At 48.8% G+C, this 573,207-nt stretch overlaps 9 protein-coding genes across 11 annotated transcripts; 5 read left to right on the forward strand and 4 right to left on the reverse strand.

Annotated features, from left to right (window-relative positions):
* The first annotated feature begins 8,920 nt into the window (after window positions 1-8,920).
* LOC134411468 (transcription factor HES-2-like) lies at window positions 8,921-12,569 on the forward strand. Its single transcript, XM_063145291.1, has 4 exons — window positions 8,921-9,017; window positions 9,140-9,235; window positions 11,053-11,146; window positions 12,295-12,569. Exons 1-4 carry the CDS (start codon window positions 8,937-8,939, stop codon window positions 12,567-12,569), a joined length of 546 nt encoding a protein of 181 aa, XP_063001361.1. The 5' UTR covers window positions 8,921-8,936.
* An 18,786-nt stretch (window positions 12,570-31,355) lies between these two features.
* On the forward strand, window positions 31,356-56,959 carry RNF207 (ring finger protein 207). Its single transcript, XM_063145414.1, has 17 exons — window positions 31,356-31,546; window positions 35,943-36,072; window positions 36,889-37,033; window positions 38,110-38,191; window positions 39,445-39,520; window positions 39,987-40,112; window positions 41,904-41,950; window positions 45,643-45,715; window positions 46,284-46,352; window positions 46,647-46,715; window positions 47,414-47,535; window positions 51,809-52,001; window positions 53,800-53,985; window positions 54,996-55,047; window positions 55,276-55,393; window positions 56,072-56,164; window positions 56,773-56,959. The coding sequence occupies exons 1-17, from the start codon at window positions 31,356-31,358 to the stop codon at window positions 56,957-56,959; spliced, it is 1,959 nt and encodes a 652-aa protein (XP_063001484.1).
* A 2,069-nt stretch (window positions 56,960-59,028) lies between these two features.
* Window positions 59,029-68,023, reverse strand: ICMT (isoprenylcysteine carboxyl methyltransferase). Its single transcript, XM_063145093.1, has 5 exons — window positions 67,730-68,023; window positions 65,953-66,041; window positions 63,449-63,618; window positions 63,040-63,257; window positions 59,029-62,675 (listed from the first exon to the last, which is right to left on the reverse strand). The coding sequence occupies exons 1-5, from the start codon at window positions 67,985-67,987 to the stop codon at window positions 62,493-62,495; spliced, it is 918 nt and encodes a 305-aa protein (XP_063001163.1). The 5' UTR covers window positions 67,988-68,023; the 3' UTR covers window positions 59,029-62,492.
* A 50,874-nt stretch (window positions 68,024-118,897) lies between these two features.
* On the reverse strand, window positions 118,898-127,800 carry GPR153 (G protein-coupled receptor 153). Its single transcript, XM_063145164.1, has 5 exons — window positions 127,423-127,800; window positions 125,477-125,906; window positions 121,411-121,600; window positions 119,883-120,067; window positions 118,898-119,671 (listed from the first exon to the last, which is right to left on the reverse strand). The coding sequence occupies exons 1-5, from the start codon at window positions 127,776-127,778 to the stop codon at window positions 118,898-118,900; spliced, it is 1,935 nt and encodes a 644-aa protein (XP_063001234.1). The 5' UTR covers window positions 127,779-127,800.
* Window positions 127,801-156,969: 29,169 nt separating this feature from the next.
* On the reverse strand, window positions 156,970-251,626 carry ACOT7 (acyl-CoA thioesterase 7). The gene is made up of 9 exons (XM_063145357.1): window positions 251,530-251,626; window positions 234,133-234,250; window positions 229,958-230,114; window positions 213,870-213,961; window positions 211,788-211,902; window positions 202,216-202,302; window positions 181,639-181,755; window positions 167,846-168,030; window positions 156,970-157,662 (listed from the first exon to the last, which is right to left on the reverse strand). The coding sequence occupies exons 1-9, from the start codon at window positions 251,595-251,597 to the stop codon at window positions 157,558-157,560; spliced, it is 1,044 nt and encodes a 347-aa protein (XP_063001427.1). The 5' UTR covers window positions 251,598-251,626; the 3' UTR covers window positions 156,970-157,557.
* A 3,236-nt stretch (window positions 251,627-254,862) lies between these two features.
* RPL22 (ribosomal protein L22) lies at window positions 254,863-260,897 on the forward strand. The gene is made up of 4 exons (XM_063145288.1): window positions 254,863-254,970; window positions 257,575-257,679; window positions 258,858-258,982; window positions 260,678-260,897. Exons 1-4 carry the CDS (start codon window positions 254,959-254,961, stop codon window positions 260,820-260,822), a joined length of 387 nt encoding a protein of 128 aa, XP_063001358.1. The 5' UTR covers window positions 254,863-254,958; the 3' UTR covers window positions 260,823-260,897.
* A 6,817-nt stretch (window positions 260,898-267,714) lies between these two features.
* CHD5 (chromodomain helicase DNA binding protein 5) lies at window positions 267,715-347,395 on the forward strand. The gene is made up of 41 exons (XM_063145371.1): window positions 267,715-267,784; window positions 271,809-271,945; window positions 288,266-288,448; window positions 289,397-289,515; window positions 290,690-290,934; window positions 293,707-293,825; window positions 294,672-294,795; window positions 295,474-295,640; window positions 296,729-296,944; window positions 298,845-299,051; window positions 299,150-299,361; window positions 299,901-300,032; window positions 301,607-301,718; window positions 302,427-302,618; window positions 302,728-302,928; window positions 303,955-304,092; window positions 307,308-307,429; window positions 308,747-308,920; window positions 309,577-309,718; window positions 310,915-311,046; window positions 312,814-312,931; window positions 314,700-314,824; window positions 315,587-315,818; window positions 316,103-316,228; window positions 316,511-316,683; window positions 318,906-319,080; window positions 319,958-320,050; window positions 321,438-321,526; window positions 321,709-321,842; window positions 322,537-322,681; window positions 324,820-324,973; window positions 325,759-325,841; window positions 328,945-329,074; window positions 331,002-331,091; window positions 332,829-332,966; window positions 334,727-334,835; window positions 335,425-335,557; window positions 336,704-336,899; window positions 339,414-339,577; window positions 340,006-340,120; window positions 347,270-347,395. The coding sequence occupies exons 1-41, from the start codon at window positions 267,742-267,744 to the stop codon at window positions 347,386-347,388; spliced, it is 5,958 nt and encodes a 1,985-aa protein (XP_063001441.1). The 5' UTR covers window positions 267,715-267,741; the 3' UTR covers window positions 347,389-347,395.
* A 12,286-nt stretch (window positions 347,396-359,681) lies between these two features.
* Window positions 359,682-396,028, reverse strand: KCNAB2 (potassium voltage-gated channel subfamily A regulatory beta subunit 2). Of its 3 annotated transcripts, XM_063145354.1 has the most exons (15): window positions 395,792-396,028; window positions 380,039-380,082; window positions 378,590-378,627; window positions 377,808-377,887; window positions 376,077-376,121; window positions 375,398-375,442; window positions 374,528-374,571; window positions 371,571-371,657; window positions 370,276-370,320; window positions 367,444-367,529; window positions 365,585-365,705; window positions 362,853-362,947; window positions 362,606-362,726; window positions 361,697-361,785; window positions 359,682-360,205 (listed from the first exon to the last, which is right to left on the reverse strand). In XM_063145354.1, exons 1-15 carry the CDS (start codon window positions 396,010-396,012, stop codon window positions 360,116-360,118), a joined length of 1,251 nt encoding a protein of 416 aa, XP_063001424.1. In that variant the 5' UTR covers window positions 396,013-396,028; the 3' UTR covers window positions 359,682-360,115. The 3 variants fall into 3 exon arrangements, with proteins under 3 accessions (XP_063001424.1, XP_063001425.1, XP_063001426.1); XM_063145355.1 differs by lacking the exon at window positions 370,276-370,320; XM_063145356.1 differs by lacking the exons at window positions 370,276-370,320; window positions 395,792-396,028 and adding an exon at window positions 384,077-384,282.
* Window positions 396,029-443,320: 47,292 nt separating this feature from the next.
* On the forward strand, window positions 443,321-571,558 carry NPHP4 (nephrocystin 4). Its single transcript, XM_063145353.1, has 30 exons — window positions 443,321-443,383; window positions 444,789-444,978; window positions 450,877-451,029; window positions 463,636-463,808; window positions 464,890-464,954; window positions 468,300-468,449; window positions 478,722-478,849; window positions 484,271-484,452; window positions 486,693-486,819; window positions 500,511-500,693; window positions 503,280-503,424; window positions 521,183-521,241; window positions 523,501-523,617; window positions 524,864-525,015; window positions 531,638-531,829; window positions 533,031-533,221; window positions 536,208-536,368; window positions 537,451-537,631; window positions 545,279-545,407; window positions 548,111-548,322; window positions 550,645-550,871; window positions 551,715-551,901; window positions 554,939-555,028; window positions 556,259-556,415; window positions 557,306-557,391; window positions 558,440-558,525; window positions 560,728-560,899; window positions 568,015-568,194; window positions 570,373-570,516; window positions 571,399-571,558. The coding sequence occupies exons 2-30, from the start codon at window positions 444,838-444,840 to the stop codon at window positions 571,537-571,539; spliced, it is 4,311 nt and encodes a 1,436-aa protein (XP_063001423.1). The 5' UTR covers window positions 443,321-443,383; window positions 444,789-444,837; the 3' UTR covers window positions 571,540-571,558.
* Window positions 571,559-573,207: the final 1,649 nt, after the last annotated feature.

Below are 573,207 nucleotides of genomic sequence, written 5' to 3' on the forward strand. Positions count from 1 at the left end.
CAGTCAGAATTCTAAAGGACCTGTCCAAGGTGCTTCCCTCCTTTAGAGTTCTGACTGAAACCTGGAGCAGACTCACCACCCCACAGACATTGGAGCCACCAGCCTCAACTAGTCACAAGGATATCTCGTGTGCTGCCAAATGGGCACTGAGTCTCCAGCTCTGAGCCCACCACTGCCTTTAGTCCTGGGGGTGATCCCTGTCCCCCTGACATGGGGGATCATATCCATGAAGGTGCTTCAGTGCCATCGTATTTCTGAGCAGGGCATTGGTCTTGGAGTAGTTCTTGGCATCCTCTGAGTTCCCCTGACCCACCTTTCTCGCAACTTTCCCCACCACCACGATTCTCATTCAATTTGATAGAAAAGAAATTGGTTTTGAAAAGACATTCAAAGGAGAAGAAAATTTCAGAGATGTTCTCATGGGTTGATAGTGCTTACGCTACTCATGCACAAGTGTCTTGTCCTTTATATACAATCATCTCTCCAGAAACCTGTAGCCTCTCAGCTTCCTGCACTTCAGTGAAAGCCCAGAGGAAGATGCCATGAGGTGATTCCTCCCCGGGGGCTTTTTCAGAGCAGGCAGGGAGGGCACCCTGGGAGGCAGCGCGGCCAAGGAGAGGAAACACAGAAACCGCACCCTGGCCACCCTGCAGTGATTGAGTGGGCTCAAAAATATCACAAAAGGAAATGATAAAACTCCCCTGGATGCCAGGTGTTATAATCCGATGCATCTGGAAGGTACAAAGGATGCTGGGGTTTGTAGTCCAAAACATCCAGAATGCTCCTGCTTAGGGAAGCAGCTGTAAGCAAAGAAACATACACACAGAAGCAGCAGCAATGACCTTCTTTCTGGAAAAACTCGCCTCGCGTCCTCCACGTGCCGCCTCCTAGGGTCCCCGTAGCTCGGCCTTAAGCCCCCGAGGCACGTGCCGCCTGCTGCCCCCCTCCGTTCCTCACTCGCTCCCTTCGGGCTTTCTCCTTGCCTCGCTCCGTGCCCGCGGCTTCAGCCTCTGTCTCTTTTCACCACCTGCAGCCAAGGCTCGGCCCGACTTGGTCCGGGGCTGGCAAGGACTGTCCCTTCCTGGGGACGGGGGGGGGGGGGGAACAGAGAAGAAAGGACCATCTGATCACGGACCTACCTGCTGAGGGAGGTGTAGCAGTCTGGGGGGGCGGGGGTGCAGCACACATGGGGAGCCGCTTCAGCTGTCTCCTAGGCACCTGCAAACGTTTCTGGTTGTGGGGATGGTTGCCAGCTCTTGCATGTAGGGCTTCAGTGTGCCTGGAATGGAGAAGCTGAAAATCCCTCTCTCTAAGAATATAAGTAGAGCCTTTCTGGATCAGACCCAGGGTCCATCTAGTCCAGCACTCTGTTCATACCATGCCCAAACAGCTCTTGACTAGGAACCCACAAGCAAGACAGGAATGCAACAGCACCCTCCCACCCATGTTCCCCAGCAACTGGTGCATATAGGCTTACTGCCCCTGATACTGGAGGTAGCACGTAGCCATCAGGGCTAGTAGCCCTCGATAGCCTCCTCCTCCTCCTCCAGGAATTTATCCAACCCCCTTTTAAAGCCATCCAAACGGGTGGCCATCGCCACATCCTGCGGTAGTGAATTCCATAGTACTTATTTTTATCTGTTCTGGATCTCCCACCATTCAGCTTCATGGGATAATGACCCCTTTGGGTTCTAGTATTTTGAGAGAGGGAGAGAAATGTCTCCCTCTCCACATTCTCCACACTGTGCATAAGTTTGCCCACTTCTTTCCTGCCTCCCCTCAGCCTGCTTTTCTCCTAGCTCAACAATCCCAGCTGTTGTGACCTTCCCTCCTAGGGAAGATGCTGCAGCCCCTGGGTCATTTGAGTTGCCCCTTTCCGCACTTCCCCCCCCCACCTCTACAATATCCTTTTTTAGATGCGGTGACCAGAACTACGCAGTGTGGTCGCACCATGGATTTGTATAAGGGCCGTATGATCTTTGCAGTTTTATCTTCAAGTCCTTTCCTAATTATGCCTAACTTGGAGTTTGCCTTTTTCACAGGAGCTGCACCCTGGGTCAACATTTCCACTGAGCTGTCCGCCACAACCCCAAGGTGTCTGTCTTGGCTGGCCACCGCTGACCCAGCAAAATCCCCTGGAATTGGGATTTTTTGCCCCAACCTGCAAAAGATATCTCTCTCTGTGTCTCTCTGTCTTGAGTCAGGAACTGGGGGAACTAGGGAACCAGTCCCCCCCCCTTGTGCACCTGTGTCTAAGAATAGTCTTATTTAATCTATGGAAGGGTGTTTTTTGTGTGGGGAGGGAGTATATATTTTATTCCCCCTCCCCAAGGCATCCAGCATCTGTTCCTGAAGACTTTGCTTGGCTTGGGAAGCTGCTGAACCTAAGCACACGGGGAGGGGGGGGGGTGGCGATTTGGGGAGTGGGTAATCTCTTTCCCCTCCTCCTCCAACGGTCTGGAACAGGGACAATTCAGGGTAGAGGGCTATGGGCTGTTCTCTTTCCGGGGGGGTCGAGTCCTAGATCTTGGTGGGGACAAAGAGCAGATTTGTTTCAAAACAGATTTGGGGTCGGGGGGGGGGGCAGAGTCCGATCCATTCCCAGATGGGTCAAGGACGCGCTGGATGCTTTGAATGGTCCAATCTCGTTGAGGGATGGTCCTGATGCGATACGGGAGGGGGGGATGCCAGATCCACTCCGCCCCCTAACAGACACCTACTTCCATGGGCGGGGAAAGGGTGGGAGTGCTGGCACGGGCTGGATGGGGTGTTCAGCACCCTGGAGAGGGGGGAAAGCGCCGCTCTGGCTTCTAAACACCCCCTCCCCCAAATCTGGGCTCATACAGGCGGAAACACATAATGCCCCCCCCCCCAGCAAGGGGAGAGAGCGCGTGGCTTTCGGCTTGGGGGCACTGGGGGCTCAAAGATGCCATGGGGGGGGAGAAGACAGCAAGCGAACACAAAACGCAAAGCCAGGGAAAGAGGGGGTGGGGTGGGGTGGGGGTCACTTGCTATAAGACTAAAATGGTTTTTAATCGGGATGACATCACCCTTCCCCAACCAGTTGGCCAGGCTGGCTGGGGATGATGGGAGTTGTAATCCAATGCGGTTGGAGAGTGACAGGCCGGGGAAGGCTGGATTACGCAAATTCGTAGAGGAGCAAGAGGAGGAAGGGTCTGTGGGCAGCTGTCGGCCACAATAGCTCAATGGGACCGTCCACCCTGAGAGGCACGGTCTACCTCTGGACACCATAAGACGAAGAGAAGAAGAGCCCTGAGGCTGGATCAGACCAGGGGCCCATCTAGTCCAGCATTCTGTTCCCACAGTGGCCAAACAGCTGTCAGCCAGGGACCCACAAGCGGGACACGGGTGCAACAGCACCCAACCACCCATGTTCCCCAGCAACTGGGGTTTCTTCCCCTGATACTGGAGGTAGCACATAGACTAGTAGCCATGGATAGCCGCCTCCTCCTCCTCCTCCTCCAGGAATTCATTCAACCCCCCTTTTAAAGCCATCCAAATTGGGGACCATCATCACATCTTGTGGCAGTGAATTCCATAGTTTAACGCTGCGCTGTGTGAAGAAGTCCTTCCTTTGATCTGTCCGGAACCTCCCACCCATCAGCTTCATGGGATAATGACCCCGTTGGGTTCTAGTGTTATAGGAGAGGGAGAAAAGATCTCTCCCTGTCCACATCCTCCACAACAGGCATCATTCTGTACACCTCTTTCTTGCCTTCTTCTCTCATTTTCTTTCTACACTAAACAGTCCAGGAGGTGCAAACTTTCCTCGCAGGGGAGCTGCTCCCGCCCCTGGATCAATTTAGTTGCTCTTTTCTGCCCCTTTTTCAGCTCTACAACGTCCCTTTTTTTACATGAGGTGACCAGAACTTTTCACAGCGTTCCAAGTGTTGCCGCTCCATAGATTTGTGTAAGGGCAGGTTGATCCTGGCAGCTTTATCCTCAGCTCCTTCCCTAATATGCCTAAGGAGTGGTGTCCCTCAGCAAACCTCACTCCCAGAGAAAATGTGGGGCACCCTGAGAAGTTCCACCGCAGGCAGAACCCCTCGGACCAGGTGGGATGCTCACAGCCACCGTCATGGTGCCCACCTGGCTGCCAGGAGACTCTTTCTCCCAAGGTTTAGTTGTGAGCAAGGATCTACTTGTGAGGCAGAAGACCCAGCTGCAGCCCACGAGGAAGGACTCAGGGGTGGCAGGTCTACATGCCCTCAGAGGGTCTCCTCCCAGGCTTTTACCGGGTGAACAGCTCTTGAGCAACGTTGCTCCAGCGGCTTTCTCAGGGGACAGGACCAGTCACCTTCTGAACACTCAGGCAACACCACAGGGTTGTTGTGATGATAAAGTAGAGGGAGTAGGTAAGAGAACTGTTTACAGTGCTCATCAAAGGCGAACAAAAATAAAAAATAAGGAATAAATGAATTAAATGGATAGATCCCTCACAAGAGGAAGCCACTCCCTGCACGTGCTTGCTCACACACACACCTTGCTTTTGTGTGTCTGCGGGATTTTGTGCGTTTTACAGCGTCTGCCTGCCTGCCTGCCTGCCTGCCTGCCTGCCTGCCTGCCTGCCTGCGCCTTTTTCATTTTCCTGCCTCAATGTCGGCCGCCTTGCCAGCTTCGACAACCGCCCAAAGCAAAGGGCACTAAACCTCAGCCCGAGGTGTGCAGCAGCCTTCCCCAACCAGGCGATCTCCAGATGTGTTGCACCACAGCCTCCATCATCCCAATGATGGGCGTTGTAGTTCAAGACTTCTGGAGGGCATCGCATGGAGGGAGACGAAATGGAAAGCCTGGACAAGCGGAAAGGCAGGACCATGGAAACATTCTGCACGCGGCGCGTGGAAGAACAATCAAAAGGATTAGGCCTGCTGCGATTATGGCTCAATGCTCCCGGAGCGCAAGGACACCACGACCCGAGTCTCGGGCATCTGGAGGCCGCCTGAAAGACTGGTGGTCGGGCGCGTGCCGGGCTGTGGCAGCGCTGGAGGGGGGGTCGGTCTTGCCCTCCGGGGCAGCCGCCTGGCGCGTGCCGCTTCCCCGAAGGGTCCCCTGCCTGGGCCACGAACCGCTCTTTCCCAGGCTTTGGCGCGTGCAAAGGACTCCACCCCCCCCCCCCCCCGCCGCACACACACACAACCAGCCTCTCCTTCCGCACACGTTCCGCACGCGTGGAGAATCTCTGGCTCCTGCTCCTGTCTTTTGCGGGCTGTTCTCTGAGCATCCCGTGCTACAATCAAGGAGAAGGAGGAACGCCAGCGCTGCGCATATCGGGATTTAGTTAGGAATAAATACCCGTTCAGCATTCTGCTCCATGCATCCTTCAGGCTTTTCTAGGCAACACCCGAACAAGCAAAGCACCTTTACATTAAGGGCACAACGCTATGCATGTTTAGACAGGGGAGGAAAAGGTCCTATGATTCTATGCATGTTTAGACAGAAACAGGTCCTACAATCCTATGTATGTTTAGACGGGAAAAGGTCCTATGATTCTATGCATGTTTAGACAGAAACAGGTCCTACAATCCTATGCATGTTCAGACAGGAAAAAAGTGCTATGATTCTATGCATGTTTAGACAGAAACAGGTCCTACAATCCTATGCATGGTTAGACAGGAAAAATGAAGACCTTTCCTGTCTAAACATGCATAGGGTTATGCCCTAAATGTGCTTTCATTCAGGGGTTGAGTTTAGCCGTGCCTCGGCTCTGGCTCGTGCCTGAAAACGGCTTACCTCGGGCGGGAGACATACAATCCGATTATCTGCAGTGGTATTTTCCCAGAAGTAAGACGCGGTGAGTTCAGCAGATGTTGATGCACCAAACCGGTTTTCCTGAGGCTGCAGCCCTCCTCACCTTTCCTTGGGAGTAAGAGCGGTTGAACTGAGTCAGGGCAGCTTTCTTCTGAGTAAACCTGCTTCGGTGTGGCTGGGATTCTATCCCCCCCTCCCCTCCCTTAGGGTTGCAGCCAACCCTAAAAGTGGACCCATTTGAAATGAATGGTATTCAAGTTCGACATGACTAACCTATGCACCATTCATTTCAATGAGTCTACTCTAAGTAGGACTAACCCCGGAGACAACCCTTAGAGTTTCCGGCTGTTGAGGGGGAGGTCTAAGTTCAACACCCCACCCCCCACTTAGCCATCAATGTAGTCACGGGCCAGCTCCTCTGTCTCATCTACCTCAGGGGGTGAGTTTGACTCCGCTGCCCGGAGCCTCCATGAATGTGCAGAGCACGTCCCAGGTACTCTGCCCCGAGGAACTTACAATATGAGATACTGAGGAAGGATCAACCTGCGGGTTTCATATCTTTCTATATTATTATTATTATTATTATTATTATTATTATTATTATTATTATTATTATTATTATTTTATCTACCGCCCCCATAGCCAAGCTCGCTGGGCGGCTTACAAATATGACAAAGAAACGTGCCTGCCCCGATCCAGCCACCTCCGGACTCACCTCGGGGATCCCGCGCCTGGCTCACCCCTGCCTTCTTGGGAGGATGGCTGCAGAGAAATGCCCCCGTCTCCTGGTGCCACGGCGGCTCTTGGGGCGTGCGTGTCCTTCCTCTCCACCCCCCTTCTCCCTTTGGGGTCTCCCCCGCTCTCTGCCAAGGCTCCAGGTCCCCCTGAAGACCTTTTGGCGCTGGGCAGCCTCACTCCCGGCCCCCAAAGCCGACCAAGGTCTCAGCTCCCCGCTGGGGAGAAAAGGGGAGTCACCCGCTCAGAGGGACCCCCCCTTGGCACATACCCTCTCCTCAGCCACGTAAAGGAGAGGACGCCCCCTCCCAACCCAGACAACTCGCATCGGCACTGCAATCGGAGGGGGAGGGGGGTTGGGGTGATTTATGCGCGGGGGTGTGTGAAGCGTTGTTGTAGTTAAGCCCCCACGCGCCAACCCCCCCCCCCACGCGGCTTGGGAAGCGCAAGTGGCTCAAAGCCAGATAATATACCCCACCCACCCCACCCCCAAACCCAACGGTTTTGCGGGGTCGGGAAAACAAACGGGGGGGGGGGGTGAGAGAGATGGCAATTGTTTACATTAATTGTTTACATTAAGGGGGAGTTTGGAGGAAGCGTCGAGGATAAAGAACGACACACCGGAGCCAAGCGGATGATTGGGGAGGGGGCGCAGATAAAGGGGGGGGCAAGTCCCCCCCTTGGGTCAAGGACGCTGCAGAGGTTTTTAAAAATTTAATCCCAATGGGAGGGGCAGGAGGAGACGTCCCCCACCCCGCCCTCCCGCTTTCTTGGAAGGGGGGAATTGAGGGGTCCCAGTTGCGAGACTGTGGGGGGGGTCTCTTGACACGCGCCCGCCGCGCCCTGGACAGCGCTTGGAAGCGAGGCAGACGCGCGACTCGGCTCAAAAGGCGTTTCCGCCCGCGGGAGGCTTAAACACCGCAGAAGTGGAGAGAGATGGGCCGTGGCGGGGGTGGGGGGCGTTTAAAGGGCATTTATTATTCCTGGTTATCCGAATTTGAACAGATGTTCTGAGACGTTGGCTTGGGGTGGGGGGTGGGGGTTGGAGTGGCAGGAAGGGAGGGAGAAGACCCCCCTTAAATCGGTTGAAGAGAATTTAAAATCTTTGTTTGCTGTGCCTCCCCGCCCCGCGCATAGCCCCCCCCCCCGTCCCACACAAGTCCGCACTGGCTGTCCTGTCTCAAGAAGAAGAAGAAGAAGAAGAAGAAGAAGAAGAAGAAGAAGAAGAAGAAGAAGAAGAAGAAGAAGAAGAAGAAGAAGAAGAAGAAGAAGAAGAAGAAGAAGAAGAAGAAGAAGAAGAAGAAAAGCCACCTCGATTTATGTCATTGAACAAAGCCCATTGCATACCCCGGCACTTACTCCTGAGTAAAATTTCATGGGGGACACACACACATACACACACCCCGCTGAAGTCTCGCGCACAGTCCCTGGGGAGCTCAGGACTGCAAATGTGTCCGTACCCGAGGTCGGAAGGAACCGAAATGCAAAAAGTACAGACAGTGATAATAATAACTAAGTCGTTGGGTGAGAAACGCAGAGGGAGCGGATGACTCCGTGCTCCGGGGCTTATCCAAGGAAACCAAATTGGCAATAATAGACTCAGGAGAGCGAGAGAGAGACAAGGACTTCTGTTCCAATTTCTTTGGGGAAAGTTTAACCAAACTCTCTTGGGGGGGGGGGGGTGTTGCTCATTGGAGAGAATGTGTTCTGCATGCAGAAAGTTCCAGGTTCTGTGAGCGGCATCCCCAGGTAGGGATGGGAAAGACACACACCCCTCTCCTGAAACCCTGTCCCTGTTCGAGCCAAAGGGGATAGAGTCGAATTTCTTAAATAACTGTTTGCTATACTAAGTACCCTGACTGTTCACAAAAAACCCTGCCTTTGCCCCCATTGAGGCCTTGAATGGCTGGGCTGGATCCCCCTCCTTGAAACTTTGGAGAGCCAGGAAAAAAAAGTGGGGGGGAGGAAAGCCTTTGTCTCCGTTCAAGCCACATGAGAGAGAGTCGAATTTCTTGAAGATCTGTATTGTAAATAAAATCAACAACGATGAACGAAATATACCCCTGACTGTTCACAACCCCCCCTGCCTTCGCCCCCATTGAAACCTTGAATGGCTGGGCTGTCCACAGCATCCCAAGGTGGCCCTGGCGACCGACGGGACTTGCCTAAGCCAGCTGGGGGCAGCGGGGGGGGGGGGCGGCGGGAGGAAGAAGGAGGGGCGCCTGGGGGAGGCGTGTGTTGGGGGGGCAGATTAGCTCGCTTGGGCGCCCCCGGGAGCAGATGGGGCTGGCGGCTGGGTGCGGGGCCCGGGACGCTCCCCTGCCACGCGGCGACACCAGCCCGGGGGCTGGACGGGGCGGGGCGGCGCGGCATAAAAGCAGCCCCGGCGGGCGGAGGCAGCGGAGTCCGCCTCCTCGCTCTTCCCCAGCTCCATGTCTCCGCTGAGCTCCGCCGCGCCGTCGAGGCCCGCTCCCGAGATGAGCGCCGCCCGGAAACCCAGCGAGCTGCGCAAGGTGAGCGCCCGGGGTGGGTGGGTCCCGGCCCTTCCACGCCCGCTCCCCACGGCCCCGCGGGGTCCCCGACCTCGCCTCCCCTGCCTTTGACTGACCCCCGTGTCTCTCCCCGTCCTCCGCAGAGCCTCAAGCCGCTGATGGAGAAGCGCCGCCGGGCGCGCATCAACGACAGCCTCAACCAGCTCAAGACCCTGATTCTACCGCTCATCGGCAAAGACGTAAGTCGCTGGCTGGGGCGCCCCGGGACCTCTCTGTCCCGGCGAGCCCCTGGAGGATGGCGGGGCGGAGGAAGGCCGGGCGGGGAGGCCTTTTGCAGGGCAGCAGCACGCGCGCGCGCGCCCGCGTGTGTACAGACAGCCCTCCCCAACCTGTCGCCCTGTAGGTGTCTTGGACTGCAAATCCCATTATCCCCATCTAGCATGGCCCTGCTGGCTGGGAACGACAGGACTCCCAAGTCCAAGGCAGGTGACGGGCCCCGGTGGAGGGGGAGGGGTGCATATGCACAGAGCAGCAGCCCAGACCATAATAACTGGTTGATTAGGATCTGCCGCGCCGCAGGCCTCTGGGTGAAACTGTGGCGTTCACTTCAAGGGAGGGTCGTGGTGGCCACCACTATGGATGGCTGTGAAAGGGGCTTGGAGAAGGCTGTCGGTGGAGGAGGGGGCTACCCATAGCCCTGGTGGCTCTGTGCCCCCCTCCAGGACCAGAGGCCAGCCCTGCACCTGTTGGGCGGGAGGGGGCCGTGGCGCTCCTGCCCTGCTGGCGGCCTTCCCGTGGGAACAGAGTGTTGGGTTAGATGGATCCTTGGTCGGATCCGGCATCAGGGCGCTTCTGGTGTTCTTACCTGAGAGTAAACTCCCTGGAACTCGGAAGCCCTGGTAAACTACTCCACAGGCTGCACTCCGGAAATGCTTTGAGCCAGCTTGAAGAAAAGATCTTTCAGCCGGCTGAAATGCAGCCTTTTAGTTTTTAGTAAGAAACTTCAAGAAAGAGGTGGAAATGTTACCTTTGACAGTGCTTAGTGTAAATTAGGGTGGGTGGGAGAAACCCCACCTCTCAAAGAACAGAGAAGAGGCGGCAGGTCTCTGGGCAGCGTGATTCTCCTCCTCCGTCAGCTAGTCTGTCTCAAAGAATCATCAAACTTGAAAGCCTCATTATTGCCCCAAGGGTTTGTTGCTTGTTTGTTTATAATACATTTATGCTGCTTAATAATGATATACTGAAATCCTCATGCAGTTGGCCATTGGCCATGCCAGATGGGGACGATGTGACTTGCAGTCCCACCGCTTGACGCACGAGGTTGGGAAGGGCTGTGTTGGTGTTTTTAAAGTATAAGCCATTCTGTGGGTGTCGCTCCCCAGAAAATTTACATAAACTTATTAAAACAAAGCGCATCCAGAAAGGGGAGAGAGGCAGTACAATATATTCAGAGGAAAACCTGCCTCTGTGCATTTAGTTATTTATTACATTTATGTCCCGCCTTTTTTCCTCTTTAAGGGACCCAAGGCGGCGTACATAATCCTCCTCCTCTCCAGTTTATCCTCACAACAACAACCCTGTGAGGTAGGCTGGGATGAGAGTCTGTGACTGGCCCAAAGTCACTCAGTGGGTTTCCATGGCTGAGTGGGGACTAGAACCCAGACTCCCAGTCCAACACTTTAGCCACTACACCACACTGCCTTCATGATGTAGAAGCCCTCCATGAGCCTGCCCTGTCCTCTGGCCGCCACCATAGAATGGGGTTGTCTGAAGATGTGCGTCCTTCCTTTGAGCAAACAGTGACCTCCATGTCTCTCTGGCCACAGCCCACCCAATGGCCCCTCCACCCCCAGCTCCCTTGCTGTGAGACCACTTGGGACCCTTTGTCCCCAGCCATCCTGTGATCTCAACTCCGTCCCCACAGCTCTTTGCTTGCCTCTGTTGCCTGTCTTCCCAGGGTGCTGTTCTTTAACTGTACGTAACCCTTAGATCTTGCAATGCAGATCGATCCGCGGCTTCTTTTGAGAATCTGGACATTTCTTTTCTTGCTTTCCAGAGTTCCCGCTTTTCCAAGCTGGAGAAGGCCGACATCTTAGAGATGACCGTCCACTTCCTCAAGGAGCTTCCAGACCCCCGTGCCTCAGTCCCAGGTGAGTGACCTTCCTTTGGCCCAGGCGCGTGAGCATCTTTTGCATCAGGGAGTTGTTCTTCACTCGAGGGCTGGAGGATCATCAGGGTGGCAGAGAAGAGGAGTTGGACGGAGCCTCCTCTCCAAAGGACGGGGGGGGGGGAGATCTTGGCCGAGAGGCCGAGCGTAGGTGGCTTCGAGCTTTGGACCTTGGAATTTTAGAAGCAGGCTTGTAAGATCACCCCTGGCAGAGCATTTGAACCTGCGCTGCACTCCAGCTGTTCGTCTTGGCTGTCCCCCTAGACAGAATTTAGGGTCTGGGTAAGAAGAGCTTAAGGGTGCAATCCTGTGCATGTTTAGACAGAACAAAGTCCTGCAAGTCTGATCATTCCCCAGCCAGCCATGCTGGAAGATGTAGGAAACATGCATAGGATGGTAGGGCTTTTTTCTCTCTAGACATGCATAGGATTGTAAGATTGTAAGCATGTACAGGGTTGTGCTCTAAGTGGCTCCTTTGAAAAGCATCCGTTGCTTGGCCTGGGACCTGGGCAGCATTTGGCCTCCTGCCTTATCACCGTCTGTCTTCCGCCAACAGCTTGCCTCTAGATGCTTTGGACTGCAACTCCCAGCATCCCTGACCATTGTCTATGCTTTGCAGGGGCTAATGGGAGGTGTAGTCCAACACATCAGGAAGACACCTGGTTGGGGGCGGCTGGTGTACATCCCTGGTGCTTTGTGCAGTCCCTTGAGCCAAAAATGAGTCAGTTCCCAAGGACCACACAGCCTAGCGCTGACAGTGGTGAAGGTAACCGAAGGAGAGGCGGAACCCACCAAGGACTCTAAAGGGGCGATCCAAGGGGCCAGACCTACTTGAGGGTCAGGGCGCTGCACTTTGGATAGCTCTGTAGCGTTCTGGCTGTTTCTGATTAAAGCACCCCCAAGCCACTGACCTCGAAGCCACCAGCCTCCACCATGGAGGGCTGTGATATGTAGTACCACGCACCTTTCCCAGCCTGCTTCACCTGAGCGGCAGGTGAGTCCGCACTCAGCCTCCTCGGGGGTGTGTGTGTGTTAGTGGTCTAGATTTCTGTTCCTATGCCATGGGTCCAGAGGGACGGGGTGGAGGGAGACGCCCTGAGCCGACTCATGACCCGGGTCTCTTTCCTGCAGACTCTGCCGACAGTTACTGTGAAGGCTACCACGCCTGCCTGTCCCGGCTCACGACGCTCCTGCCCAAATACAACCTCTTGAGCCCAGATGCCTGCAGCAGCCTCCTCGGGCATCTCCAGGGTCTCAGCGAAGAGCGTGCCTGGCCCTGCGACCGCCCAAAGGACTGGGCCCAAGCAGGGTGGGCGTCCTTGCGCCCGGCCAGGGTGGACCAGGAAGAAGCCTTTTCTGCACACTCCCCCGAGCTGCCTCCTCCATCCCTCTGGAGGCCCTGGTAGAACGGTGGACACCCTGGCAGAGAGAGAGAGAGCTTGCCAGCGTGTGACTTTATTTCGACTTGGCGAACATTTCCAAGCGGGGTACTGGGGCGCGGTGGTCCCTATGCCGCAAGAAGATTGCTGATGCGCCCCAGAGAAGCCCCCACCTGCAGAAGAGGCTACGCCCTCCATCTCTGCGTGATTCACTGCTCCGGCTTTCCAACCAGCCTCAGCTGAAAAAGCCCGTAACTTCTGCCTAGCCTCTGCATTTTAGTGTGATTTGGATCTTTCAGCTACTCCTGACACGGTCGAATGACCTGCCCTCTGAGGAGGCTGCTTGTTGTGTCTCTGCATGGCAGCTGCCTGTATTCCTTTTTATTTTTAGACAAGGCTTGTAGATCAGTGACAGGGCATCCAGAAGGCCTCAAGTTCAAGCCGCAGGTAGGGCTGGGGAAAGTCTCCTGTATAGGTCGTTTTACTAAGCAAGACAGACAGGTGGTCTGTTTTAGGATAAGGCGGCTTCTGGTAGGCCTAGACTCAGGGGGATCACCTCCTTCCAATCAAGGGGGCATACCTAGAACAGTGACTCATGCAGAAACACACAGGATGGACTCCTCTGGGGGTGGGTATTTTTTTACAGATGCAACAAATTCAAAAGGGTGTGTGTGTGGCAGAGAAAGAGAGACAGACAGAGAGAGAGAAGCAGAACTGCTATTTAAGCTGCACTCCTATGCAAGTTTTAACAGAACTGGCTGTGGAATGCTGGGAGTTGTAGTATTTTTGCCTGTCTAAACATGCACAGGATTGCACCCTTCATTTTGTAACAGGGCAGTATCAAGTCTTTAAGGCACTTTCTGGACCGCGTTTTTTTTTTTTTTGCTAGAAATCTCCTTTGCACCTCCTCAAAGGTTTTATGGCCTCAGCAGAAACCCAGGATAGTAAGGCAGTAAACCCCACACGGGTCGTTGAATTGTCTTTCTCATCTGGCCTGTGACTTGCACAAATCCAGCATAGCCTGAGCCAAAGATTAGGCAGCACTTTAATCTTGTACATATTAGTAAATACAATAAAATGCAATAAAGTAATGATTTGTTTAACATATGTGTAATTCCATCTATATTTTTGACAATGCAGATTCCTTTGTGTGGGACACATCCCTTATATTTTTAATCTTTATATTTTAAAGATAATATTTTAATCTGTTTCAGTCTGGGGAATCCTTGTAGTATAGATTGCTCTTCTTATTAACGTGGTGGTTATTTGCAATAGATTGCTTCCCCAGGAATTTCTCCATAGCACATTTTTGGATATCTAAAAATGTGTCCGACGTTAAGAACGCAATCCTCTCCATGCTGGTTGAGGGCTGCAGGGAATGCAGGACTTTTTCCTGTTTAAACATGCATAGGATTTCACCCTAAACTGCATCAAAGACAGGAAACCCACACATGAACAGTCAGGGAAAGGGGGCCTGGGACCCCCACGGGGACAGATTTTAGGACCCAGGTCACCCCTGAATTTCAGCAGCCCTGCACTAAAGAATGAATTATCCCAGCAGTTGTAATTTGGGTGCAGAAAAAGATAATATTATTATGACTGGTACTGGTGGCAATATGAGCAAAAGAGTCTCTCTCTCTGCTCTTAGAGTTCGGGCATAATTTATCTCTGTCCTACTTATACCACCATTAGGACAGGTGAAGGAATATAGTGCCTCTGAGTGTATGCAGAGTACCTTTCAAGATGAGGTCCTAGGTGACAGGGTCTAGTTTTCAGGCACTTGAAAGCTACTTAGAAGCACAGAGACCACATCGCCCCTGATGCGGAGTGTCACGTTCGCTTTCCCTGTTTTTCATTTATAAAGCAGAATGCAGCTCTGAATGCTGAAATCTGTTGTGTTCCTTTCTTGAAAATCAGGGCCAACACACACCATCATCACCATCATCATCATCATCATCATTTTATTACATGCATGGAATTTGCACCTGCTGATGAGGTGTGTGGGTGGGGGGGGGAAGGTGCTGGTAACGGTATCTTTTCCCCAGCTGGGAAATTTGGCAAAGGGTGCTTTTTGGAAGGGGGAAAAAAAATGAGACGAAGACATAATTATCTATCTACCTGTCCAATCACATTTCTATGCCACCCAGCAGCTGACGCTCTCATCATCAACGTCTATCTATCTATCTTGATCAGACTAAAGTTTTATTTAATTCAGTATCCTGGGAACCCATAAGCAGCAGGCCTGAAAAACAGCACGCACGCACGCACGCAGAGTTCCAGCAACTGGTGTTCAGAAATAGACTGACTCAAGGTGTCTGTGGTGCGATCATGACTAAAAACTGCTGCTCCTCATAGGGATTTCTCAAACCCTTTTAAAAACACAAACACAGAGTTAACTCTGCCTAGGGGAACTCTGGTACTTCTCTTGTGCCATTTGCTGTCCTTACGTCAGCCCTGTCATGCGGGCCAGTATTAACTCAGTACGCCTTACCTTAAGCCCGACCAGCTTCTGTCTTCCATATATTGTGTGTGTGTGGGGGGGTGAGTTCATGCCTGCCACCCTTGAACCCACGCTTTGCGCTGGCTGCCCAGACATGCCCCCGTCAACGGCATCTAGGATCTTCCGGGAGTTCCGGTAGCCCGGAGCTGTGCCCTGTCTTGCAAGTTCCTGATACTGAGCTCCATTGCTAACCGCATATTAATGTGGGCGTGGGGAGGGGGGTGACTGAAAAGCCCTGCGAGGGCTGCCTCCCAGCACCGCCACTCCCTGAGCAAGCATCCTGCAGCAGCCTTCCCAGGGAGCGAGGAGGGCCCGGCATCGCGACTTCCTCCTCCTCCTCCTGAGGGTGCTTCCTTACGGCTGGCATTTCCAAACTGTGCAGACTTGTGTGCCTTTTAATTTATCAAATTAAACAGCCAGCTCCTGTTCAGAGTTCGGCATGCTGATACCCTTGGGATTTAGCGGAGCTGCAACCTTCTTCTCTCTGGCCTTCCTTCGTCTCACATCAGTCCGCTGGTCTCTGTCCACCACTCTGCCGCTAAGATCATCTTCTTGGCCCGCCGCTTTGACCATGTCACTCCACTTCTGAAATCTCTTCATTGGCTCCCAATTCACTTCAGAATCCAATATAAACTTCTCCTACTGACCTTCAAAGCTCTTCACTGCCTAGCTCCTGCCTATCTCTCCTCTCTCATCTCACACTATCGCCCCGCTCGGGCTCTCCGCTCCTCAGATGCCATGCTTCTCGCCTGCCCAAGGACCTCCACTTCCCTTACTCGGCTTCGTCCTTTTTCTTCTGCTGCCCCTTACGCCTGGAACGCTCTTCCAGAACACTTGAGAACTACAAACTCAATCACTGCTTTTAAGACTCAGCTCAAAACTTTTCTTTTCCCTATAGCCTTCAAATATTGAGTTTGTTCTGACTTTACACTGTTGGTTTTGCCCTACCCTGTGCCTGTTTACACTTCCCTGTGCCTGTTTGCATTCTCCTTCCCTCTTTATTGTTTACTACAACTTATTAGATTGTAAGCCTATGCGGCAGGGTCTTGCTATTTACTGTGTTATCTGTACAGCACCATGTACATTGATGGTGCTATATAAATAAATAATAATAATAATAATAATAATAAGCTGCTCATGCCCAATTCTGGGGCCTAATTCCCATGAACGCACCATATCTGCTCGGAGGCTGTCTGCCACATCTCTGCCTGAAACTCCGTTCTGGCCTGGCTCCCTCTGAAACTGCCAGATAATTCTGCCCCAACTCTGCAGTGTGTGTGTGTGTGTGTGTCAATCCGTTTGTTTCAGAAACGCAGTAGAAAGCACTCTCCTCTTGCGTCTCTGCATGAGTCACTGATCTCGGCTGCCATCCTTCCAGTCATGACTAGGGACATGCACAATTACACAGAGGAGCATAGGGGGGTTGCTTCTGGGTGTAGTGTCAGCTCTAAGTTTTGGAGGGCCCTCGGTCAAGACCCCCTCCACAGAGCCCCTCCCTCGGTGAGTCCTCAGCTGCTCTTCCGCCTCAACTCCTTCCTTAATGTTACTCTTCCTTGCTTGCTTGACCGGCACAGAGTCCAGGGGAGAGTCGGCTGTGGGGCGTCTCCTGCTCCTCCTCCTCCTCTTCCTTCTCATCACCACCGTTGTCTGGGCCAGAGCGAGAGGCACAGGTGAACAAACTGGTTGCAAAGCTGAAGATCAGGTGGGCCTCGTCGGGGAGATCATTCCATAATTGGTGCAGCACAGAGAAGGCCCTCTCCCTTGTTGCTGTCTTCTGAGCCTCCCTCTGAGTAGGCACCCAGAGGAGGACCTTAGAAGCTGAGCATAGTGTATGGGCAGGTTCATGTCAAGAAAGTAGGTTAAACGACTCAACTAACAGGAGCAGTCATTGGCTGAAGAAACGGAGCAGCTGATGATCTGATGGTGGTTATTGAAGATAATGGTGGTGGAAGGAGACTCAAAAACCTGAGAGCAGAGGGGAATTCAGGATCAAAGACATACGTTGCACATTTACAATTAAAACATGCAGATTTGAAGCCAATTCAACATCACCAAGGCACAAACGATCACACTGGATTCCTCTCTGCCCCAGAACAGTAGGGATGGTTCTGGGCAGCGGGTCAGCCCCGCTGTTGGACAGCGTCGCTCACCTTTGAATTGTCACCTTGATGCCGGTGTTGTCAAGAGCGGAGAATGCGCACGTGTGAAATAGTCCAGAGTCTCTGGTTGATGCAACGCGGCCCTGGCTGGTTTTCAAATTCATCAATTGAAGGCTTTCGCGAGACATCTGTGCACGGAGAAAGAAGGCAAAGGGTTCGTCCGTTCACCTCCTGGCACTGTGAAAGCGCTGGATCAGCAGTCAGTCAGGAGATCTGGGAACAGCTGCTTGGTGGCAGAGACTGACAAGCATCTGCCCTCGTGGCAGGGAACTGCAGCCAGGCACTGCCAACACCCAAAGCGCTTTTATGGTTAACTAAAACGTGGAGATGATTGGCCATAAAATTCCAAAAGGAACAGAGAATTCCCGTCAAGTCTCAGGCCGGGGGGCAGAGCGGGGGAAGCACAGCGGTCTAACAGACAAATGCACAGAGGATGGACTCTGTCACAGGGCATTAGCCAACCACAGCCCCACCCCTCAGTAGCCATTTTGTGAGAGCACCCACAACACTCTCAACATTTCAAAGGTGCACGCTGATCCAAAAAGACCGGGCTGTCATCGAACATGCTTTGGTAATGTAGCGATGTCCACCAATTTGGATGGATTTAAAAGGGGGTTGGATAAATTCCTGGAGGAGGAGGCGGTTATCATCACAGGTTGCTGTTGCACTCATGTCCTGCTTGTGGCCCCCTGGCTGACAGCCGGTTGGCCACTGTGTGAACAGAATGGTGGGATAGCTGGACCCTTGGTCTGATCCAGCAGGGATCTTCTTCTGCTCTTAATTTGTGGCTCTCAGTCAATAGGCAGGTTGATAGGGAGTTCTCTAGCCCCGGCACCATCTCAGGTCCATGGGACGTTCTTGGAAAAGAAGGCTATCAATGGCTACTAGCCCTGATGGCTGTGTACTACCTCTAATAGCAGAGACAATAAGCCTGTGTACGCCAGTTGCTGGGGAACATGGGTGGTTGGGTTCTGCTGCACCGGTGTCCTGCTTGTGGCCCCCTGGTTGACAGCTGGTTGGCCCCTGTGTGAACAGAATGCAGGACTAGATGGACCCTTGGTCTGATCCAGTAGGGATCTTCCTATGTTCTTAAACTCTGTGATGGATTTCAACAGTTGGTATCCTCCAGATATATTGGACTGCCAGCATCTCACCGGCTTTGCAAGAGATGAAAAATACTTTGCACCTTGGAGAGCTCTTTCAGGGCTCTGGCCAGTCCTGACTTCACCACCCCACTGACATCGGAGCCACCAGCCTCCACTGGGCCTTGCTCTTTGCACCCTCTTTTGTGAATGGTACCGTTGTATTTCTAACCTCAGCATGCTCTCAACCTTGTTTTCCAGGGGCTGAGATTTGATTCAGATGGGAACCACTAGGCCAAAAGCCACCGTCTCAGTTCTTGGACACTTGCACCAGTTCTGTAAGGCTTTCTGGGTGTGATCCAAGGTGCTGGTTCTGTTCTCTAAAACCCCGGAAGGCCCTCGACAGCACCTCTGCCCAAGGAACACTGCCATTCATTTAGATCTGAATGGGAAGGTCATCTCTACCTGCCCAGTTTCCAATGTATCTCTACTGCAGGAGGACATTATTATATACATTGGCCCAAGATCAGCCCAATTTGGTGCCCTTCTGATGTTTTGGACTACAACTCCCATAACCCTCAACCATTGCCCATGCTGGCTGGGCCTGATGGGAGTTGAAGGAAGCCCGTTGGGCAAGGCTGCCCTAATTTTTCTGGATACCAAAACATGAACCACAAGCTTATGCGCCATCCCAAATTTTACAAGGCACAAGATTGCAGAGTCTCGTTTAGCAGAAACGATGGATGCCCAGCAGCAGAGAAAGAGAGAGGTTGAAACATCAGGCCGACCTTATCGCCTATGTCATCGCGGGACTGGGCTCCAGGACTCAGCCCTAAGCTGGAGCAGGGCTGGCTTGATGTAATTGCTTAATTACCAGTTGTTCACCTCTTCTTGCTTCCTTTCCTGAAAACCTTGGGCTATAGCAAAGCTATTTCCCAACCAGAGGGAGAGAGAGAGGGAGGGAGAAGGAGAGAGAGAGAGGGAGAGAGAGAGGGAGGGGAGGGGACCAGCCCTCTGGAAGACACTTGTAAAATTAGATATGGTGTGGAAAAGGAGGGAGATTCACTCACACACACTCCTTCCTAATAGTAGAACTTGGGGTCAGCCAAAGAAATTGCCAGAAGATGTTTAGGACAGCCGAAACACAAGATCAGGGTAAACAAACTGAAGCTTAACCCACACAAGATGGAGGCGCTCCTGGTTAGTGAAAAGGCAGATCAGGGAACGGCAACTTAACCTGTCCTGGAGGGGGCTACACCCCACCCACCCCGGAAAGACTGCAGGCATTTCTACATAGGGTATTAACTCCAGCTTGGCTGCGAATTTGTGCACCTTGGTTTACATGATGCAGTGGTTTCTGTCCCGAAACTTCGCATTTTCATGGTGCCATTTTACCGCATATTTTAACTTTGCTCCATCTGTCTCCATGGTTCTCTGGGAACGTGTCATTGGTGGGGTGAATGTGAAACGGGGGTGGGGGTGTCCATTTTGGAACGTTGGGAAATGGACGGCTCACCTGAGCAGAGCCCTGTGCATGTGAGAAGCCTTGTGAGAGCACAGCTTCGGGGGCGGGACTCAGGTGAGTGTTTACAAATGGTAGGCATGGCAACAGTAAAGGGCCATTGGTGAAGCCAAGTAATTCAGGTAATTATGTTAAATGCCAAGACTATGCAGCGTTACAGAAGGGGGGGAGTTACTTTGAGAGCCCCGCCAGTCATTATTTGCTGCACATTATGGCCATGTCACCTGATGCTGCAAAGTTTCGAGACAGGAAGTTCCATGTTCAGTCCTGCCTGCCCATGTCTCACGTTGCTTGTCGTTTCGCCACTGCGATGCTGTGGGTTTTGTGGGGGATCAGCAGTGAAAGCAGCACAGTGTTCAGGGCCCCTGAGTTTCACAGCCTAGGGGAACTCCTGGACTCAACCCTCGGTCTAGATGCTCCGGTTTCGGTGGTGGTGGCCAGGAGTGCATTTCCCCAGCTGGGGCTACTGCGTCATCTGCGTCTGATCTGGCCATGGTGGTGGGTCTGAACAGTCAGGCTGAGAGGCCAGAGAGCAAGTGTGTGTGTGTGTGTGTGTGTGTGTGTGTGTGTGTGTGTGTGTGTGTGTGTATTCCCATCATAGAATCATAGAATGATAGAGTTGGAAGGGGCCTACAAGGCCATCGAGTCCAACCCCCTGCTCAATGCAGGAATCCACCGTAAAGCATCCCTGACAGATGGCTGTCCAGCTGCCTCTTGAAGGCCTCAAGTGTGGGAGAGCCCACAACCTTCCTAGGTAACTGGTTCCATTGTCGTACTGCTCTAACAGTCAGGAAGTTTTTCCTGATGTCCAGCCGGAATCTGGCTTCCTTTAACTTGAGCCCGTTGTTCTGTGTCCTGCACTCTGGGAGGATCGAGAAGAGATCCTGGCCCTCCTCTGTGTGACAACCTTTTAAGCATTTGAAGAGTGCTCTCATGTCTCCCCTCAGACTTCTCTTCTCCAGGCTCAACATGCCCAGTTCCTTCAGTCTCTCCTCATAGGGCTTTGTTTCCAGACCCCTGATCATCCCTGTTGCCCTCCTCTGAACATGCTCCAGCATGTCCTGCTTGCATCCTGTTTGTGGATCCAGCTGGCCTCTGATGACCAAGAGCCTCCATTTGCCTCGGAAAGCATGAAATGGATCTAGTACCAGTAACCTCCCATTGGTGTGCATACTTGCAGACAGTCCCAGGAGTGGCAGCTCTGCCTTTCACAGCGGTGTGAGAGATGGAATTTCTCCTCTGAACCCAGATGGAACAAGTTGCCAGCGGCATTTAAGGGAGAAAGAGAGAGAGAGAGAGAAGAGTTGTGCCTTCCAACCCTGCAGAGTAGGAACACGCAGCCTCAGATGTTCTCAAAGCGGGAGAAAAGCAGCCCAGAACGGCAGGCCCATGCAGCCTCCCCCAGCCTGGTGCCCTACAGAAGTGTTGGACTACAGCACACACTGTCCCCAGCCACAGTGGTTGTAGACCAGCAAACAGCAAACAGGGAGGGCACTTACATGTCCCCCTCCCCCCAAAGAGAGAGAAAATATCCTCAGGTGCCTGAAAAAACCTTACATGCATTTTAAGACAGAAGCAGCATCTGAAACGCTCTTCACAATACATCGGGAGAAAAACAGCCCATGAGGAAGGAAAGCCCTTTCAGGAACACCTCGGGCATAATAAAAGCTTTTTTCAAGCATCTGAGCTGCAGTCTAACACCTCTGCCAGGGTCCAGCGGTTCCAGAGTTTGGAACTCAACTAGGGGAAGGCGATCAGGCTCCCTCTGGATTTCCGAACTACAGATCCCATCAGTCCCAGCCAGCATAGCCAAAGGTCAGAACCATGGGAGTAGTAGTCCAAACAACAACAACATTTTTCTGGTTCACTGGGGTGCTGGACCTAAGTAATTTCAGTCCAGGCTTCCCCAACCTCCAGGTGGGGATGCTGGGAGTTGGAGTCCCACACATCTGGAAGCCACCAGACTGGAAAGGCTGCCCGAGAAGGTTTGGCCAATTAGCTCCCGCGTAATTAGTTGCTGGGTCGTCACTCTGGCCTGTTGAGGTGGTGCTTGTGATCCCTAACGCCTCCCTTCCTGATTCACCGGCTGCGTCTGCAACCCTGTTGCAGGCTGCCTGGGCATGTTCTTGGGAGACGAGCCACCCCGCCACCCACATGGCTTGCGGTGAGTGAATCAGCAGTTTCGCTCAGCGGTTCCAGGGAGCCGGGCGAGGCCTCCAGCACCCGAGGGAGCCTGGGATCCAACTGTCAACTTGTGCATTGAGCAGCGTGGGAAAGCAGCGCCCTGCCTTGGCCCTGCCGGGCCCACGTGGCTGGGGGTGCGTCCGTCTCTCCGTCTCGCTGCCCCAGGCGGCCCTTGCTCTCTGCGTGGCTGCTGCTGGGGCAAAGCCCAGGCGGGGGATCCGGGCACTCTGTGCTGCAGCGCTTGGGCTGGGCTTTGGAGCCCCCAAACCACCGCTCAGCAGCAAGGGGAGAGGGCGGCAGGCGCAAACGCCATTTCACTCCTGGAGTCACGATGGGGCGATGGCCTGAGCGAGCTTGAAATGCGCAGAGTTTGTTTGTTTTTAAAAATCAGGCTTGGCGAACAATGTTGTTGCCCTGACATATCAGGAACGCCGAAGCAGCTGGGAACACAGAATCCTGGTTGGGGGCGAGAAACGTTATCCGTGTCCTTCATGAGGCCCTTCTAAAGGGCCTGAATGAGACCATTAAGTCCAAGGTCAAAAATTACCTGGCTCACCACTGACCTTGCCTAGGGTTCGCAGAACGAATCCCAACTAGCCCAGGCTTTTTCTGCATGGGGCTTTGAACCCGCAGCTTTACCGAGGCTTCTGGTTCCGGATCCTTTGCAGGATTAAGATCGGCTCATTTACAATTGCTTCTCCCCCCACCCCCCAGTGTTGTTCTTTCTCTGCCTTTCTGTACATTTCATTCCACAACCACTAGAGGGCATGATGTATAGCGGAGTTGTGCAATTGCAGCAGGGTCTCATTCTGCCATTTCTGAATAATACCACACTTTCTCGATCTAAAGAAAGGCCAGGGAAATGTTTGCAAAGAGCAGGGGAGGCCCTGGACCCATAAACTACAATGAGTGAGCAATCGTGAGTGCACATTAAAAAGCCTCGTGTAGAAATACTCTCATAATACGTGGCAACTCTTCTAACTTAACAGCAGGAAGCTTTTCCTAAGCTGGTGTCCTCTGGATGTCTTGGACTTCAATACCCATCAGCCCCAAACCAGCGTGGCCAATGGTCAGGAATGCTGGGAGGACTCCAGGTTGCAGTAGCTGTTCTAGAAGTTCCGTTTCAAGAGGTGCGATGGGGGTAGCGGGTACTCTAGATGAGACCTAACCAGGGATGAATAGAGAGGAACCAGGACCTCACGCGATTTGGAAGCTATACTTCTATAAATGCAGCCCAAAATAGCATTTGCCTTTCTTGCAGCCATATCGCACTGTTGGCTCATATTCAGCTTGTGATCTACAACAATTCCAAGATCCTTCTCGTTTGTAGTATTGCTGAGCCAATATCCCCCATCTTGTAACTGTGCCTTTGGTTTCTATTCCCTAAATGTAGAACTTGGCATTTATCCCTATTAAATTTCATTCTGTTGTTTTCAGCCCAGCACTCCAGCCTATCAAGATCACTTTGAAGTTTATTTCTGTCTCCCAGGGTATTAGCTATCCCACCCAATTTTGTGTCATCTGCAAACTTGATCAGCGTTCCCTGCACCTCCTCATCCAAATCATTAATAAAAATGTTGAAGAGCACTGGGCCCAGGACTGAGCCCTGCGGTACCCCACTCGTTGCCTCTCCCCAGTTTGAGAAGGTTCCATTGATAAGTACTCTTTGAGTCCGATTCTGTAGCCAACTGTGAATCCACGTAATAGTTGTTCCATCTAGCCCACTTTTAGCTAGTTTGTTAATCAGAATGTCATGGGGCACCTTGTCAAAAGCTTTGCTGAAGTCAAGATATATGATGTCCACAGCATCCCCACAGTCCACAAGGGAGGTTACCCGCTCAAAAAATGAGATCAAATTAGTCTGACAGGATTTGTTGCAACTCTCCTTCCACAACTCCAGAGTGTGGGAACGGGCCCTCCATCCTGACCTCCTCCTGCCCCCTCCTCTGACATGCCATGGATGTGTGGGGAAGCATGTTGCAAGGAGCCCAGCGGTGGGTACATCTCCTCCTCCCACATCTGGCCTCTGTGGAAGGCAGATCCAGAGGGAGCAACAGGTCTGAGCCCTGCAGGCTGAGAACGCCTCCCTGTGCCTGCAGGCGGAGGCAGGAGACGGGTTTCGATCTGGCTGCAGCCCAGGAGGCGCTGTGAGTCACAGGGACTCTGAACCACAGCAGCCTGGTGCATGAAGCATGCGCCGGCCCTCTCCCTCCCGATGCTCCGGGGCGCTCCTGAGAACTCTGCAATTACACCTCGCCTCCCTTCCTGAGAAGAGGTGAGGCATAGGGGAGGCTGCAGCAAGAGCCAGGTCTGGGGAAGGGAGGTGAACTCAGTGTAAGGATGAAAGTGTCACGCGCCACAAGCCGGCGGCCTCCGGAGACGCCAGCCTGCAACTCCCATCATCCCCAGCCAGGTGGCCAGGGATGATGGGAGCTGTAGTCTGGCATCTCCAGAGGCCGCCAGCTTGAGGGAAAGTGCTGCCGAGAACAGAATATGCCCCAGCCAATACTGACGTGGAGACAGTTAGTGCACAATTATTGTACGTTCGTCTGGGCCCTGAAAAGGAGCCAAATTGGCACCTCAGCTGGAACTGTGCAAGGAGGGTGGCTGGGTACAAATCAGAAATCAGAAGCAGCAATATTCGGAAACCAGGGACTGAAAGGGGCAACTGAAATGATCCAGGGGCTGGAGCATCTGCCCTGGGAGGGAAGGTGACAGCAGCTGGGATTGTTCAGGAAAGAGGTGGACAAAATGATAGAGAATGTAGACAGGGAGGCATCTCTCTCTCTCTCTCTCTCTCTCTCCCATAATACTAGAACCCAACAGGGTCATTATCCCATGAAGCTGATGGGTGGGAGGTTCAGGACAGATCAAAGAAAGGACTTCTTCACACAGCGCAGAGTTAAACTATGGAACTCGCTACCGCAAGATGTAGTGATGGCCGCCAATTTGGATGGCTTTAAAAGGGGTGTGTGTGGATGAATTTCTGGAGGAGGAGGAGGAGGCTATCAAGGGCTACTAGCCCTGATGGCTCTGTGCTATCTCCAGTAGCAGAGGCAGTAAGCCTGTATACACCAGTTGCTGGGGAACATGGGCAGGAGGGTGCTGTTGGTCTGATCCAGCCGGGCTCTTCTTATGAACCATCTTCGCTTCCAAGGATGCTCATCCCGAAGCGGCCACTTCGGAGCCAAGGAACATCATCTGGAAATTAAGGCAAGAGACAGCTGAGCTAGAATTCCCCTGCAGGTTTTATTCCTTGGAGAACTGCCAAGCTTTGGCGGGGAAATCCTCAGTAGATGCAATTGCTACTGGCTGAAATCGCTCCACGGGTGTGCCACGCTCGCCTTTCTCGGAAGAAATCACGACAAGAATGGGAGGCCTCCTGGCCCTGGCCCCTGTGGGCTAGCTTGGCCTTGGAACCTCCGGGCCAAATTGAGCTGCAGGTGCTGCCGCCTACTGGCTTGAATCTATATTGCAAGGCACCCAATTCACCCCTGTTGCAGCCTGCCCCCACCTAATGCTCTCCAGATGTGTCTGACTGCAATTCCCATCACTCCTAACTGGATTCAGTCCAACACGTCTGGAGGGCACTAGGCTGGGGCATACTGGTCTGTATCTTTGGGGATCCCCTCCTCATTGGCTGCTTCCTGTCCCCATGGCAGGGGCTTCTGGGAGTTGAAGTCCCAAACATCTGTAAAACTACAATCTGCTCATCCCTGCTCACCTCTGAGAGATGTTATTACATGAAGTGCTACAGACATAGCACAAATAAATCAATAATAATAATAATAATAATAATAATAATAATAATAATAATATCTCTGTGGGTAAAGCCAAGGGAGACCCATTGGCACATCTGGACCTTGGGAAGAGGTTGGGAAGTTTTGGACCTAGGGATCTCTTTTGTTCTGTAGATTAATGTAATCCCCACAGACTGGCTGGGTCTGCCCTTTAGGGGTGGCGTCACGGCTCAGGACAGAGAGACGTGTAGTTGGCAGGGGAAGGAACAGAGAGAGCCTGAAGGAAAGAGTCAGCCTGTTTTGCTGGGGAAACAAATCATAATTATGAGCTCTTATCAAACAGAATGTCGCATGGTTGCTGTGTAAGATCAGGGAATCTGTTTTTGCATTTCTGACATTGCGTTCATTTCATTGTTATTCCAGGGCTAGGCCCTTCGTGCTGCCATTTTCCTAGAACTGTGGAGTTGGAAGGGACCACAAGCATCCTCTAGTCCATCCCTGTTCCACTCTTGTACAGAACTTACCATCAGGAAGCTTTTCTTTACATTCTGTTGAAATCTAGGTAGCTGTAACTTTTACCCATTATTTCAGGTCCTAATTTCTGTGGTCATGCAAAGTAGTTCTTGACTATCCTCCCTGTGGCATCCTTTTATGTACCTGAATGCTGCTCACCTGTCTCCCCTCATTCTCCTTTTCCCCAGAATGAACATCCCCCAGTTCCTTCAGCCTGTCCTCATAGGGCCTGTCCTCAAGTCCCCGTATCATCTTTGTTGCCCTCCTTTGAACCTGTTCTTCTAACCTGTCACTGTCCTTCTAGAAACGTGGTGCCCAGAATCGTACACCAGACTCCAGGTGTGCTCTCACCAGTGCCGACGAGTAGAGAGGAATAAGGACTTCATGCGACTTTGCTACAATGCTTCTTCGAATGCAGCCCAGAACTGCGTTAGCTACAGACAAACAAGAAAGGAAGATGGTTGTCTTTGTGCCCCACTTGTGGGCTTCACGTGGCATGTGGTTGCCCACTGTGGGAAAACAGGTGCTTGGGTAGATGGTCCGAGCTACTTGGGCTCTTCTGATGTCCTTACAGATTAAGTCATCCCAACCCATAGTCGGCCTGAACTCACATGGAAAAAACAACACCCAGTGACTGTAGAGTCCATAGCTGCCGTGTCTCTTTAAAATTGTGGCTCAACTTACTACTAAGCCTTGCGGCCTTTCAAATATGGAAGGAGTCCCCCCCTTCCCCACATCACATGGGCCGGGCACTTGTTCCGACCTTGTATGAACCTTGACAGTGTTGGCGAATGAGACAGAACAGATGTCGACGTGCTCGAGGAGGAAGGCGGACAATCCGATGGCATCCCGGCTCGCCTCTTTGTTATCCTGCCATTCTGTTTCCATCCCAGAGTCCAATCCCAAAGGTGGCTGGAGCAGCCCTCTCTCTAGCGTGTGGTAGGGAGCGGATAGCCGGATCTGGTGGGTGCCTCTTGGGATTTGGAGACGGCCCCTTCCCCAAGGGGCAACTATTCCAATTAATTCCTCTCCGTTGCAGCAAACGTGTTTGTTTCCCAACTTCCTGAGCGTCTGTAAAAGAACATATGGATTCCGTATTCTTTTTCATTCCATGGATTCCAAGTCAAATGACTTGCCGCCTTCCAGAAAAACTCTTTTACCATCGTATCAGCCAGAATCTTTCTCCAGGTCTCACATTTTCTCCATCTTACCATGGTTCGAACGGGTGCTAATTCATCCTCTCACTGCAACACCCCAGCCGGCTGAAAAGGACAGCAGTGTTGCTTGAAGTCAGTGAAGAGCGGACAAAGAGGTCAAAACAAAGCGACCCATTTCGGGGACAAAGTGCAGAAGAAGACGGCGGGAAGTCTGATCAAAAAGGTAAGGTACAAAAGGCCGACATGCAAAAGGTGGGACCCTCTGCTGCCCAGAAATTCACAACTGCTTCATGTGAATCAATGCCAAAAGTAACGGGAGGGCTACACCTTTTTTTAGGATGAACTAAAGGATCAAAAAAGAAAAAGTAATGAGCAAGCTTTTGAATTCCACAGAGTGCTTCTCCTGGTTAGATCTTAAACAAAACTAAAAACCAAAGAGGGGAATGGAGTTTGGCATTATTTGGGAAGTTCCCAAAGATCTGTTGTTTATTTATTTATTTATTTATTTATTTATTTATTACATTTCTATACCACCCAATAGCTGGAGCTCTCTGGGCGGTTCACAAAAATTGTTGTTGTTTTAGCAGTCTTACAACGGAGTGCAGGAGGCGTTTTGCCGACTGGATTCAGTTAGGCCACGCTGGGTGCTAAATAGATTGCAGATTGCGCTGAGATGGCTCACCATTTAGAAATATACGAGCAACCATTAACTTGGATCTGTCTCTAGCACTAAGTGTAATGCTTTTATAAGGCAAAGAGAAGAAGCAAAGGGATATGTGGCCATCCTAACATTAGCAAACTTCAAGATTGGAAGAGTCAATAGAAGCCAAAGTGGTTAGTTTTACCTAGTGCCATAGCCACCCTAAGCAAAGGCATATCTTTAGGCAGTAGAATTTCCTCCGGTTTTGGGGGGTCCCCTTTCTGTATGGCTAAATTTGATAATCACCAAAACATTTAAAAAATTGTAGGTGAGTCAAATTCACGGTCTCTGAGAGGGGGTTCATGTTGGGTTTCCAGGAGCCTCTAGGTCAGCGTTTCTCAAACTGTGGGTCAGGATCCACCAGTGGGGCTCAGCCAACCTTCAGGTGGGTCTCAATGCTTACGTCTGCCCAGCCCCTCTTTGCTTGACCACTCTGCCCCATGGCTGTGCCGTGCACGCTGCAGAGGCTGGTGTGTGAGCAGGAGTTGGTTAGAGAACAAATCTAATGTTATTGTTTTTTAATAATTATAATATTTTTTAAAAAACCTGGGAACCTAACCTTGTTTGGGTCCTGGGCACGCTTTGAAATTTTGAGTGTCGTGGGCGCTCTCACAAAATGGCTGCCATGGAGGGGCTTGCTGACATATAAAATGGCTGCCGTGGTAGGCCTAGCCGGTCAGAAAACACCCATTTCCCAGAGGCAAACTGGTGTGGCTAATAGAAATGTAACTAGCCCGAGGGCCTAACCTGAGGCAGACCTGAGCTCCAAAATACCCCCTTTTTTGAACCCAAATAAAGGGCAGCATTTTGCAGCATGCCTGTCTCCCAATTAAAAAATAATTTAAAATGGTCTTAAAACCATCCTCTCACAGGGCACATGCTGACTTGCTACGACAGGAGCTGCTTCAAAGAAAGCAGTTTGTGTAAAAGCAAATGATACACAGCAACAGCAGAAATGAGCATAAAAGGCTATTTTCAATTTGCTTAATAGCAAAGCATCCGGAACATGAGAAATCACTCATCACAAAACCCACCAGAGCTTTCACAAAAGCAGCTGCTTCAGAGTGAACCAAGAAAAATGAGTGTTAGCTCTTGAAAACAGCAGTTTCTGCTGTATTCCCTACAGTATCTCTTAATCCATCATAAATCCATATCAACCCTAAAACAAAGAAGAATCCCATTAGGAAATATAGATATTTTTTAAAAAAGAATTAAATACATCCATGCTACAAAATGAACTATGCAATTGTACATTTGAAAACGTGCTCAATTTGCATTTGTAAATGCACATTTAAAAATGTATTTACACATTTACAGTCTTGTTTATGATAAAACGATTACATTTTATACAAAGCCTGAAATTATTAAGGGGTTTTATGTAATATTTGGTATGCTTTCAGAATCATGTCTGGGGGGTAAGGTAGTGACACCCATTCACACCCACGTACTATAATGGAACCAGTTACCAATGGAACCAGTGACCTAGGGAGGTGGTGGGGTCTCCCACACTAGAGGCCTTCAAAGAGGTAGCTGGACAACCATCTGTCAGGGATGCTTTAGGGTGGATTCCTGCATTGAGCAGGGGGTTGGACTGGATGGCCTTAGAGGACCCTTCCAACTCTACTAGTCTATGATTCTATGATAATGTGTGAAAACTGCACATCAGTGTCTATTCTGTCATGTGTAAATGTCTGGAGGCTCCGGTACATCCTGGCTTTTCTAAACACATGTACCTGTGCCTGGAAGTAATGTTGACACATCATTTGGGCACTATGTTTTCTACACCCATGAAGGAGAAGGTTCATGTGAACAGAACAAACCTGGTTCCTCCAACCAGAAGGTGTTTCTGGAATCTGTCAGCAGAGGCTGCTGTGGAACCATAAAAAAGTGCCCACCTTTTAAATATGCCCTCTCCTCTCTCAATCCTTTTCTGAATACTTTCTTCAGAAACTAAAAGAGGTTTTCGATTGCCTCATCTTTGAAGTTTTCAGCCATCAAAAAGGGGTAAACCACAAAGAGCTTTGGTGCGGGGCAGAGGGCACAGCAGACTATTTTAAATCGCTTTTACAGCACAACCCTATACATGTTGACGTGGAACAAAGTCCCACTGAGCTTACTAGGGCTTTCCCCCAGGTAGGAAAGGTTGTAGGAGTGCAACCTTGTAGGGCTGGAATTATACATTGCTCGAGGATGGAACTGCTGCATTTGCACCAATACAAGGTCATCCATTGTAGTCCATACAAACCCTAACTAGCACAGAGAGGGGGTGGGGGCATAAATGTGTCTGTACTTTGTATCTTGCTATAAATAGGCCTTGTTGTGTCTGTGGTGGTGAAGAGGAGATTCCGACAAGCAAAGGTAATTGTTCAGTGCCTGCGTGCTGCAAAAGCAGTGGTTAGTGCGCTGTGAGAAAGCACTACGTTGAGTTGAATAAAAGCTCTTGTGAGCCCAAGGGAACCCAACAGCGCAGGAGGCCGCCTGACGCATCTCTGCGTGAGTCACTGCTCTGGGATTGCTTCCTTCCAAACGGAAGGGTGGTCCTGAGGGGCTCCACTGTGGACATGGAATTCTTACTCTTACACACCTTCAAAGTAGACCTTCTAGGGTGCATGAGTACCATGTGTCTTACCGTGTGTCTGGAAACAAGGCCCTATGAGGAGAGACTGAAAGAACTGGGCATGTTTAGCCTGGAGAAGAGAAGACTGAGGGGAGACATGAGAGCACTCTTCCAAGACTTAAAAGGTTGTCACACAGAGGAGGGCCAGGATCTGTTCTCAATCCTCCCATAGTGCAGGACACGGAATAACAGGCTCAAGGTACAGGAAGTCAGATTCCGGATGGACATCAGGAAAAACTTCCTGACTGTTAGAGCAGTACAACAATGGAATCAGTTACCTAGGGAGGTTGTGGCCTCTCCCACACTAGAGGCCTTCAAGAGGCAGCTGGACAACCATCTGTCAGGGATGCTTTAGGGTGGGTTCCTGCATTGAGCAGGGGGTTGGACTCGATGGCCTTGTAGGCCCCTTCCAACTCTACTATTCTATGATTCTATGGTTTCAAACTGGAAATGAAATGTGCCTCATGCTAGTCTGGGGAACGGGCCAGCTTTTGGTAGGGCAGAGGAATATGCAGGCTTTCAGCTCACACAGAATTCTTTCGTTGCTTTATCCAAACATTTGGATTATTGTTCCACAGCTAATCACGCTCTGATCTACTTCTCTGGTCACGTTCTCCTCTATTGTCGCCTCCCCTGCAGATGTCTGGCGGGATTTTCTCCCCCTTGGAGAACCTTTGTGACCTGGACAACGCAAACTGCCACCCGCTGGTGTGTTTTCTGTGTCACGAGCAGTACGAGCACCCGTGCCTCCTGGACTGCTACCACAACTTCTGTGCCAGCTGCCTGCGGGGCCGCGCCATTGACAGCCGCCTGACATGTCCTCTGTGTGGGTAAGGACCGCTGGGCCCCCTCAGCCCAAGGATGCTAGCAGACGCTCCGTGATGGGGTGGACTTCTGCCCTAACCAGCATCGTGGCTGGAGCAGAAGCGTTGCCACAAGAGGCTCCAAATCCCCAAGTCCTGCTTCCTGGCAGGATCTGGAAACACAACGTCTGGAAACACACGGGCGTACCGGGTACCAAGACATCCCAGGCCATGCTGTACTCACCTCCCACTGCCAAAGCAGTGCAGTGGGGATATTGCTCTCCAAAGTCTTTCTACATCACACTTTTATAGTGCGCTCCTGATTTGTGGACGCTTTGCACAATGTTGTCATCCTCCAGAGTCTTTCCTGTGCTTTCCAACCATTGTTGCATTCATTTTCCTAATGAGGAAAGTCTGGTATTATTTAAAAATGACAGAATGAGAGTCTGGTGCAATTGCGCAATTCAATTCTACCACAGCACCATCTAGTGTTTGTATAATGAAACATAAGGAAAGGTGGAGAAAGAAAAACCCGGGGGGGGGGGAGGGGAAGCATGTGTAAAGGTGCTGATCTAAATCCCACAAAGAATCCAGAAGCAGAAGCCTCGGTAAAGATGTGGGATAAAAGCTTCATGTAGAAACGCTCCCGTTCTACACACTGGAGAGCTGGTAGCCAATAGGGCAAGGACTAGCCTGAGCTATCTGCACTGGGTCCAAATCATGCTTCAATCAGGGTCCTAATCATGGAATGAGGTGTGAATGCCAAGATTTTTAATCTTTCTGCTTCAGAGATCACATCCAGAGGGGGTGTTTAAAATGCCAAACACCCCACCCCTGGTCTCATTTATGGAGGGGGAGGGCAACCAGACTTCTACTCACAATTCAAGAAGGACACAGACAAGCTGGAGCGTGTTCAGAGGAGGGCAACTAGGATGATCAGGGGTCTGGAAACAAAGCCCTATGAAGAGAGACTGAAAGAACTGGGCATGTTTAGCCTGGAGAAGAGAAGTCTGAGGGGAGACATGAGAGCACTCTTCAAATGCTTAAAAGGTTGTCACACAGAGGAGGGCCAGGATCTCTTCTCGATCCTGCAGGACACGGAATAATGGGCTCAAGATTCCAGCTGGACATCAGGAAAAACTTCCTATTAGAGCAGTATGACAATGGAATCAGTTACCTAGGGAGGTTGTGAGCTCTCCCACACTAGAGGCCTTCAAGAGGCAGCTGGACAACCATCTGTCAGGGATGCTTTAGGGTGGATTCCTGCACTGAGCAGGGGGTTGGACTCGATGGCCTTGTAGGCCCCTTCCAACTCTGCTATTCTATGATTCTATGATTCCCACCCCCCAGCTGCAGCTGGAATACTGTGTAGGCAGATGGACCCATCTCAGAAGGGACAGCAAGGAACAGGAAAAGGCACAGGAAGGAGCAACCCAAACCCATCAGGGGCTTGGAGCACCCTGCAAATGAGGAAAGGCTAAGCCTAGTAGATCCTGGGAACACCATGGGCATAGTATATCTTGATTTCAGAAAAGTGTTTGACAGGTTTTCTCGTGATATCCTTGTAGTTAAGATGGTCAAATGTGGGCTGGCTGCTAATACTGGTCACTGTTTGAGTGAGCGCCCTCCTCTGTGCCACATTTGTATGAATGACCTGGAGGAGTGGTTTATCAGATTTGCAGAGGACACAAAGCTAGCAAAGATAGGCAATGCCCCAGAAGACAGGATCGTGATTCAAAAGGACCTTGATAGGCTGGAACACTGGGCCAAAACTAACAAGATGGCACTAAGTAGAGATAAAGGCAAAGCCTTGCATTTAGATTCCAAAATAAAATAAAAAAGCAGAAGTATAGGATGGGGGAAACCAGGCTTACTAACGGTATGTGTGAAAAAGACCTAGGTACCTTGGCAATGTGAATTTCAGCCAGCGGTGTGACGCAGCTGCTAAAGAAGCGAACATGATCGTAGGCTGCATTAAGACGTAAGTGTCCTGATCACGGGAAGTGATTATTCAGCTCTATTCTATGCTGGTCCGGCCACATCTGGAGTACCAGGTCCAGGTCCAGGTGCCACTTTTTAAGAAGGACAATGGCAAACTGGAGCACATCCAGAGAAATGTAAACAGGATGGGGAGGAGGGGCTCTGGAAACCCCCTCCCCTGAAGAACGGTTGAAAGAGCAGTTTACATGCCCCCCCTCCATTTCCATCCTCACAGCAACCCTGTCAGCAACTAGCCCACAGATATCCCAGTCCAACACTCTAACCACTTCACCACACTGTTTGTCTCCCACCATACACTTGATCACTATTTTTACTGGCAAGGTGGGATATAAATAAAATAAAATGTACCAGCGATGCTTCGCATGACACACTGGCGTGCTCCACCCCCCGGAACAGAGCTTGGAAATTGCCGGAACAGACGGTAGAGGGGGCATTGACTCCCTAAAAAGGAAAGCAATGAGCAGGCAGGTCTCGGTCCTTTGTCCTGTCTTTAAGACCCCCATATCAGGTTTGTTTGTAGCCGGCCAAAGGCATCCATGGCTTTGTGATGAGGCAGAGTTAAGTCCGAGAGTGGTTCAGGGGAAGACGCCGGGGCAGAAATGTTTGCTAAAGCCAGGGAAATTAGAGCCGATTCCTTTTCCTTGGCATGAATCCCGTTTTCCCACATAGGGAAATGTCCTTATTTATTTATTTTTTAAAACACATTTGGTTTTCATGGGTTGTGGCCCAAGAAGAATGACGAACGAGAGACGTCCCCCTCTCTGCCAGGCCCGTCTCTGGGCTGCTGAAACCTGAAGCTTCAATTGCAAAATGGGCTTTGAAGGCCAACAGCTGCCAAGCAGAAATCCTCCGCTTTTAGCCCCAGCAGAACCTGATTCAGAGAGGAGTGGGCTGGACGGGGTGGGGGGGTGGGATGCTCTGCCCAGACTGAATTCCCACAACTCCCAGCATGAACCAGCCAACGACAACTCTTCAAGCAGCAAACCAAATAGCAATCAATTCAATTTAAATTTATACACACACTAAAGTAATCAAATGTCAAAACGCCCAGGCAAAGAGAAATGTTTTCAGATGGCATAAAAAGAAAACAAAGTTGGCATCATAGAATCATAGAATAGCAGAGTTGGAAGGGGCCAAAAAGGCCATCGAGTCCAACCCCCTGCTCAAGGCAGGAATCCACCAAAAAGCCTCCCTGACAGATGGTTCTCCAGCTGCCTCTTGAAGGCCTCTAGTGTGGGAGGGCCCACAACCTCCCCAGGTCACTGGTTCCATTGTCGTACTGCTCTAACATTCAGGAAGTTTTTCCTGATGTCCAGCTGGAATCTGGCTTCCTTTACCTTGAGCCCGTTATTCCGTATCCTGCACTCTAGGAGGATCGAGAAGAAATCCCAGCCCTCCTGTGTGACAACCTTTTAAGTATTTGAAGAGTGCCATCATGTCTCCCCTCAACCTTCTCTTCTCCAGGCTCAACATGTCCAGTTCTTTCAGTCTCTCCTCATAGGGCTTTGTTTCCAGACCCTCCTCTGAATACGCTCCAGCTTGTCTGCATCCTTCTTGAATTGTGGAGCCCAGAACTGGACGCAATACTCTAGATGAGGCCAAATAGAGAGGAACCAGTACCTCACGTGATTTGGAAGCTATACTTCTATTAATGCAGCCCAAAATAGCATTTGCCTTTCTTGCAGCCACATCACACTGTTGGCTCAGATTCAGCTTGTGATCTACAACAATTCCAAGATCCTTCTCATTTGTAGTATTGCTGAGATCAATTGGATCTCCTTTGGAAGGGCATTCTGGAGTTGGGGTGCCAGCACAGAGAAGGCCCTAAGAGGCTGTAGCTCAGTTGTAAACACATGCTTTGAATGTAGAAAGCCCCAGATTAGATTACTGGTGGCATCTCTGGGTAGAGCAAGGAAATGAACGCTGCCTGAAACCCTGGAGAGCCGCTGCTGCCAGCCCGTGTCAACAATACTGGGCTAAATGGGCCCAGGGTCTGACTCAGTAGAAGGCAGCTTTCAATTTTCTGAGATGGAGTTGAAGTCCCTTGGGGCTTATTTTTCTCAAACAAACCACCTTGAGAACCTATGGTTAGTTGCTGGGTTGGTCAAGATGGTTAAGAAGCCACCCTGCGGAAAACATCCTGGCTACAGACAACACGCTAACCCACGGTTCAACACTCAACCCACACTCAACCAATGAGTGTAGGTTTGCATGTTGTGTGAACAGTCCAAGTTCTTGGAGGGGGGAGAATTGTACACAAATACCAAGGCTGCTGAGATCTGTGTACGCTCAGCTGAGAGTAATCCCCACAGAACCCAGTGGAACTTACCTCTGAGTAAACCTACGTAGGATTGGCCTTCCGGGATTATTTTCAGAAAGTCATCTGTTGAGAGCAATCTCTTCCCCGCCATGTCTTTTGCAGCCACCAGTCCATTGTGAAAGGAAATGGCCTCCCTCCGGAGGACCGACTTCTGAAGTTCTTGGTGGACAGCTCCGGGGACTGCGAGGAGGAGGCCCACTGTGCAAACTGCGACCTGCAAAGCACGAAGCAGGTAGGCGAGCCAAGGTGCCCGTCAGTCTTCGGCTCCCAAGCAGACGCCTGGCGCTGGGTGATGGCATCAAAGCCGGTTGAGAGCCCTTTGGGCTTGGGTGCATTTTATTTCTTCATGACATGTCTCTGCTGCCTTTTTCCTCCGAGGAGACCAAGGTGGCAGACATGACCCTCCTCTCCATTTATCCTCACAGCAACCCTGTGAGGTAGGTTAGGCCGAGAGTCAACGACTGGCCCAAAGCCACCCAGTGGGTAGCCAAGGCTGGCAGAGGATTCGAATCCAGGACTCTCCATTCCTGGGCCAACACTAACCACTGCTCCACACTGCTTCCACAGGGATCCGGCTAGCCACTGCACAGGCCGCTGTGGTAAACTGATCTCTCCCCCACCCTTAATCCAGCAAGGCTGTTCTTATGTCCTAGAGCAGCCTTCCTCAACATGGGGCGCTCCAGATGTGTTGGACTGCATCTCCCAGAATGCGGCTGGGGCATTCTGGGAGTTGTAGTCCAACACATCTGGAGCGCCCCAGGTTGAGGAAGGCTGTCCTAGAGTCTGGCTTTTATTCCCCCACCCCGAAAACATGTCTAACGTTTCCAGTGAGAAAAGAAAAATGTGTCAGATGGGTGTTTGGTTTTTTGATAGTTTATTATGCCTTATCTCTTGCAGTCCTTTCCCAGGTGCGCATGGTGTGCCACAGAGGAAGTGTTCTGCCTGCGTGTGGCAGCTGTCCCATACACACACACACACACCTCGCCGCCATCTTCAGCCATGCCAAGAAGAGTTTTGCCTTCTAACCTCCCCCCCCCCCCTCTCTTAGGACTTGGATGCCATGTATTTCTGCAACACCTGCAACCAGCCCCTCTGTGCCAAGTGCCGTGAGGAGACCCATAAGGCCAGGATGTTCTCCTGCCACGAGATTGTCTCACTGACCAAGCGCACCAAAGACATCCACAAGAAATGCCGTACGTGTCGCTGCCGCTCCCGCTCCGACTCCATTCCGTTCCTTTGCCGTGAACTGTTGCCTCTTCCATCACCACCAAACCATTTTTTGTCCCCCTTAGCACAGGGGCAATTTCCCCATTTTAGTGGGAGGAGTTATCCCTTCAAGAGGATGCGCACGTGCTGAATTCCTGAGGGGCAGTGTTGATTCCGGGCACAATAAAATAACACAACGTTCGACAGCCTGGCAGATTCTGCACCATCAAGTGGAATTCTGCAGCCAGCATCAGGGGCTTCTGAATAAGGCTTCATGCTTGGAATTTTACAGATGTGGGAACAAACAACCTTGTTTTCTAATGGGTAACCCTCCCGAGTTTTCCCACCACTTCTTCCGTCTTTTTTCTTATCACAGAAAATATGTTAATGAAAAAAAAGGCTCAGTGATTTCTGGTCGTTAGTGCTGGAAACCCCCTCTGCCTTATTTCATTTCATTTATTTATTTCATTTATATTGAGCCTTTTTTCTCTAAGGAACCCAAGGCAGCATACATCATAATCCTCCTCTTCTCCATTTTATCCTCACAACAACAACCTTGTGAGGTAGGTTGGGCTGAGAGTCTGTGACTGGCCCAAAGTCACCCAGTGAGCTTCCATGACCATGTAGAGACAAAAACCCAGATCTCCCAACTCTCAGTCCAACACTCTAACCACTACACCACACTGCCTTGAAGCATTTATTACACAAACTGGCATCATTTCTCTCATTGAGTATAATCCATTCATCTTTTTTTCCCCTTTTTGGGTTGGGGGGATAATTCTTTGCACAGAACTTGGCCTTGCAGCATCTATTCCATGTCACAGCATCAAGGTATGAATCATCCTGCAACGCACATGATCCTTCTCATGTTTTTAAGCTGGAATAATGAACCCGGACAGGATCAACAAATACAGATTAGTTATGGCGTTACTCTGGAGAGATTCTGAGCTCTTGCCTTGCAAATTTAAAAATATGGTAATTGGGAAGAAGGATTCTAGATTTAAAAGAAAAAGATATAAAAACAACCCTTGCTCTGAGGATTGATTGGTTGATTCTCTTCCAGCTCTTCATGAAGAACTCTACATCATGTTCTCCACGGAAAAGAAGTCCATGCTGTGTATTAACTGCTTCCGGGATATGCCAGTGTAAGTTCTTAGTTCTTATTGCTATCAAGCACTACCAGTAGCCAGGGCGCTTTGCAATACAAACCAAAGTACAAAAAGTCAGAGAGAGAGAGAGGTCCCTGCCCCAAGGTGCTTACAGACTAAACTTTTACAGGTGGTAGAGAACAAAGCAAAGGGAAAATCAAAACAGGAAGGAGAAGCGTGTTTGCAAATGCTTCCTGGAGACATCTGATCTGGTCACACGTGCCTTATTTCCATCCCATTTCGACTACTGTAACCCACTCTACGTGAGGTTGTCTTTGGAAACTTCAACTGGTCCAGATTGCTGTGGCCAAATTGTTGACCAGGGCTGGTTACAGGGAGCATTGCAGCTCCCCTGTTAAAACAGCTTCACTGGCTACCTGCCTAGTTTCTAGGCAGAATTCAAAGGTTATTACCTATAAAGCCCTAAACGGCTTGGGACTGGGCTATCTGAAAGCCCACATGCTCCCATACAAACCTGCCCAGATCTTAAGATCTTCCAGGGAAGCCCTTCCTTCAATGTCGCCACCTTCAGAGACACATTTGGTGGTGACAGGAGACAGGGACTCCTCGGTGGCTGCTCCAGGCTGTGGAACTCCCTGCCCAGAGAGATTGGGCTCCCTCCCTCTCTGCTGTCCTTTCACCGGCATGCACAGACTGCTTTCTTCAAGCAAGCACTTGGCATGTCTGTTGCTGAAGGGGATTTTAATTGCATGGCTTCTGTTTATTTTTTTTATTGTTGAGGTTCATGGATTTTAATTTATCTGTCTTCATCTTATGTTTTCATTAAGATTTTGCATTTCATCGGGATTTCAGTTTTAGCTGCATTGAGTGCATTTTGGGGCCGACAGACAGGATATAAATTAAATCAATAGATGCATTTTAGGCTTGGCTGGGGCTGGTAATGAAGGCGGGGCAGAGTGGGGCTAAGATCAAGTCTTCATGGACAAGGTGAGTTTTGCGATGGGCTCTGAAGGCAGCCGAAACACCAGTGAAGGCTGGTGGCACTGATACCAGTGGAGTGAAGAATCCGCTCTGGGTTTCAGTCATAACTCTAAAGGAGTTAGTGCAAACCACTTTTCACGCTTGCAAAAGTACCTTGGAGATTTATGACTAAATCTTACCATGTATGATTTTGCCACAGTCTATTTATTTTGAAAAACACAACACGGACAAATTGTGGAAGAAAAAAACTGACTTGCTAGCAGCAGAAATGATCTTAATAACTCATTCTCTGGTCTTCACTTCTTTAGGGAGAGCCGGGCGCACTGCATAGACATTGAATCTGCATACATGCAAGGCTGTGAAAAGCTGGACCAGGCAGTGATGGTGGGTATAAAATCCAAGAGGTTCACTTGGGACTGTAAGAGCGTGGGTGGAAAGAGATTTTACCTTGATGGCTATGCCCTGCGCTTTGGTTGTTCACTCCCAGCATTAAGGCAACTGAGGGGCAAATCCGTGGTATATGGAATGCGCCATGTGCCCCAGCAATTCTCAGCGCACTTCAATATTGCTATAAAGCCGTGGTGTAGATCTAGCTGAAGATACTGAAACTGACCGGAAGTTCAGCGATGGCCTTATAGGCCCCTTCCAACCCTACTATTCTATGATTCTATGAAGATGAAGAGACCAGGAAGCGTGTTAGGAAAGCAGATGCAGCAGATGGGTGAAAAGGTGTAGATTTGGGGAGGTTTTCCTTCACTCACCGTTGCTCCTGGGGTCTGTTCATCCTCTTGTCGGGGCTGCAATTTTTAATGTGCAACCGCCCGTCTCTTGCCTCACTCGCCCTGCCCAGGCGGTGAAAGAGCTGCAGACGTCCACGAGGGAGGCGATTGTGCTACTCAAAGCCTTGATCGAGGAGGTCCGCAACAGTGCTGACGAAGAGGAGACATCCATCAACTCACTCTTCAGCAACATGCAGGTGGGTGCCAGGGGCTCATCGTGGCAGTGAGGTTTGCCGGCAAACTTTGCCCTCTGAGGCGGGCAGGCAGCCCGTCCCGTATAAGTCCAGTTGCAGGGGAAAGGGCCCTAGTAGATTAGTGGTAAGAGGAAAGCACTCTGGGTAAGGCCAGAAACACCTGTTCCGTTATTATTCGACAGCCAGTGTGGTGGACTCCAACATGGTTCCCATGTACGGCACATCGCTCTTGGCTCCCAACGCTTTCCCTGCCGCCCCCCCCCCCAGTTTTTATTTTATTTCTTCTAATTAAATGAAAATTAACTGGGAGGCTGCAAAGCAAAGTGCCGCCCTCCTGCGTCACCTTCGGTTCTTGGGCAAGACGTTTGGTCTCCCCAGGTTGTCTTCTGGGAAATGAGTGTTCCGTGACCAGCCATAACCACCATGGCAGCCATTTTATGAACGGGCAAGTCCTCTTCACTGTGGAGGCCATTTTGTGAGAGCACCCACAACGCTCTCAAAATTCCAGGTGTGTCCACGGACCCAAAAAGGTTGGGAAGCCGCTGTTCTATGCAGCCAATAGGGTGGCCATGCCTTCTATTTTGCAGAGTATAGTCCTTTGTTTGAACAGCTGTCCACTTCCAAGTCCTGTTTAAAGATGGAAGAACCATACGAAGGGAATGCAAGGCTGTGAAACGACCCGTCCATAGTTATCACCTGGAAAGAAGGCTGAGCAGGCCCGAAGGTCACCTGCCACGGTCTCTCCCATTACGGAGCGATGCCTTGCATTTCTCTTTAAATTATAGTTTTTTTTCCATCATTAATTTGGAGGGCTCCTAATGCCACGACTCGGAAGACCCCTTGTGCAGTGATTCCATCTTTCCTTCCTTAACAGATTTTCAGTGGTAGGGAAAAAAAGATAGAAGACGTTGTGGGAAAACACAGGAGGGTTACGAGTAGAAGATGCTACCATTTGAACCCCCTGTAAAAGTCTGTGAAGGAGGCAAGGTGATCGCGCAGTAAAAAGCCTAACCTGGAAGCACCCTTTGTCATAGTGAGAGATAATCCATTGAAATCGATGGGACTTGTTTATTTATTTAAAACATTTATATCCCACCCTATATCATTACGATCTCAGAGCAGTGTACAGATAAAAACATACAGTATAAAATAATAAATATGCACAGTTAAAAACAAATTAAACCATGATCCAAGTTAAAACAATATATAATTTAAAAGCTGTAAAAACAGTTACAACAATGTGCCAGTGAGTTTAACCATCAAAGGCTTTGTTAAAAATAGGGTGACCATATGAAAAGGAGGACAGGGCTCCTGTATCTTTAACACTTGTATTGAAAAGTAAATTTCAGCAGGTGTCATTTGTGTATATGGGGAACCTGGGGAAATTTCCTCTTCATCATACCAGTTAAAGCTGCAGGTGCCCTGCCCTCTTTTAAATCTGGTCACTCTAGTATAGCTCCTGCAGCCTTAACTGTTGTGATGAAGAGGGAATTTCACCAGGTTCTCCATATATACAAATGACACCTGCAGAAATTCCCTTTTCTGTGCAACTGTTAAAGATACAGGAGCCCTGTCCTCCTTTTCATAGGGTCACCTTAGTTAAAAAGCCATGTTTTTACTTGGTATCGAAAATAAGTCCGTCAAGATTCATTTAAGGCCCATCGAGTTCAAGAAGAAAAAATCACCTGCCTTTTGAATATGGTATCTTGTTCTTTGAAAGCAGAATGTGACTTACCTTGCTTGAGGGCGGATTGTATTTGTGTATATATATATATATATAATTATATTTTGCAGGAGAAACTGGCAGAGCAGAAGAAGATGCTGCTAAAAGTTGTGCAGAGGTAAAGGTGGGCCGGCGGTCTCCCCCTCCTTTCCAAACGGGCTCTCTGGCCTCTGGTCTGATGCAGCGTGGCTCTCCTGGCGTTCTTATGACATCGGTTGCTTCCAGAGGAAGGTTTTTATTGTGCAATCACTCTGCCCCATTAATTGAATTTTACAGGCTGCTGGCTGGGGCATTCTGGGAGGTGCAGTCCAACACATCTGGAGTGCTCCAGGTTGAGGAAGGCTGCCTTAAAGGATGAAAAGATGTAAAGGCACAACTGAGGGTTGGTACTAGGAGCCTGCCCAACTGGAAATGCCAGTCCACATCTGGACCCCCATAAATTCTGTGAATGAGGCTGGGCATTTGCACAACGAAAGTTTCATCTGGAAACACACCCAGCGGGAGAAGGGGTGGGGAAAGAACTGGCTGCATTTCCTGAGGGAGATGGGATTCTTTCAGATGGATTCTTTCAGATGCTCATCTCTTTCCGGATTTGGCTGCTTCAAGGCAGTGCTTTGGAGCCAGCCGCTACTTGAATGAAGTGGGAAGGCGTTTTTGGGAAACTACACAGCGCCCTCAAGTGTTGACATTAATTCTGCTGAACTGAAGTGGCTGTGGGTTGTTGTTGTTTTGACAAATTCTGATTGCTCATTTCCCCATCTTCTGGTGTGCTTCACGCTTCCATGAAGACTGTGACAGAGTAAGAACTATTAGAGGAATTTACTTCCTACATTCTTCCTGAACAGGGACCCATGCAGAGATGTAATGGGCAGCCTCCTCTGAGAGCAGGCTTCTGCCGTCTCATTGCATTAAGAATGAGCCAAACAAACCCAATCTCCAGGCAAGCGCAAGGATTTCCCACTTTTATGAGTCTTTTATTGTGCACATATGTAGTTTCCAGGTCCTTTACAAGACATTGTCATCCTTCAGGGCCTCTCCTGTGCTTTGCAACCATTATCACATTTTTATTTTTATTTTAGATTGTGGAAAGTGCCGTATTTTTCTGAAAGGCTTTATATTTATACCATCTAATTGTGCAATTCCACTATACCGCAGCACCATCTAGTGGCTGTATAATGAAACAGATAGAAAGGCAGAGAAAGAAACCCCCCAGAAAAAAAAAAGGACCTGTAAAGGAGCCAGTCTTAATGCCACAAAGAATCCAGAAACAGAAGCCCTGGTAAAGATTTCTACTCTCATGTAGAAATTGTGATGGAATCGCTCCATTTGACTCAGCGATTCCCCGGCCGGAGAAGGGGGGTCTGACTCAGCCAGCCCAGACTTACACCCCTTCACTGCCACTTGTTAACCCTTTGTAGTCTAGGTTCTCAAGGAAACTACGCCACACTCCAGAAATAGGGACCAAACACTTTTATTCTTGACACTACACACTCCCACAGGGGTCCACACATAAAGGTAAACACGTAAGAGGTTTGGGGGGGAAAACACGGACAAAGGAATGACACACATAGGACACCAGGGACTAATACCTCATCCTCCCCCTTTACATGCTCAAGCCTAATAAAATTCACACTCACTCCCCACTTAACCACCCCCACCAGCCGTAACTCTGGCAAGGTCCCTTGCCCAATTGTACCCAAACCTGGACTTAAAACAAAACAAACATATAACTCTTTGTCAACCTTTGTTGCTCACCCCGACTTGGCTTCACACCACTCGGGCTAAACTCCTCCCCTCAGCAGCCGCGTGGGGCCTCCGCCATCCAGCCTGTCCGGCCTGGATGCTCCGACTCACCACACACATGCTGGACTCCTAACACCCACAGGAAAGAGACCAGACCCTTAGGTGCTTAAGCCTTTTATCCCTTTCTGGGACCCCCTTGTCATCACCAGACCCACCCTGACCAATAGAAACCCCATAGCAACCCACACCTCTCCCGAAGGGAGGGGGGAATGCTCCCAGACCTTGCACAGCTGCAACGTTACTCCCCCCCCCTGGTACCAGCCCGGGGAGGCGTTATCAGATGCCAGGTGCTTCTCATGAAAGTGCGGCCTTGGCATTTTGCTTGCTACTCCCTTTTCAGACACACAGAAACCCCTCTCCCTCTCCCTGGGATGAAGCAAAAAGATGTTCTCTTAAAGGGACCATGGGCTCAGCCCATGACAGAAATGTCCAGTGAGTCAAGCAGAGATGCAGCAGGCAGCCTTTTCTGCAGATTACTTCTTTGAGGATTGAATTCAGGACTGGGGAACTGTTATTGGGTGAGGAGCTAGATTTCACCTTACAAGCCTTCCACAAACCAGATGGCATCAGGGGCAGTTCCTCCAGCAAATGGTTCAGTCAGAGGCCCAGCTGGAGAAAGCCCATGTGCAGTGATACCACCCTGGGAGTTTTAGGACTTTTTTTTCCCTATCTAAACATGCTCTTTATTTTGAAGTTTAGTTGGTGAGCTAATTTTCCCACTTAGCTCACCAACCAAACTCCAAAATAAAGAGCATGTTTAGATAGAAAAAAAAAGTAAGGTGCATAATCTGCCATGCGCTGTCTTGGCAAAAGATCCCAAAATTTCCGCATTGGTTGAGTACGTGTATATAAATTTGAGTTCGCTTCTTCATAGGAAACTAAATCACTAGGAATTCAAAACATAGAGATGTCATTCTAAATTTGGCTTTAAAAAGCGACGTGTCTTTGGTCCCTGATCGTATAAAGGGACTAGGCTCTGACACACTTAAGTTGCAGGGTATCTTCATGGAGCAGGCCATTTCAACATGTTAAGGGATAGCTCCAGCCTCATGACCTCTGGAGCAACTCCAACCCAGCCACATTTCTTTAATGCTCGTTCTTCCTGATGCTTCCATAGAGTGAAGATTTTGGGTTGCCCAGGTGCCAAAGGTCAATACACATAGAACTGGCTGCTTCCAAGGGAATACCTGGCCTCTCCTTCTCCTTCCCCATTTCATTTCCCCTTCTCCTCCTCCTTCTCCGTGTCTCTCTGAATCCATCTCCTCCTCTTCCTTGTCTGTCTCCATCTCTCCTCCTTCTCCATCTCCTACTTCCCCATGTCCTCCTCTTCCTTCTCTGTCTCCATCTCTCCTCCTTCTCCATCTCCTCTTTCTTTTCTATCTCCATCTCTCCTTCTCTCCTTCTTCTCCATCTCCTACTTCACCATCTCCTCTTCTTTCTTCTCTATCTCCATCTCTCCTTCTCCTCCATCTCCTACTTCTCCATGACCTCCTCTTCCTTCTCTGTCTCCATCTCTCCTCCTTCTCCATCTCCTCTTTCTTCTCTATCTCCATCTCTCCTTCTTCTCCATCTCCTACTTCCCCATGTCCTCCTCTTCCTTCTCTGTCTCCATCTCTCCTCCTTCTCCATCTCCTCTTTCTTTTCTATCTCCATCTCTCCTTCTCTCCTTCTTCTCCATCTCCTACTTCACCATCTCCTCTTCTTTCTTCTCTATCTCCATCTCTCCTTCTCCTCCATCTCCTACTTCTCCATGTCCTCCTCGTCCTTGTCTGTCTCCATCTCTATCTCTATCTCTTTCTCCATCTCCATGAAGTTGTCTTATCCCCTTTTAAAGCCACATCAAACACTGGGCATGATTGCCTGCCTCTTCTTGCATCAGCAAATGCCACTTCATTACGAATGGAAAACCGGCCAAACCTTAAACTTCATGGTGGGTGTGAGTCAGGGTCGAGTTCTCCCGTCCTGTGAGAAACCAGCCTTGTGACGTGTTCTTTTGGTCCTTTCCAGTCAGTATGAAGAGAAGGAGAAGGCCTTTAAGGAGCAGCTGGCACACCTGGCCTCTTTGCTGCCCACCTTGCAGGTAAGCACCTGTTGCTTGGGATATTGCTGTACGCCCCCCCCCCATCTCAGAGGGAGGTTCTGTGTACAGGTGCATGGCTGGCAGAACTTCAGCAGATACGGCTTTTCCTTTCAATTAATTTTCCACACTGGGAGATCCAGTGTGATGCAGTGATTAGATCAATGGGAGCTGTCTCAAATCTACCCTCACCCTCAAAGTGACATTGGGTCACCCTTTCTTAGGCATGCCTACCTCACAGGGTTCTTGTGAGGATAAGGGAGAGAACTATGTATGCTGCTCTGAGCTATTTAGAGGAAGGCAGGTTAAAATATATACATTTTTTCTGTGTATTTCACAAACGAAAGCACCCAGAGACGCTGAACAGTTGTGGTGTTTGGAGGCTGTGTGTGTGTGTGTGTGGCAATTCCAGTTGGAATATTTTGATTTATAGTGTACACTCTTCTCCAAGGCTCATGTATGCTCAGAGGCACTATCAGCTACATTATTTTGCATGGGTAAGTTTGGCTGAAACAAGGCCTTCACAGAACAGTCTACTCTGAGTATTATTTCTTTTTTCTCTCCTTTTTAGGTCCATCTGGTGACCTGCTCTGCTTTTCTCAGTTCTGCCAACAAGGCCGAATTCCTGGATTTAGGCTACGTAAGTCACTGGATTCCTGCACTGAGCAGGGGGTTGGACTCTATGGCCTTGTAGGCCCCTTCCAACTCTGCTATTCTATGATTAGCACAACACCGCTGCTTCTCTTGGGAGATTTGGGCAGGAACAGCTTACTTTGAGAGACAAACTCTAATCTGTAGAGGATCTTTCCAGAAAGGATCAAAGCATTCTTGGTTGGAAACAGTCTTGAGGAAGGGGCAAACGGGTTTTGTTTTTCACACAATGGGTGGTAGCATTTCACAAAACTGACCAAGTAATCCACACCTCTGATTCCAGCAATTGATGGAGAGGTTGCAGAAAATTGTCAAGCTGCCCCATCGGCTGAGACCTTCCCAAACGAGCAAGGTGAGCTAAGCCCATTTCACTGCCCTTTAAGACGAACTTACCCCCAAAATGCTTTCCATTGCAACAGGGAATAATATATTGTTCCCTGTTGCAAGTGGTCAACTCAATGAAAATGTCCACCCATTGTGCGGCCGCTTTAAAGAAGGCAAACTCCATGCTAGGCATTATAAGAAAAGGAACCAAGAATAAAATGGCCAGTATCATCCTGCCTTTATACAAATTTATGGTGCAACCACACTTAAGAATACTGTGTACAGTTCTGGTCACCACACCTTTAAAAAGATATCACAGAGCTGAAAAAAGTGCAGGAAAGGGCAACTCAAATGATTAAGGGGCTGGAGCAAAGGGAGGGGGCAGGCATATAACTTCATCACTCAGCCTCCTAATTTCCCCAGACTTCAAATGTTAAGGACTGCAAAGCTATGCGCTGTCTGCCATCTAGTGACTAAAGACGCTTCAGCCACACAATTTAAATTAATAAAAGTTCATTAATGCATTTTTAAAATGTAATAACCCTGATTTGCACATCCCTCAGGCCCAGTCATCATGTGTGCCAAGTTTCAGGCGTCTAGATTTCACAGTATTGGCAGTGTGGCGGACAGACAGACCCACATCTTCTGTTGTTGTTATGATAGATGATGTGTTGTGTGGGTGGGTGCTTTTGGAATGAGCCATCATCCTCACGGGTTTCCTTCCAGATCAACACCGAATACAGAGCAGAGTTTGCGCACTGCTTGGAGCCGTTGCTGCTGCTGGCGCCACGCCGTTCCGTCGTGGTGAATGGGGGGAGCATCGGACCGGCGCTGAACAACAGTAACCTGTAAGTCGCTCCTGCTTCTTCTACGGCAGCTTCCCCAAAGATGGCCTGCTCCAGATATGTTGGACTACAAATTCCATTCTCCCCATTTTAGCCAGCATGGCCAAGGGAGGGAAAGGCAGCCACTGCGCCGCCCTCTGTTCTGAACCGAGATGGGGAACGAAAATGCAGGATGGGGAGTAGAGAAATGTCGGAGTCCAGTTACTGACCGCAGCGTCTCCTCTGACCCGTCCCTGAGCCAGGCCAATTTCAGCTGCCCTTGACAAGAGCTCCCCTGATTAGCAAGCGGATCAGATGGGCTGGCAAAGTCAGTTCCTGGAACCAAATCAGAGGGGTGGGGGGCGCGTTGCAGCAGCGTTTCCAGGTACTGCTGGATCCTGACCAAACGCAGGCAAATGAGAAAGCCGGTTTCTGGTCCTTGGGGGTGTGGAGCCAGGATTGGAGCCCGAGCCAATCTCGCAGAACGATCCTCCAGATTTTACGTGTTATATTTTTGTGGGTGTACGGACAGCTAGGATTTCTCAGAGTCGACTGAAGAACGCAATGTGCAAATTGCACTGTGGAAGAGTACATTAACGTTTGGATGCTGGGGAATAAAGGAGTGAGATCAGATTGGGAAAGAGGCGGGTGCCGGACATTGCGTCAATCAGAAACAGTTAAAATGAACAAAATCTTTTAAAGAGCACGTCTGGCCACGCCTTTTTTGCTGAATTAAAGTGTCTGGGGACTTCACTTTTTCACACATACACACAAATTACTTTTAGCGCAGTCTTCCCATTCCTGGTGCCCTCCATGTGTTTTGGACTTCACCTTCCATCAGCCCCAGCCTGATGGTCAGGATGCTGGGTGTGGTAGTCCAGAACACCTGAAGAGCACAGGGTTGGGGGAGGCTATTATATGGTGACTAACATAAGAATCTTTAACCTCAAAGGAGCCTACACATAGTGTTCCTGGATGAGTCACTCTTCTGGGAATACAGCCTGATTGAAAGGATGCATGTTCATGGCAAGGACTCATGCAGAGAGATAATGTGCAACCTCCTCTGAGGGACAGCTATTGTGCTGTGTCCCTTCCTATACCAGGAGCAATGGGATGCTCCCATCACACCTGATGTAGATATTGAATAGAAAGACCAACACCCAGCAGACGTAAATGGGAAGGCCAGAGCAGCACATCATGCAGAGACAGAACAGGCAACATCCTCAGCCGGCAGGTATCTTGGCTGTGCAACCAGCTTGAATGTGGGTGTTTATTATATTCTCATTGCACATTCGCAGTGCTCTGGTGGCACCCAAATCTACAGTGACAGATTGGGAGATCTGTCCAGGGAGGTCTGTGTGGCTGTAGGCATCAATGCAAACTATTATAATCTCGATTGAGGAAATTGTTTTTATTGCATTTGTTTGATTGCTTGTGGTTCTATGACAGTCGTTTGCTGCCTTAAGCATTCCTTACTGAGGACACAAAAGCAGGGTAGAAATATTTTAAATATAGAAATACTTTTCTTGTTGAGAGACTAAAGACGTTGTATCCAAACACCCTGAGCGTTGCAACACTTAATCATATTTGGAGTAAAGCCACTGAAATCAATGGCACAACTTAGTCATAACTATATTAAGTCCCATTGATCTATACTAACCAACTAGATATACGCTAAACATTAAAAGTGCTTTAAGGGAGGCCTCAATTAAAGTAGATCCTGGATCTGCAATTGTGTGGGGTGAAAGAGGCAGCTGTCCCGGGCACAGTCAGGACAGGGGCGAGGGGAAATCGGATCCAAACATCATGTAATATTGGCAGGTATTAAAGTTACTTTATGTATAGCTTTCTTTGCACCAAGGGATGCTTTTGGGAGTGCAGCTGATGAAAAGACAGATATCCATTTGCCCAGAGGTTTGGTGAGGGCAGCAGGCCAGGCAGAGTGGAATAGTAGTTGCAGTTCACGTGCGCACTGTGATTTTTTTTTGTTGGTGGCGGCGGCGGTGTCTAAATGGAGGATTCTGGGAGCTGTAGTCCACCACACCTGGAAGCAACCGGGTTGGGCACCCCGCTCCTTCGTGCTGTTTGCCACTGCGTCTTCTTGGGGTGGGTGTGCTCCTTTTGCCCCAGCCAGTGAGCCTCCCCCTTCAGACACCCAACTTACCTGAGAAGCATCCTGCAAGAAAAGCATGTCCGCCGCATCCCGCCCTGCTCCGGCTGGCAGTTTGTCTGCCCCTATTTTTATCAGAATTTCAGAGAACTCTCCAGGGCAGAGTTCCCCGACACTGGATATATTTAGGACTCTTGACATCACGGGCTCCTCAGCTCTGGGGCAGCTGCTGGTTTAGGAACGGACCGCCTGCGAAGGAGACCTGGGTGTGCTGGGGAGGGATGGGTTGCTCTGGAGCTCGCTTCTCCCCAGAGGGAAACTGAGGCATTGGGCTGGGTGTGACACATCACCAGCTGGGAAAGGAGAAGCCAGCAGGAAGACACCAGCTCCAGCTCCGGATTAATCTTCTCATCTGTAAGTGGGGTTCTTAGCTGGGCTGTGGGGCTGTTAGGCTGCATCCCAGCTTTCTCCCACCTGGCTGGCTGGGGGATGCTGGGAGTTGTAGTCCAACACATCTGGAGGATGGGGAAGGCTCTGCTGAAGACGTCGCTTTGTTTGGGAGCACCCAGAGGGATTGCAGGGCATCAGTGGAGGCTGGGGTCTTTGATGTCACTGGGGTGGCAAATCCGTTCCGGGTTTCAGTCAGGACTCTTAACGCTCCACACCTTGGAGAGCTCCCTTAGAGTTCCGATGGAAACCTGGAGCGGATTCACCACCTTTCTGGGATCGGAGCTGCCAGCCTCCACTGCAAAGCATTACACTAACTCACCGGGTCGTTCTTTGCATTCGCAACGGAACTCATCTCCCCAGCAACTCTGAGCACTCGGTCTTTGGTTGGAAGCAGGGTAAGGGGTCCTGTGCAGGCATCCCCCTGCGAACAGCCTCAGCTAATTTCACTGAAGGTGTAGCAGGGGGCGGGAGGGGGGCGGAGTGTTCCTTTGAGATGCCACACGTAAAAGCAGCGACACGTCTCCGTGTGCGATTCAAGCCAAGTGACTTCTGTTGCTTTCTTCAGCACCTTCAGAGCTGGTTGAGACTTAAGCCAGGAAGGCCCTGGGTTCAAATTGCTGCTCGGTCATGGGTCTTTAGCTTAAAACTACCTCACAGGGTAGTTGTGAGGATAAAATGGGATAGCTGCACAGATGCGTTGCAAATGTGGTTATTGGCAAATGGTTTTGGAAAGGGGCATTCCTTTCTCAGTGTGTGTCCCTCCCTTCGCTGGGCTGCTTTTTAAAGAAGTATTTGTGAACATGTGCAAAGTGTTTTAAGGGGCGGACCACAGCTCAGCGATAAGAGCACATGCTTTGTGTGCAGAAAGTAGCAGATTCAATCTCAGGCATCTTCATATGGTTCGGGGAAAAGACCCCAGCCTGAGGCCCTGGGAAACCGTTGCCAGTCAGTATAAAACGGGGAATTTCTGGACCAGAGGTGGTCCATAGCTTCTGCATCCAGCCCACAAGTTTCTTCTGCTGATACCACGATCAGTGATTAGAGATAAGCAGGGGTTTAAAGATCCGAGCTGGCTTCTTCTGTTGTTATCTCTGATCCACGTCCAGAGAGAAGAGAGTCTTTAAAGGTGTTTCACTGTCCTTTGAGGGCCTGAAAGCCGTTGCACGGCAGACAACACTGTGCTGCATGAACCCACACTCTGAGAAGGGCCTTTTCAACATGAGGCTTTAAACCCGTCAATTTACCGCAGCGTCTTTCCAGATTCTTTGCAGGATTGCGTTGGGCTCCTTTACACGTGTCTGTGTAATGTTCCATTATACAAGCACTAGGTGGCAGTGTGGTATAGGGGAACTGCATAATTACATTAGGCTTTATTCCAGTATTCACAAATAATACCAGATTTTCCTGGTTAGAATTTTTTAAAAATGGCTCAAATGGAGGCAAAGCACGGGAGAGGGCCAGAAGATGACAATGTACAGTAAAGGACCCACAAATTACTGTTAAGTTAATCACGAGCACACAATAAAGGCTTTATGTAGAAACATTCTTGGAATATGGAGGCTTCCTTACTCACTCTCCTCTGAGCAGCACACCTGGGATTAAGAGACAGGATGAACCTTGTTTCTTTGGTTCAGTCATTCCTTTCTAGAACTTCTGTATGTCAGAATCAAGCCTGCCACCACCACCACTCTGCCACACCCCTTTCACGTGTCCCCCGTCTCCCTCTTCTCACTTTAGGATGTCTGGAGGTCCATGTTCGAAGACCCTGCTGGTGCCTGGCTGCCCCTCCGCTTGCGAGAAGATGTCCCTGACGGGTTCCCTGGTCCGGAAGCCAACCATGCACCGATACATCAGCACCAAGGTCCTTCTGGCCGAAGGCAGAGAGACACCGTTTGCAGAACATTGCCGCAATTATGAGAATATGTATCGGGTAAGGATGGGGTAGGGGGCAGGCCAAAATGGCTCCGCTCCTGTGGGGGACCAGGGGGTGTCCTCTTAATGTTGCACACAGAGAACACAAAGACAAGTCTGGGTGTGCTCAGCCACTCCACAAGTGTGAGAAATACAAAACCAGCATGGTGCCAGCATCTGGCCACACCTCTCAATATCTCTGGTTCTTAAAATGAGGGACAGGAGCCTCCAGAATCAGGAATAAGACCTTGAAATGCTAGAGCACGCGGAGTGTGTGGAAAAGGTCCCAGGTTCAATCTTCAGCATCTCCAGGTAGGGCTGGGGAAAAATCCTGTCTGCAACCCTGGAGAGCCGCTGCTGCCAGTCAGTGTCAGCAATACTAGGCTACATGGACCAAGGCTCTGTCATGGTATAAGGCAGCTTCTGGTTTGGGGAAAGACTAGAGCACTAGGTTTGGTTCCTGAAGGCCTCAGGTGCCATCCCAGGCATCTCCAGGTAGGGCTGGGAGGGACACCTGGCTAAAACCTTGGAGACATGCTGCCAGTCAGTGCTGACAATACTGATGTAGATGAACCAAGGTTCTGATTAACAGATAGATGTCTGTCCGTCCACCCATCCATCCCTGTCTCCAGGCTTTTTAGGGCCCTTGAGCAACATATCCTCAGTCAGTGTAACAGCACCCTCCCACCCATGTTCCCCAGTAATTGGTGCACAGAGGCTTACTGCCCCTGAACCTGGAGGTAACATGACTGGTAGCCATTGATAGCCTTCTCCTCCTCCAGGAATTTGTCCCATCTCCTTTTAAAGCCATCCAAATTGGTGGCTGTCATTCCATCTTGCCATAGTGAATTCCATCGTTTGATTAGGTGGTGTAGGAAGTAGTCCTTAGAATCATAGAATAGTAGAGTTGGAAGAGGCCTATAAGGCCATCGAGTCTAACTCCCAGCTCGATGTCCAACCCTCCTTTTATCTATTTCGAATCATTCACCAAACCAGTACATGGGATGACCCCTTCAACTACAGTATTAAGAGAGGGAGAAAAATAGTAGAATAGTAGAGTTGGAAGGGGCCTCTTAAGGCCATCGGGTCCAACCCCCTGCTCAATGCAGGAATCCACCCTAAAGCATCCCTGACAGGTGGTTGTCCAGCTGCCTCTCAAAGGCCTCTAGTGTGGAGAGCCCACAACCTCCCTTGGGTAGCTGGTTCCATTGCCGTACTGCTCTAACAGCCAGGAAGTTTTTCCTGATGTCCAGCCGGAATCTGGCTCTTCCTGTCACTTGAGCCCATTATTCCGTGTCCTGCACTCTGGGAGGATCGAGAAGAGATCCTGGCCCTCCTCTGTGAGACAACCTTTCAAGTATTTTGAGAGTGCTATCATGTCTCCCCTCAATCTTCTCTTCTCCAGGCTAAACAGGCCCAGTTCTTTCAGTCTCTCTTCACAGGGCTTTGCTTCCAGACCCCTGATCATCCTGGTTGCCCTCCTCTGAACTCGCTCCAGCTTGTCTGCGTCCTTCTTGAATTGTGGAGCCCAGAACTAGATGAGGCGTAACCAGGGCTGAATAGAGAGGAACCAGGACCTCACACGATTTGGAAGCTGTAGTTCTATTAATGCAGCCCAACAAAGTCCTCATAGGGCTTTGTTCCCCTATTCACTTTCTCGACACCAGGCATCGCTTTGTATACCATCTGAAGCTTTACTCCCAGCCAAACTGACCTTCTGCATCCCTCACAGTGCCACCACGGAGTATGTTTTCAGCATTCCGTGACTGGTCCCCTGTCCCCCTCGGATCTCACCTCCTCTCTCCGTGTTGCTGCAGACCCTTCAAACGGAGATTCAGAACTTGAAAGATCAGATGCAAGAGTTGCACCGTGACCTCACCAAGCATCACTCCCTCATAAAGACAGAGATCATGAGTGAGATCTTGCAGAAATCTCTCCAGATGGATGTGCAAATTGCCTCCGAGTATTCGTCGGTGGAGATGATGAGGAGTGCGTTTGAAGAGGTACGGGGAGAGGTGCGTTGCCGGCGGAGCACAGGCCCAGGGGTGTGCTTATTGGCAGGATGCAAGCATAGTTCCCAAGACTCAACTTTTCTGTTTCAATAGCGAAAAAGCAAGTTCCTAGCCCTTATGACAACAGAGTTGTTGCTTGAAGGTGACCGCCCCTTGCCTGTTTAGGGCACGATCCTATGCATGTTGAGACAGGGGGAAAGTCCTACAACTCCCATCATTCCCCAGCCAACCGTGCTTCAGCTCCCTGGATACCTCCTTTGTGACCCCCATGATCAACAGGCCCACACCAAATTATGCAAATGTGCTGATGTTGCAAATTACGTCAGGTTAAAGGTCCTTGGACAAAGAATTAACTGCTCCCTCCCCTGTTCATCACCCCCGCCCAGAGAGTATGAGTGCTGTCCAGGCTGGCTTGAGCTGGCCCATCTCTCTCTTTAGAAGTCCAGCGCAGCGGGTGCTTTTTCCAAATGGGGAGGGGCCGTCGCTCAGTGACAGAACCCCTACTCTGCATGCAGAAGGCCCTAGGTTCGAGCCCCAGGTAGGGCTAAGAAGGAACCTTGCCTGAAACCCAGGAGAGCCGCTGCTGCCAGTCAGAGTCAACAGTACTGGGCAAAGACAGGCCCTTGGCCTGACTTGGTAGCAGCAGCTTCTGATGTTCCTCGGTGGAACTGCACGGTGGGAACAACTGCACCATGCACTCTGTCCTGCGCCACGCATTTCCCCAATTTGCACCAGGTTGCAGGGCCGGGGGCTGAGGCCCACGTTCTCCTGTTCCTCTGCACAGCCGTAAGGGCTAGAAACTTGCTCTTTGAAAAAAAGAAAATAAACCGAGTTTCTCCGGAAGTGGAGTCCTGCAGCAAAGACCACGCTTGGTGGCTTTTCTCTTCTCCTGTGGAATCAGGTGTGTGCGTGTGCGTGTGCATGTGCGCGCTCTGCGCACAGACGTCCCTGTAGCCCTAGCCTGAGGAACCCGAGTAGATGACGCCCGCTTTGTGTTGCAGACCTGGGAGGAGACCTATCAGCGAGTGGCCAACGAGCAAGAGATTTACGAAGGTAAGCGCAACGTTTGCCGCCCGCCTGCATCCTCTCGCGATGGCCGGACCCTCGCGGTCTCCATCTGGCTGGGCGAAGACTATGACCTCCCCTCCTCCTAACACTCCAGCCAAGAACCAGGAAGATCATTCATTGGGCCGCTCCGTTCCCTGCGCTGGTGGGGCAGATGGTTTGGGTTTGACTGACCCCATGTCATTCGTCCCTTCCTTCCTTCCTTCCTTCGTGCAGCACAACTCCACGATCTGCTGCAGCTGAAGCAGGAGAACAGCTACTTGACGACCATCACCAAGCAGATTGCCCCTTACGTCCGCTCCATTGCCAAAGTGAAGGAACGGCTGGAGCCCAGGTCAGGACACCAGGGCCCCATGGGCCACTCCCCTTTCCCCTTCCAAGCCCTCGGGGGTCTTTGTCCCTGGTTTCTCTCTCCGCTTCTATATCCCGATCGGGGTTGGCGCTACCATTAGGCACAGTGAGGCGGCTGCTTCAGGCAGTTGGCTTTGCTATCATGGAAGGCATCAAATGGCTAGTTATTAATTCGTTATTATTTGCTCTGCTCCAGTCCTAACTGAAGTCTCATTGATTTCAACAGGTCTGCGCTAAGTAGTTTTACAGCCAGGGAAGAGAGGCTCTTGCAGAACTTTCTGCCACCGGTTCCACGTTAACTTGGTTGGGCTGGGTGACTCTTCATTTTGTGGGGGTGGGTGAATTTACTGCTCCTCCTCAGGCAGCAAATGACCTGGTTCACACAACATGACAATCCAGAGTACGGGTTGAGTGTGGGTTGCCATTGAACCGTGGGTTGTTGTGTTGTGTGAACCCAGCCGTGCTAACAAACCATGGTTTGTTAACCACAATCTACTACAAGGATGCTCCAGAAGTCTATTTTGCCATAGACCTCAACCCCTTCCGTTGGAAAAGGATAGGATGGAATTAGTTAGTAGTTGAAAGACTTTGTGGGGCTGGAGAACGGTGGTTTCTCTAGTGTCAGCTGCCCCAGCTCATGTGTCCTTCCCCTGGTGTTCAGGTTACAGGAAGCAAAAGAGAAGGATGAACACCCTCCAGAGAGCCTGCTCAAAATCTATGATGACAGCAAGACAACGGTTGAGATCCAGAACAGGTATCGAGTCCATTTTGGGTAATCGAGGGTTTGGGTTTTGTCCTGGTGCGCATTGATGCCAGAACACCGCAGAGCGGGAGGTCATTTTCCAAGCAGAACACACATGACTACTTAATGGACCGCTTCACACGTAATGCTAGCCCATGGTTTATTTAAATCGTGGTTGTTGCCATACTCGGGAGACAATTGAACAAACCATGGGTTTTCTCAGTCCTTGGGTTGTTTCTTGCCTTCCTGCTTCACCTGGTCTCCCCCTATATCCCAACAGCCTTCATGGCACTGCAGCATTGGCGTGTAAACAGGCTAGGATCTTTTACCGTTCTTGACTGCTGCCTCTGTAGCCTGGCAAAACAACCCACGATTCTACCAGGAGACGCTGGGCACTGAACTTCAGACCTTCTGCTTGCAAAGAGGGCCTCGACCCCTGAGCAACGGCCTTTCCCTTCCGCAGTAACAAGGGGCAGAAGCCCTTTAGCGCTCAGAGCCAGCAGGGATTTGTCTAACCCTGTAAGAATGTAACATTTCTTTAACGCCAGAAAGGCCAGGCCTTTCCACAGGTTCCAGAACTTCCCACCCATTATTACAAGATGCTATTTTCTCTTGTGCAGCGGCGGCAGCAGCAAAGACCGGGAGCAGTCCTCAGAACCCAAGGCAGAAAGCCAAATTCTCAGCCCCGCGGCCGAGGACCCCCTGTTGAAAAGCAAAGACTATTTCAAGAGCAAACAGAAAAGCACGGCTGACAGCCCTCCTCAGCAGGCAGGGCCTCGAGGACAGGAAGAACAGCTCCCGTGTTGAACGTAGACAAAACGGCTTTCTTTCAGAACGAGAACCGTAACGTAGGATCCTGTTTTCAGAGTGGTGTGTGCTCTGCACTGGGATAACCCTGATGCAAATTACACACATTTGCAGGGTTTCTTTTGCATCGTTCTGCAGCTTTTACCCTCCCACATCATTTATTCTACTAGTCTAGCAAGGTGTGGCTCTTTGTGTGCCTTCTGGCTCAATGCAGGGTGCTCCGGTCCCAATCTCTAGTGAGTAGGAACATTACCCAGCAATTCCTCTGCTTCTAAGATGTTACTATTTCCCACCTTTGAGTTCCGTTGTTTCTAGCATCCTAATAAAGGCTAGAAACTTGCCTTCTTTAAGACAGAGAGAAAACTGGGCTGTGCTTCCCAAGAATGTGTTCTTTTTCGATCTACCACCAGACTTGTGTATTTTCTGCATGGATTTTGTTCATTTTGCCTTGCATTTGGGATGCATCAAAGGTAAATATGGGAAGTGGCCGTTTTATATAGATTCAGCCATTCCCAGTATTATCTTCGATGCAATATCAGCCGCCAGTTGGTCTTACTCTCTACGGCTGCAAATGGTGAGCTGTGGGCTGGGCACGCTTGCATGCCGTGAAGAATGCCTACACATGATTCTTCTGCCACATCCATTTGTAGAAGCTGCCTGCTGTTTTTGGAACAAACAGAAGAGCCCTGATGCGGGATGAGACTAAAGGCCTCTCTGGCCCAGCATTCTGTTCGCACAGCAGCCAGGCAGAAGCCCATGGCGGGGCAGGAATGCAAGAACACGCCCGCCCACCCCATCTCTCTGCTTTAGCCTTGCTCTTGCTTCATTCCAGCCAACCTCTGCTGGAGCCCAGTAATTTTGCTGTATCTCTAGGCGAGCAGTGAGATGGGATTATCCAGTCACACCTAATGCAACAAAATTATCCTCCAAGGAGTGTCCCCTTGCATCTCTGCAGGAGCCCCTGATCTGCATTCCTCCAAGCATACCCTTTGAGAAGGGGTAAGGGAAATGCCTCCCCCATTAGTTGTTGTTGTATTACAATTCCCATTATCCCTGACCACTGGCAGTTCTGGCTGGAGCTTGCAGGGACTGGAGTCCAACCCCTGAAGGACTTTTGCTTCCTGGCCTGTGCTGTACAGTAAACCCTTTCAGTTATGAAAGTTCAAGCATGCTTCAAATGTAAATTTAGGAGGGGAAATACGCCTCCTATTGGAAGCCGAGGAAACACACACTTAGATGCATTTTGGGGCTGGTTTTTTCCCTCCTTTTTTATGCTTATCAATTTTGTTGCGATCTTCATGGGCACTCAAACGGCGATTATGGCATATTATAGTGTGTGGTTATATACCGCAGGAAGTTGGAGAGGGAGAACAACGCACCTCTTCAAGAGACAAACAGCCTCCCTGCACCCGAAGGGAGACTGTTCACAAAAGCCAGGACTTTCGTTGCAACGTTATGTTAAAATGCCATATTTAATTCCCCTCTTGCCAGCTGCAAGTGAACGGCAGCCCCTCACAGGTTGTGCGTTTTTAAAAGCAAAGGAATGTGCTCAAGATCATGGTATGTGGGGTGGCTGGAGGGCCCAGTTCCCCCCCCCCTCAAGTGGGTCCCAGATTGCAAAGACAACTATGAGAAGACACAGTGGAAGGACACACAAGGTCTCAGGAGGCATCCTCCTCTCCGGACGGGAATGTTGGGCCGTCCAAAACTACTAGGACTTTCCTGGCTGTTAGAAGAGTACGGCAATGGAACCAATGACCTAGGGAGGCTGTGGGCTCTCCCACACTAGAGGCCTTCAAGAAGCAGCTGGACAACCATCTGTCAGGGATGCTTTAGGGTGGATTCCTGCCTGGAGCAGGGGGTTGGGCTCGATGGCCTTATAGGCCCCTTCCAACTCTACGATTCTGTGATCCGCATCAGCACTCTTCAAGGACTTGAAAGGTTGTCACACAGAGGGCCAGGATCTCGTCTCGATCATCCCAGAGTGCAGGACACAGAATAATGGGCTCAAGTTACTGGAAATTTGCAAAAGGAGGGGGGAAGTATTGCCAAGTATTGCCAGAGAGAAAAAAGAATTGAAAATATTTTTATTACTCTTTAGAAAATAAAAGAGAACAGAACCTGTCTTCCACTTAGTTGGTCTCGTAACCCTCCCTCTCAGCTTTCGAGGTATCAAAGAAGAACATCCCAACAATTTGCAGGGTGAAGTTCTGGATGTTCTCCAGGCAACAGGAAGTGGCTAGCGACAGGCAGGCATGGAGGTATGTCCTGCTTTGAGAAAATTAAAACTAGAATTCTGCATCCAAATTACGCTCCAGGAAAAGCTGCATCCCACACCCCATACAACTTATACTAAATGGTTAGATTTGCATAAATTTCTCCTTTTTTAAAAATATTTCCTTTCATTTAATTTGCATGCGCTAATCCTGGGGAACTGTCACTCTACCTTTGAAATCTAGAGATGGTTCTGGAGATCAAAGCAGCTGCTGCTACTGCAGAATAACTTGCAGCATTGCAGATACAGGGGTGGATTTTGATTGGGAGTGGAAGCTTTGCATGCAGACCTTCCTGGGTTCGATCCAAATTACAAGCTCCCAGAGAGCAGGACTTGGAAATCCCTCTCTCTGCCCCAAACCCTGGAAGAGCCGGTAGCCGGTAGCCATCAAGTAGGCAAAGCGTGGCTAGTTGAACCAATGGAATTGACAAGGTAATTTCATACATCCTACTTGCAATAGGTCAAACTCTGTGTGTTTTAGTGGAAGTTTTTCCACCACTTCAGGGACATCATTCAGGCTGAAGTACGAACCCACTGAAACTTCAGCTCACTCCAAACACAGGGCCGACCAGACAGCCTATCTTGCAGTTCACAAGAAGCCAAGCACAGCTTACCAGAGCTGCTAAAACCCTGATTTGCCCAGAAGATCCAGGTCATGAGCTGCCGTTCCAACTACACCACCCACCCATACTGCTAAAGTTAACTTAGACCTGCAGAGGATTAAAGAATTAAGGTCATGGCAAGTCTTGATCTCTCCAGCCTAAGTAAGTGCAAGGTCTGAACTTGTCGTTTCTGCAGACTTAATCGATGGGGAGAACGTGACTTTTCAAGGATGTTTTCCAGCTCCTACAGCTGCAGTTGGAAACAAACACTAGAAGAGCCCTGATGCTGGATCAGGCCAAGGGTCCATCTAGTCCAGCATTCTGTTCGCACAGGGGCCAACCAGTTGCCGGCCTTTAAGGTGCCACAAAACTCTTTTGGTTTAGGGAAATTGAAACCTCTTCAAAAGAACTTTGGTGGCATCTAAACAGAGAACAAAATGCAAACAAAACAAAACCAGAACCGAGAGCAATGGAGAGGATAAAGCCCTAATGCCCTGGCCCAGAAGAAGCCTCTCTGGAAGGCTACCCGGTAGAAACCCTTTGCCCGAGACCACTGTGTAAGCAGAGGCGGATCTGAGGGAGGGGAAACACTGGTTCACCATTTCCCAGGCATCAGGAGTCCTTTGCCAGGAACCCCAAAGGATCAGGTTTCCAGTTGGTGTTTATGTACCGCACAACAAAAGCAAGTATTTTTAAAAAAAGAAGGCAGGGTCTACCGTCTGGCCTGCACGCATGCCATGAAATATGGTCTTGGCCATAGAATTCTGCATCCTAGGAACCTCACGTTTTTGTTTGTTTTTAAATCATGTTTCTAGTCCTTATGGTTGCAAAAATATCTGTCTCTCGGGGTGGGGACTGGTGAAATCTCAAAGTCCAGAATAATCTGCTGAATAAGCTCTACAAAGACCAGGGACAAAAGCTTCAGTTCCTTGCGTAAGTTCCAGCCCTCGCCCCTCCGCAGGATCAATTATGCAAAGAATATATTTTTAAAATGTAGCATTATGGGAAATGGGAGAAATTATGCAAACTAATACATAGAAAGATGCAGATTCCAGCTTTTCATAGTATGGAATGTTTTTTTGTTTTTTCCTTTCTTTTCTTTTTTAAAGTACACTCAGCCCATTCAGATGGCCTCGTTTTCTTCACCAAGAAGCATTTTAATGGATATTCAAGAGCGCATGATCAAATAATTAATTAGGGGGGAAATTCCATAGAGTAAAGAGAAATAAAAGTGGCTTGACTCTGGAATTTTAGCGTTTTGAATTCACAAAACCTAAACCCACTCGGTGTTTACACGGTTACATTTTAATACGGTCCTCAGTCTTCATGCTAACTTGTACTAAATTGTGACTGGTCTCCAAATAGGTGCAACTTTACAAAAACGGCTATTGCAAGCCTTGGCCGTGACTTCTAAGTGTCTTAATTTCCCTTTCTAATTGTAACTAGAGCACTAGAGTCAGAAAACAGTAAACTTCTCTTTGGTATAACATGAATACAAGTGTTTACACTATCGAATCTCAAAGGGGGGTGTCTCTCTCTCTCTCTCCCAGCCATGTAGATCCTGCTAACGAAATATTGCCAAAATAGCTCAGTTATTCTCAACTACAAAAATGTGCAAAGTCAGAGACTCTTCTCCTCTTGCACTTTGTACAAACACTTTTTGAACTCTAAAATTAAAACGCACAAAATAAAGATGTGGGTGTGGGGAGAGGAAGAGTCATTCTCAAAAAATGTGGAACAAGAAGGAGGTGACGAGGGCCAGATTGGGGCCTGGCCAGACAAGGGCCTCTCAAGCAAGGAAACACCGTCAAGGTGGAAATGGAAAAATAATAATAATAGGAGGACAACATTGCACTGAGACACAAAGCTTGCTTTTTTTCATTCGTTCGTGAGGTGTAGCACAAGCCTGGTTTTGCGTCATTTAGAAAAAGGGTTGAGTGTTTCCTGAAAAACCTCTCTTCTGCTGAAGGGAATTTTCTGTGCCTACATTGCTGATCTCAACGGCGAGCAGCATTCGTTCGGGAAGGTCAAAAAAGTTCATGCATTTTTAAGACAGAAACAGAGGGCTTTGTCGCTGCCACCCCGCCGCTACCCTGTCTAGCCTTGTGAGAACGCTGCGCCCCCAAAGGACTTATGGGATCAGGCCCAGAGCTTAAACCTGTGCTGCGTTTGCCCTTTGGAGAACGACAAAAAAGAAGATCAGGAAGTCTGGTTTTTTTTTAAAAAAAGAAAGTTTTGCCCGAGAGCTTCCATCCACCACCACCCCCTTTTGCGAGGAGCGGGTGGGCAGAGGGTCGTTACTCAAAGTGCAAGCTTGTTTTTGGACGAAACCTGTTGCGGTCCATGCCAGCCCATCGGACCTGCAAGAGGCAGAGTGACCCCCCCCCTATTATTTTAAATCAGCCTTATTTGAGAATTCAGTGCAGCCTCCATAACACGGGTCTCCTCTTGCATCAAGAGAGAGATTCTATTTTTAACTAAGGAGAAACGGAGTTCTGCCTAGCCCTTCACAAACCTCCACAGATTTCACCGCTAAGTATTAAAACGGACCGCTACTGTACCAGCGCGGCCCGTAACGCCCACGACTCTGCAGTCCGGCCCAGATGGCACCCGGAGCCACGGACTCCCCTGTTGTGCTCAAGCCAGTGCCAGGGCCTCACAGTTCCGCTTTAATCCCTCTGATGAACGGCAGACCCGTGGGCACCCTCTTCTTGTATGCCAGGTACTCTTCCCCAAAGAAATGGATCAACGTCATCTCCTCTTCTTCGACCCTCTCTCGAAAAAAACGCCAGGAGGCCAGGGTGTAGCCCACCAGGCAGACTGGATTACACAGTAATATCTGGAAGAAGCAGGGCAGGAAGACGGCTTGATTAATACGCGGCTGAAATGCCTTCTCCCACGGCTCAATTGCCGGCCATAAAGGGCTTCAAGCTAAAATATGCTGGAATTTTGGGCTCTGTTGCCTTTTGCCCTGAGCACCGCTGGAATGTGTCCCTGGCAAACCTCTCCAAAATGAAATTTGGCCCTGAAGCCAAAAGAGGTTCTGCAGCAGAGTTGGGTAGATGGCGTTTGTGTGCGTTATGTTATAAGCTACCACACCTTTATCTCAGGATCTCATAGCAATTAAGATTAGCCCCTCCCCCTCCCCCCCCCGGCAAAAGGAGCCCCAATATTAACAAATGCTGACATAGATTCCACAGTACCTGGGTCCCAATACTCCAGTAAAACCATCCCACGTACGACGGATGACGGAACCACCCGTACACTCCTCTCGTCACCAGGGTGTGCGTCTCTGACTTCTCATTCTGCACGATGTGGTTGAAGTTGGAGCCAGCGGTGAGCATGGCTGCTTTCCTCAGGCAGTCTCCAAACACCACCATCAGCAGCCCTGTGGAACTCAGCCAAGTGATCTGCTTCATCTCTACAAATGGAGAGTAGGTTAAAGCACGCCTCGCACCTTGCTTCATTTTAACACTCCTGACCACTTTGCGGGGAGAAACTACGCCACTTCCACACATGCCTCACTGCATGCGTTCCTGGCATCCCCGTTAGAATGACAGGATATTCCTTTTTTTTCCCTCGAGGGCAAAGACTTCGAGGAGAGCTACTGACCTGGGAAAATGAATTTTTCCACCGTAAACTCCACCCAGGAAGAGAGTGCAGCCATGTTGTATTCAAAACTGTGGTTGAGCAGGAAGGAGTCCAAGGACAGGCTCCGCGGGTTGTTAACGGCTGTCACCAAGTATTCCGAATAATGGAAGAGAGACAAGGAGCACATATACCTGCAAAGAGGTGAACCAAGAACTGAGGCCGTTTCTACACCTGCCTTTTGTCCTGGGATTTATTTATTTATTTAATTTATTGCACTTAAATACTGCTCCCATAGCCAGGGCTATCTGGGCGGTTTACAGAAATTCTACATTTAAGATAAAAACAAGTATACGAAATTTAAAATTCTAAAACACAGAACATACACACATAAAGCATTAAAAACCCTTAAAAAACTAAACATGTGGATGATTAAGATGTGCTACCATTTGCCTGGGCAACGAGGAAAGTCTTAACCTGGCGCCGGAAAGATAGCAGCGTTGGTGCCAGGCAAGCCTCGTCAGGGAGATTGTTCCATAGTCTGGAGGCCACCACCAAAAAGGCCCTGTCCCTCGTTGCCACACTCCGAGCCTCTCTCGGAGTAGGCACCCGGAGGAGGACCTTAGATGTTGAACGTAGTGACCGGGTATATTCACGTCGAGAGAGGCGTTCCATCAGGTATTGTGGTCCCAAGCCATATAAGGTTTTATAGGTCAAAACCAGCACCTTGAATTGGGCTCAGAAACATACAGGCAGCCAGTGCAAGCGGACCAGAGCAGGTGTTATATGGTTGAACCTTCTGGTTCCCGAAATCAATCTGGCCGCTGCATTTTGCACGAGCTGCAGCTTCTGAACCGTCTTCAAAGGCAGCCCTATGTAGAGTGCATTGCAGTAATCTAACTTGGAGGTTACCAGAGCATGGACAACTGAAGCCAGGTTATCCCTGTCCAGATAGGGGCGTAGCTGGGCCACCAACCGGAGTTTGTAGAAGGCACTCCGTGCCACTGAGGTCACCTGAGCCTCAAGTGACAATGATGGATGTAAAAGAACCCCCAAGCTACGAACCTGCTCCTGGGATCATCCCTGTACATCCAAATGACACACAGGGGATCCTGGGATCAGGCAGGGACAACCCCTCCATTTTCCTGGGATAATACTTAGGTGTAGAAAGGGCCTAGGTCAAACCTTCTAGTTACAACATGCCGTGTTCTTGCAGTAGACTTAGGGCATAATCCTCTGCATGTTTAGACAGAAAAAAGTCCTACACCCCCCTGCATGTTCCAACCAGGCATGCTGGCTGGGGAATGCTGGGAACTGTAGGACTTTTTCTGTCTAAACATGCAGAGGATTATGCCTTTACCTGCTCACTGGAGCTTCAGTCTTAGATCCTTGCAGGGTTGTTGTTGTTGTTGTTTTAAAAAAAGCCTATTACCAAAGCAGATGAAAGGCCAAGTAGGAAACACTGGTAAATCTCTGGGTGATTGTGGCGTCCTAAAGACCGGCAGACACTTTCAGTGACTAGAGACCACTTCATAGATGGCAGGTAACACTTGTCGGAGGGCGGTAGAAAGAGGGGCGCCCCATGGGAAAGGAATGCACCATCTCTGAGCATTGCATGGAGGTTGAAACATTTAAGGCTGGATCCAAATTTAGGTGCATGCAACTGGGCCAGCAGAGCGGGAACAGGGCCCTTCCATGGAGCGAGCCCTGAAATTCATGAATGGCAGATCCTAGATCCAACTCATGACGTCCAAACGCTACAAGCAGAGAGACCATTCAGAGCAGCAGTTCAGGGTGATTACAGAATCATCCCAGCACGGCTTCGCAAGGGTTTCCGACTCCCAAATGCTTAACTGTAGGAACAACAAAAAATACCTCCCCTCCTCCACCCCCATATGCAGACATAAAATTAGGCTGCTGAAGTGAAGAAACCTTGGAGGAGAGCATGTGTGGGTTTTCGCGAGAAAACGCTGAGCTCAGTTCTGAGACTGAAAACAAACTCTCGGGCTGAGAATGTGATCAGAGGCACTTTGTTCCTTAATTCAAAGCGTGGGTCTTTTGCACTTGGCTCCGGCTGGGTCAGAAAGCAAGCCAGAGGCTAGGCGCGCAGTCTGTCCCAGAGTGCCTCAGACCTACACCTCAGGAGTGAGCCCTTCTGCGCATCCTACGTGGCCACCCAGGACCAAAGCTGCACTGCTAAGCATAGTACCCGGGGAAGCGGATCTCCCTGAACAAGAGAAGACTTATTTCCAAATAAACATGCATCAGATCATGCTGCATAAAGCTCAGCCAATCTAGTCCCGGGGGAGGAGATGGCCAGCAAGAGAACCAACTGCTAGGCCTATTTTTAAACGTTTATGTCACTACTGTACAAAGAGGTGGAAGTGTGTGTAGAGCCCATGTTGGCCCCAGGTCATAAACAGCGTCCAGGAACAAAGGGAAAACCGTGTCCACCAAAACTCACACACACACCCTTTTTATTGTCATTATTATTTGGCAGCTTATACTAAGAAGTGCCGCACTCTTACCAGCCGAAATGCTTCCACGTAGATTGTCCGAAGCTGAGCAGCAGTCCACACCCGAAAGCAAAGCCCAAGAAGCAGGCCCGGATGGCGATCTGAGAGGCAAAGAAGCACCGTCAGGGGCTCGGCCGCCCAGAGGCATCCCTCCCCACCAGCCACTGGGACCGAAGCGGAATCCCCCAAACAGCGTTTGGCAGGCGCCTCTCGCCCTATAAGCGCGCCGTGGAAAGGGCCACGAATGGGCAGCTCCTCGCTGGGAAGGGGTCTAGTCCGAGCGCCAACCCAGAACGAAAGGCAAGAAGGATGCTGGGGTGGGAGGCCAGCTGCCCTCAATCATCTGACCGGGGCTCTAGAGCTTATTGCTGAGAAGGAAGCGGTAGGCAGGGTGCTGATTGATAGGGCCTTTGAGCCCTATAATAGGGCTTTGAGGGTGGATTCCTGCCTTGAGCAGGGGGTTGGACTCCATGGCCTTGCAGGCCCCTTCCAACACTACTTTTCTATGATTTCTATGAGCGGGACCTGGCTTGGTACAGAGCAGGAGCTTAGCAGTGTTGGCTCTAGCCTCTGACTGGCTGCCAGGTGAGCTAAGAAAGAGGCAAGGGGCTCGTTAGCCAATGACCAGGATGGCAGGGAATGATGGGAATTGCAGTCCAACACATCTGGAGGGAATCGGGTTGGGTTACGCCACGAATCTTCTGAGCGGTGAAGGCGGGCAAAGGGAAAAGCACTCTGCGCTTGCTCAGAGGGACGTCTCCACCCCACGGGTCACGCATGAGTCCCAGCAGGAGAAGCAGCACCTGTTTTGCTCCCCAAATGCCCTCCCCATCGGCCCAGCATGGAGAAGGTGCCCAGGGCGGGCCACGCCCCACACGTGGCACGCTTCCCAGGTGTTTCTGGACTTCAGCTCCCAGCAGTCCTGATCGCTGGCCCTGCTGGCAAGAGCTGCTGGGAACTGAAGTCCACAACACCTGGACATTTCTGTGAACCGCCCAGAGAGCTCCGGCTATTGGGCGGCATAGAAATGTAATAAATAAATAAATAAATAAACAAACAAACACCTGCAAATCTCTCTTCTCCCCTCTAAATCAGACCATCGCGCCCAGGGCCTGAAGCAGCAGGCCCAAATCTGGGTCCTTCCAGGTGTCCTGGGACTACGAGCCCCATAACCCCCAGCTGGGGGACGGTGGTCACTGTAGTTGGACTACGAGCCCCATAACCCCCAGCTGGGGGACGGTGGTCACTGTAGTTGGACTACGAGCCCCATACCCTCCAGCTGGGGGATGGTGGTCACTGTAGTTGGACTACGAGCCCCATAACCCCCAGCTGGGGGACGGTGGTCACTGTAGTTGGACTACGAGCCCCATAACCCCCAGCTGGGGGATGGTGGTCACTGTAGTTGGTCTACAAGGCCCATAACCCCCAGCTGGGGGACGGTGGTCACTGTAGTTGGACTACGAGCCCCATACCCTCCAGCTGGGGGATGGTGGTCACTGTAGTTGGGGAGCCTGCAACCACACTGAAGGAGACCTTTACCTCCTGCCTTCCCCCCTCCAGAGGGCTGGGACTGCAACACCCATCATCCCCAAGCACTGCCAGGCGGGGCTGGTGAGAGCTGCAGTGCTGTATCTCTGGGTGGGGGGGGCGACAGGTGGGGGCAGAGCAGGGCAGGGCAGGGCCCTGCAGCGGCCCCGCCCACCCGGCGAAGCCCCGCCCCTTCGGCGAGGGAGGCGGGGCGCCAGCTGGCCCCGCCCCGGGGAGCCCCGCCCCCTGGAGCCCCCCTCACCTGGTACATGCCCCCCGGCGAGCGCCCCCAGGCCAGCAGGAGGGCGGCGTTGATGCCGGCGACGTGGAGGGCGAGCGCGGCGCGGCCCTGGAAGCCCGGCCCGGCCAGCAGCGCCGGCGGAGGCGCCGAGAGCAGCAGCGGCACGGCGGCCACGGAGCCGCCCAGCACGAAGGCCGTCAGGCTGGTGCGCGCCTCGGGGCCGCGCCTGGCCCTCGCGCCGCCGCCGCCGCCGCCCGCCTTCCCCTCAGCGCCCGCCATGACGGAGCGCAGGCCGCAGGCAGGCAGCCAGGCCGGCTCGCCTGCTCTCGCGAGAGCCGCCCTCCAAGTCTCGCGAGAGCAGGCCCGGCGGCCATAGAGCGCCCCGCCCGGCGCCCAGGCCTCGCGAGACTCTGCGCAAACCCCGGAGAAAAGAAAAGCGGAGAGGGGCCACGTGGAGGCGGCTTCCGGCTCCAACCAAGACGCGGAGCGGGGGACCGGAGCGGGGCGGCGGGAGGGGAGCTGCTACGACAGCCCTGCAGTGCAGGACACGGCGGGGCTGTTAGCTGATACCGTTGTTTTTATACTGTTGCTTTCATTATTTCATTTATTTATTTATTTATTTCGTTTATATACCGTCCCATAGCTGAAGCTCTCTTTTATGTTTTTGATGGTTTTAAATTCTGTAATACTTTTTAATGTTCACGGTTTTAAACTTTTGTAAACCGCCCAGAGAGCTTCCTCTATGGGGCGGTATATAAATGTAATAAATAAAAATAAGTAAATATAAATAAATGAGCAAAAACTTCCCCAGCCGAGTGAGTGCTCGCCTGATGTATTGGGAATTTATTTATTTATTTAGAATGATTTATTTATTTAGAATATTTATCCCATTGAAAAATTTTGGAGCGGTGTACAAGGTAAAATGAAAATAAAAACAGAATAAAACAGTTAAAACAAAATTTAAAAGAAACAAAAACAGAGATTCAAGGCTGCAGATTAAGGAAAAGCTTCTTGCAATCCCCGTCATCCCCAGACAGTTATTATTTATTATTATTATTTACATTTGAATACCACCCCATCGCCAAGGGTCTCTGAGCGGTTTACACAGGGGATGATCGAGGTTGCAGTGCAACATATCTGGGTGGGGCTTATGGGAGTTGTAGTCCAACAAATCTAAAGGGCACGAGGCTTGTTTAGAACCACAGGAAGCCTCAACCCCACCTCTGGGCTGCACTGCAGGGTTGTCGTAACTCCCCCACCCACAGGCCCTCCCTGCAGAGACCCAGTTGCCTATGTTGCAGGTCTGTTGTGTAAAACCACCGCTCACTCCCTACACCCCAGGGCGGTCCTGACGATGTGTGGATATAGCCTTTGCTCTGGGCCGGGCTGTCTTGTAAATATTTTAAAAGGTTTAAAAACTTCTGTGAAATGCACATATCCCACAAAATAAAAGCAATACCTGTGATTCTCTGAAAACTAACGAGAAGGCTACTTACTCCATAAATAGGTCCAAATGGCACTCTAGACATGGGCAAGAGAACTGGTGCACCTCGAAATACAGTGGTCTTCCGCAGTTCCACTACACCACGTTGAGTAAGGCTTGGACATCCCTTTATTATCCCAGCTTGGGCAGCAGAGGGGGCCTGCAGGCCGCTTCTGGGAGGACGAGGAAAGCTCCCGTGTCTCCCTCGCTTTATTCCTCCCTTCAGGGGCCTTTCGGTCCTTCGCTTCTCTCTTTCCAGGCATGCATCTGATGAAGGCCTCTGATGTCCACAGGTGGTAGGCTGACCCCACATCCTTCAGGCAGCCACTCAACGGCTGACGCTCTCCCCCACCCCATGCAAAGACAGGCAAGAATTCTCCATTTAGATTCCTGTTTCTCCAGAAGCAGCGAAAAGCCCTGTAGAAGGGACAGTGAGACCGTAGGCCTTCCCAAAAAGAACCTTGCTTCTTTCTTTCGGGGGACCAAGCAGGAACAGTCCAAGCAAGCCACCGTAGTTTGTTCCCAAAAGCCCAAATTGGATCGGGGATGACTGATCAGGGAGCTAGAGCTGTCTTGGAAAATTGGGACCATCGCAGCATTTCGATACGTTGCTGCCTTGGCAGAACGGAAATGCAATTAAATAGAAACACACAAATAGGGAATTCTGTTCCCTAAGAACATAAGAAGAGCCCGGATGCTGGATCAGACCGAGGGTCCATCTAGTCCAGGGCTCTGTTCACACAGTGGGCAACCAGCTGTCGGCCAGGGACCCACAAAGCAGGACATGGTGCAACAGCACCCTCCAGCCCATGTTCCCCAGCAACTTGTGCACACAGGCTTACTGCCTCGAATACCGGAGGTAGCACACAACCATTAGGGCTAGTAGCCATTGATAGCCTTCTCCTCTGCCAGGAATTTATCCAACCCCCTTTTAAAGCCATCCAGATTGGTGGCCATCACTACGTCTTGTGGTAGTGAGTTCCATAATTTAACTATGTGCTGTGTGAAGAAGTCCTTCCTCTTATTTGTCCCATCTCTTTGCTTGCCAGCCAGCAGTTTAAAAAACTCATGTGAAATAGACTTTTGGCGTTAACAGCAATATTACTATTGCCACAAAAGCTTGTGTGTTGGTCTCTAAGCTGCCATGTGGGTCGCCGCACAATTCATGTTTATAAATACTAATTATCACTGCATAAATATGATACATTCTTCAGCAGGAATGGAACAGGGAATTGGAATGTCCTATTTTAGCTAATCAATGGACTGCCATTTTGGCGACGGTTTCTGATGTTCTATGACCCTCCAGTTGCGTCTTATTCAGCAAAAACATTTGTTTCAGGTCTATTGGACACCACAACCTCTCTTTAACAAATGTTTATCTAAGTTGGCTAATTGTTGGAGCTGTCATACAGCTAATGTAATGCTTCTTTTGTTCATATGTTTTGGAAATGTCCAAGCATTGCCTCCTTCTGGGAAGAAATCATTAGAAGCATAAACTTTGCATTGGAAAGCTCTTTAATATTTTCAGATGGACGTGTTACCTTAAATTATGGACCTGGTTCTTGGAAAGTAACATATGGTCAGTGGAAATGGATTTTTCATGCTCTCTCGACTGCTAAAAGTCTGATACTACCACATTGGAAAGGTAAAAGCTCACCACTTATAATGCAATGGATTGAAGAACTAACCACACTAGCAGCATTTGAAAGAGTGGTATATAGGCGCTGTTTATGAATGGGCTTATATTTGGATATTTGGACTGTCTTTACTGAAGTTTATGTGTAATTTACTCCTGTTTTTCCTTTTTCCATTTAGAACATTGCAATATTTGAAACTGAGGCCTTTGAAGCATGTAGTTACACTTGCATTTTTGTTTTGTTTTGTTAAAACATATAATTTAAAAAATGCTACTAAAAGTCTTTAAGCTGCCAAAAGGCTGTTATTTTTGCTGCAACACACTAACACAACTTCCCCATCACCAATAGCCATATTATTGCTGCTATCGATATAGATGACTCAACCACTGCTACATATTTATCATTTTCAGGTGATGATGTGGCGTGGTGTGTGTGTGTGTGTGTGGTTTTTTAAAGTATTAATTTTATGACTCACTTCTGAAAAGACAAACATGGGATTGCATTGTTAGTTCATGTTTGGGTGTTTGGATTTTGTTAGCCAACCCACCACTGTTTTATAGAGAAAGGGCTGGTTACTGAACATGCATGTTTATTCAGAAGTAAATGCCACTTTGTTCAATGGGATTTACTTCCAGGTAAATGTGTATGGGATTGCAGCCCAAAGTTTTGGAAGTTCCAAAAAGCCAGCAATCAGCAGCAGAATATTTTTTGAAAAACAAGCAGAGGTGGATTCTTTGTTGACTACCTTTTGCACAGTTCACATTCCCAGCACCGCTGCATGTGCAAGTGGCTTTTGAACAACAGAGCAGGGTAAATATTGAAAGATTACATCCAGCTGGCTCGAGCCACAAAAGAGCCAGACAATCAAGTCTTTCTGAATTCACTTTTAACTCACACTTTGCACACCGTAGTTGAGTGTTGATTCACTTCCCTTGCTCCATTGTGTACATGGAGTGGGCCTCCTCCACCCCCAGTTCAGATGACTAAATTCCCGGCCCTTTCACTAAGGAGACTTGAAAAACCTCTCCGGGATGCATCTCCAGAGAAAAGCGTGGTCATTGTCTGCCAAAGAACAACAGAAGCTGAAATTCACTCAGTTTTCCTGGGAGCAAAGAATTCCAGCCTTTGCAAGCTCAGAGATGCCCAGTGTGCTTTTATTTTTTCCAAGGCTTTAATTCGAAAGCGTGACTTCTTTTCAGAGGCTGCCTGCCTGGCCTTCTGAGACTTTTGCCCTGGAGTTTCCTCTCATGCAATTCACAAATGGGTCTGAATGCCTCACAAAATAAGATCCGTGGTCAGCACAGAAGGATTAGATGTTATGTTCTAAGATTCTGAGTGCATTTGCACATTAGCTAGGATTCCAAATCTAAACTAAAAGCAGTGCCATCCTATACACTGTTTACTGTACTAATCACTTAGCATATGTAATTACCTAGGAGAATTACTTACGAGCAGGCATCCTAGGGGTATATGGTAAATAATATTGATTGCGATTAATCACAATTAATCAAAATAGCAAAGGGTGTGAAGTTGATCTGTGAGCTTTTAGGCCACAATCCTGTGCTCACTTACTTGGAAGTAAGCACCATTGAACTCAAAGGAACTTACTTCTGAGTAGTCACGAGTTAATGATATAATCAGAGGATTAATCAACAGTGCAATCCTATGCATGGTTTCTCAAAAGTAAGTCCCATTGTGTTCAGTGGGTTTATACCCAGGAAACTGCATAGAATTGCAGCCAAAAGTTACCACTGAACACAATGGGACATATTTCTGAATAACCCATGTACTGTTGGACTGCACAATTGCTTATCTTTTGAAGTTCTTTTAGTGCTGGTGATACAGTAATAAGGGATGAAAAAAGTAAATAGTAGAGATGGACTTTTGTTCTGACAGTTGTGCGAAAGCTTAAAAAAGAGAGAGGCAAATTTATATAGAGTCGGTCAATGAATTAATTGATTCTCGAGTTTAAAAACAGATAATCAACTCACTTTTTAATCAGTTAGCTGTTTTGGTCCATAACATAGGGAGCGAACTGGAAGAGCCATAGTATTTTGATCAACAAAAGGACCATTCAAAAACAAAAGTAAGACTTTTTTTTTTAAAAGCCCTTTATGGTTCTCCACCTCCACTTCCAGAATATCATTCCTGAGAAGTGGCCGTGGTTTTGGAATGGAGGTTTTTTGGTTCCCTCCTGGGTCAGGTTTTTAAGCCAAGCCCACCATCCTATGTGGGTGGGGGAGTTTCTTTCAGAAAAGAAAAAAAAGTTGCCTTTAACAATTGTCTCGGTGGGATTAGCATGAAAGGCGCTTAGAAAACATAAAGCTGGAAGAATTCTCATGCAGAAATGCCTGCGGCCATCCAACAGAGCTCAAGAAGGCTCGGAGCGGGTCTCCCTGCATGGTCCTGTCATAATTGTCACTTGTTCATCCTATCAGTTCCACAATTCAGTTACAAATTGGCCAGATGTCCGTCTGTTGTGGCTACAACCTGGACAAAATGGGGATCAAGGACCCTATAAGACAGCCTTCCTCAACCTGGGGTGCTCCAGATGTGTTGGACTGCACCTCCCAGAATGCATTCTGGGAGTTGTAGTCCAACACATCTGGAGCGCTCCAGGTTGAGGAAGGCTGCTATAAGATATTGAGAGTTAAGATTCCGTTGGATTATGGCACATGCTCTTTCCAGCAGGGGATAGAATTTAGCCTGTTTCCAAGCTCAAAGCAGAACGGTAACATTGTTGCAGCTTCTCTGTGGTGCCCTGCCTGCAGCCTAACACAGTGCAGCACATTCCACCATCGAATACTACAGCGCAGAGAAACTGGGAGGCGTTACGTCAGAGGACAGCAGCCTGCAGGGTTTGGACGGGTTTGCTTGTTTGTGTCTTTCATTGTTTTGTGAAACAAACTTTCTGAGCTGCAGCAATCTACCTGAGCTAAGAGAAAATGCTGTTTCAGCAGCAGAAGCTCAGAGGAGAAGCTGGCCCACGTATCGATAAATCTGACTCTGGCGTGCCAGGAGTCAGGGCTAACTTAGTGCCGGGGCCTCATTTATAACCATTAGTGGAGGCACAGCCATCGCCGGAGTAGCAAAGGACAAACATTTTGACGGGGTAATCTCTGCGTGAGGCTGTGTTCTGGGGTGGGAAGAAGCACAGGCCCCATTTTATACGGTGCAGCCTCCCACCGCCGAGCGTGACCGTGTGTGAATGGCAGCGCAGAGCTTAACTCCGGAGATGGCCATCCCACAGCAAGAAGCAGAACATTGCGAATTAGCACCATTTTTCGGTCAATTTTCCACTGCTTAGAGGGCCCTCGTCACCACACAAGTGGTTCAAAACCAGCTTGATGCAGCGTGCCGAATAGGGCGGCCGGGCGAGGGGTTTGGGGGACACGCTGGAGGCCTTTCAGCCAGTCACTCATTAAAAACAGCCTGCTGTGTAGGAAATATCCATGTAATTAAAATAATAGGGGAGCAAATTGGCGCACGGTTCGTCATGGCAGGGAGGTGGAGAGCGCACGGCATGAGCAACAAGCGGAGAAGGCCTCATGGAGCTCACGGTCCGTTTCCCCAGGGGGCCCCTCACTGATCTCCACAAGTGTTTCCCTCTTGATCTCATTCCCCCCCCCCCCGCAAGAGTCAGACCAGAGATCAAAAATAAGGCCGGGGAGTTTGCACAAAATCACATCATGCTTCAAAAGGTGGGCTTTGGCGTGGCGTGTTCGAATCTCACCTCAGCCACAGAATCACAGCCCACGCCTAGAAAGGCTTCCTTGTGTGTCAATTCCACCAGGTTGAAGGGAGCTTACTCCTAAGTAATTGTGCACACGCGGTCTGATCCTGTGCATGTTTGCTCAGAAACAAGGCCCTTTGAGTTCCGTGGGCTTACTCCCAAGGAAGCGAGTGCATGTTTGATTGCAGCCTTCCGGTGCCAGCCCAGAGCATATTTATTCAAAATAATGGGGCGTCCTAAAAATTCAATGGTTTGTAACCCTACTGGGCAATTTCAAAAGCTAGTCCCACTTTATTCAACCTAATTGCAGCCTTGGCATTTTTAATTCAACCTCTGTTTCTCTCAGCCTTTAATCCACTCATTCACAACACCCATGGTGCCCTACCTTAAAGGGTTAAGTGTATAGTTTACTGAGATAACGCAGGTGATGTAGTTTGCACATTTCAAATGTGCTGTAGAAATGCCAAAAATTTTTTTTTAAAGAATTCCTGTTATTTATATTATCATCATCAAGTTAGGGTGACCCTATGAAAAGGAGGACAGGGCTCCTGTATCTTTAACAGTTGCATTGAAGAGGAAATTTCAGCAGGTGTCGTTCGTATATATGGGGAATGTGGTGAAATTTCCTCTTCATCACAACAGTTAAAGCTGCAGGTGCCCTGCCCTCTTTTAAATCTGGTCACTTTAGTATAGCTCCTGCACCAGGTTCTCCATATATACAAATGACACCTGCTGAAATTTCCCTTTCTATGCAACTGTTAAAGATACAGGAGACCTGTCCTCCTTTTCATATGGTCACCCTAATAAAGTAGTACAAATCATTCCCTCTAACCTAGAAGGTTTGTGGGGAGGAGAAAAGACTATTTATTTATTTATTGCATTTTTATACTGCCCAATAGCTGAAGTTCTCTGGGCGGTTTACAAAAATTAAAACCATGGAAACCATTCAAAATATAAAACAAAGAGTATAAAAGCATAATGTAAAATACAATATAGAAACACAATCAGGATAAAATCGAGCAGCAATGCATAAACGAATACAGATTAAAAATACAAATTTAAAACAGCAAAGTTAAAATCAAGTTGCTAAGTTGTTAAAATGCTGGGAAAATAAAAAGGTCTTCACCTGGCGTCTAAAAGCATATAATGCAGGTGCCAGGCGAACCTCCATAGGGAGCTCATTCCACAGCCGGGGTGCCACAGCAGAGAAGGCCCTGCTCCTGGTAGCCACCTGCCTCACTTCCTTTGGCAGGGGCTCGCGGAGAAGGACCCCTGAGGATGACCTTAGGGTCCAGGTACATTGTTGCTATTTTGCCACAAAAATGCCCCACCCCATGTCCAGTGGAGGCTGGGGGCTCTGAGGTCAGTGGGACGGTGAATTTGTTCCACTTTTCAATCAGAACTCTAAAGGAGCCCCTTGGAGAGCCCTGACAGGTTTTGACCAAAACCCCGGAGCGGATTCACCGCCCCACGGACATTGGAGCCCCCAGCCTCCCCTGACCCTGTCTCTGTTCACCCCGGAATCAACAGCCCATTGAATGCGGGGGGGGGGAGGAGGCCCGGGCTGGTTAATACCAGACCGGCTTGGCCGTGTGCGCCGTTTCATTGCCCCGCGCGTTCCACCAACTGGGCTTTGGTCCCGCTTGAGGGACATCAACATAACAAGGCGTTATTGGCTTGCTAATAGCAGGGTCCTTTTGAGACGGCTTCAGAGGAGGCCCATTGGGGGCTTTATGGCATGGAAACGTATCATTAGCTAACAAATTGCTCCTGGAGAGGCCGGGAGCTGCCCTAACAATGGCCGAGGGGACCCTGCTGTCCCATTCAGCAGCGCGGCCCACCGCCCAGGTGGCTTCCAAAAATGCCTCGGCAGCGCTCATAAACCCGCCCAACGCCCACGGGCATCCTGCCTCCTCTGGGGTCGCCCCGAAGCCCGCTCACACGGGGCGCGCCGGCCATCAGCCAGGGGCCTAACTTGGCTCGTGTCCCCACAGCGGCCAGCAGCACCATGGTTCCAGGAAGCTCATACACCAGCCAGGCAGAGTTGGCCCAGAAATCATGGACCCTTCCGCTTCCAAGCAAGTGGTGGTTTGTCCCCATCACCTAAGATGCAGAAGTCGCCGGTCTGCATACGGAGTTCTCATGGAGCCATATTGAGTATTAGACGTTGCTAAATGTCTCCTCCGTCTCCTCCTCCTCCATTCCTTGTCTTTTCTTCCTTCTCTTTCTCTGTCTCCTTCTTCTCCTCCTTCCACCCCTATTCCTTGTTTTTCCTCCCTCCTCCTCCTCCTCCTGAAATTTAATGACATATCAAAGCTGCCCCCCTGCCCTTCCTCAAATCTGACAAATCCCCTTTCAAAGACACCTAGGACCATCGATGCACCTTGTGGCAGAAAATTCCAGACATTAATTGTGCATTGCGTGTAGAAGGACAGGACACCCCCCCACACACACCCCATTTAGGGAGAAGGGGGGGGGAGACAGGGTCTGCCCAGAATCTAGGGCCATTCAGTTTCACCGGACTATCCTGAGTTCTAGTAAAATGAAAACATCTTCCTATCCACTTCCGCCATGCTGTGCATGGTTTTATAACACATCTCCCGGTCATGACAGCCCTACCGCCCAGCATATGACAAGGAGAATCTTGTCCACAGAACTGGAGCCAGGCTGGTACAAGGCATGGTGTCCGTCCGTCCCCGCTCCATGTACAAAAGCCAACTGGACTTGTTTAGCCTGGAAAAAGGGAGGCTCAGGGGAGACATGATAGAAGTGTATAAAACTATGCATGGTATGGAGAATGTGGACAGGGAGACATTTTTTCCCCTCTCTCAAAATACTAGAACCCAAAGGGGTCATCCCATGAAACTGATTGGTGGGAGATCCAGGACAAATAAAAGGAAGGACTTCTTCACACAGCGCAGAGTTAAACTATGGAACTCACTACCACAAGATGTAGTGATGGCCACCAATCTGGATGGCTTCAAAAGGGGGTTGGATAAATTCCTGGAGGCAAAGGCTATCAATGGCTACTAGCCCTGATGGTTGTGTGCTATCTCCAGTATTCAAGGCAATAAGCCTGTGTGCACCAGTTGCTGGGGAACATGGGTGGGAGGGTGCTGTTGCACCATGTCCTGATCGTTCATCCCTGGCCGATGGCTGGTTGGCCACTGTGTGAACAGAATGCTGGACTAGATGGACCCTTGGTCTGATCCAGCCTCAGGCCTCTTCTGATGTTCTTATGACTGTCAGTTGAATCTTTCTTCTATCACACCAGAAGGCATCAGGCTTGCTTAAAGGGTGCAGAACAAAGTGCCGGGTACACAGCTCTCCCCTCCAACACCTGGCTGCTGCCGCCACCTCCTAGCCTGTGCCGCCTGAGGCAACTGCTTCACTCTGGCTCATGGGATGGCCAGCCCTGAACTGTGCAGCTCTTTAAGAGAATAAGGAGAACAGGAGGAGCATCAGCCTTGAGCTGAGACTTATTGGGAACTCAGGACTGAAAGGTAGAGAGAGAACTTCACAATGCAGAGATCCTGAAAAGGGAAATGATGAGGTTTCTGGCACCTCCAGTCCTAGATTATGTGGCTTAGGCTGCAATCCTACATTATGCAGAAAAGGAAGTCCTACAACTCACAGCCTGCCCCAGCCAGCCTCCCTCCTCCATCTTAAGGTCCCAGAGGATCCTTGGGGTATCTCTAGTCACATGGATTTTAATTGGGAGGGGAGTCCAGGGACAAAGAACCAAATATAACTAAATGCTGGGTTTCAAATGGGTGGTGTGTTTGGTTTGGGTGGTTGTTCTGGTATTGCCTTAATTTTGTGTGCGCCCCTCTTGCTATTTCCAAGTAGAAAGCGATGGGGTTTGAGTTTTGAATTTTTTTTGGGGGGGGAGCTCCTCATTTTGGGCAAACCATCACCAGATGTACCATCTCAAAGGAAACTTGAATGAAAAGTACGGGGGTGTTGGACTCGATGGCCTTATAGGCCCCTTTCAACTCTACTATTCTATGATTCTATGAAATGTTCGCTCAGAAAGCCAGCTTGGGGCACACCCCAGTACCCCTCAAATTTGGGGTAGGGGGTTGCAACGTGTATTCTGAGCTATTTCAGCCTCTCCCAGCAATTCAGCAGTTGGGGAGGGGGGGACACAAAGTGGTGGCATCTGGCATAACCCCCATCCCCCCCTACACACACACAAACGTTACCCCACAAATGCTTTCTGGTTCAGAGCCCTTTTATACAATGCCAACTGCCCCCTCCCACACAACCCCCTACTTTTCAATTGAGACTCTCCAAGAGGAGGCCAAAATGAAGAGAAGGATTCAACTATCTCCCCATACACACAGACACACACACAGCCCAGCTAAAGAGGGGTGGGGTGGGGGTTTCCCAGCTCACAACACTGAAAGACGGGGGCGGAACACAATTTTCCACGCTGCAAGACGCCATCCTTCTCAAGAATGCATCAATATCCAGCATGAAAGGTGCAGACAGTTTCTTGGGGGTGGGGGAGGTGGGAGGGGAAGAGAAGGACCCCCCCTCATCCATTGGAGTGTAGGGGACACACGTACAAGCATCGTCTAACACACACCCCGTCTCTGGAGCAAAGGAAGGCTCAGGTTGGCACTCCTGAGTGGGGTGCCAACACACCCCACCCCACCCAAGTCTTCCATTCTGCTTCAAGGTTCAGAAAGGGGGGCTCCCTGACTTTATAGGACCCCCTCTTGGGCATGCAGGACACAAAATTAGTTCCTGGGTTCCCCACCAAAGCCACAAAAGGGGATAGAGAGACCCTAAAGGCACGGAAAGCACAACTTTATGCAGCGGGCTTCTGGTTATGGAGCAAAAGAAGACGACACACACACACACACACACACACACACACACACACACACAGAGAGAGAGAGAGTCCTTCTTTCTCTCTGTCCCCATCCACACACACACCCAGCCCCTCCTGGGATAGATTCCCAGTGTCAATGGCAGTTTATCATAGAATCATGGAGTTGGGATGGACCTTGAGGTCATCTAGTCCACACACTTCCCTTACAGGAGTTTTGCAACTCCAGCACCCTTCACAGGTGGCCATTCAGCGAAGGAGAGCCCCACCACCTTTAGGAAGGTTATTTATTTATTTATTTATTTATTTATTTATTTCACTTATATACCACTCCCATAGCCGGGGCTCTCTGGGCAGTTTACAGAAAGCTTCTCCTAACTGGACCAGTTTCTCTTGCTGGAAGGGGGTCTCTACCGGTGGATGAATCTGTCAGCTTCCAAGTAACATAGAACACTTTGGCAGGCAAAGGTCAATGCTGTACAGGGCTCCTGTAGGGATTACCAAGGGGAAATCACTGAACACGTCTATGACCTTCCTGTGTTGCAGATGGTGACTCCGATGTCAGTGGGCCGGTGAATCCTGAATCTCCCACCACTCAGCTTCATGGGAGAATGACCTCACTGGGTTCTAGCACTATGGGAGAGGCAAAGCAATGCCTCCCTGTCCACTTTCTCCACACCAGGCATCCTTTTGGCCACCTCTCTCATATCCCCCCTTCCTCACCTTTTTGCTAAGCTAAACCATCCCAGCTGTTGTCCCCTTCCCTCAGAGGGGAGATTCTCCCAGGCCCCCAGGTAATTTCAGCTGCACTTTCTCCAACTCTGCAATATCCTATTTTAGGTTAGTTGACCACAACTGGACGCAGTTCCCAGAGTGGTCGCATACTAGAAGGGGAGCGTGATCAATTTTTGTTTTCAGTTCCTTCGAGAGACGCTTCAGAGCTCTGCTTGGTTCTCAGCGAAACCTGGAGCAGATTCACCGGCCTGCTGACATCGGAGTCACCAGCCTGCCCTGGGCACACCGTGGGGCACCCCAAAACTCGCCTTGAGGCGCAGGCGTGCCTGTGCCCCCCCCCCCGTCTAGGGCTGGTGAGCCCCGCTCGCTCCATTGCACAGATTGCTGGCAAAGCGCCCCCCCTCCAAGAAAGGCTCTCTCTTGTCTCTTCCGACCCCCCCCCCCTTCAAACTGCAAAGTGTGTGTGTGGTTAGCAGACGGCACCCTTAAGAAACCAGGGAGGACAAATTACTGGCTGGGTTTTATTTTTTATAAGGGGGGGGGAAGCTGTCGCTTTTGGCCTGGCTGTGCCCCCCCGCCCCCCTCCGACGGCGCGGAGATGTTCCCACCTGCAGCAGCCGAGCTGGTCTCCTCGTAAAACCGCAGAGGCTGAGGTTGACTGTTCATTGGCATGCCTCCCCCCCCCCCAACCACCCAGCCCGGCTCCCACCGCCAGGCCGAGCAACATCTGGGGGCTTTGTCTGCGCCACCAAAGCGAATCGCCTATTATGGAGGCGGCGGCGCTGAATGGGCCGCCTCGACGGGAGGTTCGAGCCTGGCGGGGCAACGCCCGGAGCGAGGAGAATCGGGGCCACGCCCCCGCCCCCCGACCCGCCCCCGAGGCTCATTTCCCACGTGCATTCAGGAGGCAACAGGGAAGCCGCCCAGCCCTCGATAGGAGGGACAAAAGGGAGGGCAGGGCATCTTGAGCGCATCTAGACCAACCTGGAAAGCGTGTGCATTGGGCTGGAGCCAGCCAGCTTGAGTCCTGCTTAGGGGAGACCCATTGAAAGCAATGGGAGCTTGCTTGCTATTGATTTGCTTATTTGATTCGTGGCCCCGCCTTTCTGCCAATAAAAATGGCACTCAAGGTGGCTTTACAAATATACATTTTATCATTATCATCACAAGAACATCAGAAGAGCCCTGATGCTGGATCAGACCAAGGGTCCATCTAGTCCAGCACTCTCTTCACACAGTGGCCAAACAGCCATCGGCCAGGGACCAACAAGGCAGGACGTGGTGCAACAGCACCCTCCCACCCATGTTCCCCAGCAGCTGGTGCAGCAGCATCTTTTCTCGCTCGTGGTGGTTTTTCTAGAGTCTTTTCTAGAGTCCGTCTAGACCAGCCTTCCTCAACCTGGGGCGCTCCAGTCCAACACATCTGGAGCGCCCCAGGTTGAGGAAGGCTGTTCTGGACGGACATGACGGGCTTTGCCAAGTCATGCTGCATTTTACTGATTCAGGAATTTCCTGACTATTGAACATGTAACAATACAGAAAGTTTTAAAATAAATCAAACGGCGCGCCGTTTTCTCCCCCCCCCCCCCCCAATCCGCCCCTTCAATTCCTGCGATCGAATTTGGTACCAAGTGGTGCAGGAGGTCACTCTAGGTTAACTGATCCCAGGTAAGTGTGTCTAGGCTGCGATCCTCTATCCACTGACCCGGGAGTAAAGTCCATTGAGCTCAATGGGACTTACTTTTGAATAGCAGTTTTAAGACGTCACCGTGAGCTGCAGAGTAACTTTTCCATCTTCACCTGGTCCAGACATGGATTTGGACCCAAGAGCCCCAATCAGCTCAGGAACTTCTGCTGTTTTTTGTTTTTGTTTTAAATAGCGGATGAAATAATTCCTGGAAGGAGCCCTTAAAACAGAAGAGCCACAGGAAGTGGGTGACTCCGATGCCGGTGGGGCGGTGAACCCGCTCCGGGGATGGAGCCGAGCCTTGGGGTGAGCAGGGATGCCCTGAAGATAAATCCTTAATTTCTTAGGTCTTAGTGACCAGCCTGCCTTGGTGCAATGGAGTTAAGCATTATTACTTCATGGTGTTTCTGGGCTCTTTAGAAGGCGCCGATTACAAAACGTGGCCAGCCCTGCTGCATTGGGGGGCTTCTGTAGTGCCCCCCATATCTGCCCCAAACCCCTGTCCTGAGACGACCCTCCCCCCCCCACTGTCTGGCCCTTCCTCTAGGTCCTAGTTTGCTGTAGCCTGTGTGGTTCCTCATCTGGAAAGGAAAGGCACTTTGTACATGCTTAAAGGGCATTACCCTGGCTGGATTTCGGCCGTTCAAAGCAGCTCGCTGTGGGGACGGCTGTTTCCCATCGGGGCCCCTCACCGCTCCTCCTCTCCCCAAAAGCCTGGGTGTTTCCAAGCAGGAAAACTCTGTTGGATCCTGCAAAATGGGACGGCAGGAAAATTAAGAGCACTCTGTAAGGCCAATCGAGAGCCTCTGTTTTCCAAGTGCCCCCCCTCTCCCTGCAGAACCCGACCCCCCACCTCTCCATGCCCCCCATTCCCTCCCCTTTGGGGGGAGGTGCTCCAGCCTGAATGCAGGCATTCAAATGGAAAGCAACCCCCCTGGTTATATGCCAGCGCGCCTTGGCGCAGGACGGACAGTGGAAAACGCCATGGGTACAGACGCCGGACCGCAGGAGAGGCGGGCGCTGAGTTCCTTCCGCAAGGTTGGTGGCTCTGGACCTCCAGAAGGGAGCAAAGGGACAGGGGCCCACCCCACCCTCCACCCCAGGCCAAAGGTGGGGGGAAGCACCCCCTGGGCCCAAGGCCTGCCAGAGATTGGCACCAGGGCTCTCCAGCTTGGAGCATATGAGAAATAGATACAGGTGTCCCTGAGCATATGCAGAGTGCATTTCCCTCCCTGCTGCGAGGTGATAAGACTGTTTTGAACTGAAACCTCCCCCTCCCCCTCCCCATATCTGCCAATGTATTCTGTGATGGCAGGAAAATGCACTCTGCATGTGCTCAGGGGCCCTTCCACCTGTTCCTACTTCATCTTCTCCTGGTTAAGCCCTGACACTGGAAAGACAGGGCCGGGATGGAACACTGCTACAAGCTGAAGCATCCTTTCCTGGGAATTAAATCCTGCTTCCGTTTCTCCAGGTCTCCAAACCCCTCATGGAGAAGAAGCGGCGAGCGAGGATCAACCTGTCTCTGGAGCAGCTGAAAGCCCTGCTGGAAAAGCACTATTCCCACCAGGTGAGATTTCCTCCCCCTCCCCCGTTTCCCCAAGGGGCGTGTGTGTGGGGGTAAAGTCTCCATAAACTTCGCCTTGAAAATTGCAGAGGCAAAACTACAAAGACTTTTGATCACATAGCAAGGATTTGGAGGGGGGTGATGACTCATTAAGACAAGGGAGAGAGGGGGAGAACCCACTGTCCGTCCCCCCTGAAATAGGGGGTCTTTCTCAGCCCCAGGAGACCCCACTGTCTGTCCCCCTGAAATAGGGGGTCCTTCTCAGCCCCGCACCAATTTCAAAAGTCATACATTTACTCATACATTTACATGGGTGTGTGTGTGGAGGGGGTGGTCTGATCTCCTAGTACATCTCTCTGGGTGTCTTGCAGAAGATTTGCAAGGATTTCTGAGTCCCACCACTACTATCAACTAACCCTTTGGCTTGCTTTGAAAATATATATTTATATATTTCAGATCCGAAAGCGCAAACTGGAGAAGGCTGACATTCTGGAGCTGAGCGTAAAGTACATGAAAAGCCTACAGCACTCTGCCCAAGGTAAAGAAATACTCCATGGAGCCTTCATCCAGTTATGGAAAAGTTGGCTGATTAATCACAAATGTTTTTGGTCGATCTGTTGATCAAATCTGTATAAATCTGCAAGTGAGAAGGTTCCTTGTTTTTCCAGGAGAATGTTTCATAGCATCATCTTAAAAGAGGCACCATGCCTCACCCCACATCACACAGAGTACTGTATTAATTTACTTTAAAAAAAAAAAATAAACCTGGGGGCTGGTTAATGAGGAGGACCATTTTTAATCAATGAAAATATTTATTTTAATTGAGACGACCTATTAATCGACTACACATTATTGCCCTATAACATGGCAATGGATCACCCTGCCATCACAGCTCGATGACTCTTCCAAGCAATACAACAACCAGTAGAACAAGAGAGTTTGGATCTTAGCAAGAATTTCTCCTCCGCTCTCTCTGTCCCTCCCTCAGTCAAGAGGTTATGGAAAGGAGAGCTGTGCCTTGCCCGGACTAATTACCTTAATTACTTTAGAATAAGATGGGCGGAAAGTAGATAAGGGACTCCTTGTAGATCACTCTGTGTGACTTGCAGAAGATCAGGAAGGATTTCTGACTCCTGCCACTACGAACAGCTAAAATGCTTTCTCTCCCCTAACCTGCAAATTAGGTTTCTGAAAAACCTAATTTACTCTTGTTCCTTAATAGCATGTCCACCTACCTGAGCCGATGAAAAATGTCATCATCATCTGCTGGGACATTTTGCCCACTCCAACTTTAAAACATGCTTCAAAACATCATTTCATTTATTACATTTCTATACTGACCAATAGCCGAAGCTCTCTGGGCATTTCACTCAAAAAATAAAACCCTAAAATACAATTGTTGCCCCCTCCACACACCCCAAATGGCTTAAAGAGAGAGGCCAGGGGGTGTAGTGGTTAGAGAATTGGACTGGGAGTTTGGAGATCCGGGTTCTAGTCCCCACTTGGACAATGAAGTGGGCTGGGTGACTTTGAGCCAGTCCCTGACTCTTAGGGTTGTTGGGAGGATAAAATGGGTTGAAGGAGGAGGAAAAAAGGTGGGATATAAATGTAATAATACTGAAAGTTTTAAAATAAATCAAAGGAAGGGCAGTATTCTCTCTCCCCACCCACCCCTTCTATTATTATTATTATTATTATTATTATTATTATTATTATTATATTTATTTGTATCCCGCCTTTTGCCCAATACTGGGCCTTACAAAGTTTAAAACATACATTAAAAAAGAAAAAAATACGTTTAAAATACAATTCCTGTGATCAAACATGGTACCAAGTGGTGCAAGAGGTTACTTTAGATCAGCCTTCCTCAACCTGGGGCGCTCCAGATGTGTTGGACTGCATGGCTGGGGCATTCTGGGAGTTGTAGTCCAACACATCTGGAGCGCCCCAGGTTGAGGAAGGCTGACCTAGAGTAACTGATGCAGAGCAATTTAAAACAAACAAGCAAACACGCTGTCTTGACAGACGAAGACCAAGCAATTGATTCTTCCCACTTTAAGCGATTGTAGTTATTAAGGTTTTCAAAGCTTGTTTTAATGCTTTGCTGTGTGTTATTATCATCTCTCCTCACCCATAGCAGTTTTTCTAGATGGACATGACAGGCTTTGCCAAGTTATGCTGTCTTTTACTGATTCAGGAATTTCCTGGCTGCCGCCTCCTCCTCCTCCTCCTCTGTTTTAAATGTTCTGAAATTTTTGTAAACCGCCATGGTTGATGGTGCTATATAAATAAATAAATAATAATAATAATGGTTGATTTCAGAAAGGCAGTATAGAAATGCAATAAATAAATAGCACTGCCACCCCACACTAGCCCAAGAGGGACATTTTCAGGGCCTGGAGCGGGACCTGGGCTGGGTGAGGTTGGTCCTGAGGTCCGTGTAGCCTCACAGGCTTTCTCTCCTCCTCCAGGGCCTCCGACAACCCTGAAGAACGCGGACTACCAGGCCGGCTTCCGGAGCTGCCTCCAAGGCGTGCGCCAGTTTCTGCTGAGCTCCGAAGTGGCCAGCGAGGCCTCGGCCTCCTCCTTCCAGCTGCTGCACCAACTCGCCCGGGCTCTGCCCGTGGGGAATGCCTTCAGCACCATGGACAGCGGCCCCCAGCCTGCACTGCCGGGCCGCAAGAAGGCACGGCCTGTTCCGCCCCAGGGCGTGGACCCCGGGAGCAGCCAGGACTCCGTCCCCTTGTGGGGAGGCTGGAGCCAGGCCGGAAGCGAGCGGGGGCCCAGCGGACAGCCCCCCCGCGAGCGGAGCCAGCAGCTGTGGCGACCGTGGTAAGAAGAAGAAGAGCACCCCGGTTGTGCACCCTCGTTCCCACGCATGTGCCCCGCCAATGCTCTCGCTTTGGGCTGCGCTCCTATGCACATTTACCCGAGGGTAAACACATGGGCAGCGATCACCACTGCAGCACTTACTTAAGAGTAAACATGCATAGGAGCAGAGAGTGATCCGTCCTAGAACGTTTGGGGCCACCGTTTGCTCAGGGGCAACTTCCTAAGATCATAAGAATACAAGAAGAGCCCTGATACTGGATCAGGCCAAGGGTCCATCTAGTCCAGCACTCCGTTCACACAGGGGCCAACCAGCCATCGGCCAGGGGCCAACAAAGCAGGACATGGTGCAACAGTACCCTCCCACCCATGTTCCCCAGCAACTGCCTCTGATACTGTGGGTAGCACATAACCATCAAGACCAGTAGCCATTGATAGCTACGCCATGAATTTATCCAACCCCATTTTAAAGCCATCCAAATTGGTGGCCATGGCCACGTCTTGTGGCAGCGAATTCCAGAGTTTAATAATACACTGGAAAAAGTCCTTCCTTTGATCTGTCCTGAATCTCCCACCCATCAGCTTCATGGGATAATGACCCCGTTGGGTTCTAGTAATATGAGAGGGAGAAAAATGTCTCCTCTCCACATTCTCTGTGCCAGGCTCTTTCCTGCAGCTCTCCCATCAATGGTGAGTGAGTGTGTGTGTGTGTGTGTGTGTGTACATATGTACGTACGTGTAAGTGTACGTGTACACTCACAGGGCATCTTCGGTCTTTCCTCGAACTGATAACCCAAAGGCTGCTGGCTCAATGTTTTGGACACCACCACCCACGAGCAAATCTATCTTCTCACTGCCCTTGTCACCATCTGTTCTTGCTCTTCTTCCTCCTCCTCCTCCTCGTCATGGCTTCCACTTGCTTGCTTGGCAGGCAGAGCGCCAGGGAGCCAAGGCGTCTCCTGCTCCTCCTCATCACACCACTGTCTGCGTCAGAGCGAGAGGCGGGAGAAGAAGAAGAAGAAGAAGAAGAAGAAGAAGAAGAAGAAGAAGAAGAAGAAGAAGAAGAAGAAGGCGGCAATGGAGAAGAGGAGGAGTGAGTCCAGGGGATCCCGTCAGTATGCCCCTACTGGGCCCCTGGCCAGTGTCCGACCACACCTATTTTCGACACTGGCCCTGGTTCCGGTGAAGCCCAAAATCCCAGAGTTACAGGTCCTTAAACCTAATACAGATAAGAAAAATGGCAGAATTATCCTGTCTGAGTTGGCCCTATGTAGGCTGCAGAGCCCACAATTTTCTAATGCTTCCCAACCTGTTCCCTTTATTTTTCATTATTGTTGGAGTTCTCCAACCCACCCACCCCAGAAGTCTCTTTGCCTTCTCAGATGCAGGGAAGCAATAATAACTATCAGGGAAGCCTTTTCAGCACAGAGAGGCAGTGATGGGGAAAGCTGCACCTGTTGGATTGATGCCATTGCAAAGTTGTTAAAGGTGCATTGCCTCTAGTTTGGGAGTGTGTGTGTGTGTGTGTGTGTGTGTGAGAGAGAGAATCCTTTTTTTTAATTGAGTCTTTTAAACAAATAACTGTCCTTCCTTCTCTATCCCAATGACCTAATTCTCATTTCACATACCATAGATTACTACCAGCATTAGCTGAATATTCCCATTTTTTAAAAACTATCTATCAACTATGGGGAAACCAAAGATATGGTCTTTGGACACAGATCTCCATTACACAAATGGAGAATAAATACCCATGCTATAGAGCAAGTATCATCGTATCACTGAGAAAATGTGTATGTATAGGGCACAGTGAGGGGAGGTGATCCAGGGTGCAGGATAAGGTTGCCAACTGACCAGGAAAAGAGAAAGAAAGACCCAATCTGTTCATATGCCTTTTTGCAGCAACCTGATGTGTAGAAATCAGCTGGTGACGCTTTTCACATCTTTGGGACTAGCATGACCACCAGGTAACAACGGCTGATCCAGCTTGTGTTAAAGACACAGGACAGAACCTGGTAAAAAAAAAAGTTGGCAACCCTCCTGCAGGATCAGTGCCCCTCCTTTTTCTTTTCTTTTTTTGTAAGTCGGTGCATTTCCCCTCCGTGGAAGTAAAAGGTAGCTTGTATTGAAGCCTAATTTTGTACTGATAGAGATCGGTCTGGTTTAAAAACTGTTCCTTAAAAGAATAAAAACAGGGTGCAGTGTTTGTTTCTAACAAAAAACAGGGACTTAAAATAAAAATCAAAGATCCCTCCTCTTCCATCTCGGTGTGGGTCTTTTGCTTCTTTGTTGTGGGTTTTTCAAGGGTTCTCTTGCCAGATTCATCACTGAGCAAGTGCTGTAACAGAAAGCGGCCGGAACATGGGTAGCCAGCAACCAGAACTATTTTTCCCCTTAAAAAAGAGTCATGCAATTCAGTATTTTTAGGCCCTGGACCTAATGATCTTCTGGGGAGTCCCAAAACACGGGGCTGAAGGCGCATGAGGCATGAGCCACCTTGGTGAAGCTAAGCAGGTCTGGTCCTGGTTAGTGTTTAGAGAGGAGACCACCTGGGAATCCCATGTGGAAGTCCATGAGTTCCACAATGGGCAAAAGGTGGGATAGACGTGAAATAAATTAGATGGCCACATGTGTAACTTCAGTAGAAAGCACACAACCCCCATTTCTCTTCTCCACCCTAAATCCTGCTTTCCAACTGCTTCTGCATCCCTGATATGGTATAGAAAAACAACAAAACTGATTATTATTTTAAACACACACACACACACACACTTTAAGAACCTTCTGTGCATGGGCAGTTTTGCATTTCAAACTCATCAAAATCATAGCAGCGTCATGATTACAGGAATGAAACTTCTGCCTTGATTTTCGCTGGCTCTCTGGGTGGACATTTTGGCCTCCCCCCCCCCCAAGTTGTGGGGTTCTAGGCTTTGACTCCAAGCCCCTCGCTGCACCACTGCTTCGAAACAACCACAGAGTATGACCACACACTTGAAAATATGGGTCAGGGGTCCGAGCTCAGTGAAAATGGCTTCTAGCCCCAGCCCAGTGACCTCACATCTCCGTATTCACTCCATCTGGGCATTAAAAAAGCTGGTTATTTCCCTAAAACTGGTTTTTTTAAAGCTTGTGCAAGGAAGAGAGGTTTCAACAGGAGTAGGCCCCAACTTTAACCTCATCACTGCCATGCCATATAATATTAGGGTGACCCTATGCAAAGGAGGACCGGGCTCCTGTATCTTTAACAGTTGCATAGAAAAGGGAATTTCAGCAGGTGTCATTTGTATATATGGAGAACCTGGTGGAATTCCCTCTTCATCACCACAGTTAAAGCTGCAGGAGCTATACTAGAGTAACCAGATTCTAAAGAGGGCAGGGCACCTGCAGCTTTAACTGCTGTGATGAAGAGGAAATTTCACCAGGTTCTCCATATATACAAATGACACCTGCTGAAATTTCCTTTTCAATACGACTGTTAAAGATACAGGAGCCCTGTCCTCCTTCTCATATGGTCACTCTAGAGTATCTGTTTATGGGGTCCCTGGAGAGTTCTATGGGGTTCCTACAGAGAGGTCATATGGCAGTGTTTGTCAGAAACAGGCCATAAACTGGGTGGTGCGGTCTGAGACTATGGATTCTGGTAAACCAGTGTTGGCAGGAAATGTCCTGAATGGACAACTGAGCAGTTTCTCTTGCTGAGGGACCTTCCAACTGGAGGATGAAATGAGCCATCGTGGAGAATAGATATTACTACTACAACAACTATGGTGTTGTACCGTTCATTCAGTAATAAAATCTATGGATATTATCTTCCAGGGAGCAGCAGGGGTTTGGAGTGGGAGCAAAAGTCCTGTGGGCTTTCCTGGTTGGTTCTTGGCCTGATGGCAGGTATAATAGGCAGCAACATATTGTTCTGTATCAGAATGTATTGTTCTGTATTTTAGGCCACCAAAACACCATAGTGACTAAGTGGAGGGTCTTGAAAAGGCCAAAATGTCCTGCTGGTTGGCTCTCATGGCAAAGCTGAAATACTTCAGCCTGGAGACACCCTGGTGAGATATAAAGATGCCCCCGGTGGTACAAGTCTCTATTGTGGACTGAAAACAAGGAATTTCCTGAGGTACCTGGATCTTGACATTCATGGAGTGAGCCTGTGCATATTGACCTTGCTGCTGCTGAACATGGACCCATTCTGCCATAGATAGCAGAATCTGGGTGGCTGCAAAAATTTCCAGCCATATAAACGGTGTTCACAGAGCTGTTGGAGCACTGCTCGGATATGTTGATCATGGTTCTGAGGTTTCTGGGAAAATTCAAGATTTCAACTAAATAAATGATGACAAACTGATTCAGTAAAAAATGAGAAATACCATTCATAAAATGTTGAAAAACTGCGAAGGCATCACATAGTCTGAAAAGCATCACGGTGTATTCATAATAATCAAACTGTGTCTATAATGTCGTCTTCCACTGATCTCCCACCCAAATTTGGACCAAGTTGTAGGTCCTCTGGAGATCTTGATGTAGATTACAGTGTTTCAGAGAAGCTCCAGAAATTTTGGAATCAGGGGAAGAGGGAACTGGTTATGGAACATTATTTTATTTAATGCCCAGTAGTCATTGCAAAGACTGTCTCCACACTTCTTTTTAACGAAAAGGACTCATGCATCTGTAGGAGAGGTTGAAGGATGAAAAAACCCTCTCTTTAGATTCTTGTCAATGAACTCCCATAAGGTGGCGAGTTCTGGTTCCAATAAAAAGTATATCTGGCCAATTGGAATCTGTGCCCAGGCACTAGGTCTATGGGGCAATCATAGGACCAGTGGGGTGGCAGCTGCTCTGCTTCCCTTTTCCCCCAGACACATCTCCATATTGCTAGTATTTAGCAGGAAAATCCTTGAGGTCAGGCAGTGGCATCTCCTCCAATGTGGAGCTCCCTCTCTCAGGTAAGCAGTGTTCCTGACAATACAGGGAGGAAAAAGTCAGGTCACTCTGGGACCAGGATATCTGCGGGTCATGGAGGGTCAGCCAAGTCATTCCCAATACCAGGGGAAAATGTGGTGCCGCTGCCGGATAGAACTGAAGTTCCTATTTATGTCCCTGGATCTCCAGGGTGAGGGACACATTTTGACGAATTACAGGTCCTGAAGTCACAGGCCTGCCATCAATTGTCTCTACCGCCACTGGGTGGCTTGTGGGCTGAGTTAGGATCTGTGAGCAGCAGCAAAGGCAATGTCCATAAAATTGCTCAAGGCTTCCAAATCCATCACAGCAATACTATGCATCATGGTGTGCCCTGGGCACTGAAGAGTCACTTCTACAAGGAAGTGTTTTTGAGGAACTGTACAGAGGGACAAGGCTCTGGAGCCATATCCACTTTTTGAGTTATTGCAGCATCTCTCAGAACTGCAGGCCATGGAGGTTTGGGAGGGCAGGTGACCACAAGGTACCCCATGGTCCCACAGCAAAAGCAGAGACCATCTTGTCTCCAATGGTCCTTCTCCTCATGAGTCAATTTCAGCCGGGTTTCTCCTGAAGGCCTGGATTTCCAGGTGTGGGTCTAATGATGCACAAACTGCCGGTTTTCTGGCCATCCATCTACTCTTTGGCATAAGTGAATCAAGGCCTGGAGGGCTGATGGTCTTCCTACTCACGCCAGTTCATCAAGGATGTCATCAGACAGGCCTTCCTGAAATTGGTTAGTTAAGTCTGCTTCATTCTTCTCCAAGTCTCAGGACAACAGATGGAAATCATTGTATGTTCAGTGTGTTCCCTTCCTTGAAGTCACCTGATGTTATACTAAGTGGTTTCGACTTCCTGTGGGTCCTCGTAGACCTGGCACGTCTCAGTTAGAAAGACTTTGAAATCAGAGGAGCGGACTGGCCTGTAGCAGGTACGGGGTTGCCCATTTGGCAGCAGACCCAATCAGCAGACTGATCAGGAATGCAACCCTGGTCTTGTCCTTTCAGAAGTCCTCAGGGCGCAATTCCATATACAGCACACACTGTGCCAGGAAAGCTGGGAACTGCTCAGGTGAGTCATCAAGTTTTCCAGGAACTGCTACAGGGCACTTCCGCCTGGGAGGTGCAGCTACAGGCAGCTGCACAGGCATCTGAGCCTGGAGCCTACTGATATCCGCTGTCAGCTGGGCCATCTGCTTCTTTAACAGGATGGTTTCCTGCGCTAAAGCCTCCATCTCCACAAAGGCTCGATTCAAACTATCCTGCGTTGGCTGTAGCAGTCTTAGATGTAGGGCTGACCACAAGGCCAAGCATCAACCAAGCCGATGTTCCTGACAGGGAAGGACTGAAGCCGTCTCCTCTGATGGTCCAGGGTCCTCCTGGTCTGGTGCCAGGGAATGTGGTGGTGTCCCCCTGGTTTCTGGAGGCTCTGCTTCATCCTCTGAGGAGGATTCCTCTGGTGAGGGCATGGCCACAGGTGATTTAGAGCTCTGTAATGTCAAGATACTCCACCAGCACATCACCTGGGTGGGAGAGAAGAGAAAGGGGATATAATTCTATGAGATTCAGGACGTGGTAAGGAAGGAAAGGTCAGCAGAGCAATAGTAAAAGCAGTCGCAGATGATATCCTCTTATCCCTCCCTTCCTCCAAGAAGCTCAGAGCTGTACATGGTTCTGTCCACACCCATTTTATCTTCCCAACAACCCTGTTAGGTTAGGCTGAGAAATAGTAACTGGTTTAAGGCTAACACAAAGTGAGCTTTGTGACTGAGTGGGAATTTGAACCTGGGCCTTTGGGAGTTGAACCACTTCACAGTCCACCACTCTGACCAGTACACTAGATAGGATGTATTAAAAAGTGGCAACATGGTTTATGGCTTGGTGCTAGCATTAAAGCTCCCAAAGTAGGTGGGAACTACTGCTTCCAAACCTGGGGTTTGGGTGTAGGGACTTTCTCAGCAAGAATGGTGTTTGCCAGCTGGCATGGCCAGTGGTTCATCTAGTGTCGCCTTGGGAGAGTAATGAGCTACAGAATACAAAAACTGCAGCTAGAGGAGAGTACCTGGGCCAGAAGCTCATCAGAGATGGGTATCCGCCCAAACTCTTCTGGAGGCATTTTCCAGATAGACACCCAGAAAGTTCATTCAAACTGGATTGTCCAGCTTGGATGTCTAGGCCCTTAAAGGAGGAGGAAGAGGAAGAGGAGAAGGCTGGGATGGATACAGCAGGGTCCGAGGCCTCTGGATTCTGGCACATGTCCATGGCACACCTGCAATGGCTTGGAACCATGGGAGCTGATCTGCCGTGGTTCCCCATGTTCTTGATGTGCATGGGATCAAGAAAGGCACAAACATGCTTCTGACCAATCTAGACATGACCACTAGGATATTAGGGTGCACACACACTACAACAGGGATGGGCAGAAGGTAGGTTTGTATCTATTATTAGATCTCTGGGCAATCTGCAAGGTAGACTGGCAATGACATCTCACAACTGCAAAATATCTCCCCTTGACCCTAAATTCATCCTTCTGAAATGAAGAAGGGTTTGGTTAATCTGGACAAGACTGTGAGCTCTGTTCAGTGGATTCTTGGCCTCAGATTGCTTTAATTCTAAGGATGTGTCTTCTGTACCTGTGTGTAATTGGTAGATTTCAAGGTTAATCGTTTTTTAAAAAGTAGATACCTTTGCACGCAGAGAGGCTCTGGATGGCTATGGGCAACTCTTTATAGAACCGTATTTTCAGGAGCTGGTGTTTGATCTTATCCTTCACTTCCCATGCCTGGAGAGGTGGGGGGAAAATCCCCCAATGTCAGAAACCATTTTTAATCCCAGAAATTAAAATTTAATCCTTCAACATGGAGCCCATGGGCTCTGATTTGTTCACGGACACCTGTCTCTCTTTGGGCCCTCCAGGATCCCTCCTGATTTTTGTTTTATTTCTTAAGATCTTTATTTCCCCCCCCCCCCCAAGTGGGACGCTGGCAACTGCAAAGCCAGGTGCTTCCCTCCAGCACCTCCTTTATTTGGTTTCAAAGTGTTTTGGTGTTTTAAACCTCAGACCCCACCTCTGACCTGTACAGAGGTTCTGGGGCACTTTTCTGTGAGTCTCACCACTTTGCCTTCTGAGCAATGAGTATTTCGTAACCATCCCCACCCACCATTTGATGATCAGTAAACAACACCAGGGTGGCCATGTTGTGAGAGCACCCACAACACTTTCAAACTCCCAGCTGTGCCCAGTGACCCAAAGGGGTTGGGGAGCCCTGCGTTGAGGCCTGCCCCCTCCCTGCCCCAGCAAGCCAGACCCTGCAGCTCACCTCGTTCCCCAGCAGCTGTTCTCCACTGCCTAGAAGGGCGTAGACAAGGAGGAGTCCAGCTTCACACACCCTTAGCAGGGGATGGTACAGGGCAAGCAAAGCTGCCTTTAGAAAAGATCTTCGTTGCTCTTCTGTGAAGATCTTTCCAAACACCTAAAAATAGACAATGAACATCTCTTTGGCCCTGTTCAGAAGGCACCTTAAACCACAGCTTTAACCATGGTGAGTAAGGCTTTTTGCCTTATTCGTCGTGGCTAAAGCCATGATTTAAGATGTCTTCTGAACAGGGCCACAGTCTTCTTCTCCCACCAAAACGAAGTCAAAAGTTGTCTAATTGGACTTGCATATATAGTCACCTTTCCTCCTCTCTTTCAATAATTTCTTGCACACTCACAATTTAAATTGTACGTCCCAACCTGTCTCTTCTGCTCATGTTACTCTGTAAAGGGCCGTGTACTTTGGTTGTACTAGGTAAAAAAATAACAAGTAATATCCTCATCACGGGGGCGGGGGAGCCTTCTCAGAGGGACATTCTTACCTCTCCAACTCTCACGATGTTTATGTAAGAGAGCAGCTTTGGTGCATTCTGGTTTTCTCTGCTCCAGAGCTCCTCTGCGTTGTCCATGTTCATCCCTGACAGAGACACCGAGAGATAAAGCTTTATTGCTCTGAACATTATGATCTACGGCAGGGAAGGAGAACGTGTGGCCCTCCAGATGTTTTGGGACTGCAAATCCATCATCCCCAGCTAGCCTAGCCAGTGGTGAGGGATGATGAGAGTTGAAATCCAGCATCCTCTGGAGGCCCCCAGGTTGCCCACTCATGATGATTCTGGATCTTTCTCACATAGCGGCTCCTGGGTTTGTGAGGGCTGCCTCCAGACTTACCTCTAAGAGGATTTCTCTGATGCTTCTTCTGACTAATTGTCGCAGTGGTCTGAGGCAAGACTGCAGTAAAGAAGGTTCAAGTCTGCCTCACAAGAGGGAATCTCACTCACATGCTCTTGCATGCCTATTTCCCACCACTGGACTTACTTCTGGGGTGGGGCCTATTAATCAGATACGTATTGTACGTTTCAAAGGCCTGGGCAAAGGGAATACCACACCAAAGAAACAAAACACTAGAAAATAAACAAAAAAACTAGAAAATAAACAAAATAAAGAAGAGAAACATACATGAAGTACTCAGTGTGGACCCTAGGTCTCAGGATCCTCCAACATACCAATAATGTTTGCTCTGGTTTTCTTTCCTGATGGTGTAAACATTGGTACTCTATCTATAGGTAGCTGCCTTGTTCAGGTATGACAGCAAATAACAGATTGTTTCTACAGCTGAAGTAAACTTATGGGATTCTAGGATATCAGCTATAAATATAGCTGATATATGTATAGGGGGACAGTTCACAAGGCGGGGGCCTATGGTAGTGTGGGCCTTCCCATCAGGCAGAGCAAAGGTGGCTTCCTCAGGCAGTACACTTTGAGGGCAGCAAATTTTTAGTTATGCAGTTTGTTATCATTGTATTTTTCTACTGGGAGCAGGTGTAAGGTTTTCTGCCTCAACTGCCTAAATAAACTGGCTGGGTTTGGGTTGTGGCTTTGGATGGTGGAGTGGGGTGGGGTGCGATGGGATGGGGAGGGGAGGGCACAGACAGCCAAATGTCTTGGTCCTGCCCTCAGGAAGGGAGAAGGGTATCAGGAAATTACAGCTGAATGAGGTGGTAGTCTCTTGTGTGAAGAACTGAGACAAGAAGCTTGTCTTCAGTTTCTCTTGGTATGTGAAACCAAGGCATTTGGTAGAGCACATTATGTTCCAGCAAGTAGCTGCTGTCACTAACTTACCTTTCTGGTGGACCAGCAGTTCATACAGATGGAACACGCTCTCCCTGGCCTGGTGACCGATGTCATTTTGGGGGTCGTTAATGAAAATGGAGAGCTCGGCTACATAGCGGCCCAGCTGTGGGAGCTCACAGGTGTTCTACGGGGAAGGAGAGAACGTGGGATTTTAATCTCCATCGATCTGTATACTGCCAGAAGAGCAACTCCCTCACAAAGCAAGCTGAACGAGGAAGCTCAGAACGATGGCACTTTGCTATAAGGAACCCCAATGCACTCTGCACAGCAAAGGGAAAGAGCAATGGGAATTTTGGCCCACTTCTCCAGGTTTTGTGCTTTCCAGCCCAGAACTCTGCAGCTCTTTTGAGCCAAAGCAGGTCGTCAGCATCTGTGGGCTACTTACGTCAAAGTCCACTATTGTGGTTGCTTTGCGAAGGACGGAAGTACAGTTCATGGTGGCCCTGGCTCTCTCCTTCACAACTCTGGATTGCAACCAAAAGTGGATGTGCTGTAAGGGGAAACAACACCTCAGAAACATTGTGCTGGGCGAACATCTTCCACAGTCTTGATGACATGCTCCTGGCAGTTGTGCACCCCCAAATAATTTTCTCCTCAGTCTACAGATAGTCATCTTATTAATCCACCTTGTCCTTCACCTCCAGCACCAAAAGGACTTTGCCAACCTTGCTTCAATGTACTTACATCTAAGATCCGGAGGAGGTGTGCTGTTGTTGGGTCCTCCTCTAGCAAGGACCACAGCATTATTTCCATGGCTGCTGCAGATCTCCTGTATGCTGCCTGGAAGTAAAGAGAAAGCCACGCTGTGCTTGCTGGAGTCTCTCCTTCACAAGGCCTTTCTGCATGCAGGCGACACAAAGCTATGTTGCTCTGCCTGTCGAGCAGAGACTTTTGTACTAGAAGTGGTCCTGTGGATTCTGGACAAGAAGGTGGAGCTTATGAACAATAACTCTTCCCCCCCTCCCGCCCCTTCCTGCCTTTTCTAGACACACAGTTTTGCCCGCTGCGCCCCAAACGCAGAAACTGTCCCGGAGATTCAAGTAAGGAATCAAGCACCGCTGGCTCTGAAGTAGGAGCATTTGCCACAGTGCTGATGAGCTCAACATGAACTTACCTGGTCGCTGGCATCGCTGCTGGCCACATCCATGGAGATAACGGCTTGCAGAACCAAGCGTAGGAGGCTCGACTCCAGCTCCGGCTCAAGGGGAGGCCTGAATTTGCTGGCAGGGCAGAGGGGAAAGTATTAGAGGGAGGGGCGGCCATCCAGATTGACTCCATCACAAAGTAACTGATGCCCAAACCGAAGCTTGCCTGGCATTTGCCCATTCCAAATCATGTTTATTATGCCAATTACGTATTGTGTTCAATAAGGAAATTTCCCGACAAACAAATCAAACATATACAATACCTAGATCATACACAAGAGGTGAAGTCCTTCGACAAAAGCATTAGCCTTATAGGCTTGCCTAAATTGGGAAGTTTTCCTTGCAAATTTGCCTGTGTTAAACATAATAGGCTTAGCTGTGCTAGAGAGCTGATATTTGATTTTATCCCTCTCAGGATGATTGGCTACCAGCTCTAAACTTCCCTTTGCAAATCTCCTACATGGAGGCTCCACTTGGGCCTGGAGAAGCACAGACCTTCAGACTCTAAACACCAAGAGGTGCAGAGATGAGGATTGAGGGAATCCCCACCAGCGGTGGAAGGGGAAGGAGGGCTAGATCCTTGGGCACTGAGGTCAGGTCCCCCAAGGTAACACGAGGCAAACACCTATACTTGGGCATACCGTGAGTGTACTGCCCACCCTGCTGCCCAGTGGATTCCCTGACTGAGGTGGTCTAAGATGTGATGTTGGGTGTTATTCTGGTTCCAGGAGACTTCAACATCTATGCTTTAATAGGCCCAAATTGGGACATCATGTCTTTCATGACAACCATCAAGCTGTCCCAGGTTGTCACTGGCCCAACACAGGGCTGGGGGACCTATTAAAATGGTCCACCAGTGAAGACTTTGTTGGATCCTGGAATGGATCAGTTTTTCTTTATTCCTCAGCTTTAGCATGCCCTCTGACTGAAGACATATTTGAAAATGTCAAGGCCACCATCTGGACACTGTAATAATTCAATTACTAGTGGAGTGAGTCGAAGTGGTATGGGTCGAATTGCCAATTATTGGCTGGGCTGATTGTACAGTTTTGTCATGTATGTATAGCTCATAATTATGTGTATATCTCATCATCCTATCTCTCTCCTGTGACCAATGTGAGTATGTGTATGTGCTGTGTAAAATCTGATGCTACGTGTGTGCTGTAAATATATTTTATTAAACCAACCTATATGTCAGTAAAGCTCTGTTTGAAACTTAAACAGTTTGTGAGCTTTCTTGGTCTCTGCTGTTTCTACTGAGAAGCTTCTAAAAACTCTGCTTGCTCTTGAGAGGAGTACTTCCAACAGACTTATGGAATCCAAGCAATTCCTGAATGCATTGGGGCATTTTTCAGTAACTGGAGCTGGCGATTCTGTTGAGTCCCTTGTCGCACTGTGGAACGGGGAAGTGCTACAGGCCGCTGATACAATCGCTCCTGAGTGCCCTTTTCTGCATTGTGGAGCTCGGAGGGCTCGCTGGTGTTTTGATAGCATTGAGGGCTGCTGGGACAGACTGTGGTTTTTTAATGGGTTGGTTGCTTTCCGGCTTCCTCTTGTGCCTCTACTGTTTAGTTTTTGCTGTTTTGTTTGCTTTTCTGAAAAATGTTCCGTTCCCTGCCCTTATCTGTCCCTTATAGATCTCCCCTCCCTGACCCTCCTCCCCCAAAAAGACATACCTCAAATGATGGATTGCGTCCATGGCGCTCAAGAGCACTGGCGACAGTGCAGAAGGAATTGGGAGCTTTTCCATCACCTCCTAGGAGAAAACCAAGTGGGCAGAACAGAGCAAGTGAGGGCCGGTTCCCCATGGACTCCAGGAGGGCTGCTCCAGCCCCAGTCCTACACTTCCATCCCAACCTCACCCTCCGACTGGTTTTGTCTGAGCCCTCGGGCACCTTGGAGCCCTCCGCATAACCCTCAGAACAGGAGTTACAATTCTATACTATCATGGCTAGAATTAGTGACCCTATTCTAAATGGTTGCATAGTCTTTCTTTCTACGACCTCCACAAAACCTCCCCCAAATTCGAACCCTGGGCTCTCCACCCACCGCCTCGCTGACACTTCCCCATTAGGTTTCTGGTGCTGCCTCTCACTCACCACTATGGCCCATGACAATTCCGCCTTGGAGCATGGAAGCTCCAGTTGTTCCTGGTGGTTCGTATTGATAGCCGTACATAAAGCGGAGATGCTGTCGAGGAAGCGGATGTCCTGTTTGTCATCCCGATTGATCTGGAGGTAGGAAGAGAGTCAGGCTGTTAATCAGGGGCATGGTTCATTCATATTCTTTTCTTCTCATCCTAATTGCTCCATTGTAATTATTCAAGATTTTAATTTAAAGAGGAATTCTTTGGGCTGCAAATAAAAAACTATTAATTAAAGCCCGCTTTTCTACAGGGAACAGGATCTGAGTCATTCTGGGCTGATTCATGATCACATGAGTGAATAAGAAGCCACCACCCAAAGGGGCAGAAGCCAGGAAGCGGAAGCGACTTTAAAAGAAAGGAGGAAGAAAAGACTGAATAAAGACACAGCTGCTGAATGGGCGTTACTTCTGAGTAAACGTACAGTAGTGTAGGCTCTTGTCCATGGGGATTTTTATGGGGAACATAGCGGTGGATTTAGCACCACTGGCTGAATTGCACAGTTTTAATGCAGCTTCCGCCTGAGTGCTGAAAGGCAATGGCTGGGCAGCCCTAAAGGTCTCTTACATGTGAGGGGAATAGCTCTGCGGAAGTGCTTGTTTTTGTTTTTACCTTCTCTCCATCATGGATATGCTCCAGAATGACGCTGCATGGGTCCTCATCTTTGCTCGAGGAGCAGATGTTGTCCCTTTTGGTCTGTGATGCAGATTCTTGGTGGGGGGAGGGAACACACAGATCATGTAGACATAAAGCTCCATCACACCGGGGTTAACACACTCTCCCTACCGTGGCTTCTCCACCTGTGTTTTCGTTCCTCAGTTACTTCCTCTTTTCAAAAGAGGAAGTACAGAATGAGCCCGAGGCCCATTGAGTCTGCTGCTCTAATGGTGCTGCTTCTCCTGCCCACAGCAGGAGAGAGAGCAGCAATTCTGAGTTTAAAAAAACATCGGACTTAGTGAGGGTTTTTTTGTCACGCAAGGAAAGCTAGAAGGGGCAGACGACGTCATGTGAGCTTGTTGGATGGAGCTTATAGTCATATCCCCTTCCTTCACCAAGGCAGAACCAGATCCTTCTCAAGGAAGCCCACTTTACCTTACTACCCTATAGTGCCTTTGTTTGAGGCCCTTGGGGGGTTGTTTCAGGAGTGGGGAAGAGATATGCGTGGACACCTTCATTCCTGCCTTTCCTGGGGCGGATCCACACATCGGCCCCAGAGCGCATTTATGCGACTCTAGGGCACCCCAGAAACGATAGTCTGTACTTGCCTGTAAAAAGAAACTAGGAAGAGACGGAGACGCTGACGCCGACACTGCCCAGCTCTCCCCGGCCGGCTCCTCGACCGGGACGGAGAGCTCGGCGGAAGAAGGTTGGGTGGACAGCGGAAGAAGCTCTCTACCTCCGCCTTCTTCAAAAAGAGCTCTCCGAGCCAGCCGGAGAGAGCTGGGTGGCGGCGTCGGCGTCTCCGTCTCTTCCTAGTTTCTTTTTACAGGCAAGTACAGACTATCGTTTCTGGGGTGCCCTAGAGTCGTATAAATGCGCTCTGGGGCTGACGTGCGGATCCGCCCCTGGCTTGCCCTTCCTATTCTTTTTATCCCTAGTGGAGTGGGGGGGGCAGTTCTATTTCCTTTCCTCTCTTACTCATAGATCCCTGGAGGAATCCTTTCCATTTCCCTCCACCCAACCTGTCTCTCCAAAATCCCATGTTACCTCAACTTCCTATGCCCCAACCTTTCTCAGTTATAGGTGCAATTGATCAAAGACTATTCAGAAACTGCAGCTAGCGTGGAATTAAGGTGACCATATGGAAAGGAGGACAGGGCTCCTGTATCTTTAACAATTGTATAGAAAAGGGCATTTCATCAGGTGTCCTTTGTACGCATGTAGCACTTGGTGAAATTCCGTCTTCCTCACTACAGTTAAAGCTGCAGGAGCCCTGCCCTCTTTTGTATCTGGTCACTCTAGTATAGCTCCTGCACCTTTAACTGTGGTGATGAAGAGGGCATTTCACCAGGTTCTCCATATATACCAATGACACCTGCTGAAATTCCCTTTTCTATGCAACTGTTAAAGATACAGGAGCCCTGTCCTCCTTTTCATAGGGTCACCATAGCTTCCCCTTCCCCTCCCAAGTCCCGGGCTTCTCCTCACCTGCACTCAGGCATCTCTGTGGGTTGCAGCCTTTTTCGTTGCCTTGCGCAGATGCATCTCCCTGGGCCACGATGTTGGGGGCTCCGGGGCATTGTCCCCCATTGTCCACCAAGATGGATTTTTTACAAGGACAAATGGGGAACCATTTTGCCTTTGGGCTCAGCCCACCATCTTTCGGCAGGGGCCTGATCTTGTTCCTTTTCAGGAAAGAGGTGAACTGCCAGCCCCTGCGATTTCCGCCAGATGCGGCTGCAGCGGCTCCCCGTTCTTTGCCGCTTCCTCCTTGACTGGGGTTCACCTTAGATTGATGGAGGCGAAACAAGCGCTGCAGCTTGGACAGCCTGGAAGGAAGTGAGGAGAACATGAGGAACGGGCTTGCTGAAGTCTCCTGATCTGCATGACTAAACTGAGTTTGGAGCTTACTGTGGCTGATGCTATATTGGATTGTGGGATTTTGCCGTGGTTTAGTGAGGACATTCAGACGGGGGGCGGGGTCACATCTCCTTGCCATCACTCTGCTTCCTGCTTCACTTCCATATTTGAAACAATGTGAAATTACATGAGGAAGAGAGCTGTGATCCTGTGGCCCATACAGTTCAATAGGACAGCACCCTCTAGTGGGCGTTTTGTAGGAAATTGTGAAACTTATTTTATAATGCTAAAAATGGGAAATGGAGCGAGAGTAGCCATTACAGGGGGCTCGTGGCGGCATCAACATGAGCCACGAACATCCATGAGCGGCCATTCATGAGGGTGCTATAAATCGCTCATTTACAAGAGCCCAGTGAGTTGATGTCAAATTATTTTGATTGACTTGTACCCTACCCAGAGATGTTTTACATAGGGAAGAGGGTGGTCAGAAATATTCAAAGAATAAATTGCTGACCTTCCCCATCCCTGCTCAATGAGATGGAGGGTGGGGGGGGTTATGTGTGTTTTTCTCTGAATATCTGGGTCTTTTAAAGACAACCCCACCAGAGGAAGGAGCCCATTAGGAAGCATGGTGAACAATGTTCAGACAAGAATGCAGAAGCTGCTAAGAAATTCCACTTACATGTCTCACACTCTTTCTCTCTGTTAATGGACTGAAAACTGATTAGCCAACCAACTGTGGTCCGGAAGCATTCAGCCTCTTCTCACACTGAGCAGCTCTGCCCTCCTGGCTCATGAAGCAGTGGAGGACATGTCACAATTACCTTAGCAACGTAGTAACCATGGGCATTATTGCTGTTCAGTGGCACTAGTCTTGGCTTGGCCTTTCTTTCATCCATGTTGAGCCTTTCACTCTTACACATGTGTTGGCTTTTCATTCAAGCTAGATTTGCACATGTGCTTCCTTGGAATAGTCCACTTCAGAAACCAACATTCCCATTTAACCCAAAGACCCCATCATTAAATTTTCATAACGCTAATAAAAGTCAAACATTTTTTACTTTTTTCTTAGGGCCGACACAAGGGCTACAGCTGTGTGTGTTTTGTGATACAGAATTGGAAAGTGTACTTTGGGGCCTATGGGACGCAGGCCAGGCAGAGTTGTTTTGACAGTGGAACTACAGTGCAACCCAAGGCATGCTGGGTTTTACTGGTCAAAAGAAAAAAAGAGAGTAGTTTTGGGTTGTTTTAGACGCCTCAGAAAAGAACGGTTGTGTGAAGGTGAAGGTGTAAACCTTTTGATAAAAGACTATTTGAATAATTTTATGTGAAGCTGTGCCCTTCCAGCCCCCTTCGAAACTATTATTTTTAAGGAAAATCTTGAAAAATGTTAGGACCATCTTCTTTTTCTGCCTTTCTGGCCTCTAGCCTTGCTCTTCTGCCTCCCTCTTTAGCTCTCTTTTGAGAGCTAGGCCTCCATGGCAGCTAGGGTGACAAATCCGGGAGGGAGAGGGGAAATCCTGATTCCCCCCTCCAAAGGGCAGTTCTAATGGGAATTAACAAAAATCCTTATAACTCTGTCATTTTTTAAGATAAAGACATGAAACTTGGCACAATGGTAGCTCTTAGGAAGGGCTTTAGTCATACCAAATTTGAAACAGATCTGTTCATCCATTGATTTTTTAGGAATTTTTTAGAAATTGAGGTTTTAAAATTATTATTTTTAAAAGCATCATTTTTAAAGATGAAGAGATGAAACTTTGCACCATGAAAGGATTTAGGTAGAGCTTTAGCCACACCAAATTTGAAACAGATACATTCATCCATTGATTTTTTAGGATTTTTTTTAAAATTGAGGTTTTAACATTATTATTTTTAAAATCGTCATTTTTAAAGATAAAGAGATGAAACTTTGTACCATGATAGGATTTAGGTAGAGCTTTAGCCACACCAAATTTGAAACAGATCTGTTCATCCATTGATTTTTTAGGGATTTTTTTTAAAAATGAGGTTTTAAAATTATTATTTTTAAAACTGTCATTTTTAAAGATAAAGAGCTGAAAGTTGGCACCATTATAGCTTTTAGGTAGAGCTTTAGCGATACCAAATTTGAAACAGATCTGGGGCCAGTAACAAAACCTGTTAACAACAACAGCAGCTTGCAATGAGTGAAGATACAGTCAGAAATGATATTTGAGGGAAGGGGAGAATCAGCAAAACCTAAAAAAGTAGGAGTGAGTGAAGTTAATTTCAGATACATTGAATCTCTCACTTGTTCTTTATTTCAGTGATTTTAACATTAAGATGTTATGTAGAACAGATTTGTCTTAAATGTGTGCTGTAAAATCAGACGTGACCAAGGCTATGTTTGGGTGGGCACGCCCCCTTGGTACTGGACACCCCCCCTGCGGGCGACCATGTTGTCCTCCTTTTTGGTTTCCAAAATATGGTCACCCTACCCTTGTGGAGGAGGGCACTGTGGGGGATCGGCCAGAAACAGATAACACCATTTTAAAAAAAACTTTTAACTCTGTGTTGGAGAGCCGGTGCAGTGTAGTGGTTAGAATGTCAGGCTAGGACTGCTTTGTTCATAGAATAGTAGAGTTGGGAGGGGCCTACAAGGCCATCAAGTCCACCCCCCTGCTCAATGCAGGAATCCACCTTAAAGTATACCTGAGGGATGGTTGTTTCCAGACCCAGGATCATCCTCATTGCCCTCCTCTGAACACGCTCCAGCTTGTCTGCATCCTTCTTGAATTGTGGAGCCCAGAACTGGACGCAATACTCCAGATGAGTCCTAACCAGGGCCGAATAGAGAGGAACCAGCACCTCACGTGATTTGGAAGCTCTACTTCTATTAATGCAGCCCAAAATAGCATTTGCTTTTTTTGCAGCTGCAACACACTGTTGGCTCACATTCAGCTTGTGATCTACAACAATTCCAAGATCCTTCTCGCTTGTAGTATTGCTGAACCAAGTGTCCCTTATCTTGTAACTGTGCCTTTGGTTTCTTTTTCCTAGGTGCAGAACTTGCCATTTACCCCGATTAAATTTCATTCTGGGTTCAAATGCCTACTCGGCTACGGAGCGCTTTCTGTGATCTAACGCCAGTCATACATTATGGTGGGACATGGGAGAGGGCTTCCTCTGTTGTGGCACCCCAGTTGTAAAATACCTTTCCCTTGGAGGCCTGACTGGCGTCAACCCTGGCCTCATTTCAGCGCCAGGTTGAAACATGGCTGTTATCAAAGGCTTTGAGGCCCAAATTCTCCATGGTTACACATAGTTTTAATAGTTTTAAATTGCTTGTATTGTATTGCTTTTTTTAAAAAAATCTACTGGCTTTAATTAGGGTGACCATATGAAAAGGAGGACAGGGCTCCTATATCTTTAACACTTGCACAGAAAAGGGAATTTCAGCAGGGGCCATTTGTATATATGGGGAACCTGGTGAAATTATTATTATTATTATTATTATTATTATTATTTGTCATACTTATACCCCGCTCCTCCGCCAAAAAAGGCTCTCAGAGTGGCTTACAAATTCCCTCTCCCGCACAACAGTTAAAGCTGCAGGAGCTATACTAGAGTGACCAGATTTAAAAGAGGGCAGGGCACCGGCAGCTTTAATGGTTGTGATGAAGAGGAAATTTCACCAGGTTCCCCATATATACAAATGACACCTGCTGAAATTTCCTTTTCTATGCAACTGTTAAAGATACAGGAGCCCTGTCCTCCTTTTCATAGGGTTGCCCTACTTTAATTTGTTAATGATTTAATATATTTTTAGCTGTGTATATTATTTTTGTTTACATTGTTCTGATTTTATCTGTTCGCTGCCCTGAGATCTCAGTGACATAGGGCGGGATGCAAATGTTTTTATAAATAAATAAAGTGCACATTTTCTCTCACGCTGACTAAAGTTTGAAAATTGGTTAAATTTGGGGATTTGAAAACATTTCTTGAAATAAAGATCTCTTGCTCGAGTTTGCATTCAAGATTTTGAATGGGATGTGTTTGCATGATCTGCAAAGAAAAACGATATTTTTGTACATCCCCATTTTCAGTAGGGATGGGCAAATGAGCCATGTTTGAAGTTGCTAGGACTTTCTGAATATCATCTCCCTGCTTGGCATAACACACATCACCTTTGGCTGTGTTGGCCAGGGCTGATGGGAGTTGTAGTCCAAACCACCTGGAGGGCGCAAATCTCCCAAAATTCGCACACATTTCCTCTATAAGCAAATTAAAGGTTATTTCTTGGGGTAGAGATGCGATTTATTCATTTTAAAAACATGTAAGAAGCTGAGTTGCCATTATCTCCATAAAGGTTGTGTGCCTGAAAGAGAGTGCCTCATGACAGCCCTGCAGTGTAGAGCACTCTGACGATTTCTAGTTGTGGGGTGGGGGTGTCAAGCTGATACTGAAAGAGTAGGTGTTCAACAACCCTGAGATGTAGCCCAGTGGCATTGCACCTCTATTGCAAGTGGGGGGGGGAGTTGAAGTGGAGTGAATGGCTTACAACAACCCAGCAGTGTTGTCGGGTGATGTTATCCCCACATTGTGGGGGGTGGGGGTGGCTGGGTGTCGGACTGAGAGAGAGGGAGAGCATACGACAGCAGCCCTGCAGTGTTGTCTACGGTTATTATACCACACTTGAGGTTAGGTGTGTGTGTGAGAGAGGAAAATGAACGACAGCCCTGCAAAGTAGTCTAGCTATTTCTCAGGACAAAGGTGAGGCTGCTGCAGGTTTTGAAACCCAGCCACCCTCCACCCCATATATGAGAGCAGACTTAGGCTGAAGCAAAGCTCGGTCTTTCTAAGTTGCCCTCTTCTACTTTTTCTTTTATCTAGCTGGGGTAGGGTGACCCTATGAAAAGGAGGGCAGGGCTCCTGTATCTTTAACAGTTGCATAGAAAAGGGAATTTCAGCAGGTGTCATTTGTATACATGGAGAACCTGGTGAAATTCCCTCTTCATCACCACAGTTAAAGCTGCATGAGCTATACTAGAGTGACCAGATTTAAAAGAGGGCAGCTTTAACTGCTGTGATGAAGAGGGAATTTCACCAGGTTCCCCATATACACAAATGACACCTGCAGAAATTCCCTTTTCAATACAACTGTTAAGGACACAGGAGCCCTGTCCTCCTTCTCATAGGGTCACCCTAGAGTATCTGTTTATGGGGTCCCTGGAGAGTTCTATGGGGTTCCTTCAGAGAGGTCATGTGGCAGCCTGCCCGAGGGGGAGAGCAGGGTTTTACCAGTAGGAAGGCAGTGGCGTTGCCAACTGCTGGGAGGGAACGACCCTGCCATGCTCCCATGGCCATAACAGTGGTTCCGTCTGCAGCAGAAATCAGCAGGGTCATAATGTCACAGCACCCCTCGAATAGCAAACTCAGTAAGCCGACACTGAGAAGCACAGGCTCTGGGAATCCCAAGTTTCCAGCAATACGTCTTAAATAACTCCAACAACACAGATAGTGGAGGGACAATAGCCTCGAGAACAGCTTAACAGCAGCCACGGAGTGTTGGAACAAGAGAAATGGAAATGGGGACGGGTGGTGGAAGTAGGGGTGCGGCTGAGATTGAGCAGAATGCCCTGTTTGGAGGACATGGCTGGCTGGCTGGTATAAAATGTAATAAATAAAGAAATCCCTGACATCTCAGTGGATTCATCAAATTCGTTTCAGTTCATCGGAACATGCTGGGAGTTTTACGACTATGTTCTGTCTAAACAGGCATACCGAAATCTGCACAAATACACCGTAAACTGAACTCATCATTTTGAAGGGAAACATACATTATTATTTTTATATTAGGCAGGACCTGTCGATGTTGCAGCCGTCACCATCTTAGCAGGAATCTCCAAAGGGTAGCATCTTAAAGGCTTCATTTATTTATTCGAGACTTATTTCCACAAAAGCTTATGCCCAAATTTGTTTGACTCTTTGTTGTTTCATCTTACTAGTAGCATCCCGTTCCGAGTGAGAGGAACACGTCTTTTAAGATGCTGTCTGCCACGGGCAATTTTCTAGAAGTACTTTTCTAGGGAACGTTGGTGTTTTTTTAATGTGCTGCTCAATTAACCAGGGATGTCTTGTTACTCTACCGGGTGGTTTTCAGCAGATTAATTTAACCAGACAATTGATTACACGTCACAGTCCGAAAGAACAAGAGTGACAACAACAGAAGTTGGCAAGGTGGTTGGATGCATTCCTGGAGGAGAAGGCCATCAATGGCTACTAGCCCTGATGGCTATGTGCTATCTCCAGAGGTAATAAGCCTATATACACCAGTTGCTGGGGAACATGGGTGGGAGGGTGCTGGTCCCTGGTCAACAGCTGGTTGGCCACTGTGTGAACAGAGTGCTGGACTAGATGGACCCTTGGTCTGATCCAGCATCAGGGCCCTTCTGATGTTCTTAACCACAGGTCAGGTTTTATTAATTCTGCATGCCCCCATTAAAAACGACAGCTCCCTCCACAGAAATAATAAAAACCATCAAACTCCCTTCTAAAACATTGAAAGATGGGATTATTCCCCCCCACCACCACCACCACCCTGAGGATCACAGGAAGCATAAGACTAAACTCATCGACTCCTAGGAAATACTTCCAAATTTGGTTACAAGATGGCACATTTCCTTTGCTTCCGAGACCCAGTAGGGTAGACAGCCTTTCAGACGCGCAGGGCTGGATTCCTACAAAACTGGGATGACGGTCTGTGTTTTTCTAAATGGGCCTGCAGCTCTGCCTTCACAGCTGCCCAGTTTCCCCCGGAGAGTGAAGATAATTGACTCGACAGCCTTTTGCAAATTGAACATCCTTTATGAAGCATTGACGGCTCTCTTGAGTATAATCTTATCAACCCCCTCTGCCCCCTATTGCATCCACAAGGAAGGGCGCAGTTTGAGTCTGAACTCTTGTTCTGGGGCCGGGGTGGGGGGTGGGGTGGAGGAGGAGGAAGCCATCCATGGCAGCTCCCTGAACCAGCTGTGAGGGTGAAGCCCTGCTGTGTCAGGTGCAGAAACGAGCCCCTCCAAAGCTGCTGAAGGAGCAGTTTCCTGGATGTGCCCCACAGAGATCCAACCGGTCAAGCTCCTTCCTGGCCTGGAGACAAAAGCAAAGGGAACCTCCTCCCCCTTCCGGCTGAAGTCTTGCAGGCCTGGCTGCTGTTCCACAGCCCCAGTATAAAGCTAGCCTGCTTTTTTTGTTTCTTTAAAGTGCTGATTAGGGTAAAACCGAAACGGGCCCCTGGAAGATGGTTGTTGATTAACAGAGCCATTTCCAACCCTTCCAGGGAGAGGCAGAGAAAAGACCGGGCTGAAGAAGAGGACTCTTCAATTAGAGGCGCCCCTTTCATTGTTTCATTGCTGAGGCAAGAACAGGCTGGCTTTAAAAGTTGGGTCAAAGCCTCAAGCCACCGTCCAGTAAGTCTCCCGGAGAGAGTGTCTGGATGGTGATCCACAGGAAGAGAGAGGAGGAGAGATTAGAGAGTCCAGAGGTCATCAAGTCCAACCCCTTGTTCAAGGCAAGCTCTGCACTGCAGAAGGCAATTAGAACAGCATCCCTGACAGGTGTCCGACCTTCCATCTTCTGCTGAAATACCGCCAGTGAAGGAGGTGCACCACATTCAGAGGCGGAGGCCCTGCAATTTCCACGTCTCATTTCCGCTCCTGCCCTCGGGAGCAAAAACAACTACAACCATGTTTCCTCCTTCTCCTGCAAGACGACCTTTCCAATATTTCAAACAGCAGGGAACGAATTGGCTGGCAGAAGGACGGGGTAGTCAAAAAAGTTCTTCATTGATGCAGTTGGCTCAGTTTTTACAGCAGGTTAGTTCTGCCTTGTAATGGCAAGAGAGCAATCTCTGTGCCTGTTGGATACACGTGTTGCATTTCCCAGCCACCAGGTGGCAGTGTCCCCATGCACAAGTCCAAAACAGCCAGGTGTTGACACCATTCGCTGGACCCAAGTAGGGAACTTTGCCACAGTTCCCTCACCTTTGAAGCCTTAAACCACTCTTCCCCAACCTGGCACCCTGGAACCAATAAACACGCTGGCTGGGGCATGCTGGGAGTTGGAACACAGCTGGAAGGCACCAAGTTGTGTGTGTGTGGGGGGGTGAGGTCTGCCGAACTCCAAGTGCCTTGGCGCATCCTCTGTAATCCCGAAGGAGACGGCCTTCTCCGCAGGGGTTGTCTTGGCTTTGGAACAGTCTCTTTTCAGAGGTGTGCTTGACACCTGCTTTGCAAGCCTTTCAGCCCCAGGGTCAAGGCATTTTTCTTTAATCAAGCATTTTAATTTGCAGAATCCAATGCCCTCCGGGTTGTTTGGACGATGACTCCTAGAATCTATGGCGATTGGCCATGCTGGCTGGGGCTAATGGGATTTGTAGTCCAAACATACAGAGGTATACACCCTCCGTTTGACTTGCAAATTTTAATCTGCTCTTTTATTTTTCCATGGTTGGTAATGTCTGTGCTGTTGCATTCCTCTAGGTTTTAAATCATTTATGATCTATCATTTTACACCACCCGAAAATCTGATTTGATGAAGGATGCAAAAGAAATGTTTTAACTGAAAAGCAACTGAAGCCCAGACTGGAAAAAAATGCTCTGTCTCTTTTGCTCGCTGCAATGCAGGCTTCCCTAGCCTGGTACTCTTGAGATACCTTGGACTATAGCTCCCATCATCCCCACTCAGCATGGCCAATGTTCTAGTCCAGTGTATCCAGAGGGCTGCTATAGTCTGCCTTTCCTTGCAAGATGTCAAAATGCTCCACTTTCAGCCCCCAAACATGCAGTAAGACTGAATATACTAGTTGCTGGGGAACATGGGTGGGAGGGTGCTGTTGCACCATGTCCTGCTTGTGGGTCCCTGGTCAATAGCTGGTTGGCCACTGTGTGAATAGATTGCTGGAGTAGATGGGCCATCAGTCTGATCCAGCATCAGGGCTCTTCTGATGTTGTTATCTGAAGGAACGCCTCCTCCCATACGTACCTGCCTGGATCCTAAGGTCATCCTCAGGGGTCCTTCTCCACGAGCCCCTGACAAAGGAAGTGAGGCAGGTGGCTACCAGGACGAGGGCCTTCTCTGCTGTGCCACCCCAGCTGTGGAATGAGCTCCCTAAAGAGGTTCACCTGGCACCTGCACTAGACTCTTTTTAGAAGCCAGTATTTTTCTCAGCATTTTAACAGTTCTATCAACTTCATTTTAACTTTGCAGTTTTAAATCTTTATTAATCTCTGCATTGCTGCTCAGTTTTATCCTGGTTGTGTTTTTATATTATACTTTTATATTGTGTTTTAATACTGTTGTTTGTTTTATACTTTGATTTGTGTCTGATGGTTTTAATTTTTGTGAACTGCCCAGAGAGCTTCGGCTATTGCAATAAATAAATAACTAAATAAAATTTTAAAAATAATGCTATCATGTCATCTTCTGCCTCAGCCTTCTCCCCTCCAGGTTAAATGGACCAGATGTTGGATGACACAGACCCACCTCAGTCCAGCAGGGCAATTTTTATGTTTTTGCATCAAAAGAGAAGCAAGGGAAATTATAAGAAAGCACTTACACAGATGGGTTTTTGTTTTCATTTTTAATTCAGTCTTTTACAGAAAGAAACCCTCGACAAACGAGCGAAAAAAGAGCAAACTACAAACGGTTTGGAAAAGATTCCGTGAGTAAAATGTTTTCCGGTTTTAAGACAAAGCCACTCAGACGCATATTAGAAAGTTGTCTTAAATTGCGTGGCGTGAAACGTCACTGAGACGGGGTTGGGGGTGCGTTCCAGAGAGAGCACAAATGTAAAAGGAACAGCGAAAAAGAGTTCTTTGAAGAAGCCCAACAGGACGTCTCGCCCTGGAGTTAACAAAACACCACTATCAAGGTGTAGAAAGGTATTTTAACAGCCTTTATAGTATTCCTTATTCATGGCAATAAAGTGAGTTAAAAAAAAAAGTTCCCCCAAAGTCAGTAAAAACCAGGGATCAGATATCTGAGAGACGGAGACCCCCCCCCCCATGCATTTGGAAAAAGTATTGCCTTGTGACACTAAGAAAGAGATAAAAAGTTACAGTACAACAAAGGGTCAAGCATCTGCTCTGTCTCCTTTTGAAAAGTGAGAGTCCAGGCGCTCACGGGCTGGATCTCCAATATTTATTGTAAATGACCAGCGTAGTTACCTTTAAACCCTTAAAAGGCACGACATCTTTATACATGTTCATTTTTGCGAGGAGGTGGGATTGTGAGGGGTTGGAATAAAAGCAGGGACCGAGAAACCGGGTCACACTGCAACGGGCCCATTCTGGTTCTCTGGTCAGCGTCCCCCCTCTTTCATGTGGGATTTTGAACCAAAGATGGCATTTCTACGGTCAACCTACACATGTTGTAGCTTTGCTGCCTTCCTGGTGACCTTTCTGCACTGGAGGCAGACGTCTGAACAACGCCCGTCTTCCCTGGCCTGAAAGGTTTTCAGAACGACACACTACGACGGAGACAGGGAAACGGTATCCTCTCTAGAATCTGTGGCCTGAAGCAACAGCTTCAAGCTGCTTCACACTAAGGACTGCCCTTCTCGATCCTATCTGCAAGGCCTCCGCGAAGCACTGTTCAGTGGCCAAAGCCACATTCAGATGCCTAAGGGGTGCGTTTCTTTAAATGAATCGGGGAACTTCACACCTCTCCAGGCGACTATTTCAGACAGTGCATCAGTTTATAAGCATGTAAGCGTGACAAAAAGATATTGGGGAGGTTGGTTTTAAGAAAAGGTGGAAAAAACAGAAAGCACAGAGCGCTTCTTTACTCCTCTGGAACCTGTTTTGCTTCTCCTTAATTTTGTTTTCTTTCTCCTTCTGTGGTTTTCTAGTGATTTGGCCACAATTGTGAATGAATGAGCTACGATGGTTCATGTAAATCATAGCAAAGCCAAAATGTGACACCCGCCACCTGCCCACTAAACATCAGTACCCTCCGCGTTCCACACCACGAAGACTGGCATGCGCAACGGCCCCTTTCCCCTCTGAGGTTTTTCCTTTTCAGCACCTGAAAATAAAGTCGGTATTGAAGAGGCAAGAATGTCCTCGTGGCTATTAAGATTGATCAGGCAAGGGGGAAACCTCAGGCTGTGGGCCAAATCCGCTCTGCCGGTGGCCCTGATCCAGGGTTCCCCAAATGGCACCCTCACCCCCACAATCATTTGGTTGTCCCCCAGCTTTTGCATGACTTGCTTCCTCTTCTAAAACATTTGATATGCTCCTCCAGAGGCTTAGCTGAATGCTTTACGCTAAAATATACTGTTGGTAGTTTTGGTAAGTTACACACACACACACACACACACCCTGTTTGGCCCACCCCTGCAATGGGACCTCCGCAAAGCTTCTCCAAAATGGATGTGGAAGAGCTTGAACACCCCTGGGCTAAGGCGATTACCCAAGTCACATCTGGAGCACCAGTTTGGTATCTCGGCCATCTTAAGCCACTAGGGAAAACGGCACACAAGTTTGAAGGAAACCATGGGGCTCCCAGCCAGGATGTGAGGTCGGTGCCATTTTAAATCTGCAAGCGGCGTTATGATCAATAGCAAGCATTGCCTGGAAGCAAATGCTATGCTAAGTGGCTGAGTGCATTTGCCGGGCAGGCTTTAATCAATTTCTTCTGAATCGAGGCAGAGGGAAAGTATTTCTTGTTTACTACACATGCCTGGCTGTTGCTTTTAATCATCTGTGCTTACAATGGGGGGAATTGCAAGCCCCATCTTTAATTAGACAGATAATTCAGGATGTAGGTAGACAAAACCTGTTGGCACAAGCTACCCGCGTTCGTTCACATTTTCGATCTCCCTGCCGGAGTGCTAAAAATAATCTCTGGGGGCCCTTCTCTGGGTGTCGCCAGCCACAATGGTGCGATGGGTGGCTACCATTAAAAGACCCTTCTTAATGGTGGCCCCTGACTGTGGAAGACCCTCCCCCAGAAGACCCACCTGGTGTCTTCACTGTAAACATTTAGACGCCAGGTTAAGATCTTCCAACATGCATTTATTAATTCTACTGCTTGCTCACTGTTCTTAATTTAAAAAAAATGTTTTTATCATTTAATGTTGTATTATTTTGATACTTGTATTGTATTATTATTATTGGTTATTTTGTTGTTATTGTTTGGTTTTCTGACTGTAAGCTGCCCTGTACACAAATCTAATAAATGCTAGAATGATGATATGTTGCAGAGGGCTCAATATTTACAGAATTTGAATAGCCCGAAAGTACGGTGTGGCTTTCATATTAACAAGGTTTAATGTGTTGGCAGCTCCGATTGTGAGGTGGCTGATATGGATGAATAGCCATTGCTTTAAGACTTTGCCCGTGTGATTCTGGGGATACTGAAACAGCGATACATAAGATTTTTTATTGCAATTCTAATGAGGGGCAATTCGCTAAAGCAAAACCGATTCAGCCAATTTCGCCATCCTATCCTGGCCCTTCTAATAGTACCAGAGAGGCCCAATGACATTACCCAGAATGCTGCAGTGTATTTAAACACAACCTTAAAAATTAAAGATGCTTGCAAATAATGAGCCTTGACTTTGCTCATTCAGTGTGTGCAATTGCTGTCCCTATACTGTTATTATGAGCATGTTTTTTTGTTTGCATTTTCCTTTTATTTGTAAAGAAATGGCCTGTGGATTAATTTTAAGTAAGTTTTTGGTCTAAAATGGATCCTCCTTCTTCAGAGGCAGTATATCTGATTAGGAGATGCGAGGACCCCACGAATTTAATAGGCTATTTTGTCTTTACTGACCGGCATGCTAAATTGCCTTCCAATATTAACAGTCTTTGGAAATTATTTAGAGTTATAAACTGTTCTGAGTTATGTCTACCTGAATACCTGAGGAAGACTTCCCATAGTCTGAAAAGAAATTTCACCGGGAGCCCATAGTAAATTGCAACAATATATATTTTTTGTAGACTGCAATTATATCCCTTTTTGTAAAAAAGCCAGATCTAACGGTAAACTGCCAGATCTAACTTTTTGGCGTAATTGATTGCTAGACATTTACTGACATCGCTGTGTTTGAAAACTCATTGATTGTCCGTTATTGGTATGACTGTTCTGAGTAATAACTCAGTTTAATTATACCATCCAATATTTTATATTTAGCAACAACAATGAAAAGCCATTTACTGGTGAAGTGTTGTCTGGGTTTTCCGCCCACCTGGAGTGTTTGTTCATTGGCAACCTTGTCTTTTCTGCTTTATATAGTTGATTTCCAAATTTACCACCCAAGACAGAGAGCTTCAGGTTGGGACCTGGGACGCCCTGGCCTGGAACGCAACGCAAGACAAGGCCCCATGATGGGAAAATTTGCCTGCTCTTTCGCCCTAATAAGGCACAAAAATCAGTTCCATTTCACGAGGGAAACTTCTCCGGAGACGCTTGTTTCTTATTAGACTGTTCTGGAAGAACAATCACGCTCTGGATTGAACGAGAACAGCGGGTCCTCAGCCGGTCACGATCTGAAGGGAAAAGTGGACGGCTGTTTTATAGCCAAAGCAGGCAAGGAAATAGTCCAAGCTTCCATCAAAGAAAAGGCATCTCATGTTTGCAACAACCCAGATAAAAAACAGGCTCCGGTCCGTTCAGGGAAGGGCCGCAGCTCAGTGGTACAGCACTTGCCTTGCATGCAAAAGGCCTCAAATTTGACCCCCCCCCCCCACCAGCATCTCCAAGTAAGGCTGTCAAAAGTCCAGCCTGAAACCCTGGAAAATCGTTGCTACCAGTCAGTGTTGACAATACTGGGCCAGATGGAGCCAGGGTCTGACTCAGGATAAAGCAGCCTCCTCTGTTCCTCACGATGTTCCAGTGTAATGAGAGAGGCGATCAAATCTCTCCACCGTGATCCCACACGGTTTTGCACTACCTCATTTGCACTCTGCCGTAGCCCCTAAATAGGCTTTTTCAGGTCCGTTTTGCATAGTACAGGGTTTGGCTATTTGTAGCCCTCTGGATGTTTTGGCCTACAACTCCCATCATCCCTTGCTAGCGTAGGCAATGAGAAGGGATGCTGAGCGTTGTAGGGCAAAACATCTGGAGGGCCAGGAGTTGCCCACCCCACCCCTGGCCTAGAACGTCTTTTTGTTGCAGCGCGCCTTCTGCGGGCAAGAGCGTTCCTTGAGGCGGCTCCTCTTGGTTTGCAAGGGAGGAGGGGAATTAAATTAAAGGGAGCCAAATGAAGTGGTACAGTCCTGAGAGAGAAGAGCTACCTTCCCACTTTTATCCTTCTCCCTTAGGTTAAAAGCAAAACCTTGCTTGAAAGTGGACAAACAGCACGGCCCAGAGGCCTTCGACTTCGCTCACCCGCCTGCTAGCTTTATGCTTGCAGGGAGGAATTTCGATTGGAAAGAATATTCAGCTACGGCATTCCCACCTGCAGCCTGAAGTGGTACAGCCTGTGCTCTGGCTTCTACCACCTCAGCCTGCTGCCTGCTGCCTGCGTAGACCTGGCCAATGAAGGAGGTACGCATTATTGGTCTCCTAACACGGAGTGAGGAACAAGAATGTCTGAAGATGACTTTTGAAAGAGGGATTTGAAGAGAATGGTGGAAAGCCGGACATGGCATTTCTGCCTGTTACGCAACTGCGCAAGCAGCTTTCCCCAACCGAGAGCCTTGCAGATGTGTTGGACTACAACTCCCATCATTCCAACGGCCATGCCGGCGGGGGATGATGGGGGTTGCAATCCAACACCTCGGGAGGGCCCCAGGTGGGGAGAACTGTGCTCAAGGCACAAAACCTCTGTCCATAAAAGGGGCTCAAATCCAACCCTTGGTGAAACGTAAGGAAGGATGGGAGAGTGCCATCAAGGAAGCTGCTCCGTCGATGACCCGGTTGGGAGAAATTCGCACTCCAGGCAAACAGGGCTGGTTGATTTGATAAAAGTGTAAAAGGAAACCAAAATATTTAGGACTCGCACACATATTAACCCTCCACCCTCCCCTTTCCACAACCCTCATTCCTTTCCTGGGCATCTATCCGCCTGAAGCGATCCTTTCCCCTTCGATCAAGACAATAACTCATGCATGCATGCAAGACGGAGCTGGACTGGGGAATGCCGGGCCGACTCGAAGGGCCATTCACTTGCCACCAGCTCAACTGGCAGAGCAAGCCTTAAAGACAAGCCCAGCGAGGCAGGGATTCTGTGGGGGCCCAGAGCCCAGAAAGCGGTGCATTGGGGGAAAGACCTCTCTGAGCAACTGCAGAGGGAACTTTGCTTTGACCAAACTATGACCAACGTAAGAAGGAACCAGGCAGGAATCTTTCACCAAACCTGTCCTGGTCCCTTCTTACACAACCCCACGTTACAGGGATATCACTCCAAATACAGAAATATCAGAGAAAGCGGAGGATTCCCCAAACCCCACTTTTTGGATCACACAGGTCAAAAACCGCAGCCCTGGTTGCAGTGATGCGAAAGGGTGAGACCCAACGATACCGTGAGTTTTCCTGCAACCCACGTGCAGCCTTCCCCCCATGGGCCGGTGGCAGCCCAGCGGCCTCATGACCTGCCGCTTGTAACTCTCGACCAGGCCTGGGCAACTGTGGAGGGTCCGGGGTCACCCACCGGGAGCTGCACCGTGGCCCTCCCACGGCTGCGACCATTGCGGCATTTCACCAGCGATATGGCGGCCAGAAAGAGCCGTGCTTTCACTTGGAAACAAGGTGCATGGGAGATCCGCTTTGTTTCCACGCCAAATCCCGCAAAGCCCCGGGGTGTGCACCGCCCAAATTCGTTGGCAGTTTGGCCACACGGCAGCATCAATGTGGGGTCGACAGCGCCCACGCGAGACAGCTCTTCGTTGCCAGGACGTCCTGCTTCGGCCACCCAAGGACCAGCCCTGTGGGGGTTGTGGAGGTGAATCGCTGTACCTGGGGAGCGACAGGGGCTTTGGCACAGGGAGGTGGCAGCACGGATTTCTCTGCCTTGTGGGCCAGGCAGTGGGGGTGAGGAGCTGCCAGCCGAATCTCTGAAAAGTGGAGAAAGGATCCCATACTGCCCACTAAGACGCCCACCCCCTGTTCCTCTTTTCCGTTCCATCCTGGGCTGGATCCCCACAGGGCTCCCTCCTCGAAAGCAGCCGGGGTCTTTCATGGCACTGTCGCGGGCGAATGGAACGTGTGCGCCCCGGCTGGTTTAGAAAAGGGCGCCTGGAAGCGCTTTGCCCTCTGAGAAATCTACCCTCCCCTTCCCATTTGTCAAAAGGGATCCCCAGCACTTGGCTTTTGGCCCCCACAGCCTCATCCGGAGGACGCATCGCAGGCTCGTTTTGACACACACACAAAAATCATGCACGGTTTTACATCGACTCATAAAGGACCGGGAGAGGATGCGGCGGGGGGGGGGGGCTTACAAAAAGAGGAAGGGACGTTTCTGAGGACGAAAGGAGAGCCCACGCCCTTCTTCCGCTGGGGGTCTTGCCCAGAGGGGGAGGCGGAGAGCTGAGCTGGTCTTCAGCCCGGCAAGACACGCTGCTCAAGACAGCCCTTTGCTTCCTGGCTCTTCCTCGGCTGGTGTCTCTCACCCTGCCTTCTGTTTTTCCTTTAAAAAAATGCACGGGAGTCCAGGGTGAGGTTTCTTTGGTGCGTGGGCCAGCCCCCCCTTACAAAATCCAAAGCACAAGAAGAAGGAAAGCCCCCTCCCACTGCGATGAGGGAGAACCAGGCGGAAGAGCGAGGACGGAGCGTCCCTAAGAGGCCGAGCCGCTGGAATCGGAGTGGAACGTCACGTACCCGGAGGAGGCCGACGGCGAACTCAGGAAGCTGCTGGTGCTGCCGCCTTTGCTCAGGGCCTCTTGGCCGCCCCAGGAGGGGCTGAGACCTGTCCGAAAGCCCTCCGACTCGGAGCAGCTGCTGCTCGGCCGGCAGTCCTCCGGCGTGGGGGCCTCGCTCAGCTCAATGTGGATCCGCTCGAGGCGGGGGGGGCCCTCGCTCCCTTGGGGGAAAAGGTTCTTGGCATCCTCGTGGGCCAGGGCGGGGCCGGGCACCCTCAAGGAGCACCTCTGCCCCTGGGCCGCGAAGCTCCGCAGCGCCTGGGGCTCCCGCTCAAAGTGGGTCAAGGGGAAGTGGAGGTTGTCCGGGAGCAGGGAGACGGAGGCCGCGCGCAGGGGGGCCTTCCTGGGGCTGGGTGCGGGGCTGGCGTCGGCGAAGTTCAGCCCCTCCTCCTTGCTGAAGCACCAGTGGCCTCCCTCCTTGCAGACGTCCTCGCAGGAGAAGGGCCGCAGGGACAAGGTGCTCTCGGCCGACTTGCGCCGCTTGCGGGACAGGCGCCCGTCCTCCTGGTAGGCGAGGAGGCCGCTGCTGCTCCTCCTCGGCCGGTGGCTGTAGCCGGGCCGCGGGAGGAGGAGCTGGGCCAGCCCGGCCGCCATGTCCTCACCCGCGCCCCAGTGCTGGAGGTAGGCCGAGATCTGCCCCGTCGTCCAGACGTCTGTCTCATCGTGGGAGAAGCGCCGGGTGGGGGGGACCTGTGGTGGAACGGAGAAGCGACAGAACCGTTACGCCCGGCGTAAAAATGGCTGTTTGCTCCTGCGAGAATGAATAACCTTCAACAGAAGTAGAACTGCCAAGGCCAGGAGCAGCACGCTAGCCATCTTTGCTGCTGGTGTTACCTGGACCGTCCCTCTTGACCGAGTGTTTCCCACCTGGGCTGCCCAGCCCTGTGCAGAAACCCCTTACCTGGAGGTACTGCATTTTGTCCTCTGGCGGGGGCTTCACGGGGTAAGCCTGGGGGAGGCCCCGCTCCAGCACTGACAGGTCATATTTGGCAATGTGGTCCAAGGTCAACACATCCCCGGCAAAGTTGTAATCATAGCTCTGATCGTACATCAGGTCGGTGTGGATTGCGCCAGCCAGGTTGTTTTCTACGGTCCCAGGGGAAGCAAAAAGACATGGGAAGGACTTAAAGGGAAGGATCTGGGGCAAAGCAGTCAGAGCTGTGGGCTGAACAGGAAGGGCTGGTGAAGTCTGCCCCTCTTAGATCATAGAATCATAGAACAGTAGAGTTGGAAGGGGCCCACAAGGTCATCAAGTCCAACCCCCTGCTCAAGGCAGGAATCCACCCAAATGGTTGTCCAGCTGCCTCTTGAAGGCCTCTAGGGTGGGAGAGCCCACCACCTCCCAAGGTCACTGGTTCCACTGTCGTACTGTCGTATCCAAACCCCCTTCCTCAATTTGTACCTGCATGCTCTTACGTCCTGCAAAAGGCTGCCTAGCCTGGGTGTGGAAAGTCACGGCCTCGCTGCTCCATCCCAGAACGCTTTCACTGGGGCTCAACTTGACCGTGGGGCAGGGGATCAGAGGGCGAGATCCAGGCTTAGCCAGGCTCAGAGTAGGCCCATTGAAATCAACGGGGCTTGAGTCCGTGAAGACTAACTCAAATCCTAGCAATTTCAGTGGGTTGACTCTAAGCGTGACGAAGTCTGGGTCTAACCGCAAATTTCCTGCAGATTTTTTTTAAAACCCAAAGCACCACGATGAGACGGCGGATTTGACTGGGAAGCATTTCTAGCAGGGGTTGGTCTTTTGCCTTCCATCCATCCATCCCTCCATCCACCCACCCACCTCACCGACTGCTGTTTTCTCCAGCTAGGGGGAAAGTGGTGCATGCGCAGAGGGCGAAGAGGGCGATTCCTCTTTTGTGAAGGTCTTCTGTGCTTTTAAGAGCCAAGGAACAGGCAGACATTCATATGGTGAAGCATTCTCATAAGAACAGCAGAAGAGCCCTGATGCTGGATCAGACCAAGGGTCCATCGAGTCCACACAGGGGCCAACTCGCTGTCCACCAGGAACCCACAAGCAGGACATGGGTGCAACAGCACCCCCCTAGCCCATGTTCCCCAGCAACTGGTGTACATACGCTAAGTGCCCTGGATACTGGAGGTAACACACTAGTAACCATTGATGGCCTTCTCCTCCTCCAAGAATTTATCACAGAATCATAGAATAGCAGAGTTGGAAGGGGCCTACAAGGCCATTGAGTCCAACCCCCTGCTCAATGCAGGAATCCACCCTAAAGCATCCCTGACAGAGGCTTGTCCAGCTGCCTCTTGAAGGCCTTGAGTGTGGGAGCTGCAGCCCCCTTTTAAAGCCATCCAAATTCTCGTGCCGTGAGCGAATTCCCAAGACGCGGGCGGTGCCCACGGGGCTTGGGAGGGCGGCATCCCCACTCCCGCGCCATTGCGGGGGAAGGGGCTCCTGCACTCACCTTCTCCCGTGTCGTCATTGGACATCACGGCCATGCACTTCTCCCAGACGGCTCTGATGTCAGCCCGGTAGCGATCGCAGGCCCAGAGGAAGAACGGGAGCAGGAGGGACTGCACGACCGAGCACCACAGCACGCACAGGACCATCCAGTTGTAGGCCGTGTCCGATTTCAGACTGGCAACGCTCACCACCTGCAAGGCGACGCACGGCGGACGTCAGCAGGCAGAGAGAGGCACGCAGAAATGGAAGGAAGCAACCCAATGCCGCCGCGAAGCGAAGCCGGTCTGGGCTTGGACGGGAGACCGCCCTCTGCAGCGCGCCTTGGCTCTCAACGAAGGGGAGGGGGTGGGCTGGGCCCCCCTGTTACTAATCCCACCTCCCTGTGCATGTCATGAAATGCATTGCATCTGTCAGCCATGCAAGTTCTCTCTGTGTATTATTTATTTATATGTTTTTGCATTTATATCCCGCCTTTTTTCCTGCAAGGAACCCAAGGCAGCATACATAATCCTCCTTCTCCTCTCCACTTTATCCCCACCACAACAACCCTGTGAGGTGGGCTGGGCTGAGAGCCTGTGACTGGTCCAAAGTCACCCAGTAGGTTTCCATGGCTGAGTAGGGACTAGAACCCAGATCTCCTGACTCCCAGTCCGACACTCTAGCTACTGCACCACACTGGATCTTACGTGAGAAAGGAAGGCGGAAGAGCCAGGACTCCTGGGTTCCTTGCAGATATACATGTGATTAGAACAGTCTTGCAAATACAGCCAAGTTAAGTTACTAGTCCACAACAATGCCCGTGTAGTGTGTAGGGGGTTAAAGCGTTAGACTGGGACTCAGGAGATCCGGGTTCTAGTCCCCGCTCAGCCATGAAGCTCGCTGAGTGACTTTGGGTTGGCTCTTAGCCTAACCTACCTCACAGGGTTGTTGTGAGATAAAGTGGCGAGGAAGATGAGGATCATGAGTGCCACCTTCGTTTCCTTGCAAGAGGGGGAAAGGCAGGGTATAAATGTAACACTAAATAAACAATAAACACATTCTAAGAAATAGCGCTTGATGGTTTTCCCCACGGAAGAAATTGTGTGTTGGTCAAGGAAGAGCACGTTACATCATTTTATTATTATTTTTAGCAAAAAGAAAGGAACCGGCCCCACCCCTAGGAATCAAATCATTTGTGAAAAAAGCCTATTTTCGCCTGTGCTTCCCTGCTGCCAGTCTCAGCCCTGTCTGGAGTGTCCGATCCTTGCACGGATGGCCGGCACTCCTAATGCAAAACCATCCAATTATTAACGTCTTTGAATTTAAATTGGGGTCTAGATGGGTGAGGCTGGGGGGGTGGGGAGGGGGGAAGGAAGACGCGAACCTGCCGATGTTTCTCTTAATCGAGGCCAGCGACAGCCGCTTCCCTCCTGTTAATCAGTGTTTCATTAACGCCCCCAGTGCAGGCCAAATCCCAAACTAACTGAATTTGATCTTTATTAATTGAGTGTGCCGTGTCACTCAGCTCCGTCGGGCTCAGAGAACAAGTTGCAAAAGGCTGAGAGGCTGCGGCCGGGTCGGGTGCATGGAAAGTTTGACTTGGGATCTTACTTGCAGTCTTACATATTCAAAGAAAGCAGCATAAAATGATGCTCTTGGAGAAAGCAGCCACATAAGGACATCAGAAGAGGCTGGATCAGAGTGAGGGTCCATCGAATCCAGCACTCTTTTCTCACAGTGGCCGGCCAGCTGCCCCCAATGGGAAACCCAGAAGGAGGATACGGATGCAGCAGTACCTTCCCGCCCATATTCCTCAGCAAGTGGAGTGCAGAGGCACACTGCGACTGATACTGGAGGCAGCATAGAGCCATCCGGACTAGTAGCCATTGATAGCCGCCGCTTCAGGAATTTATCCAACCCCTTTTTGAAGCCATCCAGATTGGTGGCCATCACCACTCCAGGCTAAACTGGGCATGTTTAGCCTGGAGAAGAGAAGATTGAGGGGAGACATGGGAGCACTCTTCAAATACTTAAAAGGTTGTCACACAGAGGAGGGCCAGGATCTCTTCTCGATCCTCCCAGAGTGCAGGACACGGAATAACGGGCTCAAGTGACAGGAAGCTAGATTACGGCTGGACATCAGGAAAAACTTCCTGTTAGAGCAGTACGACAATGGAACCAGTGACCTAGGGAGGTTGTGGGCTCTCCCACCCTAGAGGCCTTCAAGAGATAACCGTCTGTCAGGGGTGCTTTAAGGTGGATTCCTGCATTGAGCAGGGGGTTGGACTCGATGGCCTTATAGTAGGGTGACCCTATGAAAAGGAGGTCAGGTCTCCTGTATCTTTAACAGTTGCATAGAAAAGGGACTTTCAGCAGGTGTCATTTGTATATATGGAGAACCTGGTGAAATTCCCTCTTCCTCACCACAGTTAAAGCTGCAGGAGCTAAACTAGAGTGACCAGATTCAAAAGAGGGCTGGGCACCTGCAGCTTTAACTGTTGTAATGAAGAGGGAATTTCACCAGGTTCCCCATATATACAAATGACACCTGCAGAAATTTCCTTTTCAATACAACTGTTAAAGATACAGGAGTCCTGGCCTCCTTTTCATAGGGTCACCCTACTTATAGGCCCCTTCCAACTCTACTATTCTATGATTCTTGTGGTAGTGAGTTCCATAGTTCAACTCTGTGTTGTGTGAAGAAGTCCTTCCTTTGATCTGTCCTGAATCTCCCACCATTCAGCTTGATGGGATAATGACCCCATTGGGTTCTGGTATTATGGGAGAGGGAGAAAGATGCCTTCCTCTCCACTTTCTCCATACCAGGCGTCATTTTGGCCACCTCTATCATGTCTCCCCTGATTCATCTTTTTCCTAAGCTGAACACTACCCAGTTGTTGCAACCTTCCCTCAAAGGGGAGATGCTCCAGGCACATTCTGGAATCGTGCTCCTTTCTGTCTCGTACATGTCATACCATTTTGCATTCCTGACGGCAGCGAATTGCATAGTATGGTTTGAGCCTCTGCACTGGCAGGTCGCGCAGCCTGGCTGCATTAAGGCCAGGCTTTTGGTTTGGCCCGGTCACACAGGGAAGAAACCCGACGGTTCCTGAAGCAGCCGTGGCAGAAGGCTAGCTCTCCTCGCTGGGCTACGGGATCCTAGATGCCGTTATTTCCAGCCCATCCGGAAACGGCTATCTTTAGAACGGGCCATCTCAGCGGGTTGCAGGAAGGTCCTGGGAAGTGACACTGTGGGTGGTTTGGAAACTAGTTTTGGCGAGCGCTCTGTTTTCCAAGGGGGTCGGAGAGAGAGGTTTTCTGAAAAACAATGAGCCATAAAAGGCGGCGCACTCCCTGTACTTAAAACAAATCTTCTAGTAATCAGAGTGTCTTGGAATCGGGGATGTGCAGGCCATGTTAAATCCATTCTGTCTGTGTGTTTCTCGTCAATTGTCGGGTGTCTTTCGTTCCATTGTGTGCCTGCGCCTGTCCGTGTCAGCACTAATCCGCATTAGACAACACACATTACTGCTCATGCACATTAGTTAATGTCAATTCGGGCAAACCTCTCCAAAAGTGGGGGAGAAAAATGAAAATGCACAAATCTGCTTTTTCAAATCTGCTTTTTCATGCTTTAGCTTGGGGGGGGGTGGAATTGCACATTTTGGGTTGATGCATGTTCTTTTCTTTGTAGTTTTGAATGACTAAATATGCACACAATTCCTGGAAAGTTAAAAAGAATAAGAAGAAATGGAACAGTCCAGCAGTCGCACGACTTGAAAAAAGCCTGCCTGCTCTGAAATCCGTGGGTCGGATTCATCAAAATCCAAAATTTGAATCTGTTGTAGATTTATCCGAAATCCCTACTTGGAAGACAGAGGTATCAAATTCCATCTTTCTAGCTAGCAAGGAGGCGCCTTGTTCTGTCGGGGGGGGGGGGGCTTCCAATCTCAAGAGAGGGGCACACAAAATGTCCACGTTCTAGCACTTGGGGTGACACTTCCTATTTTTTACATACACTTGAAAAAACCCCGGACAGTATCACCCACTGGGCCGCACCATCCCCCAGTAATCCCAACTGGACTCACCAGTATGGGGAATCCCATTAGGAAGTCATAGATGAAAACGATTCCGGCGATCAAGTAGGTGATCTGCAGGGAAGTCTTAACGGGTTCGGATCCGTCGATGGAGGAGCGCCGCTTGCCCTGGGCGTCTTCCACCACGATGGTTGGTACATTGAACTTGTTTTTGTCGGCGTTGTGGCCCGCTTGGATGGAGAGCGTCTGGAAGAGGGTGATGCCCACGCACACGGCGCCCATGACGATGCTGCCGCTGATTAAGAGCAGGAAGCAGACGCCGAAGCCCAGGCCGATCTCGGTGACGATGAAGCGGCAGCCGGTGGTGTAGAAGCGCTCAGTGGTGTCGTGCCAGCCCACGGCTGGCAGCGTGGAGAGGATGAAGGACACCATCCAGATGCCCATGACGCTGTGGACGGCTTGCTTCTTGGTATTGCTTAGCCTGCAAGGATGGGGTGGGAACAAGAGCTCATGAGGCTGCAGTCACAGCCAGCCTCTCCTCCGTAGTAGAACTCAACCCCTCCACAAGCCCCTTGGGGCTTCCTTGAAGACCCCGACGCGCCTGGAAAGGGACGCTTGGCTTGACGGCTCGGCCTGGTTTGGGTGGTTGCTGGGAAAGGGGACGGGTCCCTTCCTCCATGGGCAGCTGTGGCACCAGCTCTTCCCTCTGCCATGGGGCCCTGCCATGCTGCCGGGAGCTAGCTGGGGCCGAAGACCTCAAGATGGCTTTGGGCGGTGGCACAAGCATGGCAGAGAAGGCAGAGGCCTCGTTCCTCAGGACAAGATCTCCGTGGTTCTCTGCCTGGTCCCGCCTGTGGCTTTGTACAGCTACCTGGCTGGCACTGGCCTGATCCAGCATGGCTCGTCTTATCTTCTTATGAATGGGACTTCCAGGCTGGACATCAGGAAAAACGTCCTGACTGTTAGAGCAGTACGACAATGGAACCAGTTACCTAGGGAGGTTGTGGGCTCTCCCACACTAGAGGCCTTCAAGAGACAGCTGGACAACCATCTGTCAGGGATGCTTTAGGGTGGATTCCTGCCTTGAGCAGGGGGTTGGACTCAATGGCCTTGTAGGCCCCTTCCAACTCTACAATTCTGCGATTCTGTGATTCTATCCCATGTGGATGAGGCATACGTGCACATTGATTACCAGCACCACCCAAAATCCATATTAAAAACGGAAGCAACGCTTTAGCCTTTTGATCTATTCTAACGATTCTTATTCTAGAATAAGATCAAGTTGATGCTTTGCGTTAAGTCACTCATGTGGTATAGCCCTTAACAGGAGGGGGCAGGCCCAGGACAGTAACTCCTGCAAAGACTCGACAGGCAGCATCCTCTGAGGGAGCGATAATTCTAGTGTATCCCGGCATCAGGAGTGACTGATCCAATCACATGGCAGGGAGAGACGTGGCCAAATTAGCCACTTCCATGAGGCTTATTGGAAGGAGAACAGGGCAGAGAAAAGAACCATGCAGAGACACAACGAGAAGCCTCTTCTGCGGAGGTACTTTGGTCTCACCGGAGCCTTCAACTTCCTGGCATATCTTTTCTTGCCGTGGCACCCTAGCGTGTCCTGGCACCCATGGTTGGAGTGATCAAAATATACCTAGGAAGTAGATTTTGCAACCCTGTCCAGGGATCAAACATGGGACCTTCTGCACGCACTGAGACACGGCCCGGACTCACTTCTTTTCTAGACCTCTTTAGATATCTGATGCCACAGTGGGCTCGAGGCCGTGAAAATGCATGGCACAATAAACCTGTCTTTGCTAATTTGGGGGAGACCTTGGGAAGGCGGGTTCCCACACCCACCCCACCCCTGTGCCCCTTTCCTGGAGGGCCTGCGCCTTTAGGGAGCCCCCTGCTAGGGCCCAGGCAGGGACAAAGACCTCAAGATCTTAGGAAAGAAGAAAGCGGCCCTCCAGGACTCTTCCCGGGGAAAAGAAACTTGCCTGTAGTTCACCGGCCAGCGGACCATCCACATCCGGTGGTAGGACAGCGAGGTGACCGAGAAGCAGGTGACCAAGGTCAAGGTGTAGAAGGTCGAGACGAAGACCTTGCACAGACCCTCGTTCCACTCGTAGTCGGAGCGCTGCCGGCGGAGCTGGATGACCGAGTACATGGTGATGGGGACAGCGATGTTAAGGATGTGCGTGCCGGCCAGCGTGCAGAGCAGGAACTCCAGGGGCTTCCATTTCTTCTGCTTGGCGCTCACGCTGAGGATGCTCCAGGCGTTGGCCAGGACCGAGAGGGCCGAGCAGACCAGCCAAGCCACCGCGTTCCTGTTCAGGGTCTGTTCATCATTCATGATGGAAGGTGGGGGTGGCAGCGGCCGGCGAGGCCAGGTGAGGGTGGCGTACCAGGAAGAACGAGGGGAGGAAAGGCATCCTCCAAGAGACGTGGCGCCGTCAGGGGTGCGTCAGGGGAGTGGGAGGGCCCCACCGAGGACCCGGAGGGCCGGAGGAGCACGGGGGGCCATGGTTCTGGAAGACAAGAATGGGCAGGCGGGTCAAGCGGCAGCGACTCCCTGAAAGGCAAAGGAGCGATGCCACCCTCTGTCTTGAAGGGTGGCATCACTCCTTCAAGGGTGGGGGGCAGCACGAGGGACCCCCTCCCACCTCCAATCTCAATTGAAATAATCAGCTTCAAATTTATTATGAAGCTGCCCAATGCAAGATTAGGCCATTGTCCCATCGCAGCCCCCTGGGTTTCAGATCCCAAGTGTGTTGGATGGGGGAGGTAGCTCCCATCCAGTGGTGATGCGAGGAAGGGCCTTCTCGGGGGCCACTCCCAGGCTCTGGAACTCCCTGCTGAGGGAGGCTGGCTTGGACCCCTCTGTTCCCCTTCTGCTGGTAGGCAAAGACATTTTTATTCATGCGAGCCTTTGGTGTGGAAGTCAGAGGGCCCCGTCTCTTTTCTCGTAGTGCTTTTAAGGAATTTATTTTTATGTTGTGTTACGATCGAGGCTGCGTTTTCACCTATATCTTACTGTCGCTAGCTGCCCTCTGCATCATTTCTTTTCTCTTTTGGGCAGAAAGGCAGGGTAGAAATCAGATAAATAGATAAAATAATAAACAGCTTCCAACTGAACGAGAATTGGGCTGGGTCTGGAGCAGAACAAATCTGGTTCCTAATTGGAACGCGGTGAAGGAACGTGTGTGGATGGAATGTTGCAATCCACACTCTAGGGAGTCCCAAGAGGCCTGATCTAGCCTCTCATGGCCTGGTGCCCGCCAGATGCTTTGGACTACAACTCCTAGCATTCCTGACTATTGCCCACAAAGGTTGTGGCTGATGGGAGTTGAAGTCCCAAGCATCTGGCGTGCACCAGGTTGGGGAAGGCTGGTCTAATCTCGCAGGTGCTGGTCTTCGACAGGTGTCCTTTCTAGCCCTGCTTGCTAGGATCTTAGCAGCTGGACGTACCAGGTTTCGAACCTGCTGCCTTCTGCATCTGAGAGGGGGATCCTTGCCTTTCTCCACGTCCTTTTTAACCCTCCCCATGTTCAGCATGTGAAACTGCTGCTGCACCCATCAGGGACACGCGCCCGCCGGGAACCACGTCTTCTTTACTTGCTGCAGCCGAGCCGTGGGGGCCCACGCGTTGGAGGCGCAAAACAGAGGCCACCTCTCCGCCTTCTGCGGCAAGGAGTTGGCATTCGGCAGGGAAGCACGACGGAGCATATGTTTGGAGCCTGCGGGTAGGAAGGTGCCCCTGGCACCCACTGAATTGATGAGGAAGCCCAGCTAGGCAGAGGAGGGAGGCGGAGAAGGCATGGAACCACCGCCAGCCAGCCAAAAGAGTATCTAGGAAGCAGCAGTTCCAATGACGCAAGACTAAAAAAGATCAGATGCTGCCCTAGGAGTCTGACAGGGCAGCTTTTCCCCAAAATTAGTACCCTCCAAATGGGTTGGGCTGCAATGCCCATCCTAATCCCAGGCAGATCCGATCCTGTTGTAACTGATCCATTGACCCAAACCGATTTTAACGGGGTGGGGTGGGGGGCAGGGGCTGGATGCAAACACATTGCAGTCAAATGATTTGGCTGAATGCAAACAAACCAACGCTTAATCCAGACAGGATAAGAGGTGCTCCTGGTCAGTCGAAAGGCAGATCAAGGAATAGGGATTCAGGGGTGCTGGACGATGTCACGCTCCCCAAAAGACTCAGGGCACGCCTACACCAGCCCTATATTATCCCAGGATTGTCCCTGTGCATCCAAATGCCACACAGGGGATCCCGGGAGCAGGCAGGGATGATCCCTCCATTTCCCTGGGATAACCCTGAGGTGTAGAAAGGGCCTCTGGCTCACAGTTTGGGTGTAGCCTTGGATCCGGCCATGAACCTGGATGTCCAGGTCTCTGCGGCAGCCAGAAGTGCGTTTGCCCTGCTGTGGCTAGTGCACCAACTGCGAGACATCTGATCTGGCCACAGTCACGCATGCCTTCATTGCATCCGTTTGGACTGCTGTAACATGCTCTACGTGGGGCTGCCTTCGAAAACGGTGCAGAAACTTCAGCTGTCCCAGAAGGCTGCAGCCAGACAGTTGACTAGAGCTGGTTATAGAAGCACGAGGCTCCCTTGCTACAGCTGCTTGGCTGGCTACCGGTCTGTTCAAAAGCCCAATACAGCTTGGGACCGGGCTACCTAAAAGGCCTCCTTCTCCCACACCATCTTGCCTGATCCTTAAGGTCTTCTGGAGATGCCCCTTTTCGAGCCTGTAGCCTTCAGAGGCACGTTGGGTGACAACCTGAGAGAGGGCCTTTTTGGTGGCTGCTCCCTAGCTGTGGAACTCACGGCCCAGGGAGGCAAAGACCGCTTTCTTCAAGTGGTCCTTGGGTGTTTAAGCAGATCTGTTGGGATGGAGGCTCTTTTTTTTTTTACTCTGTTTATGCTGTGAACTTAATTGTTTTAAAATATGTTGTAACGTATTTGTTTGTTGTTGTTTTCATCAGTTTTCAAACCGTACTGCCGGCTCTTTTGGGTAGAGAAGCCGGGTGCAAAACCAATCTCATCCACACATAAATCTGGGACCTCCCGCAGGCCAAGTGGGTGTTCTGCCTCTGAGCTTTTGCTGCCTTTTCGATACCTGGTGGGTGAATGCTAGAGAATTAAAAGACCTGTTCTTGCCGGGGAGAGATTGCTTTCGAAAGGAATACGGAAGACACCTCCGTATTCCTTTCGAAAGAAACGCATCGGAACGTTCCCATCCCATTGGGGAGATGCCACAGCCCCATTATCCACACATCTGCACCAGGGGTGTTGAACCCAGGCCCGTGGGCTAAACCCGGCCTGCTTCAGGCCCCAGGTTCTGCCCCCTTTCTCCTGACCACTGATGGTTTAGGAGTTTTAACGTCTTTGTGCAATTATCACGCCAGTCCTTTTCCAGCTTCATTGGCTGCCAGTCCAGTTCCGATCCCGATTCAAAGTGCTGGTATTAACATTCAAAGCCCTAAACGGCTTGGGGCCAGGCTATCTGAAGGAACGCCTCCTCCCATATGTACCTGCCCGGACCCTAAGGTCATCCTCAGGGGTCCTTCTCCGCGAGCCCCTGCCGAAGGAAGTGAGGCAGGTGGCTACCAGGAGCAGGGCTTTCTCTGCTGTGGCACCTCGGCTGTGGAATGAGCTCCCTAAGGAGGTTTGCTTGGCACCTACATTATATGTCTTTAGACGCCAGGTGAAGACCTTTTTATTCTCCCAGCATTTTAACAGTTCTATCAACTTAATTTTAACTTTGCTGTTTTAAATTTGCATTTTAAATCTGTATTAAATTCTGCATTGTTAAGGAAGGAGCAGCGTAAAAAACACGAAATCTGACAGATACATTTAGAAGCTTTTCGTAAATAAAGGAGGTGGGCAGGACACATCTCCCCGCTCTCGCCCTCAACATCTGGGGCAGGACAAGGCTGACAGACGAACTTCCTCTGGCTGCCGGCTGTGCCCTAAAGCAAGACAACTGTCCGGGGACGTGGGCCTCGAAAGGGCGCTGCAGCTCCTCTGTGGGCTTCTGGCAATGCTCGCCGCCCACAATATCCAGCCCCATCGTGCCCCTGCCCTCCTGGCCACCTCGTCTGCCATTGGGCTGACTTCATCTCTCTCCGCCCTTGGCCTCAGCCTCCAATCTCCACCCTCCCCGCAGCCTCCGTGACACAGTTTGGCAGCCAAACGTGCTTGGCGCTGATCCGCCTGCCTCCACGCCTCTCCTCCTGGGCCCGGCCATTCGAAGTCTGGCTGAGACAAAGGCACCTTCGCTCAACAAATATTCTCCGACCATGACCAGGCATGAATAATTGGAAGAGCCCCAAATCATCCCAAAGGTATGTTGCAAGCCAGTAAATACGACAGGGAAAACGGCCATCGTTACAATGAAGGGGGGAGGGAGGAGAGGTGGGCAGAAAGATCTCCAGTTGTTTTGGACATCAACTCCCAGCATCCCTCGCCATTGGCCATGCTGGCAGGAGCTTCTGGGAGTTGACGTTCCAAACACCTTCTGCCCACCCCTGTATCACACTCCCCTTGGGATCCATGGTAGTTGGGAACAGAGTTCAGGGCCTGCAGCCGAATGAAAGCACAGCAGAATGCACAGCAGAAAGCACAGCAGAATGCAACCAAACGTGCCAAAGTCCTGGCATGGTTCAGGTTGCAGGCAAGGGAACACGATTCTGAATGCGCCTTTTGCGTAAAGAACTCCCTGCAAGTAGAAAGCTAGCAAAGCAAGACAAAGGGCTGGGCTAGAGCATTTCTTCCAGATGTGCTGGTTTTCTACCTGCAGGGAGATTTTTAGATTGTTGTTGTGTTTTACACAGGGGTGTGGGAAAGCATTCAGAAGTGGTGTTACTGTATCCTAAAGTAATACACTCCATTTTGCCAGTGCCAGAGTTCCCCCCGCCCCCCGCAAGGTGATCTCCAAATGCAACACTCAGTTTTCCTCCAAAATACGAGACGAGACGTCCGGGAACAGGGAACAGCTCAAAGGGGGCTGCACGTGCGTTTGGCTGAACAAGCTGCCTGCAAACCTGCCTGATGCGATCGAGGATCCTGATAAGCCAAACACATGTATGGATCTTGTTCAGATCTTTCTGCTAGAAGCGTGGCAATCTTTAAGAATAGCCACTCACATGGGGAGGTCGGGGTGGGGGAATCCTGTGCGCACATCCCCTCTGCAGTTTTAACTCTCCCATGATAAAAGGCGAACACCTGCATAGGGCCAGAGTCATTCACTTCTACGAGAGGAAGGAACGGAGGGGAGGGGGACACAAGCCAGGGCTGGGTCTAAACTTGGCCATCCCTTGGCCATCTTAGTGCCTGGAGCAAGCAGAAGGGATTCGCCAGCTCCCAAACCCGACTCCGCTCACAGCCCGTAGAACAGAAGAAAAGCCATGAAGAGCTCAGTTACCCCCCATCTATACAGTGCAGAGGAGGGCAGCCTTTTTGGACACATGCAGTGCAGGGGGGTGGGGCGGGAGCTGCATGCACTTTATACACACACACACACACACACACTCACACTCACTCACACACACACTCACACTCATCTCCCATCCAACACACAACTCAGCACACAGAGATGGGAGATTTAAATCCTCCCCCCACCCCACCCCCAGGTATAAGAAAAGAATTGAAGTTGAAGATCAGGCTGCTTTTTCAGGGGAAGGAAAGTCAGTGCCATAATACAGGTGGGGGGGGCGGGGGGGGGGCGGGGGGGGGACAGAAGACCCGCCCTTGCTGTCATCCTCTGAGTCAGAGGAGAATCCCCGCCAGAGCCTCCATCTCCCCAGTCTGAGATGGGGAGGACTGAGATGGGGAGGACCCACTCTGGAAGAACTGGCTGGACGATTAACCCTCACCTGATGTTATAATCGTCCAGCCAGTTCTTCCAGAGTGGGTGGAGCACACCACTCTACAGATCATGGCTGTGTGCATGAGGCTTCCGGTGTGCATGAGGCTCCCTTGTTTTGGGAGAAGGTGTTTCAGGTAATCAATCAGAATCAGATTCAGAACTAGAGGCGGAGGCACCAGACACCAGCCAGCCTGTACCAGTAGGGGAGGAAGCTCTCACGGGCGATTCACCAGCTGGGAGTGAGCCCTCTCCAGAGGTTACCTCCTCAAGGCCAAATCCTACACACTCAGTGGGAAGTGAGCTTTCTTCCAGAGGAGAGCGACCCAATAAGCTAGCTGATGCTAGGGTCCACCAGAAGCTCAAATGCATGGGGTGGAAGGAAAGCGTAAAAAAGTCAGTTCAGTTATGCCAGAACCTGCCTCCGCACCAGGCTCTCTGAAGTTACGGGCGTTTGGGAAGTGGCTTCCTATTCTTCTTGAGCGGACAATTGTCTTGCTTAGTTTGCATAGTTTTGCCTAGGGGGAAGTTTCCAAGAGATTAGACTCTCTTCAGGTAGAAGAGATGTTTGTTGCTTAATAAAAGCTTTGTGGATTACTTAGCAAGCCCTGTCATTTGCCTCCCATCGAAAGCAGGAGTGTTCTGAGAAACACGACACAGTGGCTTCAGCTTGCTGCTGAGACAACCACCTCCTATGGTTCTAGGAAGAGAGCGCTCCAGCCAACTAAGTTCATATTGAGCTCTCCATGGTCCTGTTTCAGCTGCTCGTTACATATGATGGATTTCTGCCATTACTTGGCTGGCTATACCTGCTGTCCTGAACTTGAATGGATTCTATTTACCTGACACAACCTCACCTACCTAGACTTGACTGTTCTACCTGGACTGGGCTCTCCTTGCTCATGCTTGGCCCTGTCAGATGCCATTGGGTAACTGCAGAACTAGACACTGGTGCTCCTGAACCAGACTGCTCTGAGGACACACTGGGATTGCTGCATCAGGAGGGGGCGAGGTTAAAGCTTCTCTTCTCCATCCCCAGTGATCCAGACCCAGGGATGAAGATCCAGAGATCCAGACCCAGAGATCTGTTCTCCACTCCCCAGCTGATGGCTGTACAGCTGGGTGGTGGGAAAAAGTGGCCCAGACACTCCAGGGCTGCACAGGACACAGCGAGCCATGCGCTACATGCCGGCCATCCGCTGGCCACGTGAGATAGCACCAAACGAATCTGCATAGCTCCACCTTTCTTGGTCACACTGCAGCGTGACAGAATGCGAGAAGATGAACATAACATGGAGAGAGGTTGCTGAGAACTGGGCTCTCACAGAGACAGATAGATGGATCTAATTTCCACATCCTCCAAATAAATGCACACCGAATTATTCGCAATTTTTGCATCCTTTTCTTTTCCCTATCTGCTCGAAAAACCACATTCGACCTTCAGGACATGACATTCTCCGTCAAAATGTGATTTAATGTTTAATCTGCAAAGCTTCCTGCAGCTTTAACCCAGACTTAATGAAAAAATATATATCTTCTATTATTTTTTTTAACTGTGTGCTTCCCGAGGAGCCAGGCTGGGTGGGGGAAACAGAGTCGCGTCTTCTCCGCACAGGGGGGATTTGGCCGCCTGCTTGCCCTCGGGGCTTCGCTCAGCCAGCCACACATGCCGCCGGCCAGAAGACAGGCGCTGTTCCCAGGGGAATGTGTCACGTCGGCCCTTGTGAGGGACTGAATCGTGAGTTCTCCTGGCACGCCGCCGCGGAGCCTGAAGCTGGCCAAAAAAAGAAAGAAAAAGGGAACCACCCCTGAACACATTCTTCCAGACTCCATTTTCCTTGAGCCCTGTCTCAAGGTTTAAACGCCCCCATTTCTCTGCCCACGGAATTGGAACGGGTTCCTCACTAGTCAAGTTCATGCAGTGGGGTGACGGTGAGTTTGGAAGTCCGGACGCTCATCACGCCCCTAGCCATGCTCCCAAGGGAAGCACCCCAAATGCCGGCAGCCGTCTTGATCCCGGTCAACAAACCAAATCTAGCAGTTTCATCTCCCCTGGGAGCAAGGCCTTGCACAAAGCGAATGGGTTGCCCATTCAGGACCAAGCCACCCTGAGATCATGACTCGGTTTGCACGTAACGGCAGCAAATCATGGGTTCATTTATTTTTGTATTGGATTTATATCCCGTCGTTTCCCCCCAAGAAACCCAAGGCAGAGTTCATAAATCCGCCTCCGCTCCATTTCACCCCCACAACAACAACCCTGCAGTGCAGGCCAGGCTGAAAGTCTGTGACTGTCCCAGAGCCAGCCAGTGAGCTTCCATGGCTGAGTGGGGACTAGATCCCAGAACTCCCAGCCCCAGTCCAACGCTCTAACCCTACAGCACACTGGCATCCTGAGGACTAGTAACTTACCTGGGCTGTGTTTGCAAGACTGCTCTAATCACACACACCTTTAGCTTCTCATAAGCAAAACAGTCCCAGATGTTGGAACTTCTGCTCATAGCAGAGTTGCTCCAACCCCATGGCCATTTTAGTTGCCCTTCGCTACACTTTCCCCAACTCTACAAGATCCTTTTCGAAGCGTGGGGACCAGAACTGTGTCTGGTATTCCAAGGGAGGTCACACCGTAAACATGCAACAAAACAGATTTGCTGGTGGCCCAGCGCACACCCTTCCCCGGGGAAATTCCAGCAGGCCGTTCTGTTGCACTCTCTCTACTCCTTTTCTGCCCCTAGCGTGACAATTCTGCATCTTTCAAAGGGCTGCATTGGCCCAGCATCTCCGGTTGCTAACCCTAAATGTAGACGCCTCTCTCCCTATATATATATGTGTATATCTGGTTGCTGACAAACTTGACCCACACCAGCATCCACTTCCCCTCCATCATGCCACCTGTACAGCAGCGTTTCAACCCTGGCTGGAAAGATAAAACTTAGCTGGAAACGCCTTTGGGCGCTGTGGCATCCCAGCTCTGATGTTCTACCGGGAAAGAAGCATGACGAAAACATCGAGGGGACGGCGACACGTGAGATACCAGTGCAGCTTGCTAAATATAAACCAGTCTTCAGGGGACGGGCGAGCAGCGGGTGGGAGGCACTGGGTATTTCTGCAAAGGAATTCAGCGTCTCCGTTCCTCATTCTCTGCCCCCCCCCCAAATTACCACCTCTCTGTTCTTCGACTGCCATGGCAACCCATCCAACACCAAGAGGATAAATATAGTCCTACCGTTTTCTGGGGCTGGAATTCAGGTGCAAGCAGCAGGGCGCCCGATGCGCCCCCGTCAAGAGACCCACACTTGCAGGCACCGAACACGCGAGCCCCCCATTTAGGTCATCCGCAGAGAAGGGGCGCAGCACGAAATCAGCGGGGTTTCAAAAGGGAGGAAGGCCGGCGGCACGATTGCCGCCAGCCCACGGTGGCGGCTTATTCATTCCACAGCGGGTGCCACCGGCCATTGCGAATATTCAAGCTGTGGCGGGCGGATGCTGCAGCTTATCGTGACGTCTGAACCTGGCGTAGGGTGGGTTGTGGTTAATAGCCTGTGGGCTCAGAGGGGATGAAGTCTGGTCGGAGCTTGGCCAATTGAAATTTAATTTTACCGATTAAAAAGCCCTGAATTCTGGATGGACTCCGTCAGGACCAGCGCAAGCTCCTTCTAACGGGTGGAGGAACACGCTACCCACAGCTTCCCACCGCCTGAGGCAGTGGATCCCCCAATCTTACGGGAGGGCCGGCCCTGGGCTTGGTAGCTGCTCCCCCACCACCATCCCGACATCCCTAGGAAACCAGGTAGCCAACGGGGTTCCATACAGATGTAGAGGTTGCTCAGGAGAGATTGTGCTAACCGTCTGACCTGTTCCTCCACTCCAGAGACGGGCTGGGGGTATCCACAGGCATGTGAGGTACAGCAACAGGGAACTTCCATAAAGCTGTTAGGAATCCTTTTGGACCCACCCACCCCCCCGGTTTCCCAGGGCACGCCATCCGAACCCGTCCTTTGACCCTGCAAAAGTTCAGATTCATAGCAAATCTACGCCCCGAATTGCTTGCCTGGTTGATTAACTGCACAGCATTCCAGCGAGCGCCCGGGAGATTTTCATGCCTCTTGAGTGAGTAATGGATCATTCATATACTCCAGAAATATAATTCATACCCAGGCTCCGGCTTGTGGAGCTGCCTTTTGTTATCGGAGAACTAGCAATTACAAAAAATAATCATTATTGGGAGAACGGCCGGGTGGAAGATTTGCCGAGAGTTATTGCGTGGGGCAGGAAGGGGGAGGCAGGCCCCTCCGGGGTCACTGGAGCGATTCCCATTAACGCTAATGGGCCTCTCGTGGCTGGGTCTCCGAGGGAGGGGAGGTTTAGCCACTGCTGCTGGCGACACGCCGCCATTCAACTCCCCCGTGAGGCTCTGTGTTCACGAAGTAATACTTTCAGCGTCGCCACTGCTGTGCAACGTCAGGGAAAGCAGCCGAACATAAAGACCTGCTTCGCACACGATGCTGGCATGTGGTTTATTTAACCCATGGTTTGTTGTCCTACCCAGGGTTTGTCTAGCAGACAAGCAAACCAGGGTTTGTTTTCTCAATCTCTGGCTGGTTTGTTTCCCTCCTCCCTTGCCCACGCCCTCCCTGTATCCCTCTGGCCTTTGCAGCGCTGAAGTGCTGAGACAAAGAGCGCCTCTTTGGGTTTCGTCTTTTTACCGCTCTCGGCAACGGCTTCTGTAGCCTGGTGAAACAACCCATGAACTCCCCGTGGTTCTTGGTTCACACTTCGTGACAAGCCTGGATCCTGGATCCCACCTGAGCACTCGCCTCTCTCCTGTGTCTCACCATTGGCAGACTCGCTCTCAGGAGCAGGGTGCCCTGACGGTCCCCTGCTACAAATTGGAACGTGCCGGGGCCAGGGCTTTTTCCGTGGCTGGCCCCCAGTTATGGAACGATGTGCCCCTGGAGATTAGACAGGCTGCCACTCTCAGTTGCTTCAAACGCCTTTGTAAGGCGTTTTTATTTTCCCAAGAGTTTGGGGAGGGGGTGGTTTAAATTGGGTTGAAGGCTTTTAATGGTTTGAGGGCGAGGATTTTAATGGAATTGTCTTAATGTGGGTTGAGGGTTTTAATGGAATTGTTTTACATGTTATTGTAAAGCGCCTCGATGCCAGAAATGGTGAGGCGGCGCTATAAAAATGCTTTAAATAAATAAATAAAATAAATAATAGTCCAAAACAGCCAGAGGAAACCAGGTTGGGGAAGGCTGTTTCCACTGTTCCTTACCCTAACTTCACTGGTGTAGGCCCTGGGCATTAGTAGTCCGGCTCCTTTCCTGCTCCTTCGCCCCTCAGCCCCCTCATCACATGGGAGCTCACCAATAACACAAATGTGGTTCATGCATAGTGAATCCCCCCTCCAAAATTTGCATGCAGCGCAGCTCACGCCCCGATTGCCCACCTCTGTCCCCTCCCCTCTCCCCGCTATCGGTGACACCCTAACCACACCACTGCGCCCAGGGCCCGCCTTCACCTGACACTGACTGGCTGAGCAAGGCTGGCCGGCATCCGGTTTGGCGCAGAGGAAGTGAATTGCTATTTAAGCTCGAACTCCAAACTTTTTCAAACTTTGAAAAATTTCTGCAAGTCTACCGTGCTCCAGCTTCAGTTTAGAACAAAAAAGAGCATTATAGGCCTGGCAGATCTACTGTAATAAGTCTTACACGACTGCATTCTTACACAGATGTCACCAAACGATGTGCATTTTCTTCCCCTGCCTCCATTTTGCTTCCCTTCCTTTGTTTCCTGTGTGTTTGATTTTAGATTGTCCGTTCCCCAGGGCAGCAACCTGTCCTCTTATATTACGCAAAGCGCCAGGTATGCTGCTGCTGCTGCTGTTAAGTTTATATATCCCTTGATTTGTGTGTCTGTGACTCGAGTGTGTGAATGTGGGCGTCTTTCTCTACCAAGGGATTCCCCAGAAAAGAAACGCAAAAGATGGACACCGCCCAGCCTGGACCTAGCCTACGAAATCCAAGACTGTCTGGCTCGTCCTAGGGTGGATTTCTAAGCCCTACTGACAAAGGTCTTTCCCTCCAGGCCAGATGTAGAAGAAGAAAAACGAACAGAGCTTCAGATTGATTTCCCCCCAAACTCAGAGAAAACTAGACTTAACTGCATCTTGTGAAGTACCCTTGGATCAAAAGGGCAGCCGAGCATCTGTGCAGTCTAGCACATGAGGAAAGGTTCTACTGAGAAATCCCAGAGAAATAAAACGATGAAGCCAACTGTCAACAAACACCAAGAAAACCTATTGGGGTGAAGGGATTTTGACCCAGCAGAAAAAAGGCAAATCTGAGACCAATGGAAGGTCCCCTCCAACCTGAGATGGAGACGGGGTTGAACCAATGCCAAATCAAACTCTGATGTTAGTGGAAAGGGTAGCCAATTGGCTTGGACTTCCGCAATGGCTCAGACCAGTTGGTTATTGTGAAAAAGGGATTGATCTGGTGGAAGGAACTGGATTTAAAGCCAAGGATTATTGGTCCATGCAGGGTGTCTCTGCAGGGATCTGGAGTCTCACACACTCTAGGTGGCGCTGTTGGTCTACATCAGGATAAAAGGATTAATGTCAGTGTCAAAACACTTACAGCCACCTTTCCTGTTTTAAAGAAAATCCACATGGTGGCAAACCACCATTAAAACCAAATTCAAAATGTAAAAATAAGGGATTAGAAAAATACTGCTGTTCAAAGATAGTGGCATCCTTTTTTAAGCAGCACATTATTCCGAATTCATGCCAGACGTCATATGGAGCCAACAGCCTGCCAAGAGTGAGCAAGGTGCACCGTATTGGTGCCACCACTGAGAAGGCCCTGCTCTGTGAGGTTCACTCGCAGAAAAGACAACACTGAAGTAGAAGGTCTGACCCAGGAAAAGCCCCTTTCATCCGCATTTCCAGGACTAGACACGGGAGGCGATTTTGCCATCCTTGATTATTTCTTTGGGGCACAATGCAGAGGTGTTACTAGGCAGTTAAAAGATTCGGGGGCGGGCGGGTGGAAGAGGCCCACAGAACACAAATCACATTGATTTATATCTATATATGCAAATTTAGAAATAATAACTAGGATTAATTGAAATTTCGCAAAAGGCAATCAGGCATTTAATACCTAGTCCATTCTTTAATTAATTTGCACCCTGACCCAAACCATCCCAAACCAATGGAGAGAGAAAAATCTAAGCAGGGAGATATTTTTGGGGTGGGAAAGGCAGTGGCGTGGCAGCATTTAGAGCAGCCTTCCTCAACCTGGGGCGCTCCAGATGTGTTGGACTACAACTCCCAGAATGCCCCAGCCAGCTGGCTGGGGCATTCTGGGAGTTGTAGTCCAACACATCTGGAGCACCCCAGGTTGAGGAAGGCTGATTTAGAGAAAGGTGAGTTAAGCCTTCCTGCTGCAGCTCCGCTGCTCCTTGATAATCAACCCCTGCGTAGCAATTAAGGTAAGAATAAAAACCTCCACAGACACTCATGGCTCTGCGGAAAAGATCCGGGGCTGCAGGGAAAAGATGGGGGGCTCCGGCCCCAGGGGTCCGGCGCTAGCAACGCCCCTGGGTGTTTGGCACCATCTAAGGGGCACCAAAAGCCCAACGCCACACCCTGACAAGTCTCAAACATCCACACTTGAATGCGCTGTAGTATTTTATAAATTCAAAGAAGCCACTCCGTTGCACTTGCTTTGTTCCGTGTTGCTAGTTGGCAACTACATTTGGGGGGGGGGGCAGATTTTCAACAGAGCAACGGCCAAGGGGGGCACCAACATGGGCTCCCCTCCATTCCCACACAAGCCAAGACACAGGCAAAGGATCATGTAGCCCCCTCCTCTCTGTCCTCCCCTTCGTGAATGCCACAAACCACAAGCAAATAGGTGTGAGCAGCCAGAGGGGAGCCCTCGGCCAAAGGCTCTGTTGCCACGTGCAGGGGATGGGATGTCACCCAAAGAGCCGTCGAAAACACTGCGCTTAGGGCCAGAAGGAGGGAATACCAAAAGAACCGCCAAATGATACGCAACTTGTTTTTAGATTGGGCCCAGCGTACCCATTGCACAGCCAGCCCAAGCGAGAGACACCTGGACCAACAGCAAACTGTCCTCTCGGTCATGAATTCACGCGTTATGCATTGCCACAGAGAGTGCAACTGCCTAATTATCCCCTGCGGGTCCTTCCTGAATTAACAAGCAGCGGGGACGGCTGGGGCAGGTTTGAGAACCCTGGTCAGCAGCTCTAAGAGCCCTTCCCCGACCCGCTGAAGGCAGGGAAACCACTTGGAATATTAAGGCAGAGAGAACCCCAGTTCTGCTTGGTGCCCTGTTCAACCTGTAGCGTCTCCAGGTAGGGCAAGAAGCAATGCCGCCTGAAGCCCTGGGCAGCCGTTGCGGCTGGTCCGTGTCGGCAATACTGGGCCAGCTGGCTTGACTCATTACGAGGCATCTTCTGACGGTCCAGTGCCCCTCTATTTATCCTGACCCTCAGGAAACCTGAACCAAACAGGTGGGATGAGAGCACAGGCTTAGGTCAGAGGTTAGGAGGGGTTGCTGGGTCAGGTCAACCCACTGATTTCTCTGAGATCCCAAGAAAAGAACGGCATCCATAGAATCACAGAACTGTGGAGGTGGAAGGGGCCACAAGGACCATCTAGTCCAACCCTCTGCAATGGTCAGGAAAACCAGTTAAACCATCCATGAGGGGTGGCTGCTCGGCTTCTTCTTAAAATCCTCCAGAGATGGAGAACCCACAACCACCGTAGGGAGACTGTTCCACTGCTGTAAAGGTCTTACCACGAGGACGTTTTTCCAGATATTTCATCGAAACCCAGGTAGCTGTAACTTTTACCCATTTTTTCGGGTCCTCATTTCTGTGGTGTGTGGTAGAGGGAATGGAAACTGTGGCCATGGAAAATACTTCTTGACTATCCTCCCTGTGGCATCCGTTTATGTACCTGAACGTGGCTCCCCTGTCTCCCCTCAGTCTTCTTTTCTGCAGACGGAACATCCCAAGTTCCTTCTGCCTGTCCTCATAGCTGTGCAAGGGCTGGAAAACTCCCTGTCAGGGGAAAGGGGGCGCAGCTACTAGGGACCCCACCAGGCCTGGATTTGATGTGCAGGTGTGAGGGTCCCCACTCCCAGGTGGAAACCAGCGAGTCCCCAGTCCAAATCTGAAAAATTCCAGCTGGGGATGGTAGCAAAATCCTTTGATTCGTCCCGACTGGAAAAAAGTATCACAAAATGGTATAGAGGCCGCTTTCGAGATTCACCAAACTCTTTCTTGGTTCAGTATTAAATGAGAACAGCTAGAAAAGCATTGGAGGAAAACTTGCAATGAATCCCAACTGAACACGGGCTGGAATCAGTCCCTGACGGCAGCAAAGAAACCCCTCTTTTCTGCCGCCGTGAGCAATTTGCACGACTCATGGATCAATCAGCCTCAGCTGAGACTTTGCCCATTCTAGCTGGTCATTGAGTCAGAGTTGAGCTGGCTAAGTGAGTGGGTTGTGAGGGTGATAAAAGACTCCCTGAGAGAGGTGGGCCACCACTGAGTTTAAAAGCGACAGCGGTGAGATCTTTGCTACCCCCCCCTGTTGTTTCTAATTTCAACGGGTTAATTTCCGCCCAAGTTCCAATATTCAGTTTTTGGCTATAGTGCTCATGGGAGTGATGGAAGAACATAAGAACACAGGAAGCGCCCTGCTGGATCAGACCAAGGGTCCATCTAGACCAGCACTCTGTTCACACAGTGGCCAACAGCTGTCGACCACGGACCCACAAACAGCACACGGTGCAACAGCACCCTCCCACCCATGTTCCCCAGCAACTAGTGCATACAAGCTTACTGTCTCTGATACTGGAGGTAACACACAGCCATGAGGACTAGTGGCCATTGATAGCCTTCTCCTCCAAGAATTTATCCAACTTCCTTTGAAACCCATCCAGACTGGTGGCCATCACTACATCTTGCGGTAGTGAATTCCAGAATTTCACTATGTGCTGTGTGAAGAAGGGCTTTTTGATTTGTCCTGGATCTCCCACCCATCAGCTTCATGTCAACCCAACTCTACATTTTTCTGGGCCAAGCTGATGATCTAGATCCATTTGAACCCAGTTTCAGGGCTGGTTTTGGGACTGAGACTACCTTGGTCACTCTCATGGATAACCTACCCCTGAAAACGTACAGAGGAAGTCAGATCTGTAGAACTTCTCAACCACTTTTGATACCAACAACCATTGTGTCCTTCTGGACCAGCTGGTGAAGATGGGGTTGGGAGATGCCATATTATTTATTTATTTATTTATTTATTTATTTATTTATATAGCACCATCAATGTACATGGTGCTGTACAGAGTAAAACAATAAATAGCAAGACCTGTTTTGATTGATTGATTGATTTCATTTCTATACTGCCCAATAGCAGAAGCTCTCTGGATGGTTCACAAAAATTAAAACCACAAGTGCAGCATAAAATATGATACAAAAGCTTAAAACCACAATATAAAACCACAATACAAAAGTACAAGCAGAATAAAACTGAGCAGCAATGCCAAGATTTCACACACAGATTTAAAATGCAAATTTAAAACAGCAGAGTTAAAAACAGGATAGTAAATGGCTAAAATACTGGGAAAATAACAAGAACTTCACCTGGCATCAGAAAGAGTGCAATGTAGGTGGCCAGGTGAACCTCTTTAGGGAGCTCATTCCACAGCCGGGGTGCCACAGCAGAGAAGGCCCTGCTCCTGGTAGCCACCTGCCTCACTTCCTTTGGCAGGGGCTCACAGAGAAGGACCCCTGAGGATGACATATGGGGGTACATATGGGAGGAGGCGTTCCTTCAGACAGCCTGGCCCCAAGCCGTTTAGGGCTTTGAATGTTAATGCCAGCACTTTCTAGTCCTTTCTGGAGGGCAGATTCTGGAAAATGTGAGGAACAGCTTCTGCTCGACTCCTTGGTCTCAACTTGTAGGGGTTCTATGATGTCCCCATGCAAATTCACTCCGACATAAAAGCCACTGTGGGGGAAGCGTCAAGAGGTTTGGTTTTCCCTACGCACATGGCACACAACGCTATTTCTCTCACTCTCTCCCTTTTCCATTTTGGTTCAGGAACGGGCTGCAGCTCAGTGACACAGCGCCTGCTCTGCATGCAGAGGGTCCCAGGTTCCATTTCCGGCTTCTCCCGGCTGGGCTAGGAAGGAGTCCTGCCTGAATCCCTGGAGAGCTGTTGCTGCCAGCCAGTGTTGATAATACCAGGCTAGGTGGACCCAGAATAGAGCAGCTCCCCGGGTCCGTAGAATGGAAGTTTGATTTGGCACTGGAAAAAGACCGGATGTGAGCTAAAAACCTAAAACTAGACAAGGCAGAGGCAATCTTGGTTGGTAGAGCAGCTGACCCAGCGATTGGGTTTCCGACTGTTTTGGTCAGATAGCCAAGAGGTTCTACGAGTTGCCCAAGCATCAGCTGTGAACCTGCTTTTCTGGAGAGGCCGAGTCCAACCTCCGTTACACACAGCCTGGTTTCATCCAACCCCGACAGGAAAAACCAGACGAATGCTTTCCTGACTAGTTAGAACCAGAGACAAATACATCAAGAAACCCAGCAGATTTTGCACCAGAAATCAATTAAAATGACAGATAAAACATTTATACAAATATATCCCTAAGAAAGCCATAAAGAAGACTGATCTCTTCCGGCAGGCCGACCCAGTTGAATTTTACGATGCCTTTTTAATAATGTGCTGCTTTTAATAATGTATTAGTTTAAAATGTTTTAATTAGTTTTATGTATTTTATGGTGTTTGCATCTGTGTTGTACCTCGCCTCAATCCAGAGGGAGAGGCATATAACAAATAAATAAATAAATAAATAATTATTATTATTAGTCACATCAGATACTAATAACTGCCTGTGTTGTTTTTGCCATTTGCCAGATGTGTTTCGACTGTGAAGTCTTCCTCAGTCACAAATTCTCAGACTTTTCTGATGTGGATATTTGTTATATGTTTTACAGCATTGTTTGTATCTCATTGTCTATGACTACTACTTTGAAGTTATTTATCCTACGTTTATTTAATTTAATCTGTTTGCATTTGTGGTTGCTAACTTTTAGCCAATGTTTTATTAATTATTTTAATTAATTCCTGGTGCAAAATTTGCTGGTTTCCTCGACCTCATATTTGTCTGCTGCATAATGCATGACTTAGGGGTTGGCATCAGACCAAGTTTGAAAACTTCTGACGATTCAAAATTCAGCAGCAAGACTTTTGCCTGTTGATTCCTCATCTAGATCAACTCATCTGGTCAGTTTCCAGATCAAATGCAAAAGTCCTGGTAATTAGCCCTAAACCTGCCTTCCTAGCCAGTTGTGTTGGGCTACAACTCCCAGAATCCCTCAGCCAGGGTGCTGGGAGTTGTAGTCTAACACATCTGGAAGGCATTAGATTGGAGATGGCTTTCTGAACAGCTCCAAGCCAGAATATCCCAAATAATCTCTCCATCCCTACAACAGGAGAAGCCCTTTTGCCTGCTTTGTCCCCAGCTGAAACAGGATGAATCTTCTCAGCTGAGGAACCGGAACTCCCCGGCCCGGGAGACCCGCCTCGCCCCATCCTGATCAGCCTTTGATCGTCACCGGACGACGGCTGTTTTTGCTCCAGCTTTCTTTTTGTTCGACTGGGCCCCCCCTTTGTTTTTCTGACCTTCTGGTATTTATTATTTTGGAGATGTTTAAATTGTTCTTTCATTCGAATTAGTTTTCATCCCCTGTTATGTCAGAGGCCTTGAGCTGCTCATTCCAAGGGGAAAGGTGGTGTTGAAACTTCAAAATGCAGCGAGGAAATCCCCTACAGGGCCCTGCCTTAAGGGGCAGGCTTATGGCAGGGGTCCGGGTGGCCTTTTGCAGGAAAAGTACAGCGTTTGTGGCCATTGCAAAGAGATGTTAGGAATGGGTCGGGGATGGTGGCTATGAAGAGGAGAGCCTTTTCTGTCATGGCACCCCGGTTGTGGAATGAGACCCACGAAGAAGCCTGCCTCGCCCGTATGCTGTGGTCTTTTGGGGACCTTATTTTCCCAGGCATTTCAGTCTTTCCATTTCTGTGGTGTTTCTTTTTAAAAAATCTGTTATTGTACTTTAAATCTTTGCACTGCTGCTGGGTTTTCATTTTGCTTTTTCATTTCGGTTTAATTCTGTAATTTTAAACTTACAAATTCCCTTTTATCGTGTGGTCTTTTATGGTTTAAATGGCTGTGAACCGCCCGGGGAGCTCCAGCTATTGGGCAGTGTGGAAATGCAATGAATAAAATAAAATAGGGCGATCTTCCCCAATCTGGCGCTCTGCAGATGCAATACAGAGAGATAAGGATAGCGGCCTGCTTTAGATCAAAACAATCTACACCTGAGGAGCTCAGAAGGCCTCAAACGTCCTCCAGAAATGCCAGGAGCCACCTGCTCCCGTGCCAACCTATCTAGACCTTGAAATTAAATTCGGAGGGCTTGATCAAGGCCCCCTGGCAGTATAGTGAGGATTACCTAGGGCAGGGCCTTTTCAGCTGTGGCACCTCATTTCCCAGGGAAGTTTCTTCTACCCCTTTCCTTTGCTGTTTCCCAGGTAAGCAAAGGCCGTGCCCCGAGGACCCAGGAAGCAGACTTCTACTGGTCCAGTGAACCCTGCACTGTTGACATGGACTTGCCTCAGGTTAAGGGGAGCTCCAGAGGTCTTGGGCTGTCGACAGGTGATGCCACCCCTTGGCTAGCAGGGCAGTTGCCCACTTCAAGGAACTCAGCCCAGCGTTCCCCAACCTGGCTGGGGCATACTGGGAGTTGGAGGCCTCCCCACTCCCCCCGTCAAACCATGAATAGGTTTGTTGAATATCCAGCTGTATTGCGCTCAATGAACAGAACTGCCTTGCAACCAAAGTGAATTTTTATCCTCCACAAGAGTTATACTTGATCTATGGAAATATAGTTAAACTATGGAACTCACAGCCACAAGGCGTAGTGGTGGCCACCCATTTGGATGGCTTTACAAGAAGGTTAGATAAATTCTGGGAGGAGGAGGAGAAGGCTACCAATGGCTACTAACCCTGATGGTTATGTGCTACCTCCAGTATCCAAGGCAGTAAGCCCATGTACACCAGCTGCTGGGGAAGATGGGTGGGAGGGTGCTGTTGCAGGCATGCCCGCTTTGTGGGCTTTTCACTATGTCAACAGAATGCTGGATTAGATGGACGCTTGGTCTGATCCAGCAGGGCTCTTATGATGATAAATTGGTTCATATAGGAGTTAGGGAAAGCATTGTTTGGGCTGTCACGGCAGGGCGATGCGCGCCCGTGTCATCTTAGAAGAGGCATTCCACGCCACGTAAGAGTGAAGGGGGTGGGCGGAAACGCTGCTTCTAAGAGGCCTCTTCTAATCCTAAGGAGAGGTCCGTTATGGCTCAATGGAAGCTCCACAATCAGAGCAGTCTACCTCTGAGTATCAGCCGCTGGGGAGAAACATCAGGAAAGGGCAGAGGGTGCCGTCCCACTCTGGGCATCCCGGAGGCCTCTGAATGGCTGTTGTGGGAAGCAGACAGGATGCTGGATTGCAAGCACTCTCTGCGGTCTGACCCAGCAAGGCGCTTCTGACATGGCTAAGATGGCACATCGCCTACAGTGTATATATACACACACACATCTTCAGTATACACACTTCAATATACACACAATTGCTCAGGGCGCCTTTTGAGACAATCCGAAGTTTCTAATCAATTAAACTAATCAATTAATCTATTAGATGCCCCACCACCACCACGCCCCACGCACAACATCAGCATTGACTGGTGCATGTCCAGGGCCAGATTTACTTACATACAAGCTAAACAAGCTACATCTTAGGGCCTTGCCTTAGAAAGAAAAAGAAAACAACAACATGTTTACAGCATTGCCACAGAGAAACCTTAACCCAAATAAAATGAAGACCTCTTCAGAAGGGGGAATAGCGTTATGTGGTTGGGGTCAGTCTAAATTATCTCCAGGAATCCCTTACTCAGTGCCTCTCATCGCAAAGTGATTGAGGATTTCCCGCAACTCTGTTACTCTTGGAGTTACACGACCATCAAATTCTGTTTAATTGTACAGCCCGTATTTGGCGTTTACATTTTTAATTATTCGTTGAGGAGCAAAGGGGCCTCACTCATGTTATAGCTTAGGACCACGACAAGTTTTGCTGTTTTTATGCTGTTGTTCTTATGGTTTTGATGGTTTTAAATTTTGTATACCTTTTTAATTTTCACTGTTTTTAACTTCTGTAAACCGCCCAGAGAGCTTCGGCTATGGGGCGGTATATAAATGCAATAAATAAATAAATAAATAAATAAATAAATCCGGTGCTGTGCATGTCGCTCCCCTGTATGTCAGACGAACCCTGGCCAGCGGACTCATGGGAAGCAAACCGCCCCAAGTTCACAGCGGTGTCGGGGCCTTTTTACACGGTCGGCACCACCTGCCTTCATCGACCCACGGACCAGAGCCAAGGGCTGTGGCATCCTACGATCTTCACGAAATCTCACGAAATCTATCAGCAGAGGATCGTGTGTGCCTGCGCACAGAAGAGATGGCCAAACACCGGGTTAGAAACGCTTTCCCAACGCGGTGCCCTTCCAACGTCTTGGACTGCAACTCCCATCAACCCCAGCCGGCATGGCACCACGTTTCTCCCCCTCCCCGTTCCTTAGATTTACCTTGGCTCACGCCCCCCTTTCCTCCCCAAGAACAGAGGATGAACAGGAGGAAACCAGGGTGGGCGGTTTACTGATGGAGTCCTTGGTTACATTTCCACGCCGCCGCCCAAAAGCCAACCTCAACCAGAAGCAAACAGAATAAATTACAGGATCTGCAGAAGCGACAGAACTCATCCCAAATTGGGCTCCTTGCAATAACCGGTCTGCGTTTTCAATTAAAAATAAAAATTGTCAAAACTTTCATTGCAACCTGCACGTGACGGGGAGGGGAGGGGGGGCGAGAGGGGGCTCTTGCTCCTGTGCGGGTCAGAGGAGCTGGAGGGAAATAAAAGAAGGCGCTTTTGCCCTTTTGCGACTGGAAAAGATGGACTGGACAGCGGAGGAGCCCGGCGTGCGCTTGGGGAGGGGGGGTTGTTAGCTCCCCCACCCACCCCAAATCTATCTAGCCAGCAAAAAACTTGCAAGATTATTGGGTGGGTGGGAGGCTTTAGAGAGATGGGCTGAACGAAGGCGACCCCTCCCCTCCCCTCCCCTCGCTCCTCGCTTCTGTGCGCCCCGGTTGCGCGCAGGTAGCACCGCCGCTCCTCGGAAAAGGGGGGACCCCAAAATGTGGGGGGAGGGGATCTGTGTCTCCCCCCTCCCCCGACTTCCCTGGGGAGGCGAGGGGGCGCCTCTGCTTCCCGCCACCCCACCCATCCTCCAGCTGGTGCGGTGCGGAACCGGGGCGCGCCTCCGGGGTCCTCTCCGGATCCGGGGTGCGCTGGTCGGGCGTGGGGGGCGGGCAGGAGGGCTCACCTGGTAGCAGCTCTGCGCCGAGGATCGGGGCGCCCTGCAGCCGCCGCCGCCGCCGCCGCCGCCTGCCCCTCGCGCTGCTCGCCGCCTGCCCGGGCTGGGCGGAGACGGGGCGGGCGAGCGCATGCTGCTGACGGCGCTGTCCTCGCCGGCGCCGCCCCCCGCCGCCCAGCACCGCCCCGGCTTCAGTCAGGATCGGGCCCGCTAGAGCCCCCAGGCGATCGGCTTGCTGGGCGGGCGTGCGGGCGGGCGAGTGGGGGTCCCGCGGCCACGCCCTCGGGAGAGGAGGGGGGCTGAGTCCTCCCGCCCCCACCCACCCCGATGCGCCTTCGGCTTTCCTTTCTTCCCCGCGCGCTCTCCTTTTTTTGGGGGGGGGGGCTTCCGATCCAGCCCCGTCGCAGCGGAAGAGGGCGATGGCGACCCGAGAGGCGGAGGGACCCTCCGCAGCCCTCCCGCTTCCATCAATCAACGGGAGTAAAGGGGGGGGGGAAAGAGCTCAAGCTGGAGCGTGCGAGATACGCGCCTCTGAGCATACGCAGAGCGCAGCATCGGAAGGACAGGGACCGGCACGCCCCATCAGCTCGTGTTTCGAGAAGGCTGCTGGGGTGGGGGCTGTAGATTTCATTTAAAAAATAACCCCGAATCAAAGACAGCAGCGTGGAGATCAGGTAGGGCTCCCTCCCCTCCAACTTGGCTTCCTCCAGACGTGTTGGGACACATGCTGGGGATGTTGGGAGCTGTAGTCCATCTGTGGCTTCCGCGAGGGGGCTTGCAAAGCATCCCCCGGCAGCCCCCACCTCACATCTGGAGGTGGGTGGGAGAGGGACGAATGGACATGTGCCCGAGACACCGTCTCCTCTGAAGCTCCCTGGCCAGACCTTTGGCCCACCTAGCCCAGGGGCGGGCAAGTGGTGGCCCTCCAGACGGCTTGGCCTACAAGACCCATCAGCAGCACAGCCAAAGCCAGGGAAGATGGGGTCTGACCTCCACGCCACCACCCAGCCCCCTCTTCAAGCCATCAGCCTCTTCCCCCCACCCCAGCCTGTCCCACCTTACCGCCTGCCCAAACCATGGCGGTATCAGAGAGAGAGAGAGAGACGCCATGCCCAGCTGGCACAGCCATAGGCCCCATCTCCCCGATGCAGAGGGGCAAAAAGATGGGCGAGGGGCAGCTGTGGCAACACGGCCCACTTAAGGGGGAATTGCCGGAGCTTTGGCCGGAGTTTGGGCACAAAAATCAAGGCCAGGTCAGCTGACAAGGCGACTTTCAGGGGGAACAAGCCCAGCATATTGAGGAACCACCTCCTTAGAAACGGCGGTGGTGCCGATCGAGAAAGGGCGGCTCCCCGTGACCCCTGCCTGCCTGCCTGCAGGCTCAGAATATCCCCACATTTTAAGCGAGGCTCATAAACCAGAGGTTTCTCCCTGTTACAAATTTCCCAATCCTTCTTGCTCTGCAGGGCAGCCCTGACTCATCCCTTCAAATGCATCTTGATGTTTAATTGGAAGTGAAAAGCAGGCTCTGAGCCCTTCCGCGCCGCTGGAGACGTGCGCCGTTGCTGGGTCGCCATCCTGGTGCTTGGCTGAGGGCGGTGCGGGCCGGAGGCCACATTGCCGCAGAAGTTGGCCTCCAGCCTCTCCACCTGGAACAGGGGGGCTTTGAGTAAAGCACTCCCCAGCAAAGGGCTTACCGGTCTCTCCTGGACTCCCCGCCCTCCTAAGTTCGGGCTCTTAAACCAAGATGCCTAGTGAACGCTACAACAGCTGGATCCCCTGCGCACGCCACTCTGAGGCTGTCTCCCATATTCCAGCCAGCTAAGGCACACTTCTTTTCTGAATAAAAAGAGTGGCACGCTGAAAGCAGGCATCCTCAAAAGTTTAATGTGTGCAGGAATAAGAATAAGCACAGAATAGCCTCTCCCAATCCTCTAAATTGTTGCAATCCAGATGTTCTGGAGTTCCACGCCCATCAGCCCCAGCCAATGTTCAGGGATTCTGGGAGTTCTATTCCAAAACATCTGGAAGGCACCAGCTTGGGAAAAGTCAGTGGAGGCTCTGGCGTCAGTGGGTGGTGATTCCGCTCCAGGTTTCAGCTCTGCATCTGATCGCTCCTTTAGAATCCTGACCTGTTCGGACTAAAACCCGGAGAAGATTCACCGCCCACTGACATCGGAGCCGTCAGCCTTCTCTGAGAAAAGCTGGCCTTCCCCCTTGTGAGTGGGTGAAGCTCCTGACTGGGAAGAGTGCGGTGCGATGACCTGTTCGAAACATTAAACTTGTTTTAAAAGGCAGGACTTCTGTATTACTGTTTTGATTCAAATGGTTGCGCACTGCGTTGGCGACATTTGTGGAAAGGCAGTATGTAAATGCTATTAATTAATACATAAATGAATGAATACGGAATAATTAGCAGGAGAGAGGCATGTTTTTTCTCATCACCAGAAATAGCACGGTGGTCACAGGCACTAGCCAATAGGTCCTGCAAACACCGTGCAACTACACAGGCATGGCAGCTGGCTAGGAAAATCACATCTTTTTCTGTGACCCCGAAAGGCGGGCGGTTCAGGGTTCTATTCCTGGGAAAGTTTTATTCCCTCCTCCCAACTAAAGCATTGCACACACACTTTTAAAGGGTCTTTCCAGTTTCCACCCTGGCAGCTAGAGATAGTGCTCCCCACATCCCACGAAACTGGTCTGCTGGACAGTGCGGGGGAAGAGTGTGCTGAGCACTGAGGGGCACACATGCTGTGTTCCATGACAATGATCTGCACATTTCCAGTGCAATAACCTTACAAGCTAGAAAAAGTCCTAAAAGTGCGTCTATACTAGGCTCCTTAGGGTGCAATGTTCAGAGGAGGGCAACGAGGATGATCAAGGCTCTGGAAACAAAGCCCTATGAAGAGAGACTGAAAGAACTGGGCCTGTTTAGCCTGAAGAAGAGAAGACCAAAAGAAGACATGAGAGCACTCTTCAAAGACTTGAAAGGTTGTCACACAGAGGAGGGCCAGGATCTCTTCTCGATCCTCCCAGAGTGCAGGACACGGAATAATGGGCTCGAGTTACAGAAAGCCAGGTTCCGACTGGACATCAGGAAAAAAATCCTGAATGTTAGAACAGTACGACAATGGAACCAGTTACTTAGGGACCTGGTGAGCTCTCCCACCCTAGAGGCCTTCCAGAGGGTGCTGGACAACCATTTGTCAGGGATGCTTTAAGGTGGATTCCTGCATTGAGCAGGGGGTTGGACTTGATGGCCTTATAGGCCCCTTCCAACTCTGCTATTCTATGATTCAATCCTAAGTGGGTTTAGACAGGAAAAAAGTCCTATAACTCCCAACATAGCTGGCTGGGATGCTGGAAGTTGTAGGACCTTTTCCTGTCCAAACATGCATAAGATTGTGCCCTAAAGGCAGTTTTATGCAGGTTTAACCATCACGGCTTCTTCTACCAAACTCTAGGTTTGAGTAAGCATTTAAAAACAAATGAAATGTATATTAAAACAATGTAAAAAATAAAAAATGTATACAAAAAAAGTATATAAAAAATGTAAAAAAAACAAATGTTTTTTTTTTAAAAAAATCAGATTATTGTGGAAACAGGAGAGAATGGATTTATGTACACGTGTGAAACTGACGTAGGCTCTGTTGACCAATCTGTCTGTCTCTAAATGGGAAGCAGAAAGAAATGGATTCTTCGTTGTTAAAAACTTCCCTGATGGTTTCATCCAGGCACTTGCTGTTTTATTAACTTAACTGACGTTGTTAATTTGACTGTTATATTACGTTGCATGCTGTTAGCCACACTGAGAACCTGACGGGTCGCAAAGCTGGCTTAGGCTAACAGTTTGCGGTGTCAGAATTTACAAGGTCTTGGAGCAGAGGTGAGAAGGCTATCAAGAGTATTGCGTCCAGTTCTGGGCTCCACAATTCAAGAAGAACGCAGACAAACTGGAGCGTGTTCAGAGGACGGCAAACAGGATGATCAGGGGTCTGGAAACAAAGCCCTATGAAGAGAGACTGAAAGAACTGGGCATGTTGAGCCTGGAGAAGAGAAGATGGAGGGGAGACATGAGAGCACTCTTCAAATGCTTAAAAGGTTGTCACACAGAGGAGGGCCAGGATCTCTTCTCGATCCTCCCAGAGTGCAGGACACGGAATAACGAGCTCAAGTTAAAGGAAGCCAGATTCCAGCTGGACATCAGGAAAAACTTCCTGACTGTTAGAGCAGTACGACAATGGAATCAGTTGCCTGGTGCGGTGGTGGGCTCTACCACACTAGAGGCCTTCAAGAGGCAGCTGGACAGCCATCTGTCAGGGATGCTTTAGGGTGGATTCCTGCCTTGAGCAGGGGGTTGGACTCGATGGCCTTGTAGGCCCCTTCCAACTCTGCTATGCTATGATTCTATGAAGGGCTACTAGCCCTGATGGCTCTGTGCTACCTCCAGTATCTGAGGCAGTAAGCCTGTGTGCACCAGTTGCTGGGGGACATGGGCAGGAGGGTGCTGTTGCACCATGTCCTGCTTCATGGGTCCCTGGTCGACAGCTGTTTGGCCCCTGTGGGAACAGCTGGACCCTTGCTCTGATCCAGCACCAGGGCTCTTCTTGTGTTCTTAGGAGTCTGTCACACACCTCCAGGGCGTTTCTCAATGCAGACCCTGGCCCACAATAGATCCACTTATGAAACTGGGGACACATGGCTAGGAAAGAACACTGAGCCCAGGCCTGGGCCCCAAAACAGCTTTTCATGCCAAGACGTTTTCATGGCAAGTGTAAGCAGAGGGCCTCTTTATCTCAAACAGCTTGCTGTTTGCAAACAAATATTTCCCTCCTGGCTTGGGGAGCAATGAAGTTGGGGGCTGCCTTATCAGGCTGAAGAATATAGGACACACCTTTTCAGAAATGAGGCCAACGGCTAGCTCTGTGTGTCCCGGGCAACGTCAGTGTCAAACGATGCTCATTAAACAGCCAAACATCCCATGTCCTGAATGATACGGGACATGCTACCTCCAGTATCAGAGGCATTATGCCAGTGTACACCACTTGCTGGGGAACATGGGTGGGAGGGTGCTGTTGCACTCCTGTCCCGCTTGTGGGTTTCTGGTCCACAGCTGGTTGGCCACTCTGGGGCCACAATGACAGACCGCGTGGGACCTTTGGTCTGATCCTGCAGGGTTCTTCTGATGTTCTTCGCTACGTATCACACAACAGAGAGACAGCAGAGGCCTGTTTTGGACCACACAAAGCCGAATATTGTGATTGTGCGTCTGCACACTTTCATCTGCCTAAATCCGTCATGATTCATGGGCCAAGGAAAGTGGAGGAGAAAAAGAGAGGAGGGTGGGCGTGCTAAAAGGCCTTTTCTCTTAAGGAAAATGTCGCTCCTGTCTGTGAATAAAGCCGCTGCCCACTTGAGTTGCGGCTATTTATACCCTACTTAATTGCAAACTCCCTGATGACAATTCCTGCTCTGAGCAAGAGGGCTGAGGCAGACGTCTTCACCCACACCACTAAGGTGGTGGGTGGGGAAATCCTTTAAGGAAGATTGGTTCCATCAGCGGGAATGGAGGCTTTAAGTTCCAGCCTGGGCCCAGCTGCTGAATGGGTTTGCATGCTACAGCTCAGCCTCAGGAAAGAGCCTAGAATCAGAATAGTAGAGCTGGAAGGGGCCTCTAAGGCCATCGAGTCCAACCCCCTGCTCAATGCAGGAATCCACCCTAAAGCATCCCTGACAGATGGCTGTCCAGCTGCCTCTTGAAGGCCTCTAGTGTGGGAGAGGCCACAACCCTCTCCCCCCAGGAACTGATTCCATTGTCGTACTGCTCTAACAGTCAGGAAGTTTTTCCTGATGTCCAGCTGGAATCTGGCTTCCTTCAACTTGAGCCCGTTATTCCGTGTCCTGCACTCTGGGAGGATCGAGAAGAGATCCTGGCCCTCCTCTGTGTGACAACCTTTTAAGTATTTGAAGAGTGTTCTCATGTCTCCCTTCAGTCGTCTCTTCTCCAGACTAAACATGCCCAGTTCTTTCAGTCTCTCTTCATAGATGAAAACAACAAGCTCTTTGAGCCCGTGCAGAGTGCCTCTCCATCAGCACAGAGGATAGAGAACCAGCAAAGTCTCACCGGGAATGAAAGAGAAAGCTTCAAGCAAGGACAGGGCTTCTCACTCAAGATCTTTCCCAGAGGCTGTCTTTCAGGTTCCCAAGCTGTTGCGTAGCATGAGAGATGGTGACCTAGAACAGAGCCTTTTTGGTTATGGCCTCCTGGCCCCGGGGAGGCATGCCTGCTGCCACATTTGATTCCCTTCTGACGCCAGGTCAAGACCTTTGTACATCCTGACCTCAGCTCATATTATTCTTTGCTGCTTTTGCTTGATGTTCATTTACAGGAAACAGTCAGCCGTGACACCAAAGCCAAATCGTGTGTGAAAAACAAGGTTTGGAATTGGCTTCCATGAATCTGGGTGGGCCTCGCAAGTGGTGTAAAACGTCGGCACTCTATGGAAAAGGCCATCGTCGCGGGGTTTGGAAGTGTGGGACTCGGATTCAAATCCTGCCTCAGTAAGGCTTTCAGCAACCCGCATTTTTCAGCATCTGTTCCCAGGCGTAAAACAAAATAAATGGTAACGGCAGCAGACCTCAGACATGGTTTTTGCCTGTAATCTTTCAATCCGGCATCTCTGTGGCTTCAGGGAAGGCATCGCCCTCCCCGCATGGGTGAGCTCCATTCTACGGGCCGAGTGAGCCAGCTCAGGGAGGTGTTAAGGTCCGCCGGGGCTCTGCCCTAGCTTGCTGTTTTGTGCATCTCCTGATCTCACTAATCCCCGCAGAAAAGGTGGCAGACTATTGTTTACACAGGGACTCTGCGCGCGATATCTGGATTTGCTTTTCTAAGCAGCTCAGGCGCAAATCCCAGCTTAGAAGGACGCGGCTGAGCTAAGCCAGGGAGAGAAAAGAGTCTATTGCAGTCCGCCACAAGCCCTCTGGGAGGCCTGGAGGAAGGTCAAGATGCCGCCTTTCCATCGGCCCCAGCTGTCTTGCAAGCTTTCATACTCCACAAGACTCTTCACCTGCGACAAGGATTTTTCTTGTCACCGTTTAAAAAACAACACCCAACACCCGCTTTGGTCTCAGTTAAAGGCATGCAACCTTTATTCACAATATTCATGAAATAAATTAGGCATACATATACATATATATATATATATTTTCAAGAGAGGTGGAATGAAACAAGAGAGGCCGTCCGATGCAATACGGAGCCGCGTCTGAGCTTTTGAGACTGTCGTGGAGAAGCTTCGGGTTGTTTGCGGGCGGGAAGGAAGGAACGGACGTGAAATGGACGGCGTTACGAAGGCGCAAGGGCCCGGTGGATCGGCGCTAACGGCGCTGCCTTTCCCTGCAGAGAATTCTAGTGCTGGGGAGCGTGAGGAGGAGAGAGGGCAGGGAGGGGCCTTGAGGGTCCGTCCGATCGGAACAGCCGTCTCCAGATCTGACACCTCCCTTGAGTCGCTCAGCAACTCTCTTCCCACACCCAGGGCTGCCCACTGTTGGACGCGCTACAATTACAGATATGACAGGACGGCCGTTCTCGGGGGGGGGGGGGGAATGGGGATGTGCCACCAGTCAGTTGATTTGCCCGAAGTGAAGATTTCTACGCGGACGCTCCGACCGCGGTGGCGGCCCTCTCCTGGAAACGTCTGCCGTGGGGATGTCACTGCTGCATCAGCGGCCGCATCTGTGCCTGGCGCTTGGCTTTGGTTTGGAGGTAGCGGCCTTTCCCTCCCTCAAAGCGCCTCCTCTCGTCCTCGGTTTCCACCTGGGGATCAAAAGAAGCAGGCGTGGGTGTTTGGAAGGGTTGTCGTGCTAAGCAGGCCTCGGAACCCGGCACACGCCTGGCGCAAGCGAGGGCAGGGCGGCTTGGCCACGTAGGAGCCACGTTTCCATCCTCCGCAGAGGGCGGGGAGGCTTTCTCCTCGCAGCAGGGTTGGGGGAAGGGACAGCGACTGGCATGCAAAGGGCCCCAGGGTCGCAGCGTGGCATCTCCAGACACAGCTGGGAAAGACGCCTCCTGCCTGGAACCCTGGAAGGCAGGAAAGAGAAAAGGGGCAGGAGCGACGAGTCCCTACGAAGAAAGGGTAAAACCCCCGGGACTGTTTAGCTTAGAAAAAAGGCGGATGAGGGGAGACACGGCAGAGGCATACAGAATCCTGTGTGGTGTGCAGCGAGAGTGGATAGGGAGACATGTTTCTCCCTCTCTCGTGATACCACTGGGGTCATCCTGTGAAGCACAAACATGGGGGGCTCAGGACAGACAAAAAGAAGGGCTTCTTCACACAGCGGACAGTTAAACTATGGAATTTACCTTCACGAGATGTAGCGACGGCCACCAATTTGGATGGCTTTAAAAGGGGGCTGGGTAAATCCCTGGAGGAAGAGGAGGAGGCGGCCATCCATGGCTACTAGCCCTGATGGCTATGTGCCACCTCCAGTATCAGAGGCAGTAAGCCTGTGTGCACCAGTTGCAGGGGAACATGGGTGGGGGAGTCCTGTTGCACTTGTGTCCTGCTTGTGGGTTTCTGGTGGAGAGCCGGTTGGCCACTGTGTGACCAGCATGCTGGACTAGATGGAGCCTTGCTGTGATCCAGCATCAGGGCCCTTCTGGTGTTTCTATGATCTGCTGCAGTCAGAGAACGCTTCACGGCCCTGATGAAGTCTGGGCCGACTGCAGTGGTGCTGGAGCCCTGGGGCACAGCAGGGGCTCCGCCTCTTAGCCAAAGGCATTCTACATCCCTCTCAGTCACTGCACACAGAGCGTAAGGTCTTGATTTTGTGTTGACTTCCTGGAATGTTAAAGAAGTATAACGTTGTGCAATGGCACAGGCCTTTGCCTGTTTAGGAAAAATAATAGCTCATTAGCTTTTTGTATACTGTGTAGACATAATACCGGAAGATGGTCTCACCTTGGAAAACTTAATAAAGAGAGATTGCGTGAGCTTTCCACTGCCTGTTGGCGGTAAGTTGTCTGAATAAAGCAACTCGAGGTGTTCTTATCTTGTGAACCAGCCAAAAGAATAAGAAGTAAATGAGAGTTGTTACTGTGGAGTAACTCTAATCAAATGTGTTTACTTTGGAATTGTTATTTTTTACAGAGTACTAAGACCGACGTTTTTGAAGAAGATCCTTCGAAACAAGGAATAACATGAACCTTGTTGACTAAATTTGGTCTTAATACACTGTTGATGTGATTAGATGATAGTGTTTGATGTCTATGGGTCGGATTTTCCTGCAATGACTGTTTAAATCTGGTTTGAAATGATTGTTAAGTACAATTGAATACTATTGATATGTAATGAAATGCTACACTGATGTGATGGTTGATTGTTGTAGACTTGTATTAGTATTGGATTGTAAATAGTTATTCTAGTATAAATAAGCGTGTATAATTTTTGAATGACAATTTAATTCATTGGGTTCATTTTGTTTCTACGGTGGTCGCCTTTGGGGTTCCTTTTGTTTACTGCACACAGAGAACCATGTTTTGCACAGCGAGGGCTCATGGCTGGGCCTCGTCATCTCTCATCCTGAAAGGCACATGATGGCTGGCTGGGCCCTCGATGGCTTAAGTCAGAACAGCCGGGAAGCATTTCTGGATCGCGACAGCTATTATGCAGTAGCCTGCCGGGACGATTTCCTAAGAGAGTCTGGTGGCATTAATAGAGAGTCCCCTTCCAAGGGGGTTCTGCAAGGCGTCCTCAGCGTTGCTCCGTTGCCACACAGCACGGGGCACTGTTCAACGAAAGGCCAGACAACTCCCCAGCCCCGGGAACAGAGCCAAGGCTGCCTGGCTGCTTCCAAGAGGGAGAGAAGTGAGGGATGAAGAAATATAGGCAAAGGGGGGTGGGGAAGGGATCTCATTGGGTATCTCCACTCCCCCCACATTCCCAACTCCCTTCCCCAAACTTCTGCAAGCTAAAAACGCACATTCTGGAATCAGAATTATACTGAAGACAGCCAGAGTTCCAAAGTCAAGAACGTGGCCACGATAGCAGAGCCACGAGACGCTACCTGGGTATTTCCTTGAGGCCCAGAGGACTCTGAACGCCAGTCCCTGGGGAACAGCAGAGGGGGCTTCCCAGAGGCATCTGGTTGACCACTGTGGGAAACTGGACACTGGGCTGGAGAAACCCGTGGGCGTGATCCACCACCAGCCTCCTCTTCCTTGGGCTCTGTTGCCCACCCGTCACTCCAACAGCCCCCGTTCCTCCTCTTTCGGAAAGTTTTTTTAAGTCTGTGGAATCTGTGCGGCTCAGAAAAAGGCGTCCTGCTGTGGAATCCGTGGGTCGGATTCATAGAAATCTGAACTCATTCGGTTCCATTGCGGATTTCTTCTAACTCAAGAGCTGCTGTCAGTCCTGGGCTAAACGGGCCGTCGCTCAGTGGGGTTCCCATGTCTCGGGGCGGCTATTTCAGCCTATGCGTCACTGGGCACGACCAAGGTGAGCACTTTCCCCACGGGGACGAGGAGGCTCAGAACCTCCCGGGAAGCCGCTCTTGCTGACGATGACACTGACACACACACACGCTGCTGCGCCCCATGGAAAAAAACCTTGATTCATTGTTCAAATGCCACAATCAAATAAGTCTCCAGATAAAATGAAATAAAGCTCAACGCAGTTGTGAGAAACTGCTAAGAGTTCTCTTGGCATCTTTTCAGCAATTCTCCAGATCAGCAAAACATGCCCCCAGTGAGCACCAAAGGAAGAATAGGCGGCAGAAATATAAGCCCCAGCAATAATTAAGTTGCTATTTATATTTCAAGAGCATATTTAATCCAAAATATATGTCTCCCTCTCTCTCTTTCTCTCTCTCTCTCTGTATCTGTATCTATATCTATAGGAAAATACACAGATTCTTCTACTTCCTTCTGGGGCAGCCTTCTTCAACCTGGGGCGCTCCAGATGTGTTGGACTACAACTCCCAGAATGCCCCAGCCAGCTGGCTGGGGCATTCTGGGAGATGCAGTCCAACACATCTGGAGTGCCCCAGGTTGAGGAAGGCTGTTCTGGGGTTTCTAAAGTCATCTTGTGCCCCAGGTTGCTGGCCTACTCTTAGATTAAATGGTTGATCATTCATCTTAAGGGTAGAGGGGCAGGAACTCCAGCAAATAGGAAAGGCTTCTGAGATGAAGCTGAACCCTGGTTGTCACCTTTGATAACAAAGAAAAAGCAAGAGGGGGTGATGGTGGCGGCGGCAGTGAGGGCAGAGGCCCAGAGGCATTTCTGTTAGAACAAGGGACAAATAATCCCACCCACCCCGGACTAATGTGCAGAAGGGCCACCCGGTGACTTTGAGAGGACCAATCAGGGTGGACAGGGCGCCCACTCATTCAGTAGCTCCACTGTGCCGAAACCACAGCACCGGAGCCTCCTGCCTGTGGGTCTGCAGGATCAGTGCATTCCATACCCGTCTCAAGGACCGAGCCACGTGCCACGGAGAAGGGGCGTTGGAATCGCGATGGCAGGAGATCGCACAAAGGAAGGGCTGCACCTCCGAGTTAATTCGCTGTTCGGTTTTTAGAGGAATTAAGGAGCCAGAGTCGCCCAGGCTGCAGAGCCAATTAACTGCCCAGGACGCTTGCATTATTATTATTATTATTATTATTATTATTATTATTATTATTATTATTTTATATAGCACCATCAGTGTATATGCAGAGAGCTTTGGTGAAAACAGGGGGGTCACAAGGATAGGGGGGTGTTGGGGCAAAGATGTCAGCTTCTCCACCTGGCCTTCTGGGATATCACTTCAGTTCCATTCAGCGTTTTGTGGGCTTTTTATAACCCAGTAGAGTTTGCTTTGCCAAGGCTTCACTTGGTAGATGCCACAAGATGTGGCCCTTTGGATGGCTTTAAAAGGGGACTGGACGAATTCCTGGAGAAGGAGAAGGTTGCCGGTGACTACGAGTCCTGATGGCTCTACGGCAGCCTTCCTCAACCTGGGGCGCTCCAGATGTGTTGGACTACAACTCCCAGAATGCCCCAGCCAGCTGGCTGGGGCATTCTGGAAGATGCAGTCCAACACATCTGGAGCGCCCCAGGTTGAGGAAGGCTGCTCTACGGTATCTCCTGTACCAGAGGCACTAGGCCCATGTATTCCAATTGCTGGGGAACATGGGTGGGAGGATGCTGTTGCACTCATGTCCTGTTTCTGGATCTCCCGTTGGGGCATCTGGCTAGCCTAGAGTGATGAAGGGGAGGGACCCTTGGTCTTATCCAGCACGGCTGCTCTTAGGTGCGAAGACGCATCGCCGTGGCCAGATCAGGTATGTCCAGGAATGGGCTCACTTGGCACACCAGCCTCAGCTGTGCCAACGCATTGCTGGCTGCTACCAAAACCTTGGCATGGGGCCAGAATTCCCCACACCGAGCTGGGACAGAGGTCCTGGCTTGCCCAAGGTTCCCAAGTGAGTTCACGGGCAAGGTGGGATTCGAACAGCTGGCTCAGCCTCTCATCCAGGGTAGCTCTTGAACCTTTCCCTGGGCATAAATCTGTGGCTGCATCGTCCAATCTGCATCCAATTTGCCTCGCAGCACTAATGGCCCAAACAGGCTTGCCAGCTGCGCGTGGGCACAGCCGGCGGGTGGAAGACCAGAGTTCTCATTAACTGGGTGCGTCGTGCAGCTGAACGTCAGGTTCGCGTGCGAGGGATATGATCTTGGGACGGATCAGTCAGCTTCCCCCGTTATCCAAAGCAGCTCCGCTTTGCAGAAGGACTGAGCAGCAGGCCAGAAGAGCAGGGTTGAGTTTGGCCACTGGGGACGAAGCGGGCCCCACGTGCCCTCTGGATGCCGCCGCAGGGAGCCGGGGCTAGAGGCCTCCTCCTGTCAAACTGCGCCGCGTCCCGGCCCCAAAGACAAACACATTAATTCAGGGAACTCAGAACATTGCATTCCACGAATATCCGCATCCTTGCATTACTCAGCATGGGGTGGGGAGCCTTTGCCAGGAATTTAATTCTGGCTCAGGGTAATACAGAGGCCAGGAGAAGAGGCAGGAGCAGAACTTGGGGAAACGCGAACAAAGGAAATGTATCGAAGAGGAAGACCTGTGGGTCCGTCTAGGCCTCCAAGAAGGCACCTTTGGAGATGCCAGAAGCTGAGCCAGGGACTTGATGCATGCAAATGACACGCCGGCCTGGTTCACACATGACAAACAACCCGCGGTTTGTTAACCATGGGTTGTTTGGGAGCGAGGGAGTGTGCTTCCGCCCAGTCACTTGCCCACTTCTGTTGTGCTAAACACACACACACACACACACACAGAGTTGTTCTCCACGACATGCAAACCAGGAACTCTGGGTGTTTTCTTGCTCAGTGACCCAGAGTTTGAACCCGTGGATTGTTCTTGGCTCATGACTCTGGGTTATAACCCAGCGGGAGGGGGCTGCAGTGCCGTGGGTGGAGACGCTGCTCTGCCTGCAGAAGGTCCCAGGGGCAATCTCCGGCATCCCCAGGTAGGGCAGGGAAAAGACTTCTGCCTGAAACCCTGGAGAGCCGCTGCTGCCAGTCAGTGTTGACAGTACTGGGCTAGATGGACCCAAGGTCTGATTCAGTAGAAGGCAGCATCCGACGTTCCTCCCTCCGGGTTTGCGCTGGAAGCGTTGCGAGCAGGTCGGAACCAGCACCCACCTGCCTCCCAAACCACCCAGGGTTTGTCAACCGTAGTTTGTTCGTTGCGTGCAAACGGTGCCACGGCATCGCTGAATTACAGCTCCTTGCTGCCAAAGCTGTGGGGGAACCCAGATGACTTCCCTCAACACCTCCAGCCTTTGTTCCAGAGGGGGTGGGCTAGGAGAAGCTCCCACTTCGTCAATGGCTCTGGGCCAATGCCCATTTGGATGGGAATTCACCCCATTTCGACACCCCAGTGAGTCTCCAGGGTTAGTGACTGCCAGGCTGTCCCTTTCGTGAAAACTGGGCCTTAGCTAGACCTTACAAAGCTCGTTTTAAAGCCTCTCCCAAAAAACACACCCATAGCCCGGATGCCTGATGGAAGGCAAACGCTCCCCGGGGCAAGAAGAGACGCTACTTTGCCTCTCTTCAACCAGCGCAATTCCGGGCAGGTGCTGGGCGCTGCGACGGAAATAGCAACCCAGCAGTGCAGGCTTTGAGAGCCAGCGGCAAGCCAGCTACAATAGCAAAGGCCAAGCGAGTGGCGTCATCTCGCGAAGAGGAAACGATTCCCGCTTGGAAGTTTAAAAGGGAATGAAGAGCAAAGGCTCCCTCCGAGCCTTGCAAGAAAGACGCTGCTAAGATGTAAACGCCTCTGACCTCTCCCCCAACACAACACACACACAGAAAGGACAAAAAAAATGCCCTGAAGTTCGCTCATGCCCAGGAGTCCTTCCTCTACCCAACTTAAATGTGCTGTACAAACTTAAATCTAAATTAACAGCCCCCTCTACCTGGAAAGATTTCAGGGCAAATAACATTTTCTGGCCTGTGGAAATGGGACCCCAAAGACCAGCATTTTACCCCAAAGGAACGGAGGCCGACAGGCATCCAGGAAGACTGCGGAGGTGCGTGTCTGGGGATGTGGGTGTGCGCAAGGTGGCACGTACACATCCATGCTGGATGTGGCCACCAAATCATTGCCTGCTGACCTCGGAGAGGAAAAGGCTGACTGCCCGGTGCCCTAGAAGTCCCAGCCAGCTATTCACAGCAGGAATAAGCAACAGAAAACAGGCTTAGATCTCAGGGGGCCCAAATCTTGTCCTTGGGGTTCTGCTGCGTTTTCACAAGGCCCTTGGAAGGCCGTCAGAAGTGCACAGCCACTGCAGTGACGCTGCCCCCAGGGCCTTCACCTGCCAGGAAGCCCAGGGCTCAAAGCGCTTGCCAGAGGGAGATGGAACACTTGCCGTGGCAAGCGCAATCACGGACCCCCGTTCGCTCTCTACCTGGTTACAAATATCTCTTGCGCGCGTAACGCTTCTACATACATCTCAATAAATAATAAAAAACGATAGGTTCCAAGCTCTGAACGTGTCCTACACGGAGCAGCCTTCAAAAGCTGCGCAGAAGCTCCAGGCGCTCGTGTGGGGCTCCTTCCCAACCAGTACAAAAGCCCTGGGGCAGGCCCCCGACCCCCACTATGTAAGGGAAGTCCTGGAAAAACTATTCAAGCCAGCACCCGGGACGCTCCAATGGAGGTGGGTGCCTGCTGCGTGATTCCCCACTTCCTCTCCAAGGAGAAGGTAATGCTGCCACATCTCAGTGGGAGGAACGGCTGGGGGGGTCCAACCGCTCCTGATGCGGGACACGGCTGGACCGCCTGCCCACCCTCAGAGGAGGAGGAAGAGGAGGAGGCCCGACTGAGACGTGGCAGCTCCTCGGGGCTTGCATCCTTTCCAACACCCCCCCTCCCCCACGATCAGTGACTCATGCAAAGCCACTGTGGGGTGGGCTCCTAGAAGGGTGGGTGATTCTTTGACACTATAAAAATAACCCGTAGAAAGAGAGAGAGAGAGAGAGAGAGATGATTCCAGCTTTAATTCAGAAAGGAGCGTGCTTTACTGATCAGACATGGAAAGCACCAGGCTAGCATTCTAACAAAACTGCTGGAATTCCAAGTCCTTTCAGGGTCTCCCCCTTGGCCATCCAGTATCCTCAATCAGGTCTGAATTTATAGCCCTGAATGTATATTCTGGGACCCACGGCTGCCAGATGCTGCCGCTGCCAGAGGCTGCCCTTTCCCACATCACACCCTCTCCCTCCTCGGCCACCTGAATCCATGAAGTTAAGCCCAGTTACGGTCAGCTGTCTTTCGGGGAGAGAGAGAGAGAGAGAGAGAGAGAGAGAGAGAGAGAGAGAGAGAGAGAGAGAGAGAGAGAGAGAGACACACACACACACACACACACACACACACAGCCGTGGCCAGGAGGCTGTGCTATTTTCTACGCTCATTTCAGAAGAGATGTAAAACCTTCGTTCCTCACCAGGCTTTGGCTATTTCTCCTTAGAGGTCCTCGCTGGTTCTGACTAGATGGTTTATGGTTTTAGTTGCCTTGTTATACAGTATTTTCCAAGATCTTGTTTTAGATGTGTTCATTTATTCATTGGTGCTTTAAAGCTCTTCTGAACACGTGTGTAAACGTGGCAAGTAAGACACACCAAAATTAATCAAAACCTTGCTAAAACCCACCCCTTTTAAAAAAACATTAACAACCTCCAGAAATTAAGAAACCGGGGGTGGGGGTGGGAGGTGGGATGAGCACACACGCACGCACGCACGCACGCACACACACCACAAAAGCATTCACTCATACCAGGGATTCTAAGGAAAACATCTGTGTTCGTTATTGTAAAATAAGACCAACAAATTATATAAATGCCACTCAGATGGCAAAAATCGAACCCGGCTGCCTAAACGCTTTGAAACCCTGAAAAAGACGAGTGCAGCGGGGAGTTGACAAGGCAGAAACGTATTAATCGAGGAACAACTTTGCAGCTCAGCCGTTTCTCGGCAAAAGCGGGGCCCGGGCGAAGACGGCTAAAAATAGGCAACAAAGGAGAAGCAGAATTGACAATAGCAGGTAGGGAAAACGGGCTGCAGGAGGAATGGAGGGAGCGGGGCGGTCGGGCGGAGAGAAAACACGTAGAACTGACAGAGGCCAAAAGACCTGCAAGCCTCGACTCCCTGGACAATCCCACCTTCATTTAAAACAGCCTTCCTCAACCTGGGGCGCTCCAGATGTGTTGGACTGCATCTCCCAGAATGCCCCAGCAGAACCCCAGGGAGTTGCAGTCCAACACATCTGGAGCGCTCCAGGTTGAGGAAGGCTGATTTAAAATATTCCAAAAGAGAACATTGACTTCCAAATATTCCAAAAGAGAATATTGACTTCCTTTTCTAAAGGGGATCCTTCAGAGAGGCTAAGGGCGGAAAGTATATGTTATGGATGCTTGGAGGAGACCACAGGTGGGCTAGCTTCACCTTCTGCCTGCTGATTCTCTACCGCAAACGCCGCCCTGGCCATTTTCAAATATAGTTTCAGCTCTCATCCAAGCCAGGCTCTGGAAAGAAGTAAGCTTTGTAGAAGGAAAAGCATCCACAGGTGACATTTGCTGGGTAAGATTGGTGGGCTTGAGAGGGGAGAAGTACTACTCCCTTGCCCACTAATTCTGCCCTAGAAATGCCCCTTTTTGTGTGCTAACTTGGTGGAAGTTGGTACAGGAAGCCATGTTCACAAAGTCATGGCGTAAGGCTGGAGGCCGAATTCTAGGGAGATGAAAGAGGCATCTCTTCCCATGATGCCTGAATGTGTGCACATCACTTTTGTTCAATTGTTTCTCTGGACAAATAGGTTAGGCAGGTTTTTGAAACAATACAAAACCTGCCAAACCTATCTGGTCAAAGCCAAGAGCATTGAGCAGGGGCTGGACTCGATGGTTTTGTGGGCCCCTTCCAGCTCTACTATTCTATGGTTCTAAGAACACACACATACCGTGAGCAACGATCTCTCTTTCAAACCATTTTCTGCGCTCTGGGGGGTGAGAACCAACCCTCTCATCTGCTTCAGTATAACTGAAGCAGCTTTTTCTTCTTGCTGAATTAAGGGAACATGATTTTGCTGGACAAAACACACACACACAAAACCCAGGGGCACTGCATAAAAAGCTGAACTGTGTAAGACACACCGTCTTCAGCAAACCAGAAACTTGATTCATGTGTCCGCTTCTGCCCTGGACGGAGAAGGAAAACATAACGCTGGAGGGCGTTTCACAGCGTTGTATGTTTTGTTTAAACAACACATTTTAAATTCAGCTGGAAACACTAAGCGGGGTTTTGGGTGTTTGCTTTAAAAACACTCCTCACTGACTGAACTAGCCCAGCCTCTCCCAGGATGCCTTACGCCCCTCAAGGAATGTGTGCCAGAGGGGGAAACACACGTCCAAGTCCTGCACGCCCAGCCGGCTGAAAGATAACATGGCAACACTCACCACCAGCTGCGGGACGGGCAGCGGCCGGCCTTCCTTGCTCAGGGACACGTAGGTGAAGAACGCACTGACCGCGCGGTATCGCTCCTGGGATTCGTCCACGAAAGGGTCGGCGTCCACAAAGACCTCGATCTCCATGGATTTGTTGCTTGTGAAGGTCATGCGCCCGGAGATGGTGATCACGCTGCCTGCAAAACAAAGAGGTGCCCATGAACCGGGGGGGGGGGGCTCCTGCGGAAGGGAACCATGGCGGGGGCCGTCCCTTCCTAAGAAGTCCAACAGTGCGAGACGCAAGAACGGCTCAGAGGGCCCTTTGACAGCACCTGATTCTGCGGCCTGGAGGCACCCAGCCTCTGAATATAGAGTCTCTCCTCCTCCATCAATTTCATTGGGTGACCCCAAGTTCCAGTATTACGGGAGAGGGACCACTTTTCTCCCCCCCACCCCCCCATCCTATGGAAAACACACAGGGTATCACAACGCCATCGTACTGTAACCTCAGGAATCCATTTGCCATGCCATCAGGAGCCACAACTGACACGCAAATTGTACCCTGGTGAAACAGAGAGGGGTGAAAGTGTCAAAGGGAAGGCTGCTGCGACATCTCAGTGTCATCTAGTGGAACTTCTCCAGATGTTTAGAAGCTGGGCCCAGGAGAGAGATGGTGGAGCCCTAGGTACTTCTATGCTGTGACATGCTTGCGGGACACTTTGAAGGTAAGAACATCAGAAGAGCCCTGATGCTGGATCAGACCGAGGGCCCATCTACTCCAACATTCTGTTCACACAGGGGCCAACCAGCTCTGGACCAGGGACCCTGCAGCAGGACAAAGATAAAGTTCCTTGTGTCCGTCACAACTGAAGATGCAGTTATTGACGATCCTTTAACGAAGGTGCGCAGAACACCACCCGGTCCAGTTTTCTTGGAGGAGTTCCAGGCATTGGGACCAGAGAGTGTGGACAAGGAGCTTAGCCAAGTCAGGTCCACGGCCTGTACGGCCTGTACGGCTGCCCCACTTGACGACTGGCATTTAGTAAGGAGGGGTTATCCGGCTGGGTCCTGAAGGTTGCCAATTTCTCTTTTAGAGAGGAGGCAACACCAGTGTCTTTGAAGGTGGTGGTGAGCAGGCCGCTCCTGAAGAAACCAAACTTGGAACTCAAACTTCTGCTCAACTATAGGCCAATTGCCAGATCTGGGCGAGGTGCTTCCTGTGAGTGGACATCCGTCAACACCAGGCACTCTTGGATGAAACTGATTTTCTAGATCCGTTGCAATCCGGTTTCAGGACTGGTTTTGGAATAGAAATGGACCTTTACTGAGACAGGGTCAGGGGGAGTGTCAGAAGCACGACTGCTCTTATGTCAGTCCCTCTCTGCTCAACCCGCCTCACAGGCTTGCTGAGAGAGAAAGGCAAGAGTAGAGCGTTTTTGTAGAAGGAACAGTGCAAGAGAAGACCAACTTGAGTGCAGCTGCAGAACCGTGGCTCGCAGGAATGCTCACGCCACCCTTGCTGCATTCGCCGAGCAGGCTGCAAATGTAGTGTCTGCTTTTCAGTTATTGAAAGCTGAGCTGGGGATTCCCCCCCCCCCTTTTTAGGTTAACTGCCTCAATCTGCTCTATTTTATCCATGCAAAGAACAGCCTACTCTGCAACTGTCAGCATGTGCAGGGGAGCGGGGTGTGCGTGTTGGAGATGATACAGAAGAGATTATTATAAAAAGGGTGGGGGGAGAGAGTAGTCAAGTCAGATGGTTTTTCCACATCTCTGTGATGGAGTAAGACCACCTAATCAGTTTTGACATTTAGAAGAGAAACAGCAGGTTCCGCCTGTGATTATCGATAATTTCAAGCCGCGTTTGTGATGCGAAGGAAGGGAAATGGATTCCTTAGCATGAAAAGCCAACAAGGCTGAGCCCCAAAACAAAAGCGCCCCCCTCCCTCCGCCTTCTGTGGCATCTGGTGGAAAGGAAAATGCAATCCTGGCCAGATATTCCCCAACCCTGATGCCAAATTCCAGCTGTTAAGAGGGTTGGGTTAGCTCAGCCTTCCTCAACCTGGGGCGCTCCAGATGTGTTGGACTACAACTCCCAGAATGCTGGGAGGTGCAGTCCAACACATCTGGAGCGCCCCAGGTTGAGGAAGGCTGGGTTAGCTGAACACGTCCCTTTGATCAGGTTATGACCTGGACCAGACATACACATACGTCATTGGGGAAGGGATAATGGGACATGCAAATACACTGTTGAATAGACACAGAGTTTGAGTCAACATGCACGCTCTCTGTACAATTCACACATGCAAGTTATCATTGCTGTTTTTTGACTAGCCTCTCTACTGACATATATGAAGCGGGACGGATCCACATATCTGTGGGGCTTCCATTGCCCTGCTACCCAGAGGTGAACCTTGCTTGATGTGTGAGAACCAGGTGAGTGCCTCTTTACCAGCCCTCAATGATGCAGGGTGGAAATTTCCCAGTGCTTTATTTTTCCGTGGTGGAAAAAGCCCTGTTTTATAAGTAACGAATGGATGCCAGTTGCAAATACAGTATTAGGCAAACTTGACAGTTTCAATGTGGTTCTCCCTAGCAAATATATGAGAGAAAACCCTATATGTCATTGAAATGCATCGATGACTCAGAGAGAAACGGAATTAGTAAGTAGTGACAATGAAGCTGAAGGCGCCCCAATAATCTCAGCAGAAGGAAGCTGAAGTCTGTTCAAATACAGGAGTAGCTGTCATACACGGCCGTTCAACAGCATAGCAAAGGGTTTTCAATACCTTTGGGTTTTTTCCTTCAGTGTAAACAATGCAAGTACACACTGTAGTCTTTAATATTTCAACAAGTGTTCCAGTACAAATTTCTAAACAATATAACACTGAAATCACATTAAGTGTTCTTTACTTCCCCTTCCCAGCAAATATTTCAGGTCAAATATTTCGGCTGTTCTGGGTCAAAAATAATAATAAATATTATTTACTTATTGCAAGAAAAGTAAACTTGCTAAATTATAGCAACTCTTCAGAGCACCAGAAAGCTTTTTCCAATGTAGATTACCCCTATGTCACATAGGAAAATTTCCCAGAAATGTTTCCGGTTCAAAATCTCCCAGAAATCCCACGTCGCTCAACAACCTGGCCTCCACTGAGGCTTTGGTAAGTTAACGACAGCCAATTCACTGATCAATGAGTCGTTTTTGAAAAAGCGGAGGATTACTCTTAAATTGGCTGATAAGACCCTTTGAAATAGCCGTGAACCACAGAAGAGCCTGAGATAATAGGAAAAGATTGAGCTGCGTTGACAAGCTCAACCGGCCTTCCCCAACCTGGGGCCCTCCAGATCTGTTGGACTGCAACTTCCACCAGGCAACAAGGCCATGCTGCTGAGAACGATGGGAGCTGTAGCCCAAAGCATTTATCCAATCCTCCTTTAAAGCCATCCAAACCAGCAGCGCGCATGTTTTGTGGCCAAGAGCTCCATAAACTCCTCCTGTAAAGACAGAACCTTCCATGCCCTGGATCGACAGCCCCAATTTCACTGAGTGACCCCCCTCACTTCTAGTTCTATGAGAAATGAAGAGACTTCTCTGTCGACTTTCTCTACCAAAGCATCATTTCATAAACCTCTACCATTTCCCCCCTGTCTAAGCTAAGAAAGACCCAAATGTTGGGTTATTGTGCCAGAACTTTTCTCTTTCTGGAACTCTGTTTGTGCTCAGAAACAAACACACATCACGCAGGTCTTACACAGCAGAGCTGGTTTATTTCCTTCAGGCTTCTGTGCAGTTCAATTCAGATCAGTTCAGATCAGCACACTGAGGCATACACAGAGAGCAGTGATTATAGAGCAGTGATCAGTAAGCAGTGATCAGTTCCATTTTACACAAGTGAGAAACTATATACACATCTTACACAATTCTTATCTACATTACATACAGCTGTGATGAGGCTAACTTAGAATCTTGGCAAGGTTCCCAGAACAGCCTCTATCTCAAGGTAATTGCCCACAGATAGACTTTCTCTGTTTAACCCTGAGATAGCCATACACACACAATTTTAATGACTAAGCAAGTATTTCTTTTCATATACTTAACAGTCCTCCTCTTGCGCATGTTGTTTAAATTGTGTTACAATCTGAGACCCAGCTTTAAAAGCATCTCTTTGTGTTTTACCATTGATACTGGTTTTGTGAATAAATCAGCCAACATCATTTCAGATGGACAATATTCAAGCTTAATCCAGCCCTTCTGAATTATATCTTTCACATGAGAATAACGAACATCCACATGTTTAGTTCTTGGTTTACACTTTTCAGATGTAGCCATACTAATACATGCCTGATTATCCTCAAATATGGTTACTGGTGTCTCAATTTCCAACCTTAGATCAGCAAATAATTGTTTATACCACTCAATCTCATTACAAGCCAGAGATAAACTGATATATTCTGCTTCTGCACTAGAGGTTGCTACACAATTTTGTTTTCTTGTATACCAATCAATCAAAGATTGATTGTAAAAGAATGCTGCTCCACTGGTAGACTTTCTATCAATTGCGTTAGCCCAGTCAGCATCTGCATAAACACAGAAATTTCCATCTTTGTGTGTAGATATTTCCAATTTGTGATTGATTGTACCTTTTAGATATCTCAATACACGTTTTACAGCTGTCCAATCAGTTACAGAAGGTTTTGTCATTTTTCTGCTTAAAAGATTTACAGCAAATGTAATATCTGGTCTACTTAGGTTTGCTAGATAAAGTAAACTTCCAATCACACTCTGATATTTCTGTATGTCTTCCATTTCAGTACTGTCTGTCTGATTTTGAAAATCAGTGACCATAGGAGTGGCAACAATTTTACAATTCTCCATGCTGTGTTCTTCCAGCAATTTTTTAATTTTGCCACTTTGTTCAATCAGAAATGACCCTGTGTTAGAATCTTTTGAAATTTGCATTCCCAAATAACTTTTCACTGAACCAAGGTCTTTTAACTCAAAATGTCTTTGCAGCTGGTTTACAAATGTGTTTTTCTGTTCTTCTTCATTAAAAACCAGTAACAAATCATCTACATAAATCAGCAAATACACTACATTTGAACCATCCTGTTTTGTGTACAAACAATGATCAGCTTTGCTTTGTTTAAAACCCATTTTGATCAATACATTGTCCAGTTTCTTATTCCAACACCTTGCTGCTTGCCTCAAACCATATATGGATTTTTTCAATTTACAAACTAACCCTGGATTTTTAACAAAACCTTTTGGTTGAGTCATGTAAATTTCCTCAGTTAAATCTCCATATAAGAAAGCTGTTTTGATGTCAAAATGAAATACATTCAATTGTTTTTCTGCTGCAATTTTTAACAAAAGTTTTACACTTGAGTATTTTGTTGTAGGTGCATAAACTTCTTCAAAATCTATTAGATATTTTTGAGCAAATCCTCTTGCTACCAATCTTGCTCTGTAACGTTTCACCTGTCCTTTCTCATTTTGTTTTACTTTGAATACCCATTTACAGGTAATGGCTTTACGACCTTCAGGTAAAGGTACTAGCTCCCACGTTTCATTTTTTTCCATTGCTCTGATTTCCTCTGACATTGCTTCATGCCAGCCCTGAGCTTCTGTAGGTTCCATTTCCTGAATTTCCTCAAATGAAGTAGGTTCATAGGCTATTAGTAAAGCTCTATGAGAAACCTGTTTGCTTTGGTATTCATCTGAATAACGAATTGGAGCTTTGCGTTCCCTTTCTGATCGTCTTGGCATAGTTACAGGCATAGTTTCCTCCTCCACAGTTTCTTCCCCTTCCCTCTCTTGCTGAGATTGTTCAGGAATTTCTTCTGTTTCTACAGCTTTCTGTTCTACAGGCAAACTTACATACTGTTTTGTTTCCTGCATTTGTTCATGAAAAACTACATCTCTGCTCACAATTACACTTTTGTGATATGGAGACCACAAACGATAGCCTTTTGTTTGTGTATCATATCCCAACAGTTTACATTCCAAACCTCTTTGAGCTAGCTTTCCTGGTCTGTTTTCTTTCTGAACATGAACAAAACATTTACTTCCAAAAACCCTTATATGTGACACTCTAGGTTTTCTTTTGTAAAACATTTCATATGGGGTTTTTTCATGTACAGAGTGGTAAAGCCTGTTTAACAAATAATTTGAGGTGGACAAAGCTTCTGCCCAGAACAGATTAGACAATCCTGACTCTTTCAATAGAGCTCTTAACATGTTCTGCAAGGTTCTGTTTTTCCTTTCTGCAACTCCATTTTGAAATGGTGAATATGGAGCAGTAAGGTCATGTTGTATACCCTCATCACTGAGGAATTTTTTAAATTGGTTGCTAAGAAATTCACCTCCCCGGTCCGTTCTTAGATTAGCTATAGGTTCTTTAAATCTATTTTTACTCCACTTAACAAACGCTTTGAACTTTCCAAAAGTTTCACTCTTCTGTTTTAACACATACACAAATCCAAATCTACTGTAATCATCAACAATAGACAAGAAAAATCTGTTTCCTCCTTGACTTGTCTCAAAAGGACCTGCAAGATCTGCATGAATTAATTCAAAAATTCTTTTTGTTGTTCTCTCACTATGTTTTGGAATGTTTGACTTATGACACTTGGTTTCACTGCATACATTACATTCTACATAGTTAGAACATGGTTTGATTTTCACCCCTTCACACAATTCTGGAATCTTAGAAATTGTTTTATAGTTAGCATGACCAAACCTTTTATGAGTTAAATGGATACACTCTTGGTGTGGTTTGCAATTGGCTATTGTTTTTGTTGTGACTTTGCTGGCTACAACTTCATTTTCTGTACAAGTATTAATCACATACAAAGATTCTTTCATTATTCCCTGCACACACACCTTGTTTCCCTGTTTTATAGTACAATTTTCTTCAGTAAAACAAACCTCATACCCCATTTCTGTTAACTGAAACACACTTAGAAGGTTTGTTTCTAATTCTGGTACATATAAAACACTTTGTAGTTCAACTCCCAGACAATCAAAATATACATTACCCACACCACAAATCTGGATTTTTGTTCCATTTGCAAGGGTAACACACTTTTGCTCTGAAGTAGAAGTTTCCAAGGTTACAAATGAAAGTTTGTCTTTTGCCATACTTATTGAAGCCCCAGAGTCCAAAAACCAAGGATTTATTGTCTCTTTGACTCTTGCTAGAAGACACTTCTTTGTTGATTCAGCTTCATTCATGTTGTTTTCTTCTCTCCACTTTGCTGTTGACAGCTTCTTCTTCTTCTTGTTGCAATCCCGCCTTAAGTGTCCTGTGGAACCACAGTTAAAGCATTTCCTTGCCTTTAATGCAGCCACCACGTCAGAAGATTTATGGCTTTGTTGAAATTCAGCCACAGGAAGTTTAAGGCTCTGTTGTTTTGAAGCTTGTCTTCTTTCATAGGTTTCCAGTAGTTTTCCAGCTACATACTCAAGGGTTAAATTTTTCTCCTCTTGACTTTCCATCATGGTGACAACCGCGTTGTACGATGAATCAAGACTTGACAAAATCACATAGACTTGGTGTATAGTTGTAAACTCCATCCCTCGTGCCCTGAGTTGATTGAAGATTTCTCTCATGCTTTTCAAATGGTTTGACATAGACTCCCCTGGTTTCAGCTTCATTCCATACAGCTTCCGGGTTAGAATTATTTTACTGCCCGCTGTTTCTCTTTGATATACAGCTTGTAGCGCATTCCAGCACTCTTTTGATGTATTCAAAAACTGAATGAAGGAAATTTGAGAGTCTTCCACAGCTAATGCAATAACTGCCATTGCTTTTGCATCATCCTTAAACCATTTAGCATTCTGTGGATCTGCTCTATCTGGTGGATCCTCTGTGACTACATACCACAGTTCAGCCTGAATCAGATACATTTGCATTTTGTAAGACCATAATGCATAGTTAGAGTCATTCAGCTTTTCTAACAATTGATGCAAACCAGACATATTAGCTCCTGCCATTTCCTCTGCTTTAGGAATTGGTATCTCACCGTCCTCCTGCTCAGAGTCCTCCTCAGAGTCAGCCGACTGAGATTTTTCCTCACTTTGCAGCACTGGCTTTAGCTTGATGTCTTCCTTCATCAACAGTTTTCTGTTTTAGCAGACTCCTGGTTCTGATACTGCACCGTTCCCATCAAGTTCTGGTTCTTCTGCCTGGATTAGGCTAGCGTAGGCTTCCTGGACTGGACTGGGCCCATAACCTTTGTTGGGTTATTGTGCCAGAACTTTTCTCTTTCTGGAACTCTGTTTGTGCTCAGAAACAAACACACATCACGCAGGTCTTACACAGCAGAGCTGGTTTATTTCCTTCAGGCTTCTGTGCAGTTCAATTCAGATCAGTTCAGATCAGCACACTGAGGCATACACAGAGAGCAGTGATTATAGAGCAGTGATCAGTAAGCAGTGATCAGTTCCATTTTACACAAGTGAGAAACTATATACACATCTTACACAATTCTTATCTACATTACATACAGCTGTGATGAGGCTAACTTAGAATCTTGGCAAGGTTCCCAGAACAGCCTCTATCTCAAGGTAATTGCCCACAGATAGACTTTCTCTGTTTAACCCTGAGATAGCCATACACACACAATTTTAATGACTAAGCAAGTATTTCTTTTCATATACTTAACACCAAATACCTAACCGTTCCTCAGAGGAAAAGGGTTCTCCACACCCCCTAGTTCTAGCGTATCATTTATAAATTGGAGGGACAAGAACCGTCCACCGTGTTCCCTACACATATTGAGATTTGGGCTTCTTCCCACTGGAGAATCCGGCTGACGGATCTGCAGAGAGAATGCTGGACCAGACAGGCCTTTCCCGGTCTTCACAACGGATGCCCGCTGCGCTAGGATCCAGGATCTGGCCTTTACGACCAAATGGGCAAACATACAAAGAGCTAGACGCAGCCTTCCTCAACCTGGGGCGCTCCAGATGCGTTGGACTACAACTCCCAGAATGCCCCAGCCAGCTGGCTGGGGCATTCTGGGAGTTGTAGTCCAACACATCTGGAGCGCCCCAGGTTGAGGAAGGCTGAGCTAGAGAAAGGAGGTGAACAGAGAGGATCAATTTACAGAAATGCGGAGGCTCTTCAACATATATGGGGACTGGGAAGTTCAAGATGTACTCTGGCTGTATCCCCTTTGGGAGATGAGCGAACACTCATTCAGTCAGAACGCAGCGTTCCCCTTTCTTTGCTTTTCTTGCTGCTGCCATTACGTTTATTCTTTGCCACCACCATTTTTGTTTGTCCATCCTTGGTTATAGCACCACCGAATTTCCTTGTACTACCGTATATAGTTGCCATAATAGAAACAAAAGTGTGGAGTGTTGAGCTATACCAGGGGTGCACAACCACAGGACTGAGAGCAAAATCTGGCTCACTCGGGGTCCCTGTGGGCCCCTCGGGGATTCCACAGATGGCCACGCCCCCTCTTCCTGGCTCCACCTCCTTTACCCACACCACTAATCATTTGGGGGCTTTCAGGCTTTTGTGCAGTTCTCCCCCCCCACTCCTCCCCAAATCTAAAAGGTGAAAGTCCTCTTCTGCCTCTTTCGTCCTTGGCTCTCCCCACTGGCGGAAAGTGGTCCTGTGGGCTTGTCTGAAATGGAATTCGGCCGCAAGCAAAAAGAAGTTCGAGACATCCGAGTTACACAAATGGAACGACTCCAGGTAGAAAGGCCAGGGAAGCCATACGCGCCCCTCCCCACCTGTCCTGTCTTGTGTGTCACTACGGCACAGACAGGAATATGAAGACAGCAGAAAAATATCACCCTGGACGTCTGACCGCAGCCGATGACACGCGCCCCTCCTCCCTGCCTAAATGCCCAAGACAGAGAACAATCATTATGGTTAAAAAGAAAAATCTTGTTGGAGACAGAGGCAGGTCCCGGGGTTCATGAAATTTTAAAGCCGGTTGTGAAAGCAAGCCCAGCCCAGTGCCATGCAGCTGGTGTGCTGTCAGTTCTGGTATGGATTCGTCTCGGGAAAGGACGGACAAGCAGCAATTATTCTTCCCCGAGTGCCCTGGTGCAGGGGTGGCAGCAAAAGACGCCGCCTTCTCTCCCCCCCCCCCCGTTTACCCCAGAGAAAGACAGAACGTGTGCGACGTTTGGCTCTGGAAAGCGCACAGTTCTATCGAGCTGGAAGGGGCCGGCCTGCTGGCACGGGGTGAAACGGGCCAGCCACGAGGCGAGGGGCAAAACGGCCCGTGGGGCTGAGGAGCGGGCGGCAAGGCGTGCAAAGGACCGTAAAACATTCGGATGCCGCGGGGAAACCTCTTGGCTCCACCGAAACGGAACAGTGTGTGGTTTAGAGACCCAGTAGCGTGGCTGGGGGCTTCTCCGTGAACTGCAAAAGGCCATTCACAAAACTCTGCACGCACCCAGGAACACAGAGGAGAGACGGCTCCATCGAGACCTCCCACCCATCTCCCTTGTCCCGTTCCTTTTGCTACTCTGAAGCCAGGGCAAAGACGAGAGACAGAGGCAGGCTGGTCTGGCTTGTGATCTTTTTACCCCAACAGTGAAGGTAGTGTCCTAGAGAAAGCAGCGCCAGAAAGGTGTCTGTTGACTGAAACAGTGCAACTAAATCAGGGCCCCAACCAAGGTGCTGGGTGGAGGAGCACCCCTCCAGCCAGCACCTTGGTTGGGGACCCAGCTTCACCTGCCCCACACCTTCTCCTATTGGGGAGAAGTTGGGGTCACAAAGCACTTAGCAGCAGCCAGGGGAATCCCTGCCGGTATTGGCAGAAACAGCAGGGATTCCTTTCCCCGCTAGAGTTTCGCTCCAGGCCCCGCAGGCCACATTCAGCCTGTGGGCTTGAGGTTCCTCATCCCTGGTTTGAGAGAGGGGGGGTCACACGTGCCCCATGCGCTGCCAGCTTGCAACCCTACCTGACAGCATCAAGGGTCCATATGAGGGATTGCCAATGGGCAGGGAAGGGAAAAACTCCCTGCTCTGCCTTTTACCTTGTAGGCACCCTTCTCTGGCAACCACTTGAAGTGTGGGTGGGGCGGAGGACTGCAGTTCCCTGGGATCCAGGCCTGGTGCAGCCTGGCCAGGGATAATCTGACCCCAGCGCTCAAGATATGACGCGCCTCTGTCCTAGGCAAGAGCTGCCCTGTCTTGAAGACCTCCACTCCACAGCCCAATTGGTTCTCTGCCCTTAGCTGACCAAAACCAAAATGGTTTTAGCCATGGTTCCCTCCCCATTCAGAACATTGTGCCTTTCCATTAGATGTACGCTCCCGTCATTTCTCATGGAAACCTCTTAGTTACACCCGTCTCCGCTGCTCGGATCCCTTCTATCCAACATTCAGGCTGCATCATCCACCCTGCTACAGACACAAAGATCTCCAAACATTTCCCTGGCTGTGTCTCCCTCTACTCCTCCCAATCCGGGATTCCGCCCCCTGCACGCTGCAACGTCACGAGAGCGTGCTGTCCCTGCGCACCTGTTTGCGCTATCACAGATACGGAGCTCTTGAATTTCGGCCTGGTCAGAGTGGGCCTAAAGGCTTTCCTTTCCATCAACGCAAGGACGGGCCCGTTTTAGTCAGGCGCTCCACGAGATGCAGATGTGCCATTGCTGGCAGGGCTGCAGTCTTTTAAGCTGCACTGAATCTCTCTCCGGGCAGGAACAGCAGATGGCACAGTGCGATGGGCAAAGCCCACCAACGCCACACCACACCGTGAGACTCAGCCTGCGCAATGCGTTCTCGGCCCCTGGGTCTACGGCCCCTCCCTGGTCTTCGCCAGTGCTCTGGCTGAGGTCTTCCTCAGCCCTGCTGCATGAGGCCACTTCCAAAGGCAACGCCACAGGCGGAGCACCGGACAATCAAGCTGCAAACACACATGCTCAGAGTGTCTCTCGCACGCAGCAGGGCTGGGATGAACCCCTGGGGGAGATCTGCTGCCAGTCGGGGTCAGCAATATCAGGCTTGACAGGCCAAGCGCCAGCCTCCGCGTAAGGCCAGGCAGGGCGCAGAACTCAGGGGCAGGAGCACAAGGTTGGCATGTAGGATGTTCTGGGCTCAGTTTAGATGACTGTCATTTAGGTCAGGCCCATCACTAGAGAGAGTGTGTGAAGAATGCTTAGAGGTGGATTCCTGCATTGAACAGGGGTTTGGACTCCATGGCCTTTGGGCCCCTTCCAAGAAAGGTTTACAGCAGTAGGTCTGTGGCGTTTATGACAAATCTCCGATTAGCTTCAACGTTGCCCAGGAAAAAAGAAAGAAAACGGCCTCATTGAACTGCTGCTAAATTTCATGGAATTTTCCCATCGTAATCAGAGACGGGGCATTCAGCTGGAAAAGTCAGTTTCTCGGGAGACAGTCTCTTTCCACTCCCGGCTGGGGGGGGGGGGGGGTGAGCGGCTCTGACCCACATTCTCTCCCGTAAAGGTTTCAAAAGCTAATTGAATCCAGTTCAGTCTTTCGAAGCGAACATGTTCAAGAGACGAGGCTGAGACCAACGTGGCCAGGAAAGGCCGCCCCTCCCGGGCTTCACATCTCGCTGCCCAACTGCACAAGGTTGGATCGAGGACTCCCCCATCACAAGGCTTTCTTGCATTGCCCCAAAAGGGTCCCAGAACTTCCCAAACTATTTCCCGGGGGCACGCTAGCGTGCTGCGAGAGACAACGGCAGAACTGAAGGCTCCTGGTGAGCTCACAGAACTTGCCCGTGGAAGAGGCTGCCTGTTGCCACACTGCATGATTCAGAGGCCACGTCCCTGTGCCCCCAGCGCTGCTATTGACCGTCGGGGTCACTTTGCTTTGCTGCGCTTTAACACGGACAAGAAGGGAGAGCAGAAATTAAGAGCGGAATCTACAGCCCTGACACTGCCCAGAATTTCCTTGTCGCTTGTCAGGGCAGGCAAATCAAGACGCGTTGGATGCAATGGACTGGAGCTCCTGAGGGCCCACAACGCAGGCGCTGGCGTCGACGGGGCCGCACGGTTTTGCTGCAGGCAGCAGGCGAGCACGGCTGTGCCTCCGGAACAGGAAACGACCCAGTGAAGGTCTCCGTCCGGGAGTGCTGCGGCTAAGCGTGGAAAAGGTAAAAATGGGCAGGACGTGGTCAGGACCCTGGAGAGTTCCCGATGGGACTAAATGCACAAGCAGGATGTCTTGAAAAGCAGGGAGCGCTGCTGGTCTGGAGCCAACACGAGTTGAAAAGGCACGAGAGAAAGTGATAGGTGTGTGTCTGCGTGTGTGTGTGTGAGACAGAAAGTCTGGCTTCCAGGAACAAAGCCTGCTCAGCCCTCCAGGACGCCTCCTACAACTTCTGGGCTTGTCGTAGTGTCCCTCCAGTGTTTCAGGGAGGCGTAGGGGACGGAGTTACTTGATCAGGAGCAGGCGATGGAGGCCCCGTTGTCCCCTGGCACTCCTCACTGAGGAGGGGCTACATCTAAGCGGTAAACCACTTGCTTTGCACGCAAAAGGATCCAGGTTCAGTCCCTGGCATCTCCCGGGTAGGACTCCAGCCTCAAAGCCCGGAGAGTGGACGCCGGCCAATGTAGACAAGCCTGAGCTAGGCGGACCACTGGGTTTAAGACACTTCGGCTATTCCTCACCCCTGCATGTCCCAGGCAGGGTAGCCACTTTGCTGACTCCCTGCTGCAGAAGTGCAGGAATCCAGTCGCCCCTATCTCCTGAGCCTCTGAGCGGGGGGACGGGCCATGAAGGCACCCGAGAGGCAGAGACCGGACGTGCTACTTACCCCCCGGAGGGCTGTGTGTGTCTGCAGTACTTGGCCCTTTACCTTTTTTAATCTTCTCGTGGAAATTGATGGCATCCACAGAAGCGGTCACAATGTTGGTCTTGCAGTGGCGTGCAGCCACAATTCCAGCCACCTCGTCCATCAGCTTCATAGTCACACCTGCAAAGGTGGAGGGGGGAGAAGAACAAGAATGGCCAGTTATTCATGGAGGCAGGACACCGGGTGGATCGCGGGGCAAGCGTGATTACAGCTGTAAAGTCCTGGCTTCCTCGCCACTAAACTCCCCTCCGTGGGGGGAAGTAGCTTCAAGGAAACACTCCGAAATCGTAGCTGGGTCTTCAAAGACCAGCAAATTTAATCTGAGTCATGCGAAGTATTAAGAGGGCCAACAGAGGTTCTCTTGCGTGTCCCCAAACCATGGCTGATTAGGACGAGGAAGGGTGGGGGTGATGGATGAGCCCAGAGTTTGAGATCCCCTGCTGAGGGAGATCTGCCTCACCCCCCGCCCTCTTCTGCTGCCTGGCGGCCTTCTTTTTCATTTATTTATTTACTGCATTTCTATACTGCCCAATAGCTGAAGCTCCCTGGTCGGTTCACAAAAATTAAAACCATTCAGTATAAAACAAACAGTATAAAAACATGATATAAAATGCAATATAAAAGCACAAGGTCTTTGGTTGTCAGTGATTTAATTTAATGTTTTTCGTTTAATTTCATTTCACTCATTTCATTTCCGCCCAGCAGCCAAATACGACGAGACAAACGCGGAACACAAAATCTTTAATATACAAAATTTAAAAACAACCCTTGTGTCTTGATTGGACTTCTTTGCCTCTTTTAGGCGCCTTGAGCGATACGGAAAAGGATATAAATGTTTTCAAAAATAAACAATCTGGCAGTTTAACCCGGCCATGAATCTTTCAGAGAAACTGCAGCTGGCTTTTAAAAGAAGCACTAAAGGCAACGAAATATCAAGGGCTTGCAGGATTCCACCTCTCTTTTGGTATGGTCTCTGATCAAAAGGAAACCTGCACTCTTCCTCCAGGCTTTAATTAATTTCCACTCGATGAAAGGTTTGCGGATCATCAAAGGAGAGCCCAGGCATTATTCTGCAAACTGAGCAAAGCTATTTGTGCCCAGGCTCAGCGAAGGAGGGAGGGAGGGGAAAGGAGGCGGCAGAGGAAAGGAGGACAGAGTGATGGCGGCAAAAACGGGAGACGGTTCCCCAAAAGGTATTTGACACCAGTCAACCACCCGGCACTGCTCCGTTGCGATGGACATGATGGCCCCTGCAGACACTGGGACACGGCAGGCCCTTGGCAGGGACAAAGCAGTTAAGCGAGGAGATGCCGCGCTTGTCATGATTTCTCCACTGCCGCTCGGAGGGTGAGGAAGGCGAATCATGACGGCGGCAGAAGATTGCTTAGAGTTCAAGCAGCCGCGTCTCCACCCATCTTCGCAGCCTGCCCTGAATAAACTGGGGGCCAAATCGGATAGCCCGTTCCAAAAAAAGAGGAGCGTTTGGACATGCTGGAAATCTGGCGCTCTCTAGCATCCAATGGGAAGATTCTAGGAAAAGGCAATGAATCGTATCTCAGGTTTCATCCAGCTTGCACATACACACACAACCTTAGCACCACTGCTAGAGATCATAGAATCATAACATAGCAGAGTTGGAAGGGGCCTACAAGGCCATCGAGTCCAACCCCCTGCTCAATGCAGGAATCCACCCTAAAGCACACCTGACAGAGGGTTGTCCAGCTGCCTCTTGAAGGCCTCTAGTGTGGGAGAGCCCACAACCTCCCTAGGTAACTGATTACATTGTCGTGCTGCTCTAACAGTCAGGACGTTTTTCCTGATGTCCAGCTGGAATCTGGCTTCCTTTAACTTGAGCCCGTTATTCCGTGTCCTGCACTCTGGGAGAATCGAGAAGAGATCCTGGCCCTCCTCTGTGTGACAACCTTTTAAGTATTTGAGGAGTGCTCTCATGTCTCCCCTCAGTCTCCTCTTCTCCAGGCTAAACAGGCCCAGTTCTTTCAGTCTCTCCTCATAGGGCTTTGTTTCCAGACCCCTGATCATCCTGGTTGCCCTCCTCTGAACACGCTCCAGCTTGTCTGCGTCCTTCTTGAATTGTGGAGCCCAGAACTGGACGCAATACTCTAGTTGAGGCCTAACCAGGGCCGAATAGAGAGGAACCAGTACCTCACGTGATTTGTCAGCCCTGTAAATCAGTGTGGTGCAGTAGTTAAAGCACCAGGTATCTTGGACTTCAGCTAATATCAGCTCCAGCCAGCTTGATCAACGATAAGGAAAGGCGGGGTTTTGGAGTCCAAAACGCCTGGAGGAAGGCTGCATTAAAGGGTCAGGCTGGGACTCGGGAGACCTGGGTTCAAATCCCGGCTCAGGCTTGAAGCTCACTGGCTGAACCTGGGCCAATCAGGCACTTACAACCCAACCTACTTCACAGGGTTGTTGGGAGGATAAATGGAGGGGGGTGGGGAAGACACTCTGAGAAAGGAGGATTTTTAAAATGTACTAAATAAAATACAAAGCACAACAGACACACTCTAGTCAGAAAAACGAGATACCCCCAGAGTCATCGTAACCTGGTTTGAACCCCAAAAGGGTTTTTTGTGAACCGCCCAGGGACCTTCGGCTACTGGGCGGTATAAAAATGCAATAAATAAATAAAGAAATGGGGGCAGAGCCCAACATCTGCCTAGTCTCTAACATAGCCTTGTCCAACCTGGGCCCTCCAGATGTGTTTGAGTACAACTCCAAAGATTGGGGATGATGGGGGAAGGGTGCAGGAGAGGCCCAGGCAAGAAAGTCCTTTTCAAGCCAAAGCACAAGCAGAGACCATATTTTGAACAAAACATTGGAGAGTCAAGATTCCCAAACCTGACCGTTAGATCACAAGATGGAGTAACTGAGCAAGAGGTCCCAGGAGGGGCTGAGCCGGCCCAGCTGAGCAGCTAGACGAGCGGGTTTTCAGAAGCAACTCTGTAATGGTTGAAGCCCTGCGCCAGGAGCAGAGAGGCCCGGATTCGCAGCCTTGCTCAGCCAGTCACAACCTGTCCAGCCGATGTAACTCCCAAGACGTTTGCAGCAAGAATGAAACGGGATCTTCCTCTTCGGAGGAAGGATGGAGCCAAGCCCAAAGGTGTCCTCCTGGGACGGAGACCACAAGACTCACCTATGAGCCTCACACTGTTCAAGAACAGTTCCTCCTCCAGGTAGCCCCAAAGGGGGGCTAGGCACTGCACACTAGGGCTGTGCGCCGCTTCTCCTCTGACCAGAAAAGCAGAAGCGGATCGGGGTGGTTCGTCTTCCCCATTAAGGCAGAGGTGAAGAGGATCGGGGGAGCAGCGGAGCGTCGTGGATCGAGGTGAAGGCAGATCCTTCGCCTCGATCCAGAGCTCCGCAAAAAACGTAAGGGGAGTTTACTTGGCCCATGCGGCGACAGCAGCAGAGCCAGGTAAGGGGGCAAGGGGGAGGAGGGTCTTACCTGCATCCGTCTGCGGCCCCGCAGCTGCTTCAACTGAGCCCGACTCGGGCTCAGTTGAAGCAGCCACAGGACCGCGGACGGACACAGGTAAGGGGGAGGAAGGTGGGATGGTTTACCTGGCCCTGCCGCCGCCGCCTATGCGGCGATGGTGGCAGAACCAGGTAAGGGGGCAAGGGGGCGGGGGTCTTACCTGCGTCCGTCGCAGCCCATTGCCGGCTTCACTAGAGCCCGCGGCTCAACCCGGAAGTGTAGGCCGCAAGCGGGGCCTACAGTTCCGGGTTGAGCTGCGGGCTCTAGTGAAGCTGGCGGCAGGCCACGACAGAAGCAGGTAAGGGGGAGGAAGGAGGGGGGCCTTACCTGGCGCTGGCCCCCGCCACTGCGGAGCTCCAATTCGGAGCCGGAGCTCCGCAGTGGAGTGGAGCGGACCCTAGGCGGATCAAGGCGGGGTGGAGCGGGGTCGATCCGCAATTTGCGGATTGGGAGCGGGGCGGAGTGGGGGTCTGTGCACAGCCCTACTGCACACAAAACTGACACAGGCCTTGCAAATGACACTGCTAAGGGAAGGTGGGTTGCCAAGCGAGCGGCAATTGAATTCCGACCGGAAGCGAATACGCAGCCAGATCAATTCCTTTAAGACCGGTGTTATGTGGTCTCTGTAAGATGTGCCTGCCAGCAGTCTAGCTGCTGCATTTTGGGCTAGCTGAAACTTCCAAGTCGTCTTCAAGGGCAGCCCCACATCGCGTGCATTGCAGTAGTCTAATCGGGAAATTACCACTGCGTGCACTACTGTGGCTAGGTTCCTGTCCAGGAAATTAGACTGAGGCCCCAAGCAGCTGTAGGGCCCTCGTGGTTTTTCCCTGTCCTAGAACCAGTGGCTGCTGCCGGCTGCTTCCCCCGCCTGCCACAACTTACGGTGAAACAAACAGTGTGCAGGCAGAGCAGAAAGCGACAGAGGAGGACTGCTGAGTATTGTTTATTATACTACATTGTTTTCAGCGTATTCCCTCAAGATCTAGCTATTACACACACACACACACACACACACACACACACACACACACACACACACACACGGCACCCCGGCCTGAAGCAGGGCAACGTCGCTTCAACTGGCAGAAAAGCTAACCGCGGCTAAAAATACCCTGGCGAGTGCACGTTCCCAGAAACCGTGACTGCCTCGCTAGCTCCTTTTGCTGCTGTTAAAGCAACAGGCTCAGGAGGTGCCGCCTTCCCGCCACATGGACAAATGCCGCCCCGTACCATGGCGTCGCTGCACGATGGCACTGGGACAGGGGAATGAGATCCGGACAAGGGGGAAAGGGAGGCCACACGTTGGAGTGGGTGGGAACGTGACACAGGGGTGGCTGTCGCCAGCGGCTGCCACGTGCGTAATGGGGAGAGGGGGTGTCTGCCCTAAGCACAGCTCAGGGAAAGATGTCAACGATCAAAACAGTGCCAAGAGCGACTCCGGTTGAGGGCTTTAAAACCCATTTGGGTGTTCTTGGGCTCAGACTGTTCTGATCTTTGCAGCCACGGTTTGCAAAACTGCTCCTGCGTTGAAGCCACGTCAGGCAGAAAGGGGAGGAACCGCAGGAAATTCAACGGTCTTTTCTCCTTTCCATCTGATTCCGGAGAGGCTGTGGAGCACCTGAGCTGGGCACAGTGATGAGATGGACGCAGGCGAACGGACAGGTGTAATCCAGCAAAGAACGAAGCGCTCTCACTCAGTAAGACAGCTGATCCAGAGTTAGGGAGGCAGCTTGCTCCTGAACTGTCAGGCGAAAGCTGTGGCCAGGAACGCTTTGGCACACAAGCTGAAGCGGTGCGGTTCCTACCCATTCCTGGAGAAAACAGATCTGGCTCCCGCAGGACCTGCCTTGAGCAACTCCAGGCTACTCCTACGTGCTGCCACTGTTTGGAAACTTGCACAAATACAAAACGCCATAGCTAGAGTTTTAGTCTCTCTCTCTGCGTGTGTATAGGGTCCTTCAGAGCACTGACTTTGAGAGTAATTGATCTTTTCTGGCTTCCTACCGGTTTCTAAGCACAATTCAAAGTGCCGGTGAGCTCTATGAAAGCTCTAAAAGGGTCGGTCCAAGTATCTAAAGGGTGACCCGCTCCTGCGTGGTTCCACTCACCCACTCAGGTCATGAACAGAGGTGGTGGTTCCACATCTCCCGGTCATCAGAGATGCAGGTGGTGGGGATGGAAACGTGGCCTTATCGGCTGCAGCGCCCTGGTCGTCCCACTCCTCGTCCTGTGTGGCCAGTTTAAACTGGCTTGTTCCTCTCCGCACGGTGGGGTTGGTTTCACTTTTGTTCTCTCCCTGTTGACCTATTTTGCTCTTTCGTGCTTTTCCTATTAATTTGTCTTTGTGTGTGTGTGTGTGTGTGTGTTTGGAATATTCCACGCAATTGGCTTTGATGTGTTTTCAGTTTGGCTGTGTCGTAAGCCATTGTGGGGGCACGTTTTGGACTGAAAAGTGGGGCATACACACACACACACACACACAGAGCCAGGGATGTGCAGCAGGCGTTCTAGAACCACATGAACCATGCAGGCGAGGGGCAGGATATAGGTTACTGAAAGAGGAGGAGAAGAGGAGGAGGTGGAACGTCGCCTCCGTCAGGTTGCCACTTTTAAAAACTGTCCCTGCTCCTGCCTTTAAACGCACCCAGGGAAAGGTACCTGGTGAAGCTTTGCCCATCATGTCTCTGTGCCAAGAAAAAAATGCTTTTGTTGTCTATTTATTACTCCTGCTGTTGGTCGCCTTGGGTTCTATATTTGGAAAGGGTAGGAACTAAATGGAAATAAACCTTCCCAGCTTGGTCTTTCCAAACAAGCCTCTCTGGGTTTTTCCTGATGCCCTGGAGCCAGGGTTTCCTCACCTGTGAACTTCAATTCACACAAAGGTGTTTTCATGGACCCAACACCGTTTGCCCTGAGGGGTAAAACTCAGCCATTCATCCATTCCAGAAGAAGAAGGACAAGAAGAAGAAGAGGAGGAGGAGGAGGAAGAGGGAGGAAGGAGAGGAGGAAGAGGAGGAAGGAAGGAGAGGAGGAAGAGGAGGAAGGAAGGAGAGGAGGAAGAGGAGGAGGAGGAGGAGGAGGAAGAAGAAACTTTTAGCAGCCAGATGTCTTGCCCAAGGTCAACTGGAACAACTTTTAAGCAGAGGATGTATTAAGGTCTACAACTTTCCATCTTTCTATCCCTCTTCCCACCCCCCAACCTTTACAGCCGCTCTGTTCAAGCTGTTAGCTAAAGTGGAAGGATAATTACCCAGGCATTTGTCGGTAATTTTGTGTTCAGTATCACAAGATGAGATTTGTCATTTCACAGATGACAACCAAATTATAGGATATCCATTTGGCAGTGAAGCCTCTCCAGGTTTTGGGTTGCTTGTTTGTCTGTTGCAATGCAAGCCGGTCCTGCGCGCCTCCCACCCCCAGCCTCGCCTGCGAAGGCACACGGAACAGCGGCCCCAGAGTTCTTTTGTTTTGAGACAGAGCAGATCCCACACAAGAGCTTCGGACCAGCCTGACCTGGTGCACATTCCAGCAATCGGGAGTCATCGCGGAGTTAGTTCAGAGCGATGATCCTCTGCGGCAAGAAGGGAGGACCCACCTCCCTGCCACAAAATATGGACCAATTCAGCATCCGCTGCAAATGCCGAAGGAAAACTAGTGATTGCCTTGCTTGCAGCGTCTCACCTCTGTCCCCTAACATTTCTTTGGAGCATAATGTACCCAAAAGAATTGGTCAACTTCCTCCTCCGTGTAAACCTATGGAGCAATTCCCACCGGAGGGGATAGACTACAGAAGAAGAGCCCTGATGCTGGATCAGGCCAAGGTCCCATCTAGTTCACACTGTGGCCAAACAGCTATCGACCAGGGACCCAGAAGTGGGACACAGGTGTAACAGCAGCCTCCTGCCCGGTCAGCACAGCTGCAACACCACACAGGCTGAACAGTGGCCAGTTCTTCTCACTTTGTACCACCACCATAATCACCGAGAATTCATGCCACACAGCTGGCGCCTGAATGAAAAGAACCAGAAACTCAAAAGGTTGCCACACAGAGGAAGGCCAGGATCTCTTCTCGATCATCCCAGAGTGCAGGACACGGAATAAGGGGCTGAAGCGACAGGAAGCCAGATTCCGGCTGGACATCAGGAAAAACATCCTGACTGTTAGAGCAGTACAACAATGGAATCAGTTACCTAGGGAGGTGGTGGGCTCTCCCACACTAGAGGCCTTCAAGAGGCAGCTGGAGAGCCGTCTGCAAGGGATGCTTTAGGGTGGATTCCTGCATTGAGCAGGAGGTTGACTCGATGGCCTTGTAGGCCCCTTCCAGTTCTGCTATTCTATGATTCTATGAAAATCTGAATCCCAGTTGAAAACATTGGCATTATTATTTGAACCTAAGATGCCGTTGGGTCTGTCAAGCCCCAAATTCTCCACAGCAACCGGCAGCGGAGGCCTTTCCGCTAGCCTGGGGCCGTCTGCCTACGGAGCTCTGTGATAGTTCAATTCCAAACTTCATTAAAACACACGTAGGGCGTCTGCAGCGCCTCGCTGTTAGAACTGCTGCATTCTCGGGGCCCACTCTGTCTTGCAGATATCCTAGGCTGTCTTACAGAAAGCCAGTTCGCACGACACGAGGCTGGCTGAAAGGCCAGGGTGGCTTAACCACCCCCCACCGCGTGCCGGATGTTTGCCAGCTGATTTCACTAGGAACCCTTGGTTGGGGCTGGCCTGGTCCGTGCGATCACTCCTGCCGTGGCTTCTCGTGCCGTCCGAACCTGGCGAGGGCAGATCGTTGGGTCTGTTGTACGGTTGTGGAATGGTTAACAAACCATCCCACAGCCGTACAACTGGGCCTGGCTTCTGGGTGGTTTGTCAAGTACCCCGACAATCCACTCTTGCTGGGTTTGGACGACACGAGGAGCCCCACCCAGCGAGGGTAATTTTGCAGATCAGCCGGCGCACGCAGGGCAATTAAGGCGCCACAGTAGCTTGTTAACCACCCGGTGATCAGGCGAACCGGGTCACCGGTTTGGACCTTTGGTCCGCCAAGCCTCACTCTACCTACTCCGACTTCTGGAAGCTCTCCAGGGGTCTCGGAGGGAGACGGGGCCCTTCTGCCTCGGAATTCTTTTGCTGGAAATGTCAGGGACGAAAGCGGTGACCTCCCCCGTGCAGAGCAAGCACTCCACCGCTGCGCTACGGCTCCATCTCGGTTTCTTCACTGATCTGCCCTTTTCTTAGAAAAACCTAAAGTAGTTCTGACAGCGCCGGCAACGGAGAGGCCGGCAACGGAGGGGGGGGAGGGCAACTCCCACCCGCCTCGTTCCCCGACCTTTATTAAAAGAGACCATTTGCCAACCCAAGAGGTGCCTCCCGTGCTGCGCGAAATGGCCCAGCAGACAAGGGAAGGATCTGCTCCCCACGCGCTCGGGAGATGGCGTCGCTGAACGCGCCTCTCTTTCCCGTCCTCCCATTAGTGCTAGCTTGTCAGAGACAAATGGAAACGCATTAACCCCGATTTACAGAGGGCCCCCCCTTAAAACACAGCATCCATTCCCCCCCCCCGCTTGCAACGGCCAATTAATCACACCACCCTGGGGATCCGCTGACCCTCCGTGCATCGCCAGAGCTGGTTAGAAACAGCAGTCTCTCCCCTCTCGGGAGGGGAAAGCAATGAGACAAAGACCGCCGCCGTGGTGTGAGCTCTGGGCCTGGAGCTGAATACACAACCCAGGGGAGAGGTTCTGCAGCCTCCTGCGAAAGCCCCCAAAAAACGGACAGTGAAGCAACACACCAAGGAAGTTGTGTTGCTGCGCAGCAGTGAAAAACAAAACCTTGTGCAAGGTTTGGACCAAGTTAGATGTGAGTAGGATGGGGCTGTGAATGAACAGGTAAAGGGAGACGTGTGCATGTGTAAATACAAGGCCTAGAAACAGCAAGAACTTTAGGCCAACTCCTGGAGGCCAAGGGCATTGATAAGCACGGTCCCATGGCACCCCAGACCCCAATCTATTCCCTAGACCCCTGGATGTATTCTCCAGAGCCCTGAGTGTCTATCGCTGCCGATAGATTCTTCTTACCTAAACGGCTAAATAGTTCACTCCCCGCTGCCTGCATACTGCAATCCCATCCCAAAGATAAAACCTCCCCCTGTATGGCAATTAAGCTTATAAAAAGCCTTCCTTTGGTTTGGGGTAATCTGGAGCAGAGTGCAGATTAACTCGAAGAACTTCTTCCTTCCTTTTCGAAATTATTCAGAGGAGAAATTCAGGGTCTGGCTTCGCCGGCTGCAAAATTTAAATAAATCCTAGCCATCCTTTCCACAGTTACATATCCCCGCCCCCATAGCTGAAGCTCCCGGGCGGTTTACGGAAATTAAAATGGTTAAAGACACACTGCACAAAGTACAAAAAGAAAGGCATGTACAGAAAACCACAGAAACCACATATCGAAGAACAATTTGTTCAACCTAGATGATCCAAGAACCGACAGGGTAATGATGCTGGCACCAGGTGAGCCTCGTCAGGGAGATCATTCCATAACTGGGGGGCCACCACCAAGAAGACCATCTTTCTTGTTTCTACCCTCTGAGCTCCCTCGGAGGCACAGGGAGGAGGGCCTTAGAGGTTAAGCGTAGCATACAGGTGGGTTCATATATAGATATAAACTAACAAGTGCAAACTTCATGCAGATTTGTGCCCTACGAGCTGATATCTTTCAAGTGCCTAGCAACACCAGCAGCGACCCAAAAAGTTTAGCTCCATGGCTTGAGCCCAAATGGACCTCGGACACAACAGGGGGGCATCTCAGGGCAAAGCCGGGCTAAACACTGATTCTCCATCCGTTCGTTGACCTGCAGCTCTTAGCTATGATGGTGAAGTGGGACTTCTGTGTTCAGAGGCGGTGAAACGCCAGTTGCCGGGGGGCCACTGTGGACAAGGCCTTACGGTCTTGCAGCCCTACTTATGGGCTACCTCAGAGCAGCTGGCTGGCCACCCTGGGAAATGGGGCGCTGGAGAAGACGGACCCACACGGGGGTCCTCCAGCAGGGTTGCTTTTAGCATGGAATTTGGTAGGTAAGGAGAAGCGGGTTCGCTGGCGACGGACGGCATGTGCAGATCCCTTCCCAAATTTTTATTTCAAGCATTCCACCCGCCTTGCAAACCAGACTTAAAACGTTAGCGACCCAAAGCCATTCAGACTGGTTTGCCAGACTTCCGACATATGCCGAATTGGCTAAAGGCTCAGAGACACCAGGATCCCACCTTCAGTCACGCAAACCTGCATTTTATTTTATTTTTAAAAAAGGCACAGAACAGGAGTTTTAGCAGGACAAATTCTGTCTCCAGGTGTAATCCTGCCATGGGGGGGGGGGGAAGAGCTCTTTTTAATTCTTAGTGCTCGATTTAAGTTAAGGGCTCCCTCCTTCTCCAAAGAGTGCATTTAATTACACAGGTCTAGATTACCAACGGGCTTCTTGGTAATGAGGAGTTACTATGGCAACCACTTCTTTGGCTAGCACCATGGGTGGCACCAGCTCATCTGTTTTCAAGCGGAATATTTACTTTTCCTCTCCCTCTCTTGAAGGAACAGCGGTGCTGCCGTGCCCCCATCTAGACTGCCTTACCGCTAAACCATTTCCACCTGGGTTTACATGCAGGAAGGGGACAGGACCTCCAGCAGCAGCGAGATTTGAACTCAGACCGAAGGAGCATTAACCACCTTCCTCTATGCAACTGTTGCCTCCGGGCAACAGAGGCGCTGCTTTCGCAAGCCACGCAAACCTGTCGCGGCCTCCGCCCATTACATCCTCCGGTTCATTCTGCTGCAGCTTTGACCTTAAGAATTTATTTATTTATTTATTTATTTATTACATTTTTATACCGCCCAATAGCCGAAGCTCTCTGGGCGGTTCACAAAAATTAAAACCATGAAGAGCATAATAAAACAACCAGACGTCTAAAAACACAAATACAAAATACAGTATAAAAAGCACAACCAGGATAAAACCACACAGCAGAAATGATATAAGATTAAAATACAGGGTTAAAACAGCCTCGTGTGGCGCAGAGCGGTAAAGCAGCAGTTTCTGCAGCTGAAACTCTCCCCACGGCCTGAGTTCGATCCCAGCGGAAGCTGGTTTCAGGCAGCCGGCTCAGGTCGACTCAGCCTTCCATCCTCCCGAGGTCGGTAAAATGAGTACTCAGCTAGCTGGGGGAAAGGTAATCACGGCCGGGGAAGGCAACGGCAAACCACCCCGCTATAAGGCCTGCCAAGAAAACGTCAGCGAAAGCTGGCGTCCCTCCAAGAGTCAGTAATGACTCAGTGCTTGCACGAAAGGTTCCTTTCCTTCCTTAAAATTAGGTGTTAAAGTACTGAGGGAATAAAAAGGTCTTCAGCTGGTGACGAAAGGAGTACAGTGTAGGCGCAAGAACACAAGGACAGCCTTGCAGGATTAGGCCGAAGGTCCATCTAGTCCAGCACTCTGTTCACACAGTGGCCAAGAAAGCAGGACATGGCGCAACAGCACCCTCCCACCCGTGATCCCCAGCAACTGGTGCACACAGGCTGACTGCCTCGGATACTGGAGAGAGCACACAACCATGAGGGCTAGTAGCCATGGATAGCCTTCTCCTCCAGGAATTGATCCACCCCCCTTTTGAAGCCATCCAAATGGGTGGCCATCACTACATCTATCGTTATCATTTATCATTACATTTATATACCGCCCCATAGCCGAAGCTCCACAGCGGACAACCAGATGCCTCTAGAGCAGCTTTCCTCAACCTGGGGCGCTCCAGATGTGTTGGACTGCATCTCCCAGAATGCCCCAGCCAGCTGGCTGGGGCATTCTGGGAGATGCAGTCCAACACATCTGGAGTGCCCCAGGTTGAGGAAGGCTGCTCTAGAGAGCAGACAAGCAGGACAGGAAGGCAAGGGTTCCCATGCTCCTGTTCTGTCTCCACCGCAAGAGGTCCGCTGCCTCTGGACAGGGATGGTTTCTTCAGCCGTCACTGGCCGGTTGGTTTTTGTGCCGCTCTTCCACGGCCGTGCACAGCACAGCTAACGACTCCCCTCCCTGAGTTTCAGCCGTCTTCCAAAACCATCTAAGCCAGCGTCCATCGCTTCATCTCGTGGGCCGCGGCTTAAAAAAGTGCTTCGCCTCTCCTGCCGGTCAGTGGCCCCAAGCTTGACTCTCGCCGCGTTCCTCGCATCGTGCGGGATTCAATGCCCGTCGACCGGCGCCTTCCCCAAGTGTGTGGGACTGCAACACCTATCACTCTCAGCAAGCAGGCTGGGAATGTTGGGAGCTGTAGTCCAACACACTTGGAAGATGTCAAGTTGAGGAAGACTGCCCTCTCTCATGCCCTAAACTTTGGCCTTTTCTCATTTGGGCTGCCTGTTTCTGCCTATTTTGCAGTTTTATAATATCCTTTTTTGGAGATGGGAGAAGCCGGATTTGGAAGAACTGATCTGGGCTCCCCTCGCGTGTTTCTCTACTTAAACTAATCAGACCGGAGATCTGAAACACGCCACACGAAGAGGACCCTTCGACACCCTTTTCTCCTGCTGGGGATTGATCCTCACGTGAAAGCGGACACACACACCCCTTAGCTGCCGCTGCAGTCCCCCTCCGTTGCTCAAAAGCCAAGCCGACGGTGGAATTTAGGACACGCTTCTCACCCGGTGCCTTCAGTGGCTTTTCATACACCTCGAGACCTTGGCGGAATCTTTCGCAGACCTCGTGACTTGCGCTACGCTTTAAAAATAGAACGCCGAGGCAGGGAGGGCTTCACTTGATGCTGCCTGTTGTCTTTGGCTGATCCTAGCCGATATCCCAGTTTGGCGCTTGTTAAGTGGGGGGGGGGGAACGGGCAGCCTGCACACCTCACGGAATTCTACGGGAGCTGTAGGGCCCTCGCAAACAGCATCAAGGACACCAGGCAGTTCGCTTGACCGATTGCAGCCTCAGTTACATCCTTCCTTCAACCTGGGTGGCAGGGGAAAGCCATGAGCTGGCCCTCTGGCTGGCAAGGGACCTTGGTGGCATCCGTGTGGATTGCTGGTATTAACATTCAAAGCCCTAAATGGCTTGGGGCCAGGCTATCTGAAGGAACGCCTCCTCCCATATGTGCCTGCCGCCTAAGATCACCCTAAGATCACCTTCAGGGGTCCTTCTCCGCGAGCCCCTGCCAAAGGAAGTGAGGCAGGTGGCTACCAGGAGCAGGGCCTTCTCTGCTGTGGCACCCCGGCTGTGGAATGAGCTCCCTAAGGAGGTTCGCCTGGCACCTACATTATATGCTTTTAGACGCCAGGTGAAGACCTTTTTATTCTCCCAACATTTTAACAATCTATAAATTTTAAATAACATGGTTTTAAATTTGTAATTTTGCATTGCTGCTGTTTTTATCTTGGCTGTGCTTCTATATTGTATTCTATATTATGGTTTTATACTGTTGTTTTGTTTTGAATTGTCTTAATTTTGTGAACCGCCCAGAGAGCTTCCGCTATTGGCGATATAGAAATGCAATAAATAAATAAATAAAAATAATAAATAAATAAATAAATCCTGTTCCCACTTGCCTAGGAAGCAGACGTGGTTTCAGAGAAACTCAATGGCATTGCGTAAAAACGCATTTTATCCGCACTGGTTTTCTAAACAGGTGCCAAGCCGGAAGATTAGGCCTAATGGATTGCCCTGGGACAGACACATTCCTGATTTTCTTAGGTTCCAGGTCGAGGGCCCAATCCACCCCAGTCCCTAATAGAGCTGGCTAGAATGACACTGGCAGAGGGAGTCAACTCCATAGATTTACTGTGCAATCCTAGACCTCTCTACTCAGAAGTCAGTCCCATTGAGTTCAATGGGGCTTACTCCCAGGAAAGAGGGGATGGTATTGGAGCCTTAACCTTTATACGTGCCAACGTCTCCCAGTCTTGAGCAATCCCAGCATTTCCCCATGACCGGCAAGATCACATTACGCCAGTCCTTTTCCAGCTTCATTGGCTGCCAGTCCAGGTCCGGGCCCGATTCAAAGTGCTGGTATTGACATTTAAAGCCCTAAACGGTTTGGGGCCAGGTTATTTGAAGGAACGCCTCCTCCCATATGTACCTGCCCGGGCCTTAAGATAATCTACAGGGGCCCTTCTCCATGAGCCCCTGCCAAAGGAAGTGAGGCAGGTGGCTACCAGGAGCAGGGCCTTCTCCGCTGTGGCACCCCGGTTGTGGAATGAGCTCCCCAGAGAGGTCCGCCTGGTGCCTACACTGTACTGTTTTCATCGCCAGCTGAAGACCTTTTTATTCTCTCAGTATTTTAACACTTAATTTTAACTTAAATTTAAATTTTACTGTTCTAACTCTGTATTTTAATCTTATATCAATTTTGTTGCGTGGTTTTATCCTGGTTGTGCTTTTTATACTGTATTTTGTAATTGTGCTTTTAACGTTGGTTGTTTTATTATGGTTTTAATTTTTGTGAACCGCCCAGAGAGCTTCAGCTATTGGGCGGTATAGAAATGTAATAAATAAATAAATAAATAAATAAATGGCAGGTTGGGGGAGAGATGTTCACATTTTTACAGAGCTGAAGACTGAAAATCACCCTGGATAAATGTGGGTGGAGTACGAGCCTACCCATATGCTACGAACATCATCTGAGACCCTTCTCCTTCTCAGAGGGAGGCTCAGAGGATGGCAACAAGGGAGAGGGCCTTCTCAGTGGTGGCCCCAATTGTGGAATTCTCTCCCCAGTGAGGTCTGCCTGGTGCCAAGATTGTCCTTTTTTTGGTGCCAGATTGAGACCTTCCTCTACCCCCAGACATTTGACAAGAGGGCCTGTTCAGTCAACATGCTAAGCCATGGTTAAGCCGCTAACACTTTTGCAGCAAATGGTTAAAGACCATGTTTAAACCATGGTTATCTCAAAATGCTTATCCACTGTGGCTTAGCATGCCATCTCAACAGGGTCAGTATATGATAAGGTTTTTAAAAGTCCTGGGATTTTAATTGGTGATTGTGTAAAAAAAAATTATATGTTCGTACATAATTGCTTTTGCATTATGCATTTTATTGTACTCATGGTTTTGTATTTTTATTGTTTTAATCTTTGTTAAATGCCCAGAGAGCTTTGGCTATAGATCGATATAGAAATGCAATGAATGAATGAATCAACGGACGGCACACTAGTAAAAACAGATAAATGGCTGACCGTCCCGACCACTGAACTTATGCTTTAATATTACATCAATTCATGTTAGAAACGACAGCACCCTTCTTGGTTTGCTGCTGGAATAGTGCACAACTCTTATTAATGTTTGCAAATGCCGCACAACCATCCTCAGTCACTTCTCTGGCAGCTGCTAATTCTGCCCTTCAACTAACAACATTTAGTTCAAGCAGAAGCGACTTGTCTACGTCTATAAATAGAAAGATTCCTCCAAACCAGCAGAATATACAGAGGTATTCAATATGAGTAATGCCTGAGCTGATCTTATTGACATCAGAAAGGCTGAGGGAGGCATAAGAACGTAAGAAGAGCCCTGACGCTGGATCAGGCCAAGGGCCCATCTAGTCCAGCACTCTGTTCACACAGGGGCCAACCAGCCGTTGACCAGGGACCTGCGAACAGGATACAAGTGCAACAACACCCTCCCACCCATGTTCCCCAGCAACTGGTGTACACACTGGAGGTAGCATATAACCATCAGGACTAGTAGCCATGGATAGCCTTCGCCTCCAGGAATTTGCCCTATCCCCTTTGAAAGCCATCGACATTGGTGGCCATCCCTCCATCTCGTGGTGGTGACTTGGCTGTGTGGTGAAGACCTTCCTTTTATCAGTCCTGGATCTCCCACCAATCAGCTTCATGGGATAATGACCCCATGTTCTAGCATTATGGGAGAGGGAGAAAAACGTCTCCCTCTCCACATTCTCCACACCAGGCATCATTTTGTCCACCCTCTATCACAGCCTTCCTCAACCTGGGGTGCTCCAGATGTGTTGGACTGCATCTCCCAGAATGCCCCAGGCTGGGGCATTCTGGGAGTTGTAGTCCAACACATCTGGAGCACCCCAGGTTGAGGAAGGTTGCTCTATCACGTCTCCTCTTAGCCTCCTTTTTTCCAAGCTCAACAATCCCAGCTGTTGTGACCTTCCCTCCTAGGGGAAATGCTCCAGCTCCTGGGTCATTTGAGTTGCCCTTTTCGGCACTTTTTGGGGGTAATTTTACTGTTCTTTCGTCCTGGTACACACGTCACATAAGAAGTCATACATTCACAAACCGATTTCCACCTGGTTTTAACATCCATTGGATAATTCACTTTGTTTCATTATTACTCACTCTTAAACCCTGGATCACCCATTTGCAGACCGCATTTACTTTCAAACAGGTTCAGAAGGGAACCTCCTTTCCTGAGCCCTACGCTCTCTCCATAGCTCTGTATACGCTGACGGAGGCATTCTCCCACGTTCTGCTTTATTGACATGTTCAATGAATCTTCTCCAAACCCCTTCAAACTTTTCGCCATTAGTTGCTCTTTTCTGTACTTTTTCCAGCTCTACAATATCCTTTTCTTAGGTGTGGTGACCAGAACTGTACACAGTATTCTAAGTGTGGCCTCACCATAGATTTGTATAAAGGCAGTCCTGGGACGATCCTACCAAATACCCAAACCTGAAAGGTTATATTCACCACGGCTACAAAATACCAACGGCCCAGAGCCAAAAGGCCGCCCCATGGGCCACGCTAGTTCTGGATTAAGGCGTGGACCTCCCAGTTTCAGAGGCCTGCAGCTTCTGGGCTGGGGGGAGCAATGGTGCTGTTTACAGACATACGAATTGAGCATTGCACGCACACACCCCGCGCTACAGATCTGACTGCGTGGAAGGGCTAATGGCCCAACTGCTTGCCATGTGAATGCATCCGCTGCCCAAGCAGAGAAGGCCTCCTCCTTGTCTATGGCGCTATACAAATTTGTATGTACAAAGGCAATTTGCAAGACAGTGACAAGCCAACCGGACCCGCAAGTGAGAGCTCTTACCGCCTCGAAGGAAGGCACACGGCTCAGCCGAAAGCGTCAACCAATGCCTGGCTTTGGCGGTCTGAGCCATTTCACTTAAGCCGTTGAATTCCGACGCTTCCCCATCCCAGCCTCCCGGCCTCTGTAGAGTAATCTCACCAAATCACAACTGGAAACAGCTGTCCAATGCGGCAGCCTCCCCTGGTGGATTATGGGGGTTGTAGTCACACCTGGAGCGTGCGTGCCATGCTGGGGAAGGCTGCTGTAGTTGCTTGCTATCAGTGCTATCAGCTGCTGAGGTCGGCGGAGACCCCCCACCCCCGCTACAACAGCCCCCAAGGTCAATCCCAGGATATTGTCTGAATCCAGCCTTTAAATCCTCCGGCCCGGCCCTTTCTCGGAGGGGCATTTTTCATTATAAGCAGAGGCGGGGAACCTCCACCCCAGAGGCCGAATACGGGTCTCCCAGGGTTGCGATCCAGCCCTCCGGGTTTCCCTAGATGGTCCCACCCCCTTTCTCTGACCCACTTCCCCCCAACCACTGATCGCTGGGTGCTTTCCCAACTTTTGTGCAGGATTGCCCAAATTCTAAAAGGTAAAAATGCCTCCCCTAAGGCTGAGTTGTTGCCAGTACGAGCTTTCCGCTACAACGTGCCGGCATTTGGGGGTATTTCTGGCCCTGTTCCTTTGGCCTCGCCCACCGGAAAGAGGCTCCCCACCCTACTGCCCCAAACACCCCCTCCTGTTCAGGTTAGGCCAAAAACGTCCCCGTCCCCCCTATGATATGGCGACGACGGTTCCTGCAAATCCATGCTAAATGCAGGCCCCCAGCTGCCGGCATTTACGCAGTCAGAAGAAAAGCAATCTTGCTGGCTGAACAGTCAGTCACAGGTGCGGCATTTATGGGGAGGCTGCTGAGACGCGTCAAAAGCACCAGCAGTTATGGTGCTACCGCCTCAACTGACAGTAAACCCTTTCACACACCATGCGCGCCGACGCCCTCTTTGGAAGCAAAGCAGGAAATTGCACTGTTTCACGGGCTTTGGGTTATTCGTCCCGTTCCTCCTTTTGAGACCACCACAAACCCACCCAGGAGGCAAATTTGTCCCCACAAGTGTGGGCGATTCTACCCGGTGGCATTATGCGCCGTTTGGGGGCTGCGAGTACACGCACACTGGCGAGAGGACCGCGCACTGTCGATGCGGCTGCCAACGAGACGCTAAACTGCAGCTGAAAACTGAGCTGGTGCCAACGGAGTCTTTTTGCACGAGTTGACAGATGCTGCCTTGTTACTGGAGAACTGGGAACCATTCAGCCTCTCCACGCATTTGCTAGACTGATGCGTTTCATTTGGGTTTTTGCTTTCGGCTGAGCAGCCAATTCAATGCGATGGATCCATCCAGGCAATGCAAGCGAACCCACACCAAAACAGAAGCCGCCTGGATTCCGCCGTCAGCAGAAATAAAAGTCTTCATCCAGAGCAGGCTTCCTCAACCTGGGGCGCTCCAGATGTGTTGGATTACAACTCCCAGAATGCCCCAGCCAGCTGGCTGGGGCATTCTGGGAGATGCAGTCCAACACATCTGGAGCGCCCCAGGTTGAGGAAGGCTGATCCAGAACAACCTGGGACCTATTGGGTCATGACTCCTCAGGGGACAAGGAGAGCTGCACTCGGATCCAAATTGGAAGGAAATCCCCTCCCATTCAGAAACACACACACCCCAACCATCACCACCCCGGCAAAAGATCAGTTGCCAGAGCTGGAAAACGGAAAATGTGGAGCCTGAAGTGATGCACGCGATACCGTTCTAGTTGCTCTGACAAAGGGACAGACTCTCTGTATCCACAGACCTGCCCGGCCCACCCAGAGGCATCACATAAAATCCAAGAATAGTAGAGCTGGAAGGAGCCTAGGAGGCTATAGAGTCCAACCCCCTGCTCAATGCAGGAATCCACCTTCAAGCATCCCTGACATGTGGTTGTCCAGCTGCCTCTTGAAGGCCTCTAGTGTGGGAGAGCCCACCACCTCCCTAGGTAACTGGTTCCAGTGTCGTACTGCTCCAACCGTCAGGACGTTTTTCCTGATGTCCAGCTGGAATCTGGCTTCCTGTGACTTGAGCCCGTTATTCCGTGTCCTGCACTCTGGGAGGATCGAGAAGAGATCCTGGCCCTCCTCTGTGTGACAACCTTTCAAGTATCTGAAGAGTGCTCTCATGTCTCCCCTCAGCCTTCTCTTCTCCAGGCTCAACAGGCCCAGTTCTTTCAGTCGCTCCTCGCAGGGCTTTGTTTGGGGTCTGTCAATTGCAGGGCCCTATGCTGCACACTCCTGCTGCTTTCTATGCCCAGAGTTGATTCTGAAAGCGGAGTATACACAATCCTAGCTAATTTACCAGGGGCAGCCCCCAACCTCAGCAGGTTTCAGTGCTGCCGCCAGAGATCTCTACAGTGCACTTGCGACAGCGCTCTAAAGAAGAGACAGTCTCTGTCCCCAGTGAACCTACAATCCAAGTCAGACAGAACAAAGTCAGATAGCAGTCTTCAAATACTTAAAAGGTTGTCACACAGAGGAGGGCCAGGATCTCTTCTCGATCCTCCCAGAGTGCAGGACACGGAATAACGGGCTCAAGTTAAAGGAAGCCAGATTCCGGCTGGACATCAGGAAAAACTTCCTGACTGTTAGAGCAGTGCGACAATGGAATCAGTTACCTAGGGAGGTTGTGGGCTCTCCCACACTAGAGGCATTCAAGAGGCAGCTGGACAAGCATCTGTCAGGGATGCTTTAGGGTGGATTCCTGCATTGAGCAGGGGGTTGGACTCGATGGCCTTGTAGGCCCCTTCCAACTCTGCTATTCTATGATTCTATGATTCTATGATTCTAAGAGGCATTGGGCAGGAGTCAAGGAAGGGTCACACGGCTGCTGAGGCCCAGCATCACACACGCAAGACAAGCTGGAGGGAGAGCTAACCCAGGACTTCCCCTTCCTACAGCGAGACCCCTTGCAGGGCCCACAGCTCAGCACCAAAACGGCACCTCAAGCCGACGGGGACACGCCAACGGGGCTCACCTCCATGTACGAATCCATGCATGGTGCAGTCAGACGGTCCCACCAGGTGGATCAGGCTGGACTGGCTGTAGCCAACGGTGTACGGTTCTACAAGGAGGGAACAAAGCAGAGGTTGTGAAATGGTGGAGGAGGTCTGGTCACTTTCCTTTTCCAGCTTCACCGAGTTATAACGCTGTGCATCGCGAACACGGAGGATGTGGGAAGCTTTAAATACCCCCCACCCACCCACCCACATCTGAAGAGGCAGCCATTGTAGCATCAATGCCCAGAAAGTTTGGTGCAATGCCTTTGCCCGTTAGGGGACCAAGAGAACAGCCTTTTACTGGGGTCCGGCTGCTAGATCCTTCTCTCCTTTGGTAAGAGGACACTACCTGGCCCGGTGAAGCCACCCAGCGCTTAACGTTGAGAAATCAAGCAGAACTTAACCTTCTGCGTCATTGGCCTCCTCTAAGCCAAAGCCCACGGAAATTTCTGTGCCACAGTGGGTGAAGCAAGTTGTCCACATTCATTATTAAACCACTTAGGTCAGTGGTTCCCAATTGGGGGTCTGTGGATCCCCCCACCCAGGGGATCCTTGACACCATTCACCTATTCACCATTCATTTCTGGAGTCCACTGGCGACGAATTCCTACCAGAAGTAAAATATAACATCCCTGAGCACCTGCGTGATTTAGCGACTAGCTTCAGAGATGACTTCCCTGCACCTAATCCTGAAAACTCATGGAGACGGCATCCTCTTGAATGTGGTGATGTAAAACTAACAACTCTCTCTGCGGAAGAGCGAGATACACTTGTTGACGTGACTTGTGATGAAATCTTTTTTCAAAGAATATAGACTGGACCAATTCTGGGTGAAGGTTTTTCCTCATTATGAGAAGTTAGGTGAAAAAGCTTTGAAACATCTGGTTCCCTTTTGTTCCACATATCTTTGTGAACAAACATTTTCAACATTTCGTTATACGAAGAACAAGCATAGAAATCGGCTCAATGTTGATCCAGATTTGAGATTAAAAGTAGGAAATAGTGAACCGGATGCGGAAGGGATTGTTTGGGACAAAAAGAGGTATGATTTCTCCCATCACATTTAGGTTTAGTAGCTGCTAGAAAAGTCATAAGTGGTTCAATTGTAAACTAGACGTTAGTAAAATTAAATTCGTCTTTATATTCCTAACTAAACCATTGTCAGTTTTGCGTGATAATATCACAAATTTTATGCTCTGTTTTTTAGTATACCTAAAATCCTTTGCTTATTTGGGGCTACCCCTTATTTTCTCCAAAAAATTGCTTCACGCAAGTAACTACCATAGAGATAACAAACATTTTCAAAAGCAGGGGGTCCATGGCTTGGCGTTTGAAAAACAAGGGGTCCGCAGTACTTAGCTAATTGGGAACCACTGACTTAGGTGATACTACCCTTCCTTCAGCCCATAAGAAGGTAGCTAAGAAAAATAATATTTCTGCTCTTTACCAAGCAAAGAGTTATTAGTCATTCATTTCTATTATTGATAGGCGGCCTTCCATCACCAAAGACAGCAAGACGGTTATCTTCTCTCTGCCGGACATTTAATAACCCCCGCCCCCACCTAGCGGTGTTAATTAGTCAGAAGTGTCTTACCTTTTCTTTGCCTATCTGCAAAGCAGGGAGAGCAAGAAAAACAGACAGAAAGACGGATAAGCCACGGACATTAGTTGCAGACTGATAAGGCGTGACGGGCTACGAAGGCGGCTAGCCCAGCCTTCCTCAACCTGGGGCGCTCCAGATGTGTTGGACTGCATCTCCCAGAATGCCCCTGCATTCTGGGAGATGCAGTCCAACACATCTGGAGCGCCCCAGGTTGAGGAAGGCTGGGCTAGACCAACCCAACTGCCTTCAGGCGACATCTCTCCCCAACACACCCATCTCCCACCAGGCAGCCCCCGCCCGCCATCCTCTCGCTCACATCCACGGATTAAGGCCCATCATCCACATTAAGTCGCAGGCCGCAAACTAAGCGGAGGAGCAAAATTAGCACCAGGAGCAGCTGCGGGGAAAGAGATACTTAGGAAAGGCAAACGTCTGCTGTGAACCCAAGGAAATCCAATGGAAGACGACCTGAAATTAGGGATCAGAAACTGAAGGCTCAATATTCAAGCCCCATTTATATAAACCCCATTTCCCAAAAGATAAATAAATGCCACAATTGGGTCAGAGAGCATGTCCTTTCCCCCCTCTGCCTCCAAGAGAATCAAGGCGGCATTATTATTATTATTATTATTATTATTATTTTACATTTGTATAGCTGAGTCTCTCTGGGCAGTTTACATAGGATAAAAACACTTCCACGCTGCTCTCAGATCTGCCCCTCATCTTTTGCGTTCCCTCAACCCTGATGACGCTGGGAGCTGTACTCCTCGCAAGCAATGCAGCAATATCGCCTCATGACCCTGGCATACGCCAGTTCCGTGAACGCAGCCTGAACTGGGGCTGGCCGCCCGGGATAGAGTTTCCTGGCGCACGTGCAGAGTGAAGAATCTGGAACTTCCAGCCTGGCACAAGAACAAGAAGGAATTGGCTTCCCTTCGCCCAAACTTCCGAACTTAAAAAAAGAAGGCAAAAACAAAACGCACACATTTAAACTGCCCCAGGTAGATTACTTGGGAGTGGGGCAGATTCTGACATTGAAAAGGGGCATTTTACAAGTGGTGCAAATAATACTTAAGTGGAGAACAGAGGTGTGTGTGTGTGTGTGTGTGTGTGTGTGTAAGCACCACGATACAGGTGCAGAAAGATAAACAAGGACCGGTGCTGATAAAAGCAACCTTTTCTTTAATACATCCTTCGTTAATTGACTCAACGCATTTCGGATAAAATCCTTTTTCGGGAACTATTATTATTATTATTATATATATATATATATAGAGAGAGAGAGAGAGAGAGAGAGAGCGCACCATCAGTGTACATGCTGCTGTACAGAGTAAAACGATAAAATAGCAAAACCCTGCCGCATAGGCTTACGTTCGAATAGAATCATAATAAAACAATAAGAAGAGGAAGAGAATGCACCAAACAGGCACAGGGTAGGGTAAAACTAACAGTATAAAAGTCAGAACAAAATTAAGTTCTAAAAGCTTTAGAAAAAAGAAAAGTTTTTAGCTGAGCTTTAAAAACTGCGATTGAACTTGTAGTTCTCAAATGTTCTGGAAGAGCGTTCCAGGCGTAAGGGGCAACGGAAGAGAAGGGACGGAGCCGAGCAAAGGAAGTGGAGACCCTTGGGCAGGTGAGAAACATGGCATCAGAGGAGCGAAGAGCACGAGCGGGGCAATAGTGTGAGATGAGAGAGGAAAGAGAGGAAGATGCTAGACTGTGAAAAGCTTTGTAGGTCAACAGGAGAAGTTTATATTGGACTCTGAGGTGAATTGGAAGCCAATGAAGAGATTTCAGAAGCGGAGTAACATGGTCAGAGCGGCGAGCCAAGAAGATGATTTTAGCAGCAGAGTGGTGAACAGAAACCAACGGACTGATGTGAGAAGAAGGAAGGCCAGTGAGAAGAAGGTTGCAGTAGTCCAACCGAGAAATAACCAATGCATGAACAAGAGTCTTGGCAGAAGAGACAGACAAAAATGATCGAGTCCTGGCAATATTATACAGGAAAAAACGACAGGATTTAGCTACTGCCTCAATATGAGGAATAAAGGAGGGCGAGGAGTCAAATATAAAGCCAAGACTACGAGCTTCCTTGACTGGAGTAAGTGTAACATTATTGACAGTAAGAGAGAATGAGAGATGAGGAGAAGGTTTAGGAGGAAAAACAAGCAATCCAGTCTTTGCCATATTAAGTTTCAAACGACGGTGAAGCAACCAAGCTGAGATATCTGAAAGGCATGCCGAGATACGATATGAGCTGAGGGAAAACACGAGTTGTTCAAATATGTGACAATAACTACAACGTCCTCCGCTTTTTCTTTCGGTCGCCCCCGCCGAGAACTCTCAAAAACACTCCCACTCGTGCCGCAAGGTTGGTTCTCTTTCCGCATCAGCAAAGAATACCTAGCCAGGCCCAGCCCCTCAGGAGCTGTACGTACCCAAATCCAGGCGTGGGGGTGGGAGGTTTCCAACCCAGGGCCCCTGCCGACGGTGGCTGGGTTAAGATACCATCTCCTTATTCCCTTCAGTCTCTAAAGAGCAGGAGTCCCCAACCTTTTCAGTTTGGAATTCGGAATCTGAAAGAGTGCCCTGGGCATTCCCCCAGAATGGCTGCCATAAAATGGCAGCCAAAGTGGGCTCAGATAGTCCCAAAACACTTATTTTGCAGAAAGCAAACTTAGAAAGGGGAGGGGGGAGGAAACGTTTCCAAGAACCTTTGTACAAGGCAGAGTACAAGGGGGAATCTGGGCTCCAAACTACAAAAAAAACACCCTCTTTTAAAGGTGGCGCTGGAGAACAGCACTTCGCTTTGCAACATGCCAGACTCCCAGTTAAACAACTTTTTACAAAAATCTCAAGTAGTAAAATAAAACTCAGAAGGGACAGGTAGCCTAGCAGTTGCCGAAGGATGGGTCCACAGGCGCTCCGATGGCCAAGGGCGCCACGTTGGAGACCTAAAGGCCGCAACAGCCTCATCCCAGCCGCAGGCGTTTCCAACACACCTTTGTCGGCAATGCGCCACTTTCTAAACGTGGCCAACCTGGAGCGCAGCGCAGCACAGTCTTTGCGAAGAAGGTACGGTCTCTTCCACGCGATTCACAGGCCCAGGAAGCAGGGGCGCCTAGCGGAGGCAGATGGCTGGATCCCATCCTGACCCCTCCAGCAAAGGGAGGGCCAGAGGGCGCCGCCACGCCCCAGAAACATTCATTTAAAAAGCCTCCTGGACATTACAAAGAGATCCGAGAGGAGCTCACTCGCCTTTTGTGACAGGTCGCCAGGCAACTGCGGCGCAAATGCCCACGTGCGCCTTCCATGCTCTAAAAAACTCCTAAAATTAAAGCCAGGAGGGGAGGGGAGGGGAGGGGCCCCCTCTCTGTTCAGACGGACAAAAATAGCCTGCAGGTCACCTCAGCAAGGCTGCAGGCTCATCTGGTCACGTGCTCCGACAGTTGGGAGATGCTGCCTTCGAGGGCTGGCGGTTGCTGCTTTGGAAAGAAACCTGCTGAGCGATCCCTTCGAATCCAGGGGGGGGACGGGGACGCACGTTCCCGGCCGACGCGAGCTATAAATACCAGCGTGCAGACAGTCTGCAAGCTAAAATAGCTGGAGCTGAGCCCCTCTCTCTTCCCGGCGGCAAGGGACGAGCATCTCCAGAGCATCCGGCTTAGTAGGGCGGCTGTTGCCGCACGGTTTGGGTCTCTTCGTACCCGCAAAGGCAGGCCGTGGCGCTGCTTTGCCCAAGAGCAAGCGCTCTGCTTTGGGGATGGAGCGAGCCTAGAGGAGACGGCGCCCTTGGCACGGGGTCCAGAGAGCGCGCAGCGGGAAGCCTGGAACTCCAGACCAGATAACTGGGGATCCTCAGCCAGCTTCCGCATGTCGAACGAGAGACCCGGACCATCTCGGGGGATCAGCAGCTGCCAGGCGCCGTCAGGTTCGCATCAAGATGGCGGAGTTATCAGGCAATGCAACAGGGATGCTCCACACCAGGGAATTCAGTAGGAACCCCGTCCTGCCCTCAGCTGCAGGGTGGCCAAAACTCCAATCCCAGCCACACCGCCTTCGTGGCAAGGTCGCCCCCGCCCCTCAGATGCACTTCGTGGACCTTCAGACGGTCTGCGACGGAGCTTGGGAAAGCAGACCAGAGGGGGAGAGGAGGAGGAGGAGGAGGGCCTTCAAGGGTCCCTGGGGAGGGATGCCAGAGTCCCTGCTGGAGTTGTTGCTTTGGTCCCTATAGGACTCCTCAACAGGGGAAGGAATCACGAGAGCTTCCAGATCTGTAGGCAACCTTTCCAGGCAGGATCCCCTGTTAGCCCCAACCCCCCACATAAGAATCTGTTTAAAAACAACAACATCACACGCACGGTGCATCTGTTTGTCCTTTCCTTCCTTCCTCTTGTTCTCCCTTTGGTTTGTTTCCAAAGGAAAGGAGCAAAAACACTGGATGAGGGCCAATAAACTGAATCCTGGCAAGACGGAAGCCCTGTGAGTGAGGGGTTCCCGAGTCCGGGAGACAGGCTCATTGCCTGTTCTGGATGAGGTTGCTCTGCCTCTGAAAGATCAGGTTCGTAGTTTGGGGGTACTCTTAGACCCATTTCTGTTGTTGGAGGCTCAAGTAGCCGCCACGGCTCGGAGTGCCTTTTACCAGCTTCGGTTGGTTCGCCAACTACGGCCTCTCCTGGATAGGGATAGCTTGACCACGGTGGTACAGGCATTGGTAACCTCAAGGCTGGGTTACTGTAACGCGCTCTATGTGGGGCTGCCCTTGAAACTGCTCCGGAAGCTGGAGCTAGTGCAAAATGCTGCAGCTCGGCTGCTGTCTGGAATTGCCCCTTTCCAGCATGTAACTCCTCTGCTGAGGGAACTGCACTGGCTGCCTATTCGCTACCGGGCCAAGTTTAAGGTTCTTGTCCTTGTGTACAAAGCCCTCAACAACTTGGGACCAGGATACCTGAGAGAGCGCCTTCTCCCTTACCAACCTGCCCGGTCACTGAGGTTGTCTGAGGGCCTGCTCCTGGTGGTTCCACCTAGATCCATCCTCCGATTGGAATCCACCAGGGGAAGGGCCTTCAGCGTGGTGGCGCCCCTCCTGTGGAATTCCCTGCCTCTGAAGGTCAGGCAGGCTCCGGCCTTTTACTCCTTTCGGCACCTCCTGAAAACATCTTTATTCCAAGAAGCATTTCTTTAACATGCAGCCTTGGATTTCTGTTTTTGCTTCTTTTAAATTTTGTTTTAACTGTTTTATTCTGTTTTTATTTTCATTTTACCTTGTACACCGCTCTGAAATTTTTCAATGGGGAGCGGTATATAAATATTCTAAATAAATAAATAATAAAATAAATAAATAAATAAATAAAAACACGCTGAGAAAAGATGGCAGCAGAGCGACAGGTGGGACTCACCTTAAGTGAGGGGCGGAAGCAAAGCCAAGGCGCTCAATGGTTTCGCGGCCTCAAGAGAGCTGCGTGTGACACCCCTCTCTTAAGGGAAACACACACAAACCAGAGAGAAGCCCCCGGCTCTCCCCCGCACCCCCTGCAAACTGTTGCCACGCCTCCTCCCCCTCGGCCAGCCAGCTTTCTAGCGAAAGTCAAATCCTTATTCAGAGTTCCAGACAATCAGAAGCAAAAAATAAAGGAATCCAGCAAGGAAAAGACTCTGAAGTTATTGCCTGGTAGTCTAGGGGCACGTGGCAGGCTGAGCAGGTAAGCTCACCCGTATGGTCCCTATGCCTGAGGGATACTACATGGTATCTGCAGAGGCCACCAGTGAGGGAGGAAGCAACAGCCAGGCACCTCTCCACCGTGCCTGGGTCCAGCTCCAGCTGAGAGCCCCCTCCCTCCTGCTACTAACTGTCTCTGCAGAGGCCACCAGTGAGGGAGGAAGCAGCAGCCAGGCACCTCTCCACCGTGCCTGGGTCCAGCTCTAGCTGAGAGCCCCCTCCCTCCTGCTACCAACTGTAACCGCTGAACTTTCCAACTAAGATTGTAGTGCCTGAATTTGCTTTCCTTTTCCCCCTCCTCCTCCTCCCTCCCAATCCCCTTTCCTTTTGTGTCATGTCTTTTAGATTGTAAGCCTGTGGGCAGGGACTGTCAAGAAATACTTTTGTAAGCTGCCGTGAGAGCCTTTTTTGGCTGAGTGGCGGCATAGAAATCCTTAAATAAATAAATAAAAAATAAAAAATAAAAAACATGTTCCAAATATTGATCCGACCAGACACAGCGTCTTACAATGAACCGTACGGAGAGGAGGCTTGTCTAAATTGCCTCAAGGCCCATCGCAGACCAATCCCTGCCCATTTCATGTGGTTTTGATACACAGGGGACGAACGGCCGACTCATTTCTCCCTCACCAACGAAAGGCAACTTTTCCATTGCAGGTTGGAATCTTCTAAGGGAGATGAAGGTTCCCACCACCACCGTCGCCATTGCAGAATTACCAAGAAGGATATATGGGTGAGTTGTTAATCCTAGTTGAACGGGGTCTGGTGCCTCCCTGCGACACGTTTTCAGAGCATAAAAGCAGGCCAAACGGAGGCTTGACACGTTTTCCCCACTTTAAAATGAGCACGGCGGCCTGGTCGTTTGAATGTGATGGGGAGGATTCCAGCCTTTGGGTTTGAAATTACAGCAGATCATAGACTAATTGCAATCACAGTCGAAATGTCGGTCCTGCTAAGGATGTTTAAGTACCACAAGGCTTCCTGCCAGGATCTTCTGTCTACTCTGGCTGAGTCACAAGAAGCATCTTATACCCCACGCAGTCGTAATTTTAGTCGGGGATCTTAATGCAAGGATAGGTAATTGTGACGAGTTCTTGACAGTTACTATGGGGATAGAAGAGGAGGAGGGTTTCTTCTGACCTCCCAATGTTTTTGTATAAAAATCAACGATATACTAATAGGAGATCGCCTGGTGACATCAGTGGTGACTATTTTTCTTCCAAGAGGCACTAGCAGTACAGGTTATGTTCGCCTTTCTGCATTTCAGTTGGCCATTTTACCTGACTACTGTGGGACCGCTGTGATCACCAACCTGTTCCTGTCTTTTAAAAACCGAACCTAAAAATCTACGATTGAACCAAGTTGATGAACTATCCCCATCCTTGGATAGAAGGCAACGAAAGATTCTGCTGCACGATGATTCCGGGGAATGGGTGTCTTCCGTTTTATCTTCTGACTCTTGCACTGTTCAGGGACCAGATATTGTGTTCCAATTCTGATTTATCTCAGATTTTGTATACCTTTAGGTCTTCGCCCAATGCCTTGCATCCGAAGGGCGTCAACTCAAAAAGAAGTCTATACACAAACTAACAAGAACGATAGGCACAAGTTTACCTCCCCGCACCATTATGGAAGCGTTTTTATGATCTAAAAAGGAGGGGGAACGTGGCATTAAAAAACCAGCCTTGCACAGATCTAGCTGAGACAACAGGACTTAAAAAGCAGACCAAGTTCTGGCCCGTGTTCAAACCTGCACAAGTTCATCTGCTCTGATGTAGGGAATTCACGGGCAGTCCGGGCTGTGTGGCTCAGACAACCTCTGCTCAACCGCCTGGTGACTCACTCAGACCTGTCACCAAGCAGACGGCCCTTTCCTGGTTTCTTCCTCGATTCTCCCACCCACGTGACTTGATCCAGACCACGCGCCCTCGAGAGGCACATCCCATAGGAAGGGTTTCTCTTCTCCCCTCACCCCCCAGGGCCCTCTCATTCCACCGGACACTGACGCAGAGACTTCAGTTAATTGTACATCAGCAGCGTGGCTGATGATAAGGTATCTCATTTTGCAAACCCAATACCTCACCTGGAATTAAAAAGGGAACGTTAATTGCTCAGAAAACAGCCAAGCCCAAAGCGATTGCGTCTGGCTTTGACTGCAAAGCAAGCTATGCAACCCCGGGAATATTTACTTGGAATTAAGCCCAGCGGGGTTCAAGTGTGCTTTTTACCTGGGTTGATAACTGGGAGGATGACGTCCCCATTTCTCTCCTTGGTTTCTAGACGTTCCAGTTTTTGCTCCTCGTAGCGCCTTCGCCCTTCCTCCTCCTGCTCCTTCCCTGCAAACTGCCAGGAAACAGAAGGACCATCTGTTCAGTCTAGATGTTCAGCCAACCCAAGAGGAAAGGGCCAGGGATTGGGGCCTCGTTGGCTGCGTTGCTACCATGTGACACCGGTGACCAAGGAGGTGCCCCAGGATCACCAGCGAGCCCATTTAAAAGGGCCTTTTCTGCATAGCCATTTAAGAGAATAGAAATTGCCCCTTTGCAGTTAACTATTATATCAGAAGCGAGGATTGCCTTGGGTAACACCCTCCCCTTGAAGTGAGGCCGGAGTCTCCAATTTGCAGATGGACACCTCTCCAGGCACGTGACACACTGTTCCTCGGCCCCTCCTGGGCTTCTTGCTTCTAGCGCCATCTTTATTTATTTGTTACATTTATATACTGCCCCATAGCTGAAGCTCTCTGGGTGGTTTACAAAAGTTAAAAACAGTAAACATTAAAAGTATACAAAATTTAAAAACATAAAAACAACAATAAAAAAACAATAGTATCATAAAATCATAGAATAGCAGAGTTGGAAGGGGCCTACAAGGCCTTCGAGTCCAACCCCCTGCTCAATGCAGGAATCCACCCTAAAGCATCCCGACAGGTGGTTGTCCAGCTGCCTCTTGAAGGCCTCTAGGGTGGGAGAGCCCACCACCTTCCTAGGTAACTGGTTCCATTGTCGTACTGCTCTAACCGCCAGGAAGTTTTTCCTGATGTCCAGCTGGAATCTGGCTTCCTGTAACTTGAGCCCGTTATTCCGTGTCCTGCACTCTGGGAGGACTGAGAAGAGATCCTGGCCCTCCTCTGTGTGACAACCTTTCAAGTATTTGAAGAGTGCTCTCATGTCTCCCCTCAGTCTTCTCCTCTCCAGGCTAAACATGCCCCATTCTTTCAGTCTCTCTTCAGAGGGCTTTGTTTCCAGACCCCTGATCATCCTGGTCGCCCTCCTCTGAACACGCTCCAGCTTGTCTGTGCCCTTCTTGAATTGTGGAGCCCATTTAAAAACCTTTAAAAATCTTTTATCCATTTAAAAACAACAGTTCTGGGGGTCCGTTAAAAAACAAACTTAGCGTTGTTAAATGGTGTTAAACGCCTGGGAGAAGAGAAAAGTCTTGACCTGGTGCCTAAAAGATAACAGTGTTGGTACCAGGCGAGCCTCATTGGGGAGATCATTCCACAGTCGGGGGGCCACCACCGAAAAGGCCCTCTCCCTTGTTGCCATTTGGGTTCAAACGAGAGGTCTTGTGTTTTGCGCCCACTTCGGCCTCGGACATAGATTTGGAGGACGTCGCTTTTCTTTCAGTCTCACCAGCGAGGCTTCTGGGAAATGAGCGTTCTGCAACTAGCCACGCCCACCATAAAAGAACAGGCATTTATGGATAAGCATTTTATGAGTAGGCAGGGCGCCCCCCGCCCTGTGGCAGCCATTTTGTGAGAGCGCTCGCAGCACTTCCCTCCAAATTCCAAACGCGCCCACTGTTCCAAAAAGGTTGGAGAACCCCTGATGCAGGGCCTGCCTGGGTTATAAGCATCGAGAGCAAAAAGCCAGCGCTGGTTCTCATTCGGGAGAACCAGCAACTCGGCCCCTGGGACAAGTTGAGCTATTCATGGTGAAGTCACTAGACACAGCCTTCTGCAACCTGGGGCGCTCCGGATGTGTTGGACTACAACTCCCAGAATGCCCCAGCCAGCTGGCTGGGGCATTCTGGGAGATGCAGTCCAACACATCCGGAGCGCCCCAGGTTGCGGAAGGCTGCACTAGAGGGATAAATATACAAACATACACTCTACTCCAACACCCCACCCCCGGCCGTCCTCATTTCATTCCCACTCTGAACTGTTTACCATGTGAACCAAAACACACAAACAAGCACACCCAATGAAGCAAACAGACTTAAACACGCACGTGCATTTTTGTTTGCAGGACCACAACCGGGCCAGGGCTTACGTGCAACTGAACAGCCAGAGCTCCGGCACGTCTTACCTGAATTGGGGGCACTTCCAAAACTTTGTGGACGTTGTGGAGAGAGAGGGGAACGTACCACAGAGTGGCCTTGTTGGTGACCCTCTTGGCACCTGGTTCGAGAAAGGAAAGAAGAAATCTGTAAATGCAGAGACCCCGGAAAACAGCCTGGGATGCAGGGACACAAATCTAAGCGTCATCATCTGAGGCCTTTTCTCCACGTTCCCAACATTCAGAGCTTAGGCGGGGGCCTCCCAGCCAAGGGTCTTTTCTGTGGTGGCACCCAAACTTCGCAACTCTGAGTCATGCTTAACTGGTGCCATCATTAATGCACTTGGGGGTGGCTGTGTTATCGCCAACTGCCAGAGTCATGAAAGGGCGCTGTGCTTATTTCAGATGTGTTCAAGCTTGAATTAAACTGTTACCATTGGGATTGGGGGCGGGGGAGGTCGGGTTGGCCGGCCGGCCGTGCCCCTGGGCATGTGCAGAGCGGCTCGGGGCGTGGCTCTGGGCAGAGGGCCCCAGAGGAAAGAGGGCGTGGCTCTGGGCATGTGCAGAGTGCCCCCCTGGGCATGGGTTGAAGGCCGTGAGGAAGCAGTGCATGCCTCTGGGCATGGGCAGAGGTCCTTGGGGAGCAAGGCATGCCACTGGGCTTGTTAAAGTGTAAGATTGTAAGCCTATGCGGCAGGGTCTTGCTATTTACTGTTTACTCTGTACAGCACCATGTGCATTGATGGTGCTATATAAATAAATAAATAAATAATAATAATAATAATAACAATAACATTGCCATATGACCCCTCTGCTTTCCAATGTTTCCCGTGCTGCTTATCCCACAATACATTTTAAAAAACTTTTTAAGGTGCCACAAGACACTGCTTTGGGTGCCACCCGCGATCTTTTAGGTGTCAGGCAAAGCCCATCCTGTTTCAGTTAACCCCTATTTTGCTGTTTTATTGGGGCTGTTTTCTGCTGCTGCTGCTGCTGTTCTTAACTGTTTTTTTTTTTACTGTCGCCTGTTTTTTTTATTTTCCAAATTACATTTTAAAATAATCCATCTAAGTCGCAATGAGGTTCCCCCCCCCCCCCATTTTGTTTTTAAGCCAGAAGGCAATATAAATCTCTGGAAGAAAATGAAGCGCTTCAGTGAGCAAAAGCTTCTGGGTCATTTTTCTCCTTCTTCGCAAAAGCCCTGTGAAATAGGCTGCCGTTAATCCATTTTACAGGTGAGGTACTGAGCCTAAGGGAGAACTGTCTAAGGCCGGTCAAAGCAGCCCTTGCTTGGACAGGTCGACCCAACTGGCCTGAAGGCCACACGTCCACCTGCATCTCCCAGGTTCTTAAGAGCTCTCGGCTCGGCTTTAGCAGTTGTAGCCTGAATTTTAGTAAATTCCATTAATCTCAAAGCGGGTACTGAACACTTAGCAGGGAAGGGAAGGTGCTCTAGGCAGGAACAGTAAGCCCTGTTGAATCAAGCCAGCCACTTCCGTGATCAGAAGGCTACTCAGGGTCGAGGAAAGGCATTCTCAACATGCTCAGAAAGCCGTTTTTTTCACACCAAATTGTTTGGAGGGACGGGAGGCTGTACTTGAGGAGGACACAGTCGAGATTTCCACAGCTCCCCCAATTTAGCATGCATTTGCAGTCTGAGCTTCTGTTTTCAAATAAATCAAATTTGGGCTTCAATTTGTACAATTTGCGTGGAGTTTTGAACCAGCTGGAGGAGGAGGAGGAGAAGAGGGACGGCTGCTCGTGGATGAAGCTGCATGAACAGGCTGAGATATCTTTGGAATGTAAAACATCTCTTGGGTGAAGAATCTTGACTGCCAAGGAGTAAGTGGACAGACGAGGAACAAAGTTTAAACAACTACAGTGGTTCCTTGAAACCTTTTTTGCTTGTATTTTGTCGTCCTAAGTCATCTCTTGCTATCATACCCATCTCCACCTCCTCCTTTTTCAAACAAAAGTCCTTGGCTATTGAAGGTTTTTATTATCGCTATCTTGGCTATCTTTTTTAGGGTTTTTTTTTTATCTTTTTAACTTTTAACCCTAACTTTTACTCTTCAATTTCTACAATTTTTACCTTTTTATCCTTATATCTTGTATCCTGCACTTTACATCGAGGGGCGGGATTGAAGCTATATCATCAATCAATTGCTTTATTGGATTGCTGGCTTATTTGACTTATTAGGTTGGAACATGGTCCTTACAAGAGGTAAATGCAAAAAACAGGGGATAAGTACACCTCCTGTGTTCAATTTACCCCAGAGGAAAAAGCAAACAAAAATCTCAGCTTTCTTCCCTCATAGAAATCAGCCTCACAACAGTCCAACAGCTGAGGATCAGGATATACTTGATCGCTCAATAGATTCCCCTTGGCGGAAATTTGAAACTTTTATTAATAATGGGAGTTGGGAACCTGCAATAGATCTAGCTACTGAGTTAGCTGAAGCTGAAGCTGCAGCTGCAGCTGGTAATGATGGAGATACAGCAGACATCAATCAACAGTTAGCAAGGGATCCCTGTTCAATGACATCTGAAACTTCTACCACTGAGCTCTCAACGAGCAAAATTAATCAGCCTGACTTAACAGTCGTGAATCCAATCTACCCTGCACTAGAATCTAATACTGATATTGGAACACTCAATGACACACTCTCCAAGATCTCTAAAGGGGATTATTTAAGGATATTCCTAGATCTAACCAACAAACACTCTCTAGAGATAATTGAAGACTTGCAATCTATTAAGAACTTTTTGTCAGAGTCTTATACCCTATTGGCTACACTAGTAAAAATTCATACAAGAGCCGAGTCAACCAGCCTCACCTCTTCAGGGAAGGACCACTGTGATAAGGGTATTAACACAGAACATCTCATAGGACACCTTATATCTAGGATCAATACTACTTCAAAACAAAAGAAAAAAGGTAGCTCTAACAATAAGCTACAAAAAAAGAGTAAAAACATTAAAACCACTAGAACCTCTCTCCAAAATAGAAGCAAAAACAGAAACAATAAAATGAACTATCAGAAACTCTTTAAGTTGATAGATTCTCAAACACCCGACCTGATGACAGACCACAAAAAAAGGCATAAATCTAAAAAGCAAAATGAAACAACCCAGCAAAACAACATTGACATTACAGTCTCAGGAGATACAGACTCTGGAGACCCAGAAGCACCTCCCCTCAATAACATGCCCTATGACTTAACAACCTCCTTGAATATAATTCAGGACCCTTGGCAGTTCGTTCTAGCCCCTAGCTGTCTAACACCTCTCAAGCAAAATCGAAGACAACAAAATCAAAGTAAACAAATTCCATCCACCTGGAATTTAGTCCTTGACTGTACCAAGATAGTTTTTTCAAATTTCCCTAAACCTAGAGGATTGCTATCGCAGCTCCAACGGAAAACTCACTTTAATAGGTTATTAACAGAAACAATATCTCAGACCATTAAAATAGAGAATATCCTTCAAATAGAATATCTTTATTACAATCAGGATCGTGCTCGTGCAGTTGTCACCTTTGCGAACAAATATACCACCAGCAGAATCTATGGAGAAAAACAAAAATTTGCGGAATTTAATATCTTTGTCAGCAGATATTTTAATAACAGGACTATCGTGCCTCTATTTTATAAGGATCCACAAAATACCTTGCACTGTAAAACTGATACTTTAATAATTTTAGAGACTTCACCAACAAAGGACTCTTGGAATAGAGACCAACAGACTACATGCACCATCGAAAAAGACTGTGATGAATTTCCTACTATAGAAGAAAAAAGCTTGATGAGCTCTTTTGCAGCACTCCCATGCCACTCCCAGGATGATATTATAAAAAAATTAACCCAGCTACGAAACACACTCATCAATATGCAGCATCCCAAGAAACATGATTTCGTTCTCACCAGGCAGAGGCATGCGGGAAATGAGATACAAGAGATTGAAAATAACCTCTCAAATACAACAGACCAAAAAAAGGAGGAACAAACTCCACCTAAAGAATACAATTTCGCTGGTTCAACAGCGCCTGCTATAACCGCTGATGAATGGTTACAAAGAAGAACCCTCACTCCGGATGAAATTGGCCAGCCAGACATCACCCCTGCAACCAAGCTCACCTCCACCAATAGACAGAATCCAAACTTCAAGATAGGGGGTGGGTCTGTATATCTGGACAAAGAGGGCAAGATCAACGAAATTGTCGAACTGGAGTGACTCGAAGAGAAGCAATCCAACTCTCTCTGCCCTAACCTCAGTACTAACTTTTCGACAAACCCGCCTTTGATTGAATTAACACTCTCCTTGCCGGACCCTGTCAAAAAAGAAAAAGTAATAGATAATTGTATACAATTACGGCCATTTAACGGTACTCCACCCAGCTATCCAATTGTTCCACATTTAAAAGTGGTTAGTTTAAATGTTAATGGTCTGGGCACAATGGTTAAACGCTCTCGCATAGAATCCCTACTCCGAAAAGAACACCCAGATTTGATTATGCTGCAAGAAACACATCAAAAGAAAAGCATAAACCCGGGCCCTATACTACAAGGTTCCTGGCTAGGCACCCAACATACAGCCCCAGGAACCTCTAAGGCCTGTGGAGTTGCCCTTCTTACTTCTAAAAATAGTCCTATTGCATTTCTAGATACACTCGTGGATGCAGAAGGCAGATTCATCTTTGCCAATGGTTTCTGGGGGCCTACCATCATTACGATGGCCTCGATCTATGCCCCTAACAGAGGTCAAGCTGATTTCATAATAAAAACTCTTAAAAAACTCCTGATATTTAAGAAAGGACACCTGATAATAGGTGGGGACTTCAACTTATGTCTTGACAACTTTATAGACAGATGCCCCCCTTCAGCGTTTAGATCAAAGGAGGGTCAAAGAATACAGGATTTTCTTGATGATATGGGTTTGGTTGATGTCTGGCGCCTGCAACATCCTACTGACAAAGAGTTTACATTCCTTTCATGCAGACATCATTCATTCTCACGAATAGACTACTTTCTAACATCTCAAGATCTATTCCATCTAATCTACAAGACCTCTATTGGCCCTAGATTGGTATCTGATCATGCAATGGTGTCCATGGCCCTGGCAAGGCAGCTTAAACAGAAGCCTAGATTTTGGCACTTTCGTCCAATTTTAGCAACCGACGCGAAGGCCAAATCCAACTTGCAAACAGCGATTAACAATTATTTCATGGATAACGACATAATCGATGCTGGACCTCACTTAATATGGGACGCAATGAAGGCGACCCTCCGGGGACATTGCCTGAGTGAGCAGGGCCGTCTTTGTAAAGCCAGGGACACTACGAGGAAGAGTCTTAGAGAAGAAATAAAGAGACTGGAGTCAGATTTAAAGATCTCCCCTAAACAAGAGATATATGATAAACTTCAATTAAAACACCATGAGTTTAACCAACTAGAGACTGAAGCTATCCACATCAAACTCACTAGGGTCAGGGCCACCTACTATGAATTTGGCAACCGGTCTTCCAAGCTCTTGGCCCATGCGCTATCTAAAAAGAAAAACAAGGCCCAGATCAAGGAAATCCGCTCAGTCTCAGGCAAGCTATACTCGGATAGAGAGGATATAACAGAAGAATTTGCAAAATTCTATGCCTCCTTATACAACTCAGATGCACCTACTACATCAGATATTGCATCTTATATAGACCAGATACCTCTTAATAAACTTTCAACAGAACATAGGGCTTACCTGGATAGCCCTTTCTCAGTAGAAGAAATCAATGAAGCAATTAAAAACTTAAAAAAGGGGAAAAGCCCCGGTCCTGACGGCTTTAGTGCAGAATTCTACATGGCTTTTAGAGAGCAACTCATCCCCTGGTTGCACCGTTTATTCGTAGCAATCCAGGAGGGTAGTCAGATTCCAGAGTCTTGGAAGATCTCTAAAATAGTGGTGGTCCCCAAGCAAGGCAGAGATCCAATAAAAATGGAGTCTTATAGACCCATTGCCTTGATAAATGTAGATGCCAAACTTTTTACAGCAGTCTTGGTTGCAAGACTCAACACATTTATAGCTTCCTATATCAATCCAGATCAAACTGGTTTTATACCAAGACGCAGTGCAGCTGACTCAATACGAAGAGTCATTAATATAGTTCAATATTGCCACATGACCAAACAACCAGCAACACTTATCTCTCTCGATGCTTTCAAAGCCTTTGATCGCGTTGAGTGGTGCTTCCTAAAAGAACTCTTAGAAGCCATGGCCTTCGGCTCTAAGTTCAAGAATATCATAAACCAGCTCTATTCTACTTCCATCGCTTCAGTAGGGGTCAACGGGCTTGACTCTCGTCCCATACGACTCTCTCGAGGTACCAAACAGGGATGCCCATTATCCCCCCTCCTTTTTGCTATAATAATAGAAAGTCTTGCCTCCAAAATAAGAACCAACAAAGATATAAAGGGCATATACATCCAGGGAGCAGAACATAAAATAAATCTTTATGCTGATGACATGCTTCTTATGCTCAGCAACGCTTCTAGAGGCCTATCTCAGCTACTATGTGAGCTAGAAGACTTTAAAAAAGTCTCAGGTCTCGAAATTAATAAAGAAAAATCAATTCTTATGACACTGAACACTCCCCTAGAGACTACAAATTCTCTGTGTGTCCAAACAGGCTTCAAGCCATGTTATGGGGGGTTTCGCTACCTAGGAGTGACTATTACAAAAGACCCACTGCAGCTGCTTAAAAGAAATTTTGGGAAACTATCTAATCAGATCCTCCATGATCTTACTAAATGGAGCCAACTAAAACTCACATATCTTGGCAGAATAGCCGCAATAAAAATGTCTTTATTGCCCAAAATATTATTCCTTTATCAGGCCTTACCTATAAATATCCCTCCTAAGTCCTTCTCCAAATGGCAAGCTACACTAGACCGCTTTGTCAGTCACGGCAAACGTTCCCGTATAAATAAGGGGACGTTATATAGGAAACGCACAAAAGGAGGCCTAGGAATGCCCAATTTACTGATGTACTTTGAGGCCTTCCAGCTTAGGCAGCTAGTCAAAATAATCAACTGTGAGACTAGTATTCCCTGGGTACAAATAGAAACGATATCCCAGCGACCCACAATCCCAGCTCTCCCCTTCCTAAAAACTTCCTGGACCATCGTCAAACAAATCTCCAATCCATTCACACGCCTTACCCTAGCAATATGGAAAAAATGGTCAACCTATCTTTCTCCCCCAGAGTCTCCAATGCTACCTTTTTTAGATCATCCATCTTTTAGACATGAAGATAAATATGCCCAGTTTGCTGGGTGGGATAGTAAGGGGATCTATCGTTTGAGGGACTTTTTAGTCAAAGACCAAATAATTAACGATAGTCAACTAAAAGACAAGCTAAAAGGGATCAATCCCTCTTGGCTCCAACTGACACAAGTCAGAACATTCTTAAACAAAAGATTCAGTAGCGAGACGGATTTTCGCCCTCTCTCCCCCTTTGAGCATCTATGTGTGAGATCCAAAGGGAAAGATAAAGGCGTGACCTCAGCAATTTATGACCTATTGCTTGAGAAGGGCGGTGGCTTCTCCCTGGCTCTGAGGAGCATATGGGAAACTGATCTACATATACAGATTGAAGATATAAAATGGAAACAAATTTGGATAAATCCCCCCCTCCGAACAATATCGTCCCGCATACAGGAGTCATCCCTCAAGGTTATATTAAGATGGTATATAACTCCAATTCAACTCTCGCATGCAACAACTTCAATCTCCCCACTGTGTTGGAGAGGATGCGATGAAAAGGGCTTTTACTTACATATGTGGTGGGAGTGTAAGGCCCTGAAGCAGTTCTGGGAAACTATCTTCAATATAATTTCTAAGGCCACTGATCAGATAATCTTCCCAGAACCAAGCCTGGCGCTGCTGTCCCTGCCCAACGCTCTAAACCCCTCCCTTACCCATAAAGAATTGGTATTTATCCTCCTTACGGCAGCTCGTTTAGAAATAGCCGAACACTGGAAGGATCCGAAGGGCCCTACACTCACTGGATGGAAAGGGAAAGTGTGGGATATAGCCTGCTCTGAAAAATTAACCTACCACCGCAGAGTCTCGTCGGGCCAACTTAGCTATGACCCATTCAATGAAATATGGTCTCCTTTTCTCAATTACATCAATGGTATAGATGTGGCATCCAACTCTGGTTTAACAGATCTTCCTCTGACCACAGTAAATTGAAGGAAACAAGCTCGGTTCGGCAACTACAGAAATCGTGTTTGTGTATTTATTAGAAATGCTGTCTGACTTGTAAGTTTTTATATATATTTTTAACTTTTTTAAAAACTGCTTTGTTAAATGGAGTTTAATAAATAAAATAAAATAAAATAAAAAAAAAATAAAAAAAAAAAAAACATGCTCAGAAAGCCCTTTGCTCTCTCTTCCCCAGTTTACCAGCTAAGCCTATCGCTTCAGTAAAGCAGCGTCACTCGGCAGCACCTCGCTGTGACGGCAGCTCGGATGCGTTCCACAGGCTACGAGCCAGAATCCGGGAGAACTTTCGCCCGCGGGCCCGGTTTGTGGGCTTCCCTTAGGGCTCTGGTTGGCTACCGTAGGAAGCAGGATGGCAAACTAGCCAGGCCTTTGGGCGGATCCAACAGGGCTCGTCGTATCTTCCTAAGGGCCATTTTACCAACTGCTTGTGGGTTTGACCTGAGCATCCACAACCGCGCCTTTGGTCACAAGGGCCACGTCACTTGAGATGGTTGGCTTCACCTTAAGCGACCTTCCCCAAGTGCAGTGAAGAACAGGCCAAATTTGGTTTACCTGGCAGGGCCAGGGGGCATCAACACAGGGGGTGGGCTGCAAGGGGCTGCAGTCAGCTGCCCTCCACCCCCCAGGAAGGGCTTCCAAGGGTTTAGGGGCACACATCTCCCCTTTGAGTACTGTGGAAAATACCAGTGTAATCGAGCTGTATCTGGGGTAAAAACAGACAAAGAGTCATGGTGAAAAGAGAGCAGAGGAGTCCTTCGTGGGACGGAACGTGGAAGCTGTCGTGGCGCCTGACAAAGAATCAGTGGGAGGACTTGTGAAGAGTGGTGGTGTTTGCAGTTCGGGACGGTTAGAGGAGGAAAGAGCACGGGGGCAGAGAAGCACATTTTCTGGGAGGTTCTGCTCTGCTCAAGTCCTAAGCCACCAATGGAAAGGAATCCTTGTACGATTGCACAGCCGTGGCTGGATGACCTTGGACACGATGGAAGTTGACTGTCACGTGGATTAGTGCCTCTGAAACCTCCAGTAAAAAGTTCCCATTTTATGGGCTAACAGTTGTCGCAGGCTACCATCATGGGGCGGGGGCGGGCAGACTTTAGGCTCGTGGGATCCACTGTGTTTTCCCACTACATCCCACAGGTCCACGAACCAAAAATAGTGGCTGAAGAAGGCAGACAGAGACTTACAGGCGAAGGCACTGCTAAGCACACGCACCGCTCCGGAATCTGCTTCCACTCCCTCAACTGGAACTTGCACATGGATCCTTTGACCCACAGATTGACTCCTGCTTCTCCTCAAGCTTTCTTGATTTCAGAGGCCTCGTTTAGGAGGAAAGGAGGCGTTGGGTTGTCACTGTCATTAGACCCTTGGAGAAGTCAGAGACCCAGGGGTCTGCTAGGAAGCCCTGATCCACTTTCTGCCCACCCCTGCGGCCATACACTGCATGTTTCTCTTCAGTTCAGGTGGGCGCAATCAATTTATTCCCTCTGAAGGGTGAGGCAGGTTACCCCAAAGACACCCAATTCCCCCCATTTCAAGGGCAGCGGCTCAGCCATCTTTCGCGCTTCCTGGCGCCCAACAAGGACAGCCAAGCCTGACGTGGCTCCCTCGACTTAGCCCAAATGTCTAAATGTTAATTTCTCTTGGATGCAATTAGAAGAAAACACCAGCAGTGCTGGCAAAGTACAGCCGCAAAGGCTTCTGAAAGCAGCAGCCTTGGGAATCGCCACTCTTTTCATCAGAATTTTACTCAGGAAAAATGGCAATTAGTGGTTCTGTGTCGTTTGAGGCCTTAGAACGAGACACCCTCTTCTTCTTTTTTTGGGTACGGCTGTTGCTGTAGCAACCAACTTGTCAGGATTGGAGGGGGGGGGGTTGCTGCGTGTGTAAGCAGTAAATCTTATTCCCCAAAAGCAGGCTGTCACATCCACTCCAAGTCAAAAGCTCCGTGAAAATATGTATTTTCACGTAGTGGAGAAGGCAGGATCATAGGGAAAAAACAGTGCAGCCTTCCTGGCGATTGGAAGAGGGTCGGAGGCAGGCCTGTTATGTGTGAAGGTAAAAGCCTTCTCTGCCCTAATGAAAGGCTGGCCGCGCAAATCGACCAGCCATACTGCAGATTAGCCTACTTTGTGTAAATAGATGTCTGGTTTTGTTTGTAACGGGCGGGGGGGATGTGACCGCTAGAAGTTGGAGGATGAAAACAGGCACAGAGGTTTTACAAGCAGTGGGGACTTTTTTTGAAAAGCATCCTTGTTCCACTGAAAACAAATGTATGTATTTCGGTCTTGGGGAAAGCACCGAAGAACTAGTTCTGCAAGTTTTCAGTGTAGTTTTCCATTTTCTAGCCCATACTTAGAAATCTTGTGGCAAAGGGGCACGGAATAATTGGCTAACCGTCAAAACATAAATACAGATAACCTAAGAGGGTTAAGTTATATAACTCTATCACTTCTTAGTGAGCAATTGGGTAGAATATTGCCTGCACACCTTTCATTATTTTTGCACAAGTAAAAAGGCTAGAGATACTTTAAAACTGAAAGCAAGACTTGGTCTACGAAAGAACATGGCAGAATATATTTAGCCGAGCAAAGTGACCGTTCTCTCTCTTGATGATTGATTCCCCAGAAAGAAAATTGGTGTGCATGTTCAGGACACCATTCTATGTTTCAAGTTCAAAATGCCAGCTTGACGCCTGCATCCATTTTCAAGGTGTAACACACTGTAATTAGCTATCTCCCATGAGCACTAAGAGATCCAGGAAGCAAGGTAGGTAGGGTTAAGAGGCAATTCTACATTTTGACTTGAAACAACAGCTGTTAGCTCGCGTGGGAGTGGAGGGAAAGATGTAACATTTATTGCACAGCAATTATCTATAATGTTTGATTTGGCAGCATGGCAGAAGCTATTTGAGGGCCACCGAAGCAACAACAGAGTCATATACGGCATGTATATCGCCCAAACTGATCTATATGCTGTCTTTCTATGTAAGAACCTTGCTGGATCAGGCCAAAGGCCTATCTAGTCCAGGACCCTGCTTCCCAGAGGCCAGCCAGTTGTTGCTAGGATACCCAAAATATTAGGGGGAGCAACCCCCAGAACTGGCCTTCAGTAGCCTTCTGCCTCTGAAGATGGAGGCTCCATTTCGCCGTAATGGTAAATAGCCAAGCTGGTCCCAGGAGAGGTGATGGTGCAAACGACATTCCAAATTTGTTGTAACCCAGGCAGTATTTTGGCGCACTCCCTGGCCAGGGCTCTCAACAACACTCTAGGGAATCTCTCACTGGAAAAATCTCTGGGTACCTGAAGGCATTTCATCCCTAGAGTTCCATTTTGTTATGTCCCCTGACACCAAATTGTGCAATTGGCCCAATTCATCCTGGGGGCTCTTCCCTTGCCCTGAGCGGCACATGTGTGGGCACGTGGACCCCGCATCTCTTCTCTGTCCAGGAATGTGCCGATGCGTCTTTAAAAGCAGCACCGGGAAGGGGGGTGGCCGAGGAGAAAAAAGAAGAGGCAGGAATTCACTGGGCACTGGCAGCGGCCCACGGTTCATCAGTGGTGTCGATCATCGACTGGGATGAACTCTTGGCTCCCAGTTTGATCTGCATATTCCCTTTCAAGGCAGAGTAACCATGGAAACACATTTTCATCTTCCCACACATGGGCCCAGAGCATGGCGCTAGACAGCCGGCTTCTCCACCACCAGCTTTGTTTTGACGAAGCCCCACGTTTTAGGCGGACAACATCCCAACGTCCCGTGGTCCAAGTCAGACTGTCATGTTCTCTAAGCAGGAAAGGTTTTGATAGATGCTGGATAGGATGCCGGATATTTGGCGGTGGTGGTGGTGAGAGAGCAGAGAGGGAAAGGGAAGAAGGGATGCAAAAGGAGGCCACTGGTCCTCCGTAGTGTCACATGTGCAGAATCCTGGGCCAGACATGGTATTTGGGAAAAGAATTGCATTCCCCAGGGCCATTTTAGGCCTGACTTTCTGAAAGGCATCAACACGTCACTTTTGACCAGTAAAAAGCATGTCAGCTTGCCCTCATTTCATTCCAAGATCACATCTGCCGGCAAGGAACGGGATGAAACGGAACACTCATTTTCATTGGCGTCTGGCATAAAGGTGATGAAATGTAATTCACTCCCAAGACCGCAGCGCACGCACGCAGAGCGAGGAGGTGCTAACAAGTGAAATTAATGAGGCTCCATCCTCTACAACTTCAAAAGTATTTGTGCGGAAAGGTTGACGTGCTACATTACACGCACAACTTTTGTGTGTGAAAAAAGGGGGAAGTTAATTGCATGCAATTTTGCAGCAGCGTTCACTCTCCCTGCTACATAACTCCAATTCCAAAACACAGTAAAAGGTCCAGCTGTACATTACTTTAAAAAAAAAAAACCAGAGCTGTCATTTTACATACACTTGTGAACTCTAGCAAATGGCCATCCATTTGGTTATCAGAGGGGGGGGGGGCAGTTTCCCCCAACTAGGCTAGCAAGACATTTGTTGTGACAGCCGTGTTCGGATGCAACACTAATTCAAAGTCCTGGAGAATCCTGGCTTGTCGTTTATGAAAAGGGCAACTAAAATGATCAAGGGGCTGGAGAATCTGCCGTATGAAGGAAGGTTACAATAGCTGGGATTATTTAGCTTGGGAAGAGGAGACATGATAGAGGTGTACAAAATTATGCCTGGTGTGGAGAATGTGGAGAGGGAGACATTTTTCTCAACGGGGTCATTATCCCATGAAGCTGATGGGTGGGAGATTCAGAACAAACAAAAGACTTCTTCACACAGCTCACAGGCAAATTATAGAATTTGCTAACACCAGAAGTAGTGATGGCCACCCATTTAGATAGCTTAAAAGGGTATTGGAAAAATTCCTGGAGGAGAAGGCTGTCAATGGCTAGTAACGGTGATGTCTCTGTGTAACTTCCAGTATCAGAGGCAGGAAGCCTGTGTGCACCAGTTGCTGGGGAACATGGGTGGGAGGGTGCTGTTGCACCCATGTTCTGTTTGTGGCTTCCTGGTCAACAGCTGGTTGGCCCCTGTGTGAACGGAATGCTGGACTGGATGGACCCTTGGACGGATCCAGCATCTGGGCTCTTCTTGTGTTCATGATGGGCCATCGGTCCATACCCTCACGTATACGGATCGTTGGCAGTTTAAGAGAAGAAGGAAAAAAGTGGTGTAGAATCTCCTTTCTGGTCATGAGCGATGAAGTAATTGCTTGATTCTGCTGGGAATCTCACCTCAAGGAAGGAAATGCAGCACTCTGGGGGGTGGGAAACTGGTGTTTTGTAAGCCGAGAAGCTTAAAGGCTTAAAGCAGGAGGGGCTTTGTTAAACTCCCCCAACCCAGAAACCGAAGTGCTACACAAAAACGTGCAATGATGAATATTTTTCTGATATCTGTGTTGAGGAATTATTTTTCAGAAGATCTGGAATTTTTGGCAAGATGACGGTGCGCGGGGATGAACAGAAAAGGGGTTGGAACCCAATCAGGTAAGGTGAGTTCTACGATCTTGAGGGCTAGGAACTTGAGATGAAGAAATAATTTGTTTTCCTTTCCTTCTACAGCAAAGGAAGCTAGGGCAGGGCACCTTCTGCTCACAACGCGATAGCTACCTACACTGTACTCCTTTCGTCGCCAGCTGAAGACCTTTTTATTTTCTCAGCATTTTAACACTTAATTTAACTTAAATTTAAACTTTGCTGTTTTAATTCTATATTTTAACCTACATCAATTTTTGCTGTGTGGTTTTAATCCTGGTTGTGCTTTTTATACTGTATTTTTTATTCATGCTTTTAAATGTTTGGTTGTTTTTATGCTTTTCGTGGTTTTAATTTTTGTGAACCGCCCAGAGAGCTTCGGCTATTGGGCGGTATAAAAATGTAATAAATAAATAAATAAATACAAATAAATAAGCAATTTGCAAACAGCCGGTGAAAGAATAAAAATGTCGCTCGGGATGAGGGGTAGCAAGGAAACTGAAATTAGCTTCATGGTGAAATATTCACACACACACACCCCATTTGTGTTACCTTTCTGAGAAGGACTGCAGCTCAATCGCAGAGCATATACTTTGCATGAAGAAGGCCCAGATTCAATCCAGATAGGTTGGAAAGGCCTCTGCCTGAAACCCTGCAGAGCCGCAGCAAATCAGCGAATGCAGGTGCCAAGCCAGAAAGACCTGGCTTGGCATAAAAGCAGCTTCTGATGTACTTTCTTGAACACAACTATTCCCTCGAGAGCAGAACTCCACTTTTCCTCTGACACCAAAGCCAACGGTCATTTAGATCTTGAGCATGGGATAAAGAATAGGGGTGTGCACGGACCCCCCCCCCGATCCTCTTCGCGCCCGATCCGCAAATTGCGGATCGGGCCCGCTCCGCCCCGCCTCGATCTGCCTGGGGGCCACTCCGCTCCGCTGCGGAGCTCCGGCTCCGAATCAGAGCTCCGCAGTGGCGGGGAGTGGCGTCAGGTAAGGCCCCCCTCCCTCCTCCCCCTTACCTGCGTCCGTCCGCAGTCCCGCGGCTGCTTCAACTGAGCCCAAGGACTCAACCTAGTCTTCCTGGTTGAGTCCTCAGGCTCAACTGAAGCAGCCGCAGGACTGCGGACGGACGCAGGTAAGGGAGAGGAGGGAGGGGGGGGGTTACTTGGCCCTGCCGCTGCCGCCGCCTGTGCGGTGACGGCGGCGGAGCCAGGTAAGGGAGCAAGGGGGAGAGGGGTCTTACCTGTGTCCATCCGCGGTCCTGTGGCTGCTTCAACTGAGCCCAAGGACTCAAACAGGAAGACTAAGCTGCAACTGTGGCCTAGTCTTCCTGGTTGAGTCCTCGGGCTCAATTGAAGCAGCCACGGGACCGCAGACGGCCGCAAGTAAGGGAGAGGAGGGAGGGGGGGTTACCTGGCCCTGCCGCCGCCGCCGTATGGGCGGCAGTGACAGCGGCAGGGCCAAGTAAACCCCACTTACCTTCTTTGCGGAGCTCTGGATCAAGGTGAAGGATCCGCCTTCACCTCGATCCGCTCCGCAACGCTCCGCAGCTCCCCCAATCCTCTTCGCCTCCGCCTTAAGGGGAGGCGACGCCCCCCGATCTGCTCCTGCTTCTCCGGTCTGAGAAGAAGCGGAGCACATCCCTAATAAAGAACATCCTTACAGCAAAGTCTGGGCCTTGAGCCCCTGGTTTCTGGAATGCAACCGGAGCGCCGGAAAGCATTCCCTGGAATGCAGCTCAGCCTTGCAGGGAAAGCAAACTCGATGGGATGGAATTTGTTGACAAATCTGTTACTTCAGATTTGGCGCAGTGCAGAAATGGCAAAAGTGACAGAACGGATTGAATTACGGGAATACGAAGGAACTGAAAGAAGCGTCATGTAAACTGCCTGCCTGGTTCTACATTTTATGCACCGGAAATGCAGTCTGGATATTAACATCATCATTATTTATTACTATGATAGTTATTAGGGCGCTTAATCTGATATGAAGGGCAATACATTTAATGCCATGTTTTTGGCCTTTTATTTATGACATCTATGCTGTTTGTGGTGGTTAAATGTGGCATTTGTGCTGTTTTTACACCTCACGTCCTCTGAAGCCGTCATAAGCCAATTCAACCGTAGAGGGTGAATCTGAAGCTAAATAGTCTACAGTCCTTTATACCTGCAGACACACCTGCAAATTGAGTAGAATACCAGAGAGCGAGAGAAGAGAGAGAGTGAGAGAAGAGAGAGAGAACGCAGCTGTCTTTCCCCTCAATAAAATGCCAGTAAACCAAACATTTGGAAACGCAACTTCAGACGGTGGAGTCTGTTCAGGAGGGGACCGCGAAAAGTGCCAGGGTTTACCTGTGAGGATGTTTTCCGATTCCACATTCACCTGGACTTCTACGGAGTGCTTGGAGGTGTAGGTGATCGCAGCGCTGACATGCGCCACCTCTCCGATGCACATCGGCGAAAGGAAATCGGTGCGCTCCACCCGGGCGAGGGCCGCCACGCAGCGCTCCTAGGAGGGCCACAAAAAGGACAGTGAGCTCATGCCACACGCGCAGGTTGTCGAGGGGAAGAAGCGTACACAAAGGCAAGCAGGGGAGCAGAGAGTTCGAATAGGAGCACAGGCGTGGCATGGGGAACGCGGCCACTGAACTCTACAGATCCGCTATCCCGTTCTGTCCCCTCGGGGTGATCACGCCTCCGCTCTGCATGCAGAAGGGCCCAGGTTCAATGCTCAGCTTCTCCAGGCAGGGCGAGGAGAGACTCCTCCTTGAAACCTCGGAGAGCCATTGCCAACCAGAGTCGACAATATCCATGGACCCTGCCTAAGATCGCGTCCTGTGTTTCCACTGAAAAGCTTCACTGTGATTGCACAAGTAAGACCACCTTTTCCGCTTCTGCCCATCTCCCCCTCTGTGCCAAGAGAAAGCTGTAGAACTGCAACCATCCCACAGGAAGCAGAACGCAGTCTCCCAAAACAGAGGGCAGAGCTATTACAGAAACTATCTGGGGGGATGCAGAGATCATTCTTGGGGGTGTGGGGGTGCACGCTTGCACTAAAGCAGCCTTCCTCAACCTGGGGCGCTCCAGATGTGTTGGACTGCATCTCCCAGAATGCCCCAGCCAGCTGGCTGGGGCATTCTGGGAGTTGTAGTCCAACACATCTGGAGCGCCCCAGGTTGAGGAAGGCTGCACTAAAGCATTAGACAGGAGAGAGGTTTCCCTGACAGACTTCACTTCCGTTTCCTGACCTCCTGCTCCGTCCCTCTTGCCTAGTTCCCAATCCTGATCCAGATTTCCACCACGGCAACCCGCCTTCACCCGATTGGTACCCATGCCCCCGATGCCCTCGTTACCATAAATTCCGCAAAGCCCAGCTTGGGCCAACTGCAGAGATACAAACAATCAATTGATCGAATTCACTGCCACAAGATATAGTGATGGCCACGGGCGTAGATTAAAGGGGAATTCAACTAATTCACGGAGACAGAGACATCTAACAAAGACAATTAGCTGGGCGGGCTACATGGAAACACCATGAACAGAGGCATTTTACATCAGAGCACCAAAAAATAAAAATACAGCCAATAGCTAGAAATCCACAACGGGAGGGGGCTATTTTACTACTTCTTTTTTAGATGTAGTTATTACTACATTTATATCCTGCCTTTCCCCCTCTTGCAAGGAACCCTAGGTCAGCCTTCCCCAACCTGGGGTGCTCCAGATGTGTAGTCCAACACATCTGGAGCGCCCCAGGTTGAGGAAGGCTGCCCTAGGGGATCCTCCTCTCCATTTTATCTCACAACAACCCTGTGAGGTAGGTCAGGCTCAGAGTCAGTGACTGGCACAATGCCACCCAGGGAGCTTCATGGCTGGGACTAGAACCCGGATTTCCTGAGTCCCAGTCTAACCGCTACACCACACTACTGCCTCCACACCCTGCTTCCTGGCTCCCCAGAGGTGTCCACCTGGACTCTAAGGGAAACCGGACCCTGAAATGGATGGACCCATCTTGTGCTGTTCCAGACTTCTGCTCTTAAACGCAGTAAATGCACGCAGGCGGTTGGAAAAGCATCGTGTTCGCAAAACTTGTGTCACCGTGGTTGCAGGGCCTGCACAGCTGCAACCGACCCGCCCTGACGCTGCTGCTTTGGGTCTCAGCCAAGGAACCCCGAGGCTTTGCGAGACGCTGAACAGATACTCTGCTAAGCGTCAACGAGACCGCCACGGTTTTGGGCTACCATTGTTCCTAGTTCAGAAACTTCAACTAGTTCAAAATATGGCAGCCAGGTTGGTCACCGGTACATCTAGGGGTGAGCACATTACCCCAACGTTAAAATCACTCCACTGGCTGCCAATTAGTTTCCGGGCAAAGTACAAAGTGTTGGTCATTACCTTCAAAGCCCTACATGGTTTGGGTCCAGGTTGTAAGGAAGGGGTAAATTCATACGTGGAATGGCTGTTCTTAAAATATGTTAAAGTGTTCTATTGTTATGGTTTTAGGAGCGGAGCAGATAACCGGCCAGATGTATGGGGGCGTTCTGGTACTTCCTGGAACTGCTCGGGGCCAGGCCGGCCGACCTTGAGAGAAATTAATATCTCTGGAGAGGTGTGAAAGATCATCGCAGGGAGAGCCGAAGGGAGGGGGAAAAGGAGTGGAAAAAGTATCTATAAAGGGTATACTTTGAAAGGGGGCTTTTGTTCTGAGCTGGCTGACTCCATGGCTGGGTGACGTATGATATTGTAACTTAGTTTTTAGTTTGCATGGTTCTGGGTTCAATATATATCTGCATGTACCTATAGTTTTAGTTGCTAATCCTGTTTGCTTGCCTCTTTCCTAAATAAATTGGACTTAAACCTCCAAACTGTGAGCTGTGTGAGTTTTGTTCTGGGGATCTGTGCAAAATCCAGTGGAAGGCCAGCTTGGCTGGGTCCAGTCTCCTTTACACAGGTTACCTGCAGGATCGCCTTCTCCCATACAGTCCGCCCCGCACACTCAGGTCCTCTGGGGAGAACTTACTTCAGTCAGCCAAAACTAGGCTGACATCAGTTACCCAGAGGACCTTTTCTTCTGTCGCCCCTGGATTGTGGAACGGCCTGCCGGAGGAGACTCATAAATTAACTCTCTCTGTGATTTTAAGACAGCTTTGAAAACTAGCCTTTTCCGGCAGGCCGACCCAGATGAACGTGAAATCAGGAATTTTTAAGATGTGTTGATTTGTTGTACTAAGGTTGTTCCCCGCCTCGATCTAAAGGGAGAGGCGGGTAAGAAATAAATAAATTTGTGATGATGATGATGACTCAAAATGGTGACACGCAGAGGCCTGGCTTTCCCTCCTGTGGAATGGCAACAACCACAGGCCGATGCTATGCAAAGCTACCTTCCACAGAGTTCGATCACGGGCCCAACTAGCCCAATATTTCTACTCTGACTGACAGCGGAACTCCCAGAAGCTCAGTCGTAGCCCTATCAGCTGGAGCTGCCAGGCGTTTCGAACGCGGGACCTTTTGTGTACAAAGGACGCGTCCCATCACGGAGCTACACCCCTCCCCCACAGCTCTTGGAGCTGGCCTGGGAATTAAAGAGAGAAGTATTGTCGAAGTAAAGATGGTAAAAGAATTCGGAACGGACGTGTGACCGGCCACCAGGTTTTAGCTAATACTACATTTATATCCCGCTTTTCTCCCTGCATGAATGGGGCAGGATTTTGCCATGACAAGCGCAGCCAGCGAGGCCGTGGCCGTCAGCATCACAGGGAGCTTTCGACAATTTCAAAGGAAGTCGTTCCACAAACTCAAGCCCCATCTTCACTGCCTCCAAGGAGGATGGCTCAGGCAGCCAGCCACTGCTTCGGGCCTTTTACCCACCACTGCCACCTACTGGCTAATGAAAAATTAATTCTGCGCTCATCCTCTGATGCTTCAAGCTTCCTTTCAGAGGAAAAAAACACCAGGGCAGTAACATTAAATGACATGCAAGTCAAATGCGATGAATCTAAGTATACTCTTCAACTATATACAAATTTATGCAGTCTTCATCCATCGCTTTAAGGCCAACAACCCTAATATTATATAGGCGATCTAGCATTTAAACATGAACCTCTCCTCCTGGTCTGCATGGCCATTTCTATAAATAAAGAGAGAGAGAGAGAGAGAGAAGGCGGCAGGTTTTGCTACGCACATGAAAAGCCAAAGTGCAGGCAATGAAACAAGCCGTGGCAAACACCCTCTCCCAGCCTGCCGTCCAACACTCCGGCCCAAACTGGACCACTGGACACCAACTCCTCTCTCAATGGGACTCCTTAGCTGAGGGGTCAGCAACCTATGGACCTCCAGATGTTTTGGACTACAGCTCCCAGGTTAGCCAATGGTGAGGGATGATGGAAGTTGTGGGCCAAAGTTGCCAGCCCTGCCTTAGATGGGTCACAGACGATAAGGGCACAAACCCAGAGAGGATATGGCTGAGAACCCCGGCATGGGGGTGGGGGGCCTGCAACATGCCCCTGCCTGGTCAGGCGCAGAGAACATACCCCCGCCTGGGAGTTGCAGTGGCGCGTGCTGATGATGGCTCCGGCCTCCTCGATCATTTTCAGGATGGTCCCTCCGTGGACGTTCCCAGCAACGTTGGCATCATCTGGGCGCATGATCCTGCAGAGGGGAAAAGGATTCGGGAGGCGAGAGAGAAGAGCGGGTCAGGTTTGGGTCAGGCTCAAGAGACGGAACAGGTAAAAGATCTCTGACTTGAACCAGGGAGTTGCTTTTAAAATGCGGCAAGCTGCTAAACCCCGTGCGTTCCTCCATCAAGGAAAAGGAGCAAACCTTTGCAGACCTGTGAGCACACGGGGGATTTCTTTTTTGGGTGTGTGTGTGTGAGAGAGAGAGAAAATGCCCTGGGCAGCAGCACCATAAACCAGCTGCTGCAGGGTGGCAATCCCAAAACGATTGGGAGTGACACCCCCCTTCTCTTGAATCACTCCATTCACTTGAGTGGGGGGGGGGGAATCCCGTGATGAAAATGGCCTGGAGGAAGGACAAAGCCCAGAGATCCTTTGCAGGGTTTGAGCTTCATCCATCCAGTCCAGTCGGGGCGTGTGTGTGTGTGTGTGTGTGTGTGTGTGTGTGTTGACAGGGCACTTTTATTGCTCCTCATACAGGTGAATGGAGAAAGCGTTCCATTCATTTCCGGAAGGGGTCACGGGGAGATTCCTTGGTGGGTGCCTCCATGTTGGGAACCCCGGAGCGAAGGCAGACAAAAGCCAACATCAAGACGCAGAGTACTACACGGTCGTGGATTACGGCCGGCTCGTGCGCCCTCCCCTCTCTCATTCGAGGTGGGCCTTGTGGCCACGGCCACGCCTCTGGTAGCCTCTTTCCCTCACCCCGGTCCCACCTCGGACACAATGCAGCAGACACCCGCCCCCCTCAATCACTTTAGGCCACTCTGCCATGAGGCTTTCAGGGGCAACAACCCACGCGACCTCAGCCCGGGCAAAGCACACCAGCGCGGGGGATTTGGCCACGGCACGCTGCCGGTGCTGCCGGGCTCCTCCGCCATATCATGAAAGGTGTTTTGGTCCTGCTCTTCGGTGCAAGGCAACTCTTGCCAAGAGAGAAAGAACGAGGTGATGCTTAACACACACACCCTCCCAAAAAGAGCAAACAGAAGCCCCAGAGGTTAAACACACGTTCACAGGAGCCCAAATACCCTCTGAAATAAAACCTTCCACAAGTGAGGCCACTATAGAGATGGCCCTGTTTGGAACAACTGCCCTCCGCGCTCCTGATGGAGGGCAGGTCTCCACTGATGACCTGAACGTCTCGGCAGCTTTGTACAGGAGAAGGCAGCCCGCAAAGTATCCCGGCCATTAGCACGGGGATTAGCCAGCTAGACCAGGCATTTCCGGTACCTTACCGCAAAGATGCCAAGTGCCATCTTTCTCTCCCGATTTCTAGCACCTTGTGCAACTGATCGCTCTCAAGAGCAACACGCTATAATCCTGTAAGGCCTAATTGTGGATTAGCTCGCTGTCGGATTTAGGAGGGAAAAAAGGATTAGGCCAGGGAAGGATGAGACGAAGCAGCTGCTGTTCCCCAATTTGGGTCACTGGCTGAACCCTGGAAGGAGACGAGACAGATATATGGTCCGGAGCCACGCTGGTTGTCTTTGAATTACTGTTAACTCCGAAGGATGATAGGTAAGAGAGATCAGGAACCGGGATGGCTGAGGCTGCATCTTGTAACCTGGGACGGAGACACGATCTGGCCCGGGAACAAACCCTACGCCACATACAAGCCCGTGAAGTTTGATCCCTGCCCTAGAAACCCGAGCGGACTGCAGCTTAGAGGGAAAGGGGCCATCTTCATCACCACAAAGGAAATTGTCTGGTTTCAAGCTCTTCAGGAAGTGGATGCGACGGCGGGGCTTCTGGGAAGAAATGAAGCCGCCTCATACGGAGTCAGGCCATGGGTCCACCTCGCCCAGTAGCATCAACACGGACTGGCAGCAATGCCTTTCCAGGGTTTCAAGGAGGCATTTTTCCAACCCTACAGGGAGACACCACAAACTGAACCATCTGCACATGAAACATGTGCTAGACCACGGATCTGCGCCCCTTCGGGAGTGGTCAGGTTGTGCAACTTCAATATATGGCCCAGACCACAGACCTCTGGCTCCATGTGTCATAGTCCTACCCTATCCGCTACAAGAGAAAATGTGGCAACAGAATTCTACATTTGTGGCACACACAAAGCTAGGTAAACAGGAAATTTGCACACACTTTCCAGTTTTTGTAGCGTATTCCAGCTGCCACACAACATTAAAGGCCATGATAGTGTTGCGTTGCATAACACAACTCAGAGAAACCATGATTTATGCGGCCTCCCCAGGTCTGACATTTGGCCGGAGCATTTAATAGCAACAATCTACCTTAAAGGGCAGGAATCTAAACGCCTACAGCGAAAACAAAACCTGCAAAATAACAACAACAACAACAACAACAATAATCCCACGATTGAAATGTAACAGACAGATTAAATTATTTAGAAGACATTTCGTTGATTTATTCTGGCTTGGTTATTGGTTTCGCATTAGGACAGCCTTCCTCCACATGGGGTGCTCCAGATCCAACACATCTGGAGCGCCCCAGGTTGAGGAAGGCTGCATTAGGACAATAGGGAGAAAGAAAAAGACAGACAAGGCCTATATGGCAAGCAGTAAACATGCAACAGTCACCAGGTTAGGAAAGTGTAACTCAGATTTCACACTCTGAGTCCTCCAACCTGCCATGTTCGGAGATTGGGAGCGTGTCACAGGCTCGCTCACTCGCTCATCCTGTCTTGCACACCGGTTGATACCTTTCCTTAGTCAAACCCCCACCCCACCCACCCTGGCCTTATCCTAGTTTTCAACCCCATTCAAATAAAGCAAGCTCTGATTACTACTAAATCTTTACTTCAAAGCCACCATATGAAGCCAGTGGCCAACCCATAGCTTGAAAGCCAATTAGCAGTAGTACTAACCCCAGATTTCAGACATCCCGGCAAGCTACGGCTATAGGCCAACCAGAAAGCGTTAGGGAGAACCAGCTCCCTAGCTTGTAGGATTGCTCCCTCAGCCAAAACGAAGCGTCTCCTGTCCCGTGGGAAGTGCCACCAATATCACCAGGTCCGGGGAAAATCCCAGGTATCAGGTTAAGTGGGAGTTTTTAAAATGTGATGACGACTCCGAGAAACCTGAACTATTTCCCCCGGTCCCGAGCACGAATCCTGCTGCTTGAGTCACTGCCCAACCCTGCTAGAGCGGTTCCCCTCCCCAGTGCCCCAAAGAGACAAAAACAGGTTTTGCTTTTTTTAAAATCTGGCATCAGACTCCGCTCCAGAAGCCAAATCCACCCAATTCCACCAGCTGCAATTACAGCCACTGTTTTTCAGAGCCCCCAACCCTCTGCCTCAGCTCCCCGGCCTCTCCAGGCGCAGCGTAATCCACGACTCCTGGGTTCGCGATGCCAGCCACTCAGAACGCCACCTCCTAACTGCTCCACGGGCTCTTGGATCAGCCCTCCCCAAGGTCGCACTCTCCAGGTGCTTTGGACTTCATCAGCCCCAGCCAGTCAGGAATGCTGGGAGTTGTAGCTCAAAACATCTGAAGGGTACCAGCTTGGGGAAAGGTAAGGCCCTACCTCTCCAGCCCAGCCCTGCGCCTGACCACAATCACCAAGAGACTCTCCACCTAGGAATACAGTTCAAAGGTTGCCATACTGGATAAGGAGAGCAGCCATCCCCACGGCAGAGAGAGAGAGAGAGGAGAGTCCTCGGCCTGGATCCTGAGCACCCCAAACCGGTACTGCCACTTCATTCTTTGCATCAGGCCTGATGCCACTCCTCTGGCCTCCTCCTCGGAGGATTTCCTGTCTTGCCCCTAAAATAGAAAAGAAGCAACCCAGCCAATCAAGCCAGCCTGCTGAAAAGTGAGTCACCATAGAAACCCTGTGGCCTAACAGGTAGTCCATGCATCACTCTAGCGTGCCAGCCCTAATGAAGGCACAAGGACCTTCCGCCCCAGGTCCCGGAAAGGCGACCAGCAGGCCGCAAACCGGACCGTCTGCCCGACAGCCGGAAATCCTGAATGCATTGGAGAGGAGCCCTCCGCAGCTCCTGCCACCCTCACCTACTGTACCATGCAGGAGCCCTGCACAGTTCTCGTAGACTGGACAGAACCGGCAAGCTCTGCCTAGAGTTCTGTACTGCAGAGCTCAACATTTTACAACTATGAAAGCAGAACAGGTTTCGCTTTCCTGGTGCAACAGCAGGCGTGGTTGGGCACAGCTGCTGGGGGACAAAACCCCACTGCCCAGGGGCCCCTTGGACTTGCTTCTCTGCTTCTCCATTGCCACCTGCATGTTCACCTGCTTCTCCCACCGGCCCAGACGACAGAGAAGGTGAGAAGGAGGAGGAGCAGCAGACACCCCGGACTCCTGGCTCCCTGGCTCTCGCGCCTGTCAAGCAAGCAAGGGGTAGTCAGGAGGAGGAGGAGGAATAGTGACTGGCAACAATGACAGTGAGAAGGCAGACTCACCAAAGACGGAGGCCCAGTGAGAGGGGACCTCAAAAGGCTGGAGCTGGCAGTAGGAGAATTACAACAGGGTCATGGGAACCTCTCTTCTGCGGTCCACCCCAAAGCACACCTCTGACATTAAAGTCACAACTCCCATATTCTAAATGTTAACCACCGGTTTACCTGTATCTATGGATATTTACGTTGAAAATGTGTACACGCTCACACAACAGGGCCGCTATTAGCAACAAGGCTGATCGCTGCCCATCCAGGACCAGAAGCAACAACCGGGGAGTAAACAGACCATGTAGAGCAGCCTTCCTCAACCTGGGGCGCTCCAGATGTGTTGGACTGCATTCCAACACATCTGGAGCGCCCCAGGTTGAGGAAGGCTGATGTAGAGGCAGACCTTTCAGCCATGACAGGAGTGCTGTGGGATGAACCCAAAGCCGCTCTCACGCGGTTAAAATGAAAGGCCATCGTCATTTTGAAACGGGGAGGCAAGAGCTGTGAGAATTTAAGCGGGTCTAAGAGCTTTGCTACCACCTCCTGGTTAAGCGGAGCCCCGCTTCAATGGTTTCTAAGCACAAACTGCTCGCAGGAGAAGAGAAATAGGAACTCCACCAACACCCCGCACAAAGAAATGAGAATACAGACCCCCAGAATGCCACAACAGCGTATACACCTGCCCCTTTCAGAATCTTGCAAAGTACAGAAATTTACAATGAAGCTGAGCGGTGAAGGCTGCCTGAAGATCACCCGATGAGCCTATAGCTAAGCTGGGATTTAAACCTCAGCTACAATTCACAGAAGGTTCGCACACCTGAGCACTTACCTGTTGAGAGTGGCGCTAACCCGAGAGAGCTTTGCGCCCAGGTGCCGCCATGCCTTCAGCATGGCTGCCTTCAGATCCGTGACCGCCCCAGTACAGAAGAGACCTGCTACCCTCGCTCTGGGCAGTTTTGCTTTTCGGTAAGAGAGTTGTCTGGCAATGCAGAAATGCCGTACACAAACATTTGCGCAAGGGATGCATTTAGGTTCTCAAAGCTCTTGACAGGATATGGGGAATGCCTCTGAATCCAGACAACAAGAGACTCTCAATGCAACCGCCAAGGAGACTTCGCTTTTGTTGAGGACATCGGGAGAGCTGACAGTGAGCATTCCTGGTTCAAGAAACAGCTTTAACTTCCAACCAGCACTGTTGTGAAGAAATTAAAATTCTCCAACAATCTCTTGAACAGCGCGCCCGTGCCTTAGGAATGCAGCCAGCTACCAACGAAAACACCACTGATTCAGCAGCTCTCGTTGTTAAGGACTCAGCGAGATGGCACTGCAGTCGCTACGGCCCAAGGACCTGGCGTTTCCAGGTATCCGAGCATGGGCATGGAGTACCCGGGCCGTACGGGGCCCCTGGAGGCTTTGGCTCCAGCGGGTCAAGGATGCTTAAGCTCCTCCCTCCCCCCAAATTCTGCCACCGCTCCTGTCAGCCCACCACTCTGTGGGGAGGAGAGGAGGCGCACAGGAATGCCCTCCCGGTCTTCACACTCCCGCCAAGCCACTGTTTGGAGAGCTAGCCAGAGCACCACCTGAACAGGGGAGACGGTGCACAGGGAGAGCGCAGCGTGCCTCCTCAGCTCATGGCCCTCCGGCCAATCTGGCAAACAGCTCTTTAGCAGGCTGGCCAGAGAGTGAGCGGGACAGCGAGGGAGGCGCGTGGGGCGCGTCTTCGTCCTGCGACATTCCCCCCACTGAAGCGGCGTACCTCCCCATGCTAGCTGACCGGCACTGGGACACATGACAATTGGCTGTGCCGTGGAGAGCTGAAAACGCATTAACAGGGTCTCAGGCATCCACAAAGCCATGCACCAAAATGGCCCTATTTGTGAGTTTGTTCTCTGCGCTGCTTAAAGTTATCAAGTTCTATTTTTACTGTGTCAAATATGAGCTGCAACCCGAGGCTGCAGCGTACCCACACACGCCAGTCACTACCCAGGGCAGGAGCTTCAACTGACAACTCCTTCTGAGCTTCACCTTAGGTGATGGAGCAAAAGGGACCACACACACACAGAAGACCCTTTTCTCCCAAGCCCTACATGCATCCCAGAGGACACTGGGGGAGGAGACGCCTGTGAACACCAAAAGCAAGGTCTGTGAGTGCCACACAGCGCATAGTTCAATTATGGAACTGACTACCACAGGATGTGGTGATGGCCACCAATTTGGATGGCTTCAAAATGGGGTTGGATAAATTCCTGGAGGTGAAGGCTATTAATGGCTACTGGCCTTGATGGTTGTGTGCTCTCTCCAGTATTCGAGGCAGTAAGCCTGCATGCACCAGTTGCTGGGGAACATGGGTGGGAGGGTCCTGCTGCACCATGTCCTGCTTATTCATCCTTGGCCGATGGCTGGTTGGCCACTGTGTGAAGCTGGACTAGATGGACCCTTGGTCTGATCCAGCATCAGGGCACTTCTGATGTTCTTATGTCTGGCTAGTAAGTCAGAGACTGTGTGGCATAGTGGCTAACATGTCAGACTAGGAGTAAGGAGATCCGAGTTCTAGTCCCCACTCAGCCACTGGGTGACTTTGGGCCAATCACAGTCTCTCAGCCCAACCCACCTCACAGGGTTGTTGTTGTGAGGATAAAACGGAGAGGATTATGTATGCCGCCTTGGGTTCCTTAGGGGGAAAAAAGCAGGATATAAATGCAATAATAAATAAATAAGCTGGGTCCTCTGATGAGTAGAACACCTGCACGGCCCAGATTCCCTACCACACTACACTACCATGGATATTTTTGAGCAGGTAAGAAACAGCAGGTGTCTGTTCTGAGCAGCACTGACAACTGAGACAGCTGGAAGGCACAGGGGGACCAAAAAGCTCCTAGCGGATGCAACCAAACTCTGGTGTGTTGGGTATATTCCATGGGAGAGGCAAAGAAACATTATCTCTCTCTGCCTCTATCGAATCCTCCATGTTCCACCCAGTGAAGCTTTTCAAGGTCGCCTGGAGCTTATCACACGCTGGTCCTAAGGACATAGGGGATCCATCAGAGGCCTGCTGCGATATGTTTGCAAGGCACCTCCAAGAGAACATCGCTAGCATTCCCTGGGACTTAAGGGCTCCACCGTTACAGCAGGTGAATCAGGTGAGGCATCCGGAGCACAGGTTAGCCCAGTTTCCTGGAATCAGCTTGAGCTGATACAGCCCAAGGACACTGACAAGGTGCTTGGACAGGTTCCTGCGGCAGTTGGATCTCGGCTTATAAAAACTGGCGGGGAGTCCACGTAATTGGACGTTGTAGCCAAACAGCTTCTACATTACATGACGACCTTGTTCTTCTATGACTTTTAATCCTGGTAAACTGTCCAGAGAGTTTCAGCTACGGGGCGGCATAGAAGTGTAATAAATGAAATGAATTCTATCACGGCCATAATCTTATGCACATTTACGCAGAAGCCAGTTACACTGAACTATGTGGGACATACTCCTGAGAAGTTCTGTGTTGAGGGTGACCCTATGAAAAGGAGGTCAGCGTTCCTGTATCTTTAACAGTTGAATAAGAAAGCGAATTTCAGCAGGTGTCATTTGTATGTACGCTGCACCTGGTGAAATTCCCTCTCCATCACCACAGTTAAAGCTGCAGGAGCCCTGCCCTCTTGACCAGATACAAAAGAGGGCACTGCTCTTGTATCTTTAACTATTGTGATGAAGAGGGAATTTCACCAGGTGCAACATACATACAAATGACACCTGCTGAAATTCGCTTTATTATTCAACTGTTAAAGATATAGGAACTCTGTCCTCCTTTTCATATGGTCGCTCTATCTGTATATGATCATGATGACAGTAACCCTTAACATTTCCAGGTGCCGTTGTAACCTAAACTTGAAAGCCAACCCTAATAAGGAAGCCCCCCTCCCCCAAACACGGCCCACTCCCCAGGGGAAGCAGGTGAGCCTTTATCAACCTGTATCTCCCCAAGGCAGCTTCCAACCTCATCCAGTGCTGATTGGATTCTTCTTACCTGTCCCATCCCTGCCAAATGGTGGCTAGAAACCCTTTAAAAACAAAACAAAAAAACGAACCAATGCTCACTCAGATTCCAGACTTCAGCAGCAGGTATGGGCATGGAGACGGTTTGATTTCCTCAATCAACTGGCATTCATTGTTGTTGTTTATTCGTTCAGTCGCTTCCAACTCTTCGTGACTTCATGGACCAGCCCACGCCAGAGCTTTCTGTCGGCCGTCGCCACCCCCAGCTCCCCCAACGTCGAGTCTGTCACCCCTAGAATATCATCCCTCCTGGTCGGCCCCTCTTCCTTTTGCTTTCCACTTTCCCTAGCATCAGTCTCTTCTCCAGGGTGTCCTGTCTTCGCATTATGTGGCCAGTTTTGCCTTTAGTATCCTTCCCTCAAGTGAGCAGTCTGGCTTTATTTCCTGGAGTATGGACTGGTTTGATCTTCTTGCGGTCCACGGCACTCTCAGAATTTTCCTCCAACACCACAGTTCAAAAGCATCTCTCTTCCTTCGCTCAGCCTTCCTTATGGTCCAGCTCTCGCAGCCATAGGTTACTACGGGGAATACCATTGCTTTAACTATGCGGACCTTTGTTGTCAGTGTGGGGTCTCTGCTCTTAACCATTTTATCAAGCTTGGTCTTTGCTCTCCTCCCAAGAAGTCAACGTCTGCGCCCAGAACTACAAAGTCTGTCACTGCCTCCACGTTTTCTCCCTCTATTTGCCAGCTATCAATCCAGCTGGTTGCCATAATCTTGGTTTTTTTTTGAGGTTTAACTGCAACCCAGCTTTTGCACTTTCTTCTTTCACCTTCATCATAAGGCTCCTCAGCTCCTCCTCGTTTTCAGCCATCAAACTGGTGTCATCTGCATATCTGAGATTGTTAATGTTTCTTCCCGCAACTTGAACTCCAGCCTTGGATTCGTCAAGCCCAGCATGTCACATGATGTGTTCTTTACCAGCATTCATTACCAGCACCAATTCACCCTAGACAGCATAGCCAATGGAGAGGGATGATGGGAGCGGTAGGCCAAAACACCTGGAAGGTGGCACGCTGCCCGTCCTTGCCTTAAATGGACTGCAGCTCCCATCATTCCCCAGCCAGCCATATTGTGCCCCAGCTAAACTAAACCCCACAACTACAAACCCAGGGCTAACCCTGCGAGCCCCAAGGAGCGGTGCTAGCAAGACTCTGCTCTCTTCCCCTCTATCACCAGAGAGCCTAAAATATTTACCCCTCCAAAGGACAAACCCTAATTCCAGGTCTCCCGTTCCATCAGAGGATAAGGCCAATAGGATGCAATGAATTATTTTAACTTTCAACCATCGTGTTCTATAAACACGAACAGCGTAACATGATCCGATAGCTTTTATCCTGGAAACTGTGTTGAATTACACATTGTGTGCACGTGCACGTGTGTGCAGAATATGACATTTAAATAAAGTATCAGCAGTTATTAAAAGCAGCATGCTATATTTAAAGCCGAGAAGTGGAGTGAAATTTTCCCCAGTGCTTTATTTTTCCACAGGGGGGAAAACAAAATCCATTTCGTAAGTAAACTGGTACCAAGAAATGGATTCCAATTGCAAAATACGTCATTAGGCAAGCCTGGTAGTTTCAAAGTTTTAATTAATGGTTCTCAGGTGAATATCCGTATCGAAGAGGATACCTTTATGACAGAGTCAGTGTAGTAGAGGAAAGTGTTGCACTAGGGCTCAGGAGATCCGGTTTCTATTTATTTATTACATTTCTATACCGCCCAATAGCCGGAGCTCTCTGGGCGGTTCACAAAAATTAAACTAGATTAAATTAAAAAATTCTAGTCTCCACTCAGCCATGAGGCCCAGTAGGTGACTTTGGGCCAGTCCCTGAGTCTCAGCCTAACCTACCTCACAGGGATGTTGTTGTGGGGATGAAATTGAGAGGAAGAGGAAGACCATGATTGCTTCCTTACAAGAGGAAAAACACAGGATATAACACAGGTTGGGAAAGGCTGAATTAGCGTGTCAACCGCTTTCAGGACCTTACCTTCTCCCTTCCATTTAAATGCGATTTTGACTTTATTTTTTTCTAATTACATATGTCTACCTAATATAACATTTAAGTCACAATAAGTGTGCCTTCATTTCCTCCCTGTTCCCTTCAAATATTTCAGGTCAAATACTTGTAGCGCACCAGGACGAAAAGATATCATGAGGCACTTTTTATATATATTTAGTAAACATCCTAAATTAGATCACTCTATAAAGCTTTTCCAATTTCTTGTCTATAAAAGTTAGTCCAACTTTCCCCTGGAAAACCCACCCCACTGATTTAAGGTTGTATTTATTTATTTATTGCATTTATATCTCCTTTTTTTCTCCAGGGAACCCAGTACATAATCCTCCTCATTTTAGCCTCACAACAACCACCCTGTGAGGTAGGCTGGGCTGAGAGTCTGTGACTGCCCAAAGTCACCCAGTGTGTTTCCATGGCCAAGTGGGGACGAGAACCCGGATCTCCTGACTCCCAGGTTAAACACCTTAGCCACTACACCACACTGGCTCTTAAGTGGGTGTCAGACCAGTTCATGCATCCTCAGCATCTTAGAATATTTGTCAAACAACAGTTAATTGACAATATCTGACCAGTAAATTGACTCCCAACCACCTGGATTTCTCGCGTGCTTCCCCTATACCCGTTTTCTCCTCCGTCCCGCTTTGATGCTATTTTCAGCTATAAACCAGGATCTGAAGCCCACTTCTAACCATAGTTGCAATCTTTGGTTTAAAGCTAGTATCCAGCGTCATACACACATAACCCTAGTCATTGATCAGGGTTGGGGGAACTTTTTCGCCCCACAAGGCGAACTGGTTCCAGGCAAACATGTGGAGCAGTGCCTTATCCCAAATTTGTGTGAGAGGGAAAAGAAGGAGTGAGGTAGGGATAGAAGGTTGGAGAGGAAGGAAATGCAGAATCCAGAAGAGACCGTGAAATGCCCCATCTCTACTGAGCCATTACTGGAAATCCATTACAGCAGACTTCCCCAAAAGGGTGCCCCTCCAGATGTCTTGAACTATTACTCCCATCATCCCTGGTGGAATAGCCCTGGGGATGTTGGGAGTTGCAGTCCACCATATCTGGAGGCTGCACAATGGAACCTAATAATAGTCGTGCAAAAATACTCAGCGACTCACGAACCCACAGAAGGTTTTGCCAGGTTTCTCCAGTGTGACGCCCTCTTTTTGCCCCCAGCACTCCTACACACATCTACATTCTCATCTGTGGCATAAGGAGGATGGCCGGGGGTGGGGGTGGGGAAGCAACTTGGCTTTAGTTTACAGAGGCCTCATAGCTTGGTCATCCAGAAGAAAATCTTACTTATTTACCCAGAAGAAGCTTTATGCTAATTTTGTCCTGGGAGGTAAGAAATTATACCAGGCTGCAAAAACTACTTCAAATACTTGTGCCTCAAAACCAATCCCTTAGGGACCAAAACCAGACATCTAGATTTGAATCCTGTGAGCGTATATATTTTTAGGACCTGTTTGTTACCGTTCAATAAAATGGGAGTGACTGTGAGTTAACAGAATGGCCACACCTTACATGGGAACGGACCTCGATATTCAACAGGGGACTGTAGCTACTTCTGGTTCTCTCTAGTGAATGATACATGTCTGTTGCAGTCACACTTTACTTCTGTTTCCCCGCCCGCCCTCCCCAAAAATGCATGCAAAGCAGCCCTGATATCACACGAGAACAACTTTGCCAAGTACAGCTGAGAACACTGCTCACGACTAAGCCAGGATTTGAACTCAGGTTGTGCAAATCCAGCTGTTCACTTTCTCCGGCTACGCTGCTATTGGGAAGCGTCTCATTTTCAGTGAAGTGGTTTCAAAGGGATGCCAGAGGTAGAATCAGAGAATAGCAGAGTTGGAAGGGGCCTATAAGGCCATCGAGTCCAACCCCCTGCTCCATGCAGGAATCCACCCTAAAGCATCCCTGACAGACGGTTGTCCAGCTGCCTCTAGTGTGGGAGGCCTCTAGTGTGGGAGAGCCCACCACCTCCCTAGGTAACTGGTTCCATTGTGAATGAATTTTATTTACGGTCACAAGACCAGCAAAACAACACAACAATATGAGCAAATGCAATATTCCCAAACCAACGGAATAAAATGGGAACTATGAATAAAACAATATATGATAACAATTAATTAGTACATGTCCCGCATATTTTAAGAGATTAAAACATTATCACAATCAGATGATATCATCCCACGCCGACAAGCAATTGCAGCAGCACAAAATTTAGCCACCTTGGAGGTTACTGCTCTACCAGTCAGGAAATTTTTCCTGATGTCCAGCCGGAATCAGGCTTCCTTTAACTTGAGCCCGTTGTTCCGTGTCCTGCACTCTGGGAGGATCGAGAAGAGATCCTGGCCCTCCTCTGTGTGACAACCTTTTAAGTATTTGAAGAGTGCTATCATGTCCCCCCTCAATCTTCTCTTCTCCAGGCTAAACCTGCCCAGTTCTTTCAGTCTCTCTTCATAGGGCTTTGTTTCCAGACCCCTGATCATCCTGGCTGCCCTCCTCTGAACACGCTCCAGCTTGTCTGCGTCCCTCTTGAATTGTGGAGCCCAGAACTGGACACAATACTCTAGATGAAGGTTTGTTCAGAAATCGGTACTTATTAAAACCAAATCAGGGACATGAAAGCACGCAACAGTCAGGCTCAATCTTTATTGATTGTCTAAAAAACAGCTCCCAGAGGCGATCAAAATTAAAAACTCCAGAAGCCCAAAGAGAGGTTCATGAACGCAAATCCCAAAGGAATTAATTTACACTTCGCCTGCAAATGCATACCCCTCCAATGGCACAAAGAGTCAGCATAACAAAGGGCACAGCTGATTTCCAGAAAGAGCAGCCGGTTCCTCGTAGACCTACCTCTTAAGTACCTTTGGTGTAAAAGCCACCCCAGAGAGCAAGTAGATTAGAATACCCTACAGGGTAAAGCAGCCTGCGAAGAAATAGAATTATTCTCACATGCCTACTGCTGACACACCAAGGGAAGGCAAAACTGGAGCTAGACCTTAGCTACTGTATTGATGGGGTATACCAAGAGGTCTTCTTCCCCAACCCACCACCACTGACAACACGTTAAACCTACTCGAAAAAGTGTGACCTTGTAGCCATAATACTATGGCAATGGCTGTACAGAAGATCAATGAAAGCTTACTGTCACGCAGAAACCCAGCAGCTCTGAGCCTGTTTACGTTCAGAAACTATCAGGACGGGGATAGAGAAGCAAAACCACAGCTGCGCATTGCAACCCTGCAACACCAACACACAAATTAAAACTCAGGTCTGTGTGGTCGCCTCTAGATCCAAGGTCAGATTCAAACCAGTTTCCTGCCTCCACACCCCAACCCTGGAGGAAACAGGTTAGTGCTGTCAGAGACCAACACCCATAGCCAACAAGTGATGCCTCAGGTCACGAAATAGTACATAAAACACATTTACCATCTGTGTAATGGATTGCGTGTTCAAGCAGCGACACCAGGTGTGAAGCAAGATGGGGGCAGAGAGAGGAACAGAAGTGAACTGATACTATTTACATTTATTTAAATCATTTATTTATTCCCAAGGCAGTTAACAATACGTAAATCTTCACCTACCACCTGGAGACCATCAGCGAGGACACTGACATAATATGAAGACAGGGAGGCAATTCCAGAGAAGAGCTACATCAACTAAAACAAAGTCCCTGCTTCTTCTAGTCACCCACTGCTCCTTATGAGTTGGCACCACTCTGAGGAGGTCCTCCAAAGATCTTTGTAGTTGCGTGGGGGTCCTTCAAGTCCCCCCAGGCCTGCTTTGTTTAAACTTTACTACAGGCCTGTAGTAAAAAAACCAGCACTTTGGATTTAGCCCAGAAACAAATTGGTAATATCTGGTAAAATGTGAGAACCAGTAACTGTGTTCTGAATTGACAAGTCTTCAGAGCTGGAATGCACTGCAGTAATCTACTCTGGATGTTATTGGGATGTGTATGGCCGGGGACGGTTGCCTTCCTGTACCCTCAAACGGCTGCAAAAGACACACCAGCTGAAGCCGATAAAAAAAGACACAAGACATGGAATATACCGGCTCTCATTCAGCATGTTAGGAATATCAGAAGCTGCCTTACATTGAGTCAGACTAGCGGTCCATCTAGCTCAGCCTTCCTCAACCTGGGGCGCTCTAGATGTGTTGGACTACAACTCCCATTCTGGGAGATGCAGTCCAACACATCTGGAGCGCCCCAGGTTGAGGAAGGCTGAGCTAGATGAATATTGTCTAAATTGACATTCAGCTCTTCAGAGTTTCAGACAGGGATCGTTCCCAGCCATATGCTAAAGATCCTGGGGATTGAATTTAGGATCTTTTGCATGCAAAGCAGGCATTGAGCTCCAGCCTTCCGCCCAAAGGGCATTACAGGCCAAGGGTTCAGGACATCTAACATCACACCCAAAGAAGACTGAAAGGAGGAACAAAATTGCCTCTCATCAGTATGGGGGGTGGATTTAACCCCAATAACTATCGTATAACCTCTCCCAGCAATTTCTTTTTTATTTTAAACAGCCTGAACCGAAAAACAGCTTAAAACACCCATGGGGATGGCTCCAAGGGTTAATTTCACAGCAGTGCTTTATCAGGGGCATTGTGATGGCCCAGGCAGAGAATTTTAACGTGCACAGAAAGATACGCAGTTTTTCAGTGAAGCATCTTCTCTCTGGCCTTTCCACGCTCACCTCATCACACTTTATTGGACACAAACACGCCTGGACTGCAAGATATATGCAGGGTAAGGAGTGAATGTCTGTAACATCCTAGCATCCTGCAAAACAGCTACATTAGTATACGGCAGCGAGATCAGCAAGCAGTCCAAAGGTAACTTAAGATGACCAATGCAATAAGAGATGAAGGACTTTTTGTCAGATGGAACAGGATTTTTCACCGCAATAAAGTCATTAGTTTAAGGTGCTATCAGATTCTTCCAGCATCCTCTATGTACACACATATATAACTACCCCACTCTTATCTTACAAAAAGAGGCCAGATTCTCCCCCAATACACTTCTTAAACTGGATTTAAACTGCCCCCAATGTGTGAAAACACTTCCCTGCACTCAGCCGGCAAAACTCTCACACTGCCAGAGGGCACATTTTATTCCACACACAGCATTTACTTCCCCGTATGCTCCAAATCACAATTCTCCCTCCACCCCCCCAAAAAAAACCCCTCATGAACATGAAGATCCTTGTCCATCCCTGTTTGGTTATTTTACTCAGCATCCAATAAGTTAATAACAGAATATATTACATATATTTCAGGGAATTCTAAAGTATGGTCAATATCAAGATATTTACGAGAGGCAAATGTTAGAAGTCTCATTGTCAGAATTCATTGGTCTGTGTCCAAAGTGAGGAAGCATATTGCTATTTAGGGTGTTTATAAAATTAATCTGGGATTGTCAGCATTCACAACTGGCTTTGCCATCTCGCATGGCAGCAAGGTAAGATCTCTCCATCCCTATCCGTCCAATATCACATTTCAGATACAAAAAGCTTGCCTTCATCTGTCCCCCATGACCCCTTTGTCATCTGTCCGTCTGTCCCACCTGCCATCGCCAGGCACCAGAGGTGAAGCCCGGAAGGACAACTTTGGAATGGGTGAAATAATGGGATGAGAGCAGCTCTGAGCGCAGGAGTGCAGCTTCCTTCCATGCAAATCTAGCAGCGCGTGCTCACAGAGGAGCAGGGCCTTTTTGAGCATGGCACCAACAGCGCTGTGAAATGCCCTCTCCAGGGAGACCCAATGGGCAACCCTGCAGCTTCAGGGGGAAACCTAGCCATCACGGGAGGGCTTTGCGGACGGCGTGGCACTGGTCCTGTTCTCGATTCCTGACGCGGACTTTGGGCTGGCTGGATTTGTGCTACGCTTATAACTCCTCCTTGTCTGACTGCTTTAGGGGCTGGAAGGGGGGGGCTTCTCATTTGCTGTTTTTTCTCCATTTATTTCTCTTTGGGTTTATTATTAAATCATTTTAATGCTGCCTGCATGGTCACCTGGCACCAACAGCAGGATATAAATGTTTTAAACCAGGTAAACACATTCATTAACCTGTGGAGAAGGACACAGTATTCTGCTTGTGCCCAAAGGCGCGGCCTCCTTCCTTGGGGCCCTTTGCCCATGCCCAGAGGAACTCCACTGTAACATGCCCAGTGGCATGCCCTCCTCCCCAGAGACCTTTTCCCATCCCCCGAGGCATGCCCTCTTTTCCTTAGCGCCCTCTGTCCATAGGAATACTCTATACATGCCCAGAGGAACACCCCAGGCACTGTAACATGCCCAGCGGCATGCCCTCCTCCCCAGGGACCTTTTCGCTTGTCCAGAGGCATGCCCTCTTCTCCTTAGGGCCCTCTGTCCATAGGAACACTCTGCCCATGCCCAGAGGAACACCCCATTATTATTATTATTATTTATGCACATGGTGCTGTACAGAGTAAACAGTAAATAGCAAGACCCTGCCGCATAGGCTTACAATCTTACACTTTAACAAGCCCAGTGGCATGCCTTGCTCCCCAAGGACCTCTGCCCATGCCCAGAGGCATGCACTGCTTCCTCACGGCCTTCAACCCATGCCCAGGGGGGCACTCTGCACATGCCCAGAGGGACCCCTGGCAATCTGCCCATGCCCAGAGGCACGCCCTCTTTCCTCCGGGGCCCTCTGCCCAGGCCCGGAGGCGCACCCGGCCAGAGCCACGCCCCGAGCCGCTCTGCACATGCCCAGGGGCATGGCCGGCCGGCCCGACCTCCCCCGCGAGGGCGGCGGTACCTGCTGATCTGGATGGCGGACGGCGGGGAGGCGGCTTCCTCGCTGGCGGGAGTCCCGGCGGGCTGCATGAGGAGGGCGAAGACGGGCGGCGGGCGAAGAGGCGAAGAGACCGGCTGGCCGAGCGACGGGAGGAAGGACGGAGTGACGGGAGAGGGGCGGGGCCTCCCGCGGTCGCCACGCCCACCTCCCCTGGGATTGGCTCGCCGCCTGCGCTCCTCTGCCCTGCCGTCCGACTCGCTCCCCATTGGCCAGCGCCCTCCCGACGCCCGAGCCCACGTGACACCAACAAAGGCGCCGCCGCGGCCCTCGGCGGGTGGGTGTGGGGAGGCGGTCGCCGGCGCCATGGAGACAGGCCGCGGAGCCGGCAGCCACTTCCGGGCGCGACCGGAACACGCGGCCCGAGAGGCAGGCGCCACCACAGAGAAGTGCGGGGCTAGAGCAGCCTTCCTCCATTTTGCATGATTAAGACCTATTTAGTTATTTATTTAGAACATTTATATCCCGCCCTATATCATTAAGATCTCAGAGCGGCGTACAGATATCATAAATACAGTAACGTTTATAAATGTATTAAAACATTCCCAAACCAACATCATCACCATAATAAAAGTGATGATGACAACGACTTATTATTTATTTAATGCATTTCTGAGCCACCTCTCCAGACTGCATTATTATTAACTATGATGATGATGATGATGATGATGATTTTATTATAGGGAATTTAATATGAAATTTGGAAATGTCATCAACATGTACCTTCCTGGCCTAGTTCTATTAACCTCCACTGCAAAGCCCATTAGAAACTCACAGAGAAGCGAAATCTTTCACAAGCCCCCCCACCAAAAGAGGCAGCAACAGATGCAATTGAGACCCTAATTGACTAGAACCAGAAATTAGGGCAAATTAGCCTTGCAGCTGGAAGCCCTACGCATTTCCAGTTTTCCCAAGGATTTCTCCTCACCCATCCTGCCCCCAAACAAACTGCTGCTTGCTATAAAATGCAGCTTATTTTTATTTATTTATTTTATACGCCTTGATTAGCCCTACTTCATTGAGTTGGTTGGTCTGGAAAGACATGACTCAGCCGTCTGTCTCCATCTTGCCTCTCAGCAGGGCTTCCTCTCTAGGCGCTATTTTTAGACAGAATCAATTATTTAATGCCTGAAATGAGTTCTTTCCAGGGGCTCTTTTCCCAACGAACCAATTCTTTTTCTCAATTTCTTTTTTAAAAATTGCTGCTAACCTAGAGTTAATTTTCATTTTGGCCATTTGAAACATGCTTGCTTAGAAATCAATCCCACTTGATTACTTTCTGCTAAGAGTGCTTAGGAGTGTAACCTTAATTGCATTTATTTGGTTGGTTGCAAGGGTGGGGAGAAATCCTATACAAGGGAACTGAAGCAAAATCAGTCACAGGGATATGCAAATGCACTTAATTGGACCATAGGATGATTGGTGATCCAAAAACGGCGTTCCTGTTTCATGTGTTGTTGGGCAGAATACATCTGCACCTCTCCGAATTCCTTTCTCAGGCTGTTTGTGAATATGGTGCAAGGATTAGACAGACACAGTAACAAAAAGGTCCTGTGACCTCAGATCAGCCACTCATCCAGGAGGCTACTCACTGCATCTCTGTCTGAGTTACTGCTCCGGCTTTGCGTCTTTCCCATCAGTCTCTGCCGGAAACAGTTTCGCTGTGCCCCATCTCCCTGTTTGATGGGTCAGTCTAGCACACTCTGCAAAGAGATCCAACATAACTGGGAGGCTCCTGCTATGTCTCTGCATGAGAGGTTGTTCCTCCAGTCTGTGACTGGGGAGCACTCCTCTGAGAGCAGGTAATTCTGTCTCTTCCATGTTCTAAAGCAAACTCTTGAGGTGTACATGGTTGAGGTGTGCTTCCCAGTGGCTCCGTTGAAGGTGGCTGCTTCCACAAGTGGATGTTGCCTCAGTTTCTCCCTCAGTGGCTGCCTCCCCAAGGTTTCCCTCACTGGCAGATGCTTCTGTGCAGTCTTCTGGCCCCACAGATGCCTCCCCGCCAGCTTCTTCCTTGGCAGCGGCCTCAGCACACGTCCCCCGAGTCTCCAGCTGGCCTTCTAGCTGCCATTCTCCCAACAAAGGAACTACAAAAGGAAACTTCCATGTAAAACTGCTCAATGACCGTCTGGGAAATTCAGTTATATCATGTATGGCCTGAATCAAGATCATGGTGTGTGTGTCTGTCCGGGTGGTTTATTATGCTGCTGCTTTGGCTTATCAAAGTCAGGGTGTTTGTGGGAGCATCACCAAGGCCGCTTTGCAAAAGGTCGCTGTGTTTTTTCACATGTTATTTGTCATGACTCCCATCATCCCCGGCCAGATGTGTTGGATGCAACAGCCATCATGCCCAGCCAGCAAGGTGGCACACTGAAGATGTGCTGGGCTACAACTCCCATCTCCCCTAGTGAGCATGTTTGGGCATGGGGATGCTGGGAGTTGTAGTCCACCACATCTGGAGGGAGCCACATTGTGAGGGGGGGGGAAAGGATGCTTCAAGGTGCTAAAAGGCTCTTGGTCAGCCTGCCCCCAACCTGGAACCCTCCAGATGTGGCTAGACTACAACACCCAACACTAGGGTGATCCTATGAAAAGGAGGACAGGGCTCCTGTATCTTTAACAGCTGTATTGAAAAAGGTATTTCAGCAGGTGTCGTTTGTATATATGGAGAACCTGGTGAAATTCCCCCTTCATCACAATAGTTAAAGGTGCAGGAGCTATACTAGAGTGACCAGATTTAAAAGAGGGCAGGGCTCCTGCTGCTTTAACTCGTGTGATGAAGAGGAAATTTCACCAGGTTCCTCATATATGCAAATAACACCTGCTCAAATTCTCTTTTCTGTGCAACTGTTAAAGATACAGGAGTCCTGTCATTTTCATATGGTCACCCTACCCAACACCCCTGGCCAGTGGGGATGATGGGACTTGCAGTGCATCACCTCTAGGGGTGCCCCCCCCCCGGTAAAGCACGTCCCAGCTTGCTCTTTCACACCCGCTTGCTTTTGCCTCGGTCTCCCCGATTTCCCTCAGGTAAAGCAAAAACACTACAACTCCCAGCGTGCCCCGCGCCAAAGCGCCTTTTTTCCGGCTCGGGGCCAAGGCGCGTTCAATCGAACTCATCGACCATCGTCGAACGGCCTGTTGAGCGCGACGAGAGAAAAGCGGGGTTGGAGAGGGCGGCCGATCGATGTTGTCGGCGCTCGGAGGATTTCGCCCCGGAAGCTGAGCCCTGCGCGGGCGGACTTCCTTTGCCTTTCTCTATGGTTTTGAGGCCGAGCGCATGCGTATACGCCGCCGTCTGGCCGCAAGCCCGGAAATGGAGGGCCGGGCGGGGCTAGCTGGGCGCATGCGCGCGGGCGCTCTTCCTTTCTCAACCTCCTCGCTGCTGCCGCCATGGCTCCTGCGGTGAGTCTCCGGCCAGGTCGGGCCCAAGAAGCCGGGAAGGGGGGCAGTGTCAAACCGAGGGGGGCGAGGGGGCGGGAGGGACGCCACAGGGGGCGGGGGGGCTCCTGGGGGGCTCAAGTAGGCCTCAGCCCCCTCCCTCCTCACGCCCCGCCCCCACATCTCTGCCCCCCACCAGCCCCCCCGCCTCTGCCCCCCATTTCCCCCCAGGGGGTCTCCCCAACACCCCTGCCCCCCCCGCCACGTCTGCCTGCCTCCCCTCCCCGCACGTGGGGAGGGCCTCTAAGCCTGTTGCCTCGCGTTTGGCCCTCTGAGCATGTGCAGAGAGCAGCTCAACTGCAGCCCTGGGGGTCTGGCTTGTGGAGGGAGGCAGGGGTTGACTTTGGTGGTGGTGGCGGTGGCGGTTGCGGGGGAGCAGGAGGGATGTAGGTTTGGGGCTGACGCGGCCGGCCGGCCTGTGTGCTTGCTCCTGTGCCCCTTGCAGGCTTGGAGCCCTCGAGAGCGGCTGCCAGACAGTGCAGGCACAACACTGGGCCCAAAGCAGCTTCCGGCCTGCCACTGAGATCCTCCCCGGAGTCCTCCAACCTCTGGTGCCCTCCAGATGTGTTGGACTGCAACACCCATCATCCCCAGCCAGCGTGGCCTAATCCAAGAAAGCCTGGATTAGACACGTCCATAGAGGGAAGGCTGTGATGGGAGGAGAAGGCCGCTGCACCCCTTGGAGGGACGGGGGGGGGGGGCAGATGCAGGAGAGGGGGCCTTCTCTGCACTGGCACCCAACAACAGGCCATGGGTGAAGCGAGGATTGTTGACCCCTCGCACAACCCACCACCACCCAGGTTCTCACAGCATGGCAAGCTGCGGGTGGGTGTTGTGTGTTCAGATCGTGCCCAGCATGTGCCACAGCCTTGTTTAAACCATGGTGGGTTGTTTTGATGCTGCAAACCAGGCCAGTATCAGAGTGTTGTGGCCTGTGCAGAAGTGTATTATTTCTGAACGCACCCCATGGTACTTCTCAGTGAGGACTTGGTAACACACTGCCCCATCATGCATTGCATTCTTTTGGGTGCAGACCTAAAGAGTGTAAAATGTGAGTGCAAATGGCCGTCTATTTGCAAACTCGTGTTATGCAGCTTTGCTAGCCTAGGGCTTGTTTCTTTCTCCCTCCCAGCTCTTGCTTGGTTGGCAGCCTAGGTCCGTGTTTCTGCAAAAGCTTTAGGCCAGATCTACACCAGCAGGATATAAAACTTTAAAAGCGGATTGAAAATGGTATATGGAATGTGTCATGGGCCCCAACCGTTGTCAGCGGGCAGTTCACAATTAAAACCATAAAATGCAACAAGACAGAATAAATTTAAAAGTTAAAAACGCCATATAAAACTAACTAACTTACAGTCCAGGGAAAGACACTGAAAAGATACGTTTTTCAGGAGGCATTTAAAGGATATTACATTTTCCGCCTCCTGAACCACATAAGCGAAGGTTTTCCCGAGGATGGGTGCCCTTACAGAGAAGGCCCTGCTGTCAAGGTTCTTCATGGTGACATTCCGTTAGTTTTGGAATGACCTGCAAAACCTCTGAAGATCATAAATATCATCTTTGTGTGTATATATAAGGGAGGGTAGTCTGCTAGTTATCCTGGTCTCAAATTGTTTAAGGCTTTGTAGGATAATAACATAACCTCATACGTGGTTGGCAGCTAACATATTTTGCTTTGTTTAAAATCAGTTTCTAAGAAATTGGCTTGTTGGGTGAGACCCAAGGTGTGCAGCCTTCTGGGCAAACGGTCGAAGTCCAGTGTGAGAAAGTCTATGCCAGATGTGTGTCAAGAGAACAAGTTCAGCTCTGTCCTCCTCCTCCTCCAGTTCCTTGATGTGGGTTTCATCTCTAGCCTGCTCAGATGGAGAGGTGTAAGGCCTTGAGGAGTCCTGGCTCTGTGGCTTTGCCAGGTCCAGCTGTCCTGCAGTCTATAGACATGCTGGCTTGAGCCACAGGTCAGCCCCTCATAGACTTTCTGGAAGTGATCAGTCTGCCTGCCCACACGTTCTGACACTAGTAATTTCTTACCAGGTAGGGAGAGAGAAGTAACTTTTCCAAAGCCTGGTTGTCTGGAAGCATTTCTTACTCTGTGATGGTGATTTCATGGATGTTCTCACACTGGACTTTGACCACATTTAGAATACTGTGCGTAGTTCTGGCCACCTCTCCTAAAAAAGATATTCTTGAGCTGGGAAAAGTGCAGAAAAGGGAAACTAAAATAATCCAGGGACTATGAGGGAAGGCCCCTGTGTGAACAGAGTGCTGGACTAGATGGACCCTTACTCTGATCCAGCATCAGGGCACTTCTGATGTTCTTAAGATTTTAAATAGCCTTCCAGGGTAAATAATCCTGAGCCTGGGATTGGGGCTGGATAACTGCCCCCGCCCCCCTGGGCTGGGTTGGACGGCGGCTCCCATCCCAGGCCACTGCTAGCTGGAAATGACGGAAGCTGCAGCCCCAACCCAGCTGGAGGGCACCATGTTGGAACGGCTGGTGCAATGCACGGCTTGTGTCCCCTCTGCTGCACGTGCCGTCGTTCCTTTGACCCCTGTGCTTCTCCCCTGCAGAAAAAGCTGCCGACGAAGGGTGGCAAAAAGAAGAAGCAGGTCTTGAAATTCACTCTGGACTGCACCCACCCGGTAGAAGATGGTATTATGGATGCTGCCAACTTTGTAAGTTCTGAGCACTTGGAGGCATGCTCTGTTTTCAGGGTCACACCTGGGCCGAATTAAGAGCCAGACCGGGGGGCGGGGGGGGGGCTTCAAGCATCACAGCAGATTGCAAATAGAAGAGATTGGTCTGATGCCACCTTGGGAATACCGTCACCCTGACTTTCAGGGATTTCATTTTGTGGGGTGGGGTGTTTCATGAGCAGTGTTTGCCGACTTGCACGGAAGTGTTTCTTTTGTGAGGCAGCCTTATTCTGCTCACTGGGGCATCTGTGTTTCGTCCGGCATCTAGCACGCTGATAACTATTTAAAGTGGACGCAGTCATTGGATTACAACTGGTTTTAGGCCCTGATAGAGGCGCTGATAGATTTCTGTTTGTGAACAGTCTGTTTTGCGGGTTTTGTGTGTGTTCTGCTACAAAGTCTGCCTCTCTCCAACTCTGAGCCAAGTGGCTGTGTCCGTGCTTGCAAGTTGCTCCCTCTCAGGCTCATAATACCCCTTGGATGTTGCTCCTAGTCAGAGAACACCGGTGTGGTTTCTTTTCCTTATTGATTGCGTATCCTTTTCAAGCAAGAGAGACCGAGGGGAAAACTCAAACTACGCTGCGCCTTCTGATATCGAAGGCTGCAGCTCTTCTTTTATTACCTGTGCCACGCTGTCAGTCTACCTGGTATGCTTCAGAATGACATAAACCACATAGATGCGCCTTCGCTCCTGAAGGCCCAACGCATGCAGCCTCCTTGGAATGGGCCGCTGCAGGCTGGGGAGACTGCATCTACATAGGGAACTGCAGAGCCTCCTGGGACTGTTGCCACCCATTTTGTCTGCATAAAATCATTGCTCGTGCATCTGCAAAAGCAGACTCGTGTCAGCTCAATAAAATATAACCTCCAGCGTGGGGGGGGGGCGGTTATGCGGTTGCTGCCGTCCCCTCTCGTTTTTTGTTCCTCCTGCATGAAACTGCCCAAGTGCTCGTCCTCCGTGGCCCTTGTGGGTCTCCCTGCCGTCAGAAGTAAGGCGGGAGATGACCAGGGATCAGGCCTTGCCTCCCTTCTCAGCACCAGGGACAGCCACCAGTCTGGGCCTCCCAGGAAGAGAGGCAGCATAAAACACGCCTGCAAAAAACCAATTTAAAATTTCTGGCGTGAACTTTTAACAGCCCCTCTTTCAAATCCCTCAGGAGCAGTTCTTGCAGGAGCGGATCAAAGTGAATGGGAAAGCTGGGAACCTCGGTGGAGGTGTGGTGACCATCGAGAGGAGCAAAAGCAAAATCACTGTGACCTCGGAGGTCCCTTTTTCCAAGAGGTGAGGAGCCGGTGGTGTCATGACAAGGGCGGGTGAGGAGGGTGAGGCTTTGGCCAGCAGGGCCTTCCTTCCACTCAGAGACACAGGTGCTGGCTGAGCTTCAACCCGCCTCCTTGCTCCTTTTTCTGCCCTGCGATCGACTGCAGGGTGCAAGACTGGAGATACTGACGTGTGGGAAAGAACATCCCCCCTCCTTCCCCTGCTTTATGCGGTCTGTCAGGCCAGTCACCAAGGAGCTGAAAAGCTCTCTCAGCAAAATGGTGGGTTGGCATGTTCAAGACAGCCCAAAGGTTCAAGTGCTTCACCGGGCGCATAATTAATCTGTGGAACTCAGTGCCGCAGAAGGTGGCAATGACCACTAGGCTAGGTGGTTTAAAGCGGGCTTGGACAAATTCTCAGAGTTGGGGAAGTCTACGGTCACCCTATGAAAAGGAGGACAGGGCTCCTGTATCTTTAACAGCTGTATTGAAAAGGGAATTTCAGCAGGTGGTGTTTGTATATGTGGGGAACCTGGGGAAATTCCCTCTTCATCACAGCAGTTAAAGCTGCAGGTGCCCTGCCCTCTTTTAAATCTGGCTACTCTAGTATAGCTCCTGCAGCTTTAACTGTGGTGATGAAGAGGGGATTTCCCCAGGTTCCCCATATAGACAAATGACACCTGCTGAAATTCCCTTTTATATGCAGCTGTTAAAGATGCAGGAGCCCTGCCCTCCTTTCCATAAGCTACTAGTCTGATGGCTGTATGCCGTCTCCTCGGTCCGAGATGATACACCTTTGTGCCCCTGTTGCTGGGGGGCAGCAGCAGAAGAGCGCTATTGCCTTCACGTGCTGCTTGCAGGGGGGACCTTTTCTTCTCTCCCGTGCCCGACAGGGTCATTATCCCATGTAAATGAATGGTGGGAGATTCATGGCAGATCAAAGGAAGGACCTCTTCACACAGCACGTCGTTGATGGAATTCGCATTTCAGACTCTCCACTTTTCGCTTGTGTCAAATTTCGTACCCTTTGCTTTTGCCTCCCGCTTCCACTTTTACGAGGAGGCTGCTCAGTCCTGCTCCGCTGTCACGAGAAAGGTGCAGCCTTCCTTTTCTGGGTGCAAATCCCTCGTCAAAACATTGGCCAAATGGTGACAAATGGTGTGTTTCTTCTCTAGAGGGTATTTTTGTGGCAGAATTCCGCAGGAGAAGCATCTGCGAAGGAAACGGTTCTCCGCTTTAGTAGGGAAATTTACAATCCAGCGTTGCCGGCTCTTGCCTGAAGCGCTTCCTTTGGGCGCTGAAGCAGCAATGCCGGAAAAGCTGTATTGCAACCAGAGGGAAATTCTAGCGAAGATTCGCTTAAGAAATAAATTGGATTTTTAGCTGGGCCAGTCCTAAAGCCTCCAGACAGGGCATAAGTGGGCCGTTTATTATAAACCTGGCATGGGGAATGTCTGCCTCCTGGACTGGATATGACCCTGCAGGACTTACTCATTTGACTTTACCCCAATGCTGAGAATGGAAGAGCTCGTCTCCCATGGGCTGCAAGTCGAACGTTGACCCTCTTCCCTGGTTAGAGCACTCTCGGGGCGACAGGAAAAATCCCCCTCCCAGTTAATCTGCGTAGATCACTTCAGGCGAGTCAGGGAAGGGTTGGCAACGAGTTGGCTTACGTTTGGCTACCAGTTGGCTTTCGTTTCTCTTCCCCCCCTCCCAGGTACCTGAAGTACCTCACCAAGAAATACCTGAAGAAAAACAATTTGCGTGATTGGCTGCGTGTCGTTGCCAATAGCAAGGAGAGCTATGAGCTGCGGTATTTCCAGATTAACCAGGATGAAGAGGAGGAGGAGGAGGAAGATTAAATGCGAAGTAATCTGGAGATATTTTGTACATTCGGTTTTCCTTGAATAAAATGTGGCAAACGTTCTTGTAACATTCCCCCCCCCCCGTGTGTGTGTTTTGAGTCCTTGAAATACCGCAACTGCTGGGCCAAGGACCCTGAATGGTTTCAATAGCCCTGACGCCCTCCAGTTGTGTTGGACTACAACTCCCATCGTCCCACAGCCATGGGAGTTGTAGTCCAACGTATCTGGAGGGCGTCATTTTCAGGAAGGCTGCTTTAGGGGAAGGTTAGTCTCCTTGCATTGGGTGGTGATGCTGTAATGAGTAGTCAAAATAAGTGTATATGTAAAATACGGGAGGGGAGGTGACATTTGGGTTTTCAGAGGGATATAGAGGTATTTATTTATTATTTATTTATTTATTGCACTTAAATACTGCTCCCATAGCCAGGGCTCTCTGGGCGGTTTACAGAAATTCTAAAATTAAGATTAAAATGAGAATACAAAATTTAAAATTCTAAAACACAGAACATACACACATAAAGCATTTAAAAACCGTTAAAAAACTAAACATGTGGGTGATTAATATGTGCCGCCATATGCCTGGGCAAAGAGGAAAGTCTTAACCTGGCGCCGGAAAGATAGCAGTGTTGGTGCCAGGCGAGCCTCGTCAGGGAGATCATTCCACAGTCTGGGGGCCACCACCGAAAAGGCCCTGTCCCTCGTTGCCACACTCCGAGCCTCTCTCGGAGTAGGCACCCGGAGGAGGACCTTAGATGTTGAACGTAGTGACTGGGTATATTCACGTCGGGAGAGGCGTTCCGTCAGGTATTGTGGTCCCAAGCCGTGTAAGGCTTTATAGGTCAAAACCAGCACCTTGAATTGGGCTCGGAAACATACAGGCAGCCAGTGCAAGTAGTTGGTATGGAGGCAAGCTTTTCTGTCAGGAGTAAAGTAATGTGGTTTTAAGAGTCTGGACAAGTTGATTTGTATTAGCCGCCTGGCCAGCAAGTTTTCAAGTTTTGGTCAGTATGTCAAATTCAGTCTTCACCCTTCCCAAGGGCTTCTGGGCCCCTCTTTGGCTTCCCGAACTTCAAGACACAGCTGCCAAAATGTCCCTTGTGTGTCCACCTTCTCCATGGACGTCTGCAGCACAGAAGCCCTGTGCCTTGGTGGTGCAGGATATTTCCCTTCGACCCCAGTTGCCTCTGGAGAAATTCCTGCATGGCTGCATTGCCACAACCCTGTGGAACGGGGTCATCTCCCTCCCCGCCACCCTGGCTTTAGGGACAGCACCCCTTCGCCTTTTGGGAACAAGCTGCGAGAAGTTAAGGAACAACTTCAGAGCCCCACTAGATCGGATCGAAGTTCCATCCAGCTCAGTTTCCAGTTCCCAACAGTGGTCAGCCAGCTGTCTTGGGTAACCGACCCTCGGGGGGGGGGGGCTGACGCCATGACCTTCTCCATTGTTGCTCCCCAATGATGGGTGCCGAGCGCTGCCTCTGAACGGTGAGGTTTCGCTTGTACCTAAGGCGAACAGCCGTCCATACGTTGCCTATCTTGTCCTTGTCCTACTCCCTCCAAAAGACAGTTAAGCCAGTGGCCGCCACGGCAGGCACAGCAGCGAATTACATAAATTAACGGTGTGTTGTGTGAAATACAAGGAAGGGAGGTGTTTGGGCAGAGGGCATTGTTCAGCAAGAAAGGAAAGGAACCTCTCGTGCAAGCACTGAGTCATTACTGACTCTTGGAGGGATGCCAGCTTTCGCTGACGTTTTCTTGGCAGGCCTTATAGCGGGGGGTGGTTTGCCGTTGCCTTCCCCGGCCGTGATTACCTTCCCCCCAGCTAACTGGGTACTCATTTTACCGACCTCGGGAGGATGGAAGGCTGAGTCGACCCGAGCAGGCTGCCTGAAACCAACTTCCGCTAGGATCGAACTCAGGCCGTGGGGAGAGTTTCGGCTGCAGAAACTGCTGCTTTACCACTCCGGCTAATTTCCCACCGTAGCCCCTTGGCCAGTCACAGAAGCCAAAACATCACCCTTTCTCTTCCATAGTCCTGGGGCAACTGGCTGTTGGAATTGAGGCACATGGTCCTACACAGAAGCCTTTAGGACCGATTAGCCTTCTGGGATTAGCCATCCGCTCACCGGCCAGAGCCGTTTTTGAAAGTGCCCCCTCCATCTCCATGGTTTGGAAACTTCTGCCTGCAATATGAAGCTGCTCAAACACTTTCCCACCAAGTACCTGTCCAGTACAGGTGAACCATGCCTAAATCTCTGTGACTGTGTAAGAGGACAACGGTCTACTTTTGTGAACCGCCCAGAGAGCTTTGGCTGTGGGGCGGTATATAAATGTAATAAATAAAGAGAACACACTCAGACTACTTCCCAACGTTAAAAAAGAAAATGCATCTTTAATAACTGAAATAAACCAGGTCAGACAAATGCCTGATGGGAGGGAGAGGATGTTCAGTCCCTCTGCCCCATTCTGAAACATAATAAAGAGGTGGACTGTCTAAAAAGCACTCTGAGCCGCCATGACCATTTAAGCCTCCATAGACAGAGATGGATCTAAGAGTACCCCCAAACTACGAACCTGATCTTTCAGGAGTGCGACCTCATCCAGAACAGGCAAAGAGCCTGTCTCCCGGACTCGGGAACCCCTCACCCGCAAGGACTTCCCATCTTGCCAGGATTCAGCTTCATTTTATTGGCCCTCATCCAGCCCATTACTGAGTCTAGGCACCGGTCCAGGACCTGCACAGCCTCACCTGATTCAGATGTCACAGGGAGATATAGCTGCATATTGTTGACATTTAGCTCCAAATCCCCTAATGGCTGCTCCCAGCAGCTTCATATAGATGTTAAATAACATTGGGGACAAGATGGTTCCCTGTGTGGCGCCCCATAGCTCAATTGCCAAGGGGCCGAGGAGTGGTCACCCAATGCTACTCTCTGAAAACAGTCCCATAATATGTATTAGTGTTATACCTTTACTAGGAAGAGCAAGTGGTCACCCGAAAATGTGCCCGCTTTCAAGGGCTCTTCCGGCATCTTGCCTGACAAAGCGATCTAGAGATGTCAAAAGCATGTACATTTTAGGTAGAATCACAGAATAGTAGAGTTGGAAGGGGCCTGTAAGGCCATCAAGTCCAACCCCCTGCTTGGCCTAATACTAGGACTGCTGACCGGCACATCTCACAGAGACCACATAACACCGATCTTAAAGGAATCACATTGGCTGCGTATTCACTTCCAGGCGGAATTCAAGGTTTTGGTAATGACGTTTAAAGCCCTAAACTGCTTGGGACCTCAATATTTCAGGGAGCGCCTCTATGTGCCTGCCCGAGATTTGAGATCTGTTGCAGGCACCCCCCTCCTCTGCATCCCACCAACATGAGACATACGCTATGGGGAAACGCGGGAGAGGGCCTTCTCTGTTGTGGCACCCCAGCTGTGGAATGCCCTCCCCTTGGAAGCCCGATTGGCATCAGCACTGGCTTCGTTTTTGCACCCAGTTAAGACATGGCTTTTAAACAAAGCCTCTGATGGCTAAATTCACCACGCCTGTACATAGTTCTAATTGGTTTTTCTGTGTTTTTAGCTGTGTATATTTACTGTTTAATATTGTTTGTGTGATTTAACTTGTGCACTGCCCTGAGATCCTTGTCATATAGGGCGGGATACAAATGACTTCATAAATAAATAAATAAATCAGATGGGGCACTATTATTATTATTATTATTATTATTATTATTATTATTATTATTATTTATTATTATTTATATAGCACCATCAAAGTACATGGTGCTGTACAGAGTAAAACAATAACTAGCAAGACCCTGCCGCATAGGCTTACATTCTAATAGAATCCTAATAAAACAATAAGAAGGGGAAGAGAATGCACCAAACAGGCACAGGGTAGGGTAAAACTAGCAGTATAAATGTCAGAACAAAATCAAGTTTTAAAAGCTTTAGGAAAAAGACAAGTTTTTAGCTGAGCTTTAAAAGCTGCGATTGAACTTGTAGTTCTCAAATGTTCTGGAAGAGTGTTCCAGGCGTAAGGGGCAGCAGAAGAAAATGGACGGAGCCGAGCAAGGGAAGTAGAGACCTTTGGGCAGGCGAGAAACATGGCATCAGAGGAGCGAAGAGCACGAGCGGGGCAATAGTGTGAGATGAGAGAGGAGAGATAGGAAGGAGCTAGACAGTGAAAAGCTTTGAAGGTCAACAGGAGAAGTTTATATTGGATTCTGGAGTGAATTGGAAGCCAATGAAGAGATTTCAAAAGCGGAGTGACATGGTCAGAGCGGCGAGCCAAGAAGATGATCTTAGCAGCAGAGTGGTGAACAGAAACCAACGAACTGATGTGAGAAGAAGGAAGGCCAGAGAGAAGAAGGTTGCAGTAGTCCAACCGAGAAATAACCAGTGCATGAACAAGCGTCTTGGCAGAAGAGACAGACAAAAATGATCGAATCCTGGCAATATTATACAGGAAAAAACGACAGGATTTAGCTACTGCCTCAATATGAGGAATAAAGGAGAGCGAGGAATCAAATATAAAGCCAAGACTACGAGCTTCCTTGACTGGAGTAAGTGTAACATCATTGACAGTAAGAGAGAATGAGAGATGAGGAGAAGGTTTAGGAGGAAAAACAAGCAATTCAGTCTTTGCCATATGAAGTTTCAAACGACAATGAAGCAACCAAGCTGAGATATCTGAGAGACATGCCGAGATACAATCGTGAACATCAGGAGAAAGATCCCGAGATGAAAGATATAATTGTGTATCATCGGCATACAGGTGATATTGGAGGCCATGAGATTGAATGAGATTACCCAAGGGCAACATGTATAAAGAAAGCAACAGCGGGCCAAGCACCGAGCCTTGCGGAACCCCTACTGAAAGGGGGAAAGAGGAAGACGAGCTGCCATTAGCCAACACTAATACGGAGGAGAAGTTATCAGCGGCTACTAGGCCTTATGGCTCTATGCTACCTCTAATGTCAGAGGCAGGATGCCTGTGTACACCGATTGCTGGGGAACATGGGTGGGAGGGTGATGTTGCTCTCACGTCCTACTTGTGGGTTTCCCATTGGGGCATCTGGTTGGCCGTTGTGGGACCAGGATGACGGAGTCCTCTGGGCCTTTGGTCTGATCCAGCATCAGGGCTCTTCTGGGGGTTCTGAGGTTAACCTCTTCCTGGCAGTCAGCACTCAATGGGCTCCTTTGGGCTGGGAGAAAGCTACTGAGGTGCAAACTAAGGGGGGGATCCTGTGGGATCCCAGCCCAGATGTGGGCCTGGGGGCTGCTACTTTTCCACCCAAAAGCCAGTTTGTTGGAGGGGTGTGTGGAAGCCCTCCTCCCTTGAATCCCTGTGCAGTACACGTGCCTCCATCGGGTGACCTTGGAGCCCGGCCCTACGACATGCTGCGGTAGGTCTAATTGCACCCTCCACACACACACACTCCCTGGGGCTGCCAGCGCCTTCTCCCTCAGAGGGAATATTAGATGTGGAGTGGGGGGGATTTGAACCCGGCCTTTAAAACAACGATACCCCCCAGTGGAGGCTGGTGGCTCAGATTTCGGCAGGGCCGGGATATCATGCCCCCCACTGGAGGAGCCCTCCTCAGAGGAAGAGCTAGAGACCCCAGAAGCCCAGGGCATCCCAGACCAGGGGCTGCCACCAGTTCCTCAGGAGACTGAATCCTCAGGGGAGGTGGGTTGCCAGGCTGTCCCTGTCAGGAGAAGAGACTCGGAGGTAGAGGCGGAGCAACTTCCTGACCCCCAGGATCTTCATTGCCTCAAGAGCATTCGCCTGCAGCAAAGGTCTCCCCAGGAGAAAAGGACTCCTCAGGAGTATGGCCCAGGAAAGGGAGGCTTGATTACTGCAGCTGAGCCCTGGGTGGGGCCCAGCAGGCTCTGTTCTTAAAAGCCTTCACTAGAAACCCAGCCAGCATTGGAACAACTCGGCCCGTCCTGCTTTTGCTGTGCATCTGTGATTGATGCTCTGCCTCCTGACCTTTTGGACCTCCGAATGACCCTGCTGCTGGACGGGGCAAAGTACCGGACCGATTTCCTGCTTTTGCCCTCTTGCCTGCTGTCCTGTCCGCCTGCCCTCTGCCTGGATTGAGACCACCTCTCCTGTAGCCTCGACCCCCACCAGCTAACCACCCATAGACTGGACTGCTTGCTGACTCCACGGCACTTAGAGCTTTGCTGCAGCCAAAGCGGGACATGTGAATCCATTCCAGGTTTTGGTCAGCATCAGGCAGAGCACTGAAGGAGCTATCCGAGGTGCTGGACCCAGGTTTGGGGAGGGGGTTAGCTCCTTTAGAGCTCTGCCTGAACCCCAGAATGGATTTAGTGCCCCCACCGAAAGCCGAGTCATCAACCTCCGCCTGTAAGAACTAGAAACTTAGATTCTGACCCCCACACACACGCTTTTTCTTCGGCCTCCTTTTGCATTGTCCCTGCAGGACCCCCCCTAACCCTTTACCCCACCCCCCTTCTGAAAGTGCGCATCTCTCTGGCCCGTTGCGCCCTTGCCCAAGCCCAGGGGAGGATTTGCCCGAGGGGAGGGGAGGGGGGCGTGTTGTCGCTTTGCCTCCGATCTCCTCGAATGGGAGGGAGACGGAGAGAGATGCTGCTGGTCCCCCAACGATGGGATGCGGTTGCCAAGGCAACCAGACCGGACGTCAGCGCGCGCCTGGGCATGTGCGGGGCCGCTCCGGGCGGGGGCGAGGCGGCAGCGCTCGGTCGGGGCGGGCAGGCGAGAGGCAGGCGCGGCCCGGGGACCCTGGCAGACCCCTCCCCAGCGGCGGCGGCGGCGGCGGCACCCCCCACCCCACCCCACCCCGCCCCACCCGCGCCCGCCTGCGCAGCGGCCATCTTCGCAGCCTCGCCCTCCGCAGCGCAACGTGCGCGCCGGCCCGCCGAGCATGCGGGGGGCGGAGGAGCCGCAGGTCGGCGACGACATGTCAGGTAGGCGGCGGAGGGGGGAGGATGGGGAGGGGAGGGGAGGGGCGGGGGGCTCCGAGGACCAAGACGAGCACGGGCGCGCGCACCATCCATACCCCCCCAACCTCTCCAAGGAGCGGCCGCCGCTCTCCAACGAGGGGAAATCGGCGCTGCCCAGGATCGGGGCCCTTTTTTCCAATAGTGGCCTGCAGGATTGCCCCCCCTCCCATGGAGGGAGGGGGCTGACACCAAGGGCGAGGCCGGTAGCCCCGCCACCTTTTCCCTCGCCTGCAAGTCACGCCTGGGGTTCGGGGGTAGACTGCGGCGGCACAGGGAGGCTCTGCTGCTCTCCGCGCCCCCCCACCCGACCCCCAGAACCTGAAGAGAGCGCCTGGAGCGGGGGCAGGACGAGCAGGGCCGGGCCAGTCCGAGCGGAGGGTCCCGAGCAGCTGGCCGTCCGGGATACCCTGCCCCTGACACGGGAGGCTCTCTTTCGCCGCCTGTTGTGTCCTCCATGCATTTGCCCAGGCTCCCCCACGACCCTCCAGATGTGTTGGGCTACACCTCCCGGGGTGCTGGCTGGGGGATGCTGGGAATCGTAGTCCAACAACAATATCTGGAGGGCCCCAGTTCCATCCTCTCTGAAAGCCTTCAGAGGCCCTTGCCGGCTGCTGCTGCCGCCGCCGCCGCCGCCCCGTCTGATGGGAGCCGGGCTGGAAGTTCATTAGCAAAGTCCGCCAATTAAGTTCTCAGCCGCTCACCAGCGTGCTGCGTGACCCGGAGCTTTGCCGTGCGACTTTGAAGGTGTTCTCAGTTTGGGCCTCCAAAAGACGCCAAATTCGGATGGTCCTATATTTCATTGAAGTTTACGTACAATTCTTAGAAAGCTGCGTTTTTACACACACACACACACGAAGTCGTCATATTTAGATTTATGAAGCTACGTTTCCCCTCCTGTTTTGTTTTATGTTACTGAAATTTTACAATTAAAAACCAACCGACCCACATTTCACTGGGCCGTGGGGTACTCCACCTAAAAAAGTGAAAAGTAACCATTTCCCAATTTCTATGGCTACGCCAAGGTGGTCCCAATCCAGCTTGTTTTGCTTATTCCACTGATTTATTCTGCTTCCCCAATTACGAGGAACGGCATTAAACTATATGGTGTGTGTGTGTGTGTGTGTTTTCCCCTGCATTGGAGGGTCCCCCGTTTGGTCCGGGATTCCAGCTCCCCCACCCCACCGCCCACTTTAAATACTTTTGAGATATTACTAGAGGCGGGTCACTCACCCACCCCTCATTTAGAGAAGCCTCCCCCAACGTGGCACCCTTGAAATATGTTGGACTGCAATCCCCATCATTCCCAGCTGTGAGAATGATGGGTGTTGCAGTCCAACACACCTGGAGGGCAAAAGGTGGGGGCAGTTTGGAACCGGAGTGTTTGAAAGGTTTGACGTATATTCTGTCAGCAGCCACTGCAACAACCCTGTAAGGTAGGACTCCTGGACTCTCTTTGGCTGGCTGGACCGTCCTTGGGCAAGACGGATATGACCGCTGTTACTCCTGGGCCTGGTGGCATCCAGATTAGCTGAGTACAACATGCTATGTGTGGGGCTGCCCTTGAAGACTGTTCAGAAGCGATGCGTTCCCAACCCCAGTTCAGAATGCCTTTGTAGCTGCAGGGTCCGGGGGAAGTAGATTGTTGTTGTTATTATTATTATTATTATTAATTGTTATTATTATATTTATTTGTATCCTGCCTCCAGTTCGAGCCAGTTATGCCAACACCAGAGGCCCTTCTCTGTGCTCTTCCTCTAACTGCACCAGACAAGGCAGTAGCTCAATGGCAGAATGTAGGCTTCAACATGCAAAAGGTTGCAGGTTCTGTCTGCAACATCTCCAGTTTAAAGCGATCTCAGGTACTGAGTCTGGTATGAGGCCTGGGAGAGCGGATGCACCTTCCCCAACCTGACGTCCTCTGGAGGTGACGGATTGCTACTCCCATCATCCCCTGCCAACACGCCCCTGCTAGTTGGGGATGATGGGGATTATAGCCCATCCCATCTGGAGGGTGCCAGGTTGAGGAAGTCGATAGTGAACAGGAGGTCGGATGGGTGTATCATGTGTTCATGTGCGGAGCCTTCTCCGTAGTGACACCCTGGCTGTGGAATTCCCTTTCTCCCAGTGGAGGCTGGGGGCTCTGATGCTGGTAGGGCGGTGAATGCTCTCGGTTTCAGTCAGAACTCTGAAGGAGCACCTTGGAGAAGCTCCTTTAGAGTTCTGATTGGTTCTGAATGAAACCTGGAGTGGATTCACTGCCTCACTAGCAACGGAGCTCTTAGCCGTCACTGAACTTACCTTGCTGTATTGCAGCATTGCCCAACCAGGCGCCCTTCAGATGTGTTGCACTACAACTCCCATTATCCCCAGCTAACTGGGGCATGATGGGAGTTGTAGTCCAACACATCTGAAGGGCACCCAGTTGAGGAAGACTGTATTAATAGAACTCAGTTTGGCAGGCATGGGGCAGTGTGAGCCCTGCTTAATTTCGGAGAAGACCACCGTCGGTCCCTTCAAGGGCCCATTCAAGGGACGTCCCAGGCATTTGTTCAATAACTCCTACAACAACCCTGTGATGTTGGACATATATTTACGGTTTTCATGTAGTTTATTTTGCATGTCCACACTACGTTTCTGGATGAGCCCCACTTTCTTCCTGAATTGAAACTGGAGACACATTTGACTCCCAAGATTGGAAAAGATTCATTTTTGGATTTTATTGAAGGGAAAATGGCTGATTCTTGGAGGAGCCCTGCTGTGCTTCTGCATGAGTCACTGTTCTGGTCAGGACTCCTCTGAGGCCATCGCATTGGCACTGGCAATGACTGAGTGATCCAAAACACATCTGGTGCAGATAATCCACAGCAGACTGGAGACAGATTGTGCAGGGAGGCAAGTTGATAGCTGTGAAACATGCAGAGACACAGTGGGGAATCTCCTCTGCAGCCCCCCTGGAGCTGCTATATTTTTTTAAAAAAATGTTATTTTATTTGTTACATTTCCATCCAAGGAGCCCAAAGCACTGTACACGCTCCTCCTTTCTGTCTTATCCATACAACAACAACCCTGTGAGGTAGGTTAGGCTGAGAGTCACTGACTAGCCCAAAGTCACTCTATGAGCTTCATGGCCAAGTGGGGACTTGAACCCAGATCTCCCTAGTCCAACTCTCTAACCACTACACCACGCTGTCTCACTAATTTCCTGCAGTACATAATTCGGATTTTCTAGTAGAATCTGAGAGTGGCCATTGATGCATTGCCGAAATGAGGGAGTGCATCGCCCCCAAAGAGGACCAAACAGTCACAGGTTTGCATGTACTAGTTTTTAGACTGAGATGCCATTTTGGAAATAATGGCCATAATTGAAATAGGAACGCTGTTCCTCTGTAAAGCCAGAGGTGTAGCCACCTTCAAGGGTGCCTGCTGTATGTGCCGAATGTCCCAGGATCTCTTCTCGATCCTCCCAGAGTGCAGGACACGGAATAACGGGCTCAACTTAAAGGAAGCCAGATTCCGGCTGGACATCAGGAAAAACTTCCTGATTGTTAGAGCAGTACGGCAATGGAATCTGTTACCTAGGGAAGTTGTGGGCTCTCCCACACTAGAGGCTTTCAAGAGGCAGCTGGACAACCATCTGTCAAGGCTGCTTTAGGGTGGATTCCTGCATTGAGCAGGGGGTTGGACTCGATGGCCTTGTAGGCCCCTTCCAACTCTGCTATTCTATGATTCTATGATCCCTGGCGTCACTGGTTTAAAAAGTGTGGATTCGGTCATGGTCGCTTTTGGCAGCACTTATGCTAAAATTGGAACGATCCAGGGAAGTTGAGCAGGGCCACGCAAATTGGTGGAGCATTTCCTATGTCATGGTGATGGGGAAAGCATCTTTCTGAGTTCCCTGGAGAACTGGCTGGCAGAACTGGGGGTAAAACTGAAGAGCAGATCTACAGATCCCAGTTTCCTCACTCGTCTCTTTTCCTTCCTTGTCTAGAAGACGAGGATGGGGTTTTGGAAGGCCTGGAGGAGTTCTACCCCGAAGAGCAGGTGAGCTCCCAGAAGAAGAAGCCAAAGAAGCCAAAGAAGCTGAAGGAGAACAAGGCTTCCAAAGTCAAGCGGAAGAAGAAGGAGGTAGGCACACTGGGGCTTCCCGTGAGGTGGGCGTCGGAGGGAAGGCCCGAGGATTGGGGCCAGCACCCTAGTTAATCGTGACACCATGGATGTATCTGGAAAAGGGGTGCGTCGTCAAGATTTTGCTACCGACAGCGTGTGGGGTCTTGCTGGATTCATGACGAATCCCAATGGGTCCTTATTTTAGTGGTTTGAAGCATTGTGAAATAGATGCAGACAGGTTCCTGCCCCGAGGGGCATACAGTTTCAGATTGAATATTGGGGAGATGATGGAAGAGAGGAGATGGAAGGAGCAGTAAGTAGGGAAAGTCAGTCTCAAGATCTGGTGGTCAAGGGATGATGATGATAATAATAATGATAATGACTTAATGACAAAAACGTTGCAGAAAAGGAAGAGGAAAAGAGAAAAATATACATCACTGGCCATGGAAGTCAAAAACTCTGGCAACAGGAAAAGGTCACAATGATCCGTTAGTCACATCAATCACCACATCAAAAAACTACACAGAAAACCTTCAGAAACTGGGCCTAGCAAAATACATCCACACACCAACATCCAGAAAGCGGTCATACTTAAACATGTTCAACAGTCAGGAAATTCCTGAATCAGTAAAAGACAGCATGACCTGGCAAAGCCCGTCATGTTCATCTAGAAAAAACACCACGAGCCAGAAAAGAGATTAATAATAATAATAATAATAATAATAATAATAGGGGTACCATATTTCTTCGATTCTAAGACATCATTGATTGTAAGACGCACACTAAATTCAGTACCACCAACAGAAAAAAAGCTTTGATTCTAAGAAATAATAAATGCACCCGCGATTCTAAGACGCACCCCATTTTTAGAGATGTTTATATGGGGAAAAAGTGCATCTTAGAATCGAAGAAATGCGGTATTTATTTATTTATTTATTTATATCAGGGGTGTTGAACTTTAACAAAACCTCAGACGAGGCATTTCAACCTTTTACAATGGGCAAAACAACATGCAAAACCCAGGAAATCACTAAATGACTTGCAATTGGGGGAAAGAGGGTGGAGCCTGGGGAAGTGGGTGTGGCCATATTGGAATGCCAGGAAGGCCTAAGGTGATTGATTGATTGATTGATTGCATTTCTATACAGCCCAATAGCCGAAGCTCTCTGGGCGGTTTACAAAACTTAAAACCACAAAAGCCATTCAAAATATAAAACAACCAGTATAAAAGTAGGGTGACCATATGAAAAGGAGGACAGGGCTCCTCTATCTTTAACAGTTGCATAGAAAAGGGAATTTCAGCAGGTGTCATTTGTATATATGAACAACCTGGTGAAATTCCCTCTTCATCATAACAGTTAAAGCTGCAGGAGCTACACTAGAGTGACCAGATTTAAAAGAGGGCAGCTTTAACTGTTGTGATGAAGAGGGAATTTCACCAGGGCCGGATCTACACTATTGCTTTAAAGCGCGCGCTTTAAAGCAGTAGTGTAGATCCGGCCCTGCTTCCCCATATAAACAAATGACACCTGCTGAAATTCCCTTTTCTATGCAACTGTTAAAGATACAGGAGCCCTGTCCTCCTTTTCATACGGTCACCCTAATAAAAGCATAATATACCGTATTTCTTCGATTGTAAGACGCCATCGATTGTAAGACGCACACTAATTTCAGTACCACCAACAGAAAAAAAAACCCTAAGACACACTCGCGATTCTAAGATGCACCCCAGTTTTAGAGATGATTATATGGGGAAAAAAGTGCATTAAAGTGCAAAAAATCTTAGAATCGAAGAAATAGGGTAGAATACAATATAAAAGCTCAACCAGATAAAAACAGCAGCAATGCAAAATTACAAATTTAAAACACCAAGTTAAAAATTTTTATAGACTGTTAAGATGCTGGAAGAATAAAAAGGTCTTCACTTGGTGTCTAAAAGCACATAATGTAGGTGCCAAGCGAACCTCCTTAGGGAGCTCATTCCTGAGCTGGGGTGCCACAGCAGAGAAGGCCCTCCTCCTGGTAGCCACCTGCCTCCCTTCCTTTGGCAGGGATCGCAGAGAAGGACCCCTGAGGATGACCTTAGGGTCTGGGCAGGTACATACGGGAGGAGACGTTCCTTCAGATAGCCTGGCCCCAAGCTGTTTAGGGCTTTGAATGTTAATACCAGCACTTTGAATCGGGCCCGGACCTGGACTGGCAGCCAATGAAGCTGGCAAAGGACTGGCGTGATGTCTCGTCGGCCAGTTTGATCATGCAATACCAAGGCTTTGTCAGCTGCACTAGCTTCCAGTCCATTTCCAAGCCCAATTCAAAGTGTTGCTGTTGACCTATAAAACCCTAAATGGCTTAGGACCAGAGTATCTAAAGACCTGTGTCCTCCTACATGAGCTTGCTTGGACCTTTGGGTCATCTCAGAGGCCTCCTCCGGAGGCCACTGCCAAAGGAAGCTAGGTGGGGGGGGGGGCTACAAGAAACAGGGCCTTCTCAGTGGTGGCATCTTTGTTTATGGAATGTGCTCCCCAAAGTGGTTTGCCTGGCACCTACGTTGTTATCTTTTCAAGCAAAGAATTCTCTTTTCTCCCAGGCATTGTAAATACCTTGTTCTAGGTTACTACATCTGGCATAGCAATTGTTGTGCCGTTTATTGTTTTTGCGTCACGTTGTATTTTATTCTTTAAAATATTTATTTATTTATTTATTTATTGCATTTCTCTACCGCCCAATAGCCGGAGCTCTCTGGGCGGTTCACAAAAATTAAAAACATTCAAAGTATAAAACAACAGTATAAAACCATAATATAAAATACAAGATACAAGCTCAACCAGATAAAAACAGCAGCAATGCAAAATTACAAATTTAAAACACCAAGTTAAAATTTATTTATAGACTGTTAAAATGCGGGGAGAATAAAAAATTATTTGTATTGCATTTTATATTTTTAACTGTTTTTTTTGTCATTTTGGGCTTTTTTGGGTGTTTTTTTTTTTAACTGCTACCTGCCCAAGAACGTTTGCTATTGGATGGATTAGAAGTGTAATAAATAAATAAATAAATAAAAAATAAAGACGAGCCTGCCTGGATTTTAGCAACTTCAGGGGAAGCCGTTCTCTCAGTAACGCCACCATGCCTCTCTGGTGGCAGCGTGTGAAAGGGCCTTCTTGGTGGCTGCTCCCAAGCTTTGGAACTCACTGCTGAGGGAGGCTAGGTTAGCACACAGCCTGTTCCCTCCTGCCGGGAGGCAGATATATTTTATTCAGGCGTGTAAGCTGATCTGTTTCCTTGGCTGCTGTTTTTATTCTTCCGTGGTTGCGTGTGTGTTTTAATGTGTTTGTTTTATGATTCTTTTAATGAAGTTTTGATTTTAAATTTTGGTTGCTGTTACTCGAGCACCATTTCCCTGGGGTGGAAAGGCGGGGTGTAGATCAAGTCAATCCATTAATGATCCAGCCCAGAACTTACAACAGCCTTGGCCTCCCCTTACCTCGGAGCCTTCTGGACTTCGTCGACCTGCGCTTTGCAAACTGGATATTGAGCTGCCAGCAGTCTGGATTTTCAGCCAGCCAGGAGAGGTTCCCTCTGTTCCAGAGACGTCAGCCTCACAGCTGACTTACGAAAGGAAAGTTTGGGCAAAGAGGCCCAGGGTTCTCTCTTGGTCACTGTCTCGGATCCTCTCCCATCTGTCTGCCGGTGCTTGAAAGTCTCCTTTTGGGCATCTCCACTTCTGCTCGGTGCTGCAATGCAGCGCCTTCATTTACAGTTTGCCCGCGGTGACTGGCAGTAAATCTTGGCAGCAAACGGCGTGCCACCACCGGCAGGCTACGGATGGTGCATTGAAAGGAGGGAGGCAGCCTTGGAAGGTGCTTTCTGGAAAGAGGGGACTGAAGGAGACTGCGTGAGTCCAGCGACTCCATGCACGGAATTCACCTTGCGGAGAATCTCTGCTGTCATTTCGTAAATAGCAAGTTTCTAGTCCCTGTGGCTGGGAAGAGATGCTTTTACTTTTTATTCAAGCAGGTCTTTGACGTCTAAGAGGGTCTGTGGGGTTGTGTTCTGAACGGCTGTCTTTTTGAATTGTGTTTGAATGCGTTTGTTTTATTGTTGTTGTAATCGGGTTTTGTTTATGATTGCAAGAGACAATTTCTGGACAAAGGCTTTGAAAATGTTGGAAGCCGGAGTGGTGGTCGTGTCTTCCGGACCCTCTGTTGCTCCTTTCCACTGGCGAAAGGGCTTGATTTGCATTATGTACACAAGCCACAGAATTCAGTTTGAATTTGTGCAGAATTGTAATTGTCTCCCTCTACCCCTCAAGTGCATATTATACTCCAGCCTTCCCCAACCTGGGTCCCTCCAGATGTGTTGGACTACAACACCCATTATCCCACAGCCAGCACAGGATTATGGGTGTGGTAGTCCAACATATCTGGAAGATGTCAGGGAGATGAACACTGGGAGTTTGTTGTCCTGTAAGTGAATGAAAGAAAAAAGCAACTGAAAGAGAAAAAACCAAGATAAAGAGAAATACATTCCCTCCCCCCCTCCCCCCCTCTGGCGCATGTTTTTGGCGCGCCATGATACCGCTTGCACATGTAGGCAACACATCCTTTGTTTGGGTGGCCGAGCATCTGTGTTTATCCACCGAGGGAAGTATTTGTTTCTGCACCTGGCTGCGCTGCCTCCTGAATTCAGCAGCGCTGTGCCTTGCGGTGTTTGCCAGCTGTAAGCACCGCCGCCCATTGCAAGGGATGCGAGAACATCTCTCTCGTGTTGAGCACGGTGGCACAAGAGCACTGAAGTGGGGGCACAAGGGTTTGATCCTGATCCTCAGGAGCAGTACTGAGCCCAGGATTTGCGGGGAGGAAAGAACCACACAGTCAAACCATGGTGGATCTACATATTTTGACAACATAAAATCCAGCTGTTACTCCAAACCACCTCCATCCAGGTGCTCGTTACAGCCTTTTAATTTGCCACTGTGCCTTCTCACTGTGGGGCAAATAAGGGTTTTAGCTCCCCCCTCACTCTTTGAGACTAGAAAGAGGTGGCGAGAGAATATTGGGGAGGTAAGGAATGTCTAACAACAGTGCAGGCAAGAGGAGCGGCTGGAGCAGAGCAAGGATGGACAATGTGGTTGTATTGGCCATCGCAGATCGTGATTTCTTGCTATGCTCTCAGGGTTCATCTTAGGAGGAAAGCTTATTATGCGATCATCGTCCACTTGGAACAGGATGGGAAGGGGGCTGCAGTGGCTGTGGGTCCACAAACTGAGAGGTGCTTGAGCCCAGGGCTGCTGCTAGGCCTTTAAACCGATTCAGGGCCCAATCTTTACACTGGCACAAGTGGAAGGTCTTTTGCTACGCGTAGTTGCCATGTGGAGGTGAGATTTTGGGGGGCACAGTGCATGGGAGGTGGGAGGGGTATCCCACGGCTCCCCAGCGCCAGGCCCCTTGTAAGTCCCCCCTCCCCGCACGGCAATTAAACCTCCCATTTGCTCCAATGGCCACTTTGGGCTCTGGGGAATAGATCCGGGGCTGCGGGAAATGGATCCGGGGCCCAGGCCTTGCGATGCCCCTGCCTGTGCTCAAACGTGTGTGTGTGTGTGTGTGACAATGGGTCCTGGGAACTGTTGATCCTTCAGTGCAGAACATTAAATATAATAGTAGTCTAACGTATTGAAATTAAAATAAATAAATCAGTAATAATAATAATAATAATAATAATAATAATATAATTTTATTTCTTACCTGCCTCTCTATTTGGATTGAGGTGGGGAATAACAGTAGGTATAAAATACATAAAATACTGATTAAAAACATAGTATACATTGTTAAAACATACTAAAAGCATCCTAAAATTCCACTGGATCAGTCTTTATAGCTTTCTTAAATGCTAAAAGACTGTGAAGTTGACAAATCTCCTCCGGCAGGCCATTCCACAGCCTGGGAGCAGCAGAAGAGAGGGTCCTCTGGGTAACAGTTGTCAATCTAGTTCTTGCTAGCTGAAGTAGATTCTTCCCAGAGGACCTGAGTGTGCAGGGCGGATTGTACGGGAGAAGGTGATCCCCAGGTAACTTGGACCCAAACTATGTAGGGCTTTAAAGGTAATAACCAACACTTTATACTTCACCCAGAAACTAATTGGCAGCCAGTGAAGAGTTTTTTAAAACTGGTATAATGTGGTCACCCGTAGGTGCACCAGTGTATTCTTTGGCAAGGAGGTATCTGATAGGGTTCATCCAGATGGCCTTGGGCAGGTCCCCTCCCTTGCTTCTTTTGCCAACTCCTTTGCTAAGGTAAACTGAGACACTCTTCCCTTAGTGGCCCAGGGAAGGGCCGTGTCTCAGTAGTAGGGCCACTGCTTCCCATGCAGAAGGTCCCAGGGTCAATCCCCCACATCTCCAGGTGGGGCTGGAAAAGACCCCTGCCCGAAACTTGTAGAGGTGCTGCCAGCCCATGTAGGCCACACTGCCCTAGATTAGGGTGACCATATGAAAAGGAGGACAGGGCTCCTGTATCTTTAACAGTTGTATTGAAAAGGAAATTTCAGCAGGTGTCATTTGTATATATGGGGAACCTGGTGAAATTCCCTCTTCATCTCAACAGTTAAAGCTGCAGGGGCCCTGCCCTCTTTTAAATCTGGTCACTCTAGTATAGCTCCTGCACTTTAACTGTTGTGATGAGGAAGGAATTTCACCAGATTCTCCATATATACAAATAAAACCTGCTGAACTTCCCTTTTCTATGCAACTGTTAAAGATACAGGAGCCCTGTCCTCCTTTTGATATGGTCACCCTACCCTAGATGGACCAATGGGCTTGACTCCCTATGATAAGGGAGCTTCCTGCGTCCCTATCACTTTCACCACCTTCGACAGGAGCTGAGGCTTCAGAGGGCTGGTCCATACAGCTCGGGTCCACATGATGTGAAAGACCGTATTCTCCCATATGAGCCTGCCCATGCTCTGAGATTTATTTTTTTTATTTATTTATTTATTACATTTTTATACCGCCCAATCGCCGAAGCTCTCTGGGCGGTTCACAAAAATTAAAACCATAATAAAACAACCAACAGGTTAAAAGCACAAATACAAAATGCAGTATAAAAAGCACAACCAGGATAAAAACCATGCAGCAAAATTGATATAAAATTAAAATACAGAGTTAAAACAGTAAAATTTAAATTTAAGTTAAAATTAAGTGTTAAAATACTGAGAGAATAAAAAGGTCTTCAGCTGGCGACGAAAACAGTACAGTGTAGGCGCCAGGCGGACCTCTCTGGGGAGCTCATTCCACAACCTCTCAGGACAGCCTTCCTCAACCTGGGGCGCTCCAGATGTGTTGGACTACAACTCCCAGAATGCCCCAGCCAGCTGGCTGGGGCATTCTGGGAGATGCAGTCCAACACATCTGGAGCACCCCAGGTTGAGGAAGGCTGTCTCAGGAGATCTTCTGGGGAGGCCTCTTTCTCACTCCCACCAGCACCCCAGGCACACCTGATGGGTACGCGGGAGAGGGCCTCCTCGGTGGCTGCTCCAAGGCTCTGGAACTCCCTTCCCAGGGAGGCCAGGCTGGCTCCCTCTGTGCTACAGTTTCAGAGGCAGGCAAAAACTTTTTTGTTTCACCAGGCTTGTGGAACGACACTGGACCTGTGTTGATGTGTTGGATCCCCCCCCCCTTTCAACCTGTTACAGTTTTTAAAATTTTTAACATGTTTTTGATTTTATGGTAGGTTTAATTCTATTTTGACTTTTGTAATTTATATTTATATGTTTTAATTGTACATGTTTTAAGCTTGTAAACCGCCTTGAGTCCCAGTACTGGGGAAAAGGCAGGATATAAATAAATAAATAAATAAATAAATAAATAAATAAATAAATAATACAGATGAAAACTGCCACATTCTCCCTTTGGGCTGGCACCAGCGCTTATCCTTATTATCTTTCAAGGGGAGATGCCACCGATTGAACGCCAGCTTGTAAAGCAGGTGTTCTGCCACTATGAGTTTTCCCTGTTACGGACATCTCTGCAATCATGGCTGGTTTGCATTTAAGACGCTACCTTGTACCTTCTGTATTTTTTTTTAAAAATAACAACAAAGAACTTTTTTTGCGGGGGGGGCAGCATTTGCAGATGAAGCAGGGCGGCAGGTTTTCTTTGGCCCTGAACCCTCATTCCAAATTGTAGGATTTTCATTTGCTTCTGCAATCCCTGTTTCGGCAGCCAAATGCGTTCGCTGTCTGAATTCAGCCGGGCTCCCTGTAGCAGAAGCAATATGGGAGAGATATTTACACAAAACAACCAGGCTGCTGTTTAAGTCTGAACATATGTAGATGAAAGTCCTTCGTCAGACACAGAGAGAGAGAGGCAGAAGGAAAGATGGGATTTCAGCCAGTTCTGCAGGAATTACCATGGCAACGAATTATTCAGGACTAAATTATTACTGTTTATATCACCAGTGAAAGGGGGAAGTCCGTCCTTCCTTCCTTCCTTCCTTCCTTCCTTCCTTTCTTTCTTTCTTTCTTTCTTTCTTTCTTTCTTTCCAAACTCTTCTTTTTAAATGGAAAACTTGAAGGACGGAAAACCGTTAGCAGCTTCGGGGGACATCTATATTATCTCTCTCTCTCTCTACGGTTAGGCGGTTTGCATTTGGGGCTTCCATCAAATGTGAGAAACCACCTGGCTGTGATTACAACCTGGCCCGGAATGTTCCAAGATGGCGGATCGGAGAACCTGGGCCGAAATCGATGACAGTGGGGAAAATAACCGTTAAGTTCAAAGGGCCATGGAAGCAGTCAGGTTTGGTGATGCACTCTTTTCCTCAGTGAAGAACAGATCAGACCCAGGTCCATTGAATCTGCAGCAGCCAATAGGAAGGGAGCCAGTTTGCACAGCCTTTCTGGGCTCTGATTGTCACAGTAGTGAAGTCCTCTCCAACCTGGTAGCCTCCATTTCTGTTGTACTACAACACCCATCAGCCCCCAGCCAGCTCTAACACATATGGAGACTTCCAGGTTGGGAAAGACCGCCCTGAGATCCTAGTGATGTAGGTCGGGATACAAATGTTTTAAATAAATAAACAAACAGAGAAGTTATAGGGGACATCTGTCTTGCTACATGTTGGACTACAACTCCTATTATCCTTCACGATGGTCTATGCTGGCTAGAGCGGCTTGAAGTTGCAGTTAGAACAATATCTGGAGAGTCACAGGTTTGGTGCGACAGAACTTGGGAAGGACTGCCGAAAGGCACCGAAGTCAAAGACCGGTGTGTGTGTGTGTGTGTGTGTGCAGGCGTGTGCGTGTGTGCGTAGTGGTTGTTCATTGCACAGACACTTTGAAGCACATGCGCAGCTAAAAAGATGGGTGGCGATGAGGGTTGGGCCACCCAAAGTCAGGTCTGTGAGGCTGGTATTTCCCTGGCTGTAACCCAGTGGTTCTCAACCTTCCTAATGCCGTGACCCTTTAATACAGTTCCTCATGTTGTGGTGACCCCCAACCATAAAATTATTTTCATTGCTACTTCATAACTGTCATTTTGCTACTGTTTTGAATCGTAATGTAAATATCTGATATGCAGGATGTATTTACATTGTTACAAATTGAACATAATTAAAGCATAGTGATTAATCACAAAAACAATATGTAATTATATATTGTGAAATATTTATTTCTAATTACAAATAAATGACCATCGGAAATATGTGTTTTCCGTTGGTCTTAGGCGACCCCTGTGAAAGGGTCGTTCGACCCCCAAAGGGGTCGCGACCCACAGGTTGAGAACCGCTGCTGTAACAGTTTCTCTGCCCCCCCGCCCCTCCAAAGGAAGGCAGCCCCTCATGTACTGTGAGAAAGCAAAGCGGCGCATGGGAATAGTGGTGTGCTGAATCCTGGCCCCTATTTTCAGGACCCTTTGCTCTCCCTGCAAAAGAAGCATTGTTTTCTCTGCCTCTTTTGTGTGCGTGCGGGGGGGGGGGGGATTTCAGAGAATTTTTAGGCTTGGGAGGGGGACAGAATTTCCACATACCTTTTAAAAGTCTACCCGCTTGTTGAGTGGGTCTTTTTTCTTTTTCTTTTTTTTAAAAAAACCTACCTCTGGCACTTCTTCCTGAATGCCTATTTTAGACCATGTGACCTCACCCTCTCCAATAGGCATTCAGGAAGAACTCCTGGACATTGGAGTGTTTTTTTAAAAAGAAAAAAATAGCAAGCGGCCTCCTCAACATCTGCCTACACTTAAAAAAGGGATGTGGGGACCCTGTCTTCCTCCCCAAGGAGAAAATTCTTCAAAATTCTTGCCTCTCTCGCCAGAGTTTTCATTGCCCTCCTACCCTTCGTGAAATGCCGAAAATGGAAGACTGATCATTTGTTATTTAGAGCTCCACCTATCGGGCCGTCTAGATTTGTAATAAACAAAATAAATAATTAGATAGTAATTGAGTCATGGGGAACCTGACAGAGTGAAATCCTGTGACTGCCAGGAATCATTCCCCTCCCTTGTCCAGGTTTGGAACCTATGTATGGATTGACCTTCCCTTGCGTTCGGAACCGTAGAGAGGGCCACTGGGAGACCACGTTGACGAGGGTCTCAGCCACGGTAGCAGTGATGAGCTTTTGACTGTTCTGCAATTTCTTGGTGTCTAGAGCTACAGCTGTATGATTTCTGAACTGTATAAACACTAAGCTTTTGCCGTGGGATTTCCTGCAATGAAGAAGTCTCACTGCTTTGGGTGTCCTATGTCACTTTGCCAGAATGTGGGCTTGCCCAAGGAACCGGGAAACCTGACAGTGACCCACAGTTTCCCCGTCAGTTTGGGCGTCCGTGCAAAGAGATCAACGCCAAAAACTAGCAACGGAGCTCAGACTGCCTTTGACTCATGCCCCAAGACATGAAAGGAGTGAATGGAGAAGAGACAGACACAGAACCCGGATGCATCTCTGGGGTTCACCACGGGCTTTTTGTAGAAAGACAATACTCTTTGTGTTGAACACGGTGGAGCATCCTTCCAAATTTAGCAGCCGGAGAGTTACTGAAAGGAGTGATTAGCGTGGAGCAATCCAGTTGTGTCAGGAGCATATGCCGCTGTGTCTGCCCCTCTCTGTGCCTTGTCCTCTGTCCAGGGTGCTGAAATCTCATTCGCTTTATCGCTGCCTGCCCCTGACGCAGCATCTACTGTGGCAAGTTGCCAGATGAGGAAAAAGAAGACTGCCAAAGCCCGTGAATGCCAGCAGTTGTTTCTACAGTAGGGCCAACTTCACGGAGACCCACACAGGCACCGTTTGGGCGTCTGCTTGGGACTCTTTGCGCAGTACATCTAAAGTATTCTCCTAAAAGGCCTTTGATGCAGACCTAGACAAATGTAATACTTGAACACAAGAAATGTGTTTGCAAACTCATGGCTTCGTGATGGGTATGTGTGTGGTTAGGCATGCTTAGAGGGGCAAAGATAGGTAGTGGAAAACCATCACCTGTTTGCCAAAAAAGGGCCTTGCTGAATCAGGAGAAAGGTTCATCTTGTCCAGGGTCCTGTTCCCACAATGGCCGACTAGATGCCTTTGACAGCCCAGATAGATGTGATGGCCAGGAGTGCCTACTGTCAGCTTCGGCTGATACGCCAGCTGCGCTGTTTCCTAGAGTCAGAAGACCTAAAGACGGTCGTGCACGCGCTGGTAACTTCAAGGCTCAGCTTCTGCAATGCGCTCTACATAGGGCTACCATTGTACCTAGTCCGGAAACTTCAACTAGTTCAAAATATGGCAGCCAGGTTGGTCACCAAGACACCTAGGGGTGACCACATCACACCAGTCTTAAAATCTCTTCACTGGCTGCCAATTAGTTTCTGGGCAAAGTATAAAGTGTTGGTGATCACCTTTAAAGCCCTACATGGTTTGGGTCCAGGCTACCTGCGGGATCGCCTTCTCCCGTACAATCCACCCTGCACACTCAGGTCCTCTGGGAAGAATCTACTCCAGCCAACAAAAACAAGGCTGACAACTATTACCCAGAGGACCTTTCCTTCTGCCGCTCCCAGTTTGTGGAATGGCTTGCTGGGAGAGATTCGACAACTTAACAGTCTTCCAGAATTTAAGAAAGCCATAAAGACTGATCTCTTCCGGCAGGCCTACCCAGCTGAATTTTAAGATGCCTTTTTTTAATGGTGTGCTGCTTTTAATGATGCACTGGTTTAAAATGTTTGAATTAGTTTTATGTATTTTATGGTGTTTTTATTTGTGTTGTACCCCGCCTCGATCCAGAGGGAGAGGCAGGTAACAAATAAATAAATAAATAAATAAATAAATAAATAAATAAATTATTATTATTATTATTATTATTATTATTATTATTATTATTATTTGGGAAGCCCACAAACAAGGCATTTAGATTACAGTCTTCAGCTGGTAATTATAGGACTTATCCCTGTTCTGTGCCTCCAATGGTTGGTATTCAGAGGCTAGCATGACTGGTGGTGAATTTCTCTTTTCTTTTTTTAAAAAAGGTATAATTCTATATGTTAATTATGTGCTGTGTGAAGAAGTACTTTCTTTTCTCTGTCCTGAATCTAGTGGCAATCAATTTAACTAGATGACCGAGAGGTCTAAATTTATGAGAGGGGAGAGATACATTTCTCCTTTAAAAGAACAACAATGCAGGATCTTGCGTGGAAAAGAGAGTTCAGATCTACCGAGGGACGGGATCATTATAAATGATACTGCTGTTTCCACTGTGACAGTGGTGGTGGAGAGTGCAGCATTTGCAGGGAATGGGCCTGGCCTGCGTGGATGTCTTTACCCCTTCATAATGAGATGCAAAAGGAAATGGCCTGAAACTTCATCCCTGTAAAGATTTATTTGTCCCAGGGTCTGTTGAGAAGTCCATAGCAACCCTTGACTTACAAGATCATGTTTATAATGGGTGTTTTACTGTGGTTTTAATTTTTGTGAACCGCCCAGAGAGCTTCGGCTATTGGGCGGTATAGAAATGTAATAAATAAATAAATAAATAAATAAATAAATAAATAAATAAAAATAATGCTTGACACATACCCCATCATATATATATTTACCCATGCTTTCTTTAAAGGTGCAATCCTATGCATGTTTAGACAGGAAAAAGTCCTACAATCCTATGCATGTTTAGACAGGAAAAAGTCCTACAATCCTATGCATGTTTAGACAGGAAAAAGTCCTAAAATCCTATGCATGTTTAGACAGGAAAAAGGCCTACAACTGGAGGGTAACCTGACAAAACCTATTTTAGCCAACAAGGGGGTCCACCAGGGTTGTATATTAGCCCCTACATTGTTCAACCTCTATCTAAATGATTTGATGGGGAACTGCTTAGCATCTGACTTTCATACACCAAAACTGGCAGAGACCAAAGTCCCTCTATTGTTGTATGCAGACGATGCTGTCTTAATGGCATTGTCCAAAATAGGCCTTAAACGCTTACTTCGAGTTTTTATGACTTACTGTAAGGATAATCTACTCACAGTTAACTTCAGTAAAACAAAAATTATGGTATTTTCCAGGCGTACAACAACAAACAAGTGGTTAATAGAGGGACAGCACATAGAGCAAGTTAAGAACTATAAATACCTGGGTATTGTGTTTTCCTCCACACTTTCCTGGGCTACCCATAGGCAGTCTGCAGTTCAAGCTGCCCAGAATATCAGTAAGGCAGTTTTTCGTTTTTTTATATCAAGGGAGGACAATTTATTCCTGCTGCCCTACAAGTATTGAAGGCTAAAATTCTGGCCCAGTTGCTGTACGCTATCCCAATATGGATCCAGGGATTTAATACAACTGCCGAGAGTGTTCTGTCAAACTTCTTGCACTCACTTTTTGGAATGCCGAGGTGTGTGCCGTCTGCTGCATTGCGCCTGGAGGCTGGCCTAGCATCTATAGAAGGCAGGGCTTGGTCCCTTGCCTTTCGATATTGGCTAAAGGTTGTATATGCCCATTCATCCCAAAGCTATCTTTACCTTTTGCAAAGGGATGTTTTTACCAGTTCATGGTATAAAGGTTTTACTGTCAAATTGTGCATATTAGGTCTATCAATGGATTTTCTACATACACAAGATTACTCTGTGGTAAAATCCATAGTAGAACAACGGATTAAAGATATAGATTTTCAATATGCTATGACAAAGGCACGCAGTTCCTGCTCTCCAGTACACTCTGGTCTAATTTTTGAATTTCCCAGATATGCTAGATATCTGGACTATTTGACCATCCCCAAGTACCGACATGCTTTTACAAGGGCTAGATTTAACTGCCTTACTTCTGCAATCTTGGAAGGGCGTTATCAGGGCATCCCATATGCCCTGTGGTGACAAAGCAGTTGGAACACTAGACCATGTTTTTTTTTCCAATGTAGCTTCCACAGGGAGGAGAGAAATAGATTTCTTGGCCCTCTTATGAGAAAATGCCCTGGAAGGACACCCAAACAGTATTTGGAATATTTTCTGGCAGGTACAAACAAGTTAACAACAGAGTTAGTGGCTAAGTTCCTCCTCTCCATACAAAGGAATCGCAAATTGATCTTATCTTAATTGTAACTTCTATCCCATGCTGCTGTTGCTTATCTTTTGTACAAGGTGTTCTAACCATGCCTATATATTTTAAATATGTGTATGTTTTAAATAACTCTTTTAGCCTGTTCGTATAATGAACTAATGACTGTGATTTTATGGTTTTAAATTAATGATTGTTGGTATAGTTGGTATAGTTTCTATTGGGTCTGTGACCACATACTAAAATGTATGTAACTCCGTGCTCAGGGTGAAAGAGATTTGACGCTCCTGCCCTCAGTGGTCAGAGGCCAGAATATTTCATGTGCTAGTGGTCTTCAACTGGTCCAGACCCAGGATCCACCTCGGATTCCCAACCTGCAGAATGGGGCCCACTTTCCCAATTTTACTAACTATGCCTACATATTTTAAATATGTGTATGTTTTAAATAACTCTTTTAACCTGTTGAACAAAAGACTGTGATTTTATGGTTTTGAATTAATGATTGTTGGTATTGCTTTTATTGGGTCTGTGACTGCATAATAAAAATCTGATGGCCTACAACTCCTAGCATTCCCTTTTGCAAAGGATCTGCTTCCTTTTTGGCTCAATGGAATTCCATAGCGTGTACGATTCACTTTGTGTCTGTGAGCTCAGCTGTGAGCAGTTCCCCGAACTCTGGAAACTTTTTTGCACATTTTTGGAAGGTTCTGCTGTTTGTGCAAATTTCTGAGCAATTTGTGTAAGTTACGCCTGAAATTGTGCAAAGTATAGCTGAATTTGCACAAATTTTGCAAATTTGACCATAATCTGCAGAACTCGCACAAATTTGCCCAAAATTTATATATATGACTCAGAAATTTGCACAAATTGCAGAACCTTTCAAAAAATAAAACACGCAAAATTCTGTGAACTTTGCCTGTCTCACTGCAGAATGAGTCAGATTCCGGCTGGACATCAGGAAAAACTTCCTGACTGTTAGAGCAGTACGACAATGGAACCAGCTACCTAGGGAGGTTGTGGGCTCTTCCACACTAGAGGCCTTCAAGAGGCAGCTGGACAACCATCTGTCAGGGATGCTTTAGGGTGGATTCTTGCATTGAGCAGGGGGTTGGACTTGATGGCCTTTTAGACCCCTTCCAAGTTGTAGGACTTTTTTTCTGTCTAAATATGCATAGGATTTATTTTCTTTTTACATAGGAAAGCAGGATTTAACTCATGGGTGGGGAATGTGTAACCTTCCGGATATTGTTGTACTGCAACTCCCAGCAGCCATAGCCAGCAAAGGATGATGGGAGATATAGTCCAACAACAATTCAAGAGCCACATGTTCTGGATCCCTGCTCAAACCCCACATGTTTGATAGATGATCTGAGATTCAGTTTTCAGAGGTTCGTAATGCTGGTCTTAACATGTTCATATATTAAATGAAGATTTCATTTTATATACAAGAAACCCTTATTTTAATTGCCTTTTTAAATTTAAAAACAAGACAATTTTTTATATATTCTAAACATATTTTAAAATATTTTTTAAATGCCCTGAGTGCAGTTTTGACCCAGCACCAACATGTGGCTGAATCCTTACCACGCATGGTTTGGAGGACATTGGAATTAAGATGTCATTAAGAGGGAGAGAGGCAGAATATATATCTTCCAAGTTCCTTTCCAGTCATAACAGTCTGTGGCGTGACTTTGAAGCCTTCTTTCTAGGAGGGGTTTGTGGTTTAAGAAAGAAAAGAAGGATGCCCCGGTGAGTACAGGAGCATTGACCGTTCTTTTCCCTCTGCCTCTTTTCTCTAGTGCGTGCCTGTTTGTTTTTGTTGACATTTAGGGGGGGCACAACGAAGAAGTCTCCGAGAATGAGGAGGAACCCGGAGAAAAATCCGAGAGCGAAGGCAGCGACTATTCCCCCAACAAAAAGAAGAAGAAGAAACTGAAAGAGAAGAAGGAGAAAAAAGCCAAACGGAAAAAGAAAGATGAAGAGGAGGAGGAGAATGAAGACGGAGGCTTAAAGGTATGTGAACTCCAGATGCCTTAGGCCGTTGCACCAAGCATCTTCTTGTGACAGTAAGGGCATTTGCAGCATATTACAGACTCGGGGTCTGTTCACACAAACACCTGGGTGTGTGATAGCCTTGGGGGTGGTGTTTATTTGCAGGCACTCTGCTCCATGGTGAGTCGACCACTTGCACCCACCATCCGGCTTTGAATCCAGCCTTGACTGATCTAAACAAAGATTTCCTGTTTGAGTTTTTGATGTTGCTGTGTCGAAAGCTGAACTCTGCACGTGGCACTGGGTGCTTCTGCCAAGTTTGCCAGCGACTCCAGTGGCCAGACGGAAACACAGGCCGTGACGTTCCTGTGGCTACCATAAATACATATAGCTGTGTGATTAAAAAAAAACCCTGACCGATAAAGCCACTCAGAGCCAATTTGGCATTTCTACATTCCAGCTGAACACCAGGAAAAACATCCTGATGGTTAGAGCAGTAGAACAGTGGAACCAATGAGCTAGCGAGGTCGTGGGCTCTCCCACACTTGGGGCCTTCAAGAGGCAGCTGGACAGGGATAGTCAGGGATGCTTGAAGGTGGATTCCTGCATTGAGCAGGGGGTTGGACATGATGGCCTTCTAGGCCCCTTCCAACTCAACTATTCTAGAATTCTATGGAGCCTCTCTTGCAGAGTGACGGCTGCATCCAACATCTGTTGACGGAGTGTTTCAGCATGCTCTTGTCTCGGAAGTGACAACTGCAAATGTGGATACCTAGGGAGGTGGTGGGCTCTCCCACCCTAGAGGCCTTCAAGAGGCAGCTGGACAACCATCTGTCAGGGATGCCTTAGGGTGGATTCCTGCATTGAGCAGGGGGTTGGACTCAATGGCCTTGTAGGCCCCTTCCAACTTTGCTATTCTATGATTCTATGATTCTATGGATCCCTCAGCACTGCTCTGATCTCCTATAGGAGCCCAAGACATCAGCTCAGCTAATGGAGGAGTGGGGGCTGGATGACGTAGACTATGCTTTCTCCGAAGAGGACTATCACATGCTGACCAATTACAAGGCCTTCAGCCAGTTTCTTAGGTAGGTGATGCTGACACCTCTCCTGCTCCGTGTGGGTGGGTGTATTGTGTGTAGGACTTGGACTGGTCTTCTGGATTTCTGCCAGTTCCATAGTCCTCAAATAGAAATCTGTCAGATGTACAGTTTTGGACACTCCACCTAAAAGAAAGATATTGTAAAGCTGGGGGGCGGGGGAACTGCAGAAAAAGGCAACTAAAATGATCAAGAGGATGGATTGTTTAACTTAGATAGATGTGTACAGAATTATGCACGACACAGAGAAAGTGGAGAGGAAGATATTTTTCTCCCTCTCTCATAGGACTATAATCCATTGGGGGGGGGGTTCATTATCCCATGAGGCTAATGGGTGGGAGATTCAGGACAGATCAAGGGAAGTCTTTCTTCATGCAGTGCATAGATAAACTGGGATTCACTTCCACAAGGTGCAGTTATGGTTACCAATTTGGATAGCTTTGACAATGGCATAGTCTCAATGGTTCTATGCAACTTCAAGTATCAGGGGCAGTATGTCCAAGTACACCAGTTGCTGGGGAACATGGGCAGGAGAGTGCTGCTGCACTTGTGTCCTCCTTGTGACTTCTCAGTCGATAGCTGTTTGGCCCCTGTGTGAACAGAGTGCTGGACTAGATGGCCCCTTGGTCTGATCCAGCATCAGGGCTCCTCTGATGTTCTCATGCCCATGGAGGGGGAGGTCCTGGGGTGTTGCTAGGCCCCCCAGGCTCATGGGATCTGAACCAAACCTGTGCCTGCTCACTTCTATCTATATTTGCAAATTTAGAAACAATTACTAGGATTTATTTTACATTTCACTGGAGGCGAAGCAGCCAACGAATCTCCACATCATCTCAAATCGATCTTCACCCTTACCCAGATCATCCCAAACCATGGGGGACGTTTGTTTTCCATGCTGAATCGCCTCATGGGAGAAGGTTATTTTTGAACGGGCGGTGTTGTGACTCGGGGGAAGGACAGAGTTAACTCTTCCCTCCCCAGCTGCAACCCCCCCTTTAAAATTCTACCTCTGCATGGCAATTAGGTTGATGGAAAAAACCTCCCTCTGGCCCTAATGGACCCCCAGGACTGTGTGGAATGGATCCTGGGCACTGGGAAATAGATTTGGGCAGTAACTTCTGTTGTCTTTGGACTGATAGCACCTTTCCTGCTTCTTCTCCAGGCCTCTGGTTGCCAAGAGGAACCCCAAAATCCCCATGTCCAAGATGATGACCGTCCTGGGAGCCAAATGGCGAGAGTTCAGCGCCAACAACCCTTTCAAAGGGAGCTCAGCGGCGGCCGCGGCGGCCGCCATAGCTGCGGCAGTGGAAACCGTGGCCGTTGCTCCGTCGCCACTCCCGCCCAGCCCCCCGCAGCTGCCGCCACCACCGCCGGCCATCAGGAAAGCCAAGACCAAGGAGGGCAAAGGTAAAATGGCCCGGGGCATGGGGTGGAGATGGTCTAGGGTGCGTTTGCACACAGGGATTCCCCAAACCACCCACCCCTGAATCTTGGGGGACAGAACTGAGCCCACAGGGTGAGTGTTTTTAAGAGTGTGCAAGATTCCCCCCATATTGTATCTTCAGAATATCAATAAGCTTCATTTCTGTATTAGCTTCAGCTATTGGAGAGTATAGAAATGGAAGAAATGAACATGACTCTCCCTGATCTTAGTCTGATTCCCTAACCATTGCACCACACTGTCTCTGCCCAAACTCAAAGCCCAAGCATACTGGACAGGTTTTGCCTGGTCCCTAAAGGAGAGCCAAGAAGGTGCCGGGCTGGTTGCCATCAGGAGAGTGTTTCACAGAGAGCTAAGGCGGCCAGTGACACGTCACCCCGCCAAAAAAGGACAAAAGAGAGGGGCAATTTGCATACCATTTGCATAGGCAAATTGATACGCTGAGCTACAAACCTGTGGAGAAGACTGACTAGGTGACCAGTGTTCCTGCTCAGCCTGCTGTCCAGGTGTTAACTGTGGCTGTCCATCTTCAAGGGCTCCACTGGTTCTTCTGCACTGAGGTTCTTTGACTTTCAACCAGGCTTGGACTGGACACCTCTTCAAATAGAGGACACCTTCCCATAGAGGACTGTCCTTTGCCGACTCCCCCAAAATATTAAAGTAGGGCACCCTGCAACCAGGGCACAATGACAGACCTTCCGGCCTAACCTCTACAGGGAAAGGGTCTCCAGTGATCTCAGTGGCCAGGTATGGTTAGTATAGGAATATAGAGACTAACACCCACCATCCCCAGCCATTGACTGTGCTGCTTGGGGGCTGATGGGAGTTGTAATCCACAACATTTAGAGGGAACCAGGTTGGGGAGAGGTGAATATAGGCCCTGTAGAAGTGCCGTGAGCATCCAGGTAACAGCTCAGGGTTTTGATTTCATGCCAGGCTGTCCTATACTTCTCACACCAGTGGAGGTCCTGATCCTGAAAATGCTTGGGTGGAATTCCTTCCTCCGCCTTCCAAGATGGCCTTCTGCCAGGGTTTCCCATCAACCTTATTCTTCAGGTTCAGGGGATGTGACTGCAGGCAGGACTCCTCAAGTGGAGGGTGATAAATCCATTAGAGAAATCCATTTAGGGGGGGGGGATGGAGGTTAACATATCTTCCTAGGTTCAGTCCTCCAGACTTCTTTTCCGTTCCTCCTGTGGCTGCAACTAGACCTGCAGTGAATCAGGCCAGTTTGTGCATTTGGGGCGTTGTTTTTGCAGGTTCCACAATTTTCGCTCATCTCTGAGCAATTTGAGCAACACCTGGTATGCTTTGCGCAAATTTGGCTTCGTTTGCGCAGATTGCCCAGAAATTCACGCAAATTCTGGAACCTGCAGAAAAAAATGGGGAGAAAAAGTTCCCGGAGTTCAGGGAAAACCCCACAGTTTGGCTCACAAACAGAAATTGAGCCGTACATGCTGCACCCCCCCCAAAAAAAACACACTAACGGATATCCCAGTGACAGACATCCTCAGTGAACCTAGGCAGGGGTTGATGGGTGACTGGATCCTACATGTTCCTGTCACTGGGTGTCCTCCCCAGAGGGTGCTGATCCCCTCCCATCAATCTCCACATGTACCCTGGCCTGCAGGAACTCCTCTCCAAGAATCTCTGGCTCTGGAAACCGCTGGGTCCTGACAGTTGAGTAGAGGCTGAGCAATCCCCTAACATCCAGTCTTGTCAATAAACTGCAAGTTAGGCTGTGTGTCAAGGGTAAGCCTGGTGGGGAACTGGCTGTCATCCCACGCCCCAGCAGGGCCTCACTGGCAACGCCCCCCCCCCCCCCCCGGAGCTGCTTCTCCTCCTCTTCATTGCCACCTGCTGGCTCACCTGCTTCTCACTCTGGACCACACGACGGTGGTAGTGAGAAGGAGGAACAGGAGATGCTGCAGCCCCTTGGCTCCTTGCCTGTCAAGCAAGTCGTAGCAATGGTGAGAACTGCGTCCAGTTCTGGGCACCACACTTCAAGGAGGATGCAGACAAACTGGAGGGGGTCCAGAGGAGGGCAGCGAGGATGATCAGGGGACTGGAAACAAAGCCCTATGAGGAGAGACTGAAAGAACTGGGCATTTTTAGCCTGGAGAAGAGAAGACTGAAGGGAGACATGAGAGCACTCTTCAAATACTTAAAAGGTTGTCACACAGAGGAGGGCCAGGATCTCTTCTCGATCCTCCCAGAGTGCAGGACATGGAATTACGGGCTCAAGTTAAAGGAAGTCAGATTCCGGCTGGACATCAGGAAACACTTCCTGAGTGTTAGAGCAGTACGACAATGGAACCAGTGACCTGGGGAGGTTGTGGGCTCTCCCACACTAGAGGCCTTCAAGGGGCAGCTGGACAACCATCTCTCAGGGATGCTTTAGGGTGGATTCCTGCATTGAGCCTTAGCGGTCCCTTCCAACTCTACTATTCAATGATTCTATGCTCTATGAAAGAGCCAGTGGTCACGGAGGGAGGCGGGCACTGAATGGATCTTGTCCACAGGCCCTCGAAATCCGGGAGCCAGCCCTGATGCTAGTCCATAACAAGATTTCAGAGAGGGTGGGGGGTACACGGAACTATAGACTGGGCACGTCAGGCAGCAATGGCTGCAAAAGCGCACCTCCAGGAAAGGCCGGATGGCCAGCTGGGATTCCGGGAAACCGGAAGGGCCTCAACGGATGGGCGGGCTCCATCACCGACGCCTCTCCGCCTCCGCAGGTCCCGGCGTGCGGAAGAAAATCAAGAGCACCAAAGACAGCAAGAAGAAGGGGAAGGGGAAGAAGGCCCTGAAATTCCGCTTCGGGGGGATCGCCAACAAGAGGAAAAAGGGCTCCTCAGTAAGTAGACGCTCTTCTCTGTTGTGGGAACCGCAAGCTGGGACCTGACCTTCAGGCTTCCTTCCTCCTTTTGATCTCTCCTAAAAACTCTCCTAAAAAGTTTGGCATTCCCTTGAGAATTTTTTCTTCATCTCTCATTAATACCCCACAGGGACCATCCGGCGTTCTCGTTTGTTCTCTCTCTCTCTCTCAGCCACAGTTAGACTGCGAATCCTTTTGCCGTGTTGAAACCATGGTTTTGTAGCCACCATGGTTAGGACTATAATTTAGGCCCTGGAATTCGGCCCTCAGCCTGAAAGAGTTTCAGCACCCCTGGCTTAGGGGTATGCAGAAATGCCCCAGAGACATCTCCTTGGTCACTGAGCAAAACAAGTCGGGAGATCTGGGTTCGAGTCCCCACTCGGCCATGGAAACCCACTGGGTGACTTTGGGCCAGTCACAGACTCTCAGCCCAGCCTACCTCACAGGGTTGTTGTTATGAGGAGAAAATGGAGGAGGAGGATTATGTACGCCGCCTTGGGTTCCTTGGAGGAAAAAAAAGGCAGGATATAAATGCATTAATAAAATAATAATAAAATAATAGAGATGGTAGACTAGATGGACATTTCATTGGATTCAGCAAGGCTCTTCTTAAGGCCTGTTCCCTGATCTGGAGCCCTCTGATGGTTTGGACTTCAAATCTCTTCACCCCCAGTCAGCTAGAGGGCAAAAGATAGGGGAAGGCTGTTCCAATCCCATCTCTGTGTTCTGAGACCAGAATTCCTTCTGTAGAGAGAGGTGAGTGGGGTGGGGGGCGATCCCCGGAGGCAGCGATGGTAACCACGTGCGGTTTGGTTCCTCTTGCAGAGCGAGGAGGAGGAACGCGAGGAGTCCGACCTGGACAATGTCAGCATCAACAGCTGTTCCGTGCGCTCCGAGTCCTCTGCCAGCGTGGCCAAGAGGGGCAAGAAGAGGAAGAAGAAAAAGAGGAGTACGTCAGGGGGACCCCAGCGCTCGCCTTGGGTGGGGCCTGCTGCACGGAGAGGCGCCCTATCGGCTGGGGTGGCGTTTGGGGGCAACGGGGTCATGCAGTGGTGGGTCAAGGGCTAGATGCACCCAGTGTTTCAAACTAGACCTAAAACAGAAAAGGACCAGAGCTCAGTGATGGAGCCCTTGGTTTGCATGCAGAAGGCCATGGGTTCAATTTCCGGCTTCTCCAGGTAGAGATAGGGAAGATTTCTACCTGAATCCCTGGAGAGGCATTGCTGCCAGTCAGTGTCGACAATACTGGGCTAGATAGAGGAATGGCCTGACTCAGGATAAGGCAGTTTCCTGGATTCCTATGAGTACAATTGTGAACTGCCCAGGGAGCCTTGTGAACTGCCCAGACAAACCAACATGTCTGGCTCTAGAGAGAAATCAGGCAGCCAGAAATGGAAGAAGGTGAAGCAGAGGGAACGAAAAGGAGAGGAGATTTAATTTTATGGAAGGCTGTTCTCTGGTCTGTCATTAGTGCTTAATTTATTCACATCTTCAAATATTTAAAGAATCCCTGATACGCCACCTAGGAGTCCCCGTTTCAAAGTCGCCGATCGAAAGCAAGTTTTTGTTTCAGACTTGATTGCCTCCGTGAAAATGATGGTTTCTCGGCCCTGTTTTTGCCTTCCAGTTGAAGAAGGGGATGGATACGAGACGGACCACCAGGATTACTGTGAGGTGTGCCAGCAGGGTGGGGAGATCATTCTCTGCGACACGTGTCCCCGGGCCTACCACCTTGTCTGTTTGGACCCGGAGCTCGAGAAGGCGCCGGAGGGCAAATGGAGCTGCCCGCACTGCGTAAGGCGTCTTGGCGGTCGAGGGTCAGCCAGGGTTGAAACGGAGACCAAGTGCTTGTGTTGTGCATGCATGTGGGCGCAACGTGCCTCAAGCCAGTTGGCAACTTTCATCCTGCGCAAGGCTGTTGGGCTCACGGTAGAGCCGAGGGAAAACTTCGGCACATGCCGCTTTTTTATCACTTGGAACTTCATGATGGGAGAAACAGCAGTTGTCAAAATTCCCCCTTCTGTGCACCTGTAATAAGCCCAGCAGCTTTTTTCCAGTGGGGAATTTGACACCCGCCTCTCTGATGCTTTCTGCGCCAGAAGGGGCATCTCCGTGGTCAAGAAGGGGACCTTTGGAGTTCTCTCCTCTAGCGCTGGGGCGGATCTGGACCGAGTCTGGATTTGAGTGGGGGAGGGCGCCGTTTGGGGGCAGCTTTCACATCCTGCACAAAGGATGCAGATGCTGAAATGGAGCTATAAAGATCTGTGTGGCTGCACCACAGGGGTGTGAGATGTCTTTCAGGCCAAGGGCCGAATTTGATTTTCTGGATGAATTTCCAGATTAATTTCAAATCTGCCAAACACGATGAGTGGGAACTGTCCTAATGTCCACTACTGAAATATTAAAATCTAGCATCTCTGGAAATCAGATACAGATATCAAAAATTGGGCAAATATTCAGAGAATATTTTGGGAGCACAATTTGCAGAGGTGATTACTTTGCCTGGGACAAGCAAAATGTCCCAACTCCGCCTTCCTGTTGTATCAGGAGAAGGTAGAGACGGATGAACCTAGCAATTGCAATTTCTTTCAGTTTGCTCATTTTCCAGTCTTAAATCCCAAACTTCTGAGTTTTGTTAAGATGTTCGTGAGAAAATGCGCATGCATTTTGTTTACGTGTCTCCAAATACCTGCATTTTTTCTATTCTTTTTTTCGATTTTCATTAATAGGCTCTTTTGTTTTTAAATTAGAGAACTCCACTGCGAAATTCGGAGACATGCAAAGTTCGAGCGACAGCTGCTTTTTGCTCGGCCCACTGATTCAAAAACGCGGAATGAGGTAGGCCCACATGAGAACTGAACCAATTTCTCCCCCAACCTTAGGAGAAGGAAGGCATCCAGTGGGAGCCGAAGGACGAGGAAGAGGAGGAGGAAGAAATTGGCGAGGAGGAGGACGACCACATGGAGTTTTGCCGTGTCTGCAAGGACGGAGGGGAGCTCCTTTGCTGTGACACGTGTCCGTCCTCCTACCATCTGCATTGCCTGAACCCACCGCTGCCAGAAATACCAAATGGTGAATGGCTCTGTCCCCGTTGTACAGTGAGTGTTTACCAGCCTTCCTCGCGCCATCTGCTCCCTTGTGCTCGCAGCGGGTCCTGGCTTGACGCTGGCCAGTCATGACCTCAGAGGTAGGACTGGGGTAGCCGGCCACTCTCCTCTCAAGGCAAATGACACCTAGGGGTGCGTAGAGAATATGCCATTCTACCTTGGATCTGTTTGCCGGATCGCCACCCAAAATGCTGGACTCCCATTATTCTTCCAGAGGTACGTTTCTGGAATTTTGCAAGCCAAGGACGGCTTTCCTATCTAGTTAGAGTCAAAAACAAACCGAATATATTTAAATGATAAAAAGGAACAGTTCTCCTTCAAAGGAGGAATACATTTTTTTTGAGGTTTATAATTGGTTAAAAACAAACAAACAGAAATGGGTTGAATTGAGATGAAGTTACCCTTAGAATAGACCCATTGAAATGAATCGGGCAAGTTAGTAACGACTAATTTAGGTCCTGTTTCACTGGGTCTACTCTGAGCATAACTAAATCTAGATCCGAGCTTTAAAAAAAACACTGGGCTGGTGTTTCTTCTGTGTCTCAGTTTTCCACAGAACGGCAAAGTGTGCAGGACTCTGCCTTTGGATTACCATTGAGACGGGACAAATACAAAATATATTTCCAGTATTCTTGCTAGAATTCCGATGGAGTGCAACCCAAGAGATATTGGATAATTATGGGGTGGAACTAACGGATCCTTGCCTGCTACCTCCTGCATCATGTTCGATTTTCCAGGTTCTCGGATTTCCGCCTCGTTACGTCCCAGATTTGTGTGACCTTCCCCCACCCAAATTGGGACATGTCCTTGGGCACATTTTTCGAATGCCTCCATCCACCTGTTGCCTAAAACGTGTTTGTTGTGCATTTTAGAAAAGTGCGTCGCACACGTTTCCCCTCGTTACGCTTTGAACCATGCGGGCTGCCGAAAGCGTTCTTGGTTTTGTTGGGGCGAAATGCGTTGCAAACCCGGAAGCGTATCGATTTCCTTCTGCAAGTTGCGTTCGGGTCTGTGAGGTTCGACTTGGGTAGCCTCGTGTTAAAATGTGGACCCAGCAGACTTCTCCCCCATCCCTGGGCATGGAAAAGGGACAGCTGCAGCCAGCAAAGTCACATCAAAATGGGCTAGAGGACTTCTCCTCTTTTGGGTCTTCCAGATGTGAGGCTTACAATCCCCCCCCCCCGGTAAAATTCCCTGAATTTTAAACTTCCAAGAATGAGCCAGGGCAATTGCATCGTGAAACCTTCCTTGGGAAGCACCGTCTGCCTCCGTATTCGGCGGTTTTTCCTTCCAAATTGAGGCTTGGAAATATCCACCCCCGTTACCTTGATGCCTTTTCCCTTCCTCCTTTCACTGGTTTGTTACACTTGCCTCTTCCTCTTCCCCTGCATTTAGATCACCGGGGGGGGGGAGTTAACCTACTGCCCTCCACTGCCGGCATCCCCACATCACAAAAAAGTAGAGAACAAAGGAACAAAATAGTATCCGTACCGCTACGGAGTGCCCAAAGGGTAAAATTTAGCTTGTTTATAAGCAACGTCTGGCATTTTACAGCTCAGTAGCTGCTACGGAGCCTTGAAAAGGTCAAATTTAGCTTGCAAACAAGCAACATTTGAACTTTTCAGCACTCCGTAGTGCTATGGATGCAATTCTAAAATGAATAAATAAATAAATTAACAGACTGTGGCCTGCAAGGGATGAAAACGATTCCCAGATGCCCCAAAGGTGTCCATCCTTGATTTAGATGGTCATCTCCTCAGGAAACTGACGTTCCCCCAGTGCTGGGTGTATACTCTGCGCTAGAAATTTAAAATAAGCTGAATTCAGGAGAAATGACGCGGCCGACGCCGGTGGTGGGTTGTAAGTGTCTTTCGCTCTCTTTTGTCCTCAGTGTCCACCGTTGAAAGGGAAAGTTCAGCGGATCCTCCACTGGGTTTGGACGGAGCCCCCAGCCCCGCTTGCGGCCGTCATGACCGCAGCAGAACCCGAGTTGGCAGCCCCTCCCCCCAAGTCTCTGGAAGGGATCCCCGAGCGAGAATTCTTTGTGAAATGGGCCGGGCTCTCTTACTGGCATTGCGCTTGGGTCAAAGAACTGCAGGTGAGTGGGCGGGCCCCGTGGGTGAGGAGGCGGGAGGTGGGGTTGAGCGAGAGCCAATGGCGTTGAGCGCGCTCTCTCTGTGCGGTGGCCTCTTCCAGTTGGAGCTCTACCACACTGTGATGTACCGCAACTACCAAAGAAAGAACGACATGGATGACCCGCCGGCTTTCGACTATGGCTCTGGCGACGAGGACAGCAAGATCGAGAAGAGGAAGAACAAAGACCCCCAGTATGCCAAGATGGAAGAGAAGTTTTATCGCTACGGGATCAAGCCGGAATGGATGATGATCCATCGGATACTCAACCACAGGTGAGGGCGGGTCCACGTCACGCCTTTATACGGGATTCCCGCCACAGATGCGGCTGTGGTCACTACTTTGGGTGGCTTAAAAAACCCAAAATGGCTGCCTGGGGCACCAGCAAGCACCAAGCGCAGCTCAACGTGCAACATGGTGCGCGCTCTGTGTGCGTCACAGGCGTGCGCAGCCTATTCCATTAGGGTGTGCACCCAGGGAATTTTATTTTCTATTTTTTAAAAAAGGTGAACATTTATTGAATTCTCAGTCATAAAGGACATTATTTTTATTCATTTATCTATTAAAACTTGTAGACACTGGTGCCCTACTCTGCATTTGGCTTGCCTGACCACAAGAAGGCCACTGCAGGTGGGAGGGGGTGTAAATGAGGAGAAATGGCCCCCTCAATTTGGTGCTTATTCCTTGAGACATCCTTAGGGTGTGCCTGGGCTCACCTGCCACACCCTTTGCGCACGCCTATAGTGTGTGTGTGTGGATGCGACAACTTTATGGCAAAGTTATGATAAAACCCGTCGGGTCTTCTGCTTCCCAGCTTTGACAAGAAGGGAGAGGTTCATTATCTGATCAAGTGGAAAGACTTGTCGTATGACCAGTGCACCTGGGAGATGGACGAGATCGACATTCCGTACTACGAAAACTTCAAGCAGCTCTACTGGAACCACAGGTCAGCATTTCTTTATTTAAAGCATTTTTTATCAGCACCCTGAGTGGTTCACATGCCGTCAGTAAAGCAGGACTCTCGCGGCCTGCAGGCTTACAATCTAAAAAGGCATGACACCCAAGGAAGAAGCGGTGGGGAGGGAGAAGGAAAAAAAATTAAGTAGGCTGACTGTCCTACTTCCCCTCTGATCTCCTTCTGTACTTAAGATGTTGCTTCAAACAGTGTCTGGGGGTCTGCTGGTGGGTGGACAAGTTTAAGCAAGTTTAAATGGGGCAAGGAATAAAAGGAGCGTGATAATCGGAGTCTACTACCAACCACCCAATCAAGGGGAAGACGAGGATGAAACTTTTGATAAGCAAAATGCCACTATTCAAGAAAATGCGATGTTGTAGTAATGGGGGACTTCAATTACCCCGATACCTGTTGGGAGACAAATTCTGCCAAAAGTGTCCCCTCCAAGAAATTCCTGACATGTGTGGCTGATAACTTTCTCCTACAGAAAATGGGAGGAAGGAACTAGAGGATCGGCAATCCTTGACTTTATACTCTCCCACCCTATCGGCCTTCAAGAGGCAGCTGGACAACCATCTGTAAGATATGCTTTAGGGTGGATTCCTGCATTGAGCAGGGGGTTAGACTTGATGGCCTTATAGGCCCGTTCCAACTCTATTATTCTACAATTTTATAAGCAATCAGCAGAGTAGAGCTTCATTTTAAAACATCAAGGGGAAGACAGACATAAAGTTTACAGAGTACTGTGGGGCATTTTGGTAGAAAGCTCCTTATAACCCAGTGTGTCTTTTTCTCCCCAAGGGTCAGCCCTGTTGAGGGGCGGGGCGGGGCGGGGTGGGGTCAATTCTAAAAAATGCATAGCAGAAGCTGGCTGAGGGTCTTGCTAATTGGTTGGGCTGTGATTTAAAATTTCCCCGTATTTTAGCGTTTTATCATCCTAGCCTTTTAGCTACGCTGTGTCAAACCTGTATTTTAAATCTCTGTATTACTGCTGCTTTGTACTCTGGTTGTACTTTTATATTACGGGGTTTTATATTGTGGTTTTAAGCTTCCATATTTTAGATTTTACGCCGCGTCTTATGTTTTTAATTTTTGCAAATTGCCCGGAGAGCTTTGGCTGTGGGGCAGTATAGAAATGAAATAAAATGAAATAAAATAAAATAAAATACAGCATGATCGGGAAGGCAGGGGCTGAGTCCTCCTCATTTCTCCTGCTGCCCCCAATATCGCTTTCCTCAGCTGCTTTCTGGGGGACAGTTTGGAAAGGAAGATTTAGCCCCCTCCTTCTGTCTGTGCCTGCTGCACGCTGAGTGAGCTTGTTGCCAATGGCCGTGGGAGTTGCAGTCCATCACTCCACATCTGGAGAGCATTGGGTGTGTTTTATTTATTTGTATATGACATTTCTATACTGCCCAATAGCTGACACTCTCTGGGCGGCTCACCCCCAAAACTGAAACCCGCGAGGTTGCGAAAGGCTGGGCTGAAACACTGTTTATTCCACGTTCCCATCCCGTGAATATCTTCTTCTTTTTCTCATTTTGGGCTCGCTTGTTTGGGCCCCACAGGGAGATGATGCTAGGAGAAGAAAACAGCCAGGTCTCCAAACGGCTGAGCAAGAAGGGAAAGAAACCCAACGATGAGAAATTGGAGAGGCCTCCGGAGACGCCGCTTGTGGATGTACGGTTGGGGCGAGGACAGAAGCGCTTAAAAAGAAAGACAGACCTGGCTTCTGCACTCTGCTTAAAGTCTTTACTCTGCTGAAAAGTTCCAGAATTTCCCCTGTTCTTTCATACTGGGACTGTTCAGAAGACACCTTAAACCATGGCTTTAACCATGGTGGTTAAGCTAGAAAGCCGGGCTGTGTTCAGAAGACACCCTAAACCATGGCTTTAACCATGGTGAATAAAGAGCCTTATTCACTGTGCTTAAAGCCATGGTTTAAGGTGCTTTCTGAACACGGCCTGGCTTTCTGGCTTAACCACCATGGTTAAAGCCATGGTTTAAGGTGTCTTCTGAACACGGCCTGACTTTCTGGCTTAACCACCGTGCTTAAAGCCATGGTTTAAGGTGTCTTCTGAACACGGCCTGGCTTTCTGGCTTAACCACCGTGCTTAAAGCCATGGTTTAAGGTGTCTTCTGAACACGGCCTGGCTTTCTGGCTTAACCACCGTGCTTAAAGCCATGGTTTAAGGTGTCTTCTGAACACGGCTTGACTTTCTGACTTAACCACCATGGTTAAAGCCATGGTTTAAGGTGTCTTCTGAACACGGCTTGGCTTTCTGACTTAATCACTTCATTGGCCTTGTTTTAAAAAGGGTGCTGAGTCAATGAAAAATGACTTTTACAGGCTGCCAGCTTGAATAATGCATTTTCTTTCATTTGCAGCCGACGGTAAAATTTGATAAGCAACCCTGGTACATCGATACCACTGGTGGAACGCTGCATCCCTACCAGCTGGAAGGGCTCAACTGGCTGCGGTTTTCCTGGGCGCAGGGAACGGACACGATCCTCGCCGACGAGATGGGTCTGGGCAAGACGGTCCAGACCATTGTGTATCTTTACTCCCTTTACAAAGAGGTACGCCTCTGGCGTTTCCTGGGGCCGGTCTTGACATACCCAGCATCCTTTGCAAGCGCGTTCCTTGCAGGACACGTGGCACCCCTGCAACACCTCTTTATCCCAACAGGGCCACTCCAAAGGTCCGTATCTGGTCAGCGCTCCCCTTTCCACCATCATCAACTGGGAACGGGAGTTCGAGATGTGGGCGCCCGACTTCTACGTGGTCACGTACACAGGGGACAAGGAGAGCCGGTCAGTGATCCGCGACAATGAGTTCTCCTTCGAGGACAATGCCATCCGGAGCGGGAGGAAAGTTTTCCGGATGAAGGTAAATCTTGGCTGGCTAGGACAGAGGGACCTGGGTGGCTTCTTGAACGTTTGGCGTTGCCTTGAAGTGAATCGGAACGTTGCTCGTAACTGAAATACCCATTTTATGGGCCAAACCCAATTCCTTACCCCCACCCTCCCAGCTTCCACCCTTTCTGTCGTTAAAGAACTCATCTTGTTCCAGGTGTCCTGATTCCAAGGCAGCTGCCATGCAATCCAGAAAGCTTTATTCTGTAAATTGACACTGGAAGGGGGTGTGAATGCTAAAAGCTATCCTCTCTAAACTTAATTAGCTTAACAAAGCAAGGCAGTTGCCTACCAACTAAATGGACAGTTTCCCGCAGTGCCCGACAGGCTTTTATTGAACTCCTCCTTCAGGGAGGGTCTTCAAGTTGTAACCTCTGGTGACTGGCTAACCTAGCAGACCGCCTCCCACCTCTTCTCAGCTCCACCCCCTTGACCCTGCGGCAGACCCTGGGACCTGACAAGTCTGATGTTCCCTCCCCCTCCGACAAAGACTGAGTCCCCAGGGATGGGGTGGATGATCTCTGAGCTTGGGCGTCCTGACCAAGAAGCTCCTGAGAAGATTCCTCCTTGATTCCTGGAGCGTCTTGGAGAATTTCCTCCTCCACTTCCTGTCTTGGCTGGTCTTCTTCTTCTTCTTCTTCTTCTTCTTCTTCTTCTTCTTCTTCTTCTTCTTCTTCTTCCTCCTCCGTGTTTGATCCAAGCTCCGAAATCCAGTCCCCCACACTAGGGAGAATGAGCTTGATCCTAATAGGATTGCTTGCATGTCTCCTATACTATTTCTGCCGTATGCCTGACGGGCATCTCTGTGTTTTGTCCTGTAAGACATATAGCAGCTGACTGGGGTGGTGGGGGCCTCTATGGAATTTGGATGAGGAAAACAGGCCAGGCCCCTGGCCTTTGGCCTTTTTAAAAGTGCAGTGCCCAGGATTGAACTCAGGACCCTCTGGAGGCAAAGGAGGTGGCTTTCCTGCTGCTGAGATCATCTCTTTGTTTCCTCTAGAAAGAAGCTCAGATCAAATTCCACGTCCTGCTCACGTCCTATGAGCTCATCACGATTGACCAGGCCATCCTGGGCTCCATCGAATGGGCGTGTCTGGTAGTGGATGAGGCCCACCGGCTGAAAAACAACCAGTCCAAAGTAGGTGCCTCTTTTCAGGCTGGGCGGGAGGAATTTGCAACGGGAAATGAACGCATTCCGCGTCTCTTGAGTTCTTGATTGCCAAGGCGTGCGCTTCTCTGAATTAAAACAGGAGGCAGCGCTTTGCTCTTGTGCGAGGGAAAAGAACGGTTTTGCAATGTGGAAGAGAGACAGTTGGGAGTGCCATCAGGTTTTTTCTTTTGAATAAATGAATAGTTTATTTGTTTGTAGCACAAAGACCATTACAAAATACAGAATTGCTCACATATAGCAACACACATTATTTAAAATATTCAAAATATTTGAGGTACAATCCTTTCTCAACCAAGGAGTCAGTCAGTGGGTCACTCTAGGGGTGCTCCATTTGTCTGCAGCACCCACCCTTTGCTATCACGATGGTGACATACATGCCAAAGTCACAAGGATAATTTCAGTGATTACATTATAACCTAAAATGCTTGCAGTCAATATCTGGCACTATCAGATAGGTGGGATCTCTGATGATAGTTTATACAAAACTATTAAATCAAATGGTCTCCCTTACAATCTATGCAGACTTTGTTTAGAAAGTTATTTCTGATTTTTTGGGCTGCAGCCGCAAACTTTGCTACCTTAATTGCGATTGCTTTGCTATGGTCCGCCAGCAGATCGCAGATAATGTCTCTAGTGTGCCAACCCGCTCTTGCTAACAATAGTTCCTTTAGAAAACGCTCCCTGATTTCTTTGTACAGAGGGCAACGCAGAAGATAATGCGCTAGGTCTTCGATCTCCCCCGAGCCACAAAAACAGATCCGCTGGGCATGGGGGACTTTTTTATACTTCCCCTCCAAGAAAGCAGAGGGCATTGTCTGAAAACGAAGGGCAGTAAAGGCCTTTCTTAGGGCAGGAAACGACAGGTCAAGCAAATATTGTGCAAAGTACTGTTCTTTCTTAATAAGACTAAACCATGGAGAGAATGCCTGTAATTGACTAGCTATTGCGTTTCCTTGGGCATCAGCCTCATAGATTCTATCTCCAATACTGCTTTTGTTATTAGCTAGCAGTTCCTGCACCTCCTTGGCATAGAGCTGGGACAAAGTTAACCAGTTATGTGCCCATCCACCCTTTTTCAACTGTTCATTGAAACATTGTTTAGCTAAGTTATTTTCATCTAGAGTCATTAACTTTTTCCCATAAAGTATAATACTCTTGTGGATTCTTGACTTGAAGGAGGGCAAATCCACCTCCATTCTTAATAAGGCAGCAGGAACCCCTACTGGAAGAGCTAACAATTCCTTCAACACCATGTTCTGTACGGTCTCTACTGATGAAACAGAGTCTTGACCCCATAATTCCGCCCCATACAGGTTTTAAAGAATGCAGAAGCAGAACACTGACTCATGTAGAGGTGCAACTGGTCCTCTCTGCATCCAGTGTGATTGAACGATCCAATCCCAGCTAGGGATGGGGGGAAAGGGGTGCCTGGAGCTCACTGAAATTCTCTGAACTTCAAAGCTCAGTTTGGAGCACTTCCGTTTTCATTTGAGATCTGTTTTTTTCAGTTTGCTCGAATAGGGAAAAGTGCATTTCCCCAATTTTTAGCATTTTCAGAAAGTGGTGCATTTTTCAGGGCTTGCAGATTTTGAGAAAGTGATGCATTTTTCAGGTAAGCAGTTTGTGAATGCAAATGCAACTTCAGGAATTTGTGAACAGTTTTAGGAAATGCGTTCTCCCGTTTGTGTTCACGTTCGGGATTGCCAATAGGGCATTTTTGAGTGATTTATTTATTTATTAAATTCATATACCGCCCCGTAACCAAAGCTCTCTGGGCGGTTTACAAAAGTTAAAAACAGTGATCATTAAAAAGTATACAAAATTTTAAACCATCAAAAATATAAAAACCACAGTATAAAACAACAGTATCCATTTAAACAACAACAGTTCTGGGGTCCATTAAAAACAAACAAACTCAGCATACGTTGTTAAATGCTGTTAAATGCCTGGGAGAAGAGAAAAGTCTTGACCTGGCACTGAAAAGATAACAATGTTGGCGCCAGGCGAGCCTCATCGGGAAGATCATTCCACAGTCGGGGGGCCACCACTGAGAAGGCCCTCTCCCTTGTTGCCGTCCTCCAAGCTTCCCTTGGAGTAGGCACTCGGAGGAGGACCTTAGATGTTGAGCGCAGTGTACAGGTAGGTTCATGTCGGGATTTTGTGAACGGAAACGAAATGCTCAATGCATTCCTAAATTCACAACCTCAGAATTCTTTGCCCCCCCCCCTCCAGGGTCAAAATCTGATTCCAGTTAAGCGGAGGGCAGCTGCAGGAAAGGAAAGAGGTCAAGGCAACGACGGAATGCAGCCAGCCATTTATTCCTTTTTTATTTATTTACAACATTCCTGCAGTGCCTCTCAAGGTGAAGCCTACCCCAGGCAGTTCCCAAAGCCAACATTTTAAAACACTAAGATATAAAACAGAATCGATTAAAGCAACAATAACAGCGATATCAAACATGGAGAACCACCGCAGTAATCAACATTATAATAATGGCCCTCTGCTCATTTAAAATCAGCCTGGAACAACCAAGTGTGCAATGCCTGTTTCAAAACAGTCAGGGAAGGAGCAATGCACACATCCCGTGGTATGGCATTCCATAACGATGGGGCCACCACAAAAAGACCCTGTTTTGTGTGCCTCCCAAACTAATAGATCTTACCGGCGGGCCTGTGAGCAGAGCCTGTGTGACCGATCTTAGGTCCCCAGTGGGTTTGTCTCGATGCATTCGGTCCTTCAGATAACCTGGTCCCAAGCTGTTTTGTGAAGGCAAAAGCATGTTGTCCCTTAAAGCTTTGACACTGCCTGACCTAGTACTAGAGGTTGACGATTTAAGTCCTGGTTATGAGCTCGGCTCTCAATACGGGACGGTTTATGACCCCGAGAACAAGTGACAAAGAATGTGGCGTCATTGCCTTGAGAATGTGGGGTTTTCTCCCCCACCAGCGTGGGCACATGACTCAGCCTAGAACTGATGTCACTCGTACTGAGTTCCCGTTCCTACAGGCAGAGGATGGAGGGATACTGATTTTGCTCCTGCGTAGGGCAGCTCACAGGATCAACAGTTGGTGGCATCTTGTAGTGACCAGAACTGAGGATTCTGTCATGACCAGCCTGCCCAGGTGCATTAAGATGAGCGGTTTCATTTCAACATTGTTTCCCTTCTTTCCTCCTGCCCAAAGTTCTTTCGGGTACTCAACAGCTACAAAATCGACTACAAGCTGCTCCTGACTGGGACGCCCCTTCAGAACAACCTTGAGGAGCTCTTCCACCTGCTCAACTTCCTTACGCCGGAGAGGTTCAAGTGAGTATCGGAGTCCTTCCATTGAATCATAGAATCATAGAATCATAGAATCGCAGAGTTGGAAGGGGCCTACAAGGCCATCGAGTCCAACCCCCTGCTCAGTGCAGGAATCCACCCTAAAGCATCCCTGACAGGTGGTTGTCCAGCTGCCTCTTGAAGGCCTCTAGTGTGGGAGAGCCCACAACCTCCCTAGGTAGCTGATTCCATTGTCGTACTGCTCTAACAGTCAGGAAGTTTTTCCTGATGTCCAGCCAGAATCTGGCTTCCTTTAACTTGAGCCCATTATTCCATGTCCTGCACTCTGGGAGGATCGAGAGTGCCTCTCCCATGCACCAAAGCAAGGTCCAGGGAACGATCAAGCAGCCTCCCATCCATACAGATGCCAACATCTGGCGCTGCTTTCCCCTGACTTGGTCTGTTGGTCCTTCTATTCCAGTATAGCCTACTCTGTTCAGCAGCAACTCATGAAAGGCTGAAGCAAGGGGCTTCCCTAGCCTTTATGGACCGGGGATGCTGGGATCGGAATTCTGTGTGGGCTGTGCCACTGACCGGCAGGCCCTCTTGCACATCCAGTCTGGGTGGGAGCCCTGGGGGCTGGACATGGGTGCATGGGCATGCACATCCATGCACATGATGCTGGCGGCTTCGCTGAAGTGAGGAATACAGCATCAAGAGTAGATGTTAATCAAACACATCCAGTTGTAGACACCCCAACAAGACCCTGTTTCAACACACGCATGGGATTGCGCCCTGACCTGGGAGAATAAAACACTCTTGCAACATCAGAAGCTGCCTCATACTAAGCCAAACCATCTAGCCCAGTATTGTCGACATGGACTGGCAGCCACATCTCTCTAGAGTTTCAGGCAAGATTTTTTCCAGCCCTGCCTGGAGATGGTGAAGACTGAACCGGGGGAGTCCTCCTGCATGCAAAACAGGGGCTCTGCCACTTACCCAGCACCGAAAAGACCACTGTGTAGGTGCCAGGTGAGCTTCTCTGGGGAGTTCATAACAGAGCTAGGGTGCCACCACTGAAAAGCCCCTTTCCTTAGTAGTCACCCAACACCGTTCGTTTGGTGGAGGCATCTAGAGGACAGCTTCTGTAGATGATTTCAGGGTCCAGGCAGGTATTCCTGGGAAGAGGTAACCTGGCCCCTTTCAAAGTCAATACAGGGACTTTGAATTGGGCCCGGAAACAGACCAGAGGCCAGTACAGATCACGAAACACCGGCGTAACACACCCATCAAATCCCCCCACCTTCTCTGTGCGTCTTGCAGCCCAGCTCCGCCTTAACCCACCTTTTGTCATCCCGACAGCAACCTGGAAGGCTTCCTGGAGGAGTTTGCTGACATCTCCAAGGAAGACCAGATTAAGAAACTGCACGACCTTTTGGGACCTCACATGCTCCGCCGGCTGAAGGCCGATGTCTTCAAAAACATGCCCGCCAAGACGGAGTTGATCGTACGGGTGGAGCTCAGCCAGATGCAAAAGTCAGTTCTTCCCTGGCGGGAGGTTCAGTACCAAGATATTCAAGTACAGAAACGCTTGCAAGTCGCTAATCTTTTGGCTTTGCATCACAGAATAGCATAGCTATAACAGTGGACTTCTCCACATGGGGCTTTTATCCTGCGATCGAGATTGGTTACTCACGGAAGTTTGTGGTTCCTTAACATGACACCATCACCCTCCAGGGCCTCTCCTGTGCTTTGTGACCATTTCTGTGGCTTTATTTGCAACTGGGATAAGGAGCTATTTAAAAAATGGTGGTTTGAATCAATTTGAATCTCAACGTGTAACAACTGAGTGGTGGTATAATGAAACATATAGAACTTGCAGATAAAGGAACTTCCTGGGGGGAGAAACCAACAGGGGAAGTGTGTTTAAAGGGGTGATCTTAATCCCGCAAAGAATCCAGAAGCAGAAGCCCCGATACAGTTGCTGGATAAAAAACCTGGTGTGGAGAAGCCCGAGGTGTTTAGGCTCACAGCTGCCATCTTGAACTTCTTGTAGATGGAGGTGGTGTCAGGATAATCGATTTGGTGTCCCTGCAACTCCTGGCCACATGACTGTGTCTGTGCAAAGTCCGTGCCTTTTTCAGAAGTGCCCACTTTGAGGGTGTTTTGTTTTCCCTTTTATGTCCCTGCAGGAAGTACTACAAGTTAATCCTGACGCGGAACTTCGAAGCTCTGAATTCCAAAGGTGGCGGCAACCAGGTGTCCTTGCTCAATATCATGATGGATCTGAAGAAATGCTGTAACCATCCGTACCTTTTCCCCGTGGCGGCCGTGGTAGGTCTGTTTCAATCGCAGGCATTTTGTCTCGGGGCTTCACTTCGGGCCCTGAAGGGGGGGGGAAACTGTTTTTAAAGAGATGTGGGGGAAAAAAGAAAGGAAAAAGGGTGCCCCTCTTATGTCTTGTCTGCAACCTGGTAAGTTTCTGAAAGTGGTGTGGGTGGGGTGGGGGGGTGGGGGGGTTTGGACACTCAGGTTCTTTTTTCATCCCAGCCCTCATTTTGTTCCTTTGTTTTTTGTTGATGCTGCTGCTTTTTGCGTTATAATTGATTTTTTTTAAAAAAATCTATTGTTACATTGTTCTTTATTTTTTTCCTGAACCACTGCGGGAATCTTCATGTCAGAAGGGGAAAGCGGCATATAAATCTCAAATATAAAAATAAAAAGAGGGCAATATTAATTCTTCTCCTCCTCCTTCACTGTTTTGTGATGTTTTGGTTGGTCCTAAAAGCTGTTCCCCCATGGTAGGAGGCGTCTTTATAATGCAGCCGTCACTCTCCAGATGTACAGATCGTATAAAATCCATTCTGTCCGTGTTTCATGGATTGTCAGGCGCCTTTTGCGCTGTCATCTGCCCATTGACAGAATCAGATTTTCTTTCATTTTCCAAATTTCTGCAAATATGGATTTTCACAAATGCGAATTTGCGTAAATTCGCATGTGCAAAAATGGTGAAACTTTTCCCCAGAATGAGAAAATACCCCCCAAAATGTGCATGTTCACAGTTTAGCCTATGGGGGAAATTAGCACTTTTGGCCAGGGGAGGGGTTATTTTTTTTGGCGTATTTTCCTACAGTGAAATTTGTGCGGAATTTGCAATGGTCAGAAAAATGGTCAGCAAAGTCTGTGGAATCTGCCTGACAGTGGGAAAGCAGTCTGTTATGAGATCCATCAGTCAGCTTCATAAAAATCCAAACTCATTTGGTTCCACTTCAGATTCCTAACTGTAAATCCCATCATCACCAATTGACATGGCCAGCAGTCATGTTGGCTAGGGATAATGGGAGCTCTAGTCCAATGCACATGTAGGGTACAGGAATGGGGAATGCTGTTCTCCTGGGCAGATCTCTGGAAGAAGGCCGAGTCATCCCTTCCTCACTCAGAGGCCTCGATATTCGCAGCTCTGTGCATTGCACCTTTTCAGCAGAGAAGCGCTTTCCTCCTTCGCTCACCTCCCTTCGCCTCGTCTTTAGGAAGCCCCCGTACTGCCCAACGGCTCCTACGATGGCAGTTCCCTCGTGAAATCCTCTGGGAAGCTGATGCTGCTGCAGAAGATGCTGAAGAAGCTGCGTGACGGCGGCCACCGGGTCCTCATCTTCTCCCAGGTGTGAGGACATCTGGACCGAGCGGTACCAAAATGGGGCGGAATGCAAACTCCCAAGGGGACCAGGGGGAGGAGCAAGACGGGGAAATTCAGCAGGGGTCAAAGACTCAACATTGTTCCATCTAGCCCGTTTTTAGCTAGTTTGTTAATCAGAATATCATGGGGCACCTTGTCAAAAGCTTTGCTGAAGTCAAGACATATGACGTCCACAGCATTCCCACAGTCCACAAGGGAGGTTGCCCGATCAAAAAATGAGATCAAATTAGTCTGACAGGATTTGTTCCTGACAAATCCATGTTGGCTTCTAGTGATCACCGCATTGATTTCAAGGTGTTTACAGATTGACTTCTTTATAATCTGCTCCAGAGACTGAAAGAACTGGGCATGTTTAGCCTGGAGAAGAGAAGATTGAGGGGAGACATGAGAGCACTCTTCAAATACTTGAAAGGTTGTCACACAGATGAGGGCCAGGATCTCTTCTCGATCCTCCCAGAGTGCAGGACATGGAATAACGGGCTCAAGTTAAAGGAAGCCAGATTCCGCTGGACATCAGGAAAAACTTCTTGACTGTTAGAGCAGTACGACAATGGAACCAGTTACCTAGGGAGGTGGTGGGCTCTCCCACACTAGAGGCCTTCAAGAGGCAGCTGGAAAACCATCTGTTAGGGATGCTTTAGGGTGGATTCCTGCATTGAGCAGGGGGTTGGACCCGATGGCCTTGTAGGCCCCTTCCAACTCTGCTACTCTATGATTCTATGATTCAGGGTTAAGGAGGAGCTTAAGGGCTGAGGGGGAGGAGCTTGGCGCTCCAAGAGCCAATCACCGGCGTAGCAATGCATAAGCTCATGTTGGAGTCACGGCTGTAAACCTGTGAATCAGGAAGTCCTGAGTTCAAATCTTGTTTTGCCATGATCTCATTACATCATCCAAAGCAAGCCACTGTTCCCACACCATAGCTGCATTATGGAGATAATAACACTGGCCTACCTTACTGGGCTGTAGAACGGATTACTCTAAAGCATGCTAAAATGCCATCGCACACTGCTCTGAAAAGTGGCCAGTTCTTTCTCCGTGGAAGATTTCAATAAGACTTAAGAACAGTGCATCCCCAAAACTGGGGGGTACACTTCCCTCTTACACCCCAAATATTTATGTATTCAAAGTCTTTTTATGCTGCTCCTCTGCCAAAAAGACTTCCGGAGCCGCTTACAAGCAATCAGTTCAACATGGCAGCCCTTGCTTGCTTGCAGTATAAAGAAGCATGATACACAAGGAAAGAAGGATTGGGAAGGAGAAGGAAAAAATGGAATAGTCTCCCATCATGGCTTGCCCTCTCCTTTCCCTCTGTTGCAGCCTGCCAAAACGGCTGGTGGTGGTAACAGTTGAGTGAGAAGGAGCCTTCAAGGGCAGCCCAGTATAAAAGCTGTCCATGCTCAGGAGAGGCTGTCCCTGTGTTTCTGCATGCATCAGTGTTCTTGGCACGCCCCGATTGGGAGGTCAGGGCAGTGACACTTGCAGGGTTGCAACAGGCAGCCTCCTCTGGAGGCAGAACATTGTCCAACGCCTCTGCAGAGGAGTGAATGACTCACCAAACTGCATTGCATGCAGGGGGATGTGGAGGCAGATTGGAAGAGAGCAGCTGCTCATACAGAGTTGCGGTACGCATCCTCTTCTGTGGGAGAGTAGTTTATCTTGAAAGGAGCCTTTAATTGTTTATGCGTGAGCTCACCGCCTGCCTTTATTTATTTATTTTCTTTGTGTTTGCTAGATGACAAAAATGCTTGACTTGCTGGAGGATTTCTTGGAATACGAGGGTTATAAATACGAGCGCATTGACGGCGGCATCACCGGAGGACTGAGGCAAGAAGCCATTGACAGGTTCAACGGTACTTTGCTTTAGCTTTTCCATTAAAGGCCTGAATTGTGCTCCAGGTCATGGGTTCTGGTTTTGAGGGGCTGCAATAGCAGCAGGATGGGTGGAGTGGGGAAGGCGGGAATCACTGGAAGCTTGCATGATTTGAGGTCCTTCGCTGGGTGAGCAACTGACTCACCTTTGCAAGCGTTATCAATGAAGTGTTAGTTAACTGGATAGTGGCTGTTGATTAAAGGTGCAACCCTGGGCATGTTTAGACAGAAAAAATCCTACAATCCTAAGCATGTTTAGATGGAAGAAGTCCTACAATCCTATGCATGTTTAGACGGAAGAAGTACTACAACCCAATGCATGTTTAGACAGAAAAAGATGCTTGGCTAGGGAATGCTGGCAGTTGTAGGACTTTTTTCTGTCTAAACATGCATAGGATTGCACCCTAAGCAGGTGAGAGTTAATATTTTCCAAAGGGGCAGCTGTGTTAATCCGTTGCAGGAAAAAGGACATTTGTAGACTTGCATCCAATAACTTGTGCCTCAAGAGCAGGATTCCCCAACCTGGTGCCCTCCATATGGACGACAGCTCTCATCATCCCCCAGCCAGTATGGCCCTTGGAAGAGGATGGGGTTTGTAGTCCAACCCACTGAAGGATACCTGGTTGGGAAAAGCAGCTTTCGCCCACAAAAGCGTGTGGCATAATAAATGCGTTAACCTTTAACGTCCCCAAAGTCTCTTTGCTGGATGAATTAAGGGTGCACTTACTTCATTCCCGAGGCCTTTTTGGCCTCCTGGTGTGTTACTGTTATGAAATGAAAACGTTCAAGTTTGCCTTCCTTCCTTAAAAGAAGTGGTTGCTCGTATTGATCAGAAATTGACGTAGTTCAGGTAGTGGTGGGCCACAGGCAAGGCAGAGGCCGCGTGCAGCTACAGAAGGGAGTTGGCAATTCTGCGTCTCTCTAATGCAGCCTTCCTCAACCTGGGGCGCTCCAGATGTGTTGGACTACAACTCCCAGCTGGGGCATTCTGGGAGATGCAGTCCAACACAACTGGAGTGCCTCAGGTTGAGGAAGGCTGCTCTAATGCTACAATCCCTCCTGGAGGACAGACGGGGATGACTTCCCCCTCTCCCAGCAGAGGTGGTTGGCAAAGGGGTTTCATTCAGAGACACAGCAGGCAGCCACTTCTGCAGGTGGGATGTTGGGAACCATCAGAGCTTTCCCCTTTTTTAATTGGTCCATGCTTCTTCCTGGCACGCAAGCAGCCCACCCGAGGAGTCTTCCAGCGGCCGGGTTTCCAGGGCTGTCAGTCCAAATGCATCATGCAAGCGCCCCACCCGTTCCTGCTCAACGACTTTTGGGCCGAAAAAAAGACGGGGGAAGCGGTGGGAAAACACGGGAGGTTTAGTACGTGCGAACGATGCGTTTTGGACCTCCCTTGCCTAAAATTCCCTGCATGAGGAATTAAGAATAAAAGGAGGATTGACGTCCCCTGCACTGACTCAACCTGCCATAAAAGGAGCCCACCTGGACTGTTGATAGCTGGGTTTGTGTAGCGCCTACCTGTTGCCCTGCAACAGCCCTGGACCAGGGGCTCACGTTGTCTGTCCCTCCCACGCCTGCACCTGGCCTTAACCCGTCCCCTCGTTGTCTGCTCCTGACTGACGCCACCTCCTTCTCCGTCGTCGGGAGAGCCCTTTTTGGACGCTGCTGCCTCCACGTCGTCGTGACTAACCCCGGCCCCCTTCCTGTCTCTCCCCTTGACTCTGCCATTTCTCTTGTCCTCAGCTCCCGGAGCCCAGCAGTTCTGTTTCCTGCTCTCCACCCGAGCCGGCGGTTTGGGCATCAACCTGGCAACGGCAGACACGGTCATCATTTACGATTCCGATTGGAACCCCCACAATGACATCCAGGTTAATGCCGTCATGTTGGCCGTTTGCTTTTTGGCCGTAGGACCTCAGAACCAACCCCCAGGTGGCCACGCCCCCTTCTCCCAACCTCCGAGCTTTGGGTGGATCACCGTTTTTGTGCAGTTCCCCGCACCCACTCTAAAAAAATTATGTGCAGACAGAAGAACAAAAATACAAAACAAAAGCCAGTGAGGAAAGAACACGGGATGAACTTAGAAGTGTAAACGATAGAACCGGAGTGAAATTGGGGTTGAGAGGTTTGGCCATCCCTCGGGGTTCTGGAAGCCACTGTTGAGAAGGCCCCGTGATCTCCCTGTCACCCAAGGCCTCCCGTGGCTATCTGAAAGATCAGACAGGGTTAAATGTGTCATACGTGGCTTGAGGAAAGTAGTCAAAATGTTCTAATCCAGGGCACCATGCCTGAATTGAGTGTCCGCTCTAGAACCCAGCTTAGAACCCTCTGGTTATTCTGTGGCAGGCATTCAGTGTGGTAAAGGGAGAGGTTTTGGGAAACGCTTTCCCCATCTGAAAAGTGACCAGAGCCAAGATCTTGGAGAAGCACGCGGGGGCTTGGAAATCACCAAAACAGCAACACTTTGGGGAAAATTAGGTGCATTTCCCACCTGGGAAATCCCGAGGGTTTGAGGTTTCCGATCCCTGCAGTAGCAGGTGCAGGGTTGAACACAACCTCCCTCTGAATATGGGGAGAGGGAAGAGACGTCCGCCTCTGCCGTTCCGAATCCTCTCGCCGCTCGCCCTTTTCAGGCTTTCAGCAGGGCCCACCGCATTGGGCAGAACAAGAAAGTGATGATCTACCGCTTCGTGACGCGGGCCTCCGTCGAGGAGCGCATCACCCAGGTGGCCAAGAGGAAGATGATGCTGACGCACCTGGTGGTGCGCCCCGGCCTCGGCTCCAAGTCCGGCTCCATGACGAAGCAAGAGCTGGACGACATCCTGAAGTTTGGGACGGAGGAGCTGTTCAAGGACGACGTGGAGGGTGAGGCAGGGTTGAAATCTGTGCCGTGCGCGACTCACTGGGGCTTGAATGCGTTTGTTTTCCTCTTCCCTCCCAATGGGTTTTTTCCTCTAGCGATCATGTCTATTAGGCAGCAAGCGGGCAAGCAGGAAAGGTTGTTTTTTAAATCCTTGCGCATCGCCTAGAAAAATTTAAGTGCTTTAGAAATCATAAATAAGCAATCTGCGAAGCGGCTGCATTTCTTTAGCTCAACCCAATCCTGTGCCACGCTTCTAGCTCACTCACTGCTCTTTCCTTCTTCCCAGCCATGGTTTCACAGGCCCAGCGAATTGGCCTGCCGGAGGCCGTGACGCCGTTCACCGAGGCCCCAGCATCCAAAGGTGGGACGGCGACCCCCAGCGTGAAGAAAAAGCATGGCGGCCCTCCCCCAGGTACGTGAGGCACACGTGGCATCCCGCCCTCCGTCCCTCCTTAGTCTGGGGTCCGTTCGGCCCTCTTGCTGCTTGCGGAACGAAATGCCTGCAGTGCCTTTTATCGGGGCGAGGCAGAGCGGAGAGCGGTCTAGCGTGGAGCGCGTGGCCCAATCCGGCTTCAACCACGAAAACTTGCCCCTGCCCAGACGTTTCCTCTCTTCCAATTCCGTGACCCCAGACCCATTTTGCAAACGCAACTGGTCCCTCGTTTCCCCTTACCCATCCTTTCCCTCCCCCCAGGCGACAATAAAGACGTAGAGGACAGCAGCGTGATCCATTACGATGACGCGGCCATCTCCAAACTCCTGGACCGCAACCAGGACGCCACCGACGACACGGAGCTGCAGAACATGAACGAGTATCTCAGCTCTTTTAAAGTGGCCCAGTATGTTGTGAGAGAAGAAGACGGTGTGGTAATGTGCCCAGCATCATGGATTTCCTTTGGTCTTCTGAATTGAATTGATTGATTTTTCGATGTGTCTTATATATATATATATATATATATATATTTAAAAAAACACCCCCTGGGCTCTCACGGCAGCGCGTGGCATTTCTCAGATCTATTGTGCTTCGAAAACCATCAGGACCAAAATGAAATGCTCCCATTAACCTATCGAACTTAAATGGTGGTAACCTCTGGCCACAATCGGAGTATACTTCTTTATTGGCTTGGTGCTTTGTTTTATTTCTTAAAATGTTCTAGTTTCAGGGAACCTTCTCTATGTGTGTACCAAGGAACCCCTTTTCCCATTCGCTATGGACACTCTGTGAAGCGTTCTTGCCTGTCCATAATTCGCTCAGGGGGTTGGCCAAGCCATTGCACGGGTGCAAGAGACTCCACAGTGGCTCTGCTTGAACAGAGAGAGTCTCCTTGTCATCAGGGCTGGCCTTAGGTTTGAGTGCACGTGTGTGTGTGTGTGTGTGTGTGTGTGTGTGTGTGTGTCCGCCCCACAGCAAGGTATGTTCTGGTGGGTGGCTCTCACTGGGGGCAGCTTGGCCACCTTTTAATTACCCAGAATACCCCACAGTAGCATTGGACCAGGGGCATTGTGGGTAATTAAGACACCCAGATCCAAGTGCCTGGCATGGAAGGAGCCAGGGTGAACGTCAAGTGCTGAGTCTGGCCTCGCTTAACAGTCCACCCAACACCGCCCCCCACTGGCTGCACATTTTAAGCGCCATCAGTCCTCCAGAGATTCTTCTCCACCATTACCACCGTTCTCCCTGGGGATGTGCCAAAAAGCTTCACATGTCCCCCCAAGAGCACTCCCAGAATTTTCAGTGGGGCGGAATGGGGTAGTTGAAGCCTTCAGCCAGCACAGCAAAGCATGCGGCTGTTTGACAGTCTCACAGCTGCCAATCTTTGCCCAATAGGGTGTCTTCCCCAAGGGCCTTCAAAAACTCTAAACAGCATTGCAAAGAAGTCCACAAATATTTCATGGAGGCATGGAGAAATCTCCCAGTTTTGGTCTTCCTGAGATGGTCATTATTTTTAGATCAAGCTACTTCCTACCTGTTTCCTAACAAGCTTGCCATTAAAAAAATAATCCATGCAGAAATTCATATTTTCTGTGCATTTCCCCAAATGTATGTATCTTTTGCACGTATTTTTAAACTTTTGCATTCCCCCTACAAAGTCTTTTCTTTGAAGAAATGCTGTTTTTTGCATACTTTTCTCAAATATGTGCATTTTGTAGGCACATTGCATGCACGTTTTGTGTACATTTCCCCCAAAGTGAGCTGTATTGGAATGATGGAGATGAAACTCTGTCTTGGATCACTGAAAGGCTTAAACAGGGCAAACTGAGTAGCAGGCACAATCCTATGCACATTTAGGAAGAAAATAAAGTTGTACAGACCCCAGCGATGCAATAAAATAGTTAAAAACAGTGAAAGCCCTATGAAGAGAGACTGAAAGAACTGGGCATGTTTAGCCTGGAGAAGAGAAGATTGAGGGGAGACATGATAGCACTCTTCAAATAATTAAAAGGTTATCACACAGAGGAGGGCCAGGATCTCTTCTCGATCCTCCCAGAGTGCAGGACACGGAATAACGGGCTCAAGTTAAAGGAAGCCAGATTCCGGCTGGACATCAGGAAAAACTTCTTGACTGTTAGAGCAATACGACAATGGAACCAGTTACCTAGGGAGGTTGTGGGCTCTCCCACACTAGAGGCCTTCAAGATGCAGTTGGACAGCCATCAGTCAGGGATGCTTTAAGGTGGATTCCTGCACTGAGCAGAGAGCATATTTAGTTTGGTTCTTCTGGTGAGATTCACAGAACACAGCCCTGCCTTGCTGCAAAGTGCAGTGGTTAGTGTTGTAGGCTGGGACTGGGGAGACCTGGGTTCCAATTCCTGCTCAGCCTTGAAGCTGACAGGGAGGTGCTTTGGGACAGTCACTGACTCTCAGCCCAGCCTACCTCACAGGGTTGTTGTTGGGAGGATCAAACGGACGAGGATCACGTACGCTGCCTTGGGCTCCATGGAGGGAAAAAAGAAAGGGATATACATGGAATGAATAAATAAATCCAAAGGAGAGGTGAGGGCGGGGCATTGTTCCTTGCTTTTCCAAGCCCCGGGTGGGCGGGCCTTGGGTGTGTGCAGCAACCCCTCACCCGCTGCTGCCGTTGCAGGAGGAGGTTGAGCGCGAAATCATCAAGCAGGAGGAGAACGTGGACCCTGACTACTGGGAGAAACTGCTCAGGCATCACTACGAGCAGCAGCAGGAGGACCTGGCCCGCAACCTCGGGAAAGGCAAGCGCGTCCGGAAGCAGGTCAACTACAACGACGCGTCGCAGGAGGACCAAGGTGAGGCCTTGTGTTGAAACGCTCAGCAATGTGAGCCAAAGCGGCGGAGTCCCTTCAACACCCTGAGGGCTCCGGCGCCACGTTCTGCGAACCAGGGCTTGGCGTCATGGTCAGGCACCTGCTGAGGGCCTCCTCCCTCCCCAGCAGTGGGGCCCACTGGCCACCTTGGACTCGCTCCTCCGCTGCTCCATTGCAACCTGCCGCTTGCTCTGGCCCAGGCGCTGGTGGTGATGAGAAGGAGGGGCAGCAGACACCACGGCCTGCTGGCTCCCTGCCTCCCTCCGCCTGTCAAGCAAGTAAATAGCAAGGATGAGGAAGAGGATGAGGATGATTTGGTTCAAGGCACCCAGGCATGGATTTAGGAAGGCCAGGTCAGTCCAGTCCCAGCAAGTTTAGGGTGCCGTACAGCAAAGCCAGGTTAGACCCGGCACGGCATTTCAGAACCTTGGCCAGCTCCACATTAGCTGAGACATAGTCAAAGGGAGCTGTTGACTCAGCAACAGTCCAAGGCCTTCTTATAAAGGCCAGCCGCTCAAGGCCTGCGGTTGGCTCCCACCCCTCAGAGAAGCAGTTTATTTCTTAAAGGGATACTGCCTGATTTGTAGCCTCTGGCTCCTCTGGACGGTGAAGGCCGCAGTGGGGGAGGGTCCTCTGAGGAGTCACGCAGACGCGCGTCCTCTGGCCTGGAAGGCCCAGGCCCAGCAGGGGTTGGATTTACGGAGGGAGTCTGCTCTGCCTCCAAGTCCTCTTCGGAGCCAGAGGATGGGTCAAGGCCGGGGAGCCTGACGCCGCCTTTGCTCGCCCAGGCCAGAGCCGCATTCAATTGGACCTGCTGCTTCTCCCCCCTTTGAGACCTTCTTCTCTCCTTCATTGGCAGAGTGGCAGGATGAGCTGTCGGACAACCAGTCCGAATACTCCATTGGCTCCGAAGATGAGGACGAAGACTTTGAGGAGAGGCCAGAAGGTCAGAGTGAGTTGGGCATGTGCGGCGGCATCCTTTGCCTCCTCCACCCACAGAGGACTCCGTTCGGTCAGCCGCCCGTGGGTCTTTTGAGGCTACCTGATTCTGGCAGGACTGGGAAGGCCATGAATGGACGCCAGCCAGAGACCAGCTCTGGTGCCTGCCAGACGTCAGAGCGAAGGGGCCAGCAGGGCGGGTCTGGGGCCGTCAGGAAACGGAGAGGAAAGAGGATCCAGTGGGCTTAGCGCCGTTATCCTCAACTGCTCCCCCAGGACAGATCTGAGACCCACTTTTAAATCCAAGCTACAATCTGGATCCTCCTTGTAGATTCCACCCCCCGCCCCCAACCCTGCCTCTCACCTTTGCCTGTACCAGGCACGGCAAAAAAAAAGGGGGGGAAGGGGTTAAAGGAGATTGCAGAAAGGGGGGAGAGAAAATGTGGGGGGCGGAAGAAAGGGAGAGTGAAAGAAAAGAGGGAGAGAGAGAGAGAGAGAGAGAGAGAGAGAAGGGGGAGCTTGCTCTGGCACTACACACCTTTGGCTTCAGCCACCTCTCTTTTTGGCTTTAGCCACCAAGATGTAGCCCCAAAAGATTATCCCTGAGAGAATTTGGTAAATGATCAAAACATGGTGTCGTCCCCCCGCCCCCCGCCTTAAGACTGACCTAATACACAGTTCTTGCTCTTTTGACAAATGAGTACAAGAGAGCATTTGGGTGGTGCCTGATGAAACTCTGGCCTGCTTAACTCTTAAAGGTAAAGCGCCTCCATCTACCTGACACTCACCTCTCTCTACCTGACACTCACCTCTCTCTACCTGACACTCACCTCTCTCTACCTGACACTCACCTCTCTCTCTCTTCATTAAACGCCCCCCCCCAAAAAAAACCCCACACCCCTCACCAGCTGGAATAAAGAAAATGGTGGTGTCGCTTCTGGGACCCATCTTAACTTCAGGATTGGGTCCTAACAGCCACGGAGTGTTTGGGGATGGTGGTTGTGGTTCTGGTGGGCAACCCTCAGAAGTCAGCTTGGGGGCTGACCGGCCGACTGCCAGGGTCTGAATGGCGCTCTGGACCCTTCCCTTCTGGCCCGGGTTGTGTGGGTGCTGTGATGCCAGAGGAACAGAGAAACGGTGTGGGAGGGAGGGACGAATTTGATTCCTTTAAAATCTCAGCTTTCATATTTATTCCTTAAAAGCAAGATGCTAGTCCTCATGGCTAGCTCAGCATAGAATCATATTGCTTCAAAGCCCTTCCCAATACCGTGTCTAGACGGCTTTGCTTTGACTTCGAGAGCACCCCAAGGGGATATTTTTAAGTCCGCTACTGCTGCCTGGGCATTTTCCCTTTGAGGAAACTGAGCCCGTTGACTCAGGACCTGTCTCATGATCTCTAGGTGGCCGGAGGCAGTCCCGGAGGCAGCTGAAGAGTGACAGGGACAAGCCCCTCCCCCCGCTCTTGGCCAGAGTGGGCGGGAACATTGAGGTAAGTCTCAGACACCGCCGCACCTGTTGGGTCGGAGGACCCAGCCGGTTTCATCCTGGGGTGGGATTCCGGCGCTTTCGCCCAAGAAAAAGGTGCGAACGGAGACAGCGCACTAGGGAGGAGCGGAGAACGCACCATGTGCCTTTGGCTTCCCTTCCACCCCTGGGTGCCTCTCTTTGCAGGTGTTAGGTTTTAACGCCCGGCAGCGCAAGGCTTTCTTGAACGCCATCATGCGCTGGGGCATGCCCCCACAGGACGCCTTCAACTCCCACTGGCTCGTGCGGGATCTCCGCGGCAAAAGCGAGAAGGAGTTCAGGTACCAGAGTCCCCCCTGACAATTCTGTCCCTCCCTTTCCAGCCCCTTGCAGAATTTTCAGGCGCTACAGCACCCTAAAGCAGGATCTTTTGCGGAATGGACCCGATTCCCTCTGTATTGGGTTTGATATGTAGGATTGCAGCCTTACCGTATACCAGATCCGTGGTTAGGGAGCCACCATGGTTAGGAATGGTTCACACGACACCCTAAGCCAACCTTCCTCAACCTGGGGCGCTCCAGATGTGTTGGACTGCATATCCCAGAATGCCCCAGCCAGCAGGCTGGGGCATTCTGGGAGTTGTAGTCCAACACATCTGGAGCGCCCCAGGTTGAGGAAGGCTGCCATGGTTAGGCTACTAACTGTTTTGCAGCAAATGGCTAGTAAGCGTGTTTAAACCGTGGTTTGGAGGGAGCACCTTTAGAATTCTGACTGGTTCTGACTGAAACCTGAAGCCAATTCACCGCCCTGCACACATCGGAGCCACCAGCTTCCACTGTGCCCAAATGACCTGCCATGACTTCTCTGCAACCCCCCATCTCATAATTATTCCTTAACAACTGGCATTTGGAGGTAGACGGCCCCTGACCATGGAGGTTCTAATCGCCATTACATCACTTCCTACTTTCGCTGGGCTGCCAGAGAGAATCAAACCCGTTGTCTCTGGGTTCTCCTTCCTTTCCCTTTTCCACCCAGAGCTTACGTGTCGCTGTTCATGAGGCATTTGTGTGAGCCCGGAGCAGATGGTGCAGAGACCTTTGCCGACGGCGTCCCCCGCGAGGGGCTGTCCCGCCAGCATGTGCTGACACGCATCGGCGTGATGTCACTGGTGAGGAAGAAGGTGGGTGAGCTTATTATTTTTATTTTTATTTATTTAAGGATTTTTATGCCGCCATTCAGCCAAAAAAGGCTCTCACGGCGGCTTACAAAAGCATTTCTTGACAGTCCCTGCCCACAGGCTTACAATCTAAAAGACATGACACAAAAGGAAAGGGGATTGGGAGGGAGGAGGAGGAGGGGGGAAAGGAAAGCAAATTCAGGCACTACAATCTTAGTTGCAAATATGTATTTGCAATACAGCTTATGTATTTGCAGGATTTTAACTTCAGCTGTCAGACATCAAAAGCTCCCAGGAAGTCACTGCTCTCAGTCTTACAGTCTAACAGACATGACATAAAAGGAAAAAAATATTGGGAGGGAGGAGGAAAAAAGAAGAAGCCAATGCCAGGCACCCATTCTTAGTTTGGAAGTTCTTACAGGTGTTCTTTCTGGCAGGGGAGGGCAAAACCAGCTGTTCCTTCTGCGTCTGTGGCCAGCTTGGTCTTCCGCTTGTCATGATGTTTCTCCCAGTAGGCAGAGGGGGCCAGCCTCCTGGGGTCTTTGGTCCCATGACTGATGGATGAGGCCAGAGCTTGCAGGACCCATGGGATGGGCAGTCGGATCTGCATATTTTAAGCTGGGCTGTCACCAATGGGAGAAGAATATGTACGTTAGTTGTATGATTTTCTGCTGAGCAATCAATTTTAAAACTTGCTGCCTGCAGTTTTATGAGCATGCGTGCTTAGAAATGATGATGATGATTTATTTATATAGCACCATCAGTGTACATTATAAGAACATAAGAAGAGTCCTGATACTGGATCAGACCAAGGGTCCATCTAGAGCAGCACTCTGTTCACACAGTGCCTAAACAGCTGTCGACCAGGGACCCACAAGCAGGACACGGGTACAGCAGCCCCCGCCCACCCACGTTCCACAACAACTAGTGTATACAGGCTTACTGCCTCTGCTACTGGAAGTAGCACATAGCCACCAGGACCTCCTCCTCCTCCAGGAATTGATCCACCCCCCTTTGAAAGCCATCCAGATTGGTGGCCATCACCACCTCTTGTGGTAGTGAGTTCCATAATTTAACTCTGCGCTGTGTGAAGAAGTCCTTCCTTTTATTTGTCCTGAATCTCCCACCAATCAGCCTCATGGGATGACCCAGGGTTGTAGTATTATGGGATGACCCCAGGTTATATGCTTATTGCCGTATTTATTGTTTTGGTTTATGTTATACTGTTTTGGTTTTTAAAGAAATAATAATTATAAAATGCTCCATGGGCAAATTCCAGTTGGTCTTAGTATATAAATGAATGAATGAATAAACTTAAAATCTGCCGACCAATTGAATTACAGGCACGTTTTTTAGTCAATCAAAATATTATTAATGGATTAATCTAACTGATTTAAGTGGGCTACACCTAAGGATAGAGGAATCAGCTCATTTTGGGGTTGTGGGGGGCAGTTTTTCGTGCGTTCACTCATCAGTCCGTTCCATCCCATTTCTGCATCAATCAGTAGTTTTTATTTTAAAGGCTCATGAATTTCGCATGAGTTTTCAAAATGACTTTCCCTGACAAGATAAATAGTTTTGTATGCATTTTAACCTAAAACAGTAAAAAAAAAAAAGAAGGTACACATTTTGCCCTTAGATATGTGTGGTTTTAATCCTGGTTGTGCTTTTTGTATTGTATTTTGTATTCATGCTTTTAAAATGTTGGTTGTTTTTATGCTCTTCATGGTTTTAATTTTTGTGAACCGCCCAGAGAGCTTCGGCTATTGGGTGGTATAAAAATGAAATAAATAAATAAATAAAACACAATTAAAGACACAACAGTAATAGAGTAAAAACAGCACCTAGACCAATAGACTCACACACCAAAGGCCTGCTTGAATAAAGCAGACTCTGCCTGCTGAGGGAAAGGCTGCAGAGTGGGAGCGATCCTAGTTTCCCTCAGCAGGGAGTTCCACAGTCTGGGATTTGCCACCGAGAAGGCCCTGTTTCACATTGCCACTGACTTGCACCTCTTGAAAGAAAGGCCTCTCCAGAAGATGTTAGGAAGTGGGCAGGCTCATTTGGGAGAAGGTGGTCTTTCAGATAGAGTTTAACTCAGTGCCTCCTCTACCCAGTTGCTTTACCTGTGCCGATTTCAGGTTCAAGAATTCGAACCCGTCAATGGGAAGTACAGCACCCCTGACCTAATTCTGGAAGGGAGCAAGAAATGCAGCGAAGTTCTGTCTTCGGACCCCAACACTCCTGTTCCGGCCAGCCCAGCACACGGGCAGCTGGGGCCCACATCACAACCAGGTAAAATAAAATAACCCCACATCCGTTGGCTGTTGCAGAGAGGGACAACTCTGGATCTCCATGGCACACATAGACACACAGAGCTGAAAAGGACCTCAGAGCTCATTTAGTCCAACCCCAGGAATTCTGCTGCTAGAGTGTCCTTGATAAAAAAATAAAAATCCACCATCTTCCACAGCACCAGTGATGAAAATGGATGGGAATTATTTGGTAACGATGCCCCCTGTTAAGAAGGCAGTTAGCAGAGACAAAAACGAAAGGCAGAACTGAATGAGCATTTGCCAGTCCCACATGCACGTAAGGCTTAAACAAACAAACAAAAAAGACACCACGCCCTTCTTTAGTGAAGAAAAGCTAAAATGGTTTACTCACAGTATTCTTGCATAAAAATGCAGGTACAGTGTAGCAGTTTCACACAGAGTTTGTTCAAGCCATTGCTTTGTTTCCTTTAACACTGGCAGGAGAGAGGAAGAGAGAGGAAACACAACTGCTCCCACCAATGTAATAGGTCAGAGAGAGAGACGGGGGAAAGGAAAGGGAGGAGCAGGAAATCACACTGTAGGCTATAGAAGTCTTATGGCTAGCTGTGCCCAAATACCCATGAGTTATCTGCCACGCTGCCCCCTTCCAGTGACTTGCAGACGAGGTTGCAATATTCCCAACAAAAATAGGCGCAGGGACAGAACTGACTGTAACCGTAATGCAAGTCTAGAAGGTGAAGGTCCTGTAAGAGTTTTGACAGCACGGCCTGCGTTTTAGTTGTGCAACTTTAATCTCTGTTTCAGACAAGGCGGACGCACAGCCTCCGGGGATTCCTGAGGAGAAGGAGCAAGCGGAACAGCGGGGGAAAAAGCCCCGGGAGAGCCAGGTAAGGGGACGCCAGGCTAAAGTTCACTTCCTGAGCTCGGGCGGGCGTCTCGTTCCTGTCACAAGAGTCCAGTTGCTGTCTCCTGAGAAGCTGAGTCCAGCTGAAGTTTTGCTGAAATGAACGTGGGCAGCCCCTGACGCTTACCTCTGAGAGCAATGATGCTGGAGCCTCTGGTGACTTTATTCCTTTTCCCCCACTTTCTCCCTGGCCAGGATTTTTCTGACTTTAAACCAATTCCCTCCTATTGAAGTCAAAGAAAAGGAATTATTTGCTGGTGTGGGGGCTGAGCTTCTCAGACATTGAATATATTCAACATTGAATATATCCCCCGTGTAATATATCCTGCGGTCTTTGGGATGCTTTCCCAGGAACCGTAAGATTGTGCCCTAAATTACTATACTTGTGCTTTAAATTATTTTGAAATTTTGGGGCGAAGGGGGGAATAGATCTGTCAAAACCTCTGCCGCTTCAGCGTGAGTGATTTGCGGTCTTTAAACTGAAATTTGAACACCTCCTTTCAAGGTTCTTTTCAGGGAAAGCTTTTCAGGGAGACTTGTTAGGTACTCTTAGAGTCTGTAGTGCTCTCTGTGTTTATGGTACTTACGTTCGGGGAAATTTGAGAGTCAGTGTAGTGAGTGGTGTCTTTAGGGTGTGGTGTGCACGTAGTGGAAGTATATTAATCAATACTGAGAATAAAGAAAGTTCAAGAGTGATTGTGTGAGAAAAAGGAAAGCGCAAATATGAATGAGTGACCGGATTGTATGAAAGGTTTCAAAAAGGTTTTTAAATGTTGTTATTTGAAACAAAGCTTATGAACTTTTAAAAATAAATTGTGATTGTTTTGTTTTTAAACTACCACAAAAAGCCCACGTGTCTGTTTGGCATTTATCATCTTAAGTTTACACATATAACACCCTCTCTGACCATCATTCACCTAAGCAGATATAACTCACAGCGCATTATTATATATATTAAAATCCATTCTCCATTTTAAACCCCTTTCTCCACATAGTTTGGAGGAAGGTGGGTTTTCATAGAATCATAGAATCATAGAATAGCAGAGTTGGAAGGGGCCTACAAGTCCATCGAGTCCAACCCTCTGCTCAATGCAGGAATCCACCCTAAAGCATCCCCGACAGATGCTTGTCCAGCTGCCTCTTGAAGGCCTCTAGTATGGGAGAGCCCACAACCTCCCTAGGTAACTGATTCCATTGTTGCACTGTTCTAACAGTCAGGAAGTTTTTCCTGATGTCCAGCTGGAATCTGGCTTCCTTTAACTTGAGCCCGTTATTCCGTGTCCTGCACTCTGGGAGGATCGAGAAGAGATCCTGGCCCTCCTCTGTGTGACAACCTTTGAAGTATTTGAAGAGTGCTATCATGTCTCCCCTCAATCTTCTCTTCTCCAGGCTAAACATGCCAAGTTCTTTCAGTCTCTCTTCATAGGGCTTTGTCTCCAGACCCCTGATCATCCTGGTTGCCCTCCTCTGAACACACTCCAGCTTGTCTGCGTCCTTCTTGAATTGTGGAGCCCAGAACTAGACGCAATACTCTAGATGAGGACTAACCAGGGCCGAATAGAGAGGAACCAGTACCTCACGTGATTTGGAAGCTATACGTCTATTAATGCAGCCCCAAATAGCATTTGCCTTTCTTGCAGCCATATCGCACTGTTGGCTCATATTCAGCTTGCGATCTACAACAATTCCAAGATCCTTCTCATTTGTAGTATTGCTGAGCCAAGTATCCCCCACCTTGTAACTTTGGTTTCTATTTCCTAAAAGTAGAACTTGGCATTTATCCCTATTAAATTTCATCCTGTTGTTTTCAGCCCAGCACTCCAGCCTATCAAGATCACTTTGAAATTTGTTTCTGTCTTCCAGGGTATTAGCTATCCCACCCAATTTTGTGTCATCTGCAAATTTTATCAGCGTTCCCTGCACCTCCTCGTCCAAATCATTAATAAAAATGTTGAAGAGCACTGGGCCCAGGACTGAGCCCTGCGGTACCCCACTCGTTGCCTCTCCCCAGTTTGAGAAGGTTCCATTGATAAGTACTCTTTGAGTCCGATTCTGTAGCCAACTGTGGATCCACCTAATAGTTGTTCCATCTAGCCCACTTTTAGCTAGTTTGTTAATCAGAATGTCATGTGGTACTTTGTCAAAAGCTTTGCTGAAGTCAAGATATATGACGTCCACAGCGTTCCCACGGTCCACAAGGGAGGTTACCTTATCAAAAAATGAGATCAAATTTGTCTGACAGGACTTGTTCTTGACAAATCCATGTTGGCTTCTAGTGATCACCGCATTGATTTCAAGGTGTTTACAGATTTTATCCCTTGCCTCAGGCGTATCAAGCAGTGGTGCTTAGCTTGAGCATGGAGTAGCCTCGGCCAGGTCTGGTGTTCAGAGCCTGTGTCGCCCCATAATAAGTGGTGGCAGACGTGAGGTCTGGTGTTCAGAGCCTGTGTCGTGGCATAGTAAGACACAGCCGTTCACTCACTGGCCATTGTTCAGTTTCTCCCCGTAGTTTAAACAGGGTGGGGGGAAGAATCCCAACCCTAATTTGAAAGAGGCACGAGCAGGGATGCATGCAGAGACACCACAAGCAGCCTCCTCTGAGGGTGGATGCTTTTGCTGCGTCTCCGCGTCTGGAGTTTTTTGAATCGCAACCAGCACAGAAAGAAAAAAGCACAATTATTACCCATCCATCCCAATCCCAGCAGGGACAAGGCAAAGCTGGAGGAGGGAATCCTGCAGAGAAGCGACAGGCATATTTTGGACTCTCATTGGAGGGCTTCTTTTGCACCACTGGTGTTTCCCGAGAGCAGTGGGTGGGGGGAGTGTTGAGCTGCATCCTAGGGGCTTTCTCCAAGGCAACCACTTCACCACACTCCTCCCAGGAGGCTACCTGTCGCTCCTCTGCAGGAGTCACTGTTCTGAGTTTGCCTCCTTTCGGTCAGGACGGAGCTGCGCAGAAACAGAGGGTGCGTGTGCTTCTGACGGCGCCTCCTGCACTATGAACAATTTGGGTGAGGGAGATTTATGGCCACCGGTGTGCGAATCCCAGGAGGCCCGGACCCACTGGACATGTGGTTTGCCTTAAGGTGCCGGTGAGCGGAGAGAAGACGGAGCCCAGTGAGAAGGAGGAGGTGGTTGAGAGCCAGGAGAAAACGGGAGAGGAGACCGTTGAAGAGGGCGAGAAGGCAGAAACTCAGCCGGAGCAGACCGTTCAAGGTGTGTTGGGTTGCTCATGGCCAGGGAGTGGGGCGTGGAGGTGGGAAATCATGGTGTGAGAGCAGCAGGATTTACAAAACGGGCCACACCGTTGATGGCGTGGTCTAATACTGCATTTTAAAAAGAGGGTAGTTAGAGTGCTGGACCAGGGAGACCCGGGTTTAAATCCCCACTTGGCCATGGAGCTCACCGGGTGACCGGCTGCAATCTCTCAGGTTTGTTGTATGGATAAAACAGCTGCCACTTGGAACTCCCTGGAGAAAAAGGGGGGTCTAAAAAACACCCCCCTCCCTCTAATACTAAACTCGGCGAGTGAGTGCCGACAGGATTCTAACCAGAACAGGGACACTGAAAAGTAATAGAGAGGTATCAGCTTGCTTGGGGAACACAGATATTTGCAGAGGTCTAGAAAAGTTAGGAAACAATCTAAGTGGGGCCCCCTCCCAATAACAGCCTCATGAGTCATACCGCCTTGATGGTGTTTCAGCCCATTAAGTGGTACATAGATGTTCAGAGTAAATATATAAGGAGGGCTGAGCAGGTTCAGTGGAATGGAGGGTCCTGGAAAACGGCCCAGTGGATGGGCTCTGAACAGGCGCTCTCTGTACGGCAACATTTTGTTGCACGTCCTACTTCCGTATATAAAACCAAAACATAGTTATGGGGCAAATTACATAGAACGTGGGATCTCTGTGTTAGGTAGTTGTTGTTTCTAATCTTGGTGGGTGGAGGATTCGATCACTGCTGGGACAGGTGTTGCTTCGTTTCCCTGAATTCAACCTTTTCCCCACTGAAGCAGCCACCAGCTATTAGCCCTGCTGAGGAACAAAGAGAGTTACCTGTATTTACCTGAATCTTTCTTCCACCAGCAGAGCAAAGGGCACCTTGTGGTGGTGGTGGTGTGTGTGTGTGTGTGTGGGGATTTCAGTGAGTAAAACGTTGCAGGTGAAAGGGTTGATCCAATGACCCCACATTCCCAACGGATAGAAGCTCTAGAAAAACCAAACCTTTGAGACCTCCAATTGAGGATTGTCCGTATCCTGCGTAGTTTGGTCATTCGGGTTTGGAAGCGTCAAATCAAACAAAAGCCACGCGGACAACAACCCTTGATGCACAGCCCTCTTTAGACCAGGTCGGTTGTATCGATTGCACAGCCGCCCAGATTGAGAGACGCGCACGCTGCCTTCGCGACACAAAAAGCCATTTGAATGGTAATCAGACCACGCGGTCTGCATCGCTTATAAGTCTGTCTGATGCAGGGTCTTTCTGAGGGATTACAGGGCTGCTGTGTTCAAACCAGCCATCTTTTGCTTTAGAAGAGCTGGAGGGGCAGCATCGTTGACTTCCAGCCCTCCCAATTTGCTCCTGCACAATCTGAGGCCTCCACCTAGGCAGGGATGCAGGAGAATTTCATTTTTGCTCGCAAAAGATGCAAGTATGACGTCACGAGTGCCAGCACCGGTCTTCCCAAATGTCCGCAAATTGGCGGATATGTTCTCAGGTTCAATTCGTACAAACTGCCCACTTTGATTTTGTGCATATTTCCTCCTGCAGCCTGAAAGCCCTGCTCTAGTCTCTGGCAGAAAGTTGGGCAAATTGGGGCAAATGTACACAAATTTCACATTCGGTCCCTGCTCGATTTGCGCACTTTTCCTGTTTGCCCAGAGGGAGCAGCGATCACAAACCCGAACAGAAATCAGGCATTTTAGAAGGGGCAAGACAAATTTCGGAGAATCCAAGCGATCTCAAACATTGCTTGTTCACCCATCCCTGTGCATAGGCCCCCGTGCCCAAGACAAGATAGGTCAAAGCTTTTTGGGGGCAAAGCAAAGAAATCACGACCTGCATCTTGCCAGCTCATTCTGAGATGTTTCTGTTTTCTTCCCTTTCTTCCTGCAACTCCCTCCTGCCTGACCAGCTCCTGCAGACGAAGCCTCCCAGGAGAACGAAAAGCCCATGGAAAAACTGGAATTAAATGCGAGCCCCTGTAAAGGAAGTGGCAAAGAATCTAAGCCAGGTAAATGTCTTCATCCAGGACTGCACATTTCACAACCCAATTTCCAAGGTTGGCCAGACTGACTGCACTGAGATGGGATGGATTACTCATGTGCATTATGCATAGTTAAAGCTTTACTTCGTCCCACCGGTTGGACTACAGTCCCCATCCTCCCCAGCCAGCACGTGGGGGGCATCAGGTTGAGGAAGGCTGGCTGAAGCCCATGGGTGTATCTTAGCTTAATTTTGCATTGCTCCCCACATCAAGCAAGAGGAAAGTCCGTATCTCAGTGGTAGAAACTCCACTTCTCCAAGTAGGGATGAGAAAAGAGTCCTGCCTGACACTGTGGAAAAGGTGCTGCCAGTCAGTGTTGACAATACTGGGCTAAGCGGAGGCGGAGCCTGACTTGGAATAACTCCGTTCCCAGTGTTCCTAACCTCCACCCTTTTGCCTGCCGCTGCATTCCCCACTCAGCCACATATATCCTCCCGCTCAAGTCCAGCTTTTAAAAATCCCTGGTAAAATATATCACCACAGTCTTGAGGGCTAGGAGCTTGCTTATTTTTCTAAAAACTAAAAGCCCGTTTTATCAGGACGGCGTATATTACATGCTTAGTGTGTCGCTCGTGCCTTTGCAATCAGAGAAGATACAGAATGCGTCGGGGTGGGGAACCTCCGTCCAGGGGGCCAAATCTAGGCCTCTGGGGGGGGCCAAATCTAGGCCCCTTTTCCCAAACCACTGATTATTGAGTGGTTTCCTGGCTTTCAGCAGTCCCCATTCTGAAAGGCTGAAATGCCTCCCTTGACTCTTAGTTACTGGTAGTAAGAGGTTTAAGCCAAACTCTGCTGGTATTTTGGACACACCTCCTTTCCCCCCTTTGGCCCACTCCTTTTCCCTTCAGTCCTGCCCACCACTGGAATGAGGCTCCCCGAAAACTTCTTTGAAATTGAATCTGCCCCTCCATCTGAAAGAGATTCCTTACTCCAGGGAATTCGTTCATTCGTTTTCTCATGGCACACGGGTAGCAGTGACCAATGTCCAGCTGGTAGAATTACTGGCGTAGCTGTGGGAATGATTGTCCTACTCCCTGCCTCTGATGAAGCGGGCTGCAGTTCGCAAAAGCTGGTGCCAGAATAAATTTGTTCGTCTTTCAGGTGCCACAGGGCTCTTTGCTTTTTGGCATAGCGGGGAAAAACTCTGGGAATCAATTAGGAAACCAACTTGCAGTGATGAAAACCCTCTGTCCATCCAGCCCAGTATTGTCCACACTGACCGGCAGCACTTTTCTAGGGTTTTAGGCAGGAGGGTTTGTGCTTGTCCTACTTGCAGCCGCTGGGGGTCGAACCAGGGACCCTCTGCAAGGCAAAGCTGTGGCTGTAATGCTGAGGTCCAGCCCCTTGGACCTGGTACCTGGAGATTGTAACCAAACCTTTCTGCAGTCTTAAGTTTCTTCCTTCGACTTCTGGGCCCAATTTAGGATTCCAGAATGCCGCCATTTGTTTCTACCCCATATAAGAATTCGGAAACGTTTTGGAAGATCCCGCAATTTGAAATGTAGGGAGACAGTTCCTGGTTCCTACCAGCGAAGAGGGTGGCAACAGAGCGGTGTCCCCAGAGACACTCCTGGCTCTGTGTGCCTGGAAACTCACCAGCTTGGATAGGGTCGGGGTGGCCACTCCCGGCAGGGGACGGCTCCGATCCCGGCTCACTGGGGGACCCTGCCCCACCCCATCTGACATCCCCTGTGTTTTGCTCAGAGGATGACACAAAGGCGGAAGAAAAGGAGCTGGCAGAAGCTCAGCAAAACGGCGAAAAAGAGGACGAGGAGGACGGCAAGAAAGACGACAAGGCCGGGGTCCGATTTATGTTCAACATTGCGGACGGGGGGTTCACAGGTATAAACGAGGAGGCGTCTCCTCCCTCTTGGAAGCCAAACCCCTCTGGGATTCTTCTACCTCAGGCGTTCTCTTCTGTTCTCACTTAAAATGGGAGCAATGCTTCCTTCTGACCTGCTCTCAGACACTTTCCCCTCTGTATTTCTGGGTGGAAGGAGCAGTGACTCGTGCAGAGGTGCAACAAGCAGTCACCTCTGAGGGTGGGTCATTAGGCTGCTTCCTGCATGGGGAGTGATTGAGTGGTCCTCTCATATCCGATGCGGAGATATCGCCGAATTATGCCCCCCCCCAAGAGGGGCTGATTGGAAGGAAGCAGCAAGCCCAGAGCAGGGACTCATGCAGAGATGTCCTCTCAGCCCAGATAACCCTGCTATGCCTTTACATTAGGAGTAACGGAATTAATTATTTGCACCTGATGCGGAGATACAGCAGAATTACCCACTAATTTGAGGGAGGCCATGCCAGAACAGTGACTCACACAATGATATAGTATTGAATCCCCTTGAGAGTGGGAATTTAGCTACATTGGGACTGACTGAATGATCCAACACCACCTAAAGCAAAAACGGGGTAGAATGGACATCATCAGGAAAAACTGATGTGGGAAAAACTGGACATCAGGAAAAACTTCCTGACTGTTAGAGCAGTACGACAATAGAACCCGTTACCTAGGGAGGTTGAGGGCTCTCCCACACTAGAGGCCTTCAAGAGGCAGCTGGACAGCCATCTGTCAGGGATGCTTTAGGGTGGATTCCTGCATTGAGCAGGGGGTTGGACTCGATGGCCTTGTGGGCCCCTTCCAACTCTACTGTTCTATGATTCTATGAATTACTTGTCACACAGTGGAGGGCTGATAGGAAGGAGTCGAGGCCAGGGCTGTGTCTCCTGCACAGACACAGCGGGCAGCCTCTTCTGTGGGTGAGTTCTTTGGCCTCTGCTAAGGGTTAGTTATGGACAGGAAGAGCTTTAAGCTAAAATATCTGGGTGGTTTTGGTTTTGGTCTCTGCCTTTGCTAAGGTTCCTTCTAGACTCCCTTCTATGACTCTCTGCCTCTTTCAGAGTCCCACCTTCCTACTTTTTATCTTCTCCTTCCCAGTAGCAGGAGGTTTAGGCTGTAGGTGTGGAGTGAGTGATACTCCAGGCACTCGTGGCTTCACACAACAGTTTATTAGTAAAGTAAAACAAGCAAGTAAGAGCTGCAAAAACGCAAAGTCTTTTACCCTGAGCTGTTTCTTTCTGCTCCTTCCATAAGCGCTGGTGTTTCTCTGGCTCTGGTCTGCTCCTGGCTCTCTCTCTCACACACACTTTTTTATACCCTCTTCCCCCAAAAGAGAAAGGTCCCACTTTGAGGAAAGGAAACTTCACTGGAGAAATGAAACTTAACCAGGGAATGAACCTTCACTGGAGAAATGAAACTCCTCCTCTCAGGGCTACCCTCTCCCAACAAAGAACTCCAGGCCTCTAGGTCTGAGTTTATTGCCTGGTCTTTGTAGGGTCTCAAAACGTCACAGCCTCTTCTGCCTGTGGCCCTGCCCACCCCTGGAACGCGGCCCCCGAGAGGTTCTGGGAAATGGAATCCGGCCCTCTGGTTCTGCATCCCCGCTATAAAGTTTTTGCGACGATTACTGAGAAAAACGAATACTCCAAAGCGCTGTGTCAATGCGAAGCATTACGAAGTTGTAGCTTCCGATCACTGAGTGTTAAACGAGCACATGAGAAGTCAGTGGCTGAGTGGAGTGTTTCTTTGCTTGGCTCTCTAGAGCTTCACACGCTTTGGCAGAACGAGGAGAAGGCGGCCGTCTCCTCGGGGAAGATCTACGATATCTGGCACCGGCGGCACGATTACTGGCTCCTGGCGGGAATCGTCACGTATCCTTTTTCCACGTGGGAGAAGGCGGAGAGGAGGCATCGGTGGGGAGAGAAGGGTGTGCCTGCGCTATGTTTAAGGCAGTTGTTTTGGCATCCAAATGGGCAAGAAGGTTTCTAGTTCTCATGGTGACGGAACAGGACAAAGGTAGCGTTGTGATGAAGGCCACGTCAGTGGGTTGGTAAAGAGTCTGGTATCTGCTCAAATGACACTTTTGCAGGAGGGGGGAGGGGTGGTTGAATCTCCACTGGCTGCCATTGGCTGAACTGCTCTGACGTCACAGAGGGACTGGTTTGCTTAGGATTAGGCTACTGAGTCCTGGGATGTGTAAGCTGGGAATGGGGAGGGGAGGTTTAAACCTCCCCACCCACCTAAAGTTTCCTCCTCCAGTGGAGGCTTTTCTTTTCTTCTTTTAGCTTGCAAATTTAGAAAAATAGAAGCCTTAAAAAAGAGGCTGTCTCCATCTCATTGAATCTGCAATAACGACCTGCTTTAAGACCCTCCTTTTTATTATTTAAAAATTATTCGTTAGGTGAGTTATGGTTCCATAAGCCCCGTGCATTTCCCTTGACGCTTCCGCCTGCCGCTCAGTCACGGCTACGCCCGTTGGCAGGACATCCAAAATGACCCCCGTTACGTCATCCTCAATGAGCCCTTCAAATCGGAGATCCACAAAGGCAACTACCTGGAGATGAAGAATAAATTCCTAGCTCGGAGATTCAAGGTCGGTTTCTGGGAAAGTCTTGGTATGTCGGTCAGTTTTAAAAAAGGGACGGATCAGGAAAGTTCCAGCTGGATAACTCTGTTATCAGCTATTACTCTTAAGGCACAATTCTGTGCATGGCAGGGGCATGCTGGAAGTTCTCTCTCGACATGCATAGCATTTAGGACTTTTTTGGTCTAAACATGCATAGGATTGTAGGACCTTTTTCTGTCTACACATGTAGGACTTTTGTCTAAACATGCATAGGATTGAAGGACCTTTTTCTATCTAAACATGCATAGGATTGTAGGATTTATTTCATCTGGATATGCATAGGATTGCACCCTAAGTACCTAAAACAAGCTTCCATGTAGAGAGGCAGTATGTCAGCCAGGATGGATCTATGTACACTGAGACAATTTGAGCTGCTGGTTTAGAGCAGGAAGTATTCTGTAAGCTCAAAAAGCTCCCTTGGCATGTCTCCTGTGCAATTGCCCCTGTGGAATGTAGATTTGGATTCATGTAAGATAAGAAAAGACTGGCTAGATCAAACCAAAAAGGTCCATCTTTTTGTTTGCAACAGTTGCTGGACATCCACAGGCAGGCTGTGAGTGCCATGGGCATCTCCTGTGTTGATTCCCCAGAAAATGGAACTGGGAGATCATGGAATCATAGAATAGCAGAGTTGGAAGGGGCCTACAAGGCCATCGAGTCCAACCCCCTGCTCAATGCAGGAATCCACCCTAAAGCATCCCTGACAGAGGGTTGTCCAGCTGCCTCTTGAATGCCTCTAGGGTGGGAGAGCCCACAACCTCCCTAGGTAACTGATTCCATTGTTGTACTGCTTTAACAGTCAGGAAGTTTTTCCTGATGTCCAGCCAGAATCTGGCTTCTCCATTCAGCTTTTGTAGTAAATAACTTTCAACAGACCCTGTCCTCCTCCTCCTCCTCCTCCTCTTCTTCTTCACCCTCCCCCTCCTTCTCTTCCTCCTTCTTCTTTTCTTCCTCTTCCTCTTCCATGAATCTGTCTAATCCACCCTTAAAGCCAGGGGTTGGAAGCATGCCTCCCACCGGTTCTATGCCCCGCCTGCTGCTTCTCTCCGGAGAGTCAGCGTGGCCTGGGTCCAGGTGAGGCGTGACCCCTGTCCTCTTCATGTTTGGCCTCAGTTGCTGGAGCAGGCGTTGGTGATTGAGGAGCAGCTGCGCAGGGCCGCGTACCTCAACATGACCCAGGACCCAAATCACCCGGCTATGGCCTTGAACGCCCGCCTGGCTGAAGTGGAGTGCCTTGCAGAAAGCCACCAGCACCTCTCCAAAGAATCTCTGGCTGGGAACAAGCCTGCCAATGCCGTCCTTCATAAAGGTGGGTCCTCCTCGAGAGGAGACTGTCTGTCCTCCTCTCCTCACCCCTTCTCCTGTCCCAGTTGTATCAGTGTCTGCAAAGAAAGGATATGAGTGCTCACGTTTTGTGTCACTGTGGCATGCCCCACCAGCCAGCAAAGAATCTTTTCCCCCTCATGGGAAATACGTGGGCCTCCAAGCATTGCTGGACCTCAACTGCCATGAGCCATAGCCAGCATGGCCAATGGTCAGGTATGATGGGAGCTGCAGTCCAATAACATCTGGAGGGCCATACATCCCTGGATGACGAGGCCACTGGCCAAGTGATCCACCTTAAAAAAAAAAGAGAGAGAGAGAGAGAGAGAAGGATTTATGTAGCTAGGAGAGGAGAGTTTGCAGGGTGAGGGCCCCTGAATGGTGTGTGATACATTTCTGTGTCACAAGCTCTGTAGATCACCATTTCTGGTTCCTGTCGTTGCCTTGTGTTGTAGCCAACAGTTGCAGGGTTCTGCTATGGGCCAGTCTTTAACAGAGATCTGAATCGGTCAGGTTTCAAAGACCTCAGGCAGGAATAGATCAGCACCATGGAAAGCTCTGAGTGGTGCTTGGGCTGGAAGGCAAACAGAGCTGGCTGGCTGTTGCCCCCAAAAGGAGCAGAGCAAAACTGAGCCTTAAATAAGATTTTGGCTGCCTTTAGGCTGGTTGGCGCCACCTCCATACTGACTGAGGCATTGTCTCTTAAAGGGGCCAGGCCTGTTTTAGTAATCCCTGAGGATGGTAATGTGACCTCCTCTGGAAGCAGGAGAGGGGTCTTTCCCAGGGGACATGGAAGCCTCATGATGCCTTTCTGTATCCTCTCCCTGAATCATTGACTCTGAAGCCTGAGGATGAGTCTTCATGTCCTGTTCCATGACAACTTTTTGTATTTCACAGGTTTGGGGCCACGTGTCTTTTTAAGGTGCCACGTGTCCCTCTCTTGGTTCTACATCAAACCCACCCAGTTCTCATAGAGAAGTGTGGTGTGACGGGATTCTGAGAGAGTGAGACAAAATTTGGGAAATTGATGGACATGTTTTTTATAAAGAAAATCTAACCAGAGCCCTGCGCACATAGCATTTTAGAAGAAATCACCAATGTTTTGCCTAGTGCATGGGGCAGAAGCTTGAGTTACCTAATTGCTGAATGTTTGTGTTTTTAAAACAACATGTAGATATTAGAAATAATTATAGAGGATCAGTTTTCTCCATTTCTGCCCTATAATTACTCTGTAGTATTGCATTTTGCTCCATTTTTCATCTGGCAAGAAAGAGTATTTTGGAATACTGGTAATTAAAACCAATGCACGCACCCTGCTTTCTCAAATGCATTTTCTTCCGTTTGTATTTTTTCCAAAAATGAACAAACTATTTTTGCAGTCTGTGGGAGCACCAAATAGATAGGGCAGACAAAATGTATTTACTTCCCTAAACCACATCTCCCCCCCCCCCGCCCATCCTTTTAGGTTGGGACAATAATAAACACCCAAATTCACCTTTGAAAGGCGCACCTGCTTCCCCCACAAAACCCAAGTACATTCTGGAAATACATCACCAGACAAACCATGGATGCAAACTTGATCAGTTCTGCTCTAGCAAATATTTTTGAGGATCCAGAACTCCATAACTTGGGGGGAAGTGGAGATGGGAAATTCAGGAGGATCCATAGGAAATCTCTGCCCCCGTTCCAAGCTGTCGCACACCTAACAGGTTTCCCCGAAGGGAAGGTGTGCACTTCCATTGTGAGGAAGTGTGGGAAATGGCCCAGTGTTCACTGTGTTTTGAGAAATGCTCTCAATGGAACACTTGAAAAGCCGGGGGGCGCTTTTTAATTGCTCGTCCTTTTTAAGAATCTGTTATTCAGCTTTTGGTTTCAAAAATTCATGTTTCTAGTCCTTTTGGTTGCGAAGGTACTGGGAACCTCCAGATGGAGAGCTGCTGGCACTACCGATCGAAACGCATTGGGCCGGCTATTCTTCCTTAGCTTATTCCCCACCCCACCCCATGGTAAGATAAAAGGCAGAAGTGGTCATGGGGAAACACAAGAGCATTATATGTAGATGACAATGTCCAGAAACTTCACCCCACAAAATTCTGTGAATACGGCAGGGTGATGGTGAGATTAAAAGGCTCTTTTGGAAGCAGATATGGAAATGTCCATGGGGTTAATATTTGGTGAAATCTTTGAAATCAGATGGGCGGCACAATAATAAGATGTATCGGTAGTCGGGGGCTAAATTCAGAACTTCTGCGTTGTGATTAGGTTCTTCCGGAAGTCACTTTTTATTTTCACTGCACCTTCTGCGAAATCAGTGTTAAGTGGCCAGCTGCGCCTGCCACGGCCGTCGTTTTATGAATGGGCAAACCCGCTCCCAGGGGGCAGCCATTTTGTGAGGGTGCCCATGATTCCCTCCAAATTCCCAATGTTCCCACTGGGCCAAGAAGCTTAAGAATGAGACATCCTTGCGCTTTGGGGGGTGACGTTCATGTTTGCATCCCAGTCCTCAACCAGCTGGAAGAGCTTCTGAGTGACATGAAGGCCGACGTGACTCGGTTGCCCTCGATGTTGTCCCGTATCCCGCCTGTCGCCGCCCGCCTGCAGATGTCCGAAAGAAGTATCCTGAGCCGCCTGACAAACCGGGGAAGCGACCCAACCATCCAGCAGGTGAGCGGTGCCCTCAAAGAGCGTGAGGCGCATCCACGCGCCCACACAGAATGCGCTCCATGTCCTCCGGGAAGCCTTCTCCCTAATCCCAGATTTATTTCTTTTTGTGGCTGGTTGTGGTTAATAGTGACGGAAATGGCAAAGTCAAACCAGTAACTCTTCACGCTTGATTCTGGTTTCGGTTGGGACTGACATTCTTCAAGTTTGAAGCTCAAGCCTTTTTCTCCTTCCTCTTTTTCCCTCCCACTCAGAATTTGGATTGCAACTTCCTTGGGGCAGGGACCTACTATTTTTCTTTTTTTTTATGGCGGGGGGCTGATGTTTTTCTGTGCAGAACCTTGTGCATTCCTGGTGCTTAAAAAAACCAATAGTGTGATATTGTTGGTAATCGTTCCTAAATATTATCCCCCTCTCCCCGGTTTTTCAAGGCCTCCTTTGGCTCCTCCCAGATCTACAGCAGCAGCTTTGGGCCAAATTTCCGTGGTGCGGGACCAGGTGGGATCGTGAACTACAGCCAGATGCCCCTGGGACCTTACGTGACGGGTGAGTTGAGCCTTCTGGCGCTTCCCCGTTTCTCTCTCTCTCTCTTCTCTTAAGAGGACAAATTTTAAAGTGGGGGCCATGAGCCGAAAACCAAAAGGCATTGGGCAAGCTGGCTGTTTTCTCTCTTATTAATAGATATTTAGCCGTTTTCGAGAGTTTCTTCTGAAGTTCTCAGTTGCTACGAGAGGTAAGGTCCTGCTTATTACTCTCTGATAAACCACGTACTGTCGTTTTCTCTTCGGGCAGGGTGGGGTGTAGGTGGGTGACCGGCTTTGGGGTGTCAACAACGCAAGAAACCTTGCTTAATCCTCTTGAGTTTTAGGGTCCCGTTCTAAGCGCTCTGAGTTTTAGGGAGCAGTTCTAAGCTCACCTGGAGGCTGTCCTGCTTGGAATCAGCGGACTGGATTGTGCTGCATGTCGATGAATCCATGAAATGAGCTGGTTGCATTTTCATAAGTGGAGACGATGCTTGTGAAGCGAAAAGCATCTCTCTCTTCCTATTTTGCTTCCCTGGTGGGGCGCTTGGGGTCCACCCGTGTTTCGTAGCAGGCATCTGGTTGGATCCAGACTCAGTCGTGCTTAGAGTAGACGCATTGAAGTGAATGGGGCACGCTAGTCATGACTAAAGTCCCATTGGTTTCAATGGGTCTGCTTGAGCCTTTCTTTACTTGGACGGCAACTCCCAGAATTGCCTTTCAATCCATCTGGAAGGCTCTGGGTTGGGGAAGGCTGCTCTACTCCAAACATGACTAAGTCGGCATCTGACCCATTGTCTTTTAAGGTGGGGCTTGAGAGCGGAAGCAGTGGAGGCTGGTGGCACCGGTTCTGGTGGGGCTGTGAATTCATTCTGTGTTTTACACCTTGGAATAGCTTCGCACCTTGAGTAGCTCCTTTAGAGTTCTAACTGGTTCTGATTGAAACCCGGAGTGGATTCGTCACCCCACTGACATCGGAGCCACCAGCCTCCACTGCTCCAAGGATCTATGTGTGTGTGTGTGGCGGGGTATCCATTGTGCCCCCTTCCATTTACACTCACAACAGATGGGAGTAGGCCCAAAATTACCCAGTGAGCCTCACAGCTGAGTGAGGATTTGAACCCAGTTCACCCAAGTATCAGCCCAAAACGTTATGCTCTACTGTTCTGGGAAATAGGTCACTAAGGCGGATTTAGGGTGGATTCCTGCATTGAGCAGGGGGTTGGACTTGATGGCCTTCTAGGGCCCTTCCAACTCTACTATCCTATGAGTCTATGAGGTTGGGGTGGGGTGGAGGGTAGGACAGCAGGCTTCCTTTTGAGTTGGGGTAGGCAACTTGATGCCCTTTAAATATTTTGGACTACAACTCCCATCATTTAAGAATACAAGAAGAGCCCAGATGCTGGATAAGACCAAGGGTCCATCTAGTCCAGCACTCTGTTCACACAGAGGCCAACCAGCTATCGGCCAGGGACCAACGAAGCAGGACATGGTGCAACAGCACCCTCCCACCCATGTTCCCCAGCAACTGGTGTACGTAAACATACTGCCACTGATACTGGAGGTAACACATCGCCATCAAGACTAGTAGCCACTGATAGCCTTCTCCTCTAGGAATTTATCCAACCCCCCTTTAAAGCCATCCAAATTGGTGGCCATCACTACATCTTGTGGTAGTGAGTTCCATAGTTTAACTCTGCACTATATGAAGAAGTCCATCCCTTTATTTGTCCTGAATCTTCCACCCATCAGCTCTATGGGAGGACCCTGTTGGGTTCTAGTAGTATTGAAAAGGAGGGAAATGTCTCCCTCTCCACATTCTCCACCCTAGGCATCATTTTGTCCACCTTTATCTGGTCTCCCCTCATACTCCTTTTTTCCCCAAGCTAAACAATCCCAGTTGTTGCAACCTTCCCTCATAGGGGAGATGCTCCAGCCCCTTCATAATTTTAGTCACCCTTTTCTGCACTTTTTCCAGCTCCTTAATATCCTTTTCTTAGGTGTGGTGACCAGAACTGGTTCCTGCCATGATAGCCAATGAGAAGGGTATTGTGGGAATTTTAGTCCAAAACATCCAGCCTGAATTTGGTTGACTAGCCCTACTTTTAACTATCTCCATAGGGGCTGCCATTTTAATGGGGGACAAAAATACTAGATTGTCTTCTTTGTGCCTTACGTTTGTGTCCTGTCCTTAGTTTCTAAGGCACAAGGGGGTGTCTTAGTTGGTTCTTGCCCAAGGGAGCGAAACGACCCCTCCGAAAAGTTTAACTAGCCATTTCATCTCCTCTGGCCACCCTGGGAAATGGAGTTCAGCCCAGATCGCCAACAGAGAATCCTCAGTAAGGATGTCACGTGTGCCCAACTGGGTCCGGGAGTCCGGCAGACCCCCAGTGTCTGTTTCCCCAGACCCTTTTTTTAAAAAAAAAAATTAAATTTTTTTTATTTTATTTTCTACAATACTTAAACATACAACATTACCATTAAAAAGAACAACATACTACATAAATGTTGAGTAAATGTTGAATACATAATATCATATCTGAATAACATAATCAAACTTAACATATAAGTGCACCCCCCCACCTCGGGATCTCATTCCTGATTCCAAAATCTCATACTTTCCTCTGCTGGCGGTTTCCCACTTCCCTTAGAAAACACAAATGTTAGGAACTGTTTCCAGATTCCTTCAAAATCATTTGATTTAGCTATACCTCTTCTCCATTTAATATTACTTGTCAATTTATCGTTAATAGCTATATCCCATACTTCTTTGTACCATTCTTCAATAGAATATTCCCCTTGAATCTTCCAGTTCCTAGCTACAATCAATCTTGCTGCAGTCAGCAAATTCGTTATCAATTCCTTAATTTATTTTTTACATTTTAAATCTTCAAATAGTGACAGTAATGCAACTTTTGGTGTTCGTTCTATCTTCATTCCCACAATTTCTTCAATCTCCAAAAACACCATCTTCCACAATTTTTGTACATATTTGCATTCCCACCACATATGTAAATACGTTCCTTTTCCCCCACATCCTCTCCAACAATTTGCTGACTGCTGATTATTTATCTTGTTTAATCTAACCGGGGTTAGGTACCACCTCCATATAATTTTAAAGTAATTCTCTTTTATTCTTACTGACATATTTCTCAATGCTCTTTGTTTCCATTGTCCCTCCCAGCTCTGTTGTCCTATTTGTACATTCAAATCTGTCTCCCAAACCATTTTACCTGAACTATCCATCAACCCTTTCTCCACCAATATTCTATATATTTCACTCATTAACCCTTTTGACGCTATTCTTTTTCCCTTATCATTTTCTTTCTTAACTATTAATTCCTCAAACTTCGTCAATTCTCTACAATCTCCATTTTCTCTTACCCACTTTTTAGTCCACTGTTCTAATTGCCAATAATTTAACCAAGTTAATTTTTTATCTTTTAAAACCTCTTCCATATCCTCTCTTGTATTCATTTCTCTTAACCATTCCCTTAATTTCATTTTATTTTTTTCTATTAAAACTTTACTTAATCTACTCTTTACTTCCTCTGGGAAATTCTTTAACATTATCACCGGTGATAAAGGTGAGTTGCTCGGAAGCAGCTCCCCTTTATATTTACTCCAAATTTCCCAGTGAAACCTCAAGAGCAGGTTGCCGATACTTTCCACCCATTTTTTTTCCCTTCGCTAAAAAATACATTTTCCAAATTAATCTCTATATTACTTGTAGTTTTATCATCCATCCAATCTAATTCTCCTATTCCTATAATTGCCTCCACAATATGTCTTAACCTATTAGCTACGTAATATAGTTTAATATTTGGGAGACCCAATCCTCCCGTTTTTTGGCTTAAATACCATTTATTCTTATTTACCCTCGCGTTTCCCCAGACCCAACCTAGTGGTCTTGGTGCGCGCGTGGGCCCCGCTTGAGCACCTGTGAGACCATTAGAGCGCTCAGCAGTTCTCCATCCTCACACCGAAATTGCACACTTCCCCCCTGTGGGAAAAACAGGGCAATTCCCGGAGCTTCTGGAAATTGCGCACTTCCCCGTTACATCAACGGCAGCCAAAATGGCCCCATTTACTCAAGGGGTGAGTGGAGCAATGAGCATTGACACAGGGTGGCAGAAGTGCGCAATTTTAACAGGAGGGCGGCTTGCCAAGTGCTCGCTGGGCCAAGCTGAGCCTCAGGAGAGGCTCATGCAGCTCGTTGAGCAAAGATGGGCAGTGGCGGTGACAGGGCAAGCATCTGTCGTGGCGCGCGCAGGTGAGTTCGCCCAGCCCTAAAAACATCGATTTACAGGATTCTTTTTTGTGGGGGAAAGCCACCGTGGTTAAAGTGTGTTGTGTTACTGACGTATGTCTGTTTTGAGCATATGCAAGAGGGACTTGACCAAGGGTACTGGGGATGTCCGAGAATCCCACAACAGAATCAGACAAGTTCAGACGTCTACAAATCCAACCCACGGATTCCACCACGGAGCTACTTTCTCCCGAGTTGCACGGGTCCTGCAGACGTGCGGACCGGTTTTATTTCTTTCATAGAATCATAGAATAGCAGAGTTGGAAGGGGCCTACAAGGCCATCGAATTCAACCCCCTGCTCAATGCAGGACTCCTTTCTGGATTTTTTTCTTTCTGGAATCTTTCCGGACTTTTACACAAATTTAGTCATAGGAAAATATGTAAAATGAATGAAAATGTGTATTTGACCCTCTTAGCCTCCTTTTCCCCAAGCTAAACAATCTCAACTGTTGTACCTTCCCTCATAGGGAAGATGCTCCAGCCCCTTAATCATTTGAGTTGCCCTTTTCTGCATTTCTTCCAGCTCTATAATATCTTTTTAAAAAAAAATATGGTGGCCAAAACTGTAGGCAGTATTCCAACTGTGGTTGCACAATAGATTTATATAAAGGCATACTGGCAGTTTTATTCTCAGTTCCTTTCTGGGTTCCCAACTCTTGTGTTTTCATTGTAATGCTAATGCAGGAATGTGCAGCTGTGTGTGTGCATGCGCACATATGCGTACATGTGGGGCTCATGTGCTCCTTGATCTCTCCCCTTACCATTCCTTCCTGTCAGCTCAGAGTCTAGAAATAAAACCCTGCGGTGAAAAAAACAGTCTGGTTCAATGTGTGCCCCTTCCAGTGCTTTGGCCTACAACTCCCATCAGCCCCAGGCAGAAGTGCTGGAGATTGTGGGCTAAAATATCTGATCCCTGATCTAGAGGTGTGTGTGTGTGTGTGTGTGTGTGTGTGTAGGAATTGGTGGTTAGCAAAAAAGGTTAACACCGTCTGGACAAAAAGCACTATTAAGTTTTGTTGTTTTCAGCAGGAGACCATTCAGGGCCACGGTGTCACCTCCTGAGGGTGTTGGGCTTGTGTGTGCAGACAGTTTCCACTAGCTGGGAGGTGGGTGGGCGGGTGGGGGAACACCAACATTTAAATTGGCCTTCGCCAAGCCGGTTCCTTTCAGATGTGAAGGGCTCCAACTCCCATAACTCCCAGCCAACGTGGCCATTGGGAGTTGCCATAGGGAGTCCCATTGATGGGACTTGCAGTCCAACGCCTCTGGAAGATGCTGTGTTGGTGGAGCTAAAGAGTCTATCTTGATATATTTTGAGCTTGCATTGCAAAAGGGTGCGTATTGCGATTGCTGTTTCATGTCTCACAATAATGCTAGTGACGCCGTTCCATGGCTGAACGGTCAAATATTTTCTGTTTAGGGGAAACTGGATCTGTAGCACAATGGTTTTTCATAGGGGTCACTCTGCATGCAGACCCAGCGAGCTGGTCAGAAAGGGTGGTATCCCTGAGGAGTAAACTGATGGTGTTCTGGATCATGGGCAGAGTGCGCAGCGCATAGCGGAAACCCAGTTTGCCGTATACCTAGGCCTTTCATTGGGCCTGTTCAGACAACACGCTAAGCCATGGTTAGGCCGCTGACCCTTTTGCGACAAATGGTTAGTGAACGTGTTTAAACCATGGTTAGGGAGCCACCACGGTTAGGAATGGTTCACACGACGCATTAAGTCATGGTTCACATGACATGCGAAGCCATAACGTTCAGCTCAAAATGCTTATCCACTGTGGCTTAGCATGTTGTCTGAACAGGGCCATTGAGACTGGTGTGGGCATTGGTTACGTGTTCGCATTTGGATCCCACTCTTTTGGGAAGAGCCCAGACTTGCAAGGGTTTGTGAGAACATCCAGCGCTCAGGTGTTTCCCATTCAAGCAATTTGATTCCAGGTACCCTTCAAGTCCACAACTGCTTAGCTTCAACACTGCCAGAGCACTGGATGCTCCTGGGTCAATCTTCCCCAACTTCCGCCCCTCCAGATGTGTTGGACTGCAATTCCCATCATGTCCTGAAATGATGGGAATTGCAGTCCAACACATTCAGAGGACACTTGGTTGCAGAAGGCTCTTTTAGAGCATTCACCAGCCCTGTGTCCATACCCCCATGTTTAGTCTCTGCCGGGTTTCTCCGTCTCCCCTTGTTCTCTCTGCACGGTGAGGTGGGTGTTTTACCCCTCTGGTGAGGAGGCCTCGCAGCCCCGTTCTTTCCGCTCTAGGCCTCAGCAGTTGAGTCACGCTGTATTTCTGTCCTGTTTGAAGCTTGACTCCTACAATACATGCCATGTGGGGCTAGACATCTGTCTGCTTGCTCCAGCAAGTGACGGCCTGTCTCCTGATGGAGTGAAGTCTTTGGATTTGCACGTTCAGTATAATCATCCCCACTTTTTGATGCGGAACCCGTCAGACCTGGGGGCTGGATCTGGATTTATGTTGGACCAACAGTGCTCTCAGATGTGTCCTTCCCATGGTAGTCCCTCCAGCCCCCTGAAAATGCCACATGGAGAATCAGGAGACCCCGCTGCATGGGGTGAGCTGTAGAGTAGAGGAAAGAGGAGATACCCCCCAAAATAGGCGGAAGGAGCTTCTGCAAACAGACTCCTTCTTCTTTCAGCAGGTCCCTTCCCCTCGCAGAAGACAGATCCTGGACCCGTACCCAAGTATTTATTTGTTACATTTATATACCGCCCCATAGCCGAAGCTCTCTGGGCGGTTTACAAAAGTATTTAGTGATCGTGACCCACCTAGGCTCCGGCGCTTGACAGAAGCCCTTCAGGCCAGGGATGTGACCCCTTTCTTCTTTGATCTTTCAGCGACACCCAACGGGCCGCTCCCGAGCCACCCCGAGAAAAAGGTCCCCGAGTCCTTGAAAGACAGCTCATCCTTTGACTGCAAAGGACGGCACCACGACATCATCTGCATTGAAGATTAAAGGCTCGCCCCGGCGCCTCTGGGTTTGCCGCGTCCATCTCTCAAAAGTGTTCTTCGGAAAGAGGACAAAACACCCTCCAAGGCCATTTCACAAACTTCTTTGGCCGGCGGCGTTTCACTTCCTTGTACCTTGGCTTTTCTTTGGCACTTTCTTATTGAAGACTTGAAGAGTTTGTTGGCTGGATCATGTGATGAGGGGCCTTCAGCTTTCACCTGGCTCTTGTCCTCCCTTCATAGGCACACGTATTCACCTGGAGGGGGTGGGGTGGGCTGGAAGTGGGTCCCCACCCCCACCCCAGGACGTGTGCCAATCAGAGGTCAAGTGGAGCATCTCACGAATTTCTGCCCAGTCTGCCCTTGGAGAAGGTACATGTTCACTCTGGTGACAAGTGGTGAACAAGCCGGGTTGGGTAGGTTTAATGCTGCTGTTGTGTGGGGGTGTGGAAGGAGGGGGAGGGAGGGATTGGGGGGGGGGCTCTGAACTGAGGTTTGGGCCCCAATCCAGGCACGTGCTCAACACCGGGGACACAGCCCACATTGGCTAAAAAAAGCCATCTGAGTTTGGGAAACCGTTGCTGCAAAATTCAGGAGCAGAGAGTCACTGGTGGGGGCTATCCCGCCAAGGACATCCATTTTAAACTCCCATTGATTTCGGTGGGAATTAATCATTTACGCCATTCTGTCTCCCATTGAAGTCAATAGGGCTTCAAGTGCTGGTCTGGGGTGTGCTCACGGTGTAAGGAATTGGGGGATTCTGCAAAGGCTTCGATAATGAGGGATGTAGAAGTGCCATCGAAGCCTGGTTCGCATGCTTTGATTTCTCTATGCTCAGTGACTGGCTGCACAATGCAAGACCTGACTGCGACCCAAGCAAAACAAAAACCCTTTCAAAGTGACCCGAAAGCGCTGCAAGTGACTTTTAGGGATGGGTGAATCTGACAATTTGGATTTCTCTCACGTCTCGTTTTTCCAATTTTAAGTTCGTCCCAAACTTTGGTATATTTCTTTTTTTCAAAGTTCACATGAAAATTCGCAAACCATTTTCGTGTGCTAGAACACGCCTTTTTGCAAGCAATTTCCCCCCGACAAGGATCCGTCTTTGAACATTATTTTCATGGATGGATGCATTTTCGTCTGTGCTTTCCCCGAATGTTCCCAATTCTGGCAGACATTTTTCGACTGGAGAAATCCATTGCAGCATTCAGAGAAGTCCAAATTTGGAAGGAGAGCTGAGTTTTGCTTCGTGTATTGGTTTCAATGTGAGAAATTGGGTAAGTTCACATTAGAATGCGAACTGAAGAATTTCTCCCCCATCGCTACCTGCACGGCATCATTGGATGCGGTCAGTTATCATCGGAGGAGTATAGATGCGTGAACCAGGCCTGAGTATACAGTCTTCGAGCGCAGAGGGCTCCTGTAATGGTGGGAACTGGGCACCGCTACGTCCTGCCAGTATTTCAGTGCCACAAACCTCCACACAAAACCATCTGAAGAGACCATTTCTAAAGTGGATTCCCAAGGGCAAACACCTGAAAACATCCATCTACTGGGGGTGGTCTGATTTAGTTATCCCCACCCCACCACTACCAGAGGAAGAGGCCTTCTGTAAGCCAGACAGCTCTGCCGGTAGACGCTCCCTTCGCCTGATTTTTGGGAATTGCCGTTCCCCCCACACCGCAGGTCACTCCATTCATCAGGGTCTCCTGACCCTCTAAGTAGCATGTTCAGGAGACTGGGTACCATGGGAAGGAGGGGGTGAGCAGGAAATTCCACTGCTGCTGCTTAAACTTAAATCTGGATCCAACTTCTGGTTTCCCCCCCAAATTAAGGCTGCTGTATACAGCGGTGTCTGATCCTGCGTCTAACCTTGAGTCTAATCTACGTGGAGCCCAGTTTGGGGGTTCTTTATTTTGCCCCCTTGCAGCTAGCACTAGCAGAACACCACAGGACAGGGGAGCACAAGCCGAGGGTCCCGGGGCCCAGAAGGTCCTCTCATGGGCAGCACACGAGACGTGTCCTATTAGACTTCTAGACCTTTGGGACCCCAGAGATTTGGAGGCACCATTTCAACGACACTTCCAGTCTCTAAAAAAGTAGGGGTTCAACCTGCCCCCCCTCCTGCGTGTAGGGTTGGCCAGAAAGGAAAAAAGGCACTTTCCTCTCCTCTTCCTCTCCATTGCAGAATTTCCTGTTATACCCTTAACTCTGCCCACCAGCCAATGGTTAGAGCAGTGGTTTTCAGAGCCATTCCACCACCACCACCATCAGTAATAAACTAATAAAGAGCCTCTTTTAGGGACTTGCCCCAGTGTCATTCGAGGGGATTGTGACCGGCCAGTATTTCACTGGTTTGAGCCAAACAATCGTAATATTCAACTAACCAAGACCCCAGTTTTAAAAGCCAGAGCGCTTGGTTCTGCCCCAGAGTTTCAACTTCCTGTGCCACCTCCGCCTCCTGACTTGCTACTTCCTCCCTGCCACGGCTGCTCCTGAAGGTGTTCGGGAAATCCATACTTGGCGACTGGATTTGACTTCTCTCCACCCTTTCAATGCTCCATATTATAAAAGAATAATGATGTGCGGAAAAAAGTTGGAATTTCACCGCTGGTGAGACGCATTTGATTCCTGAACGTGAGCCATGGGGCTGTTGGGGGAAGGGGGGGTGAATAAGGAAAGTGTTTTAAGCTACTTTGCCATATCGCTTTTCGGATTTTATTTGTGTGATACCAGCAAGCGGGACAAGCAAAGCAATGCTCTTTTTTCTAGGAGGCCTTTCTGGAGAGTTTCTAACCCACCCAAACTGTGCTTCTCCCCCGATCCCCTTTGTATTCTGTGAATGTTGGAAAGGGTTTTGTTTTCCTGTTTTTAATTTTATTTTTGTGTTTTAATAAATCATTTTGAAAAGGAATGTGAGATAAAGGCCAGATTCTTCTTCTCCGGGTTCAGTTAGCCTTCTGGTGCCTGGAAGGCAGCAAGAAGCACGTAGACAGAAATTATTCCGGGGTAATGGTGAGCCAGGGTTTGTTATGATGACTATAAAAATGCCCAGGATCATCCATGGTTTACAGACCGCAGCCAACCTGGAGTCAGAAAACACACTTTGAAGTTGGATTTGCAAACCAGAGCAAGGGCATACAGTCACCTGCTGTTGCATCCGAGCCAACAGATGTCATTAGGTCTTGGCTAAGGAATGGAACAGAATCTGGGTTCTTGGAGAAAGAGGGTAGGGGAAGAGAGTTTCTGCACAAGCCAGGCGGCAGCCGATGAAAAAGCTTCCCTGTAAGGAATCTGGGATAAGAACACCAAATGTCCAAGCTGTATTCCGAGATCACTGCAGCCGTCGTATAAATTCCCCAGGGGAATCAGGAACGGAGACCAAAGCACATGCCTTTGGGATGAATGGGATTTGCTGCATCTGGTTCATTCAGGGCAGCAGATGCAGTGCTGAAATTGTGTTGGGACTGTACCACTTCGGATTGCACGGGGGAGCTGGTGCTACAGGGTGGAACAATGTTGCACGTAGAAGAGCTTCTCCTGGCCACAACCCACAGTCTAGCTTTTGATGTGCAGAGAGCATTCAGTCAGGCGAGCCTTCCCACGCTGCACCCCCGCAAGCAATCCAACACCAATTTTATAATTGTCAATGTTTTGCATGACCTCCACACAAAAGGGGGGGGAAAAACACTGAAATAGCACCCAGCAGAGACACTGCGACGCAGAAGAGGCAGATTTTTCGAATGCCTCTTTTGCTGGCCCCGAAAGGAACTACTGAGGCCACTCATGTTGTGCAGGATTGAGGCCCTGTGTATTCCTTCCCCTCTTCACATTCCACACATTCTTCCTATTTGCCTTCCAGATGTTGTAGGATTCTCATTGGCCTCGGCAAGTGTGGATGGCCATAACGTAAGCATCAGGCCTGGCAATGAACCTTTGGGGCTGTTCCAAATGGCTAGGTGTCTTCCTTTCCGTGGTCCGCTCATGGATGGAATCATATTTCTTTTAGGAATGTACAATAATTCCCTTCCACTTGCGCTACTGCGCATTGGCGCTCATGCAACTTGCTTTAATGCAGTTGTGCAGCTGTGCATTAGTGCAAATCTTTCCCCAATAGTACAAAATAACAACAGTCTGCAAATCTCAGGGGGGGGGGGGAAAACAGGTCAGGTTCAAAGAAATCCAAACTGATTTGATTCTACTGTGGCTTTCTCCTCCATCTCCAGTGGGGAGAGGACATAACCCCCCTCAGTCAAGTGGAATCCTTCTGCTCCGGGTTTGTGATGCATTGTCAATGTCTTTTTTATTAGTAGTATTTATTTTTAAAGCGGTTGTTTTGCCAGCTGCAAGCTCTCAGCGCCCGGGGAATCTTTAGTGACAGCAAACAGCCGTTTCTCTGCAAACTTGGAAGGAGATGGCTGAGGAAAAGAGACAAATGTATGTCTGAAGGCTTTGGAGAGAAGCAAAAGGTCAGGAGCTGGGCACTTTCCCTTGGGTCTTGCGATTTAGATGGCTCAAGAAGAGTCCGTAGGGATTGCCCAGTCCTCCTCCCCAGCTACTTTCATGCTGCAGGAGTTTGAAGCATACAGGGAGATTAATCCAGATGTCTTGGACTACAACTCCCATACTCCCACAGCCAGCAAATGATCAGTAGTTCGGGGAAGGGGGTGTCTGACCCCCAGACCTGAGGTTATCAGTTATCCCACATTGGCTGGGTCCAAAATTCCTATGGCATTAGGCTTGCAGTCACCCCTTTCTGCATCGGACAGAGGAAGTCATTCAGGAAGTGTTAGTTTCGGGTGCAAAATACATGAATAAGGAAAGACTCCTGTGAACCCAAGTCTCCAACTTCAGAGCAGGCTCCCTGCTGCTTCTCCGCATGGCCCACTGTTCTGGCTCTGGCTCCTTCCAATCCACGCGGGGTGATTCATTTTGCTGTGCAATTGTTATCTGGTGCAATCAGCCCAATGACTCTCAACACACAAGTGCGGCAAAATGAGCCAGCCTCCAAAGAGGGTGTCTGTTGCATCTCTGCATGCTTCACCATAGAGGAGAGCCTCATTCCCATCACCTGTTTTGCCCACACTTAGCAAAATGGTTCAGGTAAGACCAGAATAGCTTGATGATTGAGCCGCTCTTCTACCTTGATTGCATCTCTATCCCTTACAATTTCACTGGCTTCTTCTGGCTTTTCAGGTTAGATGTGATATTCTTTCTTTGGTGTTTCAAGTCACTTGCTATTTCTTCTCCTGCTCCTTTGTCTATAGTCAGATGGCTTCTTAAGGAATCTTTTCTTTCATTCACTGTGACGTCCTTCTGCTGAGTGCCTGATACTTTTCATCTTTTGGAAAAGGCATTTTGTGGGTCCATTTCTCAGTAACCCCTAAATTGCGTGCCAGAAATAAAAAGGGAAGAATTTTGCCTCTTCGTCAAGTTTCCTCAACCTTAATATCCTTGCAAATTACATGAATACGGGAAACTTTTTTCAGCACTCTGGTTTAACTGGTGTCTATGAGATGACGCATGTGAAAGGCATGGCTGCCATTAATGTGTCATGGTGGATCAGCACACCAGAGTCTGCTGTTACTTCTGTGTTGCCGCAGTAAGTGAAAGACTGCATGGCTGTATTTGCCAAGCTTCTTGTAACTCAGCCACTCACCTCGTCAATTAAAATTTGGGAATCACTTCATTTCAGCACTCAGTGGGTTTACCTTTTATGAGTTTCTGGCATTGAGGGGAATGAAATCACACTTAGCAGAGTCCACCCGTTACATTTCTGTATGAGTTAACAGTTCTGGGCATGCTTTGTGATGCAGAGATGCAACAGGTAACCTCCTAAGGCAACAAGTAATTCTACTGCAGCAGGAGATTAAATGATCCATTGGAGTCGAGGTAGAAACGTGGTGGAGCTGTCCGTCTCCCAGCAAAGATCGACTGGAATTTGAAGGCGACGAGGCCCAGAATGGTAATCCGCACAGCAGGCAGCCTCAGGGGAGCCTTAAATTATTCATTTCTCAAGGTACACTAGCAGTTCTCAGAGAGTTGTCTTGAGTCTCACAGCTGTCAGCCTAAAGGCAGGTCCTTCATTTCCCACTTTATGCAGCGTGCCTAGAAATCACAATTCATCACAGTAACTCTAGGCATTGCTGGACATTTAAAAGATGCGGGGTCTAGGCCCTTAAGACACAAATCTGCATAAAATTTGCATATTCCAATTTATATCTATATACCCCAATTTAGAAATAATTACCAAGAAATGATTTAAATTTCACAGGAAGCAAAGGCAGGCAATTGCTCTCTTGTCTGAATAATCTCAAATAATACAAATTATTTCATTAATTTGCATCCTGACCTAGAACATCACAAGAAGCCAATGGCAAAAGTTCTCCCCCCCACAAGATTAATTGCAGTGCAGGGGCGTCGATATGTGGGGAAGGGAGAGAGAACTTCTGTCCCTTGTCGCAATTCCTGTTAAAAACTGCCCCCTCCGTGGCAATTAAATTGAGGGGGGGAACCCTCTTCCGTTCGCCCCAATGGGCACTCAGAGCTCTGTGGAATCGCTCCGAGGACTTGGAAATGGATTTGGGGGGGTGAAGCACCATTGGCCCTGGTCGCTTTTGAAGAAGAGTAGACAAATTTGCCATGGATTGGTCCAACGGCTGCTGACCATGCGGTCCCCAACCCAACTCCAGTCCCACCAGCTCTTTGAAGATAAGGACAACAGAGACAACCTTTTGCAACAGATAAAGGAAGGCTTGATATGTTTTTTTTATTTATTTGTTCATTCCGTAAATATAGAAGATGTTTGATCAGTCCAAATCTTCCTTAAGAAGCATGATGGATGGGCTCAGCAGCCATTGCTTAGAAGGTTACGCAGTTAAGCTTGGTACTCACAGTCAGATATGTCATTTCTAGAGATTGTTGTCGTTGGGTCTTTTGTTTTGTTGACATATATATATATATATATATCTCAATCTCATATAATATAAAAAAACGGAAAAGCATTTTTATTATTTACATACATGGAATCGAACGAAAAGACACCGGAAGGTTAACAGGGGCAAATTCACAGCTTCCTCCGGCTGCAGCGGCATTTCCGTGGCTCCCTGAATGTCGTTGACGAAAACGGCTAACACAGAGGACATTGAGGGATACAGGAAGATTGGGTGGTTGGGGGGTTCAGACACTACGGAATCCGCTCCCCCATCTTCTCATTTGCAAAGGGAACAGGACAAAGCCGCAGAGAATACAAAGCGATCAGGATGGTTTTGGATTTCTGTTTTGGGAGGAGGGTTGTGTCTCCTAGGGTTGGATCCAGACTTAGTGAGCTGAACTCAGGCTGACATTCTATACCTAATTTCCTGGCAGTAAGCCCTATTGAACTCAGCGGGACTTACTTTTGAGTAGACACGCACAGGAGTGCACTCTTACTTCCCATTGACATTAATGGGCCTCAAGTCAAATCACGAGTAACACATTTATTTCAACAGGAGACAAGATTGACTACTTTAAGGCTGGATCGAAGTCCTATTTTTCATCCATGAATTGCAGAACTTCTGCAAATGGCTCTCCAGATGGGACTGGGAGGGCCATTTGAGGTGGAAGGCAGATGGTAATGTCCCCCCCCCCAAAAAAAAACTGCAGAAAAAAAAGGCTGAAGGTAGTTTGCAAGACTTTGCTGCTCCGTCTGGTGTCGATACGCCTACAACTTTTGCCCTTGCTCAAACAGGGGTGGCAGGATTTTGCACTGCTTCCGTTGATGGTCAGCATGTTTAAACCCCCATGGGGGGAGGGGGGTTAGTTCTGCATGTGCTTAAAGCTCTTCCTTTGAAATCCGGGAGGCCTTGAAGGTCTTAACTTTGCCTTGTCAGGCACCCAGCGGGTCTTGGGAACTTCATGGGGCAAGTAAGCTTCATTTCATTTGCAACTCTGTAAAAACACTGGTGGTGATATAGATTTTTTTTTTTAAAAAAAAAAAACCCAATGGCAGTGAAGGTCTGCTAAGGGAGGTCAAGAGATGAAGAGAAAATGGCTTACTCTTCGCAGTGTCTTTTGCAGTTCCTTGCCTTTAAAGCCTGTTGTGTTTCAAAATTCCACGTCTCAGGATACTGATGTGAGAAGGGATTTTGCAACAAGCCATTAACCTGCCAACGCCTTTAACCATGCAACTGAATGAGGTGGTAGGATAGGTAGCCCTGATGTCAGGAATCACAAGTATTCCCCGCAAGCCAAAAACATGCTATGGAGTTGAGCGGGGCCCAACTCTCTTCCAGATGGACTATTTTTCCTCCTCGCAGGAAGGGTTTCCCCCCTTCTTCTTCATAGGGGAGAATTCAAAAATGTATTTCTCCCACCTGCAGCCTGAAGGGGTACAGTCGTCTATCTTATCTCTAGACTTTTTTATTTCAATCTCATTCTGCCGCAAGCCTAAAATAGGCCCATGTTCTCTCATCGATTTAAAAAAGAAGTGATGGAGAGGAAGGTTAGGGGGAGAATGTAACTCTCTGCTGTCTCCGGGGAGGCGGAGGGGCAAAGAACCACGTGCCACATCCTTGCTGAATATTTGGCGTGGATCAAGTTCTTTGGAGAATGCCTCCTGCGTTAGCAAGGCTTACAGTGGAAATCTCTCTTGCGTATAGAGGAGGGCCCGATTAAATTGCCGAGAGCGGTGGTCCAAGGGTGGGTGGAGCCCAAGGCAAAAAAGGGGCGTGGCAAGATTCCAGCATATTCTTTTTCCGCTTAAAGCTCTTCCAGCCATTAACACAACCTTAGAAAAGGCGTTTAGTATAGGGGGAAAACAACCCGAAAGCCAGGAAAGATCAGGAGTTGGGGGGGCGGGGAGGGCATGATCAGAAGGCTGGATTTGGCCATTCAATGAATCACAGAATCATAGAATAGCAGAGTTGGAAGGGGCCTACAAGGCCATCGAGTCCAACCCCCTGCTCAATGCAGGAATCCACCTTAAAGCATCCCTGACAGATGCTTGTCCAGAACAGAATGCTCCCAGAACAGAGGCTAACATCTCTGGCAACAGCCAAAGGGCAACAGCGGTCGCCTGTTGCAGCGCAGATGACGTCCCAAATTGGCTAGTCTTTGGGCTGGGAAGCCAGGTGCTCGTGTGTGTGTGAGAGATGTGTGTGAGAGAGAGAAGGTCAGAAATGTGTTTGAAACAATTGGGGGAAGGATACACATACAAAAATAGTTCTCTTTCCACAAGGACAAATGCTTGTAAAAAAATAACACACGTGCTCTATGGCTCAGTCTGAAACCTGTCGTATTTACACTACCCGCCGACAAGCCAAGAAGGAAAAGAAGGAACCCGCTTTTGTAATTAGAACCAGTCCGGTGCCTTGGGAGCCGCTCCCAAACCGGCAGCCCCTGAGCTCCAGCATCGGACCGCAACACTTCCGGCTCTTCTCGGGTGGGCAGCTGGGTGCTGCACTGTGATTGTCGTCCGAAAACAAAACAAAACAAAAAACACACTGTGTGTGTGTGTGTGTGTGTTTCCTTTCATGGGCACGCCCTTGGTGAATCGCCGACCACTTCACCATTGCAAGAAAAAGGTTGCTAATGAATCCCCACAAGGAATGGGAGGCGAAAGGCGGAGGCGTGTGTGGGGTGAGAAAGGAAAAATAGGGGAAGTTTTGCACTGGCTGGTTTTGCACTGACTCACATTTTGCACTGATCTCTGAAACTGTTCAACAGGCGCTTCTGTTACTTCCTGTGCATCCTGCACTATAAAAACTGCTGGGGGGGGGGGGAGAAACCTGAATGGCTGTGACCAAAAGGCATTGTGCATTTAGAGCAGACTATGGAAACAGCTGCAGTAATAACAAAGTAAGTGCTATTCCCGTTATCCGTGCTGTTCCAGAGTGACTTAAAACTGAATGATCAAAGGCGCAATCCTATGCATGTTTAGACAGAAAAAAGTCCTACAATTTCCAGCATTCTCCAGCCAGCTAGCTGGGAGTTGTAGGACTTTTTTTCCTGTCTAAACATGCATAAGTTTGTGCCTTTTTTCCGTCTAAACATGCATAATCTTATGCATGTTTAGACGGAAAAAAGGTGATAACAGAAAAAGCGAGGCAATTCAGGGCCCGAATGCAATTTCGCCCCTCCACCTGGAAAACAGATTCAGTGTCTGTTCATAACTGCACCTTTGCTATGACCGACTGGATATGGTAGCACCTGTTTTGTCAAAAGCCTTATTTGTGCATTTATACAAACAAACACAGAATTGGTAACTATTTTTGCATTTCTTCCCCTGAGCCATGCAGTCACCGGTAATTCATTTTTACTTCTTTTACTCTTTGGGGGTTCCTGCTCTTTTCTTCCTCCCTGCTCTGCTGTTTGCTGCACTACAATAGTAAACTGGTTTGAAAGCTGTTCAGCTTTCGTGGGTAGAAGGCTGGAGATGGACGGTTGTTCTTGAAAGATGTGAAAGTGGTTTGAGAGAAGCATCACTTCCCCCAGGATATACACACACCTTTTCTTTTGTCCCACAGTTGGCTAAGGCCCAACAGGTCTGGCAGGTTTCTGACATGACAAAAGCCTACCAAACCTGTTTGATTGGAGGCAAACATGGCAGGAGTGTACATACCACAACCAGTGAACCCTTTTCCCCTACCTCAAAATCTCTGAAAAAGCACCAACATGCCTGTTTCCAGTTGTGCTTCATAGTTTTGTGAAGGCATTGAGAAATCTTTGGGTGTTGTTCTCTTGCCACTTTGCATTAATTTTAATATATCTTAGCTTCAAAAACATAAAGGGTGTGAGTGGAAAAGACGTGTTTGATCAGCACATTCACAGCCTCAACCACAAATCTGGTTCCATGCACAAGGTGTGAAACTGGCCCATAGAACTACAATTGCCGGGGGTCTCTTGATTGAGAGGCAATTTCCAAAGGGCTCAAACCACACACCCTTGCAACAAAATCCTGTGCACATTCACTTGGAAGGAGGCTCTAGCATGCTCAATGAGGCTTACTCTCTGGTAAGTGCATCTTACTTTCTAAACTGTCTGAAAGCAAATCGTTCTTATTTTCCATTCTGTGCGCTGTTACTTATTACATTTTGGTTGGTACAAGCCAACATAACGAGCAGGAGGGAGGTGGAAAAACACGGGACCAGTTGCAACACTTTTGATCAGGGCCGATTTTTAGGGTGTGTGTGTGTGTGTGTGTGTGTGTGTGTGTGTGTGTGTGTGTAGATTTATTTATTCCCCCACCCCAAGAAAGAGAGCTCAATGTCATATCCAACTAAGGCACGGTTCATGCATTAGCAGCAATGGAGCAGGAGATACTCCCTTCTCTATGATGGTTTCCTACGTCGTTTTAGAGGGCAGATAACATGTTAAGAGTCCCTTCCTGGTCAGGCAGTGTCCTTCAGGGACCTTGGGGTGGGGTGGAATTCATGTCATTTCCCTTGCCCCCCATGTTGCTGGGGTGACATGGAGAAGGAGCCGTTGTCCCCCACTCACAAGCCTCTTGCATTTCCCCTCCGCTCCTTCGGTCTTTTTTTCTTTCCACTAAACATCCGTTAAGGGAGAAAAGTCAGCGAGCGACACGCCGTCTTTTTGATGGGTGGCGCTGTGAGCCGCTCCGAAGCGCACTTCAGTTGGTGCTTAAACGGCGGGGGGGGGGAGCATGTGAGGTTGGGGGCTGGGGGTGGGGACTGGTAGGCGCTTTTTTCCCTCCGGAAGCTTCCTGTCCTAAGCAACGAGGTTGTTGCACCAAAGGAGCGAAATTCGTCCCAAGCTGATATTTAAAGCACAGAACATAAGGCGCTCAGAACAGTGCCCGCAGTGCAGGGTAGGACGGGAGGCGTTATCCCACCAGGAGAGGGTCAGCTAATAGCTAGGCCTGTTGAGATGTGGGGCGGGGCGGGGGGGGTGAGTGGGAGAAAAAGACCGGATTTTCATTTGTGAGCTGGACATGGCATTTTGGCCGCTGCTCAACTCTGCTCCCGGGTTTCAGCTTAGACTACGTCCTGCCCGAGAAGGGCTCCGTCAGCTACGTCCTGGGACTGACCTCCTCGCTCCCTCTTCAGCCAAATTACACAATGAAGGAACCCCTCTTCGTGAGTCACCACGGAGCAACGTTTCCAGACGCGGCCCACCATCTGCTCGGCTGATTCACTGACTCATCCACCAACTTTGTAAAAGTTGGACGCGGAGAGTTGGAGAGGAGGCATCCCCAAAGCAGCTTCGGGGGCCTGGGGTCAGCTAAGACTCTTTCCTCTAGTCAGAGGCCTACAGAATATTGAACGGTAACCTTAACTCTGCCCAATAATAATAAAAAAGTGCCAGCTCTGACTAGTCAAACTGCCGGGAAGGGGGGGGGGTAACACCCAACCCAACAAACGCCCAGACGACGTTTAAGCACTGGGAGGTAAAAGAACAACTGCAAAACAAAATAGAAGAAGAAAGAAAAAGAAAAGAGCCCCGTCCTTCCTTTTATGAAGGAACTATGTAGCTGAGATCAACCTCACTTTCCACATGCCCTTTTCCAACCTGCGTTTCTTGCCTTTGGAAAAGAAATATGTTTAAGTTAAGAAGCCTGCGCAGTCTGGCGACGTTTGGGGAACGGTTTCTCTCCGCCGTCCTCGCGACGTGCTGCGCTTCTTCTGGGATGCGAACCGCACTCTTCACGCGGGCTTCGATATAGCTTAAGCAAGCAAACGGGAGGGAGAGGCTAGGAGTGAGGGGAAGGGCCCAGGCAGGAGCGGGATCCCCGATTAGGATCGGTAGTCCTTTTTGCTGTAGGGTTTATTGCCCAAGATGCTGTCGATCTCATGGATAATTGAGGACGAGAGTTTGGGAAGAACCTATCGGGCGGAAATTAGAAATCAGAGGAAGATGCTGAAAGTCAGATTTTCGTCCTTTTTTTTTTATTCTGCCCCAATTGCAAGGAGTTCAGGATTCCCCCCTCTCCAGAGTTTTTTATTCTGCCCCAATTGCAAGGAGTTCAGGATTCCCCCCTCTCCAGATTCCTCCCCCCCGCCGACTTTTTTTGGGGGGTGGGGGTGGGGAGACTACAACCATTATCTATACTAACTAAAACCTATGGGAGTCGTAGGCCAAAATACGTGGAGGGCCACCTGTTGCCCACCCGTTTTATCCTCATCACAACCCTGGGGATGATGGGACTTGCAGTCCAACACACCTGGAGGGTGTCTGGCTGGGGAAAGCTACTCCAGTTCCTCAAAGTCACCTTGATCTAAAGATCCAATTTCTGGCCCATTGTTTCAGAGCAGTGTGTCGTACCGGTTAGAGTTTCAGAGGAAAACTACAAGAACCGGATTCAAATCCTCCCCCTCCCTCGGCCATGGAGTTCACTGGGCTATTTAGGGCCAGTCACTGTTTTTCAGCCCAGCCTACCTGGCAGGATTGTTATGAGGATAAGACACAAGGGGACCACACTCCACCAACTTGAGCTCCTTGGAGGAAACGCAGGATAGAAATGAAGCAAATCTATAAACACTGATTTACGCCAAAGCCAGCCGTCAAAATGGACGCTATGGGCTGGATCCAGGATGCGCTTTCCTCAAGAGAAAGAGCTTCACTTGGGGAAGATTTTTCGAGATCTCCCCCCTCTCCTGACGCACAATATCTCACCCCATTCAGTGGGGTTTTTTGACTCCCAGTGCAGCATTTTCACGGGGCCCAGAAGCTGCCGTGGGAAAAGGGAGTGCGGAGAAATACACCTCCTCTAGCACAGTGGATCCAGCTGAAGTCTGAACCCAACCCCTAGTACACAGGCTGAATTGAAATGTGGGTCCCATGGGGGGGGGCGTATTTTGATTGGGACCCCCTTCATGGGAATTTTTTACTTCTCTAAATCCTGCAGTTGTGCCAAAAGGAGGGGATTGCTCACTAGTCAAATCCATCTCGGGGGGAAAGTATTAAACCTATTAAACTTTTCCTCCCTACGTGGGAGGGTCCCAATAAAAAAGTAGCCCTCCATCCCAGAACTGTAAAAATAAAAACAAAAAGAGTTGCTAGCTGTGTCATACATGTAAAGCAACGTAATTCCTCTCAGAGGGAGAAGGCCAGATTTGCTACAAAACCCTAAAATCCCATGATTGTTCAGACAGGCCGGAAGGTAACAGCAGCCACTAGTGAATTGGCTCCTGAGAAATAATCCTGTGTAATCTGAAATATTGGTTGGGTGTGCATGTACCCGGCTCTTCCTAAATGAGGCCCCTGAATATGCTTCAAACAAGACCCTCCGGTGTTTGCTCCTTGCCATCCATGACTAGCAAAAGCTATTTTTCAGCACTTGGGGACCCGTGCGGGGCGTGGGCGCGACGACTCACCTGTATTGCTCCAATATTTTCCATTAGCTGATCTGCGTTGGAAGCCCCCAACAGAACGGAGCTGACCCCTTCGTTTCGTAAACACCAGGCTACGGGGAAACCAAAAACATGAGGCGGAGCATGGCAGGGACGCCCTGGGCAGAACCAAGCGGTGGGACCCACCGATGGCGCTGAGTGAGCAGGGTGTGCCGCTTAGGCAGGTGAGATCTAGCGTTTCCTAGGGGAGACCTTGTTTCTGGAAGGGGCGGTTGTGTGCTCCGCTGACCTGCCTCCTCCCAGAAACAAGAATATCCGCTCATTTTGGTTTGCCCCAGAAGCGCTAAATCGCTGTTACGCAGGAATGCTCGTGCAAAGCAATCAACCGGGAAGAAGAGTGCCCTGTAAGCTCACCACCCCTGTTGGATTCTGCCGACTGTCAAAAGGCCAAATTAGCATTTTGTTTGTGGGGGTTATTTGGGGGCAGGAAAGAAGGCAATAGGGCAGGTTCCTAAAATGAGGAATCGTGGCAAAATGCTACTGTTGTGTTGTTCCCCCTGTCCCCCTTTCAGGGCTGACAGAAGCACATGCTTCTTGGCATGATACTTGAGTGCCTTGTGTGGAAATTGTTGCTCCAAACCGCAGTGGCCTCTGGCTGAACGCGGATTTGTGGAGGGCAGCCAAACGGAGCCTCCGCCTTCAGAGGCCACGTACCTCTGAGTCCCCGATGCTGCAGAGCAGCGAGTGCAAAGGTAGCCAGTTCCTTGCATACCCCACTTCGGAATTTCCCAGGGCCATTTGGCTGTTCCCTATCGGAAACAGAGAACTGGTCTAGAAGGGCCCTGACCTAACAAGACGAATTCTCTCCTTCTTGAGAGTCGGTCAGGACGGGGCGGCCAGAGGGCCAGGTGGATGGCAACCCTCCCCACTCACCTATGGCGAGCTGAGGCAAAGTGCAGCCGAGACGCTCAGCGATGGCTTGCAGTTCCTTCAGCTTGGCTTGTTGCCGCCTGCCTTCCTCGCTCAAGATCTTGTCTTTCAGCCACTGGTAGCCCTGGGGAGGAGACAGGAGCGCGGCGGTCTGAACGGGGGAGCCGTGAAGCGGGGCTGCACAGCAACGCTGACAGGCCTCCCAATCTCATTCTGCCCACCACAACCTTTGACCCGTGTCCCCACTCACTTTTAGCGACGCTCGCGAGTAGGGCGGGATCCCGCCGTCGTATTTCCCCGAAACGATGCCACACGCCAAGGGGGACCACGTCATGGCGCCCACGCCTGGGGAAAGGGAAAGGGGGAAAGCTGGCTTGTAGGGGGAAGCGAAGACCACTTCTAAATAAAAGAGGCCGCTGCTAAGTCTGAGCAAGGGATGAGGGGCGTGTGGGGCTGAGTCTCAATCCGAGCAGGGTGTGCGCGAGGGGCGTAGACACGAATTGGGGCATCATTTCAGGTTTCACGAAGGGTGCTTTCAGATGAGGCTTCTAGTGGGCAACTGCCCTGCCTCAAAGACAGAATTGTTTTGTGAGGGGGCGAGATGCTCTCAGATCTCTTCAAAATGTAATTATTAAATCAAAAGCAGTATATTTTAAGATCATTGATTGAGGTTGTCTTCTTTTCCCTGTATGCCCCTTAAAGACTATGTATTTATGTTAAATTTATCCTACCTTCAGAGCTCACAGTAGAGTATATGGTGCCCTTCCTTATCCTCACAACAATCCTGCAAAGTAGGTTAGGCCGAGAGGACAGCCAGCCAAATTGGTGGCTCAGTTTGCCTTCTGGAAAGTCAGTGTTTTATGACCAGCTGCAGCCACCGTAGCAGCTATTTTAAGGCTGGGCAATGCCCTCCCTATGGCAGCCATTTTGTGAGAGCACCTACAACTCTCAAAAATCCAAATGTGGCCACTGAGCCAAAAAAGTTTGGGCCCCCTATGGCAAGGTTGTTGTAACCAGTCAAAGATCTGCCTTTGATGACTTTCGATGGTCTGTCTTGGTAGTTTTTGAATGGAGAAGGTTTCATGCCTTTGGCAGACACAATGGCGGCCCATTTAATTCTTCCAGTAAACTCAGGTAGCAGGGGCCCTAGGCAGATCTGGCAGCCCTCACACCTGGCCCTGTTTTAAAGGGGCGCATGGACCCCATCTTCTGCTTGGCAAAAGTCCTCAGCCTGTTCCCACTCTCCTTGCCATGAAACACATCATGGGCACATGTAGACGCCCCACACGCCATGCAACCAATCAGCTGTGGGCAGCAAACCTCCCCAGACTGGTCACTGCTTGACAAGGATGAGAGATCCAGATAAAAGGACGTCGTGCCCAGCCCCTCTTTCACTTCCACTTTTTATTATTAATATTAATTAGCATATTGAGGGCCTCAAAATCTTGAGCTGGGTTTTGCTGCCGTTGTCACAAAAGGTTTCGCAAAACTATTAGCCTAGCCTCCTCCGACCTGATGCCGTTCAGATGTTTTGGATCACAACTCCCACCATTCCCTGTGTTTCTTCAGCCATGGGGCTAAGAGCAACCATTCCCTCTCTGAAAGGATATCTTCTCCAATCCAAGTCAATGTCCCCTACAACTGCTTCGAAGCTTCTTACAAATAAAATATATCACATTGCTTTTGCACGTTTTCCCTTCATCCTCACATTTTTTTCATCTTCACATCCCCCCCCCATTCTCATTCTCCCCCCCCACTTCATTTTTTTTTCTCATTCATTTTTTCTCATTCTGAAACGTTCTCCTAAGGCTAAGTGACTGGAACTGAGAACTTCCAGTGAAAATATGCTGGTATTTCGTCCCCGAGGTTCACGCCCCCTAGAGTCGATGATCTCCAAAGCCCCTCCCAACTCTGTGATTCTACGGCAATTCTTCTGTTCTTGGTGGTGGCGATTCATACTGCACCTTGGAAGAGGCATCCCCTCCAATGTGGGAAAGCCTTTTCTAAGGTAATGCGTCAGCGCTAAGATGGCGACACTGGACCAAAGCAAGGAGCTGCTCCCACAGAGATGGAGAGAAGCGTGTGCCGCCTTCTTCGCAGAGTAGTCCTAGCCCCACCGAGAAGTCCAAAGGCAGTGATGGACACACCTTGATTTGGCTCAGCTGAGGAAGGCGGGGTGGCAGAAGCCCTCTTCATTTATTTATAGAATCGTTAGTATGCTGCCTTTCAGTCCTCAAAAGGGCCCTCAATAAAATTCCAGCTATCCGTAAAATCAGAGAGGGCAACGTCCTGGGGAAGGCGGACATACAGCACCTTGGAAGAAGCATCCCCTCCAAAATGGGAAAGCCTTTTCTAAGATGACGCATCGCCGCTAAGGAGATGACACAAGGAGCTGCTCCCACAGAGATGGAAACAAGAACGTGCCTTCTTCTCACAGAATAGCAGAGTTGGAAGGGGCCTACAAGGCCATCGAGTCCAACCCCCTGCTCCATGCAGGAATCCACCCTAAAGCATCCCTGACAGGTGGTTGTCCACATTGACTGATCTCTGCAGGACAGTCCTCACTCTACCGGGAAGTCCATACGCAAGGGGCGATGACAGGACACCTCCCCTCTCCTCAAGAACCCACACTCCAGGTTTTTGAGAGCCCTGCCCTGGGCAAGATGTCCTCAACGGGCGCCCAAAACAAGTCTTCTTGCTGCTGTCGTTTCCATCTGGTCTTGTTCCTCCTCCTCCTCGTTGCTGCCCCTCGCTTGCTTGGCAGGCAGAGAGAGCCAGGAGGCCGTGGCGTCTCCTGCCCCTCCTTCTCGCCACCCCCGTTGTCTGGGCGAGAGCGAGAGGCAGGTGAGCCAGCAGGTGGCAATGACGAAAGGGAGGAGCAGCTCCAAGGGGCCCTCGCCAGTGAGTCCCTGCTGCGGTACTGGTAGCTGCCCGGCCTTGACGCCGGCCCCGCTGCCCCAGATGGAGGACCCGAGCACTCACCAATCTTATGGAAAAGCTCTGGAAGCTGCACCTCCACCTTCTCCCTCTGGAACATGTGGTACTCCGCTTGCTCACAGATGGGCGGGATGAGATTGAACTGCCGAGCCACCGAGTAGGCCTCCTGCGGAGAAAGATGCCTCCAATGAGCCAGGACGGTGTGTGTGTGTGTGTGTGTGATGGCAAAAGCAGACCCAACGGTGCCCCTGGCTACTCCTTCATCCCATGGCGGAGCATGGGACTTTCCCTCTGCGGTCACACGGATCCCGTCCACACAGAGGCGTTCCTGAGCTAGTGCTAGAAGCCTCCGAGCCAAGGTGGGAGAACTGGAGAGTCTGGTTCCAGGTGCTGGTTTTAACCTATAAAGTCCTATGTGGCTTGGGACCGCAATACCTGATGGAACGCCTCTCCCGACACGAACCTACCCCTACACTGCGCTCAACATCTAAGGTCCTCTTCCGAGTGCCTACTCCGAGGGAAGCTCAGAGGATGGCAACAAGGGAGAGGGCCTTCTCAGTGGTGGCCCCCCGACTGTGGAATGATCTTCCCGATGAGGCTCGCCTGGCGCCAACGTTGTTATCTTTTCGGCGCCAGGTCAAGACTTTTCTCTTCTCCCAGGCATTTAACAGCATTTAACAACGTTAAGTTTGTTTTTAATGGCCCCCAGAATTGTTGTTTTTAAATGCATACTGTTGTTTTTATACTGTTTTTTATGTTTTGATGGTTTTTAAACTTTGTATACTTTTAATGTTTACCATTTTTAATTGTTGTAAACCGCCCAGAGAGCTTCAGCTGTGGGGCGGTATATAAATGTAATAAATAAATAAATATGGTGGGCATTGTGGAAACCTGGTGGAATGGAGAGAACCTGTGGGATACGGTTGTCTCTGGATATAAAACTCTATGGGATGGAGCGGGAAGGGCGTCCTGGAGGCAGGCTCTTCTACGGAAGCGCTGCGGGTGACCATACCGACCTCCAAAGGATATTTAGTAGAGGGGACATGCTACTGTTCCCCTAACCCAGAACACTCAGGCGGATGGTGAGATGGGAAATGAAATCAGGGAGGCCCCCAGACCAGGAAGCGTTCTAAGAACGGGTAATACATGGCCGTCATGGCTAGTAGCCACTCATTGCTTTCTCCTCCGTGGGCGCTTCTCCACTCTGAGGTGAGTTTCTTCTTCTGGAGTAGAAGGGCTACTGGTCTTGATGGCTACAGTTGTTGGGGAACATGGGTGGGAGGGTGCTGTTGCACCGGTGTCCTGCTTGTGGGTCCCTGGACGACAGCTGGCTGGCCACGGTGTGAACAGAGCGCTGGACTGGATGGACCCTTGGCTTGATCCAGCACCAGGGCTCTTCTGATGTTCTTATACATCCAGAGGAATTCCTGAGAGGACTGAAACTAAACAGGCCAGAAAACGCCCACTGCTGTTGAAGAAGCAATGACCTTAAAGCCGGGGCAGATCTGGTCTCCTTCTGACCCACCTTCCCTCCCTCATCCTGGTCAGCCCTTTGCCTGGACTTCGTCCACCTCCTTCCTTAGCCAGCCGCTGTCCCTGCTGTGGCTCAGCAGCACATCAGAGCAAAAGCTAATTAAGCAGAAACACATCTGCAAGCGCGGCACGGCGCCTGAGCACCGCTGTCTGCTTGCATCACTGTTAGATGTTCGCCTCCGATCTCTGACGGGAGAAGCCGTCGGCTCCCCCGGGTGAGAGAGAGAAGCAGCGTCGGCCGAGAGCCCGGACGAAGGGTCTGTGGGGGCTCTGCCCCCCCTCCCCATAATCTCTGGGCATCGGCCAAATGGATGTGGGCATGTGTGTGCACGAGAGACAAGAGGTTTCCCTGCAGCCGGGGGCCACAATACCATAATTTCCATGGAACTCCACCGCGAGGTCCCCCAGTACATGGCCATCCCCTGGTTGATAACGTGAGTCATGGCTCGGACCGTCTCTAGAAAAAGGAGAGAGAAAGAGAGGGGGGGGAGGCATTAAATATGAAGGCAACGGAGCCGGGCCATCCGCTTGAATTAAGGCCACGACACCGAAAAGGGGGGGAAAAGAAGAAAAAAGCAAAAGAGGGAGGGGTGGACTACTCAGGCATCTTGCAAGCAGTGTGACTCAAGGTTTCGAAAGGTGGGAGGAAGGAGCTGAGAACAGCAACTTCCCAAAGAGAAAACCCAACTGTATCTCCAGCGAAATGGAATCTCTTCCCCAAATATATCTAAAACAAAATGGAAAGGAAAGAAACCAGCCAACGGAATGAGACAGACGAAGACGGGAGGGTGATGGCGGGACGGTGAGAAGTCACGATGGAAGGGGAAACTTGAAAGAAGACCCTTGTGAGATCAGCCCGAAGGGACGTCTTGCTCAGTGTCGCGGCGCCCGGTAGCGGCCTGTCCAACACCGGAGGGAAGCCCAGAGCGCAAGGGACGAGGGCAAAGGCCTCTGTCACTTTTGAACAGGGGTGTTTCTGCTTTGGGTTCGCATGTCTGCCAGCCCCTGCTTGATCTATTAAAGTCTGTGGCCAGGAACACATGACCCTGCACCAGGGGGGTGGGTTTCACCCGGCCACTGTCAGAAGAGGACCCTAGATGGATCTGGGCTTGTTGGCCCAGTTTTAGCAATTATATGGCCCTCCTCTGTGTGACCACCTTTCAAGTCCTTGAAGAGTGCTCTCATGTCTCCCCTCAGCCTTCTCTTCTCCAGGCTAAACAGGCCCAGTTCTTTCAGTCTCTCCTCATAGGGCTTTGTTTCCAGATCCCTGATGATCCTGCTTGCCGTCCTCTGAACTCCTCCAGCTTGTCTGCGTCCTTCTTGAAGTGTAATGCCCAGAAGTGGATGCAATACTCAAGAAGTGGATGCAATACTCAAGGCCTAACCAGTGCCCAATAGAGGGGAACCAGTACCTTGTGCGATTTGGAAGCTCTACTTCTATTATTGCAGCCCAAAATAGCATTTGCTTTTTTTGCAGCCACATCACACTGTTGGCTGATATTCAGCTTGTGATCTACAACAATCCCAAGGTCAGTCTTGCTTGTAGTATGGCTTCAAATGATTCCAACTGCATGGGGAGGGGTGGAAGAAGCCACGTTCCCTGATCCCATGGCCTCTATCACTGGCTTTGTCACCCTGCACACACTGGAGGCTGCACTTCTGAAGCGGGGCAGCTCTTCCGTGGGTGCAAGCACCCCACGCAATTTCAACTCCTGATCGTCCTGAGCCTTCAGCTGCACAAAGAGCCGACATGAATGGAGGAAGGTCTCCGGTGAAAGGGTTCCCTTCCCGACATGTAGATGGCAATGCCCCCTTTCCCCTCCCCTTTCCTTTTTCCTCGCGTGTCGTGCCTTTTTAGATTCCAAGCCTGAAGGCAGGGACCATCTTGTTTTACTTGATTATATGTACGTTGCTCTGGGAGCCTTTTGGGGGGCTGAGGAGCAGGATTAAAATACTTCCAACAAAAATATAAATGTCAGTATTTCCAATTCCCAGACTACATTTCAGGGCCCGCAAGGAAACCAATAAATTCCACAAGCAATTTCCGCAGAGCCCAAGGGAGGCTGCCTCTGTGGGAGTCACTGCTCTGGGCAGTAGTGCCTTGTAACCCCGTCTCCTCCAAGAGGCTCAGCATGAAGAAAATGCCAGTTTCAGCCGCTGGCATCTTTAGGTAACAGACGTCTGCACGGAGGAAGATCGGGAGCTATGCCGTTCAACTTTTAGCAGGAAGGGGAGGGTTAACACACACACCCCAACTGTGATATCCCTGGGACACCCCACTACTCTTTTGCATGGCAGGTAAGCTTAGAAAAATTCTCTCATTGGCACCGATGGAAATATTTTTTTCTAAGCTTAATTGCCACTCAGGCGGTGGTGGCTGGGGCATTATGGCACGTGGGGGGGGTTAGCCCTTCTCTCCCTAGCTGCAACCCACCCACCCCTTGAAAATTGGCCCTCGGCATGGCAATTAAGCTGAGAAAAAGCACACCCTTCCACTGGCACCAAGGGACATGCAGATCTTTGGGGAACTGATCTGGGGGGGTGGCTGGAAATAGTTCTGGAGCCCTGTGGGCCCAGTCCTAAGGACGCCCCTGAATGACTGAATGAGCCAATCATGCCCAATGCAGAAATGCAGCCAAACACCCTGTTCTCAGCAGGAACTCATGCAGTCAGCCGGGTGCGTGCGTAGCAGAAAGGAGGCTGCATTTCCTGTATTCCACAGACATTAGGATGCATCCTATGTGGGGTTGGTTTTTTTCTCAAAATTACAAGCAAGTTACGAAAAAGGAGGAGGCGAAGAAAAGGCAACCAAGCCTACAGATAACTTTAGGCATGGATGCCAAATTCCAACTGAATGCAGAAGGAAGCACCACAAACATCAGTAGAGGGGAAAGACATGCAATGGAGGAGGGAATTATGAAATGACATGAACCAGGAAGGAGGATGTCAGGAAGGAACAAAATGATCGTTTTGCATTTTAAATATTACTTGCAAGATGTTACTAAAGGGAAAAAGGTTTGTTTGTTTTTTCCAGGTTTTTTTTTCCTCTTTCTTTCTTTGCTTCCTTCGGGCATTTTATGGAGAATTTTGCCATCCGAGTAAAGGAAGGTTCCGCCAATAAGAATCAAAAGCAAAAGTGTGCAGATTCTGTCCCATAAAATGCCGCTTGGATGCAGATAATCAAGATGGGGGGTACAGTGTACCTTCTATGATGAATGTTCGTGACTTGGAAGAGCTAAATGGGTTCCCTGGTGATAAAAGAAAAATTTAAGAGAGACCAGAGTTTACAGCTGCTGGCGCATTGCAAGGCATGGAAATACATGAGGAATCGGGACAGAGAACGACACGACCTCCCCCCCCACCTCCCTTGCCAAAGAGGAGACAGGCACACAGGATGCCGGAATGTCATGAGCACGGACAGAGACTCATGCAGAAACGCAGGAGGCAGGCAACCTCCTAAGTTTTCACGCTCTCAAAGTAAACCCTTGGGGCGAAGCGTGTAGGTCCAATTTTAATTCGGAATATAAAAGACTTGTCAGGGGTATTTGCAAGTCTGGAAAACAAGGGCTGCACATTTTTATAAAAAAGAGAAAAAAGGGGGGTGGAGTTACAAGGCAAGCCAAAGTAGTTCTACTAAGCAATCAGTTACAAATCCGTTCCGTTTGAAAAGACAGAAGGGCGTGGGTCTAGGGGCGGCACCTCTTTTTAGCCCAAGGGCACTCGGGGGCTGCATTCCAATTATGGAGCGTAGAGAAGGGTCTTGGGAACCCTTCTGGATGCGAGATCAAAGCATCTCTCTAATTTTAATGGGGGGAGGTTGAAGCAGGCTTGAGTTATCGGACGTTTGGGAAACCACAGGGAATTCACTTCCACAAGATGTAGTGATGGCCACCCATTTGGATGGCTTTAAAAGGGGATTGGAAAATTCCTGGAGGAGGAGGCTATAAATGGCTACTCGCCCTAATGGCTCTGTGCAACCTCCAGTATCCAAGGCAGTAAGCCTGTATACACAATATACACTGAGAGCCAGTGTGGTGTAGTGGCTAAAGTGTTGGACTGGGAGTCAGGTATTAGTCTCCACTCGGCCGTGGAAACCCACTGGGTGACTTTGGGCCAATCATAGCCTCTCAGCCCAACCCACCTCGCAGGGTTGTTGTTGTGAGGATAAAATGGAGAGAAGAATTACGTTTACTGCCTTGGGTTCCTTGGAGGAAATAAGGTGGGATATAAATGCAATAATAAATGATCAATATACACCAGTTGCTGGGGAACATGGGTGGGAGGGCGTTGTTGCACCATGTCCTGCTTGATCATCCCTGTTGGCCGCTGTGTGAACAGAGTGCTGGACTAGATGGACCCTTGGCCTGATCCAGCATCAGGGCACTTCTCATGTTCTGATGTTTCGATGTTCCCTTGCAGAGATGCAGACCTGCAGGGAATCCCCCCTGCAGTAATGGCTGTTCTGAGAGCCTAAGCAAGATACGACAGTGACGCTTACCTTCCATGGGCGTATTGGGATCCGGTCGATTGGCAAATACCACGTCTACATACTCCAGTTGCAGCCGCTCTAACGAAACCTTCAGGCCTGTGGGGAAGGGGGGAGCAGAAACCAAGCACATCAAACGCAGTCCTTCCTGAAGACTCTAAGCCCTGTTCTTAAAGAGGCAGCCTGCGGGGACATCATAAACCCACCACAGTTCTACTTCCTCCTCTCCCCTCCTCTTGTATCTCTCCTCTGCTGCTCTGCTTCTGACAGGCTCAGGAAATCAGGGTCCCCTTGGGTGATGCATCTCCACGGTTCACCTTCATCCCAAAGGGTGTGGGTGGGTGTGCAAACATAGGGTAAAATCCAACAAAACTCCTGCTTAAGAGTAGACACATTGAAATGCTGCTTGGTTTTATTCTGGTTGTACCTTTTACATTGTGGTAGTAATAATAATAATATATTTATCTCTTACTCGCCTCTCCCTTTGGATTAATATAACAATACAATGTAAATCAAATGCATAAAACTAATTAAAAGAGTATTTACAATATTACAATAACAATCAGGGCATCTTAAAATTCTTAAGTTTAAAATTCATCTGGGCAGGCCTGCCAGAAGAGATCAGTCTTTATAGCTATCTTAAACTCGGAAAGAGTGTTAAATCGATGAATCTCCTCCGGCAGGCCATTCTACAATCTGGAGGCGACAGAAGAAAAGGTCCTTTCATATTTTGTATTTTACGCTGTTTTAATTTTCGAGCTTTGGCTATTAGGCAGTGTAGAAATAAATACATTCATTTCAGTGGGTTTACTCTCAGTAGGACTTCTGGTGGATTTTACCCATAGGACTGCCGGATGTGGGGCGGAGGTTGTGAGGGGAAGAGAAATTCATTTGGTTCGCGTTTGCACACAGAACAGCTTCATTCATTCACACTTCCTGAACTAATATATGAACCGGAACACAGCCCTCCTTCAGCTTTTGCAATTTTATGAGTTCTCCAATAGAAAAAAAAATCATACAAAATTGTGCACATTAGGGAAATTTGGATACAAAAATGCACACATTAAGAAGAGAAATACTACAAGGTTGCATAAATTAGGAGAAATGCCTTTCGCGGAATTGGGAAAGGCGTTTTTCTTGATGTTATGTGATTTGGGACTTATTACCCCTAATGTATGCATCAGAAGAAACGGTGGCCAAAGTGCATGCAAAAAAACCACAAACCCTTTGTTGGGAGAAAGGCAAAAATAAGTCATGAATTTTCGTGTGGACTTTTAACCAAAATATTCGGAGACAGATACAGCAAAGGGATGGAAGCAGCTTGCATTTCAAAAAGTTTGAAAGATGTAGAAATCAAGGGAGACATCCAACCCTATTTTGGGGGGCTAGTTTTGGGGGCCCAGCAAAAAAACAAAACAAAACAAAAAAAACCACCTTGAAATTATGCCTATGTACAATTGAGTCCACACGGTTCTTTTACAACCGCAGGCCACAGTCTGAATACAAAAAATGCCAGACGCGCCGTGGATACAAACACAGCAGATCTGAAGAGGATCCTCCTGGTACTTCATATTTTTCCTTCTTTCTGTAACTCTTTTAATATCTATAATCCACCAGCTACCAATGCTGGACAAAACCGTTTTTAATCAACAACATTCATCAAATAAATAGAATTAAAAATTAACATCCCCGCATTGCAATCTTTTAAATCACTCAGAATTCCGCTAAGGCTTAAATTGTCCGGCACCAAAGCTCCACTGCAATGTTTGGTGCAGCTCTGACGGGATAAAGCACGCTTAATTGAGATTAAAAGCGATTAATCCCCGGACCCTGCGAGGGGGCCCATGTGAGCTAGCGTAATGAAACATCTGACGGAAAGAGACCTCTTCCTCCCGTGCGCTTGGCTCTTTCAGAGGGCAGAACTGATGGACAGACAAGGATCATGCACTGTAAGGGCCGGGCCGGGCGCTGGGCAACGTCACAGCAATAATGTCAATAAAGTAATGAAGTCCTGCGTTCAAATTTCGCCTCTGTGAAGAGCTCAATTGTTGTGCAAAACGGGAATCCTCCCATACTAATCCTCCCAGGGTTGTTGTAAGGACTACAGCAACAAACAAATGAACACGTTAAAGGCCTAATCCAGCATCTCCTTGGCTCCCCAAAACTGGAGTGAGGTAGGTTTAAGATCCCCCCCTCCCCGATACACAAGGCATAGCTTTCAGGTTTGACCCACAACAAAAACAACGATGGAGAACCAAGAATTGCTCCAAGGAAGGGGTGCGTAAAGCTGAGACTTGCAGGATCTACACATTTTTAAAAAATGTTTAACCAGAATCTTGAGGTCCACCAGGTGCAAGATGGTGGCTCAGGTGAGCAGACATACGCTCAGGATTAAAGATTAAGTGTGCCTCTGAACAAAGACTCTGTCCAGGGATTTGTGACCAGTACCCAGAATCAAGCGTGCAAATCCTTCTACACACAAATTCACTCCTGGTTTCCCCCCTAAGAAACCTCATTTTGGGATGTAAGAAAAAGGTTGCTGTTTTTTAGGGCATAATCATATGCATGTTTAGGCAGAAAAAAGTCCTACAACCAACATGCAAAGGATTTTAAGACTTTTTCAGTTTAAACATGCATAGGATTGTAAGACTTTTTTCTTTGTAAACATGCATAGGATTTTAGGTGTTTTTTTTTCTATCTAAACATGCATAGGATTGTAGGATTTTCTGTCTAAACACGCACAGGATTGCCCTTTAATTGTTGCAATGGTTAGATAATGGGGAATCAGAAACCCTCACTGATCATGTGCAAATCACCCAAAGATATCCCAATCTTTCTTCTCCCCCACCCTGCCCCAAGAGATCCGTTATCTGACACCGGAGAATAGATCTCTTTGTGGGAACGACCACTGAAGCGAGACTCCAGTTTTCCTGGGATACGCAAGTTCTGTTTTGGTTCTGATGCCATACCTTCAATAATGTGCTTTCTTGAAAGCCCTCTCTCTGTCTCGGCTCTGGAAAACAAAGAGAGACCAAAATGATCAGACTGGAGCGGTGTAAATGATCTCTTTACGTTGCTCAGGGAAACCTACCAAGGGACAGAGTTGCAAGAGGTCACAGGGCCTTGGAGGCCACCGGGAAACCCTGATTTCTCATCCCAGAAACCCGTAACTTAGCTGGAGAGGGGTGAAGGGGGAAAGACACTCTGCCCATGCTCAGAGGCTTGCTTCTTAATCTTAAAAGGGAGTTGTAAGTATTTATTATTTATTTATTTATTTAGAGTATTTTTATCCCGCACCTCAGCCAAAAGGCTCTTGGAGCGGCTTACAATGTATCAGTAAAGAAGACAGTCCCTACCCTCAGGCTTACATTCTAAAAAAAAAGACATGACACACAAGGAAAAGTGGATGGGGAGGGAAGAGGGAGAAAATAAAAAGAAATTAAGGAGACTGTTTAGGCTGGTAGGAAGGCCCTGCTCCGTCCTCTCATCTCCCAATGGAGGGGCAAACCAACAGTTCCTTCTTCCCCACAAGGTGAAGATGTTAGCCCTGTGGGGTGGGGTGGGGTCCAACTGAAGCAGGCTCTGATGGCCCCTGCCTGCTCCAGTCTCCCTCGCATCTTCTTCCCCACAGGGTGAAGATGGCAGTTATCCCTGGTGTGTGTGTGTGTGTGTGTCCAACTGAAGCAGGCTCTGATGGCCCCTGCCTGCTCCAGTCTCCCTCGCATCAGTAGCTGATGTGCGAAAGGGAAATCACCAATTCTAGGGAGCTGAAGCTGGTTACGAAAGCGTCTTTCTTTGCTCAAAGGGTGTACTGTTTAAGCACAGAAATAATTACGTACTTTCCTCCCCAGAAGATTTTAGTCGTGATCACCAGGCTGGAGCGTCTGCAAGAAGACATAGAAAGAGCGGGGGTCAATGTGATGCATAAAGGAAAATAGTGCAAATCCCCCCCACCCCTCCAACCTATTCAGTTCAGCTCGGGAAGAGTTAGAAATTATGGTGGCCCAGTTGCCCAATTCTCCATTCTTATATATTCTGAGCAAGAGTAAGGTAAAAAAATAAATAAAAAGCTATTGGGTTGTATCTAGGGAGAGTCATGTTTGGAATAGACCCACTGAAAACAATGAGACTGAAGACAGTCATGGCTAACTTAAACACCATTGATTTCAGTGGGTCTACTCTAAGCATGGCTACGTCTACATGCAGCCCAATGTGTGGTATTTGGAGTAGATATGATTGTTTGCTCATTTATATCTCTCCTGCCTGCTAAGAATACTAAAACAAACATTAAAAAAGACAAAATCTGAATTAAAACGTAACACAAAAACAGATCCATTAGCACACAATTAAAAAGAGAACAACAGAAGTCTCATTTTGATAACGGTGTGGATTTTGTTGAAAGATTCTATTGAGTCCTTGCAATGCACAGGCTAGAAAATATTAAAGCAAATGCAGATGTCCGTCCATACACAGATGGCAGGAAGGGAGTGAGATTTGGTACAAGGAGAAACTGCTTACCTCCATCCTTTTTTCTTGATGATATTCCCTAACACAACTTCAGCCCTATAAGACAGAGAAAGAGAGACAGACAGGCAATGTGATCATTAGAATCATGTCGAAATACCCTGGAAGACAGAAACAAACATCAAAATGTTCTTGATAGGCTGGAGTGCTGGGCTGAAAACAACAGAATGGAATTTAATAGGGATAAATGCCAAGTTCTACACCTAGGAAAAAGAAGCCAAATGCATCGATACAAGATGGGGGGCACTTGGCTCAGCAATACTACAGATGAGAAGGATCTTGGAATTGTTTTAGATCACAAGCTAAATATGAGCCAACAGTGTGATGTGGCTGCAAAAAAAGCAAATGCTATTTGGGGCTGCATTAACAGAAGTATAGCTTCCAAATCGCGTGAGGTACTGGTTCCTCGCTATTCGGCCCTGTTTAGGCCTCATCTTGAGTATTGCGTCCAGTTCTGGGCTCCACAATTCAAGAAGGATGCAGACATGCTGGAGGGGGTTCAGAAGAGGGCAACAAGGATGATCAGGGGTCTGGAAACAAAGCCCTATGGGGAGATACTGAAAGAACTGGGCATGTTTAGCCTGGAGAAGAGAAGATTGAGGGGAGACATGAGAGCACTCTTCAAATACTTGAAAGGTTGTCACACAGCAGAGGGCCAGGATATCTTCTCCATCCTCCCAGAGTGTAGGACACAGAATAATGGGCTCAAGTTACAGGGATCCACTCCTTCCAACTCTACTATTCTATGATTCTATGGAAGGAAGCTCCTGAAAGTGCATAGAATCATAGAATAGTAGAGTTGGAATGGGCCCTCCTCGTCCAAGTCATTAATAAAAATGTTGAAGAGCACTCAGCCCACGACTGAGCCCTACGGTACTCCACTCGTTACCTCCTCCTAGTTTGAGAAGATACCGTTGATTAGCACTCTTTGAGTCCGATTCTGTTGCCAACTGTGGATCCACCTAATAGTTGTTCTGCCTAGCCCACTTTTAGATAATTTGTTAATCAGAATATTTATTTAACCCATTCTCTTGGTTTCCGCATTGTCCATCATGAAAAGGACGTCCAACGCTTTGCTAATTGCGGCACAAGAGCGAGAAACAGCATCAACCTCGGGAGGAAATGGATCTGGTCAGTAAGAGGCTGAGAATGAACTCCCCCCTCCCCTGAAGTGAAGGAGACGAGGCCGCCTTGGAGAAGGAATCGGAAGAGCAGGTTATAAATCCATTCCATAAGGTCACAGCAGTGAATCACACAGAGCAGCAATGGGCACCCTCCTCTAAGAATAGGGGCTTTGAGCAATCTTGAGGGGTTTAATTTATTCATCATGACCTGCTGGGAAACCGTTTTTGGGGAGGGACACTAGGATACCCAGGTCCCATCACCTGAGAATCGCTGGCTGATGTGAAAAAATAAAACACAGGCAAACAAGGATGTTCAGTGGACAAAATATGGCATCCAGGCTGCCCTCAAAAAGTAGCTGGGGGCAACTTGGAATGGCTAAAGGGAGAAGGAAAAGCTGACAGGGCCACGAACTCACGAGGCGGCCTCAGAGAGACACCAGTCTCTCTTACCTCCAGCCCCCTCCCCATCTGCTGTGTATGGGATAATACGGCTGGCCTACCGTACAGGGCCGTTGTTAGAATGACAGAGCTTGGAGCAGGTGAGAGGCACTCTGTGCAGCAATGCAGCCCCCTGTTCAGAAATGCCGGATGGGCAACTTACTTTCCTGCAGCGTAGACTTCCGCCGTGTCGAAGAGGTTGATGCCGTTGTCGTAGGCCAGCGTCATGAGCTGCTCTGCCATCTGCAAGAGAGGCACCGTGGGTGTCCCAAGGCCTGTGCAGCACTGGCAGGATTGGACCTCCAGCCTCCCCCTCCCCTCAAGACACAGTGCTGTAACTCAGGATGGGCGAATTAGCTTCCATTGTGTTCGACCTAGTCAATTTCTGTGGGTTTTCATTTCAATCCACACGGAAACTGACATCTGAACTTGCATTTCAAATACCTCTTCTCTCAAAATACAGGTGTCTAAATCTGTTTTGTCTGAAAATATGCTTTTAAAAACGTATTTTGATGTGTTTTTTCTCTCTTTTCTATACCTTAGTCTGGGTAGTGCATATCTGATCTTTAGGGAATGATGGGCCTTGTCGTCCCATTTGGAAGACACCAGGTTGGGTAAGTCTGGCCTAGAATGTTTGTGCCCCAGGTGTGATGGATCCTGGAAGACGTGGTTTTCTAGATGTAGAGAACTATGTGTCCCAGTGCTCAGGACACGAATGTCACAGGTTCCAGGAAGGACGAAGGTTTGTCTGTGATTGGCCCTGGAATTTGGCCTCCGGGAACTCCCCCAAAACTGAATTCTGCCCTCAGTCTGAAAGAGGTTCAACCACCACCCCTGTTTTAGGACCTCTTCCTCACCCCCCAGGAACAGAGATGGGTGGGTGGGACAGAGAGTTGACACACAAGGTGGAACCTCTAAACAGGGAAGGAAGGGAGAAATTCTTACTTCATCTGTAATCTGTCCTCCGAATGTCACCCATGTTCCTACAAAAGAGAGAAATACCAAAAGGCAAGTGGATGGGGGGAATGAAAGATCTGCACAGCGGGGAGAAGGAACAACTGAGGCAGGATGGAACTGAGCCTATGGAAACGAATGCAAGCGCACAAGAAGGTGGGTCCATCCACTCCAGTTTCCTGCTTCCAACAGGGGACAGCCAGATGACTTCAGAAAGCAGCGTTTGAAGGCCACAGCCCTGCCCTGCTGTGGCTCCCCAGGGGCAGAGTGGGTACCACGTGGCATGGGAACGCCCTCTGTTCTGCTAAATGTTGAGACCCAGAGGGTGACAGGCATCCCCAAAGGACGAGGGCTTTGGGTTCTCAGGAGCCTTTGATTTGGGGCTCACTTGTTTCTCAGGGAAAATGAGCATGTGCCAGAACTCCCCAGCCCACCACCCTGCTTGGGAAATCCTGATCTAGCTCTCGGCATGACAACTGAAGTCAAACGTTTGCCATGAGAGGAAGACTCGTTACTGGTTTAGCAATAAACTGGAAAAGCAAAAGGTTTGAAAGTGGAGATCTGAAAACTTGCAGGAAAGGCCCTGCTTCATTTAGTCTGACTCTAAAGAAAAGAAAAAAGGAAAGGAAAGGAAAGGAAAGGAAGGAAGGAAGGAAGAGACATTTAGAACAGAAGAGAGGGAGGGAGGTAGAAGAAGGAAGTTAGGAAGAGAAAGGAAGAGAAAGTACAAAAGGAAAAGTTAGGAAGGAAAAGAAAGGAAAGAAAGGAAGAAGAAAAGATAGGAAGGAAAGAAAAGATAGGACAGAAGAGAAAGGAAGGAAAGAAAGATGGGAAAGGAAGAAAGGGAAATTAGGAAGGAAGGAAGGAAGGAAGGAAGGAAGGAAGGAAGGAAGGAAAAGATAAGAAAGAAAAGGAAGGAAGGAAGGAAAAGTTAGGAAGGAAGGAATTAGACTCAACAAAAGCTGAACCGCCACCTGGCACGATGAGGCAGAGGATGGCCAGCCCCGGTGAGTCACTCCGATTTCCACCCTTTTGCTTTGAATGCCGGGTGTTCAATGGTCAGCTTGAATGAGAAGGGAAGGGAAACTGAGCTGTGAGGATGCTTCCAGCACAGGGCAAAGGCCACGGCCTTGAAACGGCCCTGCCCACCCGGAGCTGATTTACACCCACGTAGTGCAGCATCGCTTTCTTCAACTGCAGCTGGCTGAAGGCTGGAAAGGGCCGGCTGAGCCAATGGGCCGCACAGGAATACTTGAGTAAACAACCCCGCGGTGGTAGCGGTTGTGGTATGGATCCGGTGATAGAAAAGCCATGGGAATGTGACGCTCTGTTACATCTTTCACAGAGCGGCGTGGACAGGATTTTGCCATTTCTACACCAGACTGCGCCTGGGAACCCCTGCAAGTTGAGCGAAAGGAAAAACAGGAGAGTTCTACTCACCTAAGCCCAGGCAGGAAACCCGCAGTCCTGACTTCCCAAGGTTTCTGAAAAACACGCAAACACCTTTTAATCAGCAGCTGCAACTGTCAGAAATAGACGCTGGCCGTTGGCATCTCTGCACCGTTGCTTACAGGGAGCAGATGTCACTTCAGCTCTAATCAGCATTTCCCATCTCCCCACCCCTCAAAACCACACACACACAGAGACACACGGTAAGGGGAGCGAGAAAGCCACGTGTGCTTCTGTAAGCACGCACAGTCGGATCCAGGGAACGGTCCACTTCTCGATGTATCAGGATGGAACTAGAACTGACTTCAGGACAACTGTGATATTGGGCGGTTTCCAAATGTATCGCTCCACGAGCGCAAAAGATGTTGTCCTAGCGGAAACCAGATTCCGAAGATGAGAATCCAAGTAAAGTCATATTTGCACAAGCGTGGTAATGCTCGCAGTCGCACATTATTCTCATGCAACTGGTTGTGCAATGGATTAAGCTTTACGTTTGTGCAATCCATTGGGGAATGGGTCGTGCAGTTCGCTAGTGCGACCTCTTGAGCAACCGCTTGCACAACAGAAAGATTTAGTACTATGAGTTTGCAAAATGGCCCCACTGGATGCTGCTCCAGATCTCACACAATTGTCTTACACACACACACACACACACACACACACACTTAATATCTGGCATGGAGGACTGTCCAAATGGATTCAGAACTGTGCCCAGTTCTTGGAGAATCACGGCTCTCCTACCTTCATACATCTAGTTTAGCTCAAGGTGTCCTCAGGAAGGCTACTGTTCCCTGTGCATCACCCTGACACACAGATGTTTATCATCATCATCATCATCATCATCATCATCATCATCTTATTAAAAGTTTTTCTCTTAAAAAAGACCCAAGGTAGCTTACAACAGTATTATTCAAAACATACGAAATAGAAAACAGTTAAAAACTATTTCCATTGGGATACCAAATCACGATTCGATAACTATAGAAATGCAACAAATAAATAAATAAGAACCGTAATCAATGCAACTGCTGCATAACAAGCCCAACGTGTGCCCAAATGAATGTGGCAGTACCAATTCTAAGGTACTTTCCACCAGCTTTCCTTAACCTGGTGTCTTCCAGAAGTGTCCGATACATCTGGAGGCCCCCAGGTTGGTGAAGGACGCCTCGCGTTGCCTAGTTAAATGCTAATAACCATTAGACGTTCCTCCGAGTTCCATACACTGGGATTAAAGCTTGATTGGAAGAGAACGAGGGGCGCCTGGGCGGGTGTCGCAGAGCCCCGAGCCAACCGCGCCTGCCACTTTTGGCAAGCCACGGACAAAAATCCTCTGTGGCGCTCCAGCGCCTCATGGCATTTCCTGACCTTCCGCACGGAGAGGCCAGGCCTTTCGCCCGGGGCCAGGTGGAGCAAGGCAAAGGAGCTTGCATGTCAACCATCCAGAAAGTTTCCCGTCACAGACGGCGTTGGCAGATGGTTCCAGCCAGAGCCTCGAAATCTGGCTCAGGGTTCTTGTTCAGGGAGGGGGGGAAATCCGGCCTCTGACTTCTCCGGCACACAGCCTTTCTGTGCTCCCTCACAGTGATGCAGGCTGGCCGCTTGGGCTTCACTCCAAACAAGACAACCGACTGGATGAATCTGCTAGTCAGGCACTAAATCAGAGGTGTTGATTCTTACGTCTGTGTGCTGAATCTAGCCCACCTGGAATCCCAACTCTGAGCATTTGGGGGGTTTACTGGCTTTTGCACAACCCCCCCCCCCTTCTAAAAAGTGAGCATGGTGACAATGAAAATGCACACAGTGAACAGAAGTGGCTACAAGGGCTCAGACAACAGCAACAAAGGAGAAGGCCTTTTCTGTGGTGGCCCCCTAATTATGGAATGATCTCCCCAACGAGGCCTGCTTGGTGCCAACGCTGATATCTTTTCAGCGCCAGGTTAAAACTTTTCTCTTTTCCCAGGCATTTAGCAATATGTGATGAGCTTCACTGATCCTAGATTTGTTTTTAAAGCTGTTTATAGTTGTTTTAAATGTATATTCCTGTGTATGTTGTATATTTTTGTAGTTTTAAATTTTGTATATTGTTTTAAAGTGTTTTAATCTTACGTAAACTGCCCAGAGAACTTCGGCTATGGGGCAATATACAAATAATAATAATAATAATAATAATAATAATAATAATAATAATAATATCACACGCAGAGTGCTGTCCCAGCTGGTCCACATGGAAGACAGTGACGTCACAGTTAAAGACCAGTAGGGGCTATGCACATGTCAAGCGATCAACTCTCAGCTAAGGGTGTCTCAGGAAGAAAGCTCTCTACTTTTCCCCGAGAAATCTCTGGCATTGCCAGTTGAGTGACCACTCACAGAGCAAAATAGGGTATAAGAAACAGGCCTTGAAGGATGCCCTAACCCAGGCTGGCCCAAATCTACCCCCTCTGCCGAGTCCCACCAGGGGGCTTTGCAGTTGCCAATCTAGAAAATGAGAGAGAGAGAGAGAGAGAGAGAGAGAGAGAGAAGCCAGGAGCAGCGAGACCAACCAGACAGACAAATAAATGCAACATTCTCTGTCAAGATAAGGAAAATTCTGCAGCAAGGAAATTGAAGTTCTACGATCTCTCTCTCTCTCTACCAGTTTGCATAATTTATTCTTCCTTCCTGCCCAGAGAGCTTCAGGTATTGGGCGGTATAGAAATGCAATAAATAAATAGTCATGGAGAGCCAGAAGGATGGAGGGAGTGCTCTCTGCCTCTATCCCCACCCCAGTCACCTTGCTTTGGATTCGAGATTTCACCCTTCATAGCTACTTTCAAAAGTGGTAGGGACCCTGGTGGGGGAATCAGAACCAGTGGTCCGAATCGGGATATGTCAGCTTCCTATGTCCCCTCACTGTGAGGGAAGGGCCAAAGCACAGCGACAGAGTTTATGCCTTGCATGCAGAAGGTCCCAGGTTCGATCCTGAGTGGCCTCTCCAGGTAGGGCTAGGAAGGAACCCTGCTTGAAACGGAGTCAGACCCTGGGTCCATCTAGTCCAGTAGTCTTCCCCCCCCCTGCCCCCAGGATTCAAAGCTTGGACCTTCTCCATGCAAAGCAAGGGATCTAACACTGAGCTACGGCCCTTCCCAATGGTCCTTCAATTGGACTAGAAACTTGAATTTTTTAAAAAAGTGAAAGCTGTGGGCCAAACTATACATCACATAAAGCATGTAAAGGGTCTCTATTAATACAAGCAGCCCTGGTGGCTGCCGATCAGATGGGAGTGACGGTACGGCAAGTTGACCCCTGCCTATGGCATTTTCCCAATGAGAATTCCACACCCACCCACCCGCCCCAGCTGCTATTTGGCCCTGAAGGTGGTGTATGAAACAGCTGCTACATGGGGGGGGGGGGGTTTCAGAGGGGAAAATGGCATAGGAAGGAAAGGGTTAACATGTGCTTTCCTGCACCATGGTCTGGATTGCACTTTGCACCTTTTTATTCACTCAGTATTTTAACACTTAATTTTAACTTAAATTTAAATTATACTGTTTTAACTCTGTATTTTAACCTTATATCAATTTTGCTGCGTGGTTTTATCCTGGTTGTGCTTTTTATATTGTATTTTGTATTTGTGTTTTTAACTTGTTGGTTGTTTTATGATGGTTTTAATTTTTGTGAAACGCCCAGAGAGCTTCGGCTATTGGGCGGTATAAAAAGGTAATAACTAACTAACTAAATAAATAAATAAAATTGTGCAAAAATTTACAGCAGTTGGACCGGGGCTTGGGAGATCCGAGTTCTGTCCTCCACACACACACACACACACAACCATGAAGTTCCCTGGGTGACTTTGGGCCAGTCGCTGACTCTCATCCTGACCTGCCTCGCAGGGTTGTCGTGGCGATAAAACAGAGAGCAGGCGGTCCCTGCAAGCCCTCTTGGGCTCCTCGCAAGAGGAAGAAAAGCGGGGTGTAAATGTAACAGCAACAAGAAAACGAGCGCGTTTCTGTAACGCGCGGGGCACTTTGGTCTCCCTGCTTTCCGTACCTGTATTTCATGCCAGGCTGCTTCACGCTGGCTTCGCTGGCGGAGGGGGCGTGATGCATAGAGAGATGCCCCAAACTCCGGGCCACCATGGCCACGGCACGGAACCGGCCCCGGGTGCTGGGGCTGCTGGCATTCTGCCGGTTGAGGCGATCCTCAGCGCTTCGGCTCTTGATGTTGTGGTCCGAGCAGACGAAAGACACTTGCATCCTGCTTTTCTCCCCCGGGGGACCCCCCTTGCCCTGGCGAGTCGGACCCCCTCCCACACGCTGCGTCACCCAGGCTCCTCTGGAGGAGGAAAGCCCCCCACAGAAATCTTCCTCCGGCACGCACGCACAGAAGCGGGCCCTTATAGAGACCTCCTCTGGGACACAACAAAAATGGGGAGCGAGGGAGAAATCCCAGCGGCCGTCACCCCATTGTTACAAAAGCCACACTTGGCCAGCTTTCCACACCGCAGCCGTCCTGACCCCTCATTCAAACTCGGTTTGTCGGTTCGGTTGATCCGTGACTTGGAAAATTTCTCCGGGGTGGTGGTGGTTCAGGGGCGTTTCTGCAAGTGACGGACCCTTGCCGCTGGATTTCAGTCCAATTTGTGACCTGCCCCGATCAAATCCTGGAAGGATTCACCCCTTGCAACGGCTCTCCCAGAAGACTTCGATGGATTCAGGAGGAGCAAATCTCTGGAGAGTCATCCGTGTTCGGCGTGTGTGTGTGCGTGTGTGTTGTAAGAGAGGAGGGGGTTCTCCTTCTCTCCCGTTCAGGTCCCTCTGCCAGTTGGCTCAGTCTCCGGCAATGATGTGCTGGTCTCCGCGTAACAAAGCCTTCATGGATCCTTCAATCCCACTGGAACTCCTGTTTTAGCGAAGTCTGTCGAGCAGCCCGGGAACTGTGCTCGGCCGAGCCCAACTTTGGGAAGTATCCGTCGCAAAGAGAGTAACGCCAGAGCCGTGACTTCTGCTCGGAGACAGTCCTCGGCCGCGCGGGGCTGCTTTGGAAATGCTCTGAAATGCTCCAGCTTGACTGTGATAGCATCCCCCCCCTCCCGCCCACCGCGGGCTACTCTCACGCCTGCTCCTTCACCTCCGCCCCCCTCCCCGTGGCCTGGAAAAGGATGACGAGGAACTAAATTTAGACGGTGAGCGCCGCGGAAGCAAAGGGAGAATCCCGTCGTCTCCTGAGGTTATCTGCAGAGCAGCCATCAAAGAGTGTTGGTTAGAAAGAAAGAAAAGAAGAATGAAAGGAGGAAAGTCACCTTGAATATTTCATTAGCCCCAGGGGAAAACCCAAACTGAGGGATGTGTGAGGCTCAGAAGCAGAAAATGTAACTGTTCCAAGCCTACAAGGAAACCAAACGGAGGGATCTTGGGTGTGCGAGGGCAGATTTTGCAAGGAAGATGCAAGTGATACTGCTTTTCCTGGACGATGCCAGGTCAGCGTGCAATTGTGTGTCTGTTGCATGTCTGAATGCTGCCTCTCAGCTAAGCTCCCTGCGCACAGAGCTGCATTTCCCGGCTGCCTCACACAGGCAAGGGTTCAGCCTCAGCTCCACTTTGCAGGAGGGAAAAGATACGGAGGCGCAGCGCAAATGCCCCCTCCTTTGGTGTGGCTGATAGCAAAGCGGCACACCCACGCTGTTTAAGGCAGGGTGGGGGACCGCCGGCGTGCAGGACTGATCTGGCCTGTGGAGGTCTGGGCTCCCTCTGAGGGCCCCAGCCCCTGTCCAGGCCCTGCCCTCTGGAGACACCAATGACAAGTTGGGAATGGCTCTTCCTCAGTGCTCTGCTTGCTCTCCCAACGTATCTCCAACCACAGATTGGAATGCCTCTTCCTTAGCACGATTCAGGCCCTTCCAACTTCACTCCGCCCAGGTTTTTCACTGGTGATTAGTGATAGTCCAGCAAATCTGGAGGGCACCATGCTCAGGGAGGCTGGTCTACAATGACTGGCAGCAACGGCTCACCAAAGTTCCAGGCACGGGTCTTTCGCAGCACAACCTGGAGATGCTGCCAACGAGTGAACCTGGGACACTTTGCAAGCCTCGGCTCCGCCACTGAGCTTCAGCCCTTCCCTAACGGGTTTGATTTCATTTATACAAAGTTGTGGCCTGTCGTTTCGTCCCTCTCTGCCACGCAGGTCTTCGTTCCAGGCACCGGGGTGGGGGAGGGAGGATTGCACATCGAGGAAAAGGCGAGGTGGAACCAAATGCCCGTTCCCAACATCAGGGGCATCTGTCCAGCACAGGAACATTCCAAAGGGCACCCCCAGCAGCCCCTCCTGCACCTAGAAGTCATATGATCCTGAGCCATTTGCAGAGATGAATCAGGTGCATCGATTTCAGAGGAAGACATGGCTTGGGCACTCTCCCCATCCTTTGGACTCTGTTCACACACAAGACGGCCAAGTCAGTGCCAACACGTGGCTCTGGTCAAATCTGGAATCCATCACCATTGCTGATCTTAAAATAAGCTCCCTCATGGTCCACCTCGCTCAGTGTTACCTACTTTGATTGGTGGCAGGTCTCCAGGTGTCAAGAGAAGCCCTTCTGAGACCCACCCCCATGAAGGTGCCTCTTTTTACAACAGCCATCACAACAAATCACCACCAGGGAGATATGTGTGTAGGAAGCACACCCGTTCCACCAGCTCTGCTGAAAGTTGGCTAATTTTGTTTTCCTCTTCCCTCCCCATCGCTTCTTCTTTGTGTGCTGTGTCTTTTTTAGATTCCATGCCAGCAAGCAGGGGCAGTCTTGTTTCACTGATTATACGTAAGCTGCTCCAAAAGGCTTTTTGGCTGAGAAGGGGGCTAAAGAGAATTTAAATCAATAACAAACAGGATAAGTGCCGTAATATTGACTCGGGGGTCTTCTTCACGCAAAGGCTGTGCTCCCCAAGGGTCAACAAAGAGGCACTGTCTGGCCTTATTATGGTTTCTGCCACAGAAAGGACAGGCCTGGTTCTTTGCCTCATCTTGGAGAGAGGAGGCAGCATTATGGGATGCCTCAAGTGGCTCTAATTCACCCGTCGGGAGCAGCCTTAGGAAAGTCTACAGAGGGTTCGCTATGAAAAGTAACGGTGGAGGGGGAAATACGATGTTTAAGCAAAAGGCAACGGGGTGTTCAGCCAGGGGAGTGGGGGATGACGGGTTAGCAAAATACACCACAGCGCATCAGGGCTGTCTGTTCTAAATGGCAGCATTTGCTTGCTGCTCCTGACGCCCACGCAAGGATGAATTAACGCACGGCAAGTTGCTTCTGCAAGCGGCTGCCACGTCTGGCCCCCTGGGCACGAGCCGCCACAGAGCATTTATTCTGGCGCTGCGATTCTCCGCTGAGAAGGGATGATGGAGGTGGCTGGGAGGTGGGAGCGGGGGGGGGGGGGATATTTGAAGAAGCAGATAACCTCTCCATTCACCTTTGAGTCACTGGACTGAGAGTTCCATTAACTCAGCATCCTCCAAAAAGGGAAAAGAAAAAGAAAGAGAGAGAGAGAGAGAGAGAGAGAGGAAAAGCTGGCTGTGATTCACATTTTCTAATTCACGGATGGTTGACTGCAACCCTGGTAAAGCTCCCAACATGCTCTGTTTTCACCTATGCATGCACAAAGGGTGCAAGCTCCCAAAAAGTGTCAGAGAGAGAGAGAGAGGTGGGTGGGCATCCAGAGAGCTGCACAAGAGCAGGAGCGGCAGGGGTGTTGGTGGATCAGGGCCTCCCACTTGAAATAACCTGCCCGATTTTGGATCCTAGCCAGAATGGCCACAGGACCTTCATGGGCCTTAATAACAAACCCAACTTTGCGCCATGTGTGAATTGGCCCCACAGGGCAAAGTGTTTCGGCTGGGATGCCGCACGGCTGAAGCTAATGTTGTTTGTTGTTTTTAACTGACCCCAGAATGGTTGTTTTAAAAGGACATTGCCATTTTCATGCTTTTGATGCTTTTAAACTTCGTATATTTGTTTTTAAAGTTCATTGTTTTTAACTTTTGTAAACCGCCCAGAGAGCTTCGGCTGTGGGGAGGGATGTAAATGTAATAAAATAAATAAATAATGAAGGGAGCTGAAAACAGGGCCTCCTGGCAGCAGTTTTTCAGAGCGACGCTTTTGTGAAAACTGCACCAGGGTTCGGCTGCACTGTTCTGATTTGGGGTCAAGAAATCTGTCTCACTGCTCCTGCTTTCCCTCAGCCCCGTGCTGCCAAAGCATTAACTTTCTTTTCTTTCCTTTTTCTTTTTAATCACGACGCCCATCAAGGACTTGGTGTTTTGTCCTTCTGCCTACCAGCTCCTTAATCCATACTGCCAATGTAATCCAGCTTAGCTGTGCTCCTGATGGCAGCATTCCGTTCTTAATTTTTTTAAAAACCCCAAACTGAATTAAAATTGCATATAAAATGAGGAGAGGAAGAACCACTTGAGCGCCTTCAAGGAAAGGCGGCAGGACTGTCATTAATAGCAATCAAGGTGTGGGAAGCACATGCCCGGGCTCCTCTGGGAGTCACCATTCTGGATATGCCTCCTCATTGGAAAGGGGCACGGCTAGAGCAAGTGATTCATGTAGAGATGCAACAGGCAGCCTCCTCTGAGATTGGCGAACTCTGCTGCATCTTCTTCTGCACTATGACTGATTGCTCCAAGCAATCCCGAGACGGCACAGAATTACCCACCCTAGCACAAGCTGATTGGAAGGGAGCATGCTCAGAGCAGAGACTCCTGCAGGGACACTATGTGGAATTTCCTCTAAGGCTGGGCAATTCTTTTGCATTTTTTGAACCACGGGATAGAAGGATGATCCCATCACACTAGGTGAGGCGCAATCGGAGGAGGCCGACTGGAAGGAAGCGTGGCCAGAGCGCAGGATCTTGCAGAGACATGACAGGCAGACTCTCCTGTGAGTGGAAATGTGGGAGGCTTTAATGGCTTATTGATTTCATATGCCAGTAGGAAGTTTGGGAACACCTGTGCTAGCCCTTAAGGGTGCAAAGACATCTGAAAACTGTGTGTTGGAGTATCACAGAATGGTGGCCAAGCACACCAGAAAGGAATAAAGGCAGCGCTGGACAGCAGCGGTTTGCTTTGCAGTATGACAGCGTCTCCGTTAAACATTTAAAATAAAAATAAAACTCAGGAGGTGTTGGCAGCCTGGTGGCCGCCAAGGCAAACGTCTGCGGGCACATTTCATGGGCACCATGTTGGAGATGCCAGGAATAAAAGCTCCATGTGATCTGAGACTAGGAAGTGGAGGGAGACGTGCCATGGTGTGTGTGTGAAACACAATACACAGAGGCTGGTTTTAGAGACTTTTAAGCGATGTCTGCAATATTTAGACCGGCCAGAAACTGCATTAGGTTTTAAATAAAATGGTTGACTTTGGGTAGCTTTGCAAAGGATCGATGTAAATGTTTTCTGAATATTTGTCATGATTTTTTGTTTGTTTTAATTGCTTTTGACATATTTTTAGTTCCCTTCAGTCTCGCTAGCGGTCGGGAAATTCGGGTGACCGCCTGGGTCCCGGATGACAAAGGCCCGCCAAGACATGCTGCCGGCCCAGCATGGGTCCCTGTTCTATCCCTTCCCTTTGGTCTCCAAAATGCCATCAAAGATTAAGGTGTGCAAATGGCTCCCTCTTGGCAGGACTCTTGCTCAGGTAAGGAGGTCGGAGACCTCTTGCCCAAAACCATCCAGAGCTGGGCCCCGTCCGCCGCTTGGGGATGACTGGGAGAAAATGAACAAGCAAAGGAACCGTGAAGATACAGCTGCCGGGAGCAGCTGCCAGATGTTGATACTGTCTCTAAAACGCCTCTCTCGCAGATGTCCATGCAAAGCAGAATCAGGCTGCCTATCCATTATTATGTAATGTGACGGACAACATCTTTGCAAAGAGTCGGGAATCCAGAGATATTCCCTGATCCGACCGCCTGAGGGCATTTGCTTGGAGATGGCAGGAATTGAATCCAGGACGTTCTGTATGCAAAGCAGGGGTTCTACCACCAAGCCATCACGGCCCAGGACATCCCACTAGGTACATGCAAGCTGCCTTCTGCTCAGTCAGACCCTGTGTCCAGACCCTAGCCCAGTCATGTCAACACTAACTGGCAGCAACGACTTTTCAGGGTTTCGGGAAGGCGTTTCCCAGCCCTACCTGGAGATGACAAAGAACAAATCCTGCAAAAGAGAGGCCCTGCCACTGAGCTGGATCGGACCAAAGGGCCATCTAGACCACCATTCTGCTCACGCAATGGCCAACCAGTTGTCGACCAGAGACCCACAAGCAAGACGTGAGTGCAACAGCACCCTCCCGCCCATGTTCCCCAGGAACTGGTGTATATAGGCTTATGCTTCTGATACTGGAGGTAGCACACAACCATCAGGGCTAGTAGCCCATCAATAGCCTTCTCCTCCTCCAGGAATTTATCCAACCCCCTTTTAAAGCCATCCAAATGGGTGGCCATTGCCACATCTTGTGGTAGCGAATTCCATAGTTCAACTATGCGCTGTGTAAAACAAGTCCTTCATTTTATCTGTCCTGAATGCTCCACCAATCAGCTTCATGGGATGACCCCAGGTTGTAGTATTATGGGAGAGGAAGAAAAATGTCTCCCTCTCCACATTCTCCACGCCGTGTATGACTTTTGTCCACCTCTATCATGTCTCCTCTTAGCCTCCTTTTCTCCAAGCTAAACAATTCCAGCTCCTCATAGGGGAGATGCTCCAGCCCCTCGATCATTTTAATTAGCTATGGCCTTTCCCCTAAACATCAAATACTATTCCAGTCCTCATGGCTTTGAATAAAGGGGGTTGGACTCGACGGACTTGTAGGCCCCTTCCAACTCTACTATTCTATGATTCTATGGTCTGATTTAAATAAGAACATCGCAAGCCAGACCCTGGGTCCATCTAGCCCAATAGTGTCAACACTGACTGGCAGCAGCAGCTTTCCAGGATTTCAGGCAGGAGTTTCTCCAGGCTTACCTGAATATGCCAGGGACCGAGCCTGGGACATTCTTCATGCAAAGCAAGGGCTCTATCACTCCTTCCGCCAAAGGAGCGTAGGAAACTGGCATGATGGCCCTGCTCAGAAGTCACCTTAAACCCTGCTGGTTAAGGCTTTGGGTTAAGCAGCAGGGCTTAAGGTCTTTTGCGATGCGTATTGCTAGACCCTGTGTGCAGCTGGGTTAGCGGCTCTAACCGTGGCTTGAAGTGTTGTGTGCTAACCCCAGACAACCACAGTCTCACTAGCCACAGAGCCTAAAGTGTCATCTGAACAGGCCCAACAAACCAAACGAATCAATAATTAGTCAGTTTTGCTAAGTATTGTCTATGGCAGGGATGGGACAGGAAGCTTGTGGTTTGGGAGGCTCAACCCCCTAACATGTCGTCCTCCTGCCTCAACTGATCTCCTCTCTGGACTTGGTCTCCCCACACCCCGCAGGGTCCACCCACAACAGCCTTTGCTGTTACGGATACATCTGGCGGTCGTCTCATTTCCTGCCTGGTTTTGTAAGCCCTGGGAGATATGAATAATGGATCAGCCCTTATTAGGTGCCTGTAACCCAACACTATTCTAAACATCCTTCGATCCGTCAAAACTAATAAACAGAGACCCTTGAAATATTCATGGTCCCTCCGCGCCAGGCCACGGGAAAGCCATGCAATATTCATGGCGCGCCACCTGCTTTTGTCCTCTGAGTCGATCCGCCGGCCTGGCGGGGCGTTTCTGCTCTTGGGTTTCTGGCGCAAAAGCCACGGGTGGAAATCACGGGGATGCGTGTAAAGGGCGGAGGCTTCCTGAAGCACAAGGGTGAGAACGGCTTTTGAAATCTTCGCATCATGGCGAGAGGATGACATTTAGGGTACCTTGTTAAGGATGGGGACCGAAGGAGGCGGTGTGGCTGGGCGGTGGGGAGGGGGGATATAGGAGAAGAGCCAAGTGTCATTTTTTTTAAAAAAATTAAAAGTAAAGATCTTTTTTAAAAAAGAAAAGAATAAAAAAAGAAATAAATGATCTTTTGGGGGTAAGGCATCAGAACCAAAACGAACCAGAAGGTGTGAAGTGGAAATTGTACCCTTCCAAATTGATATTCCTGTTGTTGTTTTTGCTGGTTTTACTGCTACCAATAATATATCACCATCGGTGTGCGTGACGCTGGAGTCAAAATAAACTGGACAGGCTCACAACCCAGGTATGCCAGCAAAGGGAGAAGAGAGAGACGGTAGTGAGGATTAAACAGAGGCGGGGACAATCTGCCTCAAATCCACTGGCAAGGATCATAAGAACATCAGAAGAGCCCAAGGGTCCATCCAGTCCAGCACTCTGTTCACACAGTGGCCAACCAGCCATCGGCCAGGGATGAACAAGCAGGACATGGTGCAACAGCGCCCTCCCACCCATGTTCCCCAGCAACTGGTGCACACAGGCTTATTGCCTCAAATACTGGAGATAGCACACAACCATCAGGGCTAGTAGCCATCGATAGCCTCGTCCTCCTCCAGGAATTTATCCAACCCCTTTTTGAAGCCATCCAGATTAGTGGCCATCACTGCATCTTTTTAGGCTTAGTTTTGATGTTGGATGTTTTCTTCTCTGATGTTTCCCAAGCGGGTGCAGAAGATGCATTGCCGCAGTGCAGAACTGAAAGCGGGAAAACTAGAGAAGTTGGAGGAAGGGGGACTACACGAACAGGCGGTGTTTCAGGGGGACACCAGCTGCAGTAACCGCACAAGTTAGGGGATTATGTGCACTCTCCTATATACACAAAGTCCTGCTGATCCTCACAATGGCTCCTACAAAATCCACCCAAAGTGTATCCAGGCCCTTCTCACGTTTCATGAGGACTAGTCCCTCGCAAGGGGCGCAGCATCAAACGGCGCGTAAAAATCTACCCAAATCCCAGAATGCACCCACACACTCAGGCCTGATAAGGTGCTTTGCATCCCAGGAAGCTCGTTTGCCCTCTCTTGGCGAGCACATGAAAACGAGGGGAAAACAGCTTGTTTGCCCCCCCCACAGCCCCCCCCCAATTAATAATGGCAGGACATGTTAGACAACATCTGTGATCTACACATGTGGAAGGAGAACATATTGCCAATGAAGCGCCACTGCTTAGCTGAGATCTTTAATCACCTCGCCAGCTGCCTACGGCCCTTTCGATTTCTGGATGCTATCGTGTGGCCTCCAACGTCTCACTGGGAGATGTTTGGCTGAGGCAGGGCAGGAAGACGTCAGAAGTAGTTGCAGAGATTATCTCAAGACCCGTCCCTGGTTCTATCTGGTTCCGTCTCCATTCACAGGCTAGGACCTGCAAGTATCCCCGAAATCTGTGAAATGGTTCCACGCTTTCCTACTTCTACATAATGGTGCTGCAGCACTCCACGGTACCACAGTTGTGCAAAAGCTGGTAAGCGTCCAAGGTGAACCTAAGAAACTGGTTTTATTGGTAAAGCCCAACTGTTTGCCAATAAAACCTATGCAGAATCCTGAGACAATTCTCTTTTTCTTGGGTTCACAGAATTATTACGGAGCCTCTTGAGAACGGAACTGCCTCTTCACTGCATCCCTGAAACGCCTTTTTGTGGGAGTTTCCACATTTCTAGCCGGAGGTGCAAATCAAAGCAGAAAGACAACTGACTGGCCGTTCCTGGATAGGAGAATTGACGACAATTCCTGGATAGGTCTGTCCACTGTGATCCCAGGAATGGATTACCGCAATGCGTTCAATGTGGGGCTTCCCTTGACACTGTCCGGAAACTGCAGCTAGCGTAGAATTTAGTGATTAAGTTGCTGAGCGAAACAGCTTGCTGAGAGCATGCTACACCTTTTTGCTCAGGAAACTGCACTGGCTGTAGGTAGGTTACAAGGTGGTGTGATCTGCATCTAAGGTGCTAAACAACTCGGGGTCAGGCTACAGAGGGTGTGCCTTCTCCTCTATCAAACTGCTCATTTATTGAGATCTATGGGACAGGACCTCCTTGTTGTCCCGTCACCTGCACAGGTATATTTGATGGCAAAGGGTCTTTCTGATTATGGCATCCCGCCTTGGGAATTCTCCCTGTGCTGTAGTGCAGCACACAGACACCAAACCTGATGGTGTTTGGGGCCTTTTATTTGCTGATTTCAATAATACCGAGCTAAGCAGACTTTTTGACTCTGTGATGGGTTTGCATTGTATTTAAATAGTTGTTTGAATGATTTTTGGACACCTCCCTGTGATCTGGAAATGAAGGGTGGCATCTATAAATATTTAAGGTAAATCAATAATTAATTCACATTGTCTCAATGAATCCAAGTTAGCAGGAGGGGAAATCACTTGGGGGAGGTTTGAAGTGTCAAAAGGAAACAAAACTCACAGGTGTAAAGGGCTTCGGCTGGTGCAGATCGCTGCTCATAAAAAGACACGAAAACGCTCAGCAGATTTCTACCGAAGAATTAGTCTCACTAAGTAAGCAAGCATAGGGTTGCAGTGCCAGGGTCTGCGATCCACTCACTGGTAAACCCTCTCACCATGCATTATTCTGCTCCTAGTTCATGCTAAGCATTATTTATCTTTTCTGTGTTTCATGCTCTGCATTTCTTAATTCTGCACCCATGCAGCTGAGTCACTGAACTGTTCTTGCAGCTGCATGGGGCAGGCTGAGTCCATCCAAAGGACACCACAGGACCAAGAGGCCCTAAACCACGGCACCACGCTTTTCTGTCAGGAGGAGACTGGCACCTAGTGGCACTTCGGTGGCAGCACAGATTGAACGGGGCTTGGTCCAGAGAATGAGAGAACGTTGTGGGTTATTTTTGTTGTTCGTTATGAGGCGATGTCCACATTTCCACCCTTCGTTTCAGGAAATCAGCTATCACTCAGTCAGTTAATCTGAACTAAATCTGCCTTCAGATTCTCAGGCACTACCACCGCATACAACAGGAGTGGGGAACCATTTTTCTGTTGAGGGTAGCTCAGGGGTAATGTGGCCAGAGCTAAAAGTCTGGAGAGGGACTTCTTCTCTCTCTCTCTCTCTCTGCCACTCCTCCCTCTTCTTCTTCCACCCCTACATTCTCTCTCTCTCTCTCTCCTTCTGCCACTCTCCTCTCTTTCTTCAACCCTGTTTCTCTCTCTGTCCTTCTTCCACCCCTTTTTTCTCTCTCTCTTCCCTCCTGCCACCCTCTCTTCTTCTGCCACCCTTCCTCTTTCTCTCTCTCTCCTTGACACCCTCCTCTCTCTTTCTGCCATCCTTTTTCTCTCTCTCTCCTTCTGCAACCCCTCCTCTCGCTCGCTTTTTCTGCCACCCCTTTTTTCTCTTTCCTTCTACCACCCCTCCTACCTCTTTTTCTCTTCCCTCCCTTCAGAGAGCCCCTTCTCTCTCTCTCTCTCTCCTTCCCTCTTCCTTCCTGCTCTGCAGGCTGCCGGAGGAGGGACAGATAGCTCTTCCCAGAGTTCTGAATGGATCACTTTTGAACTTAGTCCTAGAGGTGACCCATCCCAGATCTATCATCTCCGTTACATCTTTTAATCCTGCATGGGAAGAACAGCCGGATCAGAACAATAGTGAGATCCTTGTGATATAGGGTGGGATACAAATGTCTTAATAAATAAATCAAATAAAAATCCACCTAGTTCATCGTCCGGCTTCCTACAATGGCCAACCAACAATTTCCAGGAAAATGGCAGAAGCGCCAACCAATGGCGCAGGGCTCCCTTTAGCAAGAAAGTCAAGGCGAGAATTTGCATCGCTTACCGATACTTCATGCCGGTCTTTTGTGCTGTGCATTCCTCCAGGGAGAGCCCGTGCATCCGGAGGAACTCTTCCCGGATCTTGGCCTGGGCCGCCACCCGGACATCTCGGAGCCGCTGCAGCTCCACCGCATCCGTCTGCTGGATCTGATGCAGCCCCCATTCCGAATGACACCGACCGCTGGCTACGCTCCGGAGACTCCCACTGTACGTCATGGACAGCATGATGCTGCCTGACGGGGGAATCTGTGGATTTCCCAGACGTTAAAGGCACTGGCCACAGGCAACGGAACTCACTTCCTGTTTAAAAGGGATGGCGGCTAGGCTACCAATCCACCGCCACCCACGGCACAAACCAGTACCGCTCGCCTCCTGCTCTGCTATCCTGTTCAACGGAGTGGCACAGAGCGAAGAGCCTTGCTGAGACAGGGACATCCTCTGTTGGTGATAAGACTATGCAAGCTGTAGAGTCACACAGGGCTCATCATCTGGTGGGCTGGAAAAGGAGCTCTGCGTAGAGCCAGGCCATGTGCTGACACAGGGACAAGAGTTATTTCAGGTTTCCTGATGGTCAATCAAATGCAGAGAACGCTCTCTAGTGGGCAGAGCAGAAAAAGTACCGATGCATTAAAAATACCTCCAGGCTCACAGGGGCACCCTGAGAAAAAGGGTGGAGTTGCCAGTGAGGCAGGGGAGATTAGAATGTGGTATGGCCAGAGAGCGGAGGAGTAAATGGGGGCACCCCAAATGAAAGGGGACTGCATGATGGAGGGTTAGGGGTATGGCAAACAGGGTGGGTGGGGTGTAAAACTGAAATACCCCTTAAAAGTGGACCATAATGTCAAAGCTTGCGTAGTCTTTTACCAAGAGAAGCCCTTTGGATGCAGAGACTTCTGACTATCTACTCAACACCACTTCTGGGTTCAACACGCCAACCACTCATCGTCCCAAGCTGGACGGCAACTCACGCAGGATTTCAAAAGCTCACACCTTACAATGGAGTCGAGTCCCCTGCCTTCATCCAACACCACACTGGATGCTCTGAGAGTCACCAGGTTCTTAAGCACAGACACAAAAAAGAGAGGAGAAAAGGTGTGGGGGGGAATTGTCAACTAAAGGACATAGGAGAATGGAGACACGAAAAGCCAAAACAAGAGGGGGGGGGAATGAGCCAGGTAGACTGTTCATAGTTGACTCGTCCAGCTGTGTTTTCAATCACAAAGAATTTCAGGGTGAAAATCCGAAGTCTCCGGACCCCAATGGACGTCACTGCGCCTGCCCCAGACTTAGCGGGCTTTGAGTGCTTTGCTCTTAAAAGTCTGGGTTTGAATCCCCAGGTATTCAGCCATGTTACCGCTTAGGGTTGCCACATCTTCTTTTTTTAATTCTGAGAAGTTCCTCATCTTTAGCAACTACATAGCAGGCAGGTACAACAAGCCTCTCCCCAGGCTGGGAATACCTGGACCTCTTGATTTTGGCTGCTGTGGATGGGAGAGAATTCCATTTCAGTTCGGGTTTTATAAAAAGTCACTGGAATCTGGCTTCTTGTCACTTGAGCCCATGATTCCATGTCCTGCACTCCGGGAGGATCGAGAAGAGATCCTGGCCCTCCTCTGTGTGACACCCATTCAAGTATTTGAAGCGTGCTATCATGTCTCCTCTCAATCTTCTCTTCTCCAGGCTAAACATGCCCAGTTCTTTCAGTCTCTCTTCATAGGGCTTTGTTTCCAGACCCCTGATCATCCTGGTTGCCCTCCTCTGAACCCCCTCCAGCTTATCTGCATCCTTCTTGAATTGTGGAGCCCAGAACTGGATGCAATACTCTAGATGAGGCCTAACCAGGGCCGAATAGAAGGGAACCAGTACCTCATGCGATTTGGAAGCCATACTTCTGTGAATGCCTCCCAAAATAGCATTTGCTTTTTTTGCTGCCACATCATGCTGTTGGCTCAGATTCAGCTTGTGATCGACAACAGTTCCAAGATCTCATTGGCCTATGTGCTCCCTGCCTCTCTGCCTGCCAAGCAAGCAAATGCTAGCAATGGTGAGGAAGAGGAGGATCAAGCTAAAAGAACAGCAAGGAGAGGGTGGCATGAAGAATGTCTTTTACCAAGAGCCCCCCAAAACCTGGAGCCTGGTTGAAATCAATGTGAAAAGAACAACTCCTGCCTTGCTAGGCATGGAGGTCCCTTTAGTCACCTTTTGCTTCTTCCTAAAAAGCCGCAAATGGCGTCCTGGAAAAGGTAGTGTTAGTTGCCCTCTTCTACACCTCTTCAAGCTCATCCGAGCCTGCTCCGTGCCCAATTTTTTCCAAGCACCCGTTTACCACGGTGACAGGATGATTTGAGCAAGGGTTGCGTGTTTCCATCAGCCTCTCCCAACCTGGTGCCTCTGGATTTGTGGGGCTACAGCCCCCATCATCCCCACTAGCCCATGGATGATGGGAACTGTGGTCCAACACATCTGGAGGAGACCAGGTTGGAGAAGGATGTTTTAGATTCTAACCCTCCCAGTGCCTGGCACTTAATTTTTAAAACACGGAACATACGTTCAACTAGGAAAAAGCTGAAGGTCTGGACTCTACCCGTTGGCTTATTCCTACAAGAGCAAAGGGCTCCTTAAGTCTCTCTCTCACAGTGTGAACAGTGTGACTTTTGTCATCTCATCCGCTCATAATGTCCCCTTGTCCTGGTTTGACTATTTGCACGCAAAGGAGAAAGTTGCAGAGCCCTTTGCCTGGGTAGAAACCAGGGTTGAGGGAAGAGCTGTTCAGTCCACATTTCAATGTGAATTTACCAAAATTCTCCAGTTTGAGCCACTATGCAAACCGAAATTCAGTTACCTTTCCAAATGTGTACTTCTCCAAATTTTGCAATGGGGTTCTCCAAGCCCCCTCCCAAAAATGCCTTCAAAAAAGTGTTTATTAGGGGAAATAACATTAAAATGCATTATACCTGGAACATTGCTTACGAAAAATGTATGCATTAGAGTAAAAAGAATGCATGCATTAGGGGAAATGTGCACAAAATACTGATGCGTTTACAAGCAAACTTAAAAAAATTAATACATCTCAACATTCAGGACAAACCAAACTTGAGACTGGGGGAAAAAAAGAGAAACTGTAATGGACAGATTTATCCATTTCTAGTTGATTTCTGTCCATTATCAGTCTGTCAGTTTTGCACTTCTCTTCCATCCCGCTTTATAATCATTAAAAAATTAAAATACACATTTAAATTGTATGCCTTTCCCCCAAAATACACATTTTTGTATGTATTTTTTCTAAAGCATGCATTTTTTAGATGCATTTCCCTCTAAACAACATGTTTTTGTTTTTTAATTATAATTTGAGCTGGGAACTGCATCATAACATCATCTATTACAATTTAGGTCCGTTTGCTTAAAAATACAGGCCGAACAAAATTCGCCAGGACCCCTAGTTTGAATTTGGCACAAAGTGGCTGAAGAGAGAGACATACAGAGAGCAAGAGTGAGCACGTATTCTTGGAATCAGAGGCTATACCTGAATCACATGGGAAGCATGGGGATGAAGGGCGAATTTGAACCCTGGGCCTCCAGTTAATTACCTAGGGAGGTTGTGGGCTCTCCCACCCTAGAGGCCTTCAAGAGGCAGCTGGACAACCATCTGTCAGGGATCCTTTAGGGTGGATTCCTGCATTGAGCAGGGGGTTGGACTCGATGGCCTTGTAGGCCCCTTCCAACTCTACTATTCTATGATTCTATTCTCATTTTAAACCAAGGAGATTCTGAACTGTGAAAGGGTGGTGAAAATACAGGGGAGGTGGCCATTGTTCTAGAGTAATCAAACACTACCTAGGCAAGCTAACAGCCTTAAGATCGACTTGCATCTGTTTATGCCATCATAAATTTGTTTGTCTTTAAGGTACCACGAGATGCTTGGTTGCTTTTGCTGCAGCAGATTAACACAGATACTTTTCTGGAAATCATAATCAAGAAGAATTAGCCCATCCCCATATAAATGATGGGGAAGAGAGAACTCACCCATTCCTGCTTTTCCACCGCCTGTGTATTATCTTCACAGCAACCCTCTTTGGTAGACTAGGCTGAGATAGTAACCTGTCCAAGGGAATCCAGTGAGGTTGAAGCCCAGGTAGGGATTCGAATCCAGCTCTCCCCAATCCAACACCCTAGCGATTACCCCAAAATGGCCTTAAAGCCCTCGAAGAGGTAACTGATAGGCGTTGACTGGTCTTGCATGGGCAAGAATGAGTAAGGACATAGAATGAGTAAGGACTCCACACCCTCATCTTTGACAGATGTGTGGCCAAATGGATGGACAGCAGGGGTTCTTAATTAATGAAAAATAATACAATAATAATAATAATAATAATAATAATAATAATAGCAGCAGCAGCAGCATGGGCACATAGCAGCACAAATTGAAAATTCAAGGAAAACAATAATCAGAAATAGAAAAGAAACCATTTTCATTCAGACACACACACACACACACTCTAAACCTAACCTAACATTTCCAAATATGCAGTAAGGAACATGTGAACAGCAACAGTTAAATGCTAGCAGCTATTTCCAGATGGATTGGAAGCAAATATCTGGTAGCTGCTTCCTTCCTCTTCTAAAACAATTACACCAATCCCGCAAGCCTACACACACTTACTAAGCAGGTCCCACTGAACTCAGGAAGACTTAATTCTGAGTCAACATGTTTATCCCTAAGCAGCGAAAGGTATCAATCTCTCCTACGAAGCAAAGGTGGGCTGGCTAGAGTTTGGCACATCTCACATTCCGCCCTGTATCTTCTCTCGCCCATCCTCGATGTAAAGCAATTCTTCCAGCCGCTAAAAATCGCTCACCCGGCCGCTAACTTTCAAACACCCCATCCTTATACAGCATACAAAAACTTGCCGTTTCAGAGGTTCTCCTTCCTTATTCCTCAAACAAAAACAGCACCCCAAAAAAACCTGCGCACAGAGAAAGAGGAGGCTTTGATACTGGCGGCATGAGCAAGGAAAGTTCTAGAAAGATGTACAACAGCCCGGGGACCTGACGCCTTTAAACTTGGAGTGGGATTCTGAAAGCTCCTCCAAGAAAGCCTCCACCGTTGCAATTCGAGCATTTTTCTGGGGAAACCGGGCACCCGCCGCAGCGTACTCAACAAGACCTATCTCCTACTCCCGTCCCGAAAGCTCCGGCACCAACTCACCCGTTTTCCCGGAAGCCTGCTCATTCAAGAAAAGTTCTAGCTTATTAGGGTCCCCCCCCACCCCCACCGAGAGCTCTTAACTAGCCCGCAGGCGGGGCTTTCATTAGGGGAGTGTCAGCGCCAACCGTCAAAAGCAATCGCGGACTGTGGCACAGCCCTCCAGGGCCTGAGAGGTTTAGCAGCGAAGCCATTAGACCTATTAAGGCCGCCTCCTCCTTCCCTGGTTCTTAGCAAACGAGAGCTAAATTATTCAGGATCTCCTCTTACTCTAAAAGCATTTGGAGAAGCAACCGATTTATGAGGACTGCCATCCACAGCTCACTTTTTATTAGCGGAGACCTGTCAGGTGTGGGGAGAAGGTGCCTTGCGGATCTTGCAGGCTGTCACGACGCTGACGGAGACCCAGAGACGGGTTGATGAATGGCTCATGACGGTCCAGAGGTCCTCGCTCAGAAATAACTTGGCTGAGGACGGGATGAATCCCGTCCCTCGGCGTCCACAAATCAAGAAGCCAAATAAAACTCATCTCTGTTATAAGGTTTTCCATTAGTCAATCTCAAGCCCTCATCTGAGGGAGCCCGGTCGATGATCGGACGGTCCCAGAAGGGTTTTGCTTACTCAGCAAAGGAGATGTAATTATTTCTCTCTTAGGTGACAGAGAAGACTCTTCGGAAAGCGTGGACCTTTTAGTCCACCCTGGCTCATCTCAGGCACACCAAAACCGACCGGCTCAAGTTTAATTTTTAAGATGTCGTCTGACGCAGCGGTCTTCAACTGGTGGGTCACGACCCAAACGTGGGTAGCAAGATCAGCCCAGATGGGCTGCAGCAAAGCTACTGCCACCATGTTGGGCATGGAGAAAATGGTGAACATGGGTTCCATGTTGCAGGTTGGGAGTCTGAGGTGGGTCTCAGGTATGGACCAGTTGAAGGCCACTGGTCTAATGCCCGTTGATACGATGGGCGGTATTTGCTGCCTATCTCAGAGCTGGTTTCTGGGATTAATTTGAGGCATGACCAAGCTATGGAGATAGGAGAAAACTTTTGATGACTGAACGTCACCAGGTGGGTAGAAGCTAGTTGAGCCCTCAACATGATGGCAGACCCTTTAGCTTCTCATCTGAGTGAAGGGATGCCGTTCATTCCAATGGGGCCAAGGAAGGAGCTGTTGTCGGGGAACAACCTCTACTCGCCCCCTGGCACTGAGCGACCCACTCATCCAGTGGGAAGACGCTCCAACCGCCCCTCCCTGTGGTCTTAGCACAGTGCAAGATCTCCCCACCCCCAGAATGAATTCATGCACTTACATGAACATGGAGATACCGGTAGTGACTATCTCCAGTTGACGTGCATGGAACTTAGGGAACAGCCGTCCGCTGGTCTACCTCGGTCGGTATTGTCCTAGCAGCAATGGCTCTCCAGCCTGACATCTCCTGGGAGAGCTGGGAAACACCCCCTGCTTGCACCCTCCCCCCAAGAGTCGTCGCCAGACAGTATGGACAATATTGAAGTAAATGGACCAAGGGACTGACTCAGGGAGAAGGCGGATTTCTGCCTCACTTGGCATGATGGAGGCTCGACATGTTTTATCCCACTCCCCACACCAATTCTGCTCATTGTGGAAGCTGTTCAAGAGACATCCCTGTTCAAGAGAGACTTGGCAGGTGCAAAGACCGTTCTGTTGTCCTACTCTGGAGCTTGGAGAGAGCCGACACTTCAGGCGGCTCAATAATGAGCAGACAAAGGAGGAAGCACAGGCAGTGCTGGCTCTGGGTTTTTGAGAGTCCTTGGGGCAGCCCCTTCCCTCAGTGTGTCCACCTTCTCACCACCACTGTCATCTGCTGCTCTTGTTCTTCCTCCTCACATCTCCCTCTTGCTTCCTTAGCAGGCAGAGAGAGCCAGGAGGCCACGGCGTCTCCTGATCCTTCTTCTCATCCCCAACGTTGTCTGGGCTGGAGCGAGAGGCAGGTGAGCAAGCAGGCTGCTAGGGTGGAGCAAGACTAGAGAACGCTCATCAGTGCGGACTCCCCCACCCCCATGCCTACCCTTGAAACCTGCCCAGAGTCAAGATTTTGCATGCTAATCGAATCCTTGCAACGAGAGAGAAAAAAACATTCCACTGGTCACGCAAGAGGCTTGGACGTACATCAGTGGGAGCTGGTGGCTCTGATGCCAGTGGGGCGGTGAATCCACTCCGGGTTTCAGTTCGAACCAGTCCGCGTTCTAAAGCACCTGGGATAGCAACTTTGGAGTTCGACCTGGTTCAGACTGAAACCCAGAGCGGATTCACCGCCCCACGGCACTGGAGCCACCAGCCTCCACTCTTGTACGTGTTTTGGGTATCAGGCCTTTATATACCCAGAGAAAGGCCAGCCGCCGGACTCCATTAGGTCAGCTGGCAGTATTTCCCTGGACAGCCATTCTGCTAATGTGAAGATTTCCAAGGCTAAGTGGCTCCTCTGTTCGAGATGGTCAACGTGACGGGCGGGGGGAGATCATTTTGCCTTTTATCCTTCCCTTAATGCACTTTCTCAGCTTAACGGGGCCCTGGACTGCCTCCCAGGCTCGCTCTGGGGAAAAGCTAATTGGTCTGGAATTTGCCGACACATCACTACAGACGCACAGCGCCCTACGCGCCGGAGGAGCCACGCCCGGCTCGCCCAGGGCGGTCCTTGGCAGCAAAGGGGGCTTGCGCTGGATTTGACGCGGTGCCCAATGTCTCAAGGCCTCAAAACAGGACTGCCGCAGAATTAAACCAGGGGAGTTCAGCTGGCCCATATTATCCAAGACACACCTGCTGCACCTGGGCATGGGGCAAAGATTCTTTTGCAAGGATCAGGACCCGATTCGGTCCCACCCAAACCTGATCTCTACTTCCCCACCCCAAGTCCAAGCCTGGAGTGCTGCGTGCAGTTTTGGCACTTCGGCAAGGACGTGGCAGAGCTCGAAAGGGGACGGAAAAGGGCCACCGAGAGGATCAAGGGGCTACTGGCCAGCGCTGTCATCAGAGAGCCCAAATTGTCAGCTTCTGACCCGCCATCCGCCCCCCTGCACCTCCAATACAGTTGGAAGAACCCATGTTGCTCTGAGCAGACGTGCTTCTCAATAGAAATCAATCACAATGGAACGCAGAATTCTTTTCACTCCACCCACTTTTGCCTGTGGCCACGCCCACCACTGGGATGTGGCCCCAGAGAACAGAACCGGCCCTTGGGACAATAAAAGTTCCCCATCCCTGATTCAGACTGTAAAGTCCTCGGGGCAGGGGACCTGCCTCTCCTTTCTTGCAGATGTAATTATATATATAAAGAACCAGACCCCCGGTTGATGTTCTCTAAATATCAACCGCTAATGCTGCCTTTAATCGTGTTCGACCGTTAACACGGGCTGCTCTTACCTGTACTAACAGTGTTGAAATGCAAACTGTAAGCTCCTTGCTGCAGGGAACTTTGTTTTTTTTGGTTTTGTTTTGGTTGATGTGGCTCTGAAAAGCACCACGTATGTTTCTGTATTATTGTCATTATTATTATGCAATATTTAATTTAGGGTGCCATCCTAGGCATGTTTAATGGGGGGAAAAGTCCTACAACTCCCAGCATTCTCCAGCCAGCAATGCTGGGAGATGTAGGGCTCCCCGCCCCCCGTCTAAACATGCCTAGGGTTGTGCCTTTAATGTCCTGCCTAATCCAACGCTGCAGCCAGGTGAGATCAATGTGTTTAAAACAGGTGTGGGCAGAAGATGGACCAAGGTATCCTGGTGGCTTGGAGGAGATCTGCAAGACTGTCAGACTCCCAACTGTTTTGGAATAGCGGCGACAAAATCATCCCCCACCCCTCCCACTAAATTATACTGCTGAAATGAAGAAAGCTTGCAGGAGGGACATTCTGGAGCGGATTTGAGGCTAGAAGTCCTGTGAGCTCCATTCATTATTATTTTTTTGTGGGGGAGCACCCCAAATTCCTGGGCTTAGAATCCTTTAATTCAAAGTGTACGTCTTTTGCACCTGGCTCCCGTTGGTGAATCTCGTAGCAACAGAGTAGAACCTGCAACCCTGAAGTCTGGTTAAAACACACTTCACTCCATGGCTGGATTTCAGCCACTATATTCCATGTCAATAGAGCTCGTGCATAGGGTTGCCATATTCTGAATCCACAAAACCGGGACAATTGGGGGGGGGGGGGGGGCTAGGATTTTTTTAAAAAAACTGAGCAATATGTAAATGTCTAGGGAAAGCCCAATTTTTCAATTAAAACATCAACTACTGTAAAACCAGACATCTTAAATTCACTGCATCTTACTTCCAAGTAACAGATTTGAAGCTTGCAACCCAAATCCAAGGAGGTGGATTTATAAAGGGTGATTTTTGGGGGGAGTGACTTTCCTTTCCTTTCTCGCCTCTCTCCTTTCCTCTCCTTCACCCCCTCGTCCCCCACTCGCTCGCTCCCTCCTGTCCCCCACAAAACTCTCTTTCTTCCCCCACAAATAACCCAGCAGCTCCACGCCGCGCTTACCCTAAAGGTCTGACCACAACCAGCCAAGCTCACCAAACTCCTTTGCATTGCATGGGACTCAGGTGGCCTGAGGGGAGCACGTGCGCCTTTCCTCGCTGTGGTTCCTGTTCTACGCAGCCGCAGGCGCAATAAGGTGAGTCTCGGTGAGTGACTCAGATGAGCCTGTGAAGGAGCGGTGATGCTCTGGAAAAAGCGCTGGATTGATGCCTCTTTTTCTCTGCTGCCGCCGCTCCACTATACAGGCTCAAGGCACCATTTTGGAGGTCAGAATTTCTCTGGCCAGCTGGACCAGGAATCCGGGACTCTTGCCCAGCCAGTCCGGACATTTCAGAATCTCCTGGAAATCAAGACATTCCTGGTTTTCTGGGACATATGGCAACCCTACTCGTGCAAAGTTTTTCTGTATCATCCAAGCTGCTTTGCTACCTGCAGTGGGCCATAAGAACATCTGTCCCTGGCACAAAATGGGTATCAATCATCATGTCCTATATCGAGAGCATCTAAAATAATATTCACTCATATGGTTCCCCCCCACCAGTATAGAATCATTAAATACAACAGATCAATCTTCTCATCTGTTGTGTTTTATGGTTTTAATTGTGAACTGTCCTGAGAGCCTTGGCTATTGGGCAGTATAAAAACATATTAAGTAAATAAATAAATAACAATGTTTTCAAGATGGGAGATGAAAAGGCGGTTTGCTCAGAGGCTTAGTGAGGGCAGCATGCCAGGCAGTATGGCACAGGTGCAGCTTCTTCTTGGCTGCTGCCTAATGAGTCATTCAATAATTGCTGCTGGAGGAGGAGGAAGAAAACTGGAAACATGATTCTAGGTAACAGTAGCCAGCAGGTTGTACAGTGTCTGAGCACTGAAAATTTGGGACTTCAGTAGCTGTACTCTAAAAGTCCATCATGATTCTGAATTTGCCCTGGTGTTGGTGTATGTATGTGGGGTGGGTGGGGTGGATGGATGGATGGAGAATTGGAGGCCAGCCATGGGTATAAAAATGAAGTCATGGCTCTGCTGCTCACAGTATCCCAATCAAAAAATAAACCAACAAAACAGAACTGCCATTTTATCTGTAACTGGGTCTGTTGGGTTGGAGGGTGTTTTTACTCTGTTATGTTTTTAATTGTGGTTTAATGTATTTGCTTAGTCATTTTTATCAGTGATTGTAAGTTGCTTTGAGTGCCGTTTTTGCTAGAAAGGCGGGATACAAGTAAGACAGACAAACAAATTTCAGACTCATAGGATGCAATACAAAAAAAAATCATTTAGGCAACTAATGAACCTTCTTTGATTCAAGACATGAAGCTTGCAATCCTAGACGTACTTACCTGGGAGTAAGTCCCACTGAAGTTAGTGGAATGTGCTTCTGAATAAACATGTATGAAGCTCATCCCTTCCCCCACATTTTACCCATCTAAATGCATTATGCTTGGTGGACAAAGTTACAGCAGAAGTTCTTTACGCTTGCCAATGCATGTTTCCTTTGAAAGCTGCAGTATGTGGTTTCCAGAAAGGAGAGACCAAGTTGATTACTCTTTTCATTATGTATGTCCTTTCAATCGCAAGCAGGCACCTCAAATTCCATTAGTTTGTGTTAATAAGGTAGTCTGGGCTAAGATATAGATGGACTATGCATGCATGCACTCATTCTAAATAGCAGTAAAGTACTATAAATAAGGAAGCTACTCCAAGCTTAATTCTGTCACATCTGAAAGCAGCTATCCTTAAGAATGGCTACCAATTTGGATCAGTTGGGTTTAGATGTATTTTTCTGAAACCGCTGCCTGACATCCTTGGCTTATGAAATTGCCGAAGAGCAGATCAAGATTTAGGGAAGAGGTATATCAAGTATGTAACCTTTGAAAAGTAACCACTGTAACCAGCTCACCACTGAAAGCTGGCCAGGAATACCATCAAAAGGCTCCTCAGAACAGAACAATGCTCACACCAGCCAGCTGGCTGGGGGTGCTTGAAGTTGTAGTCCCAACACATCTGGAGGGCATCAGGTTGAGGAAGGTTGCTGCAACCAATGTAAGTTTTCTGCTTCATTTCCCTGGCAGGTTTCCTGTGCCTTTAACAACCCCACAGCAGCAGCAATTCAACAGACACAGGAGCCTTCAAGGAGGAGAGATGCAAAATGGGCTGAAATGGATTAACATTCACCTGTCCACATTGGTGTTTCGGGTGCACAGCGCATTGAGGGGAAAGAGAGATGGGGGGGGGAAAGGACACCATTACCTGTAAAACTGGAGCTGTCTTTTGGGACTCCCGTAGCGAGCGCTTCCGACAGCAAAAGGGAAAGAAAGAAGAAATGTTCCACAGGTCACAGTAAAAGAGCAACACCCACAGGGGACCCTACACAGAGGCTAATAGGCTCCCATTTTCCCTTGTTGTACCTTGACCTCTCTGGGCTTCCAGTCCCAAACTTTATGCTCATTCATTTCCTCCCAGTGAAGGATGTTCTAGAAAAAGCCTTTACAACAGCGCCACCAAGTGGAAGACTGTCTAGTTGTCCTCTATTTCTGTTTTCTGCCATCCAAGAAACCTATCCAGTTGAGGCAGGCAGGTTTGAATTTACAGCTGGATTTCATTGTTTTAAAAATGGTGGGAGGGCTCTTAGGGCCTCTCAAACCTGAAACCATCACACACACACCCTGGCAGAGAACCAACGTGAAATCCTCCTCCGTATCATGTTAAAACTCTGACCATACAGACTTCGTGACTACAACATCTGGTCAGTCTTTCTCCACCAACCCCCAATGTGGTTTTTGTAGCATCTTGGCTGATGAAGAAATCTGGATATCTCAAAAGCTTGCACATTTTTTGTTGTTGATCGTTTGAGTTGACCTAATAAAGGTATTACACTAATATGGATTTTTGGGGGTATGTCTTTACATACCCCAAAAAGAGCGGAAGAGGTTTGCATGTCAGTAGGGAATCCAAATTCACTGGGGCGGAGTGAAGGGGAATTAAATCTATGCTGCATTTATCTTTCGGTTCCCCCACTCATCTCCACTAGGACTAGAAGGGTGTGTGCAGGACACATAGTTTGTACAAACCGCACAACAGCCAAAGTGAGAGACTTTTGTCCTCTTTTGGGTTTTATGACACAGGAACATCAGCAAACCATGCAAAAAACCCTCAGCAAAAGTGAGAAATATCAGTGTGAATACAAACATGGTTTTGGTCAATGCATCTGCTCAAATCCATCCCTTGATACCTTCACCTCTTCCATCCCCTCCATGACCCTTGCGATAGGGATGATGGGTGTTGTAGTTGTGCGGACAGGTGAAAACCGCCTGAAACTGTCACTTGAGGCACAGGTGAACTCAGTGGCAAAGAGCACCTTTTATCAGCTTAGGTTGATATACCAACTACGCCCTTATCTGGACAGAGATAGCCTAGCTACAGTAATCCATGCTCTGATAACCTCTCGCTTGGATTACTGCAATGCGTTATACGTGGGGCTGCCTTTGAAAACGGTCCGGAAGCTTCAGCTGGTACAAAACAGGGCAGCCCGTTTACTAACAGGGACTGGCCAGCGAAATCACATTACGCCAGTCCTTTTACAACTTCATTGGCTGCCAGTGCAGGTCCGGGCCCGATTCAAAGTGCTGGTATTGACATTTAAAGCCCTAAACGGTTTGGGGCCAGGTTATTTGAAGGAACACCTCCTCCCATATGTACCTGCCCGGACCTTAAGATCATCTACAAGGGCCCTTCTCTGTGAGCCCCTGCCAAAGGAAGTGAGGCAGGTGGCTACTAGGAGGAGGGCTTTCTCTGCTGTGGCACCCTGGTTGTGGAATGAGCTCCTCAGAGAGGTCCGCCTGGCGCCTACACTGTACTCTTTTCGTTGCCAGCTGAAGACTTTTTTATTCTCTCAGTATTTTAACACTTAATTTTAACTTAAATTTAAATTTTACTGTTCTAACTCTGTATTTTAATCTTATATCAATTTTGCTGCGTGGTTTTATCCTGGTTGTGCTTTTTATACTGTATTTTGTATTTGTGTTTTTAACCTGTTGGTTGTTTTATTATGGTTTTAATATTTGTTAAAAATTAACAAAGAGAGCTTCGGCTATTGGGCGGTATAAAAATGTAATAAATAAATAAATAAATGAAAATGCTGCGCCTTTTCTGCTTCGCCCTCTCAAGTGGAGGGACACTCATGGCAGTGAGTGTGAAAGTAGACCCTGAACGGAGAAGGCCATCCATTCCAAGGGCCATGTCCAATGTTAGTCCTACTTAGAGCAGACTCATTGAAATGAATGAGATAGAAATTAGACCAGCATGGGATACGACCCTAAAGTATGAAGAAGCTGGGGATAATGGGGGTTGCAACCTTACACATCCGGAGGGCGCCAGGTTGGCAAAGGAAGGACGACAGAGAAGACATAACGGGGGGAGGGGCTTCCCACACACCCTCAGTGTGCACGCATGGTTCTTCTGCATGGGACCACCCCACACGAAAGGGGGCATGTAAGCAAATAAGGCCACCCTACGGACTTTTCTACTGCAATTGGCATCCTACCGGCCTTCCCACCAGGCGGGAAAGCCATGCGCAATTGACCCATGTGCCTTCATGGAGTGGGATCCCCACTGCCACATGAGTCCTCTTCAGAGGAGGAGCTGAAACGTTCAAAGCCAGCTGGCCCTGGCTCTTCTCAAGAAGGTCCTGGGCATTCCAGGAGCTGTAGGGTGTTTTTTTTTCCTGGCTGAGCATGCATAAGATTATTTTAAAAAGCACCAGGTATCGCCCCTTTAGATCCAGCGGCAGTTTTGCCTGTCTCCCTGAATGGGGTTGGGAATAAAACAGAACACTGGTGATCTATCTACTTTACCTGCAAAGTAATAATAATGATTGTACAGCAGGGGATTGAATTCAGCAGGCCCCTCCCAAGATAGAAGGAAGGAAAGGAACCTCTCGTGCAAGCACTGAGTCATTACTGACTCTTGGAGGGACGCCAGCTTTCGCTGACGTTTTCTTGGCAGGCCTTATAGCGGGGGGTGGTTTGCCGTTGCCTTTCCCCCAGCTAGCTGGGTACTCATTGTACCGACCTCGGGAGGATGGAAGGCTCAGTCGACCCGAGCCGGCTGCCTGAAACCAGCTTCCGCTGGGATCGAACTCAGGCCGTGGGGAGAATTTCGGCTGCAGAAACTGCTGCTTTACCACTCTGCGCCACACGAGGCTCTCCCATGATAGAATACTCAGCTTTATGGTTAATGTAGTCCAGGGTCATGTTCACTCTGCCTATCATTGTATAATTAGGTGCTCAAAAATTCAAACACTTGGTCAGCGTGCTGAATTATGCCCCCTGTGCAAGTTATGCAAATTTCCAACATTTCTCTTTCTTTGCCTGATTTATTCTGCACTGTCGACTACTCTGCATAATTAACTCTGGCTTTGCTAATTATGCAGAGAAGTCAAGCAGCAATGGAGGGCGCTCAAGTCCCTCTTTCAATCACTGGACATTTTATTCAACCTTCTGAGATTTCATGAAACAAAACACATTGATCACAGACTCTCAAGCATTTCTTCATACCCATATGGGCTAGAAACTTGATTTTGCTTTGTGACGGGAATGGATGTTTTCAGGACGCCAGTGAACTCTGCACTCACAGGGCCACATTCTGTGCTTGATCTCAGCGCCTGCAAAACCGTGGCTTTTGCATGGCCCTGATCCCATCCAGTGGTTACTTTGGCAAGCAGGATGAACGTGCCCCGAGCTCACCTGTAGATCATGCCGGGGGAGCCCGTCTGCCTGTTCGAGAATCTAGCCGGGGAGTCCGTGGTGGATTCCGGATACATGGAGCCAACCTCCAGGTCCAACTTCAGGTTTTTTCAACACCCACTAAAGGCAGCAACAAAGAGAGAGAAAGAGAGAGAGAGAGTGTTAAGCAATGCATACATCACCTAATCAGCTTGCACAACCAAAAACAAGGACAGCAAAAAACTACAATAAAGATAATACAGTCCAGATGTAGTATATAACAAACAGCAAAGAGAAACAAGAATTCTAAACAGGGGTGGCCTGCTGGAATAATAGTGTCTTTAATTCTTGCTTTAAAACGTTCAAAGGTTGATCTGCCTGCACAAGAATTGGGGCTACCCCCAATGCGCTTGGTTGCCCATAGGGAAAAAAGAATCACTTTAAGGTGTGCAGGCAGCAATGTTTTCCTAAACTTGACAACATCAGTTCTATTTCCCCTCCCATCAGGCTACTGATGTGTCAAAACAAGATTACCAGCCTTCCATTTTTTAAAGGATGGTCTGCCACATAAAAGGTTCCCTGCATGCAGTTAGTTAGCACTTCAGGAGATGGCTGCACTAAAAGTTTCTCACTGATGTGCTAGTTTTCTACATGCAAGGTTTATTTGTTTTATTTAAGAACATAAGAAGTGCCATGCTGGATCAGACCAAGGGTCCATCTGGTCCAGCACACAGTGGCCATCCAGCCATTCACCAGGGATGATCAAGCAGGGCATGGTGCAACAACACCTTCCCGCCCATGTTCCCCAGCAATTCCCAAACTATGGCATTGTGTATTCTATTGGCAGCCTAAAGTGGTACACTCCACAGTTCTATCTGCTCAGTCTGCGTAATGGGTACATAGACATTAACATCAGTTGGTTGAGTTGAGTTCAGTTGGTTGAGTTGAGTTCAAATGGATTTTCTATAAGCTCTTTCTTCATAATGGAGCCCTTATTTCATCTTTATTCCTGCTTCTGCATAGGTCTGCTGAGTTTGCAGGCTCTGTCCATGTTCCCTTTTTCTCTCTGATTGTGCAAGTCCCATACATTTTTCGCAATGTGTGAAAATGGCTCGTGACGCGCTCTGTACAAATCTCTCCCCCGCCCCTCCCCAGTCCCGTGCTAAAAACAGCACGGCAGTTGTGAGATGAAATATCAGTATTAAACAGCAAGGGACGGTATGAAAGCCATGCTGTGGGTTGGGGTTAGGGGGATGGAAAGGTACAGCACTCACACAGAGAAATATTTAAGGGTTGTAAGTCTCGAATGGGTGTATCCTTGTCCAGGGCTTGACTCACTGTGTCACCCTGATATTTGCCCACAAGAGGGAGTTGGTAGCTCCTTTGTTCTACAAGCTATGGCTCTTGGGCGCCTCCAGTGTTGGTGGCTGGAAAGAGATACTGCACCTTCTCTGACTGCAGTTTGGTGACACAAGAGCCCAATGGGTCTTTGCCTCGCCCAATAAACACTCAGAATTGGAGTCCTTTGCAGGCAGGGTGAGATAAAAATGTGATGCAGTTCCGGCACTGTAATGTAAAAACCATGCTAGGCCTACTTTGCCACCATGAGGGCTAGAAACATGATTCCTGGTCACCTAGCAGAGCTGCCCCCCACAATAAGCCTTCTTAACCTGGGAAGAAGTGGCAGTCACGGGGCGCCAGTGAATGCCCGATGGTGCCGCTCTCTGGAACTAGCCCAGCCTCCTGACCTATGAGAGAGATGTTCTCCGCTAAGACTCAGCTCAGCGCAAACTCTCCCAGTGAACTACTTCTGAGACAGCCAGGAGCCTTTGCCTCTAAAATAAGACACACAGAAACGAGGACAGAACGCAGGCGGCCGGGCGACGGTGTTTAGTGACAGGCAGAGGCTCTGCCTCGTGCGCTTTAGGAGGAACCTGCCAAAACAGGGTGGATTCAAGGTGACATTGCAAAAGGGAGGAAAAAGCAAAGCAAAAACATTTCTCCCGTCTCCCTTCAGTGGCTCATGTGCCTTGGAGGAAACGAGACTGGGCCCGTGACCCAGGCTTTTCAAGCCGCCGTGCGGAGCCGCACCTTTCCGCGAGCGAATGTGATGCGGCCGTCACGCCATTTGCCCCCATGAGCCAGTGGCCCTGGGTAAATCCTTGTCCTGATTTTGTCCCTGGGGGAGGTGTTGGGTCTGTGAGCGGGGAGCAAGTGCTCCTTGACGCAGTGCGCACACAGGCGCGGAATGCCGGCGCATGGCTTCTCTTCCATCCTCACAGCGTCTATCTAGACAGCTGAAGCTGCTTCACAAGTCTGAGTTGAAGCAATTCAGGAGCAAGTACAGCAGTGGCGGATGGTGGTTCTGATGTCAGTGGGGTGGTACATCCACTCCGAGTTTCACCCTGGATAGCTCATTTAGAATTCTGAGCTCTGACTGGAACCTGGAGCGGATTCACCACCCCACTGACATCAGAGCCACCAGCCTCCAATGGTTTAATTAATTAATTAATTAGAATATTTGTATCCCACCCTATATCATTGGGATCTCAGGATGGTGTACAGATAAAATCAATTCAAGGCATATAAAACAATAAATAATTTGCACAGCTAAAAACGTATTTATGCCATTAACAAATTAATACCAGTAAAATAATTAAAACAAGTAAAAAAGAAAGAAAAAGGCAGCATTGATTATCAGCTGGGTGTGCTCCAGAAGTGGACTACAACTCCTATCTTCCACAATTAGTATGGACATTAGCTTGGGTTGGTGGGACTTCAAGGAGGACCAAGCTGAAGAATTCTGACATATCACTGGCCTTAAAGTTGTTAGATTGGATCCAAAACATGGTTGTAGAATGACTTAAGGGGTGAACAAAGATCTATGGCAAAAAAGTAAGAAGTGGCAAATAAAACTTGAGGCTAAAGGTGGGTCTGAAAAGGTTGAAGACCAGAAATAACATGAACTAGAAAGTAAAATACATTGTTAAAATATTGCTCGGTCACAACAGTTTGGGTTGTTCAGCCTAGGGAAAAGGATGCTCAGGGGAGACATGACAGAGGTGCACAAAAGTATGCCTGGTGTGGAGAATGTGGATAGGGAGACATTTTCCTCCCTCTCCCATAATACTAGAACCCAAAGGGAGTCATCCCATGAAGCTGATTGGTGGGAGATTCAGAACGGATAAAAGGTGAGACTTCTTCACAAAGCGTATAGTTAAACTATGGAACTCACTACCACAAGGTGTAGTGATGGCCACCAGTTTGGATGGCTTTAAAAGGGGGTTGGATAAATTCCTGGAGGAGAAGGCTATCCATGGCTGTTAGTGCTGATGGCTACGTGCAACCTTCAGTATCAGAGGAAGTAAGCCTGTATACACTAGCTGTTGGGGAACATGAGTGGGAGGGTGCTGTTGCACTCATGTCCTGCTTGTTCATCCCTGGTCGACAGCTGGTTGGCCACTGTGTGAACAGAGTGCAGGACCAGATGGATCCTTGGTCTGATCCAGTGTGGCTGTTCTTACGTTCTTAATCAGGTTGTTTCCAAAACCAAGGACTGAATAAAAGCTGGTAAGCAGCAGTTTGACCAGAAATAATGACTACTGAGTCAACAGTACAATTCTCCAATCGGTCCATACAGATCGGCCCCCATCTGGTGTCCTCCCAATGCTTTGGACTACAACTCCCAGCATTCACGACCACTGGCCACACTAGCCGGGGCTGATGAGAATAGAAGTCGAAAAAATCCAGAGGGGAAATAGTCCAAACCAATTAACACCAAGAGAATGCTACGGGCAGGTCCATGCAACTTGTGACCGACCAAACTGAATATTTCTTTGGAAAAAAGTCGGAGAAAATATCCAAAAGCAATGTACAAAACCCACCCAACTATTAAGTAACACACACACACTAAAAAGAACTAAGACAGCAGCAGTAAGATACAGTCTAAAAACGAAACAAACAAATGAATGTTAATCCACACATTTTAAACATCCAAATTTGGTTTAATATGTTATTAACCAGTTATCACCTTAAACGCCAACAATGATGGGACGAAAGGATTAGAAATTTGACCTTGAAATGTCAATGAATTGTAAGCAAATGCAAATTACGTGTTTTAGAATAAAACAGGATCATCCAGCCAGCAGGCAAGTTTTTATTCAGACTGTCTTTTGAGTGGGGGGCTATTTTTAGTATTGTGCTTTTAATGTATTTGTTATGATCAATTATGCTTTTATTTTAAATGCTGACCTTTATTGCTGTTAGGCCCCTTGAGTGCCGTTTTCCGGTAAAAGTGCAGGATACAAAGCAAATAAATAAATATGATCAAGTGTGCATTGTTTAGTCTGTGTCAGATATTTATGCCTTTGCATTAATCCCAGCTACAAATGGGTGTTTTGAACTGTTTTCTTGGCTGCTTTTCATTCCGCATTTCATGTTTTACTGTATTCAATCAGGTTGGCTTTGTCCTGTGTGTGTGTGTGTGTGTGTGTGTTTCATGTCACTTTCTGATTTGTTCTCCATTCCCCCCACCCCACATTTGTTTACAAATGCTGCATTATTATTATTTTTAGAACTTGACTTGCTTTTAGTATGATTCCATTTTAAAATACTTTCCCAACCCCCAAGTGAAACTGTTTTATAGGCATCATAAATATAAACACATAATAAATAAATAAATAAAGTCTGTCTGTCTGTCTGTCTGTCTATCTATCTATCTATCTATCTATCTATCTCAGGGATAGCTGCAAAGCACATGTGGACATCTTCTTCGAATCCTCCCTACCTCAGAATCCCCTGCTTCCTCTGAGCTGAAATTGTCACAATAGCTGGGAGGAAGATGGATTTCCCCGGGGAACAAAATATTGTTTCCGGTTGTCAAGCAAAGTATTTCGGTGCAACTTGTTCTGCACGGGGCAATCGAGACCCTTTGCAAAAACACCCCCCCACACACACCTCTGTTCCTGGTGAGAGGGGGCATGCACACAACCTCTCTGTGCCCCCCTCCTCTGCATGATCTTTGCATGTTGGGGGGGACGGGGACTTGGAAGCATGTTCTGTCAAATGTGCTGACAAACTTCCCCATGAATAGGAAACTCTCTGCCGCGCAGTCCTGAAATCACTTCAGCGAAACAGGCTTGCAACCGTCGTGCCGGCATTCATGCCAAATACGCAAAGGACTTTCTGTATAGTTTTTTGATGTGATGCTGGTGAATGATGTAACTAATGGATCATTGTGACCTTTTCCTGTTGCCATGGTTCTTTAACTTCCATGGCCAGTGGTGTCTATTTTTCTCTCTTCTCTTCCTTTTCTGCAACATTTTTGTCATTAGGTATTGCTATGTCAATGAAGTACATGTTTTTTTCCCTATAACAGTTATGTCTGGTTGGTTTCAAGGTATTGCCCGTATGAATTGTTCTGTCCCAGTATATTTTATGATCTGCATTTTCCAAGATTGTTTCAGGTGAGTATGTTTGATCAGGTTGAATTTGATGGCCTATTATTATTATTATTATTATTATTATTATTATTGGTTCTTCTTCATCCTGCCCTGCCAAATGGCAGTAACACTTCATGCACTTGAAGAACTGAGTTCTAATCCATAACCACTTAGGACATCATAAAGCCGTTATCCTTTAAGATGTCCCAAAGGCTATTGGCTGCTTTTGCTGCAATGGCCAGGTTTGGGCAACTTGTAGCCCTCCAGATGGTTAGGACTACAATTCCCATTACCCTTCACTGGTCAGGTGAGCAGAACAGAGGGGTGCAAGTGTGATCCTCCACTGTGTGGTGGCCCTGCCCTATCGGAACGGCACCCAAGCTAAGGACAAGCATTTTTTGTCCTTGTTCAGCATATAAGAAGCTGGTATGTTCAGAATCTATACTCAGCACCAAGTCTGTGATCCAAATCGGTTCAGGAAGGTGTCAGGGAAAAGGTTGGGGGCCAGCTCTCATAGCTCTGCTACTTGCATGCTAGAATTTCAAATATCTTGAGAGTTTTAACACTCTAGGAATGAAATAGCGCAGAGTGGTACATTCATGACCCCCAAACTGGAAACTGCATTACGGCTGAAGGGGGAATTTCTGCATTTCAGGAACGGAACTAGTATTTGGCACAGGTAGAATTCGGCCCAGAATATAGAAGAAACCTGGCACCTGATTTTGACAATGTCTGTGCAGATGCATGCAAGATAAATTCCCCACCTAAGCATACACCACTTCCATGTACGAAAGCAAGCAAATTCCCCCCTCCCCCACATGTTTTATACACACATACACACACAGAATATCTGTCAGGTATAGGCCTTTAAGGCCTATTCAAAGCCACTTGACAGACAGGTCCTCTGACCTGTAAATCATGCCCATGTGCCAAGAGGGCAGGATGTTACAACCCACTTTGAAGAGTGTCTCCCACCTTTTCCAAAACACTCTGAAGTTCCCAGAGAACCAGCTATTTCAAGGCCGAAGCAAAGGAGTGAACCAGCTACTCCCATGGGAACTCCTTACAGAGATAAGCTTGCAGGGAACATCTGACATTCTCAAAGCATTTCCTAATAAATCTAACCACTAGGTACAAGGCCTATGCCTGACAATATCATAGATACACCTGGTGCGAATGCTGTTGCCATTCAGAGCTTCTCCTGGTTTGAGAGCCTGGGTGGTGCTAGTGTGGGTAACCCCCCCCCCCAAATAATAATAACAGGATGTGTTGAGTGGAGGCAAGTGGCTCCAATGCCAGTGGGGCAGTAAATCCGCTTCAGGTTTTGGTCAGAGCTCTAAAGGAGCAAACCAAGGTGCAAAGCTTTAAAACTTCAGAGTTCTGACTGAAACCTGGATGTGTTTCATTCTGGTGTGTTTGTGTGTTGGATGCATTGTCATGGGCTTCATCTCAGAACAGCCCCAGCCAGCCTGACTACTGCTCAGGAATTCTCAGAATTGCATTCCAAAACATCTGGAAGGCACTAGTTTGGGAAAGGCTAAAGCTCTGGAATAGTCGGCTCCAATAGGCTGCAAAGGCTTCCCATGTACAGTGTGCATGTTCAAAAGCAGAGCGCAACATACAAGCGTATGTGTCAAAGCACCTGAGAAGCTTCACACAGGGATAGAGGGATCTGCCAGTTTTGCTTTTCATCGTGTTTAAATTTCTTATAAACCTTGTGTCCTTTCCACCTCGAATGGGAGGACATTTGCAAATTTTGGTGAATCCTTATCAAAACCAAACTGAGACCAAACTCTTGCCCATTTGCACCGGCCAAATTCAGTAGGCACACGGAGAGAACTATCTTAGACCTGCCTGACATATAGCTGTTAAAGATGAGGGGTCTGTAGGAGGGGAAAAAAACAGGTGGCCACCCAAATTTGGCAGCACAAACACAGTTGAATTCATGGGGATTCAACCGCCAGACTCTGAGAGCTAAGTGCTCAAAGTCCTGGGCTATGATGGACACATCTCTCACGTTCAGGAACTCTGCAAGCATTTAAAAACTATAATCAAAGAGCATCAAGTCCCAGATTTGGGGGGGGGGGAGTGAATTTCAATACATCCTTATCAAAAGAATTTGCGAATTTCAGTACATTCTTATTGGTACTTCGTTTTAAAGAGAACAATTTTAATTTGCTGTTTTTAATCTTCTGTCTCTTTTTGGGGACAGGTTATTTGAAGTAACGCCTCCTCCCATATGTACCTACCCGGACCTTAAGATCATCTACAGGGGCCCTTCTCCGTGAGCCCCTGCCAAAGGAAGTGAGGCAGGTGGCTACTAGGAGGAGGGCTTTCTCCGCTGTGGCACCCCGGTTGTGGAACGAGCTCCCCAGAGAGGTCTGCCTGGCGCCTACACTGTACTGCTTTCGTCGCCAGCTGAAGACCTTTTTATTCACTCAGTATTTTAACACTTAATTTTAACTTAAATTTAAATTTTACTGTTTTAACTCTGTATTTTAATCTTATATCAATTTTGCTGCGTGGTTTTATCCTGGTTGTGCTTTTTATACTGTATTTTGTATTTGTGCTTTTAACCTGTTGGTTGTTTTATCATGGTTTTAATTTTTGTGAACCGCCCAGAGAGCTTCGGCTATTGGGCGGTATAAAAATGTAATAAATAAATAAAATAAATAATTTTTTTTACTGTTTTATTCCTATGTTCACCGCTCCAGAATCTATTTTAGATATGGAGTGATATATAAATATTGTAAATAAATAAATAAATACAAATGGACTGACATGAAATCCTCATTTATCCTTAGCCAAATGTCCCCCAACTCTGTACTATAGGGACAAAAATCTGTACCATTAAAATGTGGCATATCTACCTTTCACCACTTGAAAATGTTCTTTTGCTTTAGGTGGGGGGGGGAACCTTCTTTCCTTCTCTGATCCCACTTTGGTAGAGTCTCCAGGGGACAGTAAGAATTATCTCAGGGGCAGGATGAGGCCTGCAGAGTATTCTTGAAGACCCCTATATTTGAAAAGGTGGTTATTAGGCTCCCTTAAGCCAGCAGGGGAAATCCAGCATTGTACCAAGTACCCTTCTGACCTGGACAGCATCACATTTCTCCGAAGCCTGATTTCAAGGGCATCACAGCCAGCTTCAATTTAATCAGGCTAAACGATGCTACAAGAGAAATCCAGCCCAGCTACAGTTGCCTTGGAAGAGGACTTTGGGTCAACAGTGGTGTGTGTGGGGGGGGGTGTAGTGGGAGAGCTGCCACCTTGCCTTACACGGCAGCCTTCCTCAACCTGGTGCGCTCCAGATGTGTTGGACTGCATCTCCCAGAATACCCCAGCCAGGTTGGGGCATTCTGGGAGTTGTAGTCCAACACATCTGGAGCGCCCCAGGTTGAGGAAGGCTGCCTTACAGAGTTGGCTCTAAGATTTGAACGTAGGAAATGTCCCCTCTATAGGGTCAGAGCATTGTCTAGATGCCATCTAACTCTTGAATTGGAGAAGTAGAACTGATCCTAGGGCTTTCTAGCACTAGAGTTGCAAAATGTCTGGAAATTTTGAAGCCATGGGGTGTGGGGGTGGGGGGTGGGGAACCTGTTTTTTGCCCATTTTTTTTCCAGAAAAAAACATTTTTTTGGAAAAATTGAAAAAAATGCAGTATTAACACTTGCTTGTCCTCGGTGCACAGAAATTGTATAATAATAATAATCTGATACTGTACATAGTGTTTAGAAATCATTTGGAGAAGTAAATATCTGAACACCTTGTCTTAAACATTTTATTCATCATGCTAAAATAAAATGTTGTATGATCCATTTTTTCTTCATTTCCCCAATTTTTCTGAAAAAACTCAAAACAAAAGGTTTGGGGGGGAAACGGGGGGAGGGGGGAACAAAACGGGTTTTCCCCGGATTTTTCCCAGGCCTTCACATGTCTACTTAGTACTCCTGGTGGGGCTTCTCTGAGGTCTTGGCGGTGGACTTTCCCAGCCGAAAACCTTGGGAAGTGGAACTACCCTATTTCTTCAATTCTAAGACGCACTCACCCCCCCCCCCCATATAAACATCTCTAAAAATGGGGTGCGTCTTAGAATCATGGGTGTGTCTTAGGTTTTTTTTTTCTGTTGGTGGTACTGAAATTAGTGTGCGTCTTACAATCGAAGAAATACGGTATGGTGATTTTATGCACATGATGCCCACCCACCCAGTTGCTGGAGTCTTCCTTATGTGGGCTCTTGGGGTCAATGGGTCTCTTCAGGTGCAGCAGGGACAACTCAGAAGTGGGAAGAAGTTGGAACAGACAACCTGGCACAGGGCCTGGTGAGGTCCATAACCATGCAGAAAACGCCTGAGTCCAATGAATCCTACCTGAATGGGAAGAAACTTTGGGACCTGTTCTTACCTGTGGCAACTCCATCAGAAACAAAGCAAAACCAATTTCTCCAGGAAACACTGGGGAACATATACTCAGCAAAAAAAGTCTGGATTGGGCCACATTTCCCAGATGTATGTAACACTATTATACTACCAGGCCAGGTTTAAGGGTTAATCTGTTAAGTGCCATGGACCAGGGCTCTGAACTCTTGTCCTCAGATAATCCTGACCCGTTGTCCTCAGAGGATGAGGCTTCAGACTTAATGGGAGAGAACTCAGCCATGGGTTTAAGTTCTGCTTTGGCCGTGAACCCAGGACCATTCTACAGCCCTATGTAGAAAGTAACAATTGCTGTAGTGTTGCATCCTGGGACTCTTGCCAGCCATGGCATCACATGGCTTCCATCTCCCCATGACCCAGTTCTCCAGTTCATCCAACTCTGAGGACTCAGGCCATAAGGACACTAGAAAGCCTGTCACTTCAATGTTACAGAAATATAATAAATAAAAAAATAAATAAAGGCAGCAATTGCGAAGATGATACACTGGCAAGAGCCCCAGGATACAACACTACAGCAATGTTACTTTCTACGTAGAGTTGTAGAATGGCCCTGGGTTCACGGCCAAAGCCATTCCAGGTCCAGGCCCTATTCAAAGTGCTGGTATTAACATTTAAAGCCCTAAACGGCTTGGGGCCAGGCTATCTGAAGGATAGCCCATATGTACCTGCCCGGACCCTAAGGTCATCCTCAGGAGTCTTTCTCCGTGAGCCCCTGCTAAAGGAAGTGAGGCAGGTGGCTACCAGGAGGAGGGCCTTCTCTGCTGTGGCACCCCGGCTGTGGAATGAGCTCCCTAAAGAGGTTGGCCTGGCACCTACACTAGACTCTTTTAGATGCTAGGTGAAGACATTTTTATATTCTCAGCATTTTAACAGTTCTATCAACTTAATTTTAACTATGCTGTTTTAGATCTGTATTTTAAATTTGTATTTCTGCACTGCCGCTGATTCTATCCTGGTTGTGCTTTTATATTGTATTTTATATCATGTTTTTATACTGTTTGTTTTATACTTTGAATTGTTTTAATTTTTTGTGAACCACCCAGGGAGCTTTGGCTATTGGGCGGTATAAAAATGCAGTAATAAATAAATAAATAAATAAATAAAGCAAACTTGAACCCAGGGCTGCCTGGACAAAATGCAACTCTGCCCAATGGTCTATGCCTATCACAAAACTACTTTCTCCAGGCCCTTAAAATGCCACTGATGAATGAGGGCACACTTTCCTCCCCCCACAGTTCTGTATTTTATCCTCCTCAGTAGTTCTGCTTCTTCCTTCTTCCTGGGCTGGTGGGGGAAGAGAGTGTTGATCCACCGGTAAACCACAGAAGTATCCCGTCCCTCCGGCTAAGAGGTTCACAGGGTGATTGAAATGTCACCAGGCAAAAATTTCTCTTGCATGCAGGGATCGCACATTGCTAACTTGTTTTCTCCAGGCGGAGAAATGGTGGGATGTCAAGGCAAGCCAAAAATATCTAGCAGAAGCCGGGGCTTATGGAAGCATGAATTTTAATAAGTGGAAGGAAAGCTCTGTTCTCCCCAGGGGCACATCAGGAAGTCATCGCTTCTCAACTCCAGTCGAAGTGTGTGTCCATACAACTGCAGCTTATGGAGTGAATTCACCTGGTACTGAGTCAGACCCTTGGCCCATCCGACTCAGCTCGCCTTGCTCTGACTGGCAGCGGCTCACTAGAGGAGGGGTCCCCAACCCCGTTGGGGAAGTGGGCGCAACTGGAATGTCGAGAGCATGTCATGGGCACTCTCACAAAATGGCTGTGGGAGGGAGGGCACAGCTGATCTCACAAAACACCCAGGGCGCTTTGCAGCATGCCAGTCTCCCAGTTGAAAAACAAACGCTTTTTTTTAAATAAAAGAAAAGAAGAAGCTAAAATAAATAAAATAAAAATCAGGAGGGGCACGGGGCCTGGCACACTGCTGTCCACAGGCCACATGCTGGAGGCCCCAGCCAGGAACCTTTCTTAGACCTACCCTGAGATGCTGGGGTCTGAACCGGGCGACGTTTTGCCTTCGAGGCAGGTCACTCTCCTGCTGAGCTTCCACAGCAAGTTCAAATGCATTGAGGATTTGAGGGCCAAATTTTCCAAATCAAAGGAAGTTCTTCTCCCCCACCTGCCCGCCCTGAAAGATTTCTTTTTTAAGCCTGTTCTTTCAGTGCCTCCAAAAACCGTCGCTTCACCGTGCTAAAAACAAAACAAAACACACTCTGAAAACAAATGTGGGTATTAAAACTAAACTGGCCGGCTTTGGCGTATTGACGCCAGCGTGTCTTGTGCACTGTCCAAAACTGCACTGAGCAAAAACTGGGGAGGGAGGGGGCTTCCCCACCTTTTGGCGCAGTCTTCCACCTCGTTCCGCACAGCCCTGCCTGCACCCCAAACCGGTCCCGCGCCACACTTGGACGCTCTCGCCGTGACGCACCGTGATGTGGAGTCCCCCATGTGTCGCAAGCAGCGCCACAGAAGCTGCGCAGAGGTTTGCCTCCCCACCGTCCTAGCTGCATTCTGCCCTTTTTCTTTGTCAAAAATACACTTCATTCAGAACCTCCCCACCCACACTTCTGTCTGACACACAGCTCTCCTCCCTGACCCCTAAATTCACAATCGGTGACCTACAGAACGCTGCCTTTCATCCCTCCCCAACTGGGGCCCTTTGATTTCGACCCAGTCAGCCCGTGACTTCCGCCTTTTCCTCTCGACAGGGCTCCAGAAAACCACAAGAAAGCAGGTCTCAGAGGCAGCAAAGAACCAATCTGTTAACCTCTTGTTTTCCTGCACCAAACGAAAGGGGACAGCCCGGTTTTCCTTCCGGCTGCCATGGAAACAGCCAGGCTGATTACCCGGTCAACTTGGAAAGCCCACAAAGCGAGTGCCGTGGAACTACCCGCACATCATTCGCCGCAAACGAGATAGGTGTTCTGTCTGTGAGCATCTCCCCACTACGCCCACCTGGCAGTCTGATGTGCATAGGAGGTGGCAATTTCATACACACTTACTAGGGTGTAAGTCCCCTCGAAGCCAACAGGACAGATCTCTGGCAAAACAAGTGCAGGATTGCCTCGAAAGTCCAGCAAAAGTCCGGTGCACTGTCCCTTTGGCTCCCCATCGGCTGGAGAGACACCCGTTTCAAAACCGCCTGCAGCTAAACCCTCTCGGAAGTGAGGAACAGATCGTCCCTGAAGCCAAAAAGGGAAATTAAAATGAAGCAAATGCACTTACCTTGAGATGCTTCTGCTTTATAGATATATATAAAAAGCATTTAAAAAAATCCCCAGCAATGAAGAGAATGCAACTGAAAGGAGGTGGCAAAGTGAAAGAGAGGCAGGCGGGCGATGGAACTAGAAGTCAGGCATGGCGAAAACCAGACTGCTGAGCGGGTGTACTGGAAAGGCAGCAATGGAGGAAGAGGGGGCGAAGACAGCAGTGACGGCTGTTCTCATTTTACCCCATCCCCTAGCGGATTTTGGACAGACAAAAAAAGAAAAAAACAGCTCTTCAACATTGTCTGGAAGCCAAAACAAAATCCCTTTGGCAGTATGTGGGCAAGCAAAATGTGTGCACGCACACACACACACACACACCCGCTGCCTCCACGGCTTCTGATCTCACTGCCGCAACAGCATCCTTTGCACATGCAACGGCTGAGTCAGCAGAAATCAGCTCCGCCAACCGTTGCATTGGCGGCTTTTTCGTGTGGCTTCTCCTCCCCCCCCCCACTTCCCTGCCTCCGGTTGCAGCGAATCGTGGAGATGTTGTAGCATCGGAGGCAGCGGCTGATTAATTATGTTGGCACGGGCGGAACACAGCGCTGAGTTTTCCCCAAGCTGCTGTAAGGTAGACTCCGTGCGATGTTATGCAGAGGCAGAGAGAGGGGGCGGCTTCCTCATATTCCAAAATTATTTCAGGAAGGACGTATTGATGAGGGTGTGTGTGTGTGTGTGTGTGTGTGTGTGTGAGGAAGACTGGAGCAGGAAGAAAACCATAGGGAAGTGCGAGAGGCCAGCGCTGGCTCTGCGTGCCTTGGGAATAAGCCAAGAAGTGACGGAATTAAACACACCGGCGAAGAAGATACAGGTTGAACATCAGAGGAGAAACAACCTCCAACAGGCCACCGAGGTTTAGAAAGCAATTGCCTTGCATTAGCCACCACAGACCTGGGGCACTCCAGGAGGGTTGGACTGCAGCTCCCATAAGCTGCCTGGGAATGATGGGAGTTGGAGTCAAAACATCCGGAGGGGAAGACTGCCTTATATCACGGCTGACTGTCGGCCCATTTTCAAGGCATGGTCTGCTCTGGTGGACAACATCTCTCCTGTCTCTTGGGTAGAGCCTGTTTCCAGCCATGCCACCCCAGATCCTTTGAATTAGGGGCTGAATCGTGGAATCTACTGCCTGGGAGGAGCGTCCTCTACTCCCAACTGAGCTATGGAAACTCCCCCACTGCACTCAGTTAAGATTTTTGGCCTGACCTGTCCCAATTTGAAAACAAGAGAAGAATTCCAGAATGTTCCCCATGCTTCCATTTTTTAAAAAAATAGGAGAAAGAGAGTGAGATTGATTATCAAGGATTTTAAGTTCTCTGCCATCCACAGCAAGACTCTCTTTTTCCCCTCCCTTGCAAATATTCACCGGCGCATGGCCAGCCTCATCCATCAATGCCGATGCATCCCAGTGTCGCTTGGGCCAACCTTCCCACCCACAGACCTGGAAAGCGTGCACCCAGTGCAGGCCTTTGCCTAGGAAATGTCTATGCTGCAGCTGCACCCACTGCTGAGTCAGAACTTCGTAAATCAATGCAATCTGGGAAGCTATTTCGGTTCTCGTCACTCTTTTTTTTCGTAAAGGGTGCACAAAACTTGGAAATGAAAAATTCTATTAAGCTGAGAGAAGGGCTGCAGCTCAGCGGTAGTGCTCAGCGGTAGTGTGAGAAGCCGTCAGTGGTGTCGAAGGATGATGTCAAGGAAACTTTCTCGGGGGGCTGAGGAGGTGGGGGTCCTTGGAGCACTTCATCTAAGGACGCCTCTGCAAGAGGGGCGGCCTCCATGTCTGGTTCCTGAGACGAGCCAAATATCAGGACAGGTAGAGAACACATGGAGTTAGATGTTACGTGGTCATTCATTGGGAAGTGTCAGAAAGGACTCAACTGAAAGGCCCACCCAAGAGACAGACTAGCTAGCCAGGCTTTGCCTGTGCGGAAAGTTCATTTTAAAAATAAAGACTTATAACCAGACTTATCCCAAGAGCTCAGAGTGGGTAACTACATGCTAATGCTTCTACCATGTGCATGGTCACTAAAAGCCAGTTCGAATAAAAATAGGTTAGATCACTGAAAGAGGAGCAGGCTTTGATGCACCTCTGGGAGCAGTGTGGGGGCAGCCTCAGTATTTCTCTGCACATGGTAAAAGAATCAAAGAATAGTAGAGTTGGAAGGGGCCTCAAAGGCCATCGAGTACAACCCCCTGCTCAATGCAGGAATCCGCCTTAAAGTATCCCTGACAGATGGCTGTCCAGTTGCATCTTGATGGCATCTCATGTGGAAGAGCCCACTACTGCCCTAGGTCATTGGTCCCATTGTCGTACTGCTCTAACCGTCAGAAGGTTTTTCCTGATGTCCAGCCGGAATCTGGCTTCCTGACACTTGAGCCCATTATTCTGTGTTCTGCACTCTGGGAGGATCGAGAAGAGATCCTGGCCCTCCTCTGTGTGACAACCTTTTAAGTATTTGAAGAGTGCTATCATGTCTCCCCTCAATCTTCTCTTCTCCAGGCGAAACATGCCCAGTTCTTTCAGTCAATCTTCACTGGGCTTTGTTTCCAGACCCCTGATCATCCTGGTTTCCCTCCTCTGAACCCCCTCCAGCTTGTCTGCATCCTTCTTGAAGTATGGTGCCCAGAACTGGACGTAATACTCAGAACCAGACACAATACATGCAAGAGTGCTCAGTTGACATTAAAGGTTATGGTAAAACATCCGGGTCTCCTAGGGATGCTGGGCTCAGGCTGCCGAAGGGTCAAAGGCCATTGCCAGCACCTTGAACCCAGGCTGGATGGCAAGAGGGAGGGTCTGTAGCACAGTGGTAGAGCCCCTGCTCTGCATGCAGAAGGTCCCAGGTTCAACCCCCAGCAGCATCTCCAGGTAAGGCTGGAAAAACTCCTGCCTGAAACCCTGGAGAGCCACTGCGGCTTCCAGTCAGTGTCGACAGTACTGGGCTAGATGGACTCAGGGTCAGGCTTGCTGTACGGCAGCTCCTTACGTTCCTGTGAAGTTTCCAGGATGAAGTTTCCCCGGTGATCTGGGAGCGCGTTTTGGCACACAAACTAGAAGTGCAGGTCCAATGCACCAACTTTCTGCCTTCCCATGAACCTCTTCCAACCTAAGGGCCTAATGACATTCTGGAGAAGGTCTTGAGGCCACCTTCCAACTGTGGGCAGAGCCAAAGGCAAAACGGGGTGTGGTCAAAGGCAAAATGGGTGGGCCAGTAACACCCACCCCCACAAAAATACCAGCATATTTTACCATAAAGGTCTTAATGCCAATAATGTACTCTTAGAAGGGGGGATTGCACAATAGCCAGGAAATCAGTGGGTGGAACCATGGGAAAGGGGCGTGGCCTTCTGGAGATCCCTTGAGGGCCCGATTCAGCACTCCTGGTGTAGGATCCTGTGCTTTGGAAATCCCTCCAGATGTACTAGATGACAACACCCATCATCCCCAGCCAGCATGGCTGACAGAGGATGCCCATGCTTGGAGGATGCCCGCTGTGCACCATGCCAAAGAATGCAGAACTCTGTTTCCTGACAGCTAGATGTCAGCGTCTTTGGCTATTCATTTCTCGAAACATATTTTAATCAGAGGCATTTGCGGCCCTCTAATTCGCTCAGAGCACCCTTGCCTCCGGGCAAATCTTTCAGTAAGTTCACGGTGACTCAAGCGCTTTGCTGCGTAGTCACCCGGCCGGCTGCTGTCGCCCGGGGTCCAACGCCTGCCAAAGCGTTGACATCTTGGCCAAATACCAGAACCTCAGATAATTTCCCAGATCTAAAAGTTCAGGAGCGCCAGCTCAATGCTTTGCCTCCATGTCTGTTTGCTGAGATGATCCAAACATCAGCACAGATATGGGACATTGGATGTTACATGGTCTTTCATTGGGAAGTGCCAGACAGGACTCATCTGCCTCTCAGACCCACCCAAAAGACAGAACAGGCAAGCCGATCTTTGCCTGTCCCGGAAAGTACATTTAAAAAAATTAAGACTTATAACCAGATTTATCCTAAGAGCTCAGGTTGCATAATTAGATGCTAGCAATTCTACCTGGTGTACTAAAACCCGGTTTGAATCAAAACAGGTTGTACAACTCAATGAAGGGCAGGCTAAGATGCACCTCGATGACTCAAGCAAAAGTGTGGAACTCCTCCACTGGAGGGGTGCAGAAAGGTAGCCCCACAAAAAACCCCAAACAAAAAGAAATCCACACTCCAAACTCGTGAAACCTCTATTTTTAGACCTTTCTGAAGAGAGAGAGAGAGATGGGAAGGATTCCTTTGATATAAAATGGTGACACCCCCTACACACACCTAGGGATATACAAAGCTGCCCTCGGTGAGACAATTGCTCCATCTAACTCAGTAGCGTCTACTCGAATGGGCAGAGGGCTTCCAAGGGGTGCAGAGCCCATTCGGCCCCAAGAGCAGCATCTGCAGGTGGAACACCCATGATCTAGGTGGACGGCAGTGAAGCAGAGTAGTCAGAAAATCAATTGATATTGAGGGTTTGGACTTCAACTCCCCGCATTCCTGACCTCTGCCTGCACTGGGAGGGGCTGCTGGGAACTGAAGTTTGAAACATCTGCAGATCTCTACCTTCAAGTAGAGGCAGTAGACCCAAAGGAAGGGCCCCTTCACATAACAAATAATTAAACTATGGAATTTGCTACCACAAGATGTAGTGGTAAATAATAAATAGTGACGGCCACCGATTTGGAAGGCTTTAAAAGAGGGTTGGATAAATTCCTGGAGGAGGAGAAGGTATCAATAGCTACTAGTCCGGATGGCTATGTGCTACCTCCAGTATCAGAGGCAGTAAGCCTGTGTGCACCAATTGCTGGGGAACATGGGTGGGAGGGTGCTGTTGCACCACCATGTCCTGCTTTGATGGTCCATGGCCGACAGCTGGTTGGCCACTGTGTGAACACACTGCTGGACTAGATGGACCCCTGGTCTGATCCAACATCAGGGCTCTTCTGATGTTCTTAACTCCGTTTTATGGGACTGCAAGGTTAGTTTTGCACATACCTACAGTCAATCCTGTCCATCACAATTTGGGAATTGAATGTCTGGATTTTGCCAAAACAGCTCTGCCGCTCTCAACTGAAATGTGTATTTGTCTTGTTTCCAGACAGGGGTGAAGTGACTCAGCTCTGAATGGTGATATCATTCCAGCCTGCCCAGGTATTCCTGCCGGAGATGTGGAGGCATAATTTCATTGCCACGGTAGGAGTTAAGGTCTTATTTAAATAGTGGCAGGACCAAAGGAGTGCTCTCCCCTTCCTTCCTCTCTTTGGGTTTATTCTAGCAGAGACCAGAGAAAAGACCAAAAAAATTCAAGGTGTTTCCTCAGCCTTAGCCATGTTGAATGGGCCTGATGGGACTTGAAGTCCAAACATCTGGGGGTCATCATGTTGGGGAAGGCTGTTCTGGAACATGTACATCACGACCTGAAGTTTGAAAATGTATCTTGTGGCAATGAATTCCACGACTACCGAAAACAAATACGTATAATCCTGCCACCTTAAGGAGCACTTTCAATGCAATTGTTTCACTTTATTTACCAGATAATAAGTACATTATATTTATATTTTAAGTGGCCGTGCATGAATATATCTATATACGTTCCCAGGGTAGCCATCAGCACCATCAGGAGAGGAATTCTGGGAGGAGGCCTGGGAACTGCTCAGCAGACATGAGCCAGAGGACCCCAGTGCAGGTTTGACACATGTTGAAGTCGAATAATTCACATGACTATTTAAATGCCCAGATTCCAAACTTGCCCAACGGCATCCGTGCAAACGGGTTACAAAACTGAGAACGGAACATAATACGATGTATCGTATGTAGGCCATGGCATGGCTGACCTGGAACGGCTCTTGCGGCTTCAGCGACTAGAGGACTTACACCCCTGTAAGTCTGACTTCCCCCAACCCGGTTCCCTCCTGGGGTGTTGGATTGCAACTTCCATCATTCCCAGCCAGCCGGGAATGATGGAAGTTGCAATCCAACACCCCTGGAGGGAACTGGGTTGGCAGAGGGTGCTAGTAAGTCGCACCTCAGCAATCCTGCGAACAGACATTAGAGTTCGAAGACAATGGGAACAACCAGAGGCAGAAGTTCTTTGCACAATTTCATATGCATTCCTGCAGAGGTGGTCATAGGAGGAATCACATTACAGCGGCTGCGAAACGGTACGGCCGCTGCGCTGCAACATATCTACCTAAAAGCCAGTTATCCGATTGATTGATTTCTATCTGAATAATTGATACCCAGCTTTTCTTCATCTGTGCTAAGCACAAAGCAGCCTGCTGTTTAAAACAGCAAAACGCAACCAAAACAAAGCAAAATACAACGCCAGCGGCATGGGACGCGGCTCCTTCCATTCCAGCGCATGCTCGCATGGCCATGAAACAGAAACCATGATAGGGCCGTGCAGGTAGAAGCAGGCTGAATTTCTCGACACACACACAGGAAAGTAGGAAATGACTTTATTCCAAGTCAAGACCATTGAGTTTTGCATTTGCATTCCGTTAACCATTTTGTGGTTAAGTTGCATGGTTTAGCGTGTTGTCTGAATGGGGCCTCTGTCTACAACGGCTGGCAGCGGCTCCCCAGGATTTCAGACAGGAGTCCTTTCCAAACCTGGACGCTCTGTCTGGCATGAAAAGTGTGCACGCTCCTATCACTACATTCAACATCTGGGTGCCAACTCTGAGGGAGGCCCGGAAGACAGCAACAAGGGAGAGGGCCTTCTTTGTGGTGGCCCCCCAATTGTGGAATAATCTCCCTGACGAGGCCCACCTGGCACCAACACTGCTATCTTTTCGGCGCCAGGTTAAAACTTTTCTCTTTTCCCAGGCATTTATTTATTTATTTAAAATATTTATATCCTGCCCTATATCACTAAGATCTCAGGGCGGCGTACAGATAAAAACAGACAGTATAAAACAATAAATATACACAGTTAAAAACAAATTAGCAATATGAGATGAACTTCATTGATCCTGGATCTGTTTTTATAGTTGTTTTTAGGTATATGTTTCTGTGTATGTTGCACATTTTTGTGGTTTCAGATTTTGTATATTGTTATTATTTTAATCTTATGTTAACTGCCCGGAGAGCTTCAGCTATGAGGTGGTATAAAAATGTAAATATCAACAACAACAACGAGCTCTGGACCTTTCCCTAAAGGAAAAGTAAGATGCCAGGGCCTTCTTGGTGGCTGCTCCCAGGCTTTGGAACTCCCTGCTGAGGGGAGGAAGGTTGGTTCCCCCTCTGCTCTCCTTCTAGCAGCAGACAAACAGATTTTTATTCCGGCAGAACTTTGACATATAATTTGGTTTGCTGCTAAAGGCGTCTCCAATTGCCTGGTGCTGTTTTTTTTGTTTTTTTTCCTTCCTTGGACTGGTGAGTATTAATTCTGTTTTTAATTTATTTGTTTCCATGCTATTTTTTAATTAAGATTTTGTTTTAATTCAGTTTTGATTCAGTGTCATTCTTTGGCAGAAAGGCAGGATATAAATTCAATATATAAAAACAAACACATAAATAAATATACAGCTTTGCACCAAATTTCATCACTGTCTTATTGCGCCCAATACTGTCTACTTTGGCTGGCAACTGCTGTTGCAGATGTGAGGCAAAGGCCTGGAGCATCCTTTTAATTTCATAGCGGAGAAAGCTTTTTTCTACCCTGTTGGATTAATCTATCTGCTGTGGCCAGTTTCCTTAAAAATATGTATTATTATTATTATTATTACAATAGTTGTTGCCATTGTGGTATTATTATTATTATTACAATAGTTGTTGCCATTGTGGTATTATTATTATTATTATTATTATTATTACTATTATTGCAACATTACATAAGAACAAAAGAGCCATGCAGGATCCGACCAAGGGTCCACTCAGTCCAGCATTCTGTTCACACAGTGGCCAACCAGCTGTTGACCAGGGACCCACAAGCAGGACATGAGCACAACAGCAACCCCAAAACACCCTCCCACCCATGTTCCCCAGCCTCTGATACTGTATCAGAGGGCAGGGTGCGGGGCTGTGTGGCAGATGATACCAGTGGCCCTGCTAATCTGCCAGCCCTGTCTCTCCTTACACCACTGTTTGGCTACCTGAAGTTTGAGAAATGCTGCAATTAGCCAAGCCAATGCTTAATGTGTGGATTTAATATCCGTGAAACTCCCCTGTTGTTCCTTCAGGGGCACGAATTAGAACGAACTCCCGTCACCACCTTCTCTTGCATGACACAGATTTTAAATTATTCAGGCGCTGCCTGAAGAGAAGCCGCCGATGTGACAGCGACAGCATCCAACTGACATGGGTGACGCCAACCAGAAAACGCAAAAACAGCCGTTTCCTGCCAGGCCTTAGCGAAGCTGGATGTTGCTGAAGTCAGAGGTGTGGAGCAGATTAACGGCTGGGTATCTGCGAGGCAGGAAGTTGAGTAAGAAGAAGAAAAAAAAAAACCATGTAGTTTGAACATGGGCAAAGCAAGCCGGAAAGCCACAGATTGTTATGGGATGGAGAAGGAGGTAAAAGGAGAAGGCGCCTCCCTGCAAACCGTCCCCAAGACAGAAACATCATGGCAAATAAGTCTGCATGACATCCAACTGAATGACTGCGATGCTCCCAAATTAAAACGCTCCTACTCCCAAATACCTTTAGCAGGGTTTCTTTGGCATGAAAAAGGATGAGCTTTTGTACAAGATCGCCTGGAGACCAACTCTCAGTCACCACAGGTGACTAGGCGAGCGGCAATTTAGGCAGGCAAGAATTTAGAGAGACTTTGCACAGGGCTGCTTTTCAAATTGGGCTGGTCTGACCTTCAAACATGGGGCTGAATATGTGCAGGAGCAGCCCTGAGCCCTAACAGGATGTTCAAAGCAAAGTCCGCCTTGAAACTTCTTCATGGGGTAGCAAAGCAGATGGGATCGTCCAATGTGCTCCCCCCGCCACCAAGTAAATGATGTTTCAAGGGAATTGTGTTATGGGGGATATGTGAACAACGAATTATATTTTTAAAAACATCCCAAGTGGAGGAAGGGCTTCACAATATGGAGATAAGGAGAGCTTTGTGAGAGCAAGACACCGCATTTTGCTTCTAATGGTGGACATAGGTGTAATCCTATGCAGGTGTAACCCTATGCACTTTTCGACAGAAAAAAGGCCTACAACTCCCAGCATGCCCCAGCTGGGGCATACTGGGAGTTGTAGGTCTTTTTTTTCTGTCGAAACATGCATAGGATTGCATCCTTAGTTATCAATGTCTACAGCCATCTGGAAAAAATACACAAATTTATCCTTATTAGAGATGAAAGAGATGAAAAAGATTCCCTCGTTATTTAATCCTAGTGTCTATGCACTACCTCTGACTACCCTCACGGTGAATAGCTGTTGGTGGATCTGTCATCTGTAAATCTGTTTTATCCTTTAAAAAAGAAAAAGTACAGCAATCATCATAATCACATCCATGTCTATCCGGAAGCATCTATCGCAAAGGAAACCATGCTCAGTAAGATCAGTAAGCTTTTCAAGCAGCCTCCTCGAACCTGGTGCTTTCCAGATGGCCTGGACTGCAATTCCCAGCATCCCCTAACCAGGGGACGCTGAGAGTTGTAGTCCAACACATCTGGAGGTTCCAGTTTGGGACCAGGCTATCTGAAGGACTGTCTGCAGCTATGTGATCCTGCCTGGGATCAGCCATGGAGGGCCTTTTCGGTGGAGGCCCCTTCATTGTGGAACTCCGTCCCTTGGGAATGGCATTTAGCACACTCATTGAATGCTTTTAAAGCAGGCCCTTAATACTTGGTTGTTTAAATCTGCTTTTTAATTGGAACTGCTTTTAATTGATCAATTTGATGTGCGTCAGTAGCTGAGGGATAGTAATGACTGGTGCTATTTAATTCCTGGCACTGAATTTCTATAATATATATATTTATTTAGACTGCTGGTTAAGAACAAGAAGAGCCCTGCTGGATCAGACCAAGGGTCCAGCTGGTCCTGCATTCCGTTCCTACAGAGGCCAACCAGCTGTTGACCCACAAGGAGGACATGGTGCAACAGCACCCTTCCACCCATGTTCCCCAGCAACTGTTGTATATAGGCTTGCTGTCCCCGATACTGTAGGTATATCACATAGCCATCAGGACTAGTAGCTATTGATAGCCTTCTCCTCCAGGAATTTGTCTAATCCCCTTTATTGTTAATAATAATAACATCATCAGAACGTGTCATAAAAACATAAGAAAAGCCCTCATAATCATAATTTGAACATGTCATAAGAACATCAGAAGAGCCCTGATGCTGGATCAGACCAAGGGTCCATCTCGTCCAATATTGTGTTCACACAGTGGCCAACCAGCTGCTGACCAGGGATCCACAAGCAGGGCACAGTGCAACAGCACCCTCCCACCCATGTTCCCCAGCAACTGATGCACACAGGCACACTGCCTCTGCTTACTGGAAGTAGCATAGTGGCATCAGGGTTAGTAGCCATTGATTAGTTATATTGTCTTGGTTATATTGTCTTTGTCATTGTTTATGTTTTTACTGTTGTCCACTTCCTGGGGGGGGGGTCTGCCCAGAAAGATGGTATATAAATGCATAAAATGAACAAATAAATCCTACCGGGCAGGAAGGATGAGAGCCCTGTGGATGACACCCAGCCCTCTTACTCCCATTTTCATCAAATCCAGGCGAAGCAGTGGTTGGTCTGAACCAAGATGTTTGTTTTTTGAGGTGGTGGTGGGTACATTCTGGTTTTATTCTGTTTAAAACTTTTAAAGGTTTTACACTATGTTTTATCATGTTGCCTTTTAGGTTTTTAAATTTTGTGAACTTTCCAAAGTTGGACGGTATAGAAATGCAATAAATAAATCTATCATATTCACACACACTTCGAGTATTGCCTCCCAATTCTTCCTTTGTTACCCTGCCTTCTCTGTTTCTTGTTGACTTATTGTTCCCTGCTGAATTGTTGGCATTTTGATTGTATGTTCTTTGAGGCAGGGACCTGGCTTGCTCATGGCACTCTGTAAAGTATAGTGTTGCTACACACATAAAAGAAACATTACCACACACAGAAAGCAATTGGGGCAGTAATGTCTCACTACGATCCGTTCATCTTATGCAAGTTACCAGGATGGAATGAAAAAAAAGTGATGCAGTTAACAGCCACCAGACCGCACTTAGGTGACAAAAGAACAGGCCTTGCATGTTTTTTTGTGGTTGAATTTCTGTATGCAAACTCACACGTGTGTGTCAGCCTGGGAAATGTAGGGCTCCTCTTTGCAAAATCCATCTTTCTGATTTTTTTAAGCTATTACCCAATGGTTACACGTTTGTTAGATGGGGTTGAACCGTCAAGCAGGTGTGATTATTTTCTTGTTGCTTTTTTTGTCTTCTATATTATGACAAGGCGCCGAATAAGAGCAAGAGGGAAATTTCATGCACCATCTATGTGTCAGATCACACATGATTTAATCCTCCCGGACACCTCTCTGATTATTACATGGTGTAAAAATAAATACCACAACAGACACTTTCAAAATCCAGTATTTTTAAGACGTGTGTGTGTGTGTGTGACACTCTCAAATATATCCAAGACTCTCCTCCTCTCCAGCTACTGAAATGGCCTTGTTCCAACAGCAGTTTTAACACGACACACTAATTTCCAAATGCAGGTGCGGCATCAGCTGGTCCCCTACATTCCCCCTATGCACCAATACCAGCCCCACAGCCATTGTCATTCTGGATCAGACCACTCTTTCAGAGGCCAAAGAGACGGAGCAAAGGCATTTGCAAGCAACGCAGGATGGGAGGTACATAGCCAGAAGTAAATGAAAGGGTTGTTTTGGGCTTGGGGCCAATCGCCACCCAAAAGACCTATTGCCCATGTATTCATTTAGATCCTCCTTGAATGCCATTCACACCAGCCGCCGCCGCCACATCCTGCCACAACGGATCTCAAAGCAAGCCAGGTAGCAGGCCTGGGCTACCGCGCCCCAGTGTCAGCCCTCCCAGGTAGGGCAGGGCAAAATTGCACTTAAACTCCTCGCCAGACACGACCAGGCTGCCTTTCACCCACACATTCCCTGTGATGGTGAGCATCTCCAGCACCACAGCTGGAGGGCAGGGAGATTCAGCCTTCGAAGGGATAAACAACACACACAGAAGACCAAGTTACGAACCCCAGGAGCTGACAAGAAACCGGAGCTAGGTGAATGCAGCACTCTTGACTCGCTCCTGGCTTTATTTATTTATTTTCTCTCCGGCGGATCCTGCGTCTCGGCCCTGCAACTGCTGCAGGGCTTGCAAATGCCCGCTTTGTGGGGAGGAGGGGAGAGAAGGGGGGGTGGATACCAGGGGTGGAATAACACACCGGCACGCACAGGGCGCCTCTGCAGCAATCGCAGGGCAGGAAGTGCAACAGCCGCCGAGGAGCCAAATGACTGGCGACCTCACCCCACCCCAAACAGGGGAGGTAAGGCGCTGCTTTGTGCTGCAGCCACGTACCCCCAATCCCCCACCAACTTCCTGCTAAGGGCGCGGGGAGGCTAGACTCCCAATGCAACCCCGAGCCCCCCTGCAAGGGCGAATCCCCCCCCTTTCCCCCGCCCCAATTGCAAACCCTCCCCACCCCATGCACATAGAGCCGAAGACCCACGGCACCCCCACAGCCTCCCCTCCGCGCACCTGCAACAACAGCAGCGGCAGCAGCAGCAGCAAGGAGCGAAACGCCGCCAGGTCACACCATCTTCTTCGCCCTCGTGGAAGCGGAACCCGCCCCCGGAGCGCCGCATTGGCCGCCGGGCCCCGTCAATCAGGAGAATGCAAATCGCCGGGCCCTTTTGCGGTGGGGATTGGCTGGCGGGGAGGCGCCTCCTAGTGACCGACAGGCCACAGAACCAAAGCCTGGCGACTTCAGCCTGCATCTCCCCCCCCCCTGCATCTTCCCAAGGCTGGGTACCCATTGTGGTACCCAGGTGCTCTGCATCCCTTCTCCATCCCGAGCATCTTCCTCAGCCACAGTGCTGCATGATCTCCCCCCCACACGCCCCTCCAGCATCCTTTGCTGCGGCCATTGCCCCTGGCGCCTGGGCTAAGGCGGCCACCCTCTCTCTGCAGCGCACGCCTACCTGGGAGTAAACACAGTGGGGCTGGTTTCCAAGTAAGCATAGGAAGCTGCAATGGCCCCGTGCAGCACCCCCACCCCCGGAGCGAGCCTCCCAGCTGCATGTAGCAGGGCCTGCTTCCGTGGAAACATGCAGATGATGGAGCGCACGCACGCTTAATCTGTGGGATTCGCTGTCGCAAGATGTGGTGGCTGATTAGAGAAATGCGGCTGGAGAAATTAGCAGCTCTCTGTCAATGGGGATTAAGTTGATGAGTTTAATGGAACCTCCCCGTGCAGAAGCAGTATGCCTTCATACGACAAATTCCGGGGCACAATGTCAGAGTGGACCCTGATTGCAGGCCTCCCAGAGGCGTCTGGTGTGAAATAGGATACTGCACCTCAACCTGGTGTTCTCCTGATGTCTTGGATTTGGACTTCAACTCCCATCAGTCCCAGCCAGCATTACCAATGGGACTTACTCCCTAGGAGAAAGTCCAGCAGGATACAGTGGGGCCCCTTCTGAGTAAACAGGCAAGCTTGTGCGCAGTGACCTTGAAATCATCTCCAACAAACACTACTCAATTTTTGTGAATCGTCCACAGAAATTGAGCATAGAAATGTAGAAACGTAATAAATAAACACAGTAGGATTTCTTATGCATGCTTACCAGAAGGACCAGGCTGTGATTCCATGCACTTTTCCTGCGAGTTCTCTTTATGGAGTACAATTGGATTTACTTCCGTTCCTTTAAACACACCTGCGGTCCTATGGTGCACATAACTGAGAGTAAGCCCTATCAAACACAGTGGGACTTGCTTCTGTATAAACATGCCTCCACCCAGGTGAAAGTTGTTTCTGTGTCATCTGTCCTCCTGTTAGCTGCTGCCCCTCTTCCATGAGATCTGGGAACTTGTTCACATGGTGAGAATCATGATGACGAGGCCAAATCATCCAGTATTTTGTTCTGAGACGAGGAGCTCACTTGCACTTTTTATACTGTATTTCGTAATTGTGTTTTAAACTGTTGGGTGTTTTACTGTGGTTTTAATTTTTGTGAACCGCCCAGAGAGCTTCGGCTATTGGGCGGTATAAAAATGTAATAAATAAATAAATAAATAAATAAATAAATAAAATAAGGGTGCCAACTTTTTAATTGGCCCTGCTCCTCTGTCTTAGCAGCAGCCAGAATATTAGGAGGTGCAGCTTTTACATTTCTTCTCTTGGTTGCAGTGAAAAATCACACTCTTCACCTCCTAGAGTTTGTTATTGAGCTCAGGTTTGAATTATGTAGTGTGGCGAGAGGGACTCTTCTATCCCAGATTCACATAATTCAGTTGCCCAGTAAAGCTGGTTGGCCGAGGCTTCAGGGCTGACAAAAGGAAATAAAACACATTACAGAATTTGTTTTTACAAAACATAATGGAGATTATTGTGTGTGTGTTTATACAGTGGCATCAATATATACAGCACTTTACAAAATAGAAGAGGCCAAGTCCCTGCCCCAAGGAGCTTTCAATCTAAAATGTGTGATGAATACTGCTGCATGGTTGTTTACTATTTATTTATTTAAAGGATTGTATATTTTAATGGAGGAGCAGGATAGCTTTTAGCCACAATAGCTGAATTGAGCCTCCTGTACAACCCTGGGAACAAAGAACAGAAGAAGACCTTAACTGCTGAGAGGTGAGTTTGAGTCCCTAGTTTGAATCTCAAACCTGCCATGAACTCAATAGGTGGCCTTAAGCAAGCTGCTCACTCTTAGCCTCAGGCACTGCTCTTCCAGAACTACAAATTCAATCACAGTTTTTAAAGCTCAGCTAAAAACTTTTCTTTTTTCTAAAGCTTTTAGAACTTGATTTTGATCTGACTTTTATACTGTTAGTTTTACTCTACCCTCTGCCTGTTTGGTGCATTCTCTTCCCCTTCTTATTGTTTTATTAGGATTCTATTAGAATGTAAGCCTATGTGGCAGAGTTTTGCTATTTTATTATTGTTTTACTCTGTACAGCACCATGTACACTGATAGGGCTAAATAAATAAATAATAATATGTCGATTAATAATACCCAAATGGCTGTTGTAAGGATTAATAATAGATAATAGTTGCCAAGTGCTTTGTATCCTTGATACTATGCAAAAGTATTATTATTATTATTAGATACATGTCCTACTGCATCTGGCTTGCCAACTTTCCCCCCCTTCTCCCTGATCCTGTGACTCTAATGGAAAGATAATGGACGGAAATTAAGCACTTTCTTCCACTGTGTTTGGGGAATTGCATCAACCATGTAAGGTAGAAACAAAGAGTCCTGTGGCACCTTAAAGACTAGCAAATTTATTTTGGCATAAGTTTTCATGGACATTGTGTCCACTTCATCAGAAGCATTTAAGGTAGGTCAGCATTATTTTCATCTGTGTATTACAGATGTGGAGAGGGTGAGGCGGAGATTGTCTAAGAAACCTCAGGGAGGTAGCATGGTGTAGCAGTTAGAGCATCAGGCCAAGGGATCTGGGTTCAAATCCTCACTCAGCCATGAAATATATGGGGTGACCCCCAACCATTATCTCTCTGCCTCACAGGGCTGTTGTGAGGGATGAAAAAGGAGAGCTGGGAAAATAACGTATGGCAGGTCAAGCTCTTTAAAGGAGAAGTGGGATATGTGTGTAATAAATAGGTAATAATGGCAACAGGGAGGGGGAATTACCTCAACTTTATTTATTTGCAACCTTTTTATCCTGCTCTTCAGCCAAAAATAGGGCTTCCAGCAGCTTACAAAGATTTATACTACAACAATAAAAAGTGACTTGTTATTCTTGTCATTGCTATTATTAACTTTTCTTTCAGTTTAAGGGGGGGGGCAATCTCATGTTATTTTTTTTGCTCCTCAGAGGCGACTGCTACGACTAACGCCCTCTACGTCAGGCGCTGCCCATCTAATTCCCCTTTCCCGCGCGCGGGCTTTTCTAGTCGCTCAAGGCCACGCCCCTCCCGTTGCCACGGCAACGACGACGCTGCAACCGCCGCCTCCTGGCCAGCTGGGCCTGTACCATTTGCTAGAGCTCGGGGGAGGAGGGGGAGCGAGAGCGTGAGGAAAAGTCGGTGCAGGGGGAGGGACGTGAGGAGACGACGCGGGCGGGGGGAAGAAAAATATAGGAAAAAGAGTGGAGAGATGCTGTAACGGCTGTGGGGAAGGAAGGCCGTGGGAAAGAAGGAAGACATGGTCTCGACCTCTCCCCCCGCCCATCAGTAGGATGGTTGAGCCCTAACAAGATGGTGGCCGTGCGCCGAGAGCTGGAGAGTGGCAGGTAAAAGGAGTGGGGGAGGGAGAATAAGTGGGGAGCGCACCTCGCTCTCACCCCATTGGGAGAGGATAGGAGGCGAGCGCGCTGATTGGCTGCCTGGTTTCCCCCTCCTCCTATGTTTTGGGGCCACTTCTCTCTACCCCTCCTCCCCATTGGGAAACTGCAGGAGCCCGCTGATTGGCTGATATTATCCCCTCAGGAGCTTTTCGGGGCCACCCTGCTCGCCCCTCCCCCATTGTTCCACCAGCTTCTAGAAAGCTCTTCCCGCCTTCCCCTCCCCCACCTTAGCGTTGTTAGCCCCCCTTTTCTCCTCAGGGACACCCCCCCCCCCAAATCCCAGCCTGGCTTCTGGATGGGCATCCTTTTCTTTGGCTGCATGAAAAACAAAAGGGTGGGGGGAATAAAGTGCCTCTGAACATGTGCAGAGTGGATTTCTCCCCCCCACTCAATCACTTCACACATGGCCATGCTGTGGCTGCTGTTAGATCAATGTTCTTTTCACCCAAGGACGAGATCCAAACAGCCCTTAAGCACGACTCCACCATTCCAGCGACAGAGGGTTCAAAAGCGCTTTATTGATTAGTAATCAAGGCCTGGTCTCTTCAAAGGGAGCAATCAGACAAAAGACATAGGGAATACAGTACAGTATTTGAGCTTTCAAGGGGCAGCATTAACCAATCAGAACATAACACTCAGGCATAGCTAATTATGCTAAACAGTCCTGTGAACAATACCTTTGGCCTGACAGTAAGTAACAGAAGTTAACCTTGACACAACAGCACTTGGAATAAAACTGGAGCCAGGATCCTTGTTTATATTAGATAAGAAGGATACAAGGATGCACACAAGGAGACATTCTCATACAGGGCATCATGACATTTTGCTTGGGGTGCAATGGAGATTTTACAGTTTCCTGTTAAAAATGGAGGTGGTTATGCTAACACTGCCACACAGAGGGGACTCGACTGACGGTCCAAATGGGTCGACACATATTGGCATGACTGATGCCATATTAGTAATATTTATAATACGTTTATAAGGTGCAATAACACCTCAGATTTAACTTTGTGTACCGCCTCGGAGAGCTAGGGCTATGGGGCGGTACAGAAATGAAATAAATTTGTCTTGCCTCAAAACATGCTGCACTTTTCACAGATCTGGGCATCTAGGCTTGGCTGACACACACACACACACACACACACACACACACACACACACAATATAATATAATATTCCATTTCTGTATTGCCTTACAATACACAATGTTCCCAAAGGGGGATTACAAACAATAAATTAGTCTGAATAATTTGATACATACAAAATCATAAACATTTTTTTAAAATAAAAACGTAGTGAAAGAAGTAGTGTGAAAGCACACTTTATAATTAAGCCCCCAAATGCCTAAGGGGGATAAACAAAATATGTCTTAATTGTCTCTAAACTGGGGAAGAATGTGAACAGGACTCTCTTTGAGGGAATTTATTCTCAAGCGTATTGCATGGATGCTGCTAGGTTTTCCTACGTTTGGTCGCTTGCCCGTCGTAACTTGCAAAAGCTCACTATTTTTGCAAAAAGCTTGCTCACTTTTTCTGTTGGCACTAAATGAAAGTATTGCCCTGGTGCAGATTTTGCATGCGTTTTGTGTATCCCCTATGGACAAATCTCCTTTTTCTATGCTTTTTTTCTGTACGGGCTTTTGCAGATCTAATAATGACACCTTGGGCAGAACCATGGGATTGTAATCTGCCTAGAAAATGTTGGTTATTGGGCTAATTAAATATAATAATAATAATTAATAATAATAATGGGTGGCCTCCTTGCTGCAACTTTGCTCAGTCAATACATCTTGCTACTAAATGCCATCCAGGATTTGAAACTTAGACAAGAATGTTCTGGTCACCACACCTAAAAAAGGATATTATAGAACTGGAAAAAGTGCAGAAAAGCACAACTAAAATGATTAAGGGGCTGGAGCATCTCTCCTACAAGGGAAGATTACGATAGCTGGGATTGAGCTATAGCCTTCCCTTAGGATTACTTGGCTGCAACACTATTCACGCTCACCTGAGAGCAAACTCTATCAAATTCAGTGTAGACTGGATTGTTTTGCAACATTTTTCTTATATGTACGGATGTAATCAAGATACAGAAAATCAAGGAGAAAAAAAATAAACACGATCATGAAAACTATACAAATGTATCATATTGTTATACCAAAGGGGGAGAAAAAGAGCTGTTTTGGCAATATAAAAGAATTGCCCCGTGTTTGCAGACAAGTCACAGCACACGTTAAACCTCTTTCCCGAAGATTAACATATTCTGCGAACTCTTTTCTGAAAAGGGGGAGATTGCTTTTCATCGCCACTGATTAAGTGTGTCAAGTGGAACTAGTCCACATAGCCTGAAGCCACGTTTCTTTCAGTGGACTTTCTCTGAGAAGATCAGATGTTCCGGAGAGTCCGGAGGGGCTAGAAACTGAGCGTTGTTTTCTTTATCTTTTCTGTTTTCCAGCTTTGGCTTTTAGATCACGAAAGAAGCAATGCAGTTCCTCTCTGCAGGCTGGTTAAAGAGGTAATTCAACGGTCTTCAAACTTCATCTGCCAAAGAATTGCAGCATGTCTGAATTCTGGCTCAGGTTCAGGGCTCACCCGTGACGCCGACCTAGGCTATTCTACTACCTCAATCATTTCACAGACTAAGATGGGGCCACACTCTAATGCCACCCCCGTCCCTCAGCCCTCTTTCCTTTCTAAACATTGCCGATGGTTCTTCACTGACTTTCCAACGTGGTCCCCACAAGAGGTTCTGGACCACTGCTCCCATCATTCGTAGAAATGATGGGAGTTGCAGTCAAACATATCTGGAAGGGAGCAGGTGGGAAAAGGCTGTCCAATGATATTGACTTAAGTCTGCAATAGCCTGTCCTCCACTGACTTGGCTTCGAAATCTACTTCAGTAGCTGCTGGGTGTACACATAGCTGAGAGATGTGTAATAATAATAATAATAATAATAATAATAAATAAATAAATTTATTTCTTGCCACCTCTCCATTTTGATCTAGGCGGGGAACAACAATAAACGATAAAATACATAATACTCAATTAAAACATAATATACATTGTTAAAAACATCCTAAAAACATTTTAAAAACATCTTAAAATTCCACTGGATAGGCCTGCCAGAAGAGATCAGTCTTTATCATAGCTTTCTTGAATGTTAGTAGACTGTTAAGTTGATGAGTCTCCTCCGGCAGGCCTATCCAGATCAATGTAAAATCAAGAATTTTTTAAGATGTATTGATTCCTGTTCTAATGTTGTTCCCCGCCTCGATCCAAAGAGAGAGGTGGGTAAGAAATAAAATTATTATTATTATTATTATTATTATTATTATTATTATTATTATTATTCCACAGTCTGGGAGCAGCAGAAGAGTCCTCTGGGTAACAGTTCTTAATCTAGTTTTTGCTAACTGAAGTAGATTTCCCCCAGAGGACCTGAGTGTGCGGGGGCAGATTGTACAGGAGAAGCGATCCCGCAGGTAGCCTGGACCCAAACCACATAGGGCTTTAAAGGTGATAACCAACACTTTATACTTTGCCCGGAAACTAATTGGCAGCCAGTGAAGAGATTTTAAAACTGGTGTAATGTGGTCACCCCTAGGTATACCGGTGACCAGCCTGGCTGCCCTATTTTGAACTAGTTGAAGTTTCCAGACTAGGCACAAAGGTAGCCCTATGTAGAGCGCATTGCAGAAGTCAAGCCTTGAAGTTACCAGCGCGTGCACGACCGTCATTAGGTCTTCAAACAATTGATATTGCCTGCTCAGGAGAATATCCGAAGCTCCTTGGGCACTTATGCAGACTTGGCAAATCTACCTCCGTGGCGTGGGAAGGAGCTATGCTGTGAGTGGGATGTGAAGAAGGCCCTCGGTATTGCTCGAGTCACGTCCCCTTGTTTCTCCTTTGTTTTTAAAAGGCAAAAGTCTCTGTGGCCAAAGTGAAACGGCGCCGGCGTTGCAGGCAGAATGACGGGAGAGTGGCAGCGGCTCTTCCAGGAAAACCTGGCGCTCCCTCCCCACAACCAGAGGAGACGGCACCTGCAGCCCCAGCAATCCACGGCGTTCCAATGCGTTTTGAAGCGCGTGGAGGGAGACGCGCTCAAGCAGGTAAGGAGACGCTGCCGATACTTGTTCCTTTATTGCGTTGCTACGCTGTCTTTCTGTAACTGACCGAGGCGGGGTTGCAAGAATTCAAAGGACAAACGTAATAAACAAATCCAAACATCCTGAAATGTTTAAAACAACCTTAAAAACAATGATTGAAAAAGCCAAATATTTCTCCTTTGCAGCCCAATCAAAGAAGGAGAGGGATAAAAAAGGATACTAGCATTTGTGTTTTCAGTGTGTTTGGGGCGTGTGTGGAATGGGGAAGAACATACAATGCAGTTATATTTCTATAAGATGCACATGTAAAATACATTCTTGCAAGTGAAACTGTGAGGAGCCCACGGTCATTGATAAGTCTCTATCCTCTACAGTGGCTTTGTGGGAGTAGGCTCCTAGCGGCAAGTGGTTCTTTCAGAGGCAGGAAGGTGTCTTTGCAAGGTGTTTGGGTGTAGAGGATGGACTCGAACCAGGAACCGTGTGGCCTGCAGGGGCAAGCCTAAGGAGCTACCCTCAGGTCTCTTCAGGCCTTGAAGGGAATACACTGTGGAGGTAGCTGAAGTTCTCCTGCCACACTTTGAATTTTTAGCTGGAAGCTGTTGGTTTGGATACAGTAGCTATTATTGTGCATTTATTCACTTTTTCTTTAAAAAATAGTTTTATCCCCCTCTCAAGGTGGTATGCAGGATTAAAAAAACAAAATAAAAAACATGCAAATACAAATAAGCAATAAATAGAAGAACATACTACAAAAACAGGTAACACCCATAAAAACAGCCACCTACGGATTACACGATGGCCAGCAAAACCAAGTGGGCCGTCAGAGCCTTCTTGAAAACTTGCAAAGAAGGGGCCTGACGAGCCTTGGTTGGAAGTGATTTTTATTTTTATAATGTGTTTTTATCTATCTGACGTGCATGCTATGGATATTAGCCACACTGTAAAGTAGGGCTGTGCACGGACCCCCGAACTGCTTCATGGCACGATCCGCAACTTTCGGATTGGGCCGATCCGCTTTGGGTCAATTCGCCCCGCTCCGCTCCACGGAGCAAGATCCAGAGGGGCGGATCAAGATTTTGCCCACCCTTCCCTACTTACTTGCCTCCGCGGTGAACGGCGGAGGCGGGTAAGTGGGGAAGGGGGGGCAAAATGGGGGCTGAATAAGCCCCCTCCCCCCTGCCCCCTTACCTGGCTCCACCGCCGTCGCCGCATGGACTGCGGCGGTGGCGGTGGAGCCAGGTAAGCCCTCCTCCCCCACCACTACTTACCTGCCTCCGTTGCAGTCCGCCACAGGCTTCAGTTGAAGCCTGCGATGGACACAGGTAAGCCCCCCTGCCCCCTTACCTGGCTCTGCCGCTGTCTCCGCACGGACTGTGCCGCCGCCGCCAGGTGAGCCCCTCTCCCCCCCCCAACCTGCATTTGGAGCTCTGGATGGAGGCAAACCGCTTTGCCTCGATCCGCAGCTCCCTCGACCCAATTCGGATCTGCCTTTGGCGGAGGCGGATCGGGTCGCTGCGTTCCAGATTCGCGATCCGAATCGGAGTGGAGCACAGCCCCTACTGTAAAGTGTACTGTGGAAAGGTAGAATGGAAATATTCTCCTTTCAGTCACTCACACATTATCTCCTTTCAGTTCAGCTCAGTTCAGACAACACATTTCTCAACGGTGGTTTTAGAACTCCACAGTGGAGTTTTTACACCCTCATTGAGAAATGTGTTGTCTGGCAGGAAAACTCCATGCAACGGTGGAGGTGGTGGGTTTTTTTGGAAAATCCACGCCATGCAAAGGAGAGTTCCTGTACAACTGGTGTGTTGCGTGTTATGTGGCGGGCTCCGTGGGGTTTTCCATTGCGTTGAGTTGACTTTTCCCACTGGCTACAGAGTGCTGGCAAGAGCAGAGAAAAGAGCGAGTGCCGCTCTAGGAGAGCCTCAATGGTTGATGAGATACCATTGGGAGGACCGAGGGAGGAGAGAGAGCGGAGGAACTGTCAATCAAACATCCCAGTGGATTTTACTCAACTCCACGGTAGCTCGCAGTCGCACAACGGTGGAGTTAGAACATGCTTGTGTGGGGAGCTCTTTCTATAAAAACTCAACCGTCGGGTGGAGTTTTCACACTGCGTTGACTAACGTGTTGTCTGGAGTGAGCCTCTGCTGTCTTCTTATTTCTCCAAGATATGGTTGTGGGAATATTCATATGTCCCAGTTTAGGCAAACTGGCGTTGGAAGCAAGTTCCTTCCGTTTCCCTGGTAGGGATTGGGTGGGCAAGATTAACAGTGAATGTTTCAACCGCACCTTCCTTCTGGGCCATCCTTCAAAAGGGTGATAGAACGGCGGATTCCTCGCCCCATTTCCAATGTGCAAACGTAGGCGTGAGGATGTTGCCCCGCAGTTCTTCAGGACGAAGCGTTCAGCGGGTTCGCTGGGCCGCTAAATAATGCAGAACAGCTGAATCTTTAATAGCCCGCTGGCAAGACTGCTCTGCTCTAATTCTGGCCCTGCTTGATGTTATTGGAAGTGAGAAATGGTTAAAATGCCTTGGATCAGGGATGCCCACCGGCGGCACATGGGCTGGACCAGGCCCCGAGTTGCCCTACCAAATTGTAATAATGAAGGTGCGATTAGAAATTGCTTGCCATTTCTCACATTAGGAAAAGAAGCTACGCGTGTTTAATACAGGTCCTCAGGGCTCCGGTTCAGGGTGCTGGCAATGGCCTGTGAACCCTCTGCAGCCCGAGCCCAGCATCCCCAGGAGACCATGATGTTTCATTGTGACCTTTAATGTCGACTGAGCAGGCCACTCTTGCATCTGTTACCACGCGCAGAGAAATACTGAGGCTGCCCCTGCACTGCTCCTGGAGGCGCATCAAAGCCTGCTCCTCATTCGGTGCTCTAACCTATTTTTATTCAAACGGGTTTCTAGTGACCAGGCACATGGTAGAAGCGTTAGCATCTAGTTGCCCACTCTGAGCTCTTAAAATGAGCCTGGCTCTTCGCCATCGCCTTGTTTCCAGGCTCTAGTGCATCCTCCTCAGTCCTGATGCTGGAGTACACCTGCCATGCTGTGCAGCCCGCCCAAGATTGCAGGCACTCCTCAACCTTAACCTCCAACCACTTCCCAAGACTCATAGCTGCTGATGAACTTAAGGCTCATTGATTTCGGTGGGTCTGTCGCAGGCGTGCAGAGCTTCTTTCTGCTCAGGGGCTGAATCCCATTCCATAGAAGCTCTTGGAGGCCACATTCCGGTACTAGTTGTGGCTGATGGCAAAAAAAGGAGGGGGCAAAAGGGGAGAGCCACCAACTTCCCCAAAATACCAGTATCTTGTCACTTAAAGCACTTGCTGCCAGTAACTAAGCTTTAGGAGACACATTTAAACTGAATTATTATTATTATTATTATTATTATTATTATTATTATTGCATTTATATCCCACTTTTTTTTTCCTCCCATGAACCCAAGGCGGCGTATATAATCCTCCTCTTCCTCCTCTCTATTTTATCCTCACAACAACGACTCTGGCCGGATCTACGCTACTGCTTTAAAGCTCTTTATAACAGTTTTGACAACTGTATATAGAGTGTGTCCTGGGCCCCAACAGTTGTCAAAACTGTTATAAAGCACTTTAAAGCAGTAGTGTAGATTCTGCCCCTGTGAGGTAGGTTGGGTTGAGAGTTGTGACTGGCCCAAAGTCACCCAGTGGGTTTCCATGGCCGAGTGGGGACTAGAACCTGGATCTCCAGACTCCCAGTCCAACACCTTCGCCACTACACCACCCATAGCCGAAGCTCTCTGGGCAGTTTACAAAAGATTTAAACATTAAAATGAACGTAGGAAATCTAAAACCATAAAACCTTAAAACAGACAGCATACACGTGTTGGGAGAGGTGTTTAGTCCAGAATTACCATCCTTAGTTCACTTACGTTTTTGGAAGAATATAGATAATATCGTTATGAAGCAGTTGCATTTCATGGGGGGGAGGGAAGAATGGGGAAAACCCTGCATGAACCCCAGGAAACTACCATAGGATGAGTGGTTGGGGGAATGGGGAAAGAGGGCCAAATTGGGACTCCAGATGACCTAGTTTTGGTCCTTGGCCCGAAATTCTGCACTCTTGATCTGCTCTACCCTAAGTATGACTAACTTTGGATCCAAGCTACTACTGCCATTATATCAATAAACAAAGCAGCTGTCACTTTAAACTTGTGCAAGAAAAGCAGTGTGTAAATAATTTAAGCAGTCCTGAGTGCTGTGTTCACCCAAAATGGTGTCACGGAGGCGTTTGACCTAACCGTCGCCCGAGAGCATTGTCCTATCTACACAAATTTGCATGTGGCGTTTTCGAAGACATGAACATGCAGAAGACATGAGGATTCCAGCTGCTGCTGTGCAAGATGCCATTTCTGGCAGCTAAGACCTCTGTAAGCCCAATGTTTGCGTATGAGAGAGAGAGAGAGAGAGAGAATATTGCCTTATTTAAAAATCTGATGTGCTTAATTTTAATTGCTTGTTGGTACTGGGCAACTGCCTGCCCCTATACCAATTACTGCAAGAATTTGTTTTAAATGCTTAAATCATGAACTTGTTCTTAGACTACCATGTTCAGCTTCCTTCCTTCCGATATAGCCGTTGCCGAAGTCAACTTGCAGTCTGCATTTATATATTTTTTAATATTCTGTGCCAGGAAAAGCTGAATGCTGCAATCAATATAAATTATGCAAATTGAGTAAATTTGCGTGGCTCCTCTTATTTTGCATAATTAGTTCTGGTTTTATTAGTTAACGGGGAAGAGCAGGGACTGACGCTCCGTCCCCATTCATGGGAAATCTTGTTCAGCAGCCACTCTGCGTCTTTGATTTCACGAGGCGCTGGTCACAGATCTCCTGGGATCCCTTTGAAGCCATAAAGGCTAAAACACTGCTTTTAAAGGAAAACAAAATGCAAGCTAATGTCCTAAGTACAGCCGATGTTGAATATATGTAAGTATTTAATGTGCAACCAAAAACAAAAGGATGAGAATCAGCCAAGCCAGGTCCACAAGAAAAAACAAAAAACAGAGAAGCGGGTTCTTAGGATGCAAATAATTTATTTCCACGAAGCCCTCATGGAGATAAATTATTTGCATCCTGAGAACCCGTTTCTCCTTTTTTTTGATCCAGTATTTAATGTGCACAGCAAACTGCCAGTGCTTTTGCCACCAGCGCAAATTTCAGAGAGGGGCAGTGAAAGCCACTTGTGGCCTGCTCCTATTATTATTATTATTATTATTATTATTATTATTATTATTATTATTATTAGCATTTATATCCCACCTTTTTTCTTCTAAGGAACCCAAGGCAGTGTACATAATCCTCCTCCTCTCCATTTTATCCTCACAACAACAACCCTGTGAGGTAGGTTGGGCTGAGAGTCTGCGACTGGCCCAAAGACCCCCAGTGAGCTTTCATGGCCGAGTGGGGGCTAGAACCTGGACCTCTTGTCTTGCAGTCCAACACGCTAACCACTACACCACACTGGCATAATAATAATAATAATAATAATAATAATAATGATGTATTTATTTCTTACCTGCTTCTTCCTTTGGATTGAGGCGGGGAACAACATTAGTACAACAATACAATATAAATCAAATGCATAAAATTAATTAAAAGAGCATAAAAAACCCAATGCAATATCAAAATAACATTCAAGGTATCTTAACGTTCTTGGTTTAGGGCGTAAGTTCCCAAGCAAAACAACGGCGGCAAGGAGCCCAGGTCCTTTGCCTCTTCAGCATATAGAAATAAACTCAGCAAAAGGGTTCGTTAAAATAGATGCAAAGGATTTCCCTTGGGATACACCCCACGCTGATGGATCCAGTCCACATTCACTTAGCTTACTGGTTTGATCTCCCCTTGGCAGAGAGCCCTGGATGATATGTGGGATGTTGAATTCCAGCTGCGCCTCTCGCTCTTCGACATCGCCTACCATCATTTCTTTGGGAAGACCTGGAGAAGCGCCACGAGGCCTCTTAAAACTGTACCGGGACAACCCCCCATGGTGGCCTTCAATGAGGTAAGGAAGAGGCACGCTGAGTGATGGCTCAAGTTGGGTGGGTGGGTGGGTGGGACACAGTACAGTCGACTGCCAGTCCCGCAACTCAAGCAGGGTGGTTGGAAAAGCACGCAAGCCATTCACGACTTCTGCAGGGGGTGGAAATGGTTAAATTTATACTAAAGGAGACTAGATAATAATCAGGTTATTTTAAAGGACTTGCAGCATTATTGTTTGAAATACCGGTAGCCTATTTCATTACTATCAGAAGGCAGGTCGTTGGGGGTGGGGGTGGGGGGGCATGGTAGAGGCCCAAACAGGCATGGGGAAGTTTTGGCCCTGCAGACGTTTTGGGCTACAATGCTACATCATCCCTCCCCATTGGCTCTGCAGATTAGTGTTCAGGGGATCAGTAGGCGAAAACATCTGGAGAGCCAAAAGTTGCCCACCTCTGGTCCAAGGCATGCTTGACCTGGAAGCCGGTATAGAGGTCAGAAACAGCCCAGTGACCTGCAGTGCTTTCTGTGGCTCAGAGGGTCCCCTGCTCATTTCCCCTTTGACAGCACTCTTACAAGGCTGGGGGTCAGCAGAGCCACGGCAGCAAAACAAGCCCTTCCTGGAGTTCATTTCCAGTTAACAGGGTAGGGTTGAAGAGAGTGAGTCCCGAGAGCAGGGTGAGGGGCCATACCCTATTTATTTACAAATAAATAAGGTGTCATTGATCTGGTTCATACATAATGCTAATCCGTGGTGTATTTAAACCATGGTTATCCCATGGTCTGTTGCCCTACCCAGTGTTTGTCTGGCAGACAATCAAGCAAACAGTAGTTGTTTCCTTCATAAGAACATAAGAAGAGCCCAGATGCTGGATCAGACCAAGGGTCCATCTAGTCCAGCATTCTGTTCACACAGTGGCCAACCAGCTGTCAACCAGGGACCAACAAAGCAGAACATGGTACAACAGCGCCCTCCCGCCCATGTTCCCCAGCAATTGGTGCACACGGGCTTACTGCCTCTGATACTGGAGGTAGCACATAACCATCAGGGCTAGTAGCCATTCATAGCTTTCTCCTTCAGGAATTCATCCAACTCCCTTTTAAGGCCATCGCTACGTCTTCCTTCCTCCTTTGTCTACTCTTGTATCCCAAGTGCCTCTGTAGTGCTATAGTACTGGTCTACTCTGAGTAATAACAGCTCTGTAGGGTCTCAGCCGTGGTCTTTCGCAGCCCTAGTACCTGAGATCCTCTTGACAGTCGATGCCAGAGACCAAACCTTGGTCCACTGCCTGCCTCGCTGTAAGGTGTTTATCATGTGGTCACAGTCACTTCCCCATTCGTGCAGTACTCAGGCTAAACTTCAGGTAGCTGCAGTAGACTCACATCTGTCCTGTTCTCAGTGCCCTCTGCCAAAAAAGGTGGCACCTCCAGCCAATCCTGCTGGTTTCATCCATGCCACGGTGCAAGTGCGTGTACAGGGGCTCTGCTTTCACCGCAGTGTCCCACGGGGATTTAGATCACGGCCAGCGTACCCAGGATTTTACCCTAGGTATCTGTGTCACATGCTGCAAATAATCTACTGTGAGTCAGTATCAATTATTAATAATCATAATGAACTGGTGAGATGGTACGTGCCCAGGATGTGAGGTTAGAGATGGGTCTCTCATCGTCAAGCATGCAGACATTTGACAGGGAAGCATCTCCTCACAGTAACCGTAATCGGGGAGGTGGTATTGATATCTCAATGGAAAAAGTCCGCCTCCCCTTACACTTGCGTTAATAGCCTAATAAGCAGAAGACCTACCTCTCAGGTTCTTGGTCTATGGAATTGGGATAATTGCCCTCCACACCCCTTCCCCACAACTGTGTGTGTTTGGGGTTTGGAAAAGTTCTGGGTTGCCTGGGATCCTTAAAAGTGTATGGTGGTCCTTAGGAATCTTTTATAATAAAACACTTTATTTCTATACCTGTCTGCTCTCTGTCCGTTTTCTCCTCCTGAACTGCTTTGCTGGTGTGAGGAAAGAAAAAAAAATGGTTCCAAAACAAGTAGGGGGTTTATGCTTCAGTGTCCCGTTGGGACAAGTCCCTACAATGAGACTAGAAATGGACTCGGGACTTAAGGTCTACTCTCTTGACAACAGGCTGAGTTTAAAGAAGATAACACTTTACTGGAGGTAGGAAAGAGAATCTATCCATTCATACAGAAAGAAAAAGAAGTGAACCCTACAGTCCTTTTTCAAGCAGTCAGTCTGTCAACAGAAGCGCTGCACTGACCCAGCGTTCAGAGCAGCCAGGGGCCAGGATCAGAGACAGGGCCCAGAAAGTTGGGCATGGTTCTATTTATGTTTTAGGGCTTTTGCTAACCCCTATCCCATGTGCCCAAAGTGTTCACATTAGCATTTAAGCTCCTTTATTATTAAGCTCTATCCCCGTAGTAACCTATGGCTGAGAGAGCTGGACCATAAGGAAAGCTGAGCGAAGGAAGATAGATGCTTTTGAACTGTGGTGTTGGAGGAAAATTCTGAGAGTGCCTTGGACTGCAAGAAGATCAAACCAATCCATACTCCAGGAAATAAAGCCAGACTGCTCACTGGAGGGAATGGTATTAAAGGCAAAACTGAAGTACTTTGGCCACATAATGCGAAGACAGGACACCCTGGAGAAGAGGCTGATGCTAGGGAAAGTGGAAGGCAAAAGGAAGAGGGGCCGACGAAGGGCAAGATGGATGGATGATATTCTGGAGGTGACAGACTTGACCTTGGGGGAGCTAGGGGTGGCAACGGCCGACAGAAAGCCCTGGCTTGGGCTGGTCCATGAAGTCACGAAGAGTCGGAAATGACTGAACGAATAAACAACAACATCAAGACCATTCCTCCATCTTTCAAGATGTACCCCACATATACCAGCTAATAATGCTGCTCACCAGGATCTGTTGATAATTCCTGAAGACCATGCCTTCATGGTCATAAGAACACAAGAACAGCCCTGATGGATCAGACCAAGGCTCCATCCAGTCCAGCACTCTATTCACACAGTGGCCAACCAGCTGTTGACCAGGGACCAACAAAGCAGGACATGGTGCAACAGCACCCTCCCACCTATGTTCCCCAGCAACTGGTGCACACAGGCTGACTGTCTTAAATACTGGAGATGGTAGCACACAACCATCAGGGCTAGTAGCCATTGATAGCCTTCTCCAGGACTTCATCCAATTCCCTTTTAAAGCCATCCAAATTGGTGAACATGACTACATCCTGTGGCAGTGAGTTCCATAATGTAACTCTGCGCAGTGTGAAGAAGTCCTTCCTTGTATTAGTCCTGAATCTCCCACCAATCAGCTTCATGGGATAATGACCCCTTTGGGTTCTAGTATTTTGAGAGAGGGAGAAAAATGTCTCCACAATCAACACACTGTGCATAATTTTGTACACCTCTATCATGTCTCCCCTCAGCCTCCTCTTCTCCAAGTTAAACAATCCCACTTGATGTAACCTTCCCTCATAGGGGAGATGCTCCAGCCCCTTAATCATTTGAGTTGCCCCTTTCTGCGCTTTTTCCAGCTTCATAATATCCTTTTTCAAGTGTGGTGACCAAAACTGCACACTTAGTATTCTAAGTGTGGTCGCACCATATATTTGCATAAGGGCAGTATGATACTTTATTCCCAATTCTTTTTCTTATAATGCCTAACATTGATGGTGACTTGTCTGGCCATAATTCCCTTCCATTTCCCATGTCCGCTGTGAGCATTCTGGGCCATCTTATGACTTGCCAATGTCTGGTTTTCTTGCTGGTGTTCAGCGTTCCGCATCAGGGGCAAAGCGCTTCTGCTAATGCTTAACTAAAAGCCTTACTTTGCCTTCAGCTGTTGCCTCATAGCAGACCAATAAGGTGGTCTTGAGAACTTCTGACTTTATCTAGCTTACTTATTTTGCATAGTGTATCTTCTCATCCTGATACCACAATGGGTGACAGTGGTGCTGCCAGAGAGCTCAAAGGCAGAGGAAGATGGGCAGACCAGGGAACCCCTTCCCCGCCCAAGGAGCTCCATAACATGACATTCTTGCTTACTGCCTTAGGGAGCTGTCAGTGCCTTTGTGATATTAGCTGCCATTACTCCAATCCCCCACCCTCATCTCAGACCTATTTGCATGCCTAGCAACCAAATAACATGAAAGAAAAGGGAGAAAAGGGATTGGCATGCTGATCAGGTCTGGAACAATGAGTCAAGAAACAATTTTTGGCCATCTTTGCTAGCCAATCAACCATTTGTGGTTGCCTGGCCCCTTTGCTTGTCCCTGACTTCCCTCTGCACCTCCAAAACACAGCACAAGGATGTGGGGCAAACCCCTGCTCTTATGAGAATGGTGGCTGGAACCTGAAGTGTGGCAGGCTCTTTTGACCAGGCAAGCTCAGAAGGCCACGCTTGAATATCGGTACTAGGGCCTGCTCAGTCTTGAGGCTCACACCGCATGCCAGTCATGGGGGCCAATGTTGTGTGACACACACACACACACACATCCCATTTTGCACCTCTGTTGAGCCTTGGAGTCAGGCGTTCACACAGACTGGCAAAGTTCGCCAGGCCAAATCTCAGCATCAGGCCATGCTGGAGTCCCCGTCTACAGCTTTCTTCTCTCATGCATCCATGGCCTTGTGTACATGTCTCAATGCCCTGGCTTCCTCCCCTGCCTCCCACCCTGGTTGCTCTGAAACTGGGGTGAACCAACTGCAACCTTAGAGTGGCCTAATTTCTGGCAGGAGGGAGAGAAAGAAAGGGATGCCAGGGAGAGAGAAGGGGTGGCGGTGGTGGTCGTGGCAGAAAGAGAGATTTTTTTTTTAAAAAAAGCACACATGACCCCAGGATAAGAATCCCTCACCTGAGGGGTTTGTACAGAACTGTGAATTCTCTTCGGTGTGCAGGCCATTGAGAGATCACGATGACGCTTCCCCGTATCCGTCTAATCAGCATGCCAATGCAAACAGGCAGGTCTATGAATGGATGTCTCAATTTCTCACTGTGTCGTGCTTGACGTGCGGCAGCAGAGGGTGCTGCTGCCCCAGGAATGGTACAAGGCCAGCCAGCGAGCAAGCCTGAATCCGACTAAACCAGTGCTCATGGCGGGCGGGCAGGCAGACAAGAGAGGGGGCCTTGCAGCAGTTCAGCTCCATGGAGTCTTAGACTTTGCACCTCTCGCCTCAGCTCTGAGCAGCCCTGGATCTTCCTTCTCCTCCGATGGTCCCCTGAACTTTTGCCTTTCATTTTAAAATGTAAACGGTGCTGATTTTTGGATTAATAAAGCAAAATCCCCAAGCGTTGTAATGTGTTTCCCCTTTATTGTCTGACCTTTTAAAAATGGGTGCACATGCTTGATCAGGAGTCCCAAATTTCAACAAAGGGCTGGGTCACCCGTAGCCCGTTTCATTGTGATACTTCAGTGATTGCTCTGGTCCGGGTCCAATTCAAAGTGCTGGTATTGACATTCAAAGCCCTAAATGGTTTGGGGCCAGGTTATTTGCGTCCTCCCATATGTACCTGCCCAGAGCTTAAGATCATCTACAGGGGCCCTTCTCCATGAGCCCCTGCCAAAGGAAGTGAGGCAGGTGGCTACTAGGAGGAGGGCCTTCTCCGCTGTGGCAGCCCGGCTGTGGAACGAGCTCCCCAGAGAGGTCCGCCTGGACCTCTCATTATATGCCTTTAGACGCCAGGTTAAGACCTTTTTATTCTCTCAGTATTTTAACACTTAATTTTAACTTAAATTTAAATTTTAAATTTGTGGAACACATCTGGAAGGCCCGGGGTTGGGGAAGGCTGATGCAGGAGCAAATCCAGCCATCGGCGCGTGTAGTAATGCTGGTGCAGCTACCAATAGGTCAGTGTATGTGCTCTGTAAGCTTCCGGGACAGACAGGCTTGCTGGTCTGAGCGACGCAGAGACCTCTTTCTGGATGCAAATCGCCTTCATCCTTGCCTGGTTCTCAGCTCCACAGGGAACCCACATCCTCCCCCCGCTGCCATTTGGAGCGCCTTGCCTCCTCTTCCTCCTCCTCCTCCTCTCCCAAAGGATGGCATTGAAGTCTCAAAGCAGCCAGTCAAATTGTTCAGCCTTTTCTGGTGGCAACGGAAAATCAAGTTTTTGCATTGAGGGTGTTCCAGCCACAGGGATTGGAACGCGGCCCATTTAGAAAGTTGTTTATTTCGTCACGGCGAATAACTGTCAAATCCAGATAAGCAGCTCCGAAGAAGGCCGGAGAACATTGTCTCATCTGTCACACGCAGGATTCCTGCATGGGTAATTTGCTGAGCTCCCTTTGCCCATTTCCCCCCAGCCGTTCCGTTCCAGCTAATAAGTAGCTTCGTGTCACTGCGATGATTCAGTTATTATTTACCCCCAATGATAATTGGGGAGTACTTCTTCAGAGACGTTTGCTACGGAGCCACTGCAAATAACGGCATTTCCCCCATTTTCCTTCTCGGGGGACAGAGGCTTCTTTTAAATCTTTCAGGCAGCGGAACGACGATCCAGGCCTGCACATGGGTTGATCGACTGACGCTTTCCCTCTGAACGGCAAACACAGAGGCTTGAATGCATTGCTGGAATGCTGATGCCTTTCCTCTATTGACAGCAAGACATGTGGAATATGCTACACACAAATAACCCCGTCTCCGTTTCAGTGTACATAATTGGCGGATAAGTAAATTTCTTTAGCATTATCGCCCACCCTGTTCTGCACGTGGATAGCAATAGATCCAATTCCTGGAGGCAAAGGCTATCCATGGCTACTAGCCCTGATGGTTGTGTGCTACCTCCAGTATTCGAGGCAGTAAGCCTGTGTGCACCAGTTGCTGGGGAACATGGGCGGGAGGGTGCTGTTGCACCATGTCCTGCTTGTTCATCCCTGGCCGATGGCTGGTCGGCCACTGTGTGAACAGAGCGCTGGACTAGATGGACCCTTTTGTGAGCCGCCCAGAGAGCTCCGGCTATTGGGCGGTATAGAAATGCAATAAATAAATAAATAAAATGAATTGGTCTGATCCAGCATGGCACTTCATATGTTCTTAGAGCAATTTAGAAACAAATGTGCAAGATTCTGTGCCAAAAATGTGTAACTTAACGTTAACGATGGAACCTGTCTTATACCGGATCAGACCATTTGTTCATTCACTACATTTCTATACCACTCAAAAGCCAAAGCCCTCTGGGTGGTTCACAGCTTGATAAAGCCTAATATAAAACCTTTAACGTCCAAAAATGTAAAACAGTTTGAAAGCAAGCTTAAAACACACACGAATAACTAAAACTATCAGGAGCCTATTTTTTTTTTAAAAAGCCCGAAAGAGCCCTATGCCATCAAGTGCCTGGATTAGAGGAAAGTCTTAACCTGGCGCCAAAGAGATGACAGTGTAGGTGTCAGTTGCACCTCAGTGGGGAAAGCATTCCCCAGCCAGGGGCCATCACCAAGAAAGCCATGGACCTTGTTGGCATCCTCTTTTAGTGAGTTTGATACCAGGAGAATGGCGAGGAGTCAAAGTTTGGCCTTTCGCAGTGTCCTATGTGCTGTTTGTTAAGTGCGCAGAGACTTGTGTAGTCCTGTATAGTCGGGCATTTTGCAGTAGCCATGCTAGAAATAGGTCTCTTCTTGCACACAGTATAGATTAAGGAGGAAGGCAGAGAGAGAGAGAGAGAGATTTCACAGCTTCATGATCTCATTCACTGAGATAAGGATGTTGCTGCTTCTCTCTCATGAGAAACTGGAGCTGAGCACACACACCTTTTTTCTCTTGAGAAGGGGAGTGATTTGTTTTCCAGCCTGTGTTTCTCATGACAGGCTATGGAACTGAAAAGAGACACTTATCAAATCCGGCAGGCTGGTCTGCTCTTGGTTCTCGCTCTGGGAGGAGGGAAGATAGTCACTTGCCCAGAACAGCAGCCCACTGTGCAATACCCATTGAGAAGATCCTGCTGTCCGACAGAGGGACGTGTGAGCTTTCTTTTTCACTGATAGCTTACATCTGCATCCATATTACAACTGTGTGTTTAATAAATGGCATGCTTTCCTTCTGCACAAGTGGCCTTGTTTGCTCTTGGTAACCCCAGAATGTGTTTTGACTAACCCTGAGTGGGCTCAAAGATGGAGGCACCCCTGAACCTCCTTCGGAGGAGGAACAAAGAGGGGAGCCCCAGAAGATGGTCATAGTGTATGGGGAGGTTCATTCCAGGAGGATTCTACAGGACTATGACTCCTTCTAGCTCAGTATTGTCTGCTATAGATAATTCGTAAATTATCTATAGCAGATAATACTAGAATTAATAATTTTAATTCGTAAAATTAACTCTCTCTAAGACAGCGTTGAAAACTAGCCTTTTCCGGCAGGACCCAGACCGAGATGAATGTGAAATCAAGTATTTTTAAGATGTATTGATTCTTGTACTAATGTTGTTCCTCGCCTCGATCCAAAGGGAGAGGCGGGTAAGAAAAATACCCTTTTTCTCCTGCTACAGTCCTGATGAAAATGTCCCATCCTGAGGCTGCAATTTGCTATCACCTATTTAACGTACCATGTACTTTGGCCCTCAGTTTGAAGAAATAGGCACTCCGGTTTGAGAGGGAGCGGTTGTGGTTTCCCTCCTCAAGTGTGGCCATGGTATTTCCCAAGTGGCCCGGAACAGCAAGCACGACTGTCCCTTTGGAGCGGAGATGCGAGAAGAAAAGCGTATGTTAGCAAAACCAATATTAGCATTTATGGAGACAGCAGTAAACTCAGCCGTACAACGGATCCCACTTTGGGAGAGGTACCCAGTTCTTCAGGAATTTGACCATAACTCTGCCTGGCCAGCCTTCTTGTCAAGAGTTACTGACCGTTTTTTCCATCATTTTGCAATAAAAGATAATAGAATAACGATTTATTTCGGCGGGCTGATGTTTTAATGCCTCTCTCTGTTATCCTTCCCTGACAGTCTGTGATTACAGCAAATGTTTTGCTCGTGACACTTGGATAATGACTGTTTAATAGAAGGATTAAGCCTACTCTTCAATCACACCGCTGCCAGAGATTGCACCCAAACGCTCCGCTTCATGCTCGGTCTGAGGAGGAGAGGCAGCTGGACAAATATGCTTTTCTATTCCCCCCTCCCCTTCCCTCATGGCTTTGGAGTGGTCAAGAAGTGATTTTCTTGGTTTCTCTGTGTTGCTATACCCTTTAACTCCTTTTCCCATTTACTACTTTTAATGCCTGGGTCAATGTAGACCAGGTCTGTGGATCTCATGTCCAGACTGAGAAGGTGGGTCCTCCAATTCAGCTGCACATATTGTACATGGTGCCAGGCAGCCTCAGGCCATATTGTAATGCTGGGCCATCGTCAAGCCAGAGATCTCACAGGTGAGTGAGCTGGCAGATAATGAAGCAAGTGCTCATATGCACCAGGTCTTACTGCCAGTATGGGGAGAGATGATAGAGATGTATAAAATGATGCCTGGGGTGGGGAATGTGGAGAGGGAGGCATTTTTCTCCCTCTCCCATAATATTAGAACCCAATGGGGTCATTATCCCATGAAGCTGATGGGTGGGAGGTTCAGGACAGATAAAAGGAAGGACTTCTTCCCACGGTGCATAAATCACAGAGTTGTTGTGTTTCTCAGAACACTCCTGCTTTTGATGGGAGGGAAATGACGAGGCTTGCTAAGTAATCCACAAAGCTTTTATCAAGCAACCAATGTCTCTTCTACCTGAAGAGAGTCTAACCGCTTGGAAACGTCCCCCTACGCAAAACTATGCAAACTAAGCAAGACAATTGTCCGCTCAAGAAGAATAGGAACTACAAGTTCAATCGCAGCTTTTAAAGCTCAGCTAAAAACTTTTCTTTTTCCTAAAGCTTTTAAAACTTGATTTTGTTCTGACTTTTATACTGTTAGTTTTACTCTACTCTGTGCCTGTTTGGTGCATTCTCTCCCCCTTCTTATTGTTTTATTATGATTTTATTAGAATGTAAGCCTATGCGGCAGGGTTTTGCGATTTTATTGTTTTACTCTGTACAGCACCATGTACATTGATGGCGTTATATAAATAAATAAATAAATAAATAATAATAATAGGAAGCCACTTTGCAAATGCCCGTAACTTCAGAGAGCCTGGTACAGAGGCAGGTTCTGGTGTAATCGAACCAACTTTCTCACGTCTTCCTTCCATGCCGTGCATTTGAGCTTCTGGCGGACCTTAGCATCAGCTAGCTTGTTGGGACGCTCACCTCCGGAAGAAACCTCACTTCCCACTGAGTGTGTAGGATTTGGCCTTGAGGAGATAAGCTCTGGAGAGGGCTGACTCCCAGCTGGGGAATCGCCCATGAGAGCTTCCTCCGCCACTGGTACAGGCCGGCTGGTGTCTGGTGCTGCGTCTTCTAGTTCTGAGTCTGATTCTGATTGATTACCTGAAACCTCTTCTCCCAAAACGGGCAGTAGGGTTAGACATGACAGGAGTTCACCTTCACGAGGCACAGTGACGGCCACCAATTTGGATGGCTTCAAAAGAGAGTTGGACCAATTCTTGGAGGAGGAAAACATAAGTGGCTACTATTCCTGATGACTATATGCTACCTCCAGTATCAGAGGCAGTTTACCTATGTAAACCACTTGCTGGGGAACATGGGCGGGAGGGTGGTGTTGCACTCCTGTCCTGCTTGTGGGTTTTCCACTGGAGCATCTGGTTGAACACAGGGCTGGACTAGAGGGACCCTTGGTCTAATCCAGCAGGGCTCTTCTTATGTTCTTAGGAGGAGAAACAACAAGCGTGTTTAGGGAAGGAAGTAGGGCTAGATAATCTACTGGTGTCACTCCTATTTATGTAATGTAACACCTACTTGGGCATGTTTCCCATTGAATCAATTCCAGTGTCAGGATGATCTCCAGGTGACTGAAGCCCTGATATGTGTACCTGAGAGGCGAGATCACCCAGAGGTCAGTCTGATAAATGATACGCTGATGAGTGAAGTAGGCGATGAAGGACACCAGCCCATCTCAGTCTCAGGTCAGACGAGGCCAAAGGATTCTTTCTCTAGTTGGTCCTGGGGCAACTCTTGCCCCTCACGGGACATGAGGACAAGGGTGGCCAAAGGTGGAGCAACCCCTGGACTACATCCTCTGGGGAATGATGTATGAAACATCGGGAGAATCAGTTGTCTCTGATGTATCCTCTTCCACCAGCAGTATTCGATGACTAAATGTGCTTTCCTGTGCTAGGCTGCAGGCAGAGCACTAATGGAAAAAAAAACTGCAACAGACTGATCATGTGTTACCTTGAAAACACGGTTGATTATTTCTGCCAGAAAAGAAAACGTTACATAATTTTACTATCAATTTATTAGATGGTCTTTGATGACTGTTTGTACCCCTGCCTAGGACAGACCTGGCGCTCACCCAAGCCCTTCTTACCCTAGGTAACACACTTGTCCTAAAGTGCAGCATTATGTATTAGGAGGAGGTAACTCTAACAGCAGTTCAGTAATGAGCAGGATCGGGGCCTGCTCCCATAGTAAGTCTGCCTTCTCACTCCTCCTCCTCCTCTCCACCTCTGTTGTCTGGGCCAGAGTGAAAGGCAGGTGAATGAATGGATTGCAAAAGTAAAGAAGAGGAACAAGAGAAGAGATGTGAAGGCCGGGGGCGGGGGGGTTTAAAATATGGAAAAATCGGAGGGGGGGGGACACACACCTTTTTTCCCTGAAGCCTTTTTTTTATTATTTTTCAGAAAAATTGGGGGAAAAGTGAAGAAAACTAGATTATGGAATAGTTTATTTCATCATGATGAATAAAATGTTTAAGATATAAATAATTTGCTTTGTTACTAATGCTGATGGTTTCTTCTGTTGTTTTAAATTGTTTTTTTGCCTGCTCCTCAAACTGGTAAAACCAAAAAGGTTCCTTACAGTTCAGGAGCTTGCAGCTCCATTTGTTACCTCAACAACAAAAGTAAAAATTTAAAAAGGAAATTCAATTTCTAATAATTGTTTGAATGCACTACACTTTTAATATGCCAGATGCGATAATTTGATGCCAGACCAACTTGGACGTAATTACATTTTATTTTCCTAAAATAACAACGTGACATTCAATCTAAAAAGTGCTAATATTGTAATCCCCCCCCCCAATTTTTCCAAAAAATCCGCTTTCCTCCTGGAAAAAAATGGGAAAAATGTTTTTTTTCCCATGGCTTCAAAATTTCCAGAAATTTTACATCTCTAAGCAAGACCAGGAGGTAGAGGTCTTGTCAGTGGGAGCCTGCTGGGCTGTGAACGCTCAGCGGGTTCCAGACCACACGGACCTTTGTCACTAGCCCTGGGCACACCCAGTATGACCCTCTGGCTCCGCATTGCAAGGGAAGACCGGTCAATCGTGGCAAGGAAGCTGTCCCTTCGGGGTATGTATCTGCCGTCACTGATCCTCTCAGTGAAAAGCTTCTGCGAAAGGCCAGGACTCGCTGGAATGCCGTTTGAAATCTGCTTCCGTAAGCCATTGGCTGCTGTATAGAATCGTAGAATCCTAGATTAGTAGAGTTGGAAGGGGCCTAAAGGCCATCGAGTCCAACCTCTTGCTCAATGTAACGGCCATCCTCACTCCTTCTCCCCTCTTTGCCTCCGCAGGCTGTTTATCTTCACACCTCTTTGGATCATCCCAGTGTTGTCATGGTCGTAGAGGTCGTGGCTGCTGCCAAGAGGCGAGATGGGACCCCCCAGGATCTGTCATGTGGCTTTGGGATACTACATTTATTTAGCAGCAAATCTGAGCCGACAAATCTGGTCTCAAAAGACAAAGGGTAGGTGCATCTTCGTGTGGGAGAACCGGGGCAGGTCGCTGTGTCTTCGGGATTGTTTGCACCATTGAAATTCTCAAGTAGCTAAACCTCAGGCTGCCAGCCTGTAGACAAGAGAAAATAGCAACAAGTTCCTCTAGGGTTTTTGGCCACAGCGTTGTTTACAAAGGTCCCAAGATCAATTTCCTGCACATCCAGCTTCAAGAATCTTAGATAGTAGAGCTGGGAGAGAGGCCTGCCTTGGAAAGCCTGCTGGCCATGGTGGACCAGGAGTTTCTAACAGCCTCCCGCTACCTGGTGCCCTCCAGATGTCTCGGTCAGTGACTCCCGGCATTATTTCCATAAAGAGGGTGCCACTGCGGAAAAGGCCCTGCTCCTCACTGCCATGGCCCTTACCTCTGAAAGCAGTGGAACCTGGAACAGTGCCTTTGGTGTAAGATCTGAACGCCTGGGTGGGTGGGAATACGATCCTCTTGATTCTGTGCATTGCCTAAACTTCCCCACAGTGGTGATTTATTTCTTTAATACATTTCTACAGTGCTTTCTTGCTAAGGCATCCAAGGTGGTTGACCATTTTTGAATACAGAAACAACACATGTTACCAAACTCTCACTGCCCCCGACCCCACCCCAAACAAATATAGTCTTCTCAGGCTTTTGATGATCCCTTCAGGAGGTGATGGCAAGACTTATCCAGCCTGGATACAGTGAATGTGGAGATTTAGACAGGTGTGGATTGGTGATGGGAGTACATGGGGTTTATCACACCAATAATCGCAATACTGTTATTAGGGAGAAGGAAGGGGCAGAGAAATAAAACGGAAGGAGAAAGATACTAATGTAGATTTGCAGCAAGTTAGAGAAAGTCTGGGAAAACAGATAAGTCTTGAGTTCCTTCTTAAAGAGGGGAGTGGGTGGTGGGTGGGAATGAATCATAAAAATATTTGGATGCATTGTGTTCCAAAGCAAAGGCCTTCTTATCAACCAGCTCTTGTGAGTTAGCTCCCAAGGGTTCCTGGTTTTCATCTACCTTTCTGTGCCTGGACAAGAACCTCTGTGCCATGATCTGCTCCTCTCTTTTGCAGGCTCAGTCTCTATCATGGGACCCCAAGAGCTCTCTTGCACCCACTGCTCCAGGAGCCAGTAGAGAGTAAGTCACTTTTCTTTTTTAACTTTTTATTGTAATTTTAACAAAACAGAACTAAAAAAAATCATTGGTTTTTTTTGTGAGAAACATGTGAGAAACACAAATGTTACATGCATAGGAATATCATTCATAAGGAAGGCTGAGCGAAGGAAGAGAGATGCTTTTGAACTGTGGTGTTGGAGGAAAATTCTGAGAGTGCCTTGGACTGCAAGAAGATCAAACCAGTCCATACTCCAGGAAATAAAGCCAGACTGCTCACTTGAGGGAATGATAGTAAAATCAAAACTGGAGTACTTTGGCCAAATAATGAGAAGACAGGACACCCTGGAGAAGATGCTGATGCTAGGGAAAGCGGAAGGCAAAAGGAAGAGGGGCTGACCAAGGGCAAGATGGAGGGATGATATTCTGGAGGTGACGGACTTGACCATGGGGGAGCTAGGAGTGGCGACAGCTGACAGAAAGCTCTGGCGTGGGCTGGTCCATGAAGTCACGAAGAGTCGGAAGTGACTGAACGAATAAACAACAAAACAACACCATTCATTAAAAAAAAAGCAGGTGGAGTTATGCATAGGGTTCAAGAAAAGCAGACCAAATATCCATGTATTTATTCACTCGCAGGTGGCGTCTATATACCACCCGTTCAAATGTTGATAGCATTGCTAAGTCCTCAGTCCATTGCATTATGGAAAGTGAACATTTATCCTTCCCATGTAATAATATCAGTCTTTTAGCTGCCATAAAGGCTCAGAAAATCCATTTGTGCTGACAATGCTTGAACTTCCAAGAAACCGGTAGGTCATTTAGGTGGACATGCACATCGTTCCATATTAAAGACTGTTCCAATGCCAAGTTTATCCTTATTATCACCTCCTCCCGAAAGGGGGCAACTACTGGGCATTGCCAAAACATATGAATAAAAGAAGCATTAGGTGAGTTACATCTTCAACAATTATGCAAGTTAGACAAACCCTTATTAAAAAGGCATTGTGGGGTCCAATAAACCCAAAACATTTTTTTTGCTTAGATCTACTGATCTAAGATCAGTAGAAACGTCAGTTACAGCTGCTAAGACAACAGTCCATTGATTAGGCAAAATACGGCACTCCAGTTCTCTATTCCATTCCTGTCTTAGACTCTGGGTATCATATTTATTTACTGTAACTAAGTATATCGTAGGTTGATGTGTCCGTTCAATTCTGTCCCACCTCTGAATCAGGAAGAGAGAAGCGTACAGCCATTTCTGACACAGACAAATGGCCCACCTTCACAGGTGCCTCTCTGCATGAGTCACTGCTCTGGGATTGCACCCTTCTAATTCAAGGACAGGAAAGGAACCTCTCGTGCAAGCACTGAGTCATTACTGACTCTTGGAGGGACGCCAGCTTTCGCTGACATTTTCTTGGCAGGCCTTATAGCGGGGTGGTTTACCATTGCCTTCCCCGGCCGTTATTACCTTTCCCCCATTGCTAACTGGGTACTCATTTTACTGACCTCGGGAGGATGGAAGGCTGAGTCGACCCGCGCCAGCTGCTTGAAACCAGCTTCCACTGGGATCGAACTCAGGCCGTGGGGAGAGTTTCAGCTGCAGAAACGGCTGCTTTACCGCCCAGTTAAGGAACTCGTGCATAAACCCAGGGCGTTTGTGTCTGTAGGAGCTGCTCGTTCTTACTCTTGACATTCTCTAAAATGTAGCCTTTTCAGGTTTAAGAGTGAAGTGACATCTCCCATTTTAATTCAGATAAAAAGTTTGCCTCAGAAGATCAGAAAATAGCCAAATGCTCTTTAGGCAGACCGGTTTTAGAAAGCTGTCAGGTTTAATTTACTGTTCGTGTACTGTCTGCCCAGTTCCTCCTTCATCCACTCAAATTGTACATATAATGCAACACACAGCTGTGTCAAGCTCTTGCAGTGGAATGATTGTTTCTGGACAGTCACTCTGTGAGGTCCCAGACATGAGCCAAGCCTATTTGGGAGGGACAGAGGTCTTAACTGATGGCAGTTTTGCAAGGCGGCACATTCTCGAGCTGAATATTTTATGTGGTCTGAGGACAGTATCTAGTCAACGCACAAGAGCAAACTGGAAAGCTGTTAGTTAGAAGGGCTGCATTGGGACTTCCTGCCGCAGATCTGGTTCCTGCCAAATCAGAGAGCAAACCAAGGCTGGGCATGTTGAGGGGAAAGTGAGGGAAAAGGAGAAGTAAGAGAGTTTGGGGGCAAAGGCGGCGGGTGGGGAGGAACAGAGGCAACCCCATCCTCAAATTGTGCAGACCTGAAGGTCTGTCTAACCTTACATTTTTATGGTGGTCAAACTTAGGGTTAAAGCCATGTTTGGCTTCAGAGGTTTCCCCTGCATTCCCCACATACTTTAAAGTGAACTCAGTGGTAAAGAGCACCTTTTATCAGCTTAGGTTGATATACCAACTACGCCCTTATCTGGACAGAGATAGCCTAGCTACAGTTATCCATGCTCTGATAACCTCTCGCTTGGATGACTGCAATGTGTTATACGTGGGTCTGCCTTTGAAAACGGTCCGGAAGTTTCAGCTGGTACAAAACAGGGCAGCCCGTTTACTAAGAGGGACTGGCTGGCAAGATCACATTACGCCAGTCCTTTTACAACTTCATTGGCTGCCAGTCCAGGTCCGGGCCCAATTCAAAGTGCTGGTATTGATATTTAAAGCCCTAAACGGTTTGGGGACAAGTTAGTTGAAGGAACGCCTCCTCCCATATGTACCTGCCCGGACCTTAAGATCATCAACAGGGGTCCTTCTCCGTGAGCCCCTGCCAAATGAAGTGAGGCAGGTGGCTACTAGGAGGAGGGCTTTCTCCGCTGTGGCACCCCGGTTGTGGAATGAGCTCCCCAGAGAGGTCTGCCTGGCGCCTACACTGTACTCCTTTCGTCACCAGCTGAAGACCTTTTTATTCTCTCAGTATTTTAACACTCAATTTTAACTTAAATTTAAATTTTACTCTTTTAACTCTGTATTTTAATTTTATATCAATTTTGCTGTGTGGTTTTTATCCTGGTTGTGCTTTTTATATTGTATTTTGTATTTGTGCTTTTAACCTGTTGGTTGTCTTACTATGGTTTTAATTTTTGTGAACCGCCCAGAGAGCTTCGGCTATTGGGCGGTATAGAAATGTAATAAATAAATAAATAAATAAATAAATAAAGCTTATCTACAGCCTAAAGACCAGAAACTTCCTTAAATGTAATATTTTTGAATGGAAGCCATTGCTGCTGCTGTGCTTTGAATTGGGTCGTCCTCTCGACAGGGCTTGGAGCAAACGAGTTCTCTTCTTCATCTTCTGCTGCGTTTCCAAAGTTTCCTCTTCCCCTTCCTTTAGAGAACCAGTACCTGACAGTGATGGACAGCAGTCACCTGCACTGTACCTTGCAGCCCCACCCGCCCCTGGAAGCTATCTATCACCTTCTCCCTGAGAACATGCCCATCTCCTGCTTGCAGAAAATCCCTGGCGTGGTAGCAGCACACGAAGGTACGTGTCAGGCGTGCAAAAGGCTTGTGTGCACCGTGACCACTCACCTTTCACCGTTCACTTTATTTTGCTAAAACGGTGTGGGGCCTGGCTTCGACCTGCCAAGCTCCTTGAGCATCTAAGGCAGAAGTTTGTAACCTCAGGCCTGATCTAAGACCATGGAGAAGCATCCACCCCCTCAGAAGCCAGGAGCTTTGTGACGGGTGGAGGGCGTGCTCATGGATCTCCCCAGGAGCTGGACCCCCATTTTTGAGCAATTGGCCCAGCGCATCAGCCAGGAGCTCACACATTTCAGCCATTTCCACTATCTCCAAGGATCTGAATGGTACACATTTAAGTTCTATAAGCTGCAGGTTCATTCTCTAGCTTGCTTGCACCAGCAATAACAATATTTAGCCTTGAGAAGAGAAGGCTGAGGGAGAGACATGATAGCACTCTTCAAGGGCTTGAAAGGTTGTCCCACAGAGGAGGTCCAGGATCTCTTCTCGATCATCCCAGAGTGCAGGACACGGAATAAGGGGCTCAAGTGACAGGAAGAGCCAGATTCTGGCTGGACATCAGGAAAAAACTCCTGGCTGTTAGAGCAGTACGACAATGGAACCCATGTCCTAGGGAGGTGGTGGGCTCTCCCACACTAGAGGCCTTCAAGAGGCAGCTGGACAGGGATAGTCAGCGATGCTTTAGGGTGGATTCCTGCATTGAGCAGGGGGTTGGACTCGGTGGCCTTATAGGCCCCTTCCAACTCTGCTATTCTATGATTCTATGAGACAGTGTCATCTCTTGCATCTCCAAGAGCCACCGAGGATGCCTACCTAATGACCACGTCTGTTCATTGGGCAAAGCAATGTGTGCTGGTGGCTGCATGCCTCTGATTAGGGAACATCTCCGTGCTCTCTCTGGCGCTTGTGAGAAGAGCTCCCTGATTCGGCCAGCCGTTAGGGCTCAGGGTTAACTAGGGAAACGGCAGGTGGAATTTCATCAGTGCAGATGAAAGCTCGTTCTGTATTTTGCCCGTGCGTGTATCGCTTCTGTTCCCTGCTTGCCCTTGAAATAGGATAGGCTGTAACTCCGGACGTTTAATAGTTATTCCTGCTGTTCTGGGCATGGAGCGGCCTAAGTTGGCCGTGTTACATTGACGAAAAGCAGTGTCCTCCAAAGTTAAAACTCCAGCCCTTCAGTGCTTGTTTGTTCTCCTTTAACCAAGGCGGCTCAGCAGTAAATACTACTTGGTTACTGGACATAAAACAGCCGAGGGCCCGAAATTGGCTGCAAATGGGCACTTCCAGCCAAATGTACTCTGTAATTTGATACTCCGAAGCTTCAGATAACAGCCTCTATGAAATGGGGGAGGTATATTTGGCTCCCGAAATTGAATTAAGGCAGATTCTAGTGTTAGCAAAGCTAATTTGTCAGAAAGTCTTGTTCCCAGCACTTCCTGTGGCTCCTAAAATGCTCCGCCAGCCGGAGACGTATTATTTCGTTCTATTGCCGGGTGCTTTTCTGTGCCGCCGGGGCTTCGCCTCCTAACTATACAGTGGAGTCTCAGTAATGCCCAGTTGTGGGACTTGGGGAGGAAGAGGAGAATCTTAATCAGTTGCCGCTTTGGGGAGAAAAGCATTTTGGGAAGATCCCCCTACCTCTTTCTTCCCTCCTGAGACCTTCCGGGCATGCAGGTTTCAGGCACCGCAGGTATGTCGGGGAAAACGACACTTCTCTGTAGCTCAAGGATTTTGAAGGTTAGCAGTCTCACCCCAGGAAACCAGTCTGGGAATAGGAACAAGCTGGAGCCTCATAGAACTGGTATACCACAACAGCTATTTGTGAACCGACTGAACTGTGAATCGGGGAGTCCTGGGTTCGGGTTTCACCTCAGCCATGCGCTCATTGATGGCATTCTCTTTCAGCCCCCTCCCTCCAGCTCTGCAATATGCGAATAATCATGCTGTCTGTTTTTCAGGACTGTTGTACAGTATTATTGTGGGCAGGTGTCATTTTTGTTCTGTGTTCTTTTTAATGCTTTGTCTTTATACTGAACAGCACCTTTCTTTAGGTGCTTAATAAACAGCATTAAAAAGTGTGGGGGGCTTTGAACCCTCTAAATGCTGACTCCTATTGTCTCTAGCTGCAACTGAGCTTCTATACTCTAGGAACATAATACAAGGCAACTTCTGGGTCTATCTACCCCAGTATTGTCAGTACTGGCTGCAATGGTCCTTTGGGGTTTCACGCAGGAGCCTGTCCTAGCCTCCCTTGGAGATGGCAGAGACAGAATCTGGGACCGTCTGCCTACACAGGTGCTCTTCCGTTGAACCATACCCCGTCTCCTTCAGCCTGGGCTCCTGGACTTTATCTAGCCCAGTTCCCATGGTTTGACCCTACCATCATGACCTACTTGCTCTTGCTCTCCCCTCCCCCTGGCCACCGACTTGAGCAGGGAGCGTCCAGCTCCCCACCCCCCACTCCCAGGCTGAAGGACTTGACAGACAGCTTTCCTACTAGGAACATGAGAAATCGCCCCAGAGGGGTCCGGATGGCAGGGTGCTTGCCTGTTAAAAAAGGGCACGTCTCATACTTCTAGCCTGGCATTGGGGGGTGTGTGCTGGGCCTGGGGGCAATGGGAGGGTTAGACTGCAGCCTGCGAACCACCTTTTTGGCTGTTGGTGTGTACAATGTGAAGGAAGCAAAAAAGGAAGTGAAACATTGGACCGGCCGCCAAGACAACCTGCCCCCGGAATCTCGTGCTTTTTGCAAGCAGCTGCCAGTGTGGTTTCCAGAATACCTCTGAGACAGGGATTATTCAGAAGCTGCAGAGCCCTCTCGGGAACGCACGCCGCCGCTGAAGGTCTCTCTTGCTGCTGCTGAATCCTGGCGATTCAGGAAGCTGGATCACTCACCCCCTGCCATCAGCCTCATCAGTCTCCCACTTTGCCGCTGTTTGGCCATGAGCTTTCTGTGCCGTGAGCTGAGCAACCTTCTCGCTTCCAGCAAAGTCACTCTTAGTGGCGCGGAGCGTTGGAGTCACACCTCCCCAGCTCCCATTAGCGTAATAGAGATGGATGGGTCCCAAGGGTGAAAGGTGACTCTCCGGTGCTCTGCAGAGCTTCTGGCGCAGCGCAGGCTAGGGAAGGATCAAGGGAGAGCCTTCCCCTTCCATTCCCCCCCACCCCACCCTACCCCTGTGTTGCCTTGTGATGCTATTCTGCTCAGGCTCTGTTATAGAGCCAACCAGACCTGAGATAAACTCAGAAAAATGACCCAGGATCTTCCAAAAAATCCTGGTAATTTTTCCTAGCCTGTTTGAGGGGCTCAGAAAAATCGCCCACCCATCTCTGGCGCCTCTCAACTATTCCCCACCATCCCCAGAACACACCCTCCTCTTCCCTCCCCTTAATTCCACAGCTGGAGCAGCAATGAAGGGTGCTGCTGTAGTGCTCTTTCTTAACCCTGCTCTCTTCTCCATCGTACTGGTTAATGCTATGCCATTGTGTGGGATAATCCCCCTGCAGGATCATCTACATCAGAATCCTGTTCTCACAGTGACCGTTTGTGAAGCTCCCATGGAGATGGGAGGGCAAGAACCATGGTACACAGAGTCCTTTGCCTCCTGAACCTGGAGGTTCCATACCTGCATCATGGCCCTTAGCCATTGAGAGACTGATCCTCTGCTAATTTGCCCACTTGCCTTCTTCTAAGCCAGTGGCCATCACTACATCTTGCGGCCGTGAATTCCATAAATGAATTAGGCACTGTGAACTGTACCGGAACTGTACATAGCGTTTTAAGCAGGGGTCGCGTCAAAAGATTTGTATTAGGTCATTACGTTAGCAGTAGAAGTTTTACTTTCAACCCCTTTCCTATTAATTCGTAGCATGGAATTTCCTCTTTTCATAGCTGTTGCACACTGAGTTGACATTTTATTGAGCTATCTACCATGACCCCACAATCATCCCCCATTCAGACTCTCGCAGTACATGCGCAAGGGTAGATTCTCCTGCCCACCACCACTTTGTTCTTACACGGAACTGCATTTACTATTTCGTGGGCTGTTCACTTCTTGGAGCCCTTTGTACTCTGCTTTGGTGTCCACCTAGCTAGTTACTGGCTCAGTTCAGACAACACGTTAGTCAACACAGTGTGAAAACTCCACTCAACGGTTGAGTTTCTATGGGGTATAGTTCTAACTCCATCCTTGCGTGACTGTGGGCTACCATGGAGTTAAGTAAAATCCATCTCGATGTTTGATTGACAGTTCCTCCACCTTCTCTCCTCCCCCAGTCCTCCCAATGCTATCCCATCAGCCATTGCTGCAAAAAATAAATAAATCCCAGCGGCTCTCCTAGAGTGGCACTCACTTCTTTTGTCGCTCTTGCCAGGGAACTCTGTAGCCGGTGGGAAAAGTCAACTCAACGCAACAGAAAACTCCATGGAGCCCTCTACACAACACATAACACAATGGTTGTGCAGGGACTCTCCTCTGCACAGTGTGGATATTCTGCATGGAGAGTTTTCCAAAAAAAACTCCACCGTTGCATGGAGTTTTCCTGCCAGACAACCCGTTTCTCAATGGTGGTGTAAAAGCTCCACCGTGGAGTTCTAAAACCACAGTTGAGAAATGTGCTGTCTGAACTGAGCTACTGTGTTGTCAAAAGCAAAACTGGCAATCTCACTGCTAAACCCTAACTAGTTCTTCATAAACACACACACATAACACATGCCTTATCTTTTTCGTCACGTTTTCCAACTGCACATTAGCAGATTTCCAACTGCACATTTTTCCCCCAACTGCACATTTTGTGTCCAACTGCACACTAAAAAACACACCCTGCAGTGCCACCACCACAAAAATTCTGGCTACCAGCCTGCATGTCTTTTCCTTGCCTCTCCCGCTGCCCTGCTCTTGTTCGGCCGGTGCCTTTGAAAGGAACCCAAATGTTGGCATTATGGGGTCCGGGGGGATCTTCCACACGTCGTACTGAAAGCGCTTCCATCCGCCCCCAGTGCACCCCGAAAACGATCGTGTAGCTTGCCTGTAAAAGAGACGAGGAAGAGGCGTCGTTGCCGGCGCCGCCACTCACCTCCCTCCTCGCCCGCTGGGACCGTCCCTGGGTGCACTGGGGGCGGATGGAAGCGCTTTGAGTACGGCGTGTGGATGGAAGAGCCCCAGGGCTTTTAGGTTTTGGCCAGAGGGCCCAAAACAGTTACAGAGGGCCCAGAACTTCGTTGCTGGTTTTCCTTCCGGGCTTGAATTTGTTCAAGTGCAACTTTCTCCCAACTGGCCGGGAAAAGGATAAAGCACTGTGCCAAAGGGAGAACAGCTGTTCCTGTTCCTTCCTGATGTGTTTTCTTTGAATGATTGAATGGTACAATTTGTCGCCTAAAGCACTTTTTTGTAGTAGGACTCAAACAGCATCAGTGGTTTTAATGTTTGTTTATTAATTGTTTGTGTCAGGGTTTTTGTGTGTGTGTGTGTGTGGTTTTTGAAAGTAAGAAGTTTTTCTTTTCTTTTTCTAAGTGCAATATTTTATGCATCTCATTGCTTTTGAGATCCAATATAAAGGCTGGTATTTTGTTGTTGTTGTTGTCGTTGTTGTTTATCACAGAGGCTGTTAGGAGAGTTTTTGGGCTGGCGCTGTATCTGCCTGGAAAGAAAGGAGCATGTCGTGTGCCTTAGCTAGTAGTGGTAGAACTGGTTGTTACATGTGCTAGGCTTTTTTTTAAACACCCTCTTAAAATGCTTGCAAAAGACTCTTCAGATAGACTCAGATTGGCACGTAACATTAAACCATAATTTAGTACAACATGCATACATGCTACCTCCTCCCCTGTCCTCCTTTTGCTATGACCAGAAAGAGGAATAAACCAGAATTCAGTTTTGTTTCAGCAGATTCCTGGCTTGTCATTACATGGGAACCAAGAATTTTGATTTAACACAAACTCTGCTCTAGTTTGTTAAAGACACCAGAAAAACAATCCGGGGTTTGTTGTTGGCTTGTTTAGCAATTGATTAGAGTTCATTTAAACCACAATTCCTGGTTCACATGTAATGATAAGCCAGAAATCTGCTGAAGCAAAACAGAATTCTGGTTTATTCCTCCTCGTGCAGGAGGAGTACTGAGGGGTGAGAAAACCTAAGAATTCATGCAGGCTCATTTCTGCTTGCCACATAGCGCTAAACCATAATTTCTCGTTATGTGCAAATGCTCTTGCAGTCTAAAACAAACCCAACAACAGTAAGACGTATTTATTTATGACTCTGATTTAATATAAAAAGCCCCCAGAATATATAAAGGTTATTATTTATGAGCTTATGTGCAGATTTGACAACCTTGATGTGGGCTGAATAGATGTTGTGAGTGGCTCACCCACTAGAGAAAGGAATTAGTGCAGTTAGTTCATCATTCTTTTGCCTATTAATTACTAGCTAGAACTGGGTCACGGTCACACACATAGTCACACACACCACTTTGATTTGATCATTCACCATTTTCAGTAGACCATGGTTCACATTTTACTGTTTATTGTAATAGGAAAAGAAAAGAAAAAAAACAGGAAGCCACCAATTTCAGGGGGGAAAGGGGACAAATCCTCCAGGTGCTCAGAAATATTTTTGAGCCCAATGCATGTTGAATATCGGCCCTTCTTCAGGAACACTCCTTGGTGGAAGCACTGCAAATCTTTGGTCTCCAACTCTGCTGCAAAGGATGTGTGAACTGTTGGGCTACATAAATATACTCCTGTGTGCCACACTTCCTTTTTCCCGTATCCTTCTCACTTGGTAATAACATTTCCCCCACCCTGTGCTGTCTGTAACCCAACTGAGGTTAACAGTGTATTTATTTACTGCAGTTACATCCCAACCTTTCCTTGAGGCAGTCTCCTAAGCAGGCATGTGCTGAGCTTCAGGAAGGTTGCTGCAGAGGAACACTGGGGAGCTGCCTTATACTGAGTCAGACCTGGGTCCATCTAGCCCAGTATTGTTGACACTGACTGGTGTCGCTCCAGGGTCTAAACCAGGAGTCTTTCCTAGCTTACCTGGATATGCCGGGGATTCAACTGGGGCCTCCTGGATGCAAAGCAGATGCCCCTACCATTGAGGGAGGTCATGGGCTCTCCCACACTAGAGGCCTTCAAGAGGCAGCTGGACAGCCATCTGTCAGGGATGCTTTAAGATGGATTCCTGCACTGAGCAGGTTGGACTTGATGGCCTTATAGGCCCCTTCCAACTCTACGATTCTGTGATCCCCATCAGCACTCTTCAAGGATTTGAAAGGTTGTCACAGAGAGGAGGGCCAGGATCTCTTCTCGATCATCCCAGAGTGCAGGACACAGAATAATGGGCTCAAGTTACCAGAAGCCAGATTCCAGCTGGACAGTAGGAAAAACTTCCTGACAGTTAGAGCAGTACGACAATGGAACCTATGACCTAGGGAGGTGGTGGGCTCTCCCACACTAGAGGCCTTCAAGAGACAGCTGAACAGCCACCTGTCAGGGATGCTTTAGGGTGGTTTCCTGCAATGAGCAGGGGGGTGGACTCAATGGCCTTATAGGCCCCTTCCAACTCTACTATTCTATGATTTTATGTCATGGCCTCTCCCCAATGAGTGGCCTTTACACTGCGCTCAGACTTTTGTCACTGACAACGTGGACTTTGGCCTGCAAAAAGCTGATGTCGCTATAGGTTTGTTCATCTTTAAGGTGTTGCAAGACCCTTCGTTGTTTTTAGATAGGATAAGCTCTTTCTCCAGGAGCCCCTGCCAAAGGAAGCAAGGCAGGTGGCTTCCAGGAAGAGGGCCTTTTCTGCTGTGGCACCTTGGTTGTGGAATGAGCTCCCTAGAGAGGTTTGTCTGGTGCCTACGTTGAGCTCTTCCTGCCGCCAGATGAAGACCTGTTTGTTTTCATCAGGAATTTTAGCACTTCAGTATTTTAGTCTCTTAGCTCTGCCGTTTAAAATTTGTTACTGCATTTTAAATCTCTGCATTGCTGCTAGGTTTTATTCTGGTTGTACATACTGTACTTTTTTCTTTTATATTATGTATTGTTTATATACTGTACTTGCGGTTTTAATTTTTGTGAACTGTCCAGAGAGCTTTAGCTATTGGGCAGTATAGAAATGAAATCAGTAAATATTTGAGGTCTATGATGACCCCTCTCCTGTAAACACACACATGGTCCATACTGAATTTGTTTTCTTCAAATTATTTTCGGGGGGCGGGGAAGCATATCTCATGTGTGATAGATATCTAAATACAAAAATACTTGCTTCCAATGACACTGTTTACAATATATTTATTTCAGTAGTTAATAAGCACATGTAGAACAGATATTGAATCACAAAAAAAGTGTCTTTCCAGTAACTATTTTTACAAGACGTGTTCCAATAACTGAGGAACACATTTCATTTTTCTCCTAAGACTTGTGGAATATAACCTCTATTATGTTAGTTTATTAGTTCAGTCATTTTCAACAATTCCAAGAATTTTCCTCAGCCAGCAGGAGTCAGAGGGCTCACATCCATTTTCCAATACTGATCCCAAATATTTTTGTTGATGGATACGCACCTTCTGAATTGCTGTCAATGCATCACCTATTACCTTCAATAACACTGTCAGTAGATAATGAGTTATAGACCAGTTAAAATCAGCCAAATTACTTCCAATACAATCTCCCAGTATGATTGTTTCATTCTCTCATTTCCACCATAAATGACAAAAATAAGTTCTGACAGCCTGAAAGTCCAACATTTGAAAATATTTGTATGATAAATATGAATGCCAGCTGTGCAATCTTTTATATTGAGGTTTTCTCAATATTAAATAATGTAACATCCGATAGTATGTATTAAAAATATATATATGCCCAGAGACCCACACTTCTTCAGGAATCTCTGACCCTGGTTCCCAAGGGTGCTTCTAGACAGAGGCCTCTTATCAATATTAATCTAAATGTACCCTGCAGCTATTCTATCTTTTGTTCCTTAACAGATTGCTTTCAGGTAAGAAAAAAGGATGAAGGAAGCTGTGGGAAACACTGGAGGGCTACGAATAGAATTCGCCATCTGGACCCCCTGTAAAATTCCTTGAATGAACCTGTGCAATCCCACAATAAAACCTTTGTCTGGAAGTAATTCAGGACGTATTTTATATACTAATTGTGGACCCATTCTCTGAATGCCAGTCCTTGCATACCATTAGAGATATCAGCAGGTTCAGGGAAACCCCAAGCTTTGCAGATGTAGAGCAATTGTTTACAGGGATGGGGGTCACCGTAGTGGTGGGTGGAAACCCCCAGAACAGCGTAGTGGGAACTCAGCATGCTCAGTGCCCACACAATGCTGACTCTTTGTGGGGTAAGAGTGGAAAACCAGACGCAGGAGGGCACATGGAATGGCACATCCTGGCAAAGGGCATAGCTGGCTGGCTGGCTGGAACCCTGATCAGGAGCACTCCATGCTGCAACATTTTGCTGCAGTTCCCACTTCTATTTTTCTGATGGAGGCTGTGGTGCCATCTTATTATCACAGATCTTCAAAATCAAGCCCATGACCCTTGTTCTCATCTTCATTAACTTTTTACAAGTTCTCATGTCCTTAATTTGTCTTAGTAGATGCTCTCCCAAATTGGGGGCATTTTGTTGCTTGGGTAGCCAATGACAGCCTACTTCTTCCAGCAGGCTTTCAGGACCCTTTTCAATTTATGAGATGCCCCCATGTGAATTATAATGGGTTGAGCCAGCTGCTTGATTTTTAGTGGCTATGAAGATGTTGATATTTATGGTTGGGTTTTAGTTCAGGCCAATGTTCTTTGCTGAGTTGAATTATGGTGTGTTTGTTTAACTGCTTTGAGAATTTTTGTTTTTAAATGGAGAAGTGGGATGAAATCAAATAAAATATCTCAAGTGGAAATATGGGATGGGGGTAGACAGTGGCCATTTTGCATTTTTTTCTTCCTTTTTATTTGATCCAAAGTAACAGAGGAGATTTCCACAATCACATTTATGCATAAAACGGCTCAGAGTGGTGGGAATTGCCCAAGGTTATTCTTTGGTTTGGGGGAAATTATCCTTGTAAGGTAAACTATGATGCCCGCACATGCACATGCCTGCACCTGGGAGGTTCAAGGTTACATTCCCTAGATTTAGTGTTGACCCAACAGCGATCTTTCTTATTCCTGCACTTGAGGCAAGTGATGCTGAAACTGCTCCTCTCCTTCATTAGAACGGATGGCAGAGATGGAGCTTGTCCATCGTTACTGCAACATGTGATTCTTTTTGCAGGGGATTTCTTGCAGAAGCCGCGGCTCATGAAGACGGCAACGTGGTACTTGGAGAAGGTCTCCATTCACCTGTACCCTTCGTTAGAGAAATTTGAGGAGGAGCTCTTGGACTTACTCATGAGTGACCAGGTACTTTCCCATATGCTGAAAAGGTACCAAATGCAACAAATTAAGGAAGGAGAACTCCGGGTGCTCGGAACTGTGTTTCATTGAGTCCAACATGTTTCAAACAGTTTTTTCTTCTTCTTAGGCAGAACCAACCAGGGCTGTGGAGTCGGCACATAAAACCTCCGACTCCTTTATTCATGGCACCTCCGACTCCTTTAATTATATATCGATATAGGAAATAAATTTCCTATATATTTCCTACATCGACTGCAAGCACACAACTTTTTAGAACCCTAACCTGTTAAAGCCCAGGTTTAAAGGCTATAGCTAAGACATTCTGGTTTTTTAAATTTTATTTATTAAAGAAGCTCAAAAGTGAAAACAATGAGGTTATATTTTTATTTATATCGCAACTCCATATACAATAGCCTACAACGTTATATTGCTTTACGCTTCTTGTATAGCTCATTTTTCTAAAACCCAAATAAAGATCTCCTTTACTGTGTTACGTCATATGCTCTCATTAGACCCGTGTACAAGTTGCACACGTTCTAATGAGACTCTCTCTCACACACACACGCTTGTAAGGAATCTTTAGACATTGGTCATAGAGCGTCTATGGCTAAGTAAGGTGATTCTTATCTAAATGAATTGCTTGACCTAGCCTTGTGATTGCTGTCAGCCCCGTTCCTGTGTTTTTTTCCTCATCTCTGTTGGAGATGGAGGGGTGAAGACACCTTGACTGTGGGCTGCCTCAAAATGGAGTCTGTACTGCTCACTCACATGAGAGCTACTTCGAAACAACTGTATTTTATTCAGTTAAAAGTGAAAGTTTGTTTTTGTGCTTCCTTTCCTTCCTTCCCCCACTCTCCCTCCCTTATACACCCCAAAAAACTATTTCTTCCCCCACAAACAACCCAGCGGGGCCCAGCGCTTACCGCAACCAGCCAAGATGACCAAACTCCTTCTTCTTATTATTATTATATTTATTTGTATCCCGCCTTTTGCCCAATGCTGGGCCTCTTGTGCTTGGAACTCACATGCTTGGAGCACCTGAGTCATGGTGACTCGTCTGAGCCTGCCTGTGAAGGAGCAGCGGCACTCTGGAAAAGGCGGCACATTGATTTGTCTTTTTCTCTGCTGCTGCCGATCCGCTGAGGGGGTCTGAATTTCTCTAGCCAGCTGGACTGCAAATCCAGGATTTTTGTCTAACCTGCCAGAATATTTTGGAATTGGCTGGAATCCAGGACAATCTTGGTTTTCAGGGACATATTGCAACTCTAAATACAATTTAAATTTATTAGGAGTCGGAGTCGGTACATTTTTACCGACTCTGACTCCAGTAACCCAAGAATTGCTTCCGACTCCGACTCCACGACTCCTCCGACTCCACAGCCCTGGAACCAATTACAGACCTTGGCCTCCAAATGCAAAACAGCTCTTTCCCAGACCCGTCAGGAGTGTGTGTAGTCCCAGTCGTGGTCCGAGAGAGTTTGCTGCCTGTAGCTGAGCCTAAATAGCAATCTCTCCCTTCCTAGGGCCAACACTGATGAAATGCCAAGAAAGAGGAAATGCATCACTGGAAGGAAAAAAAATGACACCAATTTGCATAGTATTTTCATATGCAAATATATCCGTACAGGTGCAAATTTAGAAATAACAACAACTGAAAGTTTAATAGGAATACAAAACATCTCACCATAGTGGAAAAGACTAACTAGGTGACCTGTGTGACTGCTCAGTCTACTGTCCCGAGGCTTAACTGTTGCTAACTGTTCAAGGCTCCTGCAGGTTCTTTGTCGTTGGGGTTCTTTGACTTTAAACCAGACTTGGATGGGATGCCTCTTCTATAGGGGACACCTTCAAATGGAAGACTCTCCTCTGCTAAATCACCCAAACGGAGGGCTGTCTCCTGTAAAATAGGCCACCCTACCAACACTTTAAAAAGTCTTGCAGTGATATTCAGACGCCGATTCCTGCTTTCGTCTATCCCAGTCTCTTGGTGCCCCCTGCTGCAGGTGAGGCTGGCCCTGCATAGTCCAAGCTAATAATAATAATAATAATAATAATAATAATAATAATAATAATAATAATAATAAGAAGCTGAGGCCAGGTAGTCCAATTTCTAGAAAAAACTAGATTGTGTGACCTGTCTCAGTTTTGCAACTTGAACAGATTCCCATAATTTCATCTGTTTTGCATCGTTTATTCTGCGGCTGTTACTATTTTGCATTATTTATCCTGGATGTGCTCATTTTGTGTGTGTGGGCAGGAGCCATGCATGTCCCGGAAGCACCATGTACATTGATGGTGCTATATAAATAAATAAATAAATAATAATAATAATAATAATAATAATAATAATAAGCCCCACCTCAACCGCGTAAGATCTTATTACTCCGCTTCTGAAATCTCTTCATTGGCTTCCAATTCACTTCAGAATCCAATATAAACTTCTCCTGTTAACCTTCAAAGCTTTTCACGGTCTAGCTCCTTCCTATCTCTCCTCTCTCATCTCACACTATTGCCCCGCTCGTGCTCTTCGCTCCTCTGATGCCATGTTTCTCGCCTGCCCAAGGGCCTGTACTTCCCTTGCTCGGCTTCGTCCATTTTCGTCTGCTGCCCCTTACGCCTGGAACGCTCTTCCAGAACATTTGAGAACTACAAGTTCAACCACAGCTTTTAAAGCTCAACTAAAAACTTTTCTTTTTCCTAAAGCTTTTAAAACTTGATGTTGTGCAGACTTCTACTGTTACTTTCTACTGTTAGTTTTTCCCTACCCTGTGCCTGCTTACCCTTCCCTGTACCTGTTGGCATTCTCTTCCCCTCCTTATTGTTTTACTATGATTTTATTAGATTGTAAGCCTATGCGGCAGAGTCTTGCTATTTACTGTTTTACTCTGTACAGCACCATGTACATTGATGGTGCTATATAAATAAATAAATAATAATAATAATAATAATTATTCAGCTCCCATTCTGGCTTCTTGGTTTTCAGCAATGGCTGCTGAATTTTCCAGATGTCTTCTGGAAAAGCTATTTAGTCCATAAGGACTACAAAGACCCCTAAAACGAAACAGTTTTTCAGGAAGTAAATAGCTGGAGTTCCCTCATCCTCCAATAGCAGACAGTGAAAAACGATGGATAATTTCCAGGAGGAATGGAACGCCCGTTATCTGGACAATAACAATGTGTTTGCTTGTTTGCTTGCATATGAATTGCTTTGGAGGTTGTATTTTTTCTCTCTCCCAGGGAGTCATTTTATTGCCTTAGTTTTCCTTCTGGTTAAGAGACAGATCTTTTCAGCTTTCTTGTTGCTGTTTTTTTCTTCTTTTTCTGGAATGAGCGACCGCTAATGAGCTACATTGTGAGCAGGCTTCTTTTGACTAATGGGCACACAGAGCGACTTCTGAGTTTTAATGTTTGTGTTCAAGCTCCTGTAATTTAGGAAGCAATAATGACCCCAAGGATGAGCTGTGTTGATTTGTCAGATGCACGGTGGATTTTCAGAGAGAGGTGGGGGTGGGGGTGGAAGATGAAACACTTTAATATCCAGCAATCACTCTGGGGCAGCTTTCATTTTTATTAGTTTATGACATATAAACTAATAAAATGAGGGTTTGAAAGGCAACCGCATTTAATAAGTGGCTGTGGCCATAATATTGGGCTGTTTCCAGTGGGCTTGAAGAGAGAGAAAGGAGAGAATTGAATTTTCAGCGGGGAGGCCTCGGGTTCAAGACTCACCACTATGGTCTGGTGAAATTTAATGGCTGTCACGATCAGGCCTGTTCTCCTTAGTGTGGGGAAGGGGTCTCAGGAAGTCAATCAGACTCAAGAAGAAGGAGGAAGAGGAGGAGGAGGACGATGACTAGAAATTTGCCAGCCAAGAAAGGAAGCGAGAGAGGAGATCCTCCAAGACTCAAGGAGGAATCTTCCCAAGAACTTATTGGAGAGCATGCCAACCACTCAGAGCCCATCCTCCCCTGATCCCTGGGAATTCAGCCACTGTTGGAGGGGGAGGGGACTTTGGAGTTGACAGATCCCAGAGTCAGCTGCAGGGTCAAACAGGCAGAGCTGTGAGCAGGTGAGGGGAGGTCTATCAGGCTAGCTGCTCGACCAAGACATCTTGAGAAAGACTCTCCCTGAGCTAAAGTGGCTCTTGGACTGCACGGGGGAAACTCTCCCTTTTAGTTGAAAGGCAACTGCCTAGCTTAGGTAGCCTAATTAAGCTTAGAGGAAAGCTCTTAGGATTCTCACCCCCTTCAGGTGTGAAGAGATATTTATTTGCTGAACAAAGCTTTGTGGATTACACAGCGGACCTCTTTATTGTCTCGCATCTCAGCGGGAGGGCTGAGCTGAGAAGTCCAGGGCACACTGTCCTCTTAGCCATGAATCTGTAAGGCAGCCTTTCGCAGAGTCATAGAACAGGGAAAGAGGAACATCTGGCCCTCCAGATGTTGGTGGACTTCAACTCCCACACATTTCCCATCCCTTGTCATAGAATCCATATGGTTGGAGGGGCCCTGAGTGGCCATCTCCTTCAACCCTTTGCTTGATGCAGGAAATCCAGAACAAGGGTGTCCCCAACAGATGTTTGTCCACAGGCATGTTGGTACCCGCAGACAACTTGTTGGAGACCCCAACCTTAGGCAAAGCGGCATCTTCCAGCCTCAGTTCCCCCAAATAGGGATGATAACATGAGCCTACCTTGCAAAGGTTCATGAGATCATGGGCAAGTTTGATGCTTCATGGACGAGCCAGATGCTCGCATGCTCTCTCCTTCCCTCACATGTTACCAATTCAGTCGGTTACTTTCTTTTTAGGGTAAACCATGGGGATGACATCGTTTTCCCATCCTGGGTAGGAGGGCAAATGCAAACCATTGTTTACTGGTTCAGATACAACAGCAAACAACGGCTTGCATTGCAGAGGAATTGTCTCACCGAGTCGAGGAGGAAAAGAGAACTTTTGAACACAAGGCCCATTCACCGAGTCAGAGGAAGGAGCAATATATCACATCCATTCCCCAGTGAGGATGCAGCTGCTGTTACAGAAGATGTGATATTAGATTCATACAATGCAGAGCTGGAGGGGGCCTTGTAGGCCACATGTAGACATATCCGTATGCTGTTTCTCTGTGTACTGATTTTCTGCTCCTCTGTATTCTAACCTGTATTTTAATTCACATCCTAATATGTTATTAGTTGGTTCTCCTATGGTGCCCTGTGGCCTGCTTCCGCTGCCTGTCACCTTCTGCATTTCTCAATCCAACTGGAAACAAAAGTATTTCAGAATTCAGTCGTCATCATCAATAAAAAAATAATACATCTGTTAGTTTTGAACTGCTTTTCTGGGTGGAGGGCCGAGTGCTAAGCGGACGGCGCTCTTGGGGTTATCCCTTGCCATTTGCAATGTGCCTTAGCCAACTGTTTTCCCCCCTAGGGCAACTCAGCACTGGACGGGAACACCCTCGCCGTGCAAGAGAGACGGCTGCATGTCGGCGTGCACAACGGCCTTGGCTTCGTGCAGCCCCCGCAGGTGGTGGTGGTGGTGCCAGAGGCTGAGGTGGTGCGGGGGCGTTCCAGCAGCTTGCACAGGAAACAAGGGGCCACGATCAAACCCAGGTAAGGAAAAAGGTACCCGAGCGCCTTGGAAAGGAATGCCTTGTACAGGGAGGCTACAGGGAGGGATTGAGTTGGGCTCTCTTCCACTAGAGAGGGAGTGGGCTGTGTGAAAAGAGCCAGTGTGGTGTAGTGGCTCAGGTGTTGGACTGGGAGTCGGGAGATCCGGGTTCTAGTCCCCACTCAGCCATGGAAACCCACCGGGTGACTTTGGGCCATTATTTTATTATGTGTTGGTTATTTTATTATGTCCTCATGGTTTTATTTTTTGTGAACCGCCCAGAGAGCTTCAGCTATTGGGTGGCATAAAAATGAAATAAAGAAAGAAAGAAAGAAAGAAAGAAAGAAAGACTCTCAGCCCAACCTACCTCACAGGATTGTTGTTGTGAGGATAAAGTGGAGAGGAGAAGGAGGATTTTGTATGCCGCTTTGTGTTCCTTGGAGGAAAAAAGGTGGGATATAAATGCAATAAATAAATAAATAAATAAATAAATAAATAAATAAAAGGCGACCCTGGGTAAAGACTTCTCTTTCAGTTTCAGTGCCAAAAAACAGGGCCTGCTGACCAACTGTTCCTGGTTTATTCTAACAAGTGCATTTCTCTTTCACTACTTGTCAGGTGCGTTTCTGGGCCCAGTTTATAAGTGCTGGTCTTGGTCTTGAAAGTTCTAGACCAAGGTTACTCAAAGGACTGTCTTCACCCAGGTCTACCTGCGCAGCATCCTAGCAGCGTTGCCTATCTGTAAAAGCAATTAGTCTGGCGGGTATGAGGGACAGGGCCTTTTCCGTAGTGGCTCCCTGTTTGTGGAATCGTGTTCCAAGTGATGTCCGCCAGGCCTGGTCATTACAAGCCTTTAGGTGGGCTGTAAAGACTCACATCTTTACCTTGACCTGTAATCGAATTAGGATTCTACCAGGACCACAGGGCCTATGATACTCCCTGGTTTTAATGGTTAATCCTGATTTTGTCCTTATTCTTACTGTGTTTTCTTATTGTTTTGTTATGTTTTGTGGTTTTGCATTTTGTTTTATGCTGCCTTGGGGGGGGCGCGTTATGTTAAAAGGTGGCTTATACATAGTTAAAAATGAATAAATACGTAAACAGACGAGCGCAAAAGCCGGCGCTTGAAGTGAATCGCAATATAAAAATAGTATACTGTCAGCTGAGTTATAAGAGTTTTAAAACAAAAGTATAATTAAAGATATACACTGCCTTAGCCAAAGTAATCTTCTTTGCAGAAGTCAAAAAAGAAAAAAGGGAAGGTTTTTACAAGCTCTTTTAAAAGTTACTCGTAATGAACTGGCAGGCAGGGCTACCCTGGGAAAAGAGTTGCGTTGATAGGGGTGACACAGCCAAGAGACTCCTTCCCCCCCCCCCTTTGTTTAGACAACTCAAAATGATGGGACCGTCAAGAGGGCCTCCCCAACAGGTCTTAAGGCATGGAGGGGAACGTACGGAAGGTGGCACGACTCTAGGGATCCTGACCATAGGTCATTAACAGCACAATCCTGTACATGTTGACTCAGAAGTAAGTCCCACTGATTTCGATGACTGCAAGAGGCTTTGTATATAGGATTGCAGCCTAAAGAGCTTAAAGATCAACACCAGGACTTGAATTGGGCCCCAGTGATAAACTGGCAGGCAGTGCAGCTGCATTAAGGAGAGGTGTTATAAATCCCCTTTGGTTAGCACTGCACAGGGATCCAGAAGCTACATTCTAATGCGGATCTGGTGTAGTTTCCTGAAACCATCCAATGTTGTAAGCAGCAGATTATAGAACCCTGAAACTCATGCGACACGGCAGCAAAGTCTCCGTTTTCTAGGACAGGGTGCAGCCAGCGCTACCAAGCACAGCTAGAAAAGAAGTTGTCTTGGCCTCTGCCACCACCCATGAATCTATCAGCAGCAGATCTTGAAAGGAGCCTGGATGGAAATGAGAAGCTGGTGCCTACTGGTATAACGGTTTCCCGATAACTGATTTCATCCTGCGGAGCTTGGCTGATGCCGCGGGGTCAACCGAATCATGTGACCGAAAACAGAAGGTTCTCAAACTTTGCCATTATGAGTCTCTCCAAGCTGAGAAGCCAATCATTTGTTCCTTCTCATATGGAAATTAAGATGAAACAAAGATGTCCGCTCAGGGCCGTAAACCACGTTAAGTTTAGGGTGTGGGGCTGGCTGATATTTAGTGGTGCAGATCCCGTCCCTTGTCATTGGTTCCTTTGTGGCTTTCCAGACACAGTTCGGAGGGCCAGGCTCTCGTGCTGCGAAGCCGCATCCACCTGGCAGAGATGGTCCGTCACCCAGCATTTGGAGTGGTCTTCATGCTGGAGTATGTCTTCTCTGCATCCAGTGGTCCAGACGGGAAGGTAGGAATTCCATCTCTCTTCTTCGGCTTATTTTTCCAGGAAATGCAAGGATGGTGAAGCTTTCATCTTCATAGGGTCACAACTCCATCTTGAGTTCCCAGTATCTCCTGACCCTTCTTTCGAAGAGAGATCTGATGTGGACAGCTGGGCAAATCTCTCCAGCAGAACCACCACCTGTTCACAACCAGGTCTGTCACAGCCGCCGCCATCTATCTTGAACCTGGCCAGTATCCGTGAATGTACACGTAAACCTCCGTCTAAAATGATGGCGACCATAGCATGCACAATGTCTCCTTTCACATGTAACACTAAGCCATGGTTTATGTTAACTGTGATTTGTTGCTTTAGCCATGAATTGTGTTCTAGTCGAGAAAAGAAACAGTAGTTTGTTTTTCCCTATTTCTAGTTTGTTTCTCTCCAGTCCATTTTGCCAGCCTCCAGTGCAGTTTCATTTTCAAGCTGCTCTTGTTTAGGTGGACAGGAGCACAAACAAGCCAGGGATCACCCCTAGTTCTGTGTTCGGACTTCACAACACCCATGGTTTAAGCAAGCAGGACTTGGTAAACCAACAACAAACCATGGGTTCTATTTGTGTCTGGTTGACAAACCCTGGTTTGTTTGTGGGGATGTGTTCAAACACAAGAACAAGCCAGGTTTCAACAAACCATGCCACGGCTTACCGTTACGTGCAAACCAGGCTAGTACTTCCACTTGGGAACACTAGGCTGGTATAAGATCTCAGAACATGTGCTGTTGGGTGAGGACTGCTGCTCAAGTTTCCTAGCCAGTCTTCTAGCCCACCCCGCAGCTAACCTGGCATTCTCCGTGCATCATGGACCAATCTACAGAGCACGCCCCACATTTGCTGGGATGCTGCAATTCCATCTGCATGCAGAAAATCCCCAGAATGCAGCATTGGGCACAGAATTCAGCTCGCTGGGATTCACTGCTTGTGCTGTGTTCTTATTTGATGTAGCGCCTAGCAACTTTACATGAATCACCAGTGTGGTCTCCAGGTTTTCTAGCTCTTACAGCTACCAAGATGTATTGGAAAGTGTGGAGTCAATTCCTGCTGAAATCTCTGAAGCCAGAGGCTGTTGCAGAGGGAGGGGGCCTGAATCAGGCTCCCAGGAGTGGGGGCTGGACTTCAGTGCCCTGCTGTGCTACTGGCTCCGCCCGATGACTTACCAGAGTGTAGGACACGGAATAATGGGCTCAAGTTAAAGGAAGCCAGATTCCTGCTGGACATCAGGAGAAACTTCCTGACTGTTAGAGCAGTACGACAATGGAATCAGTTACCTAGGGAGGTTGTGGGATCTCCCACACTAGAGGCCTTCAAGAGGCAGCTGGACAAGCATCTGTCGGGGATGCTTTAGGGTGGATTCCTGCATTGAGCAGGGGGTTGGACTCGATGGCTTTAGAGCCCCCTTCCAACTCTGCTGTTCTATGATTCTAAGTATTGTAAATGATGCAAAATCAAACAAGCGTTGGAAAGCAAATAAGAAAATTCAGCTGATGTGCATAATTTACTGTATTTCTTCAATTCTAAGACACACTTTTTTCCCCATATAAACATCTCTAAAAACGGGGTGCATCTTAGAATCGCGGGTGCATTTATTATTTCTTAGAATCAAAGCTTTTTTTTCTGTTGGTGGTACTGAAATTAGTGTGCGTCTTACAATCGATGGCGTCTTACAATCAAAACATTGCAGAATCCAACTTACCTGGGTGCAGATTTTGTTGTTGTTGAAAAAACCTATGATTAATACCCTACTTTAAGAACATCCTTTTCCTTGTATGAAAAAAGATCATAAGTATGAGAACAATAAATCACAAATTAAAAATAAACCAAGAAACTCAAATACAAAAGCCGTCAACATGAAATCGAATGGGATCAAAACATTGAAATGTTAATTTTAAAAAATGATTTTAGATTATTATTTTTGTTGGGGTGGGGGCAGAAAACACAGAGCCCTCTGGATTTGTCACAGTATTTCTTGGCCAGGCGCCCCAATTGTCTAGGTTAACTGGCATAATATTTGCCAGTTCTGTGATGAATGCTCAAAGAGCATAAAAAACCCTAATCCCGCTGGACCATTAAGCCACGGAATAATGAGAAGACCTCGACGTTCTCTGTTATCGTGACAGCAGGTGAGTCCCTCCTTTCAGTCTCTTTCCGTCCGACTTGTAATTAGCGCTGATATATTGTAGGTGCGCGTTGTCGGTTGCAAGTGCTCCTTGCAAAAAGGGGAAGACGCGCAGCTTTGTGAAAAGGGAACTTAATGGGCCCTTCACTTTCGGGTGTTTGTAATTTGTTGAATTGTTGTCAGGTTTGGCCAGGTGGAAGCTTATTTCCCTCACCCTTTTGTCTGGGCCTTAGGCTCTAGGGCTTTTCGATAAGAAAACAGAACAGGTAGGACTTCTGTGGAGAGACTTAAGTGGCACCATCCCACGGATGGCTGTCGTGGGGAAATCCGGCCTTTTTGCGCTCCCGACTTGGCTTGCATTTGCGAAATGAATGGAGAGTCAGCTCCAGAAACTTGGAACTGTGCTGCTTTTGGTTGTTAATTTGTAAGTCCCAGTTTGTGCAAAACGTTGGCCGTATTTAGCGCACTTTTGCGCAAAATTGCAGGCGTAAATTATTATTATTATTATTATTATTATTATTATTATTATTATTTCTATGCTGCCCCATAGCCAAAGCTCTCTGGGTGGGTTACATAAGATTAAAACAATTCAAAATGATATACAAAATTTAAACCCATGAAAAAAAAAGCAGCATACACACGAAAAAAAAGACATCTCAAAACAACTATAAACAACTTTAAGCTGTGAGCCAAACCTAAGAACAGATCTGGGATTAGTGAATCTCATTGCATATTGCTAAATGCCTGAGAAATGAGAAAAGTGCTAAAAAGATAGCAATGCTGCGCCAGGTGGGCCTCGTTGGGGAGATCATTCCATCATTGGGGGGGCCACCACAGAGAAAGCCCTCTCCCTTGTTGCCGTCTTCCGAGACTCCCAGAGGAGGACCTTAGATGTTGGGCGTAGTGTACAGGTAGGTTCATGTTGGGAAAGGCGTTCCGTCAGGTATTGTGGTCCCGAGCCTAATTACACTGTTTACAGCCACAATGTTGCGCAAATTGTGAATTATGCAAATAGCACCCCTACAAAAAGCCTTGAGCTGGCCCGATTCATCACATGATGAGTCGGGCCAGCTCGTAGATCTGTGAGATGGAGTCCGAGGGAACGAGCTGTTGAAAACTCAACAAGCTTAAACCTCTCTGAACGGAGTCCTTCGATATCTTGGACCCCCTCCCTGCAGAGGGCCACTTGCCTAGATCTTTGGTCATCATGCTCTGAACAGTGGGGGCTGGTGGCTCTGAAGTCAGCGGAGAATCCGCTCCGGGAAGCAGTCAGAACTCTGAAGGAGATATTCAAGGTGCGGAAGCTTTCCAAGCTATCACAGGGGCAGGAAATCTCCACCCCATGGGCCTGATTCAACTTGTGAGGCCTCCTGGCCCGTCAAAGCTCTGCCAACTCACTAGTCCCCCCCACCCCTGGGCTATCATGACGTCCCTTTTCCAAAATGCTTTTGGAGCTGCCAGAAGACGATTCCAATATATTTGCTGTGCAGCCGACGGCGGTTTCGTTGTGCCTTGCGGTACGGATTTAATTGGTGGCTGTTTTTAAGGAATTTGCAACCTGTATTGGTTTGCGTCATCGGGAGCAACACGAGGTGGAAATGAAGCGGGGGAGCCCTTTGCATAGGCTGCTGACGCCCGTCAAGAGGGGATGTAATGACCCGAGCTGTTGTTGTGGGAAAACTCATTCTGGGTGTCATCATCATGGAAAAGATTTGGCGCCTGGAATCCGGCTGGCACCAAAGGGCCTTTTTGCCTCATACGGCAGGGATACTTTTGTGGGCTGCAGAGATTTACAGCATGTCATACGGCTTATGTGCATTACACAATACGTTCAAATTGATTTTTAAGTCCTTTTAAAGTTATTTAAGGCTGGTAAGCTGATGTGAAACTCGCTGCATCCCTTGACCTCTGCCAGATGGTTCCGCCGTAGTTCATAAATCCCGACAAAGCAGTATTGTCTTAACAGAGTGCCAGCGACCACCAAAGCTCCGTGGGAGGATCATAGAATCATAGACTAGTAGAGCTGGAAGGGGCCTCTAAGGCCATCGAGTCCAACCCTCTGCTCAATGCAGGAATCCACCTTAAAGCCTCCCTGACTGATGGCTGTCCAGCTGCGTTCCCCAGGCTGTGGGGCAGGGATAGATAGGGAAGGAATAGTTTTCCAAAGTAGAGGTCAACTTTCCTGCGGGTGATTTCAAAAATTTTGCTAAAAATTCCCTTGTGGCCCTCTCTCTCTTTCCTGAGATAGAGGCCCAAGGCCTTCAGAGGAGTGGTGCCCAATGGCTGTAGATCTGGGCCAACTGTGGTCCGAGATGGCCACATCCCTCCCCTTAGCCCCATCTCCTTTCCTCCAACCACCAATCCTGTCTTTTGCGCCGTTTTCTATCCGTTCTAAAAGGCTGAAATGTCTCTCCGAATAAGGCTTTAGTTACAGGCAGCAAAGAGCTTTAAGTTGAGGCATGCTGGCATTTGGGGTGTTTTAGCCCTGCCCCCTTTGGCCTTTAGCTCCACCCATCCCTGGGAAGCGGCCCCTGAGCACTTCCCTGAACTGGGATTTGGCCCTCGGGCTTAAAGAAGTTCAACGCCCTTGCTTTAAGTCCTGGGAAGAGGGCTCTGACAGGCAGCGGTGGTTGAGCACAGGGCAGGGTTCTGAGTGGAGGGAAGAGGCTTGCACACATTGAGGTGTGAAGGTCTGGAAGAAAACTCCAGGGGAAAATGGAAAATAATAATAGGGAAAACCTTCCTCAAATCCAACAAATCCCCCCCCCCAAATCCCTTGTCTTTCCCCCCCCCCCGTAAGCTAAGCAGTCCCAGATGCCAGAAGCAAATTTCCCAGGGGCCAGGTGATGCAGGACGCAGGGCGCCTGGGGGTTCCTTCCCAAAACGCATCGCAAAGTTCTCCTACGGGAAAACTCCTTGCATGTAACGTCACATCAAATTTGTCACCCTATTGTGTCAATTCTGCTACAGACCTCTGGAGGTTCCCCCCCCCCCCCCATGAGGAAGCATTCAGACGTAGGGGCCCAGGATTTTGCGGTCTCATTCCATCGCCTCTTTTATGCAGTGGTTTGATCGGTCCTCAATATTTCACCTGGGAGATCACAAAACGCCTGGGGAAATATTCCAAGTTGTAATGAATCAGCAACTGGGAATTATTTCGGATGAATTTAACTCTCTGTTTTGCAGAGGCGGTATTGTGGCCTCGGTTCCGAACTGGCCCTTGGTTACTCCCTCCCTTAACTGCGCTGATCGCCCTTTCAGCACAACTCAAGTAGCAAGAGTTTGGATTTTGGATTTAAACACCAAGGGTTCAGCTCCACATCTAGGCCCAGACAAAAGCGCCTTAAATAAAGCTGGAGTCCTGCCCAGCAATGCTTTTTAATTTATCTTGATGAAACCAGGAGCACTAATCAGGCACTTCTCTGCTTTTTTTTTATTATTATTAATGAAATTATCCCCCTTAATCCCCCTTGCGCTTCAGTCTTGCAAATTTGAAATGGTGATCAGGTTGGGCTCATTAGCCAGGCCATTTCAGAGCTCTGACTCGTGGCCCTGCTCTGAAATTGTTCCACTTCTTCAGTAGCTGAGAGGAGGTGGTTGTGGCTGAGCCCCTGGGCTCCTAGAAAAGCGTCAGACCCTGTTGTTCTTTAGGAGGACATGTCTGCGGAAGATTTTATTGATTACTTGTTTATTGTAGTACTTTTATCCCACCCTTTAGCCAAAAAAGGCTCCCAAGGCAGCTCACATAGATATTTCTTAAGACAGTGCCTGCCCACAGGCTTGCAATCTATCTATCTATCCATCCATCCATCCATCCATCTATCAGTATGACTCAAAAGGAAAGGGGATTGGGAGGGAGGAGGAAAAAAAGCATATTTAGGCACATGATGATGACGATGATGATGATATTTGTATACTGCCCCATAGCCGAAGCTCTCTGGATCGTCGTCGTCGTAATAATAATAATAATAAATCTATTTATTTATTTATTTATTTATTACCTGCTTCTTTCTCTGGGAGGTCAGGGAAATGCAGCCACCCCACAGAGCAGAAACGCTACTTTGTGGAAAGTCCTCTGGATCTCCCCATAACAGGAAGCTGTCCGGAAAGATCCTTGTCCTAAATAAAGACCCTGCTGATAGCAACTTTCACATTCCCATTCATATTCGCTTTCACAGTATTGGCATTTCTTTTTCCTTTTACATTTCAAGTCGTTAATTAAGCACGGAGTGGGTCTTTTTAGTTAATTTCCCTTAAACGTAAATGCCGTCGAGGCACAGCATGCCCTTGGGGACTCAGCGCCCGGCACCATCCTGCTTGCCATCTGGACACGGCTGTTCTCTCGACCGACTGCCCTTTGGCTTAAACGTTTGGACAGTGGCCCACCTTTGGCTCCGAGCCCTTCTCTCGAGACTCCCCGTCCTTAAGAAAGCCGCGGAAGGGTCTGAAGGATCTGTCGGCTGTTAATTGAGCACTTCATCGTGAATCCGTGTGCAGATTGCAAGCGCTTCCACCGCGGCACATCCGGCCTTCCCCCTGGCTCACTCCATCTCTCTTGCCTCCCTTGCCAAGTGTGAGCAAACTCTGAGCTCCGTATAGTGGCTGGTTCCTGTGACTGCTATGGAGACAATGGAAGTTGTCAGGCAATACATCAACACGGCCCTTGATTTCCCCCGAGGGTTTCAAAACGGTCCGAGGTGTCATACCTGGCCGTGTCGCTTGCTTGATTGTACAGCCATGCAGTAGGAACGAGCAACCTTGTTCTGACAAATACATTGTCAGAGATATAACAAATGAACTGGCCGTGGGTCTCCAGGGAAACTGGAGAGGAAAACTGTGTGTTTTCACCCTAGAGAAACATTACCCCTTGTACTATAGTGTCACAGACCTGGAAGGGACTTAATAAGTGATGTTCCTTGCCCTGACACAAGCTGGCCCATGACAGCGCAACCATTTCTTGAAAACCTTCGAGGAAGGACCGTAACCTTCCTACCCAGCATTGCTAAACGGCTCTTGCAGCCACCCACCCACCTCATGTTTGGTAGGGAGACTAGGGCATTAAACCTCCCCCCCCCCATATGTTTGTATTTATAAAAGCAGTCATATCTTTCCACTCTTTAAGGAAGACAAGCAACTAGCAAAACCCAATAGTGACACCATAAGAAATCTAAAGACGTGGAAAGCAACAGGGGGTAACATCAGCCAGGTTACTAACTGCTCATTGTATTCCTACAGCCCGGCTGCCCCCATTGAGTGCTCCATGGGAGTCCCGCATTTTTGCTCCACAGTGGAAGGCCAGCGGCGACTGGCCTCTCTCTCATGGGAAGGCATTCCACATCCCCCTCTGGCATTTCAGATGGCGCAGGAGTGCTGACATGGTCCTGCAATGTTGATCTAAGCAGCTGGGTAGGAAACGTATGGGTGGAGACAATCCTCCCAGATGTGCTGGGCATTGTCACAGCTGCTCCCTTTGGGTCTCCTCGTTACCTCTCTCTATGAAAGGATCTCAACCATGCACTCAGTCGCAATACTGCTGCACACTGGCCCGTGTTTCACTGACCCTTCTTGGCTCCACAGCAACCAGCCCAGCACTCTGTGCTCCACTCTGTTCACCCTTTTACTTCACCGCTGCCACCCTATACCCCAGTTCCTTACTTCAGGTACTTTAAGAATCCTATCCAGTTTATGAAACAAAATAACGTTTATTTAACAATAAGTAAGTTTATACAGTTTATCAATCTTGTGGTTTCATTTGTTGCAATGCTTACACTGCCCACTAGTCAAATCTCCTATTCCCTCTTTCCCCCAAAACAATAAAATGTGGATCCTACTCTGATCTAACCCCTTCAGCAGACAAACCCAGACTCTCTCTCTCACTCTGTCAACTCTTAACTCTTCAACTGCTAGCTGTCAACTGTCATTCCCCTTCAGACACTTGAATCTAACAGCCAATCAGCTTTCACACTAGCCTTCCATTCGCTCACTTCCCCTCCCAACAGAATTAACCACTTACCATCCTTACCATTTGAAGTCTAAACGGCACTTACATTGTAGATAAATAGCAATAAACAATAAAATGTCACAGACTTCAACTCCCATCATGCCCTGCCAGCATGGCCATTAGCACCAGGTTTGCGAAGGCGGCCTTAAGATCTCCTGATCCCAGAGAGTTTAGGTCCTTAAAGGTTATAACCTAATCTTCAAATTGGGTGCAGGATCAAATTCCTAGCAAGATAGTTTAATACAGGCATGATATGCTTCAAAATGATTTGCCCCAGCTGATCCCTGACATCCATATTCTGAAAAAGTTGACCTTTCTGGGCACTTTGCAAAGCATTCCAGTAGCCCAAGCATGAATGGCTGTGGCCATCTCTGTGAATCAGCACAAAGTTCAGTAAGCAGAGCACATAACTTTTCATGCAGAAGGTCCGCAGGTTCAACCCAGTTGAGAGAGTCTCAAGTAACAGGGATGAGGGCTCTCTTGGTGCAGGGCTAAGGGATGTTGTGACATCAGCGGCTAGAATGCCAGTACACTGTCCTTGCCTTCTCCCCCATCTGGACGCTTGAAATTTTTAGGCTCATAGAGGCAAGTTAAGCCGTGCTACAAATCCCAAAGTTGTCCACCATTTCATGGGCTCTTGCTGGTGATATGGAAAAGCTGGTTGAGAGAGAGCCCCATGGAAAGGCTTTGCAGGGGCTTAGACTGCTAACCATGTCAGGCAAAGTTGAATCCACCCATGCAATACTCCCTGCTTCCATCCCCTAATACAAGCTGGGTCAACGTTATGTATCTGCTCTCCCCCCCTCCCCCAGTTTTCCCCCTCGCTTCAGTTCCTCAAATCCTCAGTTCATGGGATTTAAGGGTGGTTTTATTCTTTCTTGATCTTCTTCCACACATTTATATAAATCCAGTACTTTTACATGTCCCTTTCCTTTAATGCAACTGAGCTATAATATACCGAAAACTGAATACAGCTAAAAAAGGACCTCTCTCTCTGTCTGTGTGTATGTCTCTCTCTCTCACTCACCCCCCCCCCCCGCTTCCTATGACTCAAAGAAGTAAGAAAGCCTCGCTGTTTGCGTGCCCTAGATCAGGTTCCTTTCTGTGCTATGACCTCAATAATTTCTTTAATTAAAAAAAAGAGAGAGAATTGATAGCTTTCAAATGCATTTTCTGGTGCTCACCAGGACTGCTGCTACAGGCGAACATTCTCTGTACACAGAGCCAGCAGGGAAATTTAATGCCACAGATTGAAGGGAGGAAGAAAAGAGATTTAATAACCTAATTTGTGGCATGTTATTTGTGGCAACATCGCAAAGCAGCAAGGAATTTTGTGTGTGTGTGGGGGAGAGCCTCGGTCTTTTGTCGGATGGAAGGAAATAACTCTACTGCTGCAGTCAGAATTCAAAAGTGCCTTTGGGAAGAGGTGCATTGTTGAGCTTAACCTACCCCTGGTAAGGCAAAGAAAATGGTCTTTGGGGAAGATCAAGAGGGCCAGACTGGTGCCCAGGAACAATCTAGTACAGGGTAGATCCAAAAGAGAAAACAACGGCATACTGGTTATCACATACAGTTCCCAGCTGAAATATGTCAAAAATAGCAGCCACAATCATAAGAACAAAAGAGGAGCCCTGATGCTGGATCAGACCAAGGCTCCATCTAGTCCAGCACTCTGTTCACATAGAGGCCAGGCAGCTGTCGACCAGGGACCCACAAAGCAAGACAAGGTGCAACAGCACCCTCCCACCCATATTCCCCAGCAACTGGTGCACACAGTCTTACTGCCTTGGATTCTGGAGGTAGCACATAACCATCAGCGCTAGTAGCCATGGATAGCCTCCTCCTCCTCCTTTTAAAGCCTCCTCCTTTTAAAGCCTTCCAAATTGGTGGCCATCACTACATCCTGTGGTAGTGAGTTCCATAATTTAACTGTGCACTGTGTGAAGAAGTATATCCCAACTTGGAGATGGCATGTCCCTCTCGCCAGGCCCTGGCTGGAAGGCCTGTATAGACAACTGCCCAACCAAAAGTATTCATTTATCAGCAATCACAGACCACATAACAGAGATACAGACCCAAGAACAGACCCAAATGCCTAGTGTGACCTCATATCTACTCTGGTGATGCTATTTCAGGGACCTAATTGTGCCATCGTCAAGATTATCATCATCATCATCATCATCATCATCATCTATTGCATTTGCATACCACCCCATAGCCGAAGCTCTCTGGGCGGTTCACATAAGATAAAACTTATGTGGGTTTCAGGGGTTCATACACTTGCTCAGCGTCCAGTGCCCTTCTGCATTCTGCAAAGGACTAACAGGCCAGTTTTTATGTAAAAAGATAAATGGACACAGATCTGGCATTGGCAAATTTAGTGGGGGAACAGTTCAACCTCCCAGGGCACCCTGTCACTGACCTTATTGTTAAACAAAGGATCTCCAAAGACAAATTCCAGTATAAAACTGCTAAACTACAATTCATAAGGAGATTCAACTCCTGATATTATTATTCTTTAATTGCATTACATGTGTTAATCAGCTCACCAATGCAAGGATGTCTGTGTTATCACCCAATAACGATTTTGTGAATGGCCCCTATTAAGGTCCTTATCGCTGTCTCTTCTGACCTCCCGGTTTACAGTTTCTCCCTTCTTGACAACTATGTGAATATAAATCTACCAAGTGAGGATAAGGTCTCATGCACCCAATGAAGTGAACTGCGTCCATGAACGTTTATGCCGTAATATATGTGTTAGGCGTTAGAGTGCCACAGGACTCTTTGCTCTTTCTCCTGGTGAGGAGGAAGCCCCTGGCTTTCACAGTCAGCCCCCGTTATCCTGGCGTTATGAGAGAAGTGTTTCCAGCGAAAGGAGCAGCTTTTCTTGGCCAACATGAAGGCACACGAAGTTTTACCATGTTAAAGACCAGCACTGCATTCAAGGATCCTTCATTTCTCCTGCGATTGGTTGGATACCAGGGGCAGTGTGGTTTAATCAATAGCCATTGATTTGTTATGAACGCCTCATTATCCCACTGAGGGAGCTGGGGAGAGGGCAAGCAAGACATTGGCCATGCATCCCACGACATCTGGTATTAGAGTGTTCCAAGGAAAAGTTGAGACAAAACGGATATTTCAGTGACACGTGGAATCGTAAGCAGACAACGGGATTTGATCAACTGGCAGGGCCGGCCCAAGACCTAGGGCTCCCTGTGGGCTCCCCCACACTAGAGGCCTTCAAGAGGCAGCTGGACAACCCTCTGTCAGGGATGCTTTAGGGTGGATTCCTGCATTGAGCAGGGGGTTGGACTCGATGGCCTTGTAGGCCCCTTCCAACTCTGCTATTCTATGATTCTATGATTCTAAGACATTTTGATGCCTGAGATGAAGAACAATTTGGCACACGTACAAAAGCTGACTGGATAGACAGCTGATTCTTGAGGGTGGGCACGGTATATATCTTCTTCTTGCTTGCATTTTATCCCTCCCAAGGAGCTCAGGCTGGGCTTCTTGACTCCCCTTACAAACTTGCTTTATTTTGTCCTTGCAGCAACTTGATCAGCAGCTCCATAGAAAGCCTTTTCCTCTCCCAGGGCAGGCTCCTGAAAACGCACTTTCTCTTCCCAGACCAGTTCCTGGGTGTGTTAAGAATGCCACTGAAATTCCACATCCTTTGATGATCGCGCAGACCAGCTGAGAATCAATGGTGCAGAAAAGGGCCGCAGCTCAGCAGCGCAGCGCCTGCTTTCCCCCTGCGAGGTTGCATAGCTTATTCCCATTTCCGACTGCTGCGTTGCATAATTTATTCTGCCATTTTGACCACGTTGGACCGTTTGGCTAGTCAGCGCTGCTGCTTTGGTTTCAGCGGGAGTTGCTTGCACGTTTCAAGCGTCCCTTTGTGGCTGTAAGGGACGGGGTCTTGCTGCTTTTAAAAAAGGAAACTGAAAGCCTCGAACAGGCCAGAGCAATGCTTTGCGCTTTCTCGATGCTCCTGCACAATCACGGCACCTGCACAGCGCTTGGTGGAGGAGGAAGCGGCTTCCTCAGAGAGCAGCCAGATGAGCTATTCTGTATCCTGAGCTGCCGCAGACAAACTTCTGTCCCAGACTGTCTGCCCAGTTATGTGAGCAGGAGACGAGCTGATTAGCAATGCCTCCAGTGCGCCAGTGCGCCATCAGAGGCCCTCATGTCCAGCCATCGGCGACTTCGCGCTGAACCCAATTAACCCCTGCCCTCCCCTTTCTGGAGGGGGCGGATAATCCCAAAGCAGATTGCCTGTGTGGCTTTCATAACGAGCAATTTGCAAAGAGCCAGGAGAGAGATTTCAAAGGCTGAGATGGAGCTGGGAGTTCGTTGCGCTTTTCTTCGGAGACCCCTTGTCAACAGCCGGCGCCTTTCAACCTTCTCCACTCACTGTCTTTCAGTTCTTGGAGAAGCTGGGTCAGGAGGACCTTGTGGGTTTTAATAGCTTGGTGAGTTTGTCCAGTTTTTAAGGGGCCTCCCAGGCTGTGCCAAAGAAAACGACCCCCTCCCTCATTGGAGACTCAGATTGTCTTCCCGGTCCACGTTATCGGGACAGCCTTGGCTGAACCAGGGTTCGCACGCTCTGAAGGCAAACCCCTGGCTGTTGAGGCTGATTCCCGGGTTGATATTGGAGCCGGTAAGTCTTGAGAGAGAAAATGATGCTCTCTTGTCCTCGTTGAATGCCAAACACATGTTCTAAAAAGCCAGAGGCGAACTATTTGTTGCTTTCCTGTATATTTATTGGGTAAGAACTTTGCATCCTGCCTTTCAGTGCCCCCCATGTTCAGCTAACAAATGATCATATCGACCCCCAATATACACTAACACTGAAATCCTACGCATGTCTATGCAGAAGTAAATCCCTTTGAATTCGATAGGACTTTGCTTCCAGGTTAAGCCAGTCTATGATTGCAACCTGGAAATGGTTATCGTAAAATCAACAAGCAAAATGCTGCTTTATAAACAGCACCCGCCATTTCTTAAAACAGCAGAAAGCTAGCCAGACCATTGATCGGGGGGTTAGCTTAGGCCCTTTCAAAACTCTTCCTGAAATAAAATGGCTTCTGCCTGGTACCGAAATGCCAACAAAGAGGAAGCACCTCCGCCATCTTGGCGTCACTAAGGCCCCATTCTGGGTAAGCTAAGTACCCATCGTACCTCCAAATGTTGGGATGGGGAGTGAAGGGGGGGGGAATAAGTAGATTTTCTACAGGGCTGGTGGAATTGCTGTGCTTTTCCTCTCTTTTCCTGGGGGATCAGGGGCAGTGTTCCCTCTGCCTGCTTCTGCTGTCCTTGCTATTTCTTCTCTTCCTTTCTTCCTTCATTTCATCCTTCTTCCTTTTCTTCCTTTCTTCTTTCCTTTCTCTCTCTCTCTCTCTCTCTCTCTCTCTCTCTTTTTCTTGCAGTTTGTGATCACACTGGAGGGTAGTGCTAAGCATGCCAGGACCTGGCATTTAATTAATACGGTGCTATCTTTATTCTCATGCCCATTTCCCACCCCCACCTTTAAACCTTAGACATCATCCGTTACCTCTTTGACGACGCCGGCTTACATGCACTCGATTCGCTGGGCCGCTTGGAACCCCCCGCCGGATGTGAGCCCTTCCGACGTGGTCCTCCCACTGCAAGGAGGAGCCCAGCACAATCCCAACCACGTTTTGGTTTATAAGACGCCACCGGCCACCATGAGCTCTAAAGAGGTGAGGAAACAGCCCCGGAGTCACCTTTCGGGAAGGCCCTGCCAGGGCTGGGGGTCCGGAAGCAACAGCTCCCAGCTGGGATGAGCAGCTGCAAATGTGTTCGGGCCGAGGGGACAGGGCAGCCATTTTTGTAGGACCACATAGAACCCTATTGGTCCCTGGAGTTGCCTGACCCTTGCTACAAGTCTGTGATGTGCTCTGTGGTTGCTGATCAATGAATGTTTTTGGTTGGGCGGCTGCCTGTACAGACCTTCCAGCCAGGGCCGGTGAGAGAGACATGGACATTCTTCAAGTGGGGCTACACTTCTTCACACAGTGCATAAGTTAAAAACTATGGAATTCACTGCTACAAGATGTGGTGATGGCCACCCATTTGGAAGGCTTTAAAAATTCCTGGAGGTGAAGGCTATCCATGGCTACTAGCCCTGATGGTTATCTGCTATCTCCAGTATCCGAGGCAGTAAGCCTGTGTGCACCAGTTGCTGGGGAACATGGGCGGGAGGGTGCTGTTGCACCATGTCCTGCTTTGTGGGTCCCTGGCCGATGGCTGGTTGGCCACTGTGTGAATAGAGATACAGACCCAGATGCCTAGCGTGACCCCATATCTACTCTGTTGGTGCTATTTCTGGGAACTAATTGTGCCATCGTCAAGTTCAGGGGTTCATACACTTGCTCAGTGTCCAGTGCCCCTCGGTATTGCCACATTGAAGGCCAGCAGAGATCTGGGCAGTATCACTATCCTGTAGCAGTGGGAAGTAGTGCTGAAAGCAAGGTGGCCTGAATTCCTGGTTCAAGACCCCGTGTGCCTTGTAGAGGCTTCGAAGAAGACCCAGAAGGCACCAGTGAACAGGTCAAGCGAGGTTTGGGTAATAGGAAATCATATCTGTGTGACAGCTTCTCATTTAACTTCCCTGCTCCATGAAGCCAAGCTTGAGATTAACAGGAGCACAGGGCTGGAATGGAAATAGAGACATGGTAGGGGAAGACGAGGTGGGTTTGATTTGAAATACGAAGAGAGGGGTTTAGATTAAACTTTGGGACGGGGGTGGTGGGAGCACTCTGAGATCAGCTCCTGCAGCAGGTAGCAACATTCTGGTTCAGGTTTTTTATGAACCTGAAAGCCAAGATCACCTCAAATATTTAGTGTTTATGGCTTCTCTCCTGAGAGATGGAATGCCAGACATGTGTGCATAAGGTGCAAACATATGCACACCTTTATGTGTTTCACACTTAGTGGGGCATTCCAGGTCTGGGTCGGTCTTCACATGATGAGTGGGACCTTAAATGGATTTTTCTCTCTGCCAACATTTCTCAGCCTTCTGAGATTTTGCCAAGTATTCCCCCCACCCCACCCCCCACTGAGCCCACACACATTCAAACACATCTTTTCATCCATCAGGACTAGAAACTTTGATTTGGGGAGGGGTTGGTTGGGTGTGTGTGGAAATGAAAGCTCAGCAAATGACATTTTGCAGTTCCTTTCCAGCCATGCATGATGAAGAGAAGCACATATTGTCCGGGTTAATACTGAGAAATCCTGCCTCCAGCATAGCCGTAGCTTCCGTTTCTGTGTTTTAGGCAAAGAAAAGGAGGCAGAAAGGATTTATACTGGATTTTAAGCAACGGCGTAAGAAGAGGTTGCAAGAAGAGTTGCATAAGAAGTCCTTGCTTTGAAATTGTGTTCATTAGATGCAAAGATCATAGATGGCCCAGGTTAAGGCATGCGGCAGAGATATTAATACCTGGGAGGCGGCTGCATTGGACAGATTTAAATGGAGAGTTCTGTGCTTGAGGAGTGATATGTGGAAGCTCTTTACAGGAGCCCGTGCCACTGGAGGGTCCCGACTCAAAACTCACAGTTGCACCATATGCACACTTGTCTGGCGTTCCATCTCTCAGGAGAGAAGCCATAAAAACAAAACATCTGAGGTGTTCATGGCTTTCAGGTTCATAAAAAAAAAAAAAGCAAAGAGGAGAGAGAAACACCAGGCAGGTGCCAAGGGGGGCTTTCTGATTATAATTAAATTGCCCCACCATGCACCCCCTCTTAGCTTTTTTGTGGGGAGTGGGGGTGCTGCCCTGTGTTCTTTCTTCACTAGGCTGTGTGCATGTCTTCAGGGGAATACAGAAACCCTGTCAAATGTGACACTTGTAGATGTCCACTTCCTGAGAACTTCAGGTTTCCCTCCCCCCCTTTTTTTTCTTTTTTAAGAGTCAGGTTTCTAGTCCTCATGGGGCATGGCTGTCTGATGAAGTTGCATAAGCCACCAGGGTGACGAAATAAGATATCCAGTGGCTGGGGGTGGGGTGGGGTGGGGGGTAGAGGGGCAGAGCATTGATGCCTGCCATGGCTCTTTTGCTTGTCCCCGTGACAAAACCGGAATGAATTCTGCAAAATAAGAGAAATGGCATATATTTGCACGTCTTGGAATTCAGCTTTTCCTGGCATTGGAGGTAAAAAAAAAAAGGGTTGTGGGGGGGGGGGAATCATTGTTGGTTGTTTTAAATGCTGTACTTCCATCTATTGCAGCAACTGGATGAGGTGGAGAAAGAAGAACATGGCTACTTCTTCTCTTTGAATTCCAGGTGAAGCAGGTGGAGTCAGGAGCCGTGCAGTTTCACTTCTCCACCAGCTCCGAGGAACGCCTAGGGAGTGCTGCAAAACCCTCAGGCAGCGTCAAGGAGCAGCCGCCTCGCTCGAAGACGAAGAGTCCTCCCATGTCGTCCCCCAGTGAGTGTTTTTCCCAGATTGCTAACGCTTCAGACGCACAGCGGGGCTTCACTTCCGCTCCAAAACCAGGGGAGCACTTAAAATGCAGTCCTGTAGTTGGGGCATTTGAGCAATAAGGGCTCAACAGCTTGAGCTAAGCTAGCTTGGTGAGTGCCTCACTCTTTTTTAAAGAGGTGCAATTCAGCCGCTTGAGAGGGCCTTGTCTCTGGCGCACGGACGGGGTCTCGTTAAGGAGAGCCACACGCTCCTGCGGCAGCCGCTCAGGCGCTGACATCGGCTGCGCCACGCCCTCCGTCAAGCGCTGTGGGGAGTCCTGCTAAGATGGAATTGGTTTCCCCTGTTACATTCTATGACCAGGTGGAGTCTTAACTCCAAGTTCAAAAGAAGTGCTCGCTTTGTAACAGGGGTAGGAAATCTGTTTTTGGGGGTGGGTGGGCACATCTGGCAGTTTGAGGAAACTGCCCTGGGCACCGCCACAAAATGGCCAACGTGGAAGGTGTGGCAACGGGCAAATCACCTGCCCAAAAGACTGAGCTCAAGGCAGAGGTGGGAGTTGATCCCTGACACACACAAAAACAACAGCACTGTGAGAAACTTATTTCACAGCAATCCCAGCTGCCAATAAGATTTTTTTTTAAAAGGGGGGGGCAGAAACATAGGTGGGCATCAAGACAGGTGTTTGAGGTGCATTGCCGAGCCCTGTAACATCTGAACTTTGTGTAGGTGTTTCTGTGACTTGTTCCACTTGGTTCCCCCCCTTTGAGGTTTGCGTCAGGCCCTCGTCCTGGGTTGCTAGCTAGCCTGTCCTGCCTCGGCTGCGGCTCCAGAGGAGAGGGAGAGTTATGGTGCCCAACTCTCCTCCTGCTGCTGCTGCTCCTGTAGAACATACAGGGAGTCCTCCTTGGCTGGGGTCATGTCTAGCCCTGCTCCCCTTGGGTTGGGGGAAGGTGTTTCAGGTGCTCAATCAGAATCAGACTCTGAAATAGAGGAGACGGCGCCAGAAACAGGCCAGATTATACCAGTAGAGGCAGCTCCCACGGGCTCTTCATCAGCTGGAAATGAACCTCCTCCACTGCTTATCTCCTCAAGGGTAAACAACACACAGTCAGTGGGAAGTCAGTGTTCTTCCAAGGGAGAGTTTTCACAGAGAAGTTAGCTGATCCTAGAGTACGCCGCAGACTAAAATGGAGCTAAAGGAAGGCAAGAGAAAGTCGGCCTGGCTGGCATTTCATCAGGAGCTGCAACACAACCAGTCTCTCTGAAGTGAAGGCATTTTGGGAAAGGGCTTTCTGTTCTTCTTGAAAAGACAATTGTCTTGCTTAGTTTGCATAGTTTTGCCCAGAGGAAAGTTCCTAGAGTGGGAAGAGATGTTTATTGCTTGAATAAAGCATTGTGGATTACTTAGCAGACGCGTTATTGTCTCCCAAGAAGAGAAACACGGCAGCCTTCTCCTGCTGGCCTCCCAGCTCTGTTTAGAATTGAGTTCCAATCACCTCCTCCCAAATTGCCTCCCCCACTGTGAACTCCTGGACTTACTCAACACCCTCCCCAAATTTACAGTGGAGCAGGTGCAGAGGTATGATCCCTCTCTGGAGAGTACGGCCTTCCACCCCCTGGTACCCAGAATGCTGCAACAACAGCAGCAGCAGCAACCCAGAGTATCCGAGTCTATGCTATGGACTGCATTTCCCAGTGCTCCTTGTGCCTGGGGGAACTACGTTTCCCAGTGCTACTTGTGCCTGAGATGTGGGCGTTGTCGCATTCTAGTCACTGGACGGAGGAAAAGAGGGTGCCTGTACAGAGAGAGAATTTGCTGCTGTCACTCTCCCGCACCAGTTTAGCTGGTGAGAAAAGAAGGGGGCAGATGGGGTGGTTCTTCTTCTATGGCTTGGATGAACACCCAAAGCTCTTCTACAATGATCAAGTCAACAGGATGCAAAAATCAACCCCGCTTCCCGTGTGTGTGTGTGTACCTCTCACTGCAGATAGAAAGCTAACATGAGCTGAGCTAGGACCCCTATCTTTCTCCAGTCAGGGCTTTTGTGAGAGGCACACCCAAACGAGCAAGACACCCTCTGAAGTCTGAGATGGTATAGTCCAGCAATAGCTGTACCATTAAACTCTGTCAACCTTTCTAGCTCAAATCCTAGACTTTACCATTCAGCCAGTAAATGAGACGGTAGGAAATTGCATTGAACTCTCAACCCCGTGATGTTGGCTTCAGTTCAAGAACCAGCGATAGGAATTAATGCATTTGTACAGTTTCTCTTCATCTGGAGTGGGTAACATACAGTTTTGCATTAAAGGTGAAGTGAAGCAGTGTATCCCCCCGTTCATCAAAATCCACTTCGCTCTGCTCTTTTTAATCTTTTCCCATTTGTCTGTGGCTGTTTTAACTAGATTGCTCTCAACTTAACAGCCTGTGCGAACACCCATACGTGACTTTATTGCCTTATTCATGCGGTGGAGTTACTGAAAACTATAGGATCACATGCACTTGAGGAGGACCCAGCCAGAATCTGCTATTAGCAAAAGTTTTGCCTCCTAGGAAAGGGCCAGTTTTATTACAGGGTCAGGAGAGTTCGATTTTTAAAAAAAACAATGGAATATATGGAGAATGCTCTGGGGTGTCTTTGGGAGACTGGGGTAGTTTCAGAAACTTGTGGTTGTTCTGTAGTGCTTTCTAGAGCTATAGATGTTTATTCTGATGTCTATATACTAATGCCCAGAGCATGGGAAACAAACAGAATGAACTTGAACTCTTATTACATGAAGGCAAATACGACTTGATAGGTATAACTGAAACTTGGTGGGATGACTCCCATGACTGGAATATAGCAATTGAAGGATATAACTTGTTCAAAAAGAACAGAAGAAATAGAAAGGGAGGTGGAGTTGCACTATATGTTAAAAATACCTATCCCTGCACAGAAATACAGGCGGATGAGACTGGGAGCCCCGTCGAGAGCGTCTGGATTAAAATAAATGGGGCTAGGAATAAAAAGAATATGATAATCGGAGTCTACTACCAACCACCCAATCAAGGAGAAGACGAGGATGAAACTTTTGAGAAACAAATTGCCAGTGTTTCAAGGAAGTGTGATGTAGTAGTGATGGGGGACTTCAATTACCCTGATATCTGTTGGGAGACCATTACTGCCAAAAGCGGCCCTTCCAAGAAATTCCTGACATGTATGGGTGATAACTTTCTCCTACAGAAAGTGGAGGAAGGAACTAGAGGATCGGCAATCCTTGACTTGTTATTGACCAATAGGGATGACTTAGTGGATAAAGTGGCAGTTACGGGAACTCTGGGGGAAAGTGACCACGTCATACTTGAATTCTTGATTATGAAGGAGACAAAAGTCGAGTGTAGCCATACACGTACTCTGGATTTTAGGAAAGCTGATTTTAATAAACTCAGAACTATAATAAGCAAGGTCCAATGGCAAGGGAGCCTAATGAGAAAAGGAGTGCAGGATGGGTGGGAGTATTTAAAAAATGCAATTTTAAAGGCACAGTAACAAACAATTCCAACAAGGAGAAAAGATAGAAGACAACAGAGGAAACCAATGTGGCTCCACAAAAAGCTTAGAGATGACCTGAAAACAAAAAGGGATACATATAGGAAGTGGAAGGAAGGCCAGGCTACAAAAGAAGAGTACAGACAAGTGGCGCAGAAGTGCCGAAATGGCGTCAGGAAGGCTAAAGCTGTGAATGAGCTGAGATTAGCGAGGGATGCTAAAAGCAATAAAAAGGCTTTCTTCAGATACGTGAGTAGTAAAAGACAGAGGAAAGAAATGGTGGTTCAACTGCTTAATGAGGATGGCAAATTGATAACAAATGACAAAGAAAAGGCTGAAGTGCTCAATTCCTACTTTGCCTCGGTCTTCTCCCAAAAGCGGGTCTATGACCCCCCTGGAAAAAGTGAAGCAGAAGTTGAGGGGGCAGGATTGCAGTTTGAGATTGATAAACAAATGGTCAAAGAACACCTAATTTCCTTGAATGAGTTTAAATCTCCAGGGCCCGATGAACTGCATCCAAGAGTAATGAAGGAGCTAGCGGAAGAACTCTCAGAACCTTTGTCTATTATCTTTGCAAAATCATGGAAGACGGGTGAGGTGCCGGACGACTGGAGGAGGGCTAATGTTGTCCCTATCTTCAAAAAGGGCAAAAAGGAGGAACCTGGGAACTACAGACCAGTCAGTCTGACATCCATCCCTGGGAAAATTCTGGAGCAGATTATAAAGAAATCAATCTGTAAACACCTTGAAATCAATGCAGTGATTACTAGAAGCCAACATGGATTTGTCAGGAACAAATCCCGTCAGACTAATTTGATCTCATTTTTTGATAGGATAACCTCCCTTGTGGACTGTGGGAATGCTGTAGACGTCATATATCTTGACTTCAGCAAAGCTTTTGACAAAGTACCACATGACATTCTGATTAACAAACTAGCTAAAAGTGGGCTAGATGGAACAACTATTAAGTGGATCCACAGTTGGCTACAGAATCGGACTCAAAGAGTACTTATCAATGGAACCTTCTCAAACTGGGGAGAGGCAACGAGTGGGGTGCCGCAGGGCTCAGTCCTGGGCCCAGTGCTCTTCAACATTTTTATTAATGATTTGGACGAGGAGGTGCAGGGAACGCTGATCAAATTTGCAGATGACACTAAATTGGGTGGGATAGCTAATACCCTGGAAGACAGAAACAAACTTCAAAGTGATCTTGATAGGCTGGAGTGCTGGGCTGAAAACAAAAGAATGAAATTTAATAGGGATAAATGCCAAGTTCTACATTTAGGGAATAGAAACCAAATGCACAGTTACAAGATGGAGGATACTTGGCTCAGCAATACTACAATTGAGAAAAATCTTGGAATTGTTGTAGATCACAAGCTGAATATGAGCCAACAGTGCGATATGGCTGCAAGAAAGGCCAATACTATTTTGGGCTGCATTAATAGAAGTATAGCTTCCAAATTACGTGAGGTCCTGGTTCCTCTCTATTTGGCCCTGGTTAGGCCTCATCTAGAGTATTGCATCCAGTTCTGGGCTCCACAATTCAAGAAGGACGCAGACAAGCTGGAGCGTTTTCAGAAGAGGGCAACCAGGATGATCAGGGGTCTAGAAACAAAGCCCTATGAGGAGAGACTGAAAGAACTGGACATGTTTAGCCTGGAGAAGAGAAGATTGAGGGGAGACATGAGAGCACTCTTCAAATACTTAAAAGGTTGTCACACAGAGAAAGGGCCAGGATCTCTTCTCGATCCTCCCAGAGTGCAGGACACGGAATAACGGGCTCAAGTTAAAGGAAGCCAGATTCCAGCTGGACATCAGGAAAAACTTCCTAACTGTTAGAGCAGTGCGACGGTGGAATCAGTTACCTAGGGAGGTTGTGGGCTCTCCCACACTAGAGGCATTCAAGAGGCAGCTGGACAACCATCTGTCAGGGATGCTTTAAGGTGGATTCCTGCATTGAGCAGGGGGTTGGACTCGATGGCCTTGTAGGCCCCTTCCAACTCTGCTATTCTATGATTCTATGATTCTATGATTCCATATAACTGCATTCTTGGCTGTTCATTACAGCTTGAGATGGCAGAAAGTGGGCACCAGTGTTTATTTATTTTTTTATTTAGAATATTTATATACCGCTCCCCATTGAAAAATTTCGGAGCGATGTATAAGGTAAAATGAAAATAAAAACAGAATAAAACAGTTTAAACAAAATTTAAAAGAAGCAAAAACAGAAATCCAAGGCTGCATGTTAAAGAAAGGCTTCTTGGAATAAAGATGTTTTCAGGAGGTGCCGAAAGGAGTACAAGGTTGGCGCCTGCCTGACTTCCAGGGGCAGGGAGTTCCACAGGAGGGGCGCCATGACGCTGAAGGCTCTTCCCCTGGTGGATTCCAATCGGAGGATGGATCTATGTGGAACCACCTGGAGCAGGCCCTCGGATGACCTCAGTGACCGGTCAGGTTGGTAAGGGAGAAGGCGCTCTCTCAGGTATCCTGGTCCCAAGTTGTTTAGGGCTTTTAACACAAGTACAAGAACCTTAAACCTGGCCCAGTAGCGAATAGGCAGCCAGTACAGTTCCCTCAGCAGAAAAGTTACATACTGGAAAGGGGCAGCTCCAGACAGCAGCTGAGCTGCACCATTTTGCACTAGCTCCAGCTTCCGGAGCAGCTTCAAGGGCAGCCCCACATAGAGCGTGTTACAGTAACCCAGCCTTGAGGTTACCAATGCCTGTACCACCGTGGCCAAGCTATCCCTGTCCAGGAGAGGCCATAGTTGGCGAACCAACCAAAGCTGGTAAAAGGCACTCTGAGCCGTGGCGGCTACTTGAGCTTCCAACAACAGAAATGGGTCTAAGAGTACCCCCAAACTACGAACCTGATCTTCCAGAGGCAGTGCAACCCCATCCAGAACAGGCAAGGAGCCTGTCTTCCGGACTCGGGAACCCCTCATTCACAGGGCTTCCGTCTTGCCAGGATTCAGTCTCAGTTTATTGGCCCTCATCCAGCCCATTACTGAGTCTAGGCACTGGTCCAGGACCTGCACAGCCTCACCTGATTCAGTGTTGTCTCCAGAAGCTATAATATAAGAGGACACCTCCATAATCATGCCAAAGGTCCCATTTCCTCCACTGTCCTGTTTCTAATAATGGCCAGCAAGATGTCCTTGAGAGGCCTTCAGGCCAGGCATGTTGCTTGCCTCCCAAGAGCTGGTCTGCAAAGGTAGACTTCTTCTGCACCTGGAGGTTCCATTCTGCTCCCCTAGCGCACAGCCCCCGATAGAGTTGCATTGCCATCTAAACTCTTTTCAAAGCCCACCTAAACTAGCGGCCCATCACCATTTGCTTTGTGGGGGTGAATTCTATGAGTTACTTACGAGCCACACAAACTGGACTGTGCTTCCAGACTCGGGCGCTCCATCGGCAACAGAGGGACATTATGACTGGCCTACCCTACGGGGTTGTTTTGAGCTGTCCTGAGGTGTCATGGGTAAAGCTGCGTGCACTCGGGAAAAGGCACTGTATAAATGTAACTCATGGCACTCAGAACAGGGTCAGGAACCCAGTTCGGCAGGAAGAGCCCTCCCCTCCCCCCCACTGCCCAACCTGGAATGTAGGTATTCCACACTGGAGGTATCCCAGTAGAGACTGGACAACCACCTGTCAGGGATGCTTTAAACCTGATTTCTGCGCTGAGCAGGGGGGTGGACTGGATGGCCTCAAGGGTGCCTTCTGGCTCTAGGATTTTCGGTAACTGCTATCAAGTCAGCTACCTGGGAAGTTATTACCTGCTCTGTTCCTGGATTGATCTTAGTGGGAGGGGATGAGGGGAAGCTGCAGACGCTTCTAGAGAAGGCTTGGCTGTTGTCCCAACAGTGTGTCCAGCAGCCATTGCCAGGGGGTGCTGAGGCAAAAGGCAGGTAACTTGTTGGCTCACTCTAAGGTGGAACTGCTACACCTGGAGGCTTGCCCAGTACGGAAACGTGTTCCGTTAAGTGTATTTATAACCCTCCCTTAAAGACCTATACGTTACAGAAAGGCGGGATATAAGTCTGTTAAACAAATAATTAATGCCACACACACGCACACACTCACTCCAGACTCCTCCGTTTGTCATTCCTCTGCTTCAGACCAGAAGCCAGAACCATCGGCCCAGGAGGTCTATTGGTTCTGAAAACTGCCAGGCCTGGAGCTCCCTGAAGGGCTCCATGAAGCTCTGAAATCAATGCAGGCCTTTCCTGGGAGCTCTCCGTGGTCCTGCGGAGCCTGAGCTTGTTCCTCTCGAACTCGTAGCCTGGACCCCTGGCTGGACACTGCTGCCTGCTCTTGCAGTGGTCTTTGCTCCCAGGCCTGGAAGCCACTGGGGGCTCCTGATCACCTCAAATGTGGCTCTCTCTCTCTCTCTCTCTCCCTCATTCATTCACTCCCTCTCGTTCTCTCTCTTTGCGATAGCTGCTCGCTCTCAGCAGAGATTCTCTAAGTCTGCCTTCTTGTTTGCTTGAGCGGTGGGCCAGTTCAGGTGAACTTGGCTACTGGAGGAGGCTTTGGGGACGAGAAGTCTCTGCCCTAAGGTGGCTGGTTGGGGGACAGCGGGAGGAGAGGAGAATACAGGAGCCGTCACCTAATTATTTGTCCTGGGCGAAGAGCCCAGGAGGCCAAGAGGAGCGTGGCTGGCGAGCGGCCCTGAGGTGCCTGAAGCCTTGGTGGAGGTGCCTGAAGCCCAAAGGGCTCCTGCTTGGGAAGTGGCGAAGATCGCCGTGTGATTGTAGGAGTCCCGACGAAGACGGTGTCTGGGGCCAGTGTGATGGAATGCCTCTGGCAGTGCTGGAGAGAAAGGGGATCTCCAGATGTTTTGGAGCCAGTGAGGTGTAGTCGTTAAAGTGTTAGTGTGAGAGTTGGGAGATCCGGGTTCTAGTCTCCACTTGGGCATGGAGTGACTTGGGGCCAGACCCAGACTCTCAGCCCAACCTACCTCACAGGGTGGTTGTTGTGAGGATAAAATGGAGAGGAGGAGGATTATGAATGCCACCTTGGGTTCCTTGAAGGAAAACAGGTGGGATATTATTATTATTATTATTTATTTATATAGCACCATCAATGTACATGGTGCTGTACAGAGTAAAACAGTAAATAGCAAGACCCTGCCGCTTAGTATAAATGCAAGAATAAAAATAAATAAAACTCCCAACATTCCTGGCCATTGGCCACCCTGACAGGGGTGCCTGGGAGCTGAAGCACAAAAACTCCAGAGATCCACCTTCTGCCCAGCCCTGGTCTAGGGCATTTGACTTAGATGTGTGACCCAGGCTGAGCTGCAAAGCGTGCCGGGTGTTTCCCCCCAGCTACGATCGGTCTAACCCACCCCTCGCAGGGCTGTAGCAAGGATAAATGGGGAGGGGGGCCATGGACGCTGTCCTGAGCTCTTTGGAGAAAGGGCAGGGTAGAATTACAGTGGGGAGGGCTGCGCGACTCAGTGGCGGAGTGCACGCTCTGTATGGAGGAAGGCCCTGGTTCAACTCATCATGCCTCCTTAAAGCAATTCAGTTTTGCGGATCGTAGGTGCTGATAGCATAGATAGCCAAAAGGGCATCGTCCACATCAAAGAGGTTGGTTTGGGCGGCGGGGGGGGGGGGAAGGATTGGGGGGAAACCTAAGGTTTTCAGAAGTTCAAGAACACTTTAGGGGAGGGGAATGAAACTTAATGGAGGGGGGGGAGAACCCCAAAATGGCTCAGTGAGGACTGTGTATGCTCCGTGGTCACAGAATGCTGCTTACTGTTAGAGGGTGGGTGGAGGGGAAAGGAGAGAGGGGGAATGGAATAGAATCCGGATCATTGCCCTTGCATTTATTTTTTTAAGTAGCTGGGCTGGAAAGGCCTCCCTCTGAATCCTTGGAGAGCTACGGTGTGTCAAAGTAGATCAGCCTTCCCCCAACCCGGTTTCATCAGCCCCAGCTGGCTCATCCAAAACATCTGAGGAGCACCGGCTAGGATGAAGGCTGGAATGGGTAGTACTGGTCTCCATGGGGCAGTGATCTGGCACATGTGGGTCACTTTGTACGGTCCAGGCCTTTGTGTGCACAGGCTTGCTTGGCCAGCCTTCCACTAGGAGGAAGCGCGGGAAGAAATCGAGCACCTGCCCCAGAACCCTTTGGGGTCAGTGTTGCTCATGGGTTCCTCCCAAAATACGTTTCAGTTGAGCCGTACAGCTGTGTAGATGTCATCGCTTCTCCCAGCACTGTGCTTTTCTGGAGGGTCCAGAAGAGGCCAACGTACATAGCAGCAGTTTTGATTTAGACCTCTCTCCTTCCCTTTCCCTGCGTGAATATTTCGCCAACACGGATCGTTCCTTTGGTGATCTTGATGGCGCCGGCTGCTTGTCAGCGTAGGGAAAGCGCTTGGGTTTAGAGAATCGAACAATGCCCCTGACTGTCTTTTATTTCTTGCTGTAATGCGAGAAGTAGGAACGAAAGAGAGAAAGAACGAAAAAAGGGGGGAGGTGCTATTCATTCTTGGGCCACTAGAGCGCAGTGTCTCCCCGGGTTCTGCCTTTCCGGGGACCCGCGTTGACCTATATTCGGTCTGCAAATGCTTTCGCTTCGACAAGAGGGTGGGTTTCATGTGTTGTTTAATAGGTTTTAAAACCTGGAGCTCGAATGGGTCAATTGAAAAAAAGAAGAAGTTGAATGATGGCAGTTTCAGTTAGACTCTCCTTGACATAATCCTAAAGAGGAGCCAAGTTATTCGGGGGTGATGGGGGGATTGTCGGAGTGCCGCTTAGGAGACCATCTAGTTTATTGCGACATAAATGGATGCTGACTGAGGACACTCCTCTTTGCGGACACAGCCCCGCTGGTTTGAATCAAAGTGATTCAGCTGGGAGAGAGGTCTTTACCTGGGCATGTTCGGCGTGACGAGCCCAGTTGGGGCTCTACATGGCATGTGGCTCATTCGAACTCAGCCCCAGAACCTGGGAGCATTCTCGTGCCAGGCTGGGGCCCGTGGCATTCCCAGAGTCCTCTTGCTGGCTGCTGTTAGACAGAGGATGCTAGATGGAATCAGTGGAGGCTGGTGGCTCCCATCCAGTGAGGCAATGAATCCACTCCGGATTTCCATCAGAACCAGTCAGAACTGGTTCTGACGGAAACCCGGAGCGGAATTTACCGCCCCACTGACATCTGCGCCACCAGCCTCCACTGCCCTTTGGTGTGATCAAAGAGGGGTCCACCGAGGCGCCCACTTTCTGCCAGCCCCGAGCTGATCCCTGTAATGAACAGTGCAGCGGCCGTTCAGGACCACGGAGAGCGGCCCATGGATCACCTTGCCTGTTAGAGGGAGATTTGCTGACCTTTACATCAGCAAACCCTCCCTCATGGCGTCACAACATGGCCCTCTGGGATTCCCCAGGGGGGCACATGCCCTTCCTTTGTCCCCCACCTTTTCCCCCTCAACCGCTGTTGGTTTTGGTGGCTTTGCAGCTTTTTTGCATTCCACCCGTTCTAAGAAGTTGACAACCGGTGCCTCCATGGCCCCAAATCACCCTGATCTGCAGCTTCAAGGCTGCTTCTCCATGACGTTGGGCTCGGGTGTGTGTGTGTTGGTCCAGGTCATCTTCTGAGAAACCAAATGCACAGTTACAAGATGGAAATAGAAATAGAAACCAAATGCACAGTTACAAGATGGGGATACTTGGATCAGCAATACTATGAACGAGAAGGAGCTTGGAATTGTTGTGGATCACAAGCTGAATATGAGCCAACAGTGTGATGTGGCTGCAAGAAAGGCAAATGCTATTTTGGGCTGCATTAATAGAAGTATAGCTTCCAAATCACGTGAGGTCCTGGTTCCTCTCTATTCGGCCCTGGTTAGGCCTCGTATTGTGTCCAGTTCTGGGCTCCACAATTCAAGCAGGAGCGTGTTCAGAAGAGGGCAACCAGGATGATCAGGGGTCTGGAAACAAAGCCCTATGAAGAGAGACTGAAAGAACTGGGCATGTTTAGCCCGGAGAAGAGAAGATTGAGGGGAGACATGATAGCACTCTTCAAATACTTCAAAGGTTGTCACACAGAGGAGGGCCAGGATCTCTTCTCAATCCTCCCAGAGTGCAGGACATGGAATAACAGGCTCAAGTTAAAGGAAGCCAGATTCCAGCTGGACATCAGGAAAAACTTCCTGACTGTTAGAGCAGTATGACAATGGAATCAGTTACCTATGGAGGTTGTGGGCTCTCCCACACTAGAGGCCTCCAAGAGGCAGCTGGACAGCCGCCTTTCAGGGATGCTTTAGGGTGGATTCCTGCCTTGAGCAGGGGGTTGGACTCGATGGCCTTGTAGGTCCCTTCCAACTCTGCTATTGTATGATTCTATGATTCTAAGAAAGAGATGGACTCCCTAGGAAGTGTTGTATTTAGTCTGTAAATGTATGCAGTGCTATGAAGATCGCTGTGCAACATAAAATACAGTTTAAGACCTGGTTCGCACATTACCACAACCAGAACGCAGTTTGAGTATGGATTGAAATTGAGTTGTCTTTGATTCATGCGTTGTTCACGTGAACCCTGCACTATGGTTCACCTATGGGTTGTTAAGCATGAACAACTTGGAGCTCACAACCCAGCAACAAACCATGGGTTCTCTTCCTGGTTTCTTCACAGTTAACAACCATCGTGCAGGGTTCACACTTAACGACAATCCACGATTCAACAACAATCCATGATCCAAGGACAGCCCATGGTTCAACCCAGACTCTGGGTTGTCATTATGTGTGAACCAGGCCTAAAAGACAGTCACAAGTAAGAGAGATGTGACAATAGTAAATCGTTCAGCGAAGAGAGAATCGTCCTCCAACCGGATAGTGGGGTTTATGAGTCTCTCAAAGATCAGGGCTTTGTTTCAGTTATGGATGAAGAGCAAGGCCTTATGGCAAACAATTCATGCAAATGTTGCAATTTTTCCGTGTGTTTGTGTTATTGGGATCCCCTCCAGAAGGAATCCTACGTGGAACCAGATATGACGTCAAGTTGGCTGGGAAACGGAGCAGAAGCTACTGAAGGGCAGCCAAGGGGACACGCTTCACTCTGCCCAGGGCATCTCACCGAGAGTGGCGAGGGTGTTCCCTCCTCCTGCCCTTTCCCGTGGGGAGCTCCCCGCTGCCTCTTCTTACTCTCCTGGTTGTCCCAGTGCCGTCACTGGTAAACATTCAGCATGTGGGCTGACTGTGTCCTCTGCCACACAACATTTCTGCTCGTTGCAGAAGCGAGGACGCATTGGCCATGCGCTCTCCTGCCTCTGCCTTGTGATCCTTCCTCAGGCTTCTCTCTCTTTTCCACCTTAATTTGCTGAGGGCCTCATCCCGCCCCCTTCATTTGGTCTCCCAATCGCTCCTTAATTGTTGGCTGAAGCCACCTATTCACAGTGCAGCAATGTCCTGCTGATTGGGACTATTCAGGAAGGGCTCTACGGAAGCATTTTGGGGAGGCGGAAGGGCTCACAATTACCAGCCGGCTATTTCAGGACACGCTTCTGCCTGACGCTGCCATAGTGCCTTTGAATTGTCTTTGGCCAAGAGCGATGGATCTTGTAGAGATGGAGATCAGAGACGAATGCTCAAGAGGCAAACACCCGCCTGCCGCCCTTGCTTCGTCTCTGCTCAGTCAAGTCGATTGTGTCGTATCCATCACTGCCAAAGAACCTTCGTGCTCCAGTGGAAACAAGTGTCCAGGAACGGGGCATGGTCCAGACCTGGGTCTTGGGAAATCTAGCTCCTAGTTTCTGCTCGGAGTTGCTTTGCTGTAGAGGCAGCAGCCAGGTGTGAAGGGTGAGCCCATCTCCCTAAATGCTCATGGGGTAAGCAAGGGAGCTGCGATGGGCCGTGCCTTGCTATCAGATGTTTGGGGACTGCCATGTTCTGGCCTGAGCAGGAGCCCTCTAGTGCGTAACTTTCTCCGACAAGGTCTCGGACCAGATGGAAGTCCTTTAAGCTTCAGTCCAGAGGCTACCACCCAGACGCCGCCCTTTCCCCGCAAAAGGGAAGCCTCAAATGGACAGGCCTGGAGCCTACCATGCCTCCACCTCTCCAAGACTTCATGCCAAGTGCTGGCACACATCAGCTCCATGAACGTGCAGGATGTGGAGATGGGGGTGTTGGCCCCATGGTGGAGTGAAGCTCAGGGCTGCAGATCTTGGTCTGGGTTTGGGGCCTTGGTTTTGGGGTGTCTCTGGTTCCCCAGTGGCCCGGCACCTTCTCTGTTGGCCCCATGGGTTCTTCAACGTCTGAGTCCATGTCCAGGTCACTGCAGGGACTCGTGTTCACACATTGACTGCAGGAAATCTCTGGAGAACATGAACATCACCCAGCTGCCATGGAAACTGGGCTATGCAATCCCAAGGTCATGAATGTCTCTGCTTGAGACCCAGAATAACAGGATCAATGGAACTGAACTAGACAGACACTTTCAGCTGGCGGGGGTGGGGGTGGGGCCGTGGTGTAGGAATTGGCTGCTCTTTGCTAAGAGGCAAGAGAGGAGGTGCATTCATCCTTCACTTTCTGGCGCTGAGCTGGCCACGCGTGTCTCGGCAAAGCGTCCTTGCATCACGTGGTGACCTGCCAAGAGGCTTGGTCTTAAAAATAGACCTGCCCTCTACCTCCGTGGCACTTTGCCTGTCTGGACCATGCTTGGTGGTGGCCATCAGCGCTGGATGTAACTGGACTCTCATTGGATAGCTTGATGCAGAACCATGAGAGGGACACATGCTATTCGCTCTTCCCAGTGGACGAGGAAAGAGCTTCGGGGTCCACAATTTATTTATTATTTACTTTATTTATTTATTGCATTTCTATACTGCCCAATAGCTGAAGCTATTCAATTGGAATGAAAAACTATTTTCTGTGGCAGAGTGAAGGATCCATCCCGGTGAGGTTATCGGTGACCCAAGCTTTTGCCTTGTCAGTTATTCAAAGGACATCCAGGCATGATGTGGCTTCACTAAAGGCCCTTAAAGCTGCATTTGGGCTTCAGACTTCTCTTAGAAAGGCATGGCTGGGACTTGAACTGAGAATGCTGGGGGTCCACGGCTGGCGTCCCAGGCAGTCATGTTTGGGCACCTGCCAAGAGCCCACACTGCAGCGGGGGCACACGGGCAAGGGCCGCCCGGAGTTGCTCCTCTGCTTCACTGTTGCCACCTGTGTGTTCACCTGCCTCTTGCTCTGGCCCAGCAAGCAGCAGTGGTGAGAAGGAGGAGCAGGAGATGCCACAACCTCCTGGCTCCCTGTTGAGGAAGAGGAGGAGGACCAAGATGGCTGGTGACCCATGGAAGTGAGAAGGGAGATGTGCTGAGTGAAAGGGGGACTTGAATTGCGTCTTGCTCAAAGGCCCTCCAAAGTCTGCAGCTCTGGAGAGCGACCATGGACTGTGTGCCCTTAGGTTGGAGAGCTCTCCTGTGGGTGTAGAAGGGAAGAGGGGGCTCAACATCAGCTCCTGCAATTGGCAGGCAATATGGAGCCTCTGGATTGGCTAAGAATAGTGTGCGTACCCGTAGGCTGGTGTTCCACCTCTCCGATCAACAGAGAAGAAAAGGGCCCTCCCTGGGCAACGAGACCAGCGTCCCAATGGTCAGGAAGGGGAAAGCATTCCCTGGGAACCCAAATCGAAGCTAGTTAAGCCATTGACACCCACCGTGAGGCTCCAATGAAAGGGGGTGGCGGGTCGTATTTTTCTCCCGACCAAGGAGAAAGCGACGTCAGCCAGATACGATGGCAGCGTGGTCTCAAAGCAGACTCGGGGCATGAACGCCTGAGCAGGCCAAAACGGTGACAAGGAATAATGGAAAAGCCACAAGAAACCTTAAGTATTCGGAAATGTTCACGTCTCATTAAGCAACTCATTTAACCAGGGCCATATGGCTGTGAGGGAGAACACGGAGCGCTCCGGCGATGTAGAAGCCGTGTTCTACAGCGAGGGAGCACCAAAGCCGAATCTCTCCAAGGAGGGAAGTGGGAAACAGGATTCTGGAAAATCGCCACAGAAGAAATATAGCAGCCCCTCGAACAGTCTGTCTGTAATTATATATTTATTATCCCAATGTTCTTCCAAGGATCTCAAGGCAGTGGGCGAATGGCTGCCATTCACTCCTATGGAGAGAAGCTAAGCGCCCCATATGGAGACATGGTTTTCTTCCCCCTGCCCCACTTCGCTTTTTTTCATCCCAAGGCTGAGGAAGAGGGATAAGCCCAAAGTTACCCAGTGAGCGTTTTGGCAGAGCCGGGATTTGAACCTGGGTCTCCCTGGTCTACAGTGCACCATCTCCATAATGTTCCACATCTCCAGCAAGGCAAAAAGCAATCAAAACACACACACACAGCACTGCAGTGATGGACTTGCAGCAAGCCTTGAATTTCTAGGGTCAGTGTTGATTTATGGTGTAGCTGTGGCTCTCTAGACTACCGTAAGCCTCTTCAGGACCAGAAGGAGTCGGGATGGGGACCCAGAGCTAGAAACTAACCCTGCTCAGTTTCCTCTAGAGTTCTGGGAGACTAAGGAAATGGCCTGCAGTGTGGGGCACAATTCAAAGTGCTGCTTTTGACCTTTAAAGCCTTAAACGGTTTGAGACCAAGTTACTTAAAGGGCCACCTTCACCCGTATCAGCCTGCCCACACTTTAAGATGAGAAAGAGAGGTCCTTCTCATTTGCCCACCCCGTGAGAGTAGTTAGGTGGGTGATCAAATGGGACAGAGCCTTCTCCGCAGTGGCCTCACGCTTTTGGAACAAGCTCCCCTCAGACTTCTGTTACGCTCCGCCTTGCAGGCTTTTAAGAAGGCTTTGAAAACATATTGTTTCTCTTGATATGGCTGCTCTTGCTGTTGCTGCTGCTGGTTTTATCATTGTTCTTATTGTGATCATTGTGTTTATGGGTTGTTGTTTTTTACGGCTTTTAATATTTTAGCTGTTTTTATGTATTTTATTGCTGTAAGCCACCTCAGGAGGGCTTCTGCCCTGTAAGGTGGCCAAGAAATAATTTTAAATGAAATAAAAATAATAATAATTGAGTGGCGCAACTGGGCCCAATCTGCAGATATCAGGGAAAGCCCATCCAGTGGGCAAATGTTTGCCATTCCGTGTTGGGCAGAGAAGTTAATGGTGTCCTGACGGGCGGACTCCATTACAGCAACACCTTCCCACTGGGGAAGTTATTTTTCTTACAGCCTCATGGTCCTCTGTACCCATTGAATTTGGCTGGAGCAGAAAAGGGAGCATTTTGCTCAGTTTAATTCTTCTTTTTTTTAATACATAAGAACTTAGCGTTTACAGATTTCTTCACATCTGGGACAGATTTATTTTTTGATATTTTAAAGGGGGGGGGGGAATGAAAGCGACAGACCTGCCTGTCCCTGTTCTCCAACTTTTCACCTTAACACCTTAATCCCCATTTCTAATCCAAATGAAGCCTAGCTCTGATTAATTCCATTTCTTAATATGTTTTTAATTATTATTGTTTAACTGGGAGTCTGGGCTGTTGCAATGTGAAGTGCTGCTCTTCCATGCAAATCCTGTTTGGGTTCCAGAGAATGGTTTGGGGGATTCTGAAGCTCAGACACCACCACCACCCGGACCTTTGCCTTGTTCTTAGGTTTTAGGGGAAGTTACTTTTCATATAGCCTCACCAGTTTGGGAAAGTATTTATTTACTTATTACATTTCTATACCGCCCAATAGCCATAGCTCTCTGGGCGGTTCACAAAGTACTTTGTGACTGGTCACACCCACCGTAGTAACCATTTTATGGATGAGCAAGCTCCACCCCCTGTGGCAGCCATTTTGTGAGCGTGCCCAGGACACTCTAAAAAATCCAAATGTGCCCTGCCAACATAAAAAGGTTGGAGATCCGTGTCCTAACTGAACATGTTCACAGTTGTTGGAAAATGCTGTAAGCTCCTCAGGACAGAGACCTGGTAGCCTGGCTCACGTTACCCTGTAAAGCACCATGCATTGCGCATGGATAGCACATCATCTATCATTCGATCCAGTCCATATTAGTTGTTTCAAAAAATAAAATGTAAAGCTGGTGTGTAAGATGTTCAGGCAAGATGAGTTCAGCTCGGAGAAGGCTGGCCTGTGGGTCTCCCAGGGAGGAGGCTGTGAATATTTCCTCAGTCTTAAAAGTGCCTGAGCATGACCGCTTTGAAAATCTCACAGTCAGCTTTGTCTCCAGGTCATTGTGCCTTACCTTCCTTCTCTCTCTGTTCTAGGTTCTCTGCCTTCTCCTCAGATGCTAGTTTCCACGCAGGATTATACCCAAGGCCCAGGGGTAAGTGTTTGTGCATTTGAGTTCCTGCCAGTTGGCTTATTACAGGAAACCAGGCAGGAACTGGAAAGGGCGTGATAATTTAATGTAGCATTCCCACAATTTTCCTGAAACAAAATCGAAGTGGGGGGGGGGAGACGAACACATAACTCTTCTGCCTCAAAAGCTTTTGATTTAAAACTGTAAGAATGATCTACTCTTGGAGGAGTCCACCCACTGTGTGCCTGTGTGAGTCACTGTTCTGGATGTACCTCCTCTGCAAGCAGTTAATCTACCACATCTCTGCATAGGGAATTATTTATTCGTACCTGATGCAGCAAAGCAGCATAGTAATTACTCACCCCCTGATTGGAATGCTGCGAGCACAGGGCAGTGACTCATTCAGAGGTGTAATAAACAGCCTCATAGAATCATAGAATAGCAGAGTTGGAAGGGGGCTACAAGGCCATTGAGTCCAACCCCCTGCTCAATGCAGGAATCCACCCTAAAGCATCCCTGACAGATGGCTGTCCAGCTGCCTCTTGAAGGCCTCTAGTGTGGGAGAGGCCACAACCTCCCTCATCCTCATCTGAAAGAGAGTAATTCTGCTGAGTCTCTGTAATAGATTTCTCACTTTGGGCCTAAAATGGTATCGTCTAACTAAAACAGCAGCATGCTGGGAGGGGATGAATTCTACATTTGCAGTGATCCCGTTAGCTGATAAGAAGGCCAGAAGGCTGGAGCAGGGACTCATGCAGAGTTGCAAACAGAAGCCCCCTCTCTGGGAAAGCATTTTGGGCTCACAGAAGATATGATGATGATGATGATGATGATGATGATGTTTCTTATGGCACAAATTTTGGGAATCACCAGCTTCATTTCTTCCTTTTGTTTTTAAGTTCCGGGTCTTTCACGGATGGCAGCCCGCCTCCCCAGTAAATTAAGGAGCTCGGCTCTGGCAGACAAAGGGCAGGGAAGAAATAAAGGAGCTTAGCGGGTCAGCTTGCCGGGGAAAGCTGTTGGGATCGTAAGAGAGAGAACAGAGTCAGAGGAGAAGGGCAGGCGACCCTTCTGTGCCCTCTTTCTTGGTATCATTGGATGAAAAGCTCTGATATTGCACAAATCCCAGTTTAATAGAATGCTCAATAAAAGGCCAGCTTTGTGCCGGCCCCGTCTGTTCTCCTCTCTTTCATGTTGCTTGCGCTCAGAAAACGCTCCCTCCGTCGCTCGGGCGGCTCGCTGCTGCATTTCGAAGCTTCATCGTTCGTTCGTTTTTAAACCATAGTCAGTGGTTTTAGTGGTGAGACCAGCCTCGGCCAACCTGGTGCTCTCCAGATATGTTGGACTGCAAGTCCCGTCCTTCCCAGACAGGCTGCCCAACACATCTGGAGGGCACCGGGATGGATGAGAGTACTGCACTGGGGAGTCTCGGGTTCAAGTCCTAACTCGCCGGGTTGCCATGGCTTTCTACAGATAGGTGGGCTTCCTACCTGCAGAGGAGCATTTTGAGGTGTGGATGCCTTCAAAGATAAACAACACGCATGTGCACCCTCACCTTCCGGCCGAAGATTTAACCTAACACCTTATTCTGAGTAACATGCAGGCTCATAGTCACTTACATCATGCTGCTGCCGCTCTGTTAGGAACTCATTCTCCAAGCGTCTCTCGCGGCCGCCTCATCTGGAGGGTGGCATGAGCAGGGAGGCGAGTAATAATAATAATAATATATTTATTTCTTACCCGCCTCTCCCTTTGGATCGAGGCGGGGAACAATATTAGAACAGGAATCAATACATAGAATCATAGAACAGCAGAGTTGGAAGGGGCCTACAAGGCCATCGAGTCCAACCCCTGCTCAATGCAGGAATCCACCCTAAAGCATCCCTGACAGATGGTTGTCCAGCTGCCTCTTGAAGGCCTCTAGTGGGGGAGAGCCCACAACCTCCCTAGGTAACTCAACATCTTAAAAATTCTTGATTTTACATTGATCTGGATAGGCCTGCTGGAAAAGGCTAGTCTTTAAAGCTGCATTAAAATCACACAGAGAGTTAGTTTTACGAATCTCCTCCGGCAGGCCATTCCACAATCTGGGGGCGACAGAAGGAAAGGTCCTCTGGGAAACTGATGTCAGCCTAGTTTTAGATGACTGAAGTAAGTTCACCCCAGAGGACCTGAGTGTGCGGGGCGGAATATATGAACTCCCCCCCCCCCCCACACACACATTGCAACAGAAGGACACTCGGAGGGGCCGTTTCCGCTTTAATTTTAACTCTTTCCTTTCAGCTGTCGATATCCCAGCTCTCAGCGTCTCCGGCGAATCACGCCTCCAAACCCCCACTGCATCCGTCTGGCGCTGCTGTGCTGTCCCGGTCCTCGGAGACTCTGAGGCAGGCGCAAGAGGTAAAGGCTGAAACCCCACTGTTATCTGGAGGGCTTGAATATTCCCTCCTCCTCCTCACCATGTTCAGCCTCTTGTGCCAGGGCGGTGCATGCCCGAACTTCCAATCCTTAGGAGACCCTTCCTGCATCAACATGTCTGCCACATGACCCCTACATGTTGCAAAATACTCTGTGGCACATCCCAGGGCACGGGCACACACACCAGCGCAAACAGAGCAGGAGCTGAATGTCTTGTGCCTTCGCTCTGAACATCCTCTCGCCTTTGTCCACGGATCTATGCCACCTGCTCAGCTCCTGCAAGAAGTAGGGTGTTGTCCCAGAGACAGGATAGTGACTGCCCAAGCTGGTGTCAGTTACATTGTGCGAGCATCGGTTTATGCCGACGCAGCATCATTAGGCCTGGTGCAAAGTTGGGTCTCATCTGACAAGTCTCCCCTTATCTTTTATAGGACTCCTCCCTGTGATTGCACATGGCAGGGGGAGGCCAGTTCTGGTGGGTGAGTTGTTTTTTAAGGGGAAAATAGCACTGGAGGAGAGTCCAGAACTGTTCAAAACTGGACAAAAGGAGGGCTGGAGGCCGGATGAGCACAGGAGCAGCAAAACCGCTTAGACAGGCACACTGTGGGCCTGTTCAGACGATGCATGAAGCCATGGTTAGGGCACTAACCCTTTTGCAGTAAATGAGTAGTGAGCGTGTTTAAGCCGTAGTTATGTAGTCACCTTTTCGATCCTCCCAGAGTGCAGGACACGGAATAATGGGCTCAAGTGACAGGAAGCCAGATTCCGGCTGGACATCAGGAAAAACTTCCTGACTGTTAGAGCAGTACGACAATAGGACCAGTGACCTAGGGAGGTTGTGGGCTCTCCTATACTAGAGGCCTTCAAGAGGCAGCTGGACAACCATCTGTCAGGGATGCTTTAGGGTGGATTCCTGCATTGAGCAGGGGGTTGCCTATAAGGCATCGATGGCCTTATAGGCCCCTTCCAACTCTACTATTCTATGATTCTATGACTCCCCTTAGCTTCCTTTTTTCCCCAAACTGAACAATCCCAGCTGTTGCAACCTTCCCTCATAGGGGAGATGCCCCAGGCCCTGGATCGTTTTAGTATAGAGAGATGGACGGGTGGGGGCCTATTGGCCCTTTCTTCTGGCTGCTCAATGCTTCCGGCCATCCCTGCAGAGTTGTCTCGCTGCCGCCATGTTTCAGAGGCACGTCCTTAACCTTCGTTTCCTCTCGTTTCCAAGCACGTGAACCCCCATGGAGGCATCACCCACTTGGAGACGGACCTCAGCTACGACTCCCTGACTCAGGAAGCCTCCCTTGCAGACCAGCTCCAGGAGTTGCCCTTCACCCCAGTGCACATGCCCATCCTGGCCCTGGGGGCACCCTCGGGAAGGTGAGGCCATGGGAGGTGGGGCCTGTTCGCCAACTGGTGTGCCTATTGGCTGCTGCTGCCGCCAGAACAGACATGATTTCTGGGTGGGGCTCTTTGACAAGGGGAGGAGCTGATGATGACGATGAAAGCGCAACCTCATTGGCAGATTTAAGGCAGAGGAGGAGCCTGATTTTCATGGGTGATTTGGGTAGGGAGCGGGAAAGGATATTAAGAGGAAATTAGGCATCAAAACTAATGGTAGTCAACTCGGTCTGGCCGCTGTGCAGAAATGTACGATTGTCGGCCCCAATTTTGGGGCTATGAGGCACCCAGGTTTTTGTACCCCTGTTCAGCTGATTCTCCTGGGAAAAGGGATAGAAAGCATTGAGACTCAGGGCTAAACCGCACGTGGCCTTAGTGTAAGCGCACTGCCCTCTCCCTGTCTAGACTGGGAACGCCATATGCAGGAAGGGAGAGGTTTAAACCTTCCCACTCACCCACTTTCCCCGCTAAAAAAAAATTCACCCCCTCCCACACCCACCACCACCACCATGGGGTTTTAAAAACAAACCATTGGTGTTAAAGGAGGGAGTTTCTTCTTTATTTAGTCCCTGTGATGCTGCTGCAGGGGAATTTGGCGGATGGGGGGGGTAGCTGGGAGGGGAAGGTTTAGCCTCCCCTACCTGCATGTAGTGGTCCCAATCCAGATTGGGATTGCATGCACGTAGATTAAGGGAAGCATAATGGCGAGGTTCTTCTTCGTGGTCTCTATGCATCACACATATGGGCTTTGCGCCTGCGCAGAGACCAGACCGGAACCTACTATAGCTGAGTGGAACGTTTTTGGCGGGAACCCCTCCCCCCACGCTACCGCGCATGTCCATGGGGTTCCCGCCCTTACCTCAGTTCTTCGTCGTCCGCCATCGTGCATAGACCATAGAACCAACCTCGTAGCGTTTGTGTCTTTAAAATATCTTCTTTACTCTAATTCTTTCTCTTCTTTCTTTGCTTCGGCGTTTCTTCTCCTTTATCTATCCTATATAAAAAAAAAAAAATAGTTTTTTGTAGTTTAGATTTTCCTCAGCGACTTCGTCGCTTGAGGCCTGTATGGCACTAAAAGCACCGTTTAGTGCGGGGCTAAGCTCCCTCCATCGGACGGACACTCCCTTTGCATATTGTGCTTAGGTGAAGGGCACGTTGTCGAGACCTGCCATCATTGTATGGCCTTTACAAAACAGACCAGGAAACATCGAGCAGACCGACTCCGCTCGGTTCTTTGGGAGAAGGCTCTCAAGGCCGCGGAGGCCCCGACAATGGAGAAGACTGCGGCTCATAAGTCCGTGACTCATAAGACGGCACTTACTAAGACCGCACCGGTCAAATCATCAGACCAAAGCACTGAAGTGCAGACCAGAGCTCATAGGGCTGAGATACCCCTCACGCCTGGTCGGTCTTTCTTGAGTTCAAAGGCTAAAAAGGACTCTAAAAAAGCCAGAACTCCAATTCCTTCTTCTGAGACTGAGAAGAAGAAGAAAAAGAAGAGAAAGAGGGATGCGGAGAGAACCTCCTTAGCATCGCCTCCTCCAGTAGAGCCGGTCAGGAGTCAATCCACTCCACCCGCTGCTCCCACTGCCTCGGTATCGAAACCGCCCTCGGTATCTGCCGCCTCGATGTCGAGACCACCCTCGGTATCGAGACCACATTCGTTACCAGCGGTACCGACTCGTCCGCCTAGCCTTTCAGAGGGCGAACTGAGGGATTCGATGTCGGCAGCGTCTTCTCACCAGCCCCCTCGACCGCGAGAACTTCCATTGTTGCCATCTCCAAGGCTAACACCACGCCGTGATTGGGAGGCAGCCTCTCGCTACTCTGATCCTCAGGCGAGGGGTGACGAATACCAATGGGAGGGATACCGCCCCCAAAGGTACTTTCAGGAACAACAGTATCCGCGGGAGGATTACTATGCTCTTCCCCCGCCTACAACTAGGGTGTGTCGTTTTCCTTTGCCTCCATCACCAGCGCCTCAAAGATCATCGGTATCGACACCTCGACAACAACCGTCGGCGTCGACTGTGGCGATTCCTGCGGTATCAACGGATGATTTACGATTAATCACCGTATCGTCACCCGAGGAACATTATCCTTCGGACTCGGAATCGGGTGTGTCGGCCGCTCCTTCTTTTCCGTCACCGGAGGATGAGGTCCAAGATAGAGACCCTTCCTCCCCATCAGACGACATGGTTAGGTTCTCGGACCATATTTTACGAATGTCTAGAGCATTGGGGATAGAGACCCAGGAATCTAATGAGACGGTGGTAGATCGCATCTATGATGTGTTTCAGACTACCACAAACCAGAAGATAGCGATCCCTCTCCCTCACGCGCTAAAGCAGGCAGCGCAGTTGACTTGGAAGACACCGACGTCGACGCAGGCAACATCAAAACGTCTAGAGACTCTGTATAAAGTGCAGGAAGAAGGTGCACAATTTTTAGTTCAGCACCCTAAGCCGAACTCAATAGTAGTTGAGTCAGCACAGGGCCAGTCTCAGAAAGCACATTCTGCTCCAGTGGACAGAGAGGGAAGGAAGCTGGACATTACTGGCAGAAGAGTCTATTCGTCATCCTCCTTGGGCATCAGGGCATCAGCCTATGAAGCAACTATGGCCCGTTATCAACTTTTTCTTTGGGAGAAGATTGGTAATCTGTGTGATCACCTCCCAGAGGATAAGAGAGAGGTGGCAAGAGTTCTTCAAAATGAGGCAACGGGTATAGCACGTCAGCAGTTGTCCACCGCTCGACACCAGGTGGACTGCCATTCAAAATCGATGATGGCGGCTATATCGTTAAGGAGGCATGCCTGGCTTAGATCCTCAAATCTAACCAACGAGACTAAGGCCAGGATAGAAAATATGCCGTTTGATGGAGAAGGTCTATTTAACAGCAAGACCGATGACACGCTGGACTCCATCTATAAAGCTCGGACGACTGCTAAAAAGATGGGGTTTACTTTTCCCTCGCAACCTCAATACCATTCTAGAAAATGGAGACCTCCGATGCAGCAGCAGCAGCATCGGCCCCAATACCAGCCTCAACCTCGGCAGCAACAACAACAGCTGCAGAGGAAGAGGCCTTACCAGGGCAGATACCAACAAGACAAGAGGCAACCCGACTTCAGCAAGAAACAGCGGGTTTGACTCCTTAGCTCCAGATCCACTCCCTTTTGCGAACCGCTTAGCACCCCAGTACCATCAATGGGAGTCAATTACAACAGACTCCTGGGTGCTCACTATCATCAACTCGGGCTATGCCATCGAGCTCGATGCCCTCCCTCCTTTTTCCGGCGTGAAAGTAACGGCTCCATCCCCTCCTCTGCTGCTCGAGGTACAGACCTTACTATCGAAGGGAGCCATCTCTCCCGTACCTGCAGAGGAACTCAATCAGGGATTTTTCTCCCGTTACTTCACGGTCCCGAAGAAGGATGGAGGTCTTCGACCGATCATGGACTTAAGACAACTGAACAAGTTCATCACCCCGAGGAAGTTCCGTATGACAACGGTTACTTCTATTCTGCAGCTTCTACAAAAAGGAGTTTGGTTCGCAGTGGTGGATCTGAAGGATGCGTACTTCCACATTTCCATCAGGAAGTCGCATCAAGCTTACCTTCGGTTTTCGATCGGTGCGTCCCAGTACCAGTTCACCGTTCTTCCGTTCGGATTGGCCACGGCGCCGAGGGTCTTCACGAAGGTTATGGCGGTGGTATGCGCCCACCTAAGGCAGAAAGGCATTTACGTGTATCCGTACCTGGACGATTGGCTCCTCGTAGCGGACAGCAGCGAGGCGCTCCAGTCGGATATACTAACCACCCTCAACCTGTTGGACTCGTTGGGGCTGTGGGTCAACCACGAAAAGTCCATTTTGACTCCACAGCAGAGATTGGACTTCATAGGGATAACCCTATCCTCTCGAGACGGGAGGGCATACTTACCGTCAACCAGGGCAATCACCTTACAGCAGTTAGCCATCGATGCCGAGAGCCGCCGAAAGGTTTCGGCATGGACAGTTCAGAGACTTTTAGGTTTGATGGCAGCTACTACGGCAGTCATAAAATTTGCAAGACTCAGAATGAGGGTATTGCAGGCCTGGTTTTTGAGGACTTTCGATCTTAGGCACAATGCTCGACGGACTTACCTTTCGATACCGAAGCAAGTGAGGGCATCCCTGAGATGGTGGTTCTCGATGTCGACTCTTCTCGAAGGCGTTCCATTCCAACAAGACGCGCCTTCGGTAACGATCACGACGGATGCATCTTTAGAAGGATGGGGAGCCCATTGCAGCTCTTTAACCTCTCAGGGTCGTTGGCCTCGATCACAGAGGGAGCATCACATCAACCATCTCGAACTCCTGGCAGTAGAAAATGCAGTAAAAGCATTTGCACAGATGATCGAGGGCCGAAATGTCTTGATTGCAACGGACAATACTACCGTGGTGGCATACATCAACAGACAGGGTGGAACAAGATCACACCCCCTGAACCGTTCTGCACTCAGAATATGGAACTGGTGCATAAAGAGAAGGACTTACCTGACTGCGATCCATGTAGCCGGCAAGGAAAACGTCGTTGCGGACTCTCTCAGCAGGTCCTTCCATGTTGACCATGAGTGGGAGCTCGATGTCGAAGTGCGGGAGAGCCTTTTTCGGTACTGGGGCCGTCCTGTTGTCGATGTCTTCGCTACCGAAGACAACGCAATTTGTGCCAAGTATTGCAGCAGGGCAGGAAGAGGAGAGCAATCTTTAGGAGACGCTTTCACCAGGACTTGGAGAGGAAATCTCCTGTACATGTTTCCTCCCTTCCCACTATTGACAAGGGTGATAGCCAAGATCCAGATGGACAACTCCAATTGCATCCTCATCACTCCGTGGTGGCCTCGTCAGACGTGGTTCGCTCACACCCTTCGGCTATCGAGAGGGGATTATATCAGGCTCCCGTCGACACCGAAGCTACTGTCTCGACACCAGGGCAGGGTTCGACACACAGATCTGTCGACCCTCAAGATGACTGCATGGAGGATAACAACCACTCCTCCTCTGAAACTAGAACTTTGACTGTGGACCACATTACATTGGCAGCACTAAAGCCTTCCACAAGGAAAACTTATGCAGCAAAGTGGCAAAGATTTCGGAACTTTGCTTCAGAACAAGATCAAACACCAGAATCTTGCCACTTAGCCTTTATCCTCAATTATTTACTGATGCTTTTTCAGCAGGGACTTAAGCTTACATCCATCAGAGTGCACCTAGCTGCAATTACATCTTTTCACCAAGGCATAGATGGGTTTACACCCTTTACCCACCCAACAACTAAGAAATTTTTGAGAGGGCTTAAGAACACAATACCAACTGTGAAAAGTATTGTACCTCCATGGAGCCTGTCAGTTGTGCTGCAAGCACTGACACGCAAACCCTTCGAGCCTATGGCGTCGACAGACCTTAGGCTACTTACTTTAAAGACTGTCTTTCTAGTAGCCATTACATCGGCAAGACGGGCAAGTGAGCTTAGAGCTCTTAGGATAGATGTCCCATACACTATCTTTCATAAGGATAAGGTTGTGCTACGCACAGATCCAGCCTTCCTACCTAAGGTAGTGTCTACTTTTCATCTGTCCCAGCATATTACTTTGCCTGCCTTCTTCCCTAATCCAACTACACCTCTTGAGTCTTCCTTGCACACTCTCAATGTAAGAAGGGCTCTTGCTTTTTACAAAGACAGAACAGAGACTTTAAGGAAAACAAAGCAATTGTTTATTTGTTATGGTGAGCCTTCTAAGGGACTCCCTGTCTCTTGCCAGCGGTTGTCACGCTGGATAGTGGAGACAATAGAATTGGCCTACTCTATTTCTAAATTAGAGTTAGTGAAACCTGTGACGGCTCATTCCACCAGAGCTGTTTCAACATCGGTGGCCTTCACCAGAGGTGTTCCACTGGCAGAAGTCTGTAGAGCCGCAACGTGGTCCACTCCGTCCACGTTTGTCAAGCACTACAATTTGGACACCCGTGCAAGGCAGGACTGCTCATTTGGGAGGACAGTGCTTTCAGAGATCTTCAGATGATGCACCAACCCACCTCCAAAGGTATGTCAGCTTGCTACTCGCCCATATGTGTGATGCATAGAGACCACGAAGAAGAAATGCAGGTTGCTTACCTGTAACTGTAGTTCTTCGAGTGGTCATCTATGCATTCACACAACCCACCCACCATCCCCACTTGGTGGTGTGAGACTTATAAATGACACAGTTTTTTTGTGGAATGTACTTTACTTTATTTACACTCATGTTTATGGGGGCACAATGTCGGACTCCTGTAAACTGAGGTAAGGGCGGGAACCCCATGGACATGCGCGGTAGCGTGGGGGGAGGGGTTCCCGCCAAAAACGTTCCACTCAGCTATAGTAGGTTCCGGTCTGGTCTCTGCGCAGGCGCAAAGCCCATATGTGTGAATGCATAGATGACCACTCGAAGAACTACAGTTACAGGTAAGCAACCTGCATATCAGCTGCACGGTTTATGGAGAGTCTCTGATGACATCCGGCTTCAGACGCCCCCACCCCCCTGCTATCTCCAGGCTGAGACATCTGCTTCTTCTCCAGCCCTAGTACTGCCCTGACGCGGGCCACTCTAGCCTGCCTCCGCGCCTCCGGATTTCCCGAGCTCCTGGACTGCAATAAGGACCCTGCCCTGATGGTAGATCCTACAGACCCCGTGGACTACTCCCCGCAGCGGGAAGAAGCGGACCCCTTGCAGAGCAACGAAATCGTCTTGCAGTTTCTTGCATTTACCCGGTAAGGCCCTAGAAACGGCGGCCGTCGGGCTTCCATCGTTATCAGAAGAGTGCTTCCAATTTTGCAGCGGCGGCTCGAAGGCTGCTTCAGAAATGTCCCTGTTTTTCTCCCACGTGCTGCACAAACCACATTCCACACGCAAAAACAACAATGCAAAAAACAGTGTAGGAAGTGGCAAACAGCGGGTTGTTGTTCAAGGCTCCAGAGAGCTATGTGGTTCCTGACCTAGCCGACGGGGAACCCGGGTGGGGAGAAGAATGAAGCCCCTGAGATAGCCCACAAGGACCACGACTTCGAAGAATCGTCAAAAATATGATTTGCAAATCCGTCCGCTGAAAATTTCTCCCTCATCTTATAAATCCCCCCTCCTTCGGGGCTGAAGAGAGAGGGACAAAAATGCTTAAATAAATAAATAAGCCATGTTCTCCAGGAAACACGCAGGGATTGGGGTCATCTTCAATTCAACCCCCCCCACCACCATCAATGGAAGCTTCCTCTGACAGGTGTAGGTTTTTGCAACCCCATCTAAAATACTATCCCTGCCACTGCCTTCATGTTTCCAGGCACAAGGGCTTAGAAACTTGCTTTTTTTGGTAGGTGTGGGGGATACCAAGATTTTTAGAGGTTCAAGGCTCAGGGAGGGTGGGAAAGTGGGGGGGGGGGTAACCAAGAAAAGCAGATTTAAACTGAATCTCCACCTTTTCTGACCTTAACTCTGAGCCCCGATGTCCAATGCAGACAGGTAGATTGTGCAAAGCTTCCCAAAGGTACACAAGTCTGCAGAAAGAGTTGCCAGAATGATCCACTCCCAAATGAGTCCGTTTGTGAAGTGACAGGGTCAGAGCAGTGAGTCATGCAGAGACACTGTGGGCAGTCTCCGCTGTGAGGTTCCTCCTCACAGAAACCTTTAACTTTCCAGTTAATAATAATATAATTTCTTACCTGCCTCTCCCTTTGGATCGAGGCGGGGAACAACATTAGTACAACAATACAATATAAATCAAATACCTAAAATTAATTAGAAGAGCATATGTATGGATGCATTTCTCCCGGCACCCAGTAGCCATTCTTGGGTGGGTTGGGGTACTAGGTTTGTCCAGGGCACAGACTGGGAGCTGCTGATTTATGGTGTGAGGCTGCTGCTACCTCCAGGCGTTAATGCAAATGGCTTCCTTCTCTTCCCCCTGACTTGTTCAAAAAGGAGTGTGCCGGACGGGGCAGCCGCAGGCCCGTGGCCAAGATCCATCTATTTCACCTTCCAGTTTTACCGGTTCCCTCCGGTCACGACACCGCGGCTGCAGCTGGTCAAGGCAGAGGCCTCTGGGACGTCTCCCTCGGGGGCCTCCCCCCACATCTTGGTGCAGATCAACCAAGATGGGACCTTCAACCTCGGTAAGGACTGAAAGTACAAGTAGCAGATTCTGGGGGGATGGAGGAGCGTTCCCCCTGTCCCGTCAGGACAATTCACTTCTCCAGGACTAGACTTGTATCTGCCATGTGGAAAACACCCTTCCCCAAGTGAGTGCCCTCTGGATGTGTTGGACTACAACCCCCATCGCCTCCACCCCTGGCTCTGTTCCTCTGTCTCTGCTGCCTCCCCCAGTTTTCATCATTCTTCTGTCTCTTCCCCCAGTCCCCTTTTCTCCCTTCCCGGCCTCTCTCTCCAGATGGGTGTTGGACTCCAGTGGCCCGTCAGCGTGGCCAATGGTGGCCAGGGCAGATTGGTGTTGTAGTCCAGCAACATTGGGAGGGCTACTAGTTTTCCACCTTGCTCTGGGATCTAAGCAGCTTCAACTGTAGCATCAAAAATCAGGACAATTCAGTTCTCCAGGACCAGACTTCTATCTGCCAGAGTTCAGGCTTGCAGTGTGTAAAGCACCCTTCCCCAAACAGGTGTCCTTCGGATGTGTTGGTCCAACACATCCGAAGGACACCTGTTTGGGGAAGGGTGGTGCAAGGAGTGAATTCTTCAGAGGCCTCCCTTTCATCGCTTGAGCATCACAACCAGCTCTCATGTCTCCCTTTGGTGCGGGGCGGAGAGGGTACCATATTAGTGACTGCGACCCCCAGGCAGGCATGGACACAGCAGATTCTCATTTGAAAAATCACATCCCTCAGTGAGGATCGTTCCCAATTCAAAATATGTCTCTCAGAGTAGGCTCAAAGGGAAGTGTGATCCCACCCTGGGGAATACAACTGCAGGCATCGTCTTCAGCTGCCTGTCAACACATCCTGTCCTCCTGTGAGTACGATGGAGGTGGGCGCTGAGGGGGCCATTTGAGAGTGAGTTTAACACCACTTTTTAATAGCTCAGTTTCGCGTCTCTCGGCTGACACCCAAGCTGAGATAACAGATCTCAGAATCCAACCTGTTATTGACTCTTCATTCCTTTATAAGGTATATATAACTAGTAACACCCAACGTTTGAGAGGCCTCACTTCAGATACGGCGTTAATGCTCCTAGCGTTATTCCTTTCCTCCTTTAAAATGGTTCCATTCTGAAGCTGAAGAATTAGTTCATCAATGTCGAAACCAAGGTTCATTCCAACCTTCCAGGGTTCAAAGCAGGTTTTCTGTTAGTGCTTCTTTCGGTGAATGAACATAAGAACATAGGAGGAGCCCTGATGCTGGATCAGACCAAGGGTCCATCTAGTACAGCGCTCTGTTCATACAGTGGCCAACCAGCTGTTGACCAGGAACCCAAAAACAAGACATGGGCATAACAGCACCCTCCCACCCATGTTCCCCAGCAACTGGTGCACACAGGCTTATTGCCTCGAATACTGGAGATAGGACCCAACCATCAGGGCTAGTAGCCATGGATAGCCTTTTCCACCTCCAGGAATGTGTCTGATCCCCTTTTAAAGCCATCCAAATGGGTGGCCATCACTACCTTTTGTGGCAGTGAGAGGTTGGACTCTCTTCGGGTGGGAAGAGATGTTCATTGCCTGAATAAAGCCTTGTGGGTTATGTGGCAGACCTCTTTATTATCTCCCAAGGAGGCGGGAGGTTTTGGAAAACACGACAGTGGTCTTCTTCCACTCTTGGCTGCTCTTCTAGCTTTGGAAATGATTGGGTGCCTGGTAGACTGGAGCTTAGTTCTTTTCGCCTTTTAGACAATTCATTTCTTTATTATTTTTATTCTCCACTTTACAGCCACAGCTGGCTCCCAGAGCAGCTTATTCTCAAAATCCAAGCAGAGGAACAATCGAATTATATTAATTTCTAGAGGGGAGCCGTGTTAATCTATTGCACCAAAAACGACAAAGAGTCTTGTAGCACCTTGTAGCACTGAAAGCATAAGCTTTCAGTGGACTGTATCCTGCTCCATCAGATGCATGGAATAATATGGAGAGTTTCAGGATTTTTATACAGTACATATGGTTGCGCCGGAGGCGGGGGAATGGTAAACAGTGAGGTCAGAAGGAAATTCAATGCAGGAAGTAGCGACGGTGATAAACCTGCTACCAAAAGTGGCCATTTACGGTGGTTAGGAATACTTTAGTGAGTGTGTGCATGTGTGTTTAGACTATTTTGCTCCCTGCCAGCCGGTGATACAACTCAGGCTCTGCCCTCCAGAGAAAGAAAGCAGAAGGAGCTCTAGGTGGGCTCACAAGGGCTAGCTGATGGTATCCTATCTCTCCTCTCTCGTCTCACACTATTGCCCCGCTCGTGCTCTTCGCTCCTCTGATGCCATGTTTCTCGCCTGCCCAAGGGCCTCTACTTCCCTTGCTCGGCTTCGTCCATTTTCGTCTGCTGCCCCTTACGCCTGGAACGCTCTTCCAGAACATTTGAGAACTACAAGTTCAACCACAGCTTTTAAAGCTCAACTAAAAACTTTTCTTTTTCCTAAAGCTTTTAAAACTTGATGTTGTGCAGACTTCTACTGTTACTTTCTACTGTTAGTTTTTCCCTACCCTGTGCCTGCTTACCCTTCCCTGTACCTGTTGGCATTCTCTTCCCCTCCTTATTGTTTTACTATGATTTTATTAGATTGTAAGCCTATGCGGCAGAGTCTTGCTATTTACTGTTTTACTCTGTACAGCACCATGTACATTGATGGTGCTATATAAATAAATAAATAATAATAATAATAATAAAGGTGCCAGACCCCACAGAAGCAGCCCTTCCTTCAGGGCCACTGGTCTGGTTCACAGCTTTCTCCATCAGAAAGTTGGCAGTTGGCCACAAACGTATGAATAGTATAAGGACAGGTGTTGTTGTGTGGGCTAGTAACATATTTTTGTGGGCAAGTTGCTTTTTTGTTTGCACCCATTTACAAGGTTGTTGAGAGCTTTTGTGGGACAGCTGGGGGCGTCTTTTGCTTTGGGTGCTGAATAAATTATGCTCCTGTGTCAAACTGTGGCTTTCTCAACAGGTTGTCCGGGATTCCAGCTGAAATACATGGTGGATCCTGGTTTTCTCAAGCCCGGTGAGCAGCGGTGGTTTTTCCGGTACTTGGCTGATCACACGCTGCAAATAGACGCTTGGGATGGGGACTCCTTGCTCCTTGTTGGATCTGCTGCTGTGAAGCTGAAGGTGAGGACCCGTTGGCTAGATGGATGCCATCTTGGTACTGGCCCTTGGGAAAGAGGAGCCCGAGGGACAATTACATTAAGCTCGTTGGAAGTGGAACATTGAGAGATGACTCCAGCCTCCATTTGGATCAGGGATGCAGAACGTCTTTCAGCTGGAACCTTTCAGGGGCTGCATTGCTGTTTCCGGGGGCCCGCATTCCAGGGACGAAGACAAAAGTGGGCGTGGCCAAAGGCAAAAAGGGTGGCGCCAAAATGCCAGCATGTTTCATCTTAAAGCTCCGGCTGCTGGTAACTTTGGAGAGGCGTTTTGGCCTTTCAGAATGGGGGGAAAATGTACAATAGCTGGGATGCTGCTAGATGATCAGTGGTTGGGGAAAAGAGGATGTGGCCATGTGGTGAACTCCAGAGGGCTGGATTGGGACCCCAGGAAGGCAGGATTAGGACACACTTCAATCCGACAGATTCCACTTTCTATGCATTATATCAAGGGGTTGGAACCATTTTTGTTGTTGTTGAGAGTTGTATTTCCTCCAGGATAATCTGCCGGAGGCTGCTGGCGGGTGGCCAGAGACATTGGGCTCATCCACACTAAGCAGGTTATTCCACTATGAAAGTGGTATATAAGAGGCAGGAGCCACACAACTGCTTGATTGCGGTATTGAAGGGCAGTGACAACTGTTGGGGCCCATGGGCACAGACCATATACTGCTTGATAAAGGTGCCCATCCTTATTTAAGGCTAGCGATAACCAGGACATGGACCAGAGTTTTCCTGAAAGGACAGAAAGGAAGGGCGACGGGTTGGTAATGTAAAGGGAAGAGCAACATGATTGGGTGATGGACTGAACATGAAATGAAATGAAGGTGGTGGTGGTGACACTTGGAACAGGATGTCATCACTTCACATTCCTGGGGAGAAAGGAGGTAGAGTCATAGGGCCATTGCTTTTAGCCACCTTGTGTAGTCCCAGTTCTTTTGAGGATATCTTCCAATATCTGAAATAGGTTGGTCTCTGCTGCGTTGTCCTTCCCCACCACCCTGAACTATCTGTTTTGCTGAGATGCAGACTTCCTTTCTCGTTCAGCACTTGCTCCGCCAGGGCCGGACAGCCGTTCAAGTCCACCACGAACTGGAGGTCATCACCATGGAATACAAGCAGGACTCCACAGTGATGAGCGGCGACGTTTTCCATCATGGGTGCGTGAAGCCCATCGGCGTCCACGCGGTTGTGAGAGGCCGGCTTCACCTGAGCCTGGCTAACGTCGGTAAGCGCCCCTCTGGTTCTGTTTCCTTTCTGGAGGAACCAGAAGCTCTTCAGCCTCCTGGAAACAAGGCCGCAGGAGCTCAAGCTGGGGCTGAAGTTTTGATGGAGTTCCCCAGCCCAGCCTGGTTGTATTGTGATTGAGGGTGGGGGATACATCCCCAAATATCACCTCCCCCCCCCCCCCCCGCAGTTGGGAACAAGTGCAGTGCAAGACGTATTGTGAGGAAAGTACTCTCTGTTGCCATTAGGTTGGGAAGGTTGGCTTACCCCCATGATGGACAGAGAACAAAGGTTGGGTGGAGGTTCATGAGTGGAGAGGGTCAACTCTGTCCTGATTGCCCTGGAACTCTCAGCTGGTAGCTGGAGACTGAAGGACTAGGACTAGGCATGGGGGAGAAATTCATTCATTTCACATTTTAATGCATGCTTAACTAATTTTGCAGTCGAACCAACACGTGAACCAAAACACAGCTGTCCTTTGAAATTTGCACTTTTCCGAATTTTGCAGTGGACTAGTCCAGTCAAAGAAATGCATACAAAAAGAAGGATATTCAATAAAATAACTATAACGTATATTCGGAAAACATGATAGAGGTGCACAAAAGTATGCATAATGTGGAGAATGTGGACAGGGAGACGTTTTTCTCCTTCTCCCATAATACTAGAACCCAATGGGGTCATACCATGAATATTATTTATTTATTATTTATTTATTGATTGCATTTTTATACCGCCCAATAGCCGAAGCTCTCTGGTGGGAGATTCAGGATGGATGGAAGGACCTACTTCTTCACACAGAACATAGTATGCTGCCTTGGATGAAAAAGGATGGGATATAAATGCAATAAATAAATAAATAAATAAATAAATAAATAAATAAATAAATAGTTAGACTAAGGAATTCACTACGACAAGATGGAGTGATGGCCACCAATTTGTGTGGAGTTAGATAAATTCCTGGAGGAGAAGGTTATCAGTGGTTACTAGTCCTGAGGGCTATGTGCTACCTCCAGTATCAAGAGACCATAAGCCTGTGTACACCAATTGCTGGGGAGCATGGATGGGAGGGTGCTGTTGCACCTGTGTCCTGCTTTTGGGTCCTTAGTCAACAGCTGGTTGGCCACTGTGTGACTAGATGGATCCTTGGTCTGATCCAGCAGGGCTCTTCTTATGTTTTCATCGGTCAGAGCCTTCCAGGAAAGAACTTGGGGTGTACATGCCCCGTCCAATCATGTAATCTAGTACCTCTGAGAAAGGTCTCTGCTTCACGGCAGTTTAGAAGGAATTTCCAGCTCCTTGGAGGAAGTGTGTGTGTGTGTGTGGGGGGGGAACATTCCCGGCTCTCATTGTAAAAGCCTATTATCCCCCCTGTGTCCCGGCGACGGTAATAACATTGGGTTGTTACGGCACGATGGAAGATACACAGGTCATTAATTCTGCTTAGTCTTGTTTACAAATGGGCTATCCAAGGCGGCTTTGAAGGAGACAATATGAAAAAGGCAACACTCAATTAGATGCCAACAAAGCAGCAACATGGCCGGGGGGTGGGGGTGGGGGCACAGGAGGGGTGGGCGAGCCGCACGGAGCCGTACCTAGCAGGAAAAAGACTCCAGACTCGTAAGAGCCTTAGCACTGCCAGCCGCGTAGCAGGTGCTTTAATTCATCCGCCCGTAAAAGGCAGAGTGACTCAATTTTTTTTAAAAAAAATAAAAAATAAAAATCTTATCTTCAGAAGAAAGATTAGCTTCCATTCTACCATATCATAAATTGACATTTCATACTTTGCCTGCAAGAGGGTGATAAGCTCTTTTGCGAGGGATGGAGGAGGAAGGCTGAGGCTGCAACGATCAATCCTGAGATGATTCGAACGCCAGGCCAGGCAGGGAGGCGGTCTCATGGCAAAAGAGCGATGGGAATGGACTTGCCAGGTTCTGATGCACGCACCAGTCCCCTCTTTGATTCCGCAGCTAGCGTTTCCGGTGGCTCCCAAAACAAAGCAAGGCTGATCTTCTAAAGGGGTCTGAGAGGGGCAGAGTTTGGATGGGGGCTGAGCAATGGGCGCTGCTCTAATGATTTTGCGGGTTGAGCAGGGACCAGATTGTGCTTGGCCAGCCAAAGGTCTAGTCCAGGCTTCTCCAATGGTGGACGTTGGGATCCGACACATCCGGATGAGGCCAGGGTCGGAGAAGACCGCTGTAGACCTTGTGCCACATCGGTTTCCGTCCTGCATGGGAATTGAAAGGGTCAACCATTTGATGGCTGCCTGCCATCACGAGCCCTCAGAACATCACCCTAATTGTGTTTATTATGTGCCTGGGCATTTCTTTACCCTGCTCGTTCGTCTGTATTCCTGTGCTGCGGTTAATGAATTAGCCGTTGAAAACTGGACGGCTGCACTTGACCCAGCTACATTCCTGTTGCTCTTTCTTATGATTCTTGCATCCTATCCCAGCTCCCCCATCCCACAGGAAGTAGTGGCAGGTGGGCCACTTTTTCTCAGCTCCTTTCCATGGTTTCTCTTCTTTTGAAGTTCATGCGGTTTGATTCTTTTTCTTTTAACTTATGGATTAAATTTTGTCCTCCTGGTTCCTCTTTCCTTCCTGCTTTGCATCCTTTCCCCCTTCCCTTACTTTTTGGGGATTTCAATACATTCAATATATTATATTCACACTTTCAGTCCTAGGTTATTTTGCTCCCACCCACCCTCTCTTCCCATAATCCACTCATTCCGCTGGGCTCATGCCTTCATGTGGCTTTGTCCCGCTCTTCTTTAAGATCAGCCTTTTTGCTTGAACCTGCTGCATCTAATTTCTCCCTCCCTGAATTTTCAAACCCTTTCCTCCAGAACCCACCAAATCTTCTTTCTTTCAACACAAGTCTGTTCTCAACTTTTATTTTATTTATTTTTTACTTCTCTTGAGTTTTATCTCATTTCCCACAATTTCTTCAGTCTGTTCTTTAGTTGTTGTTGGGTTCCCCCCCCTCCTTTGTGTTCTCTCATACTTTAGACCAGCCTTTTCCCAACCTTGTGCCCTCCATATGTTTTGGCCTAAAAACCCCCCATCGTTCTTGACCATTGGCTATTCTGGCTGTGGATAATGGGCATTATAGTCCAGCACACGTGGGAGCTGTTTTAGGCACGATTGCTCTTCCTTTCATTTCTTCTACCCCACTCCTCAATCTTCCCTGTATATGCAATTTCCATTTCTGCACCATAGTGGGTGAACATTTTTGGCTCAAATCCCACCCTGATGTCATTCCTTTGTCCTGCTCATCGGCTTTATTTTCTGCTGAACCATCTCCTTATCTCTCTCTCTGTTCTCCTTTTAGATCTCCCTTTTCTTCCCTCCCTTCTCTGCCTGTCCCTCCATCAGTTACCCAATACTGTATTGGTTAAAACTTCAGTGTCGCGGTCACTGCTGCCCATGTTTGGGACCATGATCCCTGAAAATCATCTAGTGAATCCCGTAGCAACCGTTCCCTGAGGGTCTCTAGTGAATTACCTCTACACACAGTCCTCTGCTTGATTTCAAAAGCCCTCCCTGTAGACCAGTCTTCCTCAACCTGGGGCGCTCCAGATGTGTTGGACTACAACTCCCAGAATGCCCCAGCCGCTGGGGCATTCTGGGAGATGCAGTCCAACACATCTGGAGCGCCCCAAGTTGAGGAAGACTGCTGTAGACGAAGGCCGGAGTCAATCCGACCTTCCTGCAAGGTAGGCCCCGGACCAAATGTCCTGTTGTCCCCGGCCACCCCACGCCCTAGCCCTTTCCCCAACCGGGATGAGCCAGAGATTCCTGGAATGAAACACACGCACACTCAGCGTAAGGGCCAAAACAAGTTTAATACAAATCAGCTAAAACTAACATGTAAGGTTTTGGCCAGAGGTAGCAGCACGTATAAAAAGAAGGAATAAAAGGACGGGGTTGGGGGAAGGAGATTGAAGGAAAGATTACAAAGGGATGAGGCACTAGTAGCCAGCGCTCCACCTAAAACCTGCAAACACACAGCCCACCCCTAGCCATAAAGCCTTGTCTCAAGAAAACCAGACATTTAAAATAAACAAAGACCCTAACTTACTCCAAGCAACTCTCCTAGGCTGCTCTGTTCTTCCTCCAAAACCAGAACAGAAGACACCCTCCCAAGCAGGATACCCTTTTTATCCCTTTTTGGATGTAGGGCCCCATGACCTCACTGAATCAACCCTTAACTCAGCCTGGCTCTTAACGACCCTCCCTTCTTAGAGAGGGCTTTGCCCTCTCTCTCACTAAACCCAATTATCCTAACGACCATGGAGATAACACGCAGGTGCGAGGCCCAATTTGACCTTGGAGTCTCTTGGAGTCTTGGCGCCTAGAGTTCCAAACTCCCACCTCCACTTAACATACCAGAACAGATACAGAAGAGAAAGAATAATACAATTAAAAAGCCAGTACACTTAAAGAGCCAGTACAGCCCATAAATCAGCAAAGCCCCATGTCCTTCACACTCTCCACTTCAAACCTCTGGCAAGAGCAATCAGTGCCCTGCCTCCCCGCCCGCCTGCCCGCCACCAGTAGCCTGCCGAGCAGAGAGGGGAGAGAACCGAGTGGGAGAAAGAGAGAAAATTCTTCGGGGGCCAGAAACTGAAGTTTCTCTGGCCCCACCCACTACTGACTTCACCATCATGCAGACCCCCGACAGATTGCCCCAGAGGGAATGTGGTTCTCAACGGTTCCCCATCCCTACTTCAAGAGGAGGTGCCGTGAGTTGTTTCTTGTGCGTGCAAAGCGAGCGTTCTGGCCTCTTTCTTAAAGTCAATACTTCGTCGCTCAGCAAGTACGGAGGGCTGTGGGAATGTGACAAGCCCGTTTGCCAGGGTCCTGTGAGGATGCCAAGATAAAGGGAAGTTCCCTGCATCTGGGGAACAGATCAAGAAGGATCTACTTGAAGAAGACCAAGGTGCTAAGGCCCTCGCTTGCCTCTCTTCCGAAGGAACCTCGCTTCCTTGCACGCTGCAAATCAAAGACTCTCTTATGCAAAAAAAAAAGCCTTAAGGTGTCTCCTTTGATAACTCCCCCTCTCCTCCACCTGCCCTTGAAAGGACTGTGGGTTTAGATGGGAGAAAGTTGTGTGTTTTTTAAAGAGTGTTTTGGCTCGCAGGTTGTGGCAGAGATCAAAGGAACTGTAGGCCTTGTAAAGGAACTGGATAAGCCCTCTATTATGCACCAAGGTGCTTATTTCCGAAAGTCAAAGGAGACCCTGCTGAGCGCCGCTCCGGTGTCAGAAAGGTACAAAACAAGATAAGGAGATTGTTGCCAGGTAGGGAAAAGTGACTCTCCAAGGGTACACTTTCCCCCCCCCAGTGATGCCCGTGCAGAATTTTCCTGCTCTTTCCCCTTGCTGGAAGGATGATTCCCAGCCTGGTCGGTCACCTTCATTATTAACATTGCTCCGGGGAAGGTAAACTTTGTTATCTGTGGCTTGCTTGTTCACGCGCTTCTTGTCAAAAATAAAAGAAGTAGCCCGGGGCTCTGAAAGATCTGAAGGAAAGAGCAGAAATGGGGGAGAAGGAAAGAAATCGCAAAGGGGTGGAGGAGATCCAGAACGCAGCAGCATATTTTGTTGGTTTATTTATTATTTTTAACACTTATACACCGCCACATCTGCCCCAAAGCCGTCAAGGCAGCGTACAATGGTTCAAAACGAACTTTGAAACAATGAAAACAAAAGTAGTTAAAGGTTTAAATTAGATATCTATTTTTTAAAAAAGCAAGGCTAAATTGAAGAGAGGCGTCTCCCATCACCACATCTCAAACATGGGGTTAGTAACGTTAAAACTCACACAGCTGCCTGACACATCTCGGATTATTATTATTATTTATTTATATAGCACCATCAATGTACATGGTGCTGTACAGAGTAAAACAGTAAATAGCAAGATCTGAAACTTTGGAAACGTGTAAAGTATTGTCAACGTAGATGGGTGTGTGTATATCGTCATAGTGTAGCCACTTCCCGACGTGTCTATATTAAAAAGTCAAAAAGGCCTCCCCCGAAGATCTTAGAGGTTGATGGCCCTTCCTCCGAATGCCACTTCCAAGGGAGGCTCAGAAGGTGGCAACATGGGGAGAGGGCCTTCCCTGTGGTGGCCCCCCACTTACGGAACACTGTCTCCGCTGAGGGCTGCCTGCCACCAACACAGTCGTCTATTTGGCGCCAGCTGAAGCCTGTCCTCCAGTCCCAGGCATTTCATGGCATACGATGAGTTTATTATGTCAGCTGCCTTTAACAGGTCTGCTCTCTTACTGCAATTGTTTTTCGCCGTTTACGTTGTTTTACATTTTGTACGTTAGGAATTTCATACTCTGTTTCATTACCTTGTAATCTGCGGTTTGTAATTTTTATGCATTGTTTTGTGAGCCACCAAGAGAGTTCTGGCTATCGAGCAGTGCAGAAATTGAATGAAATAACCACTGTTATTGATTTAGGGCGCAACCCTATGCATGTTGAGGATGGCATGCTGGAAGCTATAGATCATCATCATCATCATCATCACAATATAGGGGAAAGCAGGCAACTGAAATATTTATTTATTTATTACCTTTATTTGTATCCCATCTTTTGCCTAATGCTGGGCTTTAAGGTGGCTTTACAAAATCAAAACATATACAGGTGAAACCTTAAGTAAAAAAACAAAAAACAAAAGTTAAAAATATAATTAAATAAGTTTCAATATGAAAACATTTCAATGTTTAAAATACATATTAAATTTTAAATGTCTAAAACATAGAAGGAGGTCCACATTATTCAGCAACGGCCTGCCGGAATAAGGAAGTTTTCACCTGCCTCCGAAAACACACCAAGGAGGGAGCCAGTCGAGCTTCCCTGGGAAGGGAGTTCCAGAGCCCCAGGGCAGCCACCGAGAAGGCCCTCTTGCACGTTCCCATCAGGCATGCCTGTGGTGGTGGTGGGAATGAGAGAAGGGCTTCCCCTGAAGCTCTTAAAGTGCCAGGGTCCAGGGCGTGGGCGACAATCCCTCAGCGCAGGAACACCGGGGCCGGAATGGATGGCGGTGGAACTGGCAAACAGAGGCAAAAGGGCAAGGTCCAGAAGCAAGCAGGGTTCAGAGTCCAGAGGCAGAACAGAGTCCAAGCAGGGCCGGAGGCAAAAGGCATGGTCCAGAGATGAGCAGGGTTCAGAGTCCAGGAGCAACAGGGTTCAAGCAGGGCCGGAGGCAAAAGGCGTGGTCAGGCAAAGCAGAAGGTCTGGGATCGCAGGAAGTCAGGAATGGGCTACAGGACACCATGTTGCTGTGGAAATGCAGCTGTTATATAGCCCTTTCCTGGCTGCTCCCAGCCGGTCTGCATCAGCCCATCTGGGAGTGTGTGCTGATACGAACCTGGATCGTGCAACTACTCTGCGGCCGGCAAGGTGCACTGCAGCCACCAGGTGGTGCTGTAGGACAGAACCTGACATAAAGCATAGGCAGACTTGTAAGGGAGACGACGTTTTTTCAGATAACCTGGGCCCGAGCCGCATTTATCAGGGTGAGAGATGTGAGGCAGCGGTTTCCATGACGCCCGACAGCTTTCGGTGCAGAAGCTGTCACGCTTTGGGAGGGGCTTGCACACCTGGACTCACTGGCGGCTTTTGTCTTCTTTTCTAGGCCACCTGTGCGAGCAGAGGCTGAGGAAGTCCCGTTCGCTGCCCCCCTCTCGCTCACGGGTCATCGCCTCGCATGACGGCACCAGAGGCTTCCGTGGGGGCAGCCTGCTGTCCCTCAACGCTTATAACGGTACGTCCGGTCATGTCTTGTGAATTTGCCTTATTGCACCAAGTGCCAAAGGCAAGTGGGAGGAGGGAGCGGAGGAGCAACGCGGGGGGGGGGGGGACATCCGGAGTGCTCCCGCCTCCTTCTGCAGCCGATGAAGGACGCGTCGGACAGAGAGAAGCACGTGAGGAAATGGCCCTGGCAAGGGCTTGGTGGATGAGGCTGCCGTTCCTCTTTCCTCTGCAAACCCTTGTTGAGTTTATCTTGAAAAGTTGCCCAGGATGAGGGTGAAAAACGACAACGTCATTCTCCCCTGTAGCCTCTAAAATAGATTGGTTTGGGACGGGGATAGCTGGCCACGTGGCCCTTTCACCCTGCTGGCGCCTCGCACGTAAATGAGCCTCCATGTCTCAACGCTCCACAGAGACTGCCTCGGGAGATGCAAGGTTTTTAACCGGGATGCAAAGAAAAGACACTTCAAGTGGAATCGTGCAACACGCTGACAGTTAAGATCAGGTTGAAATTGCACAAGGTTTTTCTTTCGGGCGCAGAATCATTTCCATGACGGACATTTAATTATCTTCGTTGTATTTTATTGTTAACTGCGTTGAGCACCATTTTTTACTGGAATTGCAGGGTATAAATTAATTAATTAAATTATTATTACTATTATCATTTATTACATTTATTTACCGCCCCATAGCCAAAGCTCTCTGGGCGGTTTACAAAGATTAAAAACAGCGAATATTAAAAACAAATGTACAAAAAGGAAAATCATAAAAACAGACAATATCCCTTTTAGGGTGGCCATATGTAAAGGAGGACAGGGCTCCTGTATCTTTAACAGTTGTATTGAAAAGGGAATTTCAGCAGGTGTCATTTGTATATATGGAGAACCTGGTGAAATTCCCTCTTCATCACAGCAGTTAAAGTTGCCCTCTTTTAAATCTGGTCACTCTAGAATAGCTCCTGCACTTTAACTGTTGTGATGAAGAGGGAATTTCACCAGGTTCTCCATATATACAAATGACACCTGCTGAAATTCCCTTTTCAATACAACTGTTAAAGATAAAGGAGCTCTGTCCTCCTTTCCATAGGGTCACCCTGGTTGTACTGAAAAGGGAATTTCAACAGGTGTCATTTGTTATATATGGGGAACCTGGTGAAATTCTCTCTTAGTTAAAGGTGCAGGAGCTATACTAGAGTGACCAGTTTTAAAAGAGGGCAGGGCACCTGCAGCTTTAACTGTGGTGATGAAGAGGGAATTTCACCAGGTTCTCCATATATACAAATGACACCTGCTGAAATTCCCTTTTCAATACAACTGTTAAAGATAAAGGAGCTCTGTCCTCCTTTCCATAGGGTCACCCTGGTTGTACTGAAAAGGGAATTTCAACAGGTGTCATTTGTTATATATGGGGAACCTGGTGAAATTCTCTCTTAGTTAAAGGTGCAGGAGCTATACTAGAGTGACCAGTTTTAAAAGAGGGCAGGGCACCTGCAGCTTTAACTGTGGTGATGAAGAGGGAATTTCACCAGGTTCTCCATATATACAAATGACACCTGCTGAAATTCCCTTTTCTATGCAACTGTTAAAGATACAAGAGCCCGGTCCTCCTTTCCATAGGGTCACCTTAATCCCTTTAAAACCAATAAATAAATAAGCAAGTAAACCATGAGGGTGGTGAGCCCAAAGCAGGACCCTGGACTGATGATAGTGGAGCAGCAAACAAAGTCAAGACCAAGAGGCAGCTATGTTTGAGCGTTGCTGCAGCACTCGCCTGAAGCCGAGTGGGGTTTGGGTGCCATTTCAACCTTGCCTCCTCCATGGAGAGGATTCGCCTCCAGTTAAAGGGGCAGCGCTGTGCGCTGTGCATTTTTGCGATTCTTGCAATGCTCACCGCTGCCTTGGGAAGTGAGGGGAGAGCAGAGAGGGGAGGTCCTTCGTGGCTGTTGGCGCAGGCCCAAGATCGGCTGGGCAGGGACTCGTTAAGAAACAACCGTCAGCTCACTCGTCCCCATGGACAAAGAAGGCAGTAAATGGAGTGTTGCTCCGATATTTTATTCTTGTTTTATTTTATTTTATTTAAAGTGATACAAAAAAAGGAATGAATACAAACAATCCCCTAACAATTTCCCCCGTTTGCATTGCCTCCGATGGTTCTGCTTTCCTCTGTTTCTTGCTCTTTTTGTTGTTGCTGAAGAAGTGTATTATTTTATTTGCAGAGCTATTTCCCCGCCGCAAAGAGAAGAAAGGAGCACATCAAACGAGAAAGGGAACAATGCAAAAAAAAAAAAAATGTAGCTAACTGGTGTATTGAAAATCGGTCCCCCAAAATGAAATTAATCTGGATAGATAAAGCGGCAAATTAATAACTTAATACTCTACTATTCAGCAGAATAACGTGCAGCTAATTCATTAACGTAGTCTTCAATACCAAACTTGAAGCCTTTCTTTTGAGATCTAATGGAATTTGAAAGGAGGGCAAAGGTAGCCATGGTTTTAATTGCATTTTTATCTTTATTGCCTTGCTGAAAAAAGGACTATTTTTTTTCTTATTAACGAAACAGAGAGCACCACTGTTTTATAAGATGTGTTCAAACAGGTAACAATTTTGCCCACCAGTAATTTCCATTCGATGAGGCTGTGGGCCAAGATGTTTGATCTTCTTTGCTGTTGTTATTTGTTGCTTTTCAACCTGACCTCTTTGTTGTTGCATCTTCCAGGTGGAAACGTGTGCCAGGCCCAAAAACTGGCAGACGTGGACAGCGAGCTGGCGGCCATGCTCTTCTCTCGCTTGCGTGAAGTCAGTGCGGCCTTCCAGCACACCAACCGCGAGGCCAGCGTCACCCGGCGGCGGAAGCTGGAGAGGATGATGTTGGTGCGGAGGCGTGAGTCCCAAGAGGGCGACTGTGGGAAAAAAGCCAGCCACATCTTGGTGAGGGACCTGGAGATCTGGCACACAGGTTGCCTTATTTTGAGACAGGCTAGACTACTGTAATGTAGGGTTTGTGGGGCTGCCTTTGGAGACAGACCGGAAACATCCTTCTGGGGCAGAATGAGACCAAATTATTGGAAGGATCGCCTTTGCCTCCTCCCATATGTACCTGCCCGGACCTTAAGGTCATCCTCAGGGGTCCTTCTCCACGAGCCCCTGCCAAAGGAAGTGAGGCAGGTGGCTACCAAGAGCAGGGCCTTCTCTGCTGTGGCACCCTGGCTGTGGAATGAGCTCCCTAAGGAGGTTCGCTTGGCACCTACATTATATGCTTTTAGACGCCAGGTGAAGACCTTTTTATTCTCCCAGCATTTTAACAGTCTATAAATAAATGTTAACTTGGTGTTTTAAATTTGTAATTTTGTGTTGCTGCTGTTTTTATCTGGTTGAACTTTTATATTGTATTTTATATTATGGTTTTATACTGTTGTTTTATACTTTGAATGTTTTTAATTTTTGTGAACCGCCCAGAGAGCTCCGGCTATTGGGCGGTATAGAAATGTAATAAATAAATAAATAAATAAATAAAAGATCAGCAACAGAGACCCTTCTCACTAGCCCACCTTTGAGGGTAGTTATGTGGGCAAGTACTTTATTTATTTATTTATTTATTACATTTTTATACTGCCCAATAGCCGAAGCTCTCTGGGTATTTCACAAGAATTAAAACCATAATAAAACAACCAACAGTCTAAAAAACAAATACAAAAACAAATACAAAAACAAATACAAAATACAGTATAAAAAGCACAACCAGGATAAAACCATGCAACAGAAATTGATATAAGATTAAAATACAGAGTTAGAACAGTAAAATTTAAATTTAAGTTAAAATGAAGTGTTAAAATACTGAGAGAATAAAAAGGTCTTCAGCTGGAGTACAGTGTAGGCACCAGGCGGACCTCTCTGGGGAGCTCATTCTACAGCCGGGGTGCCACAGCGGAGAAAGCCCTCCTCCTGGTAGCCACCTGCCTCACTTCCTTGGGCATGAGAGAGGGCCTTTTCTGCAGTGACCCCACACCTCTGGAATGGGGTCGCCATCGGGAGTCCATCAGGCCCCATGACTGCAACCCTTTTAGGAAGGCCTTGAAGGCAGTTGTTTTCTCTGGCCTTCTCGTGTGGTGTTTTACTGGACTGTAGCTGCAACTGTGTTGTAGATTTTGTAGATTTTAGTACTGTCTAAGCCAGATGTTTTATTACTGGTCTTCGTTGCTGTTGTTTATGATTTTTTTCTGTTTTATCACTATCCTTTTCTATCATATAGGATTTTATTGCTGTGAGCTGCCTTGGGACGGCTCCCCAAAGGCCATAACGTATTATTATTTATTGATGATGATGTATCCCACCTTTCCCCCCAATAATGGGACTCAAGGCGGCTTTACAAAATTAAAACATATAAATAGAAATATGCAAAAGTTAAAAATATAATTAAACCTGCTGAAATAGTAAAACATTTAAAGTACAAGTAATTAAAAACACACACAAGCCCAACGCATAAATGGAGGTCCAGACTATGCCCCAAAGGCCAGCAGGAAGAAGAAAGTTTTTGCCCGCCTCCGGAAACACACCAGGGAGGGAGCCAGTCTAGCTTCCCTGGGAAGGGAGTTCCAGAGCCCTGGAGCAGCCACCGAGAAGGCCCTCTCCTGTGTACCCATCAGGTGTGCCTGGGGTGTTGGTGGGACTGAGAGAAAGGCCTCCCCAGAAGATCTCAGAGCACGGGCAGGCTCATATGGGAGAATGTGGTCTTTCAGGTAACTTGGACCCGAGCCGTAGAGGGCTTTATAGGTGATCACCAGCACTTTGAATTGTGCCCGGAAACAGACCGGAAGCCAGTGGAGCTGTTTTAAGAGGGGAGTTATATGCCAGGCAAGCCTCTCTTGGGAGGCTTCCACAGCTGGGGTGCCAAGGCTGAAATGCCCCTCTCTTTAGTAAGGAATCTGGAGGAAGGCCTCTGAAGACTACCGTATGGGTCTGGGCGGGCATATAGGGGAGGAGACGACCCTTCAGGCCCCAAGCCATTTACGGCTTTGAAAGATAATGCCATCAGTTTAAAATGGGCCCAAAACAGACTGGCAGCCGCTTCAGAACCAAGGCAACTGTTTTTTTGGATAAGGCTGTGCAGGAGCTCTTCTGTAGCAATGAAGGTTGTTAGATTAATATAGGCCTAGATTCACGGTCTTGTCTAGCATGCAGGAAGAAGGGGAACCCCTCCCCAGCATTTCTTGAGTGAACCACTGGGGCACCTTCTCCCCTTCACTGTCCCAGGGTCGGCACGAGGACCGCGTCCAGCACTCCAGGGACCTCCAAATCATTGAAGCTTACCGGGAGCGCATCAAAGCAGAGAGTATTGCCAGCATGCTGAGCCAAGCCATGACCACACCCCACACCCTCTACGCCACGTTCGGCACAGCCGAGTTCTTTGAGTTTGCCCTGAAAAATCCGTATAATGTCCAGCACACGGTGACCATCAAGACCGACAACCCGGAGCTCAGGTAGGAATCGAGGGGTCAGGGGTGTCACTGTCATGACTAGGCCTGTTCTCCTTAGGCTGGGGGAAGGAGTTTCGGGCAATCAGTCGGAATCAGATTCTGAAGCAGAAGACACGGCGCCAGAAACGTACCGGCCTACACGGGAAGTGGGGGAGGTGATTCTTCTTGGCTCTTCACCAGCTGGGGATGAACCTTCGCCAGACCTTATCACTGAAAATGTTAACAACACACAGTCTGTAGGAAATCAGTATTCTTCAGAGGGGGAGGGCACCTCAGGGGTGGCTGATCCTAGAGTCCGCTGCAGACCCTAACCCTAAAGGAAGGTGAGAGAAGGTCGGCCCAGCTAGCTTCTCGCCAAAGGCTTCTTCAGAACCAGCCTCCTTGAAGTTAAAGCATTCCAGGAAAAGGCTTTCCCCTTTTTTTGAAAGGACAATTGTCTTGCTGAGTTTGCATAGTTTTGCCTAGAGGAAAGTTCCTAGAGGTTTGATTCTCTTCAGGGGGGAAGCGGTGTTTGTTGCCTGAATAAAACTTTGTGGATTACGTGGGAGACCTCTTCATTGTCTCCCGATAAGGCGGGAGGTTTTGGGAAACACGGAAGTCACATGCAAGGAAGCTTTGGGGTTAGGGTCAATCCCTCCACCAACTCCCACATTCAGTATTCACAGGGAAAGCCAACCCTTGTTCCCCTTTTCTCATCCGCCTCCTAGCTACAGAGATAGATGCAAACTGCAGGTTTAATTTTGAGATGGATTGCAGGTTGCAAGACAGAGGAATTCCCGTCTCAAAGCGCGGGGTGGGGGGAACCCACCTCTGAGCATTTTTGTTTTGGGGTCTTGTTCCCCACAGTGTCATCGTGGACACCAGAGAATGGAGGCATTTTAAGGAACTGACCCAAACTGTCACCCCATTGGAGGAGGACATGTTTCACCTTCATGACACCGGTGCACCCCAGGTCTACCTGCGTCCCAAGGAGACGGTCCACATCCCCTTCAAATACCAGGCCTTCTCCGTGGAGCACACTGCCGTGACGCAGGTAAGGAAATGGCCCAGGCCTGCTCTTTCGCAGGTATATCACATATTTGCTTTCAAGAAATGACACCAAAGTTCAAAACCAGGCTCTTGGATAGCCAAGGAATCCCGTGGCATATAGACCAACACCGTTTCGCCAACGCAGGGCCTTTCCCCCCGGTTTAAAATTGGAGCCACGCTCAAAGACCCCTGTTCACATTTTCTTGATCAGCTCCCAGAATCTCTCTTGAAACCATAGATCCCTCCGTACATGCTGTGTGAAGGAGGGAATGGAGCAAGCTTTAGCAGGAAACAGGGGTGGGCTTTGGGCTCCCCGAGGGCAGAGATTTACCCTATTCCTTCACCTCCTCAGTTCCTGTTTCGCTCCCTGACCTTTGCATCCTTCTCCCTCTATCCTTCTTTTGCATGCAACTTCCCAGCCACATCGCCTTCCCTTTCCTTGCTCATGAGAAGGCCCTTACTCCAAGCTGGCTATTGCTTATGAAGACGCTCCCCTCTGGCTTAAAAGTGTCATAGAATCATAGAATAGTAGAGTTGGAAGGGGCCTATAAGGCTATCGAGTCCAACCCCCTGTTCAGTGCAGGAATCCACCCTAAAACATACCTGACAAATGGTTGTCCAGCTGCCTCTTGAATGTCTCTAGTGTGGGAGAGCCCACGACCTCCCTAGGTAACAGGTTCCATTGTTGTACTGCTCTGACAGGACATTTTTCCTGATGTCCAGTCAGAATCTGGCTTCCTGTCACTTGAGCCCATTAGTCTGTGTCTTGCACTCTGGGAGGATCGAGAAGAGATCCTGGCCCTCCTGTGTGGGACAACCTTTCAAGTATTTGAAGAGTGCTCTCATGTCTCCCCTCAGCCTTCTCTTCTCCAGGCTCAACAGGCCCAGTTCTTTCAATCTCTCCGCATAGGGCTTTGTTTCCAGACCCCTGATCATCCTCGTTGCCCTCCTCTGAATGCGCTCCAGCTTGTCTTCATCCTTGGATTTTTCTCCATTTTCTTCCGAAAGTGAAAGGTTCAGCCAAACAACAATAGGACATCTGCAAAAATGGTGCAGTTTAGACACGTCTCGTATCTGGGGGAATTTCCCTCTGTTTGCTCCTCAGTTGCCACTATCTAAGGCTGGCTGAGACACAGGCAACACGTTCCGTCTAGACTCAGTTTATTCCCACAACCTCTCGAAAAAGGAAATTGATATTCTTGCAGATGATAGAATAACTTCCAAGACTCTGGAAAGGCCTGTCTGAGGAATAGATGCCAAGTCATCTTAGGTATGCCCCCACCCCCCAGACTTTAACTTAGAAGTCTTAGCCACCAATTGGCTACCAAGTAAACAGGTTGCTGGCCCAGATGGACCTTTGGGCTGATCCAGCAGGGCTCTTCTTCCTTTCTTACACAAAGCCCTCTGTGCAATTCTATCTCCTGAAGAAGGTGGGTGGCTGATCATGGCTTCCCACGAACAGCTCCGCTCCTGTCCCAATTTCTCTGCTGCCGTCTGACACCGGCTGAATTTCCCAGTTGCTTTTTTACTCTCTCCTCCTCCTCCTCTCCTCTCTGAAAGAGTCCTGTCAGGTGGCCAGGAGGCAAATTCGCACCATCGCTTCGTCAGGGGTGTTAGCAGAGTGTCAGGCTCCTCTGAGAAAAATGATGCTGAGCCAAACCTTTCCCTGTGACCTCCGTCCCAAAGTAGGACGCTCAAGACTTGAGGAGAAATCATATCCAAGCCAGTTTTGCCCAAGGTTCATTGCTTGGCCCCTCGGAGGCAGGGGCTGAGTTGTTACAGGATTTGTCCCTTGGAGGTTTCCATCAGTTTAAGGCAACTCGCCGTTCTTCTGCAACCCAGAGGTGTTGCCACCTTGAAATGTGATCTGTAGGCAGGGGGTTACCTGTGTTTACATAAAAACAGCAGACTCCTGTGCTCCCTTCAACAAGAATAAATTGATTATGGCATAAGCTTTCTCGCTTTTCATTGCTTCCGAGGGTGCTTTGAGGTGTGGCTCTCATTATCACACTATTATCCTGCCTCAATCACAGAATGTTACAAAGCAGGGTGGGGTCGAGACACGGCCAACTTCCACTCCATAACCCCTCATTGTTTTCCCACCACCTCTTTGGATGGCTTTTAAAGGGGGTTGGACAAATTCCTGGCGGGGAAGGCTCCCCCTGGCTACTAGTCCTGATGGCTATGTGCTGCCTCCAGTATCAGAGGCGGTGAGCCTATGTGCACCAGCTGCTGGGGAACATGGGCGGGAGGGTGCTATTGCACTCATGTCCTGCTTGTGGGTTTTCTGTAGGCAGCTATGAAGAGAACGCTGGACTAGATTGACCTCTTACGTTCTTATGTTGATATAAGACTAGGTATATGGACTACCCTATTTCTTCGATTCTAAGATGCACTTTTTCCCCATATAAACATCTCTAAAAATCGAGTGTGTCTTAGAATCGCGGGTGTGTCTTAGGTTTTTTTTTCTCTGTTGGTGGTACTGAAATTAGTGTGCGTCTTACAATCGATGGCGTCTTACAATCAAAGAAATACGGTAGTAACTTTGCTCAACTTATTTTGCGAGGCTGGTTTGCTACTGAGGCATCAGTATCTGGCTATCACAAAATATTTTAAATTAATCATGTTAACATCTTCTGGAGGAAGATTTGATTGCTGCCCATGACGTGCTCTTTTAGGTGCTGGGTTAAGACGTTTCCCTTTGCTCAGACATTTTAACCTTGATTAGAATCGGTTGATGACTTGGTATACGTTCCATTTCTCCCCAAATTGCTAGAATCTCCATAAAGCAGGAACGCCCCCAGTGGCCCTCAAATCCCATGGATTTCCTGGACTTTTCTTGGCCTTTTACTTTGTTCCTGGTACAAGGAGACCATGCCTTGCAGTGTAAGACAGCAAGAGGGAGAGAGAGAGAAAGAGAGAGAGCGCACACACTTCTTTCCTGCAGCCTGTTTGTTTAAAACACTGCAGGACTGTGCTGAAAATGTAAGAGCTTGAAGCATGCTTTCATTTCACTGCTGTGCCCTCTCTTTGATTCCCAGCAATGTCCGACTGCGCTGCCATTCAGCGAAGGCAGGAAGGATACCGCGGCCCCCTGGAAGTCCAGCAGTGCGCAGACAAAACACATCAAGGTAAATGCAGCGTGGCAGGAGGATAGAAGGGGCGCCGTTTAAGGAGCCGGACGTGGCTGGACTTTGCTCGCAGCTCTTGTGATTTGGTGGTTCTATCGCTCTCGGAGTGGTGCATTCTTCGTGCCGGAAGGTTAACATAGCGGTGGTGATGGTGCAATTCTAAGTAAAACTTGGGGGGGGGGGCTCTTGCACCTCCCCCCTCCAGCTTGTTCCAGATGTGCAGCCCACCACCACACCTGTCTTTGGCTTTGCAAACCTTATAACAGCTCCGTCCACAACGGAATAACTTAATACAGATCCTCCAACGGAATAACTTAATAAGGATCCAGGCTATGGAAAAAAAGGTATTTCCTGCATCTGCGGGATGATGTCATAATGACCCACCACAAGCTTGCTCAAGCCCTTAATTATTCATTTACTTTTAGACCTGCCACACTCACCTGTTTTTTCCCTATGGAGGAAATGCTCTCCACACACACCCTCCAAAAAGCCTATTGTAATAGTGGTGGTCATAGAGGGACATCTTGAAGACACCTCCTTTCTTACCTTAGTGCTTATAGTGCCACATAGACTCTATAACTCAGTGAGTCCGCTGCTGTCCCACTTTACAAAATCCTGCTCCCCTGTGAGAGCCTTGCTTGCTATCCCAGTGCCCACCCTCCCTACTTAAGGGATAAGTATTTGACAAAAAACCTGTTCGTATGTGTTGTTTTCGTGGTTTATTTCTAGCCCTATGGACTAGAAACTTGCTTCCCCCTTTCAAAACACATACATAATATCCTTCATACGCTCAGCAGTTTGGGCCCCTTACCAGATTTCTTGATACTCTCATTATTTGTTTGTTTACAGTATTTATGTACCGCTCCCCATTCAATAATTTCAGCATAGAAGACAAATAGAATAAAAAACAGAATAAAAACATGTTAGAAGTACAGTTTTAAAAGAAACTAAAGTGCAAATAAAGCTCTCATCCGTACAAGGAGAAAAACACCAAGGACAGATCTACACCAAGCAAAATATAACACATTGAAAGCGGTTTGAAAGCACTCCATGGAAGGCGGCATATGGGCCCCAACCGTTGTCAGGGAACTTCGATACTGTTATAAAGCAGTAGTGTAGATCCTGCCCAATTTTCATGGGAAAGTCTACCTATTTGTAATTTCATCGGCGTTGGCTATGTCTTCCCCGGCTCCTCACGTCATTAACCTCTCTGTTCTGGTTGATGGCTAGGTCTCCTTCACAGCAAGTGGGGGCAAGCCCATTGCCATCCTCAGTGTGAACGTGGAATCCCAACCCCATGTGGTGGACCAGACCTTCCGCTTCTATCACCCAGAGCTGACCTTCCTCAAGAAATCCATCCGCTTGCCTCCGTGCCACACACTTCCAGGTAGTTCTTGTTGATTTCCATGTGCATCCCACCCCATGCTGGCATCTCAGGTTGCATAAAGATAACATTAAACAACAACCAGTTCAACAACACAGGCCTGAAATGGGCATCTTTATGGCAATGGGCCAGGCCAGGTGGGATCTCCTACCAGATGCTGTTTCCCCCTGCTCAGCATTTGACAAAGGCCCCTTTTCCTACTGTTGATGGAAAGCTTTTCCCAGCTCAGTGCTGAGCAAGGAAAAGGTCTTATTTCCAACCATCTGCTTGTCCTTGCTCAGCACTGACAAATGAGGCCGAGAAATCCCCCTCTTCCCAGCTGATGTGCCTGTGATCAGCCTGGGGTGAGTATGTGTATGAATGGTGTGTGTGTGTGTGTGTGTGTGTGTGTGTGAGAGAGAGAGAGAGAGAGAGAGAGAGAGAGAGAGAGAGAATGTCTGGAGGACCAGCAATGGCTCCACCTACTGTCGGCATATGGCTTCCGACATCCCAGGCAGGGGCCAATTCATGCTATACATGAATCAGAACTGGATGGCTGTGTTCTCCAGTGATGTGGAATTGAAACTACAATGTGCTAAAATCTGGGAAGCTGAAAGCTGTTTGAGCCCAGCAAGGCTCATGAAAGGTCTGCAGTTCAAAGCCACCTGATCACCCTGACCCTCGATTTCTCATTTGTGTAACCAGGGTAACCACCTTTTAAGTGCCTGGTAGGTCTTTATTAGAGAAAGAAAACTGTTGAACTTGTCACGTTGAATAAAAGCTGTTGTAACTGGTGGGAGGAGATGGATTTGGTTTATATCTTAGAGGAGCAAGGGCAGAGATGGCATTGATACAACCTAGCTTCTGTGGGAATAATCAGGGCCTTGGGGTCCATTTTTTTTGTCCCTTGCCAGGTGCCCCAGTGGGTGAGCCAGGTGGAGAACCGGAGATGTTTGTCCGCTGCAGTGACCCCAACATCATCTGCGAAACCAAGAAAATGGTAACCCACACCAAAATAATTGTCACTGGCACAGTGGATTGTTATTGCAATTTGCCTGCATAGGCGTGCGCAAGGGGTGTGCTGGGTGTGACCAGGCACACCCTAATGTCTCAAGTAATAAGCGCCAAATTGAGGGGGCCATTGAATGGGGATCCAGAGGGGGATCCAGACGCAGCGGGAGCGGTCCTCTAGCTGCTCCGCCACCACGCCGAAGGACTGCTGCCCCCAGGAGAGCACCTTTGCTCTCCGCAGCAGGAGCTAAAAGGAATCCCTCTTTGCCAGGAGCTGCGCTTCAAAGAGGCCAAGAGGCCGGACCCCGAAGGCCTTGTAAGCCCTTGTAAGCCCTTCCTCCGGCCAGTGTCACCACAAAGTCCCACCAATGCTTCGGGAGTGTTTCCTCATTCTCCTCCCTCACCTGTAACGGCCCTTCCGTGGTCAGGCAAGCTGAATGCTGAGTAGGGCATCCCTGGGTACACACCTAAGGAAACGTGCTGCACACGCCTGTGCCTGCATGGCTCCCACTGGCTGGTGGAGGGCTCTGGAACCTCTTCTCAATAGGTACGCAACCCGTAGGCTTGCGCCCTTAGGATTCGTAGTGTTTAAGATCTATTATTTTAGTCCCTGCAATGCAGTTTTAACTTTTATACCTGAAGGTCATTTTAGAATCTCGATTGGTGTCATATGCTACATCGGCGTGCTTATCCATTTTGTAGTGTTGATTGTTTTTATTGAGATTTGATTTGTATCTTCTTTGTGTTTTTGATGTTTCAAATAGTGTAACACCTAGGGAAATTTAGTCATTAGGCATTTAATTAATATCATTAAATGACTGAATGTCTGGTTTTCACACAGAAAGCCCCAGGTGCAATCCCTGGCATCTCCAGTTAAGGCTGGGATTGGGGATGACTCGTGCCTGAAACCTGGAAGGCCGCTCTCAGCTCCTGTGTCTCAAACCGGCTTCTCAGTTTTAATTCAGAACAGAGGTGGGCTGGGAAGTAGGTTAGAAAGTGGCCGGGTGTCTCAGTCGTGTCTCCATGTTCCCACGCAGGGGCCTGGCGAACCACAGGATGTCTTTCTGAAAGTCGCGGGGGGACCAAGCCCACAGATCAAGAGATTCTTTCTGTCGATTTACACGTAAGTGGGAAACTGTTGCAGTGCTTAAGAAGGGCAGACGGCCTATGGTGGCACTCCTACGCATGCCTAACTTGGGAACCACTCTCTGCGAGTCCCATGGGACTAGAAATGGATGGACTCACCTGGGTCCAAAGTGGCGGGCGCTCATGGCTTCGCAGTCACCCACTTCCCCCTGCGAGCTGGCTGCAAGCCGGCATTTCCCGGGCTCCTGAAAGCCGGCATTTCCTGGGCTCCTGAAAGCCGGCATTTCCCGGGCTCCTGAAAGTGCACAGATCTAATCTTGCCATGTGGGCGAACAGATTCACGGATCCAGCCGGATGCCTGCAACATCCCTACGTGGGACTTCCTTCTGGGTGATGGTGCATAGGAGCAGGCTGCCGGTGATTTTGCAGAGCAGAGTTGAGTAATGCCATCCATAGGCGACAGAAGGAAGATCAGGAAAGAGATGTGTCGTGTTTTCCTATGGAAGCTTTGGAATCAAAGGGTTAATTAATTAGGGCCCATTAAATATATTGTAGCAGAAAATCTATTGTACGGTTGTAAGGACTTTAAAATTTCCTGGTGATTTACTTACAATTTTACTTTAAATCACCTGTTTGCAATTATGACAGGTTCCCAATTTCTATTGCTAAAGCTTTGTCAGGGTCGGGGAAAATTAGTGCCTTGATGCTGAGATGCACTGATTTTTATACACACTCACAGAATGGTTTAAAATAGTATTGAATGCTTTTATTAGAAAAAAAGAAACATGCACGCACAGCTTTCATTTACGGTGGCTCAAACTGACCTTTGATTTTATTTAGCCATCCCTCCTACACCTATCTATCTTATCCTATATGTAAGCAAAACCTTATGGCAGGTTCGTATAGCCTTCTATTTTAAATAAGCTCAGTAACAATGCCCCTGAAGCTTCTCACAATCTGTCATGTGAGGAAATGAGCATCTTATATTCAGTGGTCAGAAAGCCTGCACGTTTAAGACCAGAGTTAAGGTTATCTCATGCTGGCTCAAGTGCTAGGAAGCCAGGAAGCTGGAGGCTGAGGGTGATGCCTTAAAGCAGCCTTTCTCAACCTGGGGCGCTCCAGATGTGTTGGACTACAACTCCCAGAATGCCCCAGCCAGCTGGCTGGGGCATTCTGGGAGATGCAGTCCAACACATCTGGAGCGCCCCAGGTTGAGAACCACTGCCTTAAAGGATGTGCCCCGTGATCAGCTGTGAGGTTGTTGGGCCATGTAGGCATGCCAGAGGAATCAGTTTGGGGAGTGTTGCTCGTCCTAGGCCTGGCCCTCTGGACTTCACTTCAGTTCCTGCTGCAGCACCCAACTATCTGCAGTGAGTTGGGCCAGTTTGTATTGTTATTTCTTTACAAGCTTCTGCAATTTGCACAAATGACAGCCGAATTTGCACCAATTATGGAACTCCCCCCCTAAAAATACACAAAGACAGTCCTGGAGTTTGGCAGAAAGCCTGCAGCTTGGCTTCCAGGTGCAAAGTGAGTCGTACACACTGCAGAACTCCATCGAGGCAAAAAAATAGAAAAAAGAACCGGATTTCCCAGCGACGGAGATCCCCAGTGTAGCATCACATCTTGTGCTTGCTTGCAACTTACCCTCCATGCACCCACACTTTTCCTGGGACTTTTAGGCCCAAATCCAGGTGGGGAGGATAGAGCGGCTGGGAGCAGCAACGACACCCCAGGTTGCCTTGGTTTTTGAAGCATCTCAGCCTTGCTGTGTTGTTAGAGGAATCCTCCTGTGAGTTGACCCCATGCCGCTTTGTTGCTTGTAAGCCTGGGACATCCCTAGCATCTGAGGATTCCATGAGGTCTTCAGGTTCTGCAATCCCCGACTCTCCATCTAAAGAGTCCTCCTGGCTTGGATCTTTGTCAGGCTTGACACAATCAAGCAAGTGGCTGCAGAGGATGAGGATCAACAGGAGCTAGTGCCAACGGTGGTGAGAAGCTAGACTCACTAAAGGAGGGAGCCATTGAGGGTGTCCAGCCCAAGAGACCTCAAAAAACAATATATCTGCACTGCTAGCCATGAACGATCCCCAGGAACGAAAACTCTGGTGCTTTGAACAGGCACATGTGGGTTTTCTGAGGGTTTTTCTTCTTCTTTTCTGGCGCACAGCTTTGGAACAGCTGCCCCCTTGCTATTTTTCACTCCAACAAGGCTGTGAAATGCTCTTTGTCGTTCCAGGGACCCCTGGCTGGCCACTCCGACACAGATCTGGCAATTCTACCTCCATTCTTTGCAGCGGGTCGATGTGAGCTGTGTCACGGGGCAGCTGACCCGCCTCTCGCTGGTGCTCCGGGGGACTCAAACCATCAGGAAGGTGAAAGCGTACACTTCGCACCCGCAGGAGCTGAAGGTAAGATCGCGCCCCAGGCTTGCTTGTGGACGAAGTGTTGATTCTTGGAAGCTCTGTGTGCTGCAGTGAGGGGTCAGAGGACACCTGCAATTTTAACAGATGAGATTCACACCGAATGTTAAGAATGCCTGTGGAAATACAGCAGTCAAGATTAGAGATGAAAGATTAATGAAAATTTGAAGCCGGGGGGGCAGGGGGAACCTCTGAGTGGGGTGGGTGGGAAGAGGTGTGGGTTTTCCTGAGAAAAAAAATGGATAACGTAAGGGAAAATGGAAAGATATGCAATATTTACTTTCTTCCCAAACCGAAGATGGTTATTTCTTATTTTATTGCTTTGACAACATAAAATGCATCATTTATAACTTAGTTAGCATACAAAATTGTACTATTTGGCATATTTATGAAATTGACAGAGAACGCCCAGGCATGTTTACTCAACAGTCTGTTTAGTGAAGCTTATTCCCACTTAAGCATTGCATAGAATCACAGCCTAAAAAGCATAAACGCCTTTTGGACAAGCAAAGCGGTGAAAATGCCCAATACTACTGAGAGGAGATGCAAGCTGCGGGTACCCTAAGCACACGTATCTAGTTTTTCTTTCTCTTAACTGAGAATCAAGAAAAAAGAAATGTACTAAACGAATTATTTACTATTATTTGGACGGACTGCCAACCCTGTATGCTTCTCTCATGCAGATGGCAACCCACGCTAGGTGCAGAAATGCACTTTAGGTCCCAGTGTTGTATATGTCTACATAGAAAAGCCTTCTCAGCTTGATGCCCTCTGTAATTCCCATAATTCCGAGCCAGCGTGGCCACTGGACACTGCCAAAGAGACGTCTCTCTCCTGGGTCCCAACCAATTAGGCTTCCAGTAACAATGGAACGTGGGAAAGAAAACTTCCCATGCAGAAAGATATGGCCTTTTTCTCCTTGTTCTCCTGGTTACTCCTTCTGATTTCTTCCTGGATTAGTCATAAAGTTGATCTCAGCCAATCAGGGACCACACAGTGAACAGGATGGCATCATTACACTACACAGCTAATCAGGTTAGGCGAGGTGAGGACATCGCTGAGGACAAAGGTTACCAAGATTAAAAGAGAGAGAGAGAGAGAGAGAATAAATAAGAGTGGGTAATATAAATAAATAAGCAAATATTTCCACTGAGGAATCGTTGAAAGAGGGCGGTGTTTTTTGACACTGCCAAAAACGCCCCTGAAAAGACAATGAGCCCAGTTGGCTCACCCATAATATAAATGAAACTGCTGCTGGTGTTTCCTGGGAAATGTGATTCAGCCTCCTCAAGTGCCTTTTCTCAGAGATTTCCGTCGAAGATCCCCAAGAGACGGACCATCCACGAGGAGACAAGAGCCCGTTAGGGACCGCCGACAATTTACTGCTGCAAAGCCTGCTCTGTAATTGTCTTTTGATTAAAGCCATCCTATAGAGAGATCAGTGGCCCAAAAACCCCAGTGGGCAAGTTATCTGAATTAATGAGGCTATCTGGAGACTAATAATTTCTTTAGAATGCATTTAGTCATAATTATAAATGTGAATAATAAGAGAAACACAACCTCCATTACCCTCATATAAATAGGGAAAAATATGTTTAAAACTTCTGACGCTTCAGGACTTTTAACGGAACGGCTAAGGCAAAAAGAGATCAAACAAAAAACTATAAGTTCTGTCTGACGTCTGCTACGGAGTCCAAATGGGTTCTGTTGGATAGATTGGATTCCCTGATATGGGTTCTCTAATGGGCTTTGGTCAGTTCGCTGGCTCTTGGCCACACCTTTCCATCTGTAAAAGAAGCTAATCTGGTGCACAATGGGACTTGGAGTTAGGTATAGATGAGTGGAGTCGGGGTGTGGAGAATTTCTGGTTCATCCATGGTGTTGAAGTTTTGCCTCAGTCAAGTTGCTAAGTTGTACCTCAACTTTACCTCATAGAATCCTAGACTAGTAGAGTTGGAAGGGGCCTCTAAGGCCATCGAGTCTAACGCTCTGCTAAATGCAGGAATCTACCTTAAAGCATCCTTGACAGATGGCTGTCCAGCTGCCTATTGCACTTATATACCGCTCCCATAGCCAGGGCTCTCTGGGCGGTTTACAGAAATTCTAAAATTAAGATAAAAACGAGTATACAAAATTTAAAATTCTAAAACACAGAACATACACACATAAAGCATTAAAAACCGTTAAAAAACTAAACATGTGGGTGATTAAGATGTGCCGCCATATGCCTGGGCAAAGAGGAAAGTCTTAACCTGGCGCCGGAAAGATAGCAGCTTTGGCGCCAGGTGAGCCTCGTTGGGGAGATCGTTCCATAGTCTGGGGGCCACCACCGAAAAGGCCCTGTCCCTCGTTGCCACACTCCGAGCCTCTCTCAGAGTAGGCACCCGGAGAAGGACCTTAGATGTTGAACGTAGTGACCGGGTATATTCATATGTTGTAACAATTTAATGAAATAAGGATATACTGTAGCCCACGTAATCTCTAAGTCTAAATAAGGAGTATTAATAATTTTTCATAAATTTGCATAGAAGCATAGGGTAGTATCCAGTATCCACTACTCTTTGGGACTGTTCACACAACACACTAACCCACACTCAGTAGTTGAATGTGTGGGTTGTTGTTGAACTGTGGTTGTTTGTTGAACTGTGGGGTTGGCGTGTCGTCTGAACCCAGGATGTTTTCTGCAGGGTGGCTTGCAAGCCACCTTGAACAACCCAGCAATAAACCATGGGGTTTCTTCAAGCAAAATAATTTCCACTGGGTGTGTTAGCCAGTAGAATGCCTGACTCAGGGATTGGGATTCAGCCTCTTCTGGAAGGGTCTCCCTGAAGGATCAGATCTGTAGCTTTGGAGAATACTTTGAACCTGCGGTGTGCCAGCAGCAAGCCTTCCTGAATTGGTCTGACTTTGCAGCAGCTATCCATACCTTGGTTACCTCACATTTAGACTACTGAAAACTACTCTACGTGGAGCAACCCTTGAAGAGTGTCTGGAAGCGTCAATTGGTGCAAAAAGTGGAAGCTAATCGATGCATAATATCAGCGTCAAAGTACACCTGCCCTTACGGATCTTGGTATCTAGGGGTTGCCTGTCCCAGTATGAACTTGTATTAAGCTTTGCAGGAGAAGCCCTTTTGAGGGCATGAGTGCAAGGGCTTCCTCCTGTGTCACCTCCAAACGATGGCACGCCCCCTCCAAGACTTATGATCGCCCTGTAGAGAGGGTGTAAAGACGCACCTTTTCAAGATCAGCTAGAGAACAATTCCATTATGCTTTGGAGCACTTCCTCTGATACACCTCCAAAGCCGAAGAGCGGCCATCGGGACACGTCCTTGGTGATTTATCTCTTGAACCAGGGATCAGGAGCCCTCCTGCCAGGTTTCAAGCATCCCAGCCTACAATTTGATGGCATTGATCACTGACTGGCAGACCAGAGTCCCCCGCTCAGTTCTCAGCGTGAGGCGGATGTGACCCCGTTGCCAAGAGGAAACCTTTGCAAAAAAGGAAAATGTCAGGCCCTGCCTTCCTGCCGCTGCCAGCTTTCATTTCCACATCGGGAGCACATGTTTAAATCAGCGCCTCATTTACATTCCAAGCCGAAGCCAGAGGTAGGGAAGATTAGCTTCCCTCGTGGCTTGATCAAAGGACGCCAGCGTGGTCTCTCTCAGAAGCGCCTTGTCCGTGTCTGTAGCATTTGGGATTAACCTCTGCAAGATCTGCCCTTCCCCCTGACCCTCAAGCCGCGGAGGCGCCGGCAGCTTCGCCCAGGCACCAGAGACTCGGGCAGCGCCTGCCAGCCACCCAACCCCCTGCCCCATAGGAACTGGGCTCATGGGGGCCATAGCCCACAATGGACCAAATGGATAGGGAAACGGATCAGGGCCTGCCCCGCACCTCTTCACTGGCCGGATCGCCAGGGTACTCCGAGGGAGGAAGGGGAGGAGGAGGCGCACACCAAGAGAGGCATTTCCCCATTTGCATCTTTTCGCCGGGTTCTGTGGAAGTGCTGGGAGCGCATTGGGGTTCATCGGGGCTGTAGATGGGAGAGCGACATGGCAGGAGGCTCAGGTCTCCCCTCCCCTCGGGCGCCTTTGTTTCCAGACCCCTGATCACCCTCGTTGCCCTTCTCTGAACACGCTCCAGCTTGTCTGCATGTCAGTGCGCAGCTTTCTGCCAGGAGGAGAAACTGGCAGCATTATTCCCCAGCCTACTAATCAAGCAGCCTCCCCCAACCTGCTGGCTGAGAACTATGGGAGTTGCAGTCCAGGACCAAATTCTCCTCTCCCAACATCCACAGAAGCTTTTAAATAATCCCTCTGTGCCAGAGGAGGCAAAACCCTATTGCTCCCACTGATACCTGCAATCCAGCTATGAAGATTGGTGTGTCCTTTGCTTTCTCCGCTGTGGCACCCCGGTTGTGGATGAGCTCCCCAGAGAGGTCCGCCTGGCGCCTACACTGTACTCCTTTCGTCGCCAGCTGAAGACCTTTTTATTCTCCCAGTATTTTAACACTTAATTTTAACTTAAATTTAAATTTTACTGTTTTAACTCTGTATTTTAATCTTATATCAATTTTGCTGCGTGGTTTTTATTCTGGTTGTGCTTTTTATACTGTATTGTGTATTTGTGCTTTTAACCTGTTGATTGTTTTACTGTGATTTTAATTTTTGTGAACCGCCCAGAGAGCTTCGGCTATTGGGCGGTATAGAAATGTAATAAATAAATAAATAAATAAATTTGCATCCTGGTGTAAATAAATCACTACGTATGTCTGGCTATGCCGTACCTCCTGGGTATTTCCGGGAGCCAACAGTGTGATGTGGCCACAAACAAAGGAAGTGCTTCTTTGAGCTGTATTAATAGAAGTATAGCTTCCAAATTGCACGAGGTACTGGTTCCCCTCTATTAAGCCCTGGTTAGGCCTCATCTTGTGTACTGCATTCAGTTCTGGGCACCACACTTCAAGAAGGATGCAGACAAGCTGGAGCATGTTCAGAGGAGGGCAACAAGGATGATCAAGGGTCTGGAAACAAAGCCCTATAAGGAGAGACTGAAAGAACTGGGCATAGAACTGGGCCTGGAGAAGAGAAGATGGAGGGGAGACAGGATAGCTCTCTTCTAATATTTGAAAGGTTGTCACACAGAGGAGGACCAGGATCTCTTCTTGATCATCCCAGCTAATGGGCTCAAGTGACAGGAAGCCAGATTCTGGCTGAACATCAGAAAAAACTTCCTGAAGGTTAGAGCAGTATGACAATGGAATCAGTTGCCTGGTGAGGTTGTGGGCTCTTCCACACTAGAGGCCTTCAAGAGGCAGCTGGACAACCATCTGTCAGGGATGCTTTAGGGTGGATTCCTGCATTGAGCAGGGGGTTGGACTCGATGGCCTTAGAGGCTCCTTCCAATTCTACTATTCTATGATTCTATGAGTTTGCGAGGCGGCTGGGGACTTGGTTCACAGCCTCACAAAGGCCCAGGAGCAAGGAAAAAAGGCCTTCTAACCCCATCGTGTTCTGAACACAGAGACCATTGAGTCAGTCACCCAGGACGAGGGGCAGTCTGACTTTTATTCTGTTTTTTCGTCTAGGGAGGACTATCCTCGATTTGGAACAGATAAACACATTAGGAATTCAGCCTCCTCTTTTCCTGTCTTTCAGTAGATGGTTACGACTTGTTAAAAATTCCAGGCTAGCTTTTAATCAGTGACCTGCTGCTGTTTGACATTTCCACGGATGTTTGGAAGCTGCTGCCTTGGTTGATATCAATATTATTGTTTCTTGTTTTCAATTTGACGGATAATTTCATTTTATTTTGATATATTGAACTTTTATTTAATACCAGCACTTATGAAAACTGCGGGTGGCAGCTTGGGGGAGGCGTCCTCCCCTGCCACTCCCCACTCCTGCCTTGTAGTGGGAATTGGACTCCGTCTCCCTCACTGGGGGTGAGGTGGCCTTGCATGGATCCATGGAAGGAGAAGGTCTGCATGCAGCATTTGCTAAATGGCTTGGAGCCAGGCTCTCTGAAGGATCGTCTCCTTCCATATGTACCTGCCCGGACCTAAGATCATCTTCTGGGGACTTTCTCCATGAGCTCCTTCCAAAGGAAGTGAGGCAGGTGGCTACCCAGGAGGATTGCGCATTTGGGTCCACGCTTAAAAAAAATAAGGGGCACCTAAATGGGTACCTTTCCCATTTGGACAGAGTGGGGTGGGGGGAGCTCGCATCTGAGATCGAGGCAGGCCAATCTTTGGGGTAGAATTCAGAGGACCTTGACCAGCGTGGGCCTCGCTGATTCCCCCATCCCTGCTCCTCAAGGCATCACCCACCCTCCCATCCTGTAGGTGGCAGTGTAGGCAGGGTTGGTCGCTTCAGAGTTGCGTCAGAGCTTCAGAATTGCGTATGATCTTTTTTTTTTAATCTGTGAATCTGATTGGCCTTGGGAAGCAGGGTTTGATCCCACCCACCCCGGCTTGCTGGCTGTGTACTGCAGCTGTCAGGGATGATGGGATGTTGGCATGCCTCACACCAGCTGAATGGGTTGTTTGCACCGGCAGTGTAAAGTGGGAAAAGAGGAAGAGCCAGTGGGAACGTCCCAAAGCACCCTTAGGGTGATCAGAGATCATCTAGACCAGCCCATCTGGGCTATGGGACAGGAAAAGGACCCGCTTTGAAGCTTGTTGGGGTGTGTCTGTGACCTGGAGGGCCCTCCCTCAACATTGGAAGGGGTGGCGAACTGGGCTTAAATCAGGTAATGTATTGCTTCCGTTTTGGGGCTGAGTTGGGCTCCCCCAGTTAAATTGGAAGGGAACGTCACAAGTCAGTCCTTGCTTTAGCCAGTTCTCAGACTGTTGAGTTTGCTGCAAATCTCTTGTTAATATTCAGTGATGCTCATTTCCCATTAACTGCGTCTTTCTTCTGGGCATGAGTACAAACTCAAAGAAGCCCGTTTTATGCATCTCTTTTGCAAGCAGCCTACATTCCGCGGAGCGCCTTTTGTGCCTTTGATAATCTGTGGGGTGCGCGGAAAGTTAGGGGCACTTTCCCCTGCCCCCTTGAGCCAGGAGCTCTGTGCTCAGCCATATTCTCTTTCTCTCCCTGCTAGGTGGAGCCAGAAGGCCTCTTCATTCTCCCGGCCATCGGGGTACAAGACCTGCATCTTGCTGTGAGGCCCCAGAGTGCCGGCAGCCGGTTTATATACCTCAACCTGGTGGACGTCGAATACCACCAACTTGTCTCTTCCTGGCTGGTGTGCATCTCCTGCCGACAGCCTCTCGTCTCCAAGGTGAGCCGGACTCGTGCCTTTGGTGGTGGGCTGCACAGGGGTGGTGTGAGGAGACCGGAAGGCCCAGGTGGGGTCATGTTTTCCTGGACTTTGGGACGGACGAGGAATCCAGGGCCAGTGAGAACGAGACCTTGAGCTGGAAGGTTTTCCCTTTCCCTCTGGACATCACGGTCTTCTTCCAGGCCTGCCTCAGCAGTGCCATTTTGGGAAGGCAGAATTAGAGACTGAGTCCACCACCTCCTCTCTGCCTGGCTTTAGGCCACCTGAAATTATTCCCCAGGAGCATTCATAGTTAAGAACATCAGAAGAGCCAAGCTGGATCAGACCGAGGGCCCATCTAGTCCAGCACACAGTGGCCGACCAGCCAAGCAGGACATGGTGCAGCAGCACCCTCCCACCCATGTTCCCCAGCAACTGATGCGCACTGCCTCACATACTGGAGGTAGCACACAGCCATCAGGGCTAGTAGCCACGGATAGCCTCCTCCTCCTCCTCCTCCTCCGCCTCCTCCTCCTCCTCCTCCTCCGCCGCCTCCTCCTCCTCCTCCTCCTCCTCCTCCTCCTCCTCCGCCTCCGCCTCCTCCTCCTCCGCCTCCGCCTCCTCCTCCTCCTCCGCCGCCTCCTCCTCCGCCTCCTCCTCCTCCTCCTCTGCCTCCTCCTCCTCCTCCTCCTCCTCCTCCTCCTCCTCCGCCTCCAGGAATTTCTCCCACCCCCCGTTAAAGCCATCTGATTCCAGTTGTTGCGAGTGATAAAGAATGGCCAGCCACTGTCTCCTTGGCGTTGTGTTTGCAATCATTTTAACATGGCTTTTTAATCTTTCTTCTTCTTCTTTTACTTTGTCCAAAGGTACCTTTTTTGTTCACCGCTCTGGAATGTGTATCGATATGGAGCGATATGCACAAGTGGAAATAAATAAAACAAATAAATAAAAAGAAGCGACCCCACCCCCAGCAATAATGACCTTGCAGCAAATGCTCTTAAAATCCACTGCATTTCCCCCCCTTTCTTTTTGCAGTTCATTGTGCAGCATCGCTGAAATCTGATGGGCAGACAGAAAGCAATTCTGCCTTCTTTCCCTTACCTGCTGAAGAGAGGTCTTCCAGTTTTTACATTTCAGATTCCATCTTCTCCAGTTCATGGACTCAAGAATGCCTTCTAGGCTCAGTTTCATGTACCGCTTGCCTGCGGCCTCAGCTTTCTACTTCTCAAGGTCTAGGAAAGAGCTAGCCTTACTCTTCGTATTGTTCCATGGCCTGGCTTTCCTCTATCTCATTACAACAGCTTACTTTTTTAATCACACGCCCACCCACCCACACACCACCACCACCACCACCACCACCACCACAGCAAGATGTAGTGATACCCACCAGTTTGGATGGCTTTAAAAGGGGATTAGATCCATTTATGGAGGAGGAGGAAGAGGTTATCCATGGCTGGAAGTCCTGATGGCTGTATGTGACTTCCAGGATCAATGACAGGCACACCAGTTGCTGGGGAAGTCACTGGAAGCAGTAGAAAAAGAGGAAAGGAACCTCTCGTGCAAGCAATGAGTCATTGCTGACTCCTAGAAGGACGCCTGCTTTGGCTGACATTTTCTTGGCAGACTTCGTAGCGGGGTGGTTTGCTGTTGCCTTCCCCAGTCGCGGTTACCTTTCCCCCAGCTAGCTGGGTACTCATTTTACCGACCTCGGAAGGATGGGAGGCTGAGTCGACCTGAGCCGGCTGCCTGAGAACCAGCTTCCGCTGGGATCGAACTCAGGCCGTGGGGAGAGTTTCGGCTGCAGTAACTGCCGCTTACCACTCTGCACCACACAAGACGTAGAAGCAGCAGAAAAGATCCCAGCAGAGCTTACTTGCTGTGAAAACTCTTGCTATTCAGTAACTACTCAAAAGAGGTGCTAAGGGCCAGCTCAGCAACTGTTCAAAGGGTGTGTGTGAAATCCCCCCACTCTCTCTCTCACACACACAGTGCTTAGTTGTACAGGGGCAGGGAAAAGATAGGAATGATATCTGGACCGGTCATATTCCAGCCACTTTCCCAGAGTGCCACTTCTCTGATCTTCAAATCACCTGCTGGGCCTGCTGATTCGTAAAAACCAAGCCCATGCCATCGGAATTGCAGATTTCTTGCGCTCACGAGCGTCTCAGTGGCCGCGTCCTTTTTCCTTTCTCTCTCTAGGCTTTTGAAATCACGCTGCCCCCTGGTGGAGGGAAAGGTTCGAACAAGAGGATCACCTACGCCAACCCCTACCCATCCCGGAGGGCGTATTTCCTGCACACCAACCGGCCAGACCTGCTGCAGTTCAAGGAAGATTCCTTCAAGGTATCATCTTACACCAAATGGGGGGTTTGGGTAAATCCTTGGAGGCGAAGGCTATCATGGGCTACTAGCCCTGATTGGTTGTGTGCTATCTCCAGTATTTGAGGCAGTAAGCCTGCGTGCACCAGTTGCTGGGGAACATGGGTGGGAGGGTGCTGTTGCACCATGTCCTGCTTTGTGGGCCCCTGTTCAACGGCTGGCTGGCCACTGTGTGAACAGAGTGCTGGACTAGATGGACTCTTGGTCTGACCCAGCATCAGGGCTCTATTCTTATGTGCTGCAGAAGGTTCTGCAAAGTTCTTTTCTAGCATCCCACATCTATCATCAGTCTGACAGAGCCGCTACTCTCCATGCAGAAGGCCCAGAGTTCGATCCCTGGTAGCATCTCCAGGTAGGGCTGGGAAGGGATCCTACCTGAAACCCTGGAGAGCCAGTCTTGGGCCAGGCGGGCCAAGGTGGGTCTGTCTAAGGCGTCTTCCTACATTGTAATCTGGATACCTGGGACTGAGGGTTTGTCTCCTCCTGTGGGTGTTTGCGCATCCCAAAATAGTTTCACCTCTCACGTGCTTCCTCTCTGCATTCCTGTGCCGTAAAGCAATGACTTGAATGCATCACCAGCGAAATCCCAGAGGCACAGATTTCATGTGGCTTCGTATAGGCTCAAGCGCACTCTCAGCATCTTCTAGCCAAAGTTCAGCTCCTTTCAAGAGCTCCCACTCACCCCTGGAGGCCCAGCGGCGCCCGCCTCCGCCCTAGATGGAGCCCTGCCCTTTCCAGACGAGGCGGCCGATGAGTTATACGGAGGGATCATTCCCTGAATTGTGCTTTGCTCAGCTGCGCCTCGGCAGGTGAGAATTAGCCCGGTTCTCTCTTGTTGCCCCACAGATCGGCGGAGGGGAGACCTACACGATCGGCTTGCGGTTTGCCCCCAGCCAGAGTGCCGGTGAAGAGGAAATTCTGATTTATATCAATGATCACGAAGACAAGAACGAAGAGACTTTCTGCGTGAAGGTCACCTACCAGTAACAAGTGTGTGTGCCTCTGAGTGTGTGTGTGTGTGCGTGTCCTTGGCTGGGTTGTCGTTCGCTCTCCAGCTATCCATCAAACTTCCCTAGAGGCACAGACCTATTCCTTCATTAGTCCCAGCTGGCAATAGCCCCGGTGCCCCTGAACTGTCCCTGGATCACACGTCTACAGAGAGGCCTCCTCCTCCTCCTTCTGCTCCTCAGCTCTGTGGGACACGTGGGACCTTCTGGTGTGTATTTTCGCCTGCATCCAATCAAGCCCCTGCCAAGCCTGGGTGATTGATTGCCCGACCAGATCCCTCGAACGTCAGCGCAACCTCCAACGCTGACGCCACGTCGAACCTGTTCCCCCCACACCTCCGAGCTCCGGATCGAAAACTCATTCCTCTCGCCACGAAAGGTCACTCGTTTGGGGAAGGTGGCTCAGGCTTGCAGACCTTTAACACGGCGGTTTCCAAGCCGGCTCGCGGATTTGGTTGGTTTTGTAACATTATTTTTCCACAGAGGATTTTTTTTTTAAAGAAAAGATGATAATTAGAACGGTCTTGTTCTTGAAAGTTTGTCCCAGAATGGAACATACAGTAAGGGGGGGAGAGAGAGAGAAGGGATGTTACTGCATGATCTCGCCCCCACGTGTCATGTTCAGGAGCGCGTGGTACCCTCAGGAGCGCTTTCTCTGATGATCAGAAAGATTGGGCAGGGACATGAAGGGTGAAACGTTCTCTAAGATAACAACTAGGCACCAGGTCATGTTAACCGCAGCACCTTAAGCCTGGCCAGGGAGCTTCCTGGCATCCAGAGCGGTACTTTAAGCAAAGGTGTAATGCTGCCAGAAAGAGGCCCTCGTTTCTTTCTGGGTTAATCAACAAGCACACAATAATAATAATAATAATAATAATAATAATAATAATAATTAACAAATTATTATTATTATTATTATTATTATTATTATTGTTACCCGCCTCTCCCTCTGGATCGAGGCAGGGTACAACACAAATGCAAACTTCATATAACTAATTAAAACATTTAAAACTAATACATTATTAAAAGCAGCACATTATTAAAAGTCATCTTAAAATTCAGCTGGGTAGGCCTGCTGGAAGGAATCCTCTTTATGGCTTTCTTGAATTTCGGAAGACTGTTAAGTTGATGAATCTCTCCCGGCAAGCCATTCCACAAATTGGGAGCAGCAGAAGAAAAGGTCCTCTGGGTAATAGTTGTCAGCCTTGTTTTTGTTGACTGGAGTAAATTCTTCCCAGAGGACCTGAGTGCGCGGGGCGGATTGTACGGGAGAAGGCGATCCAGCAGGTAGCCTGGGCCCAAACCATGTAGGGCTTTAAAGGTGATAACCTTTATACTTCGCCCAGAAACTAATTGGCAGCCAGTGAAGAGTTTTTTTAAAACTGGTGTAACCCTCCAAAGGTCCATTTCTATTTTCATAAGCAGATCACAGAACCATGAGCAGTCAATGACTTTGCAGCTGTGAGGTAGCCCAGGTAGGAATGTCTCAGGGAGGCCATTCAGTCAGGGACAGGGAGACGCTGTCTGCTCGATTGAGATGCTTTGGGGTTCCCCCTTCACCTGCCAGCTGCAGCGCAAGTGGTTCCTGGGAATGCCATGTGCCGCTATGCGCCGCCCCTTCGGGTGATGCAGATGCCTTCCCATACCC

The sequence above is a fragment of the Elgaria multicarinata genome, chromosome 20 (genome assembly GCF_023053635.1).
Source record: "Elgaria multicarinata webbii isolate HBS135686 ecotype San Diego chromosome 20, rElgMul1.1.pri, whole genome shotgun sequence".
NCBI lineage: Eukaryota > Metazoa > Chordata > Lepidosauria > Squamata > Anguidae > Elgaria > Elgaria multicarinata.

Bases quoted from the DNA above. Each gene is read 5' to 3' on its own strand.
- LOC134411468 (XM_063145291.1), top strand. From the start codon at position 8,937: ATGTCTCCGCTGAGCTCCGCCGCGCCGTCGAGGCCCGCTCCCGAGATG. The intron at 9,236-11,052 runs GTAAGTCGCTGG...CTTGCTTTCCAG, and splicing joins TACCGCTCATCGGCAAAGAC to AGTTCCCGCTTTTCCAAGCT. The intron at 11,147-12,294 runs GTGAGTGACCTT...TCTTTCCTGCAG, and splicing joins CCCCCGTGCCTCAGTCCCAG to ACTCTGCCGACAGTTACTGT.
- GPR153 (XM_063145164.1), bottom strand. From the start codon at position 127,778: ATGAATGATGAACAGACCCTGAACAGGAACGCGGTGGCTTGGCTGGTC. The intron at 121,601-125,476 runs GTGAGTCCAGTT...GTCGCCTTGCAG, and splicing joins TAATGGGATTCCCCATACTG to GTGGTGAGCGTTGCCAGTCT. The intron at 119,672-119,882 runs GTAAGGGGTTTC...GTTCCACCACAG, and splicing joins ACAAAATGCAGTACCTCCAG to GTCCCCCCCACCCGGCGCTT.
- KCNAB2 (XM_063145354.1), bottom strand. From the start codon at position 396,012: ATGCTGTCCATGACGTACAGTGGGAGTCTCCGGAGCGTAGCCAGCGGT. The intron at 378,628-380,038 runs GTGAGTAGAACT...TCTCTTTTGTAG, and splicing joins GGTTTCCTGCCTGGGCTTAG to GAACATGGGTGACATTCGGA. The intron at 367,530-370,275 runs GTACACTGTACC...TCCTTTTTCTAG, and splicing joins ACGAACATTCATCATAGAAG to AGACGGTCCGAGCCATGACT.
- ACOT7 (XM_063145357.1), bottom strand. From the start codon at position 251,597: ATGCAGCCCGCCGGGACTCCCGCCAGCGAGGAAGCCGCCTCCCCGCCG. The intron at 211,903-213,869 runs GTAAGACGTGCC...GTTTCCTGGCAG, and splicing joins TGGAAGTGCCCCCAATTCAG to TTTGCAGGGAAGGAGCAGGA. The intron at 168,031-181,638 runs GTAAAGGGCCAA...TTTGTTTTGCAG, and splicing joins CCACGAGAAGATTAAAAAAG to GCAGCGTGATCACCATCTCC.
- ICMT (XM_063145093.1), bottom strand. From the start codon at position 67,987: ATGGCGGGCGCTGAGGGGAAGGCGGGCGGCGGCGGCGGCGGCGCGAGG. The intron at 66,042-67,729 runs GTGAGGGGGGCT...TTTGCCTCTCAG, and splicing joins CGCCGGGGGGCATGTACCAG to ATCGCCATCCGGGCCTGCTT. The intron at 63,258-63,448 runs GTCAGTAGCTCT...CTCCATTTGTAG, and splicing joins GGAAAAATTCATTTTCCCAG to AGATGAAGCAGATCACTTGG.
- CHD5 (XM_063145371.1), top strand. From the start codon at position 267,742: ATGCGGGGGGCGGAGGAGCCGCAGGTCGGCGACGACATGTCAG. The intron at 334,836-335,424 runs GTATCCTTTTTC...CCTGCCGCTCAG, and splicing joins CTCCTGGCGGGAATCGTCAC to TCACGGCTACGCCCGTTGGC. The intron at 336,900-339,413 runs GTGGGTCCTCCT...TTTGCATCCCAG, and splicing joins CAATGCCGTCCTTCATAAAG to TCCTCAACCAGCTGGAAGAG.
- RPL22 (XM_063145288.1), top strand. The intron at 257,680-258,857 runs GTAAGTTCTGAG...CAAATCCCTCAG, and splicing joins TTATGGATGCTGCCAACTTT to GAGCAGTTCTTGCAGGAGCG. The intron at 258,983-260,677 runs GTGAGGAGCCGG...CCCCCCTCCCAG, and splicing joins GAGGTCCCTTTTTCCAAGAG to GTACCTGAAGTACCTCACCA.
- RNF207 (XM_063145414.1), top strand. From the start codon at position 31,356: ATGTCTGGCGGGATTTTCTCCCCCTTGGAGAACCTTTGTGACCTGGAC. The intron at 41,951-45,642 runs GTAAAGGTGGGC...GGTCCTTTCCAG, and splicing joins CTGCTAAAAGTTGTGCAGAG to TCAGTATGAAGAGAAGGAGA. The intron at 55,394-56,071 runs GTCAGGACACCA...CCTGGTGTTCAG, and splicing joins AAGGAACGGCTGGAGCCCAG to GTTACAGGAAGCAAAAGAGA.
- NPHP4 (XM_063145353.1), top strand. From the start codon at position 444,838: ATGACGGGAGAGTGGCAGCGGCTCTTCCAGGAAAACCTGGCGCTCCCT. The intron at 556,416-557,305 runs GTAGTTCTTGTT...GTCCCTTGCCAG, and splicing joins TCCGTGCCACACACTTCCAG to GTGCCCCAGTGGGTGAGCCA. The intron at 570,517-571,398 runs GTATCATCTTAC...GTTGCCCCACAG, and splicing joins TCAAGGAAGATTCCTTCAAG to ATCGGCGGAGGGGAGACCTA.